General features: G+C 42.0%; 8 protein-coding genes and 2 long non-coding RNA genes across 28 annotated transcripts; 2 read left to right on the top strand and 8 right to left on the bottom strand.

The window, feature by feature from the left end:
* Nucleotides 1-121,448: 121,448 nt before the first annotated feature.
* usp53a (ubiquitin specific peptidase 53a) lies at nt 121,449-152,876 on the bottom strand. Of its 2 annotated transcripts, none has more exons than XM_085806387.1 (17): nt 152,400-152,876; nt 144,160-144,842; nt 143,162-143,254; nt 142,848-142,982; nt 141,472-141,582; nt 140,428-140,510; nt 140,140-140,224; nt 139,739-139,885; nt 138,118-138,267; nt 135,671-135,815; nt 134,246-134,392; nt 132,678-132,824; nt 129,838-130,627; nt 128,835-128,902; nt 123,901-123,967; nt 123,065-123,801; nt 121,449-122,955 (listed from the first exon to the last, which is right to left on the bottom strand). In XM_085806387.1, the coding sequence occupies exons 2-17, from the start codon at nt 144,301-144,303 to the stop codon at nt 122,879-122,881; spliced, it is 3,126 nt and encodes a 1,041-aa protein (XP_085662513.1). In that variant the 5' UTR covers nt 144,304-144,842; nt 152,400-152,876; the 3' UTR covers nt 121,449-122,878. The 2 variants fall into 2 exon arrangements, with proteins under 2 accessions (XP_085662513.1, XP_085662514.1); XM_085806388.1 differs by having other exon boundaries at nt 152,271-152,427.
* Nucleotides 152,877-160,576: 7,700 nt separating this feature from the next.
* On the bottom strand, nt 160,577-169,443 carry myoz2a (myozenin 2a). Of its 2 annotated transcripts, none has more exons than XM_085806391.1 (6): nt 169,318-169,443; nt 168,386-168,536; nt 166,764-166,930; nt 165,157-165,289; nt 162,844-163,027; nt 160,577-161,128 (listed from the first exon to the last, which is right to left on the bottom strand). In XM_085806391.1, the coding sequence occupies exons 2-6, from the start codon at nt 168,465-168,467 to the stop codon at nt 160,903-160,905; spliced, it is 792 nt and encodes a 263-aa protein (XP_085662517.1). In that variant the 5' UTR covers nt 168,468-168,536; nt 169,318-169,443; the 3' UTR covers nt 160,577-160,902. The 2 variants fall into 2 exon arrangements, with proteins under 2 accessions (XP_085662517.1, XP_085662516.1); XM_085806390.1 differs by having other exon boundaries at nt 168,386-168,475.
* A 1,881-nt stretch (nt 169,444-171,324) lies between these two features.
* Nucleotides 171,325-191,900, bottom strand: synpo2a (synaptopodin 2a). Of its 3 annotated transcripts, XM_085806374.1 has the most exons (6): nt 191,723-191,900; nt 184,166-184,317; nt 181,957-182,726; nt 178,315-180,284; nt 177,106-178,251; nt 171,325-173,431 (listed from the first exon to the last, which is right to left on the bottom strand). In XM_085806374.1, exons 1-6 carry the CDS (start codon nt 191,828-191,830, stop codon nt 172,826-172,828), a joined length of 4,752 nt encoding a protein of 1,583 aa, XP_085662500.1. In that variant the 5' UTR covers nt 191,831-191,900; the 3' UTR covers nt 171,325-172,825. The 3 variants fall into 3 exon arrangements, with proteins under 3 accessions (XP_085662500.1, XP_085662499.1, XP_085662498.1); XM_085806373.1 differs by lacking the exon at nt 171,325-173,431 and having other exon boundaries at nt 175,049-178,251; XM_085806372.1 differs by lacking the exon at nt 171,325-173,431 and having other exon boundaries at nt 175,049-180,284.
* A 1,460-nt stretch (nt 191,901-193,360) lies between these two features.
* On the top strand, nt 193,361-212,601 carry sec24d (SEC24 homolog D, COPII coat complex component). 2 transcript variants are annotated; one of them, XM_085806386.1, is made up of 24 exons: nt 193,361-193,450; nt 194,512-194,718; nt 195,360-195,462; nt 195,860-195,996; nt 197,206-197,400; nt 197,461-197,643; nt 197,758-197,879; nt 198,235-198,346; nt 198,603-198,730; nt 200,260-200,398; nt 200,524-200,639; nt 201,619-201,743; nt 203,506-203,697; nt 203,901-203,994; nt 204,903-205,019; nt 205,309-205,479; nt 206,069-206,165; nt 206,262-206,407; nt 206,499-206,637; nt 207,169-207,287; nt 207,416-207,595; nt 207,747-207,938; nt 208,557-208,646; nt 210,679-212,601. In XM_085806386.1, the coding sequence occupies exons 2-24, from the start codon at nt 194,568-194,570 to the stop codon at nt 210,817-210,819; spliced, it is 3,189 nt and encodes a 1,062-aa protein (XP_085662512.1). In that variant the 5' UTR covers nt 193,361-193,450; nt 194,512-194,567; the 3' UTR covers nt 210,820-212,601. The 2 variants fall into 2 exon arrangements, with proteins under 2 accessions (XP_085662512.1, XP_085662511.1); XM_085806385.1 differs by having other exon boundaries at nt 197,206-197,643.
* Nucleotides 212,602-214,150: 1,549 nt separating this feature from the next.
* On the bottom strand, nt 214,151-351,518 carry kcnip4a (potassium voltage-gated channel interacting protein 4a). 7 transcript variants are annotated; one of them, XM_085806392.1, is made up of 9 exons: nt 351,364-351,448; nt 228,203-228,302; nt 226,729-226,849; nt 218,594-218,663; nt 217,970-218,040; nt 217,331-217,438; nt 215,637-215,741; nt 215,467-215,529; nt 214,151-215,351 (listed from the first exon to the last, which is right to left on the bottom strand). In XM_085806392.1, the coding sequence occupies exons 1-9, from the start codon at nt 351,422-351,424 to the stop codon at nt 215,304-215,306; spliced, it is 747 nt and encodes a 248-aa protein (XP_085662518.1). In that variant the 5' UTR covers nt 351,425-351,448; the 3' UTR covers nt 214,151-215,303. The 7 variants fall into 7 exon arrangements, with proteins under 7 accessions (XP_085662518.1, XP_085662519.1, XP_085662523.1 ...); XM_085806393.1 differs by lacking the exons at nt 228,203-228,302; nt 351,364-351,448 and adding exons at nt 335,757-335,904; nt 336,701-336,779 and having other exon boundaries at nt 226,729-226,853; XM_085806397.1 differs by lacking the exon at nt 228,203-228,302 and having other exon boundaries at nt 226,729-226,853; nt 351,364-351,518.
* Nucleotides 351,519-357,053: 5,535 nt separating this feature from the next.
* LOC146969635 (uncharacterized) lies at nt 357,054-357,483 on the bottom strand. Its single transcript, XR_015038209.1, has 3 exons — nt 357,451-357,483; nt 357,296-357,364; nt 357,054-357,101 (listed from the first exon to the last, which is right to left on the bottom strand). It is a non-coding gene; the product is annotated as an uncharacterized LOC146969635 (long non-coding RNA).
* Nucleotides 357,484-357,491: 8 nt separating this feature from the next.
* On the bottom strand, nt 357,492-478,806 carry adgra3 (adhesion G protein-coupled receptor A3). 2 transcript variants are annotated; one of them, XM_085806377.1, is made up of 19 exons: nt 478,788-478,806; nt 378,253-378,324; nt 373,166-373,237; nt 368,416-368,487; nt 368,241-368,312; nt 367,813-367,973; nt 366,986-367,199; nt 366,423-366,587; nt 365,683-365,884; nt 365,351-365,500; nt 364,671-364,829; nt 364,426-364,575; nt 363,104-363,311; nt 362,672-362,880; nt 361,972-362,096; nt 361,494-361,617; nt 360,752-360,897; nt 360,045-360,140; nt 357,492-359,341 (listed from the first exon to the last, which is right to left on the bottom strand). In XM_085806377.1, exons 3-19 carry the CDS (start codon nt 373,219-373,221, stop codon nt 357,877-357,879), a joined length of 3,774 nt encoding a protein of 1,257 aa, XP_085662503.1. In that variant the 5' UTR covers nt 373,222-373,237; nt 378,253-378,324; nt 478,788-478,806; the 3' UTR covers nt 357,492-357,876. The 2 variants fall into 2 exon arrangements, with proteins under 2 accessions (XP_085662503.1, XP_085662502.1); XM_085806376.1 differs by lacking the exon at nt 478,788-478,806 and adding an exon at nt 386,099-387,157.
* On the top strand, nt 388,688-392,984 carry gba3 (glucosidase, beta, acid 3). Its single transcript, XM_085759660.1, is given in 6 exon segments — nt 388,688-388,842; nt 389,391-389,615; nt 389,750-390,303; nt 390,305-390,550; nt 391,039-391,162; nt 392,349-392,984. Coding segments are annotated over 6 exon segments (1,479 nt in total). The 5' UTR covers nt 388,688-388,715; the 3' UTR covers nt 392,552-392,984.
* An 11,596-nt stretch (nt 478,807-490,402) lies between the features above and the next one.
* LOC146969632 (uncharacterized) lies at nt 490,403-490,817 on the bottom strand. Its single transcript, XR_015038208.1, has 2 exons — nt 490,626-490,817; nt 490,403-490,592 (listed from the first exon to the last, which is right to left on the bottom strand). It is a non-coding gene; the product is annotated as an uncharacterized LOC146969632 (long non-coding RNA).
* Nucleotides 490,818-491,763: 946 nt separating this feature from the next.
* ppargc1a (peroxisome proliferator-activated receptor gamma, coactivator 1 alpha) lies at nt 491,764-529,716 on the bottom strand. Of its 7 annotated transcripts, none has more exons than XM_085806383.1 (13): nt 529,469-529,716; nt 526,337-526,516; nt 511,600-511,794; nt 510,421-510,546; nt 508,877-509,261; nt 506,912-506,957; nt 506,631-506,704; nt 501,697-502,912; nt 499,882-499,974; nt 498,764-498,884; nt 496,570-496,691; nt 496,039-496,190; nt 491,764-493,612 (listed from the first exon to the last, which is right to left on the bottom strand). In XM_085806383.1, exons 1-13 carry the CDS (start codon nt 529,514-529,516, stop codon nt 493,509-493,511), a joined length of 2,862 nt encoding a protein of 953 aa, XP_085662509.1. In that variant the 5' UTR covers nt 529,517-529,716; the 3' UTR covers nt 491,764-493,508. The 7 variants fall into 7 exon arrangements, with proteins under 7 accessions (XP_085662509.1, XP_085662510.1, XP_085662504.1 ...); XM_085806384.1 differs by having other exon boundaries at nt 511,600-511,791; XM_085806378.1 differs by having other exon boundaries at nt 492,198-493,612; nt 507,893-509,261.
* Between the last annotated feature and the right edge of the window lie 47,000 nt (nt 529,717-576,716).

Here is a 576,716-nt window from a genome sequence, read left to right as displayed (position 1 = left end):
ACAAATGTAGCTCTCAAACAACTCCTCAAGGAAATACTGCGTCTGGCTCTTCAGCAGCCAAAGGCTCCAGTTTGTGTGTGTGTGTGTGTGTGTGTGTGTGTGTGTGTGTGTGTGTTGTTCGATGCTCAGCAGGTAGTGTATAGTGGGTTTATCTATCTATTTATCTATGCTGAAACAGCTGCCTTGTGAGGCTAAAAACACGCTCGATAAGAGCAGTGAGAATATTTACATGCAGGCTGTAAAAGAAAATACAGAAAGAGTCTGCAGTGAGAAACTATCCAGTTAGATAATAACTATGTCGGTATATCACAACAGCCCTTCTCAGATATACATTTGATCTATTGTAATATAAACAAACACCTTACTGTATAAGATTTCTAATTTAAAATAACAGGGCATTTGTAGGATTTGTATAAACTTATATTGTTTGGGAAAGGGAAACCTGGTACCCAAGCGTGGATGCTCATCATAAATGGATACATAAAACATGTAGCATCTTTTTCCTCCTGTTAAAAAGCAACGGCTTCACCTCAGACAGCACACGGAGGTACAATTTCATTTGAAAAATTGCACACAGTGCCAGAGCAGTTAGCGCGACCGCAACCTGCAATTATGGCTGGCCTTAAGTCATATTGCCCAAGAACTCTTTATGGAATGAATTCGGTCTCTATGGAAATGCTTTTATATACAGTAACGGGGGGGATTTGATTGCATTGCAAGGTCAGAGAAAGTGAACACGAGGTATAATATTCAAAATGTTGATTTTCCATGAAATCAGTCAGTTCATGGGAATGTCGGCGGCTATCGCACACAAGGAAATAAAACACAACTGCCATCTATTGATCTTTAACCGAAGGGAAAAGTTCAAGTTCAAGTAAAAGAAAAAGAAATCCTTTCAGTTTCATGACTATTTTGTGTGGCAAATGTTTTACGATGACTGACATCACCCCACATGGAAACGATGAGGTGAAAGCAACACGTTGTGAACTTGACATCTACACTGAGTCATCATCTCGATTACGTTGTTCAGTGTGATAACCAGGAGGCCTCAGAGCACAGCAGCAATGAGCAACATGCCTGTGACATACTCGCACTGTGACAGCTGGAAATGTTAATCCCTCCACACATCAGCAATGCACTTTGAATGCTATGCTGTGATATCCTTCCCCTCTATCTCTCCATCCCTTCCCTCTCTTCCCTCATCATCATCATCATTCTGTCCCCATCATTGACTCATCTTTGAAATTCAAAACCCTTATCAGCAGGTCCCTGAAAAAAGTATGAAATGAAGTTCTCACAAGAAATGGTGATAAGATGTCAGCTGACTGCCAACACCCTACTGATTCTATCTCCTGGAGTGAGGAAAGTACTAATTAAACAAATTCTTACTTTCTCCTCTTTTCTCTTCCCTTCTCCCTTCAAACAACAAATACACTCCATTTTGTCTTGGCTGCACAAGAAGAAGGATGGAGAACATCTGCTGAGAATCTGACAATGTTCTGTGTGTGAACTACATCAGGCGATCAAAGAATTTTTATGATGACGTTGGCAATAAGATTTTATAGTCTGTTGAATCTAAAAGGGTGCATGTCATCTTTTTTTTATTTTATAGAGGTGAAACTGTTTGAATTTCACATGCCCTCTCTCAAAGAGGGATGTTTGCAGTCAGAACTTCACAACTGGCTCTTGGTGTTTTCTTCTTGGAAGTCCACTTAAGATGACAAAAGCAGCCGTCTGCCAAGATGTATGGCCTCAAATTATGTCCCGAGTTTTTCCCTGGCTGTTGGCTGATGACACTTTGGGAGGAAAGTGATAGCGAGTTGTGAGAAAGCAAAGTGGCCGGGCTTTATGACCTATTGCCTTGTCTGCCATCTGCAGGGATCAATTAGTCTTCCTTGTGTAAAAGCTGAGAGCAGAAAAAGCTCAAAAATATATACTTTCTCCAGAGTAATAACAGGGTTTTCACTTGCCTCTAGGCGGTGGAACACTGAAGCTCTCTGTGCTTGTCAGACCTGGGGCTCATGATACAGGGTGTCTACACCAGTGTGTGCACCAATTTATGAAAAACACATGCCTCCTGAGCCATGTTGAAATACTAATAAGCTAATTGTAAAGCTTCCTATTCCTATTTTTTACTCTGCAATAATTTATCTCAACTCCAGTTCTCCAACACAGAAATGCATGTCCCCCGCTGTTGTGTCTGGAAAGCTGTGATTGACTTCAGGAGGACTGGAGTGGAGGCTGCTGAGCTGACACCATCAAAGCACCATATTTAATGGATCACACCCAAGAGGTAAACATGTATCTTTCTAGTCAGAGTATTTTCCCATGCTATATGTTCACTCTCAACATCACAAAGTCCATCTTGTGAGCTAAATAATCAATGGCTTCCCTCCTGGCAGCCTCGGGGCTATCTGCTAGAGGAAAAGGGGGAGGGAAACATTGCCTGTTTGCGCTCGGGAAAAAAAAAGAAAAAAGAAAAAAAAAACAGTCTGTAGCATTTTTGATCCTTGAGGGCAAGTGAGGACAGAACCATTTTCTTCCGTCACCAACTTTTTCTCCCTTGGGTGACAACTTGTCAGTGGCATCAAGAGGACAAATGTTAATTGAGAGTGACACCCCGGATGTTCTTTTGAAAAGGGTCATTGCGGTGGGAAATAACTGCACTTTATCAATCTTCACAATGTTTTTCAATCTACAGACTCAGTGTTTTGGCAGTCGAAGGAAAGTATTTTAAGGGAATCTATCTAAACTGTGGGTTATCCAAAACATCTTTTACAATCAACGTGTTTGTTGTCACAACTAGATTAAGACACAATATAAAGACATCAGCATGTTCTCATTTCCTTTAATCTGACTGATGACTTCAATCTATAACACATTTCAATTTGGGGGAGCCATCATGATCTCTACACACAACACATATTGTTCTACCCCTTTTTTGTTGTTGTTGTAAATGTTTTCAAGAGCTGAATTTAGTTCTTGCTCCAAGAGTGTGTGTGTGTGTGTGTGTGTAGTCCGATAACCAGTTACAGTACATATATACCTGCACAGTATATGCTCTCTAATAAAGAATGAAACGTTATTCAGGCCTGTAGCAACCAAAAATGTAATAAAGAAGTTAAGAAAACGAATTTAATAATATTATAAAAACAGACATTTCCTGTAATATAATTCAACCATTGAGCTGCACTCTAATCTCTGGGATGAATTCAAGCATGTGACGTTGAGACATTGTAGTAGTTCACTTCCTGTTTCTCATGCTTCCTGTGTCTAACCTGTTGATAGGAGCACAAGTTGATATTCAATTTTCAGAGGTTTGTCATTACACAGACTTTATTATTGAGAAGATCTGAGGTCATATACCAACAGCATTATAATATAAATAAGTGTTCTCTGTGGCTATAGTGACTAAGCCTGGGATTTAATATGTTATTACCCCACACTGTCTTAAAGTGACCTAAAAAAGTACATATTAAAGAATAACTGACATTACATTACTATTTCTATTTTTGTTATGGTTGTTAAACCACTCTGTTTTTTCATTGAGATGTTTATGTGTGATGTGTTTATGTGGTAATGATATCAGATTTAAATTACACGATCACTTTCTAACCTTCTGTCACTAAAGCTGCAACATAACATAAGCACCATTCCCTCCATGCATAACTTTTAGTATATCAAATCTAGACAGAAAGTGTAGGTACAACGTTATCCTACGCTGTCAAGTCAAACTAACTTTGCTGACTCAAATGCACATTATTTTCCAATTAATTTTAAGATGAGATAGCACATACTGTCAAAAGTATAGAGAGGCAATAAAAAGCAAATGGTTCAAGTGTCCCTTTTCCAAATGGTGTGCCCAATGAGGCCTTCCTAACCTCAGGCGAATGTTATTTGCCCACTATTATTCCATCTTATTTATTTGGAATGGAACATCCATTTTTATTTCACATTTGCTCAGAAATCTAGACAAGGCAATCACATCTCTACCACTGGGCCTCCATATTGTTAGAAATTACACTTTCAATTTACTACCACAGCCACACTGTAGCCTGCCTCTTTTGTGATGATCGGCGGGGACAATTGAAAATACAATGGATTTTGGGAGATAGACTGTGACTGTTGCGACTATTGTGCATCACAGACTGAATTTGATGGAGGGTCTTGACTACAGAGGTTCATGCGTGGAAAATGGGGCATTAAAAGTCTGACTCCAACTCACACTAATAATATTATCTTGGTTTGGGAGTAAACCTATATGAATAGTAAATGTGCGCATTCAAATTGAAAAAAAATGTATTTGCTGATTAATACATACAGTAACATACCCAAGTGAAATTTCACCTATTCTTGTGTGGTCACATCCTCAGAGGGTCATGTTGTCAGTGCATTTCTAAAGCTCAAATTCAATTAGTTACACAAATCAAATCTGGTTCAAATTCAAATATTCCAAAAACGTTATCACATTAAAACATCCTGTTGTGAAGATCTTTGGCTTGGCCTTTAATTATAGTGGGCAGCTATTGGCCTCTTTTGCATTTATGCAATTAGCTGTTCATTCATGTACACATTAAAAGGTTACTGATTAATTAGACACCCAACCTGGCTAATTTGTGCAAAATGTGCAGGTATAATGGCAGCGTACAAAATGAGCTACACAGCAGTGAAAGAGCACAGCCTAAGAGGATTAACATGTACTGTAACTATTTAGCTTTGCATGAACATTTGCATTTAGACATGTTCACTTCGTTTAAGTCAATTCTGGGACTGATGTTGTATTTTCACTACCCATGCTAAACAAGTTAGATCAGTGAAGGGCTTCCTTGACAGCGCCAGTTCTCCTAAGTGAACAGGCCAGCTGTTGCAGATGCACTGACTAACAACCTAAGCTGCACTGCTCGATGGTGAGTTGAGTGTGTGTGTGTGTGTGTATTTGTCTGTGGGGTCCCCTTCGTTTCACACTCTCCCCAGTCAGCTGTGCACAGTGTAGAAAGCACAAGCTGTGGTGTTTATGTTTTGTGAATATTTATGAACTATCTGGAATTACAGCAGCTATGGGGCACTGCTGAATGCATATAAGGGAAACACTGAATACCCAATTTCACCTTCTTTTTAATAAATTGGCTTTATAAATGTTTTATGTGGAAGGGTGTGCAGTCAGCACATTCATTAAACTACAAGGATACATGCAAATACTGAAAATAAACATAACCCCTTTTTTCAAAGTCCACAGGGCATCTTTAATCAGGTAGTGCTTATTATATAAATAACACATTTTTAATATGAGTATTAAATATAATAACTAATCTAAAAGGCTCATAGTATTTAACAATCTGCCCAAATAAAGAAGATAGTTGATTCACGTTTCCAATTTATCACAATCATTATATGTTTGTTATGTTATCATGTCATTTCTAAAATAAATCTTGTTGCATGCTTGTTACTTAGACAAATCTTGTGTTTCGTGCTTCAATAAATCCAAGGCATTTTAAGGGCAAAACATCAGCAGTTTAAAGCCAGTTTGCTCAGTCTGGCTTCACTGTTTTGCTGAAAAAGCAGCATGGATTCGTTTCAGGAAGGCTTGTGTGTGTTTGTGTGTGAGGGAGAAAGCAGACAAGTCAACTTGCTAAGATTACGGAGAGCTCATGTATTTATTTTGCTGCCACAAGTAACTAAAGGGGAACTGACAGCCCTGCTTTGGTGTTTGTGTGCACTCGTGTTTTTCGGTGGATTCAAAGGACACACAGCTGTCTTTTTGTGAGTGTCAAGCCAGACTAGTGCAGGAAGATATTACACCGAGACAGGCCGCACTTCGAAACAGTGGGAGAGTCTAAAACCCCATTCAGAAGGGATTTATTTGTCTAGAGGCTGTTTGTTGTATGCACTGATCAGTGATTCTAATGACACTGGAAACGTGTTATTTTTCTTCCTCTACTGCAGAAATATTTACAGCTTCAATTTCATACTCATTCTCAACATGCTCATTTTTCCTGCTATGAATTCAAGTCGCCTCTGGAGAAACTTTCAATTTTGTCTGAGTTTTAGTGTTATTATTAGTGCTGGGCATTAACAGCGTTAACGTGCTGCGTTAACGCAAGACTCTTATCGCATGATAAGACAATTATCACACGTTAATCTATTCACTACTGTAAATTGGGTCCACATCCGGTCCGCGAGAGCAAAACGATCCACTGGCACTGACGCACCTATTTATAGTATGAAGACTAAGTGAGCAACATGAGACATAAGGTGTGCACTACGTTATTTCAATCTCACCCCACTCTGTACGTAGACCTATACGCTTGTGTAAACAGTGTGTGAAGTGAAGACGATGAGGGGAAAAGAAAAGAAAAAACAACATATTGCGTGCACACCAGTTGATCCGCCGGTCCTCTGAGTGAAATATCCAAGTAAATCAGATAATTAATAACATGGCCCGCACCAAAATCTCTAATAATTAAATAATCAATATTAACTAGAGGATTGCAGTGAGATTAATCTATATTTTAAAAAATGTATCTATGCCCAGCATTAATTATTATTGTCTAGATGTATTGGAAGGTTTGTGACAATACACATATATACATATATTATCCAGTATATAAAATAAATATTTTATATATTTATCAGGGAATAAAAAATGTTCCCTGATACGTGCAAAGTCATTTACAAAAACATTTGGTGGTTAAAAAATGAAAACACCAGTCCTCATAGTCCAGGTGATGCAGTGCTATGAACTATGTTGCTGGATGATCGCATACTGTTTACAAAGCAAGTAAACAAAATGTCACACCAAGACAGTGCTAAACATCCCCCCTCTTTGTTATTCACACAGTGTTGAGTTCTACTATATTAGATCTGAACTTTGGTCCCCAGATGTTAAACATCTGCCAATCAGCCAACAGCAAACCCCCTTAGGGCAAGTGGGGTGCATTATGACAGAGAGCTATGCATTTATACAGTATCTATCTGCAACAGTTGGCCTACTGAGTTCATTTTGAATGCTTGTTTGTTTGATTAAATGGTAATTGCTGACTTAAATAGTTGGAAATTCCAATGTTGGACATATATTTGCTACTTTTTTTTTCAGTAGGTATTAAAAAGATTAAAAACCATGACATTAGCTGTGAATAATCAGTGTTTCTGCCGCAAGGGTGCCCCTGCAAAAGATGATTCAGCTGAACAGGTTCCTCCCCCATGTAAAAAGAGGTCTCTTGTTATGTGTTGAGCCCTAGAATGCGGAGCGTCACAGCTGACTGGGTCCCATCATCATTCCAGCTACCTAATGAGTGATTGTTTGTGGGCTGATAAAATTAAATTGCAAGCCTCGCTGATTCCAGCAACAGGTGTTTTTCTCTGTCTCATAATAACATGAGAGACAGGGGTTTTCACCACCTACTCAGGATGATAATGTATTCTGGTTTACCGATTCTCTTGGTTTACCATTCCCTCCCACATGCAACAAAAAAAGGAAAACATTTAACCAATTATGCTTCATGGAGGTTCATTATAAGAGCTGATCATCTTTGCATGTCAAAAGAAAATGTTTACTGCCTTTATTTCAAGACAGGACACGCTCCTTGGAATTTGTGTTTCTATCCATTATCTTTAACCCATAATCCTCAAGATTTGCTACTGCAATTCCATTTCTGATATGTTTTTTCTGCAATTGCCTTTCATGTGTATCTAAATACAGTAGTTATCTCTGTATAGCTGTTGTCATTGTTGGTGGCAGTCCATCATTTCCACCCTGGATTCAAGTTGCCTTCACATGCACAAGAGATTCACAGGAAACAAGACATATAACCCAGTCTGACTTTACCTCATTGATAACAGCCTCACCGTAGACTCTCTTTGCATCATATCAGTGTTGTATTAAATTACTGCAAATGCAAACACAACATTGCACTGCTGCTGCATCCCATTAAAGGGCATTCAAACGGTGAAACACAGGCTTCCATTGTGAGAAAGCCACAGGGAACGCACTGTATTTGTCCAAACAGTTTGGTACTCAGAGAGATTTCAGCGTTTTCTCTGACAGAGGATGAGTTTTAAATATTGCAGACAGTAATGGAACAAGAAGGAGCAGCCACAGTGTGCTGTAGGATAAAGAGCTGCAGGCGGCAGCATGCACACCTCCAAATCAACAAGGTAACCAACTTTACTATGCCCCGCTGTTGTGGATAAAATCACCCCCACTGTGTGCAGCATTAAAGCAGATTGTGGTTGCCTATGGCAATAAAGAAAAAAACACTTCTTTATTCAACCAAAATGAGTTTAGTTGTAATTAATAATTAACACATCACTGAGTCCCAACTTGACTATTGTGCTCCAACAGACCAATAGAATATCAGTATTATTAGTGGCTTCAAATTTGTGTTTAGCTTTCTATTAGTGCAAGGACACAGCCAGGCAACCAAACAAAGCTTGCACTCACAAATCCAAACAGTTAGTCAGTTGGATAATGACAATCCTCCGAAGAGCTGAGGCTTCTTGACAAGAAGATTGAACCTGTTATGCAGACACAAAGCATTTTCAACCTTGCAGTGCCAAAATCAAATCCCAAAATACTGAAGCCCAGGCTCCGTTATCCAATTCAAAGAACACTCTCACTCCTGCAGCATTAGTTTACTTTGTACATGGGTACTTCAGAGACTGACCAAGCCAACCGCTGGACACAAGTTATTATGAGAGGCAGGTCTAAGGTGTATGGTGAAGAGGTTGTCATTCTAGTTCATACTGTAGGCATTAACACGTTTTTGGGGTAGAGACCGTGTCTGATAAAGCAGGAAGTCTATTTCATGTTTATTTATTTTCAGTCTGTACGGTCAACAGATTTCACTTCACTCACTTTCTCTAAGTGACTGTGAAAGACTTTAACTGCCACTTCTCTTCACAGTAAGATACTGTAAGTCTCCTCCCTCAAAGAACACTATGTCAGGCAGAGCCACAGCAATATCTAACGCTTGAAGTGAATTTGGATTGGCTGGTACATAGGAAGTATTGCCTGCAAATGATGGAGCTTAAATTTCCCCTCTACAGTTCACAAGTCTAGTAACAGAATTGATTTAATGTTAGTCTCTAAGACATCACTGTAGAGTAGGCCTAGCTGTGCTATTGGTGATATTATCTCAGATCATGCAGCTGTCTTTATAGAGATAAGTGTCTCCAATATGTTTCACCAAAACAATTCATAGAGATTTAGCTCTGCTCTGACCTGCGACTCCAACTTTAAGAAATTCCTGAAAGAGCAAATTACACACTTTTTCAAAGAAAGTACGACACCAGATGTTACACCAGACTATTATGGGATACAGCAATGGTACGTTTCTGGCATGCCAATCATATACAGACAATCAGAAGAGGTGGAGCAGAGAAAAACAGAGAAAACTTGAATTAGAGCTAATCACTCTCTTAAACTAAACATACATATGTTTGAACATGTATTAAAACAAATATATAAGCTAGTACACACACGAACGCACACACAAGATTTCCCACATATACAACACTTCCACTCTGAGGCTCTTTAGCAGATTGAAAAGAAAGTTTTCTTCAACTGGGAACAAATAGATTTTTTTTAGGTAATAAGAATAATAATACATTTTATTTAAAAGCGCTTTTACGAATGCTGAAAAAGCTAAAATCTTCGCACATCTATTTCCTTGGCAGGTGCAACGGAGGGTGACAATTAAGTCCACACCAATTAAATAAAGAAAAGTTCCTGCAAACATAGCCAACTTGCAGAATTTATTGTGACGTTTCGGTACTAGACCTTTTTCAAGCAAATGTTTGTGCCAACACAGGAAGCCATCTTAAATAGGAGTGGCTGTGTGACACAAACCAATGCTCAAAGACACTTTACACTCTAAAAATCATAAAATAGAGCAAGTCAAATTATTATATTATCTTCTGCACATCTTAATACATAAAGTGGAAAACCTACTTTGGGCGTATGGATTACAAATAAAGCACCTTCTTTAAAATGATTCTGTTTGGTTCTCTTCAGCTTTGAGAGACAAAACCTTTGTTATTCTATAAAATGTGGAGCCTATATTTAACATTTTGTGACAAAGTTGAAAGACTGGTTATTATTTTATTGATACTTTTCTCTCTTGACTGGGCCCTGTACTTTGTTCCATCTACAGTGTATAATAATCATTTAGCATCCACAATCCTCTGGATTTTAATTTTAGGTGACTAGTAAATTTTATTTTTGCAACCCAAATAACTGTTTATCACAGAGGGACAGACATTCCATATTTTAAACGATTAATCTGCAAAAGGGAATTTGTGAAAATGTTGCTCAGCTATGGTTACCACAAACTTTTGAGATATATACTGTCACTTCTGTTGGCTCTGGTGTATCTATACTTGTCACTCATTACTACCTGGGTTGGGGGATTGGCATCAAACTTGCATCTCAGCTACCTTATTCAACAGAATTTAGATTGTTCTTTCATCCAAGACATTTCTTAATGAAATCATATCTGCAAGTACTTAATATGATAATCTCAATTATGATCAGTTGTTGGGGTGTGAATATGCCATGACTTCTGTAAACAAAAATAGTTCTGCTCAGTGGCAGGATTCACTTCCAAGCCTTCAGAGAAATAAAATGTTTTAATAGCCTCTTTTCCTGTTAATGATATTCAGTTCATTCTTAACACACCATTGCACAGATATTGAAACCATTCATTTCTGTAATAGGGAAAAGAGGCCCACAGAGAACTCAATCTGAATGTTGTATTCTTGACAGTTTTCTGTGATAACAGTTTTAACATCATGCACCATCATCTATTCACTGGATTCACTGATTTTATAGATGTTTCATGCAGTTTGATGTTTTGGTTTGGTCAATTTCATACAATGGCTAAGTAATGCCTTGAAATGTTACTGACACTGTGTCCTTCAGAGCAGTACTGAACGAATGTTAAAAATGTTAAAAAAAAAAAGGATCACATTTAGCATCACAGGTCAATCCATACACACACACACACACAACTGTATCATATACAGTATAACTAATATTCAGAGAGACCTTAAAGGAATAGTTCACCCAAAATTCAAATTTCACTCATTATCTACTCACCCTCATGTCGACTAAGAGCTGTGAGTATTTTCAGAGTCCGTGCAAATCACGCGAGATTTGCACTGACACAGGAAGAACAGTGAACCGAGACACTGGGAGCTTCCGCTACAAACAAGCTTAAAATATAGACTTATTTAATTTTTTTTCGGAACAATTTCTCATGTCGGGGCTTCAATACAAGAGGGACATTACAGACGAGCAGTATGGCGGTATTTGGATGTTTTTTGGTGTGTCTTTTTGGACAAAGAAAGTTGGTATCCATTGACAACCATTATATGGACAAATACTGCTGCGCAAACCCCCCCTGTAACTCAGAGAAGGAACGGAGGACTCTGAAAATTCTCCCAGCCCTTAGTTGATATGAGGGTGAGTAGATAATGAGTGAAATTTGAATTTTGGGTGAACTATCCCTTTAAAAAGCCACCCGTTAAAGGTTAGATTTCTGCAACAATCAAAACCAAGCTCATGATATTCAACACAGATTTCCTATATGTGGTTTCATCTTGATTGGCCTGAAATATTGAAATATTATCGCCAATATTGAATTAACAACCCACTGTTTTTTTGGTTGGAAAGTGTCCATCGGTATTTTCTCACAGCTCTTAGTTGACATGAGGGTGAGTAGATAATGAGTGAAATTTGAATTTTGGGTGAACTATCCCTTTAAAGTGAGAAACCTTACACTTCAGCTATGACCTCAAGCTATATAGCAGTGGTTTGCCCTGGGCAAGAAAACATGAACATACATGAATCTTTCTCAATGCTTTGCACAAGAATAGCCACCAACTACAGTACGTCAAGGCTCAAGCAGCCTAACCAGGACAAAGACTGATTTTATGCAGCTTTTATCATTGCAGAGGCAGGCTGGTGCTGGCTCAGTCTTGTTCAACAGTGTCAACATCTTTGCAATCAAAAGGAGAGATGTTAAACCACAGCTGTATAAAATAAGCTTTACACACATTTGTGTCTTGTGTACCTATTAGCACACGACACTGCCATCTCTTCCATCTGACTACATTTCCAGGAGTACTTCATGAAATCAAGCAGTGTGGGGTAATGTATGAAGTCAGCAGCAACCTCCCCTGGGCAATGTGCTGGATCCAAAAAGGCAGTTTAAGTTAAAATGAGCCAAAGGTGCAAACAGCACCCGCAGGGCTTTATCGAGCACAGTGTCCGTGGATTTAAGTAAAACGCTTTATTCAGATCGATAGACAACACATTAACCTTTAGCTCTTGAACACAACAGGATCAATAAGCTCACACAGTTAACTCACTCCACAAGACTGTGGCAATGTTGTTCAGATGTGAGCAATCTGGATGTGTCTGGATTCCATTAAACTAGGTCTAAACAAATAATGGTGTCATGCAGCCATCTTGATTTCAATATGTTATTGTTGCCTAGTGTTTTGATTCATCCCATTGATTATGCAACGATGTGTGTCACCAACTTGCAGGAATATGTCATAGCACGTTACATTTCTGTACCTTATCACCATGTCCATGTAAAAAAAAACAATCATTATGGGAGTCTATCTAAGCTACAATTCTGTGTGTAGGGGGGTTTACTGGAGTAATGAAAACTGCAGTGCAGTAAAAGCAAAGCAGCAGTGGTTGTGACATTCTGATCAAAGACATTAAAGAGGGTCACAATGCTTAAACCCTGAAACAGGAAAGCCTGACAGGACCGGGCCTCGAGTGACCAGCGGAATAAAAACAACAGTCTGCATTAAAAGTTGCATGCTGTCCATTTTAAAATTAACATCAGCACAAGGTTTTGAGACAGTCTGAGAATATTCATCAGCCATTGAATCTCTTGGGTACGTCCCAGTCTTTTCCCCCTCAAATCTGCCACTAGACCCCCATTTGAACACACTTATCTCTTTGTATACAAATTGGTTTGAACCACAAAAGGGCCACACATAGCACTTATCAGGGGGCTGCTGCGACTATGTGTGTGTATAAGCGGCAGGCGCACGCAGCCAGCAGATTTTGTCTATTTTAAATTACACTGCACTGCGGAATGCAAAACTGATTTGTCATAACAAAACAATTGTCAACATGTTAGGTTTTGTTATTTTTAATGCCGCTCTCTGGAGAAATGTTGTTTCTACGCAGGTTTGCAAAGTGTTGTGCTGTTATTGCAGTATTGGGTTGGAAAGAATATATCACGCACTCAGCCAAACAACACCAAACTAAACAGCCAAAAGGTGGCCACAGTGGAGTAAACAATGGAATCTGTGTACAAACACACCGACTCCAGCTCCCTGTACCACAATAGAAAAACAGAACAGACTTCCAACTGGCATTTTTCATTAATTGTATAAAGGAGAGCTGAGACAGTGACTACCAGACAGTGTTCACACATTTCCAGTGGTAGAAGAGGTCAACCCCTATACTCACTTTGTTTTCATGCTTTTATATCATACCAAACTATAGACTGTACCATCTGGACTGATTCAGACCATTCTATTTCTCTTCACTCTTCATGTAAAGTAAGTAATCTTGACATGTCATCGCATCAATTAATTTCACACTTCACTTGATACTTTGTGATGTAAAGAGAAGCCGTATTGCTGGGGTCGTGCGCAGTCAGCCCAATCATATTCACCGAGAATATGAAGTAGATGAGTATGTAAAACAGTTGCTGGAATTACTGAATGTGCTGTCGGGTTTCATTGTGTTATAATTTTTTGGACTGCAGCAAGTCGAGGGTAAGGTAGATAAGGTAAGGTAAGGGCACACTGTGTGCGTATGTGAGAGCGTGTGCGTGTGCCTGTGTCTGTGTGTGTGCGTGCATCAAGTGTCTTTGAAGACAGTGGTTGGGATGATCTGGAAGGAGGCCCAAACATCCAGAGTAATGGGACTTTCCTTATCACACAATCACATGATTTTATAACTGAAAGGCCAGCTCATCCTCTGGTGGAACTGACTTTGAAGCAGGTCACAGGGATTCTGCTTATTTCCAGCTCTATAGTATACTCTATAGTTGTATTATCAACTCATACACATTTATAGCACATTCACAGTGTTCAGACCAATTCAGTGTTTTCACATTTTGTTAGATGGCAGCCTGTTCCAAAAAAAAAAAAAAAGCTCATCAAGCTACAATGCACTATAATGACAAATGAAAAGGACATCAGGCTTTTTTTTTTTTTTTTTTGCAAATTAGTTAAAAATAAAAACTAAAGAAACCAAGTGTTGAGCACTTTCAATGCAGCATTTTATTCAGCCTTTCCCAAAACTGTGCACTGACACAATCCTGTAACAATCATTATCAGCTTTGTGACCTGATATAAATGAGTACGTACTGACCACTGGTGGACTTCAGGTGTAGAAATATCTAAAAAGATGATCAAGAGAAATGGGACATGAGCTAAATGTTGAGTGTCATTGCAAACACACTGAATATTTAAATCACTGTGCTATTTCATTTTTCCCTTGTTTAACAAACTTGATACAGTTTCAAAATTCTACTTGTGGAGCACTGAATGTTTTTTTGTTTTTTTTCTCATTTTAGCATAAGGCGGCAACATCAGGTGTAAAAAATGGAAGGTGTCTGCAGACTTTCCAAGTGCATGATATGTTTCTGGCTTTTGACATCCTCTAAGGAGTGACGGGATATCAATTTCAGTGTCTGGAAATTCTGCCAAAAACCAAATGCATCTCAGTTAACTGACTTTAGGCTTTCTCATCACCGGCAATAACATTTTGGAGTGACATGGTACTTAGTTTTGCAAGTTTCTCTGTGTCAAAATGTGGTGAATGCTGTCAACGAAACACTGATTGGTATCTTAACTGCTGACAACCTAAATGCAAAGATGTGATTTAAGCGAGGACACAAAGTTGGTACACGGTGGCTTCAGAAAATATTCAGAATCCTTCACTTTTTGTACACTTTACATTTTTTTTTGCTGTAGATATCATTTTAAATGGTAAAAAAAAATGCTGCAGGAAAGGAGACAATCCATTGGTCACTCTCACAGAGCTTCAGGTGTCCTCTGCAGAGAAGGGAGAACCTGCCTCAAGGACGGACATCTCAGTTATCAGGCTTTTATGGTAGAGTGCATACAGTACATGGAAGTCACTTTGAGTAAAATGACAGCTCACTTTGAATTTACCAAATGGCATTTAAAGGACTCCAATAGCAAAAGGAAAGACTTTGAAGAGACAAAAACTGAACTCTTTGGGCACAACTCCAAACGCTATTTCTGGCAAAACACCAGCTTCTACTCATCACCTGGCCAGCTCCATCGTGAATCCCTATAGTGAAGCGTGCTGACAGCACCCTGCTTTGAGGCTGGTCTCAGCAGCTGGGGACTGGTCAGCAATGTGCTAAGGATGACTGCAGCCAAGTACACACAGGTCCTTAAGTAAAACCTGCTCCACAGCACATGTGATTTTTCAGCATAACAAATGACCTGAAGCATGGAGTCTAGACACCACTGAAGAGGCTTTGGGACAGTGTCCTTGGACCAGCCAAAGCCCAGACTTAAAGGGATAGTAGCATTTTTTTAAAGTGGGGTTGTATGATCTACAAATAGCCCCTAAGTACTTTAATTGCAGTAGCAGACTCTCTACACTCCTCCCGTTAGCAACACCAGCCCATAGCCCTGGCCAGAGATTTACAACATACAGTGTTGTGAACAGACCCAAAGAAACGGCCTATTTTCACGGCCTAAAAGAGGTTTTACCTGAAAAAAAACACAGTTCCATTGTTCGCTATAATATAATTTTTTCCAGCCCTTCAAAGTGCAGGAAAAACACAGTTTTTATTTGGACCTAACCAACTGCTGATCGGCGGGCGCTAACCCTGGCCGGAGGGATACGTGAATTGGTTAGGTCCAAATAAAAACAGCGTTTTTCCTGCACTTTGAAGGGCTGGGAAAAAATATATTATAGCGACCAATGGAGCTGTGTATTTTTTTCAGGTAAAACCTCTTTTAGGCCACGAAAATAGGCCGTTTCTCTGGGTCTGTTCACAACAATGTAGGTTATAAATCTCTGGGCAGGGCTATGGGCTGGCATTGCTAACGGGAGGAGTGCAGAGAGTCTTCTACTGCAATTAAAGTACTTAGGGGCTATTTGTAGATCATACAACCCCACTTTAAAAAAAATGCTACTATCCCTTTAAACCCCACAGAGGTTTCTCGAGAAGGCACCAGTTCAGATACTTCCCATCCAATTTGACAGAATATCTGCCAGAAAGAATGGGATAGATTGCCTAAATCCTGGTGTGTGCAGCTTGTAGAGAATTGCCCAACTCCAAGCTCTAACTGCTGCAAAAGGGGCTTCTATCATTACTCAGAAATTAATAAATAATAATAAGTGATTAATACTTACAAACAAGAGCTTAGCAGGAATACATGGCATGCATTTATTGAATTAAATCTATATCACAGTGTATTGATATGGATACTTCCTCAACCTACTGTATGGATTTCACTTCTGTCTTATTTGTTTCAGTGAAAAACACTTACATTTGGGCCAAATCTACTTCTTAATCATAAGACTCGAAATGTACAGAGAAAGAGAAAAAAAATTTTAAAAGATTGAACAGAACAATGTCAGTCAGCCTGTGCTTTCCAGTTCCTTCTTGTCACAGAAAATGTCAGTTGTTGAAGATATCCACTGCTTGTGGCTGAAACATACAGAATGACTCAAACCACTTCAAAAGGAAGCTACACATTGACTGTGCTTTGTATCTAAATAAAGTTTTCTCATCTTGGATGGAGAAAGGACACAAACTATCATAAATCAACACTACACACACAGATCCTGGCATTCTGCAATACAAATACCATGCCGTGATACAGTATCTGTATAATGCCACAGTATGACCCAAGTGTTATGAGTAATTAAACAGCCCATGTGCTACAGAACACAATTTGCAATTTACCTGTGGCTGAATATTAATTATTAACTAATCATTTATATATACAGTTTGCTATAAACTCTCGAGCTGATGCAAGCCTACGTAGAACCAATATAGTAGCATGCGAGAAGCTCCAATGCGGGAAAGAACATTAGAAATGACTTCCACACTTATGGACTATAAACATGAGAGCAAACTCAGATCAATGAGATTCCATTACCATCCTATCTCATTTCCCAGAGCTGAATTGGAAATGGGTTAGAGATGGATCGTGTCATTACCAATTCCAGCGGATCCACGGGAGCCATAGATGAGTGTGAGTGTGGGAGAGTGGGAGAGTGTGTGTGTGTGCGGGTCCTATCTGCACCCGCTGCCAATGAATAGGTTTTTAGTGACAGGCAGGAAGGTGAGCAGGAGTTCATGCACTATCACTATCATCATAGTTAATACTTTTTCCCTCAAGATGCACAGCTAATAGGGGTCCCTAAACTAAACAATTTCCGACAACTCCTTGTTTTGAGCATGAACTACAGCACGCTTACAATTGCCTGTTGATCGTCAAATTCCTTTAATTATCACAACAGAATGCCCCTTACCCTGGAAACTGCACAACTGACACCACATGTTTGTTTTGTTTCAATGTGCCTTTCATTCACAACCTTACAACCAATGTGGCAAGTGAGCAGTCATCTTGACCCTTAAAGACATTAATATACATTCATGCTCAGGAAAAGCAACATGTTAGCAACAGATATTCCAACAAGTAGACATGTGAAAACTCAGTCTGGGCAATGAGCACCATCAATTATTAAATATTCTTGATATGAAAACAAATGCTTCAGATTATAAATAGCTGATATTAAAGAATCCTGTCTAATGTAAAAGTACATTGTGTAGGAATTAATCCCATCTAGCATTGCGGTTGTACAGTATATCGCAAGCAACTCAATCGTATTTTTCATGCTGCATTCACGTGAAATTGGGCAGACGGCGGCATGAACAAGCCTCTATAATTTTTTTTTTTTTCGGAACAATTTCTCATGTTGGGGCTTCAATACAAGAGGGACATTACAGACGAGCACTATGGAGGTATTTGGATGTTTTTTGGTGTGTCTTTTTGGACAAAGACAGTTGGTATCAATTTGCAACCGTCATATGGACATGCACTGCTGCACGGAGCCCCGCTGTAACTCAGAGAAGGCACGGAGGACTCTGAAACTTCTCCCAGCCCTTAGTCGACATGAGGGTGAGTAGATAATAAGTGAAATTTGAATTTTGGGTGAACTATCCCTTAAACCAACCTGACTGCAACACTACATTTCAACGGTAGGCTACAGGTAGCCCACGGTACGGTCCGTAGGCTACCTCGGTTTTTTGGCCAAGGTTCTTGGTATGGTTTCGGTACATGTTTTGTGAAGACAACTTTTTTTTTCTCCCAAAATAATGTTTAAAATTTACATTATTTCTAATATTATTATTATTTATAGTATTTCCTTGTAGAGGTCTCCTCTCTCTCACACACAAACACCTGTCTGAACAGCCTCTCCTCTCTCTGCACACTCTTTTAGTCTTTCAGTCGATGGTGCACACTCTGAAGCCCCTTTCAAACAGAGATCACGCTTTATTGACGTCATGGAAGACTGTCACTATGCTGGCGGCCGCCACGGTCTCTCACAGGAAAGTAAAGGAGTTATCCTATTATTATGTTGTTGTTTTTTAAAACAGCCTTTCACCACCTCTCATCCCTGTCAGTCAACTCCTCCTCCTGCTGGGCCTCAGTCTCTCTATCGCGTGCGGGCACATACACACACACACACACACATGGACAGAGCTGCGCTAAATCACGCTAATAACTAATTAATAACTAATTAAAGCGATCAGCTACCGCTCGTGCTGCCGCCTGTTTGCTTTTTTTTTTTTCGCTCCTGTGTGTGAGCTGCACTTTCAGTTGCAGCAGTGTGATAGGAGGTGAGTCACTGTGAGTATGTGGAGGCACAACAGTGATTAGACATCTACTTGGTATTTTCGGTATTTTACCGAGTACCGTCGTTGCCTCCCTCATTTCCACTGAAATAACAGGACAAGGTGAACACTACAATAAAGACTGAATTTCATTTACTCAGTCAGAGGGAACAAACTCCTCTGTTTCTTTATAAAAAAGGTGTCAGCACTCACAGTCAGCTACATCAGTGCAACAACAGTGAAAAGATGATTTTGTTGTTGATTTAAGTGGCGGCAAAGCTCTTGCAAAAAATAAAATAAAATAGAATATAGTTGTGATGTGACTCAGCAGTGACTCCTAGCTTTATTTTGAACAATGCTCCTTTATTTTGTAATTCCTTGCCTTTCTATTGTTTGTTAATGTCACATGGGTTAAGGTCACAGGCAGAGTGCGAATTATACAATGACAATTGGGGGGGTCAACATTTTACACAGCGCACCTGGACTCATACCCGGTATCTCGTGTTCACATGTTAAACTCCACACAGGAACGAAACACCTGGCCTCGGTCCCCGTTCTGGTTCTGGTTCAGATTTAGGTCCAGATTCTGGTTCAGTTCAGGTAAAAGTCCTTCCAGGACTGTCCGTGGACCTGCTGGTTCTGGTTCTGAAGCTCTATTCTCGGGTTCACATGTTAAACTCCACACAGGAACGAAATAAGTCCGGTATCTCGTGTTCATAGCCAGTGACACGCGCAGATTCAGGCAATGAAATGGTTTAGTCCACTATAGGGGTGTCTGAAATTTTACAACAAGCATCTTCCTGACATGAGTCATGATGACTATGGAAATACTGTATATTGTAGTATTTATGATTACTAATAAGAAAGATAAATGTTTCAACCCCCCCTATCTGTTATTTGTACCTCTTTTAGGGGGGTCACAGTCGTAATTAGGGGGGTCAAACCCCCCTGTAATTTGCACTATGGTCACAGGTCAGATTGGCCATCTTGGATACTGTTAGGAATAGAAATGTGCTCCAGAGCAGCATCCCTCCTTTATCCACCGCCGTTGAGCCCTGGACAAGCTTCGTTTGTGAGTTTGTAATATATTATATTTGTATAATTCATAGTTTGTGCATATTGATTGCTTATTTCATATAATTTAAGTAATGACAAAAATCCTATTTCATTGTATGTAGCATGTGTTTATGTCTATGTTTTAAGCTACCAGAGCAATTTACCCTTTTTCTGTATCTATATTTCAGTTTCACAAGAAAGAGTGGGCTTTGTAAAGCAACTGACAAGACAAACAGTAAAGCTTCATTTTATTTACTTATACATCTGGGTCATCTTTTCACCTTTTCAACGCCACACCAAGTGTTTAGCATCTGTTACTCAGTGCAGTCACGCACGTGCAGTGGACAGAATAATAGTAGTAGCCTACTGTACCATTGAGTTATACAAACTGGAAACACAACAGTTTTTTGTTGTTGTTTTAGTTTGTTTTTCTTGTGTGCTATAGATATGCCAACACAGCTCACATATTGCTGTACTCTTGACCTTTCCTACAGCTCACTACACTTTACCAACATGAAACTTGACTGTGAACTTTATCCCTATTAGCTGCCTTCCAGAACTGTACTGGATATGAAATTAGAAAGCCACTGGACAAAAGATTAATCTGCCATATGTCAGAGGGGACAATGTCACACAGTGATTACAGCTAAGTCACACTTTTGTGTATCATGACAGAGAAATAACGGGAGAATAACTTGGAACTAATTGTGCAGAAGTATATTGGATGGTTCAAGCCAGAAAGAAACATAACCATAGATGAACAGTCACGCCAAATGACATGTCAATGCCAAGTCACCCAATACACTGCAAGTGAAAATCTATTTGGCATCAAGTGTTGGACACAACACACAGGCTCAACACATTTCCTTACCATGGAGGGACTATGCTCTACAGATCAAACACCATGTGGTGATGCATCTCATACTGTGCTTCACACACAAAGCAATGAATCTGTGATGGGCAGCTCACTAATTTTAACTAATTTGTGCATTTTACTTGTGGTTCTGATCAGATTTGTCAATGAGACAAGTCAATAAGTCAAATCTGATCAGACCCACGAGTAAAATGCAGGAGCTGCTACCCCTCATAAAAGCCGACACGCTGAGAAAACTATAGTCAACAACAGTGATGACAGCTGGCGAGACTACAATTACATTGTCCAGATACAAGCCAAGAAAGAGTCTGCATTCACAGCACTGTTCATCCTTCTAATGTCAGCACCAGCACAGGCAGAAAAGAAAGCCCAGGCACACTGACAAGTTCTGACACCAAAAGGCCTACAGTGTGCTATCCATCCTATCTGCCTGACCAAGCTGCTATCAGCACCCACAGTTTAAGACCAACATTAGTCCATCTTATACAGACTGTGCCCATCCACAGCTTGAACAGAAAACAACTGTCACATGGGCAACAGACAGCTGAGTGGGATCATTTTGTGCTGTTGTCCATGGCCACATCTTAACAGGCAAAGGAGATTTGACCAAATTAGTATGTAACTTATTTGGCTTTTTATTAGCAAAAATCAAATATGTCTTTCATAAATACGTATTTCACTGAATCACACCCGCATACAAATGAAAGTTTTCTCGTACCTTAGAATGAGTCGTTACAAGTCGTTACAAATACATAAGTGGGCGACGCACCGAACCGAGGCGGCCATGTTGCATCGCCATTTTTTACGTTCAGTGGCAGCGTGACCGTAGGTAACCACGGAAACTCACTGGAGCAGTCGACTCGGGGAGAAAGTTTTCCAGGTAGCGCCTGTTCAAACTGTCACCACTGTGTAGTGTGAGGAAGGACGGAGGCACTGATGTTGCATTCAGGTGCAGTCAGGCAGACGGCTGTCGGCAAACCAACCGATGTCATTTTACTCCATGAGAGAAAGACGGTAAAACGTGGGTCAGGTAAACAATACGATATCACCATGACAACATATTGTCACGCCTGTATAGGACGAATCGCCTTGTTGTTTACAACTACTTCCGGGTAGAAAACCAGCATTCGAACAATAGTGACGGACGAGAGTTTCCATATATATATAATTTTTCATGTCACTATATCGCCGTTTAGACTAATCTGATGTTTGTAAAGTCTATAAAACCAATGATTGGACAAACATTACAATTTACGTGTGCACATTTTTGTAATTAGTCATGGTTATCAGAGATTAGCTGGGCTAACGGTTAGCTACCTGTTTAACTTTAATAACTCAGTGACTCAATAAACGGTCCATGAAAAAATATTTTCTCCAGTGGATATCTTAGTTACAACATGATTGAGCTAACTGGAGTAGTTTCATGTCGTGTCCGACAACGGGAGGGTTTTAACAGCTGACGTCCTGGTGTTAGCTTAGCTACCGCCTTTAGCTTAGCTACCGCCGTTAGCTTAGCCACCGCCGTTAGCTGTCCCTGTCAGCTGAGCCACTGATGCTTTCTAGACACCGTGTTCCCTCCAAACTGAATAAATACAACACATAGCAACACAAAACACACACACACACACACACAGAAATAGTGATGTTTCTTCAATCATTTCAGATTTGTCTAAACGGTGATAGGGCGTGAAAAAATATGATATAGCTAAACTCTCGTTAGTTAGGCTACTATTGATCTCATTCAAATTACGTGCTGGTTTTCTACCCGGAAGTAGAATGTAAACAACAAGGCGATTCGGTCTATTGTTTTGCCTCATGCTGGCTGATCACTTGTTGTTTATCCTGTTACATGCAGCGTCTGTTGTCTGTCTGACATCTGCCCGATTTCACGTGAATGCAACATGGGGGGAATTCCTACATATTATACCTTTAAGAAACCTAGGAACACAAAAATATATTAGGTGTAAAATACTGCACACATTTTGGTGCAGTTGTAGAACAGGATGTGAATACAACATCTGCATACAGGATTCGGTACGAGTGGTGCAGGATACAGTCAAAAAGCATCATGGAGTTCAAAGATGGGTTTGGTTTGACCCATGAGTAACCATGTAATGATGTACTAATGACTACTGAGTATTCATGGTTGGAACGTCAACATGTTGACGGGCGCTAGAGCTGGTGTGATGACAAGATGTTCTCGACTCATTGCTGTACTCAACATCAAATTATTTTTGTACACCACAGATTCTTCAGTAGTTAATGATGGAGTCTGCTGTTCACATAATGTGCAATTTCTAATTCAAAACTCTTATTGCTAACTCTGCATGTCTGAAAACTGCCTGTGGTGAACAATTAATTAGAAACTACTTAAAATATTTGTTTCAAATTTGTAAAGTTCAATCATTAATATGTGATAATAGACTATAAAGGCTGCCCCCCCTTTTCTCTATATCATTAATCATGTATCCTGAAAGTTTTAATTTACTGAAACACCATTAAAGCAAACACATTTGTTGCATTGAGAATAAACACACAAGCAAGACCACCATACCAATGACTACATGTTATGTGGATATTGCAGTGTAACTGATGATTAAGTTAGATGAGCATGCCCCCCAGGAACAGGATAAAGCGGCTATAAAAAGGTAAGACAGGAAAGACGAAAAATGAAATAAAATACTGTCGAGTTCTTTTTAATGGATTAACTGAGAAATAATCTCTTCTAGCTTGAATCAATATTCAGTAGGGAATGTAAATTTGAGCTGAGGTGTCTAGATATCTCATAATAAACACAGAGCTTTCCCTCCAGTTGATTACATTTAGGTGAGAAAAAAAAATCTACTGCCAATGCCACAATTCCTTCATTAGTGTAATCATGGATGTAATATATGTAAAATAATATATGCAGATGAACAAGAAAATATATTTTGAATGATGAGAACATTTGGAAGACAATTCTTAGTATAATCATTTTCATCACAATTGTTGTGTGTTTTAAGCCCCATGAGCAGCAATACAGTTTATACTGCAGTGAGGCATTACAGCTTGTCAGCCTCAGTTTTACATAATGACAGTCAGTGGAAACAAGCCTTATCAGGTCAACTTTAAACGTCCCTTAATTCAGTGATAATGTAAAAGCGCTACTACTGTATCTCATTGGCCTATTTGGGTCCTATACCTGCAGACTGAACGGTTCTTTGTCTCTTTGTCTCAAACAGCAGCAATGGCAGCTTTGATCAGCACTAAAGCCAGGCCTGTGAGATGACAGTTGGTAATTAACACAAATGTTACTGTTTTGTTAGTCTGATTATTGCTTTGTTATTTATGGTCCAATGAAGGTTAAGCTGCTTTTAGTTTCCCTTTATGTACAGTATGTTTTCATTGCTTTTCTTCTAAACTGACCTCCAACACAACAAGGAAGCCTGGAAAAAACTTGAAAGCCTTTAAGAATTTATGAAACACTTATCACACTTCTTTTCATCGTCTATGAGGTGTGAGGCCAATTTATTTCCTGTGCGTTCTTAGACGAAATGCCAGCCACACAAACCATTTCAATAGGTGGGGTGAACAAGTCTAAACCGGTATTAGATTAAATCTGTCTTTTCTGGGGAGCTAACATTTATACACAGGCAGCATTTACGTAAATCTGTGCTGATAATAACATACAAACACTTAAATACTGGAGAATAAAGGAGAAAGGAGTGACAGAAAGGATGGTGGGAGTCGGGAAGAAATAAAATCATGTTGGTAGAACACAGGAAGTGGGGTGAGCTTGGACAGACCAGATTAGACAAACTACAGACAGTGGTACTTTGATGAGCAGAGCTGTCTGTATTTATGATTAAAAATCGTCCGCTTCTCTCTGCCAATAAGCCCTTATCTGTACTGCATGCATATAAGTCTGATAGGGCCTCTAGCCATAGTGAAAGATAACAAAAATAATTAGCTAACATCCAGCTTTGAGCAGAGAGAAATTTTATACTAAAGGAAAAAATACATTGGAGAAGGAAGCAAGATAGGAAGAGGAGCAGTGAGTTTTACTTACAGTTTATTCATACATGAAATGTTTCTGTTTATTTGTGTATGTGTCTTTCAAAATGACATCATTTCCCCTTGGTACGTGGAGGCAATCACTTTGTGATGAGCAGAAACTGAATTTCTGCACTTGCACCTTGCCCTTCAACTGAAGTCAGTCTGCAGTGATCTAAAAATGGATGGAGCCTCAGCTGGGATTTCTATCTATGGGACTTTTTTACCCTTTAGATAGTATTCACACTCACACCTTTTCAGTTATATTTAAACTTGACTGATAGATGAGATGAATGTGAGCACCATTCAGTTACTACCATCATCCAAGAAAGGCCACTATGAAGGAAAGATAGTACTCAGCTGTTAAATAAAAACAGTGGCTAAATGGAGCCATTGTGCGCTTTGTTGGTGCATTTTCCTATATTGTTGTTGTGATATATTGTAAGAAGATGCTGAAAGATCCTCTTTAACATTGTGCTCCTCGAATGGTAATTCATTAAGAGAAAACAACTGAAACAGCACCAGTGGCTGATGAGCTACTCATTTGATCCAGGGAACTTCCCATCTGTCTGTGTGATGATTAAAGTTGTGTGCATTTAAGTACAATTCTAAACACAAAGACCACTTTGAGACAAGTTTAAGATGAATAAATCTCGAGTCTTTTGATGTGTGGTCTCATGTGAAGGGAAACAGTGCTACAGTAGCTGACTCATTAAAGCACAAAATGCATGGCATCACTGAGCACCACCAGCTGATTTTATTCAGCGTACTGGACAAGGATAACTGGGGCTCTTAACATACATAATGCACAATTTTTATGTTAAAATACAGTTCTTCTTTGCAGCTGAAATAAAATAGTATCCCATTCTGTGGCTTTTCTACAGTACATGTACATTAATCAATAAATTAATTAATTTAAATTAGTTCAGTCCCTCCCAATTTATTTTTATTTTTTTAACCCATAGCTCGTTTATTAGGCCATACAAAATATATTGGTGATGGTTGCGATGGTTAATCCATATGATTATACACACCTCAAGCCACACTGCTCAAAGCCAAATCCTCAGTTCAAATGGGCCATACAGTATCTAAAATTTACATTCACTGTCAAGAGATAATGCTGTTTGCACTTTCAGTTATGCAGTACGTTACATAGTGGACATACTGTATTGCTGTCTTAGTAATTAGACCATCATTACTCATAAAGACAACTTCTAAGAGCACTTGATTGAGATAGTATTTCTGTCTAAACGATATCTCAAAGTGAAATATGAACAAGCACTGTGATAATTTACTTTCTTCCCACGAGTAAAACCGCTTTCGTAGCGATGACTTGAACACATCTCTTAGCACACTGTGGGCAGAGACAGTCAAGATGAAACACAAGCAGAGTGAGAGACTGAGACAGTGTCCTTCAAAGGAAATGTCTCAACTCTCTCATATGGGCAGATGGGATCCCAACTGGGCTTATATATGAAATACACAATTCAAACATTTAAGACGGATTAAAATATTTTATAATGGCAGTTACACTCAATGATCACTAATAAGGAATGTGAGGAATACTGTTTCGTGGAACTTGGTGAAGGAAATTTACTTGAAAATAAAATAACAACTGACAAAAATTAGACGTTCAAAGGCATAAATCATCTTAACTGAATGTAAATGTGCTAAAAGCTGCCTTTCCTTAAGTCCTAGTCATGTCACAAATTCATGTTGACAAAAGGTTTAGTCCTTGTCATCTTTAACTGCAGCCTGGTTTCGCCACTACCTCACATCGGCCTTGTTCAACTTTAACTCAATGAATACCTCAAAGTCATTCTGTTGTGATCCTTCTAGAGATATGACTAACCAAAACATAAAATTTGCCATTAGGGGAGATCAAGTGCTGAAGAGAGAGGCAGGTGGAACAGTTTTAAAACATTCTCAGATAAAGAGCTGCAATTACTCAGTGGGAAGAGGGTAATAAGACATCCCTGTTAATATAATTAAAATGAAATGGCCCAAATGTTGAAATGAATATCCTCCAACACAGTCAGCAGGCAACACTTGTTTAAAGTTGGTTTGTCAGATCTGAGCTGGCATGTAAAGATGAATCGATCCTGGTTTTGAAACGGTGTCAGACCATTAGCTACACGGATTCACAGTCACAGAGCTGACCCAAATTCTTCATGAAATTCAAAACAAAAATGATACAACTGCCAAATCCCAATGTTTCCAAATAACTCTCTTTCCACTTCTAAGCCTCCAGCATGTGTGTGCTGGTGTGTGTGACAAGCCATTTTCCTGCCATCTCCCTCCCATACCTGCTTCAAGCCACAACATTCCCACGCAGAAGGTGAAATGTTGCTCCGCACTAGATACAGCACTGCCTCAAACAGTTGTAGTGCTCCAACACTACACAGCTATACAGTTAACATGAGGAAAGTACCATGCTACTTCCTATAGGTTCCCATTTCACCTTGGTATCTGGAGTGGTGTGCGTTTATACAAAGAACATACTCATTATGTGCATTATTTAAAATTAAGCCATGTATCTAAATACCTTCAATCATTTCAAAGGGAAGATACTTACCCCTACAAATGAGGCTTTACACCTGTATGCCATCATACTGTATGACACTAACAAGCATAGTAAAAAGAATTTATAGGAATTAATCAGCATGACTGAAGAAAAAATGTTTGGTGTCATTTGTCCCTGTTATTTAAATGGAAATTGTGCAAGTCCACGGTTGCTTTTTCGCTGTTTTTCTAACTCTACAGTATGTGTATTTGTTTTCAATAAAGCCGACAAAAAGGCAATCCATGGAGCGGTGGCCGGTGGATAACATTATAATACCATATACGCATTACGATGTGTAGATTTGTGTAGTCTCTGTCATAAACAAGAGATTATGGATTACAGGGCATGTTTGTGTCATGGTGCCACCAAGACAAGAGCTGGGACACCGGGTCGGAGGCTCTGATCTTGCATGGTTGGTTTTCAGCCAAGAGAAGCTATTATATAGGTGGAAGGCAGAGAGCCTCCATTCTCCCCCAAAACAAGTCATTTAACCATCACAATTACTCTGAAGCTGTTGAATGAATTAATAATTAAATTTAATGACAGATAAAAAATCTTGCATATTTCTTCTTTAACAGTGCTTTTCAAATCTGATCTGAAAAAGGTGACTAGGCATGGAAGACTCAACAGTGCCATATTGTGGTAAATTTAAACGTCATTCATAAGTTCTCTACATTTTTCTGATCAATCCATACAGGTCCTAACACAAGCACATCTTCAAAGTAGACAATTTCAAATGTAGATCAACATGAACTCGCAATCACTGCAGGATGAAAGTGCACTTTTGTGTTGAAACTGATTGAAAATTAAGCTGATTTGCACATACCAAAAACAACATTGGTAAACGTGTATGTATTTTAACTGTCTGACCATCAGTGCCACACCTATATTTTCTACTGTTGTGGCTACTACTAGACTGAAAATGTCAATAGGACCACCATATCTGAAAAGGCAGCCAATCCGTATAGTCTATTATCTGCAACTAAATAACAGTTCAATCCTACAAATTCTTTCATCCAACCACGTATTAGAGACACTAGAAATATGGCACTAACATTGATTAAGTAAATGCAGCTCCTTTAAGGATGAAACAACAAAGGCTGATTTCAGACAAGATTTCTTGAGCATGGTGTGACCATAATTGGATTAGAAGGCTGGTTGCTACAGAAAGAAAAGGAGAGATGGAGTAAGGAGCTTTTGCCATTTATTCTCCTTTGTGTGGTTGGAGGTGATTATGACTAATCAATGCTGGCAACTTTCACAGAGCTGCCATTGACAATGAAGCCCTTTCCCAAGTAGTTACCATTCTGTATCTACTTAGTCTAAACTGTTCTGCACAGCGTGACTCCCTTTCACCTTTTACTCATCAAATACATTTTCCACATCTGTTTAGACCCAAGCGCTGTAGTCTGTTTGGTATATAGTTTAAGAAGATACGATTTCAAAAAATACCAATGGGGCATGCTCACAGTATGTAAGAGAAGTTACTGATAATACCAAAGGAATGCACAGTGTTTCGTCAGGTGACAGAGGTTAGAGGAATGGTGGCTCCTTGTATCTTTAAATGGCACAGCAATATTCTAGCGCATGATTGAAATCCGATTAGTTGCATAACCACCTGAGTTACACCACACTCAATGTGAAAATTAATCTTGTCTTTTCCTCTGGAGTGCCGGGGCACTTAATAACTCAGTCCATGATAGCATCTGAGGAGCTTCCCCATTTTCTCTGTTATGTGAAAATGGCCACCACTTCATCAGCCCTCAGTCAGTGCTACTTGAATGAAAAAGGTTGGGGTGGGGGGTAGGTCAGGGTCCTTAATCTGAGTGAACAATATGAGATCATGCAAATGAGATGGCTCCCGCCCTTAGACCTATCTGGAGGATGCAATGTTTACTGAACATTCCCACTGGTACAGTGTTAGGAATCAGAAACTGCAAAGTCGAACATTTACTGTTGCAGTTTGACTAAGTAATTGACCTCCAGCAAAGAAAAATGACACCTTAGATTTGACTTTTTTTTCATGAGGGTATGACAGGAGCTGGTTTATCATTAAAACTGTTCCTCCCTCAGATACTAGTTACGGTTTTTAGCACCAGTCAGGGACATTCATTGCATTTTAGGATTTATTTCCTGATTAAGTGATATAATTTACGTTCTTGTTTACTCACACTCCTGCAGGCATATACCTCTACTTGAGTTAGTGAGTCCCTATATTTCACCATATCACCTTGGCCAGCTACCAAACAAAATTAATAGGGATATACTGTACACTGATGCAATTAAAAACTCTGTTGTTGGACTTGATGGCACAGTGGAGCAGGACAAGTACTGTACGATGTGGCCAAAACACAGCCCAATAAGGAATGTATCAGGTCATACATTGTGCAGTAATTTAAGCAAGACTAAGCCTGGAAATGAAAGCTTTGAACTTATATAATGAGCTGTGGCTTGTCTTTGTGTTTTAACAAACAATTACTTTCTCCTGTGATATACAAATCTGTCTATACAGCCCAACATTAAGCTTGCAAGTCTCTTTAATCCTAAATTCTGTTTGTCCATGTCCTAACGCTGCCAGGATCTGCAGCTCTCTCCCCGAGGCTGTGGTGACATCCACTGATGTTATAAAAGGAAAAAGGATCCTTTGAACAAAAAGAACAACAAGAAAACCTGTTTTTAGTTAACAATAATGCTGAATCTTTCTAAGATGATGATTGCAACACAACATATCTACTGAAAAAGTTTTTTTATTGAGATTTTAGTAATTCTGCTCAGATCACCTCACAGTGTATGTTTCATTGTTCATAGAGTTATTGCATCATTTGAGGGACTAATCACTGCAATGTGCAACACGCAGGACCAAAAAATACATTTACCCTCAAGCCTGAGGCTCCAGACACGCAGACAAATACCAAACTAAATAACCCAGCTTTGTTTTGACTACCCTGCTCTGCTATAATATGCCACACAGTGTGGTAAAGTCCACCGTGCTCATTTCACATGTCTGTCTGCCGTGACAGGGTGAGTCATTACTCAAATCCAATTTGCCTGCAAGCAGTTATGTTGCCTGCTCTGCTGATGTGTCTTTTTTATTCAGATATGAAAAGATATCTCTTTCTTTTCCCACCATGTGACCAGCATGCTTCTCTTTATTCTCCCAGCAACATCAGTTGGTGAGGGGGGGGGGCAATGAGTGGACAGGATGCCACTTTAACCGAGGGCAAAAGAAAATGAAGCCATTCATCTCCCACTAGGTCATGAAAAGAGATGGGGAAACTCAGAGGGGCAACACTGGTTTGCTTTCTGTTATATTTGTGTAGATAGGGAGGCTGTGGGTGCCTCTCATTAAAGCAGTCCCCCTCTTTTCCAGTCCTCTACCCCTGTGGCACTGACTACGGCCTGCACTGGCTGCTTCCACTATGCCCAGCTGTGAACAGATGGGTGGCACAGAGCAGGCCAATATGTCAGGCCTGATGGCGTACCGCAAGAAATATGAAGACTTTGCCGCGCAGTGTATTGAGTCTACAGTAGATTCAGTGACTGCAGTAAAGAGATTGGATGTGTGCTCTACACAGATGTGTATACTCTGAATATGCAAAAATTGGGTCCATTTGAACCACATTGATAACATAGTGTCCACTTTTGATACAGAATGTTGAATATTCTGGTGATGTTACAGACTTCTCAATCTTAAAAATATTGTTATATTTTCTCTCCTACACAGTAAATGTTGCGTTGTGCACATGCCTGGGAAGCAATGGCTTCCAACCAAAAACTCTTCACAATTCATGCTCGACAAAATTTGCTATGACTGTACAACATTGCTTTTGCAATGTAGAAACCTGCATGCTTGTAGGTGGTGGCAACACATAATCCATTTACAGTCCAGGGAGACTGATGACTACTTGTTCAGAAAAAAACACATTCCTGAAAGCACGCTACAGAAAGGTTTGAAATTAATAGAAGCAATCACAGTGAGTGTGTAAGTCTAATCACAAATTAAAACTGTCAAAGTAGAGTTTTCCATGTCCTGTAGAGTTTTGCACATTAGCGCCATCTGCCGTGTTTTTTTTTTTTGTTGTTTTTTAAGAGTGACGCTTCCGCATCGCGCATCTAGTCCTCTCATCATCCACACATCCGATAAGTAGCTATATGTTTCTGCAAAGGCTAAGCAACTAACATCCAATCATGCTCTGTAGCATTGTGAATAAAAAAGCTTAGCAACTTTGAAAAGGGGTTCATTGTTGAGACCTAAGTCAGCTCAGGAGACTTGCATTTCAGCAGCAGTGACTGAAGTGAAATCTGCATTTAGACCAATAGGGAATCCATCAGTAAGTGGGTAGAAATCAAGGTCAATAAGTATGGTCAGAAATTGTGGTTATAAACATATTTTTGATGCCTGTGGTGCTTAAACATTATGTAAGATCATCAGCCACAGCAGAAGACTACAAAGTACATGTGTGTCATATGAGAAAAGAAAGCTTGACAAGCATAGCAACAGTAATTAAGTGGGGTAGGGTTTAGGAACAGTCAATTAAACACCAACTTGCAGTGCATTATTCACCTATTGTGTCTCATTGTACATGGTTAAAGGGATAGTTCACCCAAAATTCAAATTTCACTAATTATCTACTCACCCTCATGTCGACTAAGAGCTGTGAGAATTTTCAGAGTCCTCCGTGCCTTCTCTGAGTTACGGGGGGGTCCGTGCAGCAGTATTTGTCCATATAATGATTGTGAATGGATACCAACTTTCTTCGTCCAAAAAGACCGACCAAAAAACATCCAAATACCTCCATACTGCTCGTCTGTAATGTCCCTCTTGTATTGAAGCCCCGAGATGAGAAATTGTTCCGCCGGTCAGTGCAAATCTCACACTGACACAGGAAGAGCAGTGAACCGAGACACTGGGAGCTTCCGCTACAAACAAGCTTAATTATTTCGGAACAATTTCTCATGTTGGGGCTTCAATACAAGAGGGACATTACAGACGAGCACTATGGACGTATTTGGATGTTTTTTGGTGTGTCTTTTTGGACGAAGAAAGTTGGTATCCATTGGCAACCATTATATGGACAAATACTGCTGCGCGGACCCCCCCTGTAACTCAGAGAAGGCACGGAGGACTCTGAAAATTCTCACAGCTCTTAGTCGACATGAGGGTGAGTAGATAATGAGTGCAATTTGAATTTTGGGTGAACTATCCCTTTAACCATGTTCATACACTGTGCCACAAAAATTTGTCTTTGTCTTTGTCTTTGTCTAAGGCTGTCGGTCGGTGGCTCATGGTCGGCCGCCCTGCCTGGTCTTCAGGTCTCCAGAAACACTGTGTCATGCCACAGTGTGATGGTCCGTGGGCCGACGCAGACAGGGCATCTCAGTCTCACTGTTTGTGCCGCAGCAGGACTTAATTCTAAGTACGCTTTCACACCTAATAGTCCGGACCAAGGTCCGGACTTAATTTTTTTTTTTTGTTACATTGTTTCCATATAGTCCAGTAAAGTTCGCTTTCACACTGCTATTATGCCAGCGGACTAAAGGATCTACCGACGTCATGACGGATGAGCGTGCGTCTGACGTTAGCGCATAGAAAGTGCTCTGAAAAAAATAAAATAAAAATATGTGTAAAAAAAAAAAGAAAAAATATAGCCTACTGCTGGAAAGCACGCTGTGGTTTGTAATCGCGGTGCAGAAGAGTGAGTTTAGAGCTGATGAAAGGAGAGAAAAAAAGAGGATTGTGCCGCGGCGAAATGCTCTCATTGATCAGAGTGGCAGCGATCAGCGATCAGCTGTTTTGTGTAGTGGAGGGGAACACACACACGCGCGATCCTCCTGTCAGATGCGGCTACATCTCTCCAGGTCACTTGTGTGTGAGTGTGAGAGAAATAAAAGCTCTGACTTGCTGGGGCAGACGTTGTTTGGTGTCACCCGCTGATCCGTCTTTTTCAGACTTTTTTCGGCGGAAAAAATATATATTCGGGTCATTAGGCTATATAAAAAAATAGGCTTGCATGTATCGTTTGGGGATTTATATTAAACACTCTACTGTTTAATTCCGTGTAAACGTTTACAAGTGTAGCCTACACTGACACACCCATCCTTCTGACCAAATCTGGATATAATATGATCTCCTCCTCTCCCCAAGTGTTGCCGTCGGTTGCCGCGGCTCCTCTTTCCATTTTTTCTGTTTATTTACTTTTTTCGGCACGAGCGCATCTGACGTTATTTCCTGTATTTGGTCTGATAGTTCGGACCTTCCAAAAAAATGCTTTCACACTACGCAGCAGCGGACCTTGGTCCAGGATAGTCCGGACCGAGACCACCTCCTGTGGCTGGACCAAAGACTCGGTCTTTAGTCCGGACCGTGGTCCGGGGGAGCTTTCACACCTGTCAATTTGATCCGAACTATCTGGAAAGTCCGAAAGTCCGGACCAAACGAGGTAGGTGTGAAAGCCCCCTAAGTGGTCCAACACGACGCCTCTCTTCAACTCACAGCATAAAGGGTAAATTAAAAACATTAAGACTATGGCCGCCCGGTGTGAAATTGTTGTTGTGCGCCCCCATCTAGTTAATAATTGTACCAGTTTTTGAAAATACACTGAGAAAAACGGCAAGCACCAGTTCGTCCACCAAGCCCCCCGTCGACAAACGAGTACTCGAGTTCAAGTAGTGACCCTGAACATTCGGATAGTAAAATATGCCACTCGTTGCAGCCCTAGTCATGTCCGATTTCTCCCACTTAATATTCCATAATGCATGTTATCTAAAGGTCTACTGAAATGTCCCCCTTATCTCTATTATAGCTTTGGTAACCAGTTTAGGCAAAGTCTGTGTGTCTATGGGTGTTGTAACACTTGATAAGAAGGATTTTAAGGAGTGTATTACGGATGTTTTAATTAGTTTGGATGTCATTATTTTTTACTAGAATTTAAACTAATTAGTGATTAAAAAAGCAGAGTAAAACAGTGAAACACTGTACTTGGCATGGAAAATACAGACAGAAAATTGGAAAACATTTCACTAGACGTCACCCATATTGAGCTCCAAAGTACGCTAGGACATGTTCAGTCAACGCAGCATTTGCGAAAAGACCCCTAATGTTTTGTCATTTCACCACACTCCATGATGCCATTTTTCCATGTGGTCAATTGGTGAAACAGCCAAGGCTGCACAGCTTGTCTCCTACCCCCTCCAAAAAACAAGATGGACTCTTCTGATAAATGATTAGCTTGATGAGGAATCATGATCTAGAGCAAGAGCAGGCTAATGTCAGCAATCTGTGTTGCCCATCTGTCTCATTACCCAACCAACCACCTAACTTGCTCTACACCGAGAGAAAAGTAGATCTGGTTTCTGCAGAAATGCAGCTGTGAATGAATTTCTACTCAGTTTTTTGGTTGTTCGCTCCACGGAGCATGGGAGCTCTTAATGTATAATGTATGGTCTGTGTGGTTTTCCGACTTAATTCCTGACCCTGAACCTTGCATCTTGTTTGTGGCAAAATCTGTACATGGAACAGATGAGGGTATTGTTGCAAATTACAGCATATTATGTATCAGATGACCATTTAATTCTAAATAAAACACCACAATTTTTTCAGGGTCAGACTCAATGTAGCTTATGGCACTTGTACACTCTAATTTCCCTCTAAAAAAAAAGAAAGAAAATAATTGAACGAGGCTGCCAAAACAGGACATGTCATAGAGTTAATATTGGGATGAATTTTAATGTGTTTGTATAGAGGAGGATAGAAGACAATGCAACTTGTCACCAAACGAAAAACGTTCTTTGTTTCATCATCATGAGCATCTCAACACTAATACCTGTATTTATGTCACAGCAAGACATCTGAAAGGTACCTGTCACATGGCTGTGCACACGGGCAATGTAAAGAATAATGGTGAGTGATGTGGTGAAATGGCTCACAAAATGAAGTCCTGCTCACTTGAGCTTTTCTATGCAGTGCACCATCCATTTGAATTATTTGCGCTCCGGTAAACACACCTTGTACGGCATACAACGTTCATGCGAAAGCTTTCAAAAAATCCTCACTGCATTATGTGAGCTGGCAACACACAGTCATTTTTCACCTGGAACATGACACAAGGGTTCACACCATCACCTGTGTGGGATATGTTTGAAGGAGGCAAAATAAATGGTGAGAATTCATTTAGACCTGATAGATGTTAGTTATTTTATGTGAAGTCGTATGAAGCTGGAAGACAAAAGGTTTACAGGCAGACAGCAGAGAATGCTCAAGCTGTATCTCTATCCACACACCCACGGTGCAAATCTAAATCAAAAACAGGTGGGATGGCAAGAAATAGTCTTTCACCAATTACTGCTTCTGCTTTGTGCCATGCATTACTCTATGTTGCATTAAATCAGACAGTCCTCACTAACTACAAAGTGAAGAAGTGACACTGGTCGCAAATCACTTGTCCCACAGGTACCTGGCATCTTTGTGCAGAATGTTAGGGATGCCAGTCCTGCAAACCTCCATCCTGGCACTGAGCTGACCCAGACTGCTGCCCAAGGCATTATCACCTTCTTCCCCACCTTCCCTGGCATGTCATGTCTGGCTAATCTCACAGTCAGTTTGTACCTTGGCTTCGACAATACTCATCATGAGACTTTGAGCTGGTGTGGGGAGAACTTTGAGGCCATCAGTACAAAAGGAGTGTAAACTCTGATCCTGCTGTCAGGTTTATTCACTACCACTAAAAAGCACAGGGCTGAAGAGTCTTCACTTCAGACCTTTTCAATACAAAAAAGCAACTTGCCTTTTGCAAATCAAATGAATGGCAAAACAAATCATTCTAAAATACTAAATCTGCTGAAAATCTAAAAGAATCATCCCATTAGCAGAACTGAAAATCCAGGATTGGAACGAACAGTCAGACTCAGACTGATTGACATGTCTAAAAATATACATGAAGACAACATTATTATAATCAATGTCAGTATTAGATTGAAAAAAGACTGGAAAGAAACCCCCAACCTTTCAATTGAAGTCTTAGCCAGGTCTGTAAAACTTTAGAAACACATTATATTCTTATTTTTAATCAGAGTCAAGCTCTGGAACAAAAGTGTGAATATAACTAATTTATGCAGTCAAAAACTCACCGATAAGGTCTTTAGCTGCTTTGTGGCCGAGTGCGGCAGCATTACAGTTTCAAGAGGAGACCCTGCAGACTGACAGACCAACCATGGCAGCAAAAATGAAGAAATATTACCTTTGGGGAAAGATTCTGAACCTGAAACCGGGAGGCCATACATTATCTCGATAAGTCATGTCGACCTAAGCCAGCGGACCCATTGTCAAGCCCCACCACCTAATGACGGGAAACTGATAAGTGGCCGTACCATGTCACCTGTGATGTAAAACAAAAATAGATTCAATTAATCATATGAATTGCTATTAAAGAAAAAAGATGATGATGGGATAGACTCCAGCCAGGTATGAGAGCCTGAAGAATAATCAGTCAGTGAATCATTAGGATTTGACTGGAGGGACATGAGATTTGAATACCTGGATAAGAAATGGACAGGGTCTGTAGGAAGAGAGCCTAAAGGATGTAAAAGTATTTATGGTTGGCGATATATTAATGATTTCAGAGCTACAGTTTGACAAGCTCTAAATAAACATTAAATTATGCTCAATACATATACTGTATACTGAATATTATACAATAGCAATAGGCATTAGCTTTAATCTTTGTTGAATGTCAAAAGACTGTTGATTCATCTCAGGGATTTTGGCAGTTGTTTTTGTTTATACAACAAAACAAAATGAGAAGAAGAATTATGGAGAACTGACATTCACTCATAATGGACATGTGAATTAAAAGGGATTCAAGCAGAAAGTATTATTGTTATTTTTGAAACAGCATTACAAGAATCTATTGTGGAGTATTTTGTAATGTGGGAAGTCCCATTATGGAAAATAAGTCGTCTTAAAAATGTAAAGTGAGTAAAACAGTATGACGAAGGCTGGTTTATTAATATTGCTCAATAAAAAAAAATTCTAATTTAAGGCACTAGAGAACATCTGATACTTTCCTGTCTCCCCATCTCCAAGCTTGTTAAAGTGGACCGGCTTGCTTGGAGACATTGTCAATGCCCCCTGAAATGTGAAATTAATATTTGTATCTTTGGGCAGCTAAGAAGAAACAAGTCTAATTGCATCAAACACCAAGCACTGTATTAATAGATGAAACTTCTATCCAAAGGATTTTGACTACTAAAATGACAAAATGATAATGGTAAACAGTGTAAAACACTGTTTTATTTAAAAACTCTCAATGTGTGGAACTTCCTGCCATTTTTTAACTACTTGGGGATGGCACATTTTCAGTTGATAATTCTATTGTAATTCATACCCTGTTTCCATTTCTCCCAAATCTCCTTTGTACAAAAGTATTAAGAGCAGTAATTCCAGTATTTTGTAGAAGCCCTTTTGGAAGCACACATGGATTTGGGCAGTGTATCCCATTCTTTGCCGAGCTAGCCGGCTAACTTCCACTTTAGCTCTCGGCTAACTAGAACGGGAATAAAATAATTTAATGGTGCGGCTTTTCTAGACTTTCCAAACGTAATCGGACTGAATGGATCAAATTCTGGTAGAGAAACGAGTCGTTTCTCTACCAGAAACACTCAAATAAAATTATCCAGCGTTATAGCCGCTTCATTTTTTGTAATGCAATGCATGCAGGGAGTTGCTGTTTCTTAACAATCCTAACGTGAACTACACACAAATGAAACAGGGTGAGTCGTTTCTCTACCAGAAACACTCAAATAAAATTATCCACCGTTGTAGCCGCTTCATTTTTTGTAATGCAATGCATGCAGGGAGTTGCTGTTTCTTAACAATCCTAACGTGAACTACACACAAATGAAACAGGGTGACTCCCGTCGCGGCAGCCGGCAATAGCTGCAGCCACCCACTACACCCGAAGCTGCGCTGCGGCTGCAGACCCTTCTCGCAGCCGGTAGTGTTTCCTGCTCGTGTTTGGCACTCTACTCGTGTTGTGCTTCTATGGCAGCGCACCAACGTAACCAATGTGCATTACCGCCACCTACTGTGTTGGAGTGTGAACCAGAATCACCTGGTTATGTGCTGTTGCTGATCCAAACGTTTCTTTTTCTTTAGAAAAAAGCTCCCGAATAATGAGGAGAAACTTCGGACAGAAAAACTATTCGGGAACAAAGCATTATTCGTGTACTTCCGAATACCGTATTCGGGTTCGGGTACACCCCTAGTGTCGGTTGTTGAGCAGTGCCTAGAGTGCGCCAGACAGTGTTTGGGGTTCAGTTTGTGTCTTATCAGTCTGGAGAATCTTCTTCCACATGCTCACAGTCCCTTAAGCACTAAATGCCAAGAGGGTTGTCAGATGACTTGCACTCAAAGTGGCTTCTTTCCATCCAATCTACTGCTGATAAATGGAGTGCGTTGAGATGGTCATCTTTCTGGTTGACCATCCAATCTCTACAGAGGACTTCTGAGTCTAGGTCAGACCAGCCACAAGGTTCTTGGACATGGACAAGTTCTTCTTGGCTTGTTACTCAGTTTGACGTGACAGCCAACTCTAGAAATCGCCCAGGTGGTTCCAAACATCTTCAATTTCACAACTGCTGAGGCCACTGTCCTCCTGGGAAAAACTCAAAGTTTTAGAAACAGTTTCATAGCCTTGCACTGCGGGAACTTATGCACACAGGTGTGTGCTTTTCTAAACTGTGGCCCATCATGTGGCCCATCACAAGGCTGCAAAAACAGCCACAATCCAAAAGGCAGCATTGCCATCTACTAACCTCCATTAGTCAGTGACACCTACAACAGTTCAAATAGAAATGTTGTGTATTTAGACAGGAAGTGCAGTAAGCCCTAATAACACAGTGTTATGCACTGTAAAAGTTTCAGCACTGACCATGTGAGGACCTGGCTCACATCACATATCAGAATCCTATTGAAATGAACGGGATACTCTCTGCTACCACCACTCCAGTTCTGTTAGAATCTGAGTACAAGCAGGATGCTTCCCAGTAAAGACTCAAGAGTCCCAATATCTCAGAAGATTTATTTGTGTACCTATTGATATTATATCATGTTGATATTTCCTCCCCGGAATACTATGCGTACACACACTGCTCAGGTACTACAAATTCTTTCATAGTCGTACTGGTCATCAGTCATACCAACACAAAGTCAAGTGAGTTACTACATTGATAGAGACAGCTACAGTATAACATTGGTAAGGTTGTTTTGGAGTGCCCAGACAAGAGCCAGAGCACAATAGAATGACACTCCACCACTCACTTTCTCAAAGTATGGAAACAGATTTTCAGTTTGCATCATATGCATTTCTTTTAGGTCCAGTAAAGTACATGTCAAACTAGAGTACAAACTAATATTGGCATTCAACATGTACTGAATAATACACAATTCACAACATCAACTCATGCACTGAGAATACTCAAGAAAAAAGTCCAAAATACATTGCTGGTAGCTACACCTTGAAAACATAATACAGTATGTTGATGGTACTAGGTGCATGGTAAAGGATTATTATGTAATTTACTTCACACATTCCATTTACATAGTAAAATACTGATGAGCTAAACAAAATAACCTTTGCCTTCCAGTTGTAATGGGGGCTATAGAATTAAAGAGCTGAGGATGTGCCATTGGTCCTTGTTTTTTTTTTCTTAAATCATTTTTCTCTACTCCCACCTTGTTAACTTGACTTTTGTTCCCTTGACTGATCCCTCTTTTATTCCCCAGCTTCAGCTCATATGTTGCTCCTCGACCTCATTTAATTCACTCTTTTTCCTCTGTCTTACCCTTTCCTCCTGTCCTTTTTTTCTTTGCACTTTCACTATCTTGCTCCCACAGAGGGTACATAAGCACAATGTTCTCAGTGCTTGCAAAGCATCTGGCCTCCCAAGCCCATACATCCAGCCGGCCAATAGTTTGCTCCTACAATGTCTGTACACAAAGTACACTTGTGACTGCTTGCTTGAGTTGTCAAATACAAATTACTGGCTAGTGGAGGTCTGAGCTTCGCTGCAGTTCTAAAAACCTAATTTCCGTGCCTTTATTTTGTTTACAAGAAATAGTAGGAAAAGGGAGGAATACAACATGTTTAATAGTTTGAGTAGACAATAGAAATAGGTAAACAGGTTCAAAAGAATTGTCGGAAAAGGAAATGGAAATGGACTTACAGAGTTTGCCATAACTAACTTGGACTCTCCCGTTTGCAAACTGCTCTATATTTCAGTATTTTGAAGTGTACAACTAATCCATTTGAGTAGTATCCAACACCCGCAAAAAACAATAGCAACTTCACGCCTCTCACTGACAAATATACTCTGAATGGGTACCTGTGACCTGGTGTAAAGACAGCCACCATGAAATTGTGAGTATCTAGCTAAGTTATACAAACATCACAGAAACCATGTGGAAGCAGAGAAATACCCTCTTGAAGAAACCAAACATATCAGGTTAGATATCGTGGGATGTATTGTCCTGGGCTTAATAGATTGACAAAAGCACCATTTGGAATCACATGCATTGATGTATTTTTATGTTCAAATCTAACTTACAGTAGGCTAATGAGCTAATAATGACTTTTAACTACCAATATAAACATCATTCATATGTACGTTTGACCAGTTATTACATCCAAGGTTCCCTTTTTCCAGAGTGTGTTCAATAAAGACACGAAAGATTGTAACTGTCCATGAATTATTTTAAGTAGATTGTGTTCTTAAACTGAGACTTCATCCATCACTCAGGTCTGGGGATCAGATTATAAAAAGGTATTATTGTATGAATGTATTACATATATTGGGCTTTTACCAGAATAAACGGTGCCCTTGAGGATAAAAGCAGATTGCAGATTATGAAATGGCAGCTCTCATGGCCAACCCCCCTTCAATGAACTGGGTTTTGAGTCATTTACAGTTGTTTAAGAACGTCCAAGATCATTTAGTTCACTATCTCACATTACATAAGGACTTTGCTTGGCACAATTCCAGAGTGACTACAGTCACCAAGGTCTGTAACCAGTTTTCAGTATGTTCAAACTGCTCACACATCATCTAATTTGGTGAAAGAGCAGAGAGAGACAAGTGAAAGGCACCTTTCCTTTCTGCTATTCACCCTCTTACTTGTTCATTTCACACGCTGTTAATCATCACTGTGATTATTTAATTAAATAACTTTGCTTTTTCTGCGGACCCAAGTCTACAAAGACGGTGCAGTTGCCATGAGCAACCGTGTACGTGCGAAGGACAATGTGTGACAAGATGACAGGGGAAATGTCTGTAAGAGTGGCACGAGGGACGGCGTGTGTGTGTCCTTCTGACTCGCCTGCAGTTGGATTCACATGACAGGGACCTGCTGATGTCAACAAACTTTCCACGCCGTTTCACTGATTAAGCTCAATATGAGGATAACACACCACCCTGCCATATTACAGGTCCATCTGCAAGATGATTACCGGCTTTTATAGATGCATGGAAGCCATTTTCAGAGCACACAATAGGTTTGGTCAGGTAGTTTTTATTAAAATAAACAAAGGCACAATTAACTTTTCAGTTATTGTGGTGGTTTTATTGCCTTTCACAAAAAACTGAGTAAAAGGAGGGACAGCACGGTATAACTTGTGATCATTTAGCTGCTGTTGCTTTTTGTTTTTAGTCACAGCTCATTACCACTACTCCACTCACTACTGTGGCAATATCAACTGTAAAATTGCTTTATTGTACAGTGCCACTACAGGCCTCAAAAGAAAGAATTAAGATGCGAGGGACCTGAAGGCCACACTACAACTTCTAAAACTCTGAGCAATAATTCAACTTCCAGTCCTGTGTCCTCTCTGCGTCTTATTGAGCAAGTATTGGCAGCTGTTCAGAGGAGGTAGGCCCTTCAGGTGCATACGCTCCAATAGTGTTCCATTCCTCTCCATTAATTCGTCATCAATATGGATCCATCTTTTGTTGATGGTGGCACGCCTGCACTTTCCTTGCCCTGTTGCACTGCCCTGGACAGCCCTGCTTGAATAAAAATGAAGCCAATTTCTTCCACCTTGGCAGTCATTGTGCCATTTGTTGAGTAAAACACACAGGTCCATTATTGGAGTGTCATGACGCTGTGTGTTTGGAACGCGACAAATCACTGCAGGCTGTCAACCAGGCAGTTCTGTGGCATTACTCTCAGTGGAGAGGAACAGCGTTAATGCTGACAAACACTGGAGAACGAGGGTCATTTACTACACATCCATTAAGCAGGTGCCAATACTCCACCAGCAGCAGAGACGTCTCTGACAGCTCACGTTTGCATCCAGCTACCCAACATGAAAATCTTGCCGTCGCTCGAGTTTGTTGAACTAACACATTAACATTTAATATCACGAACACGTGACTTCTCCAAAAGGACATGTATTGATTTTATCTATTCATCCATTTATCAGTCAATTTACTGAAATTAAAATGACATTGATCCATCCCTAGGCGACCTGCAAGCTTTGCAGCATTTCCATACCGCATTAGACTTTGATAAAACCAACAGACCACACATTATTTGGTTTTTGTCAAAATGCCCAGGGAGGCCTTTTATAGGGTTGCCTCGTACAACGTTTTCTATGGAGGACGGAAGAAAGATCACAGACTTCAAATCCCTTCCAAAGCTGTTGCTCAGGGCTCTAGTTAAAGCTCATTAAGAAGTCTAATCAAAACACAGCAATAGCATGACATGTAAAGTTAATTTGCCTTTTTTTTTTCTTGATGAGCAAGAGACCATAACAATATGAACCCTCGTGGCCCCAATGAAATTTTACAGATATGATCACAGACAACTTCCAAGTAACAGTTCACCTCATTTGAATTCTCAGGAAAATATAATTTATGACTTAACTCAAAACTCATTTTTTCTTTCTAATTGTTGATATTGCCTAAAGGCACTTTTTTGTCGGGTTACTAATTACGTAAATGATTAAAAATGATTTTCATTTTTGTCCCCACCCCCAGGAAGTCAGGTGTGAAGACACTTATTTCCTTAGACAATTGATGCCACACAATGTGGTTGCCACAAATTTAACTGATGCAACTGATTTCAATTTTCTTACCGTAAGGTATTTTCTCTATGACACTTTATTAGAGCTGCGGTGATGGATGGCTGAGACATTTCAATTCTGACATGAAATATGAATCACTGGAATTGACATTTGCTGACCTGTTCCCATGTGAAGAGTATAAAAGGTCCTCTTTGAATAGACAGCTTGAGTCTCATAAATATGACATAGAAGCACCTATGACCAATTTTGAGGGTGGCACTGAGCACTGAAATAAAACCAACACTGCCAATCTGCACATTTCATGCATCATTAAAACATCAGCTCAGGGAACTGAAGAGAAGGTCATTTTAAAGAAGCATGCTGTTACAAATGGAGTGTAATCAACCAACCAATGATCTGTTTTGAGTCTAGAAAATTTAAACTTGGGGTGAGCTGTAAAGACTTGTGATTTCAGTTGGAAAGGTTGGTGGCTTTTGTGTGTGTGTTACTTACAGCAAATCAATATGCACCACACAGACATATCATCAATGACTCATTTTAACATTATGGCCAACGGTGACAGAACTGTTATGATTCTTATAAACTTCACCATGAATCAACATTTATGGACTGTTGTGGTTATTGAGGTAACTGCTACAAACCATCCATGGCAGCCACTTAAATTACATATATAAACACTGAAGTTCAAACAGTTTCTCCATAGAAACCGTAATTATAGGATATAGCTAAAAAAAAAAAAAAAAATGGTGACATCCATAACAACAATGAATGAAAACAGACTGTTTCTGTTGGAACGTGGGAATGGTTGTCTGCCTTTGTGACCTTTAAAGGGAAAAAAAGAGAAACGTAAATAATATAATGTGAATTGCATTGAACTGTTCTATAAACAGGTAAATAGGTTTGCATATAAGGAATTTGATGTCAGAGATATTAGATCTACAGTTTATTGTATGCAATCACCATACCAACAAGCCCCTTAGACTAACAGCCACACTAGCAGCATGTATAACAGAACAACAAAAATATGACTCATAAGGGCACACCAGACCTTCGTCATCATGGCAACAATAATAATTATGCGGTTGAAGTCGTGCAACGGTCATGGACCAAACAAACAATAGCATGAGTTCACATGGGAAACGAACAGAGGTGAAAGTCCTGCGTGTTGTCAACTCATCCATCTACGATCTACCCCGATTCCCAGACCGATTCCCCTCCTCCTGACTTCCCTCTCTGATCCTGTCAGAGGAGACAGTGACAGCCAGATGTTTCAACAGGAGAACAACAGCTCTGGATCAACACATCAGTTTTCAAACTAGTTATTAGTAGGAACAACACTTTTATTTTTAGAGTACTGTGAATGATGAGGCACTGACAAAGCCCAGGATACTGGTCATTTGCCACAGCTTTTTTTTGGAATAGGGATGCCAAAACGCAGCAGCTTAAAGGACCTCTGTATTAGTGGTCAAATGTGCAGCAGCACACACATACAAGTACGCTCATCACGCATACTGTGCACACAGTAAGTGGAGAATAAAATAGAATAAAAAATATAGATCCAAAGTATATAAAAAATATACAAGTATACATATTAGACCTGTTTGATTAATCGTTTTAAAATTGTAATCACGATTATTTAGTTAGGACAATGTTAAAAACGCTGCGCTGAGTTACCGTAGTGACTTCCGCCTCCTTCCTCCCACCACGCTCTCCCCACACAGTGTTAACAAACATGTTGGCGTTTGCTAAGGCCAGAGAGGATTTAGTTGCCAAAAAGACCAACGGCCCTTTACCACTACACAGCTACAGCTCTGCTCGGCTCCACTCGGTTTAGGTCTTTTTTTCTCCATTACAACTGAGTTCTTCAGCGGGGGCGGGATCGTCATATTATCATATATTTCGATCCTCACTCATCTGCACCTCGATTACGGACACAGTGTGGTTTTTCACACAGCAGCCATTTAACTCAGGTGACAGAAACAGTCTCGGAACAGATCAGTGGTCGCTGCTGTCAGTGTGTTTTTTAAACGAGCAGGTTTGATTCTCGTGTTGGACGTCGCACGCACAGACAGACTTTATTATTAGACTCCAGGTCCATTTAAAAAGACACAAACAGCACACACATAAAATAGTTTGTCATTTCACAAAAAAATCATAATCGGAAATCGGTTTTTGAGAGAATAAAATTGAGGTTTTATTTTTGGGCAAAATCGAACAGCCCCAATACATACTGTACATATATACATCTACCGGTTGCGAATGTACATATACACAGACAGTGCAAATGCAGGTATAAAAACAACAGAAAAAAGTTTTAAAAAGTTTCACATCCTGTCAAGTTTTGAAGTAACCGTTTACTCCTATGGAAGTAGTCATGTTTATTGTACTGAATTTTGAGCTTTTTATAGTTAAGTGGGGGATGAACATCAGGTGGGTTCTTCCAAACGCTACAATTAAAAACAGCAAGGGAAATTTGCATAACATAAGCATATCATTAACTCTCAGGGAAACAGAAACAATGTAGTCTCCAGGGTGGCATCCAAAGATAGGCCCTCAAATCCACCCTATGTAGGTGGTTGCCACAGCAGGCTCCTCAGGCTAATAATCCACACAGTATTTACCCCAGTCTAAATATAGATGTCCAACTTGCAATTTAAATAGAATCTCTTCCTATTTGACAACATATTGCCACATTTGCGAGATGTATTCATGTGCTTCACAATAATGCTGTCATGTTCATTTGTAATTAAACTTTTTTTAGTTCAGTCATTCAATTAGAGAAGAAAATGAATCTTTGGTAATCTCTGTCTATTTTATGTATATTTTCTATTAGATGGATATTTGACCTAGTGAGCCTTATTTACTGTAATTGGTGGCTTCTTAAAAGGATAGTTCACCCAAAATTCAAATTTCACTCATTATCTACTCACCCTCATGTCGACTAAGGGCTGGGAGAATTTTTAGAGTCCTCTGTGCCTTCTCTGAGTTATGGGGGGGTCCGCGCAGCAGTATTTGTCCATATAATGGTTGTCAATGGATACCAACTTTCTTCGTCCAAAAAGACACACCAAAAAACATCCAAATACCTCCATACTGCTCGTCTGTAATGTCCCTCTTGTATTGAAGCCCCGACATGAGAAATTGTTCCGCCGGTCAGTGCAAATCTCACACTGACACAGGAAGAGCAGTGAACTGAGACACTGGGAGCTTCCACTACAAACAAGCTTAAAATATAGACTCATTTAATTTTTTTTCAGAACAATTTGTCGTGTCGGGGCTTCAATACAAGAGGGACATTACAGACGAGCAGTATGGAGGTATTTGGATGTGTATCTTTTTGGACGAAGAAAGTTGGTATCCATTGACAACAATTATATGGACAAATACTGCTGTGCGGACCCCCCCCCCCCCCCCCCGTAACTCAGAGAAGCAACGGAGGACTCTGAAAATTCTCACAGCTCTTAGCTGACATGAGGGTGAGTAGATAATGAGTGAAATTTGAATTTTGGGTGAACTATCCCTTTAATTATAACTCCATTATTCAAGAAAAACAACAACTGCAGGTCAAGCCCTTATCTCATCAGGACTGCCATCTCAAATTCTAGCTTATCTTGACACGTGTGGTGCTGCAGGCATGGCTGTGGAGAATATTCACACTGCATTTGCCAAATGCACATCCCCTTTTCCTAAATGTCGGACTTTCCCTTGCAACTCAAGGTTTTAGTCAGAACCTATCATTTCAGATTGAGTAATGTGAAAGGACCCCAGTCCTGAGCTAGACTTAAAGCCAAGAATTCATCATCCTTTTATTACCCTATTTTATCGAGGCATGTGTAATACCTCATGATGAATCATATTTCTGATTCCTCAGCTTCTCCCAAACCAAAAATCCAGAGACAAATATGCTTAAGAATCATTTGCAGATTTACCATAAGTCCACAGCCCAAAGGGTGCAATGAACGGGTTCAGTGTGAAACCAGTGAGAGGTAGTTTGAAGTTCAGAAAAAAATCCAATGTAAATAAGGCCTACTCATTGCAGCAAATACAACCATATGGAACTCCCAGTCCCATGGCCACTCAATTGGAATAATAGCATTTGAGACTGGAGTTGGAGAAAGTGAGGAATGCTCACATCGTTTATGGTCTACTCCAAGGGTCACAACTTGTCATATTTCCTGAAGTCATTACAAAACACCCACTGAAGGCCTGGCAACCACAGTAAAAAAAAAAAGTAGAGTCCCAAGAAAGTGGTCAGAGTGTGAGGTACTGGTTATCAATCCTCTAATCTAGAAAAAAAAAAGTTTTGTGAAGCTGCTTTCAGCCCAAGGAAAGGTGGTGTAGGGGAAAGAGATGCATACTGTTACAAATGAGTCTTCATAAACTTTTAACTCCAGACTTGCCCAGTGTCTTAAGAATTTTGACTAGTCCAAGTTGACAACACAGATCAATTTCCAAATAATTGAAAACATATTTAGGCTGCATCATTCAGACTAAGTCAACACCCCTGTGTGCAAAAATATAGTCCTTACAATGTAATTAATACATGCAGATACCAACCTATGATGAATCTTTGCTATGAAAAAGTGACTTGGTAAACTAAAACCTTCATGATAAAAAAAAGAAGTTTGAGTCACATTTGCAATCAGTACATTATTCTCTTTAAGTCCAATATAATAAACAACAGTCTAAACTAATGATGGCGCTCACTGTCCTGAGACAAAATGGATGCTGATGGCTGAAAGACAGTCGGCTCGGCTCATACTGCCATGTAACGTAGTTCACACTTGTGCTATCCTTTGTTAATGTTGAGTTGACAGACTCCAACAGGTTACTCTACTATTTATTTATTTTAAGTTTTCATCTATCAATTATGAACAAATACTGCTGAACAACTAGCTACAGTATGCTGGTTCTCCACAAGCATTGCAAGCAGGGAGAAATGGGTGGGTGAAGCAACAGCCTCAAATAAAGGTTTGCCCATCTAGAATGTAAACTAAGGTTCTTGAACATAACATTAATCTGCAGATCTCACAGGTTACACATAAGATTCACAATCACAGAGGGTAGTCAGTGAACAGCTGAAGCTTTTGCATCAGTGTTATTTGCTGAGAATACCTTTGGCAGAATATATAAGCTTTTATACTGGCCCACCGAGCAGTCTTCCCTGCATTTGCTGCCAAGCTTCTTTTTTTGTCACTCAAGTTTATCTAACTCCTAGAGGAAGAGTAAAAGTAACTGGAAAGACGAAGCAGTAAGAAAATCCCAGGTCTGAATAGAAAGGCAGTTAGTCGCTGACAGTCGGCCAGAGGTGCAGCACAAGGCCAAGAGTTTACAATTAGGGACCAGTGGCTTACTCTGTTCCAGTCTCACAGCTCAGACCATCTACCCATCTCAGCACATTATCACACCATGCACACCATGCAGCTTTTGTTGCTTTTCTGTGGTAGACATCAATAGCACTGACACCCAGAGACCCCTGCTTCGAAAGATCCATGCTCAGTTCTCAGCAGATTTCCTTTCCTTAGCTCCATGAAAAATGTAGACATTGATGCTCCCCTTGAATAAGCACAGCAATGTGAGGATAAACTGACCGACAGGTAACACAGATTCACGGCTATAAATCTCATTTACCTGTGGTAAAATGATGTTTAATTTTAAAACCAGAGCATTTGCTTTATTTGGAAAGCTCAAAGAAATAAACTCATCACTTCTAGTTATTACAGCCCAGGGCTCAGATGCTATGTGAGAGATAATAATTCCAGAGTTTGGTGTTTTGGTATTGGTACGAAGAGTGTAAAATCACTGTATTTTCTCACGGTCACTGACCAAAGCTGCAATTTTCAACTTGTTAATGCAAATAAATGTGAATTGAGGTGTTTGTTGCATAGCTGGGTCTGATAACGTAAAAGTTGTTTTCTTTATTTAAAAAAGGCAAGGGTAAAAATTACAAATTACTCTGTGTGTACTTGTGCAGTGTTGCCTCACAGTCAAACGTTCATGGATTCAAATTATAGCCCTTGTTCTTTCAAAACTTTGATAGGCTTAATGCTCCAGCAGTTAGCGCTGTGGCCTCTGAGAAAAGAGGTCCAGCTCAGTGTCTATGCAGGACAGGTCCTTCTTGTTCTCTTGTTTTGCTATGATTTCTACATTTAGTCTTTTTCTTATGGGGTGCAGAGAGCTCAGATTTTCTTGCTTAGTCCAAAGACACAGATGGATTTGTTTGGAACAGATGTGATCTTCGGGAGGCTGTACAACAGACAGTGTACAGTACTGTAATGTAGTTCAGTCCAAGATCACAAACTGCTCCACATTTCATTTTTAAATGGACAAAGTATGGCAGCCATTTAAGAAATACTCCAGAATGATGTGTCGTTTCATGTGTGAATGTAGGAGATACAGAATGCAGTAACTGTTAATGAAGCTTTGAAGTGCTGAAAGGAATTGGATCAGATATTTCTATCCGTTTCTCAATTAATTTTCAAAAAAGGTCAAAATGTCAAGTCACAGTTTATACTGGGTGTAGTCTGTATAGTCTATCATTAAGTTTAATAAAATAAAGAAATGCACAAATTAATACATTGTTAAAATGTCTTTGAATATTCTGCCTAATCTGTGAAAAAACAATCTCTCAGTCGAATTCTTTGATCTTGTGATCTCAGGTTTCACTGAAGTACGTATGTGTGGTTTGTTAAGTCTAAAGTAAAGAGTATGTGTGTGTGTGAGAGAAAGCGAGAGAGAGAGATTAAAGGGAAATATAAGAAGGGTAAAATAAGGACACTGATCTTATGTTTAATTTGGGGGTTGTCCTTTTGAGTTCATGACCTTAGTTGTTTTCACCTCAGCTGAACCATGTGGGAGGAAGGAAGACTGACTCATTCGTGCGTGATTGTTTTGATTGGTGGTGTGCTATACTGGGTGGTTTTTTATTTTCTTCATAATGGTGAGACCAAACCAAGCCTTCGAAAATATTTTTCTTCTCTGAAAACAAGAACATTAAGTGGATCATCACTCAGTCATTCTATGGCAGGATAGGTAGATCGAAGTCTCTGCCGTAAACACTGGCAGAGACTTCCATCGACCTATCTTGTCACAGTGCATTCATGAAATCAGAAATGAAAGCATTCAACTCAAGGTGTACGCCCATCGCTCACTAACAAAGTATAATGATAAAAAAGCATTGTAATTGTAGTAACCGTTAACCCACACTAGAAAAATAAAGCTGATTTAAAGCAGAAGTAAGCGATCCGGTCGTTTTGGCTAACTTCCTGTCAGAAAGGACCGCCCCTTTATGCCGTTCTCTCTCCTCATTGGATAAAGGTTGTAGGATACAAGGAAAGTTTTCTCCTCGGCTTACAGCAGAGTAGAGTGACTGACAGGCCCGTGTTTCTGACCAAACACTCTATATAAGTGATTGCTGTCGGAAGATATAACTATTTAAGACTTATATTAACACAAATATTCCACTTACTTCTGCTTTAATGGTGAGATTGGACTTTCAAAAATGGCTGCCATTAGAGGACATGTGCTTTTATGTTACTACAGTTAAAAGATTGTGATAAACCTCATGAGAATAGGCCACTAAGTAGTTTTGACAAGACAGATGTTCCTTGCATATTATATGTAAGTTACAGCATATTGCAGAGGGTTTACATTTGTCATTTTCATCCAACATTTACATCACTGGCATACAGCATTTCAAATATATCATGCAAGTTTCTAAAATCTGGGAATGAGTTAATATGCTGCATTTCCACCTGATATGATATTTACATAGAAGACAAAAGACAAATATCTTGAATAATCACAAATTTCAATAAAGGAAGGCACTCACCCTGTCAGTCACATTATGCTCACATTTGCACACGCCGTGAGCAATTTTTATCTGAGGATTAATCTGGTGAGTTTTATTTATTTAACTACATCAGCCAGTGACATTTGAGACCAACAGAATGTGCTCAGTATTATCAGTAAGATATGCTCTATCAGTTGCTGCTTTAATAAGTTATCTTACATGGTACCGTGTACAGTTATGCAAATGAAATGTTAAACATAGCTCATTCAGCAGCTACACATAGGGTTATGTTAACATCCCTTGGTCTCCTATTGAAAATTATTGTTGAGGGCAAAGAAAGAGCGATAGAGAAGGCAATAAAACGCAGGCTGAATTTCACAGCACAAGTAAAACAACCACATTTGCTGAAATACTACATCTCTTGAGTACCCTGGCTCAGATTCATGTAGAAAATAATAAAGAGCAAATAGCCTCAGCTTTAGATGAATATCCCTGTATTTACAGTCAAAGCTCCAATGTATCCAAGCTCTAAAATTTTACAACAACTATAAGCTATGGCGCAAACAAAATTCTACCATGCTCAACAAAATAAGTATATATTTCTTGGGAGATTTGCTATCATAAAACTTCAGGGAGAGGTGAGAGACATAAAGAAAAATCTGAATTCAGTCACAGAAGACATGTGACAGAGGGAAAGTTTTACAGAGCAGGAGTTGATGGGGTGGGGTGGGGCTGGGGTGTCTGTTTATGTGGGTGGCAGCGGTGGAGTTACAACAAGTGAAGAGGTAAAATAAGAAACAACACAGACAAGGCTGTTTGACATAGATAAATTCTGCTTATTCAGAGTAACCGGAGGGCGCAAAGCAAAAATAATAGGGCCATTTGTGAGATGGAAGCTTGCCAGATCTTACTCTATTGCTGCAGATGCAAAGCCAAAAAAAAAACGCATTTGGGGGAGCTGACGTACATATGCCAACATGGCATTTACTCCATTTTTTATTCTTTTTGTTCCCCACGGCTTTCGGTGTTGACACAAAGCATATAACCAGGTTCTTTTACTGTGCATTCAAATCGTAGGGCTGTCGCAAAGAGATCGATAAATCTTTACATTCCCCTCTGTTCAGCCACCATTTATGATTGATTTTCCTGGTGATGTTATTGATTCATGTACACCTCCATACACACACCTTTTTCTAATTGCATGTGAATCAAATCATGCATAGATCATTGTTAAGTCAAGCTGGACCTTCACAGGTCACTGACAAAGATATATATGAAATAATAAGCTTGCAAAGGACCCTAATAAAAATCCATCATACTAAAGGGGACTACAGTAAGAAGATCCCCTTGAACCACTGCTAACAGCCTCATGTCATGTTGGAAAACGTCTAGTTGGCCAAGCTGGAAAAAAGGGCACTTTTTAAATTTAAGACCTGCTTTAAAACATAAGGTGACTGAGGTGCCAATTGGTCGGACATAATTAGGTTTCACTTTTATGTGGCAGCCATGTTATTTCATGCTTTATTTCAGCCCCAGACATGAGCTGGGCTTTGGTTGGTTTACAGAGCTTGGATCCAGACTGTGACTGTGACTTCTGACTTTGGCAGGTCAGAGAGGATGATGCCTTAATGCCACAGGCTCAGTTACTCCTTGTAATCCAACAAAGCAGAGCTAAACATTCTTTTTAACTTGTGAGCGATGCTGTTAAAAAAAAAAATCTCACGAGTGACTACATAAGGAACTAGATTGAGCTTTTTCATGTGTCTATAGGTGTGATTATAGCATTCTTATCAACAGATGTAAATAACACAGACCTGGATAAAGTTACAACTTGCAACATGATTTATTTCTCTGACAAAGATGAGGCAAATACAACATGATGTAAAACATGTCATCTCTTTGTCTTAAACAGGTCTCTCTTGGTTGTTTGACTGTCAGAGAACTGCAGCTTTATTTATACATCACAGATGGTCGGGGGAATATGAAATAAGCCATGTCTTGCCATGTCTTGCCATGCCTTCTATGCAATATGGTCACACAGCTGTGGATCTTGGTTCCATTGTTGGGTAAATCCAAATTTAGCTGTCCAGTTGGCTGCGAACAGCTAGCCTGCAGCATAATTCTTTCACTGAGAAGCCAAAATGCAAAAGAATGTTCTACATAGATTATGTTTGAGCCCTGTTGAATTTTTAACAATGAAATCCAGTTTAACGTTGATAAAGGAACAATGAGACAATCCCTGTTTTGCAACCCTTCTGCTTCTCTGTCTGGTTCTTTGCTCCATGTGACATCGACTCCTGCTGGTTGACGGAACTCTGCAGTCCAGTCAAAGGGCAGAGAATCATTTTTTCTTCCTGTCGTCAGTGCTGTAGTTTTTTTTTCCTCTTTTTTTTTGGTCTCAATGACAGATTTGTCCCTTTTTAATGCATTCTCTTTTTTAAATAATGCTCATTTTAGCATTTGTGAAAAATGCTGCCATGTCCACAGATTACTCCACATGGATAATAACGTCCTAAGATCTGTTTGTTCTGCTGACTCACTCATTTTAGATGGGTCTGTGTACAATACCATCACCCAAATGTCAAAAAGTTATGAAAAGTGCCAGCAGGTGAAATACAAAGGGTTTGAGAATGAGTAAAATGAAGAGATATGACACTGGCACTCTCTCAAATATAAAAATCAGGCACAGACTGCCAAGGGAAAGAGGGGAAGAGGGGAAGATCTTTCTCTAAGGCTCATTACTCCCCTCATAGCATGCCAAGTGCTGACCTAGCAGCATCCCAGCCCCCTATCCTCCTCTTGCCCTTCAATCCCCTCCCTCTGCAGGTGAGGGAGTCACATAACGTCAGGCACACCCACTGACAGCCCATTTGGTCTGTGACACCCAGAGAGAAATGCAGGATGGTAGTGCTCCAAAAGCTTTTAAAGCGGCCAATGGCTACTTTAATGGATGGATACACTATTTAACTTAATTCATGCTCTGTTCAAGCCTTACAGGGAGGATTTGACCTCTCAGGTTAAATAATGGTCCCAGCGTAGATGGGTTGGTCGGGGGGCAAGGAGGAGATAAATGCACTGTGACATTCAGCTCACTCCAGCATCCCCCGATGTGTGATTTGAGAGCAGTCTATTAGGCACACGCTTTGCTTAAACATGGAAAGAGTTATTAGACGGGGCAGCAATGACTAGGGGCTGCACATAAGGCAGCATCTGAAGAGAGAAACTGGTACAGGCAGAACTTAACAGCCATTTGTCAAAGAAAGACTGAAACAAGATGAGAAAATCCATTCAACAAGATCGTATGGCAAATTTAAAGGGATAGTTCACCCAAAATTCAAATTCCACTCATTATCTACTCATCCTCATGTTGACTAAGAGCTGTGAGAATTTTCAGAGTCCTCCGTGCCTTCTCTGAGTTACGGGGGGGTCCGCGTAGCAGTATTTGTCCATATAATGGTTGTCAATGGATACCAACTTTCTTCGTCCAAAAAGACACACCAAAAAGCATCCAAATACCTCCATACTGCTCGTCTGTAATGTCCCTCGTATTGAAGCCCCGACATGAGAAATTGTTCCGCCGGTCAGTGCAAATCACGTGAGATTTGCACCGACACAGGAAGAGCAGTGAACCGAGACACTGGGAGCTTCCGCTACAAACAAGCTTAAAATATAGACTTTTTTTTTTTTTCCCGGAACAATTTCTCATGTTGGGGCTTCAACACAAGAGGGACTACAGACGAGCAGTATGGAGGTATTTGGATGTTTTTTGGTGTGTCTTTTTGGATGAAAAAAGTTGGTATCCATTGACAACCATTATATGGACAAATACTGCTGCACGGACCCCCCCGTAACTCAGAGAAGACACGGAGGACTCTGAAAATTCTCACAGCTCTTAGTTGACATGAGGGTGAGTAGATAATGAGTGCAATTTGAATTTTGGGTGAACTATCCCTTTAAAGGGCTAGCTCACAATATCTGTTTAGGTTTTGGGCTACCGGTGGGACAAAACGAGCCATCTAGACGTCAGCATGGATCCTGGAAAATCATTTTTCACCATTGCCATTGTAAAGACTGAACAATTTACTGACTTGTTGGAAAAACAATCTGATTAATTGATGCTGACAAGCTACAGCTGCAATCCTGTTTTAATGAGGTTGTAGATTCCTACCCATGACCTAAGTTTTACTGGATACACTTTCTGCTTTCACAAACTCACTTTACTTGGCACATTCACATTAAACAATAATAATATTCCCCTGACAGTGTTCTCCACATACAACATTTAAAAAGCCTTTGAATGGTTCCAGAAAATGTTATGGTTGTAATTTAATTTCAGATGTTTAGTGCACTCCTGTCTGGAGTGTCTGCACTGCATTGAATCCACAGCCATTCAATAGGAACAGCACTTAGATAATCACATCAGTTTGATTGTCTTGGATTTTCTTGGTCTTCAGTGACACGAAATGTGCAATGACTTTTTGAGCACCACTGGCCACGGAATGACCAGTGACATCTTGACAAATTGACTTTCATATGTGAAGCTTTTTCACTTATTAATGTTAAGAGGGTGCCTTGACATTCTGGCCGCAACACTGTAGAAACAAATTATACTGAATAAACACACATAAAAGAAGGCACAAAAAAATGCTATCATGTTTTTGCATGCAGCAGAAATAAATCACTTCATAAACCAAGCCAACAGCATCTCATACTTTACATTTAATGATTAATTTTTCACTTCCCATTACTGCGGCTCATGATAAAAGTTAGTAAAATGCTCTCCATTATTTAAGAAAGTTCCAGTCACTGAGCAAGTCCACAACCATTTGGCCTGTACAACTCCTTCATCCCTACTTCACAATAGACCAGAAAGAAGCAACAATAACATGATGTTTAGTCTTCACCACACACCAGAGAAAGCAGTGGTAAACAAGAAAAGCATCAGCAGCTATGTCCTGATTAACTAAATGTCTGAATCGGAAGTTTAACGTGGCAAAACATAAAACAATAGCTACATTAGCCGCTAAGCAGTTACATATCATATAACAAACATCGTCAAGGTTTCAGCCTTCTAAAATTTCTCTTCCACTAGAATGAAAAAAAACAAAAAAAACACTTGGGTTAATTCAGAGGATGCAATTTAAATCTGGCCACCATAAAGGTGGTCAGGACAAAACACATCTTCCTAATTTTTACCCCAATGAAATAATTCAGAATGCCACATAGTACAGACATGGCCACAGGTCTTAAGAATTGAACATGGATGAAGCTAAATGTGAAAGATAGATATTCTGAGGGGTTAGATCATCACCCATTCTTTAAATCTTTCATCAGCTTCATGAACTTCAGGATCAAAAGTGTTACACAGACAGTGATGTCTCCGGTACATTCAAATGTGGAAATTCAAACTGCTGGGATGTTTGTCAGATTATCTCTTGCAGAATGACTTCGTGGTCAAACTCATTCTCTTCTTTGTGAACCACCTCCACTGAATGGCTGAGGTTCAGCTTGGCTTGAGTAAATGACAGAATGAGCCCTCTGGCAACAGCACTGGAGCTGCAAGAGCAAATAAGATATTATTGAAAAGGAGGACCAACTCATTTATCAGGTGCTACCTGAAAGGAACAGTTAGGTACAGAAAACTTGTCAATGCTGTGAGAATTTTGTTGCTTGATTTGACGCAAACTGTAAAAACCATGGGCCTATTAGTCACTCAGTCTTGGAATTGTGAAGCTTTTAAAAAGGGACCAAACTACGGCAGTGGAACAAATACAGTCATCAAGGAATCTTCTTGACTGTGGAACTATTTTTGAACACACCAAACTACTTAATATTTTCCAACCATTAATGACAAAAAAATAGTAAAGTTTATTATTATTATTATTATTATTATTGGTAACACTTTATTTTAAGGGGTCCTTGTTCCTGTGTATGTACCTAATTAATTACAGTGTAATTACCTATGTAACCGTATGTAATAACATGTACTTACATTGTAAATATATAGTGTATTTTGGTGTACTTACAGGTCCTTGTTACACTTGTAATAAGAAATGCTTGTTACAATACTTTGTCAAAGTGGCCTCTCTCTTTGGGGAAGGGGTACACCTGCAAAAAAAAATGGGTGAAACCACAACCCACATTGCCTGGGCAAACTTTTCCATCAATCTTCCTCCTGTCTCTTGAGTCTTGGAACATGTATGCTGTTTCACAACTTAGTATATGTAACAGTTGTCTTAATACACCTTTGTTACTCTTTGATACAGTGGAATGAGCACATTAAAATAAAGTGTACCTGCTGGGCTACCTTACATACGGTTACATAGGTAATTACACTGTAATTAATTAGGTAGATACACAGGAACAAGGACTTATTATTATTATTATTATTATTATTATTATTATTATTATTATTATTATTATTATTATTATTATTATTATTATTATTATTATTATTATTATTAAAGCTAGTGCCATTTTTATAGTATCTTCACTGATGTTAGTTTTTTTTTGTTGTTGTTAGTTTACTCTACTTCTGTGGCACAGCAAACTGCCATTATAAAGCTCTTGAACTCATTTGCTGCAAATAATTACTGGCATTTCATGTTGCAAACTGTCAATGGATTGTAAGGCCTTCGGGGTAATGACTGACCTGTGAGTACCAAATTATGTGTTATTCTTTAATATGCTCTTATTCATCTCAATAATGCATCCATCTTCACCCTGAGGGGGTCAAGAAGCCACTTCCTTTAGATGCAGGTTAGCGTGAGGATGTGTGTAAGGGTCAGGCTGAGTCTGGCCATGCTGTCTCTCTCCATCTTTCTCTCTGTGAACATCCTAACATCCGCCCCCATCTGCATATTCCCAGAGTGACAAAACCAGTTAGCGGGGTAATAAATCAAACCTCGGCTGCCCAATTTGGTTTCCTAATGCAATTAATAAGTGCTAAAAGCATTTAACTGGCCATAATTTGTGGATGCCACTTTGAAGTGACTATTTAAGGAAAACTTTGTGAACATGTGAAAGAAAATTATTATGTCGGCATTGATATCATTGCAATAAGTTGCATGTAGTTACCAAGCCTAAATGCTTTCTATACAATTTAAAACAAGAAGAAATTGAAAAAAAACAAAAAAACATCAAGATTTGTCGTCATATGTTTTCAATGTGATGGGTTCATCACCAATATATTACAACTTTTGCAAAGTGGTTGCAGTGCTTTTCCCCAAATTATATTATATTAAAATGTAACAATTAACAGCATACCTGATAGAGACCTGATAATCTGATTAGATTTGAAAATAACTTTGCTGACCCCAACATTTTTCTTAATTGCTCTACTTTTAACTTGCCTTGAATTAATCATTATTGACCTCACACTCCACTCCAGCCTATCAAAAAGATTGACTGTCTCAGGAAGGACCTATCAATTAAATCTCTATTACTTGGGACCCAATCCCTGCAGTCACTTCCAGACTTGCTTAATCCCCTTCTTCACTTTCCCTCTGCAGCAAACCACAGAGAGAAGAGGATGCAGACAGAAGTGAGCAGAAGGAAGGAGAGAGCCAAGAAGAAGAGAGGGGTGATTGCCGAAGAGCAGAGCTTGTCATGAGTGGATTTATGGCTAGGGAGACAGCGGCAGGAGGCGGGCGAATTGATGGGTGACACATAATCAGCCTCCTTATCGCAGCCCCGCAAAACTGGATTGCATCCAGAGGCTTGTGATCCGTCCGGATTTGGCTAATGTCTCCCACTCCTCTCCTGAGCCCCGACAGCTCTCCGTTATCAGGGCCTGGCCTGGGTTTCCTTTCCTTTCCTCTGACTGCCATCCCTCCATCCCTCCATCCACTGCCTCCTCCACGCTGTCTGTATCTTGACACTGTGTCAGGTGAAGAGGCAACTAAGGGTTTGTTGACCAGGTCTGTCCTTCCACCTCTCTTCCTGCCTCATTCTCACTCCCCAGCACTATTTTAGTCTCTCTGTCTTCTCTCCCTCTCTCAGCAAAGTTTCCTCAAAGGGATAGTTCACCCAAAATTCAAATTTCACTCATTATCTGCTCACCCTCATGTCGATTAAGAGCTGTGAGAACCTTCAGAGCCCTCCGTTCCTTCTCTGAGTTACGAGTGGGTCCGTGTAGCAGTATTTGTCCATATAATGGTTGTCAATGGATACCAACTTTCTTCGTCCAAAAAGACACACCAAAAAACATCCAAATACCTCCATACTGCTCGTCTGTAATGTCCCTCTTGTATTGAAGCCCCGACATGAGAAATTGTTCCGAAAAAAAATTTAAATAAGTCTATATTTTAAGCTTGTTTGTAGCGGAAGCTCCCAGTGTCTCGGTTCACTGCTCTTCCTGTGTCCGTGCAAATCGACCGGCGGAACAATTTCTCATGTCGGGGCTTCAATACAAGAGGGACATTACAGACGAGCAGTATGGAGGTATTTGGATGTTTTTTTGGTGTGTCTTTTTGGACGAAGAAAGTTGGTATCCATTGACAACCATTATATGGACAAATACTGCTGCGCGGATCCCCCCGTAACTCAGAGAAGGCACGGAGGACTCTGAAAATTCTCACAGCTCTTAGTCAATATGAGGAAATTTGAATTTTGGGTGAACTATCCCTTTAAATGCCACACCAAAGTTTCCACAAGATGAACCTTCACATGCCTTTCTCAGATCAGTACCAACTGTTTACAGTATTGCTGGCAGAAATACGACCAAACCTCTGTGGCACCGCTGTTCAAAACAACAACTAAATGAGTTTCTAAACTCTTCCTGTTTGCATTTTGTAACCCTACATGCCAGTTGTTGTAAGGGATGTTTACTGTTTCATGACTGGAGTTACAAAAGCAACAACTCAAGGAGGGAGTGAATCAGAGCTTCCAGAGTGGTTGTGTTCAAATTTCACAAAGTGGTTTTGGGGTGAAATAGAGCTATGTTATGACATAATACTCTGGTTTACTCACGGAAGTTCTGCACTGTTCCTGAAAACATCTCACTAAGTGGCAAAATGCTCTAGTTCTTGTAATATATCATTGGAAGAACTGGGCAGGTTGGTTGGAATGAAGATCAAAAAATGAAAAAAGAAAAAAAAAACCGAGAGGGCAAAAATTACAAGATTCCTACAACATCAAGGAGATAGACACGCACAATGTCGTTGAAAGCAATGCTTTTTGGGCTCCACTTTTTCCATTAGACCTCAAAGAATCCTGAAACAGGACAAGCAGTGACAACGCTCACAGAGGGAAGTGCAACTGAAAGAGCTGAACACAGACTATGGCTGAATAAGATCCAAGCATGGACCTGGAGCTATATTGTAACAGACAGAAACTGATTGATAAAGACATACAGTAGTTGAGTCAAAAGAATATTTTACATCTGCCCTAGAGACATATTTGTATGCTTAATTTTGACACAAAGACAGAACTGACTGTAGGCATGAGCCCTAAACAAAATAACATACAGCCACTAGCACAAATCACACTTATAATAGCCAAACCTTTACACCTGTAATGTATGGTCAACGTCTTCCCAGTTCTGGCCTCAGAATTTAAGCCTGTCCAAACATAATTACAGGTCATACAGCATTATAACAGTGTAGATTTTGACAAGGCCCTCTTGACTTTTCTCTATTTCAGGCTTGTAATGCTAACCCAGACACCAGCACATCCTTCATGCAAAAAAATAAAATAAAAGCAGGCCTTGATCTTACCCAACAAAACTGTCCTGACTGAATCTGAACCAAACACACTCTAGACCCCATGAGCACAGGAAACAGAACTCTACTTAAGGGTTTTAGAAGCATTGTTATTTGCAAAGCTGTTATATAGTTAGTGTTTGGATGCATTTTGCTGACACTGCTGATCTCCATTTTAAACTTTGGTACAAAGTGAGAAAATAACCACAGCTCTGTTGCATTTTCTGCACTTTCTGTGTGTTGGCAAGCAGAATGCAGACACAGCAATGAGCTTAACTGCTTTGCTTCAGAGCTAACATGAAGCTGTGTTACCAGGCTGTTGGATTAAAGTGTTCCATTGTTGCCTAAGTGAACCTCCTCTCATAAACGACAACAGACCAGACCAGTCTAGTTAACGCACCTTACTGGAATCCGATATAAGAAGAGCCACAGTAACGTAGTGTATCCCAGGACAGTTTGTAACATATCAATCTCCTGAATGAATGAACACATAGTACAATAAATCTTAGCTACACACCACATACTAACTTGTGTGTACTGTACCTTTATTTGATATAATTAACAGTGCAAATCTATTTGCAAACACATACTGGAACTGTCTCACTCACTCCTCAACACACTTTGAAGAACCGACACAATGCATCAGCACAGTTGCCATCTTTAACTGACTATTCAATTAACTGTATGATAATACCATTCAAAAATGAAGGCCTTTCAAATGCACACGTATGCACAAATAGTGGCATTTAACATCATCTGAAGTGGCTTTTTATGCAACATTACACAAAGCACCCCTCTTCATGCTCACATATGTTCTGTTGTTCAGCATCTTATAATTCTTGTCACTGACCTAAAGCCAATGCACACAACAGCCTGAAGTGTGTGTACAATGCAAATCTCTGACTGTGTTAAAGAAAATGAATAGAATATAATGATACCGATTGTAGTTGCCATTCTGAATGACACAAAACAAAACCAGCCAATGCTGACATAATACAATAAGCTCATTACACAGGAAATATTACATTTACATATAAATTGAGTTAAGTCACAACTCAGTCTGCTGTTGCTCAAGATTATTCAGTCTTATCAGTAAAGAAGTTGGGTGATTAAAAAAGACACACACATTGTTGACATTGAATTAAAATAGGGACAAAAGTGCTCTTCCTGCTTTGGAGAGCATCAACAGTGGAGCTAAACAAGTCGGTTTGATGAACACTTTGTGATGCTGCTTTGTTGATGGTACATGTGGGTTTTTCCATTTATATTTCAATCTGAAATTGTCCGATGCATTATTCTCAGTCCAGACTTCACTAAAATATCCAATCTAGCAATAATGGTTAATATCAAAGAAGGGCTGTCTAAATGTTAAGATTAAAAATACCCTAACATGGCAAAACGTCATTATATATCCATAAGGCTGAAAGAAGCAATCAACCAAATCCAAATACTGTAACAAGGGTAAGACTTCACAGCCAAACCTCAAAGGTCAACCTCACTGTGACACTGGTGGGAAAGTCAGGGGATGCTTAGTCCTTAGGATTCTCCTCAATATCCAATTCCTCGGCAAATCATCCAGCAGTATGTCTGGACCGAAGCAGTCGACTGCCTGACAAACCACTCTGCCTGTGTGGATACAAATTTGGTCAAGTACAACACACTTTCCTCATGGTTACCTGGTCTTTTTTGGAACAACGGTGCCTCTCAGATAATTATGATAAACCAGTTTTTGTTTGTAATAAAATAGAACAATCCCAGGATGCATATTACTGTAACATTCTCAAATCTTACTCATTGTGGCTACAGGAATCTGGCAAATTAAATGTACAGTACCAAAGGTCAAGCAGTCACAGCTGGTATCACAGACTATCATTTGAGTAATTTTATTTACGCTAACCATTATTGTGGCCCAATGCTCTTGTTCTTTAAGCAAAGAATAACATCTTCAGGGTTTGGTCCACCATGACCCTTCAGATATCAATAACTTTAAGAGACTCCATTACAGAAAAAGTGACAATTAGAGCGTGTGGAGAGACGTTCTGAGTCTTGGACTATTGGATCCTCTCTAATGACTGAAGAGTGGCTATTTACAAAAGGTGGCTACGTGACTGTGTTTGCTGTCTCTCAGTCATTCTCCACATCCTCCTGTAGAGCTGCATTTTCCCAAGATGCAACAGCAGGATGACAAATGGTTGCTTAAAATGCAGTTTAAGAGGATTACTGTCTTGTGCTGTGTGCGAGAGAGAGTGTGTGTGTGTGTGCGTGTGCGTGTGTGTGAATATATATGAGAGTGTGACTGAGAGAAAAGAGAGGGCAAATAACATCAGGCTCCACTACTGATTTATTGTTTGTGGAACTACATGAGGAAAACATTTACTTTAGTGAGCTAGCTCAAGGAAGAGGGAGCATGATGATTTACTTCATCACCTAAAAGTGATGAAGTCCTCTGTACGCTTGCTACAAATTTTTGTGGCACAAAAAAGGATCAAAACATCCACAAACCTCTGAACTCACATGTTTCAGTCATCATTAAATCCACTGTTTCAGTGTTGCCCGACTCAAATCTCTTCAGTCAATAAATACTTAATAATACTCAAAGATATGTTTGGTATGAAACGTCGTGTTTTCTACTTGTGCTTGTTTAAAAGAGCATCTATATTACGAAAGGCTTCTGCTGTAATTCTTTCTCATGTTATTATTCTTTAAAAATGGTGTGGATGTTTGCCCAGAGCTGAAAAATGATTGAATTCTGTTGTTTCTGTGTGGGTGGATGGGTTTTCATTTTCGTGAATGAGTACCCCATGACAGTCATTTTTTATCATACGGCACCATCCCATATTGATCACTTGGTCAGGATATCTGATACCACCTTGTCTCAGTCATCAACCATGGAGAGATTCACCATCTCCTCCTGAACAGGACATAAAAAAAGCTAGAGCACACATCATGTGTATAGGCCTTTCATGTCAAAACACAGAAGTTAGTATTGACTTAAATGATAGACATATTTTACCACTTGACAAAGTAGTACACCATGGACAAAGGACAAACAGAAAAACAAACAAAACCCAACTCTTCATGAGAACCCCACACATAGTTAATGTAATTACCAATGTTTGGTCTTGATCGTGGGAACTGCTTGCATGTATGATAAATAACAGGTCTGTTCAGTCATTAGAGCACATTTGAGCTGTTCCTGTGGTTTCCTTGGCGAGTATGCCCAGAGGTTTTGGAAGCTGCCACGGTGTATGTGGTCAGCAGGTCAGATATATCTGGCAGCTCATAGTTTGACTGTTCCACTGCCTGCAGAAGTGTGTTCTTTAAACAAAAACACTTTTATAAGACAGCCTTCAAATGTAGGGAAGGTTACGAGTGGGCTAAATTGTAACTGACATGATTTTCGTGCAGACCACAGCTGTTTAATATCTGTGATGGTGGAAAACTACCAACTTCACCACCTGCTTTTTTTCCATCCATTTCTTACCACATTTTAAGTCAAGACTCTGACCCCTTAAAAAATAAAATATGAACAAAAACAATGATGTGCGATGGACAAAAACTTTGGACAACAACCATGCTAAATATATGTGTGAGTTTTTGTGAGTTGCTATGGTCAAAATTGCTAAAACGATGTCCTCTAATTAATTGAATATAATGAATGAGAAAAATCTAAACTGGATCAAAAGAAACTAAATATTGGAATAGCATCCCGACTGAGCTCCACAAAGATCAAGATTTTTCCAGGCACAAGGGACCTACCGCCTAAACCTGATATCAAAGACTCCCATAACATTTTTATCAAGTATAAATTGGTGGTCTCCTTGCTTTGGAAAACATATGTTTTTATAATACTGATATAATACGATAAGTAAACATACATTTTAGTTATTTTATTCTGTTACTAACTGCAGAAACCACTTATTCACAAACTGCCAAGCCAATCCTTACATGCTAGTTTGTGTATAGATGAATATTTCTTCACATTCAAAGCAGAAAATCCAGTCCCAGGCAGACATCACTACAGAGGAAACAAGTAGTGTCCTATTCTGTCCACACACTGAAATTATTATCAATGTACATACATCAGCAGTTAAAAAAATACTGGGTTTTTTCAGTTCATATTGATTGCTGCCAATAAAATAGTCACTTTGTCACTATAGCTACTGGGAAATACTACTGCCATGGAGATTAAGCTGCTACAACATTGTCAACTTGCCAACTGGAGGGCAGAATGTGAATGGGGAGAAAAAAAACTAATAATGTCCTCATGTGACATTTAGGTTCCAAGTTGATTTATTTCATGCATTTTGTATGCAATAAATTATTTTGCTCTGTAACCTAATGTAAAAAGAGGTTCTGTAGCTTCACGTGTAATACCATGGACAATAATGAACACAACAACAAGTAGCTTGGTGTGGAGGAGAAAACAAAAAGCTACTTCACAGAAATCAGAATTTTTTAGAAACTACACTTCCACATTTCAGGACACTTGCTGACAGAAAAACCTGTCCAACAATAATAAATTGAGGTGAAAAGAGGAGGGAGCATGGAAAACGTCCTTTGTGACACTGCCGCTCACTCTGGTGAACACGCATCGAAGTGCTCCCTCCCTCTCTGATCTATGGACTGTCAAGTTAGATATTTGCAGAAATACTTTATCCCATTTCTGCCGCACCAATATGAACTGCCTCTGACACTTGGTTGAGGAAGAAGGGAGTTTAGAAAAACCACACAACAACTCTTTTCTACTGAGAATAAATTAAAGCTTTGGTGAGTGGCTTAACTCGAAAACAGAAGGTAGAAAAGATCCATTGAATGGAAAAGACAACACATGTGGTGTGTTTCCAAGCATGTCACGTCTGCCGGTTTGTATAGCGAACAATGATTCATACTGTACTGTGACCCTGAACAATTGTGGTTGAAACATTGACATTTTGACCCCAATTTAGGCCTGGGATTATTCACAGACAGGATCCAGTGAAGGCATCTTGCCCTCTGGAAAGGACATGTGAGGGTAACCTCAGAGTACAACATTTGTAAACAACAAGTCTCTCACTTTTTGTGTTTTCCATTTGTTCCGCTTGGCAAAAATACAGAAATAATCTAGTGGTTGGCTTCTGTCTCTGAATCACATATGGGCTTCCGCTTTCTTCAGACTAAATCACATCATGTGTCTCCCCTCGTCAGTCTCTCTACTTTTCTGAATAAGTTAAATAAAATAAGGCAACTGCACAATTATGTCTGCCAGAAAAAACAGCACAAGCCCCATGTATACCTTGTGCTGATTTGTGGGTTTTGGCAGCCAAACATGGTCATTAAACAGTGGTTAGTGTGTTTACTACTCAACCATGGTGGTCAAAGGTAGTAATATCTTCCTAATGTCACATGCCTATTTACAACCTGGTACTAAATACTAGGGCTGGGACGATATGCTTTTCTCCTGATTCGATTCTTCCACGATTTTTTGGATGGCGATTCAATTTAAATTGCGATTCTACGATACTGCCGATTCTCTCGATTTTTAGTCTGCATTTTTAACATTTATCTGCACACAAACACTGTAGGAGCCTATAAATTAACATACTCCATTATAAAGTGAACTTAAACCCTTTTCAAAACCTGTACTCTCTGTATGTAAAAAAGGCTAACAAATGCACATTGCACAATATTTACATATACACACCAAAAAAAAAAAAATTTAAAAAAAATTTAAAAAAAAGATATCGCGATATGTATGTGAATCGATTTTTTCTCCCACCCCTACTAAATACTGATGACCCTCATCACTGCTTCCGTATCTGTATCTTTAGATAAAGCCTCTTACGCTATACCAAAAGTAGAACACAAAGTGCTGAAGTCCGCTGTGTGTCTTTGTAAGCTCAATTAGAAGCTGAAGACAGGCAAGGACAAGACTACCATGGGTAACTCTGTGAAAAAGATTGAGCGGGAAACGTGCTCCCTTTGCTCAGAAACTACTGAGGAAATGCCCATAGTGAATGCACTCATGCCTCAACGGCTCCAGTGAAGCCAGTCAGGTCCGAGTTGTGGGTAACTGAGTGTGAAATGGCATTGCTGAAAAGGAGCATCTGCGCTCAAACAATTTTTGGAGGAAATAAAGTTGTTGCATATGCATAGATAATGACTATTATATTACAGCAACTTACTACAGTACGTTATGATTATAGTCTAACTAGATTTTGACAAACATTTAGGGCGAAGCTGCAACCTCGAAGTATAACTTCTGGTGATAACTTGACTTAGTTTCACAGTTGAACCAATTAAATGTGGGGTGAAAGATAGGTGTTCCACCTCCGAAGCAATTCATTTGTCCTCCTCTGGACTCTTTGTGCAGGGTGCAAGTAAATTGAAGAGATCTTTGAGAATCCACGACAGCTCCACAAACATTAACATTTTCATTCTCCTCTCATCGCTAACAGCCCCAGGGAGACCCAACCAAGCGTATTCTATTAACAAAAGGCACGCCCAGTGCTCCCAAGTCTCAGTCTCGATTCATACACATCCACAAATCCCTTGGCAAACGCTGTTTGTGTTCACTAGAGCCTGCAAGAGGGACAGAAAGAAAAAAAACAGTGACACAAAGACAGAGAAAGGAGAGAGATGTAAGAAAAGCTCAAGAACAAACACTCTCCAAAAAAAGGTACTTTCTGCCACAGTATGGCCCACAGCTGAGCTTCTTCACCATCATCTAGGTGAAGCTACCGTTTCATCATTAGGGGCTCGACCCTGGCTCCTCCATTAGCCTGTAGATCCATAAAAGTGACACACAAACCCGACAACTAGAATTACCACCTGGCAGTTGTATGCCTCCACCAACCAATCAAGTTGGAGGAAATATGGTCTTCATGACAACCCTATTATGATGTCAAAATCAAACTGACCTTTGACCACTTGGATATAAAATATAATCACTTCATCATTGTATCCTATTAGAAATCTGTGTTAAACTGTCTCATAATGAGCACATGAATTCATAAGTTATGGCCTAAAATACAGGTCAGACTGGCCTTGACCTTTGACCACCAGACTGTAATCAGTTCATCCTAGAGTGTTATAAATGGACTTTATGCCAGATGCAATGAAATGTCCTTTAGGTACAACGTTTTCAAAAACGAGATGGACAAGCCGTAGTGACCTTGACCTTTGACCACCTACAACCTAACCTACTCAATCTGAACCTCATCAATTCATCTTTAAGTTCAACGGAACGAATATATCACAGCTGAAGAAATTGACCTTAGGGGTTCCTGAGGTGTCACGTTCACAAGAATGGGAAACACACAGCTGAGGCATAAAAACACTGGTATCTTAGGTGTACTTCAGTTGTTTCCTTTACCTTTCTGCCAAAGAGGTTCAAACCACATTTCTTCCACATCCTTAGCATATAACCTACTGTATCAAGCTCTGAAAATTCAATAAAATACAATGTCAAAACTACTAAAAGTTAAAGAAATGAAAGTCTGCATAAGTAATAGGCCACTGTTGAGGACCTATTATACAGGAATCGCTCATAATATAATAGCTCAATGACAATTTACATTTGTTTTTGCTTTAATCTACGAGAACCAAATCATGTTTGTGGGGCTGAGACTTAGAACTTGAGAGTCAGTTAAGATGAATTATCAGCCCCACAGCAGGTGTATGTTCTGTGTACAAGATAGGATTTGGATAGACTATCATCTTACATAAGACCTTGTTTTCTGTGTGGTATGGTCTGGACATGATGCTGACACATACCTATATATCTTACATAAGCAGAGTGGTGACGATCATCAATACATAAAGATTTTGTGCCATAAAGAATGCAGGAGATGTATGGTTGCGGGCAACAGAAGCTAGGATTAAAAAGCTTGATGCTGGAGAGGTTAAACGGGGTGGCTGTGAATTTGAATTTTCATACAATGATTTTATAATCAAAAAAACCCCCAACATTCTGGATTAAATGCTGTGCAACCTCTCACAAAGAGTTGACTCTGATATATTGTGTTCATCAACCAGAGAATGAATATTATGTTTCACAGAAAGGCAAATATTCCATCCAATTTAATAGTTTGCTTCTTTGCACACCTTTGCAAGTTTGTGTGCTCAAAAAAACGTGGACTGCAGGGATCATTTTCTTGTCTGATAGAAATTGAATGCATAGTTAATTTCACAGTAGGTACAAGTAGAGCCATGTAGAATTGCTGATGGAGGGAGTTGTTTGCCCAGCAGGTAAGCAACACATCACTGACATTTGCCTCCATTCATTTGCACAAGGTCTTGGGCCTGCTGTGAGCTAGACCAGTCAGAATAGTAAAATGATCTCCTTGGTGGGCAAAGTAGAAGAACCAATCACACTTGCTGCCTTCTCCCAGGTAATAATAAAATACCCATGTAAAACATTTGGATATTTCCTTGTATATGTCAGGCCAATAATCTACGGGGTAGAGCTGCTTTCTCAATAGATTGGCCCTTACATCATTAAAATACACAGCCAGTATCTACGCTGAGAGAATATGGTAAACTGCATGTGTGCAGCAGGAATAGAGTATAGTCTGTGTTTAATACACTCATAATCATAGTGTCAAATAAGTTTGGTCTCTGGTTTGTTTATTTTATGATCACAAAAAAAATATAGTCCACATTTCAGTTAGTTACACAATCAGTCCGACAAGTTTACTCTATTTCCGAGTCCAACTTTCTTGGACTTTCTTGGAGTACTGCACTGCGCTGGGCTCTGATAGTGAAAGGTGTTTATCATGTACTGGTATCCACAGTGGAGCCACTGCAGGGCGCAGATAGCAAGCTGCTGTTTTCAGATCAGTTCTGTTCCAGCAGTCATAATGGTTGTTGCTATGATTAAAGATGGAGAGACAGCTCTTGGAACTTCATCTTACATTCTCTAGGGCAAGCTAGGACTAAAGCCATTCATCGCTCAAATGACATGAACATATGAACACACACAAGCACTTGTGTTTTTAGACTTTTCAGGGAGCCAGTATAATCTTGGCCACCCCTAATTCCCTAACCTACAACTTCTAGTTTCCCACTGGACATCTAAACCTAAGTTTTCCGAGGGTTGTCTAAGCTTTTAAAAGATGACATCATCCCCATGCTTTGTGACGGCTGTATGAGGTGGATACACATGCGCAATATGTATTTATAACGCCCACCTTTCCTCTTTTTCCTGCCTAATTTCACCCCGCACCTCAGTGGGGTTGGAGATCTTTCCTCACATGCTTCCTACGAGGTGCTGGGCCAAGAGAAAACCCACTATTTTAAAAACACCCCAACAGTGAGGGACAACCAAGTTGGAACAGGGAAATGGAATACACTCACATCCTGCTATAGCACCGCAATAGTAGCTGTGACTTGAGACAAGGAAAGACAACACTGCCCCCCAGGTGTAGAAAATGCAATAACCAGCCAGAATAGCAGAATAGAGTGGGCTGAGGAGGAGGAGATGCCACTTCAGCAGGAAAATACAGTCTTATACCTGCAGCAGCCTATAATAAGCTTCTTCTGCTGCCTAGACTGTGCAATCAAAGTGTTTAATTAATACTGATTAATGTTAATGTGGTCTTTACCCAACTTGATCCAACACTTGAATAATAACATATCTTAAACTTTGACAGCAGAACTAAAACAGAACAAAAAGTAAACAATGATCTCATAACCTATAAGACAGTTAAATTATGAATGTCAGACAATTAGTTTGTTGTGTGCAAGTAAAACTGATAAGTGGTAATGGGAGACCAGCGGGGAAGTGCCAAAGGCAAGACGAATGGAGAATTCTTTTTCTATCCCTGCAGTTAAAGCACTCGGTACCTGACATTAATGTCGTCAAGCTCAACAGAATATCATCAGTGCTCCAAATGGGAGCTAGACAACCATCTCCATCAAAGCAAGCAGTGAGCCCATCAACAGCTCTTGAATCCCCTTCTCTTCTTTCCACTCCGTCTCTCGTATGCAGCTCAACTCGTTGCGCCTGGCTGTAGCTAATCTGGCTCTAAGCAGCGTGGGCGGCAGCGGGCAAGGGCACAAAGGGGCTGCTGGGTAAAAAACTGTGGGGAGACAGCGGTGATTGACGGCTATAATTAGCCTGCTGAAGTTGTGCCGACGGAACGAGGCCGAGGGGAGGAGCCGGGGTGTTTACAGAGCATCTAGTACACTTGAATACACACAAACTTGCATGTTTTCATGTGTCGCAATATATGGGCACAGATACTATATGCATTTTAATATGTAACACCTGGAAACACACAATCAGCACACAGACACTAGAAGTAAGATGAGTATTGATGAGGAGCAGAAGGACTTAACTTTTTCTACTTGTATGCATCAATCATGGAAGGTTCAAAGGTTTCCTCAGATAGGAAAAGATTGGCATGGTGTGAGGATTTAAATTCAGTAATTTCCACCGAGGACTGGCAAAAGATTTGCTTAAAATCTCAAATACAAACAATAAATACCCATTTTAAACTACTTCAGTACAAGTGGATAATGAGAATATATGTAACACCAACTCAACTAAATAAATTCAACCCCAATAACCCTGACACGTGCTACAAGTGTGGTAGAGTGGGCACACTATACCATTACCTATGGGACTGCCCACTGATTCAGGTTTTGAGGTGATGGATATGATTTTGCAGGTTATAGGTATAAAACTAATATTAGACCCCAAACTTTGTATTCTTGGTATTTTCCCGATAAACCTTAACAAGGCAAATAAATCTATGATTATTTTTTGCATGTTACAAGCCAAATACACTATAGCAAAGTCATGGAAATCCACTACTAAACCAAATATCAGTGTCTGGCTTGCAGGACTATCAGACTCGCTGGCACTGGAAAAACTCACCTTCACGTTAAAGGGTAAATATCTAATCTTTGACAGTATGTGGAGTTTTTTTATGGTGTTCTTGGAGGGGAGGAAAGCATTGGAGGCATGTTCCCCCTGTATGTAAGCCATCAACAAACAAAATTACCGTGTATTTATTATACGTCTGTTTGTTTTTTTGTTTTCCGCTCCTTTTATTTTTTATTTGAAATGCTTTTCTCCAAGTGAGATGATGGATTATTTCTATTTTGGAATTTGTAAATAACACATGCTACTGCCCTGTGATGTTTGTACCATTTAAGATTAGCCTTATTGTGACAGTTTTGTTCTGCACCTGTATTTTACTTGTTGTAGTGTGAATATTTATTCTGAAAAAAAAAAATTAATCAACACACTTGTTTAAAAAAAAAAACTTTTTCTCCTTGTAAACAATCTAAATTAATTGAAACAATGATGAGATCTTAACATTGAGTGTTATTCAGGGCAGTGCATGGTAGGAAGTTGTGTGTCTTCCCCCTAAAACATGCTCATCTGCCACAGCTTCATAATCATTAGTGTGGTGGCTCTAAGCTAAATGATTTGGACACAAAACTTTAATACATTTTTCTCCACAACAACCAGGCACATCTCACGGCACCACGCAATGAAACACACAATCTCAGTGACGGCATTAGCTCCATACAATTTAAAGTGAGGAAAACAGACAAGTGATAATGGGCAACGCTGTCAAGGCCTTGAAGCAACACAACTACTGATCACATTAATGTAAGTTTGGCACTCCGTCTCACTCCTCTTGGCTCCTTTTATGTGGAATATCATGTCACTGTCAGCGTGGCCATTAAGGCAGAACGAGGGAAAGAGGGGTGCAACTTGCTGCCAAATGGTCCAGAGAAATGAGGATTCCATCAGGCTGACAGACCCCTCACCGGCTTTCTGAAAAGGTGTCATTTGCTTTAATTTGATTGTTTTCCGGTGGCCAATAATATGGCTTTTATTTAGCCCACCTGCGGATTTTCTTCAGTCTACCCTTCAGCAAATAAGCTTGGGTGTACCTGCATGCAGATCCTTTTAGACCACAATTCAGAGTTACTTGAGAGCAAGCATTGTATTTGTACACAAGGTTTTCAGAGCTATAATGACCATTTAGAGCATTAACTTCTACTTGCAGCTCAGGATCTATTCTTTACTTTTATGTGAGGCAAGGTATACTTACCGCAGGTATACAAACAATCCTTTCAATCTACTTCAATTGTAGTAATCTTTCACTAGAGCATTATGTCAGCATTTGTTTGTATTGCTTGCTCCAATGGGATCTATTATTCTAACAGTCAGTGACCAGGTTGCATTCAATGTAAAGTTGGCAGTAATGAACACAAACAAAATTATATCCTGAATCTGCAGCTTCTCTTTAGCTTTCCAGAGAGGTGTATTGGCAAATCCAGTTCCAGTTGTTTAGTTCTTCATCTCACAACTCTCTTGTTGTGGTATACTTTCCTCTCTCTCATAGCATTGTTTTTGGCAGTGGAAAGCTGGTGGAAAGCGTTTTGAAGTCACTCATCTCTCTGGACTCAGGGTTTGGTGGAGACCAAAAACAGGACTTAAAGGTGATAGCTACAAGTTTAATTCCTCCTGGCCAGTAGGTGTAGAACTCACACTCTCTGCTCTCGCTCCAACCTTCCGTTTACTGGTTGCCAGTAGACACATGACATCAACGTTCTAATGCTGTTGCCACAGAGATCATTCCATGCCGACGTTGCCAACGTGACCAGATGTAAATATTTACATATTTCGGACCCGCCAAAATTTATTAAACAATTATTTATATACTATTTTTTTTAAATTCAGTAAAATTAATTCTGCACCCCTATAGACATTCTGTGGATGCATTATTTTTGAAAAATGTATCCTTTTGATGAAAAAGTTGTAGCTATGACCTTTAACTTCATCAGATGTCTCCATATGAATCCTGCTGTGGCACCACAACTATTAAAAAGGTGTAAACTAATGACTACTTGTCTGTTTAATGCTAGAAAAAAAATGTAACAAACAAGCTTAAAACAAAAAAATGTTCTCAGTGCTTTAACCAGCAAGTGGGACAGTTGACTTCTTGTACTGTGGGGCAACATAATAGCCTTCTACATAAAATCCATTTTATATCAGTACTTTGTCTCTTCAAATCCAGATTAAGTTCTCCTTCAGTTACATGTGCAGGTAAATTGTTCTTTCTATGATTGATGACTGAGGTTTATGGGCCCAACAATTCTGAACAACTATTATAGTTCCTGTAAAAACCTTCCCATCCATCCTTTTCTGCATCAGTGTCCACCAAACGGCATGCAGCAGATAGTAAGTTAGGAAACAGTGCCATGATTTAGGACAGCTGAGCTGTTACGACTGTCAGCCCCCCCTTCTGACACACAGAATTCATAGCTACAACCTCTTATTTTAATAAGGTCTGACTGCTCCTAGCCGGCACTATAATTCTTTCGAGGGGGGAGGTTTCCGATTGCTGCCATAACCTAGTGCTGGCCAATTATCATTTCTTGATGTGTCATGGGTCACAAGGTAGTCCTTTAAACTCACGTTCTAAACCCAACTGCCTGAATGAGACAGTGTCTTCTCACATTTTGAGTGGCAATTTTTAACACTAGATTGAAAACTGTAAGTCTGATTAACTTGCCAGTGGTATATTTCTATAGATGCAACAAAAACATTTCAAAATGTAGTAATCAGAGATTTTCCTAATCCATACGAAAATGCTGATCATCATAACATTACTCATGGAATATGTTCTGGTGTAAATCATCTGGTGTATCTGGAAGAACCAAAAGCAAAAGGGTTCAGAAAGAGGCTACAACCCAACGAGAAATGATTGTCACTACATTGATCTGGGAGGTACGGCTCTATATCTGCTTTGCATGGCCAAGCATTATAGCATCAGTGCTGGACTAGTACAATATTTCCTCACTGTGATTTACAACGACCAGCTCTCAGGAGACCTTGTTGGTACACTCAGGAAATTAGAAAATGAAAACAGATTAGAAAAATGCCACAGGACCGCTTCTATCCCTGGTAGATAAAATGGCCTTGCAGTGTACCACTACAGTCACATGTGAACCATATCTACTTCACGCACCTTTCCAAAGCTTCAGAGCAATCTCAAAAAACACAAACTTTGCTTTCCTGCTACTCTCCAACTGTGATGCTTTAGCTTGGTCTGTCTTGCCCGAGGCTTAAACTTCGGTGTTATTTGTCTTCCTCTGAAAATGTTCACATGGAAGTGAAGTTATTTGGTGTCAAGAAGGCAGGAGGCATGTCATATACTAAAGATTTGTGGAGCACCTTCAGTGGCTGCCCAGTTTTGGAGACAGAATAGATACCTTTGGGGGCTTTCATTCTGACAGTTCAGCCTCACTCTAGGTAGAGTCCACATCAACATTTGATACTATACTTCTTCGAACATGGTTGCAAACCAATGTACTGTGCCCAACCTTACTTGCATCAGACGGTACATGTATTTTTTCAAGCACACAGCCCACACTGGTTTAAGAACAGTTCCTGGGTAATTTTTCTGCATTCCATTACATAAAATGTAACCTTATATAAAAATGAGAAGCTTTGAGAATGGTAAACAAAAAGTCTAACAATAATTTGTCTTGAATAAATTAAGGGAAAGTGACATTGTGTTGTAATTTTTTTTTTTTTTTTTAGGTTCAGTAATAACTCAGGAACATACAAAAACCTCTGCATTTGAACACAGCATTAGCTGCAGGCCTGCGGTATAGCACTATAGCAAAATTGTTGAAACATGGTGGTTTTTAAATGAGACGACATATTCACAAGCATCTACTAAATTAGTTATCACCTACAAATGCCAAATTTAGAAAAGCAATTGATGAAACTTGGGTGCCTGATGTAATCTAAAATATAAACAAAATTCTGTGTACTTCCTCTTTTGCAGTGATAATCAGTTACCTTTTCTAAAACTTGCCTTAACTGCTGTATGTGGGAACAGTTTCTCTGCCTGTCAAAATGTCTTCTCCCTCATGGATACAGTCTCCTATCTCCCCTTTTTCTGCCCTAAAAACAGAAAATAAGTCTAATATTGCACAGCTCTAAACCCACTGTTTACCAGCAGGTTTAATGCAGCAAGCCCTTAATTGCATTCATTATCTAAAGCGCCAGGTCTGGGCCAAGGTTGCAGAGAGAGATGGGGGATTTCAGTTATCTCTTGTTTATTCAAAAATATATATAATAATAACTGCCAGTACTGTAGATAATAAGTAATGAGCACATATTGTGAAAATAAATAATGAAACAGGAAAGGATTTCCTCTGCACTTTTATCATCCCCATTTTCCATACAGAAAAGAAATAAGGATGTGTAGGCCATCATAGCTTAAGACGTATTGAAAGTCTGGAGGAAAATGGAAGTTTCTTTGTGCGAGCGGACACATAATGGAGTCCTCCCCATCTCCCGAGGTGAAGTGGAAAATGGGGATATAATTGAAAAGCAGTGCAAGAACATATAAAGGAGAGATATCTGAATTTACCTATAAGCAATGTCATGTCAGCTAAGATTAAATAAACTCTAAGTTGGGAGAGGTTTAAACTAAACTGAATAATCAGCAATGTTACCACAGAGAACATTTTATACTGTGTTTAACATAAGAATACTTGTTAACAAGAGACATGCCATCTCAACATGAGAAGTTACAGTAGTACTTTATAACAGCATGATCAGAGTTTTCAGAATGTCACCAAGCACAAAATAAAAGTAGATGGTAGGTCACCAAATTTCTGCTTTCAAAAGATTCATGACCACATCAGAGGGGCCATAATAAAGTGTTACTTATGCCATGATCACGAAGAAATTAATCTAAACAGCCACAGGACATTTATCATAGCAAGGCTGCTAGTTCCACAGTGATGAAGTGGTTTAATGACAGATGATGATGATGATGTAGAGCACTGGATGAGATTTGTGTATGAATATTCGATCAACTCCTATCCTTTTATGAAGACAGGGTCCCTATGATAATATAGCGGTAGCATATAAAGAAAAATAAAACAAAGCCCCTGTAAAACAGGACATCTCACTGTACTGCATGACGCATTCAAACTAAGCTAAATTTGGATAAAGTCCAGAGGCAGAAATGCATAATGAGATTGATGAGACTGAAATATAATAACCTGGTATATCTAAAAATACTCTGGTCAAGTGTAGCTGGTATCTTTCTTTAAGTTCTGTTAAACTAAAACAATCAGCTATTGTTTTGACTTTTAGTTTCATCACAGCTTCTTCTGTTGCTAATATTGCACATACTACTACCGGTGTTAACACCAGCCCATATCACATCATCATATCATGACTGGACTGCACGTCTACCACTTGTTATAAGTAGCATAACTAAGCAATGTTGACACATTTCAATACAAACAAAACATGGCTGCAACCACAAAAATGATCACAATCAGATCAAGGTCCAGATTTGGGTCTTGATCTGACTGATTCCAAAAAATCACTTGAGATGGAGCTCCATTTATTCTAACTTCTTGTTTTGTAAAAGCTACAACTAAGACAAATGACAAGGAATAAATATAATACCCAGACTTGTGGAGGAGGAAGTGTCCTGGGAGAGGGAAGACTGGGCATCCCTGCTTAGAGTCAGACTGCTGCCCCCACGACCCAGCCCCGAGACCAAGACCCAGACTATATTGACAATGTTTTCCGTTAAAGCAAAGGGCGGGTTGAGAGAATCTACTATTGGCCAGTTTCCTCCACCAAGAGGCAGGTTTCTAAAACTCACCAATCCCATGTTTGATTGCAGAAAACACCATTCACAGAAAAAGTAGCAGCTAGCCAAGAAAGAGAGACTTCGTCTGGCTCCAGCTGCTGGGTACAATCTGTTTTTTTCTCTTCACAACATGGCAATATAGATATGTATATCTATATTGCCATGTCAAGAAAAAAATGATTGAGTTTGCAAAATGACCTATATCTTCTAAGCATACAAAGTGAACAGAGATGGACAGAGTACTTGACCCCAGTACTTGAGTAAGAGTACAAATACTACTGGTCAAAATTTACTCCGTTACAAGTAAAAGTAGCTCAGTCGACATGTTACTCAAGTAAGAGTAAAAAAGTACTTGCTTCTAAAGGTACTTAAGTATCCAAAAGTACATGCTTTTAAATTTACTTTAAGTAAAAGTAAGAGTAAGAGTACATTTCTTATTTTTCACATCAATGGACTATATTTTTTTCTAAATGAATTTAAGGACCTTTTAACTCTCGTTTCTGAGAATTAACTCTTTGAAACCAGCTGCACTGATGTGCTGCTTTTAGGGGTTAGGGTTTCATTCTTTGACAAACACAGCTTGTGTCCAATAGGATTTTAGAAAAAGAAAAAAAAGAGCAGACCTGAAAGTAACCAGTACTTTTCAGCCTTCCTAGAAATTAACTCGAGTAAAAGTAAAAATATTTGTCTTGGAAATGTATTCAAGTAAGAGTAATAAGTACCAAAGAAATCTAATACTCAAGTAAATTTACTCCGTTACTGTCCACCACTGAAAGTGAATGTAATTCTGTCAACCAGGTAGGTCAGCGTGGTATTTTCACTCAACAACACTTTGGAGTCTTGGTTGTTGAAAATTAATTGGCACTCCCTTTTAATAAAAGCATTCATACATTATCCAGTGAATGAATGTATTACAAGCACCTGGCAGCAGAGCATATGCTGATTCTGACTCAGTAAGGTGTAAGCTCCCGTCCCAGTGAGTTACATCAGATGACATATGTAGGGGCAGATGGGATGGATAGTTCTTCCAGGTTTATTTATCAGGGATGTCGGCAGCATGTTGTACCAACTGATCAAGCCAGGTGCCAAATCAGATAACAACCTGATTGATGAAAGCTGCTCCAGCAAACAAACACCCACCTGAATATGGAGAATACTGACAATCACAATGTGGATGTGTGCTTGACCTAAAACATTTTTGTGAAATCTTCACCATGCAAAAGTAATTAGAGGCTTACAGCTTGTCGTCTTTACAAGCTATTAACATCTTATTCCCAGATCGCAGATGCTCCAAAATTACAAGATATAAAACTCTGTAATTACAGACTAGTATGTGGTAGCAATGATTAAATGTGCCTTGCTGGTCACACCGTCACAAAACTTGATGAGATGAGGACAAACAGTCTGCAATGTTGCTGACTTCATGTGGACTCAGTGACCATATGCTTGTTTCTGTTTGTTTCTGTGATATTCATTCACTTTCCCTCCTTCACTTTCTCTGTATCAGCTGTATACCTGGCAGTCATCCTCAAACTACGCAGTACTCCTAATCAAATCTCTGGAGACTTCTCTCTCCAACTCCAACTCCCACTCTGTTTTCCTTTCCAGTTTTTTTTTTCCTTTCTCCTACCATTCTGACACATCATGCTCGGTGAAGTGCCTGAAAAATCCCACACATTTCAGCTCAACTGCTCTCAAAATAGAAGAACTGCAGGAGGGACCACAGAAATACACTGGGTCATGTGACATGTCACGCTGACCCTCTGCACGACAACGCAAGGCAGTTAGCCACCTACACCTCTCACCCTTTAACTCTAATTAGAGCTCTGACAATGACTGCGTTTACATGCAGTTCAGTACCCCGATTTTAATCGGGTTTTTTAAGTACCCCGTTTTTGTGTTCGTGCATGTAAACACATTTCCCGATCCAGAAATCGGGATAAGCTCATATCCCGATTTTGCTGCCTGGAGAACTCCGAAAGAAACCAGGATACTGGAGCATGTAAACACAGTACCCCGATATCTGAAAGCCGCCCAGCCAGCTGACGTAACCGTTACCATGGTTACCAATGTTGGTCTCATTGATGAAATCTAACAATTGTGGCAGTAGCATTAGTTTGTTTGAATGAAAAGTGAAGCTTCATGTGTGTATTGGACAGAGCAGTGCTGCCTGGAGGCTCTGTCGCCTAATGTGTGTACAGAAATCACCACTTTTACGTCAATAAATGCATGTTTTACAATGAACCGATCAGTCTGCATTAAATTTTCTTTTCTTTTATTAAGTTACAGTATATAACATGGCAGCATTTTTAATTTGTAAATTTTCAGACCTGCATATTTCCTGGTAGTTGCGCTTCCTGTTGTAAACAACACACATGCGCAGTAATCAGAAACCGGGATACTGTATTTATCATGTATACAGGGATACTGAATAACCGGGTTTCTCTAAGTTCATGTAAACACCATACCCCGAATTTGATCAAAAAATGGGGTACTTAAAAAACCCGATTAAAACCAGGGTACTGAAGTGCATGTAAACACAGTCTATGAGGGTTATGGTATGGCCCTTCGCAGTAACTTTCATTGAAGCGAGAAGATTGCATACAGGAATTATAGGAAACAATGACAGTCAATCCTTTACGCAACCAGTGTATGTATACTGTATGTATGAGAGAATTTTTGCTATTTTTTAGAACAAGACTAAGCTACAAAAGCATCCGTACAAGTTCAGACTTGTAAGACAAAGCATACTGTGTGAACTACAGCATAGAGATATGAACAACCGTTGCCAGTGGGCTTATTTCATAGGAAGTAAGGCAACATGTCATGTGGCAGAAAAATTTAAATATTGGTTGATTATGCTAATGAGAAGGTTGATTTTGGCACCATCATGCAAAGTCAGTCTTTTTCTGGTTGTTCAGGCAGTTGTCTATTTTAGGCTGCGTGAGCAATAAAAAAAGAAACAGTCAAGTTATTTCAGTAATGGTGTCACCACCTTGCTGAATTTATAACCCTTTTAATATGGCAGAAGATGGCAGGAAGGAAGGGAGGGAGATGATTTTTATCTGAGAGGAAGAATGACAGTTCCATTACCCGAGAGTCGCAGATGCTGCCTGCAATCCAACAAGTAGACTTTTTCTCACCTCCAATAAGAGCTTATCAATACTGAAGGCATGCCATTTTGAACCATCAGCAGTGAGGGCTCTCATCGATCACACTGTGAAAAGTCAATCATGGTTTTTACTAATCAAAGCCCTTAAAGATTTCAAACTCATCCTCGAACTGCGCACACAGGGTGTACAGGAAAAACCACCAAACAATAAACTGAATCTCCTTCAGGGCTTTGATGATATTGATCATTTCTGACTGTAGTATAGGATAGGACACTACACTGCTACTGTCAGGCAGTTTTCAAACAACACCACTATTAAATAACTGAATCTAAATTTTAGTTCATTGGAAATTTGTTACCAGTTTTATCATTTTAAAAATTGCCTTGTACATCTCTGATGATTCCCAGTAAATTTGAGTTTGAGGCTAAAAGCATATGCTTTTCTACATGACAGGATCAGCAGAGTACAATGCTTTACTCACCCTGGTGATGTGTTGGACATCTGATCTTTACCCAACCTGTAGCCAGAGCCCATCATGTGCAGCTTTTCATCTCAACAGCTCACTGCAGTCATTTCTTCTTTCACCACTTCATCCCTGCAATGTTCAATTAAAAAAAAAAGAAAAGCAAAATTAATATTCATATCTTCAAACAGAGCTATATCTATGCACCAAACCATTTGCCCAGTTAGCCCCGTTTCATTTACAGTGTTGTTGGAGGTTACAGTTTGCTGGTTAGGATTAAAACAGGTAAAAAAAATAAATAAATAACTGAGCTCAACCACACAGTATCATCAACATATTTAGGTATTGTGATAATAATATTCTGACTGAGCAGTGGCCTGGTCAGACCCACAAGTCATGACTCGGTCAGTTTGCATTCTTGGGGATAACTGCTGTTATAGTGGGTGGTGGCTTTGGCATTCAAATGCACACCGGCCAAATGGCTGGACTGCATCTAATCAGCGATGACCAATTACTGTCAAGACGGCCACTACAGCCCCCATTCTGTTGTTATGTCAAAGAGGCTAATGGTTCTCTACTGGTAATTAAACTTCAAATATGAATCAGCTGAGCACATGTAAGCAATCATTGTAGGGGCATCAGGGGGGCCCAATGTAAAATGGCAACCAAGCATGAATAATCAATTGGCCAAAACGTCTACAGACATCACACAAACAGGTTAATTCCCATGGGTGTGATCATTACATGTGGCATCAGACATGTTTTAAGGATATGATCTTCATAATGTACTGTTGTGTATGTTTGATAGAGGTTTTGATGTCCATATGTTCAAAATACTCAGTTATCTATTTCTAACTTAATTTTGTCCTATTAGATGTCGATTCCAATCACCACAAATAGATTTTCATTCTGTCAAATTAAGCTGTAAATTTTCGGCATCACAAGACAAAGATAGTAAGTATCTGTGAACAGTTACGCTAATATCATCTAATGTTAATGACCTTTATTTCAAAGCCTGCATACCCAAGAGCCAGTGGATTTAAACTTTAATATGTATGAATAATTAAAGCTCTGGGAAAAGACCATTTAGTTGGCCAATAAAGATGAAGGGAACTGCCGTGTTAAATGTTGAAATTTTGAATAGACCTAGAATAGCCCTCATTTTAAAGTATTACATTACACTGATTCACTTTTGGGCAGTAAGGTTAAAAGCCATCATAACCCCCCACCACCACCACCACCACCAAAAGTAAATGCTGCATACCCAGCATGCTCTTTCCAGCTCTAAGCCACGTGGCCTAAGTAATAATATTTATTTAACTCATGAGCTTGTTAGGGGTTTGTTTGAGCTTCATAGGGCTTCTGTAATACCAACAGGATTACAGCGCTCCAGGATGAGACGGCCTGAAAGGCACTGCCTTTGCTGAGCAAGCTATCTCAGCTACTACAGAACCCAAGCATGTAAGAATATCTGTGTGAGTGTGCACCAGTGTGAGTGTGAGTGCGAGCGTGTGCGTGCGCGTTCGTACACTCGAGTCTGGCTGGAGAAGGATCATTGTGATAACTATAGCCTTGGCAGTGCAGAGCCACACATTTGAAAAGACTAAATAGTGAGAGATAAATTAAATTGCCTCGTCATCGAGCGTTGATGCCAAGTGCCATTACACACAGCAGGAAGAGAGAATGATAGGTCTTAAAGAAAACAAGAAGCATCCACACTTTTGGCTTAATGTGAATACTTCTAAGTCATCATCTTTGCAAGCATTAATGACATTTGCTATGACTACTGGGCAAAAACTTCATTACAGAGGACAAAATGCATCAAGACTCAAACTATGGCCGCTGGGTAAACAAGGCTGGCTGTTTTTCCAATAGGATCCATAATGAGAATTTTCAAAGTCATGTGCTTCTGCTTCATACATTAAAATAAATCCCAGAGATATTCCTCTTGTGTTTTTCAGATGTTAATGTTTCTGCCAATAAAACTCTGACCTCCAACAAAACCTACAGGGTCAGCCTGATGGGCAGAAATATAGTAATGGTATTGGTCAACACAAGGGGGGTAATGACATCTCCCCGGCTTACTCCTGTCATGGCAAACACTCCCTGTTCTTCTCAGTCTCCTGCTGCCAACTTCAACCCTGCTCTGTCCTTCAGGCTGACAGAGAGGGCAAACAAGCTGAACTTGGGCCGTCAGCTGACCTGTGATGGATGGGATTGGGCATGTCGGGTGTTGGGCCGTAAGATGTTGTGCTCCAGATAAATGTCTGCGCTTAAGGTTTTAAAGCATTCTCTACTCCTAATAAAGATGTCTATCATCTGTGAATAAGTAACCCTGTCGACCCACCAAGTCGGGACCGAGCAAGGGGTGGAGGGCAAGATCAGCAACCCACAAATCAATCACGCATAAACAACACGACAAGATGAGCTTGGCAACGATAACAATTCCAGGAGAATATTGCAGCATAAAAATGGATAATGAAAGCCAAGAAGCCATGCCAGTAATAGCATCAAGCTAATAAAAGAGATAAGCAATCAAATGGGAAGCTGACTTGCTGTAAAGGGAACAATATCAGTTCTCATTCTTTCTGGTGGCACAGGAGGGATGGGGGGTGGAGGGGTTCATAGCTGGAGTAACCCAGATTAAAATAAAGTCTTTTCAAAATATCACCAAACTTGAAACCAAAAACTAATTAAAATCAATAACATTAAGACAAAGGAGCACTGGTTGGCAGGCGTGACATAAACTAGAAGCCTCAGAGGTTGCTGCTAATTACTGATATGTGGAACACCCTTTAAATAATGTGGTTTGTGTGTCCTTAAGATGGGGGCTCTGACTGTAGTGTTTTAGGAGAGTACACGATTAATACATTACCCTCTTTTTGAAAAAGGGTCCTATGTTCCCTGTTTTTCCTAAAAAGGGTCCTATGTTCCCTGTTTTTCCCAAAAAGGGTCCTATGTTCCCCATTTTTCCCAAAAAGGGTCCTATGTTCCCCACCCTTTCTCAGGAAAAGGGTCCTATGTTCCCCACTAGGCAAAAATATGCCAAGTCACTCACAACTCCAGGTATGGGTACAAAATTGCATGTTCTCAGGGTCCTTTTGGGGAAAAGCGAGGTAACATAGGATCCTTTTGGGAAAAAAAAAAGCGGGCCCCTCTCCGGACACAGCGGGGAACATATGTTCGCCGGTCCCATACAAAGTGGGGAATATAGGACCCGGGGAACATAGGGATGATCCCATTTTACTTCTCCGTAATGATGATTCTCAAATGCATATAAGTGAGAAACAGTTGCTGAGCAGCCTCACAGCTGCCAAAAAACTGGTTGATTTATTTTCACAATATACTGTTACTTGAGTTGTCTACTGTACGGGTGGGTATTATGTTTAAAAAAGTTGTACGAATACTGCTGTATGTCTCACTCGCTGTGGTTCAATAAAAAAGTTCTTCACCAAAAAAAAAGGGTTCAAATTTACACCATCATTCAACTTTTTCACATGGTCTGGAAACTGAAAATCACAAAAATCAGCAATATTGAAGAATCGCAATTTAAATCGAATTGTTACCCAAAAAACGTAAAATAATCGAATTGGGAGAAAAGCATATTGTCCCAGCCCTATCAAATACATTCCACAAAAGGAAAATTCTGACAGTTTCATTCCTTTTTGAGCATTTTTGATTCCTTCTTTTCTACAGTTTTGCTATTCTTATACTGTCCAAACAAGGAGGGGTTAAAGAAAGGATCAGAAAAGTGGGGTGGGGGTGGCTGCCGGAAGAAGAGAAAATTGGCAGAAAAGGTACAGGACAGGAGCGTGTGACTGGAATCCACGTCATTGTCCTCACTCCGTCAACTCCAATACACCCAGTCAGATGATGCATGAAAATCCATTTATGCTACAAGCCAGGAGGGAAGAGAGTCAGGGAGGGAGATCCAAAGATGGATAGATGCACGTCTACCAGTGGAGAATGGCCAAAACCAATGGTACCACAGAGCTAGTCGAATTTCAAACAGTACATTATTCACTTAAATTGGGTCCTTAAAAGGCGATCTTTCCAAGACACTGTCCACTGCCATGTATGGCATACTGTGCTGATAAATACTCTTGTTCAATTAGCTTTGCAGAGAAGCTTCATGTTTAAGTTTCCTTTTAGTTTCCAGGTTTAAACCCCCAAATGGTTATTAAAGCAGAAGTAAGGGATATTTTTGTGTTAATATAAGTCTTAAATAATTATATCTTCCGACAGCAATCACATACATAGAGTGTTTGGACCGAAACACGGGTCTCTCAGTCACTCTGCTCTGCTCTGAGCCGAGGAGAAAACTTTTCTCGAATCCTACAAGTTTTATCCAATGAGGAGAGAGAACGGCATGAAGGGCTGTGTGTGCAGCCAGAGCCAGTCTGGTGCAGCCAAGGGATGCGCCTGAATGTGGTGACGTAGGGACGAGGGCGGTTATGGTGCGTTCAAGGCAACTCGTAACTCGTGTTTTTCCGACCTGTGAAGTCGTACCAGTTCAATCTGGTACGAGTTTACAGGTCGGAAGTTACGAGTGGCCGTTATAGTGACTTTCACAGGTAAAACAGGTCGGAAAAACACAAGTGGGTTGCCTGGAACGCTACAAAGTCGTAAGTTGTGACTTGAAGCTGTAATTTACGGTTTCAAAAGCCTGCCTGGAACGCAGCATTAGCCAAAACGACCGGATCGCTTACTTCTGCTTTAAAAGACTGAGACTAAATCCTGGTTTTGAAACCCTTGAAGCTTACATACTGGTGATCTCAAACCGACCACATAACCATTGTGTGTTTTACCATGAAATGGCAGCATTACACAAAAACACATCTGAAGTTCACCAGGGAGGCATCAGAGGTGTCACAAAGGAACAGAAACACCAGTGCAATCTAGAATAGTAGGTTGCATGTAAATGTATTCAATAAAAGTTAGAGCATGCCATTGTTGGGACCTCAACCCACATGTTCTCAAACAAAGGGCCATAAAACCAGCAGGGGACAAGGAATGCGCGACAGCAGACAACGCCCGTTAAATCACACCTAGGTATGATTCCACCCAGACGTTCAAACTCTGGCCTCCCATTGGTCAGTACCTGGGGGAAACCCCAGGGAACCCCGTGACGTCACCGAAGGTTTAAATGCTGCGGCGACGCGCAGCCCCATGCTTTTTCCCAGGTAACGAAGTGCTGCAAGGAGCTCCGGCTTCACGCAACCAAGTTACTAAAGGGGGCGCACCAAACGTTTGGACTCAATACCTAGGCCGCAGTTCTGAGCTTGCTGGACAAGTAAACTGCTAAGTTTCATCTGAAACACCTGGATCCTGTGGAGAGCGCCGCGCAACCCGCCGCTCTCTCCCTCCTACATCTGCCGCAGAAGTGAAGATCGCCTTTCTTCACGCGCCGACGCCGGACTCCGCCGAGGATTCCGCCGTCATCAGAGTTAACTCAGCTGGCCCTCCTTTCTGCCACCCTTCCAGAGGACGACCAGTTTTATCCCGCTGTGGGACGCTACAGCAGCCCCAGGCCATCAGGTCGACGGACCTCATCAGCACTGGGAAGCACGCTTCAGTAAGAGAGCTTTTGTCTGGGCAGCGACTAGAATTAAGCGTGATTTTATTAGGACCTCCGCGTCCTGTTATGTTGATTGTGATTTTGCTGTATGTTTACTAGTTGTATTAACTAGAGTGGTCGATCGATGTTTACTAGTTATATTAACTAGGTCTTAGTCACGTGCTGAACGCAATTCTCCGTATCCGCGTCAGAAGACCAGTGAAGATATAAGAGCGTCAGCTCTTTTATTCTCACTGTGGTAGTTGGATACCGATTGGGTTCAGCCCTGACTAATATAACCGATCGCCCCTTTTAGCCGCCGTTCTCCCTCTTCTCTCTCTCCTTTTTCCTCTCTACTAACTCACACACACGTGCGCAGCCGCGCACCCACACACACACCCACACACATATACCTGCCTATGTAACACAACGGGCCGCCATAAGGGACTCCGCCCCAAACACGCGTCCCAACACGAGAGTTCGTATCAGAGTGATCAGTGTGAGCGACGTGACTGTGATCATTGTGTGTGGACCTGAGGAACACGTGGAAACAGCCACATCGTGTCCATTGTCTCACTCGAACGAGCGCGCCGTCCGTGACGCCATCCGACGTCACTCGACGCCCTCTGACGTCACTCGACGTCTCTCCTCCCCCTCTTAGGCTACACACACACACACACACACACACACACACACAGCCTATATACACACACACACACACACACACACACACACATCATACGCTCATTCTAAGCCATTGAGAGTGTATGTTTGCTGAACTGTTTATTCCTTTGAATTACCTGAACTTGAGTGTGTACTATTAGATGATTTTAGTAATAAATGTCCTTGAACTCAAGTAGTTGTTCTGTGGTTGTTTGTGTACATTCTATTGTGACGCTAAAGCTGGTTATCAGGGTCTGTGCTCGACTTTACGCCTTCATATTTAATTGATTATTCTATTCTATAAGAGATTTCTATAATCGAGACTGATTGTTTGGTCATTGATCCCTGATTTCAGGGTGGTGCCCCGCAGTTATTATTAATTAATTCACTTTAATTAATAATACAACTATTCTTTTTTTTCTAGTAATTATTAGTCAATACCGCTAATCCTAACTTTATTAATTTATCAATTAAACTCAATAATTAATAAATTAGTTGACCTGCTTATTGATTATTAATGCTTAATAATTATTGTCAATCACCAAACTCCTATGCAAATCCCCAACATAAATGACGCCCCGTGTGAGGCCTTGATAAACCAGCAAAGCTTCTTTCGTCACAAATTTTGTACACAAATAACACTGAACTGTACAGCTGAATCTGCTTTAACAGCATTCTTCAGCGCCCACCCTCTAGAGTGGATGTGTCATAGTACTGCCAAGTAAAACTAGTGGTAATTGGTGAACAGTCACAGTGTGTGATAAGGAGTAGTAGATTGTATTTATGAATAGCACTTACTAACAGTTGGAAGTTATCCAACTGTGGGGGAAATTAACCCGGTAACACGACTATTGCTCGCTGAGGTGCTAAACCACCAATTACATTTAAGGGTTGTAATTGTGAGCAATTAGTAGAAACCTATAGGTTTGTAAGTCACAGGTTTACTCTCACCTGTGCATCAGCAACAGCTTACAACATAACGTTTTTGTTGGGTTTTTTTTTTTTTCCGCCAACACAGTTGACCCACAGGTGTAAACCCTCACTGCGCAATGAGTAACCAGGGTCACCGCGCACAAGGAGCAGAAGCTCCCCAAAGTCAATGCGACGCAGCCCTGCAGGATGCGGTCGCTGGACTCATCCGTCTCTCCATAGATGACAGAGAGAGACTGAATAGCTACCGCCTCGACACGTGCGAAGAAAAGCTCGAGGAACTTATTAGCTATGTTAATGATCCTACTGGGAAGCCGCAGCGCACCATCCCAGACATTTTGGGTCAAATTGCCCTGCTTTATCAGCGCAAAGCCGAAGTTCAGGCACGAGAAGCCCAAGAAGAACTTGCCTACTTGCGAAGCGAGAAGTCCCGCCTGGAACAGGAGGTCCAGGACAAAGAGAACGAAATTGTACAGGTAAGTTGTGCACCAGCTTCAGACCCTGAACCGCCAGTAAGCTCACAAGCCTACGCCCCTGAGAGATCTGCCACGGAGCCGGCAGAGTACCCACGTGGGTACGACTCAGACGTTCAGGCTCATGATCAAAGGTCCAGTCTGACCCGTGGGCAGGGACGTGACCTCCAGCCAACACTTGAGCCAGCCTGGTCAGGCAGGCAAACCGCGCCAGACACACAACGGTGGGAGGGCCCCCAGCCCTGGGAACCATTCTCTCCAAACTACCCCACAGCCGCGAGTCAAAGGACATTTGGGCCCACTAGGTTGCCAGAGCCGTACCCTGGAGACTACCAATACAGTAACCCCCAGGGATACACAGCTTCAGGCAACGCTAGAGCCATGGTGAGCTACTACCAACCGCCATCGACATCCTTTTATGGGGACCCAGGAGTCCCCCCATACGGCAGTGCCCCCCCGTCTGCACGCAATCGTACTTTCTTGCGCTTTGACGATCCAGTCACTTCATCGCAATGGAGAGAGTATCATCCTCCGACCCACCAGGGTGCTGGTGCCTTTGATCCTCGTGATCCTTACCACCATCAAGTCGTTCCTTCTCGACGATATAGAGACGACTGTGACCTCACCTCAGAGGACTCAGACTACGGCTTCTCCAGTGAACGAGGCTTAAGGACTCGTCAACTTGAATCCCTTGCTGGGGATATTGAGCGCTTCGACCCAGGGGACCCCGAGGCTAGTGTTGATGACTACCTCCGGGAGGTTGAACGCTGCTTGCTTGATCTTCCTCGCCCCTCCACACGAGAGAAACTTAAGCTTGTCTGGAAAACCACATCCAGAAGCGTCCATGTGTTCATGGAATCTCTCCCTCCGACAACCAGGGACACTTATTCAGCTCTTTGTCGAGCTCTGAGGGAAGAGTACTCCCTCTACAATGATCCCACCGCTGCCGCCATGGGTGCCTACGCAGTCACCCAAAAGAAGACAGAACCTCCGAGGGAATACTACCGACGCTTGCAGGTAGCCTTTTTCCGAGGCCGCCACGCACCAGGGTTAGAAGAAGACCAGGCTTTCAAATCTCTATTCGTTCACAATCTCCACGATCTGGTTAGGTATGATGTCTCACTAATGTACAGGACCCACAATCCCCCCATGAAAGAAATCCGCAAACATGCACAGATGGTGTGGGAATTGCGTCAGGAGACGGGTTGGAAACCCCCGGGTCTCCAACCCGAAGCCAGGGTCCTGGGGATACAGGTGACAGAAGACACCGACTTGACACTTGAGGGCAGCGAAATCCCTCAGAACAGAGCCGCCAGGCAAGCAGCCTCGGACGGCCGCCAGGGTGGTTGGCAAAACCACAGAAGAGATCAGCCAGGTAAATCAGCCCAGCGTAACTTCCTCCCGCAGGGGGGGAGGATACAACAAGAACGCTACGCGAGAAGGTAAGTATGACCGGAGGAACCAAGGTCACCAAGGAAGTGACCGCCAGGTGTCGGAACTGACAAACCTTCTACATGCATGCTTAACCGAAGTAATGCGTAAGATAAAGCCACTTTGTCAGGTGGTATCTGACCCTTTGAGGGGGTCAAACACAGAACCCCTGCCAGCATAACTAAGCCAGGAACTCTTCCCTGCTGGTTAATAAAGTCTGCTTTGTGAGCTGGGGAAAAGGGGGGTAGAGGATATAACCTACATACGCGTAGTCAGATTTGATGCAAGAGTCTTAGTGCAGGCAGAATCCCGCCCTACCTGGTCCCGCGGACCACGGTAGAGCAGATTCTTAGGCGCTGCCACTACCACGACTGTACAGCCCTCCCAAGTACACCTAGTAGATAACCTTGGCAGTGCTATCCCAATTTCAGTCTATCCACAATGTTCAGAACAGGAGTTTATTTAAGCTTACCAGTTATTGAACAGCTATAAACTGAAATTGGTTTTGAATGTCGGGTTCTGGGAAAAGAGACACTCAACAACACTTCAAACACACCACTGGCCAATTCACCCCAAGGGGTGAAAGAGAGGCCTACTAACCCCTTTTATTAACAAATGTTCTCTTTTCCTCTTTTTCAATTCTTAGATGTGTTTTGCTTTCGTTTTGTTTTCTTCTACTGTTATTACATGATAGAGGTGATGATGTGTTGTAACATGTGATAACATAGTTGCTAAGAGTTGCTAGTAGTTAAGACGTCCTGCCCAGACGTGCCTCTGCATAAATGCCCAGACACTAGCCTCTTAACCAGTGCTACATGAACTGTTTGAACTGTTGGACTGTTAAAGACTTTCTCCGCAGGAAACATGCGGATTATTCAGCCCTTCTGTTGCTCCAAAGACTGGATTCTAACCCACTCTTCGGACCAAAGGGGGGATGTTGGGACCTCAACCCACATGTTCTCAAACAAAGGGCCATAAAACCAGCAGGGGACAAGGAATGCGCGACAGCAGACAACGCCCGTTAAATCACACCTAGGTATGATTCCACCCAGACGTTCAAACTCTGGCCTCCCATTGGTCAGTACCTGGGGGAACCCCAGGGAACCCCGTGACGTCACCGAAGGTTTAAATGCTGCGGCGACGCGCAGCCCATGCTTTTTCCCAGGTAACGAAGTGCTGCAAGGAGCTCCGGCTTCACGCAACCAAGTTACTAAAGGGGGCGCACCAAACGTTTGGACTCAATACCTAGGCCGCAGTTCTGAGCTTGCTGGACAAGTAAACTGCTAAGTTTCATCTGAAACACCTGGATCCTGTGGAGAGCGCCGCGCAACCCGCCGCTCTCTCCCTCCTACATCTGCCGCAGAAGTGAAGATCGCCTTTCTTCACGCGCCGACGCCGGACTCCGCCGAGGATTCCGCCGTCATCAGAGTTAACTCAGCTGGCCCTCCTTTCTGCCACCCTTCCAGAGGACGACCAGTTTTATCCCGCTGTGGGACGCTACAGCAGCCCCAGGCCATCAGGTCGACGGACCTCATCAGCACTGGGAAGCACGCTTCAGTAAGAGAGCTTTTGTCTGGGCAGCGACTAGAATTAAGCGTGATTTTATTAGGACCTCCGCGTCCTGTTATGTTGATTGTGATTTTGCTGTATGTTTACTAGTTGTATTAACTAGAGTGGTCGATCGATGTTTACTAGTTATATTAACTAGGTCTTAGTCACGTGCTGAACGCAATTCTCCGTATCCGCGTCAGAAGACCAGTGAAGATATAAGAGCGTCAGCTCTTTTATTCTCACTGTGGTAGTTGGATACCGATTGGGTTCAGCCCTGACTAATATAACCGATCGCCCCTTTTAGCCGCCGTTCTCCCTCTTCTCTCTCTCCTTTTTCCTCTCTACTAACTCACACACACGTGCGCAGCCGCGCACCCACACACACACCCACACACATATACCTGCCTATGTAACACAACGGGCCGCCATAAGGGACTCCGCCCCAAACACGCGTCCCAACACGAGAGTTCGTATCAGAGTGATCAGTGTGAGCGACGTGACTGTGATCATTGTGTGTGGACCTGAGAAACACGTGGAAACAGCCACATCGTGTCCATTGTCTCACTCGAACGAGCGCGCCGTCCGTGACGCCATCCGACGTCACTCGACGCCCTCTGACGTCACTCGACGTCTCTCCTCCCCCTCTTAGGCTACACACACACACACACACACACACACACACACACACACACAGCCTATATACACACACACACACACACACACACACACACATCATACGCTCATTCTAAGCCATTGAGAGTGTATGTTTGCTGAACTGTTTATTCCTTTGAATTACCTGAACTTGAGTGTGTACTATTAGATGATTTTAGTAATAAATGTCCTTGAACTCAAGTAGTTGTTCTGTGGTTGTTTGTGTACATTCTATTGTGACGCTAAAGCTGGTTATCAGGGTCTGTGCTCGACTTTACGCCTTCATATTTAATTGATTATTCTATTCTATAAGAGATTTCTATAATCGAGACTGATTGTTTGGTCATTGATCCCTGATTTCAGGGTGGTGCCCCGCAGTTATTATTAATTAATTCACTTTAATTAATAATACAACTATTCTTTTTTTTCTAGTAATTATTAGTCAATACCGCTAATCCTAACTTTATTAATTTATCAATTAAACTCAATAATTAATAAATTAGTTGACCTGCTTATTGATTATTAATGCTTAATAATTATTGTCAATCACCAAACTCCTATGCAAATCCCCAACACCATGCAAACAAAAGAAAAACACATGATTAATGTTATTTAACAATAACAGCCTAATATCTGAAATTCTATCAGAAAATTAAAATATGGCGACTTTTAAAAAAATGTAAACAATGATATTTTTGGTTACTACAAAGGTGGCACACACAGGGCATACACAAGGCCAAAGGGAGTGTGGGTGTGAGAGCACATTTTATAAATTGGACCTTACAGCCCATCACAAGGCACTCGAGCAAAAATTGACTTACACACTTACTGCCATGCCACATAACAGGTGCAGAGCACACTGCAAAACAAACGGGACACTGAATGATGCCCACTACTTTCTGTTAGTGTAACTCATGAGTTCTTGTTCAACATATTTTTCCTCCTGATTAGTCATCGCTGTTAGCCAATTCATCTCTAGAATTACATGGTCAGACTAAGTTGTGCTGACACTGGTTTGTTTGCCCGAAACATATTTATCTTTCCACAACATGTCACCATTTGTACGTGAAATACAGAGATTATTTTTGCATTTGAAGTCTCTTTTCCTTCTCTGGCAGCGTGCATGCAGTGCTTCCACAAAACGGGACAGTTAATTCTTCTTGAGTATGAAATATACTCTTTGAGATTTCGGTTCTCTAGCAGAAAATGTCATCTGGGATGTTCTCAAGCTCCCATCTCACTTGTGGACCCAGGTGTTGGACACCCTCTCTAATTGCCCCCCCATGGTTTGCCTGTCTGTAGCACACCTGGACTTCCACATAGCACACCAACCGTTGCGACTGTCAGAAAAGCATGTTTGCACATCTTGTCATGGAGAACAGATTTGTTTCTGACAACATTCAGAATTGCCTGAACTTTAGGAACTATATAATTGCTTTAGAAACTTTGAGATATACAGTATGTTGATGTTAAAAGTGTAAATTACTCAAGTTCATACATTTATAATTTTTGTTCTTTACCATTTCTGTGCGATGGTGTTAATGTTTTCCTAAGCCTTACTATAACCTATTTAGTAGCTGATGTCTTTAATTCCTTAAGACCCTCGCTGATGACCAGATAATGTCTGCAGGAAATGAGAAAGAGCAAACAAGTGTTTGTTTATCAAAGCTGGGCCAGTGTGTGATCTGACTGTGTGTCAAAAGTCCATTTATCTTGCTGAACAAGGTGGCAGAAGCCGGCCAGGATTAAAGAACTGGGTCTCTGGCCGACTCTCACCTTCAGCGCTCTCTCAACTCGGAATGAGAGTGCTCCATCATCCAACGCGCTCTGTGACACTAGCTGGGCAACCGGGTGGAAAGAGCAATGGGGTGTCGAGCTCTCCCACAAGCACCTTCCTTGTGGCACAAGCAGGTCTGCTTTGGTTTCACCTCACGCATCAGCTGCACATGAACAAAGAGGAAGCACCTCGGTGGTTGCTCATGATCAAGGCCATTATGGCAGCTGACAATAATAAGAAAGACTATTTTGTCTTTCGTGCACTGGAAAGTTACCACTAAATAAAATATATGTTCACATATCAGATTTTGGAAGGTTTCAGAGAGGTACGACCCCAGTACCGCCACTTTATAAACATAAATAAAAAGATATCATTGCAAACAATTTGCACTGAGCCTTTCAAAGCCAAGCCTGCTGTTTGACTTTCTCTCCTTCAACTTGTTTTCGAACAAGAAAATGCTTCCTGTTGTTTGCATCACATTCATTTTAATTAGAGATTGTGGGCATCGCAAGACGACAACATGCATTTTAATTTAATCTAATTACCTGAAAAGCAGGACTCTATCCATAACTGTCACTTTTTAATCAAGAGGTTCCTTCACAAGAGCAACAAAATAAGTGAAACTGGAAGTGTTTCTCATCACAGTATCACAACCTCTTGGGCAATAAATGCTATTTTAGGGACATGTAAAAGAAGAAAGTTTGCCTTTAAGAGATATGGACCTCATCCTTTCTGTCTGTAAGGACTTTACAATCCTTATTATTAATTGCCATGCACGGCATGCACGCACGCACTTTAAAATAGAGAAAAATATGTATCTGGAATGCATGAGGAGTTCTTTCACATTTGCCCCCAAACAGTCATGCTGAAAATCTAAGGCAAATTTTCATTTTACGGCCCGTCAGCTCCCTGATACAGAGCAAATGAATGCAGCAGCAAACAAATCTATCAAATCCTACATCAAAACAACCATGCTCCCTCTCCCTGTGACTTAAGGACAGACATAGCAGAAGAGAGAAGTGAGGGAGGAGAGGAAGAAGTGGTAGTGAAAGGAACAGGAGGACAGTACTGAATGTATGACCCAACCTGCTGACATCCAGAAAGCCCTCAGCACGGAAGCCCTTTAGCTCCAATACTGGATAACTGCAAACTCTATTTGACCAGCTAGAGCAAATTACTGCTCCAAGGATCACGCCTTATAGAGAAAACATTCCTCCAGAGTGAGGGGAAACTGTTAACATGAAGGGTTAGAAATTCCACCATTAAAAAAAAGAAAAGAAATGCTGCTAATGTCTCATAATAAGGCTACTAGCGCTGTGGTCGACACTCTGAGGGGCCGGTCTACCTGCAAGATCCAACACAATCAAGATGGGTAACGTTTATTTTCAATGCAGACTAGCAAAACAAAGAGTCCTTTTGGAAACACTGATGCGTGCAGATGGCAAATAAAAGTACAGGTTGGACTGGCCACAAGTGCCCCATCAGATAGGGCAGTATCAGTTCACTTCAGTGCTTCTCGCAAGGCATTATGGTGGGTTGAAAATGTCAATTTCATGCCATATAGACTTTGATTAAAAAGCCTAATGGATACCTGTCTGGAACATGACAGGTTAATCAGTGTCTTTTCATCATGCTTTTTGTCCATCTCTGCTTGAGCGTTCTTTGCCTTCAACAGGAATGGCAAGAAAAGGAATGGAAAAGACATGCACAAGATGAGACATTAGACCGTTAATTAGAGGCACACTTTTGAGCCACTGTGTCTACCTCAGTGGTTCCACTAAATGCATGCTGCATATTGATGTTCTTGGGATAGCACTGAGACACATAGATTGTTCTTGCTCCTGCGAGCATAATGACATAACTGGACCTTTAATTTGAGATGACATTGGTTGATTCAATAAGGAGAAAAGTAGTCAGAAGACGTCACCCATACTGCAACTACTGTATGTAGGGCCTACATGGAAATTAAAGACGTCACAGACACTTCTGCAGACTGTCCATCTACACAAAAAAATAGCACTTTTTGAAATGTTTGAATAGTGATTTAGGAACCTTTTTTTTTTTTTTTTCTTAAATCGCCGGCACTGATAAGAACTGCTAAAATTAGACTCTCTTCATCTGCGTTTTTATTTTTCGAGCAAGTCACTGCACTTGAAATGATGACTTTGGAGAAATTAATGTGCTGCTGGGTTACTTTCAAAAGGCTCAGAGTACAGTGAGGGGGAGAAATGCAATCAGTCATCAATGGCCATGAATTTCATTGCAGAGTGAAGAGAGACTGGCGCATTTGTGCTGACACAGTAAAATAGTTTGACAGAGCACTGGCTGGTTTTACAGTTATTTTTTTGCAATGAGCTTTTCCATTAGGAAAATATCTACTCTCAGTCTGTGCCAGCCAGCACAGAGGTCCTGTATATGTAAGTATGTAGAAATGTGTTTATGCATATGTACATGTCAGAGTGTGCGTATGTGGTCGGCATACATCACAGAAGCAAAAGAGAGGAAGCAAGTGGGGGGTGGGTGAGGTCATTTCCACTTACACATGCCACTGAAACCATTTCATTTAAGAAGCCATTACTCATTGTATCGTCAGCACTATTACGTTTATCACCTGAGTGATGAATTGCACTTTAAAAGGCAAATAAAAGCCATCAGAAGCCCTATTTATAATGAGCGTGTAGTGAATCACATAGCCTGCCACCTTACAGACAGCGATGGTGTTTTGATGCTTGATGCCTATGCTTCATTAGTCACATGGTGATACTATGAATGAATGAACCTCATACTGTACTCTGGAGAAACCATGCAACATGGATAACGGACACAAAAGTGAAAGTTCCTTTACAAAAGTGAAAAACTGCAGTTCTTCAGATGACCACTGGTGCCAAAATTCAGCCTATTTTTAAAATAGATTCAGTCTCCCAAATTAAAATGCCCAACTTAACACGGATGAAATGTTTACGGTTTCTTAATAGAGACCATTTTTACTTAACTCATTGAGTGCCATTGACGTCTATGGACGTCAATCAAAATCCAACGCTTGAGTGCCATTGACGTCCATAGACGTCAAATGCACTTTTCTGCGGCTGGTAAATGGGGACGCTGTTGCGCACACTGTAAGTAATTTTGGGACTTCTGGGATGTGTAGAACGAAGAAGACTGTAGATCAGAGCAAGAAGTGAAGAAGAAGGAGAAGACGAGCGCGATCGGTACAGAGATAAAAAAGTTGGAAAAAGTTTCTATTTCTAGAGAAAAACGACGGGCAGAGCCTGGAACAAGTGTAACGTGGAGCTGGAGGAAAGCTTAGCCACGGTGCTATTAGCATAGCTCCAGCATGAAGTGATCAGAGGAGGCAGGAAAGGTAAACTGATCTAGATGATCAGCACCAGAAAGCGGATCGCGGAGTCAGTTTCACCAGTTGCTGTCTAACCGACGTGACGACGAACCGAGAGATCAGCGCAGTGCGTCGCTGCCGCGGCCACGTCCAGCAGAGAGGCTGAAGACGCCACGACGTCTCCCTCCCTCCTTCAGAGACGATGCAGCAGGAGGAGAAGGAGGAGAGGAGAGGGGAGGGGATGGAGGGGGAGGGGGAGGAGGGCGTAGGAGAGGCTGAGGGGGGGGGGGGGGGGGGGGGGTCAATGAAAAAGCATGTGAAATGAAATTTTCAGATGTCTTACATGTTTTTGAAGCCAAAATTAAAACAGATAAATCACTGTTTTTCTTGAGAGACTCTCTTTCACAAAAATGCATTTTTCTCAGCTTTCTAGAAAAAAAGTGGTCTTTTTGGTGCAACCAGGCTCTATTCAACTTAAGATAAATCAAGAATGGAACAAGGTACAAACATATGGTTTTTTCCCCAGTTATATAGAGAGTCTCCTCTTTCCTTTGAGCTGTTTGGTGTTTTCAGAGTCATAGTACAAAATATTCTCTGGGTCTTGACATATTACTCAAAATGCCCCAAAACGCTGGCACATGGCACTGACCATTTTATAAAAGGTCTGGCACTCAATGAGTTAATAGGGCAGCAACAAGAAACCATCTTTCCAATTCCAATGGATTTAAAGGGACAACGAGGAGTTTTGGAAAAGCGAAGCGTTTTCACACTACATTTATGAGCCTCCGCGCGCACCGTGAAATTCTTTGACCGGCACAAGACGGACTCATGTTTTCATTCATCAAGAATTAAAGTCAGAGGTTCAAAGACGATCACGTACCGTCGTAGTTCCAACCGTAAACGGCGATTCGGCAGCATTATTCTCATGACTCGCCGAAAAGTAAGGAAACGCTGCAGGTCGGCTCGCCCAGCATTTCCACCACCACTAATAATAACAAAATAACGATAGAGACAAACGATATATTTATCGAAAATGGGCCCATTAACAAGTGTGGGTAGCGTAGATTCATCCACATTAATATGAAACTTTTTTATTGTTGCGGAATTTTTCGTTCTGCCGATGGAGAAACTCCTCGTTGTCCCTTTAAGGGTATGCAATTCAAATCTATACATAATGTTCTATAAGTTTATTGAGTAAAACCTACATTTGGAAAAGCTGCTTCTGGAATATGGACAGTAAATGTCAAGCATTTGAATCCAAACTAATCTCTTTTGACTGCCTGGATCGATGGTTACAGGCAGATCAGCCAACAATGACAGTATATCACTTTTACCATAGAACAGCTTTTTCTACAGTTTTGCACACTTTCACACCCTGCCCCCATCCCACACAAACGCACACTTTAATCATTTAGATTTCCATTATCACAGCTTCCTCTTCTCATTACTCAACCTAGTTCTCCTCACTACTGAGCCATGAACCAAAATTAATTCATTACCTTGTCTTCAACACAAGATTGCTATCTTGCTGGATTTGAATCCTCATTTCGAACTCAAACATTTGACGTTTTCCATATTTTTTCACAAAACCTACTTAGATTAATTAGAATAACCAAAACTGAAACAGAGAAGAGACGGGGCACAATATTACTGAAAACGGCAAAGACGCCGACAACTACGTACTGTCTCAATATCACAGAGGCAATTTCACTGAGACAGGAAAGTGTGATTGGGAGGTTCCCGTCTACAGCAGGTTGTCAGTCACTGAAACCTGTGCCTAGTGGCTTTGAACACTGTGTGCGACCATGCTCAGCTTGTTCTTTTACTATCACTCCTCCCCTCCCGCAAGCTATTTCAATCCTGCTTCAGCGCATTTCACATCTAAGGGAAAACAAACAAGCAATGTCATTCCTCTATTATTTGCCAGGAAACCCACTACTCAAGTCTTGACACTTGCATAATGAGAAGTAGATGTACACGCAGCCCCTTCTCAGATGAGAGCTCTATTAAATGATCTGCAGCAACAGCCCAGGGAGTTGGATCAGTTTGTTGGATACAGAAGAATACACCTAAGTAAAATGTATGGACATTTGCTCCAAAACAAAGGCAAAATATGTCATCTGCAGCTGCATTTTTAAAAAATGCTTCTCATATGACATGGTGACAACCCATTTTTCAAAAAAAGTAGAAGATTTTATCATTATAACATCAGTCATACAACATCTGGCACTAGCTCTTTGGCTCCCGTCCACTCAAACCCCTCGAAATTCTAGAGAACAACTTTTCACAGCCAAGTTTAAAACCCTCCACAAACTTCATGTAAAACACAGTCATACTCTTCAACCAAAATTGGATTATCTCATTTTTTCTTAGGTAGAAAATTCAGATGCTTTGGCATAAAGAAACAGTCTCAGAGGGCTCAACATAGATGCTCTCTGGATAGGAAAAAAAAGGGAAAATTAATTGGGAAACTCTGGGCTGGAGTGTGATTGTGACTTTGATCAATGACTGGGGAAACTCATTACCAGCGTTGGCCAGTGCGTAAGGCGGACCCTAATTGCGTGCCAGTCTGTAATTCTGTGCTGTAATTGACAGCTGGATGAAGCAGGTGTGCCCAGTGACACAGTGGCGCAATGAGAGAGACAAAGGAGAAAGGGACAGAGAGATCACAAGATGGTATGAGGAAACTGTAGTGATAATGGATTAAAAAAGGTAAAGAAAGATCCTTATCCATTCTTTGCACAGATATCTAAGGTCAGGGAGATGGGAAGTTTATTTCTCTAAATTCTAAAACAAAGCGGACATAGCAGGGGGATGCAGATGCCACAGGAAAGGTAAAGAGTGAAAGGAAATGTGGGTTGTTTTGTCTCTGATGTTGAACTATACACTTGAATGATGAAAATCAGTTAGGCCTATACTTTGACTAATTTGTGTGGCAGTTAAGATCATATGGTGTCTATTGTATTTCTATTAGGGATGTACCAGTCCAATGTCCTGGATCAATATTGGCCCCAATTCTGACCTTGTTAAGGTGACAGGTACCATGACAGAGTTTCTTTGTCAATGCCATTGTAAAATTCTGTGTTTCTGCTTGTGGTTCAATTTATTCAGTTACTGTCGGGATGTAACTCTGTTTTTAGTGCCACAGCAATCACTTTAACTAATGCTACCTTAGCTTCAACTGATTACAATGAGTCTCACACAGTGAGTTATACAGAGTTTCCATGTGAACTTAAAGCAGCAATCCGGTCGTTTTGGGTAACTTCTTGTCAGCCGATGGAGTTGGCAGTCCCCGCCCTCGTCATGGATCTATTGGTCCTCGTCCCTACGTCACCACATTCACGCGCATCCCTTGGCTGCACACACAGCCCTTCATGCCATTCTCTCTCCTCATTGGATAAAGCTTGTAGGATACAAGGAAGTATACAAGAAGTTTTCTCCTCGGCTTACAGCAGAGCAGAGTGACTGACAGACCCGTGTTTCGGACCAAACACTCTATGTAAGTCATTACTATCAGAAGATATTTATTTAAGACTTATATTAACACAAACATTCCGCTTACTTCTGCTTTAAGATACATTTTTGGATCAGATCAGATTTCATTGGTTTATAACCTGAAATGCAGCATCAGAAACAGTATCTTTCTGGACAGACAATAAGTAAACAGCTCCCACATGTGGAAAGTCTGCAACAGGCCAAATGTGAAAGGATCAGATCAGTTGGAAGCCAGTTTCACAAGGCGCTTTGTATCTAATAAAAAAAAACACTTAACAAACACAACCTGTCTGCTTGCTTAATGTGAAACCAATAGAGAGGCTTCTGTTGGCTTTTTTGCCATCTTTTGGCAAGCTCTCATAGACCAGGGGAGAAGAATGTTGAATTCAATCAAGCACACCATAATTCCTTGCAGTGTATGAGTGGGGCTGACTCACAGGCTTCTAATGGCTGCTCATAATCAAGCACCATGATTAAGCACTTGGGGAAGTGGGCACACACTGAAAATCCTTTGGAGATGTCCTTTCCCTTAGAGCTAAGTACACTCATTACCTTGCGACAGCGGGTACGTGGGTGCTTCATTAGCTTTTATGCCGAGTTGCCTGTATTTGCTCATAGTTTTCCTGATTTCCATAGAGTGAGAAGGCACCCCAAGAGCCCTTGACTGTAACAGTTTTAAGTCAGTATAATGGCTATGTGAGGAAAGTCTCAACCAGTAGTAAACTGCAGGTTTCATGGTCTCACTCCAAGAAAGAAATGGAAGAATGATTTAACCAAAACTACGCATTTCAGCACTAACATTTGACATAATATACCTTAGAATTACTGCAAATGGCAAGAAAACTTCGCTAAAGCACAATCAGCCTGCAGCTCTACAATTACAGACACTTTAGTGTTCTCATAAAACTACCTATATTCCTACTCAAACTACCCCCCCGAAACAATGCAATGCATTATATCTTTGGTTCCACTACCGTAAGGCAGTACAACTCTATCTGGACTATAACTACATCTGTCTCTCTTGTGGTTAATGTGAAACATAAAAATCACTGCTTCCAATGAAAAAGGGGGCTTTTGCATTTGTTATGGTCAGCAACTAAGCTGTAGCTCTCAGGATGCTTTGATTGTAGACTAATTATAATGTTAACCCTGCCGGTGGAGACTATACTGTGGCTAGAGGCCAGACGGTGGGTGACATTCTCCACATGGTGAGCTACATTAGATATCCAGACAGATGCTTCAGCCACGCAGACTCATTAGCTCGGGCCATCAAGGTTCTGAACCAGTAACTACAACTTTGACCACAGCCATCTGTGTTCTGAAAACATCATGTATCTGTTTAAGGAGCATTCTCAAGTCTAAATTATTGTTTATTAAAACTTTTCAAATGTAGGACTATGTGACACATTACACAAGAAACATTTGTTAAAGGGACAACGAGGAGTTTTGGAAAAGCAAAGCGTTTTCACACTACATTTATGAGCCTCCGTGCGCACCGTAGAATTCTTCGACCAGCGCAAGACGGACTCATGTTTTCATTCATCAAGAATTATAGTCAGAGGTTCAAAGAGGTTCAGTTACCGTTGTAGTTCCGACCATAAACGGCAATACGCCGGCGTTATTCTCATGAGCGTCCGCGAAACTGAAAGTAAGGAAACGCTGGTCGGCTCGCCCAGCATTCCGCCAATAATTAAAATAACTAAATAACGAAAGAGACAAAACGATATATTTATCGAAAATGGAGCCATTAACAAGTGTGGGTAGCGTAGATTCATCCACATTAACGTGAGACTTTTTTATAACCAAATAGAAACTCCTCGTTCTCCCTTTAAGTCACTGGCAAAAGTAGGAATTCATGTAATACAGCCACTGTTGAGGAGAACGTCCAGACATCTCTCTGCTCATCAATAAACACAGTGTACAGGAGCTTTCCAAGTATAGCTCTGCAGTTTGTACGTCGACGGTGGGTGTGCAACGGGCGTTCAGACCTTGCAAATCTCGGCTTATGCATGCATACACACAAACACACACATACCAGTGCCTTGAGGCATTGTGGAAGATGGATTGCCACTAAGTGTTTTCTGAATCATATTACAGTCCATAGATTACAACCATTATAGGTAAACCTCCTGGCAAAAAGATTAGTCTAATTAGTTTTCTCTTCAACTATGCTCATCTTTGGTTGGACACATTCATGATGCATTGCCTCTTTAAAATTTAGAGAAGCAAGTAGAATGCCACTTTAATCGAGTGTTTTACATCTTCCAATCTGTTTACCCTTGTCATCATAATGAGACTTGAAATGCTTTAATGGCTCTCGAAACGATTTATTGATGACGATTTGCTTAATTTTTTTTTTTTGAGAAAGCATGGCCACAAAAACACCAGAAACAGTTGAGCTGCGGTGACTCTTCTACATCAAAGACGTCTGCCATCAACTTTGAGCCGTTTTTCCTCCTCAAAATATGGATTTGATGATACTCATCTCTCACTCCCAAAATACACACAGACAGATGCCTGACAAATGTCCTGATATCTATCAAAGTACTATCTCCTTGTCTTGTTTTTTCCCTATCCATACAGCTGCTGAAAATATATCACTGCCTTTGATCCCAACTGTCTAAATGTCTGCTGAATGTCACACAAGTTTTCAGACAGGTTGTCGAAGTGTGTTGTGTACACAAACATTTTGAGTAATGTGTGCAATGTGTGTGGATGTAATATGTGGTTGCATGGTTTGTGTGCAAGACACACAGATGTGCGAGGGGTGTTACTGTAATTTGTGTTTGTGCAGGCGGGCGCATGCATGCGTGTACACGTTTGAGCGCGAGCCTTATCCAGAAAGGGATAAATCCAATCCATTACCTGGCTGGGCTCAGGGCAGCTCAATCGATGGCACTCTCAGTGGCTGCTGATGAACTTCCCTCTCTGACAAGGTGTATCATTCAGACCTGTCGCAGAGCAAGACTGTCTGGCATTTCAAAGCACCAAGGAAACTGAAGGCCAAAATTTTTTACTTGCGTGAAACTGAGCAGTGTCCACACAACACTACTACAGTACACATTTGTGTTTAGAAATGACATCACCCCCACCATTAAAAAAGGTATAATGTGTAGGAATTCCCCCCATCTAGCCATGCGGTTGCATATCAGAACGTAGCCTATTCTTGATGTTGCATTCACGTGAAATCAGGCAGACGTCAGACAGACAACAGACGCTGCATGTAACAGGATAAACAAGCGTCTATGTAAACAAGTGGTCCGCCAGCACGAGGCAAAACAATACAGGCGTGACGTCGAGTAAAATGACATCCGGTTGGTTTGCCGACGGCCGTCTGCCTGACTGCACCTGAATGCAACATCAGTGCCTCCGTCCTTCCTCACACTACAGAGTGGTGACAGTTTTAACAGGTGCTACCTGGAAAACTTTCTCCCCGAGCCGACAGCTCCGCTGAGTTTCCGTGGTTACCTACCGTCACGCTGCCACTCAACGTAAAAAACGGCGATGCAACATGGCCGCCTCAGTTCGGTGCGTTGCGCTCTTTGTAACAAACTTTCATTTGTATGCAGGTGTGATTCGACTATACGTATTTATGAAAGCATTTGATTTTAAGCCAAATAAGTTACATACTGGGCCTTTAACTTAAACGGCTGCAACTATGGGTATCCATAATGTAAAATTCTGAGACTACAGCACTACCGAATGCATGCATTATCAATTCATGCATGGGCTGAACATAAACTGGGGCTACATTCAAACGTGCAAGAACACTGAACAACATTCCTTTGCCATGTCAAATCTGTACTCCTCTGCGAGCATGTTTTCTTATCGTCTGGCTGCCACTTCCCTTCAACCTGAAAAAAGCAGAGGGATGGAGAGATGGAGGAGCAGTCAGTGTGAAGGAGGAGGAGGAGAAGATCAAATGGCAGGGCGGTTATGAGATGTGTGTCTGATGCCTTTTCAGACTGCGCTGTTTTGGCCGCCGCACCAGTCAATCACGATTACAATGGCGAGGAGAGATGGGAGCAGTGGTGCAGAAAGAGCAGGAGTGATAATTACAATGCAAGGGACAAGATAATGAGAACACGCTGCACTCTCCCAATCATTTCATGTATCAGCTGCCGACTGACCCCCCCCCCTCCACCACTGACAACCAGCAATCACAGGTCATATTTGTGAAATCCAAAATGAATTAATTTGATGACAGCAGTGGGGGTTGTGATCCGTTTCCGTATATGCACGTGTTTGTCTGTGTGCACGGTTTTGTCAAATGCCAAAGAATATTTACTTGTACTTTTCTCTATGAAATAAGCATATGAGCATGACATTATCACTGTAGGCTGATGATGAGAAGCACCATGAGCACAGTACCGTAAGCAGCTTGTTGCACGCTTGTCACAAGGCATGCTCATTCCTCATCTCAATAAGATCACCATTTGGGCTTTTAAAAACTGATAGTTGAGTCTATATTTGCCTGTCTAAACAATGCTTCACTTTTAAAACACACATCTTCCCTTGCTGGCAGTTAACCAAGTAATTAATACTGTAACTCACAATAAGAAATCTAGTAAAAACTGAGGAAACTCATTAATTTTCAGCATTTTCATTTTGTGAGTTTTGCTTTTCAACCATTATCTATCATGACTTAGTTGCCTAGTTAAGTATTAAAATTAAAACCTTGTTACAGACAGACTTAGACTGCACAACAACTAGGCTAACTAATGTATAGCCACAGCAACAGCAACCAAACAGGAGGGCAGCACAAGATCTAAAACGTATCTGTCCGATTACCTGTGTTTATCACAACACTGATTAATAACTCTATCTTCTACATCCATCCATTACTGCTCAAACCTGGCTCCTGTTCTGTGCGTTTCCTCAGTGTGCTCAGAGGAAAGCATGTTGTCCCAATGCTCCTCTTAAGTATAATCAGCTGAGAACATTAATCATTGGATGGTCTAAATTAAATTTACCATAAAGCGTAAAGAGACTTAATGAAAATGAAGTTGTTTATGATGTGCATGATTATAAGGGTATCTCCCATTTACTGGAAGTAGGCTATACTTGGGATGAGCAATGGGATTTGTGCCATTTGGAAAGGAACAAGTCTGTTCACAGAGTGGACACGCTAAAAGAATTCAAGCAGAGTAGCACAATCAATCATGGTATTGTTGTTAGGGAAGTTGAGCTACATGCAACAATTTGATCTGTATTTTTTCTGTTTGTGTATACTGGCAAAATATCAATTTGAGTTTTTATGTGTTGTTGTCTATATGATTTTTCTATTAATCTTTTAAAATACTGGATTACCTCAAAGTGAAGATGAAATAATTAAACATATCACATCAATTTTTTGGCCAATATAACCAAACAACAAAGCATAATATTCATATTAGCACTATGTGCAGTGTTAACCAGAACATTCCCATTGCTGGTACAAATAATGCTTTGCATTTTGTCTAAGAACACCAGAGCATCATGCTTGATTATTTGCAGCATGCAAAGGAACAACAGCACATGCAGGAAACGGCTACTCTGAAAACTAAAAGTCTTTGAGAGCATTAATTGTGTTTGCTTGCACAATGTCAGTCAACTGATCCTTGCAACCAAAGCTGTTCACACAAATACATGAGGAGAGGATGTTGGAGATTACAAATTATATGCATCCATGGTCTGTTTAAACAAGTGTCAAAGATAAGGTTGCTTTTCCTCCTTGGCATCAAACAAATGACAAAGTTGCAAAGCTGTTTCATGCTTAGCAAAACTGAGCATATTTTCAAAGGACTCGGGGGTAGATTACCTTGTTGACCTCATATTCGAGGTTCGACTCTTGCACAAGACAGCTGCTTCAAGGAATACAAACTAAAATTCAATCCATTAATATACATGTAACGTAAAAGACATGTCCAAATGTTTATGGTTTGGGTGTATGCAGTTAAAAATTCAGGAGCCTTGTGAAGCAACATTCAAAGACAACATACAATTATAAAGTAAAGATCAAAACAAAATTCTCACAAATGCATTACCCACATGCTCTTTGTGTACACATGCAATTCTGCAGTGTATGCACAGACAAAAAGAAGGAAGGTTGAAGAGAAAGAGACCACACAGTTAAAGCTGCTTGAGGGAGAATGCAGAGCTAATCCATGGTTATCAACACTTTTAAGCCTGCAGACTTCAGAGCCATTTGCAAACGCCCCCCCACCCCCATCAGCCCCCACACCCATTTCTACTTTGCCTTCCTTTTACACTGGCACACGAAGATGCCTGTGTGTTTCCACCTGAATCTGTGACAGACCACATGCAAGTGGCAGCTGTGTAATGGTTTCCAGGGAGACGGCAAAAGCAAAGCTCCTGGATGTACAGGGATACAATGTGTTACACTCTGTTTCTGCTCTCAGGCACGAGCCGCTGAGTCCTCCACTCCATCCAGCAAGATGCTACAAGCTGATACTTTTTTGAGGATGATGTTGCCACCCACAGGTGTGTGTGTGTGTGTGTGTGTGTGTGTGTGTGTGTGTGTGTGTGTGTGTGTGTGTGTGTGTGTGTGTGTGTGTGTGTGTGTGTGTGTGTCCTTCAAACATAAGCAAGGCTCACCACTAACCTTAAATGCCAAAGCTTTTATTAGTGTTGCAAACAAGCCAGTTCACATTTCTTGAAGCATGTATGGAATCATTTGGAAAGAAATGAATGCATCTAAATCTTATCTAGTCCTCCTGATTTTCATCAGTGTTTACATGGAAGCTCACTTAAAACTCTTAAGCCAGGGACACACCGCCCCGACTGTCGGGCGTCGGGTCTCGTCGGACGGCGTCGGGAGCTCGTCTGTTTGGTGTGTTCTTCTCCGTCGGGGAGCGTCGGGTCTTGTCGGGTCTCGTCGGGGCCGATTGAACATGCTCAGTCGGGACTCGTCGGCCGTCGGGAGAGTAGACTCGTCGGGTACTCTGATTGGCTGTGTGCTAGCTATGGCGATTCTGATTGGCGGTGCCCTAAGCGAATCAGCGCGGTGTGTGGGAGGGACGGAAGTGACCACAGTAAACAAACGGTGTCCTAGCCTGTCCTACAGTAAAAATGGTATACAAAATAAAAAGAGGAGTAAAGCAATATATTAAGCAGCAATATATATATATATTTAAACATCAAAGATGTTCAATCAAACCCACATAGTTTGAAACAACGTTCAAAACACACACAGCTCACAACTAAGCATATAAAGCCCGCTAGCTTAATGCTAACGTGTAATGTAAAACACCATAGACGGGCTAACAGAAATTAGCATCGGCTATCGCCAATTCCCGGCAACCGAGCCACAGCAGTAAGCTGCTAAAAACTGTTTTAATTTCGGCTTTAGCGCCGTTAACACGTGGCTGGTTAAATTGTTTTGGGGAGATTAATGTTGGTCTCATTGATGAAATTAACTGTGGCAGTGGCATTAGTTTGTTTGAATGAACAGTGAGCAGAGCTGCCCCTGGTCTGTATTGGTCTGTATTTCTATGGGGGAGTCCTCGCCACTCAGTCGCTCTGGTCGGCAGTCGGCAGTGTGTTTCACTTTTTCCTTTCTCCCGACGAGAGGCGACAGACTCGTCGGCCAAAGCCGTCGGCGTCGGGAAGCGTTGTGGCGGTGTGTTCCTGGCTTTAAAGGGATAGTTCACCCAAAATTCAAATTTTCCCTCTTGTATTGAAGCCCCAACATGAGAAATTGTTCCGCCAGTCAGTGCAAAAGAGCAGTGAACCGAGACACTGGAGCTTCCGCTACAAACAAGCTTAAAATATAGACTTGTTTAATTTTTTTCGGAACAATTTCTCATGTCGGGGCTTCAATACAAGAGGGACATTACAAACAAGCAGTATGGAGGTATTTGGATGTTTTTTGGTGTGTCTTTTTGGACGAAGAAAGTTGGTATCCATTGACAATCATTATATGGACAAATACTGCTGCGCGGACCCCCCCGTAACTCAGAGAAGGAACGGAGGACTCTGAAAATTCCCACAGCTCTTAGTTGACATGAGGGTGAGTAGATAATGAGTGAAATTTGAATTTTGGGTGAACTATCCCTTTAAAAACATTAAAGCTGGGGTCTGTAATGCTGTTCAGAAGCACTTTTCGTTATACTGGGGGAAATGGCCCGTCTAATTTCAGAGGAATCAGTACATTATGTCATCAGGAAAAGGAACGGAAAAAAACAGAGGTCTGTGACAGCCGCAGGAATGAGAAAACTCCGCCCAATCTGTGCTCTTCAGACCGAAGGGCACGGATTGGTCGAAGTTTGCTCGGAGAGTAAAGAACCAATCAGATGCCTCCGTGTCTCGTTCTGCACCCGTCCCCCTCCTACGCGCGCGTGCACAGTCTTCACGTCTCGCTGTTGTTGCCCGGCTGGAAAAAGTCAGCACTGCTCTGCAGAAGAACGGATTTCATGCTCATTTCTGAGCAACGGCTGAGAAAATGCAGCCCAAATCACCACTTCCACGGTTACTTGTAACGACTCGCCCTGAGAAAAAGGCAAGGAAGAGAAAGCCGGAGGAAGAAACGGCTGGCTGCGGACAAAACGGCTCGGGATCAGTCTATGCTCTGGATGCAGCAAGAGGCTAAACTAGAGTACATCGGTGTAGCTTCAGGTCGGTGGAAACAACGGAGGGATCTGGGCCTGAAAAGTGATGCCGAGGTTGCTGTCTTTCTGCTGGACAGGTAATTATTTGTTTTGCTTCGGGGAGGATTTCTTATTTTCATGAAATATGTAGGCTAACTTTTGCTAACGTAGCTATTGTAGCTTGTATTAGCCAAATGCTAATATTAGCTTCTCTGTGGGTTTAAAACTGGTCGGTGACGCTAGTATTGAATAGATTCTACCATAGTCGTCAGTGTCTGCATTATTATTGTGATAAAAGACGCACATATGTTGGCTTTTACGTTTTACAACTGTTGCGTATTTATGTTTTCATAGTCATGACATGAGAAGGATCGATCAACCTCGACGCAGTCTGAACACGGATTGATTAGGCCCCGCTAGCTTCAACTACTGTTTCCAAGTCTCTGTCCACGGTGAGTTCAACTTGCTGCTGCTGCTGCTATTGCTATGAATATGAATTTGACCAACGTTGTCTTTGGTGTGGTGTAAAAATCTGTCTTTCATATCTAGCCCTTTCTGTTTTATGTGGCTCAAAGTGCTATTTGAGGTACTTCAGAAAAGTATTATTGCACATATAGTATATATACATGATATGAAGTGATATCTGCCATATCATTATACAGACATTGAGTAAATGTTAGTGATTATCTTTTGAGAAATATGATGGCCTGAGGATAAAACCTGACCTTAGGAGGTCCAACACTCCACACAGAGTTGTTAACATCAACTACAACAACCACCAACACTAAAATAAAACACAGCTACCTTAGGTTGTACCTCTAACTTTGTGTGGTGTTGGTGGAGTAATTGATCATGTTACAAGCTTGTCTATGGACTATACTCTGTTAGCTGCTGTGCAGAGAGGATAGGGGAAAACTGAGGATCTTCTCAACAATTTATATAAATCTTTATGCCTTTTTGTTCTGTCAAAACATCTTCCTTTCAACTGCCAAACCCAAGATTTCTATTTCTACATATAAGCAGTTCTGTGTTTTGTGCTCTATGAATGAAGGGTAAATGTATGTTGATGCTGCACTGACAGTATTCTCTAATTTTGCAATCTTCACAGAGATGATGACTTCTCAGTAGCTGGGGTTCAGGAATCAGACATTAGCTGCCCAGAGGAGACAGCTCTTCAGCAATTGGATGCAAGGTATGTTACTGTGACGACCATCGCTGCTGCCTTGCTCTCTCTCTCCTCACAGCAGCAGGGTGGTCAGTGGCCAAAGCTGCACCTGGGCTCTGGGGAGGCTGTGGCCTACAACTCCCTCCTGGAGTCAGCTGCTCTCCCTCTCTCCTGCCTGCAACACCTCCTGCTCTTTGGTTGATGTTTTGGTTCTGTTTTTACACTCTATAACACCCCACACACACATACTCTTCCATCCATACACCCACTTACATTACTGATCTTACAGACCACACACGCCATGCTTAGTTTGTTCTTTTTCAATCCTTTTTAATCAGGAAAAAAAGGGGCAAAAAATATTATTTTTGAAGAGGACACTTTTGTCCCTAAATGATAAGAACGTATGTTTTTCATAAGGGTGTAGGTTATAGGTTGTATCACAGCCACCACACTAGACAGGAGTTACCTCCTGCTCCGTATGATGTTGCTCCTTTCAGACGTTGTTCAACTGGGGCAGAGCTTTATGCTTCAGACCTTGACGCATAAAACTCCACCCCGAGTAAACTGTAAGCTAATATGAATGTATCACGCAAAGCTTATTATCTTTTCTCTTATTACAGATACGGCAAGGTGTACAATGAAAAGTCGAAGAAGTGGAGCCTTTCCACAGAAAAGGTGGAGATGGACTACAGTTACATTGCAGATCAACAGAGCTGACAAAACACTCCTCACACACAGCCTGACCTGTCTGCCTTCCCTGGAAACACCTTTTCCATGTAAACACCTTCTCCAATGTGTAGATATACTCATGTTGAAAATGTACAGATACTTATGTAACAATAAAGGGTGATACCAACTTTGTTGTAATTTTTCTGTAATCACTTATTTTTGTTGTGGTGGTGAGAAAATGTATAGCTTCTTTTGCAGAAATACTAAAATGAAAGGCATTCATCACTTTCAAATTTTTATTAAAAACAATATAAATAACAAAAGACAAAATTTAAATATAAGTCAAAAATATAAATAAGAATAATAAAAATAACTTTGGAATGTACAGTCTGTAAACTTCAGTGCAAATTTGACAGGAATCTAATGTAGAACACAGTATAAACGGCAGGGCTCTAGTAAATCTTACAGTGTGTTTACACTCTACAAGGGACAAAACCTTTATACTGTCCATGAGGATCTGGGTAGCGGTCTCTTTATTTTCCAGACACAGGAACTAGGTAGACGTGGAGCTGGAGGGCCTGGTGGAGGAGCATCTCCTGATGCTGACATCTGCAGGTACCAAACAGGAGGTTTGGGTTGATGAGATTCTTCCAAGCTCAAGTCGTTCATTTCTAGCCTGTAAAGAGAATAGTTCATCAAGAAGATTAGACTTTCTCATCATGTTGTCCTTTATTATTACTAATATTACTGGGATTTCATTTATTATTTTTTGTATGTTTATATTTTTCCTTTTACAGTTTATGAATGACAATGAACTCTCTAACAGAAATGTTGTGTTCACAGTAAATGGCATGTCATTGTTTACAGTTGTTTACAGTTCTTGATTATGTTGAGATCAAGAGAAAAAAAAAAGGCTCAGACTGTAGCTCGGTCTGAGCCAGTGCTGTCATCGTGTAAACTAACAATCAAACAACAAAGATATCGTTATCCTATTAGCATATCTGCCTAACTAATATATGTAGCCAAATTGAGATATTGGCCTAAATTTACTTTCCTAACACTTCTGCATCACCCTGCATAATTTTCAATGAAAAACTGAGTTAGGCAGATATGCTATGTGACTATTATAATACAAGTTTGTCAGTGAAAAACACATCACAATCAGGCTACAATGTAGTTTAGCTGATGGGTCTGAATCCAGCCGGATCCTCGGGGAGATTCAGCAGATTCAGACCTTCAGACCCGACCTGCCCCTGGGTCTGCACAGACTGATGTGCTATAAAACAAACAAAAATAATAATAATAATAATAATATAGTTTACTTACAGGTACGGTAAGTGATACATGACTGTTTGTTGTCGTCCAAAACTACTCCTAGCTCGTTAGCTCGTAGCTCGTAGCCCTTAGCTCGTAGCTGTCCTCTCCTCCGTGCTGCTTCTGTGCGCGTGCTAGTGTGTGGGGGCGTGGCTTGGACGGACTCACTGACGGGAGGGGGAGCAGGGGGGAGGAACTTTAGGAGGTGCTTTTTTCAAATCTTGCTCGCTCTCTTGCTAGTTTTCCAGCATTACAGACCCTAGCTTTAATTACACTAACATGCATTTTAAAAATGACTTTATCATGTAGCAATAAATTGCCTTAAAACCAAAAGGCATACAAAGTACAAACAAGGGAGCTGAACTTATCTATTGCTGATATCAAAGGAGGATGAGGCCTTTAATTTACTTGAATGTTCAGCAGCTGGCAGATATTTATACACACTAAACTGAGCCAAACTACCACCTCAACAACACAAAATATAAACGCACATCTTTTCATTCAACAGTATGACAGATGACGTCATTTTTGTATGAATATTTACAACTTCATGTTAACTTGAGGGGGCTTAGCGATCAAAGCAACAACAAAAAAAAAAAAAACGATGTGAACAGATTTCTAAATTAGTTTTCAAAAAACGATCTGCTGGGGTCAAACCACTAACATGCAATCAGTGTGCCCTCAGTGCAATGTGGGAAGATTAGCCAAGACACAAAGAAAAAAAAAGTTTTCTCAGCTAAAGAAAGGATTAGAAATTTTCAAATTGCAATTAAAAACATGCAAAAGTCGCAATGAGAAAAAGTTAACAGCAAGCACTTAAAGAAAGATATGTTTCAAGTTCAGTGTTGTCTTGCTCTCGTGCTGTACATTTTCCCTTCATTCTAATCCTTGTAATAGCTTTTGGCGTATTATAGAGTCTCAGCTTCCTTCTTGCATGATATTGATTTGTTGCAGGTGAGGAAAGCCGATAGCGGTTTGTTGCAGGTGTGGAGAAACAAACAGCAAGTCTGGAGAGGGCAACAAAAAACAAGCACAAACTAACGGGGAGCTTCATGGCGTCATAGGAAACAAATCTTGGGAAGAATTCCACATACAGCAGAGGAGAACTGCATGAGGAGGTAAACAGCAAGCCGAGTACAACACAAACATTTTCCTATCACGCTGCAAAGCATGAAGTACCGAAGCCTCGAGCCATCAAAGCAATACATCTCTGTCACTGTATCCTCTCTACAGCCTTTCAATGAAACGTAAAATTGGCATTATGTCACCAATCTCAACATGTGTCCTGCTGGTCTCCAATCTCTTGCTGCCAGCAAAACAAAAACAAAAAATCTACTGCTATGTGTGTGTGTTTTTTATTTCCCTGAAGACAGCTTTTCCCTCACAGTCTTGTTCAACCATTTCTCTGCACCATGCAGTCATTATAGTGATTTTGTTTCATGCAGGCAACTGGAAGAGGCTCGCATGTGGAAGTGGTGGAAAGAAACTGGAGAGTGGGCTTTGCCAAAACGGCCTCAGGGTGAAATGGAACAAAAGCACAATGCTTTAATGCCCCCTAGTGATCAATTATTATAATGCTACAGGAGACACCCCATGTGTCAAATATTTAACCTTAACAAACGGTTGATATTACAAACTGCAATGTGGAAAATATGAGCACTTTCTGCTTTGCAAAAATAGCACAATGTGACTGCTAAAAAAACTTCCCACACTAACTTCTCTGGTGTCTAGTTTTATTGTATTCTGAACTAAAATATTCTGATATCACAGAAATATTCTTTAGCAAACTAACTGTATTAAATTAATAAAACCAAACTTGCAAAAAAGATGCCGGTAAAAAAAAAGTAGCAGTTGCCACCTATGCGCCCTGCAGCTTCTTCTCTGTGTCCTCTCTTAAGCCACCCTCTCTCAAATCTGAAAATTTGGCAAATCCCCGGAACAGACTACACCCTGCTGCTATACTTCTTCAGCCTGCTCATGTTTAGGATTCCACCGACCTCACAGGGTCCTATTTTTTTTAATCTTCAGAAGCAATCAGATTTCACACTTTCTTCTGCCCCAAGTAAGAGGGCCTCTACCCATAATCCTGTTCCTACTGCTTGTCAGGATGACAACAAGAACAGAAGCCTGTAGGCCGTGTGTGCATGCGTGTGTGTGTGTTTGTGTATGCCACACATACACAACTGGGCACAGGGTGGTTTGCTAAAGAAGAAATACAGACAGATAGGATAATCAGAACATTAAAAAGAAAAATGCTCTGGAAGAAACTGTGGGGGAAAGGAAAAGAACATGTAGGCTACTACACTGTTATCTGAATTACATCTTTGGAAAGATCTTCATCACATGATAGGCTACTCACACAGTTCAATATGTATATCTACCTCTATAAAGACGAAGCAACACCAAGTACAACACAAACCGAAACGTCTGATAGAAAAATTAATCACTCTCAACTCTAGCCACGATGTCAATCCCCCTGCTTATCTGGGACACAGTGGAACCCTTTCCCTCACAGCAGGAGATCAAGTCAGAAATAAAAATCATAAACTTGCAGCTTAAAGCTGAAAATTAATTATTTTCCAAATGTTGTTGCCCCCCTACAGCAGCAGCAAACCAGGGAAACCAAGTGGAGGAAATGATTGCAGCATCAAACACATTTCATTCCACACAGCAGGCAACAAGCTTCACACTTTTCACGCCACTACTTTAGCACCGGGTCAACAAATATTAGGCTATTAACCATTTTGTAGTGCTGTCTAATTTCACCCAAGCAGCAACCATCATCTCCAAACCTATAGAGATCGGGGGTTTGCAGTGATGCCCCCGCCCCAACTCTTCATATGGTGATAATGTGTTTTTTTTTATAATTAATGAGTAGGCTAACTAATAGAGACAATTCAATGTGTGATATAATACAGTAGGTTACCACAATCTCCACCCTCCAAAATGACCCAGCAGAAAACATGAAAGGCCTCATGTGAATATGATACAGCCTGTTGTACTGGTCTGCTTCACAGTAGGCTACAGTACATACAATACACAATAAAAAACATGAATAGGCTACACAAATATAGTGTGGTAATGAAGTTACATATTACGATACACTATGGCATGCATGAGCAAAGTCATGACAGGAATTAATCATGTAAATGTTTGCAGGTTAGCCTACTTAACAGCGATGTATTTGGCAAGAACTTTGGTAGCTAATTATTAGCACAATTTTAGTTCGATAAATTTCGAATAGACTCCCACCACTTTATTTTCCCATGATCCATTACGTCACACATTTTAAAACTTATCTGTACAAAGTGCAAATCATTGTCCAAAACCTGTTTGTTGTGACTTTCTTGCGTGAACCTAGATAAGGGATTAAGCCGGGATATGTTGGTTATCCTGGCTTAATTTAGCCTCAAGTCGGTTGTTCGAAAGCAGGTTAAATTTATCCTGGTCAAGTTACTATGGTGATTTATTCTCTGCAGCTAGCCTGCTCCAGACCAGGCTAACAGCCAGGCTTAGTTGATTCCGTTGTCTTTATCTGTGAAGTCAGCAGTCACATGATCAGAAATCAATGTGTTTCATACAGTTATTCCATGTTCTTACTGGCCTGATTTCTAAACAAACTAAATACATTTACAATAATCAAAAAAAAAAACATTTACAATATTTATTAGGCATTTTTTTCCATACGCCTGCTTCTTCAGATACAGGGCATAGGCTACACATGTCTGACGGTTTGTGAATTCACATATAGGCCTATATGAATTCACAAACCTATATAGGCTATATATAGGCTATATGCTATAGCAGAGAGAACTGTGGATGTTCTTCAGACAATACTATTTTTGCTATCTGATCAGATATTTTCTGTAACCACTAGTAGCCTACTGTATCACTGGCTTCACATAAAAAGCAATAGAGGAAAAAATAACAATAGATTTATTTTTATTTTTATAATATGTTACAAAATATATTGGCCTAAATATTGGTTGAGGTAAGAAAATAAGAATAAAATTGAGTGAGTGCGAGCAGGCACCTTCCAAATAATTTATACACCTCATCTGAACATTGTTATCAGCAATTTAATGAAGCAAGAGATTGTATAGGCCTAATGTTCTAATTAATTTTCACCTGTTGCACTTTTGGCCACTTGTATTAGTGCTGTGTAAACTTTACTTTATGAGATTTGTGCAATGAATCAACATCCACTGCTCATAATTAAGGTAAAGTGCACAACTGTTGCTTTGTGAAAGGAAGTTGAGTTGTGATTAGAGTTTTGGATTATTCAGTTAGCCACCAGGTGTTTCCAATCAACACAAGCCAAGCTCATAGCCTACTACTGGCAACACTGTGACCAGTAAGATACTGTAACGTTATTAGGTTAAAATTCTGGCCAATTAGGGCTCACAAGAAAGTCACAACAAACAGGTTTTGCACAATGATTTGCACTTTGCACAGACACGTTTTAAAATGTGTGCATTGCAACACCTTCTCATCACAATCCACGCCATCTAACGGTACAACACAGATCAGCTGTACAGGACCGCGACATTGGACCACTGCTAACGTTACACAACAAACCGTTAACAATTAATCCACACTCAAACCGGAGCAACACTAATGTTAACTGTACTCAACAAACTGTTGTTACAAGGTTTACAACAACAGATATGACAGACAGCCAGCTGTGCGTGTGCGTGTGTAAGAAAGAGAGGGAGAGAGAGAGAGAGAGAGAAAGTACGTAAAAGTTGCTAACTGTTAGCTACCGTAGCTCAGGCGTTGGTCCCCCAGACGAGGCAGAGCAGCTCTGTGCCTCTCCTCTGAAATACAACGAGACGGCGAGTGGCTTCAAGTGTATCCGTCCGCGGCCGCTGCCTGGCCGGAGGTAAACTCTGTTGAGTCGCGTTTATTAGACTAGAAAATCTGAAATAAAAAATAAACAAATAAATAAACCTTAGATTAAATAATCTAATTATTCCTGACAGCCTAGGTGAGCCTCACCTGCCTCCCCTGAGTGCACGTCCCAGGCCGCCATATTTGAGTCACAATTTTTTTCTCTCTCTCTCTCTTTATTGACAAGCAAGTAGAGTATAATGATGTTTTTAGACAAAAATAGATAAAACAAGGTAATAATCAGGCGAGACTATAATAAATAAAAAAAACAATAACAATTAGAAGAGGAGAGAAACAAACAAAAAAAAGAAAAAGGGCACATAGGCTACATTGGTCACGCATAGAATACAGAGTTGGCACAAAGAATCATTGATTTAACAAAAATCCATTAAGTCATTAGAAATAACATTAGACATTCATCAGGCTGTCGTAATACTGCAGAAATAGCCTAGATCATTTTTTGTCATTTATAATTCTGAGAGACTTAAGATGAAAGTTGAATTCAAGTAGAAACACCTTAAACTTCTGTTTAGTTTTGAGAAATCTGTGTTTGTATATAAAGAATTTACAGGAAAGAATTAAGTAGTTAGTAGCCTAATGAATTCAACAGACTTGTTATGAGAAAAATAACAAAGAACATATTTTGTGGTGAACAGGTATGAGACACTAAGAAAGTTAGAAAAATGATTTCTCAGGTCAATCCAAAAATCATGCACAACACAACATTCGTAAAATACATGAGCGATAGATTCCTCTACATCACAGAAGACACATTTACTGTTCACATCCATAAACTTAGATAGGAATGCATTGCAGGGGTAAATTTTGTGTAAGATTTTAAAATGTATTTCTTTGACCTTATTAGAGATGCAAAACTTATAAGGCAGTAACCATGCTTTTTTCCATTTAACATCATAAATTAACTCATCCCAGAAGAATTTCTCTCTTGGAGAACACTTATTTTTAGCATGGATGGCGTTACGTATTAATTTATTTTATCCAGGAAAGGGCAACCATCAATAATTAGTTTAGTCAATTCTTCCATTTGTGCTGTATGAAAGGTGACATTTCATCAACTGTATGATACCAGAAGGAATCGCCTGACATACAAGACTAAATTCTTTAAATCTAATAGGAAATTCAAAGGTCCTAAGAAAATCATTATAAGAAAGGAGGTTACCATGTTTATCAAATAAGTCAATAATAAAAGATATGCCCTTTGTATGCCAGGAAGGAAGAACGATAGATTTGTTTTTTACTGTGATATATTTGTTATTCCATAGGAGGGTTTTATGAGGGGAAAAGTTGTGAACATAAAGAAGTTTCCATGCTAAGAGAGCTTGTCTGTGAAAGTTAGACATTTTGAGAGGAAGGACAATAATTACATTTTAAGACAAACTGTAAACCACCACATTTTTTAAAGATATTGCAAGGATTGAAATATTTATGAAATCCATGCAGGAGCTGCCCCATCTCTCTGGCAGCTTTACACTACAGTGCTTGTGTAGTAATCCCGATTCCAAAGCCCACATCACTTGTAGGCATTTGATGTAGGGTTGAGTTTCTTATTAGAGGAATAGTGGGTTCAAACCATAGACTGTGGTTCAAACCCAAAGACAGGAGATTACCTTGTCAACTGTAGTTCAAAAATAATTAACCCAATGGCGGCAATAAGTGTTTTCTTTTTTTTTTTTTCTTAATTCGTTTCAAGCCATTTAAAATCCAAGATGAGCCATAGAGATCCACTGGAGTGCTGTATCATTGACATCTTATAGTTTTTGGTTTCAGCACACCAAGTTAGTTAGTTAGTTGGTTTACATGGAATGGATAAAATCTGAGTTTTCTGACAGCATTTAAAGCTACACAACTTTCTAACTAATAAAATTATTTCCATGATCAGAACCGTAATTGTGCAAGCACATCAGCTGTGTGAGTAGCTATATTTGGGAGCACAAGTGTTTATGATTTAAAAAAAAAAAAAAAAAAAAAGGCCAGGACAGAAAATGAGAGGTCAACTAAAAGGGAAAAGGTTGTATGATGGGAGGAGGGAAATCATGAGTATGAAGGATGTGAGCGAGCTTGAGGGACAGTTTGGGAAAGAGAGAGATTGCAAAGGGAGGAGAAAGGAGAAAACAGAAGTTTGACTCTGACAGTGTAGCACTGAGCGCAGCTGATGGCCCCTAATGAAGTTCGGCAGCTGCAGAGGAGGAGCCCACACTGACAACCCGAGTGCCACACTGATGGATGGTGGAGACACACACACACACACACACACACATTTACACACTAAGATTTAAACATGCTAAAACTGAATACCAGGACTGAATGGCAGCACATTGTCAGGATTTACTTAATATAGTGAGTGGTACTATGCATTTTTCTTTCTTTTTTTATCTTCCAGTGAAAATGTATGGTTTATATGGCTGGAAAACATAGAAGTTGTCTGTCTGAAAATGGCATCAAATTGCTTTGATGGAAATGAGTCAGGGGGAAAAAACATTCTATCAATTTTGTTGTTTTTTTTGGTACCAAGATCAAAATCTATTTTGTGGCATCATATTTCCATGTTGAAATGGAATGATCCACGTTTGAAGAACCTCCTCTGGCACTGTTGATGATGAGTCAGTAAATCCTGAAATAGGCTACCTGGAGTGAATCATCTTCATTGTTCTTCTGAAAGACAAAGGCATTTTGAGGTCAATGTGTTAGAAAATGAATAATTACTTTTAAAAAAGATTGAATAATGCTATATATATATACATACTGTATATGTATGTTAACTGTACAAAGAGGACCTACCTAAACATTAAGAAGATTGGAGTAATTGAAGTGCACATCCACGCACCATCTTTTACTTAGTTTCCAGCCCTCTACTTCCCTCTTGAGGATAAAAGAAGAATGTTCATTTTGTTTCCCATCGTCATTTATAAAAGGGAGTGATACCTGTCACATCAGAGACTATTCCCTCTCTTTTGGTAGATTAAGATGGTAAAATGGCCTTGAAAGTCTAAAACCTTAACCCCTGCTGAAACAGCATATTTTGGATTAAAGTTGGGATATGTTTGAAAAATCAGACTTGACAAATCAATGTCATGTGTGATAATTTTAGCACATTGAATCAGGCAATTAAGTGTTGATGTGTTCTGGACACTACAATATTGCTTATTGATGTCCATCTTCATAAAGGTGAGCATTTTATTTATTAAAAAAAAGTATTTAACATTTATAAAAACAAACAAAAACATACACCTTGCATGACTAAGACAATAGACTACAAGAGTCAACTGACAGTTTTCAAAATATCACAACAGGACTTGCCAAAAGGACAATGAATATAAGGCTCTCTTCAGTGTAGTGACAGGTGGGACAATTCTTTTGTGTTCTGACTTTTTTCTTCTAACGGCATATCTGTAAAAAAAAATAAAAATGATCTGACTTTCCAGTTGCAAGAACAGACAATGCATTCAGGATTTATGACAGCAGGTGGCAGCAAAACACCATACTTCCTGGCATTTATTGGAAGGGGACGCACTTTTCTGTGAGTGAAAATGTATTTATTTAGTCATCACCATTTATAATCAGGCCCTATCAGGGTAATAATTTCAAAATGAACATATTCATCTCAGATCAGGTTTTCATCTGCCTAAATAATAAAGATGGAATGTCAGCATTGTTAGTCAAAACTTTGTGCTCTTGAATATAACATGGCTCAACACACATGGACATGGTTAAATAAATTTTTTATTTAACAACCGTTAATCAATAAAAATAAAATAAAATGTTACAAAAATTCTTTAAAATCAAAGAATTGTACAAATCATGGCTCCAATTTAACCTTGTATTGACATAGAAAAATACAAAAGGCACTGTGCATTAGTCTGCTGCATATATAAAATATTTTGAACCAACAATGGTCCTCTACTCAGGTTTACAACATGTTTTAATTAAAAAAGAAAGAAAGAAAATACAAGCCCTGTCTATTTCTAAATGAAGCATTTAAATCCTGACATGTCCATATCCTTCCACTGCAGACTTGCTGCTAATGGGAGCTACTTTAAGACATGAGAAGTAAAACTCTTCAATTTTTTGCTAAAGACAAAAAAAAAAAAAGATAACTGTAAGGAGTGTGAAATGAGAACTAATCAACAGGAAGTACAGTGCAAAAACTTACGGTATATATGTGTGGATGATGGGATGTCTGTGGGTGTACATTTGAGGAGATAGGGGTGTGCCTTGTGCCACATAATTTTCTAGCCAATAACCAATCAACATAATAACATATGTACCCATCACCCTTTAGCCCCAGGGCACCCTCACTGGTGGATAGAATTATTTTGGTATATTACACTTCCGCTGGTAAATGTTTCACAGAGTGTGAGACAGAAGTAAACCATTGCTGGTTATTTGCAGAGGCCATTAAACACCACGTACCAAGCTGACATGCCAGACAAGAGGTCTGATTGGCCAAAAACCAATGTGGGTGCCCTCAAGCTTCATTTTCACTCAGATCCTTAGGATCCATTTTTAAGTCGTGCCAAAAGAGTGTTCAGTGTGTAGAAATACTTTCAAAAATCTACCAAAAAACAAAACAAAAACTGTACTGAATATTACTGGAACCCTGTGTTCTTCAAAACCCAATGAAAGGTAATGTCATAAACAGACAGAGTTGGGGCAGACACCTCGTAACACTGAAATGGGAGTAGTTGAACAAACAAAAGCATTCGATAGAGTGTGAGAGAGTAGAACTGCAAGACAATGGTTATTTCTTCATGTAAAACAAATCTTTAAAACTCTTGTGTGGTAAAGTGACATTTTATGAAACATTCCTTACTAACCTAACCTTTTGCTCTTGAGCTCCAAAAGCCTAAGCATGATCAACAGAAAAATGTTTCAGGCATCTTTCTTCTCCTGTACCTTTGCTGCTGGCTACAGTGCAAATTCACTATTCATTGAAAGCTTTTAGTAGTTCATACCAAAAAACAGCCAGTTATCTATTAAGGACACCTGTCGTTCTTTTACAATCTCTTTGGCATCCAGTTAATTTCCAACTTTCTGTTATGACAGCAAACACACATCCCAGTTAGAAGGAGTCAAACTGTGTAGTAATCATAGTGCATAACAATTCCTTTTGGCATCCAGATGCTGTTGCTAAAATCATAGGAAACCATGCTCATCAAGTCCTTTTGGAGTAACTGGATTCCACTTTGCAGTAGTCTTAGTGGTAGAATAACCTGCAAGACAAAAGCCAGAAACTAAATCAATGCAACATTCACAAAAGGGTCAAAAAGTCACAGAAATATTATGGTAGTATCAAAACGAGTACACTGCACTGTTGAATACCTGATTCTGATCGGCTTTTGGAAGGCTCTGGTGGTTGAACGTCTTGCAAAGGGAGCCCCCTCCCTTCAGCATCACTCTCCCCCGATGAGGCATGCTCCTCTGCTCTCATGAACGGGAGGGGAGGCCTCTTATGGTATTTGGCCCGGTAAGTGTCCGTCATACAGTTATCCACAGAAAAGTAGGTGGTGGGAAGACCTATATCTGAGCGAGTAGGGGAGTCGGTACCGTCGCTGTGTCCCAGCTTTGGACTGGGTAACCTCTCGTCACTTTCGCTGGCCGACAGATCGTTTCTGTCCTGGTCCGATGACCCCGACTTGGAGCTGGCGCCGGATGAAAGTCTGTGCTCGGCAGGTGTCTCGATCCACCGACGGAAGGTGGCGTGCGAGAGGGGGGACGAGCCGTTTTTGGGTTCATTTCGGGGGCTCGACCGCGTTGGCACCTCCCGGGGTTGGGAGTGGACGCCAGATGGGTCAGCGTGACTGCTGCCAAAGTTCTTGGGGGGTAAAGGGGGAGGATGGTTGTGCATGAAAGAGTCTATGCGGCCAACAGTGCCGGTCTCTTCTTGTTCCGAGAAGGGTCCTGCAAGGTCATCTGAGCTGTTCCACTCAGAACTGCTGGTTTTTGCTAGGTACGGAGGCACAGGGCTCACAGGGCTACCATCCAAATTGTCCTCCTGTTCACTGTCCACACCATTGTTCTTTTCTAAAATCCCAGGAGTGTATCGAAAGGCCCTTGTTCTGTTGCAAAGCAAAAACAGAAACATTACTATTTGACTTCTTCTTCCACATCAACAGGAAATATGTACTGGTACTTGTACAGTTTAAGCTGTGTTTTACCTTTGTATGTGCTGACCAGTGAGGATGTGTGCATCTTGTAGATCTGGAGATCTTCTTCCTTGTTCACCTAGACAATAATAGAGCCTCATGAGCATTTTACATCACCGGACACTAATTTGTAAACCCATGGTCATCGCTACCAGATGGTCAAAAAAAAAAAAAAAATAGAGCTAGGTAACATCTGTTACAGGTTTTATTTTAAACACAGTTAGAATTTTTTTTCCTGTGCCTCTCCAGCAAAGACATGTTATCTAACAGGGGTCATGGTGAGGCCCTTTGCCTGGTGCTGGGAGAGGAAGTATCAAAGCAGCTAGTCTGGCAGAGCGCCCTCAGGCCCCCGGTGTACCACTCTGACTGTCTGATCCAACCAAAGAACATGGCCCCTCAAAGGGAATTTGGGTTCATATCCAGGCCCTGTTAGCTTTGAGGTAACAGCACTAATGAAACAATAGGTCCCTGAATGAACTCTGTGTTCACGTTCCAACTTCTACATCAGCCAAAGTAATGAAAATAAAGTTAAATTCTATTAACCTATTAGGTTCAGTCATGTCATGTAAGTGATGTCAATGAATTACGATGAAAAAAAAGAAAGAAAAAAAGAGGATAATAGCTGATTTCACCCATTAGATCAACACATGTTTAAAAACAGGTCTCTGGGTGGAGGCTGGTGTGGAGCTTAGCCAAGTTAGCAGGGTGGGTGTGATTTACAAGGCCTGAGACAGACTACAGCTGACTAACAGGACAAGGAAGAGTGAGTGGCTGAGGACCATCTGTGATGTGTCAGCATACCCTCTTTTTTCCTGTGCTCTCTCAAAGCATTAGTGGCTAAATCCTTTGTGCTGGCATGCAATTACGCCAGGGTCAGACTCCAGACTCCAGATCCCCTCCACAACACTATTGCATTTTTAAGCCGCTAAGTCCATGTGGCAATTCACAATTTGATGCCGCTGATCTGCAATGTTGGCAAGCAACTGTAACAATATCATTCTGAAAAACAGAAAAAGGGATGCAGTTTATGATGCTTTCTCCTTTGAAAATCCTGTTGTCTTTATGGTCATATACGTCTTTGCCAAGGGAAACTTGAAGGAGAGAGCGGCTGAATATTAAAAGGGAAAAGGCGACTGTGTGCTGTGAGTTTGTAAGACTGTCCGTTACTGTTGAAATCAAAATATTTTTCAGGCAACAGCTATTAACTTATCACTATAATGCCGTCTAAAACTAATGTGAATCAGTTGCTCAGGTTCGGTGTTTGGCAGATGTCCAGAAAACATTCATTTCTGTGGAATTTTGCAATTGCTGGTGCAGCTGTGAACGCCAGGAAAACAGATGTATTCAAGGTGTCCTGCTGTTTACATGGCCTTCTGTGCTTGCCTGGGAAACCATCCATGTACTGTGATTGGATGGATTAGACTGTGGTTCAGCTGCATTCAATGTACTATCTAAACTAAAATTTCCTTCTCATTCCCGACTAAACTGGAGCGCATCAAGTGGTTAACTAGGATGAAAGAAAGTGAAGTTGTTTGATATGCGTACATGTTATTCTGTTCTTATAAATCGTGTGAGTCATCAGTGGCTGATTAACAAAAACCTAGCACTCAGCTTTTGAAATACTAATACTTGCCTGATGTAAATCACTCCCAGATCTCTGACCAGTTTCCAGCATAGAGGATCATTTTAAGAAATGTCAAGAAAGTCACCTGTTTGTTCCCTCCAGATAAATGCCCTGAATTACTTTTCCGTTGATAACAGCTCAGAGATGTGATTTGACATCATTTCAATTATTCCAACTGACAGGAAGAGAAACTCCCATGGGAAATAGAAAAATGTGCTCCTATACAAACCACAAAAGCAAACCCTAACTAAGTTTTGAGAAACTGCACATGCAAAATTTCCCAGCAGCCCTTTGAAGTTTTGTTGATGTGACAAAAAAGAAAAAAAACATTTTGGTTCTAAGGCTCTCATGTCAAGATTTGTAGTTCTGTCTCTGATCTGCTTTCTGCTGTCTGGGGTACTTAAAATTCTTGAACATCGATCACACTCACATGCATATTTGCAGTTCAGCTTTTCATGAGGACCTGAACTCTTGAATGTGTGGAGGAAAAAATGAACCCTGGAAAAATGCCAGGTTTTCAATAAGTTTATCTTTCAGCAGCCAGGATGACAAAAAAAAGTGTCTATAATACTTTAGAAACTATTTGGAACAGCCTTTGTTTCAGCACGTGATGATGTGGCGGAGGCGAGGGAACGGAATGTCGTCTGCCACATTATAACTGTGCACTCAACCTGCAGCATTAACACTTTGATTATCACATCAGTCACTGGCTTGTTAAGGGGCGTCAATAGGCCAACTAAGCTGAGCAGCATTAAAGCTGCCAGCTATTGGACACACATGCACTATACAGGATGTATGCAAACAAACACAATGGATAACAAACTCATTTATTAACTGGACGAAGGATAAAATTCACTACTAATCTTTTGTCAACTTACACATACAATACATGAGGGCACTGTCAAATTCGTGAGCCTTTTGTTTATGTACAAATTACTTTTTAATGACTTAAAAACAACTTCGTGAGTGTGTTTCTGTGGACTCTTGATAAGGTCTACAGGAACCACCAGAGCCAACCAAGGTAAATTATAGGAAAACAGTATGATTTACTGTCTAAATAGATGGGGGTGGAATTTCCAGATACTTCAACCTGCTAACAGCTCCGACCTTTCACACGTCCACAAGCAGGGTGTCTGCCACCATTTCCATTTTGGGGTCATGATGTTTACTGAGATTTATTCACAACAGGATCCACACATTGTCATTAAGGTGGAGAGAACGAGCTCCGGCCTCGGCTCGAATCACTTGTTTGATGCAACAAGCGATCATTAGGATGAATGCCTGTGGTCAAAATGTCAACTGTGCTCCCTGCAACTGCCCTCCCACATGAATGTGTTTTTCGAAAAGGATTTTGGACTTTAATGGACGACTGGAATCTGCTCAGGCTTCTCTGAAACTACAGCTCACGCCAGACTACCACAGCTGAACACAGGCCAAATTGACTTTGGACACATTTACTGCAGCTTGTCGATACAATTTGCAGACAGCAGAGCATAAACATCCCATAGTGATTTTAAAATAGCTACTGGAGAATAGACTTCAAAAGGGTCCAATGAGACATTTTTAGAACGCTCGCACAAAATACAGCTGTGGACACTTTTAAATACAAAAATAAATAAATAAATGTTTTTACAGTTCAAAGAAGAGGCAAGTGAATGAAGGTGTGTCATGTCTTTTTTCATGTGAGATCTGTAGACAGTGTCATATCCCCTTGACGACACTAGGGGGCAAACAGCCCCCAAACCTTTAAATGCAGGTTTGTAGAATCACTTACTTACATTATTTACATGGGATATAAGAAATGGGGGATGAGAAGGTAGGGAGTTTTCACAGCATTATTATAATTATATACATGTATTTTCAGTATTAAAGGGATATTCCAGCGGCTGTATAAATGTTTCTCCCTTTGCCAGAGATAGTTCCACATGATTCACTCAGCATGTGCAGATGCTCATAGGCCAATAACAAGACCAGCATTCAGCACTGCACTTCTGTTTCTATTTCTCCACCCACCACAGTTATTTTTAACTAAAGAGAGATATAATTGTAGTCGATGCTTGCATCAAATGTTTTTATGCCTTAATCTGAACTTTGAAATAACTGCAGTGCTACAAAATGGCATTTTATTTGCTTCATGTTAGAATACCACCTCCTGACAGTCCCAGTCATGGCATTTTCTGCCTGGCTGGGCACAGCTGGGTGGCCCCTACAAGCTCACTCATTTCCCCCTCTTATTCAGGATTAACTCTAACTGTGTACACTAGCTGTGTACTCCTGATGAGGGAAACACAAGGGCATTTAAAAAGATATTTGTTCATTTAAAATACATTTTCCTTCTTAACCAAGCATATCTTAGATGAAGAATTTGAAAGGCGTTCAGGCGAAAAATCCCTAGTGCCATATCTGGAAGATAAAAATAACTTATTTTAGGCTCCTGATTTTTTCCTTCTTATTTTCAAATGGATTTTTATAGATCTAAAAGTTGTTGTACTCCCTGCTGGAACAACATTATTCACTGCAGTTAGTAGCTAATAAGATCCTTGCGGTACTTTTTTCCTTTTTCCCCCTATACTTTAATGTGTAAGGAAGAACAAACAACCTAATACAAACAAGATTAAAGGAGTTGTGTGAATGAATGTGTTATAAGTATTTCATTTAGGGCTTGAATGAGACAATTAATGCAGTTTCAAAAGACTGTTAAAAAAAAACAAGTAAGCTGTGCAGTAGTTTTTCCCCATAAAATTATAGCAGTCTGTTCTCAGCTTGGGCTGCAGTTTCCTTTAAGCCCATGTACATTTTTCTGTGTGCTGCTGCATAACATAAACTTTACTCAGGAAAAAAGGTCAAGGCCAGTCAGTGAGGAACTGGAACACACTTATTTCCATACAGTATCCCTTCAATCAGGCTGTGACCTTAACATTACTGATGGAACAATAAATCAAGGAAATTGCTGAGTACTATCTTAATGTTTCAGATCCTAACAACACACGGAAGTCTATCGGGTGGAGGGAATTTCTTTAATGTCAGGGCCAAGCCTTTGTGGAAGAATGATACTCTAATTTGTGACCTGTTTGCACTATGCAACACAAATGATGCATATTTCCTCTGGATTCATATGCGTGAAGCTGGAAATAATGGCTGAATACATAAAGTGCTCATGGTTGTGTCTTAATGAAACCACCAAAAGGTCTAAATATAACAAATCTTCACACATTTTGCATGCTTGCCCTCTCTGCCAAGCCAACACACATTTTCCCCAGTAATACATATAATCAGCAGACATTCTACAGATACAGGTTTTCAGTGAAAATGATTGACTTACCAGTGGAAAATGTAGAGCGCAGAATGTCAGCCTTCAAATCATCACCGCTTTTCTGAGAGAAGTGATCCCTAAAATACAAAATAAATTGAATTATTCATGCAATATGGATTTCCAACCAGTTAAGAGGACTAAGAAGGACCCATGTTACAGTACGAGCGAAAAAAGGGAAAGAAAACCCTCATAACCTCAGCCTAAATATATATTTTTATGATGCATGATTTACAAAAGGTGTAACCTGATTCTAATTCCTGCAACACTTCTCTTTTCATGCATACACACTAACATGTTATTGTCAAAACAACAGGTAGCTTTGATTTTTTTTGTTCCCTTTGCTATGGATGATTACAGTCTTGAATCTATTATGTGCTGTGCTTTGTATCTGCTTTGTAATGTTCAGAATATACTGTAATGAACCTATTTAAAACTGAAGAAGGGTGCAAAACATATACTATATGTAAACAGAACATTTTTGCATATTTTCAGTTACTTCAGGCTTGAACCTATAACATTGCAACCATATGTTTAAGAATTAATAATTAAAGAGCACTTTACTAATATAGCGTCAGGAGATCAGCTTGAATAATGCAATAGCATTTGAGGAAGTCAGCTATCTGCTGCCTCTTCCCTCTGTGTACAGGACTTGTCAGCTAGTTGGGATCATTATCTCCAAACAAGACCTGTACTACAAAGCCAACAAATGACAGCCCAGCATAATAAGGTTGGCGTATCTGCCTTGTGTGCATTTATGTTAAATGGGTCTTGCTATTCTTAGAACAGTTTGTTTGTAGTGTTTAATTATTTAGAAATGGCAGCACTTTTGAGACTCAAATCCTGACATGAGTAGGCTATTGGATGACAAAGCAACATTCTGCTGCTGGCATCACACAGCAAGAATTGTGTCATAGCTATTTCTACGCCACACTTTGTGGTTCTCAGAATTTGTATGAGTGAGGTAAAAAAAAAACACACACACACACACACGTATACCCAACAGTCTATTTACCTGGTCAGGTGCATCTCAGGTATAGGCCGTAGGTCCTTGGAAGAAAGGTTCTCGACCACAGGTGAGTCGAGATTTGCTGAGCCATTGCTTAATCTGTCACTACTTTCATATCCAGATTCAGTTCGCTGGATCTTCCAGTTGTCACTTCGCACTTTGAGAGTTGCTGAGCCCTTTGACCTGTCCTTGTCACTGTAGCCACCCCGGCCATCTGAGTCCAGCGAGCTTCGGCTGCCACCAGTTTCATTCCTCTGCTCGTCCTCGTAGATGGTCATCAGGCTCTTGGGTTTGCGTTCTTCCCGGCCTCCCCACGTATATTCCCGGTCTCGCTCTCGGTCACGGGAGGGCGACTGACTGCTAGGTCTTCTCCGGGGGCTGTGCTGTCTTCGTTCTTGACTTATCAAATTACCATCACCAATGGCACTTATAACACTGTCCACATTTAGTGCCTCCCGCATGGGTTTCCATGGGCGGTTAGACCTGCTACGACCGTTCCCTCCACTTCCAGGACGCTCTCGCGAGTCTTGGCTGCTGTCCGTATCATAACCGTTGGAGAGCTGGTCTACTCTCCGGCTTTGATGGCCGCTGCTGGCACTGGGCACAGTGGGTAGCACTTGGACTCTGGAGTTAGAGCGAGAGGGTTCATGGGAGGACCGACCACCGAAGTGCGGCGTTCGCTCAGTCCGGGTGGGACCTTTTCCTTGGCTACTGTAAAGTCGGGTGTCCAGGTGTTGTTTGAAGCCATTCTCTGGAGGGGAGGCGGAGCGGGAGTAGGTCCTGTCCTGACCTGGATCTGAGTTGAAGTAAAACAAGTTTCATGAGGGTTAAAACCAAGAGAACCTGAATAGCAAACTATATTCTAAAGATAATTTTAAGTCAGTGATTTTAAAAAAGATACTATTTTTGTGATAGAAACATTCTCACTGAAACATGCTTTTAATACTCTGAAAAAAATACATCAATAAAGTACATCACTTGAATGTTTTAATCTCCAAAAAGCCAAGATTCTTATCAACTCCAAAACATTTCCCACAAACTTTTATTTCTCCTGCTGTACCTGACGCCAAAAGACAATGTCATTAATAACATAGCCAAGGCCAAAAATGGATAATTTTCACTGACACCTCTACACCAAAGCTGTGCTAAAGAACACAGCAGGTTGGGCAGAAATTGAGGGAAGGGCAGGACAACAACAGGGTAACTGACATTTAAGTGTGCAGATGACAGGAAGGTGTAAATTACAAACAACAGGAGCTGATTTTCTGCTATGGTGTGTACTCAATTTAGAGGCTTCCATAGAGAAAGATTGCTCTTTGGCAATTTAGTGTATGTACACGCATCTATGGGTGTGTTACACAAATGTAAAAAGAAACATGTCTGAACATGAGAGAGTAGTACGGATGTGTCTGCTCTTCCAAGGACACTTTGAGCCATTATAACCACCCTAAAAAAGACATGGCCAGACATCCTTCCTGCCCCTCACAATCCTGTATTTATCCACACTGTCCGTGGTAGAGATTTCTGAATCTTCTCTAATGAGTTTATTAAGGTGAATGGAACTAAATTTGAAAATAATAAAAAAAGGATAAAAAGGCTGAAGGAAAAGGACATAAAGTTATTTCCTGTATGTATTAGGCAAGCCCTCATTTCACAATGTATTGTTACAATCTATAAGCTATAACTGACAGTACTTCAGTCAGTAGCTGGGCCCTCTGTGGTAGAATCATCACTGAAATAACTATGAAAAGCAATCTGTGGTAAAATGTTTTCAAGTGAAAACAAAAAAAAAGCACATTTAGTACTACACAAAACTGTCAACCCTTGAACATAAGCCCATGAGATGGAGCCACTCTTGCTTAGGATTTTGCTGACTGTTTGCCAGAATTAAATCACTTCAAACAGTGCTGTCAATGTTTTTTGCTTGTGTATATGATAACAGTGTGTGTTGAAGATTTTCTGCTGCCAGCTCAGTGTTGTCAGCCATACTCAAGGCTGCAGCTCAAAGAATGGTTACTTGTCTGAATCAATACAGTCAAAGATCATTTCAAATTCCCCCGGGGTTATCCCACAAACCAATATCAGCAGCAAAGTAGCTTTTCTTGAGTGTTTTTTTTTCCGGCTGAGGACATTTTAGCAAAGTGCTAGCCTGTGCATGATCCATGCCGTGGTACTTTACATGAACACTTGCATCCCCTCCCACCTTGCTATTCATCACAGCAGCAACACTAACCACTCTTCTGCTGCATTCAATCAAAACCGGACGTGAGCTCGCTGCTAACACGGGCTACTGCTGTTGACATGTTGGATTTAGGAATGTGTTACAATTGTGTTTGATAATCCTCCTCACTGATACTTAATTGAAAGTACTGATGTACTAAAGGAGTATTAAAGACGCTGACAAATCAGTCGCTGGATTAGAACTGACACACAAACTACATTTGTGAAGAACAAGGTGGAGGAGTCATTAGAAAAATGGACACACTAATACAAATTTCCGGAGTCAAATTCACCCTGTAATTAAATTAAGCAGTATTTATAACTATTTGGTTTGATCTGCTTATTTTTTATTGTGTTTTTTGTTGTACATGTCCCTGCAGACCACAGAGACGGGAACCAATGCCTCTGAATATGAGAGAGTGGGATCAAGGCAGGCTCCAACAGACGTCAGCACTTAATCCCCTTTCTGACACATTGCTCCTGAACCGGCGGTTACGTAAGGGCTGGGGAAGTGGAGGGCTAGCCTTTTGTATCATGAGGCCTGGCAATTCCAATGCATAATGGTTGCACTTCATGTGCAGGCTACTTCTATACAAGGCATACCTTACAGTATATGTTCAACCAACCTCTGTAACGAGGCTCCAGCCTCCGCTGACCGCTCCTGTCTGCCTCTCGCCTGGATTGATGCATCCCTCTCACCTCTCCGGCTCTCTGGGCAACTTCTCGAGAGAGCTCCCTGATGCGACTCTTGGGATCACTGCTGGGAATTTTCACTGTGAAACAAAAAGAGATGTCATCAGGAATCTGGCACGATTCCCACAGAGGGGCGAGCGAGGGGTATATTGTCACTATAGGATATTCTCAACTTGTGCTGAATCAGGTGGGGATTTCCTCCGCTACAGACACCTTTAAAAGTATATATTCATCCCACTGTAGATGGCTTTTGCCACTACATCCTTTTCCCTGTTATTTTTTTCCACTGCTTCTTCGCCAGCTCCTGCAAGGCTTTGAGCAGTGGAGACAAAGTGTGTGGACAGAAGCCAACTTTAAAAACACATTGTTGTTGCTGATGTTTACGGTACATTTTGTGCTACATGAGGGCAAAGGCAAGAGGGTGGAAACATGGCGGAGCAGAGACTTCTCTCCTCTGTTTCTGCCAGATATTCGGTCTGAAACACAATGATTAGTCATGACGCTGGAAAACATGATCATACTGTGGTTCTGTTGGCTGTCTAAGATTTCAACATCAATCACTACGAGGGGAACATGACTGAAAAAAAAATGCTAGGTGTTTTTTGAGACTATGGTTTTGTAGCTCTGTATTATCTTCAGCCCAGCACAGCAGTACTTCAGTGTTTTGGTTTTACTGTACTGTCTTCAGTGTAATGTACCCTAAAGCACAGTTTAACTATCAAGTTTTCCAGTGAAAGACAATAATGATGTGGAGGTTTCAATGACCTTCACAACTTCACACATCCACATGATAACATAGCAAACAATAAAATTACAAAATTGTAATTTCACTGGTTTTCATTGTCTTGTAAGTAAGGCCATTCACACATCTTCACACATCAAATATCTTCTCCATTTATATATATATATATATATATATATATATATATATATATATATACACATACACACACACAGTATATATATCTCCTACTTGTCCTTCAGTATGTGGAGATTTGGCAGCTCTCGGTGACCTCTCTCCTCAACAGTGGTCTGTAATCTCCCCCTCCCTTTCTGTATTACTAACATAGCCAGATTTAGTTTGACAGTGAAGACATTTAATTATCTATTCCTCTTGTTGCTATGCCAGATCTGTGCATGTCACCACTCGCTGTGGACAAACATTTATAAATTAAGCCATTCAAGGCTAAAAACAACAACCACCACACAATGTGACTCATCCCTGTTTGCACGTTTTTTCTCCTTGTTTGCAAGACACTCTATTTCAACAAGTACATGTGTGTTCTAACCACTAGTTTTGTTTGGCTCTACACTTGTTTGTAATGTTGGAACTATTTTCTTTTAAAGAAAACGGAACAAAACAAAAAATATTCTTTTATCTGCAGTGGAAACCAATAGTACAAATATTTTTAGCACAGGTCAGAGGTTTGTTCCTGTCCCCTCCACTTGATTGAATAACATGTTAAAGTGGGAATGTATGAGGGGTGTTCCGCTCCCTTACCTGGTCCCCGTCCTCCGCTGGTCTGAGCGCTGCCCCTGCTGAAGGTTGAAGGGGTTTTCTGTTTGAAAGAGCCCTGGTTCAACAGAGCATTCAGATTCTCCCTGGTCAGATCCAGCTTCTTAGGTGCAGACACTGGAGACTCAACATCTGCAAAGGAGAAAGAAAAAAGCAAACATGTGAATACAAAGTTTCAAGTTACGTCCACTAATGCATTTTCAACAAAGACAGAGCGGATTATTTTTATGCAAGATGATTAATAAAACAAAAAATTATACGTGGACAAATGCGGACTGCACCTGAGCCCAAGACACAGAATTCAAATTACAAAATCCACAAAGTGTTCTCCTTGGTTTTTGGAGGATCATCCAGTTTGGTCCGGCGCCCTGTCAGCTCTGATGGGCAGTGAGCGGCTGCCACAGCTTGGACCTGGGGCACGGCCAGCATGGAGAGTTGGAGGAGGATCTTTAAAGGGGATAAAAACCTCCCCAACCAAACAAATCCAGGGATATATAATCCAACCAGCAGAGATGTTCAGCTGTTGTCATCAACAAATTTTCATTACTGCCCGCAAAGGCAACTAATATGGTGTGGGAATTTACACGTCCTATTACGAGCTGTTTTTTTGTTTGCTTGTGTTTCTCTAAATTTGAATTCCATTTAAATTACTTGTGAATGGAGGGATTTTTTTTTTCATACTTAATGTATTCATAGTAAAGAAGTAAAACCTCATCTTAAATAAACCACCAGCATTACAAGAATTTTACTTTAAATAAAAACCTCATGTCTTTATTAAAATTTCCATATACACATTAAGATTACATGTGTTCTTAGTAAAATGCCTAACTCCAGCTGGGTATATAGAGGAAAATCACACTCTTAACTCACCAGCCAAACATTCAACTCAGTCTTCAGACTCTTAATTTGTATTACAAGGCATGCCGCTCTGAGTTGAAACACCACAAACTTTTGGCTAAACTCTGATGCTGCATTCAAGCGGCTTGTACTGCCAAAACTTTCTTCACAGTTTTTCCTTTTTCTTCTCCCTCTCTATCCTGCAACCCTACAATTATAGCTGCACACCTCAGCCTCATATTAATGGGTGTTTTACGATGTGGCATCATCATCAAATAGGTCACCTGGGATGGGATTATGGTTTGTGAATGCAAAGAAGAACACATAAAGCTTAACAGCACTGATTGCCAAGATAAATCCACCTCAAAAGAATTTGATGTTGTCACATATTAAAAAGGACATTAACTGCAAACCCAATCACACATACCATTTACCTAGCCATTTTCCCAACAGAGCTTTTCCAGTGCCATAGTGGACACACTGAGGTTTTTAAATGCCATAATAATGACCTCCTTATTCCAATAAAAGCTGGCACTGTTAATGTGAAAGAACAACAGAGGGGACCCATCATACCTTTCCCTTGGGACTGACTGCTGTTTTGTCTTGTGGCATCGGCCGCGGTGATAGCACTCCCGTCAGGGTTGGAGTAGAAGAGGAGGAGAGGCTGGAAATGACCTTTGATACATTTGCTGACCACATCTTTCCACCTGGAGCCGATCTACAGATGTAGAAAGAAAATACTGCTCAATGCACATGAAAACGACAAAAGACAAATCTTTTGTGTGAAATAATCTCACATCTACATTCTTTCTTTCAGAACAGTTAATTTGGAGATTTACATTTTTAGATTTTCCTAATGGGCCCTTAGTCTCACATGTTTCAGGAGATCATGGATGTGTGCATTCTGCAAATCAAGCACCACAGTCCAATTCAATTTCAGAGAGCAGACGGACAGTACACATGACGGGAGAATTCTTGTGACTCCATCCGTTTTCATTTTACAAAGAGGTATGGGAAAAGTTCTGTTGTGTAACTGTGATCTGACATAAAGCATTTAAACTTATTGCAACCTGAACAATTTGCACTAATACCCCAGTCTACTGACATCACCAGAGGGTCACAGCACGAGTCAATCTTAATCAAACAGAAAATGGTCAGGAGGCTTTTATGAAACTCACTGGCAACTTTGAAACAAAACCTCACCTTGATTGTGCAGAGTCTAATTTATGAGTGAATGCATTTACACATTCACATTAGCAAAGCTGTGTAAGGTGGTGCATGTCTGGCCACAAAGGCACCACAAAGGCAGGCTGCTGGCTAACAGATGCTTGTGTGCTCCTTAATTAAGCAAATGACGGGGGGAAGAGGGGGCAGGAGAAGGTAGGAGGAGGAGAGTTAGAAAGATGAGGTAAAGAAGAGCCAAGAGCAAAGCAACACAAAGGAAAGATAAAAAAAGGAGGAATGCTGCAAAGGTGAATAAAAACAACAAAAGGATTATAGATAAAAGACTGTATGCTAGGCTAGCACAACTATTGTATGCTAAATGTTTTTTCTACCACTACAAACTCCTGGCATGGATGATGAGATGTGAACTTGAGGTGAAAAAATCAGCAGCTGGGCACAGCATCTGTAATGATTTTTCTTTAAGAGGTAATGATCCTGAATGGTTTATTGATGCAGACTAAATGTATAGCTATTACACAACCCTATAGCCATTTAAATAAACTGCTGAAGCCTCATTGTGGCTCATCGTCATTTAACACTGACGCATTACCAAATATCTATGATATCTATATATGATATTTGTGCAGTGAGGTGTACAGTTATCCTGCCAGATTGGGGAAAAAACACATCTGCCAGCCATTCGAACAGGAATTCTCAGTGGCCGTGGTGTAGGTTCAATTACCATTGGCAAGTAGCTGTATTTTGCCACTCATATTAAACAATCTTATGCACTGGAAAAGCAGCGATTGGGTTACACTACAGTAGTCATTTAGTCCCTGGGACTTGGGGAGCCACAGAAATGCTGGCAAGTTTCGATCCAGGTATGGACTTGGCAGGCGCTGAGCACTGTAGCTCCTCCATCTCAGTCGGGGGCGGAGGGCTGCACACACAGCACAAGCTGCTGATGGATTGACACAGAGCCAGCCAGCCGCTGCACCACAGTCCCCGAGAAAATTGTCAGAGTGCGAAACAAAAGGGGGGGATGCTCAACACAGAAATGATTCAAGTGTTCAGAAAAAGGGGAAGGGATGGATGAAAAGGACGCGCCAACCATATACTGTACACAAACACACAGACGCAAAAACCATGTGCCAGCGAAACACAGACACAGGAATGAACCTCTTTGTCACACACAGACAGCACAAGCAAACACTTATACCTCACAACTCAACCTTCAACTTTAATCAGTGAAGGAGTCTGTAAAAAACCTTCACTGGTTAAGCCACACAAATCTACTATACTGTAATGACAGAGTTGGGGAATTACAGTAGGAATCGAAGTGGGGGGGGGGTTGGAGGGTTGGCCGACTGTTCACCGCCATAAAGGCTGATAAGCTCACAGGCTTGTGAGGGCCGATCGATGTGGCCCTTATTGGGCGATAAAGAGACTTAGTGATGGAGCTAAGGGACTTAACATCGCTACTCTTTGCTTCAGCTTTGTAATACAAATAATAGCACTTCTGTATGAAAAGGTGCAACATGACAAACCAAATGAACAGCTTACCTTTTTAAAGATTAGGTGTGATTTGGGATAGCTCCATGTTATCATAATAATTTTTCTTACTATTAACTGATAATTTTTCAAATCTATAAAATGCCATTGCAATTTCAAAGATGACATCCACAGATTGACTGTACTGTGTGAGCCACAGTCCAAAATCCAAAGATACGTATTTCCAGTGAGAAAAGCAACAAATCTCCACATTTACAGGAAGCTGGTTTTGCATTTTTGCTCTTTCGATGGCTTAAACCAATTTAAGTGACCAGTGATTTCGGCATCCATGTAAATATTCTGACCTCTTTCACTGTGGCGTCGTCGAAGAAGACCCATTTAGAAGACTTGGTGTGGAAGGCGAAGGCACAGTAGTGGCGGCTGGAGTAGCAGATCATCCCCACGAGCAGCAGCTCTCCCTTTTTGGCATGTTCATCCGTTACCCTGTAGAAGAGCTGTGTCCACACACACATATAAATATATACACTGGTTACTTATTGGCATCACTGCTACAGTAAGTAGGCAGGCAAGTGAGTGATGTTGATGGCTGGGGGAATCAGTTACTCCATCTGTGAACAGATTAAGGTCTGAGGGAATGAGCTGACCATCAGTATGAATAAGGGCTGCTTTAAATCAGCACTGTCATAGCAGCACTTCATATCTAGACTAACACTACAATGGTCCACTGTATTCCTACTGACGGTATTAACACAAATATCTAGCGGTGTTTTCTAATTTCACTTCTTTCATGAATATCAGTACAAACAAGATGAAGTAAAAAGGTCCAGTGGAGTATGGAGAGTGGAAAAAGTGTTGTGAAACGGTCACTTGTTCTTTCCTCCCACGTCTCCTGCACAAGCAGTTCTCTGTCTCTCCCTTTGACTCTCTCAAACAATAGATTTCAAAGCAAATGATGGGGGTGGAGGGTTCCCTTTAACACCCAATAAAGTCACATGAAACACTCTCTAATGAATCAAGGCCTTTGTGACACAATGGTGGGAGGGACAGAAAGATGGGGAGGAGGGGGGGGATTCTTCTGACGGTATGCTTTGGAAATGCACAAGAGGGAGCTGTCAAATAAATGATTTGGATACTTCAATACAGAAGTTATGTAATGTGTGTGGAGCATATGAGCAGGCCCTGATCTGACCTACACTGATTGATTTTTTTTGTGAAGCTCAGCCACCAAACACAGTGAACCGATGTGAGCGGGCCACTGAGGCATATTCAGTAAGTCATGTGCCACTGGGAACACTGGAGACTAACCCAGCCATATACACGTGGAGGGAGATGGGATTTAATGGGCAGAAAATTACCACACATCTCTGTATGTCGAACTACAATCAAGTATGTGTGAATATTAACAAAGTTAAACATATTTTTTCTGCCCCCGACAATCTCAGTCATGTCCACTCAGCCCACATGTTCTCTCAGACAGGCATGCACACACTCGCTCAGGAGAACACAGACATGAGGGGAGGGGCTTTCTGACAAGCTGACCAAGGCCAGCAGGGGCTTTTTGATCAGTGGCTTGGGCCAACTGGGTATTGGGCGTCGACTGCTTATGCAACGGCCCCGACTTACAGAGAAATAAATCCCCACTTTATTTCCCACATATGTTCAATTGCACAAAAACAAACTGACCCTAAAACAGCAAATAACTAAATGGCAGCTGTGAGTGGACTCATTCCAAGAAGAAATCAGAAACTGAAATATTATATATTGTGCTGAATAAATATTACTTCATCTGAGATGTCATAAAATGTTCCGTATGTAAAACCGCTTGAAAAAACAAAAAGAAAAACAAAGACCATCATATTGGAATTCAACACACATGATAGAATATAAATGCAGTAAGAAAATTAAAAACAAATTCCAACTATAACACGGATATTACAAATAAATTGTTGATTTAATTATACTCACTGCAGAGAGGCTGAGATGAGGTCCAAGCGAGCGGATAACATCCTCAGTGAGGTCAGACTGGTCAGAGTCCCAGACGAAGCCTATGGTAACTATCTCTGGGGAGTTCATGAGGACCCGTCTGATATTAATCCTCTGGCCACAGTTGCTCTGAAAAAGAAAAACAATGACTCGGAATAAAAACAGCGGTATTACCCAAAAGCAACTTCACCCAGTTACCATGTGGACTAATCTGGCTAGTCAGTAACAATGAATGTCAAAAATAGGACGGCTGTGATTCGGGAGAGTCCCTGAAGACTACCCACAAATGCTCATCAAATTTAACAAACATTCGAAGTAGACAATGGTTGCTATATTTCCATTGAAAGCTTTTTGCAGGAAGCTGGTGCACTCTAAAAACTTACAGGGCAGTTACGGAGGTCCCCTATCGTACTCGCTGCTTGTAACAAATCCCCAAAAGATTCGTCTCTGCGTTGAAGTGTCTGTTGACTGAGAAAGAGAGAGATGCAGAAAGACAGATAAATCTATGTGGAGAGACAAAAAAAAAGTGTTGCGTGTAAAATCTCAACTACACAGTTAAATAACACCCTTGTGACAAATATGTAGAAAGGCATGTGAAAAGCAAAAACAGAATGGAGTGGGACATATGACAAAGGGGAAGCAAAGAAAGTTTCATATTGCCTGTGCCTTACCAGAGTGCGGTGGTAGAGACATAATGCACCAGCTCAGTAAACGGCAGTGGGTCGGAAGTTGCCCCACAGCTATGGCACACAGACTGCACAGGGGAGAGATGGAGACCAAGAGGGTGACAAACACAAGAAAAAAGTAACAAAAAAATATAAATCAGTGTGATTTCAGCATGCAGAGCCACTGCCGAAGACTAACTGTCAAGCCAGCATATCATTTTCCATAAGGAGATCAGGACTTTCCAGCCTTCCAGATAAGCTCTCCTTTATTTGTATAAATTATGGCAAGTAATTAGGACGTGGAAGTCTTGCTTCTTCCATTGCCTTACAAAGTATGGGTCCTACCGCATCTTTTGAAGTCACCAACTCAAATGATTGACATTATTGGACATTCAATTTAATTTCAGAAGTTATCAATCTCTCCTCTGACACAGGAAATCCTCATTTGGGCCTAGATAATATTTGCTGGATTTGGGTGCCCTGAAGTCGAGGTGGAACAAAATCCACTGACTGTGCCCCTAAGGGATTTAGTCCAAAGGCGTATTATCGTTTTGATTCAGAGATAGGACTGGTTTGGGACGGGGACAGAGTTAGTGATGGGCATCACAGCCACAGGGCAGGGTGGTGTCTGTGTTGTGCTGGAATTTATGTGTACACCATCTGTGATTTATCTAGTAGTGCTGCAGCAGCACTGTAGAATCTGACTAGAAACACCCTCCTTATTCCACTGGGGCAACCCAGCATCAAAACATGACAGATTGGATCTGTACTGTCTCAGACAGTGATTCATGTACCTGTCTATGTGTGTGTGTGCCACTTTATCCTAACACTGGCTGGTGTATGTTCAGCTAACCTATTACTGTGGAGGCTGTGCAGAAACATTACGAACATCTGTCGTGGAAAAAAAGGAAGTCATAATTAACTGATAATCGAATGTCGGATTATTACGTTTTAATATAACCCTTTTCACAGATTGATGCAGCAGCAAAAACATAAACATTTTGTAAAATAACGTCTTTGATGATTCATGCAGCCTAACCCTTTACTGACCTGCTCATAAAGTGACATAGCAAACTTCTGATGCGTGATGCAAGACTTTGAAGTGCAGGCATCTGTCTCCTCAGGCACAATGTGCAGGTGGATCCTCTCCAGTATGTTCTCCTGTGACAAAACAGGACATCCATTTGTTATGGGACAAATATTTTGTTGTTGTAAAGCAACTTCTTTACAAGTTCCACGGGCTATTTTGTTTTATTCACAGCAATAGAAGAAAAAAAAACTGCCGTGCAATGGCACACTGCAAATCAAATGTCATGTTGTAAACCTGACTTCAGAAAGAGAACGTTTATAGAAAGTAAGTTGTATTCCCTTTTAGCTCCCTCCTATTTCTATGGAGCTTGTGAGTTTATAAAATATTAAGGCTGCAGCGTAAGCCTGAAAAGGTTACAGGCACAACTTCACAGCCTGTTAATCTGACACTGGCTAACTCCTCACATAAATTCTACTCCAGCATGTTGCTGCCAGTGCATTACATGCTGAATGCTCAAGGGCAAAGATCTGTGTGGGATTAAGAATTAAGATCGTCTATAAAACATAGCAACTTTGGCACATAATCTTAGGTCTTAGAAGTAAAAAGTTGCTGTTGAGTTCTTCCATGAGGGGATTTTGCAAACAAAGAAACAAAACACAAAAGATGCTGTTTATGCATTATATATTCATTATAACTTCTTTTTTGAGAATAAAAGGGACTTTATGCTGGCACTTGTGACCCCCAGTGTCTTTCTATTGTTTATCCATTTCTGCATAATTGGGCTTCTTACATGAATAAACAATGAGTGTGGGATAAAATCAGGATACATCTGTGCTGTCCATGTGTATGGTTATTAGGCAGAAGGTATCAACATCTTGAGAAGAAAATAAATCAATTAAGACTTGAAGGATAAAAAAAATCTTCAGATCTGTTTTGCATTTGTTGGTTGGAGTAAAAATAAAACTGGGGAAAAAAATGAACACACTGCAGTTAAGGAAAAACAAGTCCCGACCGAACAAAGCTTTACTGTGCCAAATACCAGCAAAAAAAAAATGGAACTGATATGCAAAAATGATGAAGAGTGCATGAAATCGACTTTTAAAAAATCACACAAATGATGTGACATAATATGGTAGCGCTAAACGGAGAGGTTCAAACACAACTCCGCTGCTTATATAACCTGTCATGATGATATTTAGCGGCAATGTGGCAGGGGTTGATGGGAGGGGAAGGGAGGGACGGAGGCTCTTTCAGTGACCTCGCCAAACAGTTTGTTACAGTGCATTACTCGAACTGTGTGGCAGGGTAACACACAAACATACACACATCCCTCTCCTCTCCTCTCCATACGCTAGTCTCCCTCCCTCAGGACAGCCTGGTTGCCACAGGAACTTACAAAGCACTCTGCGGCATCGTCCATGAAGCCCAGCTGGAAGCGCTGCTCGTCCTTAAAGGTCTCTGCCAAGGCGTGACGCAGGTTGTCGGAGGGCAGGGCTCGCTCCCGACTGTGCTGGAACTGGGAGAAAATACCCTGAAGAGGAGAGAACAAGAACTTGTTTGCACATGGACGATGGGACATTTTGTTTATCACAAGCATTCGTGTCCCCCTCGCTACCGGTCTGAATATGTGACCTGGTGAGTCACCACATCCATAAAACAAACAGTTATTTCCCAGTGTTAGTTCTGATGAAATACACTGATGATACCAACCTTTAACGCACAAAAGATGCATGACTCTCCTAAACAGAAGTGTCCTGGTAGCTGCCTCAAGCTGCGTCTGAAGATGTCCAGCTGCCATAGTACCTAGACGGGGGACAGAGGAGACAGATTTTACACTAGGAGCTTAACCCTTTACTTTGTGCCGAAGCACTCCTTAAAGATACAAACAAGAAAGCAAAGCAATCCCACATGAATAACACCAAGGTTCATAATTTGAAACCAGCTGCCCTTTGCAATAATACACACAACCGTGGGGGGTATTTCTTGGTGTAAGAAAAATGAACATGCTTGGGTTTGCTACATATGGTGTTTTGGTATCAGAGCAATATTTACAAGGTCATGAGAGGAATGAGAAGTGGTGGGAGAGGAACGACTCCCTCACAGAAACAAAGCCGGAGGTAGCGATAGTCTTCAACCAGCTCATCGGCTGTCTTGCCCTCTGAGTCACAGTCTCCAAGAGTGAACTCACTGTGTGGCTGCAGTGATGTACTAAGTCACCAGCCACTAGTCAGAAGCCACCTTCAGGTTTATTCGGAAATTTCTGGGAAGCTCTGACAGACTTAGACAGTGACTAAGCCTTAAAAAGTCTAAATAAACAACGACTAAGAGGGTGGAGCAACAAGTGGATAAATGAAGTTGGAAAAGATGTTAGGAGCCCCATAGAACTTACTAGGATTATATTTTACGCAGTTATTACTACCTTTGTGGAGTTTTATATCATATTCGAAGAAAATTTTAATATTTTTTGTCTTTTTGCCTTTATTTGATAGCACATAGTATAGATAGACAGGAAAGGGGGAGGCAGAGAGAGGGGAATGACATGCAGGAAAGGGCTGCCCGACGCGGGATTCGAACCGGGGCCATCTGCGTCTACATGGGGCGGCCACTGTGCCACGCACCGCCCCGAAAATTTTAATTTGTATGTGAGATTTGATTCGACTTGAACAGAAACTGACACCGTCAACACACAAGCAATAGGACCGACTTACCTGCACAGCACTGTTGAGGAAGCAGCTGTTCTGGCCCGGCTCATTCAGCAGTCCTTTGGTGGGGGCCAGAGACAGCATGCTCCCCGGCTGGTATGATTTCCCCAGATTGCCCCCCGGCTTCCTGAAGAACTTGACCCATGCCATTGGATAGCGGGGTCTGCCTTCAGACAGGTGGGATGGTCAGACGACGGGGCAGTTTGGGGCTGGGATCAAATCCCTTGGGCCCCTGAAGGAGCGATGCCCCCAGCAGTCTGGGGGCTATGTTATTCCACGAGCTGCAGCAGCTGTCTTGCTACACATGGGCTTCTAGTGCATTTTTGCAGCTCATATAGAAGGGCCCTTTTACTTAAATTACAATTTTGAAATTGTTCCAATGCAGGAAAAAAAAAAATCAAATGTAAGCACAAAAAGTTACAATCCAAGTCTTTGTTTTGGGAAGTCTCTGATGATTCTCTGCCTGATGCTTCTGATGAGATCCTTTTCCACCACAGGGGAACACATCTCAGTCATCCTGTAGTCTTGATGGTTCGGCACAAAGCTTTAAAAAAAAATCTGAGGTGGACTTGAACTTTTCCACATGGTCCCGATGCTACTGAAGATGTTCAGCTGCTGTTTATTCTCCCTTTAAGAGGCTCATCCATCGTAAAGGTTTATCCAGACTGGACAGCGAACACAGCTGGGCTCTGTTAGAGAAAGAGAGAAATGAGATTAAATGAGATTTTAGCTGGCATTATGAAGCTTATTATCACTAAATGCTTTTTCTAGTATGTCAAATTGCTCTTTTCAGGGGACAATATGTTTATACAAGAATAATGAACAGACAAACAGAGTGTAACTCTAAAGTTATGCATGCCTGCTCCAGGTTTGAGGCCAAACCAGATTTCCTCAACTGTCAACAAAGTTTATACATTAACCTTACCAATACCCTTTGCACTGGAGGCGTGGTAACTAAAGTCAGCTGGAACCAAGGTTGCACATTAACATTCAGAAAAAAAATTATTTGTATCTTTTTTACAACATGGACAGTAATAGCCAACAGATAGGCCTACTTAAAGGGAAAAACAAGATCACGTTGAATTGGAGCAGAATTTGCATAAATGTGTTGACTCATGTGCTACTGTCCATTAGGAATACAAAGAGTAGAAAAACACAACACAGCACTACCACCCAAACGACAGTGAAACCCCATTAAGTGCAGCTTGACTTCATTCAGTTGCAATCACTAGTGCACAGGAGAAATAAACCACCAGCATTACTGGCTGTAAAGATCTGCTGTCACTACTGACAACAGTCGTCCTCTGCTCTCATTACTGTTAACTGCAGACTACAGTCTATGCCAGGTCTGAATATTTATTGTTCTACCTCCAACCTTACAATCCCTTTTTATTTGTTCAATTGGTTAATTACATTTTCTAATTGATTAGTTAAACATGATAGATTTATGCCACAGGGCACCAGATTCATAAATCGTAAAATTTGCTTATTTTGATTCATTAGTCGTTAGAAAATAACAATGTATCAATATGTCTATAGTAAAAAAAAACAAGTGTATGGCAATTCCTCACATTTGAGGAACTACAACCAGTTGTTACTTGGGGGTTTAAACCGCACTTAAATTGTTGTTCAGCAATTCTTGGCCTCAAATTTCAAAATGTCTGTGGAAGTTTCTTTTGTGTCCCTTTTTGTCACTTTGCCTGGCATTGTCATTCTTTTACAACAGACTACCTGCCTGACCTATTTTTAACATGAGACGAGGAGTAGAGGACATGATAAGAAACTACAGAAGATGCAGCTTGAACAACGTAGTAAGAAACACCAACACAAATTGCTGTGAATGTGCACACAGTGTTCCTGTGAAAGCAGTGCTGAACACGGACTAACTGGAGAGATTTGATGGATGAATATGCTTGTGCTAAGTGAGGCAGTGGAAGCTGTGTCTAGGTTATTACATTACTGGATGCCCCAAGAGGTCCATATTAATATAGTAAAAGTCTGTACATTTTGATATGTTCATTGTGATTTTTAGAGCATATTCCTTTATGTCATGCTAGATGATACCAGAGCTTGTTCTGTGGCTTTACTGAAAACTGAAGTTGTGGCAAAAGAGATGTACTTCAAGCAGCAAAAAAAAACACAAAGAAGCAACAACGAGCAATAGTTTCTTGTGTGATACATGATGATTCATCCTCCTTTAGTCTCTCACACCTAAAAAATAACCTCAAAGACAAAACCTCAAACATTTTGTTATTCAGAGCGAGGACAAAAAAAAAAAAAAAAAATACTGCCCTACTTTTTACAAACAATGAAAATTCCCTCTAGTAAGTCTCCAGAACCACACAAAGTTTCAGCCAAAACCAGTTGGACCACATTGCCATCCTGGTATTTCAGGAATCCTCAGTGGACGATGGTCTGTTGCAACAATGCAACTTTTCAGCAGGTTAATGGTGCAACCTGGTGAAGTTTAGTATTACAGCCATCTTCACATGCTAATGTCTTTGCTTCTGTACTTTGCAAGTGGCCTCCGTAACAAGGGCATTCCAAGGCAATCACAAAGTTGCTCAAGAGCTGGTTTCAGTGGGCGGAGGGGACCAGTGGAAAAGTCCATACCCCACCTATACATCCCACCTTTACTAATAACATCACACGCCCTGACATGTTACATGACAAAATTTCTCCGAGTACGTGTGAACATCCAGTCTGTTAATGTGCAATGAGACAAGATGTGTCTTAACGTCTCTTTGACAGCTAGTAGCTGAAGCAAGAAGCCTATATTTATTTGAATATAATCTTCTAATAACTACTTAATTGTTTTTTTATTATAATTCTTAATTTGACAGGGTGTCAATCACCGTGGCACCCCTGTCACCACAGGTCAAATTAAAAACCGATCCATTATTCCTATTTTTACAGCTAATGCAATAACACCCAGCAGGACTGCATGGTGTCTCAGCAAGCACAGACAATAACACACATCCTCACATCCACTGTACTCAACATCATTTCGATGGCATGGAGCATGAGGCCAATGCATGCTTTGCCATGTGACATTGCTGACAACAGCGAGAGTAAACATTTAAAAAATCTAGAGGGAAAAACATTTTTTATTGCATTATGGTTGTCCACTTAAAAACTGCAAATCTCCCCTACCCTGAGTGAAATTGGCACTTGCTGACCATAATTTAGGAACATATTTTTATAAAATTGTGCTCTGTTGCTACAGGGCATTGGGTGCAAAGAGCAACATTTCTTCACACAAGAAGAAAAAAACAAAGAAAACAGATTTGTTTTCAACATTTTTGTCTCTGGTTAATAAAATTACTTCCACTGTCACTTCATTTTCTTGTGTGATTCCATGAGGCCAACGCTGAAGAGAGCTCAGCAGCTATTTCAGCCTCACCATGTCGTGTTTGCACTGCACAACACGGAGCACATTTTTAGACGCAGACTCGCTGAGTTACAATCCAGAGGTTAAAGTGGCACATATTGTACCTAACCTGTGAGCAGGGCTTCAGATCAGAGGAGTGACGAGCTGAATAATGCACACTGTCTGCACAGGCAGCTACACCCACATGACCACTCTTACTGGATTTGAGATACTGATATTTTGTGAAACCCCCGTAATCGATTTCAACTGATGTGGCCTTATGAAATATCTGCGTTGCGTTTGTTTATAAATCTGGGTGGAGAAAATGACTCAACTGGCTGGTCACATTATTGTCCCGAAGCCAAGCTTATGTCATTGCCTAATGTAAGCCAAGACGGTTGTTGACACCCTTCCTCTTCAAGTCTTAGTGGTAAATTACACTATGTTCTTAAGGCTTTTTTTCCTTCTGATTCATATTTGCAAGTTTATGCATTTTAACTATGAATTTATTTTCATAAAACCCTTTGACTTTATTTCAACACATGAACTACGGTTGAAAAACACTCAGTTCTTTGTTCACAAAGCAATTCATTTCCTCACGTTACCTGGGTTAAATAAATCTACCACTGGTGATCATACAAAGCAAATAGCTCAGTTGACCCTGGGTTTTTCTTCAACTAGGCTATGTTTTTTTATGTTTTAGGCTATGTTTTTTCTTTTTATGTTTGTACATTAAACCAGCTGGATCTCCGACTGATCATAAGCACTGTATTTGATATGAGATAAAATTAGATTACTGGCCACTGTAGGGAAATTATATCAAGACTGTAGATAAATTAATAATATTTAATGGAGGTCAAAGATACATAATCTAAATACACCAAATCAAGCCTCTCTTAAAAAGCATTAAACAGCAAACTTCAAATTTTAAATGTGGAAATATAGTTTGATATAATATTATACTTATTTAAACTTGCAGTTTAAAAAATACCTTAAATCCCCTTAAATGGAAGAGCAGATAACTACATCAGTATGTTAAAACCTTTACACGTGACAAGGTGTGTGTTACACATGCGTGAATTTATGAATGATTGGAAATTCATTTTTAGTGTATGAATATCTACCTTTTTTGATAATCACTTTTGTAAAATCTCTACCACTAAAGCACAATCTATTTTCTTTTCACCAAGTCACCTCATGCTCTCAGCATGTGGCAGACAGAGCTGTGGTGCAACAGGCTGCACTGATCCAACAGGAATAACACGAAAGAGTGAAACTAATGTTCAAGTGTAAACCTCATTAATGACAGACTACCTTCAGTTTGTACAGAGCCCTGTTTCATAACCAGAGTGGAAAATCTGCGGTACCACAAATGTAAAATGAATTTGATTTAAGCGTCTTTACAGGTTTGTCAAGGTGTCAATCTGTGCTCTTAAGCACATTGAGTAAACCGAAACCGTTACATCAACCAATCAATGACAGCTTAACTACCAACTTAATATTAGTAACTTAGTGAATTCATGGCTGTAATTACCAACTTACACAGACTGCAGTAAAATATTTTCATGTCATTGTCAACCCCATCTGCCCCTGTCACCTCCTAAAGCAGGTTTTAAATGGACAATTAAAAAAGAAGAAGTTACAAATGAACTATAACCTAGTTTCTGCCTCGATACAAAACAAAACCCACATCACTGTCACTACATTATAGAAGTCTGTGGTATGGAACTGACTGGGAGCCAAACAAAAGAAGTCAATTCACTTTTTCTCTCAGGAGCAGCAGTACAGGAAGCCCCGATTTCCTTTGTAAACAAAGGCTTTCTCAGACTTGTCAAGCAAAGTCCAAGATTGACTTTCTTTCCTCTTGTCATAGGGAAGGTGCTAAGGCCAGCACTAGAAAGCAATCGGCCAAAGAGTGTGTTGTGCATCAGCAGCTTTGACAAGCTTAGAGAATCAGTAAAATGTGGACGCGTTTGGTGTGAAGGCATGGGGAGTCTGATGCTATAATTTGTCTATTAGTGATCTGTTGATGGATGGCCTCATTAAGAATGATTCAATTGATCTCCTTTATATGGTAATGCCAAGAGCAGCTGATGAATCAATCTGTGGGAAATTGAGTCACACTAATTCAATGTCTGTAAGATGTGAAAACAGAAATACATTGTGGGATAAGGAGCATGCAAAGCCTTATAAAGAGGTCTTTGTGGGAACAATTTAGTCTGTAGATTCACTTCCAAAAATCATCATCAAAGTTGACAACAGAGGTCTTTCAAAACAACTGAAATCCACACAATTGCTCATGGGTTATACAAAGCCTTTAAAATTAATTTTAACACAATTTTGCCTTGATAAAGCACAATGCAATACAGCAGAGCACAACTCACTCCCTCTCTACTACTTCTGACACTCTGTGTTTTAAGTTGAGGTGCAGCCTATACCTTTTTCTCAAAGCAGATCAATATATCTTTCCGTCAAGCCGGTGCATTTCCCACCTGGTGAGAGTGCCCCTCTTCCCCTTACTCCCCAACTCTAACTCACTGTTGATAAATGGCTTCCCTTACTGGGGATTGGGCTCTACAGAAACTCCAAACCTGATGACTAGCAAAGTACTGTGCATAAGCCTTTTTTTCTGTTTTTAGTAAAATGCATTTCTTTTCCCCGTCTGTCATCTACTCAACATTTTATATAAAACAAGAAAAATTTAAAGTAATTCAACTTTGTTCAAATTGTTTATTCAACAATTCTTAAGTGTTGAGACATCATCTCTTTAACCTGAATTAACAGCCAGTTTATTTTATGTAAACACACATGAACTTGAACTGCAGCCGTGCAATGCAATTAAATGAAATTTAAATTGACAGTAGACTGTTTTTTAGAGTAACAAAGAAACTAATGTTTTGAGATACAAACTTGTGTGTAAAATAAAAATGCTCTATTTTTAGCGCAGTCATGTAAACTCCTTGAAGTCTGACTCATTTGTTAAATGTAGGAACAAAGTCACATTTTTATGTCTCACTGCCGACATTCTCCCACTCATATTCTTTTTATGTGTGTGTGTGTTTTCTAAGTAAAGTGATGAACAAAGTGTCTGACATGAGGACAAATACTTCCTCTCTGCTTTCGACACCATGTTTTAATTTTCTGTAATTTAGTGCAGTGGCGTTCCCAAATTCTTCTGTCAGCCTGTTTATCATAATTAAGTGCTGGGACTGGGCAAACACACTAAAGTCTGGAAATATACAACAGCCTTGTAATAATATGCAGCCACTGCATGTCGGAAACGAAGAAACAAGACGTAAGCCTGGACGCTAAAGCCCTAAAATAACAGTGAAACTTGACTATAAAATTCCCTCCGGACTGCAGACATGGTTTGGAGCCTTGAGGCATCAATGCACCGGTCGTTTCCTGTGTGGGCTTCCTGCTCAAAGGTTTGCCGCTTTCCAGCACACGGTCACCACATTCAATTCTGTGAAACTGAACAGGTCACCTACACTACACTGAGTCACCCATTATTCCTTAGTGCGTCCAACAGAGGAAGAGGGAGAACAAAAGCTCATGTTCCAGGATCCAATACTGAATAGAACCTGACTGAAATATAACATCCTCCCCTCCGCTCTCGAGATTGCTTCCTTAATGTCCGACCACTTGACAGGAGTTTGCCAATAAATACCAAGTACAATGATAGTGACCACAAACCTTGTTCCCCTTTCTCCATGTTTAACTGAATTCAATCAACTTTTTAAAGCAGCAATCACACTCAATAATATAAGAAGCCACTTGATCTAAAAATAGATTAAGACATGATAGAATGAGCAAACATACTTAATAAGAGTACAGTTTTTCCAACTGCTCTTGTCACCCATGCTTGCAAACAAAGAGGTGACAGAAGGCGTACCATCAAAACCTGTTCTTCAGCATGCTTCCACATTTACATCACTGTCCTGCTCCTAGAGGAAATGTACTACAACCGTGAACATAAAGGATGAGTGTGCATGGTGTTTATAGGGCTGGTGATCTCACTGCTTCATCATCGTCGGGCTTATGTGACTGAAGTCTGCTGCTCTGCACTGGTCTTATCACTGGAATGAATTAAAGAGGGAGAAACCAGTTCACAGGGTGCACTTGATGGGGATCTGCCAATGAGTTTTGAATGAGCTCCTATAAACTTCAGACTGTTTTGTTCGAATATTAAAAAGAGAAAAAAAAGGGTGTGGAGAAATTACTCAGTAACAAACCTCTGCGTCCACAACCAAAACATAACAGGAAACTTGGCAGTTAGCTTGGATTGTGCTTGTTTATCCTGAGGTGACACAACACTTAAAGAGATAGAGGAAGGCTGTTATTTTCACGTAATAAAAGTACCTTTACGGCATATTTATGGGCCAGTAAATGTATACTCCCACAGAATAAGAAATACTCATGTGTAAATAAAAGCTGAAGACGTGGGAAAATGGTCACTCGAGCCTAATTTTCGTTAAGATAGCTTTGTATTTTCATATTTCGTGATAAACTAGCTTGACATGTAACGTTAGCTAGTTGTCAACAACAAACCTGCTATAGGCGACTCTCAAAAAGGGAAATACCGACCAAAAAGTTAGACAAAATAAACTGTCAAAATGACAAAACATGTCTCCTTGTGTGTTCAACATTTTCACGCCACAGCTTCTAACTTAACCAGGCTGCCGCACTAACACTACCCGACCGACTGGAAGAAGCTAATGCTAGGCCTACCTGGTTTCCGATTTACCTGTGCTGCAGGTGAAGCTACACTTCCGCCCTCACGCACTGCTCGTAACGTTACAACAAACACATACTGGGAAAGTTTAAAGAGCTACTTGTATGTGTGTGTGTGTTTGGGAGGGGAAAAGCCACTCACCTCAGGAGAGAATAAAAACCCAAAGTGTGGTAATATCCTCCGGTGTGGTCAGAAGAGGAGTTAGAGTGTTTTAGTGGAGTTTCTGGAGGAGGGACTGAGGAGTGGAGGGAGTCTCCGCCGGTTGAGCAGAGACGCTGGAAACTCAAGCACTAACCGCAAAACAAAGTGTTATCCTTCCGCCGTTCAAACTTCTCCCTCTCTCTCTCTTTCTCTCTTCGGCTTCAGTGGGGGTTTGTTTGTTTTTTCTCTCACAAATTCCACTTCGGGAAAACAGCAGCAGTCTCCGTCCCCTTGCCAGTATATATCCCAGGTTTTTCAGAGGCGTGCTGTGTGGCTCTGCTGCAGTCCGCTGATGCGCGGCGTGAGTGAGCAGTAGTCGCTCGGTCGACTTCGGCACCTGAAATACTGGATTAGAGATGTTTTCAGAGCTGAGATGTCAAACCCCGCCTCTTCAACACTGTATTCACTGCAGTCTGCCATGCTACTGTACACCGCTGCCACAGTCACAGCGCATACACACTCACACACACACACACAGAGAGACGCGGGTGGACACACACTCCTATATTTGCAGAGCGCCAACTCCGCTGGCAGGCTCGTTAATGTTGCTTTATAGTGCAGGGGTTTGCAGTTTGCAGCGCACTACATTGTGCACGGTGTTAGTTTACAATTCTCCTTCTGCAAAACTGCACACACAGTCTACTTCAACATTTGTTCAAAAGTATTTTGTATTTCTTATAATGGGTGGACTTGTCTACATTCAATCATTCATTTCATTTTTAGTTTTCTGCAACCAGGGGTGCAATAAATAATAGGCAAACGCACATCTGCGTCGTAACGTGGTGGTAAATGATTAAGCATGCTTTCAGAGGTGTTAAACATCCACCTATATGATTATACCCCAACAATGTGGTGGCAATTTTAAGACTATGATGATCATGAACAACTGAGAGCAGGGGGAAAGTGATGTAAGGCTCTTGTTACCCAAACACCATCTGCCTGATCCTGTTATATAAAGAAAGCAAATGAAAGGGGTGTAGGCTACAATTAAAGCTTTTCTCCCCTCTTTAGAAAGCAATGGGACTAGCGAGTGTAATAGCCCTATCATGTTTTATGGCTCAAGCTGTCCACATTTTTATTTGAAATAATTATATTAATTAAAATAAATAGACTGGATTGCCTCCACAAGAGGGCATCTTATATTTGCTGTATAAATGTGGGGCCATAAACTTTTTTTCTTTCTTTTTTTCTTTTGATGATGATCCATTAGTTTATTTTCAAAAATGTGTCAAGGTAATAACATTTTTAATGAGTGCCATGTCTCTGGGTTAGCCTGCACATAACTGAGACATAAACACAATTTAAATACAGCCTTCATAACACATGCATTGCATGGCTTTGCTTCGTTGCTATGGGGGACGTGTGTGTGTGTGTAATATTTGCAATCACGACTCATCAACAAAGGTCAGTCCACTTTTTTAGCTTTTATGACATCTTAAAAAAAAACATTTCATCCTTTAACTGCAGTGTCTGCTTAATTTAGACTAAATGCTGCAGGAGATGATTCAGTTTGAGTTTCTATGACACCCTTGAACTCAGTTATACAATCAAACACACCAGTTATTATAACCCTGTCTGTCATAGGCTACATCTAACAAGCTCTGTGTTTAAAATGAAATCCCCTGCTCTCACAATAATCAGCACCATCACTCCTTAAGGCTGAGGAAACTGTATGCAGCGATCGAGTGTGCGGTGAGAGGTCACAATGTATCAGCATGGTCCAGCTTTTCCCCAGGAAGTACTTGAAAGGGCCCATTGAAGAGACAATACCATTTCCCTCCACACACATTTCCTCAAGGGACATATAATGCTTCCTTTTAAAATATAAAAAAGTCTGAGTGTTGTAATGTGTAAGAGGTAATAATTTTGAGTGATATCAGCTTTCAGGATCTTGATGTAGCCTACTTATATCTAAAAAAAAGTATTTTTCTCACCTTGTAGATCCCTACACACTTTTTGTCAACAGCAAAAAACGCTGAAAGCCTGTTGCCATTATTATACTCTTTTTTTCTGTAACTTTTTAGACAGGTTTAACAAAATAAAACAAACATTTTGTTAACATAGTGGTACTCTGCACTCACATTGTGGTGGTGGACATTCCCACACTGACTGTCCTGACCTCCTTGCTTTGAAGAGCACCCAGTGAAATCTCCCTATAAATTATGGATCACACAGCTCAGGCAGATCAAGTCTTCAACAAGTTACACAAATGTAGAGTTTTCTTTTCTGACCTTGGTGGACAGTTTGCTCTCCAGTGGTTGGATATGACAATTTGTGCCCTGTCAGCATTGCTGCGCGAGTCTGAGCCAAAAGTCTAAAAATGACTGTATCGTTGCACTGACACATCTCTGCCTGGCTGGCATGCACTTTGAATGGCTGCTGCAGAACAGTGGTTCACTGGTTTTCTGATTTGGTGTATTCATTTTTAACCCTTGCTATGTCTGTTTGCCCCAAGTGTTCTCTGTTTTTGCTTGTGTCTGCAACTTTCAATTGAATTCCTGTTCAAATATCCTCATATCTTCCTTAAATTATTCTTGCTCTTAAATCTTAACAGCACAGCAAAACACTGATCGCACACAAGTTGGATCCTGTTGTGAAGGACATTTTCATTTCAGATTAATTAGCAAGACTTTGCCAGCTCTGCAAGGAGAGAGCGCACATAGTAAACGTCCCACTGAGAGCTGGTGCCATTGCCCTGACTTCTCACCTTGAGAAAGCCCCAATGAACAGCAAGAGATCTGCTGAACACAGTGGATAAACACGGCTCAAATGACAAACCTGTGTCCTCTCTTTGCCTTTTTTTGCAGTTTCACCAACAACAATATCACTCCAGGAATCAAGTTAATTTCTAATGTACATCAGATATGATTTATTTTGCCTTTGTTCCCACCACACAACCACCAAAGTTGCCTGTGCCCTTTTTTTGTCTGACTGGATAGATCCAGTAAAGATTTTGATTGGGTCACTGGGCAACTAAATTCCATTTCAACCCAAATGTGCTGGGCCATTTGAAGTGGGATATTTTTAGTAATGGGCTCTGGCTTTTCAATCCATATTTACTGTACTCTACAGCACTGAGACACAAAGGGGAAGTGGGGCAACAATTCCAAAATTACACAACTGAAACCATTGCTTTCAGTGTTTTACACCAAAAGAAATGGAATATAAAAACAACAAAAGGTTGAAATTGGAAATAAATGTATAGGCTTAACAACCAATCATTCCTCAACCATTTCATGATTTAATAATGGGAATATGATAAGTATATTTGCATGCATAAAGCTACAACTTCCACTACTTAACACCAACCAAAACATAGACTTGATGAGCTTCTGTCTCAGCCTGGGTAATAATAAATGCCCTAGTTTGTGTGCATGTTGGTGTGCGTGTCCACAAACTTGGACGTGCACAGTATCATGGGAAATGCAAATAATTCAAATGGAACAGCTTGTTTTAATGAAGGCATGTGAGGACACAGGTTGTCCTGACTGTGCATGTAAACACAAACAAATATGGGATATTTGTGTAAAAAAAAAAAAAAAATCATGTCGTTGTGCGTGAGTTGGAACTGTGAGTGTCAGTCATAGTTACACGCCTTTAAATGAAAAAACACCCTTTTGTCACTTTCTGCAAAGTAGAAGGGGTGAACAAAGCAAAGCTTGTAATGTTTTCTGTGAACACCATTTGTGGTGATATTGAATTACTACTAATGAGGAACCACACAGGAGTGAATGCCCTGTTGTTACGTAAAAGATTAGACATGCTCAAACGCCACAATGGGGGCCACGGGAGGCAACGCCTCTGAAGCACCTCGTGCTATGTTTAACTGGGGATTAAAATCCAGTAATGATGAGTTTTTTTGGAGCGAAACCATTCCTCAGGTTTCAGAAGAACAATTAAGTCAGTGGTTCTAGGTGAGGACTTCTTGTTCAGATACTTTTCAATGTCCTTCTTAGTTTTGACATCTGGAAATTCATGTCAGTCCGGTCAATGTTCAAAACAAAGAAAACAAATTCCTGATAAGATACAAGAAACTTTCCTTTAGTACAACTACAGTATTCTAGTCACTGAGATGGTATTTGTGTTGTGTCATGGTGAATTAGCACTACAACAAACACAACATGATGTCCCAGCATGTGGTGTATTTCATAATACACCGTGGGAGCAGGTGAGAGATTTTGTCCAGCCAAAGGGAAAGACCCTTCTTTGCACATTTATTTGACTTATGCATTTGAATTGTTTGCTTTCTAACCACCAAGTAGGACTGTGGTAATTGTTTTACTGCAGAAAAGCGGGTGACATAAGCATCATTTTTTGGCAACTGACCACGTTACATTAATTCTGGAGTGCAGCCAAAGGGGAGACTGTGATATATTTCACTGCTGTGTTTGCCGTATCCGCGGTAGCTGCAGCTCACAGGGAAAGCATGCTATTGCCTCAGTGCTGCTGTCTGTTAGGGAAAGTAATACCCTTCATTGACTAAGATAAGGCACATTAATTATTCTTTCCCCGGCAACATCATCAAAAACGGGCTATTTCCTCCCTAACTCCACATTAAGGATATTTAAAGCTATTTGCTGCTCTTTCCCAGATACATTAGATGAGAGATAGGGACTTTACTTGTCACCTGAAGGTCTCAAGACTACAGTTTGTTTATTTAATGGCTGTGTAAGTTAATAATTCTTCACTGACTATTAACCACAAAGTTAACATATATTGACCAGTCAGGAATATAGATGACTCCCTTGAGGTAAAAGTCAGAGCTTGCTTGCTGTGAGAGAACAAGGCTCTAATTGGTCCCGAGGGGTTTTCCAAGTAAATAGGAACACAGATTTGAATGTTCATTTGTCCAAACAGGCTAATTACTAGCCTAGCTGTGTGCACCCTTCCATAAAGTGGCTTCTACTGTGGTGAGTTTTGTGCACTTAACCTCTCTGCACTTGATGAAAATGAGTGCACATTGCTCAAAAATCATTTTCCCTTCAAAAGACCAGACATTCATTTCGGCATTCATCTCTTGATCCTATCCAATTAAATGATGCCCACAAATACAAATACAGACAAACACAGAGATGAGCATTTCCATTACTACACACGCACGTATTGCAGGCATCCATCCGACCACACTCATAGGTCGCTTTAAGACAGATTAAACATTTTCTCAGAGTGAAACCCATTGCGTCATTTCACCTCGTTTCAGGACTGGAATGTGTAGCCCGTCACCTTTCACCTCACCTCACTAGCAACCTAACACCGCCCTACTGACCCCTGGGATGTTTTATTTTCACTCATATTTTTAGATATCCCATTGGGCTTTGCACTTTCCTGTGAAAATGACCACCTGCTGCACACATCCATCAGACTGGGCGAGTATATCATGTCATCGGATGAGAAAGACGTGGACTAAAACATTTACACGCTGTAGATTAGCTGTGCTTTGCAGATACTTGTGGATTTCGATGTCAGCGGGTCGCTCTAACACCATACTGCAAGGTTAATCCCAGATTTCCAACATGTCTGGTGGAAAATTTGAGCATAAACTCCACCAACAATCTGTGTCTGGCTATGCTAAAACCTTCAAGAGAGCTATACACGTCTCCCTCAAGGCACAGTTCAATGCCCTTGCAGTTTTTATTTCACAACACATTTGTTTTCTCGCTCGACCCACGCATACTTAAAGAAATCCTTCTGGGATATTGGCTTGGTCATGTGGTTCAACCTTTTAGCAGCTGTCTGTGTCAGCAGCGTACTGCACACTCAGGGTTCGGTGCTGTGTGTGCAGATGGAAACCCAGGGGACTTTAGCTTTAAAACATGACAGTGAATGCAACAGCAGCAGAGTCCATTGTTAACTGCTGACAAAGATACTGAAGACCAGCTGCTCGGTTATAGCCTCTGCACGGTCACAGAGTACACAACAAAAAGGTGAGTGGTGAAATTTAGTCAAACTTGATGTCTCCTTCACCCCTCACACCTGTTGAACACACACAAACACACACACACACAGGAAAATGGCATGTTCCCATCTTATCAGGGCTCTTGTTACATAAGAACTGGTCACTCCAGCCATAGATGCTTATCAGGTGTTTGTGTGCTGTTTTCTCTTTTCCTCTGTATGAGCTCCAACACACTAACACAACACAAATATAGAGCGATTTAGAGGGCGTTAGCATCAGCAGACACAACGAAGAGTCAATTGCTGCACATAACCCCAACCCTTCAGTTTAGGAACACTGTCCCTGATCACCAGGGCATCCCATTGTCCAGACTTCACACAGTCTATAAACCAGTGTCCACCTCCTACTGTGCCATCTCATGCCAAGGCAAACACGCTCGAGGGGGAAACTGGTTGCAGTTAGAGACTAATAATCGAATCGTCTGGCTCCCCGACCCTCAGCCTACGCTGCAGTCCCTGCCAATAATATTTCCGTTGCTGCATTTTGATAATGGCTACAATCAAAGTTCAAAGAGAGTTCATGACTGCCCTTGATAAACAGTGTTCAGTATTTACAATGGAACTTGGCAGAGCCACTGGCCCGGCTGGATGCTGGGTAGTGTGCTGTATACACACCGTACCCCTGATGAGGCTGGCCAGAGGAATTCAATAGGACTTGAAAAAAGGGAGTGGCACCGCGGACTGCACATTCCTAACGGTCTCCAACAGAGGTGAGGAATGCTGATGCTGGACTTGCTCACATGGCTGTGGGAAATCTGAGTCATTACCTAATTCATTTTTTTGGAGACAGAGAAGACATCAGTATTTACATACAGAAAATTGAAGACATCCAGTCTCCACACAAAGATCCACCTGTCTTTGTGAGAAAGAATCAGGTGGAATTTTTGCAGATGAGCAAACATTGCCACCATCTTTGAGTTGATTTTATACCCTGTGTCTATGACTATCATTTTTATCACTAGATTTTCTCTTGAGTCATTTTGATACGGCCATATATTGTTGTTCATAGGCCTACATTTTAACCATTTTTGTGAAACTGTAATAAACACTTACCTGCTGATTTAAAAGCCTGATCAAGATGGTGTAGAATATCTCACTGTCCTGTTATCACCAACAACAACAAAGGAGAAACGTATTTCTTTGCGATCACCAAGACATATTCAGAGGGCGCAGACACCAGGAACACAGTATTCATCAGCAGGCTGGCAACCCAGACCTATAACTTAACTTAGCTGACGTCAAAGCTCAGTGATATGTTACATATACCATGTTATCTAACATACTGTATGACACCTTGTCGCAGTGATTGACAGCTTCACCAACGGTGACATCTGACCTCCTAACTGAGACTCTTAGTCCTCCTGACTGTTCATCACTTTGTATGTTCTATCTTACTTTGCATAGTCAGGCTTAAATGTGCAGTCACAACCAAACTCTGTGGACAGTCTTCACAGTGCACTCGTCTTTTTTCCATATTACTCATAAAAGCATAGGCATTGATAGCAATAATCTAGCACATTATAGCTGCAGCATTCAAAGGAGAAAAAAAGTGTTTAATGAAGAAATAATATGATAATAGCCCACATTTCATCTGCACTTTTAGAAATTACTGATTAAAGAATGTGGAAAATCTCCCTGTAGCTACTCTGCTGGTTTCCTTCAATATCCCAAATCTGTTTACTTAAGCCTGCATGAGCTGAGATAGGTTCCTGCATGCTGTGATAATAAACAATATTAAGAGACAGATAAGAAGTGGGTACAGCTCATCAAGCAGTGCGCCCATCAATCCCCACTCCTTCAACTGGGCATAGCCAAAAGGTGAGAGACACATCAGTCAAGCTGCTCATGTCAGTAAAGCAGATTTGTCAGGCAGTGTAACCTTGAGGCGTGTTACAGTGGCTCACACGTATCTTTGGCCTCTCACATGATGCGATAAATGATGGGTTTGCATACGACTATAGTGCACAGGCGTAGCATCATTTACTGAAGGGAGCCTTCAGTGGAGCTCAGTCCATCTCACTGTGAAATTATTACCAGGAGGCCTGCTGGCCTGTAGGTGTGTTACAGATGTGAATCCATGTCCAAAAAGAAAAATATCCCAAAACTGTCTGTTAACTTTCACAGCAGTTTTGGCTGTACAAAATGAACAAAACAACGCAGGACTTGTTGCATTCCACACCATTTTTTATTGTGTCTACAAGATATAATACTCTTATGCACATTAATATACAACAAATTCCATTTATTTCAGAAGCATCTCTCCCTACTTTACGTTAATTCCTGATTTATACATTTTTTAATACTGAGCAACAGCTAACATCCATGGAAAACCAAGGGCTGCTGCACACACAGTAACTTCAACCAGCATCGCCCGACAGAACGCTTTCTCTCACCCTGACTCTGATATGACCCACACATTTCCCCGCCCACCATAACCTCGGGCACATTGACTAAGTAGACAGCATCTCTGCGTGACTTCATTATGGGTTCAAAGGTCTTCTGACTCAGGGATGAACATAGGCTCAAGGGGAACAGTAGGAAGGGTGAGTGGACCACCCGTTGACACCCAGCCCAGAGCGGCTCTGTTGAAGGATGGTCGGTCGACTGTTGTCTCCGCCTGGAGTTCAGGGAAGTCGGGGAGGGGTTCCACCTGAACTGGCTTGATGGGAGCAGGTCTGGGCGTCTTGCTGAAGCCACCGAATGGGGTTGCAACCCTGGAGGTGACAGCGTGACAGTGTTAACAGTAGCTGCCATGTGCTAATAAGAGGGACTGCAGTGACATTTAAAGTGATGCAACTAATTAAGTCCAAGCAAAGGATGTGACTAGAGGACATAGATAGCTGCTCCCAAGTGGGAAGCAGACTTGCATACATTGTGATTTAGAGGATGTACAAGAGTTTTTACAAATGGAAAGATGAAATTATGGACCAATAAACATGGCATTTCTAAATCAGGAGCTGTGTTGCTAAGGTTATAGTAATTTAAGACAGAATGTCGAGTGGCTCAGTCAGTAAGTCTCTCTGCAAACAGTTGATCATAATCATCATTATGAAATGAATGTTGCTTGCATAATGTTACAGCTAAAGAGCAATGACAAGTTCCCCCAAGCAGTGGGAATAGTTGATGGTTGATGGTGAAACAGCTGTATCTTGAATCTTGAAGCTTGTATCTATGGAAACTCGGGCCAGCAAAAGCTCCATAGGAGCTCCATATAGGAGATGAAGATGTTGAAGAGGGAGACAACAGAAACCCAGGTAAGAAGAATGTTCACAATGCGGATGAATAAGAATGATCCGAAAGGACATTTACTTGATCAGAGCCACGGATCATTCAGCTTTGGACTTCTAGAAGCAACGTTATGGTATTCTGACACATCGGTGGAGTAGACCACTTTATCCTGGTAGTTAAAGGGACAACGAGGAGTTTCTATTCGGTTATAAAAAAGTCTCACGTTAATGTGGATGAATCTCCGCTACCCACACTTGTTAATGGGCCCATTTTCGATAAATATATCGTTCTGTCTCTATCGTTATTTTGTTATTATTAGTGGTGGCGGAAGTGCTGGTCGAGCCGACCAGTGTTTCCTTCGTTGCAAATCATGAGAATAACGCAGCCGCATCGCTGTTTATGGTCGGAACTACGGTGGTATGTGAACCTCTTTGAACCTCTGACTTTAATTATTGATGAATGAAAACATGAGTCCGTCTTGCGCCCGGTCAAAGAAATGTACGGTGCGCGCGGAGGCTCATAAATGTAGTGTGAAAACGCTTCGCTTTTCCAAAACTCCTCGTTGTCCCTTTAAATTGACACAGATTTTTACATTTTACTGTCTTCATGAGTTCCTGGGTTCCTGCAGCTCCACCTGAGATTCTTGGAGATGTTTCTAGCTTTGGACAGTAGCCTGGTTAATAGCAGATGCATCAACATAGCGTCATCATAAATTTCACTTGGTGGTGGCTGGTGGGAGAGAGTTAAGTGCTATCTAATTGGTGTGTGATACAGCATCAGCCACTTCAATAAACCCACCAAAAATGACAAGTTCAAGTGCCCCCTGGTGGCTGTGGTAATAATGACAGTAGCAAAGAAAGACGTTAGATGACGTCGTCCACTTTGGGCAGAAGGAAGCCAAGGTGGGTAGACCAGTTGATGAAACACTGGACCAGTTCATTTTTCATACTGAAAGTTGTTATTTCTTCTTACCACGACCACAAACGTTCTGTAAATTTAATCACATATTTATTATAACCATGACAACAATGGTTTTCTTACCTTTAAAAAGCACTGAATTCAACTCAAACTATGGCCCATTTACAATGGCACTGCTACAGCTCATGTAGTGTATCTCCTGCCACCAGTCTCAGCTGGTCATATTATACTATAGTAAGTTAGGAGACTTGAGTTCTGTTGATTATTTGCTGTTGGTTGTTACCTGTTGAAACTTTTGAAGCCTGGTAGGTCAGCTCGGGGCTCTGGCTCAGGCAAGTGGGTGACAATAGTGTCAGCTAAGGCCGGGTCACTGATGATGGCCTGCTCCCAGGGAGAGTGGTAGGACTTTGGCACAGCTGTACAGTTGAACTTCTCTGCAGGGATGTCTTTCAAAGGACCTCCGTACCCTGGTTGGGTTATACAACACAGACAGTGATTCACCATGGGGATTTTCCGTGTCAAATAAGTGCAAATATTAACATTTCTATTTGGTTATATTTTTCCCAATTCCAATCCTTTATTCTGTTTTCCAAAACACTCATCTTGTCATGTTGGGGAGGCAAGTAATGATCCAGATTTGAAAACCACCTCATCAAGCAAACATGCTGTCCGCAGAAAGCTGATTGATCCCTTTGATGTCATTTTGTATAAAAGGATCACAGACCTGTCAGCTGGTCATGACTAAACTTGAGTGGGAGCACATGCAGCTTACTGACATCTCCTCATATGATTTCTAGGTACTGAAGTCAAAACAAAAGTCCACATCATGCTGTCATTAGGAGCTGTCCGACGGCAAGGCTGCTTTCAGCTTCAGTGTTAGATTTAAACAGTTTTTCAAAACGACGACAGTTTCCTTTATTTTCAAGGAATGAGCTAAGTCGAGGTGTTTGAAATCACCGTTTTTGTTTTTTTTCTATTCACCCTTTATACTTTAGAGTTCACAGTAAAATCAAGGGGCAGCTTCCCTGTGTCTCAGTGTGTGTACTGTGTGTCTCCCTGCATAGACTGTGTGTGTTGACGGGAGAGACCTATCCAAAGCACTATCCTTCAAACCCAGTGCTTCACTCAGGGGGGCTTGCAAGCTGAGGCATTACATAACACGAGGCACCGTGTCACGTCCTAACCTCTCACAATGAACAATCCCCCTTCCTGAGTTTATGTTTTGCCCAGGGAGGAAGCAGGAGAGACCAAACAGACCTGTGGGGAAGTTTACAGATTTTGGGGGGAATCTATTACAAAACATTGTGTAAAAGGTTTTGCTGAGGCCCTGGAATGTTGTTGTTATTGCTGGACATTTGGCTGATTGAATATTTTTTTGTGGCAAAGCACTCACACACCCAGCTCTAATGCAGTGTGGGTGGGGATAAAAGAGGGATCCTGATATTCTAACATGCTCTGTAACTAATATTGGTCTATGGCTTCTTTTGAAAATGTGCATGAAACAATGTAAATGCACATCACAGTATTTTTCAGAATGCTGTAACAGCAATTCTAATGTAAGTAAATGATCATATAATATTCTTTCCACTTTCTAGATAAAACTTTTCACATCTTCAGTGTTTCTCCTGCAATTTATTGTCTCAGTTCAACTCTATTAGAATGGAGTTTTCACTGTATATCAATAGATTTTGCAACTTGTGCAGGAGACATGGAACATGCACCCCTGGGTGGATGAGTGTGCTATTTTAAGAGTTCTTACCATTTGATATCTAATGCACTTTGGCCTGATTTCTGCTGCAGCTGGAGTGACTTCATTCAGACACTGAAGGGTGGTGTCTGGTCCCGAGCTCCAGAAATAACACCCCACCCCTGTGTCGACGTACTCATCCCTAAATCAGTGCTGGTTTTGTGTCAACTGGGCACAAATTGAGACACGAGGGAGGATGTGAGTGCAAAGTTGATGGTATCAGTGGCAGAGGAGGCAAACAGGAAACACTTCCCGTTGGTAAAACCCTACAACGTTTTTTTTTTTTTTTTTTTTTTTTTTTAAATGGTCAATGTTGATTGTAATGACAATGAGAGAAACAGGAGAATATGAAGGAGCAGACATGAAGCATATGAGTGGGACGAAGATAGAAGGGCAGGGAGGGTGAATTAAAAAAAAAGAAAAGTGGAATCAAATTCTGCCTGAGGCCAGCAGATTCCAGGCAGGAGGAGAATGTTTTCCTACATGATCAAAGCCTGTGTAAGTACAAACAATGAAAAACAGTCGAATCCCTATCAAAACATTTGCGGATGTGTGGAGAGAGAGCACATCCACACAGGAGCAGCACCATTTCTCCTGCAGCTGGACTACATGTTTAATATATTTAGAAATCAAATCCTGCATGACAAAATGATATCACGTGTATCAGTACGGCCAAGAAAGTTAATCTTGCGCTGTCAGTGATGTCAGGACAAAATGGGAAACAGATTCTAGTGCATTGTTCTGTTCAAACATGCACTTCAAAGTAAGGTCAACTGGTTTGTCAGCTCGACTTTAGCTACAGTTTATCACTGCTGCCGTGGTCGTGGGGTCCTCGAAAAGGTCACCTACCCGGGGCGATACTGTCTGGATTTGGCACCACTGCTGTTTCCGGTGCGTCTGATGGCTGCTCCACACCCGTGTTGTTCTGCCCGCCGTGGCCGTCCACGGCATTCTCATTCTCCGTTTGAGAAACCACTGCGTCCTAAAGGAAAAGATAGAAGAGGCGAGTTTGACACAGTGACTCTTCTGTTGATACTCAAAGTTCACACTTGACAAAACAATCTCACCACAAGAACCACTTAGTAGCTGGTCCAGAACCTTTTGACAATATCCAGAGCAAAACATAGTTGCCCCTGGAATGTGATAGACACACTTCCATTTCTCTGAGACCTTGATTGTTTTTCTTTGGTCTCTTGGGGAACAGAGGAAACAAGCTGGTAAACACAACACTGATGGACATAATTACCACTTTTTAAGATGATGCATATATACAAACATAGAGGAGAGAGGTGTTTAAGGTGCTGAGAAAAGTCTAAATTTGCTGAACCAGGACACATTTTTAATGTAATAATAATTGGGTTTTTACGATATTTATGGATAAATGAATCCAAATGTTCCACTTTTCAATACTGCTCTTTTTTCCCTTTGAACTCAAAGCAGTTAGCAATTGATTTTTCACATTTTTCAACAACAACAAGCTGAGAAATTGTCCACTTGTCCATTTTCTCTCAACACTAGTAGAAACAATGTTTTCTGGGCTGGGACGACATGTACTGCAGCCCAAGCATCCAGCTTTCATCCCTCTGAAAGATATTTATGATGATTTACTCCAGGACTTCCTCAGGAAATGTTGACAACTTGAAACAAAATCCCTCCGTTGCCCCGAGCAATAAACAAACCAGAGATATGCGAGTCCCACTCACTTCAAAGATGAGAGAAAAAAAAAAACTTCTTGGAGCATAATAATTATTTTATCTATGGACTCTAAGAGAGCAATGGAAAGTGCATAAGGCCGCCACAGAAAAACTAAATATAAAAGAATATAACTAGTGCTGCTAATTGATTAGATATAACAAAGAAACTCAGTTAGCTTATCTTGATTGAATTTCACTGAGGGCCTCAGTATATAAATTGCTTTATGTGTGACCAGGTCAGGCTAAGTTAGGTACGGCTGCAGAAACGGCTGACTTGGCACCCGGCCCATCCATACACAAAGGAACATTAATAAAGCCATTTATGACCAGCCTGAGGACTTTCACTGCTGCTACTCGGTGCCACTTCATGTACGTATAGCACGAGTCAAATAAACACCTCCAGTGCTTAATCTTCCTCATGTGTGCTTTGTCAGGATGTAAGGTATTGTGTGAATGTTTTTCATGTGATGAAGAAAAAAGATGTGGGGGAAGACGGATGACTGCGCTTGGAGAAAACACACTCACTGTATGAAACACTTACAATGACCCCTTTATCAAAGTGTGTTTTAATAGGGGGCTGTAGCCATATGCATCTACTTCAAATGGATGCTGTCCAAACCATATCTGCCTGGCTCTAGCTCTATATGTATGATACAGACCAGCCTACAATCTATATAAGGTGTGACTGCTCCTTTTGTAACAATCTGAACAGAAATGACTTGATCTTTTTTCCTGCAGTACATGTGTTTTTGTCCAGCTTACATTGAGCTGCTTGTTGTTTTCATTCTGGATGTTCTCAAAAGTGTATTTTTCCGAGCGTCTCTGGCGCATTTTAAAGAGACGGGAGCCGCGGTTTGAGGCGAGAGACAGCTCCTCCAGCATGATGTCCTTAGGCACGCACATTTTCTTCCCAAGATCCATCTCTAAATCTAGACATAAAAGCAAACAAAAAGAGTGAAAAGCTTAGTATGTTCACTCATGAGACTTCTGACAAGACAAATTTCTTCAGCTTTTTCTAATACACCCACATACCAAACATCAGTGAACACATTATATTCACACAGGGGGAAAAAAAAAAAACTGCTGCAAAAAAAAAGGCCCAGTGCATGAACTGCTGACTCAGTATTCCTGTCAATATGATGAATAAGGAATCATCTTCCCTCTTAATCCACTCATGTCAGTTGCTTGTTTTGTGGTTAGCGCTGCGTGCTGACTACTGGATGCTGATCATGGATATGTCACAGGCCTGTATCCAAGTGTGAGACATACAATTTGCCAGAATATCTCTCAGCTGTCAGTAGCCTTCAGACCCTCCCCTATCCCAGTGAGGCACACAGTTGTCCTCACCCTGAAATAGCGTGTTCAAAGGACAACGACAAAGGGATTAGTTACTTTGGCCTATAAAAGTATTCATTTGCGTATTTATAGTCAGGGTCATAGAAGGGAGGGCTGGCAACTGCTGTACTGTCAAATGGTGGTTTCATACCGTCTACACATTAGAGGGATAGTTCATCCAAAATTCAAATTTCACTCATTAGCCTATCTACTCACCCTCATGTCGACTAAGAGCTGTGAGAATTTTGAGTCCTCTGTTCCTTCTCTGAGTTACGGGGGGGTCCGCGCAGCAGTATTTGTCCATATAATGGTTGTGAATGGATACCAACTTTCTTCGTCCAAAAAGACACACCAAAAAATATCCAAATACCTCCATACTGCTCGTCTGTAATGTCCCTCTTGTATTGAAGCCCTGACATGAGAAATTGTTCCGCCGGTCAGTGCAAATCACGCAAGATTTGCACTGACACAGCTTCCGCTATGAACAAGCTTAAAATATAGACTTATTTAATTTTTTTTGGATCAATTTCTCATGTCGGGGCTTCAATACAAGAGGGACATTACAGACGAGCAGTATGGAGGTATTTGGATGTTTTTTGGTGTGTCTTTTTGGACGAAGAAAGTTGGTATCCATTCACAACCATTATATGGACAAATACTGCTATGCGGACCCCCCCGTAACTCAGAGAAGGAACGGAGGACTCTGAAAATTCTCACAGCTCTTAGTTGACATGAGAGTGAGTAGATAATGAGTGAAATTTGAATTTTGGGTGAACTATCCCTTTAAGAATGGCAGTGTGGAGGGCAGGGTGAAGTGGTGTTTACAGTAAAGGTAGTACTGATATGGTGTCGATGCCATTTCTATGTTGATATGAGATTTTAAAAAAAAAAGAGAAGGTAAAGGGGGTAAAGGAGCAGGATGTGATGATGAGGTGAGAAGGTGAGAAGAAAAGAGAAGCAAAGAAAGTATGCAACAGGAGAAAGAGAGAGAAACTGAGAGGTCAAAGGGATGAGAAAACAAGGAAGTGTGGAGGAGATGATACAGTTACCTTCCTGGGCTTGAACCTCCCTGCAGATTGCTGCCGCCTGCATTTTCCTCTCCTGGGTCGTCATGGTAGAGAACCGTGACATGGCTGCCCCTGGGGGGACGGAGGGGGGGTGAGGCAGAAAGGCTCAAGAGGCAGCGCACATCAGTACAACCTGTTCAAACGCACGACAAGACACAAAAGCAAAGCAACGCCATCGATTGGCCAACATCAAGCATCCACACCACGCACAAAGACCCACCGAAGCAGATAGAATTTATTGGGGCAGTGAAAAGGGCAAAGTTAGCACATCCCTTTAAATAACCTTGGGCTGTTAAACGCCAAGCACATGCTCTTCAGACATGGCAACCAGCTGTGTCAGGGGTCTGGGAATCAATATGTTTGAAATTACCCAAGTGGGCTGAAAGGACACAGATAGAGAACATGGTGCTGTCACAGCAAACACGTGAGACAGTGGATGAAATAGCCCGGCGGAAAGTTTACACCAAGGTGTCAAGTGAACACAACACAAATGTTTCCTCCCAGTCGAAAGTGCTTCTCTCAGTGTTTGATGGAACAAGATTCATCACATTTGGAAGTTAAAGGAAAGTTGGCAAAGTTTGGCTTCCGTAGATTTAAAAAAAATTTTTTATCAATATATATTTAGCAAAAACAGAAAGCATGTTTAAGAATATAGCCATATACTGTAGGTGTACATAATCGGGAGGTTAAACACACAAAAACAGCAGATGCATTCATCAAAAGCATATTCATTCATGAAACATTAAAATCCATGAATGGATTTTAACTGTAACATAAGGCAGGCTGTGTGACTGGCAGGAACATGGAGAGGGAACAACAGTGGGTGGTAGTGAGAATCATGCTTGATTCAAAGTGCAAGTGTCACATTAGAGCTGGACAGCACACCTGTGGAGAAGCCCGGAGTGATGGCTTACCTGTCCTGAAGGACCCTCAGGGGGGGAGTCTCAATTTGTGCCTCAGGGTAGGAAGTCAAGAAAGGTGAGAGGAGAGGGTCAGACTGGGTAGTGCGACCCTTGTGGGTGCTCGTGCTCCCCGGCACTGGGGCTCGTCGTGGGGAGGGTGGGCGGAGGGGGCTGCAGCCTGACCCGACTGACTGAGTGACCGAATGAGTGGGTGGGTGGATGTCAGTTTGTCTGTTGTCATTGGTATTTAGTTCACAAGCAGGGGGGTGACTAAATTTAGAGCACTGCCAGCGCTGCTCCCTTACCCACCATCTATATCTCTCTGTAGTGTTATTACAGCAGCCTATAGGCTACCAGTGATTCCCTATGGCTACTCACTATACACTTGTGGTAAATTCTCTCTACAAATAGATAATAATTAATTACAATTATAACAGATTAATAAACATTTGGTTTATTAACCTAAAGTAGGTTAGATAAATGCTAAATGAGGTTACCTTAAAGGGATAGTTCACCCAAAATTAAAATTTCACTCATCATCTACTCACCCATTTCTCATGTCGGGGCTTCAATACAAGAGGGACATTACAGACGAGCAGTATGGAGGTATTTGGATGTTTTTTGGTGTGTCTTTTTGGACGAAGAAAGTTGGTATCCATTGACAACCATTATATGGACAAATACTGCTGCGCGGACCCCCCCGTAACTCAGAGAAGGTATGGAGGACTCTGAAAATTCTCACAGCCCTTAGTCGACATGAGGGTGAGTAGATAATGAATGAAATTTGAATTTTGGGTGAACTATCCCTTCAATGTGTAAACAGGTCCAAGTTTGAGATGAATAACAATAGTTCACATTAATAGTTGTGTAACATGCACACACAGTTCAAATGTATATTTTAGTAGGTCATACACCCACATTTATAATTACTGATAGTTAATCAATGCATCCAGTTTTCAAAACCCCTCTGGGTCATTAGGGGTGGAGTCAATGACGGGGTATATGAGTTCAACTGACAGGGCTGTGGGGGTATGACAAATAAAAACACACTCCTGCTAGGCCCCTTATTGTTCACCTGTGCTGTATTCATCACCACCACTGAGCTTTCATGCTACTCTGACACTGACTTAGCCACAGTACAAAGAGCAATCATTTGTTGCAATCTGGCAATTTGGCTAATACACACAAATTGAAAAGCAGTAAAAGGAATGCGAACACTCTTGCAAAAACACCGACACAGCTTTAACATCAACAGAAATAAGTTGCCTCAGCTGCATTTGTCCACTATCTGCGCTCCAGACTTGCAGTGTACAGCCAATAGTAAATATATTCAGCATGGGAACATGGCCCCCTCAGGGCCTGCAGACCAATCAGATACTATTTGTTTTAAATGCCATCATGTGCAATAGGACAGACCAGGGCTTAATAGGGTGCACTCACCTTATAATCCACTAGCTATGTTTTAATTGACCTTTAATTTAATTTACCCCCTGTATCTATTTCTTAAATTGGCAAAAGAGGAGGCAGGAGGAGAGTCAGCTTCCTGTCTGTTGGATATTAAAGGCAGAATGTTCACACGAGTGTTGCAATGCTCAGCATATAGAAACGTATGCCAGGGTGCCCTGTGCAAATAAATATTTTTGATGCATCGTCTGTATTCCAGTTCAGGCTCCACCCTTTTTAATGGCTTTTGAATCCTGCAAAGAGTTTCCCCAATCTAAACTGTAGGGGAAATGATTTCTCTTTATCGCCTCCCTCTGTGTCCTTATCTCTCATTCTCTAATGGTTCAGTCGCAGTAGGGACCCGCTGTTATTATGTAACGGCTGGTCACCATGGGAACATTTACCCCCACCCCGCCCCCCTCCAACCCCTCTGCGTTGGATACAGAGCGAGTGACTATTGAAGACAACACATCATACAAGAAGCTTCATGGGATGGTACAGCAAGCAACAAATGGCCCAGAGCAAAGTATTTCATGCTTGGAATAAAGAGCAAAGAGCACAGACACACAGAGCAAGTTGTGAAATAGTGCTATTCTGCTGCATTTATTTTGAAAAAAAAAAAGCTTCATGTGAAATGATATCTGAATTACGTTCGAACAGATATTGATTAGGTATTGCATTATAACCACAATAAGCATCGTTTTGAATGGAAGCAATACAGTGAAATGATCGCAGATACACTACAGCACGTCAGGATGCTCAGTGAGTCAGATGAGAAACAACACAATGTTGTGTGGTAAATCTTATTTATGTTTATGAGACTGCCTGGTGTGAATCACATTAGGACATTATGTACACTCTGTGGAAACACCAACATGGTTTAATTTATAGAGATGATTGCAAATCTATAGCAAAAGGCCAAACCACACACAAGTCACAAAATCCATTACATACAAAGCAGATTTCCCACTGCCAGTAAACATATCATAAACCAAAACAAAATCTTCTTTTGTATTCATAATTAGGATTCATCAATGTTCTTTTATTCTACTTTCACTCCCCAACTTAATGCATGTATCATTTGTAGCCTAATATACAGGGGGCTGCAATGGGACTATTCACTTTGCCCAAGTGGCCCAGGATAAAAAGTGTTGGAATCAGAAACGGCCACTTTGGGCTTCTCATCTTCTCCTTCTCTCCCTCTCAGAGTAGTTAGTGGCCACATGCTAATGCACTAATTAAAATGCACCAGGTAAATAAGCAAATTAATCTCAGTTATTAGATCTTACATAACAACATGACCGCCCACAACATGCTGAGTTATAGCACTAACCTTTCCTCAAGTTTTAAGCCTCACTCCAAATGCATCACTAATTGCGTTCTGACAGTGAAATGATGTCTGCTCTGAAAAGCAGCACACAGGTACCCAACGTCAAGTTTCACGGACTGAGAATCAAACAGAAACTGGTAAAAATCAAAAAAAAGGGTGCACATTCACTGCAAGAACCAGCATGCTAAATACACACACCCACAGCAGAACATTCAACCATGATTAACAGCAAATCCACAAGCAGAAAACAATAAGAGACAATCTTTGCTTGTAATTTCCTACATCATGGGTGGGTCACTGTTTCTTCTTCTCTTTGCATCCTCTCATTTCTGATTTCATAATCACCAAAAGCATTTTGTATATTTTGAAAGTTTAACTATTTAAATCCAGATACACTGTATACTATGTATACTATATCATCACTCAAAACCTTCCACTTTATCATCACTGAACCTGCTCATTTACAGTCAATATTGCCATTCTTCACAACATACTCACACCCACTTCAGTGTATTCACCAAACTAGATAGCTCTTCACTCACTTAAATGTTAATGAAATCATTTCCAAATATTGTAAAAATCATAATATCTTCACATTTGATAATTTCATGCAAATATTTCACCTAAATCATTTTATGTTAAAGATTTAAGAGTAAAAAGTAGAAAGCGTTTTTTTTCTTCTTTTTTTTAATGTAGTAGCTGTAGCTGAACTCTGATGTGTTACGCTCACAAAGATTGACTTGCATCCTACCGTCTCCAACTCCAAGTGCTGCTGGTGTACACAGACTTGTAAGTTTGCTTTCCCAGAGGCTGCTTATACTCGGGGGAAGGCGCCGAGTACCCCCGGTTGGCCTCTGTCACAGACCTCTGAGGCTGCCACTGTCTGGGCAGAGACCTGTAACCAGCATGACCGGCGGGATGGGAGACAGCACTCTTTGTTGGTGAGACAAATGATGGCAGGGGAGCTCGGCTCTGACTGCGGCTCTGGCTCTGGCTCTGGCTCCAAGTCTGGCTGCCTGTTTTCCGCGGTGCTTGGTAAGACACCCTGGCCTTCCACTCCACCGGCGGCTCAGGCAGCAGTTTGCGCTGGGCTGCCAGGCGGATGTTTGAGGCGAGGGTTTGGTGGAGATTCTGGGAAGTAAAGGCTTCATCCACCAGGCCAAGGGGATGCCGGGAGGCAGCCTCCCAGGGAGAAAGGGGTTTGTGGCCTTTCTCCAGCCAGGATGTCTGCCTTGCTGGGGTAGTTGTCGAGGCCCGAGTCGGAGGCCTGGGAGAGGAAGAGGTCGAAGCTGACTTCTGGCCTGTCGATGGCACTCTGGCAGGTGGAGAAAGGGAGTAGCTCCTGCCAAGAGCCTGTAAAGAAAGATCCAGACATGTTTATTTTAGTAAGGCTCATTTTGTTTGGCTGACTGGCCTTCTGGCCAGATCACATCAGCTTGAAAAACGATGGAAAGTTTAGTACTTCTTTGTCAACAGTGCTACAATTTTGTAATTCATGGTTTGAAAATATACTCTGTATTCTTTGTGTAAAAATATGCAAAGAAATATTAAGATGTGAGATAGCCTGCAAAATAAACCGTCCAAGCTGTTAAAGACTCCATGACACTTATTATAATCAATTCTATTCTGGACCTCCATTCTGCAGTAAGCCTTCACAACCCAGTGTTTTAGCATCTGTCCAAACAGAGTCCACGGTTTCCCAGAACAACTGGCTTATGAGAGTGCATGGGCTTACCAAAGTAAACTACATTCAGCTTGTCTTCACTGGATCTGATCTGCTACACAGCAACACTTTGAAAGTCTAATAGTGAGATGGTGAAACTGCTAAGTGCATGATGGTAAAATCTCCACCGTGGAAAGCCAAGGGTTATGTAAGGTGAAAAAGCACCTCTCTGCTGCTACACATTCTGTTGGATAGGGGAGACGTGCAGAAAAGGCAGTGCTGCCATCATCTGGTGAAAGATGTGTAAGATCAGCAGACTGGAAGAGATGACAAAGATGAAAGAACAGAAAAGGAAAGAGCGCTGCCATAAAAAAGGAGAGAAATGTAGCTGATTGAGTCAAAGGGGAATAAAGTCTCTGCTGACTCAGGTATCTGGTAGGCCTGAAATGCCTTTGGCAGTGTTATCCTGGATTAAGGCAGATACCAGAATGGATGAGTAGATTAGTAGACAATCTGAGGTCATGTTTTCACTCTGCTAAAGGAGTCTGAACATATATTTGCCTTACACTGTTTCAACATGAACTACATTTGAGAATGGGTGGCTGAATTCAAAGAGGATGTGATTTTTAAGTTGAGCATCTGCCTTGTTGTGATTAATGCATGGATACTTTACAATACTGGTTACAAAAGACAAAGATACATTTAACATAACAACTAAAGCATAAATGTGTGGTGACTGAACCTTGAATAAATAACTTTTTTTCTCTTTTTAATTAATGCATACATGATGTGGCTGTCCATGCATGACACAACATGGATATACATTTCAGCAGGGGCCCACTCACTTGGGCGCCATAATTAACCAGTGAGGTCTTCAGTATTCAGTGAAATCGCCAGTCTAATAATACCCTTCATACATACATCATGAGGTAGTCATTTAGCAGGAATGTGCTTCTCAAGCATTCATCTCAGTTCTGTAAGTAGGTGATTCTGGTAATGAGGTGTCTCTAGCTGGTCTTAACAAGCACTTTATAAACTCCATTTTATTTTATTGTTGAAAACTGGTTCATTTTGATTCACCCCTTTTGCAAAAATATTAGTGTGAATATTGGCATTTCAGTAGAAATGCAATTGTTTGTGACTGATATTCAATCAGTATTTCTGTCTGAGCAAATAGAGAATAACCGTGTCACTATTTATAGTACAGGTGGAGAAGTGGTGAATTTCAGCAAGATGAAATGAGAATAGACTGGAAATAGAAGAAACCCAAAAGCATGCTCAAAAGGATAAAAGGAAAGAAAGCCAAACAAGGATAAAAGACATTTAATGGCACTGCAGTGAATCATACAGAAAGTGCACTATGAAGAGAAACACACAAAGGAAAAGGAAAAAGAAAAGAACACAAAGAACAAAAGCAGCCCTGTACCAAAAATATATTTGTGAACATTATTGGGCTGGTTATACTTTCAACAATTCTTCTTTGGTATATTATTTATCAGCCATTCATATAAAATAAAAAGCAGGAGAAGATGCGTGGAAGAGGCTAGAAGAGTGGGTAATGCTACATTACACCATATTTTTCTGTTATCAGAAAAGAAATACTATGGGGGTCTGAGAGATAGTAGCTTTCACTTGAGGCTTAAGTTGAAATTTAAGCCTACTATCTCTGGAGCACAGCACTCCCTCTCATGAGGCAGTTTAAATATAGTATCCAACATGATGCAACAGCTGGTAAAAAGCTTAAAATAAAACTAACCCACTTAAGTAGGTGCTGCGGAGAAGACACTGGGGAAAAGCACTGAAGAAAATGTTTACTAATCAAGCTTTTGAAGTTTAGCCAAGCCAGTATAGTTGTCACTTTTTGTAAGAAGTCCTGCTGTATTCTCTGGCTGTTACTTGAAACTCACCAGCGCTGTTACATAATCTCTGTACTCTGTACTGACATCACTGACATTGCAAATTTAGCCCTCTGCCTGGTATCATTACACTCCACAGCCCCCCAGCCTTCAGCCTTGCTACTTTATTTTCACTCCATTTATTTATTGCAATTTTTAGTTGGTTTTCTTTCTTTTTTCTTTTTAATTTCATAAGGTTCATAAGGAATTTTCTTCTTTTCAAAACTCAACTTCCTGTTGTCACTGTCTCGTATCATTCACCTGAATTCATTTTCTTCCTTCTTTTTTCTTCCATTTCACACTGAGACTCATGCTCCCCTACATTCTTATATTACCCACACTTTAAATTCTTTTACATAAATTACATTAATTTATCATTGTTTTTTTTTTTTAACTGTATATATCCATCTATATCCATTACATTATTTTATATAAATTATTTTGGCTACATTGTGTCTGATAACATATACTTACATCCTATTCTTATTGTTAGGTTCTTAATTTGTTTGTAATGTCATCCGCATTAGCTCTGAAAACCATCAAGCTCTGTTCTATAACAATAAGAAGAGCTAGAGGAGGTGAAGATAGTCATTATAAAACCAATGGTATAGGCTCACAATGTTCCACTTGGCAGTGGACTGCAAGAGCATCAACCATTTGGTTCGAGCATCATGATTCTACCAGAATCACTCTTTATCAACTGCTGCAGGCTTCCACACCTGTGCTGAGCTCTTTTTAGCTGTAAACTTAGGCTTAGGAGCAGCTGCAACGTTGCCACCTGATGCAGATTCAGGCCTTGCAGCCACAGGGAAACTAGGAGCAACAAAGCTACTGGGAGGCTGTGGCTGGTAAGGTACAGAGGGAGCTGCCATGTAAGGAGGGCTGCTAGCTGGTTGGTAAGGGCCCTGTGGCACCTGTTGGTAGGGATTGTTTGGAGACTGAGGGGCTTGGGGGTGATAAGCAGGTGGGGGAGGTTGTTGATACTGTTGGTTATATGCTTGTTGGTATGGACCAGCAGGGGGTTGCTGATAAGTGTTGGGGGGTACATAAACATTGGCTGGGGGTTGCTGGTAGTGGCCATCATGCATCATTGGCTGCATGGGCATCCCATAGGGCTGCTGGGGGTATGGAGCATTATATGGTCCAACTGGCTGGATGGGAGCCATTTGCTCATATCTAGGTGGTTGGTTTTCAACAGGGGGGTTAGGAGGTGCACACTCTGGCTTAGGGGCAGCAGGCTTGGGAACCTCTGCTGGTGTACCATAGGTAAAGAGTGAGGAATTGAGTTGATAGGGTTGATGCTTCATCACATCTATAACATTAAGAGGTTTAGGGGCAGGCGCTTGTTTGTCTTTGCCTTTTTTCTTAGCTTTGGATGAAGGACTACCGGGGGGAGGCTGCTTTGTTGCTGCTGGGGGATAAAACGGGGACTGAATAGGATTAAATGCCCGTGAAGGTGGAGCACGTACATTGGGTGTATATTTCCACTCAGTTGGTAAGGAAGCAGCTGGTGATGTTGACCGGCTTGCCTTGTTTGCTTCCACAGTCTCTGAGTCCACAACATACTTCTCCATACGAGACTGCCTCTTGGCGAACATATCGGCTCCTTTCCCTTTGACGACCGGCATTTCATAAGACGGACCTGCTAATGATGGGTTTAAGACAGTAGCCATTGGGTTGATGGGTGATGAAACTCTTTGACCGACGGTAAAAGAGTGCATTCGCTGTGGTGGAGATGGTGGTGTACGGTTTTGTGGGGCTATTTGCGGTGACTGCCAAGGTTTTGGAGAAGGTCGATTGTTAACCAGTGATGTGGAAACATTTACAGATGGTTGCTGTGACTGTGGTGTCCAAGCATTCGCAGGTGGCTGTGGCTGTGGCTGTTGCTGTTGCTGTGGCGGTGACTGTGCCTGAGCTGGTGCCCAAGCAGTATTCATTGGTGGTTGTGGTGGAGCTTTTGAAGTGGATGCTTGCCAGTTTGGCTGTGGTGTGGGCTGGGGAGGAACTGGCTGAGCCCAAGGTGGTTGATGTTGGGCCTGACTTTGCTCTTGCGGCCACGATTTCACGGCTTGCTGACCATGCTCTGGGGGTTGCTGGGCCCACGTTGGTTGGGGCTGGGGCTGGGGCTGGGCAGGTACTGGTGCCCATGGATTCAAATTAGGTTGAGGCTGTGCTTGAGGTTGTGGTTGGGCTGCTTGCATCCAAGGTGGCTGAGGTGGGGCTTGAGCTTGTGATGGAGGCCAAGTATTAATTGAAGGTTGCTGCTGTTGTTGATGCTGACTTGATACCCACGGTGGTTGAGGTTCACTTGGTGCTTGGGCTTGTGACCATGCTTGTTGTGGAGCTTGTTGTGGAGCCTGTTGCTGTGGTTGCTGAACCCATGGTGGCTGTGGCTGTGGAGTTTCTGGCTGAACCTGCTGAGCCCAGGGAGGTTGCACTTCAGGTTTTTGCTGGGGTTGTTGTACCCATGGTGGTTGAGGCTGAGAGTCTGTCTGTGATGGCTGTGCCCATGGCGCCTGAGCCTGCTGCTGCATTGGTTCATGAGGTTGACCCCAAGTTGGTTGCATTTGCTGCTGCTGTGGCTGCTCATGAGAGTGTGCCCAGGGTGGCTGAACCTGTGGCTGAGGCTGCGGTTGCTCTACAGGCTGCGCCCAGGGTGGCTGAACCTGTGGCTGAACCTGTGGCTGAGGCTGCGGTTGCTCTATAGGCTGCGCCCAGGGTGGCTGAGCATGTGTCTGGGTATGTGCTTGCTCTTGAGGTTGACTCCAGGTTTGCTGAACTTGAGGGGTCCAATTATTAGTAGGGGGTTGAGGCTGTGCTTGGGGCTGAGGAGCTTGACGTGTCACCCATGGTGGTTGTGGTGGGGACTGACTTGGAGGCAGTTCCTGGGGTTGCACTTGAACAGGATGCCAGGAATTGGAAGGCGGCTGGTGTGGCTGTGATTGAGCTGGAGCCCAGCTAGTCACGGGTGCAGGTGCAGGAGCAGGCTGAGGCTCAGCTTGCAGGGGAGAATTCATATGACAATTTTCTTCCTGAGCTGTCGCTTGTTGAGGCTGTTGTTGAGATTCATGCTCTGGAAGAGTCTGTATGTGCTGCTCCTCTGTAGTAGTGCTGGCAGGAGCCTCCTGGGGGGCAGGAGGGGGAGAGGGTTCAGGAGCAGGTGCAGAGGTTGGCTCTAGTTCTGGAGCATGGGTAGTATCTGCGGTGGGGGCTACAGCAGGTGTGGATACACTATTTTCAGCATGCTGAACCGTGTCCTGGTTGGTCATTTCTATCTGTGGGGACCAAGGAGGAGAGTTGGGGTTGATCACAGGCTTTGGAGCCACTGGTGGAGGAGTCTTATGTTTAACTCGTGGAGACTGGAGAAAATTACAAGCCTCAGCCCCAAGGCTAAGGTAGTCTTCCTCAGGTCCTGACTCTACACCCAACTTCTTATCACCCCTATTCAGGAGGTTCAATAAAACTGGGTTAGGTGATACTTTTGGTGCTTCCTTAAACTGAAACATAGGCTTGACAACATTTCTTTTCCTTGAATCCATCAAAAGGCCAGTCCGAGATGCAGGAGTAGAAATTCGTTCATCGCGAGAAGCTATCTGCTCTCCTTGGCCCGCTGAATCTTGGTTGGTCCCACTCATTGCGGGAGAATAAGGGGCAGCTGCCATGTTTTCAACTGAGAAAGGCTTGGCAGTGCGATTGCTGAAAGAACTCTGCATTTCGTTCGATTCATGTTGGACTGTACCATTAACATTGGTAGAATAGTGCTGCATTTGCTGTTGTTCTTGGTGATATTCTTGCTGTTGTTGATACATTTGCTGTTGCTGTTGATAATGCTGCTGTTCATACTGCTGTTGCTGATACTGCTGCTGCTGTTGGTATTGCTGCTGCTGCTGCTGCTGTTGGTAGGCCTGCTGCTGTTGGTACGCCTCCTGCTGCTGTTGATAGGCCTGTTGCTGCTGTTGGTAGCTCTGTTGTTGCTGCTGGTAGCTCTGTTGTTGCTCGTAGTACTGCTGTTCTTGGTATTGCTGGTACTGCTGATGGCTTTGCTGGTGTATGTTTACATCCATGTAAGCCTGGCCCTCTGTTGTGGACTGCATGTAGGAGTGCTCCACTGTCTTCTTTTCATTTTCCTGCACTGCCTCCACAGCAATCCCCTGGCGCCGAAGCTCGTCATGTTCAGCAGAAATCTCATCCATCCTCAGACGCCGCTGGGCAAACATTACGGCTCCTTTACCCTTAGTTTCAGGCAAACACTCCATCTCTGCTTGGTTGTTCAGGTTCCTTTCAATTTCAAGGAGACCCTTGTCCCAGTTGATAGTTAGCACACCTTTGCTACTATGGGCATTAGTGAGGAAATTCTTATCTATTTCAGAATCGCCAGGAGCCACAAGGGTAAATTCAACAGTGTGGGTATCTCGTTTGTCTTCTTCGTTTTCCTCGTCCTCTTCGTCGCTGTACTCTGGTTCGTCTTCTCCAGTGCCGTAGCTCACAAGTGTGTATTTCTTGGCCCTCTGCCGATGTTTCTTGAACATCAACACCCCCTTGTTGTTGGGGTTGGACGGAGCAGCCGTGAGGAGGAGAGCAATACGTTTACATTTGGACTTGGCCTCCTTCACCTGCTTCTCGGACAGACTCTCGCTACGCCTGAGCCCTGTGCAGAGAAGAAAAAGAGAATTCAATGTTTACAAAGGTCGCAGACTGGAGAATTAATAGCAAATGCATTGTATAGATGAATTTCAGCTGAAATTGTAGGTATGAATGAAACACAAAACGTCATCAGCAGTGAATCTGTTTGTTAAAAAAAAACAAAAAAACATCCTTGACCACTTGCTTAAGGCCAATTTCAAGGCAGCCCTTTCACACCCTCTCTACATTGATCAAGTAATTTCAAGTCAATTTTATAAAATGCCTATCCTGAATATCAGTTATAAAATAACACTGTGTTTTATCAGAAGAATTCAATTTGGTTCTGTACTGGTTTGAATAGAAAAAGCAAATCTTGCACAAACAACATGGTGGAAAAATTTTGTTTCGAAAACATTAAGCAAACAATCTATATGCCTAACATTTCACTTATATCCATACAAATTAGTCTCATCATAAATAATGTATAGCTCAAACCAAAGCAGAGTTTCTACCAGACTAATAATAAATAATACTGCATGTTTACACAGACAAATAAAAACTATTAATGATACTTTCACATAAGAAATAATACAGTCCACATATTGTTAGTCTACCTATACTTCTTCTCTGTGATTGTATTTCTCCAATTGCACATTTGTTTGAACATAAATCATCAAACCATAAACCCCTCTATCTCTGACCCATGTCTAATAGCCTCATTTGTTCACAGACAATGCACATCATTAAATCATTTGTTAATCCCATAAAAGTAGCCTGGAACAGGAACAGAGGAAGATTAAAGATAGTCATGCATGCAATAGATTCACCAGGACCAGAGCGTCTTGACAGTCCCTCTCTGTAACTTCACAAACTGTCCCCTGAAAACCTTCTGCTCTTCTCAAATCTATCCCATTTGTTGACACTCAGAGCAAATTGATAACAGACATCATGCCACAAACACTCTCTCAATCCATCCAGCAATCCAAAGCTGCAATAAAATAACAAGTAGCCTAACTCTTTTGTATTCCTGCAAGACTAACCTGAAGGTGGAGGAGGCAGCGGGAGTGAGCAACGGACTCACTTTTTTAGCTCAGTTAAAGCACTCAGTTTGAAAGGATCAGGTAACGGGCTAGGGGAGCACATGCTGGTGTCTGTCAAAGGGCCACTTCTGCAGGCATCATCAGCGTGCTGGTGTTATATTTATGTCTTCTACACAGCTCAGAGGAATGCCTCAGTATCCATATTCATCATCAAGCCTCTTCAAATGAGCAGTTTAAGATGTTTTATAAAGTATAGCATTATCTTACAGATTATCAATTCATAGTCTTTTTTTCTCTTTCCTCTTTGATTCTTTATATTTAGCTTTTGTGGACTGTCACCATCCTATTTGCACTCTGCAACCCTAGCACCGCTTTGATTCAGTTGTAATTCTGGTTAGACCCGGATGTATCTGCTTCCATTCAAAGGAATGAGCACCCTTCCTCCAACTGCAGTGAGAGAGACATCCTATTTTGAGACGTACACACACTGGGCCGTCAGGATTTGGAATGCACACATGTTGTTGACAAATGCAATTTAGTGACTTATTAGCTTGCAGCCTATACCGGAAAAAACAGGCCCTTATTACCCACATGCTAAAATTCAGAGAGAGTAGGAGTGCTGAGAATAAAAACTGATATAATCCAAAGATTACTCACTAGCGTGCCTTGCCCGATGCTTGTTAGGTTTGTCCTGATCCCACTCTGAGTCAGACTCCTGACCTTCTGCTGGTGTCACCTCATCTGTGGGAATTTCAAATGAGACGGTAAAAGAACCGGGAACTCCCTCGCAGTGCCCTCCTCCTTCTTCTCCCTCACTTTGGGATCCAACACTTCCACTGACCCTGGGGCCACCCACACTCAGGATGCCCCTCCCTGCCCCCGATGCCGACGGCTGCTGCAAAATGACCTCCACCTGGCCCAGCATCGAAGGGGAGCTGAGCACCACCCCATGCTGGCCGAGCGGCTCTCTGACAGGGTGTGGAACGCGGTATGATGCGGTGGTATGGACAGTCTCAACGGCCTCTCTGCTTGAAAGCTCCCCCTCAATCCCATGAGCGCTCCCAAGAGATGTGCAGCCCGCGTCGTCCAGTGTTTGCTCAGACAGGGACACCTGGAGCTCGACCATGTCTCCTGGGGGGAAGCTCCGCCGTACTTCTTTTTCCTTATAAACAGCCTCTCGGGCACCGGAAGACGGGGCATGTAGCTGGGTGCAAAGGAGCTGAGGTTTCCTGGGGAATCGTGTGTCCAACTCTGCATAGTAGGCCTCATCCCGGGACTCAGATACGTAGACTTCCCTGGGGCTTTGGGACCTGTGCTTTGGGGAGAAGATGTGGAGGGTGGTGCTCTCTAACGCAGCGTTAGAGGAATCCCTCTGACCACAGTATGTCTCTTCTGATTCATAGTCTTCAGGGGGAACGGAGCAGTGTCTGTCAGAGAAAATGGAAAAACATCAATTTGCAATTGCATTAAAATTAATACAAGTTAATGCCATTTCTTATGTTAAGTGGTCTTTAAACAGGATAGTGGTGAAGTTGTTACTGCTTCTATATGAGAAACTGGTGATCTTTATTTGGTCATTAAATAAGATTTTAAATAAGAAATACATCATCACAGATAAGTGGGGGAATTGGTCTGTTGACTGAGTGCAGCCTGTCTTCCACTATCAAAGATGTCAACCTAATAAAGCAGATTAATCTTCAAGGAGCAACGTAAATGAAAGGGTCGGGTCTCTGAAGTGGAAAGTAATCGCATTTCAGCATCGTTCTACCTAATTTCTACTTTCAAGGTCAGGAAAGAACAGCATGGATGCCATAATGTCATTATCTGTGACTGTTCTGATTGAATTTAAGTCAATTATAGTAGATGTCGGAGACTAATCCTTTTGTCCAACTGTGAACACAGAATAATGGATGTTGACAGCTCAACAAGTTGGGGTCATCTGCTCTCATGTCTGAAGAGACAGGAACCACGCTGTCATAGAAACAATGTCAATAAAAAATACTGCCCTGTGTTTATAGTCCTGTAATACTCAAAAAACACTTGAGTTATACAGTATAATGGAATTAATGCAATCTAGGACTGAAAATTGATGTTTCTATACAAAAGTGGACTACCAAGTGGGACTATAATGGATTGTGCATTGTTACATTCCTCTGCAAATACCTACCTTTCAGAAATGGTAATGCTACTTGTTCTTTTTCTTTTTTTTTTTCTTTAATTGTATTTCGATATTTATTTCATTATTTGGGGTATGATGATGTCAGGCAATGTATTGTTCTGTAATATAATAATGATAATAATAAATAAATAAAAAATCTAAAAATAACTACAATCAAGCACTAGTTTACACTTTAATATGCCTTCTGAACATGTCGTACAACTCTCTGCAGCTTAAACGTGCGCACAATAAGGCACGTGCAGCAATATTTGTGGACATGTCACTCTGATAAACACACTGGCAGTGCCCACTGAGTGATGGCCGAGCAGCTGCATATCAATCACACACAAAAAACACACTTTGGCCATGCCAGTTGGAAGGTCAGCGTGGCTGACACACATTAAGTTCCCAACACACACATATCCTGTCCATATATACACATGAATGCACACAACTATGCAAAGGGTGAAAGCCATAAAACATGCTATCTAAATGCTAATATAGTCACGCTATAATGATTTTTGCATTGATGTTTTCCACAGTCAGGATTAACTGCCTGGCTCACTCACACATGGATATTGTAGTCTTACAGACTGCAGACATTTTCCAATGTGGTGTTGCACTTGTGATGTAGTTTCTGCAATTCATTGGGTTTCCCTGGGTACTGCTTTGGTCTTGTTAATTTTATAAGGTGGTATGTGTGTCTACCTTTTGAGAAGCAGCTGCAGGCAGTCGATTGATGTGTCAATGACGGCGGTGGCTCGTAAGAGGGTGAGATCAGCACATGGCTCTCCATTTAGTGACACCACCTCATCACCTTCCTGCACTCCAGCCAGGAAGGCACGGCCACCTTCTTCTACCTGTGGATGACAGCATCACAGCAAGGAGAAAGATTATTACTAAAAATTTAAAAAAACAATTCATGTTTGGAATTAATACCATCAACAGAGGTTAGTGTCAAGATGCAAATATGCTCCCCATTGTAGAGTTTCATTGTGTGTGAATTTCAATCTAACTATATCACACAGAGCCCAACGATTTGTGCTGCAGCAGAAAAAGTCTCAATAAATCCTCTTTAAAAATGTTGTCACTTTTATTTGTTCTGAGGTCATAGTACAGAAACCTCTGCCCCAGGTCAGCAACATAAATCCATTTTGATCCAGGAGAAAGCAAGAGGACAATAGTATTTTAGCAGTATTTCTGGATTATACAAAAGAGTAAAGATGCATTATGCGTTCTCATGAGAACAAAACGAGAAAACATAAAACACTGGTTTATGTTTAGCAATAAGCTCAGCACAATGTGGGAAGATAAAACTTGCTAAAGACTTGCTAGAAATACTAAATGGGCAACATGTGACGTTTCTAAACTCAAGCCAGACATGTATGATAATGTGCACAGAGGCCAATAATTCCCTGTGTCGGCCTACTGACGTACACTGGAGTGAATCATATATGAAAATATGTTTTTAGCCTGGATTATTATTTTAGAGATATTAACTGAGTGTGTGATGAGATTGCGGCCTTTTATCGGAATTAATTCAAGTCGCTGTAGAGTCGAGCAACAATTTGCACGAATCGCACTCCAGTGTACAACTCATGTCGCTGACAGGGAAGACCGAAGCTAGATGTACAGTAATAAAAGGGCTAATTCTACCTGGTGTTTTAACCGTGTGGCTGCATATCATATAGCTGTAGGCAAGCTCTGCTCAGATCCACTTGAAGGGCATCTCTTTACACAGTTAGACTAATGACTGATGGTTTTGTTCTCTTGTAATTGGTTCCCGAGGCCTATAAAATGGCTCATTAATAAGAGGATTTAATATGGAGAAATACCCCATAAATTGAACAAAAGGCCACTTATACTGGCAAGGGGATAAATGATGACTTAAGCTTCATGCATTTAAACGCTTGAGGGAAATATGTCAAGATATTTCACAAACACTACAAATAAATAGCTTTAGTTCAGTTTGAAACATTTGCAATGCTGTGCTCATGTCTTGACATTGGTCCCAACTGGGTTTTAACATGTGCCCCATGACATCTCCAGTTGTCTCGTCTTGTTGCATGTAATCCTCCCCTCTTTCCCATGTTCCCTGTCTGTCAACAGACAGAATGCCTTAAAAATGTTAATCCATATCTTCATCACTCAGTTCATTCACCATAATGAAGTCGTGTGTCTTGATCTAGGTCCTGCCTCAAAGGATTAAGTTGCACATTTACACAGTAATGTTTATGATACAGCAGAGTCGATACAGGTTAACCTTTGATGACACAGAACTGAGTAATTGATCGTGCTGCTCTGCATCGATCACACTTAACTACCCCTACTGCCATGGCAACTCTGTCTGCAAGATGAACCACTCCATCACAAAACCAAAACACACTCCCTGGTTTCTAATATTAAAGTCATCCAGAAGGACCTCCTGGCAAGAAGCAGCCACATAAATCCTAAAACGGCTCACAGCTCAGGTAAATTAAAACTGATAATAGCCATGGTTATCCGTCTCACCATTTCCCCACAAGGACATGGAGTTGATGTCTTTGTCCTCCACTTCTTTACTTTACTTACTTATCCAAAATGGAAAAGCTAGTTTAAAAAAGTGTTCCAACCAAGAAGTTGCAATATTAGGATTATTATCAGGATAAATAGGGGCACCGAGTGGATGGAAAAGCCAAAAAATATATAAAAATTAAAAAGAATTAGGTTAAATAATGTTATAATTTTACAACAAAATGTAGACTTTATAATCAATATTCTTTTTGGAATTTGACAAACACTAACTATTGTCTTTTTGCAGCAACTACCTCTGCAAGTGTGTGTCCAACTGTAGAGACCTGCAGTATGACAACCTTGTCACTAGATGGCAATATACACACACATAGTCACTCCTTACTGCTGGAGGATGGGGACAGGAAGGAATCCATGCATGGGTGTTAAGAAATGTGCATGGGAAAACACTGCAGCTAAAGTCCAAAAATATAAAAATGACTGTGTGAAGGTGTATTTGGTGTGTGCCACTACTTTTGTTTCATCACTTAAAATCAAAGGCAAACAACTTTGACTACCCCAGATTCTGAGAAGAACAAAAAGCACGAGTCTACTGTACATAAGCAACAACCAGGGCAATAAAATGAGACTATATATACACAAAAGTATTTTATGAGTTACTTTATTGAGCTGGTATGTTTCAGGTAAAACCTGAGTGACTCCATCGCTGAGTTTTTAAGAGTTAACAGTGACCAAACAGACCCTATAAGGCAGCCTGTTTGTGCAGCCTGACCATGGGGACCTCCACCTCACTACGGGGATGACGGTTTGTCTGGAGCACCACAGCAACCACTCATGCTCCAAAAAAGGAGGGGAAACATTTGTCGTCTTCTCTCCTCGCAAAACAAAGATACACAGGGACCAGTGCAATGTTCAAAGGAGGTGAATACCGCCAAGTACTGAACCTCGATCTTGCTGGTCATAAACTGATTGTAAAGAGAGACAGCTTTTACAGTGATTGGACTGGAAAGAGCAACAAATAGATGCTACTGTAGGAGTCAGACCAGGCGGAACATAAACAGTGTTGGACAGTTTTTACAAATAAAGTGCTCTCTGAAAATAGCATTGGCCCAATCATCAGAACGTACATTATGTGGGGCCACAATTAGACAGCATTATTTGGCCATGTTATCCTGGGTTGCCCATTTTCAAATTATCTATTTAATAGGTTTAAACACAACGGAAAATCACAGGAAATACGGGACTGCATTATGTGTTCATGTAGCTCCTGGCGGTTCCTGCCCTTCGCAGCTTTAAGTAATTATGTTTTTACAATATTTTCCAGCTGCTTTACAGGTAGCACTTACACCATGTGGCGAGAATAGTTACATTTAAAGTCTTCATTCACTCATCTATTCTATTTTTGTCTTACAGCTGAATATTTTCCATTAGAGGGCCAGAAATTAAACATATTGCATTCCATTTGTTTTGAATTGTATTGTCATTATTGGAGCGTTTCTTCAGGGACCCCAGTTCCCTTTAGCTTAAACCACATCTTTAAAATTTTGGTTTTCTAATGTAGATTCACGTTGGAAAGCAGCCTACATGGACAATAAGCTGATAGTATTGATAACACGAGTTATTTTGATAAGAAATGACTGACAGCACAGATGTTTACTTTGACAAACCTGACAGAAGAAATGTCATGTGAACACAGTTATGCTTGAGTTTCCGTCCAAAGAAAACCACATATCTCCAAGTTTGACAATGTTGATTTTTAAAAGATAAATTGAAGGATAAAGTGTTCCTTTAAGGGTTTCTGAACTGCCCTCTACTTCTTAAGTTCAATAAACAGTTTAAAAAACCCCACTGGGTTAGCTGAAAAATACCACAAGGCTCATCGGGACTCATCTCATTACAAGCTGACATTTAGGGGACATTTTTCCACAGAGCAATGACCTCTTTCTAGATCATTTTCAATGTCATTCAGATAGAATAGAAATCATGTCACTATTGCCATAATTCCTATCGTCATAGGAGTAGGTTCATTACCTTTAATTATCGGTGCATGTTGTTTTAGGATCGGCAGGGCAGAGCTGCTCAGCGAACACAGTGGAGGTGAATGGTACAGGTCCCCCTGTCCCTCAAAACTCATCAAATACACAATCCAACAACTCCAAAACACTCTGGTGGACAAGTTGTGACCTGCACATTCACCACGCATGGATCTCAAAACAACATGCACCGATAATTAAAGGTAGGGACTATATGACTATAGGGATTATGGCAATTTGCAAATGTTGAACTATCCTTTTAAGGTACAGTAAATTTAGATGCTTATTTTGACAAATATAGACATTGACATGCAAAAGTGAGGCCGAGAGCATTCACAGCCAGCTACTGTAACACCAGAATGTAAACCTGTTGGATAGTTGTCTTTAATTTGTTAAGTGATGTTAAATGTTTTTTAAAAAAAAGGGGCGGGGGTCTGGCACAAACATCATCTGAGGTCACTGCTGCCTCCTGGGACCAGGATGTGGATGTTTGGCTGAAAAACACAAATGCCAAAACTCCAGTAATGGAAGGAACTGTGGAGCACTTTGTTTACTCCAGGAAAACTGTGCTGAATGAATGAGGCAATGGCATTTTCCTGATTGCTTGGCAGCTTAATAAGGTTCCTATGGTGCACTATTAGGGGCAGAAACATCAGCAACAAGAGTCCTCTTTCCTCTGTAAAGGGCAAGATAATCCAAGGCAAAGAGCGCTTCAAATTGCAGCCAAGAATGCAACTCAAACAAATTTAGATAACGTTTGGATTAATTCATTTGACCTGGAATTAATTTTACTGTGCAGACCCCAGCTAGTCCCTCAATTTTAAAGCTTTGCAAACTTACATTACGATTACATTTGCTTTGCCATTCAGTGTTCCATAACTGATCTGATGCATGCTGACACTCCACATACCAAGATGACATACCTTAGTGATTAGGGCCCAGAAGAGTACTGCTCAGGTTGGGATGATTTCAGCTATTTCTATTTCTTAATATCTGTTTAGTATTAATACACATGACATCACAAAGTCTTTTTTACTTTTACTTAAGTGTCCAAAAGTGCACAAACATTGTTATCACAGATCAGATGTAAACTGTTCCATGCTTTTCTAAAAAGGTGCACTGGTGTATTTGTGGGTCGGGACTTGCAAGATGTTGTATTGTGCAGTTTCTGTTGCTTTAAAAATAAAGTGACCTCATCAACTTTGTACTCAGGCCATGACTCCAACTAAGAAGAAAAATACAGCTTCCCTTATATGGAGAGAACCTTTTTTGTGCCCTTACACTGTACTGCCTGTCAGTGCACTGAACAATCACTTTCTCTCGGGAAACAAAACACAGTTTTTTACTGCATTCAACAAAAACTTTTTAAGAACAAACACAGTTTTATCAGACACGGGAGAACCTTAGGACTATTTTGTCATGATCTTGGTATGTTTGCCTTTTTTCAACTTTAACTAACAGTCGTTGCTCTCTGTCCTTCCCACAAGAAGAGTTTGGAGGTATGTTTAAAGTTATGCCTTCCAGATGAGGTGGACTAAAACCCCCAGATGTCCCAGACTCAGCCATATGCATCATATGTAGCTACTTCACTTTAATAGGCAAACACTTAAATCCAGTGTGTTTACAAGACTCTTATGTAACACATGAGAGCACTTTTGACGCTAGATCACTCTTAACACAACATGTATGCCTAAAGTTAGACTGTAAAGTTTCAAGAGAAAATGAAAGCTTAAGCCAGCATTGAGGCAGGAGGCATTCTCCCATGTGGGGCAAAGAACAGTGGACTTTACAGTTGTTTTACTTGCTGAACCTCACTGACGCTGCCACCAAAACATTTTGTAAGAGTTATGATGGATCCTGTTATTTGCTTTGATGAAAACAGGCTTGTTTGATTACCATCAATCAATGGCAATTAGTTTGTTGGAAATATCTGATGGGATCCTGAAGATGTCTGTAGCTTATAGCTGATTTTATCTTTATGTTCATTTGGTTTTGGATACTTTATATACTTATGGAAACAATTTCAACAGAGACCTGCAGTATAAGGGTATCAACGAATAATCTTAATTTGGTGCTTTTATTCTGACATCCGACATAAATGCCAGAACTCGATAATACGAGATTTATTCCAGTCTCGATGTTTATGAGCCTCTTTGAGGTGGCTCCATTGATGTGCAGCCACTTAAATCAATCTAAAGATACTTTTGTGCTGAGTAGTGTGGAAATAATACATGCAGCTATTCACAAATCACAATTAAAGTCATAAATAAACTTCAGAATTGCAGTTTCAAATGTTTGAAAGAGGTTAAGCGTCTGTGATTAAAATGAGCTATTGATACTTTCAGAGTGCTTCTTCTTCGTCTGCTGCTGGAGCTTTGATGTCACAGGAATGCAGCTTAACAAAAACATTTACATTTTCACTACATGGTGGACAAGTTGATGAGAGATCTGTGTAGTTTAAGTACTCGTCGTGAACATGCATTACTATACCATATATAGAGCCTCTACTGCTCTTCAGAATAGAACCCAGACTAGCTTTTATCAGTGTATCTTTCTCTCACTTTTCTCTCAAATTGATGCCATCAGCCGAGCTATATGCTTCAAAAATAATCATGAACTTAACATCTTACGAAAAATGAAAGAAAAACTAGTAGATTTGAGGTTTGTACAAATGCTCATTCTCTGTAATAGTGGATTATTTAAGTACCACTTAAGTGCAATAACTTCTCCAGTACTGCTGACATTATGGACCATATGTATGTAAACTGTAATACTACTTTTTCCCATAGGATGTCAAAAGGACCTCCCAGATCGTGTCATGATGTGTGATCATGTCATCACAGCAAAATGTAAAAGAAGCCTTAATATAACAAGTTATAGGAGTTAGAGCTGAAGTTCATTCACTTATTACCTTATGTATCAGACAACATGGAAGATGATATTGATATGATATTAAGTTAACATTAAAATTAAGTGTAAAAAAAAAGACTATTAACCTACCTACATCAATGTACACTCCACACTCTGCCTATATCATGTAAATGCATTATAACAAAAGTAGCTTGTGTTAACTTTACGGTTTATTATCACACTATCAGGTTAAACAAATGGCAAGTTGCTGAAGTGTTAACACAACATTTGCCTACCCTCCATCCTATAACCACCTGCATATTTAATGTGAGATCTGCTCATATCTCAGTTTTAGCTGGAACTCCAGGACATGTTATGTGTGCATTGCTTTTTCTACCTAACACACACACACACACACACACACACATACCTTTCACTCTTCAGGTTGGTTACTCGTCTTTATAAGCTTGGCTTTCTTGTTATAATCTTTGTGAGTGATAACAGATCACACTGCCCCAGGCTTCACACTCTCTCTTGGCCTTGACCATATAAGGGTCCAGAGGAATCTCGCACCAAAACACAGCCAACGCACACAAAAATGCAGTGACACGCACTGCTTGGAATAATGATCTCCCACTAGAACTGTTCAACCTCAGATTTTTTTTAAGTTAATGACTCAACAAAACTTTCCAAACTGATACGGATCTCATTAAACGAACTGGGGGATGAAGAAGATATCCAGTGTCTAACAATAACAAAAGTTTCATTAAACGGTCATTCTTGCAGAAAGAGCCTTATATTTTCTATTGATCCAACAATAGCAACTTTCCAAACACAACAGACATAGGCTACATATAGGCTGGAGGGGTACCTGTGAAATTAGGAAAGGTCTGTAGGTGTCCCCCTCTCCTTCTCTCAGGGTGAATCCCCAGGGTGAACCCCCACGCAGCGTTACGCAGATGTAATCCCCAGTGCCCATGCTGCCCCGAGCTCCTCAGCCAAACCTCCACAGCGCGCTCATCGAGCTGACAGCCAGACCGGCAGCACTTTACAAAAAACCACCTCCACCGCACCACTGTATAATCCCCATCATCTGAGCGCTCCCTCAGTCCAGCCCGCTTTGGAGACGTCACGGCGCACAGGCCCGCCTGCAGGCGTCGCACGCAACTGGTGGTTTGTCTTAAACAGCTACACTGTAGCTAAACAACCGAGGGCGAGCACCTGAATAAACTTGGCCAAAAAAGCCACGTAATATTGTCGTTATTTAAAATAATAATATAATATAATATAATATAATATAATATAATATAATATAATATAATATAATATAATATAATATAATATAATATAATATAATGAAGTCCAATATAGTGGGCTAAACCTCAGATCATTTATGCCTCAGCAAATTCAGAATAAGGCACACTTGCACTATTGGTGTCATCACATTATAAATTTAACACGAAAACACCAGAGAGGCGGTTCACCCTATTCCATCAACCTGTAACCTGTGTGATCTGGCTTTGTGGGTTTTCTCCTAGTCTACTTAATGCAAAGTTTTAGAAACTGAAGATTTTGACTTTGACTTTAATTTTTCAAAACATTTGTAGGAATAGGCTATACAGCTGCAAAGAAACCTGATCTAATTTCTTTGAATTGCTAATTAGCCTCCATCAGTCATTGTTTGAAATGCATCAGTGTTGTCGTAAATTAGGGAAGAGAAACTAGCCTCAACTTAATCCTACATCTGTAAAGAAGATATAGGCCTATTCGTCAAAAATGACTCTCTTACCTCAAAATTATTTTTTATAGAGACTAAACACAGGCTTGTTTCCAAGCCCTGTCTGAAATCATGATTGCTCCCTGATTGGTGGCAGTGGTGGTGTTACATCTCTCCCATGTAGCTACATTTTACACTCATAGGCTTTGTGTTTTAGGGGTTCAGTGATAAACATCCTTATTTTATAGGTAGGCAGCAGGCTATGAAGCCATTGCAATTCAATTATCCATTGCCTGATCAGTTCTTAAAAGGAAATCTGTAATCAACTGAGTCTGATGCCATCGTCCATTCTAGTTGCGTTTCTGTGTAGACTACACAGGAATGAAGGGTTGTTCAGCGTTCAGGTGATGAGAAGCATGTCATGTCCACATACCCTGTGCTGACGTGTATGCGGAGTCCCTCTATTTAGCGCATGCGTACTGTGTCAGACACGACTCAGCCCTGTCAAGTTAACTGGAGCCAAGTCAACCCAAACCAGGAATTCATATAATCATTCTTCAAAATAAAAGCATCGTGTAAAGTTCGCGCTAGTAAATTTCTATTTAAAACGCTATTAAAATTAATTTTTATGGTGGATACAGAGATATTTAAGAAGCTGGTATAATTTTTGCTTCGTTGACTATCGCCTGAGAACGTTTATTCCCCATTCATGCTTTTATTTTGAAATAGACAACCGGAAACGGTGTGTCTTATCATCTCGTGGACGATGGTGATCTCCGTCGCGTAACCAACATAGCGACCGGTGCTTTGGAGGAGTTTGACGTGGCACTCTGCTTTCACTGAGGGCAACAGACAGAGGAGAGGACTCTACTCAAAATTCAGGTAAATACCAGCACGACAGCATTTAAACACGCAGCCAGCACACACGGCTAAACTCTCACCTCAGACAGCCTTTTATTTTGAAGCATTTACGTTTGAAATGAATGCGCTTCAGGTGCAAAGGAAAACTTTGTAGTAATTTCCGCGTAGCTAGCAAGATGTTTTCTGTCATTACGTGGGCTAATCAACATTGAACCCTGTGCTGTCACGTTACTGCGCCCTTTTGATAAGAGGTATTAAGCAACATGTCAAAGGCTAAATGTTGTATCACCAACAGGATAAACGACTGTCAGTTCAGGTGGATGTGAATCGAGGAAACGCAGGGATGCTCAGACTTTATTTAGCCTTCATAACGGTCTTTGACGTGGCAATTCTCCGAAGTGGCAGATACAGTTTAGTGAACTCAACCCTAAACCGCTAGGCTATCATATGTTTGTCTGTGAACTTTTCTCTAGCGGTAAATATGTTAAATAGACTTATTAGCCTATATGGTAATAACTGACTTTTATTGAGTTGTCAGTACGCAGCTGTTATTTTTGTTTACCCTAATGTGCCGAAGTCCATCACCATGTCATAAAATATTTCACACAGAAACAAGTCTACAAGTTCCTCAGCATGTATAAAACATATTTTATACTACTGTGTCCCGGTAAATTGACAGTCCGAGGTAAAACATAGCCAAGTGAACTCAACTTGCAGTTGACTTTAAAGTGTTTTTTTTTTTGGTTTTTTTTAATGGCTGACAGCAAAACAGAAACAGGTTATACGATGTTGATGGTTATACGAAAGATAGGCTTGCTTTATCTCTCAATGAGCAGCGTCAAAGGTCCATGTTGTTGATGATTGCATGAGGTCAAATATCCGTTTTTGTTGGTTGGGCCTGTAAACATACAGGAGTTATTAATGACATATAGTAACATAATAACCTGCTGCAAACGAAGAATGCTTTCTATAGGTTTGTGCATATTTTTTTATTACAGTAGCCTAAACATATATATTTTTTAACAATTTGTCAAAATTGAGAAGAAACTAAAGTTTTATTTATTTATTTTTTATCTTTACAGGTTGTCAAAACGAACTCGTCTTGGCATGAGAAGAAAGTGACGGTCATTTCATCAAAATGAGTCAACAGGGTTATGTTGCTGCACCCCCATACTCCCAGGCCCAGCCAGGGATGGGGGGCTATCAAGTTGGTTTTGGGAGTGGTCCTACACAGCCTCTCTATGGGCACTATGGGGGGCAACCTCAGGCCTTCACAGCTCCACCAGCAGGTACAGTACTTTCGCTTTTGTATTTGGATCATTTCCCAAACAACATGGTTTAACAAGCCTGGTCTTGTAACTGACCAGTGAGCATTTCAGATCATTCATGAATTACTTTAGTTGTGGCTAGTGATGCTTTCCCTCCATAATAGCAGCAGAAGCTAACAGAAGCTCTCACATTAATTTTAAAATAACATGCCTCAAATGTTTTATTTAATGGCTTATAACTTGTCTGAGTTTGCAATTGAAGATGTTTTTTATTGTATCATTTATTATAGTTTATGCGTGTGAGTGCATTTGTTTATCTGGCTTTTGAATAACTAATCTGCTACACCACTGAGATGGCATGCAGATAGCATGCCTTCTAACTCATTGTAAAGTCCATGAACATCACTCAACTGCACTGGAACCACATTCCTTTTTGAATAAACTATTTCAGGCAAATTACAAACCTAGCTCTGTGTAGCATACAATTGAGGCTGCAGCCGGACTCTGCACATCTCCATATTGATGAGTCAAAGTGAAAGTCAGACTCTCTGAAGAACCCTGAGCTCACTTACATTACTTTACAGAAAAAGGTTTTCATTTCAAGTGGACATGGTGAGGACCATATGATGTACCTTACACATGGTGTCACTTACTCACTGCAGGTATGATGAAATCACCAGTTTCCCCTGCTGCTGGTATGCCTCCCCCTCCGGTGTCCAGTCAGTACAATCCGAATGTCCAGCAAAATGGCGCTCATCCACAAAGGTAATCATTTTCTCCCAGTAGCATCTGCTTCAAATGGCTGATCACTGAAATCAACACAGTTGCAGTAGGTGATGAACGTGTAAAGGAAGTACAGTACTGCAAATGATAGTTCACCAACATGAAGAAAAGAGAACATATACAGTATTTAATAATAAAGCACCTACAGCACACAGTCAGCAACACATGTCTGATTAGAGAGTTTAGTAAAACTTAAACTAAAACAATTTCAGCAAAATGTTGAAAGCAGTCTCAGGTACTTTGTCAATATGAGGCCCACTCTACACGCTACATCCTGCTCACTGTTATTCTTCAGGAAAAGTTGAATTGAAATTTCCTAGATTCAGCTCTTCTTGACTGACTGAGTATTCACAAACACCCTGTTCTTATATCTCGTCAGGTACCCTGCTCCACCGGCTGTATCTGCTGCATATGGACAACCTCCGCAGTCCCCATACAACAACATGGCTTCACCTGCCCCACCTATGGGACAGCAGCTCACCAATCAGATGAGTGCTATGAACTTGGGAAGCTATGGTAAGTTCACTTATTACAAATTTATACCCACCATTGATCTTTAAAGATCCCATATTATACTCTTTTTACTCAATTTCACTCAGCTGTCAGACATCCAACTAAACTGTATTTGAAATGTATCGCCCCAAACTGATCCGTGGTCCTGAATGACGGCTGTCTAATGGCGCTTTTCCACTGGCTTTTCCACACGGCGCGCCGCGCCGCGGCATGGCCCGCTTATTTTGCTTTTCCACTAGCCCTAGTACCTGGTACCAGGTACCATTTTTAGTACCTCCTCGGCCCTGGTTCCAAGCGAGCCGAAGCGATACTCTAACGTGACGTCAGCCGACTGCCTTCCGCTGATTGGGCAGAGCGTCGGCGCGAGCGCGACGTCCGACATGAGAATCAAACCCGGAAATTTCAAAAACAGAGCGGCAACAGCGCGCTTATCTGTATTGAGACTGTTGTTATTCCTTCACCCGAGTTAAATGTTGCTGTGTGTGAAACCACACTGTGGTCTGTTAACGAGGTGCAGACGAGTGAGTTTGGAGCTGACGAGCGGATCGAAAAAAGAGACACGGACAATGCGGCCCCGACCCCGCCCCCGCTGAGGAGGAACTCAGCTGTAGTGGAAAAGCACCTTTACCGGGCCGAGCCGTGCCGTGCTGTGAAAGTGTAGTGGAAAAGCGCCATAAAAGTCGCTCAAATGAGCTCTACTGAGAACAAGCTGTTTCTGTCCCTGCACCTTTAAGTAACATGGTTACTGTACACGGCAAATATTATTACCACTTTATGACTTAAAATGGGTCGGTGTTTCATCAATTTAGCTCAGGAGTTTCTTGCTGTGCATTGCAGCCATAGAAATAGACGTGGTAGGCCGGCCTCACTCCCGTCGTGACATGACCACAGGAGCTGAGTCTGAACAGCCTGTATGAGCACCGTTTTACCAGTCGGTGGGCTGCAAGTCCATGCAGGACCCGTTTGCCTTCCTCATTCTAGGAGTTGGTAGGCTCAGGGAGGACCAGTTTATGTATGTAGAGACCAGAAAAAAACTGTTTTTCTTATGGGACCTTTAAGCAGGGTTGAATACTGCTGGCTTTCCGTGTTATCTGATAACATGGTGACTGACTGATAACTCAGGGTCTAAATCATAGGGTTTCCGCTGTTTGGAAAATCAGGCCCACATGAAACAGACCTATGACTAATGTATTGTGGCATTGTTTCTTGTAGCCTCAGGACCCATGCAGGGCCCTCCTCCACCGACCAGCTCTGTGGCCCAGCAGCCTTTCCAGGCACCTCCTCCACTAGCAATGGGACAGCCTCAGATGCCTCCAGGCCTGCAGTCACCCCACATGCCCCAACAAATGTCCCCTACGATGTCACCGCCACAGTCACCCCCAGCAAACTTGCCAATGGCAGGCCCACCTTTGGCTGGCCCACCAATGGCAGGCCAGCAGATGGCCGGCCCACCAATGGCAGGCCAACAAATGGCTGGCCCACCAATGGCAGGCCAACAAATGGCTGGCCCACCGATGGCAGGCCAACAGATGGCCGGCCCACCAATGGCAGGCATGGGTAGACCATTCCCTGGGCCTCCCCCAGGTCCTGGAGGTTTCCAGCAGCCTGGTCCTGGAGCTGTTGGTCCACAAGGATACCCACAGCAAGCTGGTAAGCTGACTCATTAGTATGAGAGCAATCAGCTTGCATTTAGACTGTTCTACACTCAACGGCGTAACCAGTAAACATCCTCTAATTGCCAGAATTTCCTATTTAAATGTACAGGTCAGTTTGGGGGGCCAATGGCTGGGCCCCAGCCAGGCATGCCAGGGGCCTTTCCTGGAGCACCATCTGCATTAGCTGGCCCTCCACAGAAGAAAATGGACCCTGACTCTATCCCAAGCACAGTGAGTTGACCCCTAATCCTCCTGGGGCCAGAGAGCTTTACATACCAACATGTGTCATGCCACATCTGCTGCCCAGAATCAGCAGCTTATTAATTCTTTAAAATGTGCCTGACAAATTTGTTACTTGTTACATCTTCAATCAATCAATTATCAATTATAAATTGGGCAATGGAAAAAAAGGAGAACATCTGTGGTTGGTGGTACATTTTAGTTTGTCTGCATTTTAGACAAATTACTAAGAAAATACAATTAGATTTGTCATATAGTCAGGCTGTCTGTGTTAATTAAATATTAATTTTGAAACATTGCATTTATCTAACAGATTGTAATGTAATGCATAATTGGTCTCCTTTAGACCCAAGTCATTGAACATGACCGAACACAGCGAGGAGGACAGGTCTTCAACACAAACATCAGGGGACAGGCTCCACCTCTAGTCACCACTGACTTCACAGTACAGGACCAAGGTAAACCAAATAAGACTATAATCCTCCTTAAGAACACTGAATATTATAAGAATGGTTTTTTTGTTGTTTGTAGTGTACACTTTGATCAAGAGTAAAATGTTTCCTTGAGGATTATCAGTATCGGCTATTTATTATCATGATGAGCTGAACATGCAGAACTACAGTACACACACGCTGCTTTCTCAGACAGTGGCAACACAAATGTGCTTTGTCATAATATATCAAGGTAACTGACCCTTTGTTTGACTTATTCCAGGCAATGCCAGTCCCAGGTTCATGCGATGCACCACCTACTCCCTACCCTGCACTGCTGATCTGGCCAAGCAGTGCCAAGTGCCCCTGGCCTCCATCATTAAACCCTTTGCCAATTTGCCAAAGGATGAGGTAAGCCATGGTTTTACATGTGACTTCAAGCCAGTTTCTACATCTAAAAATCACATGCTCCGTTACATCAACAATACATAATCACCTGCTAAGATCAGCCCCCCAAAAAAAGAAACACTGATTTGATTAACTGTGGAAAAAAATACATTTTTCTGGTCCAACTCCAACTCACTTGCTGGGAATAAAATGCTAATATGCTTTTAAATGTGTGCTTAAAACAAAATCGTATAATATAAAAACTCATGAGCCTGATTTCTAAATATGGGAAACACTGCATGCAGAACCATGCAGCATTTCTGCCCCCACACTGTGTTTTGGAAACATTTCTACACTGTCATCCAAATTATGACTTATGACACTACTAGGACACTTTTGGTGGAGTGTTTTTATGCCATCTGAACTCTTCCTTATTGTCCTAATGGCATTTCACATTTTTGCGAATTGTACGGGGCCGTTTTGAAAATTTTGCAATGCATAGTGTAGTTTTAACATTTCATACTGTATGGTGGTACTTAACGGAAACTAGAGACTTTTGCATTTGGTTTATATATATGTTACACTCAGTTTGCCACTGTGCAGTTTCAAACACCAAATTTAGTTCTTTGATATATGTCTAGCACTCAAAGTTAATTTGTCCTGCGAGTGACCTCCTTTTGGATCATGTGTGGTCCAAGAATCCTGTCTTAGATATTTTCCTCCTCCACTCGCTTGTCCCAGGCACCAATTGGCCTTTTTAGGCAATGTTAGCTTTCTCTCATCTGGCTGTAGGCTAATTAGCTAGATGTCAGATCTGCAGGGACCACTGAGGAAGAAAGGAGGTTTATACAAAAGCAATCAAACCTTAGTGGACTATACTCCCAGATTCTATTCAGTCCAGTGCATCGTGGACATGCACCAGAAATATATACTAAAATAATAAATCAATGCTCCAAGTCTACACATAATTTAAAGGGAGCATGTCGTTGTGCTTCGGGTGTTGAATTTACTGTTTTATCATCCCACAGCTTTTGTTCACTGCACTAGGTAAATAGCTCTTAGATACTGTAAACACTTAAACTCTCCACTGTCCACCTCAGTCTAATAATAAACCTGCTTGCTGCCTTGTTTAGTTCACTCGAACCGTGCCACAATATAAAATTTGTATTCATATTGTGCCAAGACATGGAGAAAGCTTTTTAGATAATTAGTGTTACATAGTGATAGGCTGGTGCACTGCACTCAGCCATGATGTATCACAGACCTACTGATGCTACAGACAGAGCAGAGTTTACATACAGTAGTATGTGAGAGTGTGGTCCAAGTATGGTAAATGTTGCATTGCTGAAAACATGGGAAACATCACATTGAATTTAGTTATTGAAGCATTGTCCAAAATAGAGTTAATCTGTGATCCATGTGCTTTTCAGCAGACAGTAAGAATTTTGTTTAGTTAACAATTCCCTTTTAAGGGACTGGATTATTTTATTACAATGGTCTGAATTAGTTTGGGAACAGTTATTAAAATGTCTGTTGTGTTTGTCTCTGTATAGGCTCCTTTGTATGTTGTGAATCATGGAGAGACAGGCCCCATCCGCTGCAATCGATGCAAAGCCTACATGTGTTCCTACATGCAATTTATTGATGGTGGTCGTCGCTACCAGTGTGGTTTCTGCAACTGTGTTAACGAAGGTACGGTAACATTTTAAGCAGAAAGAGAAACATCAACCTGAGACAAGAAAAAATGTGAACAACGCAACTCAACAATATATTATACACAGTTCTACATTCAGTTGAATGTCCCTGTCTTATTCCAGTGCCAGTCTTCTATTTCCAACATCTTGACCACATGGGCCGGAGGGTGGACTTCTATGAGAGGCCTGAGCTGTCATTGGGATCCTATGAGTTTGCAGCTACCATGGATTACTGCAAGGTACAGGAGGACGACTCGTGATGTGTCGACTGCTATTCAATACACATGATACACTGAGTGCATTAAGTTGATCAATAGACATGAGCACTTAAATTAAGGGATTGTTTGCAAGTGTAAAATAGTTTATGCATTGATTATGGAAAAGATTTGTCACTTTGATGGTTCAAATTAATGGTTGTTACACAAGTCTCTTAATATGACACAAGAGATTTGCATCTAAATGGCTGCAGTATTGATTTTTCTTTGGATGCCACCCTAGATTATTCAGTACATGTTGATTATATCTAAGCAGGAAAGAATATGTTCAACTTAGAATAAAAGACCGTGATGGTAATGAACTTTGTGACCCTGCGGAGGCCATGGCTGTTGCGAACAACGTTAGAGGGTCAGAGTACGTTGGCAAAGCTGAGTCACTCCACTGGCCTACTTTTGCTGTGTTTATTAAGACTTATAAACACTCTCTGCGGGCCAGTGATTAAACAAAAGCCTGCAAGGTGAGTGTCTTGTCATGGGTTGTAACTGTGGAAACATAACAGTGTCATACTGACAACGCTCTTCGGCACACACTCTGTTGCCATTGCCTTCCATTCAGGGAGTCATACCTGTCACGGTGTCCTCACAGCTACTTTCAAGTTATAAGCAAGCCCAGATGGAAACATCTCTGGTACTGAAGAGCTAATAATGGAAATTTAGGGCAGAAGACATAACGGTAGATACCAGGCTTTAGGCTGTTTGTTGATATACTGTGATTAAATTCCTTGATTGCAGAAAAGAGGGCTGAAAAAGAAATCATTTGTTTGCTTATAACTAGTTTATTCAAGAGCTTAAGCTTGCACAGGGAGTACGTTTTCTTTTGTTTTTCTCATTTAATTTTGAAATAAGGTATTTTTTTGCTGTATGCCCATCAGGCCATTACAGACTGAAAATACATTTATAATACGAGTTGATTACTGACACCTGTTGCTTTCTTCTCCTGTAGAACAACAAACCTCCGAATCCTCCCGCCTACATCTTCATGATCGATGTGTCCTACAGCAATATTAAAAGTGGCCTGGTCAAACTGATATGTAACGAGCTGAAGACTCTGCTTGAGAAGCTGCCCAGGTACACGCCAGAACCACACACTCACACACTCACACAGCACCGGGAGAAGTGTACTGCATGTTGTCCATATAATACTGCAAGTGCTATACACTTCCACAATGTCCACTTTTCCACATACACCATAATTGTACCATAATCCCTTCAAAGTGCAAACTAAATGCTGCTAATACTGTTTTCATCCAACATAAACCTTTCCAAAAACAAACTTCCCTCAAGTCCTTAACATCAAGCCAACTATTTGCTCTCATCAGCTGAATATTCTTGCATGACGTTTTGCAGATGGTGGGTATCGGTTAAGGAGGACATCCAGCCTCCCAAAAACGGAAAATGTAACAGTGCAGGCATTCAAAACAAAAACACAAACTTGAAATCCCGCATTTGTTGTCACTTTTGTTCCAGTAGTGAGTTACTCTTGACTCATCATTAAGGAGAAGATGATTTATACCACCTGGTTAGTCCTAAAATAACTTTCTTCTCCCTGATTTGTCAGTGCCAGCAACAATATATCCATATTTGTCTGCTGCCATTACATCATCCCTTAAACGCTCAGGAGAAGTGTACTGAAGATAAGCCCCCTCTCCAGCTGTGTTTGAATTTTTTCTTTTGTTTTTCTAAGAACTAAGTTAAACGACATTGGACACCCTGCATTTTTTATATAGTTCATCTAATTCTGCAGTTTGCCAAATTCACTTAAAATCGACATAGAGCTTAGTTTAAGTAACTGCAGATGTAGAGCAGGTCTTGCAGTGGCATTTTTTTTATCATCACTGGTATTTTTAATCACTGGCTGGTATGAGAAAGAACAAAATTAAATCCATTCTCAATCTCTTATTTCCAATAACAACACCTGTGACTAATGTTCAACATAAGAGCCGTGGGGTCGCGGTTAAACAGTGGCATACTTTCTGCTCTAAGCTGCATTACATGTTACTGAGTGTGCCTGCATGATTTAAGAAGGGAGACCTACAATGTACAGTTGGTAGTGTCAGTAAAGAATGCTTTTAAATTACTATGATGTTGAAGGCTTTTGATGCATGTTCAGTGTAGCTACCAGTTCCACACCCTGATCCAAAATGTTCTGGTAAATGTCAGGGAGCTTTTGTGTCTTTAAGTAGCACATATCTACGAAAGCCAAAAGACTTTTTTTTTTTACAGTATAAATCCAGAGGCATAGTATAGATAAGATATAGTAAGCTGCAATAGAGAGAGAAACACAAGTGGAAAAAAATGAAAATGACAGACATGACTCACTGGTAAATGGGTTTTCAACCCAAAGTACTTGTAGCAGTTATTTCCTTCCTTTGAACCCTCACTTAAGACTTTCACATCAACACTCACATAGACACACACACTCACTCAAACGTTAATAAACAAGTCCATATTGGATATCTCAATCCCAGAAGAATGTTTATACTTGATTATTCGACATGCTCGACATATGCATCTCAAAGATAAACCAGATTCTGGTCTTCTGTTTTCTTTTGCATTAGAGAAGGGTGAATAGCGTTTCATTATTTAGATAGCAGCATCAATGCTTTACTGTTTTGTCCAAGAAGGAAGTGATAGTGGTAGAAGAAACATAACAGACATGCTGTTGGGTCCTAGTAGTGAATGCACAATGACAGGCTTGACATATGGGAAAGGATTGATTCTACACACTGCACACATGCAGCCATTGTAAAAAAAACAAACCACAACAACATTTCAGCAGACTTAGTAGAAACATCCTGTTGACAGATGATTGCTGTCTTTCCCTTACCAGAGAGGATGGTGTGGAGAATTCTGCAGTTAAGGTCGGCTTCGTCACCTACAACAAGATCCTCCACTTCTACAATGTGAAGAGTGCGTTGGCCCAGCCCCAGATGATGGTGGTTTCAGACACGGCTGACATGTTCGTCCCACTGCTTGATGGTTTCCTCGTCAACTACCATGACTCGAAGGCTGTTATCTACAAGTAAGATTAAAGCTCATTAGTAAACTACTTTAAACAAATAAACTTAATCGTGGATGTCCCATCATGCAGGGACAGAAAGATGAAGGTACTTTTTAATATAACTTGATAGGATATTGTTTCATTTGTCTTCATGGTGGCTTCAGGAGCAGTCAAAGTGGTTGAGACACCCTGAACAGGCCATAATCATGTCCCTTACTTTGCAGCCTCCTGGACCAGATCCCTGACATGTTTGCAGACACCAACGAGAGTGAAACGGTCTTTGCCCCTGTCATCCAGGCCGGCGTGGAGGCATTTAAGGTCAGCCCCCGCGCGACATCTGTCAACATGAAGTGGGAGATTAGGGGCCTACAGCAACCTCCTTGAACCATGAGTGGCTTCCATAGGTTTAGATTTAGAATAATATCTGTGTCTGTAAAGATCAACTATCATCAGCTCAGTGGGAAGCTTCATATTCAACAGGCCATTTTCAATCAGCAGCAGCGCTTTTGAAGTCCAACATCCTGGTCTCTTTTACTTTTATCATCTGTATCACTGTGGTTTCCAATAACACGTAGAAAGGCCAAAACACATAAAGTCGTTCTTTTGTTTTTCTTAAAAAGGTCAAACAAATTTAAATCTAAACAGAAGAAGAATTGCACTGCAACCACAAGGTTGTTTCGCTTTGTCAAAATATTTCATATGCGCTGCTCACGCCACACTTGGCATTGACATCTGAACTCATTCAAGCCGTCAAGTCAGTGAAGCAACGCATTTCTCTTTTCCTGATATATTTGTGTTTACTTTACTTCCAATAAACTTTCCCAGTGATATGAGGTCAGTGTTTTGGCACACAGCAAAGGAAAAGTTCACATGCTGGTTTTAATTGGAAACAGTTGTTATATTACACAATAGCAAATAGTCAGTGACTCTTGTTTATTTATTCATGGCTGTTGCTGTTTTTATTTGTATTATAAGTATTGCTTACATCTTTATCTCTGTATTATCAGTTTATTTGGCAACACAGGGGAGTGCTGTTTTGATAAAGATTATGATCTGAATCATTTGATCCTTTGTAGCATTTGAATGTCTGCAGCCCCTGACCTAATGATTTCACAGTGATGCTACAAACAACATGTCAAGAAGTAACATGTTACCCACCTTGGTTTGACCTCCTTTAGGAAATGTTGTTAGTCATTTTCTCTCTCTCATCCTTCTGTCATCTGCAGGCAGCAGAGTGTAGTGGAAAGCTCTTCATCTTCCACTCCTCCATGCCCACCGCTGAGGCTCCTGGCAAACTGAAAAACAGGGATGACAAAAAGCTGGTCAACACTGAGAAAGAGAAAGTGAGTAGCATTTTGTGTCGAGGGGGCTTGAGTTCTGGCAGTTGTAGAATGAGTAAACACAGGGGGTAGGCCTGGACTCCATCTATCTCCAGTAAGCATGGGAGTTTTTTCATGTCCCATCCAAAATGTATTTTTCTTCTGCTGTCAAGCGGGCTAATAATAAACACGTTTTTATAAATATCTCTTCTCCACCTGCATCTGTGGTAGAAACTGTTTTTAAGTTTTAAAATGTGAGAACGCCATTCTAGAAAGCTGCTATCTCACCAAGTTCAATTCTATTTTTCCATAGACCCTCTTCCAGCCTCTTAAGGGAGTGTATGAGCAACTGTCCAAGGACTGTGTGGCACAGGGCTGTTGTGTGGATCTCTTCCTCTTCCCCAGCCAGTATGTCGACATGGCAACCATGGCTGATGTGCCCTCGCACACTGGAGGCTCTGTCTTCAAGTACAACAACTTCCAGGTATAACATCCAGCAGGCAGACCTGTTAAGTGCAGGCCATTCAAAAAAACACAGTGTGTTGTAAGCAGATGCATACAACGTAAAATCTAAATAATGGTTCAAACATTGTTTTTTCTTCTTGTAATTGCACTAAAAAGTCATAATTCAATGCATTGACATTTGGCAAAGGTATTTGCAGTTTAATAAAAGCTTGTTGTGTTCACATAATAATTTTGGCACAGTACCCACAGTCTAATATAGAACTGTCCCGAAGGAATGGTGCAACAAGCATGGGAAATTACTCCAAACTGTTCAAACACACCACATATCACGGCAGTACAACACTGTCTCACACACATAGCCGTAATCCACACTAAACTACTCTATAAATAACACCTTAATCTCAGCATTTAACATAAAACAGGTTTACTCACAAGCAGCTACAGAATTCCCCCTTGGAGCTAGAGGAAATGAGTTGTGTCAGTGAACATTTATGAGCTTCAGTTGTCATGCTTGACATTGGCATGAAATCAAATAGCGACAATAGCGCCATCTGCTGGCTAGGACAAACAATATTTGCTGCTCACTCGAGTGTATTTCTTCTTGCCAGGTGGAGACGGACGGGGAGCATTTCCTGAGGGACCTGAGGAAAGATGTGCAGAAGAGCATTGGATTTGATGCCATAATGCGTGTTCGTACCAGTACAGGTAAGGAATATAGGAAGATTTTCCACCTGCTGGGTAATACTCAATTAACCCTTGAACTGTGAGGAGTGACTAGTATGTTTTTGTGTCTGTCTTCAGGCTTCAGAGCCACAGACTTCTTTGGTGCCATCCATATGAACAACACCACAGACATAGAGATGGCGGCTGTGGATTGTGACAAGGCCGTGACCGTCGAGTTCAAGCACGACGACACGCTCAATGAGGAGACTGGGGCGCTCATACAGGTGAGTCTTTTAAAAATGTAAAAAAAAAAAAAAAAGAAAATCTGAATTTGATGCCAGGACTTACATACCTAACTTGCGTCTCTTTTCCCAGTGTGCTTTGCTGTACACCACGGTTGGTGGCCAGCGACGCCTTCGTGTCCACAACCTGAGTCTGAACTGCAGCTCGCAGTTGTCACAGCTGTACCAGAGCTGTGAAACGGACTCACTCATCAACTTCTTTGCCAAAACAGGTGACTGTCCTTTAACATTTTTTTTTTTCTCTGAAACTCACAGTCTGTCTCCCACACTCACCACCTCATTTAAAGTTTGCACTGGAGTCACAGACTGCTAAAACAATAGAGAAAAGACACATTTTCCCTCCCACACTCTGTGAATAGTCCATTATTTAAAGTGGGGGTCATTCCATACAGTCAGTGCTCTCTATTTAAGGCTATAATGTAGTGCAGAGACAGCCTGCTTATGTACATCACTATCATCCTCTGACCTTTGTTGAATTTACCCCATGCATCACCTGATAATCTACTAATGCTGACTGATTTACGATGAGTGAGAGAAGAATGTGTTGTGGAAATCAGAACCACATGTTTCACACTGAGCCCCTCTCTAATGCGCACATAGCAAACCTTAAGCACAGTGGTATTACTGATCTTCAGTCACCTTTCACCGGTCCTGCTACTCTTCAGCTGCCTTTCTTCCAATCATTTGTTCTTCTCCTTCCCCCCCTCTTCTCTTTTAACCGCCCTTTTCTCACCGCCACCCAGCTTACCGTGCCATATTGAACCAGCCTCTGAAGAATGTGAGGGAGGTCCTGGTCAACCAGACGGCCCACATGTTGGCCTGCTACAGGAAGAACTGTGCCAGCCCCTCCGCTGCCAGCCAGGTCAGTGCACGACAGCACCTGCAATGAATGAGCCTTTGATTTCAGGATAGAAGATTGTATAATACATCTATTGTATTAGGTATTTTTTCAGGAACAGTAACATTTTTTATTCATGTGCCCATACGTAGCTGATCCTGCCTGATGCCATGAAGGTGTTCCCAGTCTACATGAACAGCCTGATGAAAACTGCTCCCTTGGTGGGCAGCACAGAGCTCTCCACAGACGACAGAGCCCATCATAGGCTGGCGGTCATGGGTATGGGGGTGGAGGAGACACAGCTGATGCTCTACCCTTGCCTCATCCCGCTGGTGAGAGTCACTAACACGTAGAGCGTAGTATAACCTGCATGAGACACTCACCTTGTACTGTTGCAACATCAGGACGTATAGAAGGGGATGTGTGTATTTAGATTGTAGTAAGTGCTGTGTGATTCCTAACAATCTGTTCTTTTGTCTTCAGCACAACATGGATGTGAGCAGTGAAGCTCTGCCTGCTCCAGTGCGCTGTTCAGAGGAACGCCTCACAGACTCTGGCATGTTCCTGCTGGAGAACGGCCAGTCCATGTTCCTGTGGCTGGGCCAAGCCAGCCCACCTGACCTCATACAGAGCATCTTCAACCTGCCCTCCCTCGCACACCTGCAAGGGCATATGGTCAGAATCCCTTTACTACCTTGACATATTTATAAACCAAATAAATAAAACACTTATCAGTATTTACAGATATCAGATGAGACGTTTTCTTACCTCTGTGGTTGCTGGAGCCATTACTGTATGGTGAGAGAATGTGTGGATGTTTAGCTGGGCAGTATGCCTTGGAATTACAAGTCCAGTTCAGAGAAGCAGATACTTCATATCTCAGAGGGAGAAGGATTGAATTCATAATCAAACCTCACAACCAGACCATGATTGGATCCAGTATGAATCTGATACATCCACAGAGTACAACAGCTCCACATGTGCAGCCTGGCTGCAACAACAACTGTAGTGACTCAATCAACAATAATTAAAACACATGTCAACCTCATACCAAGTTCAAAGACATTTATTTTCAAGATAAGACAAACAACACGTCAGCATGTGGTTCTGCTGCATACAGGGAGGAGGCAGACAATCATTGCCACTATTTCAAAAGAAAGTTTTATCTTCATTTTTATGAAACAAACTGACTTTCCATCTGATTTGTTTATGCTCAAAGTGTCGTAAAGGTGTTGAACCAGTGCCACTGACCTTAATTTTAGACTTGACCAAGCTTCTAATTGTGTCTTTTAGAGTGCGCTGCCAGAGCTGGACAACCCAGTGTCAAAGAAGGTCTGCTCCCTCGTCAGTGGCCTGCTGGAAAAGAGGCCCAACTCCATGAAGGTAAGATATAAAAAGCTAGATGCTACAACACAGTCTCCAGGTATATCATTGTTTATTGAGAGAATATCTTTTTTTTTGCTAAACATGACCAAAAAGCTTTTTTTCCACAGAAAAATTACTTACAAGACAAAATCTAAATCCCAAAGCTTCTCATGATCTCTGGCTCCCTCTAGTGGAGTTAGTATAAAATACTGAAACAGCTCCACAGAGCCCACATTAACCCTTTTACTGCCATTTTCCACATGAAGCAGCAAAACACAATCCAAGGATACAGTATTGTAGTTCAAATGGATGGATGTTAACCTTAACCCTAACCTGTTATCCCCAGTGATGATATCATACCACTTTTGATTCCTCCTTGTGCCCCTACAGTTGATGATGTGCAGAGCAGCCAGTCAGACTTCAGGGAAGAAGCCATTGTTCCCAAAGAGACAGCCAGACCTAGCACAGCCATCCCTCAGAAGAAGGAGAGCAGTATTAGTGTCAAGACAATGAGAATATATAGCTCTTAGCCTCGAGAATAAAAACTGTACATCTGACCTCAGCAATCTGCCATCTCGTACTGTTTCTCAGCTTCCTGGTCTCCCTATTATCACTGCAAAATAACACCTTTTTGACATCGGCAGAGAACCACATCCGCAAGTGCAAATCCCATGACGAGTGCAGGCAACATAGCCGACAATGGCATAAACACAACTCGACTCACCTGCTCGATCTGAGGATGAATTTGTCTTGCTGAGTGGCACCTCTCCGAGTCCAGCAGTGAGACGGGAACCTAAAAGACACATCAACACTAATAGAAAATTAAAGGATTGGTCAATCAAAATCACCAAACCTATAGTTATCCTTAGAGACTCCAATTTGTCCAGGACCGAACCCCCCCCCCCCCCTTGATGACCCTGAAATGCAAATTGACAGTTTTCCTGGTGCGGGCATTCACCACATCCAGTCCATTCTCAAAAAGCTAAAACCACACAAGAAAGTTAGGGAAGTCATTCTCTCAGTGAGCCTTACTGTAACAACTGCCTCAAACTTCTGCTTTCTAGCACCACAGACAGGTCAGGGTTCCTGTCATCAATTACTCAGCAAAATTAGAGAAAGAACAACAAAACTTGATTGAACTCTTGAACCAGACGATCATTAAAAAACGCTTTCTAACTGAAATCAATAAATTGACTTTCAGGGTGTTTGATAGAGACCCGGTACACTGGACACCAATGACAGCCAAGCAAATCTTTAATCATTGGCTGGACCAGTTAAACATGTGAGGGCTGAAACTATTAGTACATCTCCTTACTCCAACGTTATGGTCCTCTGCACATCTTTCAGACTTAACTTAACTGAAAGACAGATCCTCGAAAGGGGCCTCAATTTTATCCCTACCCCTGAAAAATTAGACCAACTTCAATTGAGACAAATCTATACCACTGAGGTCAGGGGGCGACCCTTGGCTGCTCAACCGCACCCCTTTTATTTTCAGTGGGTCCTCAGAGAGAGGTCATCCCATCAGAGAATCAACATATTTAAAATTATATGTTTACATCCTAATATTATTATTCCTATATATGTTTTCTTTGTTTTTCATATACATGTTGAATTTTGAATGATTAACTCATTGAGTGCCGCGCTCCTTTCCAAAGTTTTAGTCAAGTGTACCGGCAATTTAGACCATTTTTGACGATTTTTGTAGAGCCACAGTGTATTCTATATTATTGAATCCTTTAATCAAAATAAATATTTTTTTTTCTTCCCTCCCTATATACTATATCAACTATTGTGTTTGTTTCTATTTTTCATAATTGTCTTTGTTGTTCATTATGTTTTGATATTATTTTTTTCAAACATATTACAGTAATACACCAGACTCCAAAGTTATTAACATATATATTTTCTATATTACCTTATATAAGTTACAGCCTGAGCCCGTGCCAATTGCATTTTATTATACAATTTTTACCTTCCTACAAACCTAACCCTAACTGCCAGTAACTGCACTTAAACTGGAACTTCTTTTTTCTTCTTCTCTGCTCAGCTCCTAATTGTGAGGCAGAAGGACAAACCAGAGATGCTGTTCCGTCAGTTCCTGGTGGAGGACAAAGGTCTGCACGGAGGCGCCTCCTACATGGACTTCCTTTGCTACGTTCACCGAGAGATCAGGCAGCTGCTCACTTAACCACAAACGCTTGTCCTCAGTGTTCCCTTCCAGACCGGCTTGGGAAAAACACGGCATCTAATGAACCATGCACAAATCTCACTGGGTCCATCTCAGTAGGTTCCATTTGAATCATAAGGACGGTCCGCAAAAAGAAAAACTTGTTTTACAAAGACGGAAGGGGGATCCAGGAACCAGGGAGAACCTTTTTGAGATTCAGCCTCCAGCTGCCTTTCCACAGCTGCCTTTCATACCTTTGTCCTTTAGTATACACACACACAGTATGATCTTCAAATAACCACTTGTCACATGAGGAATATCCAAGTAGATGTGGAGGAATGAAATGGACAACACATCCAGCATTTCCCGCACAGACACTTTGTGTGATGGACTGTGGAGACAGGGATGACATCAGTGCCTGAGGCTGAAATGCATTTTGGCATAAAGCCCATCGGCATAAGCAATACAGCATATATCTCCACTGTGTGTGCAGTTGATTGGAGCGCTTTTTCCTTTAGCCTTCTAGATTTACAGGGTCTGGATAAGACAAGGGGTTATTTGTGGGTCATACTGTAGATGTTAACTTGCCAGTGTTTGTTACTCTCACTCATAGACTGAATATGTAAAGGAAGAGGTTTTTTTTTTTTTTAAACAAACGCTTAAAGAAATTTTACAATATTTAAATAACTTACAGATGTTTCCATATTTTAATAATCATACTATAGCTGTCTTAGTAAACGGTGTATCCACAGTACTAGGTTATTCATAATTGAGCAGAAACTGCCAAAATAAAGGCCACTGCTTTGCCAGGACCAAAAATTTTTCCCGTCATGACAACATGTGTAAATCAAACCATTTGATTCACAAGTGCACCCACTAAAAATCAGATTCTTTTACCATTTATGGTGGAGATTTCACCCTCACAGGGAACAGTGACGCAGGAAACATTCTTGTTTTGGTGAGAATAAGCTGAAACAAATGCAGCTGTTCTTCTGCAGAAGGAACCAGGACCAACTACACTTTTCTACATGAGTCAGACCTCGTGCTAAAAACGGTTGTTTTGGGGAAACTTATTTACATTTGTAATGAGAAAGATGAATGGATTACAAATTTACGCCACAAGGCATTAAAGGGAACAAGTTACTGGGACCAAATATTAAGCTTTTCCCTCAATCTGTCATGTTAAATATTATGATTTATTCTTGTTGGATTTGATTCATTTTATGACCTGAAACAGTATCTTATTTTATGAAAAACATCTGTAAAGACTAAAACTAAAAAATATAAATCTGCCTCTGTTCAACCACCTAAATCTTGGTTTTAAATGATCTTTGATGATGTATGTCAGTCCTGAGTTTCAGCACAGTTACATCATACTGTCCAGCCTTGCTTGTTTTCATTAGAAGAAACTGCTTCTATGTAATTCATGTTCTTCATTTGATAAATATTGTATGATCCTTGTGTGTGGCCAACAAAGTCTTTTTGTACGTGACGTGCGCAACTTGTGTTTCCAAAATTTTCTGCCTTAAGTTGATATAACAGTTGTGAAAAACATGTTAAAATGTGTTTTGTCCTCGAGGTCTCGGCTGATTTCAATCTATTTGGTTTGTATGCAAACTTATCTCAGGTAATTTGAATACCTTTCTATTTTCAAGTTGGAAGCAGTGATTTGAATTGAACTGGAAAGAGAATGGGTGGATGTTTGTTGGACAAGAATGGTGGAAATTCACGGGCTTGGTGTGCCATGTACATTTATTCCAGACCCTAAACAAACCTTTGTCTAATTAAACTCTTGACTCAAAACTATCGCTGCTGACTTTTTGTTGTATGAGTTTGACAGCTACAATAATCAAATAAATCAACACATAGGCAAATGTTCAAATAAGTGAACATCAAATTGTTCACATTCAAGCTGCTGATTTGTGGTGATCTCATATTAGTGAGTACTCTACTGCACAATCCTCAGTCATTGATCTATTGTCAAATGACGAAAAATCTAATTATACAAGATCGAAAGCAAATGTGCACAAAATTAGATCACGACTTCAGTGGATGTAGACTTAAATCTTTTTGTTTCATTTTCTTTAATGAAGTCCAGAGGGTGTGAGGGATTTTTATATGCGTTATTTGCTTGTCACCACAAGGTGGCACCAAACAACCGCTTATCTGCTTTTTGACCAACAACATGCTGCTGACTTCACTGATCAATTCATCCACATTACAAAAAAAAAGTCTCATCATAAGGGATTCCAATTCCAAGTCAAACTAACTTCACATGCACTGAGAGAGGAAACTACAGCAAACAAGGAGAGCTAGTGATATTATGAAATCTAATGTAACAGATTCATGTTTCATAACACCTCGTCACATTCTGCAATGTCAATTGCTGATTTTGTTGGCTGTAAATCAAAACTGTCACAATTAACATACAACAAAACATTCCTCCTCCAAGGTCACACAAGCGTGGAGGTTTGTGGTGCACATTTTATTTTCTCATTCTTATAAGAGATCAGAATCTTTGAAGCTTTGTATAGTATTTACAGAGGGAATGTAAAAATGCCTTATTATCTTCAGAAAGTCTCTGCATCCAGTGGGGACTTTAAATGCTTTTCCAATTAATTCTGTTATTTTTTTATGAACATATGGGGAATAAAAAGCAAACAATGCACAGTTTTACTAACACTAAGGCACACAAACACAAATCAAGGAGAAGAGTGGCAGGTTTGATTCTTGAAGGAAATACACACGAGTAAAAAGACAACTGAAGAAAATGTGCCTTTTAAGAAAAATAAACTAAATTATTTAATGACCAACATGCCCCACTGAGATTCTTTTCCACGTTTGTGACTGAATTTTCTGGAAATACAGTGCAGTGACATGTCAGATGAACACTTAGAATGGAAAATAACATTGTAAACTGTCAAATGCTTCAAAATATTCACTACATATGATCCAATTGTCAAGTATAAATCAGATTTTGCAGCTGGTGTGATGGACACTTCCTGCATCCAACATCCAACATCCAACAGACTGAAACACTCTCTAACTTACTTCCATAGTGTCCAGACACTCCTCTCCCAGAGATCCAGTGGTTTCCAACGAGCGAGAGGCAGTCAGTGAGTGAGACTTCTACCCAGCATGCCTTGTGTTTCCTCACATTTGGGGCCAATCAATGCTTTAATCAGAGACAGCAGGAACCAATCATGCTGAATAGGTATGAGCAGGTGTGGACGGGAGGAGGGAAGCAGCGGGAAGCCAACGGAGCAAGAGCCCAACAATAATGAGGATCATACAAAGTTTGTATCAACAAGCAAACCCATTCTTAAAAAACAGTGAATTACATGAACAAATCTAAAGACCTGAAATTCACCCAAGAGCAAATTTTCATTTTAATACTGTACAACTGACAATCCTTTGTACAATGACCATAATACCATATAAATAACCTCAAACACTGCTCTTAGTGAAAACTAAACAGTGCTTCAAAAACTAAATAAAAACATACTGATAGATGGTTTACTTTACAGGGAATATACATACATAGGTTTAAATGAAATACACTGAAAGCAGCATTTATTTCATGACAAAGATATCGTCTAATGTTATACTCATGGTAAATATAGCTACCTGTGTGCTTCTGTAGACAAACCATCGATATTATGGTCCGAGTTTGACATCAATACAATCCTTGTGTTGTCTCATTCTAGTTGGCAAGTAAACATGAACAGAGTTGAAAAGTTTCTCATAGAGCTCTCATCTATCGCTTTATCTATAGTATATACAATTTAAAATGGTACAATGTGTGTGTTTGTTTTTTTTCTCTAAATGCTTCCTTCAAAGAGCAAAAAGACAGACCACAATGGTTAACCACGCCGCAGTGAGAACACTCTGGAGTCAAGAGCCCAGCAGAGAGGAATATTAAGTTACCTTAGATATTTTGTTCAGGTTTTATTTCTTTTTTTTTGATGCTGTAAAAAGTCACAGTGATTTCACTTGGCAGTAAATAAAACTGTTCAAGGCTGCAACAGAGGAGGAGGAAACCTGTCTGAAGCCTTTCATCAGAGCTCTCCTGCTCCCAGTGTTTATCATGTTGGAGGGTAACACGGGTTGAAGAACTCAGTGTTGATCAGAGAGACAGACGCTCCAGAGGCTGACGGTGGAAATAAACCTTTAAGTTGAGTTGAGACGTCTTCATTTTGAAAAAATTTAACCACAGCTGCAAAAACGATTTTTCTCTCTTTTCTTTTCGTTTTATTTTATTTTTTATTTTTTTAATGTCATAATTTCCACACCTGACTCAATAAAATGCTGAGAAGGCAACTCACTCCAGAGTGTTCCCACCATTCTACCTACGCCTACTGTACCTGCGGCCCACAGTAATGAACAATATTTTATCTATGGTCAAAAGTCTGCATAGCACACTGTACACAGTATGACTCCAAGTCAGTTACTGGGCCGAGCTGAGGATGATGTCGTCTTCCAAAGCCTCCACGCTCAGCCCCAAGTTAAAGAACGTTTTCAAAGAGGTGCATTGATCGCATGATGTTTTCATCCTGTAGACACAAAGACACAATATAATGAGAAAATGCAGCATGTGTGTGTGTGTGTGTGTGTGTGTGTGTGTGCCAGCAGCAGTGGGAGCAGATGTGCCGGGTGTATCCAGCTTACATTTTGGCAGCAGTCGATGAACTCGTCTATGGTAACCACTCCGTCTTTATTCTTATCCATCTTCTGTGTGAGACAGAGGAGAGAGAGAGAGAGAGAAATGATAAATAAAAGTGGTCAGTGAAAGCCTCGCTACTGTACAGAGCCGTGTCCGCTGCCAACTCCGGACTTGCCTGAAAGAAAACTTCTACGTGCTGACGAGGCGTCTCCTCTTTGAGGACAGGGTATGTACATTTTCCCATCATGTCGTAGATGGCCTTCATGATGTCCAGCATTTCCTGTGACGGACAGAAAACGGTCAGTTCACCCAAATCACAAAAACACCTCCTTATTTACCCATGATGCAGATTATCTATCTATTTATTTATTGATTGATGTATTTATTTATTTATTATCATTTATTTATTTATTACAGGATTGATGATTTGAGATTTGACTGCAACTTCAATGCTGTTTATTTATTTGGCTTCATCTGTTGATTATAAGATTTCCGATCATGGTTTCATTGTTTCATTCATGGTTTCATAGTTTCATTCATGGTTTCATTGTTTCATTCATGGTTTCATAGTTTCATTCATGGTTTCATTGTTTCATTCATGGTTTCATAGTTTCATTCATGGTTTCATTGTTTCATTCATGGTTTCATAGTTTCATTCATGGTTTCATAGTTTCATTCATGGTTTCATAGTTTCATTCATGATTTCATAGTTTCTTTCATGGTTTCATAGTTTCATTCATGGTTTCATAGTTTCATTCATGGTTTAGAGCTCCAAAGGTCTAGCTGGACAGAAGAATTAAAGGAACAACGAGGAGTTTCTATTTGGTTATAAAAAAGTCTCACGTTAATGTGGATGAATCTCCGCTACCCACACTTGTTAATGGCTCCATTTTCGGTAAATATATCGTTTTGTATCTTTCGTTATTTTGTTATTTTAATTAATGGTGGAAATGCTGGGCGAGCCGACCAGCGTTTCCTTACTTTCGGTTTCGCGGACGCTCATGAGAATAACGCCGCCGCCGTATTGCCGTTTATGGTCGGGACTACGACGGTAACTGAACCTCTTTGAATTCTTTAATTCTTGATGAATGAAAACATGAGTCCGTCTCGCGCCAGTCGAAGAATTCTACGGTGCGCGCGGAGTCTCATAAATGTAGTGTGAAAACGCTTCGGTTTTCCAAAACTCCTCGTTGTCTCTTTAAAGGGTAGGCACTTACAGTATAAGCTGAATAGCATCAGCCTACACCCTTTTTAATCTATGTAACAATTATGAATTAAGTTTGAATTAAGGAATGCATTACTGAATGTTGATTGATTTTTGATTGATGCCTGACTATAACAATTTGTGCACAAGATTGAATAAACTACTACTACTTGTACTATTTCAGTTTTACAGCAATATCAGTGAAGTGAATAGAGGTTCACAAAATGTGTTCAAATATTTGAACAATGGCTTTTGAACCATAAAGACAAACAGTGGTCCTGTTACTCTAAATATCAAGATTTGAGGATTATCCAGTATCATTTTCAGTGTTGAGGCATGTTAGCAGCATGGCTACAGGGGCCGTGCAGTTTGCTTATCAACCCTCCAGTACAGCCCAGACTGATGCTATCACATGGACTGACTGTTATTACACTCATGGTCCACAGAGGATGAATCCTGCTGCCTTCTCCTCCATTGACACCACCAGCCTGACATTTCTGGTTTTTAATGTAATGTGTTAACAAATACCTGACATTATAAAAACCTGGGCAAATTGACAATCTATATGTAAATATCGCCAGCGTGGAAGCTAATTGGCTGATAGACCTGGCTGAAGCCTCTTGATGATCATGGACAGTGTTTGGACAGTGTTTGCTGGGACGTACCTCTTTAGTTATATATCCGTCTTTATTGATATCATAAAGGTTGAAAGCCCAGTTGAGTTTTTCCTGGACTGTGCCTCGCAGAAGGATTGAGAGGCCCATAACAAAATCCTGCAATACATAAAACACACACACTTATTAACAAATATTCTGTAAACAAGTATTTGAAAACCTATGAGCTAAAAAAATAGAAATAAGCAGCAAAGATATAATACATGTGAGGCGCACCAGCTGATTTCACACATTTGCATTTTTTGCAGGGATATTATGTCAAGTATTAATTAGATACTGCGTCCTAATCATGAAAGAGTAAAAGTGAAGACACTATAAATCAAAAATACATCATTATTGAATGTATTAGTTGTCTGATAATCTGTGACATGCACATCAGCCAGTCAGGCTTTGGTTTGAAGTGAAGGCAGCTTCTCCGCCTAATAAGCAGAATTGTGCTTTCATAAATATTTATCACATGTTGATAGAGTCTGCAGTAGACTTGCTTGGGCTAAATAAAAAATGATTGGGGTTGCAGGTTACATAATGTTCCAGTGCAATGACTTAGTGGCTTTGTTTGTAGAAACTTAAAACACGTTCAGTTGTCTTTATTGTTGGACAGAGTGAACACAACAACAACACTTGTCTTACCTCAAAACTCACAGAGCCGTTGTGATCTGTGTCAAACGCATTAAACAGGAAATGTGCATATGTTGAAGCATCTATGAAGAGAACAAACACACGCATGAAATTAAATAAAGAATCAGCCATGATTAAGACTCCACTCAGCAGTTTCGCCCACTGCAAACAAGACAATGGTTCAAAGGGAAGTTTTGTAGCTTTTCTCAACAACCTCAAAGATAAAATACCCTCAGATATAATTTTCTCCATAATGAGAGAAAAGAACAATAGGCTTAAAGCTTAGAGCTCTATCATTGTTTACTGTGTGGCGAGCCATTATATTTTCTGCTCTGCCTTTTTCCCCTCTCTAAACAGATATATCAAAACCTCCGTAATGTTTTCTCTCGGTTTCCTTGGGTAGAATCTTTGCATAATGATGAGAACCCACAGTTGGTAAACTGTATCTGTGTGGAGCGACTGTCTCTCACTGTCCCTGCATTTCATTTCACAGAACTTTTACTTCAAGTACTTTAGACTTCAGGGACATATGTTTTGTAAACATGAATGAGACACAATGAGTGTGAGTCCAGCACACAGAGGAGATGAGAGGCGGCTGCAAGAGGCGACACAAGCTGGGAAACAATGGGCACAAACCTCCTTGTGGGAAGAACTGTGCGTAAATGTCTTTAAAGGTATCTTCATTGACGACTCCACTGGGACATTCCTGCAAGACAGAGGGACATTCAGCATCTCTATTAAAGCCTCCTTCCATATTAAAGCTTTTTCCTTAAACTTTACTTTAAAAGGGATAGTAGCATTTTTTTAAACTGGGGTTTATTATGATCTACAAATAGCCCCTAAGTATTTTAATTGCAGTAGCAGACTCTCTACACTCCTCCCGTTAGCAACGCCAGCCCATAGCCCTGCCCAGAGATTTACAACATACATTGTTGTGAACAGACCCAAAGAAACGGCCTATTTTCGTGGCCTAAAAGAGGTTTTACCTGAAAAAAAATACACAGTTCCATTGTTCGCTATAATATAACTTTTTCCAGCCATTCAAAGTGCAGGAAAAACGCAGTTTTTATTTGGACCTAACCAACTGCTGATCGGCGGGCGCTAACCCTGGGCGGAGGGATACGTAAGTTGGTTAGGTCCAAATAAAAACTGCGTTTTTCCTGCACTTTGAAGGGCTGGAAAAATTATATTATAGCGAACAATGGAACTGTGTAATTTTTTTTCACGTAAAACCTCTTTTAGGCCGCGAAAATAGGCCGTTTCTTTGGGTCTGCTACTGCAATTAAAGTACTTAGGGGCTATTTGTACTGTAGATCATACAACCCCACTTTAAAAAAAATGCTACTATCCCTTTAAGACAAGTTATGCTCCAGTATACAATTACATCTATTTCACACATGGGAAAACAACAAGAGACAAATTATTTATACATACAATATACTGTATGTATTAAAACAGGTCTTGAGGGGATCTTAAAATCTTTGTGGATGAACTTGAGTCAGCTTTTCACTGTAGTCAGACGTTGGCTTTTAAAAACAAGCACGTTTTTGCTGACATCCACTGGTTGAACTTTTCTGTCTCGCTTCAGTGATGTACAAGAAACCAGTGTACTGTGACGTTACCATTTCAATCGTGGTTGAAATGATCTTCCAACCAGAACTAATTTGTGTTCCAATGAGCCAATATCATTTTTTTCCCCAAGATTGGTAGTTGCATTTGCACATCACTACAACATTCCCAAAAATGTTACGTTAACTGAAAGAGGACGAGGACCATTGATGGCAGCTGGATATATGAGCTTCCTAAGGTCATGACAGTCTTGGGAAAGAAATGATGAAAACAAATATATAAAATAAATATAATACATAAATAAAAACACACAAGCAATCACATAAATATAGAGATCACGAGAAAGACTGCCAAAAATAAAAAAAAACGGCACACTGATCTAAGCTGATAGGACGAGATGTGAAGCTGAGGAAGTTGACTGAACAGTGTGTAGATCCTACTTTATTGAGTCTGTTCCTCTTGCTGAGCTGAAGCTAGCCAACCAGCTGCCTGCAGATATCAGGCTCATGTTTTGCCAACACAAACAGTGCAGTTGAATCAGTGAACAGACTTTCAGTTCCTCCCCTGTCTCTGCTCAAAGATCAGTAAAGCAGAATCCAAAACCCATGTCAACTGTACGGGAAAAATGTTCTTTCTTTAAAAAAATATGCATAATGCTGAAATGTGGTCGGCCTAATAAAATATATATGTTTGCATCTGCAAGGAAAATAAATAGTCACACCACAGTTTTTCTAAGTGAAAAATGTATTTATTAAGTGATTAAAGCAGAAGTAAGTGGTCCGGTCGTTTTCGCTAATGCTGCGTTCCAGGCAGGCTTTTGAAATCGTAAATTACAGCTTCAAGTCACAACTTACGACTTTGTAGCGTTTCAGGCAACCCACTCGTGTTTTTCCGACCTGTTTTACCTGTGAAAGTCACTATAACGGCCACTCGTAACTTCCGACCGGTGAACTCGTACCAGATCGAACTGGTACGACTTCACGGTCGGAAAAATACGAGTTTCCTTGAACGCACCATAACAGTCCTCGTCCCTACGTCGCCACATTCACGGCGTTCCTTGGCTGCACACACAGCCCTGCATGCCGTTCTCTCTCCTCATTGGATAAAAACTGTAGGATACGATAAATGTTTTCTCTTCGGCTCAGAGCAGAGCAGAGGGACTGACAGACCCGTGTTTCAGACCAAACACTCTATGTAAGTGATTGCTGTCGGAAGATATAACTATTTAAGACTTATATTAACACAAATATATCACTTACTTCTGCTTTAACCTTTTTATAATAAAGGAAAAGACATTGTTGCTCACTTGTTAATGTACTATAAGTTTCCAGGAAATATTAGGAGAGTTTAAAAACATGGAGGTACTTAAAAGAATCATGGAGAATTGAGTCCAAGTGAGAGGAATAAACCCTGGAGTTTAGTTAATGTTCAGTTTACTCTGGACTATTTTATTCTCTAAGGAGCTTGAAGAAACATGTAGGCAGAAAGGTAACATTTTGTTCTGTCATCATCTTGTTGCACAGCAGCACTCAGACAGTGTAACAGAGGCTTGTGCTCAAACTGTGAACCATCCAAATCTCAGTCTTGTTCACAGTCATCCAAAGTCACCCACTTGTGTTTGTCTGGTTAGCACTCAGTGGAAAAGAGTGAATACTCTTATGTAAGACTTCCAAGGAGGATGCTTTGTGTCTTTTCAATGAGCAGAGACAGACAAAGACATGGCAGGTGACCTTGCTCAGAGAAGCGTGGTGATAAAAGCAGGTAGTTTTGCAGGGTCGGTTTCTGCTTGATGTGATGTTGTGCACATCGCACCGTGGCAGGATATTGAATTTAGAAACAGAGGAGATGCCCCACCCATAGAGACAATTTCCGAACCAGTGGGCACGTGTGTATCTGGGTTTCATATGGAGGGAAATAACACGTCGCAAGGGTGGAGGTTGTTGTTGTTGTAGGAAATTGAAGATAAGGGACAGATGATAGGCTACATGAGGTGGACACAATAACATAAACACCTCTCTGATAAATCGGCATCAAGTAATCAGACAGAAAATAAGGAATAAAAAAGGTAAAATTTCCCTTTAGGCCTACCTTTGTCTAAAACTTGAATGTATAAAACAATTTGGTCTCAGAAGTGTCAAGATAGAGCCAGTAATTAATTTGATTTCGTCTTATAAATGTCTCTCAGTTTAGAATAAGAATCAAGGGACACATGAAACACAGGGTTTCCCCAATACCATAATTCTTGTGACCATCTCTGATCAGTCCCTCTGGGAAGCAGAACTGAGGGGGTGAAGAAATAAAGACGAAACCTTGTTGTCTTGCTTCAAACGGGCGCTTTGTGTTTGAAGCTAAGAGGATGCTGCTTGGTTGTCTGCATGAGTCCCCTGACACTCTTCTGCTGTTGTTTCACAGACCCAGTTGCATATCTTGTGGGGTGAAGCGAGGTCAAGAATTTGGGGGAAGTTTAGGCAGACAGAATGAGAACGCGCTTGTCTCAAAATAATACTTTTGTGACCTGATTACATGGAGCATGAAAAGCGTGTGTAGTTTTTATATGCTGTTAACCATGGACCAGTGAATGGATGCAAAAGACATGGCATGGAGGAAACTACAGCCTACGCACTAGCATGTGAGTTACACCAGTGTTTTTGCTCTTTTCAGTTGGAACAGTGGCTCCAACTCACATCCCATTTTTAAATCTCAGAAATAGTGGCAGCAACCCATAGCAATATTGGGGGTCAAATAATTCATTCTTTGGGCGCCATGGTGGGGGATTAGGAAGGGATAGGAAAATGTATTCTTCCTCTTACAGCTATCCCATTTGATATGTTTGGATGGATGTAATTTTTAAGCATATAATTAAAATGAGGTAGTAAAAAGGTATAGTACAATGCCACAGGTTGGACACCAGTGACAACAGCTTGTATGATAAGATGGATATACTGTACCACTGTCACATTTTTTAGTGAAATATTAAGCTACTGTTTGGAGATCACTGCTGGAAGGAGGAGGGAGCATGACAGTCTTAGTTCTACAAAACCAGACTCAAAGCTTTACTTTGAGCTGAATGTCAACATCAGCCTAGTAATTTTGCTCATAATTCTAACAGCAGGTATCAGATTTACTGAGTTAACATGATAGCCTGCTTATAGAATATTTTAATTTAGTCTGTTTTAATGTTCTAATTTGATAATGAGTATAAAATACAGTTGTATAATGTCGGACAGGTTTAGCTTCAGCTCATAAACAAAAGTAGGCCTACTAAGCTAATAACAGTGAGAAGAGAGCTGGGAAAATATTCAACTGTAGTTCTAAAGCTCATTAATAAACATAATCTGGTTAATCTTCACTAAAGAGATGTAAAAACTACAAATGTCTACACTACAACGTCTATTTCATGGCTAGACGGCCCACTAAGCTAAGATAGCCATGTCATGAGAGAAATTTAAACAGATATCAATCTTCTCACCTAACACTCAAGAATGTAGACAAAGACATTTCACAATAACTCAGCTGTATTTGCCACTGTTCTGTTGTGTCTTTCAGTTCAATGAACAACTCTGAGCCTGCAGAGATGTTCAGCACTAAGAGAATATCAAATACTCTACTACTCTAAAAGGAAAGTTGCTCCACAGCATCTTTGTACACTGACACAGACAGTATTTCTTTGTTGTTTAGTAGAGCCTTGGTTAATTAGAGCATTGTTTATGCTCTACAACATTGCAGTGGGTGCACTGTCAACAGTCAACCTGTTGTTGAAGCTGTGCAAGGAAAATTTAATATAGTGTAATTAAATGCTTAAAGCGAGAACATAGAGTTTTTAAAATACACCATTTCACTACACTTGTACAGTCTGTGCACGCCTGTGTGTGTGTGTGGGTACACAGATGGGCAATTACAGCTGTCAACACGACTAACATACTGATTAAGTGGAACAGTAATATGAGAATGGCTGTGTTCCAAGTCAGCATCTTTCTTTTAACCTTGCTGACTCTTCTTTACAAATCTCAGGGGAAGTTAAAGGTCGGTAAAATTCCGTGATCATGACGACATTGACGACAGAGGTCGCTTTGCAATTGAGAACGTGTCACTGCAGTTCAATTTAGAGTTCAGTGGAACAGTTACACTCCATTGATAACTGCCATAATGTTCCATCAGGACAAACTATTAGTTACAAGACAGGACTTCAATCACACACTGTTCTTTACAAAAGTCATTGACAATGAGCTTTGGGAGAAATCAGTTCCTCTAACTGTCAAACTGATGAATGAAAAAATGACGATGATGTCAACACTTAGATATGGATTCAACTGGAATAATAAGTCTCTCATTCCTTAACTATTTCCTACATCGTTTAAAGGGATAGTTCAACATTTTGGCAAATTGGCCCATTGCCATAATCGCTATAGTCATAGCAGTAGGTTCGTTACCTTTAATTGTCGGTGTAAGCTATTTTTAGAACGGAGGAGCAGAGTGGCGAGCTGCTCAGGGCTATGCTATGGAGGCTAAGGGAATTTCTTGGTTTCCCTCATCAAACTCATCAAATACACAACCCAACAACTCCAAAAGGCTGTCGTGGACAAGTTGTGACCTGCACATTCACCACGCTATGAGATAATAATGGAACGTTACGAGACGGAGTTGTTTTAGAGGTAAATACATGCAAAACCGCTGATGCGCGTTGCATTCAGGGACAGTTTTTCAGCAAGCAGACTCTGTATTTACCCTGTATTTACCTCGAAAATGGCTCTGTTTCGTAACGTTCCATTATTATCTCATAGCGTGGTGATTGTGCAGGTCACAACTTCTCCACGAAAGCGTTTTGGAGTTTTGGGATTTTGTATTTGATGAGTTTGATGAGGCACACCAAGAAATTAAAGGTAACGAACCTACTGATATGACTATAGCGATTATGACAATGGGCCAATTTTCTAAAATGTTGAACTATCCCTTTAAGACATAAAGTGTCAAGGTGCATACACTGTATAGTTATTTTGTTTATCTTTATCCATGCATTTCTTTATCTACCTAATGAACTAACATAATGGGCAAAGAGTAATGAGTATAGGAATAGTAACAAGTGATATGTTGTGTAAATGAGGGTGTGGTTTTCCACTTGCCCTTGGATATTGTTTCATTTTGCACATTATTCAGTGCCTGGCTCATCAGACTGAGAGTGAGAGGTCAGACATGTATTTGTATTCATTTCATGATATGCTTGTAGAATTAGCTCATCCATGAAAATAAAAATCACAAATACAATCTGTGAAATGCAGAACCAGCCAGGCATGAAATTCCTTTCTGAGGTTCATGAAGCGATGCAGCAATAAGTAGTGTGGGGAATGAAATAAACCTGTGAACAGAGGCATCATCACTGATGGAATAGAAACTGTGAGATCTTAATCTAACGCCCGAGGCAATGCCCTGGACTGTGAACTGTGAAAGCCCAGAAGATTTAGCCAGACATGAGGATAATATTGTGTTATTTCCTATAGTCTGGGGTCAAGGAATTTATGAAACAATGGATTCTCTACATCGACCTTTGCTCAGATTCAACCTCCAGAAACAGAAAACGTGTTTTGAGCCCCTGATGGACACAGTACTAGATTGAAGCCAAAGCTCCACGACTTTCAGCACCAGCACCACAAGTGGATTATATATAAAGTCTAATGTCAAGACAAACGGGGGTCATCTTGTCACCTGCTTTAGAGGCATTTGATTCGTTTCGAAACCCCGGACACCAAGGACAAAGGGCCAGATTTCTCATCACGGGAACCTTGCCAGCTTCAATTAGTCTGGCCGGCCTTAAAAGCTTTACCTTTATTCTGCCAATGTCACCAGGTTGAGGCAAAGCAGAGACGAGCTGTTTGACCCTGGCAGTTAAAAAATGAGCTTCATTTTAGACTTAGTGATGCACAAAAGCTTTTTAGTGGCTACAATTTATGAGCAATAAGTCTTTGTCGTTGTCAAATTTGGACCTCTGCCTCAACAACATCCATCTTATTATACAGATGAAGGAGTACTGAAGAATAAAATTTAAAAATCTACAGTCGAGCTTTTGTATATCTCTGTGAGGTCTTTTCTTTGACATAGCACTGCTTTGAAGTGAAAAACCTGGTGATCAACAAGTTCCTAGAATTCATCCTTAGAGGAGCTCATCAAACTAAACTCACTAAACTTCACTACAATCCATCCATAGTTGTTGAGGCATTTCCAAAATTCAGTGCCATACATTTTGTAGACGTCATATTACATTGGATAAGTAAAAACCATGACCTACAGTAGAGAAAGAGACTTTTTATACGTCATCCTCTTGGTACCATGAAAGTTTAATTTCATAGAGATCCATCCAAGGTGGTCCAATGACCAATGGAACAATGCTGCTGTTCCTCGAGCTGTGCAGCTTAAATAAAAAAAAAGAAAGATAGTGTGTCTATAAACATATGAAATATCTATTCCCTCTGTGTTACAGTAAGTCAGGCGAAGTGTGTGGCACAAATTAAAGGCCTCATTAGTCCACTTCTTACCTCTTACGCTGTCTCAAGTGGAAGCACACTAATGGGCAGGCTTTGCAGGGACTTGGCTGGAGCGCAGTGCAGGCTCAACAGGAAACTGAAGCCTCATGGGAATTTCACTACCACAGGACTCTCGCTGGGCTCCTCTCTTTCAATGCCAGACAATTTGGGTTGAGTTAATTCTGGGTCATCTCATTACGCCTCACACTAGAGGTGACAATGAAGTCAGGTGGCTTTATGTGGGCTGCTCTCCAGGAGATTGGACCGGATAGCTCATCAGTAATCTTCCTGAATCGGTTCGAGGTATGACCCAATTATCTCTGGCACAATGAACAATGTACGTACGGAAAAATTCCAATTTCCTGTGGTAAGCACAATTTGACTTGATAACATTTAGTGCAAGATGCAGATGACTCAGCAAAATATCATTCCCTAAATGCATAGTTATCATTTTATTGCTACATGAGCAACATGGAGCTGAATAGATGAAGTGGAGGTGTTTGCAGAGACCCAGGTAGAAAGACCCCTGCCAACAACAGAGGGTTGTAAAAGAATAAATCAAACATAATCAAAGAAAAACATGTTTTTTGATGTTCAGAAGAGAAAGAGATGTCTCGGAGGGAACAAAGCCCACTGAGCTGTACATTATATATGGTGCTGATGCTGCACGGTGGCCCGGTCACTTACATTCTTGAAGCCGCGGTAAAGGATCTGTAGCTCCTTGCGGGAGAAACGTGTCTGGGCTTCAAGCTGCTCCAGGCCTTCGGGGCGATGGCGGACTGCGGATAGTTCAAGCTCATCTTCAACGCTGTCTGGAGAGGAGGAGGAAGAAGGTCAGAATGTGAACAGATGCTGCGAGTCTTTGCTAATTAAAATTTCTGAGGCTGGAATTTGAGACATCCCATTAGACCCCCACCCCCCAAATATCACCAAGAGCTAAGTAAATAAACCTGGACATTTGCAACTTCTCCAAAATGCCACAGTTTGCCATGACATGGCCACAAAGTCTGGATAACCTTCACCATAACAAAGAAAATACATCAATTCGAACCAATTTTGAAGCCCCTTTTTCTCCTTATGATATCAGGTCCTTTTATTTCCAAATGCTACACAAAAAACAAACAAAAATGTGAAAGGCGTCTTAGAGGTAATTAGTGTTATTGAGACCCCGGAACATAGTCTTTGTGGCAGAGTGCCTCTTCATAAAGGAGGGCCGCTGAACCCTGTGAAACTTTTTAATGGGGCTGTAATGATGGCAGATGCTGTCTAGGCCCTGTCAAAGACGGCGCTGTCCCCGCAGCACGGCGTTTGACTCGCCTTGTTGGCGCAGGAACTCTCATATACCTGAAGTGTGACACAGTGTCTAAATGCCTCATTAGCTCCAAGGGTCTGATTGTGGCCCACAGCCAGAGGACTATCAAAAGACCACATTTAACCCGCTGCTGTGGAGCTAATGCTTTGCATTCAAAGGTGATGTTGGGAGATATTCCCTCTAATGTTGGCTTTCATTGTCAAGACAGTCCAGAAGTCACACACACTCACTGCTGAGGAGCTGAATGTGGTGAGAATTTAGCTTTTTTTGTTGTACTGTAACAACCTTGGAGGAAATTAAAATCATTTTGACACGTGAAATTGAAAAAATAAATGAAGTTCAATTGCAAAAAATGAGCTGAGGCTTTGTAATTATTCTTTGCATAGTGTTGTTTTCAATAAAACATTATTTTTTTGAGATATGTCTGTTTTGTTACATCTCAAAGTCACTCAACTTTGGTTTGACTGATATCACCTTATGTAAATAAAAAATAAAAAATGAAGATTCTAGAATTTTATAAAAACGGAGTTATCTGCTTTTGCAAAATGAACTCTTCAAATACTCTCATCTTAGTTTATTATCACATACGGTATTTTCACAGATTCAAAAGGTAAAGGTTTTCATCTATAAACTACAAGAGAAAAATGTAAAGCAAGTAAAAAGGATTAAAAAAAAGAATATTGCAGTTGAATCTCAGTTGGTGCATTCATGTGTGACTAAATCCTATACTGAGTGTGTGCACCCTTACCGAGAAAAGGCACAGAGGGGAAAAAGCATCTTAGATAACAACCAAAGACAAATCATCACAGAAGAGAGACAGAGAGAGTGAGAGAGCCTTGGAAGAGCCACTTGCTTTGATTACTGGAGGATGCCTTTTTGGCTGTGGAGCATGGAAAGAGCCTCATGAGTCGTGCTCTCACTCCGCGCTTGTGGACAATCTGAGGGTAACCTGGGAAATACAGCATTAGGTCTTACCCACGCATCTACTGTAACAGCCTGAGTGCAATTCTGGGCAAATTGGACATGCAAGAGGTGAAGGTGTATTTAAGTTCACACAGTGTGGAGATAAGACTGTTTCTCATAGCTGCTTCTTCAGGACAACAACGCAGTGGTTTTGCACTGGAGGATTAAAGCTTCACCATGGCAGCTCCGAAAGCCAGCACGAGTTTTTAAATTGGCTGACTTAAAAATCCCGCAAAGTTTATGAAGTTAATTTAACGAGGACACAGACACACACAACTGAACTAGAATGAACCTGAGTTACAGGAACTGTGAGTCACTGATAATTATCCAACCACTAGCATTGCTCCTGTAGAGTATTACAGTCGTGCTCGCAGATCTGTTACGCTAAACTTAGCTGACCGGAGTAATTAGCTCACAGTGACCGTGTGGATGTTTAGCAGCCAGATACTGTTTACTGTGGTCAACGTCTTAGATCAGCTGCAAGTCAGGAAAAAGTAGAGCACTGGGTCACATGACTTATTAATGAGTCTCCTAGCACGCTGTAGGTCATCGGTGCACAGACATACGATAAGGTGCTTGTGACCTCACGTCACGGTGTAATTCAATATCACATCAGGTGTCTGCTCTTTTCACACGGCGCTGGACAAAAGAACGTTTTCCCGGCTGTGACACTGTCACGCAGGTGTGACAAAAGGTGGGATATCTCAACTGATGACCACGATACACAAATAATCAAGTGTGATATAGTACAGTATATGGTGCAGCTCTTGAGGATGAAAGCTACAGAGTAATAAGTTCACAGGCTTGCCTCAGAGCGCACAAGACCATTTCCCCTCCCGCTCCCGGCTATTCTGAAAAATTTAGTGTGAGCTTTGATGGCAGCTGTGGGTGTTCAGATGAGCCCTCCGGTGCTAAAAACCATTTGTCAATCACACAGGCACTTCATTAATTTCAAGGTTGCAGGTAAAAATAATAGCAGAGCTTGGCTTGTTTATAATTAGCAAACCTAACGTCAAGACGGCCGATGGCGGTTTTAAGAGGCCTCTGTAAAGCAGGGTTAAAACGGGACAAAGTGGCCACAATTACATCAGTGAGCAGAGGTTGTGAAAAGTGCTTCATAAATCTGTAACCTGGTCTGGCAACATGGTGGAGGTCCAGCAGGAAATTGGCTGTGAGCTGAGGAATGGCTCTGTGTACAACTACTGCCCAGGAGAAAAATGACACCTGGAAAAGGTTGTGTTGTGTTGTGTTGTGTTGTGTAAGTTCAATAAGGTGATCAGAGGAAAAGTCCAGAACCATAAAATCAATACCACAACTTATCAACATCAATGTCTATTGATTCATATTGGCTATAATAACAATAAAAAACCTTAAAGGGACAACGAGGAGTTTCTATTTGGTTATAAAAAAGTCTCACGTTAAAGTGGATGAATCTCCGCTACCCACACTTGTTAATGGGCCCATTTTCGATAAATATATTGTTTTGTCTCTATCGTTATTTTGTTATTATTAGTGGTGGTGGAAATGCTGGTCGAGCCGACCAGCGTTTCTTTACTTTCGGTTTCGTGGCGAGTCATGAGAATAACGCCGCTGAATCGCCGTTTATGGTCGGAACTACGACGGTATGTGATCGTATTCGAACCTCTGACTTTAATTCTTGATGAATGAAAACATGAGTCTGTCTTGCGCTGGTCAAAGAATTCTACGGTGCGCGCGGAGGCTCATAAATGTAGTGTGAAAACGCTTCGCTTTTCCAAAACTCCTCGTTGTCCCTTTAACATTCTTTATTTGCATTCACTTTTGGACCCTTCAAAGCTACAAAGTTTGTTTAGAGTTCACACAATCAGTCAGGCAAGTAGTGAGGCTGCAGAAAGAAAAAATACATACAGTATAAAATAAATAAATCTACAGTCATGCTATCAGCTCTGTATGGTCATAATAAGGAACAGCAGAGCTTTAGGCAAAATGCTTAAAGCAATGTTGGTATGCTAATGCTACCATAAACAATATTTGCCCTCTTCATCACTTCACCTAACATGCAGAATATGCTAATTAGCACTAAACTGAAAATACAGAGCTGAGACTGATGAGATGAGATGAGAGTATCATCAGTTAATTATCAGGTATTAATTAATGTACATAACAAATTTCTGGAAAGCCATCCGATATTTGAAGATATATTCACTTTAAACCAAACGCCCTCCTTTCCAACGGTGATTGCAAATTACATTATGACTTTCTGTGTTACTCTTTGGTGCGTTTTATTCTGATGTGATAAATGTGAAACAGAACAGTTTGAGACAGAGCGCAGCTTGACCACACACAGCCTAAAGCATTATTTCAAACTGTTGCCAAATATATTTTTGTTGTTTTTCAACAAACCTGGCAAAGACCCCCTGGCAGAAAAGTTTCAAAGTCAAAATCTGCTGTGGCCTCGGCCTCTTTCACCCTCGCAGCGCTCAGAGTTAAACACTCTGCAGACAAAGAGCAGATGGTTAAAAGCTCTTGGCTCAGAACTGGCAGAGTGTACACAATGACCAACATCACAGCGCACGACAAAATCCGAGAGCTATAAAAAAAAAGAAAAGAAAGAAAGAAACACACTGTTGACAGTCTCGCTGTCAGCTTTGGGCCAGTTCTCATCACCTTCTGTAATGACACAATAACTTAGAGATTTAGAGGATGAGGAGACTCAGTGAAGCTCTCATCTGTTCTTGTTAGCTGCCTGACACACACCTTCCTTCCAGAGAGGAGAAGAGACGTCTGAGTGCCCTCTCTGAGATTCAACTAGACAGATGTTGCTTTTGTTACCAAGATATATTAGTCTTGACAGCAAGCTGGCTGGATTTGGACACATTACTGTACTACACAGAGGCATCCTTTCTAACTCAAGGTCAGGCTTCATGTCTTCTTCAGCACCTTTAAAACACTGAGTGTGGGGTGCAGTGCCCACTGTGCCTGAAAGAGTGAAATCAAATGATGTGTGCCATACTGTAGCTATAGGAGAGCGAAGCTGAGCCAACACACAGGCAATATAAAAATGATCTCTAAAGTGGAATAAAACAGCATGAGTGACACAGCACTTAATCAGACAGGAAAAGAGCATGCAGTCATGGCTGTCTGATTAATGTTTGCCCTTTCAGTTTATTGACAGAATGGATCTGACGCTCCAGTATGTGTATGATAATGTTGAGCGCAGCGTGTGCTGTGCCCCTGCGTCCTAACCCACAAAGATCAAAGTTCACTGTCCTGCTGCTGCAGCACCATCTCTTTCCATTTTAGTAGAAACCCTGAACCGTGGGTCGTTGTTGTCCTGAAGAATCAAGTGTACGCAGCAAGAGGATTATGCAGCCTCTACACATTTGACATGTTACTGATGCAGTCATTACGTGCACACACATACAAAGTCATGCCATACTTTTGCCTTCCTTGAAAAAAAGAGAGAGAGAAAAAAAAAAGCAAAGCTTGTCGGGTGACTGCTTTTACAGTGACAGGTTGTAGCTGACGAGACAGCTCCTCAAGAATGTAATTCATTGCCACCTTTTAGTAACAAAGCTGCCTTTGCCTTTTGCCCCGCAGCAGTACAAGAGAATGAAAGTGAATGCCCTCTGAGAGCTGTAACAAAAGAAATGCCTCAGCAAAATATATAACGTATAAAAAAATCTGACATTACCACAGAGTCTAGTGTGACTATACCTTTGTAGGATACAACAATGCTACACAGTACACAGGATCTTATTAATCAGAGAGCTGACTGAGACACGAAAAATACTCAAAAATGAATGTGAAAATATTTCTCTCCAATAGGAGTCTGACTCTGGACTGATCAATCATAGTTCAACTGCCACGCTCCGTGATTCAAGAGTCATTCACCTCAAAGGTAAAGTTAAACTGGAGGGCAAAACCTCACTAGCCCTAAATCAATTGGATCCATGACCTGAAAGAGAGCGGCTAATAAATATTTGATAAATCTATATCATGTACAAACTAAAATGTTGTCGGTTAACCACGGGCGACTGCGTCAGATCAATAAATCTTGGGTCAGTTCTTGTGCTGAAGCACACGGTTTGATCAAGGGAGCTGCTGAGCTTGCTGCTTCTTTGTTGTGTTGTGAGGGTGTATGTACAGCAAGTGCTACACAGAGGTAAATGATGGCCTGGGGGACCAAGAGTGTGCAGTTAATAGAGTAAGTGCAAAAGCCCCATACTTGGTTTAAGATTCAAATGAAAACTATTAATAACTAGAAAAAGCATTTCCAAGAATGGAAATGGTGTGACTGCTGACAGCAACTGAACGCTGTTGCAGAATTAGCAAATAGTGCAAGCTGTGATCACCATACAAATGTTTGACCAAGGTCAGAATCGAACCCACATCCTCATGGTCATTAGACTTCCACTCTGCCTCTAGGCCACAGTGCACACACAGTTGCAGAGACTGTTGTCTGTTAATGATCTGCACACTGTCAACATCAAGAAAGCTTGAGAGTCAAGCTTGAATGACTTAGAATGAAAATGTCTGTGAATTTCAGGCTGAGCACTAACCATATGGCCACAGAGAACCTGAGTTACAATGAGCTTTATACTATGAGGAATCAAAGACTGTCCAATGACAGCTGAATAATTGGAATCAAAAGTCAAGCAATGAAGTGAAAAGACTGAGGCAGGAATCGAACCCATGACCATATGATCACTAAACCTTTACTCTGCCACTCGGCTACAGAGAGCACACTGCTTTCAAAACTGTTGTCATTCATTGTAATGTGATGATGTGCTGCAAACTGGTATGAGTAATCAAGGAGATAACAAACACCTGTAACCAATTGAAGGCGGGGGAGGAGAGCAGAATTCAACATAACATAACAAGAGTTCTTCCCTTGGATTCGAACCAGTGACCTTAGGGTTTGCAAGCATCCACCCTAACCCCTACACTACAGTGGAGTTGTCAAGAAGAGAGGTTGAGACTTTGATGAATGTGAGATTTTTTGTGAAAAAGTTAAATATTTTAAAAAGTATAAATAGTTAAAAAGAGAAAAGTAATGCCGATAAAGTTCAAAAAAAGCTGCACGTTTTGATATATGAATTGTTGAAATAGCACAAAGTATGAAGGACTAGAAGAAGACCGTAAAAAGGCGGAAGAAAATGGCCAAACAGAAGAACAATAGTGTGACTGCTTCAGCAGTCACACTAATAATACTAATAATACTACTAATAATAATAATACATTTTATTTGTTGGCACATTTCAAGACACTCAAGGTCACCTTACACATAGATAACAGAAAACATTAAACAGATCAATGATAAATAAAGTTTAAAGTTTTTTCCCAATATCATACAATATGTTTGCTATGTGTGTGCATGATACTAGCACCACAAGACTTTCCTCAAGACCTACTGTTTCTGTGTGTGTGTGTGTGTGTCTGAGATGAGGTCTTAACTCACACTGTTTAGCTCCTCTCTGTCCCTTTAGCACCATGGCGCCAAAGAAGGCGGGGCTCACGAAAGTAGGCCATGAATCCAGTGGAGCACAACTTATCTTATCTTACAGTTTACATGATAGTGTTACGGGCAGCAGCAGCGAGCGTGTGAGCCTACAGAGCTTCCACAATGGTCGGGAGATCCTTGGCCACACTTAGTCAGTGGCTCTGTGTTACAGTTAATGGCCGAATTAGTCTAATTGCAAGAGTCTCGTTGACCTCTGGGTTTCTGTTAATGCTTCAAATATAAAGGCCTTTTTCCACACTGGTAACGTGAAAACCCCTTTGAATAATGGAAACGTCTTTTGGTTCCATTATTTTTCCATTTTTTGTGCAACAAGTGACACCAGTATTCTCAAAGATACACCAACATGCCTGTTTTTGTCAGTGAGTCAGCTAGCTAACCCTACTAGCTGATAAATTAATGGAAATTGGAAAATGTAGCTCAATTAAAGCAGATAACAGCGGCACGGCCGTTTCGGCTAATGCTGTGTTCAAGGCAGGCTTTTGAAACCGTAAGTTACAGCTTCAAGTCACAACTACGACTTGGTAGCGTTCCAGGTAACCCGTAGCTCGTGTTTTTACCGTCCTGTTGTCTGTGAAAGTTCCCTATAACGGCCACTCGTAACTTCCGACCCGTGAACTCGTACCAGATCGAACTGGTATGACTTCACAGGAAGGAAAAACACAAAGTACGAGTTTCCTTGAACGCACCATGAGTTAGCAGCCCCCGCCCTTGTCAGGCATCAATTGGTCCTCGTGCTACGTCACCACATTCACGCGCATCCCTTGGCTGCACACACAGCCCTTCATGCCGTTCTCTCCCCTCATTGGATAACACTTGTATCCCACAAGGAAAATTTTCTCCTCGGGTTACAGCAGAGCAGAGTGACGGAGAGACTCGTGTTTAGGCTGAAATACTTCATGTAAGTGATTGCTGACGGAAAATAGGACTATTTAGGACTTATATTAACAAAAACATTCCACTGATATCTGCTTTAACTAATTGCAGTGAAAAGAAAAATCCAGTCACAGTGTGTTTAGTATGAAAAAATCAGTCTGAACAAGACTGAGAGTTGCTGTGTTTAGGCAAAGAGGTGATTTGAGCTAAAAGCTAAAAAAGATCCTGCTAATATTCTCCCAATGACAATTTTAACATGCTGGAGTTAATGTGCCACTTGTGACTAAATCTGAACCTGACAGTTATCATTTCAACACTTGTTGTAGCCTACTGGGAGCATTGGATTGAAAATAATATAAAATGACTGGAGGATGGACAAGATCTAAATGCTCGTTAACATCATTCATATTTTTTGTGATGAAAAAACAAACATAACCCTAAATTGCTTATTTACTACAAAAACCAAATCATCTTTAGCCACAATCAGAATTTAAGCATTTTAAAAGTCGCATGTAGCTAATGAATGAGCACATTTTTTCAGGAACATAGACAATTTGTTTCCCTATTAAAGGACCAGGTTTCATTTTACTGTAAATGCAGACTTCAAGCAAAATATTTCAATATCACTGTTTGATTGATCTTATATTGTTACATGATGTTTTTTTTTTTTTAAGTATATTTTTCGGCTTTTTGCCTTTATTTGATAGTGATGACAGTAGAGATAGACAGGAAATGGGGAGGCAGAGAGAGGGGGAATGACACGCAGGAAAGGTCTGCCCGACGCGGGATTCGAACCGGGGACGCCTGCGGCGAGGACTGTAGCCTCTACATGGGGCGGCCGCTCTACCCACTGCGCCACGCACCGCCCCTGTTACATGATGTTTGACAGTTATTGATGCACTGTTATTAAATAATTAGTACAGCTAAAGGTGCAGGTGTGAAATACAGCTTCTAATCAAGATAAGTCAATAATCAATAACCTGATAAGAATGTGTCTCGTTTGACTAGAGGATTTGTGACTGTTTAGTCCTGTCAAATGAAACTGACATGAATCAGACTGATGCAGCTGCACTGAGGCTTCCCACCGATAAGCTCCCACAGCTGATGACACAACATCCAGTCTAACGTAACACCTGAACCACACTCAACACTGATCTTATCTCAACCTGAGCTCAGCTCCTAATATAGGCTGTTCTGACTCCTGGCAATGCAACACAGAGCAATCAAACACCAATCTAAGGGTTTCCAGTTCAAGGCTGCACTGTGTCTGCAGTTCTGCCCATGTAAGGGCAAAATATGCAAACGGTGGACAGGTATGGATAACGAAAGCAGCATTAGCTAGAGATGAGATCAGTTACTTTCAGGCTTTAAACTGAAATTACAATTTATCATCTCAGGGAAATTGGAATTTGAGTTCTCGTGTTCCATTATGATTTCATCATCTCTTTAGGCACATTATAATCACAAGTCCTTTTCTGAGATATTTTATCAAGTCATGTCCCATGTCTGAGTGATTGAAATGGGAGTGGACAAAAAACTGCTCTTTCTGCATCTTCATGGTCATGGTTCAAAGTGGCTCCTGGTTCACAGGTTATTTATAACTGCAGAGAACTGGAACTCTGGCACTGGGGATAACTAAGTGATTCGGTGGGAAACTTAGTCAGTGAATCAGTGAATGACCAGCAATATAGAAGATCAATGGATATATGGATGAATGGATAGATAGATCTAGACATATCATCTGCTACTTCCTACCCACTATCCCCACAGGCATTTGCTTTAAAAAATATATAAATTAAAGTTAATTCAAAAAAAGATTTAAACATTTTACATTTTCACTTTGCTTCTTCGACAGCCCCAGACTTTCTGATTTAACAGCAAACACTATAGAAGGAATACTGTGACATTTTTACTGTCACACCAGGTATCAAAGAGATTTTTTCCAGGTGTTAATCTCTTAACACCTTAATCTGTCTCCTGTAGATCCCACAACAGATGGTATCAAAGTCAGAACCATGGAATTGCTGTTACAAGCAAAGATGTTCTCCAAGATGAAACATGTTTCATTTCGCTGTAACATCGGATTTAAATTGATGAACTGAATAAACACTAATAAACAACTTAACATCCTGCATGTTTTAACCTTAGCCTATCAACTTTCTGCTTCAAAACTATTCAATCTTGCCCATGCAGAAATAGTATGTCATCTAAATCAATAATTCATAATCAATAGGCTTAAAAAAACAAATGGACAAAAAAAGAGCTTGTTTAATTAAAAAAAACTCTCTAATTTAGCTGAAGTTAATGATTTGCTACATTCTGATGGATCAATACCTCTTTTGATTATGGATATAAACTCTCATTTCACTAAAGGTCAAATCAATATTAATACCAGTATACACAGAACATTTACAGAAGGTCAAATTGTCATATGGCCGGTTACACAACTGCAGAGCCAAAGCCTTTTGGTCAAATTCAATCTAAGACAATCAGCAAAAGGGCCAGAGGCAAGGAGGCCACTCTTAAACCCAATATTTATGTTGTCTGAAAACAGCAGGTCCACTTTAACACCTTATTCCAGTGTCCCAAGTCCCAAGGCTGCTTGTTGTTTTTGGACAAAACAAGGACAAATGTGACAGACACTTGGCAGCTAGCAATTAACTGAAATTACACCCAGCAAGACGGGGGATGGGGGGGCAGATGAGCAGCGGTGGAGTTTATCCATGCTGGGATGATTCCCTCCCATTAAAAACAAGAGCAGAAGGACAGCACACTGACCTGCTGACCTGGAGTTACACCAACGTCACTGGCACAAGCCACCCAGCAGAATACTAACATTGGAAAAGCGTTGGGTTGCCATTATGATTTATTGCTTCCATCAACACCACATTTGCCTATGGACAGTCCAAACTCGATGGAGCAGTTGCCAGAAAAAGTGTTTAAAAGCATAAAAAAAACACTTTGACTTGAATGTGAAAATGTTCTCAAACATTTGGGCCTCTCTGAATAGATATAGTATGTGATATCAGTTGTAATTTAACACTGTTCAACCGTTTGGGAGGTTGTGCTACATGTCCTTTAGTGGAATGGGACATTTTGAATGGAGAAACTTTGCACTCTGTCCATACTGTACTGCAAGGCAACGACTACATGAAGTTTCAATGCTCTACTGTGAAATCACAAAATATGCTGGTGCCACCAAGTAAATTGGAGAAGATACGAGGTGGTTTATTCCATCTGCCAAAAACAAAAATTGCTATAGAAATATGCCAACTGATATCAAATGAGTGAACAGTGAGAGGGTGAAGGGAAGTGCGACAGCAAATCTAATGCCTGCATATCCAGATTCGCCTGTAGACAGGAGATAAAACATCTAGCTCCTTTGCAGAGGCTGACTTCGCCTTTCCTGAGGTGTAATAAATTCCCGTTTGCGGCACCAAATATTTTCTAATGCTCCAAAACAAATTATAGCCGACATCCTGAATACCAGAGCTGCCAACGGTGGACATTTGCTGATTATATTCTGCTTCTGCAAGTGTTAGATCTGCAGATCCAAGTCAATAAAAGAAAAGTAATTCAAACACAGTCCCCACTGTGTAATGAGAAAGGCTCGTTTTATATCAGATAAATCACATGGGCGATGAGGGAGGTGGATACAGATGTGCCATTTGTTCCCATTTGTTGGGCCCCAAATACAAATAAGCTGGAAGACTGGAACCGGAGAGAGCAATATGTCATTCGCGTTATTTAATAAAACAGCCTCCAGTTCCTTATGGCAGGCAGGAAAATGGCAGAGAAAATGGACTGAGGAACAGGAGATAGGACGGCTGGGTCACTGCATGGCCCGTCTTTAAACCAAAACCAACTGGACACATAAGTGAGATCACAAACAAGTGTCTGTGCCATGGCCCTAAATAAAAACACTGATTTGCATTTTGGTGAGATATGTATTTACTTATCCTGGGACATGACACTAAGTTTTCAGCTTTACTGCCAATGATAAAAGGCAGATCCAAATAAATCTGAGTCCAACAAGACTGGAAATAGAACTGTGTAAACATCCAAATGGATTAAAGCCTTGATGATTCCCCTAAGGTTAGCCAAGTCTCCAGACTGCAGCCATTTAGTCATATTTTGCAACCATTTTTGGAGACAGTGCTACTAAATTTTAGAACTACGAGCACCACAGTGACTTGCAAATGTGCCCTTGGTTTCCGGCTGAGCTGACACGAGGCTCCTGTCATCAAAACAACGTGGGATGGGGACAATTCTGCGCATCGTGCCATCGATCCGCGTCGCCTCGCTCTCGCTCGGTCCTTTGGTGACAGCGAAACGAAATATTGATTCATTTTCTCAAAAGAAAAGATAATTCTGATTCTTTTGTGCCAGAATGTCTGATGAGGTTGGTTCACAAGCAGGTGTTGAAAAAGACGGTTTTTCATTTCATTTGATTGGATGTAAAAGAAGACTAGTGCACAGATAAAGGACTGGACTTATCTATTCTTCATGATTGAGAGAGATTTACAGTGACACTGGTACGTAACTCAAAGAAATGTTAGTGTCCTCAAGTGGAAGAAGCTAATTTTTCAGCCTTAACATGGACAGATAAAATGCTGTCCTTTACTGTTGAGAACTGAGTGTGAGTGACTGCACTGACTGGAGTCCTGGGGACTGGATGCCACGGTTCTTTATGAGGGAGAGCATGCTCTCACGCCGGCCATAATGACACACCATCAGAGGGCTGAGGCATTTATTGGAATCTGGGGGAAAGAGCAGTCCGTGCTTTTAATTGCAATCATTTGTCACTTTGAAGTGTTTCAATGATAGTGCGTCTCTGAGAAAACCTTGCTCTGCGTTAGAAGGAAAAGGTTCTCTGCCCTTTCTACTCCAGCCATTTTAAAGATTATATGGTAGAACAAGGGAGGAAGTTTTTATCACACTTCAGCCTTACAAATCCAGAGCTTTAATGGCAAAAAAAAACAACTGAAGGGGAATCAGGTTGTTATGACTCATTTCTATGTGAGTCATCAGTATTCTTGTTGCTGACAGAAAACTCAAACTGATGTTACCAGCTACTCAGAGAGAAAACTACATTATGGATTTTATTATGATAAGATATTCACCATTTGAGGTAAAGAGTCTGAGATCCCAAAACAACCATTCAAACTAGAATCTAGTTTTCTTTATAAACTGTAGCAAAGAGATGAATAGGAAATCCAGACCTGGCCGATAAAGCATCTCAAGTGGCTCAGAGGGCTGCTTACCTCTTAATTACTCATATAACAATGAGGCTTTTACTCGCTGTTGTAATGAAAAGGTCACTGCGAGCCAGTTTTGTGACAATGATTCATGATCTGCAACAACACTCAAGTGAAGTTAGATTGATTGACACTGTGCATCCATTAGCCTACTTCTTAAATGATCATCGTTTAGTGTTTATAAATGTTTAACTATTATTTCATGTGCTAGGACCTTAAATTCTCGATGGATTCACAGCTGATGATGTAAGATATCTTATCAAACTTGTTGCAAATGAAGACTTATCCCTGCACAGCAAAAGGTTCCAGTATACCATCCAAGTCAGTGGTAATGAGATTGGTTCAGTATACGTACAAGTCAGCACTTTCTATCTCAGTGTCCCACTTCTCTTTAAATTAGTGCACCCAAGTGAAGTTTGCAGGCGATTTCCCCCTCTTTCCTTCCATCAGAAATGTTATCTTCAATCAGCTGAAGGAGTGAATGCACTCAAAGTTTGGGTAGAGATAGAAACAAAGGCATCACCAAAAAAAAACACACTCAACAATCAGACTTAAAAAGACACTGCAAGAAGCATTCAAAGACTTTTTTTTTCAGCTTTGGAAATTAGACGGAGCTATAAAGTCTGCTACATTCAATCCATCTGGAGAAAAAAGCAAATATTTTGCAATTAGCTATACTGTTGGCAAGGAGCTACTGCATTATGCATGAGAACCTATGTCCTTGGCTTAATTATTGAAAATATTGTTACTGGATTCATGTGGCAACATGATTATTCATTTTGTTGGCTAATTAAAACACAAACGTGCTGAATGGGCACACTTGGTATACAGCCTTGATTGAAAATAAATACCACACATGCAGCTTCAAAGCTCTAGAGATTTTATGAAAGAGTTGATTTTTTCTGTCTTTTTTATAACACTTAAGCTTTAACTGTGCATAATCTTATTTTAATAAGAGTAATGGTGTGCACAGAGCTATCTGAGATTTGAATTAATGAGAACCACAAGACTCAACCAATATTTAATATCATCTGAACTGCTGCTTTAGAGACACTGTACATTATGCTGCATCCCTGCTCTGCTATAGCACAGAGGTCATAATTAAATACGTCTTTAAGAATACAACCTGCCTCCAGCTCCCTCCTCCACCGAGAGCCTTTAAGCTCTGTAATCATCCATATCAGATTCTTGGCTCAGAAGCATCTATCATCCTCCTCCTATCAGAATTTATTATCTGTGATGTTTTCATCAAAATTGATTGCTTGAGTGATACTTGTCCTTGCTTTCATGACTCGAACAGACAGGACAAGTCCTCTTACTTTCAATAGGCTCCACCGCTCTGCACTTTTTTTCCCTCAAAAAGACACCAGAGGGACCAATAACTTAGGACACCGAGGCAAAGGTTAAGTCAATCATGTCGCCGCTCTAAATAGGCATCCTGGAAAACAGCCAAAGGGTAATTGGGCCAGTTGATTGTTGTCCTTTAAAAGGGTTGGTAAGTGGATGAACGATTATAGTTTTGTAGGGAAGCTGCTGCAAAATATCTCACTTCACTTCCTACAACTTCCTAAATCATTCATCCATTTTTTAATCTTTTAAATCGCGTTGCTTGCTCAAGTAACAATGAGATTTATTCCTGTGATGGACGCTGCCTATTAAATTACCTCAGCCTGATTTTAAATGGCATCATATGAAATAATGAAAAAGCTATGCTAAACAGCTAAACGCTTCGACTGACTCAACTTCAGTGATTGATGTGCGACTCAACAAAGAAAACACTCCCATAAAGATATTTATACCACACCCATAAAGTGTGTGAGTGTTTATGTGTTCAGGAAATATACACACTTCAACAAAATGAGAACACAGAAGAACACACCTCAGTATTTGATGGTGTTCTCTGGTGGTGGCCAGCCTACATTAAATGACATCAACATTACTTGAATGGACAGTGAAAAAGTAGAGTAAAGACTGTGCCTAAACCCGTCATCTTTGGACACAGTGATTCTCATACTGTTGGTCAGCCTTGTAGCCACTTGATGGGATTATCCACGACAGGCACGTCAGAACTGTTAGATCACAACTAAATGCCACACAACAGCAGAAAGGTCATTTATAATTTTGTGTCAGAAATATTCAACAGTCCTGCTCTTTATGGTCTAAAGTCTACAAACTCAATGTTCCACCACCATGTTTCAGACCTGACACAGTATGTTCCTCCAGTGACCCTTCCAGTGCTGATGACAATGAACCTCAGAGGATTCTTGCGTTTGACCAACAGGGTGAAACCTGACCGGGGTTAACCCTCCACACTTAACATGTAACTTGTGCTAAGTGGACTGTGCTTTAACCTTGATGAGACAAGAGTAAGAGTATCCAGCTATGCTAGCTCTTCTGTAAGGCTATACTTAGACCTAGGTACTCGCACTGGGTGAAAGGTCAAGGAGAAACCAAAGTTCTTCAGATTTGTCCTCTGGGGGCCATCAATATCTGGATTAAAATAGTTTTCAAATTTTAAATGGCTGGGGTCGAATAGTAATTGGGAGATTTATTGATCAGGTGGCTAACCAGCATTATAATCTCAAGAACCATGATGTACCTAGCTTTGCTATAAACACAGTTAGTAATCATGGGCTTTGGTTGGGAAATGAAGCAAAAATGATCAAATCACTGACATCACAGACCTGCTGCTCATCACATCAGTTGCTGAACACCCATACGGAGTGGTATCAATACAATTCTCTGTTACTCAATTAGCTATGAACTCACTGGCCAACCACAGCCGTGACCTGTTTGTAGATACACCAAGACGCCTTCCAGTAAGTGAAAACACACAAAACCTGTGCAGGTCAGCGCTGACACTAAATCTCTCTGCTGCCAGCCCATAAATCCCCATCAAGGACACAGAGAACGCAAGAACATTGTTAGATGAATATCAGCAATAAGACGCTCCCTGTGCTCCCGCCTGATAATAGCAAATAGCGGGTCCAAATTGACACAGCGTTCCATCCTGGTTGGGCTAATAGTGGACTTGTGTGTGTGACTGAGAGGGTATGGGGTTGTTGTGGGTGCTGTGTACGGCTGAACCAGAGAATTATTTATCATTGTGTGACAGATGATTAGTCTGTACCCTGTGAGGCTTTGCTCAGCACTTTGCACTAATGACTCTGTGGTACGAGTGGAAGTAGAAGAGCACATATGTGTGGAGACGATCTGTACGACATATTGCAAATTCTAATACTATCCTTGGCACAGTTTGTAGGAATACCTGCAGACATCAGTTCAACCACATTTCTAATTAAATTGAAAGTCGCTACTCACTCTGCTTGCCAGGCTTTGCTCATATTCACAGTACAGTGGTCTGGTGATTGTGCACGGTCTGATGCAATGATCTTCTTATATTTCTCCAACAGTGAAGCGTGCCAGTGGCGGCGACAGGCTGCTAACAAACTACATTTCCAGGTTTGAAGTCCTTACTATCTCTGCAGTAGAAGTGATCAGAGTGTACAGTTCCTGTCCCAGTGGAGCTGCTCAGGTGGTCGGCAGTGGAGGGATGAGATCGCACTGGGCAGCTCCCAGCTGTGAACATGTCTGACTGTATGAATGTTAAGCAGAGCGTGCACGCTCAGTGAAACACTTTCCCTGGAGGTTTTATGGAAGTAAAAAGGTAAAATAAAAAAAGAAGCTTTTTTAGTTACTGCAGGAGGTGACAGCTGCATTAAGAGATTTGTGGTGCAAACATGTAAACAAAGATAATTCTATGTGACTGCTGTATGGAGACATGAAGCAGTGATTCAGTGGTCACTATCACTTTAAAAGACGGAGGTCCTGTGGCCCCTCCCCTCTCCTGTACTGAGCTGAAACAATTAGTTCAGCTGATTAACTGATTAGTCAATTAACAGAGAATATATCTGCTTAATTCATCTATTTTTTCTAAACTTTTATCACCACAAAATGAGTCATTTCAGGTTTTAAAATTATTGGCTTCTTAAAGACGAAGAGATTAAAGGGACAACGAGGAGTTTTGGAAAAGCGAAGCGTTTTCACACTACATTTATGAGCCTCCGCGCGCACCGTAGAATTCTTCGACCGGCGCAAGACGGACTCATGTTTTCATTCATCAAGAATTAAAGTCAGAGGTTCAAAGAGGTTCAGTTACCGTCGTAGTCCTGACCATAAACGGCAATACGGCGGCGTTATTCTCATGAGCGTCCGCGAAACCGCAAAAGTAAGGAAACGCTGGTCGGCTCGCCCCGCATTTCCACCATTAATTAAAATAACAAAATAACGATAGAGACAGAATGATATATTTATCGAAAATGGAGCCATTAACAAGTGTGGGTAGCGGAGATTCATCCACATTAACGTGAGACTTTTTTATAACCAAATAGAAACTCCTCGTTGTCCCTTTAATTTGAAAAATGAATCAACACATTAATAGTCACATGCAGCTCCAGTGAAGTTAAAACTGAAACAAAGCATTTGATCATTTTAGTCATTAAAATAAACTGTCAAACATTGTCTGGTCTATTTGATGCTTTTCTGTCTCCTCTATGGGAGTAAAATAATAAAGAAGAATAATTTTGCTCTAAACCAAACTGGATTCTGGTCATGAACATTTCCAAGACGTTGTCATTTTATAGATAATATGCTCAGTGATTAATTAAGAAGATACTCAACAGGTAGTAATTGCTGGCTGTACCCCTGATAAATTAATCCATCTGCATTCAGAGCAAACAGCATGACAGATCCCAGAGCAGTGATGTGTTTAAATGCATCTGTGAACTCTGAATTTCAGGACAATTTCCATAATTGCAAAATGTTCTGACTCACTTTTAACCCTTCTCATCCCTCTCACATGCCATGTCCCCCTTCTCCTCCTGAACAAGACTTCAAACACATGCACCACATCAATATCTGTATTGACGGCTCGTCAGGTGTAGCACAAGCCTAGATGGCAGTTTGTGGTGTAATTACACTCTGAGACATCCGTGCAGAATACAGATTGACATCAACGGGCAAACGCGCACACGGGCTTTGACATCTATATCCTCTCACCATGGAAAATAATCAATATCATGTCGGCTGCTTTTGGAAACGCGGTGTGAGGAGGAGGAGGAGGCAAGTTTAAACTCGCTGCTGTTCCGTGAAGCAAATAAACTGTTCGAGGTCCGCTGTTCCTCCACATGAACACACTGCTCCCATGTGCCTTTGAAATTACACAGCCACAGCCGATACACAGACGCTAACACCTCCACACCATCTAAACACTTCTCCCAGGTCAGGTCAGCTTTTTCCTACTTGTTATTATGGTCACATGGTCACTTTTTTTCTCTATTGTCTCTCTGAATATACAACTAGCTGTAGAGGCGTCTGACTGATTATCTTAATTAGAAGATAAGGTGTGTTTACTAAACAGCATTCTGATGAATGGGGTGATTTTGAGCTCAAACTGCTTACTACGCTGCTCTATGTTCTTTAATGAGACTCCTGCAGTAGCTCCAAACTAAACAATTTATTTAGGCCTGACACATTCTGTGCTCTTACCTAGTAGAGTATGATTGGTTTCCCTCAAGTGAACAGTGAGATGCATGAGGAAGCTGCAGAATGAGCTATTGTACATATGTTACCCATACTCAAATACTATGTGCAGAACAACAGGGGAAACTTCCCTATAAACTAACATGAAGATCAACTCCAAGGCTTAAAAATGACACAAGTGGTCTCTCATCTCGCAGTACCTAACTCTGGAAATTCAATCAGAACTTGCCTTTCAAGCTTTTCAATTTCTGACAGATTTTCTTTCCTATTCAAGCTCTTCCTGCCTCCAGTCACATCTCAAGCTTCCCTGCTTTAGTTTGGTGACCTTAATTAACTTGTCAAGTTTTCAAATTGCAGTTTGAGAAACCTCAAGTCTGTTTCAAAGGAGCTCGAGCAAGCAAAGAGTAACTGAGTCAAGGGAACAGAAGCAGTGAATCGAGGGGAAATGACTGATTGGAAATCAAGTTTCACAACACCTTGCAGATCTCTTAAACAAGCAGTTTTCATTACAGATGTGTCTGTCTCCTCATTTCTATCATCCTCTGCCTGACTTTTCCTGTCTCTCCATGTGTGTCTTACCCTCTGAGAAGCTGATGAGCCCTAGAAGGTGCAGCAGCTTGATGGAAGCAAACACCAGCACCACGATGCCCACCGTCTGCAGCCCCTCTGTCTCCCAGATTGCATTCAGCATCGCTCCACCCTCGGCCCACTCCGTGCCACCATACCCGGACCCGAACCCGGAGCCCGAGCCCGAGCCGGCCTCCTCGCCCTCGGGGCCGCCGCCAGGACCAGTGTTGCCACCCGGCCCCGCACTCCAGTTCCCCTGCACCCACTCCAGTGCTACGCCGGCCCACACGCACGGGCCGGGCGCCTCCCGGCACCCGCCTACTGCCCGCTCACTCCCTAAATCCAGTCTGGGCAAGGGTTAAAGAGGGACCAGGTTAAGAATCAGGAAAGCAGGAGCCGGTCTCGTGAGGAGCCTGATGTCATTAAGGGTCTCTCTGATCCCGAGGGGTCAGTGAGAATTTAGAAAAGCGGTCCAGTTGTGCTGATCTCAGCGCCTCCTTCTTTTTCTCCTCTCTTCTTGCAAATGAGGAGACATGTGAAAGCAGTGGAAAAGCAGGAGGAGAGCAAACTCTGCTCTCGTCTGATAGTTTGTAGCTCTTTCAGCCACACTGACTGCCTCACTGCAAAGTAAAGGGAGGGAAGATGAGAGGGAGTGGATATGAGTGAGGGAGTAGGGAGGGTGGGTGGGTGTGTGTGTGAAGAGGGGTGGGGGGTATTGAGACAGAGGCAGAAGGGAGGTGTGGTGCGGTGCAAGAAGATGCACAGCCTCTTATGAGCGCTTCATGTTATTTAAACTGCAAACACGAGAGCAAATGCAAATTCACCTCGAGACAGGACGGAGTGTCAGTGAATGTTAACAGCATGTCATTTGTCTTTTCTGACATGTTTGTGTTGAGACAATACGACTCTGTGATCCTACGATTAAATCATGAAAATGCCTCTATTTCCAGGCTATGGGGAAAAGGGAAAAACTAAAGTTGCAAATGAGAAAACAAAAAGAGGGAAAAATAATAAATCCACCCAGAAGAGAAGACCTTTCATTTCTTATAAGACGCTCACTATAATCTACTTTAATCACACACATAAAATATATCTCCCATGCTTCAAACCACTGTGGAGAAGAGGCTTTTTGGAAACCTTCCACTTTTTTTCTTTAAGGATTAAAGCTATGAAAAAAAAAAACTATTGGTTTCATACATATAATATGAACAGGGAAAGAAAATGATAGAAAAGCCATGTCTCCCAATTCTGCCCTCTCACAGCTCAATATAGGCGAGGAAAAGAGGTGTGGGGGGAGTCAATATGTCTCAGTTGTCTAATACACACCGATGGATGGGCATAAGGAGTGAGGAGAAAAATACTATTGATCACACTGCTTCATTAAATGTAGACACTTCTTTTCAAAAGGAGGTTAAAACCTTTGAGATGTAGTGAAGTGATGAAGAGAACTAACAAAGTGAGTGGATGTGAGGGCGCTTCATATAGTCGGTGTTTGTACAGTAGCAAGTGAGTGAAGACACCACCATCTACTGGCCCTGTGCAGACTGTCAGTCACTATCAGTTCCTATAAGATTAACTATACATACACATCTATAGAAAAAAAAACATCTGAATTATTTAATATTTAAAAGAATTTATCATCCATTAATGCCCTCAACATTATACATGATTAACCTCACCATATAAGCTCAAAACATACAAATGACTATTAAAAGCTCATTCATTTGCAACTCTAAACAGTTTTTAAATTGAACATGTAAATTCTCAGCTGTGTTTCCTTTTGCTTTCATTCCATCTATTGTGGGGTCACATGAATTAATTCACACTCGGCCCATCTGCTGCCGCTCTCTCGCAAAATGAAAAATGAGAGACACAATTCTGCTCCCAAAAAAAAAAAATCATTGTGAATAATTCAGCATGATGCCATTTGAAAAAGAAAATAATATTCAGCAGACACACCCTACTTAATCTGAGTAGCCCCTGGACATACGAGGACTCATTGGTATGTGCAGTCTCATCCAGTCAGAGTCAGAGATACACATTGACAATACGACCGTCTGTGGAGTGGTGGGAAAATATGACGGGGGACTCATCTCAGGGACCATTCCGTATTGTGTACAATAACTAAGGACAGCCTGTGCTTGTGCAATAAATTCAAGTGTGTCTGTTGTTCATAAAATTGAATTAAATAAATGTCACCGCAATAAATGGACCTTCCATTGTTATAATTCCACATTAGCCCACAGAGTCATTTCGTCCAAGGAATGCGAGCCAAGAAAACATCATTCCAAAGATTTAGAATAAATTCCCAAAACTGTTGCAGCCGGCGAAGGGGAAACATTAAAGCTGCCCTCATAAATATTTATATATTAACAATGCATCAAATTAATGTATATGTGAAAGAGTGTGCTCAAACCCACAGAGAATTATCACCCAACTCTGCAGCTACCTCATCTCTATGAAGCACTCTCACTTCACTCTTTCTGTTTTATGTCCTGCAACTTCTTTGTTTTGATTCATTCTCACTGCTCTCATCAGCTTTGTTTCTACCCACAGCAGGCAGCTGTTTCCAGTCACAGCACTCTAAAAATCCTCTTACTGCTACCTGCCCAGCGCCAAATGACAAAGTCAGGGACTGGATATATTGGTCCTTTGAGCAGGTAAGGAGCCAGATATTGTTGAATACAGAGTACTAATCATCAGGTGGCCCGAAACACAACTCCAAATGAATGCCCATGTTCATTGTCTTGTTAATTTAAAATTAGAACTGTTCACTAGCATGCTCACCATATCAATCAATATGTCAGTGTTTGTGTTAAAGGAGAATTCCGGTCATTTTTGACCCCTGAATCGTTGTCCTGATGATCACCCAGTGTTGGGGGAGCAAAAAACGCAACTAAAATTGATGCAGGCAAACCAGAGTTACGAGTGCTAGCGCTAGCGACAACTCTAACCTATGGGGGCAATTCTTTCAACCACAGCAAACACTCAAAAAACAATCAAATATCTATGGTACATGACTGGAATCCTTATGACACACCACTGAACTCATATAGTGTGTACAGTATAAACAGTATAAACTTTGTGTTTTTACATGTAATCACTCACCTCACAAAAATAAAAGGTGGAGCAGTGCAGTGGTAATGTCCAAAATATCTCCGACCGTTTGTTTTTGTAAAGAAATCATCACAACAAGGAAAAAGTGTTTGTTTCTGTGGCGGAGAGAGCAGGCGCTCTGCGATCGGATAGTAATGTCTTTCCAGGATGAGTTCAGTGGTGTGTCATAAGGATTCCAGTCATGTACCATAGATATTTGATTGTTTTTTGAGTGTTTGGTGAAAGAATTGTCCCCATACACTAGTTTAGCGTTGTCGCTATCCCTAACACCGGGTAGCTATGGTGTAACTCTGGTTTGCCTGCATCAATTTTAGTCGCGTTTTTTGCTCCCCCCAACACTGGGTGATAATTAGGAAAATGATTTAGGGGTAAAAAATGGCCGGAATTCTCCTTTAACAACTTGTTCCTCCTGTCCCCAAAGTGGCCTAATTATCAGCAAGTGGCTTAACTTCCTGACATAAAATCACTAATGTTTGTTGAGGATCTCTTTAAAATCTGCATTCTGTGGAGTACAGTACATCTCCTATGGCAACATAGAGTCAACATGTGAAAAAGAATAAACCATAGTTTCCAGTGTTAGCACAGTAGCACAGTAGTACAGTGATCAAAGTCAGTAACAAACTCCCAGGAGAAAGACTAGTTGGTTTGGATCAAAGCAGCAACCAGCTGACACGTAGTGTAGTGTATTGAATATCAGCTGGCTTCACTGTTGGATGCTTCGGCGTGTCCAGGGCTACAACATCCAGCTCACAGCAGCGCTGCCAGCATGTGGGCACTGGCACTACATCAGTGAAGCCTGCAGTCACATCACAAAGCCATTCAAGCCACATGTAACGTTGGCCGGCAGAGGCTTCGCTCGCATGAACAGTAGCCAGTTTCCCCAAAGCCGGGGGGGATGCATGGCCTCAGGCCTTACTCCAAACAATCCCTGCAGGACTGCTGATTAATAAAACATGCAGGAATTATTGACATATCATAACCTCTCTCCAGCTCAGTGATACTATATCCAACTGATAAATTATTGAAGAAATGAGGGTGACAGAGTGAGACATATGAGAACAAAAAAAAGAGAAGGGTGAGATGTTTTTGTGCCACCGAGCACTCGCCAACGATTAGAGGAGCCATGATTCTGTCGGAGCTGACAGGTAAATATTACACCAGACATCTTGCTCCATTAATGTCACACAAATTCTGGACAATCGCCACTCTAACATTGTTGCAGCATGGCACAGCTGACAGCTGGGAGCCCTAAAAAATAAAATTAGCTTTCATGGACCTGATGGAGCCGTTTGGTTTAGGAAGGTTTAAATTACACAATGGTTTTGTATTAAAATAAAGTATAAATACAGAAGCTGTGGAGTGTTGACATTAGTGTGACGTTAAACAGATTTGAGGAAAAAGGGGCCTTTTAGTGAAGCTGGATGAAGGGCTGTTTACATCATTGATGACTCGGTGATGTGCTCTGTGCTCAATGCTACTGGGAGATCTACAGTGTTACTGCTGGCTGAATATTTGATTAAAAAGTGCTCTGAAGCTGTAAAACTCTTGTCTGAATACATCACATTAACAAGGCTTTTACTTTTTAAGGATGCCACAGTATTTGCCAAAGAATAAAATACCTGAATGTAAACTGTGCAGAGATGATCTACACTGAAGCTGTTGTAGTGAGATAAGGCTAGGGGTTAGAGAAACTGCTCATCTTTAAGTCCACATTACTGAAAAGAAAACCAGTCCAATGACAGTGGAAAGTGCACTTTTTGGACTTTAATGTGGTAATTTTGATATTGCGCTCAGAATAGTGATTATATCCTCTCATATTATGTATGCATAGTTCAGTTCTCCTAGAGATGGAGTCAAGCCACCATGACATTTATTGCAGATCTAAACACTTAGGATTGTGTTTGTGCTTCATCTCCTGAGCCGATATAAAAAAGTGTGAGTGCTAAAATGCTATGTTATTATTTATTACAAAAATGATCGGTTTCATGGGTAAGAACTTTTGATATGAAGACAACAAACATCCAGTTCCAGCAGACAGCTCTCAGTACCCAAATCTCCACAAGCCATCATGTCTTCACTGAAGGGTTTCTCAAAGACCTGGTCCATCCTTTGTAACCTCTGACGGACGGCAGCACTAACTGATGCAAGTCCGAAATGTCAGGCTGCACTGAGGTGCGCTGCGTCTCCATCTCTGTAGTCCCAGCTCCTTATCTGCGTAACGAACAGGATAAGTCTGAGTGACAAGCCTCTGTAGACCGATAGACACTGATCTTGGGACAGATTATGTATTTTTCTCACTCATCACTGCCACCTGTCTCGCCAGTATTCGCAAGGGGGAGGGGGATCTTATCGCTTCTTGGGAGAGGGGAGGACACGATTAACAGTAGAGGTCAATGAATCAGTTGCGCCATGTTAAATTTAAAAAGTACACAGAAGGAAAAACACTGAAACTCATCTGTTATATCCAAATAAGCCCAAAATGTTGCCTCTTAACGCTGTAGCTAATGATGAGGATGCTTTAATCCCTCCATAGCCTTTAGACTAGAAAGTAAACAGTGTAGCACAGTGAGTTGTGATAAAACTAAATAGAATACCACAGGTGCAGGAGTGATTTGAATGAGCCTTTTTCCTGGAAATGCAACACAGCGACAAGGTTTGCTCACCAAAACGACCCACGAGAGCAGAATTTTCATTAAGTATTAGACAAGTGTTATCTTTCATGGGTCTCCGTGAAAGCACGGGACCAGGGGAAGGGGAGAAAGCTGGCTCTGATGTAACCGTCATCAATCAAAGCTGGGGGCGAAGATGAGATCGTCCCGCTGTTTACAGATCAGCTCAGGGTACAAGTGGGTGATATAATTAGGCGACACCTGCAGCGATTTGCTCAGGCATGCAAAGCGGCATTAGTGTTTGGGTTGTGTTTTCCAAGGCGCATTAAAATGAGCCTGTCATATTTACTGAAGCGGCGCCTGTGAAGGGGAAGGCAATTATGAGCTGTGAACCGGGGCAACCCTCACTGATGCAGCATGTGCAATCAACCGTAGGGTGCCATGGGGTGACTCTGATACTGAGGACTTACTTCATGGACTCTGCATAACACTGGCTCACTCTACCAGCTGTGTGTGTGTATATGTATGTATTTACAGGTATTTGAAAGGTTCAGCCCTTGAACCTCGATGTACACAGACACACAAATGGAAAGACAAGTCTCAACAACTTTGTATGGGAACTGATGATCACCTGTCACTCAGAACATAAAATGTTGGGTTATAAAAGAATTCTCATTGAAGTACATTATGGGCAAAAATAGAGAAAAGAAACATTATCAGTTACTGGCTTCTCACTCGTGACGGTTTGCTGCTTGTCTTTCTGTTACATGAAAGTAAAGTGAATATTTGTTGGTTTTTGACATTTAGTCAGAAAGAGTAATCATCTGAAGATGTGACTTTTAGAAAATGGTGAAAGGCGAATAATTGCTAGAATGGTAATGGGAAAAATGGATGGAAAAAAACCAAAGAAGGCTCTCACCTCAGTTTTACAGTCCATGTTTACAAAAAAGTTTGATCCCTAAAAGATGCTGAGAGAGCTGAGAGGAGACTGTCTTGTACCTGTGCCAAATTTGACTGGAAGAGGAACCAAATAATTATAACTATACTGTATGCTGCAGGATGTGCTGTAACTGGCAAACACATTCTTATTCTAATTAAATTTAGACAACAGCCTGGAGGTGATTAATGAAGCTGCTTTGTACATTGTTAAACTCTTTGCTTAATAAGGTTTGTGCTGTATCTTGTGTAAATTATAGTGAAGGTCCAACACAGACTCTTTGTATTTTTCCTTTTTTTCCCTTGGTAAAAGCCATTCACTTCCACAAGACATCCCAGCTCTCTCTCCACTGCAAGACCACAAGATTGTTATCAACATCCCAATTCACTCCAGACGATTAACTACAGTGTAAAAGGGAAAAGCCAATGGCATTGTCCCCAAATGGACAGTAGCTCAGAGCTCAGGGCAGTGTGCTGGAGCTGATAACATTGACCTGCATCTCTTCACGTCTTGGCTGCGTTAGCTCTGTTTCGGCGACGTGACAGCTCGCAGTGGACGGCATGTAGTGGTAAAGAGTAGGGCATGTTGCCTTTGTACAGCCAGACTCATCCCATTTATGGCACGCTACACTTTGGCGTCTAGGTGCCAGTCAAACTGAACTTCAAGTGCAAAAGGTCAATGGAAGACATGCATTAGCAGGAACAGTAAAAATGAGAGAAAAAAAACAAAGGGGGGACATAAAATGGCAGACAGAATACAAGACGACTGGAGCCGCTGTCCAGAGGATGAGATACGGCAAACACAGGTCATGAGCAGAGAGGAGCTGCTCAGATGAAATCAATACATGTGGTTATTTCTTGAAGGAATCGTAAATGAGGGTATGAAATTGCTGAAGCGGTATGAGAGAGTTAAAGAGCTTCTGCTTGGTTCACAATGGAAAAGTCTGAGTCTGATGAGTGTTTACTAAAAGAATACATTTAAATATACAGTTAGAGATGGAGTGCAGGCACCAGCCATCTATTAAGGCATATACAGTACCTTGGCCAATTTCCAGGCTTATTAAAAACATACATCATGTTAACATCCAGAGTATTAGCAAACCACACAGAGCGGTTTGACGGGTCAGGTTGGGCTGCTGCTCTGTTTCACTTTGGTGTGTAAAGCTGTTAACTCACAGTACTGCATGCTGTGGGGTGAACCTGATCCTCTGCTTTACTGTATCCTAATTCACAATTTAAAAAGGATGAAAACTGTTTACTTTCATCCTCCAAGCCAGAATAAACAGAAAACTCATAAAGTGCATAATGAAAAAATTTTTTTGCATCAAGTGGACTCATCCACTTCATATCCTGAGCCGGGGCATTCCTGAGGCAACCTTTGGTGTAGGTCTTAATATTCTCCATCTACTAAATATTCTGGTATTAAGCAATGCTTCATTCCTAGTTAATTGTGTGGAGACATCCCCTGCCATAACAGTATTAAATCAGAGAAAATCATTTTGTGGAATTGTATGGTTCACAGATCTGTGAAGCAGATCAGATATCAGTTAGCAGCAGAGCAGGCACTAAACTAAAGCACTAGATTAAAGTTTTAATGACCCTGAAGAGAAACACAGAGAATTAAAAGGTAAATCACGCACACCACAACTTCATATCATGTAAGTTCAATAACGCATCTGAGGTCATATAGCAGAGGCAGCAAGTTATTGTCCAATAATTATGATAAAGGAAATTCACATTTCACCCTGTCTAAACAGTATTCATCATGAACATATGGATCTACAGCCTAATAGCACAAGTTAAATAACACAGGAGACAGTTATGCCAAACCTAGCACCAATAAGCTGCACCATATTTTTTGTGTGGCGCACAATCAGACAGTGTTATATTGAGAGGTGGCAAAATTATGTGTGAGGATTTTGAACAAATGCAGAAACTGAGAGAACACCAACAACAACAACATTAAAAATTCAGTTAATCCACATTTTCCATGAGCTCATTCTCAATCGCACTCAAACAAAAACCAAGTAGGCTACTTTAAGGGATTAAAAAGAACTCATGATGATTGTAATTGGACTTTTCCCATTTTCAAGCATGAGATCACCAGACTCAGACAGTAGAGATGTGAATGTTCATTGGAGCAGGAAAGCCAAACAGACTCTACTAACGTTCAATATGTACAGTAAACAGGCTGAGGTTGAGGACGAAGCAGAAGGTTAAAAGCTGTTTGTTTGTAGTTTCAAGTGTTCACTTGCACAACAGTGTGTTGTTGTTTCCCTATAGTTGTTACGAAGGCTGTTAAATTATTCGTTAGCTTATGTATGCAGTGGCCTTGAAATTACCTTCACTAAATGCAAAGTGCGAGAGTTTACATGGTGCTATTGATTGGACAGGTTCCCTAATCAACACTGTGGCTCTACAGTACTTCACTGTATAAAGCTCTGCAGTTCCAATTCAAGTCATTCTAGAACTAACTAGAAGACAAGTGTGAGACTGGAAAACAAATTACGGCTCTATAGACGTGGATGCTGAAAATCACTCACTGGTAGCTCCTTATAATGGCTGTGATTGATGAGAGAGTAAAGCTAATGCCTTTGGAAAATCACACTTCCAGTGTTTAATTCAGTAAAAGCAACAATATGCCTGCAAAACCCGCCGAGACCAAACAGGCTTTTATTAGAATATATAATCAATTGGAGACTTTTTAATACCTTTGCTGAGTAATATCCAACTAATTTGTTTAGGATGTAAAAAGCGGGCAATAAGGAGCACATTAGCAATGCTAACTTGAGTGGGACACATCATAGAAATATTTAATAAAAGAGACAAATGGGTTTGATTTCTAACTCGAGAGATGAATGAACATACTATTCAATAAGAGAGCGGCATTTATCAACTTTATTCAACCTGCCACCTTCAAATAATGACTTTCCTGTTATTTTATCATTTCTACATATTTTGCCACTAATAAAAGTTGAAATATAATTGCCCCATCATTCCTGTAATAGCTCCGATAATGTGCACTGTGGAAGGCTAATGTCGTCTTCGACCTGTGGATTAATTCTTGTCGAAATACACAGCCAGATCTAGATGGACCAGACTTAACTTGTCAAACAAATGTCTATATAAAGAACGCATGTAGGACCAGCTCAGAGAATCCATTTACCCCTCTAGTCACTATATTAGATTAGATTTGCTCTTTGCTTTCAACAAACATGCAACATGTTGGTTATTTTACTTTACGATTCCTGAAGTGGTCCACTTTGATTTTCTATTGCTCTGTGTGGAGGATTTTCCTTGCATGTGTTGCCTTATTATATCTGGTTGTAAATATATATTGTTCAGCAATTTAAAATATATACTTTCTTTAACAGCCTCTGGCCTCTGGCAGTTACCAAACTGAACTCATGAATTGGTAGATTTATTGCACAGTTAAATGACTCCTGAATGATCTAACATGCGTAATTGTCAGAGAGTGGCTGAAGTCTGAGCAGGATTTATCTACACAGGACTACTGTAGTTTCTCCTAGTGGTTGTCAAAAAGTGATTTTAAAGAATGGCTGTAGTTATGTGGTTATGTTACCTCTCCGGTGCAGCCTGACGGTGAGCTTTGGTGCCCTCTGCTGGTGTATGTATGCCAACTCTCACATGGACTCACTGAAACAATGCTGGTGCTGCTGCTAATAAGAGGTGTTTATGTTACATATAAATATTTGAATATGAAAATAAGAGAACGTAACACATGCAAAAAATGAGTTAAAACATTTATAAAAGGCAACATCATAGCAGCTGGCCTGCCAAAGATTTAGGTACTACCACCACTACCAGTGTATGTTCTATTACTGCAACTCATCATATGTCATGACGCATGTGCATGCAATAAAACACCCTCCTAGTAACAGTATTATGCTGTACATTCACATTAGAAAATATTTAATTCCTTTATCACAGAGAGCACATGGTTTGGAAGCATAAAGCAGCATGTGGAAAATAAGACTGTTGTTGAAGCCATGCACAGCTTAGGCCTTTGTTCAATGCATCACATATGTTTGAACTGGGTCCATTTATATATTTTGCTCACTTTACAGTTCCCTCCTTAATAACAAAAACATTTACCATGATGAACAGCTTTATATGAGCAATGTACCACACACACTAGGGAGTCCAGGAGACGGAATGTATAGCTTCGCCTTATCCCTGAACACAGAGCAGCTGCTTCAGCTGGGATTTATAGCATGTAGTAGCTGTAACAATGGGAGGATAATGTGCTACAGCCATGTCTTTGGATTTACTGTAGCTCTACAAACACATTAACATACAGTAAGTGGACCAGGTGGCTCCACTTAGGGGAGAGGCTTTGCTCTGTGTGAAAGTTGGATACAAAACACTGCTCGGCTCCACCGGGTTTATGCTGCCATTGGCGTGTGGGATGAATTGTCCGTTTGGAGAATGGGATCTAAATAATGTAATGTAGCATGATTTTTACTCAGTGTGGCGATTATTTTTACCACGTTGGATCATACTGTAGTTCAGGGGTTCTCAACTAGTCTCACTCTGGGACTCACATTTTCCCATGGTCATTAAGTCGCGACCCACTTTTATAGAATTCAAACCAAGAATTTTTTTTTTAAGCCTTTAAAAACTCATTTTGCTCTTTATTGAGCACATGAATGAAACTGAGGAGGACCACAACTGCATGTACGGAAGTGAATAAAAAAATATCAAACTGCACAAAATGGAGACCAGCAACATATACAACACATATTTGACACATATTTGACTTCTAATGCATCTCTGCATTCAGAGCATATTCACAAAAGTGAATAAATATCAAATTGAACAAAATAAAGACTCACAAAACAAAACAAGATTCACTGCATTCAGGCCACATTAATAAGAAACTGATATCTTTGCATTCAGAGCAAATAATAAGAAACTGAGGAGGACCATTACAACTGCATGTGTTCACGTGACGCGTCACGTGTCTTTCAATATAAGTTATTTTTCAAAATAAAAGACATGTCCAACATCAGATGCGCATTAAATATTATTTACTTTTTTGACCAGCTGTCCGCGACCCATCCAGAACGGGTCCGCGACCCACTTTTGGGTCCTGACCCACCAGTTGAGAACCACTGCTGTAGTTGATGTACTGTCTTTTAGAGGCTGAATCAGAATCAGCCTGAAATCAGCTGTTGAAGTTCCAAGTAGCAATATTCTACAGTACAATTACAAATGGTTTTGACCAGTTGGTACTGAGATGGTTTATAATGAAGTAGTGGCTGATGAGCGCGACACCTTCAGGAGGGAAGTGATTTACAAAACGCTTGCCGTATCAACAGCCTCTCTCATCAGCTGTCACGTCCCCGTGCGCTGGTGGCACGCCGCTGTCACTCACTGTCACGCCACTACAGAGAGACTGAAAAGAGACGTTTCAGTCCAGCTGCGTTGCAAGTCTATTTTTAACCACAAGCCGTCAAGTGGGAGAGTACCACTGAGTAATGAGCAGCTCTACAAATTTCTGTTTTATTTTTTGGCTTGTTGGAGTAGTTTTTGGGAAAAAATCTATTTTCATTAACATACAATAAAAAGCCTCAAAGAGGAACTCATCCTCCATTGTCCTTTTAAACATCCCTGTTAATAGGCTACTTAACTTGAATATTTTTAAAACTCCAGTCACTTAAAATCTAAAAAGCAGGCACTACACTCTCCCCGTGGTTACAGTTTGAAGGGCAGTGCTCAGAGTGAATACTGAGTGCTGTGGGACTGGGAACAGAAAAACACAGTTTCCATGGCTGACAGAACATGTTTTTTGAAAAGTCTTCTACAAATACAGAACTATTTACTGTAGCCCAGCATGCAGGAACATTAAACATGCAACATGTCACTTCAAATCAGCAGGCATGTGGATGCCATCATCACTCTCCTTACAATCTCAAAAAACAAATGAATAACAATAATTAAGCTCTTTCCTTTTTCACTTATTTTTACTGTTCAGGTTAGAATTAATTGGTAATTCAAATAGGCACATGACATTCATCTATAATAGCCTGCGTGTTTAATCAGAATGGTGATTGTAATGGACTTACTTGGGGCTGATTTAAAAATTAAAAGGCAAAGTTCAGAAATGCCAGAGATCAATCATCAGGTTTTTAATATGAGCTAATTTAGGATTTAATCAAGATTTTTCCCCATGAGTCCTGACTGAATTTTTTTTGGCATTGTCAATTACTTTATAAAACATCTTTCATGTTTGACGTTGTGTCATAGAAAAAATAATGACATGACCAGGTCTGTTGTATAGGGGAGAAAGGTGATGATAATTCTAGGGGCCCAGCGCCCAGTAGGGCCCACAAAACACCCCAGTAGTCTAATCTTTATATGACCGAATTATTCTGCTTAAGACCCTGACTAATACTCATAGTAATGCTGCATTAGCATCAAAATAAGGTAGGCTAAATTAAAAATGATAATATGTATGTAGTCTATTTGAAAAAAAGTGGAAAAGTCAGGGGCCCACTTTGGTATTCTTTCGGGGGCCCAGAATTCCTAGCAACGGCCCTGGAGATGACATGACATGAGTTCTAACTTTCAAAATGACAAGACACTGATACAAAAACAGAAGACCATCACAACTACAAACCAACTGCGCATGTCTCAGTTTGTCCTCACACAAACTGCGAGGACCAAAAGTGGCTTCTGTGGGACTTTCACAACCGCACGTGTGAATGTGATCCTCGCTGTTTGCATGTTTTCAGTGGGCGTTTTCATCCAAATATTGCTTTGGAAAACAGCATTACATCATTCATGACAGTAAAAAACCAAAAAGGAGCCGAGTCGAAGAAAAAAAAAAAACATTCATAACCCTCTTCGATTGATTAAACATTATATATAAAATAAATTGCCAAACTAGCAACACCAACGCTTAACAGGTTGGAATGAAATGAAAGATTTTTTTGTTTGCCTCTCACTTGAGAAAGCTCAGCCATAAGGCAAACAGCCTAACAGTCTGTACAGTAAGTAGAGCATATAAATAACAGGTGGTCTCCAGCGCCTCAGAGACCCAACTCCTGAATATTAGATTCACACTTTCGTGGGGAAGAATCAGTATGACACCTTGACAAGTCTCCAATGGGCACAGGTTCAACCTTTGTTCTCTAAGCTACACGAGAAAAAAAAAACATGGAGAAGAAAGTGAAAACCAAAACAGCATTTTATCATGAAGAAGCTTCTGCCATGTCTTTCACAGTAACAGTGCAGTTATTTGAACACAGATCACGTCACTGCCTAGGACTGATGTATAATAACTTAACCAACTTCTTCATCACCAGATAGAACTTTTTCTTCGCTCTTTCATTACGACAAACTCATTAACAAAAGATGATTTCCTCAGGGACAGCATCTTACTCAGTCTCATTTTGATTTCACCCTTTTCATTCCAAGAAAAACAAGAGAAAAGGCGATGCCATCACGGCTCTCTGCAGCTCTCGCTGGTTAAGATCCAGGTTCTCAAGGTTCCAGATGCTGCACAGCCACATCCAGTCCTCAACTGCCTCACTCTCACTACAAAAACTAATCCAACCCACAGATGATGCCCAATCAATGATGGCAATCACATCTAAACTAACCATCAGAGCAAAAGAAAGTGTTGAGCCTATAGATGTTAAATAAAAGCTTGAAATGATTTGAAGATGCAGTAAAAACTTGAAAACAAAAGCACTGAAAGCTTAGTGTTACTGTAGACTTTTACTATTTGGCCATATTATGTGCAGTGCATGACTCATCGTGATAGTTGAGCCAATTAGTGGCTAAGTCAGGTGAATCATGCAGAGGTGCAACACATCAAATTAAACCAGATTCAAGGACAAACACTGCTGAAGACTTTGGTTTGATGAGTGTCAGACTGAAAGTTCACCTGACAACTGAGGACACACACAAGAAGCCAAAATATTTTTGCAATAAAAACAACTACATACATGGAGAAGGAGCTGTAACATTTTATCTTGCATCACTTTTAAAGCTTTTGTCCTTTAGAACTTGATGTATATTTTGCAAAAGGAGTCAGAGTTGTAGTTTCTATTGCTGGAGTTGCACACCGCTCATACTCCAAGCAGGAAAATAGAAAGATGAGAGCAACAGATGGATGCTCTGAATCATGATAAACACCTCAAGAAGCACTTTTCCCAAACACGTTTCTAACACAAAAAATTGTCAGATGATAACTTCACAACAGAAGCTTCAGACAAACTCACAGCCTGGTACACAGTCCCAACAGACTACATGCTTTACACAGCTGCAGCAGCAACAACAAGTGGCCCAAAGAAATCTTTTCCAGACATGAATGGAGTTTGTCTTTTTTTTTTTTTTTCCTTACCGTCATAGCCGGCTTCTAACAAACCAAACTGCTCCAGCACCTTCACAAAGAGAACCACAACCACCAGCACAGCAATCATCTCCAGTCCCTCCAAGTTCATAGTCAACATGTCGGCCGGGTCACAGGCTGCCCATGGCGCAAGACGCAGAGCTCAGCGAGCGGCACTGTCTGCAGGCCATTTAACTCCACTTAAGAGCCGTGCATGTCTGGCTCTGATGAGAGACCGCTACAAGTCAGGGAGGGAGGGAGGGAGGGAAGGAGGGAGGGGGAGAAGAGGTGTGGAAGAGAAAAGGAAGGAGGGGGGGGTGTCAAGGATAAAGACGAGGGGGCGTGAGGAGAGAATGGAAAAAACAGGCGAGGAGTAGGAATTGGAGAGAGAGGGGATGAACCTGAGCATAGTGACAAAGAGAGTGAGAATGTCAGAATGTATACTATGATTGGAATAAATCGAAATGAAAAAAGAGAAATGATGGACAGAATGTGAAAACGAAGAGAATGAGATAGTCATGATGGTGATGCACCAGTTGCTGTGGGATACCAAGAGCCATTTGGGTTTGGATGTGTGCAAAGGTCAAAAGCGTTCAAGTGATAATTTTTTTTTTTTTTGCTAACAAAGACAAGGATCAAGACAGAAGAGCTTCAATCACCAGCACATATTACATGGAGTGTCATTAGTGTGCAGAGGCCAGTGCTTACAACAGTAATGTTTGATTTCTCACATATTTGAACAATATGCAAATGAATTAAATTGATTTTATTATACTGGGTGCTACTGTAACTTTCAAAATAGACCAAAAATGAGTCACTTTGTCCTGTGGACACTTGAATTCTCAGGGGAGTTTGACACAGCGGCTCATTAAGTTTATCTTATCTATTCCATGTATGTTCAATAAAAATAGTGTAAGTCATTGTCTGTGTTGAAGCATTTCATTCTGTGACATTTATTACTACGGCTATCTGGGCCTGCAGAGCCAATCAAGTGTCAAAAGCCGCTGGTAAGTTAACAGACGACAAGGCGGACATGAATAATCATATCTATAATGACTCTACGGTTCTTTGAAGCTATCTTAGTTACAGTATCCACTGACATTAAATATTGGTCTGGTTATTGCAAACTTTTATAAATAAATTTTACAATATAACATAAAATATTCATATTAGAAATATCAGAAATTACCAGTATTTTGATTCTTATTCTCATATGAAGCGATACCAATGTTTGTGTAAATTTTGTGAACCTGTATATTGTAATTTTTGTAAATTCTCATTTGTAAATTCTTCCCAGCCCGTAATCTAACTTTTTTTTAAAATTTAATTTAATTTATTTTTTGTACTGTAGTAGTCAGTTAGAGTAGCTAAGAACCAGAGAAAAATTCCTTGTATATGCTCACACATACCTGGCATAAAACCTGATTCTGATTCTGATTCTGAAAAAAAAAATCCTTTGGGAAACAACATCCTGTATACTTTTTACATTTTCGTGTCTGTTATATTACACATTACTCTTCATTAGGACACAGAGGCCACTGGCACCTGTAAGATGATTACAGAGGGGCTTATCAGATACAGTAGTTGCATTAATTAGAGTTCACATTATTTATGGATTTTATGTTTTTGCAGTAGTAAATTATAGATGGTTTTCATTTTATCCATGACAGATTCCATGTTTCATGAAACATATAAGGAGGCAGTTTTATTTCACACAATGTACTAGTATAATACACACAAAAATGTATGTAGTCCATATAAAATATTTGCAGATGTGAATCAAAAATGTCTGAGCCTTGCATCCTCTCTGTAGCTGTGTGCCAGGCTGGACAGAGAACCTGTGAAGATATAATATCCCCCATATTATCTCTGTGATTCCAAGAGAAGAAAAGGAAGGTTGAATATGGCTGGAAACACAGCTTATCACAAACACTGACTTCTCTCTGAATAATAGCAGAAAATTATAGTTAAATCGCTGGAGTCATTTCACTGACAGCAAGAACGCCTTGCAATTCCCACCAAAGCCAGTGATGCGAAAAGATTTCCAATACGTGCCACCTTTTCAATATTTTCTCTGTTAAAGAACTAATAACAGGTGTGATTGAGTTGAGACTCAACAAAGAAGCTGTGGGCAGACTCATCAGTGCAAAATGTCAGCTTGAGGAAGAACCAGCGCGTGTGACCTCACCATCACCTGGACTTTAAATAAAGCACAAAGGAGCGAGGGAGAGGTCAGAGGGAGAAAGACAACACGGCACAGAAGAAAGGACTCAGAGGTTGCCAGTGGAAATGTGCCTGCGGTCAGAAGCTGGAGACAAAGGAAGAGAATTCATCAAGTGTCTCCTGAGTCTCTCTGGAGATAATGCCAGTTTTTTTTTATTTTGCAATAAACATTATGGATACGATAAGGTTATTCCAGCTATTTCTGCACAATTCCTATAGATCTTTAAAGCAGGTGTTTCCAAGCATAGACTCCTGACAGCTGGCTGCCAAAAAGAGATACAAAGGAGCTTTTTGCTTCTATCAGATTTTCAAAATGAGCCAAAAAAAAAAAAAAAAGCAAATCACTTCTTTCATGTAGAACAACATCCAACAAAACCCAGTACAAAAACACAGGAAGATGATCATTCCAAGATGCTCTTTCGGATGCTTATCAAGAAAAAGTGACAATGTAGTTTATAATTAAAAGCTGTGCCAGAGATAAGGGTCCCTCCAGACCCCCTCAGGGATGGAACTGATCCCACATTCATCTCCACAGCCCGGCAGCTCAAAGGGAATTGTTAGGAGAGCGATTTACCATGGAAACAACCTCTGTGCTGTGTATGCTACTGGGCAGCTCATTTAGCCCACTATCAGTTTCTTTTCTTTATTTGTGGCAGCTGAGCAAGAGCCAAATATAGCTCCTGAGCCCCAAGTGTGTGTGTGTGTGTGTGAGCTGTCTTTGGACAAGACAGGACAGGCAACTGTGTGGGAGGCTCTCAGGGATCTAGGGGTTGTAAAGGTGAAAAGAAGGTGTGACAGACAGTCTCCCTGGTAAAAGATTCAGTAAGACAGAGAGAAAAACAGCTACTGTGTGGTTTTATTTTCAAATGATGGAGAATTTCACCTCTAGCTTTTTTCTTTGTCTCTATTTTTTAAACACCGATATCCAAACATAACCTAATCTAAAAAAAAACAACCAAAAACCTCCAACATCTGCTCTCCAATCACCTCAGAACTTTGCATAGGGTGTAATCAACGCTCTTGATGGATGGTAATGAAAATAATCAAGGCCTGCGCGTGTCATCAGCACACACAGTATGCTGTATCAATCAGTGTGTGATTGGTAATGAAGGTAATTGCCAGTGTGGAGCATTGTGGTGTTGTGGAAGCTGAGAGTGTGCACTCTACTGTAGGTCACAGAACCACGGCAGCAGCACCTGCAACCTTCAACCAGGAGTCAACCATCAACAGTCCAACAATAGAAGAACTTCCTCTGGGGTGTTGTTTAGCTCAGTTGGTATAGGCTACAGGCTACAGCCGGCCTCGTATCGAATCCCGACTCGGGCGGCCCTTTGCTGCATGTCATTGCCCCTCTCTCTGCCTCCCACTATACTCAATTAAAGGCAAAAGCCCAATGAATATAAAAAGAAGGGAAAGAGAAGGGGAAAAAAGAGAGGTTTGTTCTGTTTTATTTATTTAACTCTCTTTGATTGGCTGCTGGTATTTGTTTTTTTCAGCTTCTCTTGTTTTTCTCTTTTTTTCTTTCAATAAATGTATTTACTTTTTCGGCTGCTGTGTCCTTCCTGTCTTGTGCTGTGTCATGTCTTTATGTTTGTCACTTGTACTGCACAATTAAAAATAAACAAATAAATAAAAATAAAATAAACAATTGTTGGACGGTAACAGGCGTTCAACACGTGTGTAACACTATAGTCAAGAGGTTGCAGTGTTTGAAATCTATGAGTCTGGTTTTCCACACATGCACTGTATTATCCAGACTTCTTGTTTTGAATAATGAGAATCGTTGAAAATACAAACACAGCAACACTCAGGAGGTGAGCACAGAGAGGAGAAGCATCCAGAAAAACGACAGTATGGTCATAAAGGTGTTTTCCTGTTGATCTGCCTGCTCTCACACTGTCCAGACGGAAAAATAAACTTCAAACATGATTAGAACATGTTACACTGAAATACAAAAATGTTGCACTCAACAACTTTCCATCCAAGTAACAGACCTATGTAAAAACAACAACAACAACAACAACAATGGTGATAGGTTCTTTCAGTGCCTTTTCTGGTTGTGCATTATTCCCCTCCAGAGATTAATTAATAGCATCCTTCCCCTCTGTATATGGAAGTGATTACAACTGTCATTAGTGGGGCTGCAGGTAGTGGTACAATACAAACCCATCTTATTAACATGAATAATAACAAAAACAATTAACAAAACAAAGAAATAAACACCACAGAGATAGGAAACTGTTTTTCTTACGTTAAATCAAGTTACGATTGAATTCCCATCTCCAGACAAAACACAGGGCTGCAGTGCGGCGTTAAAACTAATTAATGTCCTCCATTTGTTTGGAGAAATTACACAAGAAGGCCCCAGTGGCCTGTAACCTTCAAACAATATGGTTAATTGTAAATTAATGTGATTTGGGTCTTGTTAAATTCCCAGTAATGGATCACAGTGCAATGAGTTTGCAGTCAGATTTGTTGTGTAAGACATTTTCTAGGAAAGAGAGCATAACCTAATATAAAGTGATCACATGTAATCGAATCAAACGGTCTATTCGTTTTACAGGGAGCAATAGTAAAGGGCATTCAGAGTCTTTCTACGCAAAACAGCTTCTGACTGAGCCATAAAATCTTGAATATAGAAAGAACTAATCAAACAGAGCTGGATGTCTTGAAATGATTTTAATCCTGATATGAATATTCTTCTCTTTGTTAATGTTCAACAGGTTTTTATCGCTATTCCATAACAGCAGCGAAACATGCACTGCTGCACATATTACAACTTGCAATAAACTACAACTTTAAAAAAAAAGAGAGAGAGAGAGAGAGAATCTATCAAAGCACAAGACTGTTGGTTTCATTTCTTCTCAGTGCAGGAAGCCTGTTTGTTTGATTTTGCTGCCATCAAGTGGAATGAGTGAGAATGAACAACCCAGAGCAGAGGAGCTGCTGACTGATACATGTGAGTGCAAGCAAGATTATTGGAAATACTAAACTTGAAACAACTGTTCAGGATTTACATTTGTCTTCATTATCAGATCAATACATCAAAATCCTCCCTTCCCTCTCTCTGGACGTGTTCTGGTCCAACTGGGAGGAGACCTCAGGGCAGACCCAGAACTCACTGGAGGGATTATATTATCCCTGATGATGGTCTGGGAACACCTCGGGATCCCCCAGGAGTGGCGGGAAAGGGTTTCCAGGGGAACCGCCTGCTTAACCTGCTGCCACTGTGACCCGACCCCATTTAAGCAGAAGAAGATGGATGGATGGATGGATGGATGGATGGATGGATGGATGGATGGATGGATGGATGGATGGATTTATGGATGGATGGATGGATGGGACGGGACATCATAATATGGATGTTTTTTATACACTATTCTTTTGAAATTTCCTGAGAAATGATGGAATGATAGTCTACTGTCCTCATTTTTATTTATGACATTTACAAGTTTATAAATTCTACAGGTTTTGATGTATTATTCTCTAATTCTAAGGCCTTTCTTTCCTTCTGTTATGTCAGTTTGCTTTTGCTTTTTTATTAGACGCCTTCTTCTGGCTTTGATACCTGACAAAGGTCTGTGACCAAAAAGCTGTGTAGGGATCACATGAATATCCTCATGGTCTGAAGACTTTACACTACCACTCAAACAACAGTAACGCAGAGTATTATTATGGTTTCAAACTGCCTACATTACAGTGGGGAATGAGGTGCTAAAGCAAACCAGAACTGCACCCTGGGGTGTGAATGAGTACATTCAGCGGCTCTGAAGATGTCAGTGTGTGCTGCAATGATCTGCTGTGAACCAGATCACTGTCTGCACACGGCTAAGCCCACTTTTTCCTGCACCTGCGGAGCTTCCCAAAGCAAGGTACTGGTCATTAATCCAGTTCTAAGTGAGCTCTCTTAATACTGGTCACTGTGCCCTTTGGGAGCCGAGTGATTAATTTCACAGAGCAAACTGCGGCACCGAGTTCCATGTCACAATGGGAAACCAAAAACAAGCCCAAAAGCCAACTAAGGTGGCTTTGCTTTTCAATTTAAATGCTAATTTAAAGAAGTGAAAAACCAATACAGTGTAATGACACAGTGACTTTGAACAGAGCAGAGATTCCTGATGTTACTGATAACAAAAGAAAAGAAAGAAAGATGGGATGTAAAAGCTGCATAGGTGACCCTTCCTCATTTCCTCATGTAAAGCTACTGTAGCCTCTGGACATTTGCATATCAGAGAATGAGGATAGCTGAGGTCCTTTACACTCCATGTAAGCTTTATAAAAATCAATGACATTTTCAGTCAGTTGGGAGAAGAAATCCATTTCATTTTGAGATAATTTTCCAGTGGTAGACTATAGATTCATCCATATGCCTTTTTAAAATGCAAGGTAAGCCTTATATCAGTGACATGCTGGAAAGTGGAGGACTGGTTCTCCACCAAGTGCTGCTCCTGCAGTCTGACGCAGTTCAGAGTAATTCATATAAGACAATCAAGTTCTTATAGCATCATCTAACCTATATTAATGACCACCGGATAGTCCTTAGAGGATTTCACTTTGGCTGGCAGTTAATGCAGAGACAGGATCAATGGACTTGTACCTATGATGAAGACTCTCAAAATATTCTTTTCAGTCATATTGTGATGTCCACCCAACACTTCTGAACATGATGAGCACTTCTGTCAGTGACGCTTAATGTGACAAATGAGAAAAAGAGTGTTCCAAGCAGATGGTTCATTTTTATAGCATATTTAGCTCTTGACTTAGAGTTTCTATGCATACAATTCAGTTAAAAAATATTCTTGCTCATCTTTGACCAGTAGATGCTTTTTAAAGTAAATTGCCAAAAATAAAATTGTTTTCAGAATGATTCTGGAGCTTTTTTTGACACCTATCTCTATAACACATTATAACCATACTTATAATGAGTTATAATGCAGTTATAGCACTGTATAACTATAGTTATAAACACTCATAAATGATCATAATGCTTTATAACAATAATCATAACACACTATAAAACATTTTATCATGACTTATAAGGTCAGGTATTATAATACGTTATAATTGTTAGTAACTCACTGACAATGCCCACATCGATAATGCATTATAATAAATATAGTTATAATGTGTTATAATTGACTTATAAACATGTATAGCTATCATTATAAACACTGACATAAGGGTTTATAACAATAAGCATAACACATCATAAAGCATTTTATAATGGCTTTTAAGGTCAAATATTATAATAACTGACCTTATAAGTCATGATAAAATGCTTTATAGTGTGTTATGATTATTGTTATAAAGCATTATGATCATTTATGAGTGTTTTTAACTAGTTATACAGTGCTAACTACATTATAACTCATAAGTATGGTTATAACGAGTTATAGAGATAGGCGTCAAATAAAGTGTTAGCCTCTTTTTATGTTTGTTGTGCTCAGCCAGTGAATCGCAGGCTCAGATTTTGCTTATTTTGTCCCTGACTGCAGGTTTGGCCATCAGCTCCACAGGTCTGAATTTTCAACAGAGCATGTCCTGTTTTTCATTTGATCAGATTTGGCGATACGCGAGCATGGAGATTGGTGGTATGGCTACCCCCAAAAATGACAGCTGCTCTCCCTGTGGTCGGCCGAGGCCTCTACTCAGTTCTGTAAACACCAGACGGCCGGGAAGGAGACAGGGCCAGCAACAATACTTGTGTTAATGTAATGAGGACAGAAAACAGCATTAGTTATTACTGTAGTCCAGCTTGGTGATGATTAACCAACCACATTTATACAAAATCAAACCACTAATTCAGACTTTGAAATAGGGTTTGTGCACCTTTCAGGGACTGAAAGACATCCAACACATCACCAACATTAATTTACCAACTGGTAGCCTGAGTCATTGTCAATGTTTTGCTCTTACTATATGAGCAGTTCTGCTTCTAAGTGAACCATTCCCACTCCTACACAGTCTCTGCTTAGTACAGCTCCCGACAACACAAACAGGCAAGAGTTTTGGAATAATAATGACACAGAAGGCCAAACACATCAGCATACACCACCATAACAACGCCGCCACGTCTCTCATCCACGAGACATTTTGTGCAACACTGTGGGACCACTCAAAGGTGGAGCGGGCGAGCTCGGAAAACAGTTAGTTGGAGGACAAAGTTCCCATGAGTGCTCACTGGACCATCGCCTCTTGTCGTGTCTATGAGTGCAGCTATGAAAATTAATGGAAAGTATTAGAGTGGGTAGTGGAGTAGCACTGAGGTCTCTTACACAGCGCATGTTTTATTATTCTGTCCTCATCTAAAGAACCTGATTCAGTGACAAGATTACAGGATTTTTTTTTATATATAAAAATGAAAAACCTCACAGTTGAAATGAGACATCCTGCTTTTGTTCGTCTGCATCTTAAATTGAGGAGCCATTGTTTTAGGGATTGTAAAGAATGTGAAGTGGTGAATCTCCCACCGACACTTCAAACTGCAAATGAGGCAGGCACGGCAACAGCAACTGAGAGGAGGAGGAGGAGTTTGAGTGAAAATTTGCAAAGCATAAACAACACTGTCAGGATGTGTTTTAGAAATAGACAATCATCAACCACCATCTATTTCAACATCAACACCTCACCTCATTTCCTTGATTTCACCAATACATTCTAAGACTGTTTCTGATTAAACACAGCAATATGGTGCATGTATTCAATCTAGATCCCATGTTCTTCTATCTAGGTCCCTGTGAAATGTGCTTACAGTGCAGTGCACACAGCAGCCTGCTCTATGATCTATTGCTTGAGAGAGTTCCAGACACTCCCTCATTCATTTTGCTTTCAAGCTCTCTCAAAATACCTGAGTGAAATATGACTTACTGTACTTAAAGTGTCATCTATTCAGCCTCTGTCTCCCACTACATCACTAAATATAACCTCTGACAGTGATTGTCTGCTGGCCACCCACTAAATATTTCATTGTTCGTTAGAATAAAGACCGGACGTCCTCGTCTTTTGTTTGCGGTGACGAGCTGCGGCGGTGATGCTGATCAACACATTACCGCAGGGGAGAGACAGAGATCTAACATAAGCTTGTGTGACGGCGTTGGCAGGGATTCGATGTTCCATGCTGTGTGTGTGTATGTGTTTGTGTGCTGCCACTGTAGAAAATCAATATTAGGAAAAGCAAATGGAAAAAGTGGAGCAAGTGCATGGAGTTGACACAGAAAGGCTCTGCCAAAAGGTGGCTGATTTCAAGTCAATTTCATGGACTGCTGTGCGGCAACATGAATTCAGATGGGGGATTTTAGAGGAAACAGCGGATTAATGGGGAACCTCCTGGTGGTCCAACACACACACTGAGAATGAGGCAGGAGACTCTCAAGCATTAAATGAACTATTTATCTGTTCAAGTGTTTTAACAACGATTTAACCAGCAGAAATGCAACATAAAGAAAACTCTTCAAACAGGCACTTCTCTTTCTTCATTGGTCATTATTCACCTGCTAATCTGTTCAACAATTAACAAATTAAACTCTCTCCTCCCCCCCTCCCCTTCCATCATGCCTACCTGTTGGCTTGCGTCTTTGTTTCTGCTGGAGAGAGAAGATGACCATTAAAGCCCCCATGATCCAGACTGTGTTGCTCAGTGATCTGGAAGTCCTGTTAGATATCACACACTTTCACTCACACGCGGGTGAGTGAAAAGGAAGGAGGGGGGAGAACAAAAACAAAAACAAAAACAGAGAGATGCCTGGAAGCTTTGATTGAAGAATCAAGTCTCCGGTCTGAACTTCTCCTTTATATCCAGCCTGGCTAGTGGGGGCAGTACGACGAGCAGAAGGAGTGGGAGTAAAACATGCGTGCCTCTGGTGAGTTTTGAATTTTGACGCGCACCCTCCGCAGCCCTCTCTCTCCCTTCCCCCTGTTCTCCCGGTCTGAAGTGAGCGCCTGCCAGCTGATCTCTGCTCCGCAAAAGCTACTTTGTACCAGTTGAGCACCTAGATTAATTGAGCGCTTGGAGAGGGAGCCAGTAGCACGCTGTGGGGGGAGAGTGGTACTTGCGCGCTTTTCAACAGATCTCACCTCACACGGGGCGGGAGCGACTGGAGGGAAGCGAGAGAGCTCGTGCTGTACAAAACCATTATTATTCCTTATACCAGCTGCCTTTTAACTACATAACCTGCTGGGGACAGGAGGACAGGACCATGCTGAGAAGTCAGGCTGACAGTGGCTGCTGTAAATATTTAAATCATATACTGTACAATCACTAGTGAGTATCTCTTCTATCTGCTCATTCTGACAAACCATGTTATGAACAGATTAAGAGGGATTTTACTGTGATAGCGTTAGCTTTATTTGATCCATCCACTGCAATGAGAACATGCTTGCAAATCAGCAGGTAATAACTGAAATTACACCACTATTACTCAACAATGTCCTGATTTGCAATGTAAAATTTACACTGTAAAAAACAGTTAGAAAGTTAGTTAAAAAACAGAACAGAATGACTGAATATTGATGCAATACTGATTCAGTATTTGTAACTGGGTACAAAGTCTCCTGCCTCTACAAGAAGGTCATTTCATATCAAAATATAAACCTTATGAAAAAAAAAAGTGATTGCCTCTTCAGAGCTGTTTCTTTGGCCGACTCTGACCGACTTTCAGGAGGATCCTCGGGCTTAAGGAGAAGGTCGAGGGGTCAGAAACACGTTCAGAGCCACATCTTCCTCTTTTTCCCATCCTTTGTGTTCACAATGAGTGAAAAACACAGCTTGCCTGAGAGATGCTCGCCTGACGTGACACATCAATAAGAGAGAGAGAGAGGGAAAAATAGAAAGAAAAATACTTCCGCTCCCTGTGCCGCCTACACGCAATTCATACATCTCATGAACTGCGTGACAGCAGTCCAATTCAAAAGCAGAACGGCCAGCGACTGCAATCAAGTAGCAATTTTCACCCACTCTCATTAACTTGCTTCCTGTTGGTCGTGTTGCTCCGAGGCCTCCTACAGATGTCAGGCACAAGGTCAGGTTACACTGAAATGACAAACCAAGCTATGCTAAAACTCACTTAAGAGCCGACTCCGTGAACTGTACACCCCACACACACTGTATAAACAAACACACACTGACGCACACCGAGAAGAAGGTGCGGACGTTGTGAAGGTCAAAGACCTTTTGGATCGCCAATCTTCACTCTATTTCTTTTGTAATTGAGTTCCAGCATCAGCATGACACCTGCATTATAATATAAACAACCTCCTCAGTATGACAACAACAATCTCACTAGAAGCCCTGACCGAGGAACAGCTATTTTAGTAACAACAGAGCTGGGTTTCTACCTTTACCTACACACATCTGTCTTCTTCTCAGTATGGATTTTGAAGGGATTTCTTGTTTTGTTTTTTCATGTACAATACAGTAAAGGTTGAGTACTATCATCTTCATCCAGGTTCACAAACATTATCCTGATCAGGTAAACACATACTGCATGGACATCCCAATTTTTTCCCATATGTGAAAATATCCAAATCATGTGCCATTAGCAATCCTTTGAAATGATCAATCATTATTTTTTTTAATTTAATGGAAAAATAGGTGAAAAAGTGTGTTTTATAGTCAGCCACAATTGTGACAGGTGGGATAATAATATGTATCAAATCTCTTATATTCCAGCCCAATTTTAACTGGGCTGTACGACAGAACTTTTTTTTTTACTGTTAGTGCCAGCATACATAACAGATGCTTGTGTGCTTTATCACATGTTAATGTGGCTATTTTACATATCAAAAACATGTAGAACAACTGAAAGCAAAAACAAATGACGCCTATCAACATTTCCATTGTTACGTTTGTGCAACATTTAAGACATGCATATTGTAACTTTGTTGTTGGATTTGCATTTTATTGCAATATTGCTTTAGTGTACTTTTCATTTTACCATTGTCAATGTAATTTTTTAGTGCAATATTGTCTAAACATGGGGTCACTCAGAATAGAGGTATCAGAAGTAGATGTTTCATCATACATGGTTCAGATGAACATGTATCCCTTTTCTTTCAAAGACAACATACGGTATGTCATTAAGTACAGAATAAACAACAGAGAAATCCTGTCTGGTCAGTGTGGAGCTAATTGCAGTCTTCTCTGTCTGATATTGCCAAGGTGATCACATGTCCTGCTTCTTTCTCCCTCCACCTCCAATTACTCAGGGTAATCAACATGTCTCCCTTCAAAACTTTTGCAAACTAGGACACAGAGAATAATTGTGTAATTAGGCAGTGCCTGTTGAGCCACATTCTTCACATGGTGGTAAAACATTGTGTGTCACTTTTGTCTTTGATTTGCTCAGGATTTAATTCTAAAAAATCTGCTCAATGTTCCGGAAATATCAAATGTCCTCATAAAACCCAGATGGAGTAGGATCTGAGAATTTTAAACTGAAAGTTGTTCAAAGGATTCAGGAGATTTGTACAGTAACTTTGCCTCACTTAAAAATGATACTGAAATCAAAATAAACTTTGCACTGAAAACTTAGTTCAGAAGATGCAACGATCTGTGACGCTAAACGTGTGCAGCAGACGTGTCCCATTACCACGTTGAACGGTCAATGAACCGCTGAACAGCAGATAATATGAATGTCGATATCTATGCATGTGCACGTGTATTAACACACTACGAAGGAATCACAGTTCGAAGTCAGATAAATGAAGTTATAGTATATATAAGTGGCAGTGTGAGAGAGTGTCAAAAGCAGAGCCACTTAGTGTGAACCTTTAAGCTGCAGCCCTGGTTTGAACATTGGTCCAAATCATCCGCGCATGGCTTTTCAAAGGGTAGCCTAATTATGTTGGAGCTGTAATGACTTTTCATTAAATTAGACACTCCAGAGAATAGGGTGGAATAATCAAATGTCTCTGGGGTAAATCATCTCCACACATATACTGAGGCTTATTCCACACCACTTGAATAAAACAATCTGAAAACAATCTGATTAACTATAAGAAATTGCAAAGGCAGCGCAAGGGAGTTTTATAATTGAAATGAAGTTGAAGAGAGAACATTTGTCACACTTGGATCATCAATAACAATCAGGGCTGGTCAGTTCAAGGGCTGATGTCAGACATCTCGTAAACATCTGCTTGAACAAGTGTATGTAGGTGCACTGATGCTCACACACCACCTCCATACGTGACGTGAGAGGGCTTTCCATTATCCTAAGACATTGGCTTCTTGTTTCTTTGCTTTTGTAACCTTTCTTTCTCCTGTTTTTTTCCCCCAGCTCATCAATGTGGTGCTATATACAGAGCTTCATTAAAAGGAATGCTGTCAGTCTGTGGGTGTATGTGACTCAGACAGAGAATGGTGAGCCACAGAGGGGTGGTCGTCCCCACCGTCATTTGTACTAACAAACTGTGCGTAAAGGCAAATAGAACTGCAGGCTCCTTAAGCCATCGCCACAGGAAGCTTACAAACAGCAGCCGCTGCATAATGAGCAGTGGATCAGACCGGTTCAGCTGCACAGAGGTGGCTCTAGGTGAAGACCAAAACACGGTTATACCCTCAAACTTGATTGAACTTCAGCACCAAAAGCCACGAATGGTTAGTAGCTGTCCTGCTTTCATACTGTAGGGTTTTATTGACTCTCTTACAGGAAAAGTAACATGCATCCGATTGTATCCGCCTATTATACACAGCCTGATGCTATCATGCAACGATCTGTAATGGGCATTTGGCTCACATGTGAGAGTTGGGGAAACAAGCACAAACTTTTTAAAAATGGCTCTCAGGCTCCCACCCACAGTTAGTTTTGAGGCAAATTGGCCAAATAAAAAAAAGAAAAGAAAAAAAGGTTAAATTCAAAACTGCATATAGTCAAACTGTGTAGCCTCCTGTGGCACATACTGTATCTTGAATGTGAGCTGGATCTGAGCTGTTATGGAACTGGAATTTACATTATATAAACCCGCTCTAATCCTGTTTCAGATGATACCTTTATATATTTTTTTAATAATTAAGTTTCACAATTATAAACAAATAAAAAAGTATTGGTAAGTATACAGTAGGAGAAATGATCAAATCCTACCCATTAAAATGTTCAGACTAACACAACTGAGAAACCAAAACATTTACTGTAGGTGGCACTTTTAGCAGCTGCTAATTGTTGCTTTCACAAATTGAAATAAAAGTGGCAGATCATCTCAGCTGTTGCTAACTTATGTTAGTTAGTAATTCCATACATTTCTATCAAAGGCCTGAAAGAGTCCTGAGTTGGAATCCAGCAGCAGACCCCAGTACTGTCCTACTTAAGCCAATATGGTATGGTTAATGTTCACCAAAAAGACAATTCTTTAATACAATAACTGTTCCACTGAATTACTAGTTCAAACTATATCATGAATAATATGAATAATATTTCTATTCTAGCCTATAGTATACTAGTGGACATATATTCGACTGTAGCAAAATTGGGGCATTCAGTGCATGTTATGTTTGATTTATATTACATATTCCATTGCTGCAAATTGTAGACTCACTACCTTTATCTTATGCATATTTAAAACTGATAACGTGTACATTTATCATACTCTTTATCACTGTGTATGTTAAGTTAAACCTCTGAATATGGATTTCTCTCTGCACTGGCCCAGTTTCTGGACAGGGATCATTAATTTCACTGTGCAGTATTCATATGGTCCACTAAGTGGCAGCAAAACAATGTGAGTACATGCACCTTTGTAAGCTTTGCATTTACAAAGGGTGACAACTGCTGTCTTCAACACTTACAGGGAGGACAAACAGTTGTGAGTTCATCTCATAGCAGTGTATAGCTCAAAAAGCATGCATGCCAATATACAGTCACTTCTTCTAAGTCTCAATGCTCCATTGGTGTCTTCTAGAGTGACACATACAAGCCAGAGAGACGACATCTGATCAATAAAACTCATGTAGGAGCCTGTTCTTTTAATACTGAGGGAGGGTCCTGTCCTGTCAATTGACAAATGAATTGCCAGGACTTAAACTGACACAGACAGTTTGATTAATTTCAGTCACCTTATCCTCCAGTGACGACCACACCGAGGCTAGCTAAAGGCCACCGCTGTCACGCCATCACATCAATCTACAGGAGAAAAACAAATGAACAACAACCTCTGAAAAGGACCTAGAGCCGATATAAAACTCTCCAATAATTATCTTCAATAATTTAATGGTTCTGAAAAGTAGTTTGAACTATCAGTCAATTAAAAGAAAAAAGAACAAACAGGACATTTTGTTTATCTTTACAACATTAAAGCAGAAGTAAGTGATATATTTGTGTTAATATAAGTCTTAAATAGTTATATCTTCCGACAGCAATCACTTACATAGAGTGTTTGGACTGAAACACGGGTCTGTCAGTCACTCTGCTCTGCTCTGAGCCGAAGAGAAAACATTTATCGTATCCTACAGTTTTTATCCAATGAGGAGAGAGAACGGCATGCAGGGCTGTGTGTGCAGCCAAGGGTCGCCGTGAATGTGGCGACGTAGCGACGAGGACTGTTATGGTGCGTTCAAGGAAACTCGTATTTTTCCGACCGTGAAGTCGTACCAGTTCGATCTGGTACGAGTTCACCGGTCGGAAGTTACGAGTGGCCGTTATAGTGACTTTCACCGGTAAAACAGGTCGGAAAAACACGAGTGGGTTGCCTGAAACGCTACAAAGTCGTAAGTCGTGACTTGAAGCTGTAATTTACGATTTCAAAAGCCTGCCTGGAACGCAGCATTAGCGAAAACGACCGGACCACTTACTTCTGCTTTAATTATTTGACAAACCTTTGTCATCTTTTACTTTGACCTAGTTTAAGCTTAGGCAAGACACTACAGGCAAAAACACTGTTTTTTCATGCACTGATCAATTTTGATATTTTGGGCTCTTTTTCTTTCTTTCAGTAAAGTCAAAAGAAATGGTAGAAAATCCATACTAATGTGGTTATTTTACTTCATTTTGTCTCTTGTGTCTGTAAATTTCTCCTAAATTCACCAAAAGTTGCATGCTACTGTGACATACTGTGCTGTGCCTGTTGTCTGACCCATGTCATGTCAGGTATCATTGTAAAGCTATCTCTCTCCAGAACATTGATGTAGGCTCAAAAAATTAGGGTTAGGGTTAGGGGGTTTCTCAAAATGAGTTTTTCCTCAGACTCTGAGCTAGAAATCTCCACTTCAGCAGCACTTAGAGACACCAAACCTTCCAGTTTTATTCTTGTCTATATTCTGAAGGTTTTTACAGAGGGGATTGTTGATATATCATTCAAAGCGATGATTTATACAACACTTTATTTCCTTGCAAACATGGCGAAATTTGATTTTTTAGGGCTGGTGACAGTATTTTCTCATTTACAAAGTGATAAAAAGAGATATCCAAAATCCTCTCTGTAAAAACTTCTGACTCTAATATGCCAACAAAATAAAACAAGAATTTATGTATTTATATATTTCATCAGATATTGCCTCATTTACATATTTAAACATAACATCTGACAAAACTTGTAATACAAAAAATATTTGTCTTAATGTAAGTCATAAACCTGGGAAGTTTCATGGTGATATCTGTTATTTAAACATTTTACCCTATTCACCTGTAGTGTCTCCCAAATAAAGCTTAAATGAAAAATAAAAATATCTATATATTTCCCATCGCTAAATATTCCCTATTCAATCAAACTGGTAGAGAAGTTGAAAGTTGCACTGTCATGTTTTATACAATAGAGGGAGCAATTGGTTTATCCTGAAAAACCAAACCAGCACTCACACACAGCCTTCTCCATTTCTAAATACATAAGGGAGGCATCAACTTCAATATCGTGCTGTTTACTTTACAACGACCTCGTCTTATCTCGCTAAAAGCAAACCTGCAATGATTGTAGTTATATCTGAACAGGGTTTGGATCAAAACCACTTTGCCTTTTAACATTTCACGTAGCATAGATTTTACAACAAAGATTAGGGGCCCCTGACAAGAAGAAAAATGTAAATAAAAGAGAGCAGACATCCTTTTTTTTCCATGACGTAGCACTCGGTCTGCCAAAAGCGCACTGTGAGGTGTCAGCGCTCTTTCTAAAACAAACTATAAATCTTCCATTCTCCAATATACATTTTTCTGTCAGCAAAAAAGAAAAAAAAAAAACATACACAAGGCAATGATGATCCAGTCTGTTTGATGGTTTCTGAGAGTGGAGGGAAACTGGTGGCACCAGTTAATGAGTACTGGGATATTTCCTGATGCGCACTAAGAACTGCAACCAAAGCAGGACTCTCTGAGGAGGAAATTAAACATAAAGAGTGTAGGAAATGGTTCCCATTAAGCCTTCTCACTGGAAAGTCATCAACATAAAGCAAAATATGAAACTGCTAGTTAATCATCCTTTTCTTCCTGCACAGGAAGACAGAAACTGAAACACAGAAATATAGGAAATAGATTTGTCCGCTGCAAAATATTGAGGAAAAAACAGAAACATGGCTGTGGTTATCCTCTTATGCTATAAGCACTTTTCTAAACATTGACAATGGTACAGCAGAAAAGCTGTCACCAATCCTGCTACAGTACAGGACAACAACAGCCCGGCTTGTGCAAAATGCAAACATGACATGGTAGCAGTTTATCAAGACTTACAAGACTGACAGAAGTGTGAGTGTTGGAGCAGTATTTGGCAGAGGCACGGTGCACCCGACATCCAGCTGCTGCTTTTGTGGAAAAGAATCTGCAACCTGCTGTTTCCAATTATGGATCAATTAAGAATGGTCTTTAGAGGGCATATGGAGCACAGTGGGCACAGGGGTTGTCATGAGGGATGTGTTCAAAGCAGCGCTGCCCCAAGCTTCACTGTCCAGTTAACCACATACATGAAGGATAGCTCTGGGATGCCGACCAATGATAATCACAGCCATAATGACACTCACTGTTTTCTTTCCTGCGCGGTCAACGGGACCTGTGTGTGGGACACCGTCATCCTGAACACGGGCACACGTACTACCTTGCCCAGATGGTATGAATCAGTGGGCGGCGGGGCTTCGTGGGGCGTGCAGCATCTCGCTGCCATCAATCACACACAAAATGTGGTCCAGTAAAAAGGTGATGAATGGTGGCACAAAAAAAACAAAAACCCAATTTCCGCACCGGGGGCCAAGCAGGACAGCTCAGCCACTTGTGCGTTTATTGAACCCCGGTGAATCCACCATTTGTTTGGCGCTGCATCGTAGCTAATAAAATATCTCTTGTTCATGTTGTAGAATGAAGCAGCACAGCTGTTTGGGGACATCTTGAATAAACAATGAGGAAGCCTTGGCAAGCTGTGTGTGTTCATGTTGTGTGTGCATGCATAAACACACAATATCGTTTGTCACTCTCATCTTTGTTCACATTAATATTTCCTTCTTTTTTCGTCCATTTCTTGTATGAAACGTTGCAAACAGAAGAGATATCTGACTCAGCACTAGTGCCAGAGATGTATCTAAGTACAGAACTTTCCTCAAGCCATAAGAAGCAGCTAAAGAGCTGGCCAGACTCCTAACTTTAATCACACTGCCCACTGCACCACAAAGCACATCCCAGCTAAGTCAGAGAAACAGATGAAAATAAGCAACTTCTCCGTATTGCAGTCTGTCTGCAGACGGGAGACGTCACACAGACTTTGAATCATTTCCCATCCTGCACCTGGGTCATTCTATAGAAATGGTGGCTTTCCTGTCGCCGCATTATTCACCAGGAAAAGCGCTCAAAAGTGTTAAACAATGACACAAAATATACATGTTTTTTTGTAATTAAAGTTTTTTATTGTTATTAAACCATGCATAAGACAGTTATAATGCACTTTTTTTATATATATACATCTTGAAAATCTGGTTAGTGACATGAATTTGGCTTGTCCCTCGGTAAGGAGTCATGGTTCAGTGACATATTTTGAATTTAAATAAATGTTTTTCTCCTGTTTTAAAGATTATAATACAAAGTAAAGTGTTATAGTTATTTAGTATAATACTTTAAAAAATGAACATATCAATAAATAATTTAAAAATAGTTTACAAAAAATAGCTGTCCCTTGATTTCATGTCACTGGTGTTACTAAAACACTTTATTTTGAAAAACTACTTCATTTCTGCAAACATTGTGGTCAAGAGTTAATTGGAGGCGTTAACAAGTAATCTCATGTGAAGACTTTAAGACGGTGTTATAGAGTTTATAGTAAAGGGAAAGGAAATTTTATTAAAATAATTGATCAAATTGTATGATAAGCTGATATATTTAAGAAGTGTGGTTTTGCCTGCAATGTCCACCATCTTGAATAGGCCATCTTGTCTGTCGATGTGTCACTGGTGTTATTGTTCTAGTTAGTAACACCAGTGACCAGTGGGTAACACCAGTAATGATCATTAAGCATTTTTTAATATAATATAAGTACAAGCTGTAATTCATGTTGATTTACTGTATAATGGTAAGTGGTTAACTGTTATGTGACCATGTTTAAGTTAGAAAAAAAAATACAAATGAAACATGAAATTTCTGTTCAAAAAGCCACCATTTTCATAGAATGACCCACCAGTGGTTGTGTGTGGGGTTGTCCAACATGAACACCGGCCAGGCAGTTTAGGGTTCGGCCTGCGAGGCTCAGTGGCACCAGCTCCGGTTGATCTGTCATTAGCGCGGCCCCCACCTGCTGCCTTTGTGCGCCCCGTAGGCCCGGCCTGTGCCACATTCTTTTATTACACCCTGACATGTAGCCGCTGTCTGTGTGTGACACCGAGCCCGCTGTTACACATCGGTGTTCGCTCAGCCGTACGCGACACGGAAGAGTCTGAAAATTACAATAGAGCTGATCGGTGCTTTACAGCTCAGTCAGGTGTGAGATGTGTTAGGTCCAGCCAAAACATATCAGGATCAAAAATTGTCACCGAGCAGAAACAAATGAAAAAATCTGCACAATCGCAGGGGCATCACAATTCTGGCTTTGTTTACCCTAACCAAACCTTGTCACCTGCTCTTGGAACAGTGGATATTATATTACAACAGTGTTCACTCTGAATCATAACTCCTCATATCTGATTCATCTTCAAATAATAAAAAAAAAGCTCTGAAGCGCATGCAGAAGATGTGAAGATGGTGCCAATAAAAAGTGGTACACTACACTCGGTACATGCAGCGGTGTGATTGCTGCGGTTATCTGGGGTTTCGAATATCGCTAAATAAGCAATCCAGATGCCTGATGAAAACATAATTTAATGCTCCTTTGGATCGGAGCTGTCTTAAACCCAAACAGCAATAAACATAACTCCATGCTCCACTTCATTTTGGCAATATTGTATACTGAACATTATCATTCAACACACCATCTTACCCAATTGTGCTCCGCTTGAGATAGCGAGGGAGCAGTTAAGTCCTCTGCATGAGGAATCATACTGAGGTCTTATATTATTAAATATGCACAGTCTAATCAGCTTGCTCTGTTTCAGTCACATATCTTGTTCAGTTGAGAGGAGGGGGATTTAACCAGAACGTAAGTTCATGCAAGGGAACGAGCACAGCAGGGACATGCACATAAAGGTTTTTTATTAGGCTTTATGATACCTTTGATCCATTGTGCCACAAAAAACAACCATAATGAGTAATGATAATGAGTTCTGATGACCGCTTTGATTGAAAACAAGAGCTTGTGTCTTTATGCAAATTGCAACTCTGAGAAAACTTTTGAAGTCAAGGACAACTGTTTTTTTAACTTGTGACTTATTTCTCTAGGTTTTCTCTATTTGTGAGTTCCTTTCAGCATAGTATGATCCAGGTTGAATGTATATCAAAGGGGTGATTCAAGTTTAGTTTGTCAGATTGCACATTTAAAAACAAAGGTCTGCAATTTAAACTCAGGGACAGTGAGACAGTGAGGGGCAACAAATAGTTGCTGTTGATTGCATCATGGGGAATGCAGGTTCCTGCATTTTTGGAGCTCAGCCCATACCAGGGACTAAAAAGTCTCAATGTCTGAGGCTTTGCAGCTTGAATTGGCCATTTTTCCAACATGTGCCTATGAAATCCACAACTTTTTTTTATGCTAGGCTACCCCTTTAAATCTAGACCATATAACTTTTGCTTCAAGTGACAATTACGAGCTAATGCTTGAAATAAGCTATTGTGGCACAGCAGCGGTGCGGGTGGAGAAGAGTCATAAAATCAGTGGACTGACTTTATACGAAGCTACTGATCCGACAAGACTGAGTAATGCTCTCAAAGTAAAGCCCATGAGTGTATTAGACTGAGCAAAGGTGTGCTTTACTGAATTCAACATAAAATATGGAGGAGGAAGGCTGTAGTTCTTTCAGAGGTAACATTGTCTCATTTCAAGGTCAAATAATCAGGATAACTGGCAAAAAACACACATCTAGTGGTTTTACAGCTGAAATAATTTGCAGATTAATCTATGAGTAAAAGGCAGACCTATACAGACCCAGTTTCTTTAAGTAATATTACTTTTCTTTAAATGTAAATTGAGAGATGCAACTGTGTCATCCTGGATGGACAACCTTGAGCAGCCCTTGTGCTGTGCCGGGGTCACAAACAGTACCGTGAATGACATATTTATCAACTGCCTCAAGCCATGATCTCATCTAAAATCTATTAGGCTGGCTCTGATGACAGCTCATAAGCAACAGTGACAGGTGAAACACTAACCGTGACAATAATGCCAACACCGCGGCGCGGCGGCGCTCGAGCCCCACCCGACATCCATCAGCTTTCTATTAATAAACCAGGGAGTGGAGGGGAAGCCCTTTTCCCTGGGTAAACGGGCGAGACACGTGGCGAAACATCTTCTCCCGCAGGCCCGCGCCCCGTAACCAAACGCCATCTGTGCCAGCAGCTAAGGTAACACTCGAGTATCATCCCTTCTCTTATGTTTCCCCGCGTCGGGGCCAGATTACGTGTCAGTGCGGGGAAGTTGCAGCATGAGTTTCATCATATTATGCCATCATTCAGCTCACTTTTCGGGGAGGGGCTGAGGAGAAGCGACGACGATGCTTGGTGGAAACAGTCGATTTACTTTGGTATTACCAGTCTTATCTGATATACTGTAGGAAGGCAGGCAAATGATTAAAATGTAAACAGTGCAAAATGAGATTAGAGGAGGATTCCTTCAGAAGATGTGTTTACTATCTAATTTAAAAGCTGAACCACAGCCAACAGCTTCTGGTCATTAATCCTCATAGATTGAGAGGGGATGCTAGATTGAGTACTTTAATGCAAGAAGACTACAGTGATTTGGAGAGGCATGAAACAGACACAAACGAGCTGATGGTGGATTGTCTGCGGTTCCCTGGATCTTTGATCTGAAACTACAGAACAATCAATATGTACAATCTAGGAGGCTATCTTAAGTTTCAACCAATCTCACACATTATGCTCAGATCACACAGGACTGCACTCTCAAGTCAGGGCCAGAGAAAGGACAGAGCATTATGTACCGGGGAGGACTGAGAATGAACTCTCCTCTTGTGTTGTCATTCCACTAAAGCGCTCACTCACTCTGCAGAAACAAAGGCTGAGCACTCGTGGCCACAGACTGTCCACTGCTCCACTACGTATCCCGTCAGGCTAATTCAACCGCGCACACTTTGCACTCCGAGCGGGGAACAAACACTTGCGATTAATGTGTCTTTGCACGCTGACACAAAGGAAAGACAATTGCTTCCCTCACAAATACATTGTAAATATCTCTGCCATAGTGGAGGTGGATGTGGAGAGGGCAATAAAAGAGCAAAATGGCAGTTTCCACTGCGGTAAATTGTGTTTTAACAAATGCTGCCTGTACAAAGGTGCCTATATAAAACTGCTTACTGTGGTCTGATACACAGCTGCACTTCAGATACCATAAGAGGCGAAGTACATCCAGTATTTTATAATAATATACTGAACATTTTGTGCAGAAGGAACATGCTTTTCCTCCTTCATCTTGTATCTTTCATCACCTTGAAATGTGCAATGTAATCTTGAGTCCCCTGGAGGGGTTTCAACCTCAGGGTAAAACTAAGAAATAGAAATAAAAACATGGCTTGGAAACAATCTCAAGCTTCAAGTAAAAGTCCTTCTTTCAATGGCTTGTGTAGATCCTAAAGTTCCCAAACATGTTAGGCTGAACTTAAAGAAAAATGTGCAGATACTGTAATGTGCACCCTGTATATTTCCATTTGATGGAGCGGTGCAGCCATAAAAACATGGATGCTTGAATATTTTACCCGTGTGCTGCAGCTTCAATGAAGCGTTGGAGGAAAGATAAAGAACAGGATCCTCTCAAGACGTATTGGGATAAGATGATTTCTTCAAACTTTAAAGCTGCTTAAGGGAAAATATGAGGGGACAACTGGAGGTGGATGGAAACGAAAGTCGACGCAGAGACGGAAATCAACAACACAATGCAAATCCATTTATGATTGATTCAGTTACACCACAGACACTATGGAGCGTAAGATGATACAGTAGGTAAAGCACCTATGTGAGCATCCCATACGATGTCAGCCGTGCATGACTGAGGGCATCTATGAATTAATCACACAGCAATCCTCTTGTGTGTCGCTGCTAATGTACACAGTTCCTCTTATGTTCTGCCGACCTCAATGGTTTTTCTTCTCAAGCTCAAAGTCAATATAACACTATCACCTTTAAATCCACCTCCACATGATACCATAGAGACTGACCTTTCACCCTACCCCTAGCCACTATGGTGTACCTAAGAGAACTAGGTTGAGTTCCTGCTCATAAAAATTACATGAAGTTAACTTGACTGGCAGAAATGTGCGTCTGAATTATGCATTGCGAGGGTAAACATGGAGCTCTGACAGTGTACTCCTTCCTGAGACGTTTCAGTTCAACGTAAAGTGAACATAAAACACTGAGCTGTCCCCCGGGGAGCGGCGGTTAATGGTACACAAGTCATTTGGAGCAGTAAAGTGGACGACGGCGGAGCAGCCATATTGACACTGGCAGCTGAGGTTGTTAATGTGATGTTATGAGTTGTCTTTAAGTTATGCAGTCATGGCTCATTGATAATCCATATGTGGATGTGAGGAAGCGTGTGGTGGGGAGAGATTATAAAAATGAAAAGGGCTGCCAATTTGAGAGAGTCATCCATGGATGGATGGATGGATGGCTTACTTAAAGGGACATTGTGTAAGTTCTCATGTTATCTATTCACGAAAAGCTCGGTGCTGGCTGCCATGTCGTGTCGCTGTGTTTTTACGTTCATTGGCAGTGTGACGGTAGGAAACCACGGAAACTCAGCGGAGACACCGGAGCTGTCGGCTCAGGTCGAGGTGGCGTCTGTGAAAAGTCACCGCGGTAACGCAGTGAGGAGGAATGGAGCGTTACACTGATGCTGCATTCACCTGCAGTCGGGCAGACGGCCGTCGGTAACAAACCAGATGTCATTTTAGTCACAGAAGTCAAGAGAAAGCCGGTAAAACGTGGGTCAGGTAAACAATACGACATCACCATGACAACATATTGTCACGTGTATTGTTTTGCCTCGTGCTGACGGACCACTTGTTTACATAGAGGCTTGTTTATGCCGTTACATGCAGTGGCTGTCGTCCGTCTGCTGTCTGCCCAATTTCAGGTGAATGCAGCATGAAAAATACAATTGAGTTGCTTGTGATATACAACCGCACCACTAGATGGGAGTAATTCCTACACAATGTACCTTTAACGGGCCGACCAGGCACTGACCTGGGTGCCCGAGGAGTCAGGGGGGGCTGCATACATTTCAAATGAGCGCTAACACATCTTGATTGTCTGTCGGAGTTTAAGATTTAGAATACCTTCAAATCTGTGTGCATGTGTTTTTAATTACAGTCTTTTATGACTGAGTATCTGCCAACCAAATCTAATCCAATGTTTGGATTTGTTTATCTTTTCCCTCACAATACAGCTGCACAGGGTATACTGACATTTTCAGGCAGGCAGCCGGCGTCTCATCATCTCCAGTGTGAACTAAACACTGAATTTCAGCTGCAGTGGTTTTTTTCCTTCAGCAGTAGAACCTGAATAGAATACCATTGAAAGAGACAAGAAAGCAACGATAAAAAATACACAAAGAGATGAAAAGTGGCTACAAAGACAGATAAAAACAGCAAAGATGCAAAACTACAACTAAGAGAAGAAAAATGACTGCAAATCGATGTAAAACAACTAGACATATAAAACCACGACAAATGGAAAAATGATTAAAAAGAAAGGAGATGAAATGACTACAAAGACAACAACACAACACAGATGGTTTGCGTCTTTCTTTGTTCTTAGGTAGGATGGTTTTACATGTCGGGCCCCGGGGCCTGTGGTCTGTGGTTTAATAATTCTTCCATGAAGTCAACAGCTGAAATGCAAGTCTCCCTCTGCCCAGTCTTCCTTCACTGATTCTTATCAGGCTGGTGTTCTTACTGAATCGTGGTGCCATCTAATTCATGCAACAGACACACAACACATCCAGGCATGTAGGGTTGTCTTCAGTGTTCTCCCTATTGGATTCACTGTACTCCTTCCTCTACTCCCCCCCCACCAACTGTATGTGACAAATACAGCAGGTGAATACATTCCAGCATGTCTCCACTCTCCTGAGGGAGGGATTCATTTTCCCAGCCAGGCACCAGAACACTCTGAGCCATGACAGCTTGCTCTCAGTAGTCGGCTTTTTCATGGGTTTTCGGTTTTAAATCAGAGCACAATGTTGGAAACCATCCAGTTTCTCTGCGGTTATGCAACTCATTCAATCACGCTGTTCACAGGTGTCAATTATAGCAACCTATTCTGCGAGCTGACGAGCCTCGGTGGCGTTTTAATGCGAGGCCACCAAATTACAGTGGAGTGCTGTTTAGCGTGCGCTCGTCTCAGCGGCGCAGATGAACGCTGCTCCAGTGTTAATACGCTCATTTTCAGGAAACAGCAAAATTTAGTTAAGGGAATTTTCCCACAGCGGTGTGTAACAACCTAAATGTGCACTGCACACACACTGCCACAGGACAACCCGCCTCGCACGCACACACACAAACACTAATAGACACCCAAGGTGAGTTTTCCACCCAGCGATGAGATTTGTGTGCACTCTGGGGGAGGGAGAAAGTGTAGAAAGGGGGTTTTCTAATGCAGTTAGGGACTGCTGCACTGTTTCATCCAGCTCTAGTGAAGGACACACACTACTGTAGTCCACATGGCCTCAGCTCACAGCCTGAATGACCAGGAGAGGGACAACACAAAGACAGTCAGTTTAGAAGGGCATAAACAGCAACTTTCACAATCTAAAACATTTCCAAAACAGTCTCAGCACTAATCCAATTGCTTTTAATCTCGTATTGGAAGTTTTCTGGCTTTTTCCACCTAGGGCAAATTGGTAGTGGAGCAATCCAAGTTATAAAACTACCCAAAGTGCTACACAGGCTCTGCTTGCTGCAGTGCACCCAGCTTCATCAGATGAATTACTGGTAGTCAACATTTGCACAACTTTATTGAATAAATTTCACCTGCAATTGGTTTAACTTTTTACACATCTTCCTAGAGCAACAGTTTATTTCCCTTATGTGGCATTTACATTTGTTATTTCCTATGCTCATCTCTGGGATTAATTATTTTGAAGTTTGTCTTGCTGCGTTTGATGGAATTAGTGTGTTTATGCGAGGCCCTACAGGCTTACAACCTAGACAGAGTGTGTGTCCCCTCATATTTCACACTCAAAACCGCAATCTCCAGTCTCTCTTCACCCCCCCCCATCTGGTGTGGGGTGTCAGAGGAAAGAGAAACACAGACCTCATGGCACACTGAGCATAGAGACGTTTGCTCGCAACGCAGTCTGACAGCGGCTCAACAGCAGCTCAACGGCAATTTGAATCTTCACAAGTTCGATAATGTTCCTCTCGTGCACCGCAGCCGTAAGCAGACAGCCCTTCAACTAGAGGACTCTGTTATGGCAGGTGTCTGAATTGCTGAAATATCCTTGAGGAAAGCGCTGAATCCCAACCAGCTGCAGTGATGTTGTACAGCGCCGTCCTGACGTACACAGAGCCCCTGCTCCTGACTGCACCCGCTGTTTCACTATCTCCCAATCGCCTGGCGTTGCTGACACAGCACAGAAGGGGTTAAAGTCTGCATCAAACAGTGCAGTCTCGGCAAGCGTCATAAAATCCCATTTCATGGTCAAGCTGTGGCGCCACGGCACCGTTCTTTATCTGGGCTTGGGGTCAATAGGGAATCGATGAATTTCATTTCCCATCTTCATAGCTCAGCAACAGAAATTGACCAAATTCACTTGAGAACATCATATGATTCACCAGATACAGTCCACGGCTGAATTCTGTGAGGCAGGCAGCCGCAGCATTTAGGCCTATGGAACAAGAAGCAGCGATTATTTCAGATCACAATCTTTCAATGAGTGCGTCTGAGTGCGTCAACGCAGGATATCGTTAACAGACAGAAACAGAGTGCACATTTCTGTCTGAATAGTATATTAGTTAGCATCTCTGTCTGTAGCTTTGTTCGCTACTGAGCAACTGTTCATTTGAGAGGGTGCATAGAGAAAAATCAAAACTCAGTTACATTTATTGGAAGATTGTATTAATTTCAACTCTTTTTTTGGCCAATAAATTGAGAGTGATATTCCTTTAAAGAGTCTGGAGCCTCTCTCTTTCCCTCTCCTTCTCAAGCAAGTTAATTCACTCATTAAAAATGAATAATTCAAAGCCCATTTGTAGACTTTTATTCTCATATTAAATACTTTAAACCTGAAATTGACCACATAGTTTCAGGTTTCTTAAGAAGAAAACCAAATTTAACAGTTGAGTTATACGCAGCCGTCCCATTTCACAATGAGCATGGATTTACACCAAAATCCCACCTCTGAAAGGATCTTACACAGCAAGATCTCCCTTTATTGCCTGCAGGATTGTAAACCTTTAAGCTCAACGAAGAACACTCTCCCTTTTATTCTCGCCCTCACCATGGCTTACACATCAATTATTCACATTCTACCATTTGCAAGAAGTGGGGGGAATTGAATTTAAACCCAATAAAAATCCTGCCGCGAACACAAATTATCAGTGATTCATAGCTATAGTTATAAAGTGTTGCCAACAGGAAGAGCAAAAAAGGCAAAGTCCAGGTTTTAAGGTGTATTCTAAAAGTTTGTTTGTACAAAAGCAGCACGGCGTCAAAAGCCGGGAAACATATGAAATTATAATGAGAGCACAACGGTCTTGATGGTGAGCATGAGGATTGTGTGTTTTATATGCGTAAGAAGATGTGTTAGGCTCCGTGTTAGATGAGTGGAGTCATGCTGAGGTCATAAATAAGAAATCACATCCCACAATCTCTTACATAAATCTAACAAAATAAATACAGTATGGGTTCAACTTGACGATCCAGCCCTGACTGGGGTTTTGTCAGGTATTGATCGGCTCTAATGACTGAATGTTTCACTTTCTCATTAAATTATTCCTCTCAGAACACCACTCAACCAGATTGTGTCATTGTGCATTAAAAAAAACAACTAATTTTTCTGTGCTGATGGTGGCAGGTGGATAGATTGTGACAGCCCACACATGCCCTTGAAATCTACATGTATTTTTGCACAGCAGCAGCAGCAGCAGCAACAGCCTTGCTACGGTGACAGGAGCCCACTAACAATCGCAGTGAGAGGCAGTTGAAAGCCTCTGCAGTGACCAGACCACCTGCTTTGGAAAGAAAATACAGTAGTCCCCCTGAATCCAGAGAGACATAAACAACACAACACAGACCACAAACATGCATGTGTTTAAGTTTTACGCAGAGGGAACTTTTCGTCCCCCTCTCATCACTTTTTTTTTTTTGATCGCCCATTATATCATTACGGTCGACTGATCAGACTTGCAAAGCAGGGCCAATCAGTATTAGCATAGGTTATGCCCATGTAAGGGTTATAAAACAGAGGCAGGCAATCAGAGCAGCAGCATGTGAGGCGCCTACATAGTGAGGCTACAGCAAAGTAATGTTCTTCTACTTCTGTCTGGGTCAGTCATTATGGGACTAAAACTATATTTATGATGTACTTTCATTTTCCAAATTCAGCCTATCCACTGTTTCATTTTTATTTTTTCCTCTTTGTTAGTCCTTATAGTTCTGGGGAATGAGCAAAAAGGGGGAAATAACACATTACCTGCACTTTCTATGCACAAGACTATAATATTTAGCCTGAGGATATTTAAAGTGGAAGCTGCTAACTGCCTCTTCATATCAACAACTTTACATTTTAACCCCTTTCTCTCTCATTATTCTATTAGCTTTACCTTCCTAAACAGAGAGTCTATTTCAGCGTGTCGCAGCTTCCACCAGTCGGGATTCGCTGAGCGCATTGATCGTTTTTGTTAAAGGACAAGTAATTGTAAGCGAGTGGTGTGCTCTGATTGCCTCTGGGCTTCTTCAAGACCAATTTGTCTGCCTGTCACTTGAGGGCAGGGGCACAGAACTCATTGTGGGGTGAGGAAGGAGCCGACGGGAAATGTGATCTCCTCGTGACGTGTCGAGTGCTTCCTCCTTGTCTGTTTGTGTGAATTTGCCTGCTGATGGGCCAGTGTATTTTCCCTATTGCACTTCAACACTGGCAATCGATAATGAGGCCCCTTATGTTTGAGTTTGGGTGTGTAGCACGACGCTCTGCTGCTGCTGCTGCTGCTGCTGCTGGAGAGCATAGAATTTCAGATGTGAGTCACCCAGTACAGTTTGCAATGCAGGCAGCAAGAGATTTTTTTTTATTATTATTATCAAGTGAACTGATTTAGCAGCTGTGGAAATGTCCATGTTTACCCAACTATGTATGTGTGTATTACTATAAAGTGATTGCAGTGAACTTGAATACATTAAGCCAGAGTTTCACCCTGAGAAAACACAAATCAATAATCTCTGCCCTGTAGTTTTATTTCTCCATATGCCGTAATCCAAAGTAAACTGACACCTTGACTCTCATAAGCAAATCACTTAATCAGCATAACCTCCTGAAAGCATCATTCAACATGCCAATACCATCCCCTTCATGTAACATGTCAACACCATGAACAATCCATAACAAACCCATTTGTTCTCACCTAAAGGGAATTTCACACATCTCATCCATGTCTTTCTCCAATAAAGCAACATGCTGGGAATGTATTCTTCAGTGTAACACCACCTGCAAGCAGACTTTCTGAAAACCTCATCACAACATATCCCTCAGCATCATCACCTCCACTGTGTCTTCCTTCTTTAGTGCTTTTCTTCCCTGTATCGTTGCTGCAGGCTCTGGATTTAGCCAGCCATTACCAAGCAATGCCCATTTTTCATGTGTAATGGGGTCCTCCATTAAACATGAACCTGGAGGTGCTATCATTTAAGCTCGGCGCCATCACTTCAACAAACCCTGCGCCAGATAGTACAAGAGATGCAGCTAATATGAGACGCAATGACAAAAGGTGAAATAAGATTTGGAGCGAGAGAGAAGAAGCAACAGCAACAGAACAAAGGGCGAGATTCGAAGCTGTTTACATTCAACCTCCACCTCTGGTGTCCTGCAGCTACAAGGCTGAATTCACCACCAGGGAAGCTAATTACCCTCACCCATGGCTTTCTCAAGGTGAGATGTTAGGACGTTCTTCCTCAAGGCTTCACATTCTCTCTCTCTCTCTTCTTTGCTCTTGTGAATCACCAGTATTCATTTTTTATAACCTCCATTTTCACACCATCCATCCGCCAGTCCTCAAAAACACATATTGGATCAAGTGTCTTACTCATTTTTCATGCACAATGTACTTGTGAAAACACGTTAATGGATCCAAATCTGGACCATTCAAAGCGACCATGGCACCATAAATCATCTTGAACACATATATACAGCTGGCATTGTTGAAACATGATGATGATCATTATGTGTATTATGTAACAGAGCTGGGTGATATGACTTCAAATCATTATCATAATAATGACAAAAAACTTTACTTAGAATACGATTAAGTCAATTTCTTTTAATGAGCGATGCACACGCTATAGTGATTAAAAAAAAAAATACTGGTGGTGTTCCTTTTGGTTTATGTCTGTTGCATAGACTTTCACAAACTGTCAGGTTGTCACTGATGACAATCAGGCGTGGCATGGAGTCGATGAGTTTTTGGCACTGCTCAGGTGTTATGAGAGCCCAGGTTGCTCTGATAGTGGCCTTCAACTCTTCTGCGTTTTTGGGTCTGGCATTCTGCATCTTCCTTTTCACAATACCCCACAGATTTTCTATGGGGCTAAGGTCAGGGGAGTTGGCTGGCCAATTTAGAACAGAAATACCATGGTCCGTAAACCAGGCACGGGTAGATTTTGCGCTGTGTGCAGGCGCCAAGTCCTGTTGGAACTTGAAATCTCCATCTCCATAGAGCAGGTCAGCAGCAGGAAGCATGAAGTGCTCTAAAACTTGCTGGTATACGGCTGCGTTGACCCTGGATCTCAGGAAACAGAGTGGACCGACACCAGCAGATGACATGGCACCCCAAACCATCACTGATGGTGGAAACTTTACACTTTACTTTACACTTTACACTTTCCTGAGATCCAGGGTCAACGCAGCCGTATACCAGCAAGTTTTAGAGCACTTCATGCTTCCTGCTGCTGACCTGCTCTATGGAGATGGAGATTTCAAGTTCCAACAGGACTTGGCGCCTGCACACAGCGCAAAATCTACCCGTGCCTGGTTTACGGACCATGGTATTTCTGTTCTAAATTGGCCAGCCAACTCCCCTGACCTTAGCCCCATAGAAAATCTGTGGGGTATTGTGAAAAGGAAGATGCAGAATGCCAGACCCAAAAACGCAGAAGAGTTGAAGGCCACTATCAGAGCAACCTGGGCTCTCATAACACCTGAGCAGTGCCAAAAACTCATCGACTCCATGCCACGCCGCATTAACGCAGTAATTGAGGCAAAAGGAGCTCCAACCAAGTATTGAGTATTGTACATGCTCATATTTTTCATTTTCATACTTTTCAGTTGGCCAACATTTCTAAAAATCCCTTTTTTGTATTAGCCTTAAGTAATATTCTAATTTTGTGACACACGGAATTTTGGATTTTCATTTGTTGCCACTTCAAATCATCAAAATTAAATGAAATAAACATTTGAATGCATCAGTCTGTGTGCAATGAATAAATATAATGTACAAGTTACACCTTTTGAATGCAATTACTGAAATAAATCAAGTTTTTCAAAATATTCTAATTCACTGGCTTTTACCTGTACATTGGGGGAAAGTAAACTGAATTAATGAACATGAGCAAGGTTAAAGCAGAAGTAAGCGTAATATTTGTGTTAATATAAGTCTTAAATTGTTATATCTTCCGACAGCAAATCACTTATATAGAGTGTTTGGTCTGAAACACGGGTCTGTCAGTCACTCTGCTCTGCTGTAAGCCGAGGAGAAAACTTTCCTTGTATCCTACAACCTTTATCCAATGAGGAGAGAGAACGGCATGAAGGGCTGTGTGTGCAGCCAAGGGATGCGCGAGCATGTGGTGACGTAGGGACGAGGACCAATAGATCCATGACGAGGGCGGGGACTGCTAACTCCATCTGCTGACAAAAAGTTAGCCAAAATGATCCGCTGCTTTAAGTCTGTGAGAGGTTCTACATGTCAGTACTGATACTTTTTCTGTTTTTTGCAGAGCTACAGTATAAAAGCCAATTGTGTGTGATGCATATTGGGATGGTGTTGTATGTTCATCTCATTTGGCTTTCAAGCTGCTCTTATCAATATTCTCTTTATCTGCGACCAACTGTATGCTACCAGTTACAATGTTTCCTCAGAGGTTGGCAGGTACCAAAACAAGGTATACAAAGGTTTACCCATTTATTAACCTCAGAAAGTGGAACCCCTGGAAACTAAAGTATTTTTCAAATCCAGGAAATGACAACTGAAGAAAAATCATGATACTGCACTAAAGTGAAGTTCACAGATATCTAGGCTCTTATCCCAGGAGATTACACCTAAGACGTTGCTGAGATCCACATCTACGTGCATGGGGAATATGTGCTGAGATTTAAAATCAGGTAATAACAGAGATTTGAGACCAACCAGGTTGCTGGCAACAACCTCTTTCTATTATACCTTATCAAAACCCATAAGTGTCTGATTACACGGACAATGCCAGCGTGAAACATGGCAGAGAAATCCAGCCTCCTACAGTACTGTACCACGCTGAAACCCTACACCACTATACCCCCGCATGACAGACAATACCAGCCTCCACAAGTGGGCCTGGTCTTTGATGGCTCTTTCCATCAGTACGTTAGAGTGCGCCGCTTCAGTCGAAGCCACCAAGAGCACACTGGCACTCAATATTTGCCCTTAACGTATGAAGTCATTGCTCATCAGTCCGCCTAAGTGAAGTGACAGTCTCTAAATCAGAAAGCTAATGAAAAGTTAAAGCAGAACTCTAATAAAAATTCATAAGGGCGATCTGAGGTGGGAGCATTTAAAGTGGGCGAGTATGTTAATTTGACTGAATTGGGCTTCTACCTTACACAATTAAGGATTTCAGAATAAGGCATGTGTGTAATAAATTATCCCTCTCCTGATATCATTACAGCTGGGCCAATGCTAAGAGAGCACATGCATAAATGTATGCAATACTCTACAATGTAGACATTTGTTGTAAAGTTGCCTGGGGTAATATTCAAAGAAGGGAAATTATAATACATTGCATAGTAAGTGGAATGTAATCCCACAGACAGATGGGTAAAACTACCTGCTGTGATGTGATAGTAATGAGGAACACACTTGCTTTTATTAATATTCCTTAGTTGCTACTTACTCGGGCGTCCCACTGCTCAGGCCTAATTCAAATATCTTTTAAATTTATTTTTTATGGCAGCAAGAAAACATCACAGCGGACCACATGTTGGCCTTTCTCTAAGATCTATCTACTATATTTTATGTATCTACACTTGCTGCAGTGATGAGTGAACATTAAGATTACACATTCATTTTCTATCATCCACTATAGCAACATCAGGCTCATTCATCTCCTCTGTATCATTCCAGTACGGCAGCTGTATAATGTATATGCAGTCATTACCTGTCAAAAGGCAGATTAATGGTTGTATGATGGAGTTCTTCAATGACAATTTCTGCTTTCCAAGGACTTGTTATTAAATGTCTGAGTAAATAAATCAGTCAAATGTCGGTGGTGGGAAAAAATTGATTAGAATTTCAAGTTTATACTCAAATTCATTTCAAGTTGTGACCGATTACAGGGTTATAATTTTCACTGCACCATTTTATCATTTATTGAACTATTTATTAACTTTCACATTTTGGTTCCTTTGCTGATCACTGCACCTCTTCTATTATAAAATACATAATGTAGACTTATATAATCAACTTAATCAAGCTTGACCAAGAGGAAAAGATCTGACTTTGTGTGTTTTGATTTTTGAGTTGTGAGTATAGTCACACTCATGATAACATGATTATAAAACAAGCGTCTTGAGCTGATCCTGAAGGCCTGTTTGCTCTGAGTTCTGCAGCAGCAGAAGTGTGAGTTCAAACTTATCTTCTGCCTCAGCTGATAAACAGTTTAATGTGATGGGGACAGTTAGGGACAATTTTCAATTGAGTGACGCATTGCAAATGGTGCATCGCAGCATCTACTACAAATATTGAGGAATCGAGTAATGTACTGTGACTTTGTTTATTCTATTATTTTCATTTGGCTGCAGAAACTGAATCCACATCTCTGTAAAACAATCATGTTACATTTTTAGCTCAATTTGATCCTGTTCACAGTCGGAGGCGCTAAATATTATGCGGTTGGATAAAAGTCAGTTCTAATTTAATAGGGATATTTTCTCTTCTTTCTCTTTGTTACTGTTGTTGCTTTGTTTCTTATCTGTTAACGCTGGCACGGACCAATGGCTGGCCTCTCCAGCAGAACAGCCACCTCAGAGAATAGTTTATTCTGGCTCATTCTCTGGCATCAAGAGACACATTTCATGAAGGACAAGAATAGGAATATGGGAAGCAAATATTGCTTTGTCTGCATTTCTATTTACTCCTTCAGCTTTTCCACCTCCGCTCCACTGACTCCACTCGATTTACTATAGCAAAGCTCAAATTACACTTTGTCTCTCCCCACAAACAGGAAGTGGTTTTTTTGTCATTATCTGTAAGAGATTAAAACTACACACTACATGACAGGAATCCCCAAGTAGAACAAGAGAGATCATGTCTAATGCAACACAGATCTTGTTACTCCTCCAACTTGTGGTAATATAAAGTAAAATGATCATTTATTCAGTGATCTGTCATTCAGACTGCTCTTCCTAGACTGCATTTCATTGTTTCTCCAGTACACGAAGCAACATGTCCAAATATAACCAGCTGCGATGGTTGTTTTGGCCTGGATGCCTCATAAAACCACAGCAAGGCTGAAACGCACTTACTGTCACACACTACGTAACAAATATCTTTGTGTTTGCACTGCCCTCAAGCCGTCTGACCTGACAGACCGGGGTCTGACCTGATTTGACTGGCCTGTCAACATTCTCCACAACTATACCCTATACCTGTCAAGTATACAAAATGTATCATGCACTGGAAACACAATGGCTTTGCATACAAATGAGGTTTCATTTTCAGGTGGTCATTTAACCTTCAAAAAATAAAGAAACCATCATGCTGATGCTAATCCATCAATCAATCCTTGGCCATCCATCATTAAATCCAACCATAACAGACCATGAACACCAATTCATCGTCCTCAATTATATAATTCCATCATGCGACCAGTGCGGATGTGGTGAAAAATTTACACTGGAATCATTTTGAACAGAATAACAGGTCGGCGGAAAAGGTAGAGATTTCCTTTGAGGGCACGGTTTAATCACAGAGGAGAAGGAAAAACGACAGCGGGAGGAAAAATAGGGCGAGGACTCTGAAAGGAGGGACAAGAGCAAAAGGGGTGATCCATCCTTATTAGGTCCAAATCTAATGTATCAAGCAGCCAGTCGGAGGCAATAGAATGGTCACTGTGATGTGTGGAGCAGTGTGTACCAGGAGATGGGCCCTCCAACCGGTGTGGGCTGCAGCTCTGCTGAGGCAGAAGTACTGTAAATGGCAAACACAAATAACTTTTCCTCTGTTGCTTTGCATTTAAATTGAATTTGCGATGTTTTCAGTGGTGCGCGGAAGATGCAGGAGAACGAGGAGACATTTCAAATGACACCTAGCCTCCAACGAAGGATGTTCTATCGCTTGCCGTGTCATACATCACCTCCTGTGCTCTTTTGCTGCATTCACAGGTTGAGCTGCGACCATTTAAAGTGTTTTTTTTTTTTTTTTGCGGTATTCTGCAGTGTCACATCCAAAAAGGAAACACTTCAGCACCCTGTCCTTTTACCTGTTCAACAATGTGATGATGAGGAACTCTTAAGGGGGCTGTGAAGCTTTGCTGAACTGTGGTAAAAACTGTCGCTTCACATCATTAAACATTTAACACGCTCCGATCGATCCGTCACTGATTAGAAATGACCGCTATTCATTACAAAAGACATTATTGACAGTCTATGGAGCTATTAATCAGCAAAATGATCTGACCAATTCATCATGGTGTCCCACCCACGTACATATTCAAGACAGCTTCACAGGACAAATCAATATGAAACATGTTTTGGACAGCATTAATGTTTTAAGGTCGAATAAGTTCACCACATGTCTTACAAGAGATGCAAAAATTGTCTGATCGGAATATAATCTAATTATTCAAGATGGGATCATTTATAGAGAAATGCAGTGGGGGTGGGGTCTAGTGATGAGAAGCATGCTAGTTTTGAGAGGAGTACAAAAGGCTCTCAAAAAATTGATTGCATGGGTTTTGAAATGAGGAAATCAGGATCCCTGAATAGAAAAGGTTGTGATACAGTCAGGCACAGGCATGAAAATGTAAAGATACGAAACAAAAGGAGGTGACTTTCCCATTTAACTCTCACAATGGTCGTGACACACCTGTCAATATATGATTGGAATATTAAATACTGCATCTTTGTAGACATATTCATATAGCAAGGATCAGCAAAGCAACAAAACAACACATTAGGCTCACTCCCTCTAATTTATGCATTAATCTGTGTCTCCTAATGGAGGCATTTGAGCTCCTTCGTTATGCTTTAGCAGTGATGTTCCACAGGGGAGGGGCGCTCCTGTTTACACCTGTCTGCTGTTGACACAGAGTTAGCCAGGTAAGTAATGAGGCCAAGGGTGGATCTGTCTGCAGAATGATGGAGAAGGAGCTCCATTTTCTGCATGGCCGTCCAGGACTCGCTCCGCCGAAGAGAGTGAGCGATTACTCCGGTTTACAACAGGGGTGTGGGGAGTTGATGGGAGGGGGGGCGGGGGGGGGAAATGTATCTGGGCTCAATCTTTGCCACCTTCCTGCGTCGGCCATGACTCCGAGAGCCGGGACTGTAATGTGTGGCCGGTGTCTGTGGTGTCCTTGACTTAGAGCTTATATTAGTTGAGATCATGGATTGAGTGCTGAGGATGGGCAGCAGCATGCCGGTCACACAGCAGTACTTTATCTATCGCAACGCCTGCAAACTGAAGCTGGGCCAATGGCTGTCCACCACAGCCAGGAAAATCATTTATAAAGCAAGTTCATTTTCTGTGGTTGACCTCTGGAGCAGCTGATATCACTGAGGCTTTTCAAATTAAATTGTACATAACTCATCTCAATATGGAAAATAAGCACTAGAAAAAGAGAATGTATGCGGGTATTACACCAGGAAAAAAACACATTGACTGCAATTCACCTTTTTGGTAATAAATATGCAACACTGATGCCACACTGCAGCTATTCTACACTGCAGTGCCTCGATTGCCAATAGTACTGTAGAACAGCAAGAGGTGCAAGGTGTTTACACTCACTCCATGGGACTGTGTGTGTGTATATATACTGTATATATATATATATATATATATATATATATATATATTATATATTTTATCTGTCATGTGAGTGTGTGTTTTTTCTTTTTTAGCTCTTTCATGGGCAGCCGAGGACATGAAATGTTGGCTTTCAGTCAATGACACACCAATGTGAGAGACAAACCTCCTCGGTGACAGATTCTCACAGGGTGTAATTAAGCAGTAAAAAGCTGTTTACTCTACCTGCCTTGATTCAGAATGCGGGCACACACGCGCGCTTTGTTTTCGTGACACAGTGCACTTCATCAACTTGGTAGCTGAAACAAAACCTCCCCAGAAATAACAGCTTTTGTACAACTTTATTAGTACCTTTCCAGAACTGAAGGAAAAAAAACGCTCAACAGCAAAAAAACATTAAAGTGGTAATTTCACCAAACTGGTGAGTCACACAGAGAAAGGCGTCGCATGGTGAAAATGTCAAAAAGTACAGTTTGCGGGAATAATAGGCTGTCATTTACATCCTGCCTCTTGTCCATCTTTTCATTGCCTCTTGTGTATCCAGCCGTCTGACATTTTCACGCAAACCTCCGCTTTCAGTGAGGGAGATTGATCTCTTTGAAATTTCAATCTGCCACCAATCAAACAGGACATGGAAACCATTTGTGAACAGCCATTCTCATCAGTGGATCAAAGCAGCACCTGAGGAAAATGAATTATGAGAAGGAAAATACAAAAGGCAGGATTCCTGAGGGACTGGAAACAGAAAAGTCTCTTTACTGAAACGTGATGGCTCAAAACAAGAGCATCAACTTTGACTGTCAGCTCTCACTTGGACCTGCCAACACCGTGATCTCTGAGCCCGACGAAATGTTTTATATCTCAAAGAATATTCATGACATCAAGTTTATCTTGTTCTGCTGGAGTCTCCACTCTGACTGTCAAAGGTCTATTGATTCTCTGATTGCTGGCAGGGAGCTGGAGCAAGGTTGCAGTCCCTGTAATTGCCAGCTAACGGTGCGTGGAGGGGACATTGTCTTTCGGATGGCAGGACGTCTGGGGCATTGGGCAGTGGGGGGAGGTCAGGTTTTGTGAAAACACAGCCAAGGCCACTGAGAGTAGACAACAGATTAAACAATGAGTCTCGCCGGGACTTCAGAATTAAGCAATTACAGGTGTGAGGCGGGGGCTGCAGCTGAGGTTGAGCAGGGGGAGGACAAATGGGGACAACATCAGGAAAGAGCAAGCAGAGGGAAAAGATCTGATAACAAAAGGGGGAGAAAAAACTTTTTAATTTAAGTTAACAATAGTAATGATCTCTCGAGGGAGAGTCTGAGCAGATAGAAAAAGCACTAGGTAACAACAATTCTCTGAGGTGAAAACAACAATGAGCAAAGAAAACAAATTATGATTCGTCTTAATAAAAGGACGCCGTCTTGTTTAGCAGTTCTTTACTGTTATTTAGCTGTGATCCACTGAGGATGACTCTTTTCCCATATAAATAACCAACTTATAAAAACACAGTTCCAATCATTCTCTACTTCTTTTGTTTATTTAGGTTTTTTTCCCTGATACCATCCCATGGAGTAAGATTTCTTGCTGGATTCAGTGAGCACAGTGATAACTCACACACAGCAGCTCAACCGTGACCACCCAACTAAAAATAACCCAGTCATTCTTTCCACTCACAAGGACTCTCGTATACAAACATTAGTGCAAATGGGAAAACTGATTACACAGGGCTAGCGAGGGTGAATTTAAATGGACAGTGTCACAGGATAACCACAGGCCAGTGTGGAGTGTGTGCATGCAGAAAAACAGAATCCAGGCAGGCTGAAGAGAAAGAAAGGCGGATGATGTGGGGATGAAGCGATTGATAACAGCACAACTTGTGCTAATTCATCAGTGCACGGGATTTCCATCCAATTTTACCATTTCTTTCTTCTACCTAAACCACATTTTGGATTCGACTGTGTGAGCAATCCATCAGTTTTACACATGGAGGTACAGTACTTCTCCTGTGAGGAGAGGGTGTTTAGGTCTCAGATAAAAGTCTGATGACATCATCAGGGCTATCTTATCTTGGCATGCACTTAGGTTTTCAGGTACAGTGCTGTAACATCCAGTGTTACAAACTAAAGTAGGGTGTGCAGTGTTGGGGAACAATCGGAGCTGAAACTTCTGCCAATAACAACCGTTTATAAAAATGCCCATCAGCCTCGATCAAACGTTTGGCCTCTAGTTTACACTGCAAATGTGAAAATGAACGATAAACAAATGCCACTGTCAAAGGAGTGTTTTAAGTTCATGGATCAACCATAGACCATATTCTCTGTCTCACCTGGAACTAACCACATTATAACATCAACAGAGCCTCTTGCATTACAGAAGGTTCTAATGATAACTTGAAGTCAAGATACCCTGGGCCTTTGCTGCTTTCTTATCAACTTCAGCCTTATGGAGGCACAATAGTGAATAGCTTAAATGTCCCTTAAATTGGGCTTGTCATGTCTCTGGCAAATCATATTCCTTCCATTGCGAAGGCAAATTAAAAACCAACAAACACACAAACATTTCAGTAAATGAGTCTCATATTAGATATTAGAGTGTGCAATACACAAAAACTCTGACGAGGAGTCCCCTGACACACAAAGCTTTAATCACTTTTCAACTAAGAGGGTGACATTTCTATGACAACCTCATCATTACCTAATTATTCATTTCACGTCCAGTGATTCATAACAAAGTACCCAACTGCAGTGGTTGAGGAATAGAGGGATTCCTCTCCAACCACAGCAGGAAGGTTGTTTGCATGACCACCAGGGCAGAAGTGATAGTGGAGGGATCTAGGAATGATTTAACCTTGTACTCATTTCATGAGCAGCCATTCCCCATCCTGTCTTCAGTAACAATAGAAAGGTCAAAGGATATTTCCACTATGGTTTTACTAAGAGTTATAGACTGACTAACTAGATGGTGGCATTCATTTTCCACCACAGTGAGCACACTCTCCCTCTCCTCTTTTACATAACATTGGCCCAGATTGTCTTGCAGCACTTAAGCAGGCCTTGACAGGCTGTCACTCATTTACAGCTACGCAGAGGAGGCTCAGAGTGGACCAGGATGGGGTTTAGCTACAGCAGGACATGAGTGGTAAGTTTTGATAATGCTAAACGTAGAGTTACAGTAAGCACTGTGTGTACCGCCCCAGTGAGCCAAGGAATCTGTGCTGCTCTGGTGTTGGACAGCAACACGACAGCAGAAACCAGAAACCAGGAGAAGGCTGGGACACTGAAACAAAAGAGACAGTGAACTGGGTCTGCTGGGAAGCCGATATGGATTAAGACATCACAGTCAAAACGTCCTTCTTCTACTCTTGCCAAAAGGCAATGAACCCTGGGAAAGGGGTCATGGTGAAAGGTCAGATTGCAAGGTTAAAACAGAGCTTTTACTCAATGACATCGATACTTGCTCTTCTTTTTCCATTATGTAAGAGGCTTGGCAGAGATGCTTTGATGTTCTGGATCACTACAACATCCTAATCTGTTGCTTTAAGGCGGCCGGTGTTAGACATCAACAACACAATGTGGATCCTCATTAGTTCTCTCATATATTTATGAAACTCCAGGAGTAAAAGGTACCCAGAATGCTTTACCTCCAGTTGTTCTCAAAGGAGGTTTTGAGTACACGTCAGCACAGTTAAGACAAATATCTGCTTTGGGATGATGGTTATCTAATTGTACCACCATCCATGCTTTGCCACTGCATCTGAAAAGCAATTGATATCGACATTCATCACTTTCCTGACAGTCATTTCTTCTAAGAATTTCACTTGCCAGCTGGACAGTTAGGAAATAATGGGGCTTTATTTGCAGTATAGATCATTCGGGGAGTATATTTCCTACACAAGGGGTTACATTCATCATCAGATTGTCAGCAAACTATGAGTAAGCAATAATGTCTGGCACAACAGGAGCACACAGATCAAACTTCAGACTGTGAGACACACAGATGCTTGTCAGGTGAACCAAGCAGATGCCATGTTAGCTCACTGGGTGTGAAAGGAACCATTATGCAACATGGTTAGCCATCTGTTATTGTTGCGCCTGTCCAAACACGATGGGTGAAACGTTCAGCCAGAGACGGATTCACTTCTTTATTGCCGAGCATAAAAAATAAGAGTCATTTTAGTAGAGTTAAGGAAAAGAAAAACCTTTTAAACCAGCTGCAGAAGAAAAATTTAAGTATTTAATGCTCCCTTGGTTGCTTCGTTCAACTTTAATATTTCTGAGCTCTGCAGTGGTTGTTACAGTAGGGTTCATAAAGTTATACAGACAGTGTGGACACTTGTCAGGGCTCCAGGGACTCCCTGTACAACACGACAAGACTGTCTACTCTAAACCACGGCCGATGTCTTGCCATTGAGAGAGTGGGGCCGCCGTGGCACAGACAGACATGATGCCAATGCGAACCTGCCTGCGGGTATCAAATATTCAGTGTTTGGTCAGGGATTATGGGCTTTGAACGTGCTGTCCTCATGGGACAGGTGGAACATGACCTGCTAATAGCCATCAGGAAACCAAAGAGAGGGAAACAAAGACGGGGCCTCGCGTCATTGGCCAGGCCCCCACACATGTGCTCCTCCGGTCCACGCTAAAAAGTCACAGAGTGCACTTTTCACTATTGTCTTGTAAGCACAAATTAAATGTGTGGTTTCTGAGAACAGATTCCATCGGTTACTCGGCATCATTTGGATTGTCAAGACACAAACAAAGCTAAATCCAATTTAGCTGCTTTAGCAATAAAAAAAAATGAAACATCTGGAGAGGAAAGACCAAAAAACGCTTGTTTGGCATTTACTGCAGCCTAACACACTCAATAATGATTTGAAAGTTCAAAGACGTTGCAATCTTTCATCATTGTTCCATTATAAAGAACACAGCCAAAGAAATCATCACCATCCCCGGGTCAAAATACTAGAAATCAATCCAAACCGGTTATAACGCTCAGAGGCTCATCAGAGCGGGAAATCAGAGAGAAGGAGAGAAAAATATATACGAAGCACAATTTGGACCCGTCTTGTTACAAAAAGGTGAGAGTTGAGACTGAAGGGGCATGTGCTGTGATGTCAAACGATATGCTTGGAATCGGTTACGAACACGTGATCCTGTCCATGATGGGGAAGAAGAGGATGATTCATTTCAGAAGATGAGACACCTGACAGCTGAACACCTGTGGAGAAAGATCTCCGAACGTACCCAGAGCAAACGGCAGATTCAGAGCGTATCGCCAATGCAGCTCGGCTGAACTGAACCGGAAAAGACACGTTTAAAGCACTGCAACCGGGGGTATTAGCCACGTAATGAATGGACATCGAAAATGTGTCTTCTGAAAGGAAGCGGCGTAAATCACCCAGCTTTAGGACGTCTAAATGATGCTGATAGATTCTCTGGAGGACCGGGAGCTCTCGGTGCTCATCCGTCACAGAGGCTGTGTTGGAATTGTTGGTGGGGATAAAGATTTCCCCTTGTGTGAGCAACAAATACGTTTCTGCTTTTCACTGTATTCAATATGTACTAACACTGCTGTTAGCACATATTGAAACAACTGATCTGTTGCCTGCTGGGCAGTGGTGGTAGGATGAATACAAATGGTGGGCCACTGCTCCTGATGGATCCAGTCTGTCTGTTTTGATCAATAATTAATTCCCTGTTCTCACTAAAATACATTGGAATAACTGTTGTGATGACTGAAGCCTTGCATTGCTGCTGTTGATACAAGGAAACTGTTTCCAAACTGGACCTTTAACATACAACCTATTTATGTTCAGAATCATTCATGACACTGATCTGCTCAGCTCTGTTCTGACATCACACACACTGTCCTCAACCTACACCAGCCCATGTGTTTGTGCTGGTCTTGGCAACTCAGTGATCAATGTAGCAATGACTGGGAGGCTGTTCTAGGACAATGAACATCTCAATTAAAATCCCATGGTCTGCTAACCGACTCCATCCATCACTCGCTTCCCATGGTCACCTAAAGATGGCCAGGCCAGCTTTGCTCTGGTCAAACTCAATTTATATTAATCTGCAGCACAGACTGTGTTAGATAACTTAATACCCTGTGTTTATAGAGAAATGGATCTGCTCAAGTGGAAATTGTCAAATGAATGAGTGGTAATGGGTTTTATAATTTTGCCTCTGCACCGCCGACAGCCGTGGCCTGATGTGTTAATGTTTGGGGCTTGTCTCTCCATCCCATGCTGTGAACACGATATATTGGGAACATCTTCACAGAATTTGTGCTGCAGATTTGTCACAGATATTCACTTTGGCTCAAGGAGGAAGTTTGGGGTTCAAAGGTTAAGGTCAATATGACTCTTTCCTTCACACAGATGTCTCATAGAATAAAATGATGGAGCAATGACATTTTATATCCAAAAAGTCAACTTCACTGTGACATCTTTATTTTATGAAAAACACACCATATTATTAAACCCCTTCAGACTCTTCACTACTGACATTATATGAGTCTAGACAGACAGGAATGTAGACTGCAGTCTGACTTGACAGCATCCAACTACATGAAGGTAACTATGGGTTTATATACTTTATGTAATGTCTTTTACTCAAAGTTACGCTGGGGCTGTACAGTACGTTTAAGTCACCAACATCACACTAATATGTTGCGATGGTCAACAGTAGGTTTTCAGAGCATCCAAATAAGTCCAAAGATGGAAAACAGACCACAGTACTTCCATTTTTAAAAATGCAACTTAATCAAAGTATTACACAAATTAGAAACACTCCTATTCCACTTGGTTAATTTCATATGCTGTCCACAATCATCCTGGTATGGAGAATATGTTTAAGCCCATACTTCATTATTATACAGTTTTAACATTTGGTCCTGAGGTTGAGAAAATAGCAGTCAAACTAATATTCTCCAGACAACGTGGTCACTGGTCAATAACAAAAGACTATGTTTCTCTAACTCAGCACATGTGCAGTAATTGAACTCAGTCCAAAGGGAAATATGTCCAGCTGTGTATTTAGCATGATCAATAATTAATAGGGTCTGGCGCTGACATTAATGACAACTATTTTGCCACTAAAGAACACTATGGGGGAGCATAAAGCTACGCCACATTTTTATCAACAGCTTTGAGGGCGCAAAAGTAAATTACTCCTGAACATACACTAATCATGTTACTATCGTGTGGGAATTGCAATGTGACCTTAACAACCGGCCAGTAGCTATGGAAACCAACAGAATACCCCTTTGAGCAGACACTGTAGATGGATTTCTCCAAGCTGGGTATCTCCCACGAGTATATATTCATAAGTATGATTGGAAAGCTGAAGCCATCTCCACCTTTAATAGGGCAGCCCATTGATGGAGCGACTACTATAGCCGTCTCCCATCCTCCCCACTTCTTCTCTCTAAGGTCAAGGAGACTGAGAAAAGTAGGCCGTGGCTGGAGATGGAGATATTCTCGGACAGAAACAGCTTCATTTTGAAATCCCCTCCTGGCAAGTCCTTGTATAAAAAGAAACTATTGCTGGTAAAAACCTGATCGTTCTCACATGTTGAGAAGCATGTTGGAATTCATTAGCATGTTCATGTATCGCCTCTCTGGGGCTTCGCACCATCTCACCCATGCGGTGCGGTAATCAACAACCTTCTGAAAAGCGAAGCTCAGTTAACACAAAAACAAGACGACAGCCACATAAGACAAGAGCGTCAATGCATGCTGACAGTGTATCCACCATCTGTACAATTTACCATTATAAAAATGCCACACAGTGCACAGTAAGAACTAAAAATAGATAAACACACCACAGTGCATGACTTCTGTCAGTAATGATGATGCATACCAATAACTTGGTAACCTTTATCCCCTCATGGAGTAATCTGCTAGTAATCCCCTTTAATCCAAGAATTAATCTTGTTAAATCCATTGATTCACTATCTGTCTTATTAGAAAAGATCATGGTGTGTGTGTGTGTGTGCAGAACAAAAAGGAAACCAAAATCTATTATGCTGTGCAGCATGATACAGATACAGCAGTAATACTGATGAATAATGCTGCATGCGTGCACTGTACTCTACCACCTGCTTCTGGGGGGGGATTTCAGGAGGATCAGCTTTCTGCTCCACAATACTTTTGACTGTCTCAAACTAAATGAATACCAAAGTACAGAAAAGGAAAAGTTGGCTGATAAAAAAAAATCAAGTAAAGATGTGAAATGTCACCACATACTTTCAATAAAATCAGGATGTTGGTGACAATTATTGAAGTGCTGAAAGCATAACGGATGCTATAAAAATGCGTTTTATAACAAGTGCAGACAGCAGAAGAAGCTGTTTCTTCCACATGTTTTCACATCAAGGATTTCACCTTTTGGCTCCCATCATAGTCTGTCTCTGTGTTTTCCTTTTACACTTACACATGCACGCACACATACGCACACACAATTATGATGCAGTGCAGGCTGTGAATTCAAGCCACGCTGGAAGTCTTCACAATTCTTAAGCTGTGTCTGCAGGCATACATACAAAACCTTAATACTCTGAGGCATTGATGGTATGCAAGTGTCATGGTATGCAACAGAGCCTCAGGTATCAACTGGTAACTTTATAATGCGCAAATGTCATCAGAACATGAACAAAGTGGAGAAGTTTGAGCCAAACTGCCACGAGGGTAAGACCAAAAAAAAATCTCAGCTGATTTAAAGAGAATTGAGCGCAAATGTAAAACGCACATGAGGGCGAAACCTGCACCTCAAAGTCCACCAAGAGCCTTACCGGTGTTTAGTGTGCCCGTGATGAGTCTGAACAGGTACTGTGCGAACTTGAAGATCTCCCGCTTGCACCTTTTCCTGCAGCTCATCTTGGCTCCTTGTGGAGGTGAGGCTTTTAAAAAAAAAAAAAGGTCAGCACTAAAGGAAGACTCTGATTTCAGGGTTTAAAAAAAAAAAAGATAAAAGAAAAAGAAAAAGAAAAATCCAGTGATGGCTTTCACGTTGACAAAGTTCCACAACAGGGAAAGAGTCCTCCTCTTCTCTTCTGCCCTGCTCTGGCTGTGTCAGAGTGGCCCTGCTGTGTGAGTGTGGCTGCAGTGATGATCATGAGTGAGTGGAGAGCAGCGAGGGGGACTCGTCTGGCGCGCGTGTGGCTGAGTGTATATGAGTCTCCGGGCTCCTCTGTTGCGCAGCCCAACGGTAAAAGCTGCCTGAATAACACAGGGATGTTGTGTGCTCTCTTGTCAGGTCATTAATATTTGCTTACCGGCGGTTTACCTCCTGCTCTCTGGGGAAGGTGGGGAACTTCTCTCAGTCTCTTTTTTTTTCTCCCTCCTCCAACACTCAATCCTTCTCTTATGACTTTTCCCTGCAACTCCTCTGGGCAAAACACTCTCCCTTGTCTCCTCCTCTGTGTTACTACAGACTACTCCAGTCCTCTGGCTTCACAATACAGTGGTTATCCAATGAGTCTCTCCCTCTCTCCCCGTCTCTCTCACAGACACAAACAAACACACACACACACTCCCACACTTGATCTCGTAGTGCGCCTGCTGCTCGCTCTACTCAGCACCATCTGTGGATGTTTTACCCTCACTGACGGTTGCCATGGAGGTGTGGCCTGATTGGCCCAAGAGGAGGAGGAGGAGAAGAAGAAGAAGAGAGATAGAAAGCGCACAAGGAGGAGGAGGAGGAGGAGGAGGAGGAGGAGGAGGAGGATGGAAATAAAGGAGAATTAAGGGGAAAGTGTCCACCTCAATGAATCAGCAATGGCAATACATTATGGGCTTGGCGCATGATGCGTAATTGAACATTAAAACAATAAGTGACAGTAATGGACTGTGTTAATGGCACAGCGTATAGGCTCTTGAGACACAGATGAGGGAAGTTGTTGAGGGAATGACATAACCGCCGTAAAAATATAAAGTCAGGAGGAGACGGGCTGGGGTTAGACAGCAGCAGCTCAGGTGTGTGAGATCTCCTGCAATAAAATGTCAAGGTCGGGATTAATAATGACTGGCAGGCTCCGCCCAGCGTCTGGGATGACATTAGGACCAGCCAAGTGCATCATCTTCTCCACTAATTAGCCCACTCTCTACCTCAATTGCGCTCATCTATCAATGCCAAAGCCCTCCCATCTGAAAAGCCTGTCATTAACTAAAACCTTTAACTGTGTCCAGTCGTATCACTCGGGTGATTTTGGAGGAGGAAAACACTGACAGGTTGTTTTTTGTGTTGTTTTTTCTCTGTCTCTCTCTCTCTCTCTCATCGTCATTCTCCGTCCGTCAGGCTGACAGCTGCAGGTATGAAAGAGGATTGGCCTTAAATCTGCTGTGAAACGGGGCTGAGACTCTACAGGTCACTTGACAAGAGAGGCAGGTCTATTTTGGTGAATCCTGCTCCGTGTAGAAGAGTGTCTGCAGACTTTGACCTTGGAGTTTTTGTCACACACACACACACACACACACACACATACGCTTTGGAATGTTCAACAAGCAGTAATAAGAAGTGTGCTTGATTTCAAGGTCCTGAAGCATCGTGTGAAACTTCTTAGTGGGTCAGAGCGGCACAGAGAACTAGTCCAGTGTCTCAATTAGGTGAATAATTTACAAGGTATACCTGTGGGGCGTAGCAGTGCCTTCCTTTGTGGCATGACTTGCTTTCATACGCTTTGGCAGGCGACGCCGCAGACTAATCTAAAAGGAACAAGCACTTTCAAAACAGTTTTTCAGTTGTTTCTTGCAGAAGAATTGAGGCTTTTTAATTGACCATTCAACAAAACCCCTGCTGACAACGTGTTTTCTGGTCTGTGCAGAAGACTGTTTTTTTGAAAAGCTGGGTCTTTCATTGCAGACAAAACCAGGCTTATCATTCCATAGCCACGAAGCTGTTTCGCTAGCTCAATAACTGTTGCTACTGTAGCATTGTTATTGTCGGAAGTTAGCCAATTATTGCTGGGTCCATTAGCTGGATGAAAACAGTGAAAGTGTATTAGTTTTCAGCAAGAAACTTGTAAATGGGTCTTAAATGTGTGCTTAGTGGTGACATGATACGATATAAAGAGAGCGAGGCCGAAGCTGGAAAGTTAACATCCTCACCAGCTGATGATGCAAGAAAATAAAAGGAGCATTGTTTTGTTCAGAGCTCATTAGCTAATTAGCTCTAGAATTTCTCACAGCGTTACACAGAAAAAACTAAGAACGGACAGCTATTTTGTTCTGACAGTCGTGTTTAGCTCACAACTGCTGTTTGGCTCTGTGAAGTGATTCTATAAGAGTGTTCAACTGGATGCTGTGAAGCTGCTGAAGTCATAATTACATGATTAAATCTTTACTTTAAGGATATGGCAATGGCTGTTGTTGCTGTAGACAGCTCCATCCATGGAAAAAAAAATGCTCAGATACACGTGCAATCCCTGTGTATTTGTGAGTACATGCTTGCAGACTTGCATGTAGTCCATATTTTGCGAGCTCTGCCCCACACTCAGACCCCCTGAGAACACTTAACATCTGTGCAGCTCCATCACCTCTCACCTAGCCCTTAGTTTCCACTTCTATCCATGTGTCCGATAAACAAACGCACCCCTGATGTCTAATTTCCATACAGGCGCCTCAGTGCTGCTACACTGGAGTATTTTAAGGTCACACAATGCAAACTCATCCGAGTGTCCATGACAAAATCAGTCAAAAACACTATTTCTGAGGTGAACAGATGGCCTCCGGCTCGCTTGAGCGATTGGCAAACTAACAGTGACCAAAACAACATTATTCAGGTACACTGTGTTTCTGGTAAACACTGACTGCACTATACTATATCCCCCCCCCCCCCCAACAGGCTTACAGATCACTCTGAAGACCTCCTCATCCCCCTATTGAGTGTGAAGCCTGATGTGTGGAACAAATCACCACATTCCAAGTCCATATACAGTCAGGAAAAAGTCTCTGTTTACCTAAATGAGTATGGTCAAGGCAAGACGTGACATGGAGGCTGAGGTCAATGCAAATATAAATGCTGAAATTAAAGACAAAAGCATTTCCACATGAGAGCAGATAGAAGTCATATTTTAAACAAATAGTTTCTTAAATATTTTTTGTCAGGAGTCTCCCTGAATAAAAACATGTTTTTGACCATTAACTTTAAAAAAAACTATCACAAAATTCTTGTATCTCATTCAGCTAAAAAAAAAAAACCCATTTCAATCTGTGCCAAATCTAAATGTCCTCAAAAGTCTCATATAAGAGAAGCGCAATCTCATGTTACACCAACCTATCTGCAGCCTTTAGGGTTCTCTTCAAACACTATCTTCTTAAACTGAAAATAATCATGTTCACTTCTCCAGCACAGACAGATAGAACTACTGAGCATCAGAGTATTGTGCAAGTAAGTGTAGCCTTGACGCAGAATGATTTGGCTTGACACTCTATTCTTAAGTACCCTCGAGTTTACCAGAGGAGTTTACTTGATGGAGTGTGGACTGATTTCCCCTCTATTCCTGCAGAGATGGAGCTGAAATCAAAGTTGTGTGCAACATTGTTATAATATTAACAATGTTGATTTGGCCGCACAGCCACTTTGAAGTGAGGAGGGTGCTTCAGGAGGTTTGTCTGATTTTTACAAGGAAAAAATAATAGCAACCAAATTATCTGCCATGTTTCGCCTGAGCACAACCGTTTTAAATCAGAGTCCAAGTTGTAGCTGTGAATTACCTGAATATATTACCCTTCTGAGTTCCCTCTGTCACAGACAATATACAGTAAAGTCCCAGAGAAACTTTTCTTTCCTTGCAGACTTTGATGAAACATTGGCTTTTCATGTACCGCCCTGCAGCAATGACAAGGAGCAACATGAAATAGGCTCCACTCAGGGAGAGGTTGACAGATATATCGATCCATCTAGAAAACACTGACTGCAGGTGCCCGTGGGTGAGAGCCGCCATTACCGCCAAGAGCTTTCTCCCCCCCGCTGTGTCACAGCAGCTCATTCATCTGAAAAACAGCAGAGAGTGGCTTGTCATCAAACACGGGGGCACTGTTTGCAACTGCAGATTCCCACCACGAGATACATGCATGTTAAAGGGATAGTTAAACATTTTGGCAAATTGGCCCATTGCCATAATCCCTATAGTCATAGCAGTAGGTTTGTTACCTTTAATAGTCGGTGCAAGCTATTTTTAGAATGGCGGAGCAGAGCCGCGAGCTGCTCAGAGCTACGCTACGGAGGCTCATGGGATTTCTTGGTTTCCCTCATCAAACTCATCAAATACACAATCCAACAACTCCAAAACGCTCTGGTGGACAAGTTGTGACCTGCACATTCACCACGCTATGAGATAATAATGGAATGTTACGAGACAGAGTTGATTTCGAGGTAAATTCATGCAAAACCGCTGATGCGCATTTCCATTGGGGGCAGTTTTTCAGCAAGCAGTCTCTGCATTTGCCTCAAAAACAACTCTGTGAGTTTAATGAGGGAAACCAAGAAATCCCATGAGCCTCCGTAGTGTAGCTCTGAGCAGCTCGCGGCTCTGCTCTGCCGTTCTAAAAATAGCTTGCACCGACAATTAAAAGTAACGAACCTACTGCTATGACTATAGGGATTATGGCAATGGGCCAATTTGCTAAAATGTTGAACTATCCCTTTAACAGCACTGGTAAATATTTACCGTTAAACATGCACGATAAAAAATCAAGAATTCCACTAAATCCACCGTGACACAAAGCACTGTGGGAAAGTGCATGATACGTCTCCATCAGGGCGGGTTTAGAAAGTGGGGGCTTAGAGGGGAAAGTGGCCACTAAATTGAACATCAAGAGCCGAGCCACAATCTATAAAGTACCCGTCTGCGGTGGAGTGTGCTTCACTGCACTGCATAAGTGCTCCACCTACTCACCTTAGGCTGTTTGACAATATCCAGAAAAAGGTCCTGCAAGTTGTTCTAGTGGACCGGGACACTCTGCAGCCACATGGCCATCCATGTCAGCTCGGTACAATATACCAAAGGACACATCTAAATTATTCAAGTTGAGGCTTCTTGTCAGGTTTACACACCTAGAGGACAAAGACATACCAAAAGCCTGTGCTGGTATTGAGTGAATATAAGACAGTGATATTTTTACCCACTCATGAACTATGATTTATTGGTATAGGTTGTTGATGACTCATGTTATTAATTGTTTTGTTTTAGGAGGATTCTGCTTTCTAATTAATATCAATTAGTTATTTAGAAAACAAAACTTTCAGTATTGCATCATGTGAGGAGTAGACATTAAGAAATGAATGGAGGTGATTAAATTGCTATTTCCACCACAAGACAAAACAAGAAAGCTCATTAACGGCGGAGCTGCAGAAGTCTGCCTCCTCGACCCCTGCAGGTGCAGCATCAGCGCTGTAATGTCTTCCGGTACTTGAACGTATCGCCGAGCGCCAGCCTGCGCACAGATGAGCAATATCTGCTGCGCTCAGAACCAACAGCCAGCTAAGCTTAGAGGAGTTTTGGTAAACAAAGCACACGCCAACATGCCATCAGCACATTATGAGGACATGTACAGGAGCAGGAGTGTGAAAGTCAACAGCAACTGTACCGAAGTATGGCAAAGTCAGCCAAGAACTCTGATAGCCTACATTCATTTCTTTCCGCCCTCTTTCTCCTAAACTCACTGCATCAAACTAATTGCAATCATTTCTATGTGAGGTAATGTGAGGACAGGGAGTTAGGACCATGATGTGGTTACAGGGATTTATAATGCCGCCAACATGGAAACTGTGATGTGGATTGCCAAACACCTGACCCTTTTAATATGGTGCACGCCCACCTGTATGCTACAATAATGTGTTATAGTGTGCATAATACCTGAGGTTATTATACTAATCTTAAAATATATTATATGGCTGCAGCTAACAGCTCCTCATTATAGATTAATCTGACAATTATTTTCTTGACAAATTGATGACTCGGTCTATAAAGCACCAGCAAATTGTGAAAAATATTTCTCAGAGAACGAGGTGATATCTTTAGATGTACTGCTGTGTCTCACCAACGATCCAGAACCATTAGGCAACAACATTACACAACAGATTGGACACTTTATTGTCCATCAAGAGACTCATCAAGTACTTGCGTCACTATGCTTAAAGCATAAAAAGATCATCAGACTGTTAACGGCCGAATTATACCACCTTTGCTCCATCGGAGAGTGTAAAGTGTTTATTTAGCAGTTCAGAGTAAGAGCAATCACAAAGGAAAACCAAGCGCCGCCACTTAACTAGAAAAACTCCCAATGAAACAAAATCCCATCAACATGAGTCACAGCACTACAACAAAGTACATTCTGCTGAGTACAGAGAAAGCTGCGAGGAGGCTAACTGCAGTATCAGTGGTGTTTACCGGTTTACATAGGAATAAATCCTCAGAGACTTCTTGCATAAACATTCACACATTCCCACTGCAGCTGATTTCAACAGTACGAGGAGAAATGACTGGAAACAGTGGATCTACTGTAGACTCGGGGTGATGCATTCAGTCTCAAATTGAACAGTTAACTCTGGGCTCTCTTCCCAGAAACGCTGACTGAATACACAATTTTGTGAGCTTCGAAAAATAAGGTGGTAATGTGATGCATCGTTGCCAAACATGTACAATGACAGCAAAATGGGACATTCTCAAAGCAGAAGCAGGGAAAGCAGTCACAGAGGGAAATAATGCGGAAATAAACAAACAAAAAAATCTTAAAAAACATAGAGAATGTGCTTCAGCAATGATGGCTGAATCCATATCCACTCCAACAGAGGCAGTAAAATTGAGATTACTGCTTCAAGATGAAATTAAACACATTATTTTGCACTTGGCCTGAAATGACTGTGTGATAATGACTTTATCAACATTTAAGTACAGTTTTTTACTATCTACTTGTAGGGAATAGATTAGTCAGCAGTGGGGCTTCTATTTATGTCTCATACTTTCTGTCAGAGTGAACCCAATTAAGTCAAAGCAGTGCACCTCTCTCTTCTAAACATCAAGCTTCATAGCTTTGCTCAAAGGCACGATGTGGCGGCCAAAGTGTAAAAACGCTGAATTACTGTAAATTCCCACATATTCAATACCTCAGCAGCCTTTATTTATTTATTTCATGCGAGTGGTCCAGAATGTCCATGGCTTTTTACACTGTGTCTGGATTGTGCAACCAAAGGAGGATGAACAGAAGAGCTCTGCCTCAGGAAATGCAGGACACTCTGAAGCTATCGAGCCAAACGGCTGCTATAGTAACCTTTATGGAGAGATGAAACACACAGATGCTGCCATTAGGAAAAAGGTTAGCCGATTTGTTAAGAGAATATTTTGAGGGGAAAAAAAGAAAAAAAAAACAGCAACAATGTCTTCGAAGGCCTTTGACTCTAGTGATGACAAACGGCCCCATGAAGCCCTGGATGAATGCAGCATCTCCCTCAGCAGATACGGGTATCACTCTGGGAATGAATGTGAACTCACATCAAAGCAAAGTAGCTTCTTATTTGTGCCTGGCTGGGCTTCAAACAGTATGAGTTACAACAACCAATCACTGAGCTGAGATAGATCCATGCTGACCAGCACAACTGATATATACCTTCTAAATAAATCTGGATTTTACCTGCACATACATACTGTACTAAATAAATAAATAAGAGCTACATCGAACAAGCGTCTTCGTCTCTGTTGTTATCTACTGATTTGTTTCTATTTTTCTTGATTAACATGTCTTCCTTGTCATGTCTATAAATAGTGAAAATAATGTGATTATAGGCACAAGATGACATATCCAAATGCGTTTGTTTTTCCCAAAAATATTCAGATAAGGATTATCCAAGACAAGCAAATCTTCAATATTAACAATGTGGTATCAGCCAATATTAATAATAGTTAACAGCAGTACAATTAATAGCATTTTGATTAATCTTCCCCCTGTTGTGCTATACACAGAAATCCATAAATAACAGATGAAACAGGTGGAATGGCCCCTGAGTATGCGGTGGTCTGCAGCGAGGAAAGATGCACAGCAACTAAGCGTTACTCCTAAGTGTGCTGTTGTTAGGCGTGCAGTTTCAGCAATAAATAATGATGCTTCATTCGAAAGGCGGAAAAACCATTAAGTTTAAATCATTAAAGGATTAATGAAGCTGAAGTGCCCTGAAGAAAACAATCTCGGCTTAAGCCATTCCATTAATCTGCTGACAAATATAGGACGTGAGCTACTCAGCATGTATCTTAGCGATGATTCCATTTGGTGCTAATCTGATTTTCCTTTTGGAGACGTATAGCGCAGCGTATGAAGCATCGACGAGAGTTTCCACTTTCACACACGTCACCTTCAAACACTGAACAAGGCCTCGGAATTCAGTGCTGTCCTGAAAACATAAGGTTAAAAAGTAGCTGTGACAATGCAGGGTGTCACTGCAGATAAGACCCAGGTCGATATCTGAAGACAGTAATGAATTGCTTATGACATCAGTGTACTAATGTTAGCACTACTGCTCCCGTGGGACTCTGCAGAAAAGCATACAGGATGCCTCTTCACGTGAAATCCATTTCCTGCTTTGTATTCCCTTTACAGACAACTCCAACACAGAGTGTGTAACACAGTGATGGATTGTCATATTGAACATATGGCAGGTTCCAAACTGAGCTCTGCCCACTGCAGTCACTCTGTGCCGACATTCATTACCATTCTTTGGAATTAGGCAGAGCTTGTTTTGAAAAGGTCATTATGGGAAACTGATTTAATCCCCTTCATTATAATTCTGCTGATGGGATACTAATGACGGTGCAGTGAAACCTGAAATGCTATCTCACTTTCTTCTTCCCACTGAGGACGACACTGTACCGTCGACTGTATCTATCACTGCTCCTCCACGGGCGACAGTTTTATCTGCACTCAAGTATCTGGCCGGGGCTATTCGAGGGAGATGAAGGCCCTCCAATGAGATAGTGATAAGGGTGAGTCACTTTGTATCTCCATTCATATACAGCTGAGAAGGGGCGCGTAATGGAAAACTCTTATATTCAGGGAAACTTTAGCCTCTAACAGGATGAGGATCCGCTTCAAAGACGAACGCTTTATTTCTTCCCGCTTACATTTTAATTGCAGGCTCAGAAATTGTAGAAATTGACTTCTAGCTCTTTTTCAAGGGGCATTAGGTCTTTTATTAATGCCTGCTGAGAAAAGCTACTTTCACACTGCAAGCCTTAACGCTCAATGCTGATGTATTGTCGAGATCCGTTTTTGCTTCAAACACACTGTGATTTCAGCACGGCCACTGTCTGACACCACTTTTAAAAAGGTTACATTCACAAAATCATCTAAAAGTGCTTCTTTTGTTGAATTCTTTAGATGTTTGAATCAATCCCAAAGGCTCTTAAGGTTGCAGTGACTTTGCAGCCCCATTCACCTGTGATCCTGTTCAGCCATTTCTTTTGATATGCTTTCAAACAGACCGGTTATGATAGCCGCTTTGAATTTGGCTTGGAGCGTTTCTCAAAATCCTTATGCGGTTCAACACCTCATTATCCCTCCGCTGAACAATGCCCTTCATGCCCACTCACGACGAGCTCTGCCAGGAGAGTGTATGCTACACCTCCACTATAGGATCACAACAAATAAAGTACTGGAGAGACAAAAGTTGGAAGAATTCTATTATGATTTCTTACGGCACACTTCAGATTGTTAATGTATCAGGTTTGGGACCACAGTTCACAAGCCAAAGACGAAAACATAAGATTCATGTCTTTTTTCCCTATGCTGTCAATAGAAACGCAAAAAATGTGATGCAATCAGATGTACTATGCAACCTTACATGCATTTTACATTGTTGTTAAGGCTCTAAACTAAAAACAGCTCTGCCTACCTCTGATCCGGGTAGATGACCTTGTGCGTAATTGGCGGGCTTAACAAACTGCAAATGCTGTCCACCTTATAATGTGAGGGCAAAGAAGTTAATGCATGGGACCACTTCAGCTTTATAATACATGCAGATGACCTGACAGCTGACATCACTGAATGGTGATGCTTTTGCTATTAAGCTTCACCCAGTGGATGAGAGTATGCAGTGCACTATGCTAAAAGACCATTTCATTCTACAGAACTATTAATTCACCTGTATTCTTGAAGGAGCTAAGTGCTTGTGCAATCAGTCTAATCTTGGTTGCAGTGTTTGTTCCTCTCGGGCAATGTGGGATTTGTTTGTGGCATTTGAGATCTACCTCAGCATATTTCTGACAATGAAGTGTGGTGAGAGCAGTAAAAAGAGAATGTAATGTTAGTAAGGAAGAGGGAAATCACAATATATGTACGTATGAACACATCCAGCAGAGGGACAGCACTAAACTTCATCCTCTCTGCCTTGGCCTCATCGCTCAGTTTGATTGAGTGTGGGGGTCAGCGTTCATTTTTACAGAGAGCAAAAACAATAATGATGTGGGAAGCGTCAGTCTCGCAAAACGCACTGCCGCCCCGGTCGGCTGGGTCTTTGAATATGGCGGCACACTAAAGACGGAGACGTAATGAATCTCAAACTATTTTGCAGGTGACTGAATGGGGAATAGGGGGGTGAGTATGTCACCAGGGAAATGTAGATGACATTCAAGCTATGGGTTTTTACGCTGTGGAGCGCTGCTCCCATTTGAAATGGATTGGTCAAGTATTGAATGTCAAGTTGATACTTCAGTTTTTGATTTCACTTCTCTGAGCAAGCCTGTTCCTGTTTCAGTTATAAATTCATTGGTCACAGTAGCAACATATTATTGGGAACATCAAGTCATTTGCCAGTTCATTTTAAAATCTGCAAAACATGCTCTCGTATTTCTTTCAAGGGCGAATATAAAGCAGCCGTTTGAAAATAATCACAAGCTAACACGCAAAAAAAAATGAACATGATACAAAAAGGCAACACACTGTGTTGCATCTTAATTGCATGTGTGGGGGTTACACGATACTGGCACAAAAAATGCATTTCTTTTACCCCAGACTGACAATGTGATGTGATACACCAGTACACAGCTTTATCTCCATTTTTTTTTTTTCACCTCGAGAAATGCTGAAAACATAACAGGGCGGAATTAGATGCAAATCTTGGGTTTGAATAAAAATCACTGATTTTCTAGGGCATCGATCTTGATATGCTGGCCAGGCACTCTGCATACAGATCATTCTGTTTAGGAGCCTGCATCAAGCAACTTCTCCTTGGAGAAACAGAAACATCTCATTCTCTCGTGGTTTGAATATGCACGTTTTAAATATTGTTACTTTGATACATTCTCAAATTACTGCACAACTCATGTTGTATATGGTTATCGCATGGGAGCTGGTTATGTAAATCTCTTTGTGTTGGAGCCAATCGGCCTTCTTTCAATCTCTCAGGAGCGCCGAATGTGAGGCTAAGCAGAGCCAATAAGGGGGTAGAGTTCTTGTTAACATGTTGATGAAAGCCAAGAACGACCACTGTACATGCAGGGGATTTATAGCATCTCGAGCACCGCCAAGAAAATGTTGTCCCTTTTTTTATTTACTTTCCCCTTGTAAAGTCCTTGAATTTTTTTTTCCCACAAAACCTGGGAGGATGGGCTGAACATCTGGGGCCTCATGTATCAATGTTGCGTACGCACAAAAAAGTGGCGTACGTCATTTTCCACGCCAACGTTCAGGGGCCTCATTTATCATTGTGGATACACGCTTTTTTACACGCTCTTTCCCCCATTTTGTGCGTACGCACTTTTCTCCGCCTAATTTGGGATCTATCAAACCAAAACTTGTCGGGAGTAAGTGCAAAAATTTACGACCAGTCCGACCATGGCGTACCGGCATTTACACGCTTTTTGAAGAACAAGAGGAATTGGCGACGCCGCTGCAGAGTCAGAGAACTGCAGTATGCGAGGGAGAGAGGAGCGCGGACACTGTTTGAAGTAGCAAGTGGTGGTGATGATGACCCCCCCCACCACCACCACCACCACCACCACCACCGCACACGTGTTGACGTCGGCACTTTACATGAAAAGCACAGCGACTCAGATTTTTCCCCTGTGCATTCACACTAGTTTGCTCCTAAATACTGGCTTTATAAAACGAATTTCGTTTTCTTTTGATATCATATTGATATTTTTCCCTTGCATGTAGGCTACACCTCTTCCACAACCCGTCTGTCCAGTCTGGAAAATAATTACTGCGACGTGCGTGTGCTACGTAGCCAGACTGGACACACACAAGCAAGCAGCAAGCACAATAATGTCGGAGCAAATCAAAGCAAATGAGAAAACATGATCGATATTTTTTGTGTGAATAATATTTATTGTATTTAACAAAAATGGGTGCTAGCTGCCCAACATCATTTTAGGAAAAGTCACAGACTGGTGGACTTCAATGTTTGTTTGTTTTTTGTTTTTTTTAATATATAGCTATGCACAAATGAAAATCAAATCTTCCAGTGAACGGAAGTTGGGGGTTAGTGGAAAGGGGTGCAAAGTAGTACTGACTGGCAGTGGAAACCCTGCTTTAAATTATTATGACATAATCTAAAATAAGGGGCAGAATAAATATGATTCTTCTTCTTTCTGTTCTGTTTCATTTAGATTTGGGAGTTTTTTGTATTTATTGAAGCCTTTCAATGCAAGATGATGTTTCTGACTGATATTGCCGTGTTACCGTGTATCTCGCTTTCAGAGAAATTCCGCTTCTTTCTCCGCTCTCCGTCCGTCTGTTGTCTTCACCGTCTTCCACTGACGTCATTCCACACGTTTCCAGAGTGCATATGGCTACTTAATATGCACGTAACTGATTTGCATTGACCACATATGGTTGCGTGGGGCTGTTTAGGGGGCTGGGTATGAGGCGTGTTCTCATCCACGCTTTTCTCAGGTCCGGTGTGATCTATCAAGGGAAATACCGTGCAGCCGTGTGTACGCGGAGTTTGATAGATCTGAAAAGAGTGTATATTTTTTGGTCGTACGCACATTTTGCCTTTCCGTCGTACTGAAAATTTAAGAGGACTTTTACACGCTCTTTGATAAATGAGGCCCCTGATGTATCAAAAGTGAAATGACCGTGGAAAAGTGCGGTGGCCCACGCCAACTCCATAGCTGGCGTACGCACGTTTCTACTGCTGTTGTTCCTTTGGCGACACTTAGAGGTGAAGCTGGGAAACTGTTAATAATGTGAAAACAATTAGTCCTCAGAGTAATGTGCACATCAGAGACACATTTATGAACAACTAACCCATCCACATGTTGCAATTAGATAAGTGGATAGAAAAGCATGCGCAAAGTGGTGCAGAAAATAGCATCAGCTTTAGTCTTAAGATATTGCAGATGCTGCAGTGCGAAGTGCACACGAGTCCCGGAGGTTTTTTTTTTTTTTTGCACATGATGACTCCGAGGGCAATTCTCTTGGAACTGAGCGCAGTGCGCTGCAACCGGCCTGAGAGCGCGACACGTCGGGGAGCCATCGCCTCCATTCAGGTGCTGACCACACTGTGAACAGGAAGCATTTTTATACTATAAATGTACAGATCATATGTGATGCGTAAATGCATCACATATTAACAAACATTGTGGCGAGATGGCTGGTTCAGCGCACGATTCATTCATTCAGCACAGCTGGGTACAGATTACAGGCTGGGACTGTATGCGCGCAAAGTAAATGTATTTGTTTAATTGTCCTATGTAACCCCCCGATGCACATTGAGCATGTCTGCCGAAATATCACGCTGTCAGTGACTTTCTTTTTGCTGGTTAAACTACACAGACTGTGTGAAGTAGCCTACTTAATGTCAATAAACACATGCGTAAAGTTGGACATGTGTCTTTATCAGCCTCCCTGGCGCACTTCTGCATTTATTTACTACGCGATCTGTGTATAAAAAAAGGCAAATAAAATTTTAAATCCATTTCACATAATTTAATTAGAGTACATTGTCTGCTTTCATTTGGGATGACAGCGGTCCTCCGCCTCACGTTCACCTTTATATAACACACACACTCTCCCACCCCCTTTGTGATGGTGCCGGAGGACGGCAAAAAAAAAAAAAAAAAAGATGTTTACACGGCTCAACTTTATCGAGGAGCACCTTCCACTCAAATTTGGTTAAATTGCTGTTCCTCACAGTTTCTCATGGTGTTATCTGACCGTAAAGAGAAGGGAATCTTTGGTGCAGGCCTTATTTACATTGATTTGCATATTTAAATGGAGGCGTGGACAGGGAGGAGATTACCACTTCGGCATGTGCGCTCAATTCCACGTTGATTGGGATGTACAAAGGAAAAGTGCTTGGATCCATGCGTACGCACACTTTGATACATCAGATTTTCTTTGTGCGTACGACAGTTTCTGGATTTTGGCGTACGCCATGTTTCAGTATGAAATCCACGCAAGTATTGATACATGAGGCCCCAGGAGAGTTTGAACATTAATCCTGACACAGTAAATCATTGATAAGAGCTATAGTCTGCTGGAGCAAATTCACCAAGGCCACCTTTAGTTTGCTCGCTAATAATGTGGCAGTGGTAGCCCTGAGCTTTGATGCAAGGGAGGAAAAAATACGAGGGTTTACTGCTGTGTGGCTGCTTTTCATTTCATGATTCAGAACTAAACCACAAAGGTCCACTAAGTGCCATTGTTACGGCTCATGTAGAGAGTGTAGGAACTGAGGGAGCACTTACAAAGGAGCGAAGGCAGCATTTAACTGCAGATCACACAGATCAAAACCCTACTGGACTGAATCCTATCTGCCAGGACGAGTCAGGGTCAACAACAACAACTGTAGTGGACATTCTGTAATTACAATATATCAATGCTCCATTTTGGCACAGCTAAATGTGAACATCAACAAAGCAACAAGTTAGCTTAAGCAGTCCTTGTCATCTTAAAATCTAAGATTAAACAGCATTTATTACTGGAGCAAAACAATTCTGCATCTTGGGTTTTCTACCAGTGGGTTTATGCAGGGTAAAAATTAAAGGCATGACTGCGTTTATGTTGCCTTGACTCAAGCTAGGTTAGTTTTTTACTTATTTACTGTTTTACTTTTACTTATGTCTATGTAGTTACATTGTTAACATTTTTTTTTCATATTTATTGATGAATAGATTAGGTTATTTTTACAAATTTGTAGGCAGCATCTGGTGTGCTAATAATAATAATGCTGATACAATCAAACTGTAATAGCAGTGATGCTAAACCACTACAACATGAAGAACTAATGACGAAATGAGATTAGTCTTGGAGGTATTGTATAGACAAAATGAAATCGTGACTCATAATGGCAACAGATAAAAAGTTATAGGATCACCAAAGTTCCTAAAACTGACCCTGAGAGTCAATGTATTGAGAGTTATCGTGACATTTAAGCGGCCTAATTAACGTTTCTTTGCTGCTGACATGGCTTCTTGCTGAGACAGGTTATAATACGTCCTCTGAGCAGCTTGACTTTTTTAAGACTTGACAGAGAGTTAACATTGGCATTGCTTTTCCCTGCTAGAAACAACTCTTGGTGAATAAAGAGATGAACTTAAATTAAATAAATAATTAATAACTCTTGATGCTAACACTGGTCCTTCAAATGCTGCTAAAGCAAAGGTATGACGTTATACTGTATATGTGTTATGCTGATATTTTAATTTAGTTCATCACCATTTCATTGACAAAAATACAAAATACTGAAGATGTATCCGCATAAAATATAAATGCACAAAACCTACAAGGCGCTTTAATACTTGCCTAAACAGAGATAATTGTTTTGTGTATGCAGAGACTGCTTGCCGAAAATTGCCCTTGACAGGAATACGCAGCAGAGGTTTTGCATGAATTTCCCTCTAAAACAACTCTGTCTGGTAACGTTCTGTTATTATCTCATAGCGTAGTGAATGTGCAGGTCACAACTTGTCCACCAGAGCATTTTGGAGTTGTTGGATTGTGTATTTGATGAGTTTGATGAGGTAAACCAAGAAATCCCATGAGCCTCCGTAGCGTAGCTCTGAGCAGCTCGCGGCTCTGCTCTGCCGTTCTAAAAATAGCTTGCACCAATAATTTAAGGTAACAAACCTACTGTTATGACTATAGGGATTATGGTAATGGGCCAATTTGCCAAAATGTTAAACTATCCCTTTAATTAATCTTAATGATTTCATTCTCATTAGCTGTGCTCCACTGATGAACATGTAATTAGTCAAACTGCATTTACTGTAAAGCACAGTCATATCGAACTCCGACAGCCAGAAAATATTTGACACTCTGTGGTAATTGAAATGACATTAACAATTGAAAAATGTCTCTGCTAAGCTCCACATTGTTACAGTAATCAAAATGGAGCAGCCACTAAGTACAGTAGCTGTGGCACGAAATAACCTTGCTCAATATTCAAATCACAGTTGCCATTATAACATTATAAAAGTCATTCAGAGTCCCCAAGGAACAATTAGGAGTTGGTGTATGGTCCTGTGTATTATTAAGTAGCCCAGAGCAAAGACACACTCAGCCAATCAACCTGCCACCTCCCACTACTGTGGAGCATTACCTTACTCTGCAACACAAGCCGATAAATCTCTCACAGCTCCACTATATTCCTTCTTCTGGTCTGGAAATGGTAAATAAATTCCATGGCAGCACCAACTCTTCATAGTCGTCATTATACAACGTGTCAACTATAAAGAAACAAGATTATGCCGAGGCTCAAATGACATTTAAACTGTGCAATAGTAAAGGCTGTATGAGGCAGGTAAGAAATATGCTGCTGTGAAAATGTAACATGAACTTTTAATTCACTTCTACACATGAAGGTTTCCTCTGAACCTTTTAACACGAGGGGCAGTGGGGGCACAGCACCGTTCTCTCTTAGCAAAAAGCTATTTACTGAATGACTGCCTTGAAGATGAGAAAAATAAAACAACTTAGTCGCTGCCATGGGAATGGGCAAATTACACTCACCACCATGCAGTACAAATGATCATTAGCACTGTAATTACTGGGAGGCCATCATGTTTGAAATTCATCAGTAGAAGTGGATTGCCAGTAAGCACTCCTAGAAGTACAAGGAAATGCATCACAAGGGGATTATGTGGTGGGCTAATGTGCTCTGTTTTACAAAAAGGTGCCATTTCCACAAGTAACCATTCTTACAACACGAGTCCATGTGTCTTTATAAACGACCGTGGAACACTCAGTGCTGTTTGCATGTGTTTGGATATATGGATAATGTAGTGGGTGTTATTCATATAAACTGACTAGTTGATGTAACTGACTCTTTTAATGATATAAAAATGCTAAACATGTTACACCAATCCAGCCCTGTATGCGACAGTGCATGTCAGCAGCATTACTCCAAAATAGGAGTTACTTAAGCAGGTTGAATAATGTCAAACAAACACACAGCAAGAACTCACGCTGACAATTTATTCTGGAGAGTGACTCTGTTAGTGTTAAGATGGAGTTAACTGTCATAACAAAGCATATATTGTGCCATGCTAAAAAGCTCTGTAGGCCAGCTGAGAGCCCTTGCTTTTCCATGACCTCATTTTGTTTGGTTTCTTGCAGGAGGCCTGGTGTGGTTTGTTGACCTAATTTCAGCGGGGTGCGCGCCCGCTGACGGACCGACATGCACAAACTACACCAGTTACTTAAGGAGGATGGGCCCCCGTCCACTGGGAGCACCGATACTCCTGCTCCGCCTCGCCCTCAAGTGAGAATAGATGTGGCTGGTGCCATTAGTGCAGGAGCAAATATGGAGCTTGTCCTTAATGTGTCGGTGCATGGGCGAGCCTTGTTCTCTGTGAAAAGGAGAAAAACCTAGAAGTGCCATTTAAAGAGACTGTGTTTTGGGTCAGTGCTGCCAACGCACCAGTAAGACACCAATTTCCTGCAGCACAGTGAGACGCGGGCTTTACTGTGACATAAAGATAACAGTGAAGTTTTTGTCACAGGAAGATGACAGCTTTAGGAATGTAATTCTCCACTGTCAAAAGGGAAACTGATGAATTCCATTTCAGTCTGACTGTTGGACACTCAATATAGTTGAAACTCCATTTTCAATGAAGGACTCAGTATCCTTGAATTTTCATTTTTTCCCCAATATTACCAGCCATCTGCAGTATAATACCAAAATGCTATATTCTTCAGCACTCTACAGGAATATAAACAAGTATATTTCCTTTGAAACCTATACAAATGTTTAGCCACACTGTAGAGGTTACATTCACTCCATCACTTTGGTCTCTACTGAAAGGTCTGGATTGCAAATCTGTCCAGACATCCATGTTCCCCTGAGGCTGAATTGTACTCACTTTGGTGATCTGATGATGGTGCTAGATTAAAAAGTTAACAAATCACCAAAGTATGAATCAGTACACATTGGAGTGAACATTCGCATCAGGTTTGAATAAAGTCCCTGAAGGCGTCACTGAGATTTCATAAAAACAGGCGTTCTATGAGGTCCTGCGACCTTGACCTTTGACCCCAAAATTCTAATTCTTTTATCTTTGAGCTCAAGCAAATGTTTGTACCAAATTTGGAGGAATTTTCTCAAGTTTGAAAAATAATTTTCACAAGAAAACACACTTACTCCAGCCACAGTTGTTACCAAAGCAAAGGCATATACAAGCATTGAGGGCATACTCTAAGCAATTCAAGTCTAGCCCTATGTGTTCATAAACTGAATTGCTATATTAGATCACAATATAGTCTACAAGTTCTTCTACTTTTTATTAATGTTTCACTTCAGGCCAGTAAAAGGCATATTGTTGTGGATAGTTAATGTTGAACATGTCCAGATATATTAGAGTAGCTGCAGCAGAGTTCAGTCTGCTGAACAGATTTCTGTCCGTGTCTCATAGGAGCAGGTTCTTGGTTCTCTTACAGCCTGCCAGCTTCAAGCTGTAAACTGTAACTTTCCTCTGCCATTTCGGATGGAGCTTCCACCTTCAGCCATCTGTCTCCCTCTCTATTCCAGTACACTCACACCGTCCTGATCTATTCCTTCCACTATTTCTCCTGCTAATTACTCTACCCTTTCACTCTCATCCTCTCCATTGTCTCTCAAATGTCTTTCTCACCATCTTTCTCTTCTTCACCTCTCACCGTGTATCTGCTAAGATATCCCTCTTGGCTGCAGTGATCTGCATGGCTGGGTTTGAAAGGTTGGTTCCACTCCCACAGAATCTAATCTTGCTTACAGGCTCAACTGCAGGATATTGGCATCAACGGCACATAAAAAGGCAAAACTTGGAGAGTATTCAGATGGCAGTGGCTTTAAAAATCCCCCAGAAGGCAAGAATTACTCTCTTAAAGCCTCCTAGAGTGAGATTTTTATTTCAATGGCACATCTGATTTTAAAAGTCTGCCATCTCACAGTATGACAACTTGTGTGTTTGTGTCTCCTGTGCAGTATATACTTGGTAAACTTTTACCAGTTCAACTCCAACAACACAAAAGAGCTTTGCATTTGTATGAGTGTGTAGATCAGTGTACTGGACAGATAGAGGTGAGTCACACAGGCCAGCTTATCTCTTCTATTACCGGGGGTGGTGATTTGCCTTACTAATGAGTTTACAAATTTAGCATCATTTAATTATTCATATTTGGTCTGACTTTGGGGTATATAGATATACAGAGTATGTATTCCTCAACAGGAAAGCTATGAATTCATTCACGAGAAACAAGTCTTACACTTATTGAACTAACAGCTGTCAGAACTTTTACTTACAACTGGACTGTTTTCACAACAGTATGATTGTTGATAATGATCTTATTTAACAAAGCAGTAAATGTGAAATATATTTGAGCTGGTGTCTTTATACAAGCAAATGTGAAGTTATTTAAAATCCAAACAGCTAGACAGTAAACTCTGGGGTTCTAAGTACTATTAGCTGGTGCACCTCTTCATTCACCTCATTGGAAACAAATCATTTGAATCCTGTCACTTGTTTGCCATGGTAGCTAATTAGACCACTCTAATCAATCTACCTTCTTCACAGCTTCTATATAATGTGATTAGAACACTTTTTTTTTACTGTGTCACTATTGAACTGAATAAGGTCAAACTCAAAGGGAGATCATTATGAAATTTCATCATTGCTCCTAACAGTAAGTGCAGTAAAACTATCAAACTAATTCAAAAATACAATTACCTTGATTGATAAATAATTACAATTTCCTATGGTGTAAACCTGAAACACAGTCTCACCCAAGAATAGACACCAACTGCTCTTCCATCATTTGGGACCAATACACACAAAGATACATTATTGGACTACAGCTTCACTCCCAGTAGGATTTCAATCTTCTTCCTGTTTCTTCCTACACTGACAGATTGATCCAGCCATCTGGGACAGTACCCACACCTTGTGTTACACTTATCACAAACATGTCTGGTGACATGTTTGTCATGGAATAATGCTACATTAGACTGAAAGACTGAATTGTTTTATATTGTTCTACAATAAATTGCGTTAGGGATGTATTTCATATATCCATAAAAGCAGCTTTTGACTGATCAAATGGACACCTGCATCTCTGCATTTCCAGGTTTATTTTATTGGAAACTTGTTACAGCAGCTGTAGCAAAACACATCATTATGACACTGTGTTCTTTCTATTTGATCGTTTGTATTCCTGTTGCTCGTTTCTGCTGCTTTTGTTCTCAGATTTGTTTCAAACAGCTGCTGCAGGAAACATATCATGTAATTTTCTGTTTGACAGATGTGTTTCCTTTAAAACTAATGATTATAAAGGCTAAGTGAAAATATCATGGACAGGATATAGTTTATACATCTGCTGCGTTATATTGATTGGGATTAGCAGGTTCAGTCCACAAGAGGATTTGTAAAAATGAACTTACAAATATAAATATCTAGAACTACCTACTTCCATGGATGCTTATCTTTCGTGTTGAACATTAAATACATCACACCTTATTAGATAACATCTCATGGGGAAATATGAATGAACTTTCATGGTCTTTTCGGCCGGGAAACAAGCCCCTGCCTGCTGTGTGGATGCTGCCTGACAAACAAGCAGGGGAGATAAATTAGACCATGACAGCGACAGGTGTGTTCAAGCCCAGCGACACAGACGCAAGAAAGTCATATCTGCCCCGCAGCAGCCAGAGGCTTACGAGGTTTCACTGTACCGAGTATCAATCAAGAGGGGCCTATTTATAGAGGGCCCAGGCCACTGCTAGAATACAAACACTCCACTGAAGTAGGTTACAGGAATACGGCTGTATCACCGGCAGACATGAAGAGAAAGGAGGACGTGTGAGAGAAGAAAAAGGAGGTAGGCAGGTTAAAAGTAAGCAGCTGATGATTAATTACATTCACTTCTTCACAACTTTTCCACGATTAATGTTGCAGTCTGTAACTAGAAACATCTCGTGTTTTCTTCTCTACATCAGGGAACAAAGTCAATTATTTGAAGACTCTTGTCGCAGGCGTTCACAAGACTTTCTTCATTACTGTTTTCCATGAAAATCATTTAATTATACAACACGAGAAAATGGAGAAAATCCCCCACCCGGGGCTGTTTGCAGTGTTGAACGTGATTTGAAAAACACTCCAGCATGTAGAAGATATTCAAGTTTAACTACACTTATCACAACATCCACTTATTAGTTGTTTTGAAGCTTTTAATCAAATGTAATGATCTCCATCGGTTTGTCCATTTGCCACAACAGTTCAAGAGACGGTGCTATATGGACACTATGGTTGGATGGTTCAGTTGACAACATTTGACTCATCTTTCAGATCTAAACCAATATGCTTGAGAACACTTGTTTAGTTTTCTGGTTTCCTGACTGTAGGCAGGTCTGGCGGTTAAACAAAAAGAGGAACCATCTCTATGGAAAAACACTTGCATGTGGTAACTACTGCATCTTTAATGATGTGTAGAATGAGTTCCTGGTATAGCTTAGACAAAAGGAGCCTGACTTGGTTACATGGATGACCGGTGTGCAGTCACGTGTTGAACCACCCGGCATCTCAGTTAACTGTATCCAATTGACAGGGTGGAGTGTGAGTGTTATTGTCTGTCAACGGGCTACTTTAAGGTGTTTTACAAACAACATGGTTCGCTGGGGTCGCCTATTCTCAGACTAATCCCTGCCTGTTAGCGGCTAATCCCTGTTTATCAACAGAGGGCCGCAGGTCGTGGCCAAGTCTGAGAAACACAACGCCAGGCTCACTGTTGTGACATAATGGAAAGTGCTTCTCCAATAATGCGTGCTTCAGCTGCCTGATATTTGAGCCATTTATAGAATTACGGAGAATATTAACTGCTGGCGTATACACTGCATTGCACAATGATGAGCAGAAACCTTTTGAGAAAAGCCGTGCTGACTGAAAATGTAGCAAAAATCTATTTAATACTGATAAAAAAAATATACAAAAAGCTGTATTACAGTATCCTGAAGTAAAAATAAATAAATAATAAAAAGAAAATACATCAGAATACAACTAGCCATTAATCACAACTGACACACAGCAAATGAAATACATGCAAGAGATATGCAGAGAAGCAATATGTGAAACATGCTGGCCACTGCATTTATACAAATCTGCTTTTGTCATTCCCTGAGCGCAAAGGTTGTAAACAGCATGTAGTATTTTCTCTGGGGCTGTCACCAGTAGTAGAGAGTGCTATGATTAAGATTAATGTCATGAGTAGGTGTCACTGTTGGATCCTCTCCTCCTCATCCTCCAGCAGCCGTTTTAACAACATATGAATCAAATGAATGACAACAGTAGGACACGTCTGCGTCTCAGCCAGCCAGCGTCTCCCTGGGCAATCGCTCTTCTTCCCCCCTCTCCTCAGAGCTGAAAGGCCGCATGCTGCTTCAACTTCCCTTCTAATCCATCATTGCCTTTTCCCATTTCCACCTTGGATCTACAGAGGCCTGCACTCTTGACCAAGTGGGAAAAGAGATTAAAATAGAAAGTAAGTTGGTTTACTAAAGGCTGTCTGGAAGCAAAGTCGGTTTACTGGAACTACAGGCTCATTTCCATTGCTCATACAAAGAATGCTGTCAACTGCATCAGTTAGTGATCCTCATTAAGGACATGCACCCAGGACTCCTGTCATGATGTTTAATAAGTTCGTGGTGACTTTCTAAAGTTTGTCAAAAGGGCCTTTTAGTCGTGCTTCTCAACGTGATGTCAGATTGCTGGAGGTGGTGTCACACTGTGGGCAAACTCTCAGCAATTAAATTCAAATCAATGAGGAGAGGCTTTGGGATTTAGAAAGAGAAAGGCGACAAGTATAACGTGTGTAGAATTTTTAAAAAAAAAATCATTTATGGGGGTCTTTAGTCAGACAGCAAAAATGGATTTAGGAACACATGCGGCATATTGAATTTAAAACTTCCTCGCGGGGATTCATTACCGTTGACTTGTCCAAAGCAGAAGTAAAACAATTTCCAGGCTATTTCTGTGCTCTCTCAAGGACATGACCCTGTATTGCAGTTTCAAGCTGGTGACATGCTGCTGCTGCTGCTTTTCCTACAATAGGTGAAGCCACAGAGAACATTGGGGCATGTTAGTGAATATACAGTATGTACAAGGAGAAATTGAGAAACAGCAATGTCCAGATTACACGTCTACAGCTGTGTTGATCTGGCAGATCTGAGGAAAGTATTAGCTTGAGAGTGTAAAAGGTATACGCTGGCTGAGTGTAGAATTAAATGGCACTGCACTATGGATTTCCCCTGAGAGTTATGCTCAGTTTGGGTGACATACCCAACTCTGATATCCACTGACAAAGAAAACCAAGCAGGAAACTAATCAGACAAATCCCTTTGTCATGCCTCCGCTTCTGCTGAAAATGCATCTGGAGAGAAAAATGTGGCAAGTTGTGGAACAAACTGCTGGAAGTGAAAATCCCACGAGGGGTTTTTACTTCTGATGAAGATTGATGTTCTCAAGTCTAAGTCCCAGAAGTCCAGTCATAAAAAAGAATGCCAGTCGAGCTTCCATATTCACATTTCCCTGTCGTCATATTTTAATATTGCGTTGTGCCACTATTAGCCAAGACCCATATCCAAGCTGTAGTGAGTGCATGTGGGGCCACAGAATTACTACTGCAGTGCAGACATTCAGAGAATTTATGACAGCATCACTACTTTAGTGTTGAAAGATATGATGTATTCAGGGGGAGCGTTATCTTGCAGGGTTTTTGTACTGGATTACACTGGAGTGCCTTAGTAGTGATATTTTGCCCACGCTGTGCAGTACACGCTTGTACAGTCAAAATTAAATATGATAAATCTGGGTAAACAACTGCACCATGCTGCATTATTAAGAGACAACATTTGTCATCTTTAAAACAGCCCAGAGGCTTGGTATTTTTCTTTTGGTGTGTGTTTTTTTAGGTTCTGCTGCAGAAAATTATACACCTGTCTGAACAATAAATCATTCTCCTAATAGAATAAAATGAGTCATTTAAATTAATCCATATTTAAACTGGCAAATTTCAGCATTTTCTTCAAAGGCAATGCTGCTCAGCTGCTTTGGATGCACCAAACAGTGCATCATCAGTTTACTCTGTAGCCTGCTGCCCTCTCCTGGAAGTACAGATGGGGTGCAATGATGGATTTCTAACATCAAGTGCGAACCAGACTAGTACGGTATAATAATTTCAACTGTCTAATTAAAGCAGTATCACAAAATAAATGGCTAAAAGGCCTCTTGATAAAACATTATCTAGTTTTATTCAGATTTAGATGAATGTAACAGAATTTTACATAGGAAAAGTGTTGTGGTCTCACCTACTGAGTCTCTCTACTCTAATCTTTTACAACAGCGGTAACATGAACTGATTAAATACAATGTAACACACACACACACACACTTTAAAATGTAGGGACATACAGTACTTTATGTCATCAGTCTCCTCTGTGGAGGAAACGTCTGACCCATTTGAGTGCGTCACAGAGACAGCAGGGATTTGCAAAGAGCTCTCAGAGCAGACATGTGTCCCGAGGACACAACATGGTGCATGTGTATTTCTAGACACACCTGCTTTACTGAGCATGCTCATTTTCTGGAGGCTGCTCCAACATCCGGAGGCTACTATCGCAACCTGGCAGGTTTATGGCGTGATCATCTGCATGCTGGGAGGTTATTCTGGGCCACACCGGGGGATAATATTATTAGTCTGAGATGCCACCTAATGATGAGACCACCTACGGATAAAACATATGCCGTGAAGAGAAGAAGAGCTTTAAATTCAAATGATCTGTTAAGTTACTCTTATTGTGCAATGTTCTGTTTTAAATATAGACATTACACAGAGAAAAACTTATGAAAGGTTAGAAATTCCAGTGCTGCAATGCGTCTGTAAAAAGTAATTGCTTTTCATAGCGCTGTATATCACTGTGTTCCAGTTTCAGCTACCTCTAGCTAAAACTTAAAGCGGTATTAAACTGCAGCCTGCCCTGGGATGAAGGCAGCATGTTTCCAATGAAAACAGGAGCAGTGAAAAGAATGAAAGTCTAAACAAATGCTTTCTCTAATTCAAACGTGGCTGATGGAAACACCTGTGTCCTGGTTGGGCTCCAGCTGCTGCCGCCAGCTTGCATGTTAGCAGAGGGATAGATTCAAATGACAACTGTATAGGTGCACAAAACACACACATGCACACAAGTAAGCAGATAGAGGCCAAGCAAAGGCTAAGTACAAGAAGAAACTAGACTGATTATTTGATCCAGAGGCCACAGCTGCCGAACTGACAACAATCTTATCAATGCAAAATGAGAAAAGCTTTCTGTTTCTACAAGAGGTGAATATGTATTATCTCACTTCTTTTATTCATGACAAGAACTACTGCTCTGGAGCCCTTCTGTTGTTGTTTTTCCCTGCAGAAAGAAAGTCTTCACTGCAGACGTCATTTAGGAATCCCTACAGTGACATTCATGATTGCCTAATAGCATCTTAAATCATACCCCGAGAAAGCCCATTTGTCTTAATGCCTGACAGGTCACATCAGTGTGGGAGATTACAAAAAGCTCCAGGTTTCATGGTTATGCTTGACATGATGCTGAGATATGACGCAATCATGAGAATTAAGGAAGTGTAACTAATAAACAGCAACAATGGAAACTGATGCGGAAAGAACCAAACACCCACTCTGCCATGACATCAAGATGTGACAGAAACTGAAAAACCTGAACTCACCACTGCCTCAAAAACTGAAAGGTATAAGTCACTAATGAGGAGAGCCAAAAGGTAAAAAAAAATAAAAGCCTTATCCATTTCAACATCTAGCCAATATACCCCAAATCTGATTTTTAACAAAAAATATGCATTGAAATATTTTCCTAATTCAACACACAACCTTAATTCCTATTTGAATATACCTAAAGGTGACACAATATAACATTATATGGTATTTGCCAGAGGCAGTCCAATGTTTTTTCTCTGTACAGTATTTTAGTGCCTGTTTCAAAGGCAAAATTTATCTATATAATTTAGCTATAAATCCTATTTTATAAGGCTATATTGCCATTGTGAATATATAACCCGAGAAGTAATCAATACTTATCTAGGTTCAAAGTGAATTAATTTACTTGAGCTGTCAACTGGGACCCATGGTGCAATGCATCCCGATCATTTTTCATTCCAGTAAAATCATAAATTCTGGTATGAAAGCATGACTAATCAATAGCATATATTTTTAAGAGTTGTTGGTTGCAGGAGCAGCTTTAGGATGGTACACTGCAACGCTTCTGCTCCACATTGTGTGGTCAAAGGTTAGACAAAAAGTACAGTTAATGAGGTTTTCTTTCTTATTCAATCCAAATTGTCTGTAATTGGTTTACACACAGTTGTTTCCGCAGTGCTCTGTAAGTGCACTGCACGCTGCATCTCTCATATTCCCCTGGCATGTATATCGAACTGATGCTTTCTCTGCTGTCTGGACCTGATAAGTGCTTTCTCTTACATGTTCTGGGTAACTTTGTTGAACTGACTTTCAGAGCAGTAAAAGCTGTTTTTTTCCATGGTTTGTATGGTAATGTAGTGAATAATGCTGCACATATGTAAGCAATAAATCCACTGTGGGCTTCCAAAGCCAAATCCACCAGGAAAAAGGACTTTTGATAATCAACAAATACAAAAAATGAACAAAAATCTGTATTGTAAGACTTTGATTACAGGTTAGTTCTCTGTACAATTGATTATATTGCTTTCCAATACTGTAGAATGCCACTCTTGTTGATTAATCCTTCACTCTAAATGTCAAGTATACCCCACTTTTTATTATTTAAAAGTCACCAGACACAGTCTCTAGCAAAACAATTTATATTTGTTCATCTTCAGTAACCTCATTTAATTAGGTAGTCTCCTGAGATCTCTTCTCCTCCAACACTTGACCAATCATATACTTATAATTAATCACAGTTCACACTCCTGTAATAAATTGCCTCAGTTCTGAGTGGTGCACATCTGTAGAATTAAATTTGCCTTCTTTTTTTTTTGTACCTTTTGGGTTTGGGGAGGCCCAGGTGATGATGCGGCGCACAAGGCAGCAGTTGAGCAGGACTTTCCTGGAGAAGCCGTGGTCCTTACGGAAGTGCTGCAGGTCCTCCCTCCACTGGCTCCTCTTCCTTGGTGAACACATGGCGACGCTCTATTGTGAAATATACAGTGTGCCATTATTTCCAGTGGCTCAAAATAAATTCTGTGCAGAAACGGGCCTAAATATTTGGGGTCTGTAAGACTGCAGTAAATATAAGTCTATATTGTAACAGCTGAGATTTTCATTAGCCTCGTAATTCAAATGATGACCTCTTAACTGCCTCTGGTAAACAAACACAAATAGCTGTGGCCACTGCACAAACATGCACAACAAACTGTCAGAAGTTAAAGTAATACACTTGAGCACATATGCAAATTTGGAATGGGTTTTTTGCCCCCAGTTATGCACGGCCGTAATGAAATGCAAGACATTTCAACTTGCCCTTTTGCAACTTGGAAATGCTTTTCCTATGCATCTTGAGCTGCGCTTTGAAGAAGGACTAAGGATTATAAAAGTAAACAACACACCAAGCAGATTGTCTTAATGCAAACCAGCTTGAGACCGTCATTCGCTTACAATCAGCCACACGCCAACAGATTTTCAAATTAAAGCAGCAAACACCTTGACTGTCTCCACATAATCGTCCTGGAGGGAAATAAACAACATTTTCTCACTTGTAAATAAAATATGACCGAGCGATACCCTACCTCAGTCAGTACTATGGTTACAATCCCCCTGAAGAGCAAAAGTTTCAGACATCAACACATCACAGATCATTCAGCTGCCCTGACTGGAGGACTTTTAAATTGATCTAAGAATCACAGTTTCATATCATTCACTGCACAGAAGATTGGGGTCCAGTGTGAAGGCTAACTGCTATCAACTGTCCCCCTGACCATCATCTTACCTTGCAGGCTACAACACGATGTGTGCGCTCTCTCTGCTTCCTCAGTCTGCAAGTGATCCTCAGGTTTCACACAAGCACTTTCCCTTTCCTAAGCTGATCAACAGAGTGTGAAAGGGGGTGGGAGGAGGAGGAGGAGGAGGAGGGAGAAGGAGGAGAGCAAGGAGCGCTCTGTGAAGCAGAGACGCTGAATGAGTGAGGGAGATAGAGAATAGCTGGAAGACACAGCTCATTTTGTTTTAAGTTAAAGGACCATGTGTTTTTTTTTCTTTTTATCCAAGTGGCGAGAGAAGGGGACTGTCAAAGACTCTGGTGGAGCTCTTAAATCATCCTCCTTGCGCCTCTTAAAACACATGAGAACCTTTATCACACACATACAGATACTCTTCAAACCATCCTGCCTCCAGATCCCTGTCAAGAGAAATCTATATAGCTTCAATTTATTATCATTAGCAGCTTTAAGTAGTTGTAAAACACCTCTGGAAGAATAGGCAGACCTCAGAGTTTCGCTGGTACTAAGTTAAATGTGTCCGTAGCAAAGCGTATTGAAAACTGTTCAGCACCAGAAGCTGGCACTGAACATCTAGTCAGATTAACAGCTTATTCTTTCAGCAGATAGTTGCAGATCTCAATCAAAATGTCGTCAGTTCCAGATTATTTTTGGCTGTGATCCTGTACACTGGGGAACCATAGCTCCCTTAGTTTAAATGACAAAACTGGTTTGATTTTGGAGGAAAAAAACATCTCAAAGTGGGATATGGAAAGAAAAGAAAATGTGTTGCATATTATGTAACCCAGGTATCATATCTGCACAGCATTATAACAAATAAGAATAACAATCTACAGCCATGCTAGGAACAGGGCTCTGTTAAGAACAGCAGCACTTTGGGTGAATTACTAACAACCCCAATGGAAACAGATGTTTACCAGGTCAAATGTCCAGCAGCCTGGTGTCTTAGGTTATGTAACGTCCTCCACTTATTATCAGTGGCTCCAAGTTGGCAGCTGGACAAAACCAACAGATGTATGAAAAAGTAAAGGACTACATCACCAGATTGCTCTAAGACACCGGGAAACCAAATATATTACACAATTCAGTGAACCGTTGGAGCATACACTCTGCTGGGAACAACACAAATGGTGAGCCTGGCTTTATCCTCTAGCTGAACCTGCCCCGTCTGTGTACACCAACTTGTTTTATCCAATCATAATTAACAAGACAGTTAAAGATGAAGGCCTATTAACCCCCCCCACCCTCATACCTCTTAAAAAACTCTGTACTTAGGTGTTTGGCTAAAAATGATGCACACCACAGCACAGCCATTACCACACTCACTTTACTATCTTGGATTTATTACTGCAGTGGTAACAACTTCCAGAATATGTTGGCCGTGTAATTTCTGTACGACATATAGTAAAGTATATCATAAATTTAAAATGCGTACATCATGTGTAAATGATGGTCAGCGGCCAAATGGGCTTAAGCTTGCATTTAAATGCACATAATATTAATTACTGCACGGTGATAGATGGTCATGCTTGAGGGGAGACAGCAAAGCTAAATCTAATAGCTTCCCCTGAGATGAGTAGGGCATATTCTGTACCTGAGAACACAAAGGGGGGGCCACTTGGAAAGAGCGCTGGGAACAGAGCCATCGTGTTCCCAGCAGGGCCGAGACACGCGGCTGATTGAAACCAGCCAACAGATCGGTGGCACGGTGGTGTTACGGTATGATATGCATTCAGTGGCGATGCTTGTTCCACGAGCACATCCCGGGGTACGTACACATCCTGAGGGACAAGCACTGAAAGCATTGTCCCCAATTATCCAATACATTGAATAATTCATATTCAAGAAGCCGCCGCTGCTCATTGATATTCAGGAACCGCGTTAGTAAATACTAGTTAACAACAGGACGAGTAGAGTTGAGTTGTGAGTTCAGATCTGGTTTGAAGGCAATATCAGCACTGAGACCAAAACAACACCTTGCAAACACGCAATGATACTGTAAGTCAGTTACTGTGCGGAAATTGTTGCTCAAAATAAACTGAACTTGCAGTTTCCGTTTCCAACATTTCTGCTCATTCCTAATCTTTACTTTCCTCCCACTGCTCTCATTAGTGTAATTTCCAGAAGCAGTGGGCAGCTTTCTTCAGCACTCGCTTATAATGTCAATACTGCCACTCACACGGCACAGCTGCTGTCATTAACCTGTAGTTTTATTCATTTTGTCAGATAATGAGATGGTGATAAAATAATGGAGCAGCAGCTTGTTAACTACGGCTGGTTAAGGTAGAGTATTTATGAGTCATGATCAAATTTCAAACCATTTCTGATACAGTGAGAACATTATATTGTGAATTCAGCTTTCAAACAGGGAAGACGGATTCAAACAGACTGTTTCCCTCCTTCCTTCTGTCAATCTTTTTCTGTTTACACATGTTGATGTTTAGAGGAAATAAAAGAACTTTAAGTTGAAGTTACTGTTAAGCATGTCACTACTATACTCTGTGTAGCTACAGTATAGGGGCACAACAAATCTGAATGTAAATCAGGAGAGAGTGGACTACTCTTCCCATCTTATCATTTTCTGTTACGATTATCTGTCCTGCTTTAATCAATCTGAGAAAAAATGACTGTAATACAATCCACATACATTAGCAGGCGAATGCAGACTTGAAGGTGCTATGTGGTTTGTTTAAGAGATATGACCGAGCTTGTGGATCCCTTACGCACTTAAATCTACATTGTTCCTGTAATACAGACACCTATCGATTATGTCAGGAGCAATTTGCTGTAATGTATTTTGAAATAATTTCAGACAGCTAGGTTATGTGGGCTGGATTTAGAGTTACATTATAAGTACACAGAGATTTGGTAATTGGCTACCAGGCTCTGAGCTTGTTATTCCCCGAAAACATGCACCAATATCAGCATGAAGGAGACGGGACAATACTTAATTTTCCTTTCAGAACCTGGACGGGAGGCAGACCGTGCTGTGTTGGAAAGGCACCAACTACCATGTGGTCATCCAAGAGAAGAACAATCTCTTCTGATGAAATGAAGCAGTGACAGACAAGATGACCATCAGGGACAGCACTGAGCACAGCTGACTGGAACTGCAGTGTAAACAACAGACAGAATAAATGATGACAAGATTAATTAGTTAAGGATGCTTTCATATAAATACAAGGTTCTTTTCTTTCTTTTCTTTAATGCACAGCTGAAAGAGAATATGTGAATACACTAACTGCTTTATGCCATTAAACTAAATTACAGAACACACAACGGAAGCAAATATTTTGTGAATGGGTCGTCTTCAGCACAGCAGCCAATATACAAGATTATCCCTCATTAGAGAACTGAATGTGCACCGAGGCATGAGAAAACAGACCCTAAACAGGCAACATCAGGAGAAGTAAAAACCAATGCAGCCTATGCTGATACACAGACAAATCACTGTACAATATGAGCAAGTAAATTGCATTGAAATATCTTAAATCACAATGGAAAACAATAATCAAAAGAAAAATGTGTTCAGCAACTAGGAAAGTAATGCAGCCTCTATACACAGGTAAATGGCAGCAGCACGGGACTTAGCAGCCAGCTTATGCGCAGGCAGCCTCACAGGTAACCCACACCACCAACCAGGAAAGCTAAGACATCTTTGCACAATAGGCTCGTTAACACAAGCAGCCAGAACTTTGCTTGGCAAAGGCATAGTAGTAGGAGTAGTTAACAAATGCAAAACGACTGAACATGGACATGTACGTAGGTGTTGATATGTGGAGCCGTTCCACACTCATTGTTTCTCCAGTAAGACATGTATTGATCAAGTCAGAAGTCATTTGTTGATATGCTCTGTGAAACCAATTACACAACCCACCAGTTCGACAACTGGAAGAGAAATGATATAGTCAGCTGTTGAGCATGACGACAAGAAAGAAAGAAGATATGCGGCTAAAAACAACTTCCCACTGCATGCATGATTTCATCACGCACACTTAAACTAAGCAACACTGCTACAGCCTAAAGGCCCAGTCAGAAAAATTCACCTTTTACTGAATAATTTTGAGCATTATCATGTCATTTCTGTTTTAACACAGGTCTATTTTTAGTAACGCGTCTCTCCCTGGCCACACATTGTTACAAAAATGCAGCTGGATGTACACCTTGAGCTCCTGCTTTTGCATTAAAATGAAACACATTTCCAAGCAGCAAACATGTTAAATAAGAGGCAATCCTAAATCTATTCCTGTTTTTTAGTGTTACTACTTTGACACAATTTTGATCTTATTCTTTTGTTTGTCAAGTTTCTTTTCCCTGCAGTTCCTTCGCTGGGTCCATCATTAGCGTAACTGACAGAAATGATGCACAGAGCTCTAAAAATGTTAAGATGTAAAGTTGAATGGTAGGCAACTGGACTTGTATTTGTCTGGGAAGATGTTTCGCCTCTTATCCAAGGAGCTGATGAAGTGAACTGATGAAGCCCCTTGGATAAGAGGCGAAACGTCTTCCCAGACAAATACAAGTCCAGTTACCTACCATTCAATTTGCCCAGGAAAGAACAATGACCTGGATGAATGAGAATATCCATAGACTTGAATGGCACGACTTTGCATTGTCTTCTGTCCCTTTAAGGCCAGCTGTGACTCTCGCCTTTTCGTCTCAGGGTTGTGGGTGGTTTTAGAAAAGCTAAAGGAATATTAAGAACCCTGTTGCCACAGTATCAAATGATGGAAGACACACATTCAAGACAACAGGCTCATTTGAGCCAAGCTCTGCATTTCCATAAAACCTTGCAAGGATAATGCAGTGGCCCATTACAAAAGCCATTATCCATGGCAAAGGAGGTTGCTGCACAGCAGCATCAGCAACATGACATGAAATCAGCTCTTTTATTTCTTAAATGTTCTCCACCACATTAATGAAGAGAGTTCACTAACTGCCTTAACTACTCAAGTGCAGTGTTAATGGGAGATGCAGCAGCTGAGTGGAGCTTCCTCTATGTTAAATCTATTGGAAAATAAAATATTAATTTTGTTACAGGTTGTAATGAAGACTTCAGGGGAACCTGCTTGTTGTAATTTCTGTATAAAGCTGAGATGAGAAGTCAAATCAAGCTGTTCTCTTTACTAGAAAGCATATACAGGGAAAACGTTTTATTCAAATGTTAAGACTATAATGTTTTCGGCTGTGTCTGTTTCCTTGTTGGTTTGTTTATTAGCAGGATTCGGTAAAAAAGTATGGCACGAATTTGCACTGGACTTTGACACATGAGCCCGACAGGAACCCACTGAATTCAGCAGATCCAGAATTTTGTTCTCTGAAGTCTGGTGCGTGGTGTTTGACACCGGCTTTGACAGAGGTCTGCGCTCTGTCTAGTGCCCTTCGGTTGTTTTTTTTCCTTTGATGCTTCCATTTATGTTGCAGCATTCTATACATGTCCACTTCAAATATAAATGACTAGTGCTTATATATGTGTGAACTGCACTTTTTCTCCCAGTGTACAATTTTGTATGCTACAATTTGACTCGAAGCTTGGGGATTCACAATTATAAGTTGTACACTTGAATTGTTTTGCTCTGTGCTACACTGACATTACATTACATTACATTACATAAACTCACTCGGCAGACGCTTTTATCCAAAGCGACTTGCAAGTGCGGGACATCACCAGAGCGCAGTCTCTTTGTGTCTGCTTTGTTTTATTAATACTGCCTTGTCAAAATGGCGTAAATGTAAAAATAATGTGCTCCAAAACAAAGGGAAATATTACGTTTTAGGAGATTTCTCAACTTTTTCAAATGATTGCCTCATCCCCAGCCCACCCATGAAACTTTTAGCGCACACACAAAACCGCTACAGCCACTGCAGAACCTTGCGAAATACTCTGTCACAGGTTGGAGCAACAAAAAAAAGCGCTCATTATTCTCTGTTGCAATAGCTTGAAATGAGTTGCTGCTTTCGATGCCATCTTCCCTTTCCTGCTCCAATGTCACGGTGGTCAGACACCCTGTTGTTCAGTGTTAGCGGGTCAGTTGGTAGTCACAGCAGGGCCAGACACAAGACACATCGAGGCTGTGTGCATCTAGGCTATCTCTGTGCTTCCCTCCAACACACACACACACACACACACGCTTCCTCTTCCCAATTTCCCACACACCAACCGCGACCTTGTCCTCCAAAGTGGCAGCTAAAATTAGCAGAATGCGAGAGAGAGGAAACAGCCCTGTGGATTAAATAAACTGCATTGCAGTGTTTACAGATGTGGGCTCATCTTGGTGAAGTATATATCCGTAAATCTCAGACCTATTTTCTTTCTCGTTTTGAAACTTGAGAGCTCCTTAATGGCATTCTTGCGGAAACAACTGTTGTTAACTTATTTATTCAAGCTGCCCTGAAATCGATACAATCGCCTCTTGAACCATGGTCGAGTAATCTGATAGGATGGAGAACGTATACTAGCCACAAGAAAGCTAAGGTCAGTGTCAGATATACTGAAAAAAAAGGTATCTATAACTGTACTTTATATAACCACAGTCTCAGAGAAGCTTCTTCCTGGTCTGGTTAAGGAGCCCTGCATCCCCAGACTGCAACTGGTTTATTCAAATTACAAGTATCAACAGCTTCAGTTGCACAGCCTAATCGAAATGTCACACAAGATAATGAAAAACAGGAATAAGACCCACCTAACAATTTTGCTGATACAATTATGTGTCAGTCACAGAATTTGTTCATTATCATGCTTCAATTATGCACCACTATTAATTATTGCATGAATAAAGGTTCAGCACTTTTTAAATGGGTAATTGACAAAGCTCTCGGGAGAAGGCAACTCAGCATAATGAAAATGAATAGTGCAGACAGTCCATCAGTTCACATTTGCCTGGTCTTTCGCAAACTTGCTCCCTCCTCCACTTGTTAAATGGACTGTGGCATTATGGCCAATGTAGCATCCAGTTTTTGAGGAGGGAAAAAAAATAAGTCAAACATGAGGAATGTATGAGAAATTAAACACCACACAACAGCTTTAAAAATGGAAAGCAACCTGACACAAACAAACACGCCTCCCGAGACACTTGTAGGAACCCCTGTGCCACGTCCCTGCCCTCTGTGGGTGTGTGTCGTTTTCTGAGTCAATGTGTTGGAATGGCTCCATAAATTATTCAGCTGCAGCGCCTGCTATCTGAAGATAACAGTGGCTCTTTATCGGTCAGCGTGTACAGAAACACTGCGCCGGTGACTATACAAGCACCTAGAGGGATTTGGGGCACCTTCTGTGAAAGGATGCGTGTCATGGTGCCAGTGAAGCATACAGAAGTATATAGCCTCTATCCACAGGTCTGTGTTGTAAGGTCACTTTCATTTCCCTGGGGGATACTCTCATTTTCAGCTCATCAAACAAAGGGCAGTTTTTGTGCCAGTGCATAACTAATGTAGATTAAAGATCAGGAAAGTTGCCTCCCGCCTCATCTGTACCTGTTCAGTGTGTTTAGGACAGAGGACAAAATCTACTGTTGACAACAATCCTATGTATGTTTTTCATTCTAAAATAATGATAATAAAGTTGTGTATTTTGTTGTTGTATGTCAGTCCAGGTAGCCTATATTACACACTTGTCCTTGTTGCCTCAAACTCATCTGATCCAGTATAACTTTTTACTATGTACAATTATGATTGAATCTTAGAAATCATTTTCTTTAAAACCAGAAACAAGTTCACATTTACCACCTTCTAAATTGATCAAATAAATCGTATTAGATGAGGACCATGTAGACTGCAACTCCAAGAGTCACCAACAATCTACTTGACTTGCACATGTTAGATTACAATGGGTAAAAGCATGTACTGAGATGATCTTTTGTGTTAGTTCAAATTGATCACACAGTAAACGGTACAAGGACATCTGTCCTCCATTTTCGGGCTGACAGCCGGACCACTGGATGAGAAATGTCCCACTGAGACACCATTTCCTCTGTACAACCACTTGGTGTCAGCCTTACACACGGCAAAGATGCCACATCCACCATACAGCTGACATATTCTTTCCATCACTCTCAAGGTTGAATGTAAGTTGACACAACATTAGGAAAAAATCTACAGATAATTATTAAAGCCACTACAGATAAGCCTATTGGTATTGTTTTCTATGCAAACAGTTACTATTCCTCCTATCTATTTTCAGGTCTAGCCTAATTAGCGAGATGGACTCGGGGTGGCATTTGGCTCACGTCTGTGTGCTTTGCATTTCATAATCTCCCTTTGGAATAACAGATATGTTTAGTATTGTGCTGTTATGGAGTCTATATTAAGTGCTGGCAGTACCCTGTAGGATATGGACTTTTGGAGGGACTACAGCCCAGAATAGGCTTTTGAGCCCACCCACTGGGACTCAAGAAAGACAGACGGACCCTCTAGTTGGCTACTCGTGCCAGGCCTGCCTCCACATATGGCCTGTATGATGTTGGGCTCTGACACCATTTCATCTTGAAGTCCTTGGAAAGACCCATCCTACTGGACATGGAGCTGAATCTTTGATGTGGTTTTGTTATTGGCTTCGGTTTAGATTTCGTAAGGCATCTCTCACAGTGGAGAGTGATGTTGTGGGAGTGAGATGTGAAAAGGTTCACAAGCTGTAAATTAACTCAAAAGCACATAATAACACTGTTTGTGTTTATTTGTAGAAAGATAATGATTCCGGCAGGTATCATAATAAATACCAATGATTACCAATTAGTGCAGGTAAGCTTTAAAGCCCCAGGATATCTTACCTCAAAGAAACAAAGCAGAGAAAGATGACAGGTAAAGTAAGAGCTAAACCAAATTACAGCATCTGAATGTCAAGTTGCCAAGTGAACACAACAAAGTGGAAAACTGTGAACAGCAGGATCCTTATAATGATAAGGGAATGCACCTAATTAAACTGTCTTGGTACTAAGGATTTCCTTTAGAGAGAGAAAACCTTCAGTGAGATTTCCTTAGCTTACTATGCCTTGCAGAGTTGTGTGGGGCTGGTGCATATCCCAGCATGCACTGAAAAAGGGGGCATTTACACAGTCAGGTTCCCAGCCTATCACAGGGCCCCAGGTAGCCAGTGTATACACAAATGTGCAGTTTTAAACGAAGAAAGAAAGAAATACAGCAAGTATAAAATCCTAATGAGCATACCATTTGCTAATATTGCATTTATGGCATTCTGCCCACCAGTACGTTCACTGTCTCAATCTCTTGTTGTGACAAAGAACATCATCAAATATCTATAAAGATGTTAAGATGAAACTGATGAAAAGTTAATGAGGAATATTATAAAGTTATTATGAGGAGCTTTAGCCTTGGAAAATGTTACTCCGAGATTCTAAACAAAAAAAAGTCACTGCACGCACTCACACTCAAGAATAAAGCTGTTTCAGGGGTGCTTTGTGCACTACAGTATATAAAGTGTTTTTTTGGAGGACTTTTTTAAAAGCGCACTTTAAATTCCGCACAGATAGGTATGAAATGTCAGATGACCAAAGTTCCCTTTTTCTAGCGAACACTGTTTATCCTCATTATGACCTTGGCACAAAGAAAGAAAGACATGTTTGCAAGCTGAGGCCAAGCATCGCCACCCAGTTGGCATCGGCTCTTTGGCACTCTATCCAAGGAAGTCAAATGGAGTGAATCTGTGGCATAAACAAGCCTGCGGGTGGAAATATAAACATGAAAGACGGTCCGCTTCTTTTAGCCGTCGGCAATCATAAACAAGCACCTTATGTTCCGCTGTCCCTACAGCTACAGCCACAGCACCGGTGCTCTGACCCTCCTCCCACCAGCCTCTCACTAGCCTCTACATCCCAATCAGACACACTCTGTTTATCAATCACTGTCTTACTCCGCCTCCTTCTCTCTGTTCCCTGTATCCTCACCTTACCCTTGTTTCTTTCCGTGTCTCCTTGCCTCATTCTTCTCTGGCCTGACTCCCAAGGCAGATGGTCCATGCAAGCAGATGCTCCCCACCCAGTATCTCCAAGGAAAAAAACAAAGGCTCAATCAAAGCAAACAAAATCTGTTGGAAACAAGCAGGCAAATTAATGGTGTGGGTAATCCCTGTTAGACCAGTGACTGGGTTTATTATCGACAGGTAGAGAGGAAGTACACAGGTGGTTTTAAAAAAAAGAATATGTAATATGTACAAAGAGAACAGAGACGTCTTTCTGGGACCCATCTTGATCCTAATGACTCCATTTAATGTCACAGCAGTTGGTATGCCATTAAGACCATCTGATGCACCAGATCTGGCTCTTTAGTGAGTCAAACTGCTCAATAATGAATATATTTATAGAAGGAGCATAAAACTAGGAAAACAGACCCAAAACATCAGCGATCCTCAATGATTTCGTGACTGTAAAGCCTTAAGAGATTTCTCTTCATCAAGAGGTAGAAACAAGGTTAAATTCAGTTACTTTTGCTGTTAAAGACATTCCTGAACATGTTGGCATCATCTTACTTTGCCTTTAAATAAGTTTATTAGTAAAGCATACTTTGAAATCATTATTAACAAATCAAACAGCAGAAAAACAGAGGTGAACCAGAGCTGCAAACTGTCAAAACTTTCCACTGAGAAGTTAAAACACACTCTACTACTGCCTACTGACAGATCTGGAGCAGTTTCTTCAATCTCTACCTTTGCTTCTCTGTAATCTCGGGACCCCTGGCTGACAGATGCTGAGAAAACACACACAAATACTCACACACTGCATGTGGTCAGTTCTTGATGCCATAAAAGCTCCAGCTGACATCTATCTAAGCACACCACGGTCCCTTCCCTGCCAAACCAGTACAGTGTACGAATGACTCTATTTGCACAAGCAACACACTCAAACTGAGACAGCCACACGAATAACCATCTATGTGTTTCCTGGCAATTTATATTCTGGAGGTTATGATTAACTATGTTTTTATTCCCTTTTTATGATGGTGAGTTGAATCTGGCCCAAAACACAATCACAATCAAACACTGTGCTGAAATATCAATGTCTCAGTGACATTAACAAATGCTGTGAATGGGTTGTTGCACTTGGTTGCATCAAAATCCACGTTCGTAACTCACTGACTCTCAAACAATAAAATCCTGACTCAGTCTTGGGTCAGTCCTAAATATTGATTATTTCTGAAAAGGCCTGTTTGCTCGCAGTGTAATTTGTCAAGTCATAGCATATGCAGATTTGGATAGAGACTGACCTTCCAGACCTTTAACTCTTCACCATGTGCTTGAAGTTGCCCCCACTGGTGTACTTTCATCTCAGACCCTCGCCAAGCACTTAATTAAATACATCATATTAATCCTGGGTAAGGCCTCCCTTTGCTCTCAGAGCAGCCTCAGTTCTTTGTGGCATGGATTCAACACCATTAAAGTGAAGATTTTGGAAACTTTCCTGTGATATTTTGCTTCGTGTTGACATGACTGTATCACATCACATCACCATTTCTGCTGATTTGTCAGCTACACTTTCACACTGCCAATTTCCTGCTGATGTGGGTTCACCTGGTGACTGAGGAGGCCATACAAGACAGTAAAATTGTGACCATTTGGAAAGCAACAACACTCAGATAGCCATGTCTGGTTGGTTAAATCATCACTGCCAGCCTGGACTGCTGTCACAAGGCAGATTGAGTTCATGGATTCATGCTGTTGATGCCAGATTCTGTGGACTACTAGGCTATGTTTCTCTCGTCTTCAGACTGTTGAGTTTTGGTGAGCCTGTGTCCAAAACAGCTTCAGATTTCTATTCCTCTCTAACATTAGTGGAACCCGTAGTCCTCTGCTGTTAGAACCCATCTGTCTTGAAGTGTTATGCATTCTGTGATCTTCTCCTGCTCAGTACAGTAGAAAAGAGCGAGCCATCTTCAGTTACTGTGCCTTTTCTGTCAGCTTCAAACCGTCTGGCCTTTCTCCTCTAACCCCTCTCTCAAGGTGTTTCCATCTGCAGAGCTGCTACTCCCTGGATTTTTTTTTTTTTTTTTTTTTACAGCAAAATCTCTGGGGACTGTTGTGCCTGAAAATCCCAGAAGGATCTGCGGTGTCAGAACAGAAATTCTCAGACCAACCTATCTGTCACCAACAATCATGCCACGGTCAAAGTGGCCAAGATCAAGTTTTTCCCCAGTCTGATGTTTAATGTCAATGTTTACTGAAGCTCCTGGCTCTTATCTGCATGATTTTATTCATTACTCTGCTGTCACATAACTGGTTGATTGCATAAGTGAGCAAATAAGCAGGTGTACAGGTGTCCCTAATGAAGTGCTTGGCCGGTGCATATCTTGGGCTCTTTTACATTTACATTTATCTGCTGATGAATTAGTTGTGCCTGAAAACATAATTCATGTAGAAAGCAATAAATAAGCATCAGCAATTAAATCCAAATCAGACTAAATGAGCCATTGATTCAACAGCTATGCAGTAACACTTCATGACAATTTTATTGTTTACGTTTTATTACTTAATGCTGTTAAGACATTTAATATATAATTCGAACCATAATCAGCTATTATAATAACTATTGATTCAGAGGAGAGGGGAACACTGCTCACACACAGAGCCCGTGATGGACAACGCAACTATTTAAGTGCAAAAGACGGAGCTAGCCGTGGTGCTGAAAGTAGCTCAATCCCAAGTATAACCCTTGCGGGGCTGCATTTCATGTATCGTCTATGAAAGTCAGGGATGCAGCAGTAAAGAAGGAAATGTCTAGGGGAGCCGTTGGCAAGCACCGACAGAAGTTGCGATGGTGAGCCTAGAGAGCTTCAAGGTACTGATGCAAAGAATCACTGCACCAAGGACGCAGCTCTTGGGAGGATCAACTCATGGCTGGGTGACTGTAGCATTTTTGTAGGCGATCATTATATTTTAAGATTTCCCCGAGGAGAGACCGTGATGTGGTTGCCCACTGGTAACAAAGTGGTGGGGGCTTTTTTTTTTTTAAAGAGGGGAAATAAGATGATGGAGAGCTGAGGAAAAGAAGTATATGGAGGAAAAAAATAAAGAAGCGCCAATGACGATATTTGTTTCCCTCTAAGAGATTACCCAGTGGAAACTGAGCAATGCAAGCTAGAGATAAGTGCTGTAAATGACTCTGGTCCCAGACTGGCCCTTTATTGTCTTGTATAACTGTCCCATTTATAATGAGTCACTTAGTGAAGAGAGCCTCTCTTACAGCAGGTAAGGGAGACGATGAGCAACTTGCTGCCAGGGGGCAAACTAGTGAAGTCCAAAACTTTTCACATACACATACACCAAGTTAACAGGCATTCATGTGTTCTAATAAAAAACATATTTTAGCGAAATGAAAGAAGAGCAATATTGTTCAGTAAAATCAAACCTAGGTGTTAACATTCTTCTGCAGTGCCCAACTGAGAAATGAAAGATGTTTTCTCAAAACAACTGACTTATTCTGGTCCTCTGTGCCCACACCCATTATGGATTCTTCCAGTCCCTTTAGTAGCATTTGTCAAAATGTACACGTCCTCAGCTGCTGGCATGAGTTTTACCAATCAATAGCAGTTATTTTAGCGGTTGATTACAATATTGTTTCCCATTCCTCATGCTGTGGGCATAAGGGCTATTAATGGGAAATCAAATTTTCTGAGACACATTTGCTGAGGGAGTGTTACGTTCAAGTGGAATACCTCACGATGGCTCAAATCTGTTTAAAATCTGGAGGGCATGACTCATAGAACAATTAGGAGTCAATTAGGTGTGCAAACAAACATTAACCTGAGTCAGTAATGACAAGCGGTTAACTGCACTTCTAACAGAAGAGAGAGGCAGTGAACACCCTGAGGGGAAACCTATGGACTATATCTGAGTGATCATTATTCTGAATGCTGGCCAAGACCTGCAGAGTAGGGGGGACCCAGGAGAGGAAGAGCTACTAAATCCATTAGCTTCTCCTTCTTTTTTGGCCATGATGACCATTTAGTCTAATTCTTTTATCACAGAGGGGTTAAAAAGTTTATATGGGGCTACAGAGGTAGACAACACACGATGCAACTACACCTGACCTAGCAAAAATAAGAGTTTATGACCCTTTTGGCAAAACCATTCAGCAGGAACAGCAATGATGAAGAACACAAACTGCTGCAGTTGAATTTCTGATAAACTGCGCAAAGCCTTAAAAAAAAGTTAGAAAAAAAAGGAAAACACAACCAAACATATTTTCCTTTCAAGAGAAGGCAAAAGTCAAGACAGAGTCAGTCACAGCTAAAACTGCAGAAGCATGCAGGCAAAACTTTGGCATGAGAACAAGATTAGGCCAACCTCCATTTAAAACACACCAATTTAATGTTGCCTCTCAACAAAGGTTCATTTTTTTATATGAGTTAAATTAGTTGATAATTCAGTAGAAATAACGATCAAACAAAAGTTCGACCTTTTTTTTTTAAATCAAAAATGTCGTGTTAGTTGTTGCATCAATTAGGCTACCGGCCGAATTTGGTCCAACAGTGTCACTCATTTCAAGTTTCACGACACCAAGTGTAGTAATGAGAGATAAATGAGGCAATATTAAACTGTGCTCTATACGCACGGAGTTTGGCTGTCGTGTTCTCAAACGCAACACAACACAAACCAGTAAATCACCAAATGAGCGGTGAACCAAGTGAAAACATGCGACCACTGTCCTACCAGGTGGAGAAACAGCAGCGTCCACGCGGGCAGAAATGGTTTCCACTCTCTTCGCTTCCATTGTTGTCTCCGAAGGTGGACTTTCCGTGGCTTCAGTGAGGGGAGCTCGGCGGCACCGACTTGTACTAGTTGCTGCTCATGCAACTCACAAGTTTCGCAGTGAGAGAGACAACGCTGGAACGCCGCTCGTGCACCCGCGCTTCTCGGACGCGGGAGCGAGCGTCGGTGGGTGAGTGAGCCTGGGTGGCGATGCTGTGGCTGTGGGCAAAATGCCACTGGTCTTTGGTGTGTCAAGCGGAAATTAACTGACAATAAACTAACGGCAATAAACATAAATCTAGAAAAACAAACAGTACAGGCTATTCAATGGTGAATTATAACAAGAATTGAATTGGGGCATAGAATAATATGCTTTTATTCATTGATATTAAATGATTTCCTTGAGTTAATTCTTTGTTTTTATGTTTGTTTTTTCCTGGAGCTTGGTTTAGCCTGGTCCATTTTTCCAATTTTATATTGTGTTAAAGCTACTGTAGCCTACAGCATGCATGTTGCTGCTGTCTTGAGACTGTTTTCTGCCGGTTTACAGTAGGCAGGAATCACTACAATCATCTAACTCCTTTGGGATGACCTTGTTGCACAGTATCATCACCTGCCCTCCTATATGACTTAATGGGAACAAATCCCTGCAGCCAGGTTCCAGCAAGAAGTGAAGGAGAAATAAATCCCCATTGTTCAACAATCAAATATGATATAACATTCTGGTTTCTACACATTAAATGATCAAATCATTATCATTGTAAACTCAGAATTGCATATTACACATCCCAATCATACTGTAGTATTTCCATCCAAGATGAATCTCTGGTGTCTCATTGATAATATGATTTTTTTTTGGCATGTCATATAGGATATATTAAAGTAACAGCGGTTCCCAAAGTGCGGTTCAGGGATCGCCTGGGGCTTGAACAAAGTTTTCATCATAAATCTCAGTTTAGACAGTTACATAATTCTGCACCAAGGCAAAACATCTCAGGATGCTGCCCGCTACGATGGAGTCTGCAGACCAATACACACATGCACCACAGATATCATACATTTCGATGTACAGTATTGGCTCTTCTTTCCTTGCATGCAAACGAAGGACACTAGCAAGTTGTTGGACAGAACAGTATGTCTTTAAATAGAGTATAAAAAAATAAATGGAGACTTTCCACACATACTGCAGCCACACAATGAAAGAAGCCCACTGTAGCCAACAATAATATTCACGATGAAAAAGATAAACCCAAAAATAAATCAGTCTGCTTTCTTAGCAAGTCGAGACCTGTCAGCTATTTTAAAGATTAAAACATTTTTAACAACAGAGCACATTTGTTTCATGGCAGCAAAGACACAGAGAGTTTGCAAAAGGATTCTTCAACTGTCTCCCAAGAATACAAAGGATAGTTTTCTGTCACATTGAAACACACACTCATTTGAGGTAAACACAATCGACAACCTTGGACGAATCATAAAACAGGAGGCAATTTGCTCAGCGGGAATTAAGGAAAATTGCTGACACTTCTCAAAAACAGGAGCCTCACTGTTAAATGATTCTGATGAGTGCAGCTTCTTTGAACCATGCTGTAATGAGTATTTTTAGACATAATTTATTTCTGGAATAAAAATGAATCATATACGGCCGATGAAAGAGGAGCGTATGCACCTGGTGCTCCGATGTTCCACACACAGCATAAAGCAGATTTATAGATATAAAAGAAAAAATCCAAGACATTTATAAACCATCGGCGATTCATCAAGAGAGATGTTGATCAGGGTGAAACGTGCATAGTAAACTGTAAAACTGTAACTGTACATGAGCAGCTGTGCACAAGCTGAAGGAATCTGAGCTATAAAAAGTGTTGGATGAAAAGATATTAAATTATTTGAAGTTTTGTTGCTTCTGGATCATCAGAAATCTCACAAAAGAGCACAGAATAACCCATTTAATGCAAATAAGTCACATAAATCCCTCGGCGTTAGCATTTTGTTTGAGAAGTTCACTTGTGTGTACTTGAAACCTCATTCCAACAGTGCACAGACAAGACAAATGCATTCCAATAGACAACCCCCAATTCCTGAGATGTGTGTGTGTGTGTGTGTGTGTGTGTGTGTGTGTGTTTGAGAGAGGGCTACTGTCTGCGACTGTCACTGTGAACAATGACTGATACTGTTTTTGAGTACCTATAAATAACAGAGCACCTGGACTGAAAGGTGCAGCCAGAACCTGCCCAGACAGACTGGCATAGGTAGATGGATGACAATGTGAGGGCATTAATGAGAGCACAGGTCCGCCAGCACATGGGGGGGATGAGTGCGCTGCAGATGGCTTGATGTCATTATTATGTGACATCAGTGTGAAAAAGAATGGAAAATGGCATTGGAAAGTGGTGGAACCTCATTTTTCCTAATAATTATAGGGAGGGAAAATTAAGTATAAGTGTTAAAAATAGCAACACATCTAAGTGTATTGTACGTGGAAGTTAGTTTTTACTCTTTCAGACAATTAATAGATTATTCCACCATGTAATTGAAGTGCACGCTCATCTCAATTTAGGAAATCTATGTGATGGTGCCCAAGGCGCTTTGTGTTATAATTCCATCACTTTGATTCTTTCAAACATACAGCTTAAAACTGAACATGATATCTTCATCAAACACTTCTAGTTATAATACTTAATTCTTTGGCAGACCATATAAAAAAAGGAGTTAATCATAAGGTGAAAACTATATAGAGCAAATTACAGTGCGACCAACGACAGGCATAGTCTTGATGTGCAAAACCGTGAATTAAGATGGCACTTACAGGTATGCTCCGCCAGGAACCTTAAAACACATGATCGGTTTGAGTGAAAGAGGACAAAAAGGTAACACATTCATCTAATGCAAACTCAGGACTGAGTGTCACCAAGCCACAACAAGAACACATTCACGTAATGTTACCGAGGATGGCAACACGCTCTAATTCTATCTGGTTTTGTGTTTGAGATGTCTGTGAAATGTATGACCCGAGTGCAGTTGAGAGAAAATAAAAGAGAAGTACAAGGAAAAAGGCTGAAGTCAGAGAGCATTTGATAATCCATATTAAAGACACGGCCCCAGAACAAGGCTTTGATGTGGCCATCAGCTTTGACCCTGAGAATGTGAAGTGAAAAATTCAAACTTGGATCCAAAAATCTGTGAAGTGTTCGACCCTTGAAAACACCAACTGACGGCCGAGTTGACACTTTGAAACCTCCTATTCTCTTTCTCTAAAACGTAGGCATTTCGGATGCTTTTCACTTTCACTTAAAAACACAAACACATAATATAAATGCTTTTCAGCACCATCAGCATTGCAAAAAGCTCATTTGCACACAGCCTCATGCTTTATAGGCTCCAAGCAGCAAGAATGTGACTCAACCATTCTGGAGAAAATGATACTCAAATATCATATTCATCAAGTATGAACATTTTCGGGTGGAAAAAAAAATTAGCAATTAATATTAATGTCAGCATTGCCCTGTAAAATGAAGGGCAGTTGTCAGTTGTGCCTTTATGAGCGTGAAGCATGTCTCAAAAAGAATCTTGTGCAGGATTATGTAACTGTTTGTTGAATTTATAAAGTGTATAAATGCAAACATTTAAAAAAGCCCTGACTTGAGCACAACACAACGTGCATGCTAATGTGAATTTTCCTATTATTTGAATAAAGTCCATATAAACTACATAACTTACTTCACCCATTATCTCTACAGACAGCTGCTTGACAGTGACAGCGATCATCACAAAACCCTGGATGCTAATTATGCTTTCATCTATATGTCAGGCCTGGGAGGGCTTTTTGGGGGGTGGGGGGAGTGGGTAGGGATGGTGATTAGCACACTTGCAGGTAAAAACTATTCTTTGGTTCCCCTGGACAGCCAGAGAGCCACCTAATTATACAATCAGCGCAGTCAGATGGCTTCACTTTCTCCAAAGCATCAATCTTAATTCCAGTGGCAAGTTTCCACAACAGAGCCAGATGCTTCCTCCAGGCGCCACAACCAGTGATTGGAAAATGTAAACAACACGTCAGATGTCTGATGTCGGTCGTCGCTGGGCCTCCTGGTAGGGAATCGTGCTCAGGATATACGCCACAGAGCACGCAGAGTGGCATCGTGGAGGGATCATCGCTGTGTCTGAAAATAGACCTTTATCAGCAGCCGATGCTTTAGGTGCTTCAATATGACTCTCCTCTCCTCATCTCTGACTTATTATTTCTGAGATATGTGATCTGACCTCAAGACACCTGAGTGAGACTAAGAAAAGATCTAAATGACTTAATTTGTTTTATCTTAATTTATTATCGATTTCTGCCCAAGGTGTCCCTGTGATCTTAGAGCACTGATACTATCAGTTTATTTGCCTTGATGAGCTTTTTTTTTTTCTTCCCTCTCCCCTCTCACAGCACAAACATCTTCCGATTGTCATCCCTGCCTCCGCTGACAACCTCAGATGAACTTTATAACAGATGGCAGCGCTGAAGAACCTTGGCGATTATTTGAAGATCACTCTTTCATGCCTCAAGGGAATCGGAGGAGGCTGCCACTAATCAAGGCATAACTGCTCTCTACATAATTCAAAAGTCTTATTATAATTTGTCACATCCAAGACGGCTTGGCAATATATCTTTGCCTGAGTGAAATATGCGTTTTATTAATATGCCATTAATGAAAAATTAGAGCGTTTGGAGTCTGTGCTGTCTGTGACTGGGATGATCGGAGGGTGACAAGAACTGATCAAATTTTAAGTGTTCAGTGTTTCAGTGTAACCTTCAAGGTGGTGCGTTCATGGCACGCTGTAAAGATGTCATCACTTACAATAGGCTGTTCTTATCTTATTCAATAAAGCACTAAACCACTTCCTAAATGTGGACCCATTTCATTTTCTATCAGGATGTTTCCATTGATCATTTTCATTTGATGTTTTGGTAAATCTTATTTAACTTATAGCTCTACTTTTTCAGAGATGCTAAGAATAGCCATCAAAAAGCCCCACAGTTCCAGCTTTTTTGTCATCACACCTTCTTCACTCTCTTACCTGACTAGATGGAGCTGTAACATCTCCACATGGTTCAAAGTGCTGCAGCCCGTCTCCCTACAAAGACAAAGGACAGCGAGCACATTACTGCAGTGTCTGTCTCCCCTCCGCTCCGTCGGCCACCAGTGGAGTTCAGAACAGGGCTCAACAAGGTGAACTCACTGAATTTGCTGCAGTTACACCAAAACTTTGGCCGACTTTACCTCAGCTGTTACATCATCCAAGACATATGGCATCTTTCAAAACTTACCAAGACCCATTTACATTCACTGTCACTCATTTTCCTTCACTATTAGGTTTGCATCATTTTGTTTGCTTACTGCCTGATATAATATTCTCTGTGATGAGAGGTGGGTTGTACTGTTGGATGCCTTTTAAGTGTGAAGCCCTTTGTGCTGTTTTGTTTTGAGAGGTGTGACATAAATAAATCTTTACTTACTCACAATGTCAGACTTGAACTGACTGTGGCTGTTGGCACCAACCACAAAGTAAGATACATGGCATTCACTCAGCAAAAAGTGATACTAATCCATCTCCAGAGTACTCGGCAGTCAAATCATACTTTGTCTGTTATATTCTCTCTCTCCCCAACAGCGATGTCAAGCTGTGAGTGGGACTCCAGTTCCAGCTGTCGGCTGTAGAGCAGACGGAACGGAACGAGGTAGAGGAGGAAGGAGATACACTACTCTCATTATCCTTTCTTCTCATGACAGCTTCACTTGCCCTGTGAGTCAGCTGTCAATCACCAGCCTGGGCATCAAGTCAGCGGGAGCCCAGAATATACAGTGCACTCATCAAATCTGCCAGCAGGCAGCGAGAAAACACCTACAGAGCCCAAAGCCACAGTCACTTGCAATTAAAGTGCTGCTCCGCTGTGGAGAAAGGAACCCGAGGCCACCTGAAGGTCAGTGAAAAACCCAATTACCAGCTTGTCATATATTGTCAGCAAGAATAATTCTTGGAAACACAACAGCTCTGACTCACCTTTGCACTGGCTGCAGAGACCCAAGAGAAGAGACTGTGGGTGTTATCACAAGAATAAAAACTTTTAATTAGGTAAATGGAACTTTTGTTTTATTATTGTTGGGACAAACTAGAAAACTGGGGGGGGGGGGGGGAGCCCCAAGGTAAGGGTATGTACAGGGCCACAGCTCAGACCATGCAGTTTCATTTACAGAACTCTCAAATGGAATAAAAGAGTTGGACTAAAAGTTATAAAAATAGACCATTTACAAAAACATATCTACAAAGACAATTCAGTGGCAAAAAAATGTGGCTAGTTATTTTCCAATAATTATTTTCAAAGGAATCTTTTTCCAAGAAAGAAATGTACAATCAAAAAAAAAAAAAGACATTTCACAGTTTAAAGACATGAGGCATATGATGCAGTCTTTGGGACGGAAACTGTCGCTACACAGTAGTTTCATGTTTCCACAAGCCGGTCTTTATACTGACTGCACTGTCTGTGCTGATTAAAGGCACAGCCTGCCCGTTTTCTTTGAGTGTGCCGCCGTTCTGAGTGTCAAGGTTGAGCCCATATGACTTAGGTTGGCTCTCTAGTTCTGTGCTGCCGGGCTGCTGAACAGGACCGGACTCTTTACCTGAGCCTGACGCTGCGGTGGCAGGGACTCTCTCCGGCTCTACAGTCACCAGCTTCCCGTTCCCTAAGGTGCCACCACCGCTGCCGCCACCGCCGCCTCCTTTGTCAGAGTGGCGGGGGCGGCGCGGCAGGCTGGCGCTGTCACTGCTGTCCTGCTGCAGCTGGCTCTGATGCCGCTCCCTGTAGGCCATGTAGGCCGCCCGCCGGCTATTCCGCGCCGCCAAGTCGTAATGGTGGTGGCGCCTGTGGGGGGCGCCCTGCACGCTGCCCTCCACGCTGGTGGGCACGTCGTAGGCGTACTCCCGCAGCACGGTCAGACGGCTGGCCCTGTGCGCTCGTGCTCTGTTTTTGTGATGCCTGCTCGCCTGTCCGTTCGGGGCGGCCGTCGGGTTGTTGATGTTGTTCATTGGGCGGAACTGCACCTCCACCGGTGCTACGTGCATTTTAATTTCATTGTCTAGTGAATGCTCAGTCAGGCTGTTGTCCAGAACGGCCGCGCCGTTGGCCGTCGCCGGCGCCGAGGGGGTCTTGCACTGAGCGGCCTCTGCGTGCAGATTGGTTAGCTTGCTGCCGTGGGTGGAGTTGCGCATGCTCGGGGCGCTCTTGTTTGTGTAAGAAGAGTCCACGCTGCTGTGGTCACACTTTGTTGACTCCCCATCTGCCTTATTAGCGGATCCTGCTGTGGATGTTACCGCCACGTCTGGCTGAGGCAGAAGGACGTCCTCCTGTGCCGAGTAGGCTCGCCTCCCAGAACAACAAGCCTGGGACCAATAGCGTCTCATATCCTGTCTGTTGACACAGTGATGCGCCACCATGAAGGCCCCCAGCGCCAGCGCGGCCACCCCGAACAGGCAGGTGAAAGCCAAGTCGTAGGGGTGATCCTGCGATACGGCCATAGCGCCAAACACCCAGAGGGCTGCGTACAACCCCAACGCCCCCGCCGCGCCCATCAGCTGCGCGGAGAACGTGTGCTCGTTCTCTAGGGCCGACAGGGGCAGCGCGTGGGGGGCGGACATTAAGGAGGACGACGCCTCGTGAGGCTGCAGCTGGAGGGTGAAGGGATGGCAGTGGCTGCGGGGACCATCTGGCCCGGCCTCGGCGCCGGCTGAGGCCAGATGCTGCTGCTCCTCGGTCGGCTCCTTGAGCTCGTAACGGCGCTCGGGGTGGCGCCGCAACTGGAGCAGGATGCTGAGGAAGTACATGCAGTCCACGAAGATGATGAATCCAACTGGGCCGTAAAAAGCCCCGATGCTGGGCTCCCACGCCATCCAGCAACTGGGACGAAACAGAGAGGAACAATCAGGCTTCACATACAGTCAGAAAACAGATTATACCAAGATCCTTATTTAGTAGTAACTTGGAATTCTATTGCATCTTTAAATAGATAAAATGTCAACAGCTCTCATTAAAGCAATACTTCTTCTCCTCATCCTAATCCGTCGCCATCATTATTTTACTTTACAAACTTGAAACGACTCTGAAAAACTTTGGCGTCTAGTTTGTACAGTAGCTGTCCCATTGCATTTAATAACACAGGCTGGATTCGTCTTGCTTGCGAGAAATTAATTAAACTCCAAAGACTTGAGACAGATACGGGTCCAGATTTCTCAATTAGTCAGCCACATTGCACAATCTAAACAGCTGCCACTGTAGAGGGGGTGGGGTGGGGGAGCTTGCTCTAAACTGGCAGCAGTTGCTTGTTGCTTGGATGCACATACCATTAATAGGCCTCCATAATCAGAACTTCAGGGAATAAACTTTTCCTACCCTCATAAAAAATATCCATTATTTACTAAAGCAACACAGTCTGGCCGATCACTAAACCGATCCTCCCTGAGGGCACTATGTAAAGGATCTCATGGGCTCGGATGCTTCCTTATTAAATGCTATTGTCCTGACAAAATGACACCGCATTTCCAGGGGCACAGCGTGAGCAAGAGGAGATTTAATTGCGTTCCTATACGGGGGGCCGACTTACTATGGCGCATTGGTCCTGCTTCCGTAGTTTTTGATGTTAGCTGCTGCAGTGATCCCGCAGACGATGATGGGTATCCCTCCGCCGATTAAATAGAACCTGTCGGGCAAAAAAAAGCACAGAGAAGTGGTTGTGCTTTAGTTTCTGTTCTGCAGGGTAACAAGTGAGTGCAGACTGGACACAGAGGTCCAATGGTGTTTGAGGCCCTAACACTGACACCATGTGGCTGTTGCACCAACACACACACAGCCGCTCGTAACATTACAAATGTCGCCTGCTCTGTCCTACTTGCTGGTAAAAATAAAGATAGGTGTCTCGTATGTGGAGAAAGTGGATCACGCACCTCCTGATTATGTCAAAAGAATCTCAATTTTTTTTAGGAGGACAGGTGCAGTGTGCTGTAAGGTGGCATTACAAATGGTGGGACATGCTGGAGTCAGGCAGCTTTAATTAAACTAACCTACAAAAGGATATATAATAATGTATAATTACAGTGTAAATTCAGTTCTGGAGTTGGGTTTGTTCACTTGATGGAGGTGTAAAATAGATACAAGAACAAGTGAAGACTAACACAGCTGTAATTAACAACACTAGATCCTAGTACAACTTTTCCCTTATATCACCAGTTGAAAGTGTTACAAACAACCAAAATGCAGTAGTTTTGTTTAGACCAACCTCTCTGTTGGATTTTAAGAGTGGTGATGTCATACCTCAACATAGGCCGTGGTGGCGGCGGAGGCTCGTCCAGCTCTTCGTAACGCTTGGCCTTGCGTGTCACCTGCTTGTAGATGTTGCGCGCCGTCACGCCCACCCACAGAGCTGTAGCCAGGGTAGAGTAGTGCAGCAGGATGCCCACCTAGAAGAGATTGCACCATTATATGGGTGACATTTACTGAAGTAAATGAAATGCAATCTTGATCCTCTGTAAGAATGATTAAATGCTCCTGTTATGTTTTATGGTTTCACCAGTTAAAATAAAAATGCTGGAATGCAGTAGATAGGAGGAATTTTAAATGGCATTATGATCCTTAAGCAATTTCTGACCGAGAATGTCATCATCAGTCTGAGCTGAAAAATCACCTTATAAGATATTGCTTCATGCCAGAGGGGATTAAATAAATAAACAAAAAGTTCTCTGCAAAAAAAAAAAATCATTCAGGTACTTTGTGCTATGAAAAATGAATGTGTCTCAATGCACCACACACCACGAGGGGGGTGCAGGATTGCCTCCAGCCATGGAAATGATCTACTGTATCTTTCTGTGTATCTTTTACTGTGCTTCCGCCAGTTTTATGAGTGGAACGAACTTCGCCACAGGCAACGTTTTCAACTTTTTTCCCTTGAAAACATCCAAAGCACTTGTTCATTTTTTGACTGCTGACGATTAAGTCTGGAAGGGGGAGGACACACACAGCCCGGGATGCAGGGTGTGTGCGGGTGGTGTATACTCACTGCTTGGCAGACGCTTGCGTAGCGTATCTGATTGATGCCACCAACGAAGACCCCACAGGTGAGGGAGATATGGAAGCAGAGGTTGACCAACATGTGCCAAAACTTGCGGCTCACACAGACAGACCTGAAAGTTGAGGACATACAATACATCCAAGGATTAACACAGACAGGTTTTGGTTCTGTGTATCCAGATGTTACAGTATCACAATTTTCTTCATATAATCACAGTCTTTCTTTTATATCATTATTAAGAATCTTGTAAAATCCAAATATTTTATAGCTGTTTTCAGTTATAAATTTGATAAGGGACGTTTGCTTCAATTCTAAACAACATTATTTTTTCCTACTTACATTAATATTTGGAACTAAACAAACAGTAAAAAGGTGAGTTTGTAAGATAATAATAATAATCCTACTTATAGATATGAATAACCAGCAAAACTTAAATGATAAAACAACAGCAGGTGAAGGGTCTTACCTGTGATGGTAGATGTAGCTAATAATGATGGTGAGCAGACAGAGGAGGAGTATTATAGTAGTGGCGTAGATGACTGGGTGCAGGGGCTGGATACTGGGAGAAAAATACTCAATGCTGCTGAGGTCCTGCAAGAGAGATGAGGAGAAGTCCACAGGTTATGTAATATCATTGAACATCGATATACGTCAAAACCTATGAATTATACTGATTATAGACACTACAAAGTGCCAGGAGTAAGGTAACCAACACTTTCATTGACAGTTTAATGGATGCTGGGAGGGTGGATAAGTGAAGGTGGTAGCAGATTATTTTCAGAGCCCTTTAAGTACTACATATAAAAAAAGGAGAATAAGTTGTTATCAAGATTTACATGTATAAAGGCCACCCTCACTGCTGCTTTGCCACTTCCCAACATTCTAGTAAACACATGACAATAAGGAGCAGTGATGGGAATAACAGCGTAACAAAATAACATGTTAGTTACTTAGTTAGTTCCAGAGAAATGGGGGGTGAGGGTTATGGTTGGGGCAAGTCCAAGTAAGTAAGTAACGCAATAGTCACTTTTCCTGGTGATAATTAGTTACTTTAATGATGAGTAATTCAGTTACTAACTCAGTTACTTTTTGGGTAAAGTAACTAAAAACTATAAAGTAACGTGCCCAACACTGATATGGAGAATTGGTCCAATCAAATGTCCTACCATGAGGAGGCCATAGTTGCCGAGGGAGTTGCAGGATATAGTGGTGAAGTTGTCATGGTGGCTCAGGATGCGGCAGCCGTCGCTCTGCCATCCTCCCTGACCCCCCACCAGACTGAGGTTCCAGCAGGCGGAGACGGCATCCGAGCCACGGGCAAACCGCCGCAGGGTGATGTTAACGGGCGTCCGCAGGACATGTAGGTTTATGCCGTCTGATCCACAACACACACACACACACACACACACACACACAGATGTCAGAATAAACTGAAAACTGCTGTTTTCATTTGGTTTTTCACAATGTTAATTTAGCTGCAAGACTATTTGGTTCCTCTCAAGCTGTCAAGTTTTGGCTGCTTCATGTGAATAATTCCAGATTTAGACTGTCTCAAGAAAATGAAACATTTATGACAATTCCAAAACATTATGACTCACCTATCTTGGCCATGATGACGGGGGTGGCCACACTCCTCCTCTTCCCCCCATCAGCCAGTTGGGAGGAGTTGCCAGTGGAGGGGAAAAACTTGCCATTGCGGAAGCCCAGTAGGTGGAGCTTGTAGACTGTGTCCTCTGGCTGCCCAGAGACTGCAGGCTGGGTAAAGAGAGACTGAGGAAGCTGCAGGGAGGCCTCCACGATGGTGCTCTGCAAAGTGAAACCAAACATCTTAGTTTGTATTACCAGAGTTTTGTCATTTCTTCTCAGGGGTTCGGGTGTTTTGTAATGTTGAGCAACTGAGATTTTGTTTGATGTACTAACATGATCAAAACAAATCCAAACCCCACACTTAATGGTGTGAACAAGTAGTGATTATCTCTGGCAGCAGCTGACCTTGTGAAGGATGCTGGAGAAGGAGCTGGTGGCTGAGCTCTTTTAAAGAATTTTAAATCTTAAAGGGACAACGAGGAGTTTTGGAAAAGTGAAGCGTTTTCACACTACATTTATGAGCCTCCGCACGCACCGTACATTTCTTTGACCGGGCGCAAGACGGACTCATGTTTTCATTCATCAATAATTAAAGTCAGAGGTTCAAAGAGGTTCACATACCACCGTAGTTCCGACCATAAACAGCGATTCGGCTGCGTTATTCTCATGACTCGCCATGAAGGAAACGCTGGTCGGCTCGACCACTAATAATAACAAAATAACGATAGAGACAGAACGATATATTTATCGAAAATGGGCCCATTAACAAGTGTGGGTAGCGGAGATTCATCCACATTAACGTGAGACTTTTTTATAACCGAACAGAAACTCCTCGTTGTCCCTTTAATCTTGGACTGCAATCGTAATTGTTTTAATAAAAATCAATGTTTCATGCTGCAAACTCATATTTTATGCACTATATTAATTTTTATTTATGTTCTCTATTTTTCTTGTACTTTCTTTTATTCTTTTTTCTTGCTTTTAATTGTATGTTTAATGTGTAAAATTTTTACAATTTGGGGTTTTATTTTAACTTTTAAAAATGTTATGTTTTTTATGTTATTGTTTCCGTTTACACTTCTTACAGTTAAATGTTTTGTTTTTATGTATGTATTTATGCACACTGGGTTGCCCCTTGGTATGAAATGCGCTATATAAATAAAGCTGCCATGCCTTGCCTATTTTCAGAGTTTTGTCATTTCTTCTCAGGGGTTCGGTGTTGTAATGTTAAGCAACTAAGCAGTTTTATAACAAAATCAAATCTAAACCCCACACTTAATGTTGCCCTAACGACAGAGTGAACAAATAGTGATTATTTCTGGCAGCAGCCGACCTTGTGAAGGATGCTGGAGAAGGAGCTGGTGGTGTTGCATTTGAAGGTGAGCTGGCGGTCCTGGCTGGGCCTCTGGAACAACATGCAGGTCATGCCATTCCAGTCGCTGGCCCTGACAGTGTGGGCCTCCAGGGCGACGTTGGGGGACGTCTGGAAGGCAACGGTTACAGCAAAATATGATGTAAATCCTCATGACACAAAAATGTGTAACTTTAAGGTGACGGAATATCGTTAACAGGACAGACCAGGGAGAAGGCTTGTGCTGTTGCCAGGCGGTAGACGGCAATCTTCTGGAGGCAGGCGATGATGCGGGAGCAGGCCGTGGCTTCCCGCTGAGCCATCCACAGCACCCTCTCGTCAGCCAGCATCAAGTTGCTCACCACGCTCACCATCACCTCGCCGAGCTGTGGAAAAACACACAGATGTATGTTGAAAAAAAATGCAAATATTGACTTAGCAGCAAAACAATTTGACATACTCCAAATGATTTAAGTGGGAACATGAGAAATGTGACTGTTCTCTACCAGCATCTTGTTTGTATCAAGCAGCACTAAATACATGCTTTAGGGAGATGCCTGACATGGCCCCTTGTTGTAGTTAAATGACTATTGGAAACACATTTCAAGCATGGTGTCATCCGGCTGGCCTTTAATATGCTTCATAATCCCATTTGTGCTTTCCCACAGCATTTACAACATGGAACTCGACAACAAGAAACTCCTTTCCTTTGATTTGTTTGAGTGCGTCGGCCTACAGCTGTGCCTAAAGTCATGACGAGACATCCTCTCTCATTAAACAACATGTCAACAAACAGCTGTTGAGCATTAATCTGTTTGTCCTTGGACGGGGTAATACGCCGAACAAGCAAGTCACGATCTGCCTTCGACGTGGGCCTTGTTCTGTGTGTTTTTACTGCAGTGCTCACCTCTTTACACTTCTCGACAAACTTGCTAAACTTCTCGATCATCTCCGCCACGAAGATGATGTCCATCTTGTCGGAGAAGTTGGCAGCATCGACGGTGTAGACCAACAGGCGCCGAGCCATGGGGACCACACTGCTCTCGTTTAAAGGCATCTACAGCAGGGAGATGTGGAGAAAAATAAAGTTTTGTTGTTAAAGACAGCTTCTCTGTTCATAGAGAAGGAAAAAATAAGAGTGAAATCAGGAGTAAAAGAAACTCTGACAGAGAAGGTAAAAGAGATATAATAATACATTTTCGGGTCAGGAAATGATGGACCGACCAGCCAGATACAGACCTGGTTGATGACAAAGAGAAATCTCGTGACGTCTTTCTGGAACTGGCAGCGGGAGTAGTCGTCCTCCGCCCACAGCCCTTCTCGGTCACAGAGGCGCCACGCCCGCTGCTCTTCACCTGAGCTCCCCGAGTAGCTTCCTGCGCTTGACGGCAGTCTGTTGCACGGGAGGAAGGCTTTGATGCCTGCCAGGGTGCGTGGCCACCTGAAAGGAGCCAATCAAATCAGTCTCGCCGTTCCCATTCCTGATTAACTCATTCATGAAATGTTTTCATTTCTTTGCACAACGTGAGCCACAATGTTTGTAACATCACATCACAACAGCTTAAACCATGAAGTCATATATATGTTTAACCACAAGGGGGGGCCACAGTGCTTGACATGACAGCAAGGAAACATGTAATGCTTTCAATATACTGTTTCATGCCTGCCACTTTGAGAGAATGGATCTATCTACACACTTGTGTTCAATTTGGAAGATAACAGAGTCAAATGAACTAATTAAAAGCACATATTGTTTCTGACCAAACCTTTTGTTCAATAAGACATTCAGGCCAAATTGAAACAATGTGGAATGACTGAAGCTGTGAGTAGCCTGCGTGAAGTTCTTTAATTACATAATGATTTGTGGTGGAGAAGTCAAAATCCAATCTGATATTCAGGCTCTTACATCAGAGAGGGTTACCTCAGTTCTCGGTGTTAATTGAGTAGCAGTGTCTGGCTTTGTGTGTGCGTACACTGACCTGAACTCTCCCTTGTTGTTGGAGATGCGTTCAGGCGCACAGTACTTGGCGGAACTCTCCAACACCACAATGTGGACAGTCCGGGTGGTGTTGCCCCTGCTTGTCCAGATGCGGCACTCCCAGTTCCCAGTGAAACCAGGCTGGATGTTGGAGATGGTCAACGCGCTGGAGAGAAGAGAAGAGAACACTTGAGATGCTATGCACAACTTCCAGCCTGATGATGGTTGAGATAAAGCTGGAAATGTTTTTTATTTTAAGTTTTTTCTATTTTATTACTATTATTCTTTATTATTATTTATCAGTTTTTTTCATATCACTATTATTATTATTATCATCATTATTATTATTGTGAGTATTGTGTTACCAATTTCAGTATATGTGAGTGTACACGTATGTATGATGTAAATTAAAATAATTATTTAAAAAAAAAAAGAGATAAAGCTCGAAAATAAAGTTGATGATGAGATTTTCTAATGAAAATAAACAATGTTACAAACATGCCACTGCTTCAAGTCATTTCCCCATACAATGCCAGTGAGAGTTTGACATGAATATCATCATACCTGGCGATCAGGGAGCAGTTTTGCACCATGCGCTTTTCTATGAAGATGCCCTGGGCAGCGTCGGGCTTGACCATGCGGCCGTTCTGGTACCACAGCACCTGCATGTCCTCGGCCACGAAGGAGGCCTGACACTGGAACGGCAGGCTGTCCCCCTGGAAGACGACCTGACGCTGGGACGGAGTGAGCTGGAAAGAGGGCAGCTCGAGAGGAGCATCTGTGGACGCCAGACGTCATTTAGAAAAAAAGTCAGTCACTTCTTACAGAAAAGTCATTCATTTGTTCCATATTGGTCTCTAATCATTTTCAACCCAATTTATTCTGGATGCAATGCCACTTGGTTTCAGACGTGGCCCTTTCTGGACACACAGTGAAGCTTAAACAATGTCCTGAATCCTTAAGTGCTATTTGCCATTCATGTCAGGCCGCTGGCTCTTGCTAGATCTATGCAGTGTATTTCATAATTCCTCACTGTGTTGAGTGCCAAACTGATAAGACATGAGCAAGTACAAACAAAGGCAGCAGTGCAGGCCACAACCCTTCTCTTATCAGTCATGTCATTGCACAAACCCCTGGTCCCAAGACACCAGTCTAACTGATACCAAAACTGAGAAATTAAAGAGACAGTGCAAGATTTTGACATTGCAATCTGTGGAACTACTCAACATGAATAATTTCGACCTTTTACCGTCTGAGACTGGACAGAAGACACATTGGATAGAGTCTCTAAAATGATGAATGAATCTGTTCCAGGGTGATATCTTTGAGCTGTGGTGAGACTATACTGTGCATGTGTGAATATGTATATTTGTGTGTGTGTGTGTCCCTACCACAGGTGAGGAGCTCTGGCCTGACGGAAGTCATGAGCTGACCCTGAAGAGACTGTGGATAGGAGCACTTGGTGTTCTTGACTGCGATGCTCTTGTCTTTGATCCAGCGCAGCAGCCACAGCAGGTTGCAGTCACACAGCAGGTAAGGTGTCTGAAACTCCCTGTGTGGATGGATGGAAACACACAAAGTTGAGCGATGAAGCACTAACAATTATCGAGTCACGTGGCAAAAAGCTATTGGCTTGATGGAAGACCATAATTATTCTGTCATATTTTATGACTTATTTTATGTTTACGACGTATTTTATGGCAATATAGTTTTTAATTGCATTATGGGTCCATGGTAGATATGCAGACGTCACAATCACATTGAGGGCCTGCATGTGATTTTAGTAAACAGCAACTAAATGGCTCCTTATGATACTTACAGTAACTTCAGAGACACCAAGCTGTCAAAGGTCCCCTGAGCCAACGAAGAGAACATGTTCCCTGACAGGTTTCTGCAAAAAATAAAAATCAATTAATGAAAAAAAAGAAAGGAAGAAAAAAAAGCCTATTGCAAAACCAAAAAAAAAAAGATTTTGAAATGTAGTAATGACTTACAGTCTGATCAGACTGGTGAGGCCTTTGAAGATGTCTATGTTCAGACAGCCGATGCTGTTGTTGGACAAGTCTCTGAAAACACACAGAAAAAAAAAGCTCTGGTTTTATTTCTTCCACGTTTCAGAAACAACACAACATGGCAGCTTGCTTGTAAAACACCAGCAATTAGCGAGTTACATTAAGTCAGGAAATGTATGTTTAGATGTTGAGATAAGCCACACAAAATCACATCATATAAAGAGAAAAATGGAAACAATGTTTGTATTGCAGAGACATTTTTTTCAGTCAAGTTCACCAGAAGCAGGTTGAGGCAAGGAGCCCAAATATTCAGCTGACAGGTTTACAATTTCAGAGGTGATTTTAGATCATGTCTGTGTGGGCCTCGGGGGAGAGTTACACATCAAAGGCCGACGAACACCCTGGGAGGTGATTAATCACCTGTGATCAACGTCAAACACGTCCAAAGTGTGTGTTTCTCCTCTGGATGTGACCTGACATGATGTCTCTGGCAAACATCAGATAAACGTGTCTGAGACTCCCGACGCCTGACAAAAGGACCTCACATGGAAAAGACCATCTACCCTGTGTGAATTACGCCCGGTGTGCAAACATGCTGTGAAAGGTCTGCAGCGAAAGAGCCATTCGCTGGAGGACCCGAGTCCAGCATCCTCTGATACAAAGCCCACGGGCAGAAAAAGTTTTGCTCCCACAATAAGTTCATTAATTTAAAATTGTAAAAATGTTTCACAGAGTCTCTTCTGACCTATAAATGGCATTCAAATGCAACAATCCACAAAAAGGGACCATCATTGGTTTAAATGCTAGCAACTCAGTTAAACCAGATGAGCTGCAGACACTGCTCTATTTTAATAACCGCGAAACAAAGGGTTGGGTATAATAGCCAGTTTCATGTTGAACCCAGAAATAAGTTTGCCGAAAAAACTAAAAAACAGCATAATATCTTTTATCTCCTTCCATCATTTCCTAACTGCAGAGAAATGTACAAAACATTAATGTAGTTATTATTACCCTAATGTTAAATATATGTATCCTAAACAGAAACCTCTTTTAATGTTAGTCTCTTTGATTGAAAGCAGAAGATTTTTTCGACACTTCGGGGCAGCAGATCAAGCTGGAAATACAACATTGACGTGCTCCAACCTTATTAAGTTGTTGTGGAGTACATGTCAGTGAACAGTTGCCCCGCTTACACACACCCAGCAGACATGGAGTAATATTGGCATTCAAGTGGAGTCCTGTCTCTGACAGCCCGGTGAGGGTATTCGATTCTGAATTCAATATCCTCTCTCCTTTCATCTTTGTTTTTGGTCTCCACCGACTCCTGAAGGAAATAACTGGGCTGCTAAATGTTTTCAAAAGGTAGTTGCTATCTTTGTCTGCCTGACGTTTTGTACTGGGCAGGTCACCAATGGTGGTTTTAGTGGAACTTTTTTTTTTCTTTTCGCTGCAGCTGAAAACAAGGGTGATGAGGGCAGTATGAGTGAAGCAAAACAACAAGGCCCTCCAACACAGTCAGACGATAATTACAATATCTTATAGTTAAAATACAGATTGATACAAAGCAACCAGTCATAGCAGTTCACAAGGCACCTTGGCGGTTGCTCTGAAACACATATCCCTGTGTGAATGATCCAATCATTGAAAAAAAAGAAACAAGAGCTCTGAGAGAAGAGGCGGATCTTCACCTCAAACCAGCAGCTAAACTGTATCCTGGGGTGCTCGAGGAACGTGATACTGACACAAAGTTCTACCTGGAAAATCACTGTCAGGCATATGCTAACATCCAAGCATTTCTATAATTATTGGTGTCGCTCCTTAAGGTACCAGCTGGGGAATTTACTGTGTGAGGTTATTAGTTCCACTTGGAAGAGGAGAAAAAAGCCGCCTTTTGCAGGCTTGCCAATTTTAGTGAGCATTGTGTGTCAGGGGAAGGATAACACAGGAACAGTGAACAGGGGATGGAGGGAGGGGAGGGGAAGGGGGTTCCCTAGCTAAAGGCATACTTTGCTTCTCACTTTATCGCCTGGATTCTAATACTAGACTTACAACCACATCCAGGGACTTAAGATATTGTTATTACTTTCATTCACTTTTACTGTGTTGAGAATCTTTATATATTTAAAACATTAAATTAGTTGTTTTTTTTGTTGAACTCATTTCTCGACTGAAGTCTCCCACTTCCCATCTGATCTTCCTCGTCGCCTAATATTCCATACCAGAGACTAATCTCAAAACACGTCTTTGAGCTGCAGGCATGTCGCAAATTAACAACACAGAGGGCCAGCTTTACTGCAGTGCTTCAGTTGTCGTGGATGATACGAGGAGCAAAAATAGCCCCAATGTGATTAGGCGCGAGCAGGGACTGTTCAGCTGTTGGCGGAATGCGGAGTAAAGAGGGCTGGGGCCCGAGGAATCCATACAGTGAGAGAGACTGGGGGTGTTTGTAATGTATTAGTACATCTCAAACTGGATGGAACTAGTGTGTGCGTACAGTGAGGTGAGGGAAACACTGGCCTCTCCCCTGAAGGTGTAACCAATAGTGCAACAAAAACCCAGAAAACTGGGACCAGGTGACTGCAGCTGGATCAGATGTCTTTTGTAAATGGGGCAAATGGGAGTTTTTTTCTGAAGACCTAGATTTAAGAATTTGCTGCATATACACATGTTTATATTTTTTTCCAAAATTTACCATTGAAATTAAAATGTTGAAAACCTAAAGGTGAGCTCATTACAAGTACATCTCTGCCTGTTTAGCTGAGGCCCTTGGCCTCTCAGAGCAGAGCCTTTTTGGTGCCACAATATGTCCAGAATATTTACATGTGGTGTAAATGTTTTGGATCAAGTTGTACTTACATGTAAATAGAGCAGAATTTCCAGTTGAAGTCAGTATTTGTATTTGTCCTGTGTGTAAATGTTTATCAGCTCCAGTTTTGCTGAGGCAGTAATGGATTTACAAAGTTAACTTCCAGGATGTACCCTCTACTTAAGATGCATCGATACAAGAGCAATCTAATTCTACATTCTGTTGTATAGAACCCACATTGTCCAAACTTCTCCTACCATAAGACGGCTGCAGAAGTCACTCCCGTCACATGTAAGGTCTGAATAGCACCTGAGAAGGACACCAGTACTAAGGAGAGGAGGGAAATTAAACTGACCAAAATAGTGTCAAAGATAAAGGTATGGTTTAAAAGAAGGTACTGAAGATAGCTTAGATAAATCTGGATTTTTTTTTCAACTGGTGAGCCTTGTTTATGTGATCTTTATTTTGAAAAACTGGGGGGAAAAAATAGGGTGGATGTGTTGCTGCAGATGCCAGGGCTTGATGAAGGGCTTCTATGTTTACATTCCCAGCGTCCAGCACTGCCTCATCGTCTCCTTTGCTCGTCTTCTCTCCTCTGCGCTCCCCTCCCTTTCACAGTCGAGTGAGTGACAACTACCCTTTGAAATTAGCCGAGATGGGCGGTGGGGGCCAATTAAACTTTGTTACCCTCAGGCTAAACCAAACTGCGCTCTGGAACAAGCATTACCACGAGAAAGTTGCAGATCGCTGTGCGGTGATACGGAAAGTCTTCATGAATAGCGTGTGTGTGGGGTGAAGTTTTAATATGCCGAGGACATATAGGCAGGCATGGATCCATCTGCGTGTGGCATGAATATGCATCGAGGAGAGAGGGGGAGTGGGTGGGGGGATGAGGCCGAGTCTGAGCCAAAGAGCTGACTGCCTTCCTGTCTCGCTCTTGCTGCTCCACAGCAGCAGCCAAGCTCAAGTTTGTGTTGGCAGCGACTGGGCACTGTCGGATGATTCCAATTCATGCTGTGTTCCTGCTCTCTCTCTCTCTCTCTCTCTCTCTCACGCACATACACGCGCGCATGCACAAAAGGAAACACACAAATATACACTTCGACAAACGCAGTCTCTGACCTCCCACATTCACACACCACACCTCCCAGATGGACTCTTGCTTTATGTATTCTCTACAAATCGAAATTATCCTCAGATGATATTCATGGATACACCATACACACGCGCACAGACACACACACTTAGATCTCCCCCTCTTCACACAGCTTTTTCCAAGCGTGTGAAAGTATATAAGGCCTCATGGTGTCTGCAGTGGTTTCTGGCAGAAGGCCAGACCAAACATGGCAGTCGAAATAGCCTGCTGCTTGACCATGCTCCCTTATGGACACTGGATACACACTAGATCTACTAGATCACGCACGGCACATTTCATAGATAGAAAAGCAACAGCTGCCTTAGACAATACAGTAAACTATTAAGCAATAATCAACAGCACATGCCGCCAGCACAGCACAGGTACAACATTGACGGCTGAACTGTGGGATTCGCGAAAGCTGTTGAAGGCCTCCACAACAGTTCCTCCCACTTTAAAATACCAAAAAGAAAATGGCTTTAACCACTTTCCAAAATGACAATCACGAGTTTAACAGAAGAGGCACTGAACAAACTTCATCTCTTCAGACACAGTTTTCATAAAAAAAAAAAAAAAAAAAACTATTCTCACATGGCAAATTAAATTAAAGTGAGTACTCCAACCAAAAAAAAAAAAAAAGCTGGAATTTAGAGCTTCTGGTTGGAATAATAAGAAATAAAAAAAACACCTCAGTGAAATCCCAGAGGAGCTGAATGTGAGAAGTGTACGCACACACAGAGGAACCACACTAAAAGAGACAGTGAAGCTGCACAAGCTCCAACACTACTCACAGTCTTTTTAGTGCTGGCAATCCAAGGAAGGCGCCTGGTTCAATTCGACTGATCATGTTACTCCGCAGGTCCCTGTGGGGATAAAAACAAAGGATTGTAGATTACATAAACAATTTAAAAACAGGATAAAATGTTGAAACAGCAGCAATTTTGCTGATCAATTAATCATTTGAGTAATCCTCTGAAGGAAAAATATCTTCTCTTGTACACTTCCCGTCATCGCTCCCTGGGCATATGATCAGATTTTTTTTTTTTTTTTTTTTTTTTTTTACAATTTCCTGACAAAACAGTAGTAACAGAATGAGATTCCAGTTCATTATGTATTGGAATAGATTCAGACAGATTGAGGCCTGAGCCATTTTTCTCTGCTCAGCTCATCTGTAACACAATGATAACAGATGACTGACACACAAACCAGGTTAAAACACAGGTGAGTGGTCTTGCACATTTTTCTGTCCTATGAAAACATCCACCCTCCCACCCACCCATCATTACTACATAGCTGCTGTCACTGACAACCTGACCCTCAGAGGAGAATCTCTCTCACACACATATACACACAAAGAGAGAAGCGTGCACAGACACGCGCGCACACACACACACTCACTCCTCCCACCGGTTCAAAGGCTTGCGGTCACAGAATTCCTGCAGCGCTCACCTGCGCTGGCACTGCCTAGTCACTCATTACAGTGGAGGTTCAGGAGGCTTCCCAGTCGCCACCTGAACCCACACAAAGGGCCTCTGGGTAACTGGGACCGTTTGATGTCAAGGAGCTGTCATCTGAGGGAGGGAGGGGCAGGTGGCCACAGATAAGTCATAGACAAAAAAATCTATTGCTTGTTATAAAGCTTTTGATGTAAGCTAGAAAGAGTTCATGGAGGAGTGGTGAGAGAGAAATGAGGAGGCAGGACTTCTCCCAACTCCACTCGACCCTCATAACCGGTAAGAGCCATTGTGTGTTAGACACACTCACACATACACACACACACACACACACAAGTTGAGTCTACTAATTTGCTTGTTCCAGCAGCTTTATTCCAGTGTATATTTGCTTGCTACAGTTGAAATAAAGCAGGACGCAGACACAATGAGCAGCCGTCTCCTGTGTCCAAGTTCAGCAGGAGTGGAGTGATGAGTCAAGAGAAAAGCTCTCCACCGCTGGTTGACTCAGCGGTCAGACGTGCAAGCCACAGAACCAGCCTTGTAACGTGGAAACAAAAGAGTGCTGGCGTTGGTTACAGATCATCGCTCCCACTTATGTTCACCAAACGTGAGAACTGCGTTTATTTATTCTAAATGAAAAAAAAATGAAAAAGGGAAACAAACTTTTGTTGCTTAAGTTTCCATTTCAACAAGGATGTTTACAGCATCTTGAACTCATTTTTTAAAAGGAGCATGGTTACTGTGTGATATCTGCTGGTGGTCTTTCAGTAAACATTAAAAAAAGCTGTCCAGAATACCCACTACAACTCTGACAACAAAACTACTCGTGAATAATATATGGGGGAGTCACAGGGAAGCAGTCCATGCTTAACCATCCATAACTGCTCTTCAGAATCCAAAAGACCACTGACCACACATGACCTGGCACCTTTAAATCTATTTGCAGAGGGGAGGCGGGGGAAAAAAATGCCAGGTTTTCTCAGAATGCTCGAATTGAAATAGCTGGCTGAATATTTCCCGGTCTGTTCCAGAGCTGTTCTTGAACTGGCGCCACACTAAAGGGCGGTTTTGCAGCTGCTGCCATTTTTAGGGGGCACACACATGTCCCTCTTCCAGAAAGGTGTTGTTCGTGTTAAAATTAAAAACGCACGCGACGTGGAAGAAGGTTTTAATTGAACTCCTCCACCCAAGTTCGGGATCATTTTCTGCAGGGTTTAATATATATATGGACTTTCCTGGCGTGAGACTGACATTCCCACAGGGAAGAGAGAGACTGGTAACATTAAACAAGCCTCCAGATGAACAGAATGATGGATGGCTTTGTATTAATAGAAATTACACCCTTGAAATCCCATTAAAAAAAAAAAGATCTTCTCAAGTCAGAGACTATGTAACTTTTGGATGGAACAGGAGGCAGTTACAGCATAGACTTTAAAATTACCACAATTTTCCCTCCTGACATAATAAAAAAACAACTTTATCCTTATTATTTAGTTGACGGGACAAAGACAGAACTAACTGACCAAGTTATTCACCTTTGCTCTATTCTATAGGACAGTCATGATTTCAACTTCTCATTTGTAAAAACAAGATTGTCTCCTTTAATCCCACTGGTTAAGTAAAGTGAAGCCTCCGATAGGTCGGAGCACTATAGCGATGTCCACTTAAAACTTGCTTTATATTTGTGAATAACTTGCTTACACACCTTACTTCCACGTGCATTGTGCCATTCATGAATAGACAACAATCAGTTCTTCAGAAAACACCACACACTGGAGCCGTTATCCGCGCGCCGTTCGCCACAATGAGCATTCCTCCACAGCAGCGGATTTAGCAAGGAATTAGCATGTTGACCGCCGCCTAGCTTGGCTCCCATTTCTATGAGGAGAGTGATAATGGGGGATTCTGTGTGGCTTATTTCCAAGCAGGGACACCTTTTGCCCCAAACAAAACACAGCGGTCTCCACAGTTACTTTGCCATTTCACGCAGAGTGCCAGATAGGCGTAATCGATTCTCTACCCCCCTTTTCTGGCGCTCACAGCCAGCTGCTGTCTCAGTCTTCACGGCTGCATATAGGCAGGCCAAATGAGGCAGAGTTTCTTTGTGGGTGAGGTAAAAAAAAAAAAAAAAAGCAAAGCTGTGAAGGCCGAGGGAAGGGGGGGTTGAAGATGGAGAGCCTCAGTGCATTCAAACAGACTCATGCAGCATGTTTTTTTTTTCCTTTTCCAGAGTTTGAGGAGAAAAGAAGGGGAGTGTGTGTGACTGAAGGTGAGAGGGAGGGAAGAGGAACATTTCAGAGAGGGAGAGGCTTCAGCATGCAGAATGTGTATGTGTGTGTGTGTGGGAAGGGTACTGTTGACACCTCTGGCCTTGGCTTGGCCTCATTACAATGACAAAAGCAAGCAAGCCATCGAGCAACCTCGCTTCAGTGGTGGATGGGAGCGGGGTGGGGTCTGCGTCAGGCACAATGGGAGCTGCTTTTGGAGGTAAACTTGCCCGTGGATTGATGCAACAACAGGCAGAACAGAATTTACAGCCAAATCAACTGGCCATTCACAGAAAAGGCACATGAATGCCTTCAAGGCTTTTCTTGGTAGAGAAGGATCAAAGCTCTCTTTTAACACATTCAGCACACAGACAGGGTTTTTTTTTCTTTATCCTGTAGGCCTTAGCTCTAAAAACTAACATCTGAGCCCACAGGGACTTTTCTTGCAAGCCCATAAACAATCCAGCCCTATCTAGTCTCATCAATGTGGGAGTCAACTCAAAAAAAGTCATGCAGGAGAATTTCACACAACAAGTTATGAACAGAGTAAGAAAAAAAGGAGTAAATACAGCAGGAGCTTTATACGAGTGGTGTGCAAAATCTAACTTTACAAGCATGTAAAAGCAGGAGAGTCACATGCTGCGTTTATCACGCAAGTCTAACAAAGCTGTAGGCCGAAACTGACTCAGTGCAAGTCAGGGGAGGTTTGCTAAAAACATATATTGCGGAATGTGTAATCAATACATTCGGTGGGCATTTCTGATCAGTGATCAACATTTGAGCCTAAATCTTCTTGCAGAACTCACACCACAAGGCTCAACAACATGTAGCCATTATGGCCTCACACGCTGCCTCGATTTCTGGTCTTTTCACCCAGACCGAGAGGAATGACAGGGGAAACATGCCCTTAGAATTCCATATCAATGCAGTCATGTGTTATTGTAGCCTTGGGTAAAAGCACAGCCATTAATGGTCTGGTTATTTTATCTGCATGAAGCCATTCCAGAGTGATAAATCACCCGTGGCCCATATGTGCAGGCCCAAGGCCATTTTCCTGAACTCTCTGCAGGAAGGAAACACGGGTGATGACAATCTCATCTCCAAAAGGCAGAGTCACATGGCACGATCAGCATCTCTCCATTGTTTAAGGAACCCCAGAGAACATATGTGAGCACACACACCAATAAATGTCTTCGCTCTGTAGAACTTAATTCCTTCTTCGCAGTTTCTGCTGACAGAGTGCAGAGACTTTCCACACTTTAAATACCAGCACTGCTGAAACCCTGGAGAAGCAATCAGGTTGTCTTATGTTTTACACTCTGCGAGAGAAAAGTGGGCTCCATCCCCAGAATACCCAAGCAGCTGTACGTCGAGAGCATGTCACCAGGCAGACACCGACCAAGCCCGGGGGCCGTGCCTATAATTAGCCTTTTCTAGTACGATCTCCAGTCCTCCACCGTGGACTGATATTCTTGACTGAGGCTAAGTGCTGCGTGGATGCCTTCTCATTTTCTGTGACCTGGATGTTCCATTGGCACCAAGCCAAAGTGTGTTTTACAAACCTCCTGCTCCACAAGCCAAAGCTTCACTTGTAGAGTGATGGATGGCTCATGCTAATGCACTGGGGAATATAATGTGAAATATAGTGAAGGTATTTGACTGGGACATAAAGCCCATTGGTGATTTTTCATGACTACTTACTACCCTATACATCGACTTTCAAAGATGGAAGACTTTTTAAAGATCTGATGGTTTCTTTTATTTAGGTGTAAATTCTGATCCAAGTGCTGATTTCAACCACAAAATACCAAATTTTACTTTAAAGGGATAGTTCAACATTTTGGCAAATTGGCCCATTGCCATAATCCCTTTTGTCATAGCAGTAGGTTCGTTACCTTTGTTTGTCAGTGCAAGCTATTTTTAGAACGGCGGAGCAGAGCCGCAAGCTGGTCAGAGCTATGCTACGGAGGCTAACGGGATTTCTTGGTTTCCCTCGTAACGTTCCATTATTATCTCATAGCGTGATGAACTGAGCAGATCATGGGCCAATTTGCCAAAATGTTGAACTATCCCTTTAGAATGTGCAAATAGTAGGTTCAGGCATGACTTAAGCATCATTGCATTTATACTCATGAGGAAGAGACGACAAATACTTACAATTTTTCCAATGTAAACAATCCAAAGAAGGATCCATTTCTGAGCTCTTGAATCTTATTGTTGTTTAAAATTCTGTGGAGAGAAAAGAAAAGTATAAATACCAAGCAACAATAAAAAAGGACAAGGTATTTTGTATCAAAAAGTGAATTGTTTTATTAATGTTTGTACAGTGTGCAACTGCTCAACAGTTTTCACGGTAAGTATTTAATATTTTCCGGTAGCTTTTCACACCATGACAAATTCAATAGAGTCCCACGTTAAATGTCTGAATAAACAAGACTTTTATGATAGAAAAAAAAATAAAAATACAAGCCACAGTGTTGAAAACATCAGCAAGGAATGTGCGTTAATTAAATCGTGAAGGTGGATTCAAAAGGATCTAGTGTCTTTTCTAGCAACAAGTGAAATGGTGCCACACTGCTACTTGTTGACAGATAACACTATTAAGTCTCACTCTTTGTCCTCCAGCCACACTTAAGCCCCCAGTCACAGAATGCTACGCTGCTGCCAGGAAAAGATCAGAAGAAAAACAACTTGAAACGCGGCCAGGCTTTTTCTTTCATGTTAAAATGGCTATCATCTGAGCACTCTTGAGACAGGTAGCCAAAATGAGATAAAGTGTTATGAAGCCTCTCCGGCTTCAACAGCTAAACACACATCGTATTTTGATCTGGAGCAGCAGTGACTCACTCGAGATTATTTCTCATGGCCGTCACATTATTTTAATAATGAGAAATCCAAGCGTTTGATCAAACGCAAGGTCACGGGCCACGAACCGGCATCAAATCACTCCAACCAAATCTTTGATCACAGTTACATAACTAAAAGGAGCCTTCTCTGGGTGTTTTGTTGAAGGATAAGTTATGCATCACATTTACAGCTGTATAATATGAGGCAACAAATTTGCACATTGTAAGGAAACATCTCCAAATACTAAGAAAATAACCCGAGGTACTCCAGTCCTCACAATGCCTCTCAATACAAACAAGTACACATAATGTTAGATGAGAAAATGTGTCATCATTTTAAACTTTATCACCGCAGAAATAAAAGAGAGCTGAGAAAACCTTCAAGTCATTGTGTGAATTCTTGATTGCTTCCTCCATGGGTTATAAAGCAGATTTTATGATCCAGTTTATTCCTGGTGCATAGCACAAGCTGATTCACTGCATACAAAACTGCACAGTAAAGCTCCACTTTCTGTGCCCATGTCCCTTAGAGTTCAAGACTTCGCTCCTAAACTGCTCTCAAAGGATCTGGGAAATCAATAGTGCTGTTAAAAAAATAAAAAAACAAGCAGGGAGTTGTGGTTGAGCATGTTTCTGGCCAGCAGGGAGGGGATGTGGCGGGTGACATACATGCTAGTGGCACCCACAATCTAGGGCCAGATTGGAGTCATTATGGGGTGTTGAGGGGTTGTTTTATTACAGGGTTGGACAGAAGAGATTCATTGGAGATTTGCTGCTTGGCTCGCTGCCGCTCAGCGAGAGGCGAAGAAGAGGAGAGAGAGCGCACACAAACAAAAACTTCCTGCGTCCACGTTGGGTGTTTTGCAGCCTTCTGGATGCTGAAACGGCAGATGTTAAAATGCAGCAGCGATGTGCAAGGCTGCAAACTCCATCACTGATGATATAGGCAGAAATGTTATGCGTTCCAAGAGCGTGGTCACGATAGTCTCATTTATACTGCAGAATATCTGGCATACCGAATGGATGCATTTACCATGAGGGCTCTGTGAATTCAGGAATGTGGTCAACAATCAACAGAGCATAAGGGATGGACAAAAATACCTTATGTGGCACAATGTACTAAGTTGAGGTAGGTCCTAATATGTTGGAGCTGATACGGTTGAAATTAAGGCAGTGACTTATTTTTTTTTTTACATTCAAATGCAGAAAAAGAGGCAACACTTATATTTGACTGATAACAAGCTTTCCATGCAGCACAGTGAGTGAGCCATTTGACGGGGGCACAGAGGGGGCAGGCTCACAGCTACATTATGTAATGTCGTGACATCAAAGTATGGAAAATCTTAACAACATCTGCCTAATAGGAAAAAAATGTAATAGCAAAGATGTGGAGTGGTCACAAGTACGTGCTCATCATTATTGACACCAGGTTATTTGAGGCTGCAACGAAGCACAGAGGCCGGCCTTTCATCATCATGGAAAGTTGTATAATTGGGTTTACAGGGTAAATAATGAATTTTAAACAACATGTCTTAAGAATCACTCAGATCTGGCTGCATTAAATTCACATTTCTAGCCTTGTGACTCAACAGGTTGTTAAAATGAATCTGTGAAGCCCTTATCTTGCCCTCTTTCCGTGTCCTCCCTTCTTTGCATGCTGTGCCCTATTTCACCACCCTCATCCTCCCCTCCCCTCGCTCGTGACAGCAGTCTGACCTCGGCGAGTTGGAAACTGCTACGGCTGCAAAACGCCTTCTTTACACTCTTGCATCGTTGACGAAGCAATACCACTGCTTTCTATGCAACCAATTTACGTAAAGCAAACCGCAAATCTGCATGGAGATCATGGCCGTATAACCACCAGCATGTCTGCTGCCCTCAGGACGTCTGTAGCCGTCTGCTTCCTTACCGTCTGTCTCTGGATGGCGGCCTGAGGTCTCCAGACTGGGGAATCGTCTGTGGAATTTCTTTGGGCAAGGCCTCAAACGATGCAGGAGGGGGGAGTCTCCCCTTATCTTGATGCATAGATAAGACCTGCTTGAGTTCAGGCCAAGAACAAGCTGCAGGGGGATACGACTGAATCTCACATCCTGTCTCCTGATACAGATGCTATAAATCTCGATGACATTTATGGAAGAGCTGTCTCTGAAACCGGAATTTCTACACTGAGTAATATAAAATGCACTGGCCTAGATTTTTCAATATGCCTTCAAACTGAGTAAACATGACACTGCTGAAGGTAGTCCGGAGTTCTTTTTCGCTTAAGAAAATACACCTTTGAAAGCATACGCCTCTGGCTGTGGGCACATTATCCAAAGAGGGCCCCAAAAATAAAAAAAATAAAAACACCACCAGCCACTACACACTCGGGCACAGAGACATTTTAAGAACAAAGCTAAATGGTGCTCTCTCAACACTTTCTTTACGCTCAGGAGGCTTTCAGACAAAGAACTCCCAGGAGCGGAGAGCTGTAACTCTTCAACAGGTTTTCAAATAGGTTTTAGGCTGCAGTGGAGCTCATAAAATCCCTTCTGGAGTCACTTCCTCTGACTACAGTGGATGGAAAAGTGGGCCTCGGCTCAGGTGGGAAGGGGAAATGAGTCAGTGGCGGAGGGGGTTGCAACTTGCCAAGGTGATTCTTGCAGTTATCTTGTGCTTTTGTGTGCCACAAATGAGTAGTATGAAGATTTTTCTGCAGTATTTGAATCTATATACAAGAATGAGCACCGAGGGATAGGAAAAAGCTTTTGTAAGGACTTTTTGTTTTATATGTCACTGAGGTAATGTGAAGTCCTTTAAAGGAATTCACTTGCATTTGGGGAAACTAAAAGGGGTCATACAAGTCACAGGCTTTGCAATATCCTCTTTCACCATCCGACGGGCCAAGCCATTAGAGTGAGGTATTCACCATATAGCTCTCTGGCTGGATGGACAACGGCTCCCACCATGCAAACCCCTCGGATAAAAAGAGACGAGTCATAAAATCAACATAGACCAGAAGGTATCACAACAGCATGAGCTCATGTCTACAGACTCAAGTGAATTGCTTGTCTGGTATTAACTGAGACTTTGTGCAACCTGGCAAAGTCAAAGCTCAACAGACCTGCAAAATTAAAGGCTGTGAACTGACTAAATGTGCAGCTGTCAGTGCTTTGCTTTTGGGAGTTTGCTTTCTTCGGCAAACACCGCAATCCTACTATGAAAAAAAAAAACACCGGAGTGCCTCTTTGGACCACTGGCAAAACAAATCCTCTCAAGACACGCATGACAGCAGGCACCTGTGTTTCTGTTACACAAGCACTTCAAAGGCCCCCAGCATGGTATGGTAACTTTTTTTAAATGCTGGGTAAACACACGCAGCGATTGACAAGAGGGACCGGTGCCGTCTGTTTTAATGCGAATTTTCGACTGCTCCACAACTCCGAGACGGTTGAGGTCTCAGGGAAGCCGGCGCGAGGATGTAACTCTAACTCCCAGTTCGCGCTGCTGTAAAACAAGACGTTTTACTGCGCTCTGACGTGTCATCAAACTCAGCACGCTTTTCCCGCAGCAAGGGAGGAAATCCCTGCTTTCTTCCTGACATTAATCCTGACGCTGCGCTGTGCAGCTCAAAAACCAGGTGTGCTTATTTGCACTGTCCAACCCAGGTGCTCCTGTGAACGGAGGCCTGATTACACTAAACAAGCCCTGTGAAGGAATATGAGCCCGCTGAGCACAGAACGCATAAAAATAGTCAATTTTCCCCGTCCGTGTGGGGATGTCGGATGAAACTTAAACAGGTGCACGGGAATAAATGCAAAATGTCGACTCAACCAACCTGATTTATCCGTTCGTGTAGAGCAGGGGGTTAAATTCAACCCCCTTGTATTTCAGGGGGCCTTCACTGACATGGGAGGATAGGCCAGCTGTAAACACATTTGTGTCATTTCCTCTCGGATTACTTAGGCATGTGGTATCATTTGGAGAGCACAAATGCAGGGAATGCATCACTCATGTTTTTCCCCACAGAGAAGCATTCAGGACAGACCAACGCCGAATAACTACACGCATTCAAACTTCTAATCTAGCACCAGCAGTCACTCACATTTGGTATAATAATGGTCTTCTTAAGTGGGAAACTGCATATGGAGCATGGTTAAAATAAAAGATAAGGCAACACTGAAAGCCATCATGTGACAGTATCTGGGGTAAAAAAAAAAAAATTCTGGCATGCAGTCAAACCAATTACCCCTCTCGTTCAATGAGTTCACCGCAGCAGTTGAGGAAATGCTCAAACAAGTGTGCTCGGTGTTCTCTGAAAAGCTTGGGTTAAATTTTTAATTTGTTAGTCGACCCCTGAAGAGGAAACGGGGGAAATCTGAAGTACAAAAAAGGGGGGGGTGAGGGGGTATGATAAATGGAATAGGTCTCTAATCACACCTAGCTTCCACTGCTGTTTCTGGCAAGGCCTTAATTAGCAGACACAACAAGGCTCGTCAACACACAAATTGGAAAACTCGCACATTGAAAGAAGTGAAATAACATTAACCTGGAAAAAAAAAGCCCAGGGAGACTTCCACTGAGTCATTTTGTCATGTTTTAAAGTCTTAAAGGAGAAGGCATGCAGCGTGTTTAACATATTCTGTGAACATTACCACAGGAAGCCAGAGGACTAGTTATAAAGCAATAAACATCCACAAACATTTAGATGCTAGATCACATTTCATTCCATAAAGTTCAGTGCAGTGCAGATCGGCTCTGTCCAGCGATGGTCAACCCCACAACAAGGCAGTGAGAGAGCCATAAAGTAGGACCACCACACCTTCTGAGGGGGCTTGCTGCGTTTACAGGTCATAAATCAACACCTACAAATCTCACAGTGGACATGAGTTGTTAGACTGCTACTCTTGTCTACACTGAGTCCTGGAGAGACTTCCCCTTTAAGGAGATGGTTTTGTTGTTTTCCAGCAACAGATGAGAAACAAGTGTCCAGAAATGCCAAAGCGGAGACTGGAAGGAATTCCCTGTAGTCGCACTGTTTGCCGACTGTGCTCTCTAATTACATCTTTCTTCTTCTTCTTTGGAGACTATCCTCCACATTACAGAGCTTAAGCTCAATGCTAAATCATGAGGAACACGGCTCAACCTCCAATCCATCACTGTCGGAGCAACATGACTGACTCCAGGCTCACTGAAAACATACAGACATCCCGAACGCCAACTAGACCATAACTAAAAGAGATCAGCATATTTCAAATTCTAGAGACATCTAAGAGGACAGATTATTAATACCATAAAGAGGACGGTTGTATCAGAGATCAGAGTGGGAGAAAAAAAAAGCATTACCGAAAAAAATGAAATTCAAATTTGAACGTTTCATGTGAAGTAAAAGCTCTCACCAGCTCATTATTTCAGTGCTGGATGATTATTAATTCAGAGACATGATATTAGCTAGAGCCATGTAATTCAACACGGTTCACATTCTTTTATTTTGTGTTAATGCGGTCGACTCTATAAATGTCTTCAAATCTGCCAGTGAGTTAGATTTATGTGTGTCAGATCCTGAATACAAGCAGCGTCTTAAGAGGTAAGTACAGGTCAGTCCTCCTGCGTACAAAAACAATGTGGAGGTCAGCAAAGAGGAAATTGATGGGATGTTCAAGCTCTAAGAGGCATATAGTTTGTTTTACTGACATGTCTCTTAGGCAGGTGTTCGGCTTCACCACGCTGACCCATTTGGAGGTTTTTGTGTCAGTAATTGATAAAATACAAACTCAAGGCTCAACCCATCCTTGCAGCGACATGTTCAACATGTTTGTGTCTAAAATTCCCTCAATATAGAATACATAAACATAACTGCGGACATAAGGATAACCCGACTCAAGCTAGTTTCAAATCTCTGCTACTTTCACACTGTACTGATATTACCACATGACTGGAAAGAAGATTTTAAAAATATTACATCCCCAAAAGTTTGCTTCTAAGTAATGTACCTGTGGTTTGTGGTAAACAGGTTCAAACATGCAAACTCACTGCAGTGGTCTTATCACTTGTAACTTACCAGCAAATCCTCTCCTTTTCTTTCCCTCCCTGTCTATTATTTGCTTTCTACTCCTGCACCCTGCCCTAGTATTCTCATATTTCCTCCATCACTCAACACCACCACAAAGCACAAGTGCTCTGAACACGCAGCTTTGAATTTCTGACTTTTTAACTAGTTTTGTCCTCATAAAAAAGGGGCTTTGTCTTGTGTTGAGCACAAGATCCAAAAACAACTCTTACATTTACATGAGGTACGACTTGAAAGTATCTTAACACAACAATAGGGAAGTGTCAGCCATGTAGATTAACATTTAATTGCCCCAATTCATGAGTTCACAAAAAGGTTTGCGAGAGAAATCTAAATCTGCTAAACCACTTGCGTCTGCATGCGTGTGTGTTTTCCTCCTTTTGGGTTGTGGATGTGGCCACACACCGACTTACAACTGTATTAATACTCCTGGCTGGCAGCTGGAGAGGCTCACTCAAGTGTGTTGTCAATAACGTTGCTACCGAAACTGGATGCAACTCCATCAGATGGTGTGCATTGCAGCCAGGAAAAAAAAAAAAAAAAAGAAGCATCACAGGCAATGAGCCCTTACATCCATTATATTGCCTTGGAGATATGGTAAGAGAGGCGTCTTCCTGTGTTATGAATCACAACACTGCAGGAAGACAGGCAGTTAGTGTTACATGGGGTTTACATGTACACTATTACAGTATGCAGCTGTGAAAGCATGATGTATGGCTGACATGGAGCACACACTAATATAGCTCTGGTGTGCCACTTGTCATGCCATATTTATCTTTGGGAATACTTTCTGATAGGGGAATTTTCCACTAAAAGTATGTGTGGAAGTGATGCTCACATTTATTCAGTCAATAATCAAGGTAAGCTGTGTATTTAGAAGAATTAAACACGAGATAAAAGATGCTTTAGGTAGGCTAAGTCCTTGTTGGGTCTCCTGATAAACTATTTAGAAGTAGAGACGAGGGGGAGTCTGGGGGATGTAGTTCACATTCTGCTATCAACACAAAGGTTGAAATAGTGGTGGAAGTTTTGTGTGATAGGATGTGTCGTATGAAAATAGTGTAAAAGGCGCCTGTGTGTGTGAGTGTGTGTGTATGTGTGTACTCACAGTGTGACTGTCCTGTTGGGGAAGGAGTCCGGGGGTAACACCTGATGGAGCTCCATGTTGCTGCACACCACTTTCTTGTCGGCCGACTTCCCGGCGCTTTTCGAGCGTTCATCATATGATTTGCAATCAGATGATCCCACCAGCACCGAGCCACCGCCGAGCCCGACACTCGGCAGCAAAACCACAAGCAACTGCAACACATCCACCCTCATTTTTCACACGCCACTAAAAAACCCTCGCAGCATGGGTAAAGGGGAAAGATTTTTTTCTCTTTCTTTTTTTCAACAGATACGTGGCTGATACTTAAGTAGCTGTGTTATAAAAATGGGACCCGAAAGCCAGACAAAAATGCGACCTTTGCCAGTATCTTGTTTGGTTCCAGTGAGCCTTCCTCCTCCATTTCTCGCAGGGCTTTCCCTTCGCTCGGCGGCATTCAGTCCCACAGAGGTATCCTCCTTTGTTTGCCAAACGACTCATTTATAATTCCCTTCCCATTGTGGCGTGGTGTTCACTTCCTCCAACTCCTTCTAATCCACGAAAATGTAAAATGCTGAGTAATTTCGCTCGTTATTAAACCACTTGCCCGGTTGTTGAGAGGTTTTCTTTGTTGGCCATAGCGTGGGTCCGAGTCCCAGTGTTGTCTTTTCCACGGGAGGCGGCTGCAGTCATCCCAGGTTATCACGTTAACTTCGGGGGACGCGACCAAGCTTTTTATCACAACACATACTTTCAATTCCAACCACTGGACTATGTACTGAAACAAACGCGAGCGAGTAAACTTCCCATTCCCTGTTTTTCTAGGCAGCAACAGGAAATAACTCGAAAAAAATACCAAAGTACAAAAACACCTCTACAGCTCAAAGTGTGCTTTAAAAAAATGCCGGAAAAAGCAACGTGAAAAACTCGACACCACTCAAAGAAAAGTATCCCAAGTCGTTGTTTCTCTTTTAGTTCCCCGGTGTCTTTGGAAAGTTTTCAAAACTAGTTCTGTGTCCATTGAGAAGTCCTCTTCCCATGGTCCTGCCCCGGGCTCCACTATTGTCAAGTCTACAGGAATTCAAACCACTTCCGGTCTGGATTTCAGAATAAAACCACGAGCAGAGGCATGCCATCCGCTGAGTTGCAATAGTCTCCAGGCTGCAGTGGTGGAAGCTGTTGGGACACATGTTACTGCAGGTTTGTATTTAGTTGTCTGTATTTAAAAACTTTAGCAGGCCCTACTTTCAATGTATGGTAACTCTGATTTTTATTGAGTTTTGGAAGCAAATGGTCTGTTTCACTCCATTTATTTCACAGTTAGGCTATAATACATAATAATGTCCAGAATAATGCTATTTTATGTAAAGAATAGTCTTTTGTACAAACAGGGCTTTCATTGAAATAAACAATAGGCTACCTATTTGTATTAGATAGACTATTTTTACTACAGTGTAGGACTTCTTCCACCTCTTGTCTTTTCTGTTTGGTTAACAAGGTTAAATGAGTTTACAATACAATAGCCATGAAGAAAGAGGTCACAAGAGGAGCAAACCTGAGGAGCAAAAATTCTCTTTCCACATGAGGAAAATTTGTTTACCCTTCCACTCCATTTTCTGTGTTATGATCAGGTTGAGTGAGTCACTTATAGAAAACTGGACCTAAGAATGGCTTTGAAGTGATCACAGGCCAGGGAAGTTATGCCTTTGGGCTAAATGCTTTCACCCGCACTAGTCTTTATTTGCTTTCAGGATCTCTGAGGCTTGACGTTCATTGACGATCGACCTTTAACCTCTTTTGTCCTCCCAGGATGTTGTTGTAATGCAGTAAGCAGCTACTGTGATATTCAGAGATCTTCCTGTCACAGTGAATGCAGGGGGGCAGTAGCTGTGCTGAAGGCCAAAGCCACTGTATTAGAAATCATTCACTGGTGAAATTTAGGAATTCACTGAACTTAGTTATTGTATACATTTCCAGCTGTTAGAATATGTAGGACTCCCTGTGTTTCTGTTAAATTTTGAGAACACCTGGCTGAAATTCACAAGGCTTGGCCTACTTGTTAAGTGGTTAAGCTGTATTCATTTGAAACAGCTTAATGTTATTTTATTTTCACATAGGCTATTCCAAATAGCCCAAGTCACTCTAAAAAATAAAAAAGATTTTGGTGGCGCGAGCTTTCTATGAAATGCAGATTTGGAAAAAAAAAAAGAAAAGAAAAAAAGTGACATACGGTAATAGCAAAAGTTGTACAGATTGGGTTGGGAAAAATTTGACGTCCACAAACTCTATGCCACAAACTCACGGAGACGTCATCACGCAGGATTGTACCAATGTGTTGCTTTCAAGTGCTCCTCGGTAGAGTCGTAATAATAACTTTCAAAGACAATCAAGGGACTGACCCCTGTAATTCAAGCGATTGCGACTGGTTATTATTAATCCTTAGCATGTATGGCTGCACTGAATATCTAGCAATCACACAAATATTGCATTAATGCGTCTCCGTTAGCAATGCTTTTCCTATTTCTGAGGTGGCATTCGTGTACGTAAACGTCACATCTCGGAGTAGTTCCTCTTTGGTTCCTGGTTGTAGGATATCCATAATACATCCATGATATGCGTGAGGAGGAGCAGTTGAAACTAAATGTATGAATTTTTTTGGAACAAGGTTTTATTCAGATACAAAAACGTGTTTAGACGAAAGTTCTGCGAAAACATGTTCCCATGCGACTTTGCGTGGGGAGCAGGAACCGCAGCGTATCAAATAGAAGGTAAGTGATGATTGGAGTGATTTTGTGATCAATTCTACTCGTTTCAGAACTGTTTTCCATTTGTCATGAGTGTTTTTGCGGTTTTTGCCAATAGCCATTGCATTGTCCATGCAATCTGGAGATAGCATCAGCTGTGGTTGTTATTACATGGCACTAAACTGCACATGGTGTTGTGCCCACTCCATGTAGCTAGTTCAAACAAAGACTCAGACACAAAACAGTGATTTTCTCAAACTAGACTCTGCATGAATAGTAATAGGCCAACAGACCATTATAACTATATTGTTATAACTTTAAGTCTGCACAAGTTGAACAAGTCACCATACTGTGACACAAAAAAGAGAAGGTAAAACATTGAATGTAATATTGGATTATTGGAGTATGAGCCTTCAGGAGACTCAAATTAATAAAAGTCCCAGCAGAAACATTACAGTGATTTTCTTTAAGTCAACACCCTCCCTTCTTTTATGAAATTAAACAACTTTTGTGTGTGTGTGTGTGTGTGTGTGTGTGTGTGTGTGTGTGTGTGTGTGTGTGTGTGTGTTGAGGTGGCTGGCAGGCAGATGGCAAGGGACCGAGTATCTGGGACACGTTTTGTCATGAGAAAGGCAGAGTGTTTAAGGAGCAGAACGGAGATGTAGCCTGTAACAGCTACGAGCTGTGGGACAAAGACCTGGAGTGTATCCAGCGGCTTGGACTAACGCACTATCGCCTGTCTCTCTCCTGGGCCCGCCTCCTGCCTGATGGGACCACACGTCATGTCAATCAAAAAGGTATTTCCATATTCCTGTCAGAGCCATGCTGGATCTAAATCCAGAGTAACATAATGAAACAAGCTTGTTAGACAATTCCTGTGTTGTTTTACCACATCACCAATTAACAACAGTGCTGCCTAACTGTTCAACAGGTGTACAGTACTACAACAAGGTGATTGATGACTTGCTGGCATGCAATGTTACACCTATGGTCACACTTTACCATTTTGACTTGCCACAAGCTCTCCAAGACCAGGGTGGCTGGAAATCATCAGCTCTGGCGACCCACTTTGACAGCTATGCCAAATTTTGTTTCCAAACATTTGGAGACCGGGTCAAACTTTGGATCACTATCAACGAGCCGCAAGTGTGCGCCAAACTGGGCCACGAGGATGGCATCCACGCTCCAGGGTTGAAAGAACCGGGGATCGCTGCTTACCAGGTAGGCCATAATATGCTGCGTGGCCACGCCATGGCCTGGCACAGCTACAACTCCGTCTTCAGGTCAAATCAAAAGGGTGCGGTCTCCCTGGCCCTGAACAGTGACTGGTTGGAGCCGTTGAGGCCAGATTGCAAGGGGGACATCGCTGCTACGGAACGTGACCTCGCATTTACTCTTGGGTGGTTTGCCTGGCCTGTGTTTGTCACTGGAGATTATCCAGAAATAATGAGATCCGCTATTGACGCCCAAAGTAAAAAGCTGGGATGTATCCGGCAGCTCAAGACTGCCGAGGTTCTCAAAGGATGAACCTGCCATTTTGGGCACAGCTGACTTCTTTGCATTGAACTATTACACATCCCGCAAAGTCAAGCCCGGAGGAGGATGTGGACAGATGTGTATGAAGACCGACCGAGATGTGGAGGAAGTTTTGGATCCTTCCTGGCCCATCTGTGGGGTGTCTTGGCTGGCTGTAGTCCCCTGTGGCTTGAGGAAACTTCTTAAATACATTAAGGTGAAACTTCTACTAAAACATTTATCTCAGAGCCAGTTAACGTCACTAAAAAGTCCCTCAAACACGGCTCTTATAGTTTGACTGTACGTTCAGTCAGTTGAAATGTGAAGTCATTTTTCTTTTCTCTCTTAGCATCAAACTGAATTGACCGAGAAGACAAATCGCCTTTAACCAAACGAGGAGAACACTCTGACATTTGTTTAGTGTCTTACTATTGATTTTGTATGCAGTAATCTCCTTTTAACACCTCCAGAAACACACTGATGCTTCATTAGTGCTGTCACATTGAATGAAACAGTTACTTTGCTGAAAAGTGTTTGCAAACGAGCAATTTCCTGCTGTTGTGACTTGTCACAGGCCATTAGTTTGAGCTTGGCACCGTTGAAATGCAGCTAAACGGCACACTGTAGACCAATCTGTCTCTCCCTGGAATGTCTGACAGCTGTGATGCCTTGTTTGACAATAATATTTGCCCCATGACTTTCCAGGACACTTTCAACAACCCAGCAATCTACATCACAGAGAATGGCTTCTCTCAGATTGGGCCGCTGCAGATTGATGATGCTCAGCGCAGAGAGTTTTACAAAGACACCATCCTTGAGGTGGCTAAAGGTAAAGGCTGGTAATTCTCTACTGGAGAAATGCAATAAAATAAGCAAATACCCATTAGCACACACTAGTAGAGCTAAGGCCTGGGGGAAATTATTTTAATTCTGCATTTTGGAGAGATTCTCTGTTACATTTTTGTGTCAGTCTAGTATCTACTAATGCCAATACTGGCTGACAAATTGTTCCTGTAATACAAGTATTTAGCAGGACCAAAGGTGCTTTGAGACATCATGAGCCCTCTTGCAACCAGGGGGCAATTTGGATGGTCCAGCAGCCTCTCACAAATATGATATGCAAATACTGGTTTCTGTTGCTTCAAGTACTTTTCCATTTTACCTCACTTTCCAAGACAGCCTGAGGGAGTCAAGTGCACCAATATACTCTGATATTTTATGATGTACAAAACCCAGACTTCATAACAATACACTTGAATGACTAGATTAGAAAGCTTCTACACCATCTTCACTTTAATGTTAAATTATTAATTAATATTCAGTTTAGTCTCACTTACCTATGACAGCAACATTACTGGTGGACTATGGACACCGATCAGAATTTTGAATTTTGTATGCATGTACTGCTTGAAATTCAAAAAAGGGGAAAATACAATGATTTACATGTAATGAACAATATCAAAAATGAATATTAGCTCTAATTTTAAGCCTTCTTATTGAGGAGTTGCCCCAAATGTAAAGTTGTTTGTTTTGGCGCCACCATCTGGCCAGTCTGTGTTTTTTATTACCAGGGATATAGAAAGGCGATGACAGAGTTAAAGTGGGCCAGCCCAGTATGCAGCAAAATTTGACCAATTATTTTATTTATTACTAATAATTTATTACTTGAACCTGTAGTTTTCTAAATGTGATGTGTTAACATGCTAAAGAAGAAGAAAAAATAATTTAATTAATTTTAATTGCCCAAGGAAATGTTAGAAGATGCCGCCTTTATCCATTAAAGTCATAGAGAGGGTTAATGTATGAATTACCATGGTGCTCTCAGTGGATACGTTTTTAGAATACTTTATGATGCTGATCTTGTCACTTGTTATGTTAGCAGTCATGGTTTAGTTAGATATTTATCTCCATCAAAGCGTGGCGTGGGTTTTAGAAAAAGGGTTCTTGCTTCTTTTTCTATTCCATGCACAAGATGACAGTATCTCATCATGTTGTAACTTTGTGTTGTTGTACAGCCATTGAAGAAGATGGGGCCAATGTCCGCGGATATTTTGCATGGTCACTGTTGGACAACTTCGAATGGGCCGATGGATTCAGTGTTCGTTTTGGATTGTTTCACGTGGACTTCTCTGATGCAAACCTGACTCGAACCATGTACCTGAGTGGACAGGAGTACGCAAAGATGATCATGAAGCACAAGAAAGCAGCTGATGCATAATGACTGAAGAGTAAAAAAAAAAAAGTTTTACTGCCTTTAAACAAAAAATACATTCATGATAAACCAGCACGTTCTGCATTGCTGCTTTCTTTCACACTTGTTCATATAAATTAGATGAGTCAGTGCAGCTCAACTAACCAGCCAAGCACCTGCTCCTATTCACTTTTACATCCAAAATTTAGAGCACAATCATGGCCTTTTCAGCGCTTTTCATTTCAGAAAATGGTCAGGGAACAGTCCAACCACCAAGCTTAGTGGAAGGTCTTTATAGGAAATCTGACTTCAGCAGAGGATGTAAGAACATGGGCAGGTGATTCACTGCAATGTAAGTTAGTATTATATTCTGTCCAATTCCCTGGCAATGTGCACAAGGAGCTTTATGGAGAGAGGGCAGAGCTCCTCATTCAGAGGGCCGAGGCAGCTGGAAGACAGGGCTGCAGAAGAAACATGCAAAAAAACCACTGTTTGTCAGTGCTTAATAGTTATTTTGACATTGACGGTGGCATTGTGTATCATAGCATTGTCACACGACTCCATAAAAGTTTGCACCATACGCATCTACACCTAAGCTACATGTTCTGGCAGGCTATCAAAGATCTCATCTTCCCTCCTGCAGTGAGCGGCGGCTGTATATCTGCAGCTGTGCATGGTAGCATGAGCACGCTGGAGCTTTCAGGTTGACTGGAAGTTTGCAGATGTAGTGATGCAGGCTTAAGGGTTAAGGCAGCTCCTCTTTATTTGGGATTAAGGTTCTGATCAAAGAGTGTCGCATAAGGTTAAGTAAAATGCTGTGGTTTGTTTAGCATCGATTCAGTTGTTTGATAGACCGCGGAAAATCAAATCACATCACATCACAGTATCACGGAACATTTAGTCAGCCCTTATTTTTTTGTCATTTGAGCACAAAACAGCTCACCTGTCACACCAGTAAGGACCCATCATTAGATGAAATGCAATAGTCAGCTGAGTTATTATAATGCTGCCAGGCTGCATGAGGCACACTTCAGTAGACTCAGAAGGGATGCCAGCTGAAAGCAACAGATGTCCTGCCACAGGAAGAGAGCGGAATGCCATTTGTGTTCCCCCGGACAGCTGTGCAAACTCTCGACTTTAAGAGAGAGGAGAGGGAACAAGTCGAAAAGTCTCCTAGAGGTCTTCTGCTGATTGCGTGCGTTCGTGCACGATTATTTATACTGAATTCTGCATGATGCACTCAGCCTATAGAGCTGTAAATGCTCATCAGGCCTTAGAATTAGCGTGTGCACATGACTGATAGAAACTGTCAACTACAATATCCTACTTTCTAATGTTATCAAGTTTAATGAAATTAATTCAATATCAGTTAACAGAATGTGAGCCAGGGACTGAGGACATGTTTGTGAGCCTACAGTGCCACCTTGTGGTATCAGATGGAACCACACTTTTTGAATCCAACAGCTCACTTTACACTGTACTGCACTTTACATGATGTGCTGCTTTGATTAATAAAATGCATACTGTTGGTGTAACAATAAACAACTAAAGCGACTCCCTAACCACAATACATCATAGATTTAACACAATTAATATTTATGCTCTGATGTGAAGGAAAATGTGATTTATATTCTGTGTTGGGAGACTTTGTATGCATTAATAAGCATGGTGTATCGTGACATCCAGTTGGCTGTGCATACTGTTTTCAACAGATGTGAATAATACCCTTGTGGCCCTCCTCCATCTATGTCAAGCCGAGTGAGATTCTCCTTTGTCTTATGATGAATAACAAGCTATTGTGAAAGCATGAATAATGCCACCGCCGCTCACATTAGAACTTCTTTGCCAGCTGCTTTGAACACAAAGTTGAACCACATCTCGCACTATTTCGACGCTAATGAAGTTCATCTAATATCTGTGGCTTTGTCAGAGAGCGCCGGTGGTCTTTAAATCTCTGCAGAATCACAGCGACTCAGTGAAAAACACAATTCAATTCCAGTCAAGAGTAAGAGATGTAACGTGCAACTTGTCAGAGACGTGTGCAAAAAAGGAAAAGGCTTTCAAATCAAGCGTGTTGTTCATGGAAAGCAAAAACTGCTTTACCTGTGGCAACAAATCTGAACTGAAGCTGGTTTGAAAGCATGTTTCCCATGATTCATCAGTGCTGCCTATGGGCAACTGAATTCCCAGCTAAGAGTTGATTAGTAATTCCACCAACTGTCTCCCAGTATTGATGGATTCCATCTTCCTCTAACACTGGCTCGAGGTAGCTGCATGGGTGAAAGAAGCACCACTGCTGCTGAATTGATTGAATGAAATATGAGCAAGAAGTTACTCTGCACTTAGGGAATGTTGAAATTAGCCATTTGTGGGGAACCGAGGAATAATATGTGCCTATTGCAGGTTGGAAAGCTTAAAACATTAATTAGCATTTAAATAATTCACTCTTGCAGTCTCTTTAATAGCCCAACTACGAATATTCAACTGCAATTCATTACAGCGGGCAGAATTTATTCTGATTGGGCTGTGATGTAGAAAGTCATAGAAGAAACCATTTCTAAATGTGCTTTCCAATTAAGCGCCAAATATATCATGTGTATAGATAAGTTGCTTTTGACAATGAATTAGTACGTTTAATTGTAACATTCAATCACATTCACTGGCGGAGATTTACCCCGAGGAACATTGTGGCAAATTACCAAGAGGGGCCCATTTGTATTTGACCAAACTTAACTCATTATATTTTGACAGCCACTATGAAATATTCAATAACTAGGAAATTAATTTACTTAATATAAATTAACTAAATAATTTAGCTGCTAATAAACTATCTTCATCCTGAATTATAGGGAAATCACAATCTCGGGTATCGGCGCAGTGCTTACAGGTGCAAAGGGTACGACTTGTGGCAAATAATTACCTTTTTCTATCTACTGATTACCCTCACATGCATATTCCCTGGAGAAATAGTATAATTAGATTGTTGCTTCAATATCAAGATGAAGAGACATCAGCCACTCCCTGCCTCTAGAGCGCAGATACAAATCTTTCTCTTCCCCTTCCTCTCACTCTCGCTCTTTGTCTGGGTCTCTCAGTCAGCTGGTGAGGGACCCGCGAGAGGCCCAAACCACCATCAGCCTGTCTTCTGTCGTTCCCTTTCTTTGGCTCACTCTTTTTCACTCACTCTCTCTAACTCATCATCTTCCCCTCTCCTAATCGCATTGCTCATTTTCCATTGACAAGAGAGTATGAGGAGAGAGGGAGAGAGAGAGAGAGAGAGGGAGAGAGAAAAAAAACACCACAAACTTTCTAAATCCCATTGACCTACTTCGAGAGACATTTCACTGGGAATTCATATTAGTGCAAAAGAGTTAGAAGAAGAAATGTTTTCTCATTTTTCCCCCTCCGTCTTCCTCACAACCCCCTCCTTCTCTTTCTCTTTCAGCTGGAAGCCATTTTCCTCACATCCCATATTTGATCCTGTATGAGCACTACAGTACGTTATACAAGTGGATAAACGCCTTACCGTGGCACAACCAGCGGTTTGAAGCTCTGTCACCACTTTTGACAGTGGCATAAGAAGCGTGACATCAGAGTTATAAAAAGCACTTTGGAAGACCTCGTCTTTGATTGATGAATTTGGCGGCGGAGACGAGATTGAGAGGGATGAATATTGCTAGGCCTGGAAGACAGGAAGTGGAATTATGACAGACCCACACAGAGAACTAAAGCGGGGAGACGAAAAGAGAATAAAAAAGAGAGAAAGGCAATTCAAATCTTTTATTTTAAGTCCCTCCCTGAGGGACTGCAGATGACCCTGCTAACGACTGTTGAAAATCTAACTCCCTTGAGTGTGATGGCGCCACGTGATGGGAGGGAGTTCGCAGACCCGTCTGAAAAATTGAAAGCTCCTAGAATATTCAGCTAACCCTGTGCGCTCGGTTGGGGGCGGTGATGGGGAGGGGGCACACGCAGAGATTGGTATTCAGGCTCTGTGTGCTGGTGTGGTGGGTGGTGGGTAAGCCCAGCGGTGGTGGTGAGAGAGAACCCCCCTCCGTGTGCGTGTGTGTGGTGGCCAATGAGCCAAGCGCGGTGTCTCATGGGAACCGTGGTAGGAGTGTGAGTGAACATAAGCGAGAAAGGGAGAGAGACAATTTATGGAACCTTTAGAACCGAAGTGAATATAACTGCGATGGCGGTGTAGTTATCAGGCCTGGATCCAAGCAGAGAGACTAATGATGTGGATATAACCTTATGCTCCCAATATGCAAACACAATGTCATCAACAAAGAAAGAATGGAAAAATCCATCTTCTCTAAATCTCCTCTGAAACTTTAGAGAGAGAAAACGGTTACCTGTGGGTCTTATCTGTCTGAAAATAATGAAAGAAATACAGGGGGCAACTTGCTGCAGAGGCTTCATTCCCCATTTCCCTTGGCCTTCAATGTCCTCCTTCAATCACAGATTTCAGGCACTATTCCAGTTATGTGCGTACTGTGACGGCGCTGGAAACACAAAAATATTAAGACCTGGGTTACCGAAATGGTGTTGAGCCAAACCACCTGCTGTAAAGATCCATCGCACTTTACAAAAACAGCATACTTATGCATCAACAGTTTTCATGCAATGAGGGATTATTTCCTAAATATCACCTAATCATAAGCAACAACCTTGCACAGCAACAAAACAGACAACTAGGTGAATAACTTTTTCAGCCTTGTTGTCCGATTTTCTACATCACTTCCTGTCATGTCTGACTGCCACACTGATTTTGGACTGAAGTGGATCATCCATTTGAGAGGTGAATCGGTTCTTGATCACACATTGAACTGCTTCACAACCTCTGCTGTGATTTGCCACTTCGACAGTTTAGCTAACACGAGCTAAAGACATTTGCAGCTGTGATATGGAGAGAGTGTGTTTACCAAATTAGTTTACTTCTACTTTGGATAATCCTGGATTAGATAACATCTCATCTTGTTTACAGTCTGACTGCTCACGTTTCTTTCCCCATTCAAACTTAACTGAAGCTCGATATGTTCCCGGATCTCTACTCTGGTTTGTACAAGTATTAAAAAAAACAGATGGGCAAATCAATAAAAAATAAGGCTCAAGTGGTCAAAATAAGAAAACAGACAAATGGTAGTGCAGTGAAAGAGAATCCCACATCATTAACAGCACGTTATGAAAGAGCACCTTTTTTTTGGACTTTGAAAAAAAAAAAAAGGTATTTCAGGTATTTCCTGAAACAAGTGATTCCTTTGGAAAACCCCACAGCTCATCTTTGATTAACTGCAGCCGCTTTAAGTTCAAGCCATTTCAAGAGGAAGAGGCGAGAGCGGACGCATGGGGCGCAGAGCAACAGTGCGCGCGGACTAATTAACTCTAAGTGTTGTACGACATGCTCCCTTCTCACCCGTGTTGTCACTCAGGGTTTGAGTGGCGCTAATGAGAGAATTATCTAGCCTCGGACCCTGGTAATGCATTCAAATGAACACCAGCTGACCTGACCTATGAGATGGCTTTTTAATCTCACCACTTAATACCAATCAGACCTGCTTTCTCATGTGCCCACACTGGGAGGGCCCTCTGCTCCAAACGCCGCCATCCACTTTCTTTCTTTTCGCTGTTGATCTAAGGGAGAGCGTTTAATTGTGTCGGATGACTCAAGGGCCTGTGCTGATATTATGCACAGAACCTCAGGTGTGCAGGATAAATCAGGTGGATATGGCTTCCAAAGTGTTTGCCAGGCATCAAAGTGAGAGTGTTTGGGTGCATGTGCATGCTTGTGTGCTTGTAAGCCCCTTATCATGAGTACCCAGTTGAGGATTAGGAAGGTTAATAAGGTCATGAGTTTGTAACAAAAGTCTGTGACATACAATAGAGCTTTGGCATTGTTGGATTACCATAATCAGCATCCTTTGGTGCCCAAACCTGTAACTCAATTGTTGTGCTCACTCTTTTTCTAGATGCAACACAAGCATTCTGCAGGGGGCAGCTTGGGGGACTTTAATAATTACCTGCTGGTGTTACCAATTTAAGTATTTATACTTGAGCAAATAAGCCTGTGTTTCTAATTGGATCAAGGTATTCTCGGTTTGTTGTCTAGCAAGCTTAACTGCGAGGGTTTGTTTCAGCCAGACAGCACTGAACTTGTGGGCAACATGAGCAATAAACCCTTTCAAGTGTTTGGGCTATAGCCGTTTTTGTTTTGCCAAGTGCTCGAGGTAACAAATAGCAGATCAGCCAGAGTTCAAGGCTGCTCGTGAAATGGTTGGTGCGTTTCAATGTCTTTTGGGGAGACTTTTACTGTTATAAATCTTGTGGCATACTCGGGAGCGTACGTCTGAGCGACTGCGCCTGTGTGTTCCGGGGAGTCAAATGCAAGCAAGCCTGGGAACAATGTCTGCTTGTGTAAACCTGCAAATGGAGCTTCAGGAGGCGAGTGCACTCTCCTGGCCTGTAACCATCCCACATTTGCAGCATGCACGAGTGTGTCAGGAAATAGAGGAAAAAGCTATTGATGAGTCTAACATGCAAAGTCTTTCCACCTCCCTGAAGTCATTAGAATCTATATTTTTATATTGTTCACAAGCAGTCAGGATTTGCCTGAATGAGGCCCAATTAAAGGGGATTTAATGGGATTTGCTTATTGCTGATTCAAGGGGGTGGTTGTGATAACTTTAGCAGCTCTGTAATATATATTTTAAGTTATGGTATTAACTGGGGAGTAAGCCTTCTGGAGTGTTGTCATCTTGAAGGAGGTGTTGAACGCTGTTATGCTGAAACTGCAATAATGACTGGATTAGATGCATAATCATTATGCCGCTTCTTTTTGTTCCCTGTTATATGGACGTGCATTAGCTTGATTTTAACTGGTTTGGATCAACGCAGACAGTATTTTGACTTCTCTGCTTGTGTGATCAAACCTAGTGTCAGAACATTGCTGTAATTATGGCAGGTGAAAAGTTTTTTTCCAGAGCTGACTCGCGTTGATCCACTTAAGCACGGTATTCAATTACGTGTTACTAGGTTGGGAGCATTGTGTAGCGCATCTTTACATGTCGCTGGCTGACGGCTAATTGTACGGCAGACAATAAAGATCAGCTGGTGTGTTGTGTTACGCTTGTGTGTGGCGGGCTTGCAGCTTTTGTCTCTCTATCTCAGCCCACAGGCCCATTGTCATGCAGGCGCTCAGGTAGCAGGCCCACTCGTCACTCATCTGCCTGACGGCCGCCGCTATCTGCCCTGACGGTGACTGATGATGGGAGTGTGTAAGTGTTAGCACCAGACAGTGTGTTGTACCAAAGGGAAGGGGGGAGGAGGGGGTTGTGGCAGACAGGCAGGCTGGCAGGCAGGTAGTGAGGAAGTTGAGATGGATACCACCCTGACTTAAGGCTGGGTTAGAGGCCACCGGGCAGTGCTGCATTCACTTGACCGTGCCTCTGAGCAATACAGCGGCTATTGGGCACAGCAGCGTAGACGAGATGGATCAGGTGCCTCATGGGCTGCATAACAATGAAAACTAAGTTAGATTTTGCAGGTTGGCACTTTGAATGGAGATGGCATTGATGAGTTGCAGGAGGGGAATGTGAAGTAGAAATATAAAAAAATAAATAAAAAACAAACAAGAGCCTTCGCTCCAGTCATACTAATGAGACTCGGACAGCAAAAGAAAAACAAGTGATGCTCATCAAGCAAACAAAAAGTCCAGAAAATGCTCTAAAGTTCACTGTCGTAGCGGGGGAGTTATAGATTCAAAAACCACACTAACTTTGATCAATTCAACCTGCATCATTACAGCATTATTTCAATGAAATCCACCTGGCCTGTTGTATTTCTAACTTATTGTTGTTTTATAGTCGGTCTCAATAAAATATTTCCATAATTCTAAAGGGGAACAAAAAAAAAGGAATGAGCCAGGGGCAAGAGCTCAACTCTTTCCCGTTGATTCAGACCAGTCTCTGTCAGGTATTTATCACGTAGTTTGAAGAGAACTGAGGAAGCCTTGAATGAATCTCTTCATTAGTAGACACATGTATGTTCCACATGTGCATGCATGTACCTTTATGCACGTCCATGCACAGGTGTATGTATGAATGTATGAATGTGTGTGGATGTACGTCCGAGCGCTCTTATGCGTCTGCTGTCTGGAAAGATCAATGCGTCCTCATTGATGTTGTCTTGCCCTCTGCACGTGAAGTGAATGGAGGGGGAGGAGGAGGTGGCGGCGGGTGGGAGGAGAGCGGGACGAGAGGTGCGCACTAAATGGATGCGATGCAAATGGCACCAGAGGACATAAGAATCAATTTACCTTATTGAAACAAATGAGAGCAGCTCAGCCTTGCCATGGCGGTTTTTTTTTTCTTCCTTTTTTTTTTTGGCCGCCCCCATTGTTATTGTAATTAACCCACCCAACCCAAATCCCTGACCCTCCCTTTCACAAACACAGCCAACCCCCTCCACAACCCTGTCCATGCCTGCCTGGGGTCCCTTTTACCCTAATGAAAAAGCCTTGGAGGTGCCCAGGTAAAAATGTAGGTGCCGTAATGGTGATTCATGGCCCTGGGTGACATGCTAAAAGGCATGGGAGATCTGCCTAGGAAAGCATTTAGGAAAGGGTATTCCATGTACGAGTGCCAGCAACCCCACTTCCACACAGACACACACACACACGCACATGCATGCACACACAGAGAACCCCCCATCTGTAATGACTTACGGTCAGTCCCTTCACCCAGCATGCTCTCATGTTTATAAACTCCCCACTCCCCACATTCATGGAATCCCAATAACCAAAATGGACTCTGCGTATCGTTGGAATGACCTCAGAGGTAAGTGGCCGGCAGAATGCCTATTTCATATAGTGATGTGTGACGTCCTATTGAAAATTTGCCATTCTTTCCTTTACGGGTAGGCCACTTTGACGCCTGAGCTCTAATTCCCCAGTGTGGCATGGGCAATGTATAGGGGTCTTGGGGGATGGATCAATAGCTAGAGAGAGCGATGGGGTCACGGTGGAATCAATGCCTTGGACAAACGACCTCCAGCTGCCGTGTGCACCTTCCAAGCCGTTTGACACCTGAGGCGATCTTTACTGAAATGTCCTCTGCTGAAATGCCACAGGGCCACGGGCTGCTGAGCAGTCACTCATGCAGGGCTCCCAAATCAAGTGGTGTATGCAGACGGGGTCCGCTGTCATCCACGGTGAAAGGCCTTGGCTCAGCGTTACTACATAAACAAAACTCATGCACCTGAGAATGTCAATTACTTGCCGCCTGCCCCTTTGGATGGCCCGGCGCTTGATGGCCAAATTGGGATTAATTTAGGGAGGATGGGGGCCAGTGTGGAGGTGACACATGTCGTTCCACCCCAAAGAGAGAGAAGTGGCTGTGGTATGGAGAACAGGAGCAGTGGGCCAGCTTGATTGTTCCCCTATTACCCTGCACATCGTTTTGCATAAGTGGCAAAAGGCGCTGATGAAAACAAGTGGTGGTTTCAGGTCGGATGCAGACACCCAGAAAATGAGCTTTTTTTCCCCCCTTTCCCTTCTTACCCTTCCGCTGGGCCGCATAATTCAGAAGAGCCATCTTGTGGAAATGTCATCGTGTGGTGGCGGTGGAGCAAGCAGTGTGACAGAATGCTGTAACGCCTCCCGGGCTGGGGCCCTCGCCACGCTTGCCACGCCCGAGTCGGCCTGACCTTGCAGGCGCTGATATATGCAGCCACATCGGCGTCAAAAAATGGACAACGGGTGTCTCTCTCTTCTCTCTGGAAGGTTTTAGCCACTGCCAGCACAACTTTTCCCTCTGATTTGGGTTCATGGAGAGGTGGTGCATATTTCAAAGAGAGGCTGTATATGTTTATTTGCTTGAAGATATAGATTTCTTTCCCTTTTTTTCCCCTCCTCTTCTTTTTTGAATAGAGGTCAATTCCCTGCCGTGCATTCCCTTTTATGCACCCACTCCCTATTCTTCATTCATCTTACCTGCTGACACATCTGACAACATGCTGTTGTATTATCATCTCCCAACCCCCAGCTCTATACCTTCCACAGCAACACAGGGCCGGCCCGACTCCTCCACCCCTTCTCTTTCTCCTTTAGAAAACTGATTATAAATGGTCAATTTGAAAATAGACTGGAAAGTCCCCAAGGCTGCTTGCCTTGTCAAATTGAAAAGGGACAAGGACAAGTCAGTCGACTTGCCCCCTGTCCGACGTCCTGATGTTTCTGAGGCAGGCGTACGAGAGGGAACATAACAAATTCTCCCCATGCGGCGAGCAATGCGATGGCGACGGATGACGAGGGAGGGCTGGGCGGCAGCGAGCTGAGGATCTTCAACATCTAGCCCTCAGCATTTATATCGCAAGTCTCCACAAAGAGTCTATGGATCACTCCAGTGGGTTGGTGTTGGCAGTATCAGGAAAAGCCATAGGCTGTCAGGGCGTATGTGCCCTTCATATTTCACTGTAGACAGCCTTCCCTTCTCCCAGCCTCACTCACAGCAGCCTTTGAGGATAATATCTTCAAATCTCTCCTTGCCATGCTGAGAGGCTATTTTTAAATAGATATTTATTTCATTCTCTCAATTTTTCTTCCTCTCTCTCCCCTCTGTCCCTCAGGTATCGCTTTACTGCTTGTGACCACTGGAGAAACTTGCACAAAATGGAGAAACGCTTGTGGCAGGTTAAGTATTTCTGTCAGCGCAAACCAAAGAGTCTCTTTCCTTCTTGATTTTCCTCTCTTCTATTCAGCTTTTTAAAGGGAAATCTGTCTTTTTTTAAATTCCCAGTCCCACCCCTTCACCTATAATTTATCGTAACGTTATAAAAAGCCTAAAAAAGGACACTGCTGACGAAGTTTGCCAAAAAATTAAAGAGTGAATAACTGCAATGAATAATTATTTGGGTTCTGCCTTGACTGTTTGTGTTAACAATAAAGTCCTCTTCTGATTAATCTCACTGGTGCGGAGGAAAGCACCTTTTGATACAGTCCAGATGTCCATTGCGCCAGGATTCGTCAGAGAGGACCCTGTAATCAGATGGGACGTGTGCCTTTTCTCCAACACGTATCTCCTCTCTCTTCAGAATACATTAGAGGAGTGTGAGCGACGGAATCATCAGATACCAGGAGGTGAATTGAAGTGGTCATGAACCTAGTGTCAAACTCAAATAGCTGAATGGCGATAGATAAAACAAACAAGGAACGTGTGCTGCTTGCAGAGGCGGGCCAGGAGCCGTGCGCTGGGCTGTTGAGAACTTTTACAGATAAGGCCCGCTAGCCCCTGCATCGCAATTGGGCTATTATCGAGTGTGACCCCTGCTGGAACTGTAACATATGACCCCAAATTTATGTATTGCATGAACTTTCTCCCCACGTTGCATGACATGAGTTATGTTTCATGTTGAATTGTGAGCTCTCCTGCTTCCCCCAGGGGGCACGGTCCTCCTGACCCACTGTAAAAAAGAAAAAAAGAAAAAAGATGTAGATGGAAATTTATGTGCTGTTACTTTCCCTTTGGGCTCAATGTTGCTATTAGCACCGTGCCCATGCCTCAGGTTGAATACTGGAGTACACACGGATACAATACACAATAAAGCTTGTTCACTCAAAAGCCTTTCATTCTAAGTCCTTCAGGTGCGCTCCACAAATTGACAGCTTTTCTGTCAGAAGCAATATTACGTATAAGCAATATTTCCTGTTTATCAAAGCAGACACGCAAATATTAGATAAAAACAAGGCTCTACAACCTAATGCTTTATTATACCCTCTCTCCATATTCCCTGGCGATTCTCTCTTGCACAGTAAGCACATTTCAAGTTGTTGTCTGTTATTCTTTATCTTATTCCGTCCTTCTAACCATGGCTAATAACAGTTTTTCCTATCTTCCTCTATTTCTGGGCTAAGCTGGGTCTTAGAGCAGACCCACCGTTTTACAGAGGCAAAAAAAAAAAAAAAAAAATGCTTGGCTAAGCAGAGGAAGGATTCCTCCGTTGCTACTTCAGGTAGTCCCCTCCCTCCCTTTAGCTGAGATTTCTATCCCAGGCCCTTATTATCACCAAACAAGCACTTTTTGATGATGATAAGTAATAGCCACATCCCTCTGTGTAGGACTCACTTCTCAGGGGAGTAAGGAGAGCATGCTGGTCATTTTTCTTGCCTGTTTGGCGTCCAGCGATCCCGTGGAAAACGGAGGCTGCATGGAGGAGGAGGGGTGATTGTGTGTTTGTGCAGCACTATTCACAGCTGGAGGAAGGAGGAGAAGATTGTGTGAGAGTAATGCTTTTTGATGGTTTTCACGACTATTAACTGGTTTTGGGAGAAAAGATACACAACAAACAACAAACTTATTATAATGCTGATTACTGGAGACACATGTCCAAGAAAAATACAAGCAAGGTGAAGGCATTTATAAGATTATGTTACTGGAAAACTAAAACACAGATCCACACTACAAATTTTAACATTATGCAACTTAACCGAGTGGCTGTCAAGCTGTGTGGATAATCTCTGGGATATATCCCCAACTTTGATTGTTTGAACCAACAATGACAGAGAAGGATCACATCAAAAGCAGCAATGACTTCAGGGTCAGTGCTTCCTGACAGAAGTTCTGCAGCCACTAATAGCGGAGTAGGATGACAGCAATAGTTGAGGAAGGGGATGATAAGCTCTGCACAAAAGTGAAGATATACTGTGAGTGGGCGGACACAAATAAACTGCATCTCCAGGCCTTCTAATCCCACAGACGTGCTCGACAGTGGCCTGTCAAATTGTGCCGACCAATTTGAATGCACAGCGGGGGAACTCCCCTCTTTTCAATTTGGTGGGCATCTTGTTTATTTCCTGCTATAACTGCGTCTTGCTGCCTAACACACCAACACACCCCTCAGAAAGTCTATAATTCAGTAGGATTTGTGAGACAGTTTGATATTATAGTCTACTAAAGGAGGAATATAAGGGAAGAAATGATGGCGAGAAAGGAAATGCAGGGATATGTAAGAGACACGGTGGGTGGAAATGAAAATAGTCAAGTCAAGTCAGGATTTATTTCTAAGGCACATTTAAAACGACAGCAGTCGACTAAAGTGCTACACATAGGTGGGTACAGAGTTTAGAGAGCGTCAGTGATAAAATAGAATAGATGTGGAAAAACGACAGTAAGAAAACAGAGCAAACAGTGCAAACATTAAAATAACAACTGAAAATCTTGAGATCATCATGCTCAGGCTGAATGGTACGCCAGGTGGAAGAAATAGGAAGGCGATTCAGTAAGATGATTCACAACGTATGAGATTAAAGCTAAACATGCCAAACACAACTGAGACTTATGGTTCAGGTCTTGTGGACAGGACGTTCCTTTGTTGGTTGACCGCTGTAAAAGCTGCGGCCTTGGGTTCGGTGTGCCAAGTATGCCACTCAACAGAAGTGGTATTCAAAGCAGGTGTCCAGACCAATATATCAACAGCTCTATCCTTGAGCCAATGGAGCCTTTGTGGGAGATGAACATCGAGAATACAGTCAATTTGTTGCTTTCACGCATCCTAGCTGTGAACAACTGGTAATACTTTCCTCAGTTTATTATTTAGATATACCAGGATGGAGAAGCCATTAGTCACCAATTTGAAAAGAAAATATATTTGTTGAAATATCAAATATTATCAGCATCTTATTGCATGAATGAAAAGACATAAAACCAGTTTGGTAGCACACTTGTTCAACACGTTTTAGAACCTTTTTGAAAACACACGTGTAGTGATCTGTTAGCAGTCATGGCTGTGGTCTAAATATATAGTGTGTGGTCACATGAAGGTGGTGGCTCCCCACCATGCTGGTGGCTGTCACACTGAATCCCTGAGCTGCCACTGAGCAGCCTGACCTTTGGCTCTGCCTTTTAGTGCATTGATCGGCTGGTCACTTTGAGCCAAGATGGCTCCCCTTGTCTGGCTAGCTCCCACCCAGTTAACCTGAGTGGACTCGGTGACCGCCTGGGCCCCTCGCCCTGTGGCCTCTGACATGTGGTTGCCCCCGCAATACACAGCTCTGTGCACGACCCTGTCAAAATGATTGGGTTTTCAAAAATGTCTTAAACAATAATGTATTCAGAATTTAAAAAAAAAAGGAAAGCGGAGGAAAGCTTTTATCTAGGCCAGATGCACAGGGGTCATGTGTTCTAATTTTAGGTGGTGTTAATTGCGACCCTCTCAAGTGTCCTCACTGCCACCTTTGACAAAGGCACCATTCATAGGCAGGGCGGCCATGCGGGCTGGCAGGGCGCCGGCTTTGCCAGTTGTTGCTGACACCTCCTTGGCAGCGCCGGTCCGGCTCTGTCTGAGGTGTCTGCTAATGCCACCTCCCCAATAAGCCTCACAGGGCATGTTCTATACACAGAAATTTTGCATGCTCTCGTCTGGGTGTGTTACACATGGAATGTCGCTCCCCTGTTGGATTTCAAAAAGGAGTCGTGCTTTATTATAGCAGTGACACACGCCGAGAGACATGCTGTAATTTCTAGATAAGGCTGATACGATCGAGTCGCAGCTTGTGAAAGACAAAAATGAAACAGATCCTGTGTGTGTAGTCCATTAAACATTGTGGATGTCTTGATCTAAAGCGAGGGCATTTTGTCACTTTAAGGCCTGGGAGTTCACCTCTAAGTCGGGGCCTTGTAAACACGCTCCCTGTGAAGGCTATTGAGGTGCGGCACGTGCTGCACAAAGCAATTCAGCGTTCTAACGCCCTGTCACTGGGCTCACATTTCAACCATTCTTTATTCTCTGCCACAGTTCCAGCAGGGTGTAAATTTTACAGGGCTGTAATTAATCCATGTCAGGTCAGAGAAGAAGAAGAAGGAAAACGAAGGGAAACGAGCTGAAGTATGAGGCGCCTTTGATGATAGCACCCCCCAACTCCACCCCACACCACTCCATTCCACTCCACACACACACACACACACGCCTGCGCTATATTGTTTTGCATTCCTGAAGGAAATCCGGGACCCCCAAGGAGCCGTGGCCCTCCTACAATACTTTCATGTTTCTAAAGCCTGCTAAAACCCTATTTGTCCTATTGTACTCTTTCTCCACTATAGGACAGAAGCAGCCTTCTAGCGGGGGCGGAACTAAATATATATATATATATCTTCAAAAGATAATTCATGCTGTGCTCATATATGTGACCACAGTATAACCCCAATTTCTACTTGCGCCATCAAATCAGGAGTGTAGAAATAACTGAAATTAAAATGCGTGATCCATGTAAAATATATAGAGCGTTATAAAAATCCTCTTCTCTGCTACAAAAAGTTCCAGCAAAGTTATGATGTTTGGAGGATAAAAGGCTCTATAACCAATTTTCAGGTTTAATGGAGGTGAAAAGGTTCATCACACTCCCACCTTTGGTGATATAATGATAGTTCACCTAATTCAGTAGCAAGCTTTCTGAATCAGCCTGATCAGAAGTGCTGCTGTCAGTCATGTTGACAAACCTGAGGATGGAAGAACATCAGCCTTAATGGGAGTGGTAGCATTTGATTAACATTCATTAAAAAAAAAAAGCTTCATTCTTCATTTTTTATCTTGTGAGTGGGAATAAAGTTAAATCAGCACACAAAACCAAATAACAAACTAAACAATAAATACAAAGTGTGTGAAGGATGGAAATGATATCCCAAATCTCACGCCTCATTTAGCTGTGATAGCCACATAACTCTGGGGAGGCCAGTGTCGATATGTCGGTCCACTACTTTTGTCCAAACTAAAATATCTCAACAGTTATTGGTCTGACTGCCATGAAATGCTGTACAGACATTCATAATCCCCAGAGGAAGAATCACAATGACTTCAGTGATTGTTTAACTTTTTTGTAGCATCACCACTACCAAGTCAAAGTCATCTATCTTGTGAAGAATCTCAACATCTACTAAATAGACTGGTGCTAAATTTTGTGCCGACATTTATGGTTCTGGTAACAATGAATCTTAATGACTTGGGTGATATCCCTGAATTTTCCTCTGTGGGACCATGAGACTGACAATTATTATTTGTGAGAGAATTGCCCTGACAGCTATTGGATAGTTTGCTGTAAGAAATTTTGGCGCCAAATTTCATGCTTCTCTCAGGATGAAGTGTAATAACTTTGGTGATCCCTTGACTTTTCACTGAGAGCCATCATCAACCAAACGGCTGTCTTCCCATCAGCCCCAGTTGTGCTTTAATTTGGTTCGACATTACAGAAGCACAGAGTCTTAACAAGCTATTCATATTTGGTGAACATGGTTGACATATTTTATATCACATATTAACACTATTGCTTTGAGCATCATTAGCACTGCTGTGTCTCAGAGCCAGCTGCTGTTCATATTGTTCATAACTACCTTGTCCTTTTGCACAGAGAGGAATATTCTGGAGCCTCCCTCGGTTTTCCCTTTCTCCCTCTCATAGTTGAGTGAGTTTGTAAATTCAGCATAGTTGGGTCCATGCATTTTAATCAATACCAGCTTCAGGTATGAAAGGAATCTATACGATATTGTAACTATCTGAATCAAAGGAAATCTGACATGAAACTTGTGCAACCATGAGATTGAATAGAGTTAAGTAATCCTAGAGGGGCTCTTCTTATCTAATTCCTTTCCCCCCTCCTCACATAGCGTCGCGAGTTTTGCTTCATTATTACTTCTGCTGAACATCTCCTTCTTAGTCTGGTGAACAGAGAGATGAGCAGGGGGGGAATTCAAGGCTTTCGGGTGGGTGGAGGGGGGAGAAACGAGCGGAGGAAGCACAGCGTTGAAACTTTTTTCAGGCTCCATTTAAACTTTGAACAGATACTATAATGTGTTTCACTCCAGACTCTCAAAGGATGAGGGATTTTGGGTTTCAGTCCCTGGCCTGGTGCTCATTTAGCCCTTATTAATCTAATTACTTGCCCAATTGTACATGTTTAACATCGCCCCCGTCCTCTCCCAACTCCACTATAAGATGATGCCTGATGAACTCGGCGGGATATACCTTTATAAGGAAAATTACTGAAGCTTGCAGATAGTGAAAAAAAAGCTAAATGGCTGCAATTCATCACACGATTACACCAATTATGTTGCTGAAATTTGGACGGGCTCAGATCACGGACCTCTCCGTCTGGGATTCCTGGCAGCCAATCCCATGTGTGCATGAGTCCGAGATACTGCGGCCCATTTATCTACCTTTGGGGAAGTCTTAGCCAGTATTAATGCCCTGACCATGATTCCCCATCATCTGCTTCACCCGGATGGTGACACTAGCGGTTTACACATAGGTTATTAATGGTCTATAAATATTCACTCAATGTTTAGTGGGACTTTGTGGCGGCCATTAGTGAAAGACGTTTGTGTCGGGTGGGGAGGCGGACAGGAGTTTTTTATTTCTTGACGTGACAGCGCAATGGTGTGGCTAACCTTGGGGATCTGGCCTGATGGGGGATTGGACCTTGGTTTGAGGCACTACTTTTATTCTCTGGCTTTTCATGACTAGTGAGGCAGTGAATGATGAGCTGCATGCTTCAGACCCCTCATTCTTATCTTCCCAAAATACAAGGTTAGGGAGGGAGGGAATCCCCCTCCCCCCTCCACCCACACACACACACACACATACAAGTACACCTGTTTTATGAGCAAAACAAATCCATCAAAAGTTGAATAAACATTCCTCGGAAAAAAAATCTCAGAGAAATTAAAGTACATTGTGACAAACGAGTTGGCTGTCTCTTTTTGTATAATTTTTCCTCTCTCTACAAGTGAGCAGCAACCAGATCTGCACAAATCCAAATGTAATCAGACAGCTTCCTGGAACATGCACAGCATTACATACACCTTGCTCACCATGGATTAAATTGCCATTGACAAAGTCTTGTTGTTGCTCCCTCTTTTCTGGATATGATTTGAATTGGATTCATGTAGACGTTTCTGACACAGTGAAATGGAGAGGAGGAAGCGATGGAGGGAAGAAGAGGCGCTGGGGGAGAGGAAAGTTGAGAACAGAGAGGCAACGGGGGCAATCAGAGACAGAGGGGGGAAATCAGACAAATCAGAGAGGGGGAGTTGAACCAGCGAGAGACAGAGGAAGAGAAAGGTGTAAAAAAGAAAGAGAGCATGTCTGACTGTTTCACAGGTTCATTCTGATGCATGGAGACAGACAGGAGAATAGATTGGTAGCCTTGGGTGGATAAGGACAGAACCATTCCCCCGAGAGATGGATTAGACGAGGGAGTGGAAATAAATGATCGCAGATTTTAATGGCCTTTTGGCTTGCTGAGCCCCTCTTCCTCCCCCCGCATTCCCATTTCCGTGTGGGGAGAGTTTTACAGTGATGACATTTTCACATGCCAACTGTCCTTTTGCAGTTTAACTCTCAAAAACAATCATCACAGTGTTCAGTGGCAGCGTATGGGGTTTAGGAAATGTAGAGGAAGCGTGTCCAACTGTCTTCCTGTTACAGATGCATGGCCAGATGGAGGAAAAGGACACCTGGGCTAGAGTTACATGTATAGGCTGCGATATGAATCAGGATGTTTGTGCACTGTTCACCTCTCCCTCTTTCCAGCCAGAGGTCATTATGCACAATGTGAAGAGCTGTAAATTTATTCCACTGTCAGATACAGCTAAAATCAAGTGCTTGAATTGCTTACATACAAAAATTTAGTTTGACATGTTTTCCCCTGTAAAAGTGAAAAGAGAAAATCACAAGTGAAAGAACAGAGCAGGTCAAGATGGTTAGCTGACCAAGATTGGCAATAAGAACATGTATCAAAACAGTGAGTATAGATACCTCTGCCCCAGCAAGATCCATGTCTGGATCTGTTGATATGAGAATGTCACTGGTTCCCTATAGGTATCAGGTGGAATGGCATGGCTGATTTTGCTCGTGATGCTTCTTCTGTGATAGCGTATAGTAACATACACCTGTTTTCAGCATTTGAACATTCTGATAAAAACACTGTCCTGCACACAAGCACATGCACAAATAAAAATAAATAGATGATAATATTAAGGTTTAAGTCAGTGAGCACAGCGTTGTTATCACCAGGGGTTATGAAAGTAAAAGGTCCCTTGCAGTGAAAGGTCTAAATTTGTAATCAACAGTCCTTCAGCTCGTTAGTAGCGTGTCCTGAGATGAACCAAAGGGCCGCTGTGAGTCATCCCAACTGAACCATTACCCTACATAAGAGCATAACAGCAGCGGGCTAACATTTCAGTGAGGGGATGACACACTAAATTGGAAACACGTGTCTTGTATACCCGGGACGGACCATGGTGGATACACACAGCTGATCAGAGGCAGGGGGAACGCAGCTGTTTTGAAATGTATATCTGTACATAGAGTGATGTTCCTCTTAGTACGAGAGAATAAACACAGACTCCCATTCCCATCTCTCATCTCCCAGTGCTCTCTCTTTTCCTGTGCCAAGAGGTGCGAAGGGCATTGCACATTAATGACATACTGTTCATATTACCCTGCTCCACCTTATCTCAAAATGCAGCACCACATTAATCTTGGCAATTTTAACATTATATATATATTTTTTTATATGTATATTTAAAATACAGGGGAGCCAGCACATAAGTCAGTATAGCTGAATAATATACCTGGCCATTAGTTTTTATGGAAATATAGCCTTGGGTTGTGGAATAAAAAATGGGTCTCACTCCTAATTTCTGTTATGATAAGTTCCATACCTGATTGCCTCTATAAGAGGCAGATCTGTCTTCATAAGGCCTTGTGAGGCTCCTGACAACTATTTAGCTCTGCTAATCCATTCGTTTGATTTATTTCTTACAGTATGTGGCTAATGTCTTTTAAAGATCTAGCAGCTACAGAGAGATGAAGGAAAACCAATTGCTGACAGATAGCATCAAATTTTTGAGCATCTAATCATTCTAGCATATCACCCTCTCCTCAGAATTCCTTTTGGTTAATAAATGAGATGCCTTGATGAGCACAAGAGATACGGATGCTATTCTGTGCCAGTCTCGACAAGATAGTGATTTTGAGGGTGCGATAAGCATCATCTAAATAATGCAATGCACTACTCAAAATAAATTGATGACATGAAACAAATCGCACCACTCCAGCAGCTTAAACTCTGCTAGAGAAGAGGCACACAGAGGAAACAAAGCCTGTTGAGAGCACTGAAGAAGGTTTTAGTAAACTTTACTTCCTCTTCTACCTTTCTGACTCTGAGTAACAGTTCCTTCCATCACTCTGTGACCTCTGACCTGTAGAGGCCTTGCTAGGGGACCTGGCCAGCAGGTTGAGGCCAGGGCTGAGATGACTTTGGGGGGGTCCTCCAGCCCTGTCTGACCGGGAACATCCGTCACCGTCAGTGACCACAACCAGAGCTCAGTCTAGCATATGGGAGGCGTTGGTGGTGGTGGAAGAAGAGGGGGAGGGCTAAAGGGAGCGATAAAGACTGATGGCTAAGACGCTCGTGGTCCTCTATCATCATTTCACAGGTCTGGGACTGCGAGACAGCATCCTCTCACAGTGGGAATCACCGCTGGTTTGGGAATGGATGGGAGATGGTAGAAGAAAAGTAGGAAGCTACAGGAAGGCGGAATTGCAATCAGTATGGTGGACTAGACTCTGCCACAGACTAAAGCCAGCGAGTGAGCTGACAGGCCGATTGAAATTGTACACAACAGCTTTTGAGGAGCACTTGAATGGAAATTTATTGGGAATGCTTAGTGAGATGCCGGGCGGCTTTCCTCAATTTCTGTGCAAATACAACTCGGTGCGGGCATGCATATACATCGAGCACAATGTGAGGGCTTATCCTCCAAGAAACATAATGTAGGGCAAAATATATACACATGCACGCACATGCAAATGTACGTACACTCAAAGCCACAAAGTATTTATTCTCCCTTAAGTATATACACAACTACACATTTGGAGTGCACACGCTAATGCACATATAACACAGGTGCTTTCGCAATCATGTGCACATGCACTTACACACAGATTAGGCCACTGCTGGGACACAGGAAAATGGCTTTAGGGGACCCACGGCAGTGGCTGTGGTTCTGTCTCTGGCTTAGACACAGCCACGTCGATAACTAATCCTGACCTTTCCCCAGCCACCAAATTGAAAAATAAGAATAAGAAAAAATAAAATAGATGGCGGATGCTATCGAGACGGCCTCTGCTGCTTCCTGCGGGTGTAAGAAGCGCTCCATCTATGGATTGAGAGGAGGGGGGAAGGAAAGGGACAGAGGACGAGGATTGGTGTTGGGTTGGCCTTATCTACTTTCACAAGGTCCCTTCACATGGGCTGAGAGAGTAATTCTATCCTTGCTTTGCCCCACTGGGCCAATCTGAACCTGGAGAGCCAGTCATGAGCTAGATTTCAGTCTGTCATGTCAGGGCTGTCTGTCTTCTAATCACAGATCCAAAACAAGATAGGAGAAATGGACAGCTGTGCTGTGATTATATGTAATGTGTGACCTATACAAATCCAGATGTTGCCTCATGGCATTATATGAGTAGAGTATAACCTTACCTGTAGCAGTACACACATACACACACATACACTCCTTGCTCTGTCATACCTGTTAGAGCTCTAAATTACCTTTGCCACAACCATGGCGAGTGTTGCCAAGCATCTCGCTGTAGTGAATATATTTGGTTACATTAACCAACCACCCATGGTGTGGCACCAAGAAGGTGATGTGTTCCCATTGGACCCCCACATATTTGATTTCATCAAATATTTTGACCCCACAGGAGGACGGGTCCAGCCATGTGTGTCCACCATCAAAATAATTGACATATTAAAGGCCATCACTATCCAGGGAGTATTGTATATTGGAAGTCCGAACTATCAGCACTTCAATAAAAGAAACTGATGAAATTTTGATTGCTCCTGGTCAATCAGAGACTGTACCGAAATGAATGTGAGCGGAGAAGATGCAACATATTACATGTGGAAATGACTAAGCCATATTAGTTAACAATAATAGGAAAATGAAGCAGCAGCAAAGCACTTAGAAATGATGCAAAATGAAACAAGAGAAAACTCATTTGAAAATAGAAATGAAATTACTGCACTCACTTGCTCAAATGGGACCGGTTTCCTATTCTTCACACACAAAAGGAGAAAATATCATTTGCAGGGAATTTCTGTGCTGAAATGAGTGCCGACCGCTCGATGTATGTGCACACACAGGCACACAAAAAGTGAAAACCTGCTTAAGTTGGCACAAAGGACATACAGAAACACCTTGACCTCTTCATGTCTCTGTTGCACACATGTATGTGTACATGTATGTGTACATTTGGGATGATTAAAGAGCCATTCACTCCATATTGTAAAGCATGTGTGGACATACACTGGGTACAAACTACTGTACCTCCCAGACTTGTAAAACAGGCTGATATCCCCACAAGATCCACTAGGGGGAGTGGTTGTTTTCAGTCTCAAAGATCCTGCCTCAAGTCATTTGAAAGAAAATCATCTTTTTGTAGTGACGGTTCTGTTGTTAGTGTCCCAATTCACGTCAGTGCAGCAATTTCTGGGGTCAGTAGTTGATGCAAAATATGGATAGTAAATGTTAAGATTGAACGCTGGATCATGAATGAATCCAGATCCCTGTGATCTTGGATACAATGTGAGTGGAAAGAAAAGAAGGAGGGGTGCCTGTGAGCGCTGAGCTAATATGTGAATGTAAATGAAGGTTGTGTACATACAGTCGCAAGCAGATGCAAGATGAATAAGCAGCAAAATATACATTTTGAGCATGCAGATCCATATCCTGCTATTCTGTAAACAGACTACAACAAAGCAGGCAGAAGATCAATATGCACACAATAGCATTCAGTGCACAGTGTGGGGAGAAAACTTTCTTATATAAATGATTGGTGCTGCGCAGAACAAATATCACTTTTCTTCCTTTCCTCACTCCCCCCTCTCCACCCATTCTCTCTGTTGGCAGATCAACAGGCCCAACCTGTAACTGCCTCTCATTGCAAATGTATTGGTGCGTTGCGCCACTGAAATCTGTCCCCGTCTTTTGATGCAAATAATACACATTTGTAAGACTCATTAGTCACTCAGTGGGTAATGGTGCCAGACGGCGGCGGAAAAACCACAAGGGCAGGTAAAAAGAATGGGGGAGATTAGAGTCCTAACTTCTTCCGCACAGAACAAGTGAGCATACAAAAGCTGTACACAACTGTTCATGATTCAGATGCTACACACACATTTCCTGCAGATGTATGCATAATATAGTAAAGTAGTTGCAAATGGCCAGCTTGCTAGTTGTTAAATTAAAGAAGATATGGAATGGTAATGGTGGAGATAAACCAGAAAATAGTGTCTTTTCATGCCACAAATCTATGGGGTAAATAACCTAAGTAGTCCCATTGGACAGGATGATGCATCCTGAATACATTTCAACTGATCAGAGTCAGACTGAAACTGAAACTGGGAGTAGCTATCATAAAAACACAATACATTTAATCTTTGCGATGACCTTTTTGTCCACTCAGAGCATTGCAACAAGCTGCACAAACAACACTGACACACTATTATCACCATGAAGTTGATACAGCAGAGACGACAAAGTTAAACATTTACATAGCATTCATTTGTAATCACCTGGTAAATGTAAGTTTAGTATTCGCGAGCGATGGACCGATGCATCACCTCAACATCAGGATTGGCCGATTTTCACCTCATTGACTGACATTGGCCATCGGAAAATACTGATGACAGTGGCCGATGTTTATCTGCCTCGGAGGAGAAGCCACGTTCAATTTGTTAAAGTCAAGTGAGCAAAAATGTCAGTTGTGTGGGAGCAATGAAGATTTCTCGGTTTCCTTTACAATAAAGAGGAATAAACAACAGAGAAAAAACATTGGTACCAGCATCGGCCATCGGCCAAGTTGTTAATGTAAACATCTGCATCGTATTGGCCCAGAATTTCATAATCGGTTCATCCCTAGTATTCACTCTTATTTGAGTTGCAAACTTTGTCCACAGTATCTTACTATTATGTTGCAGGGCTTTATTTATCTGAATGAATGACTGAACTAAGTAAGTTATAGGCTCCAAAACCAAAACAATGAGCTGATAGACACAAGGTCCAGTTCAGGTTCAATAAGACAGGCAACATCTTATTTTAATGAATCTGTACAGCTGATGGTACAGCTGGATGCAAGATCAACCTTGGTTCCAGTAGCAGCTGACAGGATAAAAGGGAAAATATCTATTAAACTGTGCTTTACATGCATAGCAAAAAAAAGAAAGAAATTAATATACAATATACGTATGTGCTGTAATCCGATTCATTCAAATCAAATGGCTGACATGAGCCCTGCTCAGAAGCAGAGGAGGCAACAAGTCGCATGAAAGAGAATGTAAAGTGCCTCATGTCTAAATGCAGCTCATCCTATACATCATCCAGCTTCACAGGCCTTGTCAGAGAAGGTCACTGGAGCAGCACCCTCCAGTGGTGATGTTACAGCTATTTTCTGCTGTGTTTTAGCTCCTTTAAATCCAGTGTTTGCCTCCAGCAATCCACAGCATGGCTAATTAATCGGAGTAATTATTTGCTTAGGCAGACAAAGTGAGCGTTTTGTCTGTGTTCGGCAGTTTTCGACAGAAGAACATTGTGTCCGGATGAGGGCACGGGGATTGGAGCACGATAGCCAGGGGAGAAAAGTCGGGATGACGACTCACTGATGCAAGAGCTTTTTTTTTTCATTTATTTTTTTTATTATTATTCTTTTAGTGCATGTGTGTATGAGTGTGTGCCGAGCCCATTGTGTCACCTTCAGTAGGATTTGCGAGTCTGTAGCCAGGAAAGTCTGAGGCTGCAGTGATCAGTGATCCTAAAGTTTGACGAAGACATGGTCAGATAAAACGTGACTTTTCAGACTTTGGTTGACACACTGATGACAACCATAATACATCTGCATTTCCCACTGAGAATACCTCATTAATCCAAGTTGTATCTGCAAGAATAATGAAGAATATTTGGGATTATGAGATATGGATTTCTGGATTCCTTGAATTATTTGGCTGGTAAAGTTCTTAAATTACTGTGGTGAAAACATGCTGCAGAAAATCAGTTGAGATAAACAAGGCTAGTGCCAGGCCAAAATGAAGATGATAGAAATGATTGGGTGTGAGTTTGGTCATCATGATTGTAATGATGGGTTGGTTATCACCTGCACATGCTCCAGCAGCTCGCAGACAGCTTCGCGCTTCACCACAAGCACGTTTCCTTCAGCTCAGCCAGAGCAGTAAACGTTAGTGACACAACCATACATCCCTACCCATTACACAACTTCATGTATCAATGAGCAGAAATAAAAGCGGCATGAACTGTACATTTAGCAAATCTTAGCCGGGGTCACATAAACAAGCAGTCACACACACACACGCACACACACACAAACACACTAACATACTCACACTCTCGCTCCTGCCTATATTGAACAGGCCGGGTCCTGCGAGCACTCTAAATCTGTTCATCTGTCAAAGTGTCAGAGTCTATGCATCATCCCTGAGTCGGAGGTGCACACAAACACACAAACACACGCGCGAGACAGAGAGCATCCCTCAGAAGCAAAGCAGAGAGCTTTACCATATTTTAAATGAAGCGGGCTTGCTGAGATATCAGATTGCTCTCCATCTTATGGGAGACGGTCGCTGCTCTTGTGTGCGTGGGAGTAACAAAACATAAAGTATTTCCAGGGAGCCTGTGGAGCCTTACAACATCCAGCCTTTTAATACCAAAAAGGGGAAAAAAAATATCAAAGTGTTTCTAGAGTACTCACACTGATGACGCCGTGGAGAGGAAATGTATTTACCTTGTTTGTATGCTCACAACAAACACAAGACTTTGGAAAGACTTTCTCCAGGTTGAATTTTGAAATTCCAAGTGTCAAAGGAGCACGAGATAAAGATGCACAGAAAACACACAGAACTATTTCACAATGATTCATCTCTGCCGAGGGACTGAAAGGATCATTTCAGTTGCAACCCCATATTCAACTCGAACGCAGGACAAAAAAACAAAAAAACAGGGCAATCATTAGCGTTTTATAAGTCTTTAAACTAGAAGCGAGTGTTGAGGAGACGTCAGCAGCAACGCCCTCATTACACCAACAACTGCGGAAAAATAAGTAATTCAGTGTGATAGTGGGCAAACTGCTGACGAGGATCATGTGATAGGATTTTTTTTTTTGCAATGTTCCCTTGTTCCCAGGTCACAGCAATTAACTTGATGAGTACAACGATAAGTACAATGTTATTTCCGATAAGAGACTTTTTGCAACGCTGAATATAATGATGTCCTTATGTCGCGGTTCTTAAAGTAACCCCACTTTTAAAGTACTTGAACGCAACAAAGAGATGCTCAGCCACCGCAATTGGTATTCCTCAGAGGGGCCGGGATGTAAATGGGAACGGTACACGGTGTACGAATATGATTATGGTTCAGAAAAGGGCACAGAGCCTCGGCGCAGGTAAGGGCAGTCGTACTGTAGGAGCAGCTATAAACAAAAACTGATTCTCATGCTAGTTAGAGGAAAAAGTCATTTGCAATATTACACTGTCAGTGGAATCACAACAGCACACACACACACACACACACACACACACACACACACACACACACACACACACACACACACACACCGTCTGTTCCTCTCATCGTCTTTCTGCCCCTTTGTCCCTCTCCCCCCACACAAAACACACACGCACATGCAGTTTCTGACGGCCATAACTCAAAGGTCATGGGCGCCCTGGAGCGTGTAGTATCTTACCACACCTCAGTGGTCCAACACAGCTCCCAGGTGAGGAAGGGATGCTGTGGGCTCAGCATGCTGATGCAAGCACGTCTCCTAAAAGAACAGAGCGGAGCAAAGTAATTTGTTTGTGTGTCATTGTCTTTGATTGCTGGCGACTGTGTGCATGTGTGTGTATGTATGTGTGTGTGCCTTCCTACCCTTCCGACACCAGGTGCTTTCATAGGTGGACAGGGGTCGCGGCGAACAAAAACACAAAGCGCTGCAATCACTCTAATTGATCAAGCCGTCATGTTATCTCCAAATCAGCTCAGTCACAGGGATGTGGGCGTTTTGACAGGCCTCACCTTCCCACTCACACACACACACACACGCACGTCAGCTACGAGACGAGGACGAGTGATGGTGGACGTTCGGAGAATTCAAAGTTGTCCCGCTGAGGATTTAACATCAAACGATTGATTTGATCAAGATAACAATGGATTCAATTTGGAAACAGGGACGTTCAGATGTTCAAATGATTCAAAAATGAAAATTCACTTGTGTTCCCACCAACTTTGGATCTAATCCTTAACCCACTGGTTTTATTCCTTTGTCCTTTCGTCTCTTTTTCTCACTAATCTTCCTCTGTCTTGAAGAAAAAAAAAAATATTGCTGACAAGGTTTGTATCACTTATGAAGATATCCCCATGAGGTAATTGACCATTATCTCCATAACTTGGCACAGCAGGCCTATCAAGCCTCCTGCATGTGTTTAAGTGGTGTTAAATGGTGTAGCGAGAATAATACTCCACAAAACTAAACATACAAGCACAAATAGGTCCGGAATCAATACAGGAGTAAACCTAAACTCTTGCCTGTGTAAGCTGAGCAGCTAAACAGTGGGATGTTAAAATGCAGACTGCTGTTCTGTTCTCATAATTATAACACTAAGACTAACTCCACACTGTGATACAAGAACAGAGTGCTGTTTCTTCATTTCCAGGTGTTCATGCAGCTTTAATCCCAGGTGTCTAACACCCAGAAGTACAATGTTTGCTTGAAATGAAACGTGAATCCTTGTGAATCTTTGTCTGATATCAAGGATCCATTGTTTTAAAAGAAAATCTTTTAAGATTCAGAGTGGTAAATCGGCCATAGGTATAACTGTAAACGGTGTCTGGGCCCTGCTACAGCCTTGGCAGGAGGAGCAACAGTAACAAAAGGTTGCAGGGCTTAGTGAACAGTCAATTGGGCTGTAATAGGCGATTGGAAAGATGTCCAAAAAGTTTTTCACAACTAACTTTCCCCTCCTTAATCCCTCCCGGTTTGCCTTTTTTCTGCATGTCTCTCTGGCTCTTTTAAAGGGACAACGAGGAGTTTTGGAAAAGCAAAGCGTTTTCACACTACAGTTATGACCCTCCGCGCGCACCGTAAAATTCTTTGACCGGCGCAAGACGGACTCATGTTTTCATTCATCAATAATTAAAGTCAGAGGTTGGAAGACAATCACATACCGTCGTAGTTCCGACCATAAACGGCGATTCGGCTGCGTTATTCTCATGACTCACCACGAAACCGAAAGTAAGGAAACGCTGGTCGGCTCGACCAGCATTTCCGCCACCACTAATAATAACAAAATAACGATAGAGACAAAACGATATATTTATCGAAAATGGGCCCATTAACAAGTGTGGGTAGCGTAGATTCATCCACATTAACGTGATACTTTTTTATAACCAAATAGAAACTCCTCGTTGTCCCTTTAACTCTCTCTCTTCGGATCCTCACACTCATTGTCCGAGACTCGCCTCCTCTCACCGCTTCCTTCTATCCTTCCTCACTTCCTCTCCCCTTTGTGAGTGGTGAGATGAAAATGTGTGTTTGAAGGGGGAGGGGGTTTAATGTCAGCCCGGGCCGTGATCCGCTCTGAGGAGTTGATTTGCTGCGGCTCAGCGCCCCAGAGGCCGATTAGCATTCTGCCGCTAACTCCCCAACTCCCCTTGTATAGGCTACTGTACGGCGGTACAACCGTGCACGTCTGCCTCCGCTGTCCTCTCTCGCTTCCCCATTTCTACTCCAACGGTCAATCCCGCCACCCCATGCCAATAATGAGCCCTACAAATATGACTGTTACACTCACTTGCAGCTATCCAGGAGCAGCCCTATTGGACTCAGCAGTACCTTGGCCAGTGTGGAAAAAATTGTCTGCGGGAAGAAATGGCCTTTTTTTTTTCTTCCCCTTTCCACAGCTGAATGTGAGAGCTTTCTTATTGTGACTGCGTGGTGACTGTTGGCTCACCCCGCCGCCACAAAAAGCTCAGACGAGACTGAACTTGTGGCCGCTTTAAAAACACTTGCCAAGCTCACTGGCATGGAGACCCTGCACGCTGCTCCCGAGGTTTTCGCTGCTTTTCCTCTCTCTCAGTGAGACAGCTGTAATGATAGGTGTGCCAAGGAGGGCAGCGACATCGATCGGGAAGAAATAACCAGATTAGTCCTTCATTGGGTCTGGGACTATGGATAAGCTGCAGAACTGGGCGTCAAGATGCATTGGACCAGATACTGAGAGATAAATGACAGCTCGGATGACAGAGTTTCGATGGAGTTTTGAGTGCTGTTGACAACAAAAAGCCATGAAGTAACAGTGAATCTGCAGAAGTAAACTTCAGGATAAACACTCAACCTTTACACTGCAAAAACTCAAAATCTTTCCAAGAATATTTGTCTCATTTCTAGTCAAAACTAAACTCTTTTCACTCAAAATAAGATTCATCACCTAACAATGAACTTGTTTTTAGATCATTTTCATTTGTTTCAAACAAATTTTCACTTGAAATAATTAGAAAAATCTGCCAGTGAAAGCATGTTTTTTGTGCTTGTAATAAGAAAGAAAAACTTGATCCACTGTCAGATTCTTCTACTTATTTCAAGTGAAAATCTGCTCTAAAGAAGTAAAAAGTGTCTAAAAACAAGCTACTTTTTATGTGATGAGTCTTATTTTAAGTAGAATGAGATTTGTTTTGACTAGAAATGACATTTTGACTAGAGATAAGACAAATATTCTTGGTAAGATTTTGAGTTTTTGCAGTGTAAAAATCATTGTTAACTGTTGAGGATCTGGGTTGTAGGGCTGCTGGGGTTCTTCTCTAAAAACCCAGCCCCAACAAATCTTTGCTGACCATTTAACTAATGTAAAAGTTCTTCCAGTTCAACTTCATCTTCGCATACAAAATAAATATAACAAAAAAAAAGCATTTATCTTGTAAGACATCCTTGCTTCCTAGCATTTGGCAATTCACCGTCAGTTACGCGAGACATACATCTCGCGGACAAATTGATACGGAGTGCTCCTTTATTGAACTAAAGCAGGAACAAACTTTAGTTTTATTGAATACACCCCAGGTGCTCAATAACCGTCAGACCCCATAAGATGACAGAAGCTCTCTATTGAGCAACAGAGATTAAGTTTCTTGACTTGAGCCTCTCCAGCTGAGAACAAAGATATGTACCTGCATAATGTTGAGAAGAGAGGCTTAATGAAAAATAAGATAAAGAAAAATGAAGAGAGAGGATATATCGGCATCTTATTGGCAACTGGCAGCACTCGCCCATTAATGTTTGTTTTGACGTGGTGAAGAGGATGCAGTGGCTCAGAGAAATAATCCTAATAAGGAATACAAATGTACAAATGCCAGATTCAAGCAAAAGTGCTCAATCATCTGCATCCACCTTTCAGTTCCAATGCACAGGTGCAGTATGCGAGTGCAGCGGCGTAGTGGCCAGGCATTAATTCACCTGAGCACTGTTGCTTTACTCTTTCATACATCAAAATAAGACCAGAGTGTGTCTTTTTTGTCTCCAAGTGTATATTTACAAATGAGTGCTTTTAATTTAAAAGAATGACCCAATTCTAAGGGTGGTGTCAAAGACATGATGAGTAATGCTTTGCCTGGAGACTCGCTGCAAGTGATTGGTTTTCTATTGCATCAAAATCAGAGATTCATAGATCATGATAAAGTGGCGCGACCGGGACAATGCTTCATTAATGGCCAGAGAGGGACGCAGGCTCCAGAGTGTTTTTCAACTAACACCCTTTTTTTCTCATCTGCAGCTCAATAAGGGAGTAAAATAAGGCTGCCTTCAACATGGCAAGGCTTCGAAGCAAACAAAAGATGAAGGGCAAATTTTCAACAGAAACGGCAAACTTTTATTTATATTGAAGAAATCTTCAAAGTATTTGCAGTTCTTGGAAAAAGGTAAGTGCATGAGTGCTACATGAAAGTCTATTACCCTGTCTTTGTCTTCCTGTGGACATTTGATCTTTCCTCCAACAGAGGCAGAGCTTGAAATCTATAAGGGGAACCCTCTTGATCTGTGCCCTGACTGTCTTTATGTGTCTTTAATAAAGACGCTGTCCTCACTTCCTGCCTACTCCCTTCTGATTCACAGCTCTATTTACAGTTCCTGCATGGCCCTGCCAAATCAGGGGCCTTCAAATTGGGTAGTTAAAGGAGCTGCGGGCAGAGAAGCGCATTTTATCACCAGATATGCCCAGAAATCAATGCACGCTCTCAAATGGCTGTCTCTTTATGGACCGTCAGGGAAATATGAGTGGAAATGGAGAAGAGCGAGGGCAGTGATGTGATATGAGTGAAGGCCTTCATTCCTGAGTCTGGCCTCCCAGTTCAAAACAGACATTAACACCAAGGGTCCCGTTGGTTAGCACTCCCTCCCTCTCCGAGTCCATTGTGTGCAGTCGTGCAGGATTTTGTACCCGATTACTAGACATAAAAATCACAAAAAAGAAAGTTCACAAAGACAAGTCAGGACAAAGTATAATTGGAGTTGAGAAGATTTAAAAGCAAGATGTGATTACAACCAGATAAAGAGTATTCCAGATTACTGGCTGGTGTAAACACTGTATGATGGAGAAGGCGAGAGCCACTTATTTAAAATCTAATGCAATCTAATAAATCTACTTTCTATTTCTGACTTATTACCACTTCTCTGGTAGATAACCAGCCAGGTGGACCAAACAACAGGTAGACTGACTCTATAGAATGATGCTGTTGCTTTCCAAAAGACTTATAGGTAACACTTTATTTGACGCCTATCTCGCATCATAACCATACTTCTAATGACTTATAATGCAGTTATAACACTGTATAACTATAGTTATAAACACTCATAAATGGTTGTCAGCGAGTTACTAACATTTATTACGTATTATAATACCTGATCTTATAAGTCATGATAAAATGCTTTATAGTGTGTTATGATTATTGTTATAAAGCATTATGATAATTTATGAGTGTTTATAACTATAGTTATACAGTGCTATAACTGCATTATAACTCATTATAACTATGGTTATAATGCATTATAACTATGGTTATAATGCATTATAGAGATAGGCGTCAAATAAAGTATTACCAAATTCTATATTGAAGATAGATTTGTATAATTTCACAGATAAGTACATTTCTGACTGTGTGTGTTTGTTCTATGTGTGTGTGTTTGCTTTCCCCTCCCTCTAAATACCATGGCCTGGTTATGGTATTATGAGATATTATGGCAACTGAAAAAGAATAGTTGCCAGCCTGTTGAATTAGTCAACAAATCCTCCAAATTCAAAGACAGAAATCTGAACCGCCCCGCTGGCATTTTCTAATCTGACGCGAGATAACATCATTTGTCATCGCCGTCTAAAACGACTAAAAAACACTGTTGCAAAAATAGAAGCTACTTCTGATCTGCCACAGCTATGGTTAACATTTGGCTGAGCTTATAGGTACAAAAACAACTGGGTTAAGCAGAGGTCACTGTTCGGGTTGAAACACCTTCTTGGTTAAGATTTGGGAACAATCACGGTCATAGCGCAGTCTAATAATAGCTGGAGCCACCCAAACATGTCATACACCTTCCTCTTAAGACTTTGCGGTTATATAACAATGCGACAACACTTCCTCCTTTGCTTCTCTTCTGACACAACAGACAGAGTCATAATTCCTGCGAAGACAACGACATATGTTGTTTTTGGTCATCTGGGAGGAACAGTCTAAAATTAGTCGAACATGTATACTCCTGCTTCCTTTTCCTCTAATGACTTGCGTGAAGACATTTATAAAATGCTTAGTTGTATGCAGCGAGCTTGCTGATGCTGAGGGAGTCATTTGCGTGGCAGTTTTACTGTTTGTATGTACTAACAACAGTGCTACATCAGCACTTTGGTGAGTTTTTAAAGTCAAAGCGGCCTAACTGGCATCAATCACGCATGCCATCGCCTCCACGTGAACACCTGGAAAGTGTTCATGTGCTTGATCCGTGTGTCATCACGGCTTAAATACTGTTGCTTCTGGGGGCCTGTTGAACAGACACTTTGACTCAGTGGCAACTTGCTCTTTATTTAGAAGCCAGTCTCCCTGGTTCAGACCCAAGGTCATTGCATCACGCTATGGATGCTGGCTGCCAACAAAGTAGCCTATCAGTCATCAGCCTTAATGAATAGGGTGCAGAGTAAAAATAGATACAAAGACAAGCAGTCAGAATGCGAGCTTTCACAGGCAATGGTGGCATTGGCACTTGGCAAGTGGCACCTCTTATTATCAGCCCACATAGCTGTGTCTGCTCCTGTCCAGAACTGTTATCTTTAGTTTGTTGACGGTTATTTTAGTTTCTGTGCCCTTGTGGGACCAAGAGTATCCTGTTCCCCTATTAACAGAAGTTATCTCAAATAAAGAAACTGATTATTTAGACAGAACAACCTGCAATGCTTCCACATGTATTATGTCTAAAAATGACAATGCCTGTGTTAGATATTTTTTTGCGTTGCATTATTTTTAAAATCTGTGACTTTAAGCATGGTAATAGTTACGTGTGGTTGCCTGTCATTCACGTTGCATCATTTGTACATGCGTCACGTCAGTGTGTGTCATTTGTCAGTTTTAAGCCACATTCTATGTTGCACTTTTTTACACCTTTGTCGTTTTTACCTGGATGAAGGATTTTCATCATCGGATGTCATCAGAGAAACAAACTTTGCAAGTGTTTGTGGCCACTGGGCTGCAGGCCCCTCCTGTGTCCAACAAACACCGATTTTCAACTCCTTTATTCTGCATTTCGACCTGTTTAAATCATCTGGTCCATTTGCCTTGGAGAGGACACTGCAGATAATTAGGCTGCCAGTAAAAACTTCCTGAATCTCTGGATCATAAGTTATCAGAGAAACGAGCTGAACAAACGGTCGCTTGGAGCCCCCCTGGAATGAAAACTGCTTTATTCTGTGTTTTAACCTGTTTTAATCCCCTGGTCCGTTTGTTTTGGAGGAGGGAGACCTCTGTAATAATGATTTCAGTTGCATCAAAACCTCCCGAACCATTGACTAATACTCCCAAAGTTTGTTTAGAATGAATAAAAAAACAGCTTTGACCCAGATAAACATTGGACCCAGAGGATAGACAAAGTAATATTGGCCCTTTTCCAAAGAAATCAAGCCTACAGACTTTCTTAGTCACAAAAATTAAATGGGCAAACGCCTGAATTTATATGTAAGTACACGTATGCAGGTGGATGTTTGTAAAACTCACTTGGATCGAGAAAGTGATATTCCTCGCTGCCTGCATGGGCACTGCTGTGGATCAGCCATGTCCTGAAATAGTGTCCTTTTACAGTGCTGTCGTCTCCTTTACTAAGCCCACATTGGTCCTTAGGCTTTAGAGGTATAGGGTGGCAGATGGCCGGCCCCCCTCACGGAGCAGCTCCACCAGCTTGGACTAGCACACATGTTCCCTCAGTGCAATTAAGTCTATCTGACCCCTCAGAGCCCCCTGCATCAGCGGGGTGTTTCCGTCGCGTTCCTCCATGCAGATGCTAGCACCGACGTGTTCTAGGTGCAAACCCTCGCCACACGTGTCACACTGTGCACATATGGCCGCTCCGTGTTCAGCATGTATAATAATGCTGACATGTTTTAGGAGATAACATTAAGGCAGCGGGAGACTTGGACTAAATTGACCATCCGTATGACAAATAAAGCTGTTAGGTTCTGGTAGTAGGGGTGTGCAGTGTGCATGAGGATGCCGTGATAGAGTCATAATAAATTGCAGAGAACATGACTGAGAAACACTGTTCATGTTCATCGAGTTGTTACTTGCTTGGTTATGCATAGCAAAAAAAAGTGCTTTGCTCACTTGCAGCTCTTAAATCAAATTCTCTTTTTTGATTGAAAAAACAAATCACTCACAATTTTCAATCTGACTCCTGGAGCAGCATCCCTCTCTTTCTCACTTTGTCTCTCTCCTCCTGTCCATATGTACAGTAAATATATCTCTTTATTTGCATGCACAGACTGCACTGAGGCATGACAATAAAAAAAGCGGCTTAATATATCAAAAAAATCTGTCTGATTTATTGGCATCTGAAGTGTTTGCTAGCAACAAAAATCATTCCCATGCCAAATAGTCTTTGTAAGGCTTGACTGCTATTTACTGTCATGCGTCTCATTTTAGTGTTATGGGTGATTATGATGGGGAGGCCTGTGCAGCCATATATTAGCATGCGCTGAATGAGCTGTGGGACATGATGTCCCGTGACTGTGAGGTAAATGAAAGCGGCTTGCTTATGCAGATGCATTTACAGCCCGACATGAACTGAAAATAGCCCCGGACATTATGCAGAGATGTAGCACTATGTAGCCATCCGTGCATTTGGTGTGTTTATGATTTATCCATCAATCCGCGCCTCCATCTGTCTTGTGTAACTGCACATCCTTTCCTATCAGTCTGCACAACGAGCTCCTTCAAGTCCTCAGTCAGTCACTTTCTATCCAGCATCCATTCCAATTTGGAGTATGCAAAACAGCTGACCCTTTCTTGTCCCCATTCCAGCAGCGGGAACTTGAACGCATCAGTGATGCTGTAACTCTGTGGGTAAATTACTGTGGTTCCCACTGTCCTGCTGCAAAGGTCAGGCTGGGTCAGACTGGGCCATAGCTGCCCCCTTTCATCCAATTAGGAAATGAGTTAAAACCCTTCACTTGTGCCGGGACAAGCTGACAGACACACACACACACACACACACGCATGCACATACACAGGTGCCGGCCACAGCATCTGCCCCATCAACCGCGCTATTTCTTAATTTAGATCTCAAGTAGGATAACCGGTCAAAACACACATACAAACACACTGAGGGATAAATAGACCGTCTGTCTCCCCACTTCCCCCTCTGTCTGCCACATGGTGCAGACACACATCAATTGATTCGGCATCTCTCTTCCCGTCTCCCTTTTTTTCTCTCTCTCTCTCTCGCTTTCATACACGCAAACACACACACACACACACAAGCATGAAGTCCCTCCCTTGGGGATGAAATCACTTACACACACAGAGACACACACACACATACACACACGCACACACACAAATATCGGGTGGCTTGTTGCTGGAGTGGACAGGCCTTTGTGAGATAACGGGCAAACGCAGCCTGACAGGCTCGGCTGGGCCATTATTGAATTGCAGTGAAGACTATATTACTTTAGAGTGAGATAAAAGACTACATACAAGACGGATGGGTGGGGGACATCAAACAAGACTGTGTCCAGATTGTGCCAGGAGTAATCCGGCTGAAGGCAGCGCTGATTTCCCCCAGGCCAGGTGCCATTTCTACTTGAATAATTCTTATGAGGAATCCAACAGCAGCTCCGCCTTTGTGCCATCATTTGTATCGTCTTCTAGATTCCTTCCATCATATCCTGGTTTTTTTCCTCCCTTTCCCTGCCCCTCCCGGCCCTGCCCATTCTTCTATCTTGTTTCTTGGATTGCTGTTGCACAAAACTCCGATGTTATGATTGGAATTCTTCAAAATCATTTAACTTCATGTGGTGCATCTTGGCCGGGGGATGTTTCTCGACTATGAATGGGGAGGGGAGGACCCTCGGGGGAAATACTTGTGATGGTGTTTGGGAGGTTTGGCCAAGAATGCAATATGGATTGCAGGAGAAGCCATCTGATGTTGAGGAAACATTTGGCACCTTGAGTCATCTGCTGAACTTGTTTGCAGTCAGAAGCGTCTTTGATCTCCAGACAAAAACAATGTAAACAGATGCTTTGTGTTTGCTCACTCTGAACATCTTAGGCTGCAAAAAGGCTGACAGGTATGATGATAATAATATGGTGAAGTACGGTGATCATTACTCACTTCAAAGGGGAAATTAACAACTAAAAAAAACAATGCAGAAATCGCTATATGAAGCACAACAGCTTCCTTCTTTTCCTCTGTTCTATTATCTGTTACAAGGTGATAGCACTCTTTTGTAGCTGGCAGTGCTGAATGGCATTGGACTTGACAGTAATGCTGGCATGTCATTAATCAAATATATATGCATGGAAATCATCTAGGCGCCTTGCCATTGGTTACGCTCAGGTGGCAGGGAATAAAAGAACTGGGGTGAAAAGAGACTTTTTCCACCAAGATCCAATACAATTCCCACAGAATTAAAAAAAAAGAGGGCTGGGTCCAACATAAATCCAGAGTCTACATTAATAAAATATCAATGCTCAGTGATATGGGAAAATCGATCTAACTCAGCTGGTTCTCAGAATTACAATGCAGTCGTGGCAATTGAAGAATCTCTAAGTTGGGGCCCTGAGATGTTTGGAGCATGTCTTCTGAAAGACGCAGTCGTGTTGTGGTTGTGTTCTGGGATGGCTGCTACTGTACTGTATGTCACACTGGACCATGATGAATGTTGGCTTTTTTCAGTTATTACTACATGCACTCTATTGGATGAGTCTATACAAACAAGTGGAAGCTGGAAGTAGTTATTCACTGATGCTTTGACACCAAATGTGTGATTCACACAACATACTTTCATTGTTGCTACACTGACGAATACAAAACAGTGAGGAGTGTAAAACAGTAAGTAAGTATTTTTATGAGGCCTTGATGCTATGATGCAGAAAACCTGGGCATGGTGTTCTGCATGCAGGACAAGTATCTGAAAAGTTCTTTTCCTCTATTGTCTCCAAAACCTCTTACATGACTGCATTTTTTCAGTACACAGCAGCATGAGATTCAGGACACTGTGGATTAAAGTCGACTTTTCTACACTCCACACCGGATTGCCTTCCCAATTCATCTTGTAGTTTGTGTCATTGATCATTGATTACAAGCCAAATGCATTGTGACCAGTGTGGAGGAACAAGGTAAGATACACTGGTCGTTGTCAGTCCAGACCTGGCTCCGTCTGTGCGTTACCCCTCCCACCGAACACTCCTTCTATCGAGGCGCTCCGGAGTAAGACAGCCCCATTGTCGTATTTATTTGCTGACGTGATTCACAACACGATAATAATAATTAACTGAGGTTATTAATTTTTAATGAGAGACCTAAATGGTGAAGCCCCAAGGGCCTATAACCTCTGGTTTTAATTAATATGTGGTGGGTGCACATTAGGCTTTCAATTAGAGTAGGGGGAATGGCCAGGCAATCACCGAGCGCTTTTAATCCATATGCTCATCAAGGGTCTAAGTCATGCCTTTTTAATCAAGCACTCCAGACCTGAAAAGAGTGAAAACGCATGTCTATCAGTCATTCAGAGAGAACAGTTGGAGTGATTCTGGACTTCCAGGAAAGTGGGGTCCTTTAATGAGCTTGGCTTAAGACAGTAAACGTGGTATTAAACGACGAGGGGAGGGGGGGAGGGGGGAAGGACGACAGGGGGGAAGAGGTAGAATTCTTCAAGAGGAGATGGGAGGGGATTAATGAGATGCAAATTAGTCCCCATTTGTTCAGATGCTGACAGCTGAAGCGTGGCTTTGACAGGGGACACCGTCAGTCCAACAAGCCCAAATAAACACTTCCCTGTCTCACCACCCGAGCACATGGCGTTCCCAGCTCCAAGATGTGGCACATTCTGCTGGCTTGCCGCAGGTGACTTCACGCCATTCATGAAAATGAGAATCCTGTGCCATGAGGAGACACTTTGTATGCATGCATGTTGGACAAGTGTGTTTGTACATCTTGTAAAACAATACCCCCATCACCATCTCATCCCTACAACACACACCTTGGCTGAATCATTAAATAAACCAGGTGTCTGAGGATGAGGCGGTTTTTGAGTTCAGGTGCTGTTGTTGGAGGATGTTCTAAGCCTCAATACTAATCAACAACTATATATATTTTTTTAATAATCAGATTTTGTTTTATTTTCTAAATTTACAACAACAATGCAAACAATGTTCAACTAAGCATACATCATCAAGTATTGGTCTGAGCTAGGGGAGAAAGTGAATAATCACAATTCAAATAAAGTAGAATATGAAAAGAAAAGAATAAAACAAGTTTAAAGGAAAAAAAAGAGGGGGGGGGGTACAAAAACCAACAGCACTTGTACCCTTTCAGGAAATATTTCTTCCTCATCGGTCTGCTCAGTCGCGTCTTTCTAAGCCAATGTTTCCCCTCTGGATAGTTTCACTTAGATCCTTAGGCAAGTAATCCATTAGAGGCTGCCATATATCCTTAAAAGTGTCATCATTTCCTTTTAATTTGGCACTTAGTCTTTCCATAGGAAAAACTCTAAAAAATTCTTTGTACCACTGAGTTACAGTGGGCAACAACTATATTTTTAAATGACTGTTAAGTGGTTTCATCAAATTTTGAAAATTCATTTTATGCTCTGCGCAAAAGACACAGACATCAGCTGTAGACCTCAAGTGCTGTGGGAAGTGCCATTTTCAAATTGCATCAGATAAAAAAAAAATTAAAAAAAATGCAACCCTGCATCAAAGATCATTGTGGTGTTTAACAACTGGAATTGTGTATGTCTGAATTAGAGAAAGAAAAGAAAGAAACTGAGACAGAGCGGTGACACCGAGGAGGGAAAAAAAAGCGACTCATTGTCAAAGAGGAGGTCGATAGATACATAGACAGGTAGACGGAGAGATCGGTGGGCGTTGTGCAGCAGCTAATGCACACCAGCAATTATGGGCCATCATAATCACAGCATCCAGTGACAACATAATCATAGCACAATCAGGTGGCGAATCAGAGGCAATTTGCAGACTATCTCTACAACTTGGTGGGGCTGGCGAAATTCCCCATTTGTGTGCAGCAGGCTGAGAAAGCTTAATTATCCTGATGAGGGGGTAGCAGAGAAGGGGCCGGCGACCCCGACGCGCTTCCAGCCACCTATGTGACAAATGGCGACACCTGGAAACGGTCCGTGTGCATCTCGGAGAATTCCTGGTGGTAACGCGGTGCAACGAGCAGGTGTCAAATTGATCCTGATTGAAAGGACCAGAGCAGATGCACTATTTGTTGCTGGTAATTTGTCGTCTGATTTCCCCCTCTTCTGAGTGTTTTCTCTGTTTGGAGTCATGCTGCACGTATGTTTGTGTACATGTGCGCTTAAAGAACTGAGATGATGAAGTGCGAGAACATCATTTCTTCCTGCTACAGAGGCTGATTATCTTGTCAAGTTCTGGCTGCTGGCCGAGACGTGAAAACACTGATAATCTCCGAGGGAGTATTTATAATATATTCATTTATGGGGAATGCAAAATTTGAAATCTACAAGGGGACTAAAATAACTGCAGAGAAGGCTCACGAAATTTTCTGTGTTCACTGAAAAATGAAATACCTTTGGGTTATGTTATTAAACTTAGAAATGAACAACAAGGAAACTGAATTAATCTCCACCAAGAAGGGGAGCCAGATAATTGCAGTTGAGCAAATTGAATTGGAATGTAAATGTTAAAAATGATCCACATGCTGTCCCTGGGTTGCTGTGAACACAGGCTCCGAATTCAGTCTGCGCCTCTCCTTTCCGTTGCTCAAATATGTGGATAACAACAAAATTAATTATACATATTAATGCTTGCTTGCCAATTTTTCACGCGCATCTTCCCAAAAACGGCTTTCTTCAAAAAGCACCCGTCCAGAATTTGAACTAACTAATCTCTAGTTGCCTGGGGAGAGAAAAAACAAGCGCTTTGAGGGAATAAGTTACATTCTGTTGCGGCGTTTACACGTGTGGCTGAGCACAGAACTTGAGAGCTGGCATTTCAATCAGGAGCCATCAGAGGCATCCTTGGCAGATAAGAGGAGCTGCACAAGCTCCTCTGCTCTAAACTCTAATAGTGTGTTTACGCAGGAGATACACTCTGCATACAGTGGAACAAATCGAGAGGCTACACTGAGGCCTTACAAGGAGCTTCAATGCTTGCTGTAAAAAATTCTAACCAAAGGGAAAACTTGTGTAATGTGTAGTCTGTTTTATCCAGTAAAGAAAATACTTGTTAAACCATCACCGATGTGAATAGAAATAGGTGTTGTTGGTAATACTATTCATACTGCACCTCATAGAAAACATTTTCATTTGATTCACATCAGTAAATAATATCACAGCTCAGTGGTTCTCAACCTGGGAACCCAAACCTGATTACCAGAGAAGGAAATGAGAAATTCTAAATTCTGGTACATAAAATTATGAAATAAATTGAAAAACTACCGTGGCCTGGTCCAAAAAGAAACAAAAAGCCTGTCAAGACCTAAAGCTCACTAACTGGTGCAGGTTCAAGACAAGGTGGATCATCTGCCTACAGGGTGGCTGTTTCTCCTATCCACATGTTATGTGTCTAGTCCCAGGTTGCTCTGATGGACAGGACAGCTACTTCATGGCAGCTCCGCCTTCACTCAGTGTGTGTGTGTGTGTGTGTGTGTGTGTGTGTGTGTGAATTTATTTTTCCATCACTAAAGAAATAAAGGTACAATATGCAGACCATCTGACACTGAATTAATGCCGTATCTCCTATTTTTATGTTGGAAAGCCAAAGTGTTAAAGTGTCATATTGTGGTTTTATAGGGGGGTGTTGTGTGCCAGACTATTTCTTGGCTGGGTGCAGAAACTTCCTGGAGTCCGTGATGTTGCCAGGCAAGAAGCAGAGACTCTAGGAACTGACTACATACAAATAAGCATATTTCCCAAAAACTATAGAGCTAATCCTTCAGGGGTCATAAGCAAAACAGATTGGGAGCCACTGTCATAGATCATCAAATAGCCTGGCACTGTATCTCCAAAGTTTGAACTGCTTAATCTGTGCAAATCAGATAAAATTCAAACTTTGATGTCTTGCTCTGAGCAGAACTTAGTTTGGAAATGACAGACTTTAAAAAACAGTCACAATGACTGCAGGGGAGCTGGTGCAGCGCCCACATGCGCATATGATGCACCCATACTGGATCCTCACCAAAACAAATGAATGTTCCCTCACTATCATTTAAGTTGTTATGAAAATCATTTAACTGATATATTGCCATCTCTGCCAAGGACTGAAGGACTTTGTCTTAACTGATTACAGGAATAATGAGGACATTAAATGCAGAGGCAGGTAAATCCTGACGAGGTGTCCCACGATACATTTGCAACAGCTAAGGAAATGTGTGCATCTTTTATGACTCGATAACTAATTAAAAGTGCGCTAAATAAAGTTATGTCTTCAATGTCGTCAAGGCAGTTTGCTTTTGCTCTTCAAAACGCCTTTGTTATGTCAGATATATTTTCTGGATGGCTCCCAATATCCCTTAAGGCTTATTGGAGCGCTGCATCCACACAACTCGCAGAGGACACCCAAAGATAACAGCAAAAGTTGGACCTCTTCCTAAAGTGAGCTATTGCTGAGGCTGACCATGTTGTGCACAAGGGATTCGTACCCGGAGCATAACAGGTTTATATCACCTGGTGTAAAGATTCATTGGCGTGATCATTGGAATTGACTTTTAAGTGACCTGCTCGCTATAAAAATGAGGCTAATTACGCTGGAATGGGAGCGTGTCACCTTTGTGAAAATATCTCATCTATTGATGCCTTAATTTTAATGACACGTGTGACCTTTGTGAGTCACACCCTTGAGCTAGACAAATACAGAAGAGAAATGTCTTGGCTCTTCCCCGTGAGCTCGGGGATGTTCAGCTTGCTTCATCTTTTACGTTGGGGAAGCCTCCCACTGCACATCTCTGCCCCCTCGCTAGATTCATGTCGTCCACCTACAGGCGAATGTCACAAAGCTCTAAGAGTCGCTGAGTGTCTACCTTAATTATCAGAAGTGGATCGTCGAGGAATATGCTGCTGATGAAAGGGATAAATGTGTTGAGAGATCAGGGAAGCCACTCCACCGCCGATGCTCATCCTATGCAGCCTAATTTATGTTTATCATTACAAGGCCAGCACCCCCAACACATGATATAATGCATCCGTTTATGAGCACGAGAGGCTTTCAACATGATGTCTGCTTGTCATCATAAACACCGACAGAAAAAAAAAATGGGTGTTGGGTGCAGAATGTGTGGCCATGGGCAACAAATTACACTACAGCCAATGATATTACAATCCTGAGCACTGCAAAAAAAGAAAGAAAAAAGTCAGCAGATTTATTGGCATTTCTTAAAACCCCAGGCTTAATTAACAAGAGGAAAATCTACAACGACTATGAAACTGACTGAATAGATCTCAGTTAGAGTCTCTGTTTTAGTTGGCTAAGCTTTCTCCATCAAATTATTTCACCAAAATAATGAAGAAGTGGCTCATCATCCCACTCAGGCTAATGGTTGAGTCAGGCTGTAGCCCTCTGACCTCCACTCTTCTCTTCATTCAATGGTGCAACTCCCACTTGAAAAAAATGATTTTTTTTGGTACTGCATAGATATTACATTCAGTCGATAAATACTTTTGAGTTAGAATAAGTGAAAATATACAGTAAAAAAAAAAAAAACTGAATCCATTCACATTGTCTGTTTATCTGCTGATACACCGAGTTCAATTCAAAGATTTGTCGTGCCTCCGTTTTAGCCAAATGGAAATAATTTCATTATCTACTCAATAAAATGCAACTTCAGCTACCTTCACATTCTGCATGGAAGACTTCTAAACATAATGGCTTCACCATCAGTCCAACAAAATAAAGCCTAGACTATCAGCTGCAATTCTGACTTTCTGAACAGTATATTGAGAAATTTGGCTCTGAGAACTGTACTACTTTGATCCTTTTTATTGAAACTTTTGATTAACAAGTTAGCAGTTTTTCACTGGTCTCTTCTACATTTATCCAGAATGTTGCCATGAGAGATACACTCTCTCTTGCCAGAGTAAGAGACTGTATGTACCCTACTTTTGGTTAATGTGTTGCAAGAATACTCACAAATGCTGCAGAATGACACAAAGTGTGGGCAAATAGGCAGGAAACAGCAAAAAAAAATGGGCATAATAATGTGGATAGCATTAGTTCTGTGTCCCAGCTTCATTATGTACATATTGGAAGCAGCAGCTAAAAGCAGGGGGAAATAAGACAAACTAAAAGAGTTCCTGGAAGTCTGGAGATCAGTCTTGTCTGAGCTGTCACACATGCAGCACGCAGACACATTACACACACACAGTCTGTGCACTGTCAGTCAGGAAACTCATCTGATGGCTGTTTTTGGCTGAAAAAAACTGTGATAATCCCAGAGCTCTGACTTGTGCAGTGTAAAGTGAGTGTGAAAAGCAGGTCTAGTAGAATACAAGTACAAGTTTCCAACTGGCCAGCTAATGTTTGCGTCCAGCAACACTATGTAGGCCATATTAGTGTTAATCTGAAAAAACAGCTCACCTTAATGTGATTCCATATATTGCCACACCAGACCATTACGACAACTCAGCTACCTAATAAATGTACAAGCCCCCAGTCAGTGGCCACCATCATTTGAATGACACTTCCATGTTCAGGCAGAAATCACATCTACCCCAGCTAAATTGACGTGGACCAGTTTTCCATATCAGAGGTGCTCTCCAGCCGTCAAGTGTGTGTGTATCTGTTTGTGTGCGTGTTTGTCTGCGTGTCTTTGTCAATGTATGTGTGTGCGTGTGTGTGTGAGATCTCATTTCTGTATCGTTTCGGTGGTCTGATACGTGCGTGGGACTCAAGCCCACAGCGGAGAGTCAATCTGAGACATCTATTATGCACTTCATCAATCTTTTTGGACTCTTGACATTTCACTAGCTGAACAAATTGTCAGTTATCAAAACTCAATTTCAGAAATGACATGTCGAAATTCACTCCCCCACCCTCACCCCTCCGCCCCTCGCCCCTCACCCCTCCCCCACACCGGCTCACTCTTCCTCTCCCCTCTGCATATACCTCTGTGCATTTACCTACATGCCGTCATAGGGCACAGTGTTTTCCCCCCTAACAATCACACACACTTACACAAACACGCACACACACATGCACATGTATGCACATATACTTGAGAGGACAAATGAAGTTCAGTCCTCATCCCCTCCACTCCATCCCACCTTACCCTATCGCTTAAATAGCTTAGCGATGGTAGTTTTGTATGCAAAGAGTTAACGGCTGTTGGAGTTAATCGCTCCTGGGCTACTGCCGGTCCTGTGAGCAGATAAGGCTGTTTATAAATTGATTTGGTTATGCTTCATTGATAATAAAAGGAGCCGGGCTTTATTTACCTAACAAAACACACACACACGCACACACACACATACACACTATGCCTTATTTGGGGTGCGTGCTATATATGCATGTGTATGTGCGAGAGTTAAGAAAGCTGTGTGTTTATGTAGGTGAAAGAAAGAAAGAAAGAAAGAAAGAAAGAAAGAAAGAAAGAAAGAAAGAAAGAAAGAAAGAAAGAAAGAAAGAAAGAAAGAAAGAAAGAAAGAAAGAAAGAAAGAAAGAAAGAAAGAAAGAGAAAGTGTTGTCCAGTGGAGTGACAGGGTCAACCTTGAGGAAAGGATGTCGGGGGAAAATCATTAGAGTAAAGTAAAGGTGAAAGCCGGCAACACTGGAGGGGGCCTAATCCTTGTTCACTCCCGTTAATGAAAGTCATCAGTCACATTCTTATGCATACTAATGACGTGTGCGAGTGCAATGACACATACCCAAAAATCACACATACATGCATGCCTGTAATGTAAAACAGCAGCAGGGCTTTAGTGTCTCATTCAAACCAACTTGCAGCGTGATTCCTCGCCCACATGACGAACTGTGCGACTCCTTGTTTGTTTTTCCACAGATTAACATTTCAGAAACAGCTAATCTCACAGACTAATCTGAAACCTGTGTCACCTGCTTTGCGTTCACCTGTCATCTAATGTGTGATAAGCGATGCCTTTTTTCACTGTGTGAACACAACAAATACGGTATTATTGGCTATGACAAGCCGCAGGGTGGATTTGAATTTAAGTCTCATGCCTACCTTTCTGGATAAAGTAAAGAAAAGGAAAAAAGAGAATAAAAAACATCCAAAAAGTCAAGGAGGTGAGACAAAGTTTTTTGTACTGTACTTACAATACTGCTGTGTGGGGGTGGGAAGATTGATACAATTTGGAAACTCTCCAAACCAGTGGGAAAACTAGGCTGTGTGTGCTCCTTTTCCCCATGCTGGATAGACCTCTTCCACAGCCGATGGCTCTGTTATATTCTCGTGTCCCATGACAGGGAGCCGGCGTGTACTAGACTAGTATCCTGAAATTAAAGCAACTAACTGAGAGCTGTGTTTTTATGACTGTGACATGTCAAAATGTCCTCCATAAAAAAGGGCTATTCCTGGGAGGGGGAGCCTGTGGAAGCCAAGCGAACTTGGTAATTTGCAAAAATGTCACATCAGCTCCCGACTATTTAAGTTTTATGATCTGGCCTGATCTGCTCTGATTAGGCTGCCAGGTGAAATCAGGTTTCCAAGGGCTACAACCTGTACATTGTCACCAACAGGCAGATTACAGAACCAGCTTTGTTATAGTTCACCCATTAAATATTATGTTTGATGCAAACATGATCATAATGTTTAGATTTAAAAGCATCCCTTACCTAATTTGTCTTATTAACCAGAAGCCTTCAGCCAATTAATGTGAATGTCACCAACTTTCTTTCTCTAGATGTGAATCCCTGAGTCACAGTGAGCTCATCCACAGCTGGTTTGCCACATTACCTACTGCACATACTTTATAGGTACTTCAGTTACCATCAAGCAGTGTTCAAATATGCAAGTAAGCTGTTGGGACCACATTGAATTAACAGTAAGTGACTGGAGACTAAGGAGACCAAGTTAGCATTAACTACCTGCATCAACCATATGGCAATGTTCAATATTACCTTCGTACATCACTGCCCTTGTTTGCTGTTGGTGTGCTAATCAAGGTAATCAATACTGAATCATAATGATCAGATTTACATTTACAGGAGCATCTGCATTACTTTTGTATTGGATCATGGATACATCTAATCATCTGAGAGGTAAAGACATACACCCTGCATGCTACATACAGAAAAAAACATTCTCATTCATTCAATTTTCATATAAGAAAGATGAACAATGTTAGAGAAGGAGCCAAACAGAGCTGTGACACATTTCTTTCAGGCATTAACCGAGAAGATTATAGCAGCTGCATGTGAGGTGAACTCTATTTACTGCTTTTCAATCTTCCTTCAAGCAGCCACAGTGTGAAATTTAATTTAGTCTTGCATCTGTCCATATAACCTTGACAAGTTTTTGGAATCATTTGATTAGTCCCCACCACTTAAAACTGGTCTAATGATTTAATGACATTAAAAAGAATATATCAGTAGCTCCAGCACTGTCTGTGTGACTGTGCGTATAGGTGCATGTAGGAGGGTTGTCCTGGGGAAGGCTTTGACATTTGAGGTGATACATAGCAAAAGTTCCATCTATGAAACACCATTGAGATGAAGAGGAGTACTTTCAACCCACAGCTTGCCAATAGCTTCCACTACAACCTGGCAGCGCTGTAAAAACACAGTAGATTGTTATTTAGCTCCAGTCAACTATATTGTACAGCAACATATATTTAATTTCCTTTTGCTATTTCTGTGGCAGATTTATGTTTCCACGGAAAATATCTTGACCTTTCCTTGACACTCACAATAGAAGCATTCCCCCTCTTTTACACTAAAAACTGGTTGCATGGGAGGTACAGTAGATTACAAGATGAGTAGCTCTGCTCGGGGGACACTACTGGCTCAAGATTTATGATGATCGGGAAGCTCATCAGAGAAGAGGAGGAGGAGGAGGGGGAGAGAAAGAAAAAAAAGAGAGAAGAAAACATTGACTGAGAGGAAAAGTTCCAATAATCATAAACATCCGACTCGTATTCCCAGAACAGCAAGTCCTATGCGAAGCTCATTAGCATTCAGCGGACCCACCAGATTACTCGGGGCACTCTGTAATTTGCAATAAAAAATAAAGATGACGCCAAAACAAAAACAAATCTGAGCTGATACAAATTAGGAGGAGCGCGCTTGGTTAGTCTGTCAAAGCAGTAAATTTCCTCGCGCCGCGTGAAAAACTCAGGTCGCTAGGCCCGAGCACAGGCGGGGGGGAAATTAATGAGCTGTCTGTTTGTGTGACTTTATTCCCCTTGTATCTCCACCATTTTGCCTGGACAGTGTATCAATCTGCCTTTACGGTAATGATGCTTCGGTGCCGGAAATTCTTGCATTAAAGTGATTGGATTCATTTTGGTTTGTGAGAAAGGAAGGTTCTGCTAGGAGCTGCGTCCTCCTGGTATAGGTGCACAACCAGAAATATCCCATTCTTTTTTGGACTAAACTGCACATAGCCTGCTTCCTCGTGACTGCTTTGCATGGTGAAGACAAAATTTCACATTTCACGCCTTCCACCCCCCTCCTACAATCTTTAAAGAGTTCCCTTTTACTCCAGAGTTGTTATATTTATCACATCTCCACAGTTGGTCTCAGCTGGTTTATCAGCTGAACCAGTGATGTCACCCAATCCTAGGTTGTTATAATGAAGCCAATCCTTTTCCCTGATGCCAGTGAGGATCTCTCACAGCATGGAGGCTCCAGCTGCTGGCTGACACCCCGATAAGCCAGACCTCTCACTCCAACGCCTCACATCCCTCACGCTGACTCATCAGGCCTCTCAGCTTAAGAGAAAGGTCTGGTGGGTGATGCTGCATCGGGGCTAAACGCCACCTGCCCAGTCTCAAAACCTACATCACCTCTGTTTACACTGATTCAAACATGCTGATATGGGAGATATCCAGCAGAAAGGAGGGGAAAAAAAAGTTGGAATACAGACCAAAATAGGTTAGGGAATGATTCGCTTGCTGATGCTGCACTAACGTGGCAGATGGGAAATGAAATTGTCAGCTCTTTCCGCTGTGTCCCTCTATCTGTTCACCCATCCATCCATCTAGTGATCCAGCAGCAGCAAAAGCAGGGGCAAGAACGCGTGCCACCTAAAGCTTTAAGGTCAGCTCTCGTGCGACATCACCCTGCATCCCCAAAGACCAGGACTTGGTTAGAGAGTCCTGTCCCGGTAGGCTGACCTCTCCTCATCAGCGTGCTGCTGGACAAAGCGTAACACTGAGGGACTGTCATACGCTGAGCAGACATGTCCAGCCTCTCTGCTTGTGTATGCATTAAGCAATTTCCTGATACTTGTAACTGTGGGGAAACATGGGTGCATGTCTCTCAGAGATGCATGTTGACCTGCTCGGCTGCTGTTCTCATTTCTCTTTCTGTGTTTCACCTGAGGTTGGTAAACCCGACACTGAAGACGTCACCGAAGTAAAAATGGAAATGCTCCAGAAACGCCTACTGTACCACATCGAGGCTGGTTGCAACTAGCAAATGAGTCACACTGCTACTCTGTGAAAAACAACAACAACAACAACAAAATCCCGCTTGGGATTAGAAGAATGAGTAGAGAAGACAACAGCCAACTTTTCCATTTTATGAAGCCTATGGTGCTGAATATATAATAGAATATCATAGTTGCCTAATTCTTCCTGAAGAAACAGAGGAAAATTACCATTTATCTTGAAGCATTTTTTCTGGCCACGTGACCAGCATTCATTTTCCTTTGTTTCCTCTGTTTTGGTCTTAACCCAATTTCGATATCACTTTAATTGACGGCTATCTCTATAACGCAATATAACCAAATTTATGAGTTATAATGCAGTAATAATAATTGCTAAATTACATAATGCATACTTGACCTTATAAGCCATTATAAAATGCTCTATAATGTGTAATGCTTATTGTTATAAAGCCTTGTGATAATTTACGAGTGTTTATATTGATAGTTATACATGTTTATAAGCCAATTATAACACATGGAACTATATTTATAATGTAATATCAATGAGGGCATTGTCAGTGAGTTACTAACAATTATAACGTATTATAATACCTGACCTTATAAGTCATGATAAAATGTTTTATAGTGTGTTATGATTATTGTTATAAAGCATTATGATCATTTATGAGTGTTTCTAACTATAGTTATACATTGCTATAACTGCATTATAACTAATTATAAGTATGGTTATAATGCGTTATAGAGATAGGTGTCAAATAAAGTGTTACCCAAATGTCTTCAGTCTTGCTAACCTGTCTGTCTACATGTGGTGCTAACAAGTTTGTGTACAAAGGCTCCTGCAAAAGTGAAACAATGAGCCTAGAAGGCTAAAGGCTAAAAGGCTTCATAGTGCTGATAGAATTTAGCCATAATAATGGCTTGGATTTATATACTGTAGCCCTTTTCATGGCACCCAAAGCGCTATACAGAAACCATTATTCATTCATACCACATTCACACATTAGTGGTTGATTTGACGTTGGTTAGCCACTACTAATCCTAGAATCAAGAACTGCAGATGCTGCATGTAATGGATGGGGCTAATATCATAATTAATAATTCATGATGAATGAATTTCTCTGCTTTTACGTTGTAAACACAGTAAATGCAAGATGTGGGTGTAGTGAAAAACACTTTACAACAAGTCAAAAACTTAAAATTAAGTCAATCACTTTCAGTACATGATCTTTAAATCCAGTGGAGGTTTAATGGTTAATCTCTGACAGTTGTGATGATAATATATCATATATTTGATATAATATTTGATTAGCATAAATCAGGATGAAATGGTTTATGCATATGTCCTCCTCTTCTGCATTCTTTTCAGAATTTGTGCGTTATCTGTCTCATTTATTTCCACTCAACCCTAATATGGAGCTGAGTGAAACAGTTGGACAGCCAGTTCTGGCATTGTCACCTTCACATAAATCCCTGACATGGCTGCCTAGAGATATTTACAGATAGAGGAGGCGTCGGGGGACGGCAAAGTGCTGAGATAAACCTCCCCTCACCCCTATTCATTTTTTATATCTGAACCCATAAATATAAACATATACATTCATATTTGCCAAATCGCTATGGCGGCGGAGATGCATGGCTGGCGACAGGAGGAGGAGACACAAGAAATAATCCATCATGCCCAGAAACTGAGATAGCAACCCTAAACCTCTGTGGAATCCCAGGCTGTGTCTTCTGGCCTGAGAAACAGGACTGCACGGATGCTTTCTATAGGACCCTTGAGCAGCTCGAAGATTATGGGATGTGAAAAAAAACAAAAAATACCCTCTTCGTCTGTTCCCCAAGCTTGGCTGAGGTTCTTATTGCGGACCATGTATCCATTACTGCCTTCCTCTGGTGCCCCCGCGTCAATACGGCCCAAAGAAAATGTGGTGTGGCGGCACCTTCCATTGACAAAGCATGTCTGGGTGGGTCGATAGTGTATTAATATGGGACAATGGTGCAAGCCACGTGTGGCTCGCACCACTAGGCCATATCGGAGTCTCTAGCACGCCCAGTGGCTGTGTGAATGGCCTTGAGCTCCACTGGGGCAGTGGATACTTCTAGTATGTGTGTGCGTGTTTGTGTGTGTGTGTGTGTGCCTGGGCTGAGACCGTTTTCAACCCCAGAAGTCCCAATAACTGACTACCAGACCAAAGAGAGAGAGAAAGAACAAGGGAGAGAAACATGGTTCATTGCTAACAATGTTGCTGTCTGGCAGGGAACACTGCAGAAAAAAGCATGCAACAGAGAAAATGACCTGCCTGTTCTGCTCGGGTTGTGGGTTTAGGAACATTCTTGCACGAAAAGTTTGCTTCTTGCATGTGAAGTTGTTGTGTTTACACTCAAACTGCAGTGTGTTAAGGTTATTGGAGTTAAAGAAAACTGCAGCAAATAACAAAAATCTAATGTGTTACTTAAAATGAGATGGAACTACATTTTTTAAATAAAATACAGCCATCCCATTGAGACACTTAAAAATACAGTGTAAAATATTATCTCTTTATTAAAGCACTACATTTAAGTCAAATCAAAGGCGATTATATTTAAACAAAACAAAACAACATGGCTCCATTTATAAATGTCCATGTTGGTTGTAACTCTACCAGGGTTTATTTATGGGCTTGTCGTAACCAGCTGAGAAAGGCTGTGCAGCCATGTTCAGTCATCAGCACTGGCTTGTTTTGGCCTAAATAGATTTTGTCAGTTCAATCCATTTTGTGTATCTACGTCACCGTGTTGCTATTAGATCAGGATGTGTAACTGTGTCACTTTTGTCCTTGCTTAATTTGGTTAAAAGGAAAGGAGTAAATCATTTTTATCACGAGGTCTGTGCAAATGCTGAGAAATCTGCATATGTGTGAACATGTGACTGCATCACATAAAACGCAGATGCAGAGTCACTGATGAGTTTCTTATTTTTTTCTTCCAGATAATATCAGGAGGAGGCAGACAAAGACTATTCAGACCAAAAGCTGCCAGACAACTGAGACGCAAAACCATAAACACACATGTTCAGTCACACAGTTAAATGCTACTCACACACACACACACACACACACACACGTACACACATACATACACGTGAGGTTTGGAGATTTACTAGTACAGATGAGGCCCTGGGAGTACCTTTGCCACCACAGCACTCAAATCAAAGCTGTCAACAGGGACCCTGGAGGAAGGGAGGAATCAAAAAATATCTCCCTGCTTTTCCTCCTCACCATGACCTGTGTGTGGAGATGAGTCGGTGTATGTGTGTGTGTGTGTGTGTAGGTGTGAGAAATGTGTGAAAAAGATGGGCGAAACCTATCAGCTAGCTATGTGGGAGACCGTCAGGATGCTGGCGGAGCCCGATTCACCTTCTCCCCCTCTGCCTGGCCATTATTCCTTGGGAAATATACGCCTTTGGATGCATGGTGGCCAGAGGCTTGTTTACTTGCTAAACAACCTTGGTAGCTGAGTGGCATTTTCAGTGATGCGGCGAGGAAGATTGACTGTCTGCCGGTTGCTGGGTGGGTGTCCACAGTCCCCATGCATTCTTTACTATCCCTGCCAGCTTGCTTGCCTCCCATTACATACCAGCTTACCTCACAGGCAAACACACAGATGCCATTTGTGTACTCATCTGTGAGCTTACATACACATATGCAAATATGCATGCATGTACACATGCACAAATACACACACACACACACACACTCTAGCCCATTTTCATCCAAATGAATTGGCTGTTCCACACGTGCATGATATCTATCCCACCCCTGGATCCAATTTCCATGTTGATGAAACTGTGAGTTTACAGTATAAATGCATCTAAACATACTGGTGTGCGAGTTGTCTATTATAATACAGCTGATGAGTGATTGCACGGTTTTCACCATGCTATTATCATTGTAATCACTGTAATCATTTGACCCTCTTTTGGCCATTTCAGTAAACGTGCAACCTTCATACCTGGCAGTATCTCTGTGTGAAGCGATGCAGGAATGACTCGGGGAACGGCGCAAATTGATTTAGGGAGGCAGGGGAGAAACGCCTGCCAGTTCGCTATCAAAGTTCATGCATTGTATTTACCCGAGCCCGATTACCTTAACAAGGCACATATATCACATAATTAATCCAGAAGATTACCATCAAAAATCCATAAACCAGTAACATGCTTCCTTGCGCTCTGCCATTAATTATATTTGTGGTGCTGAAAAGAAGAAGAGATTGAAAACAGAGAGACACACACCAAAAAAAAAAAAAAAATGAAAAAAGAGATACACAACAAGAGAGAGAGAGCGCCACACACTAAAAGGCATATGGCATTTTTAATTCACACACCGGCTACGCTGTAATTCATCACGTCATCAAGACTGCTTTGCATTATTGACATATTTTTATGACACCATGATTTGAACATATGGGTCCTGGCATGAAGATTTAAGCCATATCATAAGGTAGAATAATTCCCCCCTAACATACACACTGAGACCTGTAATATGCATGTTTCACGGAAAATATTACAACAAAGCACCAATGCATGACGAGGGGTGTGTAACATGCAGGACAAACTACGCTCAGATTCAAATTCAAATCAAGGCTGACTACTCTATTACTGATCAATTTTTGTCAGATTGTATGAATTCCATTTCTGCTGATCGAGGTTTCAAGGCACAGGGGTCGATTTCTAAAGCCCATTATTTTCTGACTGACGGATATAGACACTGTCAGCTAGGCCTCCAGGCGTAGCTGGAGGACGGTGCTGGGACCCATTGCCGGGCTTTGATTCCACTTCAACCCAGACGCTCTCCCTTCCCAGACATTTTTTTCCCCCATTCTTTCTTGCCCATCGACCAACTTTGTTGCATTTTTGTCTCTCAAGGTAGGAGTGCTTTAAAATAATCGTATCGCTTTCAAAAAATGTCTGCTAGTGTGTGTAACGTCTTTATCACTCATGGTGTCGGGGCTGGCTCTTGCTAGCCTAGCCTATGGCGCGTTCGACAAAAGAGCGAGCACCCTGTCAAAAGGTCACAGCCTCGGGCACAAACAAGGAGACAAAGCAAAAATATAGAAGTCAAAATCTTTCACGGTAGGTAGTGGGTTTTTTTTCCGATCTTCTCAAACCATTTCTTCATTTTACAAACTTGGAACCTTATGCAACAGAGATGACCGTTTTAAAACAACAAATTCTAAACGGTATTCCTCTGATTTTTATTTTTACCTTAGCAAAAGTGCATCTTTGCCTCTCTATACCCTTTTCACCTGGTGTCCCAGTTTCACATCCCCTCTCTGTCATCTCCTCCCGTGCATCTCCATTTATTCCCCCACTCAGAGCGTCGTTCTGTCTGATGCTAACAACTGACTTCTCGCCTTTGTGGATTCTTGTGTGTCTCTTTTTCTCCTTTTCTCTTGTCTTTGCTCATATGTCTGCTCCCCTCCCTCTCTCTCTCCTTTCTGCATGATGGTGATGGATGGGGCCTATGGATGAGTGGGTTGTGAAAGGGGCTGTGATGAAGACTGGCCTTGGAGGGGAGAAAGTGCGAGTGAGAGGTGGGTGTGTGTTGGGGGGCAACATGAAAGAGAAGAAAAAGTAGGGTATGCAGAAGGAAGGACAGATAGATTGAGAAATGCAGTGAGAGGAGGAACAAACAAAAAGAGAAAGATGGGGAGAAAATCAGCAAGACGAGTTGATGAAGATGATGATGGGTGTAGGCCTGAGGGCTCTGCTGGTCAGGTTAGAGGGGGCAGTGACCCTGCTCTGTGCCTGAGGCTGAGCCTTCACAATAGATGTAGTCCTGGGCTGATCTGACGTCTGGTGACAAGGTGAGACAGAATTGTCCTCTTGACAACTTCTTTTGCCAATTGCATAGCATTACAAGAGTGTTGTCATGTAGACGCCTGATCTCTAAAGTGATATACCAGCTTGACAGATCCACAACTCATGCAAATCATCACGATATTCAACAAAAACCATGCAAAAGTCACATCATATGTGCATCCTTCCTCATTACCTAGATTACTGCTTTGCTCCTAAGGGAAGCTCCCTTGAGTTTCCTGAAACTCAAGAGACTGCTGTGACCTGGGAAGCAAGGGTCACCTGAGACAGACACAGGCATCAGTATGCTAATTTTCCCGTTAGCTTGTCTACTTTGTCCTGTATACAATCTGCAAAAAACACAAATACAATCTCCTTGAAATGGGTCTACCAAGAAGATAAGCCAGACTTGTTAATTAGGCTACCCTGTCTGCCCCTGTGCTCAAATGAAAAAAATAATGATTATGAAAACAAATTGAACAAAGATTCAACTTGGCAACCAGTCAACCTTTATAATATGGAATCATAACTTTAAAAATACAGAACTTTGAATGAATCAGACTTTTAAGAAAAACACATTTTAAGACTGGTATAACAGCCTCTGAAAGGCTCGGTGTTGCTGATCCTCCAGAGGACGCACTGATGTTCTGATGTACTCAAAGACGCTGAGATATCACTATTTGGTGCATGCAACAGGGTGCACTTTTAAGGCCCCCACGCGACCCGATACCCGACTGTCGGGCCGGTGTGTTCCTGGCTTTAACTACACCTATAGAAACCTACTGTACAGCAGTGATGCTGGCTGCTGTCAAAGGTGACAGATTTTAAACCTTCAAACAGAGTGGACTTAAACAACAGTGGTCAGCTGATAGTAAACATACAAGCATAACCATACTCCCATAAACACACCAATGCTACCTCAACTATCCACTGTCATCACCATCCCCCAGTCACAATACTCTTGCCGTGCAGAGTCCCCCCCACAAGATACTGTTCATCTCTCATCTCAGATTTGTCTCCAGGATATCAACAACAAATGTTAGCTTTCTGTTGGCAATAATAAAAGCCACATGATGTTCCTGTTGTAGCACCTGGGCCAGCATCAAATGAGGTAAAGACTCAAAACCGCTTTAAAGGAGACAAAGAAATTGTGACAGAAGTGATTCTGGATTCTGTGCTGCCTTGGGAGTAAATCTAAAAAAAAAGTGTATAGGACAGCATAACAGTGGCAAAATCCATGGAGTCTGCACTGAGGTTTTGATGCTGGATTTAAATACAGAAAATCACAGATATGCACAAGAAAACACACAAGCTCATTCCTATAGGACACTACCTCTGTAAGGACTTGGATATCATCTGATTTGTACAAGGCACAATAACGGAGAAAAATGCTTTAATATTGAATGAGCAAATCTGTTTGACTGAGTCATATATCTTTACATCCCATTGCATCCTACACATAAATGCAGGGATCTTGAGATGATAGCTGAATTGTAAAGGGCCGTGATTTTCTACTAGCATCATAAATACGCCACATCCCATCCTGACAATGGCGTAGCCCATCCATCCACTTTCCTACTTACATTCTATTACCAGGCAAGGAAATGAAGGATCCCTTGAGAGACCCTAAAGGCGATCCATTTAGAGAGGAGGATAGTGGTACACTGGGAGATTTTTGACCCCTGTCACCCGCATTGAAGCCTATGGGGACTGCAGGGGCTCGCATAGCTCTGTCACTGACAGAGCCCTGGGGTCCTGACACCTGCACAGCTCTGCAATGTGACAATGGGAAACGGGAGGGGGGACCAAGACTAGGTTCCTGATGGCAGATGTCTTCGAGTCCCACAGCTCCAAGACAGGTGAACAGGGTCAAAGTAGGTTGGATGGAGGGAGAATGGTCAAAAATTGTTGGAAATCATTCAAGCATTGGTTGGACTTTGGGGATTTCTGACAAATTATCAGGCCAGGATTTATATTTATCAAAGGGAGGGGGTGACTGGGATATGACTGCCGTTAGAAACAATTCTTGAAAAGAAATACTTCAGACTTGAGAAGCTCCTCTTTGAATTTTTGAGTTCTATTATCATCTTAAAACACTCAGAACTGAAATTAAGGGCGACATGTATCTTGTCTCTTTGGCAACACTGTGGCAAAAGACTGACAAGGGCAAACTAGAGACTTTGATGCAGGGGGAAACATCAGTCTCACTTGTGTCGAGTTACTTTTATGTAAAACTTAAAAGGTATATTCTTGTCAAAACCGAATATAATGACATCTAAATTTCCGTCTGCTGCTTCTTTAAAAGGCTCACACCAGTTCAGCTCTTTGTTTGGTGCTGTTCCGCCAGAAACCCAATTCCGCTGAGACACCTGAGTGCGTGTCTGTGTGCCTATGTGTGTGTAGCCGTTTCCGTCAGTGTTCACTAAAGTCCATGTTAAAACTCTGAACAAACACCCATCAATGGTGGACAGGCCTCTTCCCCTGGGCTTTCACCCCAGCACCCAACTGGAGCTGACCTGTCCAATCTTATCAGGACCCCGAGAGCTCTGTTTGCCTTCATCTCAGGGTCCCCCAACCACCCCCCTCCCCTCTGTCCTCCTTCCAACCACTAACTGCCAACCCTCATCTGGGGATAATCCCATCCATCCCACATCAGTATTGACCGGGAGGCAGTTTTATTGTTTCTCAGGCTAAGAGGATACAGTGACTGACTTACTGTATATATGGTTATTTTATACCACAATGAGCAATATGAATGAGGTCTAATATCAACATTTTAATAATATACAATGATTTTATCAATCAATAAAGATTTCATAATTGCTGAGTGAATGATAGCTCAGTGCATCTACAGTATAATTTTGCAACACACAATATCAATTCTCCTCATGATCCTGTATTGACAAAGGACTGTAGCTACTGTATCAGTTATAATGTGGGTCAAAAGTGCAAGCTGCTAATAGCATGAAGTAGCTCTGGTTAGAGGAAAATGGGAAGAGAAGAATTAATTAGCTTGGTAAAGTGCATCTAGAGCTTGTTTGCGCATAACCTTGTAAGGCGTGGCGTGTCTGTTTGCATGTTACACAGATAAATCAACTAACTGAATATGCAAAGAACACAGCTATATCAGTGGCACAACACAAACACAACAAGAAATAAAGTAGAACACAACGTGAGCTATTTATTAAACCCAAAACGATAAACAGTGTCCATCAGTGCTGGCAGTGGGAAGCCCTGAGCCAACATATATCATCAGATAAAAATCTTGTCTTGTGCAGTCTGCAAAGGGACCATAAAGAAAAGCTGGTAAACAAAAAAAAATTGTAACAAGAAAAGAGGATTTATTATGTTATTATCATGACCAAACCTTTCTGAAAATTAAAATCGTTCCTGGGCTAAAAAACAATTAAGGATTAATTATAGGTCTTTTTTGAAATATTTGTTTTGCTTGCAAACCTCAAACTTGAAATGAACTGAAACCTTTCCTGACAAGGTGATAATTTCCAACTAAGGGAATGAAAGCTACCCAATGTCTTTCCTGGCCAGCTTGCCAGAAATGGAATATAGCAGGTCATTATGACTTGGCTGCTTCCTGGCTTTTCATAATATACTGCTAAATGAGATGAAAAGGTGGAGCTCTGGGTGACTCAGTGTCAAACCTTGGGTTTTTGCGTGTCCGTGTGTGTATGTGTTTGTCTGTCTGATCACCTGACTGTCAGGCGAAAAAATGTGGATGTCTTCTTTAAACGGAATGAGCTGAATCGGTAAAGTCGACCCATCCCTTCTCATGCTCCAACATGATCTAGCACAGGTAAGCCCATTAGCATGGGGAAAAGGTCACTTTGAGAAGTGGAAATCAAATACAGGGATTTGGGCAGGGCCATTAAGCCACCGAGGCTATTAGTATTCATGCGGTGCAGATTAATGGAAAATATGAGCCCTACAGAGGGGCCATAGTATTAAACTCGATAAGAGCTGATTTGTCCAACCTCCGACATCCCTGTTTTCCCACACCCTATCCCTACTATTTCCTGTATTAATATTAATGATCATATTTTTTTATTTCATTTGAAGGTACAATACTGTCAGATTGCGGAATTTTGTGACTCACCCAGCTGACACTGCAATGATTGGTAAAGGTGTGATTAATTGTCAACCCGGGGTGCTAACATTGCTACCCATGCATAACACTGTCAGTGAAGCCACTGGTAATTACTAAACTAAAAGTCTGTCTCCGTCCGTCTTTAACACATCTTTCATATCATATTGCAGATTTTTACCCACAATTTTATAGCTTTTTTTTTTTTTTTAATTTCAGCAGAATAAATTAGACATACGACTCATAAAATAGTAAAACTCCAGAGTCTGAACCTGTTAATCAGGTACTCTTCAATCAGTGGAAATGTATTTAGCTTTGTTTGTTTCCCGTCTCTGACAGCCAGAGCAGGTTTTTATTGGATGTGACAAAGCTCGGGTCGTGCAGACTGTATGCAGACGGTGCCAGTTGCCACTCCTGGCAGATCCCCACCCAACAGTGGCCGCGCCCCCCCTCCTCTCCTCTCCTCTCCTCCAACTCCCACCCCCTCCAGCCTAACGTCGCCCCTGTAGCCCCAGCACACCCCGCCTTCCGCTCCATCTGTCGGCCAATAACCTGCTGGAGCCTGCCATGCCGTTAGCGCACCTGTGCCTGCCACCTCAAATAGAGCTGTTTGACGCACGCAGGCTGCATGCAACCACACACACACAAACACACACACACACACAAACACACACATTCCGTATACCTTCAGACATGCAGAATGTGTAGCCTATGTCCACATTCTTTGGCCAGTATACATTCTGAAGGGCAGGCTCAAGTTGTCAGCTGAGGACTGTACCCAGTTACTAAGTCATCCATTTCTACAGAGCACATCAAAGAAAAAGGTCGTTCATTGTTGCAGACAGGAACTTGCTCTCTTTTTATGTTTCTCTCCGATATGCTTGCTTCTTGGGCTGTGACCACAAGAGCACAATGGGACTGCCTAAGGCCACGGCCCTGCTCTGCCATTACCTTACACGGCCCACGCTTCCATCCACGCGGGGCACACATGCCACAGGGAGATGGCCACCTCGTTCCTCATTAGCTATGAAGTAATGGCTGCGCTCCACAGAGCCTCGCCCTCTATTCCCTCTGCACAACACCTGTGCCCCCTCACCAACACGGTCCCCCATCCCGGCGTGTTGAAACGTCTCTCTGTATCTCCTCCTGCCATCTGTTTACCGACACCGTCAACATACTTGCAGCTTTCTGAAAGGTAAGAAATTAAGTAAACACATAAAGAACAAATATCAGTAGTAGAGGAGGCTCAGTTCATCACTTGTCCCACCTTGTGCAATCACAAGCTGTTGATTTGATGCCTCGCCCTGCTGTGGGATTTGTTTGAAATTATTCCATAGGTGTGTGACTGAGGACTACTAATGTGGAGGCAGTCAAAAGTTTAATTATTGGAACACTTGGATATCAACTCATTGCATCCAGTTGTATTCATTTCACATACTTTTACAGATTAACTCCAGTTAATGCATCCCAACTGGGTCTTGAATGGCACTCCTCCAAACACAACTGCTTTAATCTCTCCATTCGGGCAGGAGCATGCCGTTCAAACATCTGTCATGCAGTTCAAATGTGACTCCAGCATTTTAAATGACACACACACACACACACACACTTGAAATGACTCCACTCAACAGCTTGAAGTTTTTGAATCACTGGCACATTTAGAAACTTAATCGCCACAAACAAAAATACTAACTGAATCTATTTATATGAAAACACCTTGAAGAAGCCATTATGGTCATATCCAGAATTAGCAAATATGAAACTAATGTGCTCCTGTCTGATGAACAAGTGAATCTCAAAATGGCAACCAGTATGAATTGGATCAGCTACACACTGTCTTTCACTTTCATAGTTTACAGTGCAATGGGAGAGAGAGAGACAGGAAACCTTCGAAAAAAAGCCGAGCACAATGGGTGGCATTTACCTCAATGGGAAGCTGATGTCTTAAAAGCCAACTGCTGAATGACAGGCCATTAGTAAAACATCTGTTCTACTTTCTGAGGAAAATGTCAGGACTTGAGATCAGCTGATGAACATGAGAGTTAGATTCAAATGAAGGCTGGCTGTCAGGAACAAAGCACCACAACACGAGACCTACTCCATGATGAGGCGAATCTGTAATGCAGGTCGAGCCGAGACAAACAACGCACAGAGAGACAGCAGCTAAAGTCAGTCGCGGTGCCTTTATGCTTACAGAAATCCAATGCTGTTTCTTTTCTCATCCTTTTACACGTTTCTACTATGAAGGAGAAAAAAGGCCACAATTAGTCAGCATTAGTCATAAATGAATAATTGATTCCGATTTGAAATTCAGATCAGCCTACAGGCATATTCCCGCAAGGAGGCCTTGGCACAACAAAAAGCCTGTCAGGGCAGAGATGTATGTTTAAGTAATACTACAGGAAGCCCCAACACAACCCCAGTGGAGAGCGATAGTAGCACTCCATGTCAGCACAGCAGCCAAACCCCCAGCACCTCTTGGCATTCACTGCTGCATTCATTTTCAATAATCGAAGAGCAATGCTTTTTAAAGAACTGAGATCTTGTACTTGGCCTGCACGTCACTCGAACGGAGATTGATGCAGTGCAGACATTTATCTTTGTACTTGCTCATTCTATTACATTAGCTCTTGTAAACCTTGGGTACAGTCATATATATATACACACACACACATATAAAATGTCCTACTCCTCATATCCTCTGTGTCTGTGACAGTTAAGACAAAAAGGATCAAGTCCCTACATAATGCATATAGGCTATACTTAGCATGTACATATTAGTATGGACACATGTAGCTGTGTGCACCTTCATGCACTTTGTCTGTACAGGTCACATGACGCAGCTAAATATTGACACAATTCACATGGAGATGTGTTCATACAATATGTCAATGTTGTGCAGGTTATTGATGTTTCCTTAAATCCACAGTATAGTACAACATAAGGTATCAGCCAAGACTGAACATAACTGCAAAACATTTTCTCTAGTGTTTTCCCACAGTATCCAGTCCTCGAGTACAATATCCACTTGAATGATGATAGATTATTAAACTCCTTTTATGGTTATGGCTGGTTTACACTGTAACATCACAGGTTAAGGTTAAAGAAAAGGGCGCGCTGGGTTTAATAAAAATAAGTCCACAGTGTATTAAAGCATGAGACAGGAGGTATTTAGTGTATTTAACGTTTAACCGAGACCACGATCTTTGCTTTTGTTGCCTCAGCCTAACCACACACGGGACTCAACACAACTGACACCAGGAAAAAGCATTGCCAGAGGACATAATTTAGGCTGCAATTACATTTCCTCTCAAAATCTATTGGGCAAAGCACATTTGTAGCATACAGTATAAACACCATTTCCAGAAGACAGGGTTAAAGGATGCAACTCACAGAAGACTGACAAACTTGTTCAGAAAGGTATTGTCTCACAATTCAATGAATGTATCCATGTTGTTATAGAATTTATACATCAGTGGCGTGCAGTGACTTTTGCAGATAGGCAAACAGAGCTGAGATGAGATTATTTCAGAACAGTAGGAGCTGAGTCAAAGAAGTTAGATAAGCACAGTGGCTACAGCTAGTGACCCAACAAAGATCCTCAGTATTATCCTCTATGCTCATGTGCAAACCCGCAAAAAGAGAGGGATCCAACTGCATGTAAACCAGGAACCTGCTGCAACAATAAACTGGTGAATGCACAGAGCCGTGAAATCCTTTGTAGCACAAAATGCTGTTCTGTGATCAAATATAAGGAGATAAACTTAAATATCATTCTAATTGATGGCTTCAACTGAGCAAGCACTTTTCACCATGCTTACCCTGATGGCACACACCAATGTGCACACATTCTTATGCATTAAACAAATGCATATATACATATACTCAAACAGTGTGGACCTTTCTGTCTTCAGTAATTCAAATGCAAACCATATGATAATTTCTATGTCTATACATTAAGTGCCCATTTCTCCATTCATGTATGTCACACTATATGTTTAATTAATTTTAGCCCAGTTTATAATTTATGTATCCATATGATCCAATAGCCCTCATAAAAAAAAGGTAAAGCATAATTTCCCATCTATTGTATTTAGGTCCTGTGTTATCAAAGCTCCATTTAAAATCCTTGGGGATTATAGGTCCCTAGATTCTAATTTGATAAAAGTCCCATTTCTATCTCTGACTCTCCTTTTAACTGGATGGATTTGTTTATGTCACTTAAAAACTTTTCCTAAAAAACTGTCTACAGGCAAGTTTCAGTTTTTAAATTGAATGCACAGTTACTTTTGACTGTGAAAATAGCTAAGTGGGTTGCTCACTAATCTGTTCTGTTCATGTCTATGCTGCTGCTTAAAAAAAACCTCTGAAAAGAAACTTAATGGCAGTGGTATGACAGAGTAATATTTCTGTTTTTCTCCTCTGTTTGTCGCTGGCGACAATTTGGCCTGCAAAAGATGTCTTCTATTCAAGGACCAAATGTTCCCTGTGTTGCGAGATGACCTCTCGACAGACGAGTAATCACAGTCGTCAGCATTCGTGAGCCCAGCGCTTGGCTGAGCTTGCAGACAGAACCAACAAGTTTTCACTCAGTTTGATAAGACAGTAATACTGAGGAAATAACCTTGCCAGGTTACGCTGTGCACTATCATTGATCCTCCACAACACCAAACAGGGAAAATGGAGACAACAGGAATAGAAACGGCACATTCTCCATCTCTTGTGTCCTTTTAATGGAGAAATGGTACTTTTCCCTCTTTGCTGTCCTCAGCGCAATGCTTTTCTCCCACTTTTACAATTTTACTACCTCTATTCCTTATCGAAAAGGATTTTTTGCACGGGTTGCTTGTCAGATAAAGGCCGGGGTTGTCACTAAACTTCTCTTCCTGCTGCGAGACAAAGTCTGTTTACTTTTTCTGTCATCTCTCTCCTCAGTCAGGAAAAAGGAAATGCAAACGCTCTATAGAAACCTCCTGGGTATTTTCTTTGCTCATCTCTGTACCTCATTCACTTCCTTTCTCTCTTTCATCCACTTTGGGTAGTTAAGCACTCATTGATATTCCGTTGGTCAACATGAGGAGCAATAGACCTTTTTCCCCCATCAGGATTCGGGAGTGGCCACTTGCAGATTGCTCCTGACACTGTCTGATGATAATTTAACAAAGCATGGCACTGATGAAAAGGCTTATGAGTTGGGATGAGTTTTTCCCCTCCTCTCACATCATATCCAAAACTAATTGCTTTTGACATCTTGGTTGTTTATTGTGCAAGTGTCATAGCAGCTCGGTGTCATTTCAAACACTCGTTATCTCCCTCTTTGGTTTTAGATTGACAATGATCAAAATGTAGCATTAGCATAAACATGTATACAACAGTAAATATTAAAGAAGATCTGATGATATCAGATCGCCTCGATGACATCAAGAGATTGGCAGGAAGTGCACTGGTGATTTGCACAATGGCAAATGTGGGCGATAATGTTTTGTGGCTTGGCCCACAGCTGAGATAAAAAAATAAAAAAAAAGTTGGGATAGTTCAGCCTCAGCAGCTTGGCCTCCGGCAATTGTTTTTAAAATCTGTCTCTTGTAAATCTGCCAACTTTATGGAAGGTCAATACTAAATCGCTAGAATGACCCTTTAAAATGACCATTAGCAGTTGATTGCATACTGTCACGGCAACAGATTAAATGACCGGCTGCTTGCTCAGTGTCTATGTACATATCTGATCAAAGTCACCACTTTTACAGTTCCACTAGAAAGGCTTTTCCAATCTGTTTCCACATCTATAAAGTCTTATTTTTCCGAGATGCAAGGAGCAGTGAGTTAGCTTTTGCTGACCTGAATCTCAGCAGCAAATCTACTTTTGAAATAGCAGCAACTTTGTACATTATAGAGTACACTTTGTCCCAGTTTGCAGAATGCTGCTGAAGAGCTACAGTATCTTAAAATACAGAAAAAAAACATACAGGTAATGTCTGGGCAATCCCCAACCTCCTCACCTCCTCTGTCAATCAATAGTCTCTTTCATCGGCAGGGGTTGAGCTATCATTAATAATAGCTGACACGCTCCTATAGTGGTAATAAACTGGGGGAATCTGGTATGTAATGGTACAGTAATGGCACCTGGGCAGGGTGTTACACACTCGACAGCTGCTGATGGATAAACCCTTGGTAAATGGATTTGGGCTCATCCAAGGGAGAGGAGCTGCTGCTTTTGGACCGACTGTCTTCATGAGCCATAGTGGGTGAAAGAGGCTGGTACAAAAACCCTGGAGAATGGAACAGGACATGTGGAAGTGAGCTTTTCAAGTTGGACAGTGGGGTGTCAGTGGGTGCCATGGATGGACATGTAGATTTCCTTTTAGCCCCATAGCAACAAGACGGTGAGAGAGAGAGAGAGCGGGGATGAATGAAAATGTACAGAGAGTGCTAACTGGGGCATGTTAAGGCAATTGTCATTCCCCACTCCCTGTCGACACCATGAAGAATGATTTGCCGACTGGCATGCCATTTTATCTCCTCAAAACATAGACAAATGTAGACCCGAAGAGTGTTAGAAAGACCCAAACTTCTTCCATCACTTCAGAAGCCTGAAGAATATAGAATTATATGATTGATTTTTAGAGATGATGAGTTGTCACTTTAGACAGTGGGAATAAGAGGAGAGAAAAAGTTGAGCTAAAGATGAGAGGTATTTTTACTCCTCTAACTGACAAGCTTGAAATATGGTCCATTCTGGTTAACCAAAAGGAACACATACATTTCTACATTAGAAAGAATTCCCATTATTTCTCTCTGAGCCATGAAAATCAATTCTAAAATGATTGCTTTCAGTGACAATGGGGAGAGAGGAGAGAAAATAGTTGATGTGCCTTTGGCTGGTCCAATAGATAGAAATAGAGGTTGTTTTTTCCTATTCTATTTTCTCACGAGAGATGGTTGAAATGGGGAGTGTCTAACTATTCCAGTTGTTCTTTCTTCATTTTCTTGTCATCTTTCATTGCGGCCCTTTGTTTAATTCACAACACACAGACTCAAATCTTAGAGCATTACATGATTTCCCTGCAGTTCCAAATCCAGGGGTTTGTTCCATTGGCTTAAACCTTTTATCACATTATGTTGTTTTTGTAGGAAAACAACAAAAACAGATTCTCTCACTTCATTGGCAATGCTCATCAGCTTGTTTTGCATTGTGCCGTCTTTCCCGGTTAATGAAGCATTTAGCAGCAGATTAGGAGAGAGCTCATCAAGTGTCAATTTAACAGATTAAGTAACTTCTTAACCATGATACAAAATAAGCCATTTTAACGATCAGTTGGCATTACCTTGCTTCATGCCCCACGTCTCCGACTCTAAATCTAATGTTCTAAGTGCACTGAAACACTTGCTCTTCTGTCATTAAAGACAACAAAACAGAAGACATGGTGGAGGAAGTTACACCATCTATTTCCTAGATGTTGCCCTGCCTCTGCAGGTTTGTAAGAAAAAACCTCTGTGTTGTATTGAGGCATGCATGATCCAAGAATAAACGTTCATATTGCACTGGTGCTGTGTTATGACCCTTGTATAAGGACTCCCAATGAAGCTGTTGTGTTTAACACTACAGTGCGCCATGTCAAGTGCTTTCTCCGAGGGCAGAATCACTAACCCTGGGAAAGGCCACTTTCAGGCAAAAGAAGCAAGAGACCGTCAATTCACTTAACTGCATTCTTATTTCATGAGTGCTGGATAGAGTTTCATGGCTTGGTCCTGCATGTAAAGTGACCCGGCCTAGTGCTGTAGAGGCAAGCTGTGTCTAAAATAAGCAGTGGTGGAATTGCCTTCAGAAAGCCACAGGAGACCGTGGTCCCCTTGATGATCTTTTCACATTGATACTCTTCCTGCCATGGAGAGGCTTTCAAAAGGTAAGACCAAGTTCACGCAGGGAGAAACACAGAGGGTAATGGACTGGGTGTCTCTGGGTGTTCTGTATTCATCCAGGTTTGTATGCTGGAAATCTCAGGCCAGCACCCGAGGAATTACATTCACACTGGACAATTCTGTACTCCATGATTTGCATCCAATACCAATGTTCATGGTGAACGCAGAGAGTACTAATTGGACTGATTGTAAGGGGATGGTGATTAGAGCCTGTGCACCTCCACTGGGCTGAAATAATCATTCCCCTTTTTATTAACTACAAACACAATCTTTCTTTAACATTAACAAAGAGTAGCTGCCAGACCATGAAGGGGATATTAGTTTGTTAGTTTTCTCTGCCGCCAAACATGGTTACTTCGATCAGGTGGTGCTACGGTGCTTGATGTGTTTCCAAGACAAGGTTACAATTCACTATCTGAGTAATGCTACATCTTCATGCAGGGCAGACTGAAGGCTACAGAGATCAGGAAGTGATGAGACAGGCTAGCTAGTGAGCATCTTCAACAAAGAAAAGACAATAGTTGATATTGGTGCTACTTTTCAATGATGTTAGGGCTGACCGATTAATCTTATTTTCATCAGCGATAGCAATGCACGATTAACACATTGCAAAAGTTTGTCTGAAATGCGATAACTAAGTTTCATTTACAGGGCCCATTCCGTCACACTCATACACCTCATACCTGTAACCTAAGCTACACTGCTTGATGTGACGTAACAACAACAACGGATTTCGATCAGCATTGTTCTGGCACAACTTCTCGTGTTAAGTTGACTTATTATGTTTGGAGTTTGTTTAAAGCGTACGGTGCAAGCTTAACACTCTTCTTCTCTGTTTCTGGTGTATTAGTGTGGCAGTGTTACAGCGCCACTACAGGCCTGGTGTATGTACTACAGCTTATTGACTCATTTTCAGAGAGACACAGAAACTGAATGGTTAATATGCACACATGAATATTTGCTTATTTATGGCAAGTCATATCGTCATTGCAATATTGAACAGTGTCATCGCCCATCGGGCATTTTGCTGATATTGTGCAGGCTTAAAGGAGACTATCACTTAAAGCAGAAGTAAGCGGAATGTTTGTGTTAATATAAGTCTTAAATAGTTCTATCTTCCGACAGCAATCATTTACATAGAGTGTTTGGTCCGAAACACGGGTCTGTCAGTCATTCTGCTCTGCTGTAAGCCGAGGAGAAAACTTTCCTTGTATCCTACAACCTTTATCCAATGAGGAGAGAGAACGGCATAAAGGGGCGGTCCTCTCTGTGTGTGCAGCCAAGGGATGCGCGTGAATGTGGTGACGTAGGGACGAGGACCAATAGATCCATGACGAGGGCAGGGACTGCTAACTCCATCGGCTGACAAGAAGTTAGCCAAAACGACCGGATCGCTTACTTCTGCTTTAAAGTGAAGTTTGATGTTGAACCTACTTCAAGGCTGGAAATTAAAAACTGCTAATGTTAAACTTGCAACAGCGAAACCTAAAAATAGCTCCTTAAAAATTATAATGGTCAAGCAGTTTTCAGACAACTAGAGGCTGGGTGTGTTTTTGTTGCCTAAACTTAACTATACATTAACTTTCCGTTCCATAATCTTTCCCAACCTTAACTATACTATAATTCTCATGTGTAGATAACACATTAAAATAATTCTTAAAAGTACTGGCACTTCAAAAATGCGTCAATACTGAATGTAATCAGACTAAAAAAAAATCATTGTCTGGGTTGAGTACCTTTAAAATGGTATGAATGCTGGAGCATGTGTGTTTGCACGTGTCGCCATATGTGCGAGGAGGAGGCACTGGTGAATTAAAATGGTTAAGCCACAGGAGCAGCCCTGGCTCCACAGCTCATTCCAGATACACTCATCTGTTAAAGTGCTGGCGACCGACACCCTCAAGGAGCCATTGCTGCCTCACCAAGGGGGCAGCAAAATAAACGAGGCCCTGCCCGAGGATAGAGAGAGAGAAGCGGCAAGAAATAAATAAATAAACACAGAGATATAGACCCTTCACAGATGCACTGGACCACTGTCACATGATCTTGAAGGGGGAAAAAAAGACATATTTTGGTTATTTGGCCCACATTGGTGCACATGGACAGAGGATTGTAAAGAAAAATGCACTTGAGAGAAGAGCAGATGAACCCACAAACCTGTTTACTCACACATGCATGCACACGTATAGTAAACATGCACACGCTCTGTCTCTCTTTTCATGGTTTTTTCTTTCAGCCTCCAATGCTCAGTGACCTGCCTAAACTGACCCCCACATCTCCAATTTGACTCCTCATCCATGTGTGTATTAAACATAAATGAGATGGACTCAATATCTCACTCATGGCTTCTCTGACACTTAGTAGCTACTTCACCAACACAACCTGATGTTCTGAGCCACAGTTTTTTTTAACCCTCATTCTTTTTAAAGATTATTCAAGGTTATTACTTTCTCCACAAGGCCACTTAGGATGCACAGAGGAAATATGTTGACTCTCTTTGATTTTTGAAGGGGGTTTGAGTCTATTTCTAATTCATTTGTGGCATGGTTCACTACATATGAAGCTGCAGCGTGGCTTTCAGTGGACCTGAGGGGAACACATTTATAAACTGGATCTTGAACCAATGGGGTCGGTATAGGGACGTATTTGCCTTCAAAAGCATTAAAGTAGAGGGAACACCATTTGCAGTACTATATTATACATTAAAAATTGAGATGGGGTGACTTTTCTCTGCTACTGACCTCTATCAATATTTAATTTCAAGCGAATAGCAACTAGTAAACAATAGAGGCAGAAGGTGATTCAAGGGAAGGGTGAAGGGCAGGGCACATGTATGAAGCCTAAAGAACTGCACACTTGGAAAATGTTTGTGCTAGAAACGCCACTGCATGCCATTCAAGCATCATTTGCAATTTATGACTCAGAAAGTGTTGGTTTCGATGAAATAAAAAATGTGAGGTCAGTGAAGAGAAATCTACAGTAACTCATCTGTCCATCAGACATGTGCCACACTCTCGTTTTGTCCTTTTAAGAAGAAAAAAAATCTCAGAATGCGTTGAACATGTTCTCAGCTCAGAGAAGATTGTGGTCCGTTTGCTGCCTGAGAGCTTTAAAACACCAATTGAAGGCATCTCTCTAGAGGAAAGTACAGTGCCTTGAGGCTGCTCTGACCCCATGACCCAAGGATAATTGATGATCTCACTTCTATTTTTTTTTTTTTTTGAGCAAATGCAAAAGCCATTTGCGTCAACGGCTGCAACTGTGCAGTATATTTACAGTTACTTTCGGTTTACTTCATCCACATGTCAGAAAGATACATCATCACAGATGACTAGGGCGATGCACGCTGGCAGCATAAGACGCCCATCAAGGCACTCTATTGTGTTGTATGTAAACCCACACACCAGCAGCATCAAAGCACATCATTGTGGGCAGTCATGTATCCTGATGCAGGCAGTTTTGCTTTTTGTGCCATTTCTCAACTCTGACGCACTTGTACATGCACTTTCCAGATCAGAACGTCACAGTTGCTGCACCTTGACAACTGCTTCGCTCAGTATGTTGCAGAGGGGGGAATCAGCTGTGAAATGTGGTTGGCATGAGTTGCCCATTAGTGTTTTTGAACATCTCACACTGTTACAGCAGTAGAGAGATATAACACTATGAGGAGAGAAAGTAAGACACGGACTGAAACACACACACCCCTGAGCCACCACACAGTACATTCGTGCCATATTGAGTGCAGTTATGAACTCTAAACTCACCAGATACCAGGCTTCACATGGTACCTGTCTGTTACGCATGGAGTTGGAGCCAAGAGATGATTATCTTAGCATAAAGGATGAAACAAATTAAAGTGTTTTATTTTGCTAATTTAATCTGTGGATACAAACAAAAGTTTCCCTGCAGTAACCACCAGGTGCAATCACTTGCTTGAGATTGACTATTTGGATAAGCACAATTACAGTACAAAGCATGGAGGCTATTCACTCAACAAGAAATATATCCCTTTACTAACATCTCACTGTATGATGATGAATGTTGCTGGCTACTTCTGTATAGCTCTTTATGAAGACACTGCTGCAGGACACATACAGGCATGACAACATTAAAGTTCAATAGCGAGTGTTGCACTAGAGAAAGACTTTATGATGCTAGATTATGTTTATGAAAACATTCCACTGTGCAGACATGGATCAACTGGTGTTATAGTGCAGACTGTCTAGCCTGTCGTCTTACTGTAAATGAAAAAGGCCACAGACTATTTAGCCAGCCTAACAGACTGAGGCCACTCCGTGGTATAGCAGCCTGTCACACATGAACTGGTAAACATGTGCTTGCCTCTACAGTATATGTATGATAAAATTAGAGATCATCTCAGTGGCATGTGGAGAGGAAGAGACAGAGGAATGGGGGGACAAGTTAATCATCTCAGAGTAGCTTCTCCCATCAACTGGCAGCGACTTTAATCAAATTATGACCTTGTAAAGCATGCACTTGTCATTTGGGACCCTAATCTCTTTGCTAATGACTAATTAGCCCCATCACCTGTTCCTCTAAGCTTCCATTACACCCCCAACAAAGCTTTAAGATAATGGAATAAACAAAAGGGGGAGAAACAATGCATCCCTTGCCACGCGCAAAAGAGAAAAAGTAGACCAGACAGACATCAATCAAAACCTGGGAGATTGATTAGAGACTGACAAAATAGCTCCTGGATTTTTTTTCCCCACTCTCTGACAAGAGACCACTCTTCAGTGCTCTAGAGGACAATAAGGATACACAAATTCATTAGGAGTAATTAACCGAAAATAGCTACCAAACACAGGTGGAAACGGTGAGAGAATTGAGCATGGAGACACTACCCCAGCATGAGGTCACAGCATGCAGATACTGGGGTTGTGGAAATAATATAGTGGCCTTGTCTCATCAGTAACTTTCACCTTTAGCTGGGGCAAAGCCCTTTGGACCAGAGCAACAAATGAGTAAAGCCCACTTGTTTGTTTTTGTGTTAGGTCTTGTTATGGATGAACTCATTTGCCTCAATCTGAGGCCGCACACGTGCAACATCCCAGCTTTTGCTGCAGATTTGCAGAAGGGGGACGGGGGAGGCTTTGGTTTGTGCCATCCAGCGCCTGTGCAGCTGCACTACTTGGCGGCAGGCACACAAACAGGCGGCTCCCATTCATTAGGCCTTTTTATATCAGAGACACTCTCCTTCTGGGGGCCCGAAGCATCTGCCTCCACATCAGTAAAAGTGGAGGGAGTGGGGCTGGGGGAGTGTGGGGAGGAGGGGGAGGGGAGGACGGAGACACGCTGAGTGGAAGAAGATGGAGAAAGTACGCAGGGAGACAGAAAAGAGGGAAAACTGACAAAATCTGGGAGGGAGATAAGAGGCGTAGCAGAGTTAGAGAAACATAAGAAGAAGCAAACTGCGCTGTGGAGCGAGTGTAACAGCAGTACAAAAGGGGGTGACTCTGATGCAGTGAACCTCATTATTTGGTTGTCTCTCCTCTTCATCACTTCTTCATCATCCACCAATCAGCGGAACATCTGGCTGGAAAGAAAAATGAAAGCGCTCGGACTGGGTATTTGTAGATCTGACACACACACACACGAGCATGTGCACCTCGATGAGTTATCTAAAGGCACCCGTGGGAGTCGGCGCAGACAGCCGCACGCAGCTGTAATGCAACAGCATTGTTTTTAAACACACAGCTGTAACCGCTTTTTATTGATTCTACATCAGTTACAGTGTTTTACATGCACTCATGGCACATTTAAAACCTTTTGATTCCCCTCAGTGTTGTTAATCAACTCTCTCTGGGTAAAGTTTGGTCCAAATGTTATTAGATGCAGAGGTCCTGGATTAATACAACTAGTGCAGCTAAGTGAAACAAAGAGCTGCCAGTGTTGGAGCAGATACTGTGGCCTTTGGTTGTTTATCTTATAGTGATGAATGAGGCATGCCACATCCCAAATGAAGATATCCCACAGGCCACCACCACTGCTGTAATGAAGCACTTCAAAATGATACGGCCAACCCCAATAGAGGTTGTGCTAAATTTCATCTCATTGAATTTCATTAAAGTTTACGCCAGCAGGTGCAAGGACAGTGGCTGTCTTTTTTTTTTTTCAATTTTTTTTTTTTTTGGTTTTTGTTCTGTATGTATAAATCATGACACCCAGAGGGTACCTGCAGGTTATCTCGGAGGGTAGAAATAAATAAAACATCAGCTATATCTTCATACAAATCAAATTTGATGAGAAGTAACAGGGGAATGTGTGGTAGAAACAGTTGAACCTGCCAGCTAAGATTGTGTTGAGTCCCTTCAGCATTTTAAATTATGACAATAAAGAGGTGCAGTGGGAGATTGATCTATGATTTGGGTAGAAGATAAGAAAGAAATAAAGAACATGCTAATGTTTTCCTGTGTCCCAGCAGTCCCAGTTATAACAATAAACTAGGTGGAGGAGATGTGTTGTTCAACAGTAAGCACACTTTGCACCGGAGAATTCATCAGGCTGCCAAAATGCCTGCCAACCACTGTCAACACTGTTTTGAAAGATAGTGGGACATTATGGAACTTGGATGGCAAATCAGCTTCATTATAACCACAATCTGTGGAAATTAACTTCCACAATTAACCTTTATTTATTGCGGACAATGCACCTCTGGCCAGGTCACACAACCCATTTGCATGACATTTAATATAAAGCATGCTTGAATGCAGAGCAGGGGCCTGTTATACGTTAAAAACACCTCAAATCTAAATGGAAATCGTGTGGGCCATGGACCCAAAAGGTGGAAAATAACCTTGCTTTGTTGAACCAGGCCCAAAGAATACAGATACATGAAAGGCGAAGGGAGGCTGTGGATACAGCAAACAAAATGATTACACATTTTAAAGCAATTTCTGGGTCCTGCGGTCATAATCATTTTGTCGATAGCCTTCCAGTGTGCAGGTGCGCTGATACAGATGTTTTTATGAAGATCCATTAAAAATAATTTCGCTCATCGCCAGGCCCAGGAGGGGCCCAACCCAGCAACTGGGAGACAAGCCCAGATGCCTGCTTAGGCTGCAGCTCTACCCCACCCCACACTCCTAGTGTGGACCACCCCGTCACCATGGGAACGAAGCAAAAATAATAAAACCTGTAGAGGCAGAGTGTTTAAATTCATATGCACAAACGTGTGCTCACAAGCTCGTAAACACATAATGTGTAACGGCCTACATCTTCAGGCAGGAAGCTTCGCTGGAGAGAGCAGAAAGCAGCCTCTACAGGAATGATGGCAGCTATAAGATAAAGTTCTTTTTTTGCAAAGGCTTTAAAAAATAGACAAGTTTAAACACAAGAATGCTGTTTTGAGTGTCACATTCGGCCATTGCAATAACAAAAATACTTTCTCGTACCATTCCTCATATCGCATCGACACGCACTGCAGTAAAGCAATGCTGCAAAACAAGGCAGCCGGTGAGCGAGGAATTTTTTTGACGCGGTTGTCCTTGGTGGCAAACATTTGATGTGTTTTGATTAGACTTCGGTGGGGGGGATTATCAAAGGCTAAGAGAAATCAATGTTCTTTTAATAAAGAGGACTTGGGTGGGAGGGAGACAGACAGTTCTGTTCATGACAGGGCCTGTCTCTGCCTTATCTCCCGCTTCTCAGATCCCCTAGACAGGCAAATATTTTAACTGTAAACACCCGTGGCTCGACAGCCTGCGTGGGCCTCCTGTCAGACTTTTCCACTTGCTACTTACTCACCTACTCTCTCACATGACCCAAAATGTGTTTGCATGAATACAAAACCACACAGCAAGAAGATGGTATGCAAAAAAAAAAATACATGTGCATAAACCTTGGATACGCTGTGCTATAATTATCCCATAAAGCTTCATGCACTCCCATTCATGAGTTCAGAATGATGGTGCGTACACTAAGTGATACCTGCATCCTCCAGCTGCCATCCAAATCCACTGTCATCCAGATTAGCCTGGACACCACCAGATGCCTCCGAGCCGCCTGGAGAAGAGAGGCGCGGTGCAGTGCAGTGAATTCCAGTAATTAATCCCAGATTACATCCTGCGCCTCTCCATCAAATGAGTTAGCTACAGTGTGAAGAGAGGCTCACTGACTTGGGAGGAATGCAGCAGCAATACAAGGCCATAGGAACACTTGAGTGGACTAAGGTTGCAAGGAAGTTTGCAAATAATTGTATTGCCAGTAATGGTTTGTAAGAAATCCTCCATCCAACAATAAAAGCAGCTTTTCATGCATAGTTAATGTGGAGCAGTAGCAAAGATTGCGGGGAACACTATAACTGAAGAAAAATCAACTTCAGAAGACATGAAAGTAAATACACTTACTTCCATTCTTTGCTAAAGTTTGATTAGAAGATTGAGATCAATCTCATGTGAATGCAGTGTGAAGCTAGAGAGCGATTGGCTTAGTTAGCATAACGGCTGGAAGCAGGTGAGAACAGCTCGTCTGGCGAGGTCATCACTGTTTGTTTTTAGATCAACAGACAAGATACAACATGTTAGCTACTCAACAGTCTGGCTACTTTCAAACTTCACTGAGCCAAGCTGGCTGTCTCAGACCCACAGTTAGACGGTTTGTTCGCCAGCTCCAGTCTTAACTTTCTGAAACAAATAAGTATTTTACTAACCTAACCTAATTTACAGGTGGAAACATGCGCACACAGGGGTGTGACTAATCTGACACCGCTTGAATCATGAAGCTGTCTCCTACGATTGGACCTTGCTCTATTGATATTCGTTCTAGCTGACAGTGCTCTCGTTCTAAAGAAAAGGACAGTTTGTATTTTGGCTCGACAGTCAAACAATGACTCACATCTGTTGATAAGCTGCACATAAAGAAAGTGTAGGGTGTCAGATGAACAGAGAGAGATAAAAGCATCCCTTCAACAGTACGCTAAATCTGCCGCATACTGAGCAGCAGCCTCTTTATCCACCGGCTGAGGTTTCTACTCCATCATCAATAAAACTTTGAGGCAATTTGCAGCTCGCCTAAAAAAAAAAAAAAGTTCACGCCACATTTTCATTGTCTGCAAAGGTAGATTTGTTAGAAAACTAATAGAGCTGCTGTGCTCTGGAATGCTTATATTTTCTCTGACCTTTCCAGCTCAATTCCTTTTCTGTGGCTATTGAATCTAAATTAAATAAATGAACTATATTATACATTAAAAGCCATTTCAATTAAAAATGGTGATCCCTTTGATGCTGAGGCATGTGCTTGAGAAGCCACAGCTGCCCCCCCCATCTCCACCCAAGAGGCCTCCAGAGCCTGTTTACTTCAGATTAGACCCATCGTCATTTCTCACTGGGGAGGGAAAACAGAGTCGCTTTCTCTGTCATTCTTGTAATAAACACAACTGTTTTGTAAACCTACCACGGAAGGCTCAATCTTGTAAAGAAAAAAATATGTGGCCGATTAATTTTGTTGCCAGGGAAAATACTACATTTGCATTTGTTGCATCACTTCCTCAGTCGCCACTGTTTTTCTTTCTGATATTTGATATGGAAAAGCATCAGTAAGTCATCTGCAGCGCTCTATGCCCCCGCCCTCCCCAAAGACAAGCCAAGAGCCCTTGAATTAAGTCAATCATTTAGTCGTAACAAATTAATTAAAAGAATAATTAAATCATTAACACATTAAATACGGCAATTAGAAATCTTGTCCTACATGAGTGAATTTGAGTGAATTTAATGGGGGAAGCAAATGGAGCAATCGGGTGTGCCAAAACATAATTTTTATTTAATGCTTTTTTCACAATAACATGCACTTTGGGGTAACCCTCCACTATAGAAATGGTTGACTAATGTTATCTTCTAATGATATTCTGAAAAATATTAAGGAGGGAATTTACAGAAGTTCAGTCTCAGTGTAGGAATTAATGAAGACAGTCATTTATGGATGCAGGCATATTTATATCATGTATAAAGCTTTTACAATAAGCGGGCACAACACGACTAGCCTTCATAATGGCTCCTGCCCCTCCCTTCTTTGTTGCCTAGTAACTGCATCATTCCATTTAGGCGCCTGAAGGGGGGGAAGAAGGGGGTCAGGAGGGCATGGAGGAATAAAAAGGCTTCTCTGCCCAAACTGGCTGTTGGCTTGTGGAGCTCCACGGGAAGGATGGCTTGGCCAGGTCAATGCCCCCTGATAGCGAGCTAAGTCATAAGCAATGTTGTGGAGCTGGTTAATTCCACGCTGTAATACCCTCCATATATCCCCTGTCAACAGACATGATCTTTAAGTTCCCAACCTGCTGATGAGAGCACATTTGAGTATAACACTGCAATGTACTGCCGGACAAATCCGGTTAGAGGGACACGAATGATGGGATGAAGCTGAGATGATGAAGATGAAGGAGATCAATGGAGCCCTGTCCCCGTTCAGGCAGGCATGGAAGTTTTATATGTTGTGTTAAATCATATATAACCATGACCTAGCTCGGGCAACCATATAGACAATTTGGCTCTGGTTCAACGTGTAAACACAAATGTTCAGCACTGCATCCTTGCTGCTACACCACAGGAAGCTCGACTTCATCTGCCTCCTCAGCCTCCTCCTGCATCATCCTTCAGATTTATGTGAATTTAGAGTGTTTATTTCCAATCTGTGCTCACATTCATTCAAATTTTGTGCATCTCTGCCAAGGGGGGTGTGTGTGTGTGAGAGAGAGAGATTTGATCCGGAGCATCACATGAGCACAGTGACACAGTAAAACTCAAATGCATGTTATTGCTAAAATCCAAGCTGAGGCACACAGTGAAAATTGCACAAAGCATCATGGTCAGTCAGCCACACGTAGCAGAGCGCACAAATATGAGCAAGCAAAAAAAGAAGAAAAGACATACAGCTACTGTATGTTGAAGCTCAGCACCTGCTGGAGTCACAGGGCTGAGTTGAGATAATTGAACTATTGTTTAGTAAGATGCTCCAGGTTCAGGGAGTGAGGCCTTCTATCTGCACCCAACACTCCCATGAGTCTGGTAGCCCATATGTCTGTTTCCATCACTGCTTCCATTTCCAAAAAGAACAACACACACACACCAACCACAGCATTTAGCATATCCTGCATAATAAATGTAACAGTCTGGGGCAATGTGAATGTTGGGGCAGTGCAGAGCTGCTCCCTCCAAACCAAGCCAGTGTAAAAATTAACCGATTGCAGTGAAAGACACTGCTTGTCATGGATATTTAATACACAATTGATGGAGTAATGAGTCCTGAGGGGATTCTGTAGTGGATATATTACACAGGTAGTCACAATGCACTAGTGTGTATGTGGGCATGCGCTCCTGTGTGTGTGTGAGAGAGAGGCAGAGAGCGAGTCAGACATAAAAATAGTGGCGGAGCGGCTAGGGCTTGCCATTACCTTATTAAGTCCATTAAGGGACACTTAACATTCCTCAAGGATTTGAAACCACAGAAGCAGCACCAACAGATTTTTCTTTAACAGTACAAGTGGAAATCAGGTCATTTGCTGTTCTACCAACACACAACAGTCGACACTTCCAGACAGCTTTACCATCCCTGTGTGCAGCAACAGTCAGATAGTGATCAAATGGCTTCAAAAGAAAGCCTAATGCAAACGACTTGACAACAGCTGGGTTAGAAAGTTTGGCACGAGAGTGGAGATAACAAAAAAAAAAAAAATGAAATAAAAAAAAATTCTCTATTGAAAGTTACAGCAGAGAGAAATCTCCCAACATAATCACATTGCAAAGAAAAGTGTCTCTGACAGGGCACGCGCCGCCTTTCACAGGCATTATTCTAAGCCTGAGGTTTTATATTCTGCGAGACAAGCTCAACCTTGCATTATGAGATGTAAAAAGCTCCGTGTGCATCAGGGAAGAGGAGCCAGATATAGTCGTAGTGGCTATATGCACCAGCTCCGGCAGCAGCATCACCTCGACAGCAAGGCAACACAACCATACAGTAGAGCCCTAAGGGCACTCAATACCATCAATGGTCTATTTGTGTATACATATCGGAGTAGAATGGGAATGATCTCTCACATCGATCCTCTCTAGTCTAAATATTTTTAGAAAGCTATCGATTATATCGGCTGCTATGTTCTGGGAAGCATTAACAGAAAAATGTGACTGTGTCTGAGTGTTTATACATTACCGAGGATATACAATAAATGCCTGTGTGTCAGACTGTAGTGCTGGACCGTGATAAACAGCAGCAGTTGGAGAAATGAGATCTTGCTGTGTCAAGTCCTCTGAACAAAAGCTGAATATACACAACAGCACAGGGACCGTGTTTCCATTCACCTCCCATGTGTGAACCCTGATCACATTTGTCAAAACATACCTGTAACAGTGTAATTTATGAGCTTAGATCATCACTAGTGGTGCTCGGAGTTATCTCCCAACTTCAGTTATCTCCTTGTTTCAGTGGAAGACCCACTGGTTCTTTGCTCACAGCAGCAAGCCGAATCAAAAAAGCCACCATACACCCCGCGAGGGCTGCCCAACACAGAGACTACACACACAGACTCAAACAGCTGGACTGTACACTGTACACACAATAAGCATACTACTGTGAATGCACACATGCATACATCAACAACACCCTCCAGTTTTTCTAAATAGTACAAATGGATGCTTTAAGAAATTGATCTCTCTGTGCGGTTAATCTATTGTTGCCTTCTTAATGAAACCACTGCAAATTAGCACTCCCCAACATTAAAATGCATAAATAATGGATTTGCTTCTAGAATCTACCAAAGATGCAATAAGAGAGGCAATGCTCAGGTTCTAATTGCACAGATTTAACTGATAGCACAGCGCGTGTTGTGTGTAATCTTTCTGGAAAATTGCTGGGTGCCGATTTAACAGATATCCTGGGAGATGTGCTCTGCCACGGCTAATCGTACTGCAGGCGAGTTTTGTACCTAAAATCAAAGTGGTTCATATTCAGTGAGTTTAAGAACATCAAAGTATTTACTTTGAAGAAAAAAAAAGAAAACACATAGGGTGTTTTTATTTATTTATTTTTTATCACTGTGGCAGTTGGAAATCTTATATAAAAGCTAATGGGCCAAGTGTTAATACAAAAGAAAAAAGGAACGCCATATTTTCACTTAGCACATAGAGACATAAGACTGTCATTAACAGCCACAATTATGCATTCAGAGGCTAGAAACAGTAAAAGAAAAAAAGAAATCCAGGCATATATTATAATGCAACACAGAACAATGGCTCTAACACATAAATATTACAATGTTTTGTCCTGGCTTTAAACCGTTTATGATGGCACACTGCAATTCATTGTTTGATTATGCCTCAATGACCAGAAGCCATTTGTGTGACAAAATACTATTAATATGCTTATGAAGGGCTGAAAGGGATCAACAAATTTGAATAACACCCCCTAAAACTAATGTATTCAGCATCTTTGAAGTGTGCTAGCTATACAGAGCGGGTTAGATAAGGATTTCTCTGAGTCCAGGACGGAGTATTTCTAATACCTCTTTTGTTGCTTCCTCGTCTGAGTTCTAGTTGCTCTAACAGTACAGCAATGACACGACACTTCCCTGACACTTCTGTCCTCACTACAGTAAATGTGACATTGCTTTTAACCAGTACAAATGTCTATGTGTGTGTGTGTGTGTGTGTGTGTGTGTGTGTGTGTGTGTGTGTATATATATATATATATATATATATATATATATATATATATATATATATATATATATATATATATATATATATATATATATATATATATATATATATAGTCCCTACTGTAAGTGTTAGGATGATTATGCAATTTTCTTCTTCAGGCTCAGTGCTACAGCACATTCAGTTTGGATACAACATTAAAGTGTTGAATCTAGGCTTTAATTAGAGTAGGTTTACATCATGATATAATTAAGTGTATAAGAGATTACAGCCCTTATAGCCAAGATTGCAATTCAAAGTAACAGAACACTTGGCTGTTGGGCAGCTGTGTGTGTAGTTCACACACTGAGGAGCTCTCACATGGCTCAGAGCTGACTGACAGTTGAGAGTTGCCATTTAGATTGAGGTGGAGTTGTCTGTCAGGGTGAAGAAGGGGTGACCACACAAGTGAAGAAGATGATAATGAGGCGACATCATCTAAAGATGACCTGGTCAACATGTGCCTTGTGAAAAACCATTTGAATGGTGAAGAAAAAGCACATTTACAACTGCACAGTAGAACGCTCTCTGTGACATAGGTGGATGTTTCCTTGTCAACAATGAAGAGCAGACCTCAAGGCTCAAAACAAACAACACAAAGAAGTTGTGGGAAACATGTAACTAATGTTTCATCATCACGTGAGTGCAAAGTTTTAACATCTGCTAAAGCTTTTGTACTGAAGATATGGATGTAGATGATCCTGTTCTGAGCTCCATGAGCACCTCATTCATAGTGATGATCTCCTTCCTGCCCCTCCAAAACAAGACGGTTCAATTCAAGGCTTTTATCCAAATTAAAATAAACTATGAAGAAGAAGGACCAAGTGACAAAGTTTATTCCTCCTGCTAATTTAACTCTGACAAGTTTCACTTTAAGACTTAAGTCACACTGTCACGTCAACAGCAGCATTTCAAACTGAGATCGGTTCTTTTCAATTCAATCGTCGTGAGGGCAAAGCAAAGTTCAACTTCAGTGAGACGTGACACAAACGTTTGCCATTGATCACTTGTGACCCGTCTTGACAGTGCTGACCTTTAGAATGGACAGAACTGCAGTGTCCAGCTGGAGGAGGCCATTACATTAGCAAGTGTCGTACCACTCTATTTTACACAACCCGATAAGAGACGCCGCTAATACCACCATCTTTTCCATATCCACATTCCTGCAGACAAAACAAAACAAAAAAAGCCACAACCAATGATCACCACCTCACAACCCTGCACGTCGCCACTACATCACTAAGCTTCCAGCACCACCTGCTTGGTGAGGACGCAATGGATGAATATGCTGTGACACATTCTGGTGTGATCTGGCACCGACGCTTATTCTTTGGCCTCTCGTCACACAGAGCGCTCCAAAAATTGAGAGCCGCCGCTATCCAAATATGAATGTAAAATGGTCAGAATTAGATCCAACATTCAAAAAAAAAAAAACTCACATTCCACTCAAATGAAGGGATATGAAAAATAAACAGCTGTAAAATCTGGAACTCGAGCATGATACACAAAAATGGAACACAAGATACGAGGCCAGCATATGTCAATAACTTTGAATTAGCTCCTACAGTGCTGCCTGGTTATGGCTGCAAACCTCATCTCAGATCAGTGTCAGAGAAATCACTTCTCCAGCTCTTCTCGCGCACTTCCCTCAGTTCTCCCTCGTTGGTTTGCTGATGGACTGCGCCCTCGCCATGCCGGGCACGCACCATCATGCATACACACCTACAAACACCCACGACAAAACCTCATGCGATGCAGGGGATGCGACATGATTAAGGTGCACATTCGCACGGAACCTCGCTGGCGTCGGCGAGCGAGATGTCTCCTTAATGTGAGCTAAATTTTAGTGAGGGTGTAATGATTTCATCATGCCACCGCAGCAGCTCATTGGAATGCCTGTCAAATCCCAATCCATTTGTGGTGATGAACCCGCAACGGCGTGCGCGCACACTCGCACACCCCCCACACACACATGCACACACATGCTCTTTTCTGGTTTTATCAAGCTTATCATTTGTGAGAAGTATCATGTGAAAGGATGTCTGGCAACCTGATTCACAGCCAGATATTCATGGGTCTCGTTTTAGTAGACAGCTATGGATCTGATCATCCCCCACCCAACACACACACACACACACACACACACACACACACACACACACACACACACACACACACACACACACACACACACACACACACACACAAGAGAGGCACAATGTACATCTCTGAGCAGACCATCAGTGCTTGTAAAACTGTAGAGTCGTAATGTTCCCCAGCTTTGGGGGCTTATTAGGAGGCATAAAAGCTGCATGCTACCTTCATTCATATTCTCCATAAACACCCTGCCACATCTCAGCCTTTTTTTTGCCGCTCTCCGACTCTGGGCAGTTGGAAAATATAAGCCTCTGCGCCACTATTTTGTGCTGCATGATTGATTTGCAAAATAGGCCTGTACTGGAAATGTATCTGAATAAGGCTAGGATTTGCCTCTGTGTGTAAGTGCAAATTGCAGTGTCAGATCTCCGTGTGGATGTTGTTTGTCAGGCGTAAACTCAGCATGGCGGCAATTTTTATTCCTCTCTTTACACCGATGTCTGTATAATCTGCAAAAATAGGAGCTGTCGTTGATTATAGTCGAGGAGAGAGAAAGGACTGGGCAAATTGACATTTCCAACTTGGAAATTCTGGTGAATAAAAAAAAAAGAAGAAGAAGAAGAAGAAGAAAAAAAAAAAAGCACAGTACGCATGAGATAGTTTTCAGTTATAAGAATAGAATTATTCATTCCCCTACACTGTGCAAAAGTTCAACACAGGAGAAATCCACTGCAGCTCAAGTGCAGACAATTACAGGGGCCAGTGTGCCGTTGTGGGAATCTGATTTTGAGAGAGTATTATCTGGGTTTGAAAACAGGGCCAGGCCACTGAGATCACACCTCTTATCTCCTGCATGTGGTGCGCTGGTATTGAAGACAGCCTGAATCACAGCTTCAGCCTCTTTCCCAATTCAAATCAAACTGTTGGTTCAACTTAGAACTAGGTCGCTCGCATCACATGACAGGCGGAGAGGAGGGAGAGAAAGTTAGTTTGTGTATGTGGGTGTGTTGTGAGTGTATAATGTGAGTGAGATCCTGGAAAAAGCAGGGAAATCAAATGAAGGAAGAAAAAAAAAGGCAGATTTGAAAAAAAAAAGGAGATAGGGGACAGGGGACAGGGGCTGGAGAGAAAGTGAGTCCATTGTGTGGCAAATTAGCTGCTCTGAAGCTACAAGTCATTTGATTGCCCCTCCCCCCTGCCGCTGCCTCCCAACACCGACCCTCCCATCTCTCCCTTCGTCCTCGCTGCGCAGGAACATCTGGCTTTAAAGCAGCCCAATAAAAAGAGCCACTGGGAGGCGAGGAGCGAGCGATAGGGAAAAAGGTGTGGGAGAATGTGTGAAGGGTGGATAGATAGCGCGGCAGCGATACGGTGGCGGCGGGAAAGACAGTGAGACTGTGTAAGAGAGTGCTGGGGGGCTGTCATAACTGCAGAAACCGGGGCCCTTTCAAATGACATCCTTCACCAAATCATATTTCACACATGGCTACAAAGGCTACACCACATTTAGAGCACTCCATCCCCTGCAGGGATGGCATCGGCACTCTGGGTTCTGATTCTCCTTCCTACCCCCAAAAAATGGCCACTTGCTCACCGCGTTTCTACATTTCAGGTATGTAATAAAAGATATGACAGTACCCACATGCAAAAGTACTTGTAGCTCGACAATAATCCAAAAGGAACTGCATTTGCATGTATATAAAAAGGTGCAGATAAGGTTTCAGAGTGACTAGAGTCCATGTTATACAGACTGTGTGGACAAACCCACCTGAACTTAAGTTTGAGCTACTTTTCCTTTGCAGAGCAGTGACTTTTATCAGTTTACTGTATAAAATCTACCTCAATTAGCTGCATAAAAAGTTCTGCAGGCTCTGATACAGATGGAAATAGGTGTACCCTAAATCATATTGATCACGGATTTGTTGCAGTATTGGTCACAGCCTCTCTTCAGCTCTACATGGTGCCCATCAAAATGTGTGCCAGACAAAAACTACCTTGTAAAAAAAAAAGAAAAAAAAAAGAGAAGAATCTGGAGTGGATGGTAGTGGCTAGACTGCACGGCTGACAGAATGACAGCTATTTTTGACAGCTACCTGTCAAGCAGGTGGAGTGTCGTGCTCGAGTCACAGTGTGATCACTGTCATTTGCAATGCTGAGCAGGAGTATGTGTGGCTGTGTGGGTAAACCAAACAGACTGCTGTCAACAATTCAACCTGATGTAAGGCTACTGATTCAATACATTCTCTCTCGCAAGAAAACAACCACTACGGAAAACTCAAGAATAATGATGATTCCAGAGCAACTTGAAATTTGCCCATAAAGAGATGACAGGATCCATGAAACCGCAGTAACTATGTGACAACTAGTGTTTGTTTTTTTTTCCTCAGTTGCATCATGTGCCTGGAAATCCTTAAAATCCAACAGGCGGGAAGCAACAGATTTCATTTGCATTGGTGCTCTGTGCCTCAACAATCCCTGCTCCCAAAGTAGGTCAGCACGAATCAGCGCCTCCGAAAATAATAACAAAAGGTGAGCCCCTCGCTCTCTCAGGGGTGAACGCGCCGCTTTCCGCGCGACTCAGATGCTTCCACTGCAAAATGTGCCATATCAGCACTCTCCAAATCTGTAGGCATTATACTAGGGCATATTAAGGCACAATATTGCATTCAGTATGCGAAGGCGCTCGGCAGCCATTGTAAAAAATTTTAACAAGACAATAGTGGATACACACACACATTGTAAATATGCAGAGTTTTGTTAGAAGGCACTGGAGCTGAAATTGTAATGATGTTAGTGTGTGACGGGGTGGGGTGGGGGGGGTTTGCTGCTGTAGCCGCGTCCTTTTTTCATCAGTGTGTTTTCCCAACCCGAAAAGTGAGTTGGCATACACAGTGTATTCCTTTGGGGGGGTGTGTGGCTTTGAGCAAACTGCACTTCATCTACAAGAGTAAGTCAGGGCACTGTATATCACCTCAGCACAGACACACTGCCCTCACACACAAACACACACAGTTACACTACGCTATGTCCTCGCTTCATCCCAGATTCACACACAAACACATCATGCCCTTCCTCTCTGATTTTCACACATGCGCACACACACACACACAAACTCATGCCCTCTGTCAGTATTTGAACAGTACATGCAATGTCCAGAGACCGAGCTTCATGCACAGTTAATGTCTCTGCTGTCCAGATGATTAACGTTACCCGGTTCACGTTCCCAATCGTTGCCCAAATTCCACTCTCCTCCTGCTTCACCTTCTGTGTCCAGCTCACTCCTGGGCTTCAGGTAAAAATAGCCGCTCCACCCTGTTCCTCTCTGCCGTCACACAACCTGCCGTGCCTCCGCTGGGACATCAGACCTGGGGAAAAAAATTGATTTTATTGAGAAAGAGGCTTACATGTATCACAAAACACAATGCACAGGAGAGTTCAAGGGCCAACGTGGGCCGAGAGCATACATGAAGGCGTTCCATAGTTCATCTGGCGTTGATATGAAGTCTGCCCTAGAACTTTTCATCACTGCAAGAAAACACAAAGTGGGAAATATTATACACAGACTAAATCATCAGGCTGCACCATTGCACTCCATAAATGTACAGTCTTAGCTATGAAAATGGACATCAGGTGTCACATTTTAATGTTTTCTCCATAGTAGTGTATTAAAAGTGTAGGGCTGCAACTAACGATTATTTTCATTATCGATTAATCTGTTGATTATTTAAACGATTAATCAATTAGTTGTTTGGTCAATAAAATGTTAAAAAATGTTGAAAACTGTCAGTGTTTCCCAGACCACCAGATGACGTCCTCAAATGTCTTGTTCTGTCCACAAACCAAAGAGAGTTTATTGTCATAAAGGAACAAAGAACCCATACATATTCACATTTAAGAAGCTAGAATCAGAGAATTTTGACTTTTTTTTCTTAAAAACTAGTCAAACCAATTATTCGATTATCAAAATAGTTGACGATTAATTTAATAATCAAGTTTTGTTTGATTAATCGATTAATTGTTGCGGCTCTATTAAAGTGGACAGTACCACCAAATCTGACACTGTGACTATCCGTGTCTGAACTCGGCATCACACATTAGACTCATAAACATAACATCATGAGTCTCTGTGAGCTTCAGCTGAACTTTAGAAAATGTTTGTTCAGAGAACCTGGGCTGTAGATATTAAGAATGGATCTCTGTGCAGCCGGTGGAAGTCAATCTCTTTTCCTGCACAAACGTGCGTGTGAGTATTGCTAAGGTAGAACTGAAAAAATCATGAACCTAACCTTTAACACTGGCATGATGTTCACAGTTAAATACTCCCACTCTAGTGCTGACAGACACAAACCTGGCCGCGGCCCAGCCAGCTAACTTATTTAGTTGGTGTTGGGACTTCAGCGGGAAGATCAGACCAGTGAGCTGAAAGCTCCCAAAGCTCCATTGAGCTGCAGACAACTGCACTGACTGTCAGATTCTCAGCACACGTACAATGGATAACAGAGCTTTATCACAGAATAGAAACTTCCCAAATTTTGACAAGTACTGAGAACATTCAAAGCATCTGCTTGTTAACATGTTAGCCCAGAGCAGCTGATAAGGTGATAGAGATCAAAGCTTTTTCCTTCAGGTTTTTTAGAGTTTCATGTTACACAGTCAGAATTTACCTTTGACAACAAATGCAAAACAGCTTTGGGATCGCTCCCAGAATTCTTGTTTGCCATTTCAGTGATAGGACTGGATGTGAAGTTGTTGCCCGTGGCCAGAATGCACACATTAGGAGATGAGTGAAAGCTCTCCCCAGCATGGCATATCTCTTTATGTAATGCAATAGCATCTGCTGAAGGCGTTGACATAATCCCAAAACTGAGCCATCCAGTCGGCATGCCAACAAGTCTGCAGACAAGGGCTCTAAAAAGGGTGTTTGCAATGGTAAACTAGGAAAGAAAGCAGGATAATAATGATTGTTTAAAAGCTGCTGCTTCAGAAAGAGTGTTTGTTGAAGACAGTGGCTTGTGCGCAAAAAGATGAGTTCATGTGCTTCATTTGCTTAGTTTCCACTCTGTACATTATAAATAGAACTTTGACATAAGGCTCAGATTGAGCCAAAACTGTACTGGTAAAGTGACAATAAAGACATCTTGAATGTTGTTTACCAAAGCAGCCTGTGTTGCTGAAACACAGCAACCCAAATGTTTGGCCCGACTCTTTTTACTGCTCAGGATTTAAAGCCCGAGGGTGTAATAATGCAAGAGCAAATACACAAGGAGGGAAAGAAAAAAACAAACAAACAACCAAAAAAAACTTTGAATTGAACCCCTGAGTCAAATCAGGGAGAGCAGTAATTCAAGACAAACAAACAACAGGGGACTTGAATAACTGACGCAAGATTTCCAATTAAGCCACACACATCTGCAAAGTGTGTATCTCTGCGTGGGACTACTGTACGCTCTGTGGCAAAGTCACACAAAGGCACCCTTACCTCAGGGTGTCCATCATGTTGGGGCTTCCTGCTTGAGAGTTTCCGTAAAAACACAAAGTTAGGGAGGGACAGGTCACGGAAACTAGAGCCCAGGGCAGCAGGTTCATCGTACCCGCGACGCTGATGCTCCGTAGAGTCTGCACGAGCTCACGCACCTGCAGCTGATTAGCTCGTTACTGCTGGAGGTTGTGACGTCGACTGACAGGATGTGTGTTTCAAGGGTGGGAGTAAAATTCAAGAAACAATTTTAAGGGGAGACACTACAGGTGAATAGGGTAAACATTTTAATCTAATATATCACCATGAAACTTCCCATGTTTATCACTTACATTAAGACAAATACTTTTTGTATTACAAGTTTTGTCAATTTTTTTGTTTGAATATGTAAATGAGGCAATATCTGATTAAATATGCACTCATTTGCATATATTTCCAGAACCGAAGTCTGAAAAATGGATAAAGCCCCTTTCAAAATTTTTGTTTTATTTTGTTGACATATTAGAGTCAGAAGTTGTTACAGAGGGGATTTTGGATATTTCTTTTTATCACTCTGTAAATGAGAAAATACTGTCACCAGCCCTAAAAAATCCATGCCATGTTTTTAGGAATAAAATGTTGTATAAATCATCACTTTGAATGATATATCAACAATCCCCTCTGTAAAAACCTTCACAATATAGACAGGAATAAAACTGGAAGGTTTGGTGTCTCTAAGTGCTGCTGAAGTGGAGATTTCTTGCTCAGAGTCTGAGGAAAAACTCATTTTGAGAAAACAGTCTTTAAAGACTTGTACTGTAAAATTCCATAGATTGTTAATGTAAATCATACTTTTACGATTGGTTGCGGATACAAAGGAAATGCCAATTTTTGGAGCCTACGTAATTGTTCTGGAGAGAGAGAGCTTTACAATGATACCTGACATGACATGGGTCAGACAACAGGCACAGCACAGTATGTCATAATAGCTGTTAACTTTTGGCGAATTTTGGAGAAATCTACCAACAAAAGAGACAAAGGGAAGTAGAATAACCACCTTAATTTGGATGTTCTACTATTTCTTTTGACTTTTCTGAGAGAATACATGTTAAGGAAGAAAAATGGCCCAAAATCTCAAAATTGATATTGATATCTCAAAATTGATATTGATATGAAAAAACTGTGTTTTTGCCTGTGTCTCGCCATTGGACCCAAATTAGGAATGCCCTCAAGTGCAGGATGAGTCATCAAACATCTGAAATCGTTTTCAGGAAGAGCCAACTCTGAAGCCATTTAAAAAAAATATATATAAATTCTGATGTAAAATAACAAAAGAAACAAAAGCACTTAGAAATCAACTTTCTGACACAAATCTGGCAAATATCAACAAATAAATGAACAATTAACATGTGGATACTGGATTACAGCTCTGAAAATACACTTTTTCACAATATAATGAAAGGGAAGCATCAGCTCCATGTCTGGAATGGATGAGCTAAGTTAACTAACTTCTCCTTTGCAGAGCTGGATGGTGTGTCCTATCAGCTGTGTTGTGTGCATGTGGGCATGCTGCCACTCTCCAATCAACATTGATTGAGTCCAGGTGCAAGTTTGTCCTTCCAAGTGCTACAGAGCTGAATCGATACCAATTCACCCACCAAATTTGTTCACGCTCGCAACAAAACTCTTGAATTACAGTATGTCGCGCTTTGTATCCAAATGGTGTCGGATTCACAGTGCAGACATAGTGTGCTGTGCTCACATATCTGCCCAGTACACTGTGTGTCCCGCGTTGTCCTTTAGCAGTGAATGTTAGATCCTGTTGTCCTTGGATCACGTGTCAGCATTTAGCTCTGTGTATGTATGTGTGTGTGTGTGTGTGTGTGTGTGTGTGCACGGCTTCACTGGTGTCATCAGGAAAATTCCTTCATGGACCAAGTGATTGTGATGGTCGGTCACGAAACTGCCCCAAACAACGGCACTGATAAATGCACATCTTGGAGCAAGCATGTGACTAGAATATTAAAAGTTTTATTTATATGGACAAGTCAAAATTATTTAAAATTATAAGAATGCAAAAATCACACACTGACACATACATTATGTTCATAGACAGCTCCTATAGTTGTAGTGAGTATAATACAATTGCTGCTCAGCTAACATGACAAACTGGCTTGTCACATTTAAAAATAAGCTTTCATGAAATGTGAAGACTTCCCACAAACTTCCCTTTGTCCTACAACTTATTGCCCTGTCTCTCTTTAACAAGAAGCAGGCGTGCTTGAATGGAAGAACGGTTCTGTCCTTCACACTGTCTGATTTGCTTAGGAAAGGCGCTCACGTCTAATACTAATCTGAACGACAGCAGTGGAAATCCTGGCTCAGTTTCAGAGGCTAGATTGGGCCTGGCCCAATGACCTTCTCTGAGAGAACATGGAAAGTTTGCCGGCTCAATATGTCACAGCCAGCATGAGCTTAGAAAGAGAACAAGAAGAGAGTGATTAAATGGGTTAGATCAGTGGCTGGCTTTGGTAGATGTCGGTAGGAGAGCAGCTCTGGTTGTACTATGAGATTAACGTAAATTGTATCACGCTGAAACTCTCCCATCATGGATGCATCCAACTTTACAGAGCACCCAATCAGTGAAAAACAAACCCAAGACTGTTTTTACTTCCAAAAATATTTAACTCCCACTTAAAAAGGTGACTGAGCACTGGTACGCAGCACTGAAGCATTCTGTTCACTTTACATGAGTGCAACAAGTCGAGCACATCTGTAGATCGATAAAGCCCTCCAAACATTATAGGAAGTGACAAAGCTATCATTTTGTAGGAAGCAGGCTTATGAAATTCCCTTTCAGGCTTCCTGCTGGATAAGAGCAGAGCCCGTCCGCTGAAAATCAGTGTTTCACTGACATAAATAACTGATAATTCAGAAATTGGACATTTCTTAAGGCATAATTATAGCAACTGAAGTAAGTTTAAAGCAAATTAGCCTCACAGGAAGTTGAAACAAAGTGTTAAAACGGGGTTAATTGAATTGTAAGCCTTGTCACAGAAGATTACCAAGTCCAAGAAACACCACTTTAATTGCGTTATTACCATGTGGATTAAGGCATGGGGTATTTTTACCCAGTAATTATAGCTTGACTGTCCGTGCATTTTAATGCACTTTAGTCAGGATGATTTGGGCTGAAATTTTTGACAGCCCAAACACAGAGGAAAGTTCCATTACAAAATGTATCTGTAATGCTTTGGGATAGCACTGACATTTGAGCTGTAGCGGTGCCCACAAAATAAGGATTAACAGGATATATGGTGATAATGAGTAATTAATTTGACAGCGCATCGCCTTGATTTGATGCTATTTAAGTATCAGAGGAGAGAATCAGACTCACTGCTGTGGCCATTTCTCCTTTTTCAGACTGCATGTCTGCCATAGAACCTTTACTACAGGAAGCCTCTGTTCTCCTGAACATCTCATCTTAGTTTACCCTGAGGCTGTAGGACTATGTGCTTCCAAACTTCACTGTCTGTACAGTGTCATTACATCTGAGCAGGAAACATGCTTTTTTTTTCTCTCTCTCTCTCCGTAAAGTAGAGAATCTGTGATTTCCAACAAGTAGTCCCACTGCTTTTTGACATATTGCTGCAGCTTTCACTCTGTGTGTTTTTGATCGATTCTCCTCTGCGTTCTTCACTCAATTCGACAATCTCATTGGTTCCTGTGGGTGCTGTCACAGCCAATCAGAGTGTCTGATACAGACGCTTGGCCATATACCCAGACTGAACACAGAGTGAGGAGAGGTTGACAGAAAACAGACAAAAGCTTGTGATCTATAAAAACTAAGGAAAAATGCCAAGGTCTGGTTTTTGTTTTGTATGGTTTTATGGGCTTTAAACTCGTGTTCTACAGTACTTTTAGGTCCTTAAGGAATGACAAGTGTGATTAACTGAGGTCCTGCTGATTTTGAGTAGGCTTTATATACCATTTGGTGAAACTTTCAAATATTGTCAGCTTTATGGGATGCTTTGTTGTTGAGTGGTTAGAGCACACCCCATGTTGGCATGGCCTGAAGCTGTGATCACTGATTCGATCTCAACCCAAGACATTACTGCATGTCTTTCCCCTAGTCTCTTTCCCTGCTTTCCTTCTCTATTCACTGTCTTATCTAATACAGGCATTATATATCCCCAAAAATACTTTTTAAAAGGAAAAATGCAAAGGTTACAACACCAAACAGTCTGAATGACTTCTAATGGAATGTTATACATCGTGCCGAGGTGATGAACTTTAACCTGGTTCTGTTTCCCCCTCTAACACCACCAACAGGTCAACGTTTTCCCTTAACAAGTGAAATACCTCAACATTTAATGAGAACATTAGCACATTTAGTTTTTGCAAGAGCAACTAATGACATTCACATCAGCCCCAGTCACAGCTGATTGGAATGTGGTGCGTTTAGTGCTAATTAATATACATGTTTGCATACTAAGATGCCAAACTGAGATGGTGAATATTACACCTGATAAACCTCCAGACATCAGCGCAGCCTCACACAGCTTTCTTGTGTGGCTTCGCATTCGCAGTCTTGTTAAGCGACAAAAACACACACCTCTGTTTCTACGGCTGCACTGCTGTTTTGTTGCGTCGGTGACTGGTGAAGATAGTCATTACTTTTCTAGATGGACCGTTTTCAGAGAAGCCGGGGTCTTTAAATGGAGTGCTAATGTCACTGAAGGTGTATCCGCGCTTTGAAATGATAAGGAGCGTGGACTGCATCAACCTCTTCTTTTGATACCTTATTGATCTCCTGCTGCTATCCACTCTCTGCACTCCAAATGTTGGTCAGTTCACAAAAACAGTTATACCATTGTCTCTTTGCGGAGCTGCAGGGAATTCCATCTGTTGCTCAAGGGCACTACAGGGCAGATGTTTCCAGACACTGAAATTTGATCATAGCCCTCCAATTAAGCAGCGGTCTCCCTACTTTCTCCTACTTCTCACATTCGTGATTTCAACAGCCAGGGAACCTAGGACGGTCACAGAATATCATTAGCCTAATGGACAGGAGCGCAGGATGGCAAGAATGAATGATTGCATTACAGTGCCATTTGCCGCAGACTGCACACTGACATAAATAGTGCAAACAAACAATCACTGTCCATGTGGCCATTGTACTGTACTGTGATGGCTTGCCGTCTGATACATGGGTTCAAGCCGGGGTCTGAGAGGGAGAGGGAGCGATGCTCTCATGTGCCCTTGAGTCAGAGTGAGTGGGTTGGGTGGGGGCTAAGTAGCTGGGAACTGGATTTAGACACAACTCCACGATCCGCCAGGACCACTCTGCATAAAAATACAAGGAGCAGATAAGAGACAGAGGGGAGAGAGACAGTCAGAAAGAATACGTAGGGAGGGAGGGAGCACTCAGCTTTTCTCTCTTTCCAAGCCATCCTGTCAAGAATGCTTGAATGGAGCCATTATGAAGCCCAGATCCAACTAGTAGCTATGGGTCAGTTTAAATAACAAGAATAAAAACCAGATAGCTAGCCTCACATTTTCTCAGGCAGTTATTGCTAGACCTGGGAATAGGACCCCCATGAGTGGTGGCAATATCACTTTAGAGAGTCAAGAGTCGGGAAAAACAACATTTTGTACCACAACATGGTGTTTTTTTTTCTTGTTGTTTAAATTTATAATAATTCTTTGTTTGCTCCTGTGAAATGTTTTCACCCCTTCAAGCCTCAAAAAATGATCACCATGAATAACTCTTCGATTTAACTGCTCACGACTCAGGCATTTGCTTTATTTAAAAGGGCCACAAACAAAGAGGGTTTATACCCATTGATCTAAACCATGATGGTGATGGTGGGGTATTTAAGAGCTGTTTACTTCACTGAGCAGTTTGTAATTCAGGTCTCATGCTACTTTTTTATTTGCAGTACTCCATGTTCTTAATCCAGTCTCTAACAGACTGTAAATGATCTCTTTGTAAGGGGGAAATAAGCATATTTGATTTGTCAGTATTTTGAATGAAGTCATTAAGTACTGAAGTCATGGAAATTATGCTAATTGTTATTGATGCTACTCCATGATTGCCAAATAATTACCGATGATATGCTGCTCACATCATCACATTTACATGTTGCTCTCTACATCGGCTCGTTAGCGATGGCGCCGTGATGCCGGGCCTATCAGGATCCTCTCTCCCGCCACCTGCACACTTGGGGAGTGTGGGAGCTAGGGGACGGAGCGGAGCGTCTGCACGGTGCCATCACAGTTTTGGCCCAAAGTGCGCCGTCGCAGGCCTTGTCACGTCGAGTCAGTCGTACTCGGCCTCCTCCCCTCTCTCTATGTCTTCCCTTCCTCGGTCAGGTGACGCTCACAACAGGAAAAAAAAAAAAAAAAAAGCCTAGACGTCTGCATCCGAGGCTCTAACGCTCTCTGTCAGCTGGCTGTCCCCGCGGTCACAGTGGAGATTCATCTTTTCTGCTGACGTCCCTTCTGTGTGGCAGAGAGTTGCCAGCCCCAGCAATCTTAAAGGCCTGCCATGGCCTCGGGCGCTGGGGGGCAGGTAAACGCCAGAGTCGTCAAGGCAACAACTCTGTGGTTCTGTTGGTACACGATCAAAAGGCCAAATTACCAAATGATTGCCTTCTGGATCCGATTCCCATGCTAATCCATCAACAAAATCTATATGAGCACACGCATGCACACACACATCATTACAGACACTAAAACACTGGAATCTTTTAGGTTTCCCTTTTTTGTTGTTCTAATTAATACGCCACGTCTTGGGCACACTCGAGGTAATTAACATTGTTTTTTGCCAGCAACACACAGCAGATGGTGATTGAAAATAGAGGGATGAGTCGCTCAATCAACCACCATTTGTCTGTAGCCATTAATTATCTAGCGAAGAATACATTCAGTCCCCAAAGTTGATAGTTTGGGGGGAAGAAGAATACTGTCCTTCTGTTCCTCATTACTCTTTAACAGCAGAAACTGCTGAAACTAGAATGCCAGATAGGGAGATTGCGATTTTAATAGCACTGTCATTATCTTCTCCCATAAGGTGGCATACGATAGAAGGCTTGTGGCGGGGGGGAAAAAATCGTGCTAACAAAGAAACGTTTCAACAAATGGAAGCCAAGCAACATCTAGTGGTTCATTGTGTTCCGATTCATCAAAGAACACTTTCAGAGATGTTAGGGACAAGATGCACAGCTCCATTCAACACCACGGCTCCACTAACTGCTGCAGGGACTGTTTAGTTTTCTCACAATCAACTGAGAGCCGTCGGATCTCGTGACCACTGCCCGATTACACCACAGACCACGTGACTTTATCAGCCGTGGAATGGCAGCGTCTTGCCTGGCAGCTACAGTGCCATGATATCATTATGTTTCAAAATGTATAGCTTCTTCCTCCAGACCTGGCAGAGTCTATGCAGGACGTGCTGACTTCTGCCTGGCAACAGATTAGTGTTTGACACTCAGCTTATATGAAATCCTCTAAAAATAAAAGGCAACAAGAGGGACAGAGAGAGAAAGAGAGGGAGGGAGGGAAAGGACAAGACACAGACAGTGAAAAGGAGTTTGGGGAGTTGAGCAAAGAGAAACCTTGAAGGGACACTGGAGGCGAGAACTCAGTGACATAGCATCACATCCCGGCATCGCGTCTTTGATGTTATTTTGTCATCACCAGCAGCTCCCTAATCCTACGTCTTTGGCACACTATAATCTTGTTTTTATTCTCTCTGCCTGCCTTGTAGTCAGAGATAATCAGTGTCACCAAACTTTAATTATTGTGATAGAATAGGAGATAAACGCTGTTGCTTCAATGTCAGTTGTTATTTCATTGATACAGAAAGGAAATTTGTCCTCTTGATACATCTTGTGTTAGGCTGAGAATAAAAAATTTTTTTTTAAAAAAGTGTTCTTGATAGTAAATTACCGGTAGGATCGCTCATGTTCCACCCCATAGGCTTTAATTAACTAGTCTCAGTAATCTAATCTTATTATCGAAGACGGCTTTTTCCACACCCTGACCTGCTTACATGATACCGAGACAGACAGGACCGTGAGAAAAATACAGTAGTAGATGATATGCTCACAGAAGAGCTGCCAGAATTCTGCAGCGTTTCATTTTCAAGTTGCTCTCGACTGCTTGGCCGCCAAAACGCCAGCCATTTACACATTCTTGTCACATTGCTGGAAACAAAGACTGAACAGCCAGTGCCATGTCCAGGATTTCAACAGCATCCGACACAGCAGCCGCAGCCAGATGCCAAATAAAATACAGAGCTACACAACAACAGTGTTTGTCCCACAGAGAGCCCAGCCCCATCAAACCCCATTATCTCCAAGGCTACCACTTACTTCCAACTGGAGTAGAGATAGCTGCTTATCTAGTGGTTAATAATAAAAAAGACACATAACAGATAAAAAAAAGCCCATCCTATCATGATGGAAAGAGAGAGGTGGGAGAAAAGAAAGCCGACAGGGAGAGGAGAGAGATTTCCAGGGACAGTTTCATTCTGTGGAAAGGGCAAGCAGAAGGAGACCTCCCGCTGTAATGCGGCAGCCAAGCCGAAATGAAAGCCAGCCGCTCTCTTCTCCGGGGCTAAACAGCGGCCTTAATAAAAAACACAATCAGACCCCCAACCTTAAAGTTTAATGCACATTCTTCCCATATTTCTCTTTGCACCAGAGAAAGAAAAAAAAAGGAGGACGTGGTGGAAGCTCCTGGTGTGATCCCAGCTCCCAGGGTAAGATATGTGTGTGTGTTAAAGAAAGAAAAAGGAGAGGGGGGGTTGTTATAGTAATAATGAAGCCCCACTGAATATCAAGCACACCATCAACTTACTATAGCTCTCCATTGTGTTAATGAAATTGTTCCCCCCAACTTTTTAATTAACTTGCAGACTCATGGTGTGGAGTCAAGTTGTGGACACAGACAAAGACTACAGTGTTCTCTCCCAGGTGATATGAATATCAAAGAGGGAAGCTGCTCTGAATTAAGCTGAGTTTCTTTATTAGGGGAGAAACTTCAGAGAGAGACAGATGTGCTGAGGATGGGCTCGTGTCATTTCTCCTGCGTCAGTCAGCTTTCACTTAACACTTTGATATAGAAGCACAGAAGGGAGGGAGGATGAATTTATTTTGAATCCACACATTTACGACGTGTATTTGATTTCATAACTTTTAAATCTACCTTTTTAGGAAGCCCAAGGATGGCTCGTTGATAGTAATCAGAGCGAGCGCAAATCATAATCATTCCACAGCGCTGAGTGAAAGTGGTACAACAGCGCCTGATGAAGAGACATTCATCACAAGGAAAGGAAGATCACAGGGAAAGAAAGAAAGAATTTTTTTTTCAAACACATTTCCCTTTATTGGCATGGTGAGGCTGATGAGAATTGCACATAAAAAATAAAATTCACAAGAAAGTCGTACAATAGGTAGAACCACAAAGGCATTGGTAAGGACTTGGCAGAAGGCAACGTGGATAGGACACAAACTGGTAACAACCCACAGCGACCCCCCCTCCCCCTTCCCCTCCCGCGCACCCACACACACATACACACACACACTCACTCATGCACACACATACGCTCTAGCACTTCCAGAAACGCACACGCACCTGCCTAAAATCACACACTCACATGTGCACATCCGTACATTTGCTCGTACACATATTGTCCTTCCAAAAGAAACATGATTACCCAACAAACATTTAAGCAGTGGCAAAGTCCTCAATAGGTCACATTATTAAAAAGTCCGCCACAGTTGAAATTTGAACCATAAGGTGTTATAATATATTGCTACTCTAGGCAATTTACAAAGCTTTTTTTTTTATTACAATGATTAAAGCCACATCTATCAAATGGGACACGACACCATTACCCAAACGCTATACAGACAGCAAAAAAGTAAAACAATGTCTTAAAACACAGGTAAAGGGTTTTTTTTTTATCCTTCCTTAGACCAATTTTTGCCTCTTTGCATCATAAAAATTAGCTGTTTCTTGTCTCCACAGTCAAACTCCATGAAAGGAAGCCTGTGATCAGTAAAGCCTTCCTGCAAAAAGATTTTTCCTTCCTGTGATGGAAGCCGGCTCTGTCATTACTTGGCTCGCGCTCGAAACGGGATATTAATTGAACCAGAAACCGCAAGGTTACCTTTTATGTCATGTCGACGGCGCTGTGATATCTGGACTGTGAGTGGGGGGAGGGGGGGTGGTGTTGGCAGCAGCGGTAGTGGTGGTGGTGGTGGTGGTGGTGGTGTTGGTGGGGGATGTATGGGGCGGCATGCGATACATTGTTGAGTAGTTTTTCTCTAGGCTGATAGAATGTCATTTAAAAATCTGCCAGTAACGACAGCTGAGAGGAAGATATCCAAAGTGGGTATACACTGTACCGACTGTCATCCTGTAATAGCCATGCACTACACAACAAACAGGTTCAACTCGACACATTTTTTACACACAGGTGGAGTTTAAGAGTCACGTTTTGCACAGATGTCACAAGGTAATGCGTGCATTACAATCACATAGACTCAGTTACATCTTTAAAGGGAAGAGCAGGAGGTGGGCGAGGGGACATTCAAGTGTTTACTGCATGTGGTGATGTCACGGTGATGAAATGCCAAGATACAGGAATGGAGTCATCCTAACTACCAGCGACTGGGTAATGGGTCAAGTCCAAAAATCACACAACAGTAGGAGCTAAAATACAACTCTGAAAAATAATTTATTGCTTTTTATATAGTTTTTTCTTTCATTTATATTATTATCATTGTAATTATTATCTTGTAATTATTGTGAATAATATTAGTAGCATCATTGTATATATATATTTTGTACATCAAATACAAGATCTTTAAAAAATTCAGGAAAAGGAAATTGTAAACTTTTGTTTGGCATTCACATAATCAAGCGTAGTGAGTGGAGCGATGACAACAAAGTGTTTTGTGGTGGTACACAATTCCTGCAAAATCATTTTATTGCTTCATGTTCTGCTTCTGTGTGGAAAAGGAAAACCAGCGACGAGCCGCAGATCTGACTGATAGCGGAGACAGAAATCATTGAGATGATGAGGGGGTTGACTGCTGGAGTGATTAGCTGAATGTTCTGATTGTTTCGGAAAGGCATAGAAGGTAATATTATCCCCACCAAAGCATTTATTGTACACCCTGTCTAGTGATTACGAGTTAAATAACACAAATCGGAGGACAACATAAATAAGCAAATAAATTTCATGAGGTACGCCATGTGAAATGGAGCCCATAAATATTTTTGATTCTAATATTAAAATAAATAGATAAATATGTGTTTTGTACTGATTGAAAAGATTTGAATGCAGTTTTCTCTCTCTCACTGAAGGTAATCAAAAGGAGAACCATACAAAGCAATGAAATCAAACCGAGTTATATATCTATATATATATATACTGATTGCTTCAGAAATAATTAATAAAAAATGGGGTACCTTTTTTTTTTACAATCATGAAAAACACGTTAAAAATGCATTTTACACTGGTTGTATAAGCAAAAAACACTGATTGAGAAACTTTATAAACAGAGAAAACTATACATGGTTGACTGTTTTTCCCCAACAAAATAACTTAAAAAAGGACGTTTGTTCACATGCTCCCTCAAAATGAGCAGTCGGACACATCTTTTTTTTCTTTTTTACAATCATAGCATGTCTTCTAAACATCATGTAGGTGTACAATATGTTTTACAGTATTGTAATTACTACAGATCGACATTCTGGATTAAGAAATTTTCTCCTCATTTTTAAAAAAGGCTGCGTTTTACAGTGCATAGCTGTAACAAATAAAGAACTTTATCCGATATGTACATAAAATAAAAATATTCCTTTTTATAGTATTTGTAAATACACGGCTACATTTCTCCTTAAAATGTAGACAACAATGTTACCTTGAGAATTTTACCTCCAAGATACAATTCCCTATACTCTTGTTTGTCATGTAACACCAGATCCAAACACCAGATTCAAAAGAAAGAAGAAAGAAGAGAAAAATCAACAGCAAAACAAAAAACAAAAAAAAACAAAAAAACAAATCTGGCTGAACAAGCTGCATGTTTTCACCCCCAAAGAATTGTGGGCATTGTAGTGCTTGGAGAAAAAAAATCATTAAAGTTTTTTTTTTCTTCTTTCACTGATGGTTGTACAGCAGTAGAGTGCACCAAACCTGTGCACCAGGTTCTGAGGGTTCACTGGCTTTCCCAGAATGCAATGTCTCTTCCCAGCTCTTCAGCAGCTATGTTCATGTAAACTTTATTTTTGATATATTCATTTATATTGATATAGGTCTATAGACTTATTCTTATATACTCTACGACATAGAGTGTAAAACTTCTGGTAGTCTCGTCGTCAAAGGAGCGAGAAATAACAGTGAGGTATAAGAAGTCCCTCTGTGTGACAGACAGCAGGTGCCACTGAACTGGTTACCTTCTCAGGCTGCGCTGGGCCTCCCTCAGCAAGCTGTCAAAATCCATGGAGTCATACTTGCTTTTTGTGGAGGCTGGATCAAAGTCGTCCGAATGGGAATCTGAAATCAGGCGAGCAGGATTGTGGTTAGAGCTGAGCAGAGCAGGATTCTTTGAAACAAGACTTTCACCTTATTATTCTCAGTGGAGTTTATGATCAGAGCTCCCAGAACAGCCTCCCTTCACCACAGCATTGTTCAACCCCGTCTAGCTGCAGTGTTAATCTGATTCATCAGTCACTATGCTATGAAGCTTAGATGTCCATCTTCCCGAAAGTGAAAATAGTTTCTCCCCTGACATCGCAACAGAGAGTCCATGAATTCATGAGTAACATGAAACCAGAAAAATACACAACCCACTGTCTGCCAAAGGTCAGTCCTGAAGATAACGTTTTATAAATCCTCAGGGCCTGAACTATTTTTTGATCGGCCTCAATTAATAGATGGAGATCGTTTCAATCAACCTGTTACAACCAAGGAGTTCAGATAGTGGGGCTAGGAAAAAGTGTTTTCTTCTACAGGGAGGCCACAGATGTTAAATCGTACCCATATGTCCTATTTTTCCTGATCAACCTGATAATACATGGAGTATCTTATCTCGGGCAACAGACAGCTTCACAAATGGGGCCCCCAAAGGGCCCAGCAGCACACTCCAAGAGCTTTGAGAAATGGGAATGACCATGGCAGCTAGGAGACGCCAGTCGTGATCTAATGCAATGGCCGAGGGCTAGATTGCGTCACACTGCGCACCTTGAGGGATGAAAAATATCCCGGTGCTCTACTTAAAACTAATGGACAGTGTCTCAGAAAACAACGGAGAAAAAAGAAAAAAAAGAAGCAAGAGCCTACAAGATTGAGAAGAGAGGGGGGCGAGGGGGTGGGTCGGATACCACACTATTATAAGATTCTCCCTTCCTCTCAATCTCTTTATCCTGTGCTGCTATCAGTATGGGGACGACCAAAATAGCCTGTTCCTGACAAAGAGGCGGTCAAATGAAGGCCTTTCCATTTCAGTAGACTGATTAGTCAATCTCGGCATAATGTCTGTCCTCAAGGCTTTAGGATTAGCAACTGTTTCTCTGTGTGTCAATTTCTCATCATGTCTTCTTTTAAAAAAGCCGATAGCTTCAAGCATGCGTTTTGAAAACGTGCAGAGCGCACTTCACTTATTGAGGAGAGTGCTCTTATTCCGAGTGACCCGTCGACCCCTCTCCTAGCTTCTCCTCATTCAGCCCTGACCTCCCATTCTGCTGGTAAACACATGTCAGGGGAAAAACCGGCTGCGGACATGCGAGAGTCGATATCTGTCTGATATGTCATGAAAAGGAGGAGATGATCTTTTGTGGCAGCGCAACACTTAACATAATGAGGCACGTCTCAGTTAAGTTTCAATGTGGCTGCTCAATTACTGCCACTTTTATCATTGTGCAGCTACAGAAGAAAAGGAGGAATCTTGTCTTTCTTCACATGTCAAAAAGGGGCATCACCAGAGGAGAAAGCCTTGATTTCACTGATAGCTTGAATTATTTATCAAATGTGTCATTCAGCCTTCAGCTGCTCTCATTCAGGTCCACTTTCCTATCTGAGATCTATGTATGTGAGCCATATGGAGGCTGCTACACACGGTGCCTCAGCTCCACACGGATGTGCACCTTCACTTGAATGAATCACTCATGTTAGATGGATTCTGCTACACCGCTGATACTCATGACCTCCCGACTACCAACAAAGGCAGCAGGTACCCTGTAAGTAGGTATGCTCCCACAGTGGCCCCTCCCTCTATGTAAATGACGGGCGCCTACGTGCCACATCAAGGCTCTGCCTCATTTCGGCACCGAAACAGCTGGCAACAGATGGAATCTCACTCCGGAGGGAGGAGGGGTTGCTGGGACTTAACCTTGCTCCCACCTTCTTCTTCCTCACCTCATCTCTTTTCTTGTCTTTGTTCTAGCGTCGCCTTTCTCCTCCTAATTTCCTCTCCACTCCTCCCTTTTCTTCTCCACGCTCTTAAAGTGATTCCCACTCCCACACAGCACATGGAAACATACCTTGAACACAGCTGCTCGCATGCTTTTAAGTGCTATCTGTCTCCCTAATGTCTCGCTTTTCATATCAACTGCAGAAAACAAGCATCCGCATCCATATGAGTAATGGAGGCTGCCTCGATTTGCCGTAGAAGCGACCAGCAGGGTGGAAATGGAGCTCCAGTCTCTGCGTGGTCGCAGTCCGACCTCTGAACTCTCTTTGCCCTTTTGAGCCACAAATGCCTGGTGGACACATTCGAGGCTGGAAGAGTTTGAGATAGATCTCCTTTGATCAGGAAGCATCACTCAAGCTTTTTTCTTTCTTTTTTTTTCTCCCTGTCTTATCGCCCCCCCCTCTCCTCCCACTTCCCACTTTTTGTCTTAACACTGACATCCCTCCCAGCTACGCAAATGTACTGCATGACTGCAGGGGGCTGATGCAGAAAACAACAAAGCTGCACTTACCCAAGTCTGTGTAATGTGATTTGCAGAATTGCTTTTGTCCGCCAAAGCACAGCTCGAACTGAGGCTCGTTTGACCTGCGTAAGGTGTGTCCGTTCTCAAGGGCGGCAAAGGCGTCACAAGTGTAGCGGTACGTGATGAAGCCAAAATTGTCCCTGGTCAGGAATAGAAAATGACACGTCAGAGTGTTGCTGTGGGGCAACAATAACCGAACAGGGGGCCTTCTCTTAGATGACGATCACGCTATTTATATGCAAAAGAGAATCAATAAATGTGTATCTTTGGGGCTCTGTAGGCCGAGCAGCAGATGAATCAGGAGACACTCTGCGACTGCGAAAGCTCCATCTTTGTCTCAGACCTTAAACACTTCGCCTCTGCTCTGAGTTCAGCAGGTACAGCAGAAGACTACTGAAATAATCATTACTATAGAAACATAATAGGAATGCTGGAGTAAATCTCTGCTGTAGCTCCACACTAATACCAGACTACTATGTTGATTCACACAGACGTGTACAGAGAGTCCTGGGGCCTTACCCATCGTCCCTTAAGTTCACTGCACATTCTTCAATTTCGCCAAAGACTTCAAAGCGGCGCTTCAGCTCTGTCCGGGTGCAGTTGGACCTCAGTCGCCCCACGTACACCACCCGTCTCTCCTCCTGCTCGTTAAGAGGAAAGACAGAGCAGAGGAAGGAGATTAAAAGGGGGAGTGTGTTTTTCCCTTTCCCCTCTCTTTCTTCACTGAGCCCTAATGAATTGGTCTTGATCACTCCTGTGGATACTGCAGCTGACTTTGGGCCCCCCGATTTTGTCCCCATCCTGTGTCTGTCTGTTGTGTTCCTGTGTGATTGGTTCAGCTTGCTTCCTCTTATCTGATAGACTTGCAGTTTGGAGGCGCCTTCAATCTGCCTTGGCACCACAATTCCTCTTTCTCTCCGCAACTCATCAACCAGAGGCAGTGATTTTTATCAAATCTTAAGTTTGGGGCTGCTTCTTCTTTCGTGAAGTCTAAAAATAAAGCAGCATGGTGACTCAGCCATATATCAGAAAAGCTTCTTTCTTTCTTTCTTTTTTTCTTTCTGTTGGGTGTCTCTTTCCTTCTTTCTTTTTTCTTTCTTTCTTTCTTTTTTCTTTCTTTCTTTCTCTTGAGTGTCTCTTTCTTTTTCTTTCTTTCTTTCTCTTGGGTGTCACTTTCTTTCTTTCTTTCTTTCTTTCTTTCTTTCTTTCTTTCTTTCTTTCTTTCTTTCTTTCTTTCTTTCTTTCTTTCTTTCTTTCTTTCTTTCACTCACACCCATCAAACTAGTCAGGGTTGTTCACTGAGAAGTCTGTTGATATTGGAAGGATATGCATAGCCAACAGAGAGGCAGCATTAAGAGCAGCAGAGAGCCACAGGGCAAAAAACATGGATTTCCTTGAACCTCAGAGGACGTAGGGGTCATAGCAGAATAATTTAGGAACAAACTGCACGAGGCTGCAATTATAGCTTTTGAGTAGTTTAATTGCATCTGCTAATCATATAATACAGCACAAGCCTGGGGCTATAGTGCATCACTAGTATTATTTATTTATTCATTCATTTACTTGCCATTACTGGTGCAAGTCCATTGAGGCCTGTAGAAATGTTGAATGCTTTCTTGAGGGTAGTAGTAACATATATGTAAATCAGTTGCCTGGTGCTAAACTCAGAGTTCACCTTTGCCCCGTTTGACTTATACAGAGTAGCCAAGAAATATATAAATTAACTACAGATGACTGTTTTTATGCCATTTCCACTCTGCTTACATACTGTTAGAGACAAAAAAAAAAGTATTTGCTGAATTAGGGGTTTAGTTGCTGACAACTGATAAATAGGCGGTCTTTTCTTGATGGCACCCTGAGGGCTGCCTGTGTGTGTGGGTGTGTGAGTGAATGAGAGCATGAGGCAAAAACAGAACCAGAGACAGACAGCCACAGTCTCTCACACACGCACACATGCACACACACAACAAGGAGACACTTCCACGTCCCTGGTCTCCCAAACCTTGTTTGACAGCTCTAGCTCCTCTGCTAGTAATTGTTTGTCTTTCCATCTCTGAAAATGTATGCATGCCAAGCCACGTTTGCATTACTGCATCATTTAATGTGCGCTTTATCAGCGGGTGGTAGTGGCGCGATCTCCCTGGAAACTTGAGTAATTTCACACTGAGACAAGGAGAGTGGAGACATGGGAGGAAATATGATATTCACTGCATCAGGCTGACTTTTGAAATAGATAAAGAAGGAGGAAAAAGAGCTCAAGAGAATCAGTAGCAGTTTCCTTTTTTGTCCTTTTCCCCGTCTTGCTCTCCTAGTTTCTGTTTTCCACTATTTTAACATTTTACCCCTGTGGTGTGATTAATAAGAGTCGACAGTGTTTCCAGATGACAGAGACGTTAAAAATACACAACCCGGAGATAAAGAGGAAGGGCCTGTCGCCTGAATCATTCAGGAACTCACTTTGTATATATTCTTTCAGCGGAGAGACGCCGAGGCACATGGCACTGGGCTGGAGGCTGTCTCATCTTAAGTAATGTGTGTGTGTCTGTGGGAGGTTTCAGTGTGTTTGCAGGAATTTGTACATGTGCCACAGCAGTGATTGCATGTGGTCTTTTATCAGCGGCAGCAGGATAGACAGAAAGTACAGCACCGAAAAAAAAAATAAAACAACAGGGTGATGGAGGGAATGAGATGGCAGTGGTGTTTGTTGACTCACTATAGCTTTCTGCCGTTGCCTCTCTCTCTGCTCGGCTCTTTCGAACTCCCGCTTCTCGTAGTCCCGCCGGTACTCCTCCCTCTTCAGCCTCTCATGCTGGTACTCCTCATAGCTGTCATACCTGTGGAGGAGAAGAGACTCATGACATCACCGTCCTCGCTCGTCCTCTAAATCCACCCACCCCTCCCCCTCCCCCTCCCTCCTCCTCCTCCTCGTTTGATGCTGATGAAGAACAACTGCCAGTATTCACCAAGGAGCAGTCCCCCTTTTTCTCACCACTGATTGAGGAGAAGGGGGTTGCAAAGGGAACGGAAATGGACATGTTAATAAGATGTCTCTTTGCCATTGATATGATTACGGAGCCCGCAGGAAAGGCCCGCGGGAGTGCCGGCGAGCAACGCGGTCGGGGAGCCAGGCAGCTGCAACTGTCAGCACAACTTCACATGTCATTACTTTCTGCTTAGTTAGGGCTTCATCAAGAAGTGCAACTTTCTCCCCACCCTCTCCCCCCACCCCACACCCCACACTAGCACAAGACGTGTCTGTTAAGTTTTCGACTGATGAGCGACTCTCGGGCTTGTCGGGTGTCATTAGGCACGTGGGTGCCAAATCAGCTCGGAGCGCTGGGATGGTGTCAGTCTCCCTCTCTCTCTCTGCACTGTGTCAGTACATCTCTGCATATGAAACGGTCCCCTCTGCAGTGGCTCATGGAAAACTACAGAGGCACTAAGTTGAATAAGCATCATTATACAGCTGGGAGCGTCGACTCATGAGTGAAGTAATGTGCATCAGTATGATTTGGGATTCTCTTGTCACTAGTCCAATAAAACATGATCAATTAAACATATTTGCCCTGAATGTTTGTCAAGGCGTCTCCGTGTGGATGGGACAGACCGCGTAAAGGCTTCAGTCTCGACGTGGAGAGGGAACGATAAAGAAACCAAACTACTTGTGAGTGGTGACAGTGAAGAGTTCAGCGTACGCCGTGACTGCTTCTTTAGCCTCTTTTCATCATGTGGTGCTCTAAGAAGACACATTTATCCCAACGCGATGTGACTAAACTAATGTTTACCACGCACAACAAATTAAAGGTTAAATAATTCATTTGGAATAATCACCTTGGCCTGCGACTGAGAGGAGATCGAGCCTGAGGGTGAGGGCTCTTGGAAGTCCTGGAGCGCAAGGTGCTTGAGTCTGTGTTGTGACGAGACCTGAGGAAGAGAGAGGACATGTTAAAGCTGAAAATTTATTTTTGCCATCGGCTCATCACAGGAGCGATGGTCGTCTGACGGAGTAGAGAAATGTTTAAAAAAGGAATGAAACGCACTGCAGAGTTGTGACACCTTGGTTAATTTCTTTGTGGCTTTGGGAACTAAATTAACTTCTTTGATATTTGTGAAAACCCATTAACATGTTAGAAACTGGGTTAATTCCAGATAAAAGCATTCTGGCCTTGTCCTAATCTAACCCAGGACCACAGAAGAAGTGCACGACTTTCTCTCATTTTCACACACCTGAGCATGCACCTTCTATCTATGTTGTATGAGGAAATGGTCAATACTGCAGGCCCTGGTGGCCTGACTGTAGAGCTTGTACCCCTGCACTCCTTAAGCTTGATGCTTAATTATTGAAGTGTTGCTGAAGAAGGAAGAGCTGAATAATGGAGGGAGAGAAGTTTAGGAAGCTCAGTGAAGCAAAGCAATGGCAGCTTGGAAAGATCTAGGATCTTTTGCTGTGAAACTTGAACAGAGAGGAGGGTTTTGGAGAATTATTTTGCTGACATTTTCAGTATCTCTCCTTGCATCAAAATATAACAAGCTTCTTGTTCTGTCATTTTCAAACCTCTAATCCCCATCCAGCATTTTCAGAAGGCTTGTCACCGTCGGATTCTGATCGAAAGATTTGGGACTATTACGATCTAATCTGTGAGTGAGCTGGTGTAGAACAAGGTCCCAATAAAGATAAAGTGATTCTATTGGCTCTGTGGAGTAAACTGACCTTTAAATAATCAGGCAAACTAACTGAGTCACTGCAGTGGAGTCCTGCGCTGAGGCTCAATGAGCTACTACTGACAAACTGAATTTACTCACATCTTTCTCAGCAACTATGGTTCGACTCTGTTCTTCCACCAAAAAAAACACCCAACAGAAACCCTCTTGGCTCTGATCAAAGGGAAGCATGGGAAATGTAGTTCTCACACAGTGCTATGATGATAGGAGACTCTTTTGAGAGGGGTTTTGAGACTACATTCCCACAGCCTGGATTTGGCTTTCATCTCTGGGGATGTAAAAGAGGAGGGTTTGCCACTCAGTAAAAACAACAGCTGCCGCTTAAAACAATAGCCCCGGCATCAAACAAAAAACAGAAGCATGCAAGGGAGTGAGTGAGGAGGGGAGTGTTAGGAAGACACTCAAATATAACTCCCTGCCTAGAGATGAAAACTGATACTGTTCAAAAGTCCAGCGCCTCTGGCACCTTTCATGTTTTGGGTGTTTTTCCCCCTTTTTGTTCATTGTTCATTGCACCATTCAACCGATCCCTTCTCCTCACTGTCTGTTCAGAGAAATGAAAGTGCCACCTGGTTTAATAGGCAGAAATTGGTTATCGTCACAACTGGAGACAACTTGGATTTGTGGAAGGCGTGACAAATCTAATCTGCATTTAGTTCAAGCAAAGCAAAGAAAACTAGCAGGAGGTCAAGAGCCCATGCTAAGAGTCTCCGGGGTCTGTTCTGTCTGACATCGGCTCTGACGACTGATCAAGCCTGTTTTACACTCCTAAGCTGGACCCCCCGCCAGCTCCAAGCCCTGTTTAAACGGCATGGGTGGGGAGCAGCCAAGGTTCAGCCAAAAGAAACAGGAGATGTCTGTGTATGAGTGTGTATTTGTGTGTGTGTGTGTGTGTGAGAGAGGGAGGGGAGGCAGATGACTTACCAGGAAGAGGGGCGTCTGTCAGGTGAGCTGGAAAGGGAGCGCCTTCGGTAGTGCGAGGAGGAGCTGCGGGAGCCGGAGTGGGAGCGAGAGCGGGAGCGGGAGCCGCCGCTGGTCCAGCAGAAAGGCCTGGCCGGCGAGAGGAGGAGGGAGGAAGGGGGGGAGACGGAGCCTCGCGAAGGGGAGCAGCTGGATGGCGGGGAGCAGGAGGGAGAGCAGGGGGGGCAGTCAAAGAGGAGGTCCAGAGGGGTGCCCTCCCACGGATAGAGGAAGCGGCTCTCGCGGCCCTCGCCCAGCTCCAGCTCGTCGTGGAACGGCAGGAAGCCTGGATGCAGGAAGCTGGAGCCCGGCGGCTTCTGGGAGGAGGAGTCACCCTCTCCCCCCTCCAGGGACTGGGGGGCTGCGGACTTGTTTTTAATCGGTTTGCTGCCCGGATCTCTCTCCTGACCACCCTGACTGTAGAGGGCGTGTAAAGGGTGGCCAAAGTGCTTGTTGAGTTCTGCTCTAATTTCTTGGTCGCACAGGAGCTTCCGGCTGATGGCAGAAGGGTGATGTTGGTCCCTGTCGGTAGCGGCCTCGTGCGAGCGGATCTGGGCGTTTTGCGTCAGGGTCTGCTTCCCTAACCCCCGGACCCGGACCGCTTCTCCGTCCGCGGAGGCTAAATTCTGCTGCTGAGCCAACGGACCGGATGAAGCTGATGATGGAGCGCGAGAAGATGAAGATGATGAAGCGGATGGTGGCATGGCTGAGTCCTTACATTCGACATGCCTGTCCTCCACCGTGCCCGCAGCAGGCACGGGAGCAGCGGCGGCACCCGAGGTGACTGTCATTTCCGCTGCTGCAGTCATGGTAACAGTGGCTGCGACGCCGCCGTCCTTCTTAGCGCTAGCTGACGCTTGGCAATAGTCATGGTCGCTGTAGCCGCGGGGCGCCGCCCGCTTATTGTTGCTAGTGCTGCGATGCTCCTCAGGGTAAGGGAGGGCCGGAGACGCTTTGCTCAGCTGGGCATAGAGCTCAGTCTGTTCGGGGCCCTTCCTGTTGGGGCCCCCGCCTGAGGCACCTGGGGCCGGGGCCAGAGCGCCGGGGCCCAACTCGCTCAACCTGGCTCTTTTGCATGCCAAAGCTGAGGAGGAACATGAAGACAACTTGGTTTTGAGCGATGCTTTGAAAGGATTCTCTTGACTGGCTTTGTGTGGGGGCGTGGTAGGTGGTGTCAGACCTGCAGAGGAATGAAGAGACAGAGGTTGGTGGAGGGGTGGGGGGCGGGGTGGGGGGACAATAAAAATGAAAATGGAATCATAATGCAGACCACTCCAAATACCCCCCTCTCCCTCCCCCCATCACACATCTATAAACTCCCAGGTCAGTTTATGGACAGTGGACACAGATACATGCCTGATTAAAATATTCACTTTCACTTGGCCTAATCCTGATCTCTATTTTATTGCAATCTTGACAGATTAATGTAATGCTTGGTGTAACTTAATATGGCAGTGCTGTAATATGGATGACTTGCCACCCTCTTCTTCTCTGACCTTGGAAAGATCCCTTTTCATGAAAAAATACACAACACAAAACCTTGTAGAGGACAATTGAAATGCATCCGGAGAGGAAAAATTAAAGTGTGTGTATCATATCTCTGCCTGCTTCACACAAATGTCTGCATTGGACAGCAGCCAATTCATCCCAATCAGACCAAAGACTTTGTTTTTTTTTATCAGTCTGAAAGAACAATCACTGACATGACTATGTGCATGTTTCACAATGATCCAGCATCGTCTCCGTGAACCATTGTAGGAGGATATGTCACTAGCCTTAATTTACATGTTGGCTTGCCTGTTGATGTTGCCATGGCGAGATGTCTGCTATGTCATAGAAGCACAGGAAGTACTGGCAAATGGGTTGTCATTCTTCTCAGATGGCATGTCACTAGTGCTTGTGCCCCCCATCTCTTCCCCCGCCTTCTACAGATTTACAACCAGACAGATGGCAGTTATATGGGAAGTCCTGAGATGAGCCCACTTTATAGCATTGTTAATGCACTCACACAAACAGCCACCACCATTACTCTCATTCTCTCTTTCCTCATCTCCTTTAGTCTTGAATTCTCCCTTCGTCTCTCTCTTCCTGCCTGCCATCTTCCAGAGATCAGTCTCTATTTGTCCCTTTCTGTCTCTTGGCATCTTTTCCTGTTTCTATCTTGTAGAGAACACACACACACACACACACACACACACACACACACACACACACACACACACACACACACACACACACACACACACACACACACACACACACACACACACACACACACACACACACACACACACACACACACACACACACACACACACACACTCCAAAACAGTCTCTCAAACCCCAGTCAAACTCTGCCACTTTGAAACACCTATGCTCTCCCTACCTCTTTGACTTTCTTATAATGCACATCATTCTTCCTTTGCTAGTGAATTGCACCAAATGACAGCTATTAGTTTCAAATCCAGTGTTAGCGTATGCACTGAGAAGACAGCTTGGCAAAGGCAGTGTGGGAGCCTGATACATAAAAATGCAAGTTTCTGAAGCCACTTGCTGTGTTTGGAATGCCTGATCCAACGGATTATCATCCTACTTATTATCTGGATGTGTCTGTAAGTAGGACTCCAAGCCCCCACTCCTCTCTATCCTCCCTTTTCTCTCGTCTTCCACTCTCCCTTCTCTCAGTTCTAATATAGACACATAAATGCATTATGCCAATGAAATGAGCTACGAAAAGGAGAGGGCAGAGAGGGAGAGCGGGTGCTACACAATGCCTGAGGAACTTCTGATTCAACAATGAAGCACCATCTGTCCAAAACAATGTGCGCGTGGGGTCATAAACTAGGAGCCATTAGTGATGGAGGTGAAATAAATCAGAATTAGATAAATATGTGCCTCTCAGTCAATCTTGCTAGTGATGGATGAGCCGCAGACGTGAACACCAATCATATAGCCGCCGGAGAGAAAAACGGTGAAGCAAGTGAGCAAGACAGACGGAAAGAGGAGGGTTTTATAATCTTTTTTTCTTTTTTTTCTCGTCCAGCTGTAAATTGCGAGGAGACCTCAGAGCGAATAACAACTCTGGGCTTAAAGAGTTGATCCGCCGGTAAGCCATGCAAATAGCAACACACAGACCACCCCAGTGTCATGAGATACAGTAATTAAAGACAACACGGCAGCACAGGGTAAATCTATTAGCTTGGCAGAGATTAGGCCTGAACAGGCAGATCCCAGGGGGGTCTGACTGGCTGCTGTAGCTTTACTGTACCTCTCTCAGAAGTGTCAGGACAACATGCAGCCAACAGTTCAAAAGGTGCTATTGCGTAGTATTAAACGTAATTTGGTTCAGCACAACTTGTCCAGGTCTATGTTCAACTGATAAATACATTTATCTCTCTATGAAACAGCTGCCACTACTACTACAACTCATCATAAAGGCATAAAATAAAATGTTACTGCACGGAAAGTTCCGTCACAGAGTTGTCTACCTGGCTTGGAGGTGGACGGACGGACGGACCGCCCACCTGGCTAACTTCCATCTGGTTATCAGTAACGCCACCATAATCTCTATTGTAGTGGAATGTTACTCTAAATCTGCAAAGGACGTGTAACTCCCGTCCCAAAGGCTTTCATCTCTGCTTACTGGGATCTATATCCATCTGTCTCATACAGCACGAGACTCAAAAGCTAATCCCTAAGTAGGAGAGGGGGCTCAGTAACCTGGAGCTCTCCGGACTAACGACTTTTCCTGCTAATATTCAATCCTAAATTTGCGCAGCGCGGCGAAGTCAGGTGAAGGGCTCTATTTGACTGTGCTTGCAAAATGGACGCGGTGGAACAGAACGGACGCACTGATTTGGCCACAGGTCAACACACTCGCCCACGTGCAGTAAAACAGGTAGAAATATTAACTCTGCTTGATTGCCCCAGAGATTAAGCAGGCCTGATCTCTCCTTTTCTTTAGGGCTCAACAAGCGTCGCCTTTGACCCCTTTGGCCCTTCAACCAAGGGCAGGCTGACAGAGTGAGACCTCCACACATTTCTATCCCCTGCAAGAGCAGAGTAGAGGGCACGAGAGGGGGGGGGGCAGACATGAGGTATGCATGAGGGCCATTTCCCCCTGTTGGTAAATGAATACCCGCAGATTCCACCGCAACATCACACAGCGTGAGGGGTTAAAGGGCAGCCATTTTGTTTTTATTGACCATGGATGATTAATCTGGGGTAGGGGGGGTAATTACAGACATAATTTGCACAGAGGGAGAAAGCGTGATTTGACCCCCAATCATGAAGCTTTGGCTGATACTCCTCATTTCGTCTTGTATTTTCTTCTTTAGCCTATAGATTTCCTCTGATGTAGTTTAAGTACAACTCGATGATGTCAGTAATGGTGATGAAAACCCTCCCACTGACTTTGTCCTTTGCATGAGTCTAAACACTAAATGACTCCCAACTGATCAGATTGCTTGTATATGAAGGAAGGAAGGAAGGCACAGATCATACATGCAAAACTAAATTACACAGCAAAAACAATGAAAACAATTACACTGCCATTGCAGTGTTTGCTGTGATATGTAGGCTAAGTAAGCTGTCAGTCAGAGAACATTAGGATCTGATGGAGGAAGAGGAAAAGCATATTAACGCCTCAGTAACGGGGGATGGGAGATGGTGGAGGCTGGGAGGGGTTTGCTAATAAACCCTGAAGAGATTGGAAAGCCTAATCAATACTCAGGCACATAAATGTTCTCCTTTGCCTTCACCTTGAACTTTGAACTGTGATGGAACTATCACGATGCAAGAAAAGCCACTGTTAACCCATTACTATCTAACAGGAGGGAAGTGAGATTTTCATTAATAATAATTGCATGCGTTTTAAATAAGCAGAAATGTGTGCTCACCTGGGGTTCCAGCAATCTCCACACTTAATGTGCGTTCAATGGTTTTGTTCTCAAACGGTGATCCCTTGTGGTCACTGGAAGACAAAAAAAAGGTGCAACGTTTTACCTCTCAGGTGGAAGGAGGACCTTACAAGCTTTTGTGATCTAAGAAATGGAAATGAGTCACAAAAATGCCTCGACTCTGATGCTAGTCTATGTAGTCTTCTTTGACTTTTCTCATTTTTCTGTAGGTTGTTGTTGCTTTTTGCCTTGAATAATGTGGAAAAACTTCTCACACTTACTTTGGAGACTCTGGGGTCAAAGGAAGTGGCAAGGTGGTTGGTTTGGCTGCAGAACACAAAGGAGCATGGGTAATTATTGATCTAGTTATAACACTCAAGGCAGAAGAGAACAGGTCCACATTCTGCAACTATTAATCTCAAACTACCTCGTCAAATGCAAATACGCTTAAATAAACACCCATCCCTGGTTAGAGAGTCCCTGTAAGGACACTAGTGTAGTGAGCATATCTTTTTTAGATTGACCCCATTTTAACAATTTATTCTCTTAGGATAGACTGTTCACTCTGTGAGGCAGGATGAAGTGATGGTACATGTTTCACAGGTGTCTAGACACAGACATAACCTGTTCAAGACAACAAACAGATCAAAATGGAATAAAGACATAGAGAGACGATGCCACAAACAAGACACATGACAGTGGGTGAGCCCCTCCCTGGACAATAAAGTCATAAACGCATGCACCAACAGCAGAGGAGGGGAAAAAAAGAAGGAAGAAAGGAGAGTCAAGGAAGCTTGTGCAGTTGCCCGAGGCTCTGGCCGACTTGTGCTCCAGCTAAGGGAACATAGCTTTAGTAGCACGACGCTATAGAGCAGCACCCGGGCTCTGAGTCTAAATGTACATGTTCAGCACACTCAGCTCAATCAGCAAAAGATGGTTCAAGGGTCGACTTTTTATGAATACAACACGTAAAGTAGCAAGACAAGGCTCGCCCCTTTTCCCACCCCCTCCATTTGATTCATTCATTTTTTTTTTTTAAACTTCACTCGATTTCAATTTTTAAAAGAATGCCTTTGGGACTAGCAAAAAGCATTGGCTAGCAGGCTGTTTGTTGTCATTGTTGTTTATGCCCCTCAGAATGACTGTTAGATTCGAATTAGAATAGGGGTTAGTTGTGAAGTCAAACTGGGAAGTGGTTAGAGCAGGAGAGGGAGAAGAGAGAGCAGAGATAAGGCCAGTGGGGGGGATGCAGTCATGATTACCTAACAACGGGAGGCCCTGGTCGTCGGGGTGCTCGCTGAGTGCCTGCCTGTGTGGGTGCCCTTGCCCTTGTATGATGCAGGGAGGGGTGGGCTCTGCAATTCTAGTATCTGGGAAGAGTGGGCTTGGTGGGCCCTGTGAGAGCACCGCTGCGGGGCTGCCCATGACATGGTCATCATCATCATCATCAACACCATCATCATCATCATCATGGTCAACATCCTCCCCATAGCCCCCCTGGATTGGCCACCCCAGCTCTAGTCCAAAGCCCAAGTCTAGCACTGGATCTGACTGGCTGACCCAGCTCTCTAGGTCTAAGGCGAGAGGGGACAACAGGGGCTCTGAGTCGGGCTCATCGGCCTGACTGACTCCCCGGGTTCTAATATGAGTGGTCCCTCTGAACTCTTCCTCCTCCACCTTGGAGTCAGCCTGGGCTGGGCTCTCACACCTCTTACCTGCTAATTTGCTCTGAGTGCTGGGTAAAGGGGGGGTCTTAGGTGGGAGAAGGTGGGCCCGATACTGAGCGGGCCTATGTTTGGAGGTGAGCAGCTGGCTGAGTAAGGGGTGCCCCGGCTTCTCATCTCTTTTCCTAATAGTCACTGTGATGTGCCTATGTGATGCGCGGCCGGCACCGCCGCTGCTACTACGGCCTTGCCTGCCAAAGCCCTCACTAGCCTGAGTGGCGCCCGCAGCCTCTCGGCAATGCCCACAGCTGTGACTCGCCTCTCTGGGAGGGAGGGAATAAGAATGCATATACCTAATAAACCTAGCGGCGGCCAGGCGGCCCGCATCGCCTGGCGGCCTTCCTTCTTCACTGGGCGGCCCGTGCTCCAGTTTGGGGCGGGCATGGCCGCAGGTGGAGGTTCTGTGGCCGACAGGGATAGAAGCACCCTCCGACTCCTCAACACCGCCATCGTGACTGCAACGCTGCCACTTCCCAGCCCCAACACCAGCCACACTACACTCGCCTGCAGCCCGGCTCTCACCTCGCTGGTGATGCTGCTGCAGCTGCTGCTGCTGCTGTTGATGCTGATGCTGATGCTGCTGTTGTTGTTGTTGTTGAGATGGCACAGCTGACTTCTTCTTGGAGGTGGTGGAGGAAGATGAAGAGGAGGTGGAGGAGAGGGAGGAGAACGAGGAGGTTGATGACGAGGATGGCGACGAGGAGGAGGAAGAGGCGCCCAGACCCAGGCCGCTCTTGTCCCTGCCGCTGGCGCCGCCCCACGTGCTCTTGGCTTCGCTGGCTTTGGTGTGGAGCAGGATGTCATCGGTGGCCGTTAGGTATTTCAGCAGCTCAGTGCAAGGCCGCCTCACCGGGCGGTTCTGTTGGCTGGAGCCCCCTCTTGCTTTGCCATTCCAGGGGCTCTCCGTCTGTGCAGCACAGCAAGATAGAGAGAAAGAGAAAGAGAGAAGTTTGATTAAATAAAAAGTTTTGCTCTCTGTTGGTAGTGCAGAGCGGTCGGTCCAGTTGTGCAAACTGTTATGTGCTTTATTTGGTACAAAAATAAAAGCAGAGAGAGACAGAGCGGAGAGTGTGGAGCGACTCAGAGCACAGCGGTTGCCCGACTGTCTGGGAGGCGATGGTGGGAGTGCGGTCCGCCCATCATCTTAATTGCGTGGCCCCTCCGAGCACCACCGCGCCACTCTGTACGCACACCATGTCCTCCGGGAGTCCTCATTCGCCGTGCTCCAGAAATGGATGACTCAAAGGCACGGTATGAAAATAGACTCTGTGAGGAGGGTTGACGCACTACATGTACAAACATAGTAGGCGCAGCACACACACAAATCTGTGTCTGTGTCGTGTTTACCAGACAGTGTGATCATACAAAAGCTTTTTACATTCAGAGGATTTTAAGCGTGAGCGAAAAAAGCATAACAGGGACATTTTCCCAAACAAGAGCAAATGATCAGGCGCTTAAAGCTGTAAATGAGGCCGAAAATACAGCATGTCAAGTTCTGACATAAATACATTACTGAAAGCACATACTTTATTTATTCACATTCATAAACATATGATACTTACACTGACTAAATTTAATCTCAATCAATCCCACCCCTTTAGAGAAAAACCCTTTTGAGAGCCATCTAATGAGAACATGAAGTCTGGTATTTTGATCTTGTCATCTCAAGGCATCAATCTTGCCACAAGAGTGCCTGTCGCTGCTCCTTTTTTTTTTTTTTTTTTTTTTTCCAACAGGCACCATACCAAGGCGGATAAGTGGTGGAGCTAATGAGACAACGGTGCCGATGCCTCGCCTGGAAAGCCCAACAGCAATCAGCCTGTTTTCATTACGAGATGGCCCCCTGGGAGAGTAGACTAGAGCAGTAGTCTAACATCTTCTAAAGGCGGCCACCAAAACAAGAAAAGAGCGAGAGGGAGGGAGGGAGAGCAAGCAACCAGAGAGAGGAAGAACAGAGTGAGAGAGATAAACAAACGCCAACAAAAAAAATGTGTGTACATGAGTGAAACAGCATGGCAGTGCATGTATTTGTTTGTGTGCGTGCGTGTGTTTGTGTGTGTCCCTACCTTGACGACGGCAGGTGGTGGTCTGATCCGGTGGTTGCTGCTGGCTGCATGGTTCTGTGCCTTGCCACCTGTGTATTGATTATAGCTGAGCTGGGAGTTTGCGGGCGCCAGAAGGAGCTTCTTCAGCTGCGAATGGACCCAAACAGAACAAGAGAAAGTGGTGAGGAAGGAGGGAAGGAGGAGGGGAGGAGGAGGGGGGAGTGTGGCTTATGCAAATGACCAGTTCCTTTCAATTATACAGCCTGTTACTTTGTAAATGAACAACATGCAAAGAGCAATGCTGCAGCTACAGGAGATTAAATCCCTGACGTGTCTGAAAGATTAGAGATATTTTCAAGAAATTGATAATATGTGACAGTAGTTTCTCTGCCTGTGCAGGTGTTTGTAGTATATACACAGAGCCAGGCTTCACAAATGTGATTGAATAAACACACTCGGGCTAGTGACTAAAGGTCATTTTGGAGAGGACCGGCATGGAATAAAATGGACTATAACTGAACATAACATAACATTTTAGGTCAAAGCCTTTCAGATAGAAAAATGCCCAGATGGTGTGGTTATGTGTAAAAAACAAACAAACAAGGAAGCGCAAAGGTAAGCTGACTTCTTATTGACAGGCCTGTCTTTTTGCCAAAAAAGCTGACTGGGGCACGGGGGGATTAGTTGAGGCTCGCTGGGAGCGGATGAGATGAGATAGATTTCTTTTTCCCCTTATTTTCATTACGTACTAGCTTGATTTTAGGGCTCGTGGCACCGTGTCAACCACAGTTGGCCCCAACACAGTGTTCATATCATTGAACTGGCACCACAATAGCACTGTTACATAATTATCACTAAGCAGCAAACACACTGATCTATTCCATTTACTTCCCTCCTCCCTGCATCTGTATCTCTTTCATGCTCCGACTGCACATATAGTGAACACATGGTGGCGAATGTGTCAGAGTGAGGATCAGGCACGGCCTAATACAGAGGACTAACAGACAAATGGCTGGCTTTGGTTGCCCAGTCTGGTTGAAGAGTCTTATCTGGTGTCTGCCATGGACTGGCAAAAAAAAAAAAGAAGAAAAGCAGCAGTGTGTGCAGTGTTGGGGGGTCAGGTCTCAGGAATAACATATGTTTTGACCCTGGAGTGGTGGTGATGGGAGAATAATGGGAGGGAGGAGCTGTTGGTCATACCAGGGACGGCTCCTCAGGCTCTGGGGTGCGTGGCGAGCCGTCGGGGGAGGAGGGACAGCTCCGGTCACTGGCATTGGTCACGTCCCCATCTGCCAGGGCCTCAAACGAAGGCAATCCGTCCTCATCCACCGGGATGCTGTCCAGAGTCTCTGTAAGCACTGCCAGCAAGTTGGCCTCATTTTCTTCATCTATCTTCTTAGGAGGGAGAAAACGAGGGGGGGGGAGACAGAGACAGAAAAACAGAGACAGAAAAAATAGGACATTTTAGTCTGGGGAAGTTGCATCTTTTTTTTTTTTGAGGGAAGTAAGGTGGTGGGTGGGTGCATGCAGACTTTCATTGCTAATAGAGTGGGAAGATTCTTTTTCTCTATTTTTTTTGTTGCAGCAGCTGAGCTGGCGCTATCCGGGCAGCCTTTTTAAAAACAAAATTCTCTCCGTGTGCAAGTGAGTCAAGCCTGTCACTCATATTTTAAACACGCAGCTTACTGGACCAAAATAATATCCCCCCCCAAGAAACCCATTACCAGGGCTGACAAGTAGCAAGTGCCTCGGGAGGACAGGAATGGGTAGAGGTGGGTAGAGGTTTGTGGGGGTAAAAGGAAACAATGAGCGGAAGTCGCCTCTCCTTTCTCGCGTATGGAACAGAGAGACGATCGGCTTGCCGACAAGATGTTTGCAAGCAATCCTCAGATAAGGAGAATTACCACCCACTAATTCTGGCTAAATGTGATATATTTAAAATGTTGGCATAACAGCTGATGTTCACAACAGCCGGGAAGTTACCATCAACATTTCAGGAAAAATAAAGCTTGTTCTTGCCACTCAGCTCCTCTTTGATGTACCAGAGGAGTTGTTTGCTTGCTGCAGCTGGCTGTTTAATGGTTGAGATTAGAAGAGAGAGTGTGTGTGTGTGTGTGTGTGAGAAATACAGAGACGAAGAGATGAATATATAGAGATGAATACTGAGAGTGAGAGGAAAAGAGAGATGTGAGCTGCCAGCTATCAACATGGGAGGTTTACTGGGGATAATAACTATGCATGTGAGTAGTGAAAAAAACAAGAGTGGAGAAAATGTATATAGATAGATATTAAGAGTGAGAGGAATGCAGCTTGCTTGACAAAGGGGTGTGTGTGTGTGTGTGTGTGTGTGTGTTTGTGTGTGTGCACGGCTCTGCCTCTGCACAGACAAGTGACAACTTGTGACAAGTGACAACAGGAACTGTAAGTTCCAGGGCCATAAAAGCCCAGGGGACTTTAAGACAGCGGAAAGATAAACAGCGTCGTCACCCCGGGACGTTCTGTGGCCAGCCCAACAAGAACAAATCCCTTTATGCACACGGCAGGATTATCATCGCTCGGCAACGGCGTGTGGCCATCATTATGCCGAGGGGGCCACCAACCTCTCAGATACCAGCACCATGCCCCTAAGACTCTGAATCCCACATGCACAAAATTTACCCGCCCGCTTGTTTCTGTCTACCCCACTGATTTTACACAATTACACACCCACCATGGTTGGCACTTTTGGAGCAGCTTTGGATTCACCAATGAGATAGAGGCCATTTTAATGCTTTACCCCCTCCAATTTTCATTTAAAGATGACACAGATATCTCGGACGTTCAGTTAGCGAGCTAACAATAAGTAAAACGTTAATCTGATGCTCATTGAGTAGATTTTCTCCTAACAACATGAGCACTCAGTCATTATTAAAAAATGATAAAGGGGACATATTTCACAGAGATAACACGACGTAGACTGGGGCCATGCCGCACTGGCAAGCAAATGCCTTGCAGGAAATTGCTCTGTATGAGGTGGCATGCTGTTTAATTACTTGCAAGCAGCTTCAAATCCACTGTGCTGGAACCCTATGCTACTGAAATGCTCACCCTATTCCAGCATCCCAAGTTATTACCTGAGCACTAAGCGGGTAGGTATTAACCACTGATAAAGCCAGAGCCTTTTCTTAACTCAAACATATACCCTCGCATGAGAAATTTAAAGTAGGATCATTTTAGATCATCACAAATGAGTCTTTAATGAGCCAGCCATCTGTTTAGGTCCAACCTAACCAACCATCCAAGCCATGCTGTATCTAGGTGTGGCGTTATTCACCTCTCCAGAGCAAGTTCACACCTATACATTCTGTAGAAACTGCAGTCTATGGCACTTTGTGACACTAGTTACATTAAAAGTTGAGAGGGCTGTGCGGGCTTCATTATGTCATGGTTTGGAAAGGATTGGGGAATTTCTGAGGCTGTGGAAGGCTCGAATGTAGTGATTTCAATCCTGTTTCAAAAAGCTCCACCAATTGGCAAGCTCCCACAGGCACACTGTATCCCCGAAGATAACCCAGAAAGGACTCTCATATTCTGAAAGAGACACTTGTAAAACCTTGAGTCGTGACGATCAGGCTGCAGCCGCTGCTGTGGCTCTAGTGGAGGCACTCATGGGCCAAGTGGGGATTTGAGAAACTGGGGTAAAGAGCAAACCTCAGTGATCGTTTTTACTCCTGACAGAGCGTGATCTAATACCCCTGTCCAGGAGGGCCGGCTTTTGCCATGCCAGCTGCAGGACCACACCTTGCAGAGTTCCCGCACCAAAGTCAATCTACTACCAATGCCTCCCTTGCCCCTTGTTTATTTATAAACAGAATCTCTGTGTGGATGGACTTTAGGAGCTATATGGCACCCAAAGGGGGTGACGCCAGGATAACCTGGCAACCCGCTTATGGCCATGTCCACTTATATTGATTACTACAGCAGCTGCTGAGAGGAAAAGAGGGCAGGAGGAACAAAGGGAGACGAGAAAAATTGTCTCGGCGGGAGCACTTTCTCACCCATCCCGCTTAATGGACCTCACCGAATTAAAGAGATCTTAACAATCCTGGGCTAATTGTGGGATCACAATATATTAACCCCGCTTCAATTCTAAAGGGTGCCATTTTGAGCCTGTTTTATTCCAAATGCTTCAATTAGCCATAAAACATGCTGGCAAGTGCTGGCAGAGCCTCTCGCTCCCCTCCTTCACCCCAGCTCCCCCACATTGGAGAAAAGAAAGCCAACTCCAGTTGTTCATTATTAGGTGAGGGCCTTTTGTTATCAGGCAGGCTGTCTTTGAGATTGTCCTTGCGTTTAACTCTTTTATTGAGTTCCATAGCACAGCATTGTGTTCCAGGAGATACTATTCAGCAAGCTGATAACAGAAGGTGAAGGTGCTGTTTTAAACAAACACTCACTTCTGAACACTGGGGCAAATAGCCAAATTAAATCTGTTAATTGCTTCTTCAGGATTCCAAGCTCCTGAGCATATTTGCCAGGGATCAAATTTTAACGAGCTTTTCGGGGCAATGCATCATTTACATGTTAAAAGGAACCAAATGTGTTGTGAAAGTGCCAGCATGATAGACCTGATCACTGAATAACAGCGAGATGAAGTTTCAACAGACTAAACAGCGGCGTTATCTTCAAATGAGAGGCAGAACAAGTGAGACAGACTCTGGATGTGGGAAGATAAAATATCTCCCATTAAATGGGTCATCTGGTATTTAAAGTACTGTTTATTGTGGCTGTCTCTTTTTGCTCCCTCTCTCTTTCTGCAAATAGTGGAATAGCAACCAGTTGGTTCACACAGAAAACACCTAATAAACTGGCCCTGAAATTGCATGGTGGGGTTAAATCTGAGCCTTGACAATTTAATTGCGTTGCTTCATCTCAATCTTTTTTGATCAGCTCTCTGCTCTGTCAGGTATCAAAAGAATTCCATTGGAAGAGGTTAAGCGAACTGACAGACCTTCTAATCATGGCACGATCACAAATTGCGGCGGCTATAAGTACGCGTCGAGAGCGGTGGGCCGGTGGTGGTATCGAGTCGTCACATCTCGACTCTGCCAAGAAAAGCAGCCTTGGATTTGATAAACAAATAATGTCATTCTGTGTTATTACCCCCGGCCCCCAGATTTCAGAGGAAATAAATCAAAGTCAGCCTAGCCGTTAAGGCGTTAGTCAGGCCTGACACGTCGGCCGGTCACACAGCCACAACATATGGCAGCGGGGAAGGAGGGGGGGGAAGAGAGGTGCGGAGGGTTAAGGTATGGCACGATGCACGGCGGAGAGACAAATCATGGCAGCCACTAGAGATGTCTGGTCATTTAGCATGAGCTTACTGAGATGGAGAGAGGGTGATTATGGCCTATACGGAGCAATGAAACCATACATAACACTGTTAAGTCCCTCTGTGTGTGTGTGTGTGTGTGTGAGAGAGAGAAAGAGAGAGAGGCGGCGGCTGCACAGTCTGACAGTGTTCCAAATCATAAAACTAAATGTTAAACCTCCATTGTGGTCAGGGCTTTGCACCACGTCGCAGCGAGCTGAAGGCTCCTGTTGGTGCTCGTTTTCCAGCCGACTACATCGTCAATAGAGCATCTCCTTATCCTGAAACACTCTCCTACACAAATGATCCTATGGACTAGATATCCAGGGTCAACATGTCAACACTGCACATTAAACCACTGTCTCTCCTCTATTGTCAGTACTGTGTGTTGAGTATTTATTCTGTTTGTCGTGATGGTTTGGCCGCTTAGTTGCTAAATCTTGTGCCCTGTAAATGCAGAGAAGATTGTCTGGTCCAAGCACCAGGCGGCTGATTTTAGGCTTCTCCATCCTACTTAGCTATAATACCACAACTGGCCTTGTGATAATCCCTTGGTCCTGGCAGAAATTCACTATTTTGTGCCTCTGTTTAAACAAAACAAAAAAAACAAAACCAAAAGAAAAGAATGGCAGCTCTCTGACTGAAGAATAAGTGCTGGTGCAGAAGCTGACTGTTTACATGCCAAAATGTCTGTCTCAGTTTAGGAGGCTACATGAGTTCTAAATCAGTGAGGGAAGCGGTGCGACCTATCAATGAGGACCAGGATGCGTGTGCGCGGAGACGATGCGTCTCCTGGGAACCATTTGAGACTGTTAGAGCACTATCGGATGAGCTGATGGGGGGGAGGGGGAGAAGAGAAAGTGAGAAGAGGAGATATCTGTAAGTGAGTGTGTGAGAGCGAGCCAAAGAGAGAAAGAGAACTGTTGTTACACATCCTGACAGAGACCAGATCCAATTGAGACACCTACCCAAGGGATGTTAACAGTGCTGTTCTTTCTAGTTCTCTAGTGGAAAAAAAAAATCCTTTGACTGGTAACCCTGCTGCTAAAACTAACCACCTGAACTCTGTCACACATCTGCTGAGATCAGCTGAGGCTGTCACATGCCTTCACACCAAACAGGCCCTTTCTGTCTAACTTTGGGTCAGAAACCGTGCAGCTGGGTGGTGTACCTTTCCACTAAAACACACGCACAAGCAGAGATCAAACAGCAGCCGTGAGACATTACAAACCACTAATGAAATGTTCTCTTTATATTTATGACAGCTCTATAAAGATAATCTAATAACTTCCATCTAAACACCGCATACAGTGCGGGCGAGCTTGTGTCGATATGAACTCATACACATTCTCAAACAGCTATCCAAACAAGTTAGAGCATCACAGGGGGGTTTGGTGTGTCCTAGTGGAGCTTCCCCATCTATAAGCTCTGCCCCGAGCTGCTGTTGTTTTCCTATTCCAGCCGTCCAACAGATGGTCCAAGCAACCATTTGCTAACACCACAGAATCACACACCATCATAATGACTGGACACTCACTCTTTTGTTTTGGCAGCTACTTCCCAATCGGCCTGGCACGAGAAAACACTGATTGCTGTGATTGCTCTGCCTCCGACTCGCTCCGACGGTCACAGTGGGAGGGGGAAGAAAAGCAGAGATTTGGAGCCGCGAATAAGGAATATTCCACTAGATGCAGAGATGGGATGAGGAATGGTGCTTCACTCTGCTTTTCTTTTTTTTTTTTCTTCTTCTTCGCTTAATGGCATGCAAATAGCTATTTGCTTAAGTCTGCAGCTCTGAATGTGCACCACTAAGCAAGGGGCCTTTGAACATACTGTTACACTGTTGATAATGTGCTGGAGGAGACAGGAAAAAGGAGCACAGGGACGATGTCCAGTGCTCATCTTGCTGAATGGACACTGCCATATTCGCTGGCTGGGATGTCGAGTTGCTGTCCATAAAACAATTACACCCGCAAAGACGGCTGTCACTTTGGTTCTGACATTTACATAGATGTGCGAGGGGAGCAGAATGGACCAGAAGTTCTTGTTTTTTTGCACCGAGGAGTCAGTGTTATTATCCGCCACTGACACCACCTTTATACAGTCATACTCACACACACACACACACACACACACACACCAATGCAGCTCCTGACCTTTCAGGGCCTGCCAAGCCCATTGAGGGTTTGTGGAGTTTCATTTGTCACAGTAATGTCTTCCTCGGAAAGATGCCAATGCAAGGAGAGCCAGGATACAGCGGACAAGATATAGTGGTTTACAGAGTTTCAAACAGTCGGTGTGTTTCTGTGTCATTGTCTTTTTCTAAATCCTCGTGTGCGCGGGGGCTTTGCGCGTACGACAGAGGACGCAATGTCACAAATTTATGGTGATTGAAATGGCAGAATCTTTTGAGGGAAATGCAGTCAATGTGATTCTGCGGCTAAGAAGGTCACCCTATTCAATTTGCACTCAATGGCGTGCGCCGTGCCACAGGGAAACACCTGAAAGCAAACGATCTTATCGAGGCCTCGCAGGCTTCACCACTTACCCACTGCATAAAAGCTATTTGCTGATTACTAAATAAACGCATTATCTTTTACCTTGACTTCTGTGTGTGCGAGCGAGTGCCTCCTTGTCGCTCCTGGATCCAGGTAGGAGGCTGCCACTGCAGTGTGTATGCCTCTTATCCGTGTCGTGACTTTGTGAGCGTGTTATCTGAGCAGGTTTTTTTTTTTTTTTCTCTTGCATACTTTCAAGTACCATATGTGCATATGCTGCATGTGTGCAAGCAGTGGTCAAACACAGAGGACTTCACAAGCCTTTGTGTGTTGTGTGAGTGGTAACGATGTGGGGATGCGCCTATCTTTATAAGTAAAGAAATGAAAATACATCAAAGGAGTTGTGCGCCCACTGACGTGAAGCAGGGATACTATAAGGAGGGATGGGGGGTGGGGAGGGGAGAGGGGGCATGAGAGCTCTCAGAACCTTTCTTTGTAGCATCAACATCGAATGTTGAGCTGTATTTCATCTTAATCTGGGATCTGTTCTCCACGGAATACTGATGGTGCTGCTTTGAGTTTGGATAGGCTCACATTCCACAGCTTACACTGAGCCGAGCACACCCACCACACCTGCAGACACTAGTATACTACGCCGCGTCTGCCAAATGCAGAATGATCAATGGCCATTGACCACTTGACGACAAGCGTCCAACACTCGAAATCCTTTCCCAATCTGCCCATCAAGTTATTATACAACACAGTCCACAGCCATATGAAAAGAGCTTTGGCTGACCACAGTACAGCCTGAAAATGGTCTCCTGGAAAGAGCTTAACAAGCAGACAATTTTAGAGCTGTCGACTTCCTGGGGTCAACAGCACTGTCGGAGCAGATACGTGCAGCAGATTTACCCCGCTTCACAATTTCCCAATGCACACACTTTCACAATTCACAGGATAAGAAACTGGATTGCTTTAGCTGTGCTTATACCAAATAACTATGTAGAATAAAATGTGCAAACTTGCAGCAGTTGATTAGGACTGAGTATAAACACCTGCCTTTCTTAAGCTGCAGCCTCTGGCCTGTTCCTTCAGATCTTTTCTTCCGCTGGTCCTCCATACCAAATCATTTATCGATATCCACAAAAGTTTTTGTTTTCCAAAAAAGTACAGTAGAAGGACTGTTTTCTATCTGCAGAGATCAAACGTCTGCGAAAGCTTCTGCTTTCAGTTGAGGCTCAGGAGCTACTGATTGGGCAGCAAGTGAGTCATCCAAGCATCCAGTCACTCATGCATCAGCAGAGCCTCGGAGAGCCTCTTGAACTATTTGAGGCCTGTGCAGACTTAAATGCTTCAGGGGGGAAATAAGCTGGAGGTATAAGCATGCAGTGCACATCATAAAGCTTAGTTAGAATGGGTTTTTTTTCTGCATGGATGACAAAGCACTTAAAAATAGACTCGCAACCAGGGAAAACTAGTCATTCCTATGTACACTACAAGCCTGGAGTGGATATGGCCAAAGGAAAAAAAAAAACATAAATTCATAAAACATCAGGAAATCAAACTTGGGAAAATGATAATCAAAGACTTTGAGTAGATGCAATTAATGACTTTTTATTTCTTAAGAATTTAATAGAAGACAAGAAGAAGTTCTCTGCCAAATCACAGATCATCAGAACCAATCAGAACTAACTTAGGGCTCATTGATGATCTCTAGTTGTTTGACCTAATGACTTCAGTGTAAGGTGAAGTGCAGCTGAGCACATTCCACACCCACACCACACACTACTATACTGTACATCCATCAGTGATGCTGGGTGTGGTCAAAGATGCCACCTTTACACATTTCCCACAGTGAACCAATACCTTTTCACTGTGGTATCAAATTAGTCTTTAAATATCTGCCAGCTTCTCCCATAACTGCATTAGCTCATTTTTTAATGCATCACTAAAAAGAGATCATTTGTCCACTGAATTAATCATTATCGTCCAGAATCAACAAAGTTCTCCAGAAGCCGTGTTACAAACTCACAGAGATTGACAGAAAGTGGCAAACTACCAGAGCAGAAGGGCTGGCCAAGGCTACTGCCACTGCTGGGCCTGCTGGCACGAGACACACACACACACACACACACACACATACACATACATTGACACACCTGGGATCGATTGGCCTTTCCTGGAGAGGGGAAGCAGCCTATCGCCCAAGACTGATAGCGCTTCACCATGAATTACAGCAATCACTGATTGAAGGCCTCTCTCCATCCTCTTCCCTCTCTCTCTGTCTGTGTTGAGGTTTCCCCTTTTCCTCTGTTATTCACACTGTTTTCTCACCACTGGCTATTGCTTTCACTCTCTCCTTTGTAGCTACCTCCTCTCCCTGACACTCTCTGATCAGTCGGCTTCATCTCTATGCAAACACCCTCTCGCGGTTCCTGTCTTGTCGTTGCATAAGAGGAAGAGTATTAAAGCGTTCTAGGAATCCACCGTAGGTGCCTTCCTGCCGCTCCGAAGTGTACACTATTAAATAATACAGAGAGGAGCCGTCTTATCGCATGGCATCGTTGCAACATGTTGCAGCGCGCGTGTGTGAGAGTATGAGTCGGGGGGGCGGTGGATTATTGGCTTAGTGTTTTGGCCAGGTTAAAGTGAAACAGCCCTGAAAGGCTCTTAGTGGAGATTACCCCAGGTACTAAAAATAGTCATTTCCACCCAATACACACACACACACACACACACACACACACACACACACACACACACACGCACAGAAAACAGAAAGAGCTGAAAGTGTTATGTCTAGGTGGAGAAGACCACTATCTGATCTTTGTATAGGGTGTCTCAATTACACAGGAGAACAACACACACACGCACGCACACACACGTGCACATGTACACATTGGTGGCTCCAGTGTGATGAGAGAGATGGGTATCCACTGGGGGCAGGGGATCAGCTGGGGCACCAACACCAAACCATGCCTCAATCAGCAGCAGCGGCCCCACTGGGAATGTAGGTTGAGTGTGTGTGTGTGTGTGTGTGTGTGTGTGTGTGTGAGAGAGAGAGAGGAAGAGAGGAAGAGAGCTAGACAGGCAGCCAAGCAGCCGCTGCCAGACCAAAAGATGTTCCCTTCCTCTTTTACCAAACATTCCCTGAAGGGGACTATTTTTTTCTTTTGGCCATATCTACCCCTCCTGCTCCCTATTCTTTTATTTTTTACCCCTCGCTCCCTCTCTCCTGCCAGCCTCTCTTTCCAGAAGCGTCCGTCTAAGGCCAGAATATATTTGTTTAGCCACTGCAGCTTCAACTTCCCATCAGCCAGGAACAAATGCTTTGCCTTGGGAGGGAGGGAGACAGAGGGAGGGAGGGAGGGAGGGAGGGAGGGGGATGGCAGAGCCCACAGTGTTGTGGGGCGGCTGTTTGAGAGCTCTTGTTGTGGAGTGGATCTGACAGACGCTCCAAGATGACACGGGCTTGGACAGCCTAAGTCTGCATCTCTCTGCTATAAGTCTGCGCCTACTTGTCTGCGCTCCCTCTCATTTGTGTATCTTGAAACGGCGTCGCTGCAGGTCTGAAAACGCTGTTTGCCTTCAGTTTGACAGTGATGGAGGATTTCTTCCATCAGACAGTGCAAACAATGTATCAGCACAGTAAGAACTGGAGGGAAGTTGAGATGAGGAAAGTATGGTGTATTCTAATAAGACTCACTTGAGAAAATCATATTATACAGTGGAATATGATAATTCATACACCCTTTGCTGGAGCGGTGAACTGGTGCGGGTGGTGTACTCTCAAATGTCAGCATAAATTTGCAAAATAAACGCAACCGGTATTCAGCAGGGAGTAGGAACAGGGACAATAAGGGTCTGTGCCTGTGCTGTCTGTGCTGTCTGTGTGTTTGTGTGTGTGTGTGTGTGTGTGGGCGTGACAATTTCTCTCAGAGGGTCTCTGACTTTGTGTGCGCTCCTGTCTCGGCTCACAGGAGCGCCTCCCCGCCAACAAGTGTGTGAGCTAATCTATGCTTACACGTGTTTGCGGGGAGAGAAAGAGCTGCCTGAGGAAAACATTTTTATCACAGCATGTTTTATCAAAGCCCGCTCAAGATGACCCAATCAATCTAATCTGCCTTTACTTAAGAATAAGCGCCTGAGCATCTGTCCAAAAAGGCACAAACAAGCCAGACAAAAACCCCCATGATGCCTTTGGGAAGTCTGATGCCATCGCTAAGAGTTTGCATTGCAGGCGCAGCCTCCATACAGTACAGCATGTGCCTATATGCTATCACAGTAATGCTTTAAGCCTTTGCATCTTATTTTACTACCTGCAAAGCCCACAACCTTTTATTTCAATCCACGGGCTTTGATTAGGCTGGCACATGTCCAGCTGTCTCCTACTCTATATGTTTGTCTCTTTCACTGCCCATCTGTCCTCGCGTCTGTCTGTCTATCTTGTCATCTGCTGGCCTTGTCTGTCCATCTCCGCACCTCCCTTTGTTTCACTTTTCTCTATCTGCCCTTGTCCCTTTTCTCCCCCCCCACCCTCAGCTGTCCATCTTTCATCAGAGGATCTCACAACAGGACAGGTACAGCAGAGACGGCGTGTCAGAAGGTCGACTCTGTGCCAGTATTCTTGCATAATGCGTGAACCCATTCGCCACCTGCAACAACTGTAAATGCCTTGATCTGTATATACGTGTGATGTGCCGTGCCGCGTGCCGGGGCCGACCGCCACCGGGATGTCCACAATGGAATCTGAAAAAGCCCAAAAGCGACGAGACACGTTTCCATCAATCAAACGGTTGAAGTTTGACATGAAATCTGAGCGGGGACCTGCGGTTAAAGAGACATTGGGTCACGCTTCTATGCCGTTATCTTTGGCAGTACATTGGGAACTTATTGGAGTAACCACCCCTTAACAACTGCAGCCCAAAATAGACCGTGGACTTTCACGGTCGGCCCGTTTTGAAGAGGTGTCAAACACACTGTGCCAGGAGCAATAGTTGTTATGTGTATGTGTGGGTGCGTGTGTGTGTGTTTCAAGCGGAGGGAGGGAGGGAGGGAGGGAGGGAGGCGGCGGGGGGGAGGAGGGGGAGGAGGAGTGTGGTGTATCATTCTCCACATTTCGTGTCAGGGACAGTTGGGACAGTGGCAGGGAATAGAGCAAAAGGCCAGCCAGGGGACAGCTTGTGATCTAAGACCGTATGCTGTGTACGGAACAGAAAGCACACATACGCTGACAGAGACACGGCCTCGTCCATGTCCATACACACACTTCCACTGCTTATACGGTGTGTAAACAATTTCCATTGTCCCCCTAATGAGCACATGAGATTTACTCTGATGTGACAGCCATATATCCGGTCCCAGCTCCACTGTATAACCAAGACAAACTCTGTTTACTTATTTGCCCACTGTCTGTCACACGGAACTTTAACCTGAATGAAGGAAGAAAAACAGTGGATGTTTGTCTTTCCATCTGTGCTGCAAATCATTTCAGCGGCCGCTTACTTGAACTAAATGAAAGTTGGTGCAAACTTCCAGAGAGTGTGTTGTTTGACGGGGGGAAGGTTCAAAAGAGGAGCCTCAGTGTGACAGCTGCACCCAGCTGTTACACATGTTACTCAGGGCAGCCTTGATTGTCTGCTACCTGCCTTTTCTTAAAGCACTGATTTGTGAAGGGGAGACACTACAGGTGAATAGGGTAAAAATTTTAACTAAGATATCACCATGAAACTTCCCAAGTTTATCACTGACATTAAGACAAATATTTTTGTATTACAAGTTTTGTCCAATTTTATGTTTAAATATGTAAATGAGGCAATATCTAATGAAATATGCGCTAATTTGCATATTTTCAGAACCGAAATCTGAACAATGGATAAAGCCCCTTTCAAAATTCTTGTTTTATTTTATTGACATACTGTATGAAAGTCAGAAGTTTTTACAGACGGGATTTTGGATATTTCTTTTAATCACTCTGTAAATGAGAAAATACTGTCACTAGCCCTAAAAAAATCTAATTTCGCCATGTTTTTAGGGATAAAATGTTGTATAAATCAGGCTTTGAATGATATATCAACAATCCTCCTCTATAGATTGTCAATGTAAATCATTATTTTATGATTGGTTGCGGATACAGAGGAAATGACAATTTTTGGAGCCTAGAAAATTGTTCAGGAGAGAGAGAGCTTTACAATGATACCTGACATGACATGCGTCAAACAGGCACAGCACAGTATGTCACAGTAGCATGTTAACTTTTGGCGAATTTAGGAGAAATTTACAGACTCAAGAGACAAAATGAAGTAAAATAACCACCTTAACATGGTTTTGATACCATTCTTTTTTCGACTTTTCTGAAAGAATACATGTTAAGGAGGAAAAACAGTGTTTTTGCCTGTAGTGTCTCGCCTTAAGTGGGTGTACACACAAGCAAGGAATAAAAAAAAAGAAAAGAAAATAAGCCCCCCACAAGAAATAATAGACTCTCTGGCTTCAGGAGTGGCCAGTGTGTGTACAGGCCAATAAGAGGGGCACAGGAAGTCCAGCTAGAGCCCCAGCTCTCTGATCCTTGCCGAGCGGCAAACTTTCCCCTGTCAGATTAAGTAGGATTAGCCGGGTCCTGCCGTATGATGAACTGAAGCCTTTCCATATCCTGAGCATAATACAATAGCTGCTGGCTTGTTGACTTTGTGAAAACATCAGCCCACTTATTGCAATGTACAGTATTTGTGCGGATGTGCACGCGCCAGGCCATAAACACGCCAGCTCCTTCCCACATTGGAGATCACATACGGCTTCTTTCTCCCCAGCTAGCTCCCTCCTCACGCTCCTCAGTGGGTGCTAAGTTCCATTGTGTTTTAAAGTCACACGTGCACACACATAGACACACACGCCAGCACATGCATTCACTCTCATTGGTATTTTTATCCATCCCCAGAGCCACTCGGTGGCTGCAAGCCATATCACTCTCAGACGACAGAGGAGCCTCGGTCACACCAGCTAGTACTTAAGGCCCCCCCCCCCCCTCTTTTTGTGTGTGTGTGTGTGTGTGTAGGGGTGGTCTGCAGAGGTAGAATGTGTGCTGATATAAAGAGACTCTGAAAAAGGTGGTGGCAGTGGTGGGGAGGTTAAACGTGGAAAGAATTTAGTCTGTTATCAACTGCTGCCTGCAAGACCGCTGAGGAGGTATACACACACACACACACACACACACACACAAACAGAGCAAAGACCCTGAAAACGTGACTACATGACAGGGCCATAGGCGTGCACACATGCGCTGCCTTCTCAGACAGGGTTTTTCCTCCCGAGGCGAGGCTAAAGCATCCAATCTCAGTCTTTCTTGTCTATCTCTGTGGCACTGATAAAGGCTTATAATGAACTGGGGACTGGAACTCAGTCCCAAGACCGATGGCTTTATGGCCCCGGCCAGATCATCACCCTCTGTGGACTTCGTTTGTCACCGGGTGAGAACAGAAAGAAAGAGTCAGAAAGAGAGGGATAGGAGTAAACAGAGAGAAGGAGAACCAGAGAGAGGGGGAGGAGGAGGAGGTAGGGAGGAAGCAAAGATTAAAGTTTTACACTCTAACCTTTGAGAAGTGTTTTGCAATCCAGCTGGCATGTCCAGAGTTTACTATGGGAGTGTTCTTTCAGATGTGTGCCGCGTTACTGACTCTGCACTGAAATAAATGCTCAAAGTTTTGATAAGGGAGCCCAGCGGCGTGGCCAGGATCTAAACAAGGGGACCAAGGTTCTCCTGGGCTTATCGTTCTTCACCTTATCGCCTCTTTTGTACTTCAGAGCAATGTAATAGCATGTTTGTAAACTGGTAACAGTTGTACATTTTGTTTGGCTGGCATTCAAGAATGTGATAGCACGTTGTGTTTGCTACCGCATGTTATTATTTCAGCTCACTCCTGACCCCATGGGAGGGCATGTAATGAAATCACTGTGGATGCAAAGATGTTCCATAGTAGCATATTGCTTAGAGACAGCAACCTAACATGAATCACACACAACATACAGGTAAAGTGATGAAAGACAGACAGATGCAGTGGTTCAAAAAAAAAAAAAAAGAAGCCTCACTTACCTCAAAAAGATTGGATGCCTCATTGCCATACTGAGTGGAAATGATCTCTGATTGGTCACTGTACCATTTGAGGCCACCCAGGAAGCTGTCTGCATCTAAGTCACTGACATCCAGCTCTGAGAGGTCAAGTTCAGGTAGGTCTGGGCAGAGGGGCTGGTCTTCACCAACCAAGGCAGCACACTGGGGCAAAAGAGACAAAAACAAGGATGGTCAGACAGAAATCACATCTCCTTCATTATGCAAATCAGACACTGAACGTGCCGTGCCAAGATTGAAAAACAATGGGAACGAAAATCTGGACGAGAGTCAAAAGTCCTCTTAAGACCTGCTGCTGAGTCCTAAACAAAGGGAAATTCACACATTTGTACAACATACAAACAGTTAAGTTGTTTCACGCCTGAGATTCTCAATAAATATGGTTCTAAATTCTCTCATTTGAATGTCTGCCACTTTCATGTGGCACGCTCCCTGCCTGTAATTAATTAATACAGCCTTTATTACCGCTCTTACTATTACCCTATTGATTATTAACAGAGCAGTTTTTCTTAGCTGCAGGTCCCAATGTCCCAACCAGCAACCTGTTTCCACTCTGCCTCTGCTCAGCCCACAGTACACTTTGTCCTCCCACCATCACTCCCCGAGCACCGTCACCGGCGCTGGCCTCTGTGCTGCTAAACGCTGCCTGTTGACATTTTGTTATTCACCAGCCACTTTTATGTAATCTAGCCAATGTGTACTGTATGTAGCAGCTGCTCCCGCTTCCTCCCCACACAAATTATCAGCTCTCTTCTGGCTGCGAGTGAGGGGCTCCAGCAGCGTGGACTCTGGTGATGTGAAAAGGTGTTTCAGTGGAGGAGGTGGAAAGGGCAACAGATTAACCTGGCTCAGCTGATTTTGCAGGATCTTTTTAAATGACAGATATTCACCACAGTGCAACTCTGTGTCTTCTCAGGTGTTTAGTTCTTCTATCCAGCAAAATGACTCTCATAATTATTAATAAAGTGGTTATTTCACTCGTTAAAAAAGCAGCAGAAATGTGCAACAATCAGACAGAGCTTCCTGCAAACTTTGAGCTCTACATAGTGAGAAATCACGAAAAGGAAAAAAAAAAAGCTGGCCAGAATCGAGGTCTGTTTACACTGTGGCTGTGCACATGCAAATCCAAGCCTGAGAAAAGCTTTACGACTAGTGTCTGGTGGGGTACACGTCGCTAATTTTGTTGACAGCACACCAGCCAATGTATAAACGCCACAGGACGTTCTGGATACAGGATATATGATAGATATCCCCGGGCGAAGCCGGGAGGTATTTGGCCCGCAGACTGAGCAGAGATGAGGGACGGGTTCGGCTCAGGGCAAGGCTGGGAGACGGATGCTGTGCCAAGTAGGAAAAACCGCGCAGACACCGGTGTCACAGTTCATCTGTCCACGCAAACGCACCAACACGAATACACGATGACTTAAGACTATGATGAGACAAATCCGTTATGCTGCAGCCGCAACAGCGGAGGGGACAGATTCACTGCGTCTTAGGCTTCCCCCTGAGATGATCCGCTGTGACAAGGCACGGCATAGGGAAACGGTAACAGAGCTGTTAGGATATTCAGAGGCTGGACGTCCTATGCCCAATTATCTTATGGACTTCTTGGTGAACTAATGAAATAGCGCCGCCAGAGAGACAATCAGGGCGCACTACAGCGCTCCACTGATTTACGCACGCGACGCACATAAAAAGCACCCGCTAGGAGAGGATTATTAGAGGAAGGACCGATGACATGGATGACAGTTGTGTTTTTGGAAAGAGCAATGTTTTATCACACATTCTAGAGTCGAGATGCGCACATTTTCACAGGATGGGTCGAAGGAGGGGGTCCAGGAAACGCGCATTGTTGGTTGACAGTGACAGTCAACTAAACGCTATCGCAGCACCAAACGGTAAAGAAGACTCTCCATCCTGGCTAAAGTGACAGTATGCGCCTGGCTCGGTAATTAAAGTGCAAAGCAGCTCATCTGGATGGAAACCAATCCCCGAATCCACCGCAAATGACAAATTCTTACTTTTATTACAGAAATAAAGGCAGTTTTCTCTCTTCTATTCTCATCACGCAGCCTAAATGAGCACACATATGCAGCCAGACTGCAGTCACATCATGTAGTTACTGAGAAAACCTCTCTGAAGCATCACTGAGCTCCTGTATGCAGACAAGTACCTATAAGTGCAGCCAGGTAGACCTAACCCAAGCCGGACAGACTCAGTAGATCAGGAAACACAAATCCCTTTGATGTGCCTCATTATCTGCATGCACTTTAATCCTAACACTGAGGAAAATGTAAACATGACTGGAAAAGACGACGGGAGCGAGTATGGGCTAATTTCTTTGGATCAAAAATGCGCAGAAGGTAAAAATGCAATACGCACGAACATCAAATCGTCTATTCTGGCTGGCTGCGGTGCTGCTCTCCGGCCAGCTCTATACACGCTCCCCCGGCCGGGATGTTGGCACACAGACGTGGCCGGTACCGATGGCATTATGATGCTCCTGCGCAATGCCAGATAGCGGTCCCTCAGTGTGCACAACCTTTGCTCTCGCCTCTGAAAATAACATGCACTATCCCCCCGACACAGCACATCAAAGGGATCGTGGATTTCATGCGTCAGCGAAATACCTGACTTTGAGACATTTCAGTCATTTCGGCATGAAAAAGCTTCTCGGCACCGGAGCGCGTACAGTCCGCGGCTGGAGACAGATCCGCCAGCTTGCAAGCACTCGCTCCGACTGAGCAGAGATCCTACGAGGGGAGCAAATGGTCCTGAGCCTGTGCACACGTAACAACAACTACATCTTTAACTGAGGTGAAAAGGGAGATTCCGCACATTCCCTCCACTTGTCATATATCCCCGCGTGTTGTATATGTCCCCCGCATCCTCAACAGTGTCCAGACGCGCACTACACCGGCATGCCACCGCACCAGCACCAGCACCAGCAGAGGAGAAGAGAGCGTAGACTGAGCAAATCACTGTCTCGAATAGCCAGTGTTGTCCATGGTTCCAGGGGAGAAAAAAAAGAAAGTCCAGAGGGCTAGAAAGATGAAAGAAGTCGGATTTTTTTTTTTTTTTTTTAGATGCGCTCACCTCTAATTCTCTCCACACCGAGTCCTGGTTACACCTGTCCCACGCCATCCAGCCACTGAATGACGGTCCGAAAAAATAAAAATAAAAAGGAAAAAAAAAAGAAAAAAAGAAAGAAATCAAGTAAAAAAGAAATCCACACACGCTTCCCACTCGCTCTCACACAGGCAACTGCTGCCCCTCGCCGAGAATGAACCGAGGGCACCTGTCTTACAACTGCTTTCCATCACATGACAAAGCTATTAAAAGTAGGCAGGGGAGTGACTCCGCGTCCACACTACTCGCCAGTGACGCGCAGTGAGCAGGCGGAGTCTGGCTGCGCACATAGTAAAATCCTCTCCGTGCACTGCAAAAAATATCCATCTCCAAACAATATTAATATCTATCTATCTATCTATCTATCTATCTATCTATCTATCTATCTATCTATCTATCTATCTATCTATCTATCTATCTATCTATCTATCATATTGATTGTTGGTTTACTTGTCTCTGGCTTTTTTCAGAAAACAAGTAGTACACTCATATTAAAATTAATTTTATTTTCTTGGCTTTTTTTTTTTCTTTTTTCTTTTTTTGATGCATTTCTTTAACAATCCTGGCCTCATCGTGTCATGTATGTTGTGGTTCCGGCCATTTTTTGCAGCGTGAACGCCACACGGGCGCACATCTCCTGATTAAATTCATTTTAAGTTGCTATTGTAGTTTTAATAATTCGACTGTGAACTGTCAGGAATATATATAGAGCATTCAGGATCAGTGGTCTTTTTTTTTTGGGTGAGTTCATTAATGATTTGTCACATAATTACTGCCCGTCATCAGTCACTCTCCATGTCTTTGCAGCCCCGGGGTTTAGTGATTTAACGCCTGAAAATGAATTTAAGGGCGGTGTCTCAGTGTACATGTCAATCGCATTTAAAGCACCAATTGTCTAATTACAGGTTTTAAAGCTTTTTATATTTAATTAAACTATCGTTCATTAACAAGTCAATTACTTTTAATTGTTTGCGTGATTCCTGCGTGAACTGGTATTGCGTGTATCCTCAAATACCATGTGTTCTGCGTGTAGAATATCAAAGAAGGTAATTCAGTCCTTTGGAAAGTGTTTCTTTGTCCATCCAGAGGCAATAAAAAGGACAGGTGGCAGTATCAACCATGTATACAGTGTCAACAGGACGTGTATAGGCAACACTGCCGGGGTAAAATAAAAACAAACGCTTTGTGGACATTTCAAACAAAGTGGTTTTTCTGTTGTGTAGACTGACAGGGATACTGCTGCATCTGAAATGTTATTGTCTTCCTCTGATCACACCTTTAACAGAAACATCAGTTTGTATGTAAATGATTATAAGCTATACTGTAGACTCAGAGATTTTCTTCTTTGTATCACCACAAATAAACAGAGTTTGTAAGGGAGGGATATCAACTGTGATTTTTTTTTTTCTGTTTTTTTTCTGTTTGGACATTACTTAATTTCTGACAATGCATTTCTGTAGTCAGAAACTCACTCCATGGACTATGCTAACCCCAATCCAATGTTTAGTCTTGTAAGCCTATTAAGTTCACCTGAGCATGCAAGGAGCAATTGTCTGGCTAAATTAGTGAACCACATACAGTGAGTCTCATTAAACACAAAACTGCACAGAAACCGTTAAAAAAGGTTCTGGAGCTGCAAATGTAAATTGTACAGACTGTGTGTATCCCTGCCAGCGCACTGCCCTGTGTGTGCAGTAAGACATTATATGAGAGCGTTTTATGCGTCTGAGTATCTGGGGCCATTTGTACCACTAAATCTATACATCTGCCTCTCCACGCGTGCCCAGAGATACTACCCAGAAGCCACAGCGAAACCCGATCAGAGCAGGTGGTGTGTGCAGTGACCTCACAGAGCCCAGATGGACCAGTACCACACAGACCATAATATAGGGGCAACATGGGAGTGACACGGAGCTCGACGGTAGCTGGCTTTGTGACTGCAGCGCAGATAAAACACTCGGGCAACGGGGATTTAAATCCTTCTGTGATGAAAAAGTATAGTTAAAATAACCTCCCGGTCTCTACATGGTGTTTATGTGTTCAACAGATGGAGGTAATTGCAGGTACAGTAGCTGCTGGTGCGACAGATTCCTCACAACTTGAGTAATAGCACCATAATGAACACAGACTTGCAAAAAAAAAAGAAAACAAAAGGAAAACAAAAACAGAAAAAAGGAAGGAAGAAAAATCTTGGCCAGGGATATATGCTGGTAAATGATATTTCTCCCTCTCCTGAAGCGGCATGTGAGTCACAGTCAAAAGCCTTATCTGATTGTACTCTTCATGCCAATTAAGACGACGGAAGCTAAATATAGATATAATGTTATGATTTCCTTTCTTGAATGGCCTTTGATTCTTCTTTTCTGCAAACACATTCTTGCTAGAGGCTGGATATTTATATATGCAGTGGTAGAGATTTGTAGATATAGGAATCATTTCAAAAGGCAAAAAAAAAAAAGGAGGGTGGGGGGATTCTACAGGCGTACTGAAGTACAGGTAATCTTTGAAATGCCACAGCTTTTGTTTCAGTTGCGGAAAGCTGATAACGAACGGGTAAGTATGGGGAGATTGTCGGAGGCTGGTGTAGAATGAGAAGTAGGTGGTGTTTAGTCGCCCACATCAGGGGAGATATTTAGGCCAAAGCAGTGCCAGTTAGGAGGGTGACATCACTACGTGTTGGATCATTCTGCTCCTATGCATGGCCTTGGGTCTTGGTTTCACACTGCCCCCTGCACTCCCCGCTCTTATACATATCACATCTCAAGGGGACTGAATCTATAGGATGGAGTGTGAAAACTTGTTCGCACCCATTTGATGCATAGCATGTTGTCATCTGATGGGCCGAGACTTCACCCAAAACCCCTCCGAGGCTTGGAAAGTTGCGAAACTGCGGGGCTTAACCTCGCAAACAAGTATACTTCAGTGGGGAACGTTAAGCCAAAAATGATTAAAAGTGACTTCTGGTTAATTGCTCAATGGTTCAGCACTCAAAAAGCAATGCACGTGATGAGTTTTTCCTGTGGAAAACCATGCCAGCTTCCACGTGCAGCAGACACTACTATCGGACTTGACTTGAATCAGGGGTTGTGCTGCTGGCAGTTCTCAGAAAGCAAAGGGCCTTAATGATTAAACAATTTCTCCCAAGAGTTAGCTGACAAGTGCAGTTCTCAAAGACAAAATAGTAAAAAGGGGCTAATCCACAGATAATTATCTTTGTGTGAATATTCAGTGTGGCGTGACTCATGGTACACAGTCTCCCATTTGCATTTCTGGTCTCAGATTGAATCTGATATTAACATTTCTGTTTAAGAAAGGGATTTCTATTGACCCTGTAGAGGAAATTATGGTTACATGTTTGAATCTAACGCAGCCTTTTCTTTTTCTAAACTGTCTTCTTTGACAGTCCATCCACACTTAAGTGGCTGTGTCTTGTTTTCCCTTTTCCATAAATTGTGTCAGTGGCCCTCTGAGAGCGTGCTGCTGCACGGTGTCTGGGGTGGGTGGGAAAGGGGGGGGATGATTCATATCACTTTGTTGCATGTCATTGCTCCCAACAGAATCTATCCTAGCATCTGGCCATTTTAATACATAGTGGCTGGATTCATAGGAATTAATTGAGGGCAGAGGTAAAACAGAGTGCTACATCTATTCATGTATTGTTCAGGACGGTTAAACGACGGCGCATGCTTCATTCTCCCGCTTGTCATTTGATGTGCATTCAGATCTGTCGTGCGTGGATCATTTTTCCACTTGATAAGTCATATTGTTTTCTCCTTATTGGGGGACAAAAGAGGAAGTGGTCACGTTTCACAACAGTCAAACGCTCTACAATAACATAGGATGTAATGCCATACAGAGGTGGCGACAGGAAATGTAAAGGGATACACAAAGCAAATACGAGGCTCTGATGTGGTGTCAAATGCTCACACACAACTGCTTTAAAATAGACTGATATGACATCATAAAACTATATCACATACTTTTACAGTGAGTATATGACATTGTTTAAATTGTTTGTTTGTTTTTGTCTCTTACACATCTGAGATTTCTCACGTGATCTCCACCGGCCTCTACCGCTGCCGTTATAGGCCACAAGATAAACAGTGTGACGCCACAAATTATGCCAACACTCGCCCTTTGACTTACAGTAAGCTAGTGCATTCTCCCCCTGTGAAGATTTTACATCGCCTCTCTTTGTAGTGCCCTTCAGAGAACCCGTCGCCTTTCTGCCCTGCATGCAAGCGTGTAATCCTTTCCATCAATGAACTCCACTGTGTCATTTAGCCACTCTCAGGATGGCGGCTACTTTCCCCGCAGAGAGTCCGGCCCACATTATTAAGGCAAATGGCATGAAGAGGCTAGGGCCAGTTAGCCATGGCTGAGCCCTGGAATTGAAAATAGCATCAGTCCCACGCAGGGGCTGGTAAACACAAAAAGGAGCCTGGGGCGCAACACAGGACGGGTCCACCCTCCCCTTCCTTACTCCGGCTCTGTTTTTGGAGGAGCTGGGGAAAAAAAGCGGCAGCCTGGCCCCACCACCCCGACACCCACCCACCCTCCCACCCACGCCACAGACGAATAATATCACGGTCACATGGCGCTGCGAGCCGGAGTCTCCCGTGGCAGCCCTGTGTTGCGGGGTGCTTATTGGGCTTGTTTAAAATCACCAGCGAGTCATGCAAGATGCATGTGGAAAGTGGTGGCAGAAAGTGGGTGTGCTGCGAGTGCAGGCCTGGTGTGTAATGCGTCTTGGTGGAGAACCGTGCTAAACTAGCGCTCTGGGCAAGGACTTGTGAGGCACTTTGTGTTTTGCTCGGGTATAGCACTCACAAGGAATATTAAAATTTATGGACCATGAGGGTTTGGGTTGCAAACACACTTACATAAACAAGACTTTGCGCACTCCCTGTGCTTAAAACGCTACAAAGCCAAACTTTGAAATTGCTGTAAAATTCCAACAGATGCCACATGCCCGGCAATGTAGAGGAAATGAGATGCACTTGTGTGGAGGAGATAGTTAAATCTTTTTCTACTGAAAGGGCAGAAGAAAATAGAACTTGTTGTCATGCTGAATATCGAGTGAGGCACTTTTTGAAGTTGTATAAAAACTTTAAACTTGGCGAGTCAAAAGCCATGGCCTGTAAAAGCAATGAGGTTTGCAGTGTTGTAATCTAAATTATATACAAGCGTTAAAGGAATGGAATTACCTGCTTTCTGACATGCTTTTGCTTACACGATCATTTTGGGATTGTGAACTGCATGTTTAAATATCTACAATAAAAAGCATGTTTTGACTCGACAACAGCAGCAGGAATCAAAATGAACACAGGAATGTGAACAATACATTAATGATATCTCATCGCTGGCTACAGGCAAATTTAGGTGCACCTTTCTGCAAAGTGTGAAAAAGCTCCTGTGAGTCACGAGGAGGGCTCACAGCACAACAGATGTTGCTTGATTTCTAAAATAATAGAGAGGCAGGGCAGAATACCTTGACAGTGCAGTCCTTATGTACTCTTAGCACTGGAAGAGTGCCAGGGAAGAATTAGGTCAGCTGAAGTGCATTGTGCCTTGTGGAACTCCACGTTAAAACAGCACTGAGGGAGGAGGAGGAGGAGGAGGCTGAAGGTAGGTGGAGGGGGTGTTGGTGACACATAGGTAGAAATTTCTGGAGCAGCACAACCAGTTTTTTTTTCTTCTTCTACTCTTGTATCATGGAAACGCGAGAAGAAACGTTACACCCCTGAGTCCAGACTGCAGCCTAATTATTTTGAGCAATGAAAAGAGAAGGAAGAAAGGAATGAGAGAGGAAAAAATGCATGTGAATTGCAATTCTTTCATACAGCCTGCATACGGGGTGTATAACCATAAGCCTGAAAAAATCCTTACGGCACAATAAAACTGATTGTATCATCACCTTTTTTTTCCCCTTACAGGGTACATTTCTACTACTCCTCACATCACCTCCTAAAAGGAGCATGTACTGCTGGAGTACACACTGATGGAGGAGGGAGAAAAAAAAAAAAAAAGGAGAAGCGGAACAGGGATGAGAGGAAAGAGAAAGCACAGTCAATACCCATTTTTGCCAAGCATCCCAGTGAAGAAGAGCAAAGAGACAAAAGGAGCAGATGGATGGAGATGGTGCTAATGCTGAGGGAGAGTGTGACAGGGACTAACAAAAGCAAGAGGGAGTGAGCCGCTGAGTGTGATAGAAAGAGTTGGACAAAGATGGGGCATGAATTAGAGGCAGATATGGAAGGAGGAGAGAGACGGTGGAAGCTAAACACAAGAAGGAGTGATTGGGGGACAGGAAATGTGGAGTTTAACAAAGGCTTAGTAGCGAGGGGAGGCGAGGCCAGCATCCACCTCACCACGCATCTCTCATCTGAAGATAACCCCGGCCGTCTTCCTGCTGGGGCTGCTGACCCCCGAGTCCCTGCTGAACTCAGCCAGGGCCGGCCCTAGCTGCCGCCGCTATCTGGCTGTTAATCTAATGGTTACCACATCCCCCCCCCCCCTCCCCTCCCCTCCCCACCCCTCCCCCCGCATCTTACCGTCACGGTCTGAGATCTTCCTGCTTACGATGGGTATCTGGCTCGCACATGCTACGTATTCATTTACAGGAAGGTCTAGATTTTCACACACAGATCCTTCCACTGCCAACATGACCTCGCTACCCCCTCATGACTGTCACGTTTTGGATGTAAAATCATGTTGCAGATGATGAACCCCTCCCCCCCCTTACCCTCCTCCTCCCTTGTTAGCAGTATTACACTGGGAGAAATAATGAGATGCAGATTCTGAAGATGACAGAAAGTAATTGGTTTTGATGTGTGTAAAATCATGATTTTAACTGGACATGATATTCAAATGACTTGGCAGCCGTCCATCAACGCAAAAAAGTGTGTGTTAAGCATATTGCAGTTTGTGCTGAGCAACAACGTTGGCTTTTCCTCGTGAGTAGGCAACCTCTGTGTTTTTTTTGGCAACTAAAGCTTTTTTTTCTTTTTTTTTCTCCCAGTCAGACGCTGTTACGCCCGGAGCCATTTCCACTGTCTGGAAATAAAATCCCGTCCCTTATTTTCATGTTATCTGATCATCGGTCGTTGAAATCAAGAGTTAAAATTGACTTGTCGGGCAGGTCGTCCACTCAGTCAGTCGACCTGGCCGTCCCGTCCCTGCAGTCTTCTCTACAGTACGTCTCTCCCATAATCCCTTGTTGTGTGTTTTGTGGTGCCGTGTGTCCACCGGGACTGTCATCACCGCCACAATAAACAGGATTAATCAGTGCTGGCATTGGGCACTTTGGTCCAGATGACGCGTGTAATTAAGGAGTAATTGGCATGTCATCTGTACATGAGGAAATATGACATGCGCGAGCCAGATGTACTCATTGTGCCGCCCCGCAACAAGCAGCGCTTCAACAACTGTGTCCTCAAAGGCTTTTTTCTTTTTTTCCCGGAGGGATAACTTCCTTTGCACTGCTGACACTCCCGCTTCTTTAACATCTTTATTCATCTCGCAAACTCCCTCACATTCTAATTCACTTGCTTATTCATTTATTTACATGCTAACACACTTAAACACTAATTTGCTAACTTATTCATTTATTTACATGCTAACCCACTTACTGCCGCTTGCATTCAGCAACTTATTCATTTATCCACATCCAGGATGACACAGTTACTTTCTTGAGTATTCATTTATGCACGTAGGAAGTCACTTACATTCTCTCTGGCTTAATTAAGTGGCCTCTCTCTTTTCACTTCACACAAAAGGATGGGTTTATGCTGCTCAATATATACTGTAGCTGCTCACAATGGGAGATGGCCAAGATGCCCTTTCATGTTTAGGGTCATGCCGGCTGCAACAATAGGTCTGAACTGCCCTTATCTCCCCTTGTAAACGTGAAGCTGCGGGATAAGTCAGAGCCCGATTTCATGGCTCATGTGGGAGATGTTAGGATGAACATAACTGAGGGGAGAGTTTTCCTATTTGCCCTTGCACCTTATATTTCCTCAGTTGTTAGGAAAGACAGTAATAAAAAACGAAATTCACAGCCAGGCTTAAAGGATGATACTCTATCTAAGCGCCTATGAAGCATAGCAAAGACGCATGCCTATTTATTATTATTTCACATCTGTATCTGCAGCCATTCGTCAGTATAAACGCAGTGTTGAATTAGAGGAAACATTATGTGTACCAAGCAACGGCTCATCTCTATAAATTCAATTATCTCAGGATTATTAAAGGTGTGCCAAAGCAAATGAATATTACGGTTCATACATGTTTCGGAGAGGATTTTTTAAAGACACCACACAAAGAAAGAAAGCCCAGTATCACGACAAGACAAAGTTTGGGCTGAAACTGGGCGTAGAGCTGGTTCCAGGAGGGGTGAGCTTGGCAGGGAGCGAGGTCAGTGATGCACTTGGCTGGTAACCTCAGATAGCTGCTGGCTAATTTGCAGTATGCCCCCAATTGCAACAGAAAGGCGAGAGCCACGCTGAGGGGGGAGAGAGGGTGGCCATAACGGCAAAGCAAATGGCACATAGAGATATCCCAGTTGTTTTTCATCACATCAATTTCACGCCTCTGCTGCCAGTTTTTCAGAAATGTGACAAGATGGAGACAGGGAGGGAGGGAAAAAGAGAAATAGGGAAGAAGGGATAAAGGAGATACTGAGGAGGAAGAAAACAACGAGCTCGGAGATACATAAAGCCGGCAATGTTAATCTCAAGGCCTGTTCCTGGTGCGAGTGATTGCTGTCATAGCTGTCTCATAAACAAACAAATGAGAATATCTCTAAAGCTAATATCTTCACTGACAATATTGCTCACCCACTTCTCAATTTACTGATGCAACACAGGAATTCTTCTGGCAATTCAGTTTTGTGCTTTCTGGTGTGTTTGCAGAGAGTTCAATTTGTTTTTAGTGCAATAAAGCTTTGGAATGAGCAAACGTGAAGTCAAACTTAGTCATCCCTTTAGTGCAGCTTGACAAAAGCACAGGTGTTAATTATTGTTAGTCATGGTATCACGTATCACCAGAGACTTCTGTTCCCTAATACACTTATAATTATAAAGTCAGTGCACTTTGTTACCTGAATTATTATTTTTTTCAGGGAAGTAAAGAAACGACAGATGTTTTTATCTCTATTGTTATATTCTTCTAACACTATTCTGTGCACATCATGCCTCTAGGGAAAAGACCCTTGTCCCCCCTCCCCCCTCCTGCTTCCCCCAAAAAATTCCACCAGGAGATATCAGCCAGGTTTTTATCTCTGGTGTGTTTATACAAGCTGAGATAGCAGATATTTAACCTGACAATTGCTTTATGGTTTCTTGACCAAACACATTTTATAGCGCTTTGCATAATTCCCGTCTTTCATCGGTTAGGAATTGAAACGAGCCACGTCGTGCCGCATTATGACTCAACGGTGAAGCATCGGCTGATACAGCAGCACATTTAGGATCTCTCCAACTGTGTGTCGTGTAATTATAAAAGCAAATGTGCTATTGCAGTGAAAAATCTGCCTGAAAAAGAACATAAAGTGCTTAATTTTGCGTAACTACAGGATATATTTGGTTTCTACGTGTCGACCAGAATGCTGCAGATAAACAGCAGGGGGTCCGGGCCTAATAAAAAACTCACTCTTCTCGCTGAGTGCCTGATGGAGCTCTTGCTTGGGAAGGGAATAGTCAACAAGACTCCAACTCATTGGACAATCTTCCATCCAATATAATTAATGACAGTGCATTTTTAATTACCCCTGTGCGGCAGTAGGCACTACAGCTTTTGTTTATTGAGCCCCACTGATACCCATATTAACAAAGTTAGGTTAATGATAGAGGTATTTTACTTAATAGCATTTTTATTACTCCCGCTAAGAATGAAGCAATTAATTAACAATGGGCGAATTAAGTTCCTCTCCTGTAATGGCCTACCAACACAGGACATCATTACCAATCGTCAAAATAATTCATAAACCAAGGAGTCAGGTGGCAGGATGGCAGTGGGAAAAATGAATATTCCCCAGCATATGGTTGATTTTTCATTTTAGAATAGAATAAATTATGGATATGGTCTGTCAGAGCCGCAGGATCAAAGATGCAGCACGCTAAGTCACAGATTTGACATAGGTGTCTGGCAAAAAAAAAAAAAGAGGAAAGAAAAAGAAAAAGAAAAAAGTTTCGGCACACAAAATGAGCAAGAGAGTGTTATTTGAACAGATAAAGAAGTGAATTAAAGATACAGAGATAAATGAGAGAACAACCAAAAGGGAAAGAGTGATGGGAAAGTGAGGGAGAGGACTGATGTTCAAGAAATGACATCGAATAATGGACCTCAAAGACATATATGAAAGAGCCTAATCTTTTAAGCTTGCATTTGAAGGTAATCTTCCATTAAAGAATACTAGCTATTTCTTTGTGGAGGAGAAATGCAAAGACAGCAGAACTGATGGGGACTATTGCTGTGACTTTGAATAGAGGAAAGACTGAAATGGCAAAAGGTGCAATTTCTCACTTCCGGACTTCTGTGGTAAATTCTCTCATTCTAAAAAGAACTACTAAAACAGTGGCTGCTGAGAAACATAATCCCCCACCCCCAACCTCCCAATGCCCAACACACACACACACACACACACACACACACACACACACACACACACACACACACACACACACACACACACACACACACACACACACACACACACACACACACACACACACACACAGAGCCCAAGTACACATGCAACAAAGAGGGAGAGATTAAAGCATTAATTCAGTGAGAGGGAATAGGATCCCGGCATAAATTTAGAGTGAATGTTTGGGGTTATCTTCTCTGCTGACTGCCGTTTCTACTCTCTGTACTCCATTGCACTCCACATGCAAATGTAAATCAGGGTCACACCCTGTATCCTGTAACATATCAGGCTGTAAACTCTTGTTTTTCTTTGATAAGCTCTGTATATGTGTGTGTGTATGTGTATGTGTGTGTGTGTGTGTGTGTGTGTGTATGTTTGCAGCGACAACAGGTGCACCCTTGTGTGTGAATGTGGAAAAATACCAAACCATTCATGTGCATGGTGCACTTTCTGTATGTGTGTATATTTGTATGGCTGGGTGTGTCTGTGAATGGGGGTATTTACATGTCAGACAGTGCATTTCAAGCTGTGCTGCTTGCCTGGAAAAAAAAAAAAAAAAGAAAGAAAAAAAAAGACGACACCAAACAGGGAGCTGTGTTGGTTTGCTTGTCATCGCTGGGTGGGATGTACTTTTCCGAGCACACCAGTTTTCTCATGGCTTCACACTGGATACCAGCTGGCGGGCACTGGGGCGCCACAACGTATCGTGCCAGTGTCACAAACGAAGGGGAAAGTGTGCCTCATCATATAGAAAAGTAGTCTGGCAGCCTCCAGTCCTCATTAAAAATGCACTAACGCTGAATGCTCCCATTAATCTAAGCATGCTGTATTTAGCGAGGGTAGCCTTGTGTACAGTCTATAAAACACAGCAATTAAAGCAGGTACTTTTGGCTTCCTCAAAGCCCAGCCAAGCGCAATGGGCCAGAAATGTGAAAAATATCTCCAGTAGCCAAAGCCCTATACGAGAGAAGAGCCAGGATGTAGTCCATAGCACTAAGATAGATATGGAGCTGGAAGATGACATGATTTAATCTTGGCCCTGCCTGATAATGGAAGGAAAATGTGTTAATGTTCTATCTACTGTGTTGCAGATAATCATCTGTGAGGTATCAATCCTTCTTTCAAGATATCAGTCACCCTAATGTAGACAAGAAAATTAGGATATCATGGCAGAAACATATCATTAACCTAATATAATACAATTACGCGGGAGCAAATGCCACCGTCGATGTATTTGTTTTTCAGCACATACGATCCCAGCAATATAGCAGGCCTATATGTAGCTTATCTAGGCTATTTGTGTTGTATTATGTTGGTAACATGATTGCCAGTGTGGAACAAGGTGGAGGACATTTGATAACGGCATCTGTCATGACATCATTATGACTCCGGCATGAACTTCTTACAGCAGCGGGTTCAAGGATAAGTGCTGAGATGCAGACCGTCTATGCATGCTTTCAACTGCAACCCGAGTAGGTTACAACGTGGTAAGATCACCACGTGCAGATTCTTTAAGACTTTGATGATTGTTCAAAGGGACGGGCAGAATAACTTGTGTCGTCCCTTCCCATAGCGACACCTTTTTTTTTTTCTTCTCATGTCTAACGTTGGAGCAGACATATAAATGCTCCTGGATCTATAACATTGTTTAAATAACTCCTAAAATATATACATATTAATGACAAACAGACATTTAGTCTGGAGTCTGCTGGTTACAAAAGCTTCAGTGACAAAATGCAGGGAGGGGCATGAGGGTTAAAGGTAAGACGCCCTTTCGATGATCTTGTTTGTAACCTTGTGAGCATGTGAATATGATGTTTTTATATCATAAAATAGAAATAAAAATACAAATCATGGTATCATGGCACGTGGTATCATGGTAAGCATGTGAATATGATGTTTTTATATCATAAAATAGAAATAAAAATACAAATCATGGTATCATGGCACCATGGCTGTGCATTTCCAGCAGTGAATCAATGTCTTCCTCATCTGGATCTAACGCAGGCTCAAATTTGTAGATGAGTAGATGAGATCTGTTGTTTCCTCTGTCATGTATCTGGATACGCTCTGCTCTTTAACATGTCTGAAACCTTGTCAGCACAGAGAGTTTGCATTAGCACATGTGCAAATACTGTGTCAGCCATGGCCTGTTCCAAACTAAGAAACTACAAAGACATAACCACAATAAAGACCACAACTCCCAACGCTCACCACCTCACCACATTGCTCTTTTACCTGTCAGCCTGGGACAAACAGTTGTGGTTGGCCAGACATGAGGAAGAATACATGTGTTTTCAGCTCAGTGGAGTTTTCCATTTTTTTCATCTTCAACAAAATATTAATGATAGCAGAGTATTTTGCATACAACATGTCTCAAGAGGAACTATAAATGTTATCTAAGAGCTTTTAATGGTGAATTGTGAATGCTTTTGTCATTTCCTGTTGCATTGTTTCTACAACAGTGGTCAGAGCGGTCTCAGCGGGTTGGGCACTGATATTGTTGTAGCATGCGACAGCGGCGGTCATATCAGAATTACTTATAAGCAATTATTTCCTCATGTGCATGCCATCCACAGGGATAACAGCATTTCCTACATAAATGGATAATGAGGCCATGCTCATAATGAAAAGATACACTGACCATAATAAAGCAGCGTTATAGTCGGAAGAGGAGAAGGAACAGATGTATCAGAGAGACAGGTTCCCCCCAAACAATGTGAAATCCCTCCAGAGACCTCGGCCCACCCATATTAACAGGTGTGAGTTACTCTGTCACTGTGTGTTCTTGCGAGTCATTTTATGAGTGAGTCAGTCTTGGCAATGTAAAGCTGTCAACATTTCCATACCCTAAAAATAATTACCCTCAATCTACCCTCTGCCCCACAGGCAGCTGGAGTAAACAGGCCAAGGATATAACCACCTCCATGGTAAAATGTGATTTCTCATCAGGAGGTGGCCACATGGTATGGAAGATAAATCATTTTCTATATGTATGAGAACTACGGTGCTGCCAAGTGCAAGATAAGAAGTCAGCTCAGTCCACTGTTGTTTACAAGGTTCCTTTTTATGAATTTTATTTATAGTGGATCGTGACCTCGAATAAGATTAGCGAGTCAATAACAAGAATTCGCTAAGTTGCTTTCACCGATAAGAGCACACTGCAGAATTGTTTCATAATAAATATTTCCCGTAGATGATGAAACTAGGACAGGATTATGTTTAACAGTGAAACTATAAAGTCTGACTATGTATAATGACTAATAGCAATGTGATTATAATGGCTGCTCCTGCTGCTGCCACACACTCATTCTAAAATGATTAGTTAGCTCCTTTTCTTTTTCCGAATAACAACGTGTGCCATCAAATCTGGGAGCGCTATGCCTGACGTCACCGTGACGTCAGTGCAGTGGCCAATTGTCAGCAGGGTTTATTATGAAATGCTGCTGATGTTCACGCAGCCCCTGACTTATAATCAGTTCCCATTTCGACTGCTTTCATGGCTTTGGCATCAACGGACACTTCATCTGCTTTCACCCTTTAAACTGTCTGTTCAGCTGCTTTTAGTGCTTACATAAAAACTGACCATTTAATCACCCATATGGCTCACACTGGAAACGACACCGAACAGCAAAGAATTTGAACACTTTTGTTGCAGAACTGACACTTCAACTGCAGCTCTCGTTTAACATCTCACTTGCAATCAACCAGCAATTTTGTTAACTTAATTGTTTTTTGAATGTAAGTGAAAGAGACTTTGAAACCCTACAACTACTGATGTTTAAGTTTGCACTGATAAACTAAATGACACATGGGAAATACACAGCAGGGCTCACACCTACTGTATAAGGCTATAGGCCAAATGAAATCACATATAGGAAAAACCTCAAATGCACTTGCATCTATGCCAACTGAGACATCGTCCTGCCTGGGTGCAAATTTTTTGCACAAATGAGAAATTATTGTATACAATTCTGCTATGTTATAGGTTCCAGGTTTGGGAATTGAGGTCTGGCAGCATTTGTTAAGGTATAAAAAAAGACAATACGTTTGTCTATGTGTGTCTCACTGTTATGTTCTCCAACACTACATCTCCTTAGGGACTGCCAAGCTCAAACCACAACTGTTCCTCAACCATTTTCACATTGAGTTGGCCCAGACTAGGGCAAGGCAATTTGGCTCTCAGGCCATCTATACAGTGCCTTGTCTGGGAATGGATTTAGTGATTCTGATCTTTTTTTGTGCCTATGCTCTTTTGTCTCCATTGTGAAGACTCAGGGAAAGAGAGAGAGGGAGAGAGAAGAAAAAAAAAACAAGTTTGACCGAAGCCCAGTCAATTATCTCCCAGGTGTTTGACTGAAGTGATTGTAAGCGATCGCGGCAGTTCCCACGAGCCCTGGACTGAGACGGGCTGGAATTAGCCAGGAACAAAACCCAATTCAGCAGAAGTGAAGAAACAGCAGTTTTGAATAAAACCAGGCAGAGAATGCAAAAGAAAAGGCTCCCTGCAGAAGATAAAGTCGAATCTTGGCTCCTTTTTCCCCTCTTCCTCCATTCCCCTGTTACACACAGCCTATCATATAGCCTAGTCTTTTAAACAAACTGTGGGGCTGGAATTGTGTCTGTGGTGCTTCCAATACCTTATTGTGTGGAGGTTAATTACTGGCAAGCCATGAGAAAATTACATTCTCAAAATAAAGTATTATGATTGGCCCCTCTGCTGGCTATTTTAAGTCATGCGTGGTCTTCATACGAGATAGCTGAGAGACGAGATTTTTAGACTTGTTCGATATCAAGTAACCTCGTTTCAAGTCCTCTATTAAAGCGACTATTCTGACTTGCAAATTACCTTTCTTTCCCAGGCCCCAAACACCATTTCCTCACGAAGATTAAGTTATAGCCTGTACTTGAGTGCACACAGTGTTGTAATAACACAGGACACTTTTCTATTGATAGCAGTGAATTTCCTTGTGTCTTTTCACATCTCTCCCTGAGAGAATTCAGTCATGCTGAAGGGCAGCGTTTCTATACAGGGAAGATATTGTGTGGATTGACATTTAGAAATGGAGGGGGGGTGGAGGGAAGTGCTGGATTTCTCAAGCACAACCTGCGGTGGTCCAAGCTAACGCATGAAGGTCTAGCGTTGGCTAGTCCTGCAGGAGACCATGCAGGCACATTCCCCAAGTCAATTCTTAACCACTGAAGAATGGTTAACCGGGCAAGGACTTTAACTCAGCCTCAGTGGAGAGTCTTAACAGCGGCCTGCGTAGGTTTGCATGAACCTTTAAATGGGAGGCCTCAGTTCCCAGGCAATGATTGTGCATTTTCCTCCCTGCTGGAGTCTTATTTACTTTCGCCTTCCACATGAGATGGCCACATCAAGCATGGTTTACATCCGCTGCACTTTCGCTTGGCCGCTCATGCTGCATGCCAGCTCACACGCAACATCGCTAATAAATATGAAGCCTGGGGAACCTGGCTTCGCCTGACGCGGCAAGGCTGGGGGTTTCTGCCAAACTGGCAACCCACCGGGGTCAAAGAGTGCATCACGTGGAAGCTAGCACGGCTCGGGACTCTACATGAGCAAGTAATCGCACACTAGGGTACAACTCCAGGGTCAACACCACCCCAACAACCCCCAACACCCCACCAGCTAATACACCCAAAGCGCACGCACCCAACCATGACCAGAAAATGTCATCTAGATGTTCGTTTTAAACAACAGATGAGATCTTTTTCTTACAGCTCCATTTGGCTAACGTTATATGCTAACTTTCAGCTATTTTTTTTTACTCTACACATTTTCTTCCATTCACAATAATCCATATCTCTCCTTTCAGTTCACTGATCAACATGGTGTGTGTGTGGGCGCAACTGCTGAAAATATGGTTGAACCCACACACACACAAACACGAAGGCAGTCACCCCTGTGTAGTTTGTCTCTGCTCTGTTTATTAAATTAAAGCAACACAGAAATGAACAGTGCTCGGTGAAACTCCATCCTGAATCAGACCTCGAGGTGGCTTCACACTGAGCTGTGGAAAAGCCTCTAAAACAGGAGGAATGAGGGTGATGAAAGGTCCATATGTCAAAGGCAAACACCTTCACAGGATGCTTGTGGTTTGGGAAGGTTTGGGCTCGGCCACACCTTAGCTTGTTGGCAGAGTGTGACACCCTGCAAGAAACAAAACTTTTCTCCATTAGACCATTTAATCAAGCTCATCTGTGCCGTCACATCATCAGAGTTCGACGTCTTTAAACACCAAACAGTGGGAAGCTGTGATGATTTGGTGGCATGGGCAGCTCGAGCCAGCAGCTTAGGATCACATGCCGATTTAAAACCTCAGTTTTCCTCATCCACAAAAACTTTGTGCTTTGAAGAGTATTTTCAAAGAATTTTTTGTTTTAATGGTTCACATTTATCTATGTTTCACAGGGCAGTGTCTTGGACACAACATAAGCAGTATTGTATTTCTCAAATTTATGTATGTCAAGACCCAGCATGCATACAGTGATATATGATATGAACGATCCGTTACATGTATTATGTTACAAGGTGATGGTGTTGCATTTATTGATAGTTCACGAGACTCTTGTATTTGCTTTGCTTGCTTTCAGTAACACCCTTAGCGCTGAGCAGCCATTGCCACTGTGTCGAGCACGGCATCTGCCGGTGATTACTTTAGAACAGTGTGGCCAGTCCTTTGACATCAGTGAACTGACAGCAACTCCCACATCCCCAACAAACAAGCAGGAAATGATCTGCTGAGACTTGTGAACTGACTGCAGATGACACAACAGCAGACTCTCACTTGCTGCCTGGGAGTGACCATGCGGACAGTATAGTGTTTACTGACAGAGCATAGATCAGATATGGTTTCTCTAATGACGTCATAACAGTGCGGTTATGTTGCTTTTGCAAATTCAGTTTTAATCCAGTAACAATGGAATGGACAGATCACAAATCATAGACATAAAATAAGAAATAATAATATTTTTTTCTAGATTAAAACATTTTTTAACTGTAATATTTGCTTAGAATCTCAACCTCTGACCCTGCCACAAATTTGTAAAGAATTGCAAACTGGGTTTAATTGTGCGCCAGATGGAGTGAATGGCTGATGATGCTTGAAGTTGAGATAGAAATACTAAATTGAGTTATAGTGACCTACAGGTGAAAACGTAATTCTGGCAGCAATTGTGTTTGATTTCTCTTTGCTGTGTCTATCCACTTTTTCATAGCAAACAACTTACTAAAATGGACAATATTGACACCTCTGCTGCAACAAATGGACGGACTGATTGAACCCAAATGAATTTGGAATTGCTGTAGTCATGTTGGGATTTGTCTCTGAAGATGGAGCCCGGTTACCAGCAACAAGAGACAAAAAGAGATAGAAACTGAACCATTAAGTAGAAACTGCAATACACAGAGGAAGAAACAGGCTGGGATGTGTCAGTAGTCAAGATAGACAGACAAAGTCGTCACTGGCTGAAGCTCAGGGCTTCCACAGCCATACCCAAAACCTGTTTGTAACATCTTATTTCCAGCTTGTAGCCAGGGGCCACTTCCGTGTGTCTTAGAAGGCTGTGCTTTGTAGCCACACTAGCGTGAACCCCCTGATGGCTGGCACAGCCCTCTGATCTGGCTCCTCACACTCTAGTCCACACTCTAGGGATCAGGGATAAAGGACCCTTTTCTCTTCTCAGCCCCGCTTGTTACCTCCTCTCCTTCCTTCCCTCCTACCCAGTATCTCTCCAGCAACCTCTGTTTTAACAACTGCCTTCCAACTGCCTTCCTCCATCACTTTGTCTTTTTTAACTCCTTCCTTCACTTCTCCACCTCTTGCACTTCCTCCCTGTTTCATTTCATCTTTCCTTTCCCCCCTCTCTCTCCCACTAGCTGTTGAGAGCAGCCAAGGCTTTTTGTGTGCAGAGTGGCTCTTTATTGAGTGTCACGCTGGCCGATAATCGCTGTTAGCGGTTATCGCCCCTCCACACCAGGCCCATTAATTAGGCTTAATAGTCGAAGAAGCAACTTTTAAGGATGCACTCGTACAGCTATAAGGCCATGGTTATGAGCTGCCACTTGTTTGCATGTGACTTCTGAGTGTGTTTTTTATTAATGCATGTGTACACGCTTAGTTATTATTGGTGTGTTTGTCGGCCTGGGCCTAATCAGGAGGAGCCAATTGTAACTGACATGTCTGTGGTTTATCTAGTCGATGATGTGGCGGGTGAACAATGGTGCCAGAAACAATGAACGGGGGAGCAGTGTCAACCGAGATTACAAACGTCTCAGGGAACAGCGAGAGCCCTTGGGGATGTCAGATCACCATATTGTAGGGCTAATGAGATGGCGACACACTGTACACAAAGGTGTTGTAAAATCCTTTCTCTGTGATGGCTCTGCCGGCTCGCTGTGACATTTCAGCAGGGGTCATATTGAGGTGACACAGAAAGACAAGGTCCTCTGGTTTAACCTGTCTCCTAAAGAATATCGGTTGGGGTTGTCTTTTGAAGTGAGCGCTGCAGACAGATGTTTGAATGCTACTCAGATAGCAAAATAGTATTGTCAAGTTTAGTGACACAATATGTCTGTTTTGTTGCTATTTCAGTCGGTATAATCTAGGCGTAAACATGTCAGTTTCTCAACGTGCACAAGTAATGTGTTCTTTTAAATTCCCATGCCCATTAAAAGCCACGGGCTCATTTTCTATGAGTGAAATAAACTCCAAATATTTGTGCATGGCATCAAAAGGGGCTTACATCGCAGACAGCACGTCCTCAAACAAATATTGGCGAAAATGTTGGGGAGGGATTTTGTTAATTGATGCTGTCCTCTTCCCCTTTTAATCACATAAGCCCTGGATGAATCTTAGTTTAATTCGCTGATAAAATGCCTCTTTTTCCAGCCTTCCTCCAGTTCGTGCTGAAAGCTGAAGGGATCAGGTCTAATCCAAACTTCCCCCTCCCGAACGTCCCATGGCTGGTCAAGTCTGGGCTGCTTGGGAGAACAGTGGGTGGGGACAGGAAAACTGGCAGGCGGAGGTGGGGGACTGTTTGTCGGACCTGGTTATTCCGCTCCGTGGATCCCATCAGGCGAGTCGTGACATGTCTCGTCCGAGGCCACGTCCCACCTGAACGCTGAGCAGGGGGTTGGACCCGGCGAAGGGGAAGAGTGTATTTAACTGTCTCATCTGGTCACATTCAGTTTGCATCCCCGGAGCAGCTTGTTATATGAAGTCTGACTGTGCCAAAGTCTTCCTTTTTTTTTAAGTGGTCAGGCTACCTCTGCAATATTTTATCAAATATTATTTTTGTTTGCGTGGACTGTTAAATTAAATGGTTCAAACTAAGATAAGCTTATCACCCCAAAGGCTTACAGCTGCAGCTCAATTTCCCGTATTCCTCCAATTTCCATATTTTCTCATCTTCATTCAGCATTTTTTTTTTGTTCTCTGGCTCTCCATTTAATAAACTGTGTACCTTCTCCATTTAGAAACATTCAACCCATTTATAGCCTAGAATATGAATATGTCATCTTAAGCAGAACCTTAACGGCAGCCAATATCTCATTGTGGACCGTTTCTGGGAGTCCTCCAAGCTCCAACGAAGCTTTGCCCGTGACTCAAGCAGGGAAGCCGCATGCGTTAACTGTTCCATGATTAACTGTTCCATGATTAGCTTGGAGAGAAGTAGGTTGTGGAAATGTCCATCCCCGCAGCCCCCTCCTCCCCCAACTCGTGAGCCATGAGAGCACTTTGAACACCCCTGACCCTGCTGACAGTGGTGACACAGGACCCCCAAGGGAAAAAGGAAATCTGCCCCACTGAAAGGCTTCGTCTGCTTGGTATTTTGACTCATGGAGTGGCAGTCGATGACTTTAGCTAAGTGTATGCGTAGAGAGGAGGTATGAAACGTGATGAAAGGAAAAAGACAGGAGGGGTGGGCGAAGCAGCATCCCATTAAAGAGAGAAGGGAATTAAAGGTTCGAGCATGTGAGGTTATCGGCGCCGTTTCATGTCAGCTCCGTCAAACACGCAGCACATGTGAACCGGCAGACATACCTGTCAGTGGACATGTGTCTGTCTTTGTCAGACATTTGTGTGCATGCGTGTTAGCATGTGTGCTCATATTTATGTCTTTGTTTGTATTTATATTCACTCGTCTCACTGTGACATCCGGAACACATGAGTGCAGCTGATTACAGTTGGTGCTAAACCTCGATCCCGACTTTGCAACCACCACAAGGCCAGTTGCCCCCCTCCCGTGTTTCACATTCTCTGACCCCTCAGGGTTGACCTCTTGTGCTCTAGGCACAGCTGTCCACCTCATAAACCACAGACCACGGCAGTGTTGTTGCTGTGGAGCCACCTTTCTTTAAGATTACAAGGAATCTATTTGTGCATGTGTTCGTATATGTACATGCATGTGTGTGTGTGTGTGTGTGTGTGTGTGTGTGATGATATGCATGGTTTTCTTGTTTCTTGAACATTGCATATGTACATGCGTTTTTGTCTCTGCTCTGTGAAGCACTTTGGATGACTGCTACAGGTCTTTTTTTTTTTTTTTTAAAGTATATTTTTTCGGCTTTTTGCCTTTTTATTAGATAGTGATGACAGTAGAGATAGACAGGAAATGGGGAGGCAGAGAGAGGGGGAATGACACGCAGGAAAGGTCTGCCCGACGCGGGACTCGAACCGGGGACGCCTGCGTCGAGGACTGTAGCCTCTACGTGGGGCGGCCGCTCTACCCACTGCGCCACGCACCGCCCCGCTACAGGTCTTTTTAATTGTGCTACATAAATAAAAGTGAACTTGAACTTGAACAATAGTTAATTTACAAAGGTCGGGTCTACAGTGACCGGTAATACTGTATACGACTTATTAACAACCAATAACATCACAAGGCCTTTGAAACTTTTGTTTTATAACCTCTGCTGCTCAGAATGTTTTATCTCCTTGCAGAAATATTTTGGAGAGCAAGTATTTTGTTTTATTTTTAATTTTCTTTTTCAGATTTGCTTTGTAGTCTTTTTACACTTTGATCCTAAAAATGAGTGATGTGATAGCTTTAGATGTAGAGAAAGATCCCAAAGAGTCATTTCTCCACATGACTGCTCAAACTGAGAGAAACAACAGACCCCAACAGCCACTTAGGACAACGTCTACACTAAACAAGTCAAATCTGAAAATACGTCTTTTCTCTCCATTTGGTCCTCTTTTAAGAAAACAACTTTCTCTTGCCTCTAATCCATCATGTTACTCATATTAAGTGTCAGTGTGGCTAACTGCATCGTAGAAGTGCTGTTCTAATAATGTCTATTTTGTCGGATAACTGTGTTCACAAATACTAATTTGACAACTAATGCAGAGGGTTGTCAGGTAACAAACAGCAGCTTTATACTTGTTCAATTCTGACAACAGAAACAAAAAACGTGTGAATGGAAATGTTTTTTAAAAAGTTAAAGGAACAGTTTGTGATTTTTGGTAGATAAGCTTAAATAATAAACGAGCAGACTTGCTGAGAACCTTTGGACAGAGACAGGCTTTGTATGCACTATACAGATGTAACAGTTGTGGATGATTATCTCACCAATAAACCAATGAGTGTATTTTTTTTTTAAATGTCAGACTACTCCTTTAAAAACAAAACAGGTGTTGTTCACAGTAGGTGACAACAGATGGATGCTTACACGTCTGAGATGCGTATTGTTTTTATATAGACAGTGTTTTCAGATTTAGCTGTGGCCACAGTGTAAGGTTTAGTTTACTAAACACAGCCCTGGCTTGTGCTCATTTGAATGTGCTCTGTTTATCTTGGTGGTGGGATGTAAAGAAGGTATAGTGGTGGTTACCTGTACAGCAGGTCAACCCTGCAAATTGGCCACAGCAGCATGTTTCCCTGTGGGCACTCATGCTGTGTTTGACTGTATGTGCACATCGCTTAGCAACACACACCAGTGTTGGGAGGCAGGTTAGCATTCTGCAACTTTGGTACTGCTATCGCAAAGTCCATATTCGTTCACCCTCATGACTCCAACCCAGACTGAGGCAGGCATGTGAGAGTGCGCGTGCTCCATATTTAAAGGATAGGTCTGACTTTGTGCATGTGTGTGTGTGTGTGTGTGTGTGTGTGTGTGTGTGTGTGTGTGTGTGAATGTGTTAGAATAGAAAGGTTTCAAGTTGACAAACTGCAGACGCCAACACTACCAGAGTGAGAGAGCAAGAGAGAGAGAGAGAGGGAGTGGGGGGAGCTCTGAGCAGAAAGGGTGGGAGAGAGGCAGAGATGGGGGTAAAGTGGAGGGGAGGGGTCTAAATCTGTGAGAAAACGTCTAATCCCTGGATTGCTGAAGCTTCGGAAATCCTGGAAATAGATTAGGAGCTTCGCTGGCCCAGCCGCCTTTAATAAGACGGCCCGTTTGGCTCCAAAGTCATGGCACAGCACTTGCATAATGTGCAGAGCCGCCACTTCTTGTAATTATCGTTTCCCCTATTTGGAAAATGATTCAATAAACACTGATCCACGGTGTCCCGCGCATACTGACAAGCTGCGGATGGAACACGCAGAAGCCCTGGTACATGTGCAACACCCGCTCCGGTCCGACCACTAATCCAAATACAGCAGGAGGATGAGGGCTGCGCTAATCGAATGAGGACTGACCGTATCGATGGGAGAATCTTTGTGCAGTTTCTCTCCAGCCGGGCAGCCACTGAGCCGAGGAGGCTTCCGATACATTTAGAAAGGTCCGCCATCAGATAAGAGAAAGTTGCAACGCTACTCCCGACTTTATCTGCTTTCACACATCAGCAAACTTTGGTCCTTTTTTCTTTCTCCTTATGGCATTCTTTGCCACCAATGTTGTCTCTGATATCTTTTTTTTTTTTTTTTTTTGGAATGAGTGAGCTCTGAGGGCTGTGTGGGGTGGTGGCGGGGGCGGAGGGGTAAGTCATCTTCATCTATTTGCCCACAATGGGACGGCATTTCCCCTCTGCGGTGGAGACGAGATCATATATTTCTTCCTCTCAGCAGGGGGGGACGGCTCTTGCAGTGTTGAAACGTGTTGAAATCAGGACTTGCAAAACACGAGTATAAAACTGCCCCGATTATGAAAAGTGAGGAGTGAACACATAAAAGACACAACGTCGTGAAATCACACTTTCTAAAGCAGTACCGGCTATTGCGTCTTCCAGCGCACAGCCCTGTCCACAAAACTATGACAGCCAGTGAACTTGTTATTTAGCATGCAGCCGTGATGAGTACATTTGTAATTGAGCATGACCTGGGCACTTGTTGATCTTGTACAAATGAATTTCTCAAAAAGCCTTCAAAGGGCAGCAGGGCAATGAACACCTTCATCCTCCTTTCTTTGATGTGAGAACATGATATGACTGTTTTGGCTTTGATATCCAGAAATTCAGAAAGAGAGAAAAAAACAAAAAAACAGGCCATGGTAAAAGATGTGATCACAGCTGATGTTATTTCTGTGTACAACCATATTAACACGTAAAGGTGTTAATTTGTATGCCAGCAACGTATTCTCTTATATTGAAGCATTCTTGTGTGTGACAGGAGGAGGAGCGCATCAACAGCCATCACGGTGAATAATTTGGGTATTTAAAAATGACCCTATTATCAGACACTGAGCTCTCAATGCTCGTCACCTGAAAGCTCACTATCACAAGCAATTCATTCTCATCTATTGACACATCTGAAGCTCCAGTGGACAAGACCCCACCGCCATAATGGACGTGTCAAAATGACAAATATTAGCTCTCGCTTCCCTCAATCAATTAAGAAAACTAGTCAATGAGGGACAATCGATGACAGGATCCATGATCCAGGGTCCTTTAAAGAAAAAGGAGATTTCACTCCAGTATAAATAACTGCTTCCCTTCTGTTTTGCTCTCCTGGCTTTGTGCTGTCTCTTTCTTTTTGCCAAAATGAGGGTAATGTGCTATGAAAGGTATCCCAGATTTCACACCTTCTGGGGCCCTGAGAGATGGAGCGACCAGCTGTCCATATCACAGCACCCGTGTTCCTGGCTACCCCCGGCCAGAGAGAGCCACAGGCAGCCAGAGAGGGGGATGTGGAGCGAGAGGGAGGGAGAGAGGGAGAGAAAGGGGGAAAGAGGGAGAGAGCCAAGAAGAAAAAAGAACGAAAAGAGTAGAACAAACCTGTCTGAATGTGAGGATATTTGTTTGTGTTACGTACATCTATATTCATGTGTGCGTGTGGAGATTTATACCCTTATCATCTCATTGAAGTCAAACTTTTTTTTCTTGCTCTTTCCCTCACACACACATACACACACACACACACTTACACCAGAGAGGCCAAGATGAGCCAGGATTGCAAAATGCCAGAAAAACAGTGACCTAAGCATCCTGGAAATAGCGTTAAATCTGGCAATATCATCGATCACAACAACTTCCAGCTCGCACTCATTCTGTGGCACTGCTCTCACTCAAACGGTCCAAAGTAAGATATCCTTTCACTTCCTCTGTTAAACTGCCCCCACTCCCACCAACACCCAAACACCAATCTTAAATGCGGGTGCCATAACACTAGTGTGGTGTACTGCTCTAGGGCGCAATTTTCCATAGACTTGCTCTATATTGCCATCTCAGGGAGCTGGCTCAGAATGGTATGGTTTCAGATGGGAAGCCAGAATATCATTGTAGAAATAATCATAGTGGGGGTTTAGTTTCAGCCAGCTATTGTATTCATGTCACAGCGTTGCTACATTTATGCCCTCAAATCTCACACATCTGCAGAACCCTCTCATGTGTACAGTTCCCAATATCTAAAATGCCAGTAAAAAGATAGGAAAGAAAATGAACTGATTAACATGTTATTTAAAAAAGGAAAGAAAGATCAGTGTTATTTAAAATAAAGAGTAACTGCATTTAGTTGTATCTTTTCCAAAATGTTTGCAAACTCTTGCAAAATCTTAATGTACTTAAGCCAAAGCAAATATTGTCTCTATTTTTTTTTTCCATGATCAGCAGATTTGTTTTTGTTTTTTTTTCATTTTTCAAAAATGAATCTTTCAAAAAAAAAAGAAAAAAGAAAAGAAAGAACAACAAAAAAAGATTAGAAATATATTGCTTTGTATTGGAGTCATATCTGTATTCTAATGCACCAGCACCTGGTGATCTTAGCTTAGCACTTAAAAGGGAAAGTGGCAACTTCAGCTGTTGTGCAGGACAAACCATGCTATGCGATGCTAAGCCAAGCTAACTGACATGAAAATGGCATCTATCTTCTCAAGTGAATAAGTATTTCCCTGCCCTAAAATGTCAAACTATTCCGTCTTGTTTTGAGGTGTGCCGTTTGCATGCATCAACAAGTATCCTTCATCTCACCCTTTGTCACATTATGATGGTACACAAACCAATCTGCATTCATCAAGCTGATGCACAGCATTCATGTCACATTTTATGGCCATTTTGATCATCGTGGGCGACTGCAAACTACAGAATGGACATGTTTGCTGCTGTTACAGTGTATAGCCTCACACAACACAACTTTTGTTAATGGGTCACTTGATGGGATATTTGTGGATTTTAGTTCTTGTTCTTTCAAAATAAGAGCTCAGGAGTGGGTGTATGTGTGATGGCTGTGCTGAACACTTCAACCTTCTTTTGAGCAAAAATAACCACACATTACTTTTCAAAGTGCTGGTCTCAGAGAGGGTTAGCCTTTTAAATGGGGGCCGGGGTCACTGGAGATAGTAGCCCTAAAAGTTTTCACCTGGAGAGAGCAGGGCCATTTATTGATTGAGAAGTGCTCATTGGACTATATCAGTGAATGATTGACTGCATGCTAATCCCGCCCATGAGTGTGGTTCAGTAGCTTCATTTTACCCCTCACTGCTTTCTGGTGGTGATCATTTATGCTTCATTTCTGACAACACATTTTCTATGTGAGAAAATGAGAAAAAGAGGGAGAAAAACCTATTTGCTGCACTTTAAATCATGAGGATTAAATGTGTAAGTGAGGGAGAGAGTAAGAGAGAGAGAGAGGGGTGGAAAGAGAGTACAATACTATTCCAATCACAAGTGCCAGAAATACTGAGCAAATAAGCCACAGCAATTTATTCCAAAACAACACAAATCTTGTTCTTTTTGTTCAAATGAACGTTGTGGTTTTCAGGCTCGTGAAAAAGAAGACTATAGAACAAACACAGTTAGAAGACAAGGACGCAATGCCAACATCCCTAATTATATGCTATTCATGTTCTCTCTCATCACTTTGAAAGAAAACGAGAGCTGATGTAGCCGTTTTGCGGATGGCTAATTGTGTGAGCAACAGCGTGCACTGCCAATGCATGAGTAACTCTCAGAGGCTACTGCTGCGTGTTGAAAAATAAAATAAAACTCAGCACAAGGATTGAAAGGCTTGAGCAACATTTAGCATTAGTGCTACTGTGGCTCTTTAGCAGTTGCTCTGTAGCCACTTCAGTTGCTATATGCATATGCTGGCGACTTTCTTTTTTTTTTCTTCAGTCACCTGCAGTGCTTCCTTTTAAAGGCCAGCAGTGGCAGCGGCCTGCCTTTCATATTTGCAGTGATTGTGGTGGCTATTTTGATTCCCCGGTTGCTTAGGCCAGACAACCTGCTGTTCATTCCAGTCACACACTCACCGACAGCCTGATAGAGGAGGAAGCCATTTTGAAGGAGTGGTCAGCCTCAGTGGAATCAAAGTGTCTGGTGACTTGGTAAAAAGTTAAAATAACAGTAAAAAAGCCAATTGCTGGAATATTTCTTTTCTTTTTGTGCCCTTGTCCTTTCCTGTCTGTCCTTGTTGTTGTCTGAGTGCATGTCCCATCAAAGTTCTTTGCCTGGGGTGAAGTTGGTCGTGCACACACAGTGTGAAGTGCATCTCTGAAGTCAATGTGATCCTAAGGCTGTCTCACTACCCCTGCAGTGTGACGGGGCACCGGGTCCTGGATCCCAACCCAAGACTGTCAGAGTCTTTAAGTGGCTTTGAGATGGGAGAAGTGATAGAGGCTAAGCCCTTAATAGCCATTTCTCTGTAATCTTTCCTATGAAAGGCTAAACTATGGGGGTATTGATTTGTTTGAAGAAGGGGGAAAAAATGGAGGAGCGGGTGAGAAAAGTACTCCATCAGGACGGGGCATCTTGAAATGTGACAAAGCTGTTCAGCGGCCGAGGAGATAAGCTCAGATTGAGCCCATTTTATCCGATAAACGCTGCACAGTTTGCTCCGAGAGAGCAAAACAAAGACAAACTCATCAAATCCAAGTTGACAAGACTCACAAACAGTGGTGCTCTTTCTGTCTTCTCTCTCTTTCTGTCTCTACCCAGTCTGCACTCTAACATGGTGGTGGTCACATCAAAGGCTTTTTTTTTTTTTTTTGCTCCGACGGCGTTGGCTTCAACCTCTAGTCAGGCGCTCTGGTTAACAGCGAATCCATTGTCACAAAAACCACACACAAACCCTGTGAGGAGGCTGGGAAGGGAATGTGCCACTGGTGTGTGTGGTGGGACTGCTTAAGTATCATAGGTCTGTTTGTGGTGGCGTTATTTACATGACTGCTTTTCAAATGACGATAACCAATGCTTCATGTTATATCTCACTGCACACGCCAGCACACATCTCCTGGTAGATACAGCCCTGAAGGATATGGTAATTGAGCTATTATTAGATATGGCAGCGATAGAATTGTTCTCTTTGTAGTCCCAAAGAATACATATTCGTCTGTTTGATGTATTAAAGGAGTGTACCGTATAACCTCCTGCTTGGGCGTGGAGAATGATTTAAGAACCTACACGGCGTAATCCTTTTATATATGGTTTATATGCGCAAACTTTTAAGGGCAGAATTCCACCATCACCATCACACTGATGACTCCACGACGCCAAGAAGGACTGAGAGGCTGCCGCCAGAATCTGGGACTGTTTTCTGAGCACAGAAGAGACATTTCCTCGCAATGTTGGTTCATCTGTCGCCCGAGGGAGGGCAGGTGGTCTCGGCCTTATTTCTGGGTTTTGTGTTTATGTTCACTTCACCTGGTCCTCCCCTTTCTCTCTCTCTCTCTTTCTCTCTGTCTCTATCCTTCCCAGCTTCCTGAGAACACACTGCCGCTCTGATAGGTTCTGGCCAAAACACACACCTCATAATCAGGACAGCCACACCAGCGCTGCTGTATTCCAGGGACGTGACAGGGTCTGCTCATGTACCTCACAAAAAAAAAGACTTTCTCTACTTTCACTTGCAGAAAATCATGATAAAACGGTTTAAAGGTACATTGTGTAGGAATTCCTCCCATCTAGCGTTGCGGTTGTATATCACAAGCAACTCAATCGTATTTTTCATGCTGCATTCACGTGAAATTGGGCAGACAGCAGACGGACGACAGCCGCTGCACGTAACGGCATAAACAAGCCTCTATGTAAACAAGTGGTCCGTCAGCACGAGGCAAAACAACACATGTGACAATATGTTGTCATGGCGATGTTGTATTGTTTACCTGACCCACGTTTTACCGGCTTTCTCTCCACTTCTGTGACTAAAATGACATCTGGTTTGTTACAGACGGCCGTCTGCCCGACTGCAGGTGAATGCAGCATCAGTGTAACGCTCCATTCCTCCTCACTGCGTTACCGCGGTGACTTTTCACAGACACCACCTCGACCTGAGCCGACAGCTCCGGTGTCTCCGCTGGGTTTCCGTGGTTTCCTACCGTCACGCTGCCACTGAACGTAAAAACATGGCGACAAGGCATGGCAGCAGCATCGAGCTTACACGCTCCATGTAGATATGAATGATATGAACGGCTAATTCAGAGCTGAAAGGAACATTTCAGTTCGTTGATGGGGGGGATTACTGATTAATGAAAAACATACTTTTGAACCAAATAATCGATTTTTGTGAATAGATAACAGGAGAAGTTACACAGTGTCCCTTTAATTAATTTATCAAGAATGGGGAATCAAGGATGTTCAAAAGCGGAAGTGATCTCCATCTGATGAATGCTTCCATATTAGACATGATCTCCATCCATTATAATATGATTCTAACATGGACTGATGTCACTGATCACCACTGATGTGTTTACTACTGCAAACAGGAAGCAAATGGATGACTCTGCAACTGTTTGCTTAGTTCTACAGAGTGTGATGAACGACATGGTTGATAAGAACTAATCAGGAAGTGAGCATCGGCATCTGCATTATTGTTTCTGTCTCATTCTCTGCCTGTCCTGTAACATGCGTCCCTCAGACAGTGGCAGACGTACGTCACTCTTGCCTTTCCTCTCTTGTCTCTCTAACAGTCATTAACCCTTGTGTGTTAGTTTATCTTCCACACACACAAGGTTCTTGACCTCTTGGCCACCAGAGGTTACTCATTACCACACGTGTGTGTGTGTATGTGTGTGTGTGTGTGTGTGTGTGTGTGTGTGTGTGGGAGTGTGTCAGGAAATGATTGTCTTTCCAGCAGCCTGCAGACTAGTCAAGTCAATAGGCTCCATTGAAAGTCACTGAGTGGACTGAGAGGTGAATTAGCAATTAGACATTTAACATTTACAGTGCATTCGCCCATAGTGTGCAACCATGCAATGGTAAAATTATATTAAAAAGGGAATTAACAAAAGATTTGAAAATAAAATACAGATAACTGAGGCTTATTTGGAGGAGTTTGTAGCAGTTGAAGCACCACAGGACATAAAAGACTTTAAATATTCATAAAGCCAGAATAGGTGTTCCTATTTATTTTTAATAATCCCAAGACATTTCACCATAGTCCAATCAAATTCAAAAGAAGACAGACAAATGGTGAAAAATGGCCCTCAGCACCACACAGACTGGAGGTTTGGGAGTTGTTACCCTCATTTATGCATAGTCATGTGTGTGAGCCAGTGGCTGGTCAGGGGTTGAGCGTCTCTGTTGGAAGTCCACAGTGGCCTCGGTCTGTCTGAGTTATTGGCTAACCGGCTGTTTGGCTGCGAGAACTAACCCTCCCACAGACGTCACTGGTACCATGGCTTACGCAAACATCATAGTGGAGCATGATGAACACACAAACGTACAGTGCACTCATACATGGAGGTGGAGTAATACCAGCCAATTACACAATCACACACCACTAGACGTGAGAGGGAAGAAAATCATTCATACTCGCTCCTCCCTGCCTACTCTCTCACTTATCTGTCTCCCTCTCTCACCACACACACACACACACACACACACACACTGAACAGTCAGAAATTTCATCTTGCACAAACCTTGACACACATACACAACCACACACACACACACACACACTTTGAGGAGGACAGAAAAATCAATACTGATCATAGGGCCAGCTGTTTTGGGCCTATCACTCCATTGTGATACCGAATGTGAGGTGATTCATGACAGGCCACGCTTTCCCACTCCCACGCATCACAGAACCACTGATGGATTCTTCTCTTTCTTCTTCCCATCCCTCCCTCCCTCCCTCCCTCACTCTCTCCCTCTTTCCCTCTCTCTCTTTCTCTCTCTCTCTCTTCCTGTCTTCCTGTCTCTCTCTGGCTCGCTCGCTCTCAGGTCCGAGGTGATGAGAGTGACACCGTGCAGAAGGGGTCTTTATGCAAATGAGATCAGTGATCCCGTCCCACCCCGGCCCCCACCGCCCCCCCGCTCATTTGCAAATCCATGCGTTGGAGCTGGTGGGCTGGAAAGAGGTGCTTAATGCAGACTAAGTGATGATGCGGCAAGAGAGAATGGATGACCCCCCCCCCCCCACCACCACCACCACCACCACCCCGCACCACACTTTTTTTCCCTCCCAGCCTGGTAAAGAGTTTACATCAAAATCAAGCTATGAGCTGTGAGAGGCAGCTCTGAAATAAATTTCATGCGTGGCCTCTTGTGGCTTACAGCCCCTATAAAATAAAAGTAACAGAGGTAATGCGATGTCATATAAAAAAACATAATCTTTTTATTTTTTATCTGTAATATTTGTATGAAAATGAACTGTTACTGTCCCACAGAGCAGGATAGTTACAACGCTGGCGTGAGAGATGATTTCTGGTCAGTGCATTAATATTTAAATCAACTGTTATGTGGTCAAAGGTGAGTATTTATTGGGCGTTTTTTACAACAGCTTCAAACGTGACCAGCCAATCAGATTAGACTGATAAAGCAACGGCACATTTTTCTTCCTTTCTTCAGAATGAAACCCGAGCTCTTCACCCCGCTGTGTGTTGTTATTCCGTATTAGAATGTCACTGGGCCTATGTCTTGTTACCCATACGAAACAGCGGCTCTGTAACATAAATACAGGCCTTGAGGTACGCTCATGAAAATGTCATGATATGGTGAAAATATCAGATGTGGAAGAAAAGAAGAAAGCAATGGATCTGTCTGTCATAACACCAGGATGGTTGATACACACATACAAACACACACACACAAACTAAATCACCTGGAAATGGCTTGCAGTTTTCTTAGCGCTGCAGCGTGACACACAAACACATAACACACACACACAAAGGAATGGAGGCTGTTTGTTCATACGTGGCGCACACACACACACAACACACACACTACTTTTGACATTTGGGGATTGTTTGTTTTGGTCGACTTCAGGCGGCAACCCCACCTGTGGCGATGATTCTGTTTTGGGTCCTGACTTGTCACACTGCGTGAGAGGCGTCAGGAGAAATGCCCCAGGCAAAAACTGGCCCTGTTTAGCCCCGCAGTATGCCCGTTTGTAATTGGCCAAAACGCCAGGCGGCCTGTGGCCATTTGTCAGTTTGAATAATTGATACAGGGACTGGTCACACCAGCAAACATGCTGGCACTTTCGCTCATATTCATACACAGGCATCCCTCTGTCTTTTTAAAGGCTCTATAGTCAATTCCATGTGTGAGTCCATGTGATGTTATGAATTATGTATTCAGTTTCATTCAGATTAACATCTAAAAACACAGGCCCATGTACCATTAGTCCAACTAATCATTTATGAGACGTATAGAAATGAGTGAAGATACAAGCAAATGGAGATTAAATTGGTGAGATAGCCAGTCAAATTAACTGCTGCTTGTTAGGGAGGAGAAGATGAGATTCTTGTCGGCCGCTTTCTTGTTAATACAGGCTTCATTAATGACACGCTCACTTTTCATATTGTCATTCTTTGAAAATCATGAGCCATTAAAAAAAAAACAACCTCCCTCTTTAGTAAAGGCTGATCAGCCAGTCAAAACTGTCAAAATCTTGAAATCAGTCAAAACTCCTTTTTTCTCACCCCACAGCCCTTCATTGGTTGACATGCCCTTTTCATGCTGCACAGTCAAGAGAAAGGATAGTTTTGATGAGTGTCTTTTGTTTCATTCACTTTTTCTCCACTTCTTCTTTCTCATGTCCTAATTAACTCCCTTTTGTCTCACCATGTTTTCCAAATGAGTGCTGTGATTCTCTATCTTGGTGTTATTTTTGTCGCTAATAAATGAAGGTTGAGCATGCATTGCCTTGTAATTAGTTGGAGGAACAATGCAAGACTGCAGCATTTTTGGCCTTGGTTTGTTTTGGTGTGATTCAGAGAGTGGGAGAGACAAAAAGAGAGAGAGAGAGAGACGGATACAGAGAAAACAGAGAGGAAGCACAGCCAGAACCCTCCGACTCCCTGTTGAGAGAACATAAGCTGCGTTGCAGGACTGCAGAATATGCTGCCTGGCTTCTAAAACCAGATTAGCAATGGCAAACCATTGTATTGTGTGCCATGGCATCAGCATGAGATCAGTGTGCATGTATACAGCCTAATGAATCTGTCACTAAGTTTGAGGTGATGGGAATGTCCTGGAAATGCAATCATGAGCATCCGTAGCCCCCTTTACACAGATAGACTGTGGTTAGGAAGACCCCTCATTGTACTGACTTTGCCTCAGTTTGAAACAAACTCGACTTAATGCTGCTCTAATATTTGTCTGTCTGGTCATGTCGGCTCTCTATTTTACACAGTTCACACTTCATTTTAATGCCGGACAAACAGTGACCCCCCCCTCGACTCCTATCCCATGTGCGTACGTTCCATATAGGAGGGCGAATGGAATAAAAATCCAGCGTTGTCTGCCTTCAACAAGCTCCAAAAAGTGTTGTGTGAAAGGTCATGTGTCTCTTTGCATCATTTTTTCAATCTACAATGCAATATGTGGTCACTATACGGTACAGCTCCATTGGCTTGACACAATAAGCTTGTATGCCATCTGTACTGTATAGGTGTCTCTGTTAAACACTTCTGTAATGGTTGGTTAAGAAAGGGCATTGATTTGACTTCACTGCTTTCCTGAGGGTCCGTTTCTGTTCCAGCCTCACTCGATTAAAGCATTTGGCCCTAACTGCTGGTTTTCCCTCTCATCATCGTTTGTCATCCAACAGGGGGAAAAAAAGGGCACCAGATTCCTCCACAGGTTGAACTAAACTATGGTTTTTTAACTCATTCCTCAGTCAGTCAGTCAGTCTGTTAACTCAGATAATGGGTTCTAAAGATTAGAAGCAAAACAGAAGTGGGATGTGTGTGTTCAACATAAATGTCAGAGGAATCTTTGATCGATCAATCTAATTCAGTCCAATTATGGCCGGAAATTGTCAGTATCAACTCATGTTTCAGTTCTTTATCTAGAAGAGAAATAACAGACAATAAAAGACATATTGTTTTTTTGTCTGACAAAAACTTCAGTCGCTTTACAAAGATTCCTCGAATTTGAAAAGGAGGAAACAGAACATATAAATGACTTATGTGTATTGATGTTTTTTTAAGCAATACACACATTTTCTCTCTTGTCGAGCAGTGAAGATCAATACTACTGTAATATTTGCTGTATCTGCTAAATCTGCGGCCGGCACCTGACTATCTTAGCATAAAGACTGAATACAGATAAAGAAAAAGATACCAACTTTCTGTTTTAACACTTTGGCTTTTCTACGGATTGTGTATAAAGTGTTAAATAGTGAACTTTACAGGGACTGGTGTTTGGCTTTCAAACAAAGTGAAGCTAAGCGGACTGACTGCTGGTTGTAGCTTATATTTGCATGAGTTTATTCACCTTACTCTTGGCAAGGAAGAAATAGCATTTTTTTCAAAATGTCAGACTATCCCTAAATGACTTCTTGATTATCATAATTGTTGTTTAAACTGTGAACTTTTCTCAGCATGCATTTATGTCAGGATGTGCAAAATAAGGGTGTGTGATCGGTATGGGTGTGTTTTAGTTCAGGTGTACGGTAACAAAGAGCATCACAAGTACCTGCTCAATGACACGTAGCTTAGCTTCAGCATGTGCAGCTCCTGCTTATCATTATTGCAATTATGTATGCGCGTGTGTGTGTTTGTGCGATGCATGTGCATATCAGCATCTGAGGCACATTTGCAATTCACAGCAGCCTCCCTCGCACATTGTCCCAATCTCTGCCTACTTAGACTGCTTTTTTTTAATTTTTTTTGTTTTCCTCTGTGCATTGTTTTGGCCTGCAGCTATTGTATCTGTTTAGATTGACTGGTGGTTTGGCTTTACCTCTTGGCTTCAGAATGGGCTTGCAGAGAAGAGGGTAGATAACAGAGACAGACAGACAGGGTCCTGATCACCCATGCTGCCCCCCGCCCCCTACCCAAATATTACTCCACAGTGTACACCACCCACCAAAACAAATAGGACATGTTAATTTCCTTTCCTCTTTATCTCCTCTGTCTCACGCAATCTCCTGTCTCTCCTTTGCAAGTATTCCCTGCCACTCAGCCCTCTCCTTTTTTCCTCCTTTTTTTAAAATCTCATTCCATACTCCTTGATTCTCCCCCTCTGTCTCTCCTCATTTCTCCCCTCTCAGGTTTAGCAGAGAGGAGGAGTGCCAGTGATTAGGAGGCGTTAGAAAGAATGGACGTGCTGTTCCCATAAACTGCTCTGTGCTGTCAACACCAGCTTTGGTGGAATGGAATCAGATAAAAAAAAAAGGAAAAAAAGAATCAGTGAGTGTGTGTGTGTGTGTGTATGTGTGTGCAAGAAGGAGGGGGGGTCAATTAGGAGTGTAGACCGCCTGCACCAGTGAGACACATGACTCTCTTGCCTACTACTGTAAAGTCAGTTTGCCCTTCAGCTGAACTTTGGCTCACTTTAGCTGGGCAGAGCCGGGCCAGACGGAGACGAGAGGTGGGGAAAGAGGGGAAAAAGAAAAAGGCAGCGAGAGGACTGACTCACAGTGGTGGAATTAAAACCCCCCGCCCCTCTCCTCAAAGGCACACACACGCGCACACAAATATTTGGCAACATGCAGAGCAAGTGATGTGACACTTTGGCAAGGGGACGGGGATACGGGGGGTGCAGAGCAGTCTGCCAGAGTCTACCAGGGCAAAGGGAAAGCAGAAGTTCCAATGGCATTATCAGCTGCCTGCGGTGGTTCTTCTCTTTCTCTGTCAGTACATAAACTCATATTCTACCAGGAGATTAACAGTCATGTTGTGGTAACACCAGAGAACATGCACATTGGGATTTACACTCACAATATTATTAACTAACTTGAGTCTAACCTGATTCTTAATTTGGAGACATTTTTAAGTGATTATTCAGAGCAAAAGTGAAACATGGGGGGTTATTGGGATAAGAGGATTCCTTGGGGATTACATGCTGTCACAATCATTCATAATTTCTTTTCTGGCAGCGGATGTGGACACAACTCAACCTCTGAACCTATGGCTCTACAAAATCAGGTTAAAAACCATCCAAGTACAACAAGAAACTGAGAGTTTAATGTATCACCGTCCTAAACTGAAAGTTTGTTAACTGTGAGAAAATGTCATCACATCCATGGACAAAAGGGTGAACTGATATAATGTCTAAAGCAAAATCCTTTTAAATGGAGCAACACAGAATTATGACAAAATAAATCATTAATGAGTGCACTGAATTAGAAATTATGCAATATCACAATTTAAAAGTGTGACGGTCATGTCATATCACTTTTTGAATTATTCAGTCGCACAATGAATATCAATATGTTTGTAGGTAAAACAGTTATACAGGATGACACAGGCCTCACAGCGCAACTTTCAACAGTGGTCAATGTGCAGGTTAGAGTTGTCCAGCATGAGTGATTTTAGTTCAAATATTAAGGTCATTTCTCAGACATTATTATAATGACAGTAAACATTAGCAGAGACATTAGTACCCACTTCATATACACACCTGCCAACTGCACTCTGGTTTTGTAATAAAAAGGTTGAGATTCGAACTGTATTCTTAACCTTGAGAGCAGCAGCTGTTAACATCCATTTAGGAGCTTTTGTTCAGATCACATGATCAAGTTTGTACTTAAATTTCAATTGAAGGACTTCTCATCCATGTTGAGTGAAATTCAATAAAGATGGGTAATACATCTGTTCTGCTCAATGTAACTGTTGATGTAGTAGGTTGCATTTTTGTTGACATGTTATTCAGCTGCTCTGGGTTCTCTGTGTCAAACCGACAACAAAAGTCACAGTAGGGGATGTTGTGAAGTATCAGGATAGTGAGAGCTCTCCCTCCCTCCCTCCCTCCCTCCCTCCCTCCCTCCCTTCAGTGTCTGTCATTCAGATTTGTACATGGAGCTAAATTATCCACAGAGTTCTCCTCCTCTCAACCGCGAGCGCCAGGTGGTTAAATCCAGCAAAAGCAGTAGATAAAGCAGTTTCAAGTTAAAGATCATCACTGAGTGGCTGCAAGGCAAGGTGCTGCTAATGTCTGTACACCACCACAGAGTAAAAAACTACAAAGCTCGAAAAGTTTCTCCTAAAAATCTGCCTTAAAGCTGAATAAAAAGACAATTTTGAACTTTTGCCACATGACTGCTACAATACCGACGCACAAAGGGGATATGATGCCATTGACGGGACATTTTAATGCAGAAATGTTACATACAATAGCTTTATTCAGACAATGCATACTGTATCCCCGTAGGTCAACAACAGTCTCAGCCACAGTTTGCTTTACAGTTGAACTAAGATCTCATTATTAATTTGCAGAAGAAAGAAATTATTACTACGTGTCTGAAATGTAATCTAAATGTTTTAGCTCTGTGTGCTTGTTCATGATTTCACAGTTGTGCGACTGGTGATTAGTGTTACTGTGATTGCGTCCTTTTTCAACTTCCTGCAGGTCTCACATGTCTGCCTGCTAAGTGGCCCACCTGGCTCTGTGTTTCCTCAAAGCCAAATTAACAGACATAAGACACCGAACTCTACCTGTTTGCCACATATTCTCATCTGCAGTGGCTACGCATCATCTGCTTAGAGAAATCAGGGTGAACCATCAGAATATCAAAGAGGCTGACATTTACTATGTAATTGTGTGTGTGTCTTTAGTGTCTCATCATGGTGTCCTCTGGTTTTTCACTCTTGGGTCTCTCCCCTCTGCCTCTTTCTTCCTGCAACATGACAACAAATACAGTACCGGCGCATTTATTTGTGGCGCATTTTGAGCTGCCTGTGTTCGCAGGCGCTAGATTCGCAGTGACAGGAAGAGATGGAGGGAACAGAACGAGAGGAGGCAAGGAAGCAAGAAAAGAGGGAACACAGACAGAATGACAGAGCAAGAGTGAGTGGCTATTCTCTCATGCTGAGTGAGTGGAGTGTCAAAACAGGACTGAAGTGTAGCAGTGCCATGAAAGATTGAATGCTCAGCGAGACTCCATGTTCCACATAGCATGTACAGACAGACGGGAACAGACAGAAAGAGGAGACACAGAGAAAGTGTAAGTTCAAGGAAAACATCAGTGGGAAACCGCCATGCTGCAATGGATAATAAGGCTAATAAAGTATAGTTATGAGTCTGAGTTTGGCATCTTAAGTTTAAACCTATAGCTCTCAATCTCTGCAGTAAGCCATTCCAAGACTCTCCTATTTGCTGTTGCTTTACACTACTGCCCAATAAAGCAATAATGCCAGGAAAATAATCTCTAAAAAGGATCATCAAATAGTTATGGATTCTCATAAGCTCAGAATTTGCTGAAAAGCTGGAGATGTAAATCACAGCTCTAAAACTGGCATTCCCAGAAACACCTGTTCTCCTGTGACTGATGTTTATACCTCTGGCCACTAATTGGTACTTATGGGGAAACCCTCCCACATCCACTCCTCCCTCCATCACTCATCACATACACACACATACACACCTAGGAAATGGATTGACCTCATTCACAGGGCTTGGGGGGCTACATTAAAGGTTCTCTCACTTTCTCCCTGGTAGACTGTCAAAAAGCGGGTGGTCACTCTAAGTGAGAATCATGCCCTAGTTTGGCTAGCTCTGTTGGGAACCATATAGTCTTTTGACAAGGCTTTTAATGGATAGGAGTGTTCTATGTGGATCAGGACCTTTGTGGTATATCGAAGCAACCCTCGGACTCTTCAGCTTGGTTGACACTGCCTGTCAAGGAGACTCTTATTACTATTCTGAGACAGGATTGGGCCTACAATTGAGCCTTGGGGAACTCCATATATTTCTTGTCTCTGTCTTAAGCCTTCAACCAGAACTGTGGACCTTTGGCTGTTGTAGCAATAAAGTTCAAATCCTGACCAGTCTTCGCTGTGTCCACTTGATTTGCATTTTTTTTCCATGAGCAATCTTCGCCCCTGAAGCTAGCTGTGTTCTTGTTGGTCTGCCTTGCATATTTCAAATGTTTCATGATACACAATTGCTCAACACGCATGCAGCCCATGCCAAGGCAGAAAAATGCACACAGAGATACCCACACTCAAAAAGCACGCAGCCATAAATCATTTAAAGCACAAGTCTTCTCTGAGAAAAGCTTCGGATAAAAACAGCCCACCTGAGTCCGGCAGCACATAGATCAATCATGTATCACAAGAAAGTCAAGGGAAGAGTGGGATAACAGAAAGAGGAGTAGGGGGGGGGAAGAGAGGCCTTCTCAGCTTTGAGCACCCTCAGGCATGGATCCCTCAACTGGAGCTGGTTGCTGCATGTGGGAGAGATGCTACATGCAATGGTCATGATTCACTTGCGTTTGTATTTAAGGTTCCTACATTTAAAGGCCGCAGCTATCTATGCACACAATGCATAATGCATCGGACGTTCAAGCCAGTGTGCAATTAGCAGAGCTTACACGCAACCTGTGCACGCATCGAGCCTCAGCTACTATAGGACAGTGTTAAGGCATCAGACGCTCCTCCCCCTCCCCCTCCCCCTCCCCTACTACAACCCCCTGTACTTTCTTCATCTTGTCAGAGGGAGAGAGGGAATGAGGATAAGATAAGGCCGGGCTATCTGCCTGGTGTGCCCTCCATTTGAAAGGGGCAATGTGGCACTATGCAGAGAAGGAAGGAAAAAAGGGGAGGTCTATCATAAAGCAAGCTTGTTTCAGGTTAGCAAAGGGCACTCCGTGACAACAAGCGGTAATCCTTCTTTCCCAGGCCTAAAGGCGACACAGCGATAGTGTTGGGAAAGATTGAAAAAAAGGGGGAAAAAAGCCTGCAAAAGAAAGATAGGTGCAGATAAATGGGCTGACCAGGTGCAAGGAATATTTTCCTCATGAATATTTCAGTTAAGTGGATGCATTTCAGCACAAACTCCTCATTAATGAGGCAAAAAAGTTCAAATTAATCTCAGGCCTCTTGACAAACACCTCACTGGCAGAAACTCTGTTGTGCCATCAATTATGAACTCCCAATTCATGAGATACTGTAGTAATACAAATCCCTTAAAAATAGTATGCCGTCATTCCTTTTTTGAATCCCTCATCTAAGCCCTCCAGACTTGCAAATAGTCTGCGCTTTTTTGGAGAGAATCCGTCTCTGTTCTTGGCCTAACTGAGAGGCAGGGGTAGCATTCCTTCAAAAAAGCCGGTTCTCCACTGCCTGCAATCTATAAAATTGCTGGTGAGGATCAATCTAGGTCTGAAGACGTAGCTAGAGCCAGTCTTCCCCTGAGTAGCAGGGCTGTGTGTAGCCTTATCCCCTGATGGATGTGGAGAGGGCTAGCTTTAATCCTGGACTAACAGCCAGTTCTCTGGCCCTTGATTGCTGCACAGCACAGAAAAACAGCCCAAGGGGCAAAATACAGTCCTCCTTTGATACCGAGGGACCGAGCTAAGATTTATATTTGTGTGTATGACGACATATGTGCATACATGAAGGCAGGAAAGGAAAGAATAAAGAAGGTGTGAGAGAAAGGCTGATTTTATTATTTGTGGGTATTGGGCTTTTGTTCACTCCTAAATCTTGGCCATCAATAACAATCTCACAGAATAATAAGGCATAAGGACCTTGAGCAGACAGATAGAAAGGGCTTTGATTTTTACATTAAAGCCAGCACACACATGCACACACACACTCCTCAAATATTCTTTTGAAATATTTGTCTAACCTGTATGTTAACCGCATCCTCCTGATATTGAGTTGCTGCACCTTTTATACAACCCACATCTGAAAAGAATAAACATCCTTCTGTAACTTGTCTGTTTCCCCTTTTAATTCTCTTATTTCTAACCAGGATAGATCAATGACCTATGATACAATAATGGATTTGACATCATCCATACAAAAACAAGAACCTTTGTAGGTTCCAGTTGGGGTATTTCTAGCACACCCTCAACAACTGATACAGATCGTGTCTCTCATTTTTACCACTCTCTTTGTCCAACACATGATGTTAGCGGGTTGTTTTCAGCACACGCTCTTACACCTTCAACGCAAATATTTATGGCACCCTCAGCTGCTTGACCTGTGTCCTTCTTGACAGCTAGAATGCATGCCAGGAGTCTGTCTGTTTATAAAGACATGGGGTACAAAAACTCACATATGGTGATTAGCATGCCGGACACACAGCACGATATTACGGTTCTGGATTACCGGCAAGCTTTGGCTCATAACATTTGAATGAGGAAGAGGTGTTTTTTTTTTGTTTTTTTTTACAAAGACTTCATTTGGGAGGCCTCCTTGCTCCAGGCAATGTTTTCATGTCATTATTCAAACTATGCAATGTAGTCTAATTATTTCAGAGTGTAGAACATAGGAGATAGTTGTGAAGTTGCGTTGCTGAATGCACAGCGCTCTGAATAACACAGCCTTGATTGCATGGGTTAATTAAAGTATGGTTAAGGTGAGGTGCATTTTAGCAGAGTGAGGAAATGCTTATGCTTTCAGATTATCAGTTTTCAGTGTAATTGTGTATCCTGATTGTTAATGGGTAAAAATAAGTCACTGTAACACCTAATTACTTAAATATACTAATCCCCTGGGAGCAAGGAAGTTGCGGGGGAAAAAAAGAAGAAGGAAAAAAAAAAAACAGAGGCCTCCCATGGTGACAGTGATGCCCAAGTCATTGAGGGTGACAGTATCAACTTTGGCTGGCACCGTGCCCGGCCTCTCTGGGGACCACACGTGCCATGCACCATTGCGCTGTTACACGTCTGTGCCAACAAGCAGCCCCACCCCCTGCCTTTGCCCTAAAATATGCCCCTTTAAATGCACTCACCTGCCAAAAAGACCTCATGCACAACGGCCCGTGCAACCTTTAGAAAACCCTCGCTGTCATCTCTCCCACTCACCCAGGAGGGCAGTAAATGAGGAAAATATACATTTTAATTGAGCTACTTAGAGTGCCTCACGCCCTTGTGCAGGTGAAATGACTGTAACTTCTATACACACACAGTGTACAGTGTTCCGGATCATCCATCTCTGCTGCCAATGAAGCTACCTTGCCCGGGGGCGCAGCTACGCACTGCAACACCTTCCTATGGGGACAGGGCCACTGACACTTCCAGTCACCTTTTTCCAGTTCTATTTCTACTTCTCTCCCTTCCTCTCTCCTCCTCCACAAACTTCCCTTCCTCCTTCATGCTGCTGCAAATAAATAGCAAAAAGGGCTTAAGGGTGGCCAAGTGGCTGATTTCTTTTTTCTCCACGCTCCTTCCCATTTCCTCTAAAGTTACGGTCCTCAAAAATGGGCTTTAATGGGAAACTGAGGACAAGGTAAATGGGGACTTTATCTGGCCATCAGTTTGGCAGTTAGAACTGCTGCCGAATGGCTTTGAAATCTCCTTAAGGCAACTCTGAGGTGGGGAGAGGAGGAGAGACAGCAAGGTGGGGTCAAAAGTAGAAGAGAGACAGAGAGAGAGAGAGATAAGGGCCATAAGGGAGAGAGTTAGGACAGTGAGAAAGAGATTGCGAGCGATGGGAGACAAGGGTGGCTGAAAATGACTGTATGAGCAGAGTGTACAGGGAGAGAGCGAGAGAGAGGAGGAAGAGGTGGAGATATGATCAGTCAGGAGGACTAGAGGAGGTCAGAGTTGGATTAACCTGCATAAGGATTAGACAGCACTGTGAAGGGAGCCTCAGGCCTACAGCAGCTGTTGCCCAGGGTGCCAGTCACTTTCCACTGCAAGATGTTTGTGTGTACATTGTGGTCAGCAGATAAAATACACTAATACTGTGTGTGTGTGTGTGTGTTACTGTGTGTTTGCTGGACATTGCCAGTGCACAACGGGGGAAGCTTTGCATAAACTCCAACTTTTTAAAGGCTCTGAGGCACGAAGTGTTTTACATTTTTCTTACTGTCGACAAATCTCATGAAAAGGCCGACAATGAATTCATTCGACTGACAAATATTGCCTGTGTAGCTAAAGCCTGATTAGCATGATTGTCACAATGCATTGCCATTTTGTTTTACTTCATTTACTCAGCCTGACATTGTGTCCATGGTAGCCAATTTCTTCTTGGGAGTTGGGGGATTTTGCTTTGACGTGGCCATTCTGATGTTACTGTATTTTCTGTTGATACACACACTGCAGGAGAGGTTGCTTGGGGTGATTCACTGTTTTTCACTGCTAATATAAGAGGGTTTATTTCTGTAACTTGCCTCTAAACTACCTGTACATGATGTCATCTCATTTTTTTTATGAACTTGTTTTCTATCAGTCGACTTGATAGCTTGCTATGTTAATTACATCGCAATTATTTATTCTGAAAGCAAACCTATGATTGGTGCTTTCAATGGTCTGGAACCAGGCTGATTTGCACCTCTCTAATAATATACCCGCATAAATAAAGAATTTACTCTTGTGTTGTTAATGTTTGTTAAGAGCCAAGTGTTTTTGTGGCCTGTTTTTAAGGATTTACATCTTGAGTAGGAACGAATGGACTTGGGGCTGAGTGGCACACAGCGTGTGGGGAAGTCTTAGGGAGAGAATTGAGAGATGGACAAAAGCATTGTTGGTTTTATTCTATTCAAAGGATTTGATAACAATAAGGAAAGTATACAGATAAAGCAGCCTTATCTTTTATATTGTTTAAATAATAGGTAGAATCACTTCCATATAAAAAGTGAAGTGTCTCTTTGCTCTGTTATGCATTTTACTTTAAGTTTCTGTCAAGATTTATGTGCTTGAATATGCATATGAATGTGACAAAGTGTCATCCTTCACAAATATAACAAGGCAAACAGTTTCACCACAGCCCTCCATCATCTGTCTGGAGCTGTCCATCTCTCTTTCTCTCTTATCTTTTGGACTCGGCAACAGAGGGGCTCTGGGCTATGTCATCTTGTCTCCAAATACACACGCGCACACACACACACACACACACACACACACACACACAGATCTTTCCTCCATCACAGTAGGAGACAGTGGGTTTGGCTTTCGCTCTGATCTCTCCATGCAGCCTCCGAGCCTTGGAGATAGGGTCAGCTCAGCGCATGATGGCCTTCCAATCCGTCTCTGATACAAACAATGCACACAAACACGCACGCACGTACACAAATACACACACACACAGAGGCACGCACCTACGCACACACGGCCTGCAACGCACACAGTCTCAGAAAACTCACACATCACACACAGCACGGGTCAATAACCAGGGTATACCAACAGCAATCACAGGACTGCTGGACGTGGGGGCTGTGTATTTGCGTGACATTCGATCGGATGGATTTGCCTTGTTCTTTGCCAGTCTCCCGGGAGAGGAAGCCGAGGGTGGGGAAGCGATCTGTGGCATTCTTTCAGGGATGATTCTCTCCTCGGTCTCTCTGATGATGGTGGCCTTGGCTCACAATGGGTACGCTACGGGTCCCGCATTGAAACAATTGCACCTCCACGGGCTCCCTGCATTCACTGTTGACCCAAGGGGGGGGTGACGGTGGTTTGTAAACCGTTAAAGGTTCGGTTTTCATTGTGTGCGCGTGTGTTTGTGTTGTGTATGTGTGTACACAAACACGTGGGAGCCTTCACGACTGTGTGCTGCGTGTCTCTTTGAGCAATGTGTTTGGGAAACAGAGAGAGAGAGGGAGAGAGAGCGAGAGAGCTTTTATCTGTATTGTCAGGGGATAATCACACAGCATACCCTTGAATATCCTGTGTGATAAAATCTGATGTGACACTGTGGGATAGCAGGGATGATTGAACTCTTGTCTTAAAGAAATCAAGCAAATCCACCCTCACTCTGCTTGAGATGGGGATACAACACAACAATGTCAAATGACTGTGTTTGCAGCGTGAGGCAATCAGGGAAATAGTATAACAGATACACGGAAAGCCAACATGCATTACCCTCTGAACATGAAACCGTTCTTACATCTGGGATGATTTACCTCAAGAAATCCTTCAGTGAAATGGATCTGAGAGACAAATTCTCCTCTCTGCCTCTCTATGTGTACTCCTTTATCAAACAAATAAAATGCATCAAGGGTATTAAACAAACTGAAAGGAGTTAGATTTAAATAAGGAGCAGACTTGGAATTGCTCATTTGTGAAGGAGCGGTTCCAGTTTTCTCTTCACTTTTCAATCCACAGAGGAAAATTGCCTCTAAAAGAAGGCTGAATAGTCTTCCTATAGTTGCTAAAGTTAAGGTTAATGCCTTTTTAAAGACAGTTTAGCAGCTATGATGCTTCTCAAAAACACAAGCTTGTACACAGTTTGGTTTTCACCAGGCTGAAACATTCACTGGACATTCATTGATTTGATTTCCGCAACAGTGGGTAAGGTAAACATGCTCAGAGTGAAACTGGAAAACTGTTGGAGAAACTGTCTATTATTGGCCTTGATCAATAACAGATATAGTTAATAGTTTACAAGATATAGCCAGAGGGAGGTTTGTGTGGGTTGAACAACCAGCCAATGAAGATTACACTATCCTTTCAATCTCTTGTTCAACCACCATCAGATCTGGTGACTGAGGAAACCACTGAGAATCACTGAACTCATTGTGGTCACCAAACCAGTTCCAGACCGCTTTGCTTTGTCATGGTGCAATGGTGTAATGGTGCATTACCCCGCAAGAAGTAGCAGGAGAATAGTGGTCATGGAAGGATGTACATGGTCATGAGCAATACTCAGCCGGAAGATGAGTGATTGATTTGATCAAAATGATTGATATAAAGGTGTTAAAGGAATAGTTCAACATTTTGGCAAATTGGCCCATTAACATAATCCCTATAGCGTTAGGGGTTGGTTACCTTTAATTGTCAGTGCAAGCTATTTTTCGAATGGCAGAGCTCAGTTTAGAGCTATGCTACAGAGGCTAATGGGATTTCTTGGTTTCCCTCATCAAATTCATCAAATACACAATCCAACAACTCCAAAACACTTTTGTGGACAAGTTGTGACCTGCACATTCACCACACTATGAGATAATAACGGAACGTTACGAGAGAGAGTTGTTTTGTAGGTAAATTCATGCAAAACCACTGATGCGTATTCCCATCAGGGCAGTTTTTCTGTAGCAGTCTCTGCATTTGCCTCGAAAATAACTTGGTCTCGTAGCGTTCTGTTATTATCTCATAGTGTGGTGAATGTGCAGGTCACAACTTGTCCATTAAAACGTTTTGGAGTTGTTGGATTGTGTATTTGATGATTTTGATGAGGGAAACCAAGAAATCCCATGAGCCTCCGTAGCGTAGCTCTGAGCAGCTCGCAGCTCTGCTCCGCCATTCTAAAAAATAGCTTGCACCGACAATTAAAGGAACCTACTCTTAGAATTATAGGCATTATGGCAATGGGCCAATTTGCCAAAATGCTGAACTATCCCTTTAAAGTTTGTAAAGAAAAGACTCCCCACACTATTACACAAGCAGCAGTTTCCTGTTCCATGCTGTTTGACACCAGACACCACACTTCCATCAAGGCTTAGAAGAAACCCAGATCCAACCACATCTTCAGCTGGCCAGCTGTGTGGACGCTGTGCCAAGGCAGCCTCAGACTCCTGTTTACAATAGTAGAACATGACGTGGTCTTCTGCTCTCGTAGCCTTCTCACCACCTCCAAGTTTGACTTCTGTGCGTTCTGTAGCTTTTCAGCTCGCCATAGTTGTAAAACATGTCTGTCTGAGTTACTGTAGCTTTTCTGCCAGTCAGTTTCAAACAGTGTGGCCATTCTCCTCTGACCTCTCTCAAGGTGTCTCCATCTGCAGAGCTGCTGCTCACAGGAAGCTTTTTGTTTTTCGCACCATTCAGAGTAAAAACTCTGGAGACTGTTGCGGCTGAAAACCCCAGGAGATCAGCTGTTTCAGAGCAGAGATTCTCAAAGCAGCCTGTCTGGCACCAACTATCATGCCACGGTCAAAGTCAACATCA

Source organism: Trachurus japonicus, chromosome 18 (assembly GCF_045865225.1).
Source record: "Trachurus japonicus isolate A0001 chromosome 18, Traja_1.0".
NCBI classification, from domain to species: Eukaryota; Metazoa; Chordata; class Actinopteri; order Carangiformes; family Carangidae; genus Trachurus; species Trachurus japonicus.
The sequence above is the reverse complement of the archived record's forward strand: the minus strand, read 5'-3'. Positions and strand labels throughout refer to the sequence as shown.

Bases quoted from the DNA above. Each gene is read 5' to 3' on its own strand.
- myoz2a (XM_085806391.1), bottom strand. From the start codon at position 168,467: ATGTCACGGTTCTCTACCATGACGACCCAGGAGAGGAAAATGCAGGCG. The intron at 163,028-165,156 runs GTAGGTGACCTT...TAACCCAACCAG, and splicing joins TCCAGACAGTATCGCCCCGG to GGTACGGAGGTCCTTTGAAA. The intron at 161,129-162,843 runs GTAACAACCAAC...TGTCACCTCCAG, and splicing joins GGCTTCAAAAGTTTCAACAG to GGTTGCAACCCCATTCGGTG.
- adgra3 (XM_085806376.1), bottom strand. From the start codon at position 386,310: ATGAGGGTGGATGTGTTGCAGTTGCTTGTGGTTTTGCTGCCGAGTGTC. The intron at 364,830-365,350 runs GTGAGCACTGCA...GTTTTTCCACAG, and splicing joins TTGTCGAGAAGTGTAAAGAG to CTCGGCGAGGTGATGGTGAG. The intron at 363,312-364,425 runs GTCGGCTGCTGC...TTCACTTTGCAG, and splicing joins TCTCCAGCATCCTTCACAAG to AGCACCATCGTGGAGGCCTC.
- usp53a (XM_085806387.1), bottom strand. From the start codon at position 144,303: ATGGCATGGGTCAAGTTCTTCAGGAAGCCGGGGGGCAATCTGGGGAAA. The intron at 143,255-144,159 runs GTAAGTCGGTCC...TCCCCCGTCTAG, and splicing joins TCCTCAACAGTGCTGTGCAG to GTACTATGGCAGCTGGACAT. The intron at 122,956-123,064 runs GTATTCAACAGT...TTTGTCTTGCAG, and splicing joins CAAAAGCCGATCAGAATCAG to GTTATTCTACCACTAAGACT.
- sec24d (XM_085806385.1), top strand. From the start codon at position 194,568: ATGAGTCAACAGGGTTATGTTGCTGCACCCCCATACTCCCAGGCCCAG. The intron at 198,731-200,259 runs GTAAGCCATGGT...GTCTCTGTATAG, and splicing joins CCAATTTGCCAAAGGATGAG to GCTCCTTTGTATGTTGTGAA. The intron at 208,647-210,678 runs GTAAGATATAAA...TTCTCTGCTCAG, and splicing joins AGAGGCCCAACTCCATGAAG to CTCCTAATTGTGAGGCAGAA.
- kcnip4a (XM_085806392.1), bottom strand. From the start codon at position 351,424: ATGGAAGCGAAGAGAGTGGAAACCATTTCTGCCCGCGTGGACGCTGCT. The intron at 217,439-217,969 runs GTAAGACAAGTG...TATGTATTGCAG, and splicing joins ACGGCTCTGTGAGTTTTGAG to GATTTTGTTATGGGCCTCTC. The intron at 215,530-215,636 runs GCAAGTCCGGAG...TGTCTCACACAG, and splicing joins ACGTAGAAGTTTTCTTTCAG to AAGATGGATAAGAATAAAGA.
- synpo2a (XM_085806372.1), bottom strand. From the start codon at position 191,830: ATGGGCACTGGGGATTACATCTGCGTAACGCTGCGTGGGGGTTCACCC. The intron at 184,318-191,722 runs GTACCCCTCCAG...TGTCATCCACAG, and splicing joins GACCTTTCCTAATTTCACAG to GTAGAAGAAGGTGGCCGTGC. The intron at 180,285-181,956 runs GTGAGTAATCTT...TTCTCTGCACAG, and splicing joins GCATCGGGCAAGGCACGCTA to GGCTCAGGCGTAGCGAGAGT.
- ppargc1a (XM_085806378.1), bottom strand. From the start codon at position 529,516: ATGGCGTGGGACAGGTGTAACCAGGACTCGGTGTGGAGAGAATTAGAG. The intron at 511,795-526,336 runs GTAAGTGAGGCT...CTCCCTCCTAAG, and splicing joins AGGCATCCAATCTTTTTGAG to AAGATAGATGAAGAAAATGA. The intron at 496,191-496,569 runs GTAAGGCCCCAG...ATTCCTGACCAG, and splicing joins GTGAACTTAAGGGACGATGG to GGACAATTTTGGCTTCATCA.